This window comes from Natrix helvetica (genome assembly GCF_964273705.1).
Source record: "Natrix helvetica genome assembly, chromosome: 5".
NCBI classification, from domain to species: Eukaryota; Metazoa; Chordata; class Lepidosauria; order Squamata; family Natricidae; genus Natrix; species Natrix helvetica.
Window position 1 is genome coordinate 34,368,973 of NC_138551.1, and position 428,666 is coordinate 34,797,638.

General features: G+C 38.5%; 3 protein-coding genes across 5 annotated transcripts in view; all 3 read left to right on the plus strand.

Annotated features, from left to right (window-relative positions):
- TRIP12 (thyroid hormone receptor interactor 12) overlaps nt 1–59,425 on the plus strand; it is an 86,575-nt gene extending 27,150 nt beyond the window's left edge. The window contains exons 3-39 of the mRNA XM_081956358.1: nt 7,885–8,021; nt 13,210–13,293; nt 14,425–14,520; nt 15,156–15,304; nt 15,792–15,827; nt 16,791–16,886; nt 18,042–18,134; nt 18,334–18,495; nt 18,831–18,899; nt 18,988–19,153; nt 22,291–22,408; nt 22,534–22,690; nt 23,295–23,448; nt 27,556–27,784; nt 30,943–31,061; nt 33,192–33,399; nt 33,924–34,024; nt 36,015–36,189; nt 36,674–36,815; nt 38,614–38,805; nt 39,334–39,485; nt 44,708–44,880; nt 46,866–46,939; nt 47,044–47,243; nt 49,163–49,290; nt 49,463–49,614; nt 50,170–50,312; nt 51,371–51,527; nt 52,363–52,461; nt 54,276–54,390; nt 54,941–55,095; nt 55,428–55,592; nt 55,991–56,155; nt 56,912–57,025; nt 57,541–57,635; nt 57,756–57,859; nt 58,901–59,425. Of these exons, the coding sequence (XP_081812484.1) occupies nt 7,885–8,021; nt 13,210–13,293; nt 14,425–14,520; nt 15,156–15,304; nt 15,792–15,827; nt 16,791–16,886; nt 18,042–18,134; nt 18,334–18,495; nt 18,831–18,899; nt 18,988–19,153; nt 22,291–22,408; nt 22,534–22,690; nt 23,295–23,448; nt 27,556–27,784; nt 30,943–31,061; nt 33,192–33,399; nt 33,924–34,024; nt 36,015–36,189; nt 36,674–36,815; nt 38,614–38,805; nt 39,334–39,485; nt 44,708–44,880; nt 46,866–46,939; nt 47,044–47,243; nt 49,163–49,290; nt 49,463–49,614; nt 50,170–50,312; nt 51,371–51,527; nt 52,363–52,461; nt 54,276–54,390; nt 54,941–55,095; nt 55,428–55,592; nt 55,991–56,155; nt 56,912–57,025; nt 57,541–57,635; nt 57,756–57,859; nt 58,901–59,097 (5,071 nt within the window). The 3' untranslated portion in view covers nt 59,098–59,425. The remainder of the gene's footprint in view (nt 1–7,884; nt 8,022–13,209; nt 13,294–14,424; nt 14,521–15,155; nt 15,305–15,791; nt 15,828–16,790; nt 16,887–18,041; nt 18,135–18,333; nt 18,496–18,830; nt 18,900–18,987; nt 19,154–22,290; nt 22,409–22,533; nt 22,691–23,294; nt 23,449–27,555; nt 27,785–30,942; nt 31,062–33,191; nt 33,400–33,923; nt 34,025–36,014; nt 36,190–36,673; nt 36,816–38,613; nt 38,806–39,333; nt 39,486–44,707; nt 44,881–46,865; nt 46,940–47,043; nt 47,244–49,162; nt 49,291–49,462; nt 49,615–50,169; nt 50,313–51,370; nt 51,528–52,362; nt 52,462–54,275; nt 54,391–54,940; nt 55,096–55,427; nt 55,593–55,990; nt 56,156–56,911; nt 57,026–57,540; nt 57,636–57,755; nt 57,860–58,900) is intronic.
- Nucleotides 59,426–77,457: 18,032 nt separating this feature from the next.
- Nucleotides 77,458–221,276, plus strand: DNER (delta/notch like EGF repeat containing). The gene is made up of 13 exons (XM_081956351.1): nt 77,458–77,779; nt 164,337–164,633; nt 167,711–167,805; nt 172,044–172,210; nt 175,791–175,936; nt 187,630–187,783; nt 190,801–190,914; nt 195,816–196,040; nt 209,319–209,441; nt 210,692–210,805; nt 212,232–212,363; nt 218,106–218,352; nt 219,935–221,276. Exons 1-13 carry the CDS (start codon nt 77,522–77,524, stop codon nt 220,044–220,046), a joined length of 2,184 nt encoding a protein of 727 aa, XP_081812477.1. The 5' UTR covers nt 77,458–77,521; the 3' UTR covers nt 220,047–221,276.
- A 19,538-nt stretch (nt 221,277–240,814) lies between these two features.
- Nucleotides 240,815–336,911, plus strand: PID1 (phosphotyrosine interaction domain containing 1). Of its 3 annotated transcripts, none has more exons than XM_081953585.1 (3): nt 240,815–241,172; nt 280,749–280,895; nt 334,964–336,911. In XM_081953585.1, exons 1-3 carry the CDS (start codon nt 241,143–241,145, stop codon nt 335,438–335,440), a joined length of 654 nt encoding a protein of 217 aa, XP_081809711.1. In that variant the 5' UTR covers nt 240,815–241,142; the 3' UTR covers nt 335,441–336,911. The 3 variants fall into 3 exon arrangements, with proteins under 3 accessions (XP_081809711.1, XP_081809713.1, XP_081809712.1); XM_081953586.1 differs by lacking the exon at nt 240,815–241,172 and adding an exon at nt 241,259–241,366; XM_081953587.1 differs by lacking the exon at nt 280,749–280,895.
- The last annotated feature ends 91,755 nt before the right edge of the window (nt 336,912–428,666 follow it).

Genomic DNA, 428,666 nt, shown 5'->3' on the forward strand with positions numbered 1-428,666 from the left:
GGGGCTCTAGGCAGGGAATGTGTATTTCAGGTGCAAAGATATCAGTTCTTACTCTTGATCTCTATTCCAGTGCTGCATGTCTTTGTACTTTTAAGTTCTGTGCTTATAATGGAGTAGGAAAGAGGTAACTTTCCAGTGCCCTCTAGTTTTAATATATTTTGCCTATATTCCAAGTTACCTTGTTTACTAGCATATTTTATGTTGAATGAGTCCATTTTTCTTATTTCTTAAGTTGTATCTTCCAAACAAGAATAGGAATTATTTATTCATAGTCCTGGGTGGCAAAGAGAGAGAGTTTAAGGTATCAACTTGGACAAGGGTTACCAAATGTAGAAAAGGTGATTGTATCTAAATATGAATTAAGATCAGAATACGGATTCTGTTCAGAGTCTCTCTTGGATACTTAAATTATCCATTATCAACTAACATTGTTTTTTCCAGTAGATTTATAACTTTGCAATTCATATGATTTATAAACATACATATTTACCCTGTGCTATAAGAAAACAATACATACGTTTGCAGTAAATATTTAGTTTAAGGAAGACAATTGTGAAATTAAAAAAAACTCTGATTTTATCACTGCAGTCTATATACTACCACATATTTGGGTGCATGCTTGGTGATGTTTAATGTTTAAAAAAATAATCTGTTCAATAAAATTCAGGATAGTGATTCATATTTATAATTCTTGCTGTCTGAAACCATATATATTGCATTTAGTGTAGAACATGATTATTGTTTTTATGTAAATATTGAAAGTCCAGTCTAGAGCACTACAGTGTAATGCCCATTTTTAAAATATATGTTTCAATAACTCATTTGCTGGGTCATTTTATGTTTAGATATAGTTTGAATTAAACTGGGTTTTTTTAACCTAGAATTAATTCAAATTAAATCTATGTACAGTTTAATTCACATTAAATTTATTATGTTTCCAAATGAATTTAGAAAGACTAAAATACCAGAAGGCTGCTTCTGAATTGAAACAAATCCAGTACTCTGATTCTGCATGTTATATGTCCTAAGAAAAATTACCTAGTCCATACTGTTTTGAGAAAACCAGTCAGCTGCCTGAGAGATCCACAGAGTATGAACTAACACTTCTGCTTTCCAGAAATTAGTTTTAAAAATTATTCTCCTTTTGATGGTGTTTGTGATAAATAGACTTATTGACAGTTAAAAGCCTTTGCCAACTTTAACCTCTATGAAATGTTCTATTTTTTGAAATAACAATCCAAGTTGTTCATCATTCTATAGCAAATTCCAGAGGAAAGATTATGAAGAACTACTTAAGTAGCAGATATTCAAGTCAAGGTAGCTCATTGTCTGTCCTGTGTTAACAGGGATGATAGGATGAAGGGGCACAAGCAAGACATAGTCCTTTTACACAATCAGAAGAATTTAAAATCTGAAGAGGGGTAAAGAGCATTCAGACTAAATTTTTAGAAAAGAGTAACTTTTCTAAACATATTGCAAGAGATATTTCTTCAAAACGATTTCTAATATTTGTTCATTAATTTTCTTCAGAAAAAAATAAGATTAAAATCAGAGTAGTTGAAATGTGGGCAAACACTTTTTAACTCTAGTTGAAATTGTGCCTTGAAATTCTGCCCTGACATCCTTGTTTTTTACACGTTCAATAGAGTTTGTTCTTTTTATTCTGCCAATGGCACTGTAGACATTTCCTTATCCATTTCATCCATCTGAATTGTTCCATATGCTATGGGATGAAGAGGTCTGTGGATTAGGTGACAATCCTATTCTGAGCCCCAATTATCTTCCTATTTTAGTCCCAGACTCTAACCTGAAAACCAACTGGAAGGGATCCAGATTATCTGGCTCATCCAGGGCTCTCTGAAGTTGTAAAACAACCATCTTGTCAACAACCAGTAAGGAAAGACTGGAAACAGGCTAAAAGTTTTCTGAAATAGTTGAGACTAGGGGTGGATTATTGAGGTAGGAGAGAAGGAGCAAATCACTGCCTCCTTAAGGGACAGTGACACCTCTCCTTCTCTAAAATAACTATGGGTTCAAAGTCTGACAGATTCTAGAAAGTTTTTAGCTTTGAAGTGTACCAGAGGTGTTCCATTGTTCATATTTTTGCAGAGGTATTTGCAGAGGTCCGGAGATCATGTTGGAGTCAAGGGAAGAGAAAGAAACAGACTTTAGACTTAATCCCTGGACAGGGGAATCATTGCAAAGCTCCATTTTGTATATTAGTTCTACATTAATAGCCTTTATTGATGACTACTTGTAACTTTGCACTTCACAACTGGAGCTGCGGTATATGGAACATTTTATGAAGATCTCTAGGAAGCTTCTGCTAATTCAGAATGCCACTTGTTTGGCTTTTACTTTGGGGAACTGGACTGGTTAGCAGTAGGCTTCCAGGTGCAGTTCATGCTGCAGTTTACAGTTCTTCATGGTTAAGGATTTGAACTTATAGAAATGCTTTTTCCAGATAGATTCTTCCATATAGTAAGATCTAGTTGGGAAGACTTGTTTTGCATCCCAAATCCTAGGTAAAGTTGATAAAAGGACTAAGGCAAATCAAAGAAGAGTGAGCCTTCTTTAATTTCTTCCTCTTATGGAACAGGATGCAACCGACCCACCTCGATAGAAAGATATCTCCTTTTCTTGCTATTGTTTTAGAGGCCTGGTTCTTCCAAATGGTTTGTTGGATCAGACTGACAATTGAATGACTTCTGAAAATGATGTGCCAGGAATTGTTAAGCTTTAGAATGGTTAAATGTTACATTGGATTGTACTTTTTATTCTCTGATTTTGCTTTGTTACTCTTATTTTTTAAAATCTGGATTACTAGACCTTGGAACATACCATTTAGACCAAGGGTGTCAAATTCAATTTCATTGACAGTCGCATTAGGGTTATATTTGACCTCGGGGGGGGGCAGGGGGGGATGTAGCCAGAATGGGCATGGCTAGCTTGATGTCACTTGTGTCAGGGGTGCCTGTGACGGCCCAAGCACTCTGCTGATGAAAACAGGGTCCCAAACTCCGTTTTCGGCGTCAACAGCTTCCTGCAATCCTCCGCCAGAGAAAACAGAGCTTGGGAATGCTGCCCATACCTCTCGCAAGCTCCATTTCAATCTGCAATGGCCTCCTGCTACCCTCTGCCAGTGAAAACGGAGTTTGGGAATGCCACCCATAGCCCTTGTGAGCTCCATTTTCAGCTGCAACGGCCTCCTGCAACCCTCTGCCAGAGAAAACGGAGCTCGGGAGGGCTGCCCGCGGCCTTCCCAAGCTCCATTTTTGGTAGCAGAGGCCCTGCAGGCTGGTTCGTTGCTGTTTCCAGGGCTGCCCCTTGGGCCAGATCTAAACACGCCATGGGCCGGATCTGGCCTCCAAGGCCTTGAGTTTGACATCCCTGATTTAGTCTTTCATTCAATTTATGCAGCATATAGATCTTATTAATAAATAAAATATTTGTTGAAAAAAGAGGCAGCTTTTAGATATTTATGTATGTGTTGTTACATCTTTCATGCTAAATTTTGAAATTCCTCATCACAGTATGATGACTTATGATCTATATTTCCAATTAGGCAGTGGTTTGGCCAAAAATTTCAGTAGATTGTACTATTGTGCTGAAGTTGTGTAAAAAAACTGATAATGCTAACTGAAGTATTTTTCTAGACTTGGGAGGGGAAAGAAAACCTGCTGCACAATAGTAATAGTTTCACATATTTGCTAATTTAAAAACATACTTCAATGTATATTAGAAAATTCTGTAGCCTCCTTGTTTTTTCTCAAATGTCAGTCTACTTACAGTAACTCAGCTCCCTTTCTCTTGCCTCTATTACAAGGCCAACAATATAGTTTTTGCTGCATGCATGTTGCTATGGATAGCCAGTAGATGGAGTAGCAATAGCAACAGAATGATGTTATCACTTAAATGGATTCATTAGCAGCCATAGTAAATAGTTTACCTAGCATTGTATAGTGCTTTAGATTAACCCACAAAAGGTACTTCTGAGCATCCAACAAAGCAAATATACCACATCCTATAAATTGTAAAAGAATCAGGACTTTCTTGGGATTATGTGACAGCTGCATGAGAGTAACCATGCATCTGTGAAAAAAAGAATCATATATAGATAAACATTGCATTTGTGCTCCAATGCATTTTGAAGCATCCTTTAGAAATTAAATTCAAAGCACTGCACAGCCCTAGCTATGAATCATGCAGTAGTAGACTGATTTAAATAAATTTAAATAAACCCATAAACAGGTCCTTGAGTTTGTTTTTCTTCTTTGATCAGTGCTAAAAAAATTAATTTGACATGTTTAACTTGTACAGAAATAATATCAGCATATAGTAAAAATACTTTCTCTTTTCCCAGTATTTTGCCCCCCCCCCCAAAAAATTTTTTTTAAATAAATAAATAAATGAGATGGCATTAATTAATATAAACTATTTTTAATTCTAATGATCCATTTTCTACTTATAAAAGAAAAGGTATCACTCATGTCCCTGTATTCTCTCCAGGAGAAGGGAAGATTTTTTTCTTTCTACGATCATGCATATAGGAGTATCCTAATGTCTGTCAGCACCTTCCTTATTATTTTCCATAGTTTCAAGAAACTTCCTTTAATTAAATTTTGGAAAGAAATTATACCTTAAGTCATGCTAGTTATTGAGATAGAAAGGATTTAGTTCCCTTCATTTTGTGCAGATATTTATGACTTTCTAAAAAAGAAAATCAAGCCACTCCACTTTCTAATTTCATGTAAAAAAGTCTATTTTACCTTCAGCAATGATTGAAAATTAATCCCTGTTTGAATTTCTTGTATCTCATCATATTTTGATGATTTGCCTTATACATAAATTCTCCACTGCATAATATTTAGGTTGTTGACATTAGAAGGCAATTTCTTTTAACTAGCGTGATATATCAAAACTGGACATATTTTTGATATGAGATATTATTTAGTAGCTTTTCATTTCATACAAGGTGTACTCTTTATTATATTGTCAAATAATTTGATATTGAACTAGTTTCCAAAAGTTTCCTGGGAACAGAACAGCACTGTTTTGAGATAAAATTAGATTGAAACATGTTGTTTCAAATTTGAAAAACATAATTTTAAACAAGGCATTTCAAAGTCAAAATGGTGTATATCTTTCAATAGATTGAAATAAAACAGTTGATCGAAATATTTTTTCCTGTCCTCCGCATCAGGCATATTATTGGCTTCCATAGATCATAGCATGAACTTGTACATACTATGGGACATGCAGTTGTATGAGATAGAAGTTAAGAAAGAATTGATAAGGTTCAAATCAGTCATGGTAGTTCAGTGGGTTAGTCATTCTTAGGCCAACAAATCTGACATAATTGTATTTAGGGAGAAAAAGAAATAGGCATAGAGGAAAGTTAGAATATAAATCTAAAAAATACCAGGTTATATATTTTTTACTGGTAAGACTATTGAAAAGCTTTTCTAATAGCATGCAAATAAATGCACACAGTAACCAAATAGTATAATGTATACTGTATTTATAAAATAAATTCATTTTTAACCTTACCATATTTTTATTTTTCTTAAATCATCTTTGTAGAAGTTCTCTTTCATGGTGGCCTGAGTAAAAAGAGTGAGGAGCGTAATGAAAGGGAACATTTCATATTGGGAAACTTGTGAAGAAATATAAGCTGTCATTATTACCCATCTTCTATTTGTTTAGGCTTGAGAAAATCTACAAAAAAGCGCAGTGAATCACCACCTGCTGAGCTCCCCAGTTTGAGGCGGAGCACACGGCAAAAGACCACGGGCTCCTGTGCTAGTACCAGGTATAATGTGATATAAAATTACTAACACTTTAAAATAATTGAAGAAATTGCATTTGGGAAAAGCCTATAAAGAATTTGAATGAACATAATGGACAGTTTATATTTGTGTTCCTGATAGTATGTTTAATTTGATAAACGTAATGATTTTAGAAATAGTATAACATATACAACCACAGTTTAAAATAAGCAATCTGTTCTCAGTACTGTACTGAATCAGCAAGTCCACACTAAATATTTTGCTGATTTTAAATAATTATATCCAGTTCAAACAACTTTCTTAATCATTTGAAGTACATGTGAACCTATTCCACATTTTTGCCATCCTCGTTAACTATTCCACCATGCTCATTTTGAAACCCTGTGAGATATAGCACATCTTAAACTATTGCTTCCCATTACATTTAACCCATAAACTGTGGTTGTCACATTTCAATTAAAACAGGATCTTAAACTATAATTTAATGTTTCATAGTTTGGGATTTAAGGGAAACTCTTACTATAGAAGTAAAGCAGATTGTAACAAGGTTAAATTATAACTCAATTTATATTGCTGACATACAAGCATTTGAATGGGGCCATTCAACAATTCTGTGAATTTCCTTCAAAATACATTCTGTAGGAACTGTTCATTTAAACTAGATCATTTCTAGGAGAGTAATTAAGTATATTTTGTATAAATGTAGGTTGTACAAGCATATGTGTTAAAAACTAAGTTTTTAAACTTTAGTTAAAACTAAAAACAAAGTAGTAAAACTCCTGAAGTTGTGATTTGTGCAGAACTTTATATAATATTTAAACATAAATAAGGTGATTGCTCTATCCTTAAGAAATGGCTAGGTTAGTTGTTTCTCTCTCTTAATCTTTTATAAATTTGTTAAGAATATATTTTTCTGATAAACTTTTAAGAATAGAGAGGTTGCTGCCAATTTTTAATGCGGCAGTTTTGTTGTTCCATGTTATTTTTCTTGTTGTTATTTGGATTTTACAACTGTGAGCTTCCCAAAGTGCTTTGATAATGTTATTTAATAAGTCAAGAAATTAAGCAAACCTTTGAAGAAGCAATATCATGCTACATATTTCAAACACATTGAATAGCATAAAATTGTTAACTTCAAAAACACTTCAAAAACTAGTAGAGGTGACTGCAAGAGGACAGTATTTGAATAGGATTCAAATATAGGTAATGGGAAAAAGTATGAGAAGACTGTGTACTAATTTCTCAATATAAAATAATATTGACAATATAACATAAAATAACAGTGTATGACTCTTTAATCAAAGAAGTCATATGGCTGATGGCATATTTAAATATCTCCACAAGGAGGCAGAAAGGCTTTGAAATCAACATAGAGAAAATTGAATATTATCCATCTTTATACATTGAAAAAAATGTGTTGTAAGCTGATAAATAATATATTTAAGAGGTAGACGAATATAACAGAGCAAGTAAGCTAAATGATGTGGATTTGGAAAATAGGTGAAAATGTTTCTAAAAGACATAGGAATAAAAATAAAATATTTTTGAGAAGAAATATTTTGAATCAATCTTAATAGATTATGTTTTAAACTCCATAGTTCTTGGCAGTAAGTACAAGTAGCTCTCAAGTCATGACTACTAGTTCAGCAATCATTCAAAGTTACAATGACCCCGAACAAGTGGTACTTTTAACCAGTCCACAAACTGGCAGTTGCAGCATTCCCAGTCACCTGTTTGTGACCCAGGTGCTTGGCAAACTTGCATATATAACAGTTGCGGCATCCCACAGTTACATCACATTTGTAAAATTCCCTGCTGGCTTACTACAAGCAAATTCAATGAGGATACTGGCAGAAGAGGTTTCAAGTTGCTCCTGTAGGTTGCTTCTGCCACTTTTTCTCCTAAGGAGACCTGCGGCGGAATACAATATTTGTAGTACCCCCCCCCCCCGCATTCCATAAACTTGTGTACTTTTTAAAAGTATTTTTGAACATACAGTCAAAAACTACTACTATAGAGCATATAGGGTTTAATTTGAAGCCATTGTAAACTAAAAACATAATCTAGAAGTTTTCTGATTGTACCTGTTTTTTAGTCGGCGAGGCTCTGGCCTGGGCAAAAGAGGAGCAGCTGAGGCTCGCCGACAGGAGAAAATGGCTGATCCTGATAACAATCAGGATGGTGTTAATTCTTCAGCTGCACGAGCTGATGAGGCTCCACAAGGAGCTGCAGGTAAGGAAAACAGTTCTAGGTTACTTCCTCTATATAGTCATGTGTTAGAGAAATCCTGCTAGAGTTTCTCCTTGTAAAGTTCATGGGTTGAGCACTGCAGGCATTCTCTAAAGTGGGCCTTCTTTTGTGGAATAGTATCCCTCCAGAAATTTAGAAATTGACATATTGTTTACATTCTATAACCAAGTTATATAGATATTATTTCAGTAAATCTCTATCCCACCTAATTGTTAAAGGAATCTGTCTTTTATTTTTTACTGTGATTTTATTACTTTTTTACCTCTTCCTGTTGTAAATTTCTTAAAATCCTCAAGGATTTGAACACTTTATAATTATTTTCAATAAAGTAAGTTAAGTATATAAGCATTTTTTAAAATTTGAATTACAGCTATCCTTAACTTATGATTGTTCATTTAATGATGATCTGGAATTATAATGGCCATGGAAAGGGTACTATATAGACTGTAAAACATTGCTGGCCATTGCAAAGTGTGGCATTACCACCTCTCCAGTCGCGTGATTGCAATCTGGGTGCTTGGCAACCTGTTTGCACTTACTATCAGTTGCCAAGCACCCTGCAGTTATATGATTACTGTTTGCAGTCTTCTCTGCTGGCTTCCCCAGAAAGTCAGTGGGGAAGCAGCAGGAAAGGTTACAAGCTGCTGCTACCTGCTGAGAGGACTCCCTCTTGTCTTTGGGAGAGTTACCAGTTGAAAGGAGCTGAACTCCCTCAGCAGGGTGCAGAAATGGAGCTCAGATCCTAGATGTTTTTTAGGGTTTTAGAATATATTTATTTCTTGTACAGCCTATCTCCTCCATCCAAATGTATTTAATTGTTTTATGATTGTATTTTTATCTGCATTGACTGTACACCGCCCCGAGTCCCTTTTTGGGAGAGGGGGCGGTCTAGAAATCCAAGAAATAAATAAATAAATAAATAAATAAATATTTCAACTTCTTATTCTGCAACTCAAGTCAAGTCAAGTAGGTTTTATTGTTATTTCAACAATATACAGTACAGTACACAGTGAGACGAAACAATGTTTCCCCAGGACCAAGGTGCTACATCAGACAATATAGATAAAAAGAAAAAAGAGCAGAACACAGAACTACATATAGCTCTAAATCTAAGAACTTAGAGAGTGCTGAGGAGTCTGATGGCTTGTAGAAAGAAACTGTTACACAGTCTGTTTGTGCGGGCCTGAATGCTTCTGTACCTTTTTCCGGATGGCAGGAGAGTAAAGAGTGTGTATGAGGGGTGTGTGTGGTCAGCTACAATGTTTCTGGCTTTACGAATGCAGTGTGTGCATATATGTCCATGACAGAGGGAAGAGCAACCCCGATGATCTCTGCTGTCCTCACTATTCGCTGTAGGGTCTTGCGATCCATAACGGTGCAATTCCCAAACCAGGTGGTGATGCAGCTGCTCAGGGTGCTCTCGATGGTCCCTCTGTAGAAGGTTGTGAGGATGTGTGGTGGAAGCTGTGCCTTCCTCAGTTTCCTAAGAAAGTAAAGACGCTGCTGGGCCTTCCTTGTTATGGAACCGGTGTTGAGGGACCAGGTGAGATTCTCCGCCAGGTGAACACCAAGGAATTTGATGCTCTTTACGATCTCCATGGAGGAGCCATTGATCTTCAGCGGGGAGTGGTCATGTTGTGTCCTCCTGAAGTCAACAACCATCTATTTTGTTTTGTCTACATTCAGAAACAGGTTGTTGGCTTTACACCAGTTCATTAACTTCTCCACCTCCTCTCTGTATGCTGTCTCGTTGTTCTTGCTGCTAAGACCCACCACGGTCGTGTCATCAGCAAACTTTATGATGTGATTCGGTGAGAACAGTTCCTTCCAGTTCATGGAGGGGAGAATAATTGCTCTGGCAGCCCACCAAAGGGGTTCTCTTCCACACACGGGAGCTGAACTTGGCAGGCAGCTCTTTCAGTCCATCTCCTTTACAACCCAGGAAATTACTTTTTTTTAAAAAAAAAACTTTTTATTTTGTTTATACAAACTTCACATCTTTGCAACACACTTCTTTTACATATTTGTTGTGATTCTTTTATCTGTACAGATAAGTCTTTTATAACTCATCTAATGACTGCTTCACTCAGTGACTCCATAGTAGCTGAGATTCTGGTCCCAATTATTGTTGAAAGTTTGAGGACACTGAAATAGCCTTTAAACGACTTAAATTTCTTCTGATAAATTTAGGACTTTCATATCTAATTTATGATATGAATTGAGCTTACGTAAACAAAGAAACTATTAAAAACTTAATACTTAAAAAACTTAAAACATTGTAGATGGTTAAAATAGTATTTTGAAGTCTTGTTTCTATATTTTTAAAGGCAAAATTACATTTAGAAAGTGCCAGCTGCACACACTGATTGCTATGTAGTTCATAGTATGTTAGGTTTTACAAGGATAGATTGATTTGATTATCCATCCCAGGTGCCTAACGGATCTTCTTAATTTGAGAATAGTTGACATCCCCTCCCCCCAAAGTTACAGTGACGATAATTCCCCCGACATTTTTGTGGCAGAAGACTTAGTAGCCTTCTGGAATATAGGACCGAATTAGACCTGAGAGGTTTTCTAAATTTGCCAATCCAGAGATTTTTCCTTGTTTACTGGGGAGCTTTGGGAGATGAAGTAACAGAAAAAAGGTATTTGACTGAATACAGATGTGAACTTGAGACTATACTGTGGCAATAAACATGGCAAAATAACAATTTTTCATGCTTTTATTATGTCCTTATACTGATTGGATGTTCTGTTTAAAGTGTTGCAGCTCTTTGGAGGAAAATAGGCTAAAATACCATGTTTTGAGTCACTGTGAGGGGTTTGTGGGTCAAAATCACTCAGATTCAGCCTTAATTTGAATGTTAACTGGTTGTTAACTGGTTAGATCCTATGAAGATAATTTTGCAATATTATGTGGGATTATTTTAAAGGGGTCTATTAGTTCTGATTTCTGCAAAGTTAGCACAGCCACTTACATCTTGGATCCCCATTCTTTCTTCTGGTTGTGTGAAAAACTTAAAGTGTGACAGAATGCTGAGTTTGGATGGTAATGAATACTTTTTGTGGGAAATGTGATGCTGCCTACTTTGTAGGAGGCATGGTTCACTCTGTTATCAAGAAGCCTTCACTTGACCTAGTATTTTAGATTAGCTATTCACTTGTGGCCTTCACTTGACCCAGCAATTTAGATTAGCTATTCACCAGACCTTGATCTTTCCTTCTGGGAGAATGTTATTGAAAGTTTGAGGGTTGATGGGTGCTGAAATTGGATAGAATTCTGGAGAAAATACATTATTCTTTTCAGTCAAGGTTTAGACTCAGGTACAGAGAAATGAATTCACATTGGTCTTTCTCAAGAATAACTTGGGAGAAAGTTATTCTTCTGATTGATCTCTGATTGATCTCTTAGCGGCTACAATTAATCATGGTATCCTTCTAAACCATCTGAGAGATTTGATATTGGGGGCATTGTATTGTGGTTCTTCTTTCTAAGTAGTGATTCAAATCAGTGATAAGGATGAGATGGCAAACCTTAAGGCCTTCTACTGTGGAGAGACATAAGGTATAATATTTTCCCTCTTCCTATTTAAGACCTAAATGAAGCTGCTCAGGGTGGTCTCTTCTAGGATAGATTTAGGTATCACCACTAAGCAAAGGATACTGATTTGTATCTTAATTCTCGGCTGAACAGGAGACATTGTTGAGAATATACGGAGACTGTGAAGGTATGGAAGCCCTCTGTTTCCAGAGACATTCCTTGTTTAGCTCTGGACAGGGTCACACTAACCCAATCAAAGTGGGTTAATAATCTAGAGGTCCTCTTAGACCAGGGGTGTCAAACTGGCGGCCCACAGGTTGAATGTGTTATGTGTAGGCCATTCCCACCCAGCTGTGCAAGGGAAAAAAGTCATGAAACGTCACGTGACGGAAACACGAAACCGCAAGTTTGACACCTGTGTCTTAGACTCCAGGAGACTAGCAATTGGAGTGGCTGAAAATGGGAGCAGAGTTAAAAGAAGGATCAACCTACAATCCCCACACAGCCACAAATGAACTTAGTCTACACCCCCCGCCCCAATTTTATTATGCTTATGTAACCACAAGCAGATGTTAACTGATAGTTAACTTTGTTGTGCATTGTCATGATTTAGCATTAATTAATTTAATTGGAGCATCATGTTTCTTCCTGACATATTCTCTTTCTAATAACATATAGTTCTTCAAGGTTTTATCATTGAAATTAAAGAAAAGCCCATATCACTATTAATTAATTTGAGATGACAGTTCCTATTGCTTGTTAAGTGAATATAATATTTGAGAATGGGAAAATATTTCAAAAGAACCTTTAACTGGTTTCCAGTGTCTTTAGTACAGTTTAAAAAGAACCAGGGTTTCCTTATAGTGATCCCAGTTAAATACATTTTTATCTGTTATATTTGTATCCTTTGATAAAAATATTGTTAAATGCAATTAAAGAAATTAAATAGTTAATTTTTGATGATCAATAGGCTTATTTTGTAGTTTATTTTCTGATTTAAATAGAATAATGATTGACATTGTAGTTTTCTCTTTTTGGTTCAACTGAAATATTACACATATTTAATAATTAATGAAACCCCATTGCAATCAATAGAACTTAATTCTGAATGTATACACACACACACCACAAAATCACTGCATTGTGCTTCTTTTGGAAAAGTTTCTTAGTGATGTGAACAAGTTCCTTGATTTTTGGGAGACATTTCTTTACAATAGTAATTTTCATTTTTTGGGGCGTGTGTGCAGATGTTATACCAATACGTTTATACTATAATTTCAGATCTGTCAAGCCCTTGTGATGAACACTTGATCCTGATCATATTTTATAGAGTTGCCAGATTTCTGTTTGACTGTTTTTCTTTATTTCAAATAAAAACCAGAATGAGTAAAAAATCAGAATGTTTCAGTCACATGCATGGTTGAAAGCATAAACCGGCTGTTCAAGTGCAGTCTTTCCATACTGTGTAAGTCAAAACTAAAAATAAACCTGCTGTTTTGTATGCCCATTCCAATTCCTACCGAGGTTGTTAAAGGTTTTCATTGACAACTTTGGCAGGAAGATTTTTGAGATTGTAAGTATGTAAGCTGCATGACTTATTAATGCCATTTATTTTGTGTTCTTCATTAGCTTCTAGTTCTGTTGCTGGGGCTGTGGGTATGACTACCTCTGGTGAAAGTGAATCAGATGATTCTGAGATGGGAAGATTACAAGGTATACTAAGCTTCCATTATACAAAAAACAATTTTAAGGTTATAACTCTCTAGATTTCTTTTAAACAGTTGAATCCTTTCTTAGAAGCCTTTTCTGATGTTGATGTTCACTCAATTTATTTCTACAACTTGAAAAAAATGCTTGGTCATTTTTGAACAAGTAATTAAAGATCTGCTAAAACTGGTGGCATATTTATCATCTTTGGTATAAATAAATCCATTGAAATTATTATTACAATTTAAAGAATCATATTAATACAGTAATAAAATCCATTTTATTTTAGGGAAAGTGTGTTTTAGAAACTGTTTTACTTCTGTAGCATCCGGTTTTCTCTCCTTAGTATTCAAAGGTATTTATTACTAGAGGGAGTCCAGCAATCTATGTAGCTATATAATTTTCTTTAGAACCCAGTCCCCTTTTATTCTCAAAGATGTTTTCAGTTCACCTAACCAAAATACCCAAGTTTTGGGGAAACCTGTGACTTCCAGATTTTGTTTGTACTCCTATTCTTAACATTCTTGACTATTGGCATGCCTATTAAAGTTCTTGGAAATCAAAAGCCATTATTATTCATAGTGATGTAAATTTTCCATTCAAATTTTGCTATTTTTAATATGGAAGAAGAGCAGGTTTCCTTGATTTTGGCTTAGACAAGTAAAGGGTAAAGTAGGATTTATCTAACACAGGGGTGTCCAAACTTGGGAACTTTAAGACTTGTGGACTTCAACTCCCAGAATTCCCTGGGCTGGCTGGCTGGGGAATTCTGGGAGTTGAAGTCCACAAGTCTTAAAGTTCCCAAGTTTAGACACCCCTGATCTAACAGGACTATTTCAAAATTTTACAAAATGTAAAACTTTGTGCAGAAACAAACAGATGTCTGGTCATTAAAACTGCATGGTGACAAATTACAATGTTAGGGGCATTCAAGAGAAAATTGCTTTATGTCTAGGATTCTGCAAAAGTGAAATATATAACTGGGCCTAATAATAATTAATCTTGTAGAATAAAAGTGCAGCATAAGTTTCAACCATTGAAATGCTACAAAATGAAATTTTATATTATGCAAATCATAGCTTGCAATATAATATAAACAGTTTAATGAACAGATTTACATTTTTTTAAAATTTCTAGCTTTGTTAGAAGCTAGAGGACTCCCTCCACATCTGTTTGGTCCTCTTGGTCCTCGAATGTCTCAGCTATTCCACAGAACAATTGGAAGTGGAGCTAGTAAGTAGACTGATTTGCATATTTTACAGTACTTTAAGATAGTGAGTCTTCATTCATATAATCAATTGATTATAGACAAACCTTAAATTCTTATCAAATACTGTGATGGCACCTGCCAAATGCAACAGTTGGAGATATCCATGGATCCCACCCTATTAACTTTCAAGAAGACAGTAAAGACTGGCTCCCCCCCCGCCCCCCCGGCTGGGTCAAGGATGTTGATGAAGCTGGCATGGGGTGGTGATGAATTAAGTTTATTGGGTTCTCATTGTAATTTTTAATAAGGAACAAATAAAGTTATCTATTATAATCAAATACCTGTTGTAAAAATGTGAAAAAATAGTAATAGCACTTAGACTTATATACCACTTCATAGTGCTTTACAGGCCTCTCTAGTTTACGAGTCAGCATATTGCCCCCAACAATCTGAGTCCTTATTTTACCAACCTCAGAAGGATGGAAGTCTGAGTCAACCTTGAGCAGGTTAAGATTTGAACTGCTAACAGTCAGCAGCCAACAGAATTAACCTGCAATACTGCATTCTAACCACTGCGCCACCACGGTTCTTAATATGCTTTGATTTTTCTTACTTTCCCTTCCCCTTTCTTCCTTTTTTATTTTTCTTTCTCTTTTAGGTTCTAAAGCTCAGCAACTTCTACAAGGGCTTCAGGCCACTGATGAAAGCCAGCAGTTACAGTCAGTGATAGAAATGTGTCAGCTATTGGTCATGGGTAATGAAGAAACTTTAGGAGGTTTTCCAGTCAAGAGTGTTGTTCCAGCTCTGGTAAGCACATTCATTAATTCATATCAACTTTTACCTTTGGTTCATTGTAATTTCATGAAAGACCAAGTGGATCAATTGAAATATGTACATAAATGGAAGCAAATTTTTCCTTTTCTTACTTATTTGAAGGGGTCCATAGCATAAAAACGTAAGAACTGTTAGAGTAATTCTTCAACTATCTTAAAATAATACAACTATGTACCTAAAATAGAAACATAAATTGTTCAGAGATGGGGAAGTGCTGAATTTTAGAAATACTTTTTTACAGGCCTTTCTGGGCGACAGCTGTAATTTTTGTGTCACCTGATTGTTGTCTGCTTAATGTAATGCAATGCACACTTCATTAACCTATTACTGAGAGTGCTAATTGGGAAGATTGTATAAACTGTAAAGACATACACATAATATAAATAAACTTGCTGCATTACATTTTTGAAGGAAAGGGACAATATAAATCAATAAAGACTATTTTTTCTATTATTTACAGATAACTTTGCTACAGATGGAGCACAACTTCGACATTGTGAGTATTTCATCTTGAAATTTTGTATAACCTACATCCGTGATGGCGAACCTATGGCACGCGTGCCACAAGTGGCACACGGAGCCATTTGTCAGGGCACGTGAGGCGCTGCCCTGTCAGCTGGCCAGCTGAGTTCACCTTTTTAAAAGCTATTTTTCGCCTTCCCCAGGCTCCAGAGGCTTTATAGGAGCCTGGGGAGGGCGAAACGAGCCCCCCCCCGGAGGCTTCAGGGACCGTCCCTGAAGCCTTCGGAACGCTTAAAATCACCCTCCGAGCAAACCGGAAGTGACTTCCGGTTTGCTCGGAGGGTGGTTTTAAGCGCTCCGAAGGCTTCAGGGACCGTCCGGAGGCTTCCCTGATGCCTTCGGAGCGCTTAAAACGACCCTCTGAGCAACCCGGAAGTCACTTCCTGTTTGCTCGGAGGGTGGTTTTAAGCGCTCGGAAGGCTTCAGGGAAGCCGCCGGACAGTCCCTGAAGCCTCCGGAGGGCCTCTGGGGGGTCAGGGGAGGCTCTTTTCGCCCTCCCAGGGCTCCTATAAAGCCCCTGGAGCCTGGGGAGGGCGAAAAAAGCATGTAAAAATGGAGGGGGGTTCACGCGTTTTGCGCGCATGCGCACTGGGGGGGTCGCATGTTGCATTATGGGTGCGGCACGCCCGCACTCGACCCCCCTGCTCTCCCCCCACTTGTGGCACGCGAGCCAAAAAAGGTTCACCATCACTGCCCTACATTTTCAGGGCAAATGTCTAAATGAGCTAGATTTAGATTTAAGATTAGAACATTTTGTCTTTAAAACAATGCCTATAGGAACTAGCAGTAAGAAGGATAAATATTGATTTAATGTTCTGCTTTTGAGCTGCTTTGGGATTTCTAGTTAGCTATACTATGAAAGAACATACTGGGTCAAAATAAATAAGTTTTTGGTGTGATCTGGCAGGACTGTTTTTGCATTTGATTGCTTTCACAGATGAATCATGCTTGTCGAGCCTTAACCTATATGATGGAAGCACTTCCCAGATCATCTGCAGTTGTGGTGGATGCAATTCCTGTTTTTTTGGAGAAGGTAAAAACTGATCAATCAAGAATTGCAATAAAAGACATTGTCAATTAATGTTCTCAAAGTCATTGTTCATTGGCTGTACTTAATACTAGCCTGATTGTGATACAGGAATTCAGAATTTCCTATAAGTTCTTTTGAGAAGTAAATAATATTATACTTTGTATTTATAGCTTCTTCATCGTTCTTAATCGATTAATGTTCTTAATCGTTCTTTCATGTCTAGTATCATTTAAACCTTAATGCCATGTATAGTAGGGATCGAGCAGGAGCCCTAAAAATATAAAACTAGCATATTTAAGAATAGAAAATGAGTTTTGAAAAAGTTTAGATATAGAAATGTGAAGTCTGTCTAGTATTGATCAGATAAATTGTAAAATTTAGATTTTTTTGTCTAGTAATCTTTCTAAATGTAGCAGTTATCCAAAACAGTGTTTATCTGGACCCAAAGGAAGCTTGAAATATATTCCTTGTATCCTTTATAATATTGATTAATTATCTTTGGCTTATTTAATTGTTTTCTTATATTTCTTTCTGATTTGTAGCCAGACATGTTATCATGGTGTTAATGTATATTTATGATACACGTCAATATATTCTCCCCAAATCTAGTATAAATTCTAGTAGATCAACTTTTTAAATCTAGATCAGTGCTTCCCAAACTTCTTTGCCTGAAACGATTTATTAGAAAGTCCTTGTAATATAGCTAAAATACTATAAGCCAATTTAAATTTTCCTCTTGTTATCGAGTAATGATTTGTGTGTTGTTACCCAACTTTTATCTAATTTTAGGTAATTTATCCAAGTTTGGAAAGGACTGTTCTAGATTTTTCCCTTAGATTTTGAGATTATCCATGTGTGTCCGAGGGAGTGGCAGCTAATGATAAACAGAATAACTAATTGGGTGTTTTGATCATAAGTTAAGTTCAGGAAATAGTTTGAGTTTTCTTTTAGAATTTCTGGTCCTTATATATTTTAGGCTTCAAGGTATTTTGAAATGCCCTTTAAAAACTGCTAAAATGAACGAGAAGAAAAATATGAATTTAAAATGTAAATGATTTATTACATAAGATGAACATTGAGCATTTGGAAGTGTTTTGCTATTTTAGACAGTTATCTCGATTCATTGCATATGACTTAAATAATTTTCATTTGTTCCAGCTTCAAGTTATTCAGTGTATTGATGTGGCAGAACAAGCATTGACTGCCTTGGAGATGTTATCACGCAGACACAGTAAAGCTATTTTGCAGGCAGTAAGTATTGCTTCCAATTTAAAAAAAGTTATTTTTATAACGATCATTACCATGGTTTTCTCTTCAAGCAAATAAAGACTCCCAGAAATCAAAATCCCTCCCTCTCTCCCCTCCCCTTTCTCTCTCCCTTCCCCTCCCTCCCTGGATGAGCTGAAGTCTCTTATGACTCAAACATTTTTGTAAACTTTTGTTTTTATAGGGAGGCTTAGCAGACTGTTTGCTGTACCTGGAGTTTTTCAGCATAAATGCTCAGAGGAATGCATTAGCTATTGCTGCCAATTGCTGCCAGAGCATCACTCCTGATGAGTTTCACTTTGTTGCAGATTCTCTTCCACTGCTTACCCAAAGGCTAACCCACCAGGTTGGAAAATCCTTTGAACTGTTGTATGGTTTAAGGCTTTCATGTTGTACAGTTCAAGATATTTCATGCAGAATTTCCTGTAATTCTAAATGATAGTGAGATCCGTTATGGGAGAAATACTTGATATCAACCTAACTTTACAGCCAAAATAAAAAATCAATTTGTTTCAGGTTTTTGGGCTTTTTTTCTTATGATAAGTTAAGTTAGAAGCTTTTGCTTATTTCTTGGTCGCTATCTTTAAGTTCTTAGTGACATTTTCCAGGATTTCAGTTATGATATGCCTGACATTGTATATTTGTATATTAAAACATAATATTTGTATTCAAACCTTATAGGATAAAAAGTCAGTAGAAAGCACTTGCCTTTGCTTTGCACGTTTGGTGGACAACTTCCAACATGAAGAGGTAGCGTCTTTTTTTCCCCTCTTCAGCATAATCTTAAAAAAGGTTTGATTATATGGAGTATTAATAATTTTTCTTCCTTTTCTCAAAGAATTTGCTGCAGCAGGTTGCTTCTAAGGATTTGCTTACAAACATTCAACAACTCCTAGTAGTGACTCCTCCAATACTGAGCTCAGGGATGTTCATCATGGTGGTGCGCATGTTTTCTCTAATGTGTTCCAACTGTCCTATGCTAGCAGTTCAGCTTATGAAGCAAAGTAAGTTCTTGCGTCAATTATTTTTGTTTTACTAGCTGGTAGTTTTTATAGATGAAGTCCAACGAATCAGTAAATAATGCCAAGCTGGGGAAAGGATGATGCATAGGGTAGCAATAGAAATTATTTTTGAGAAGCTGACAAGGGTACTACAGCACATTTCTTGATGATATGTTTATTGATATTAGCATAGTCCATTACATGGCAAGACTGTTCTGGCAGTAGAGAAAGTTAGTAACATAATTGTTAAAGCCGAAAACAATAGAATAAAAGCAGTAAGTTGCCCACATGACTGCTTTTGTCAACCACTACAATCTCAGCATGCCTGGTTGTGATAGTTAAATGCCAAGTAATTTGTGTGGGGTGACTCGGAATAGGGGGGATCCTGGTGGCTTCACTCAAGAGCTGAAAATCCTCCCTCCCACAATCCAAGCAGGATTTTCAGCCCCTGAGGGAGAGACAAGCATGGCCTTTGTTGGGCATCCCAGGGTCTTCCCTGACATAACTCTCCTTCTTTGCAGTAGCATGCTGCCTTTCTGCTTGGATTTTGGCTCCCTCTCATTGGGGACTGGCTAAAAGAGCTGCATGCCAAGGGACTCCCTTTTAGCCAGCCCTCAGAGACAAGAGTGAGTCTTCGGAACAGGTGGGAACAGTTTGCTCCCTTCCCTGAGAGTTTCCCCTTTGATGTTCTGAGGAATCTGGCAGAGAAGATTGCAAAAGGGGATTACATGATCAAAACGGCGCTTGGCAACTTGTTGTAAAGGCAAACAGGTTGCCAAGCACCCACATTGCAATCATGTGACTGCAATGCTTTGCGGTGGTTGGAAGTCCTTTATGAGCTGCCATAATTCCAGACCAACTAATGGCCATAAGTTAAAGACTAACCAGTAGTCTTCCTGGATATCCTTATCAGCAACAAAATGGTGGCAAATTAGAAGTCCCAGTGTATTGAAAAACCATCCATACTAACCAAGTGCTCCACTACCAAAGTAACAAGCTCACGTCCCACTGGTGGAACTAGGTAAAAACATAATATACATGAGCAGAAACATACTGCAACAACTTAGAATGCCAGAAGAATAAAGCAGACCACTTATACACCTTCCAACAAGAAGGATAGCCACACAACTTTATCAAAGAGTGCCTTACTATTCAACCCACTACAGCGTAACCAACACGAGTTATGAAAAGGATAACACTGCCACACATCAAATACATTGCGAAGCAACAGAGACTAGTACAACCACATGGCACTACCATAGTACATAAACCAATGAAAAGCCTCCAAATCATCTAAAATAAACCAAACTATCCAGTAATCAAAGAAAGAAGAAACCAGAAGTCATGTACAACACATGTAAGAGCTATAACAGCTACTATGTAGGAAAGACAGAATATACAATAAAAATTCCTAAATTTCAGAACATATGGACAGTTAGCCATAGTTTCAACTGGAAATCTGTTAAGAAGCTAAACCAGGTGAAATCTAAAAACATTAGGGAATTCTTGGAAGCTTGGCATTCAGACAAATCAGCAGAGACATAGAGATAAACCACTTTTACATACTATTCAAAACAGATAATTAAAAAGTTAAAAAGCAAACAAAAATGATCGGAACACTCCTTGCCAGCAATCAATACCTAGATAAAGATTAAGACAAACAAGAAGTAAATAATATCCTAATAAAGGAATTAGCAAGTCAGACAAACAAGCAGTAAGCAATAGCTTAATCAAGGAACTACCAAGGAGAAAACAACACCCCCATCAACCCTGACAGGCTAAGTGACTATATAAACAGAGAGCAAACTCCATTTCCTTCCAGCACCGAAGTTGTTATCTAGCCAGATAAAGAAACCTCTGCAAGAAAATAACAAAGCTCGCAGAGCACCAAGACTCCACACATACTGTACTAAGTTTTATTTAGTGGGTAGCCTTAGAAAAGAGACTCCAAAGATCTGTGGCAATATATATCAGTATCATGCCAAGTAATGAAAGTGTTCAAAGTGCAAACTATTTGTTTGGATTGGGCCACAAAATTAATTATGAATCTGGTGTCAGAAGATTGGGGAACTAGAAGAAAGTAGGACCCCAATATTAAGTCTCTGCAAAAGAACAACATAGCAAATCACTTGAGGTATTTAAAAAGTTCATCAGGATCTTTATTATCTCTCAGTGACATCAGACAGACCATAAAAGCAATTTCTTTGTCAAATCCCAGCCTAATATTTGACTGAAATAGATCATGAAAAAAAATTATAAACTTTTAAAGCCTGAACTGGAACTGGATGTCTATATGCCATTAGCTACAGAGAATGTAATGGGGAAAATATTGTTCTAATGCAGGAGTAGCTTTGGCATAATCAAAATTCAACAACTTTCACTGCACTAAACTCTGTTTTGCAAAACTATTTTTTTTTTGGGAAAAATTAATGGATGGAGAGTAGAATGAAGTGGTTTAAAGTAGCTATTGACATAATTGCTTTTATATAAATGCTTCCTTTCTCGTCTTCCTTTTTCTTCCATTCTGTAAATGTTCACATTTCCGGGGAAAAACACATGTATATTTGTACAGAAGAGCCTCATTCTAAAAAAAATTTGATGATTGCAAAATTTTTGAGACGGCCACAATATATCTTTCAATTGTTATATGTCATGACACTTGCCTAAACAAACATACAGAAAGAAAACAATGCCTATCTTTCAGTGTGTCATGTCTTTCTGCCTTCAAGGGCATGTGAAGTAATCAGTGTTGTTGTTATGCTTTTTTTCAATTGTTGTGTCTAGGTACCTAATTCATACAGCTAAAAGTTGGGTTTGCGTAGCATATCCAATTTATTTATGTTCTGACATTGCATTTGTTTATTTTATCAAACACAGTTGTTTAAAGGCTATTGATTCCAGCAGATTCATAGCATTTCACAAGTGAATTTATGGAATCATCAACAAATAATCTGGGTTTGCATAAGCCACAAAAAATCCTACCCCATGTAGATGTAAAACTAGCATATATAACCATTTCCCCACAGATCTTCCATATGATTTACATCATGTAAATCTGCCTAATATATGTTTTCAAAGCAACATGTTGGTTATACATTACAGCAGAAACTAATATTCTAATTGTGTGGTTTTTATTAAAGATATTGCAGAAACTCTTCACTTTCTCCTTTGTGGAGCCTCAAATGGGAGTTGTCAGGAACAAATTGATCTTGTTCCAAGAAGTCCTCAAGAACTGTATGAACTTACTTCACTTATCTGGTAGGTTTCATCTGAAATTATTATTCAGTTTTTGTCCAGGATCATATTTCATAATACCTAAAATGAGATGAATGCTGTTACTAAAACACACATTTACTGTTAAAATGTTGACTTGTTCTTTTTAGTGAATTGATGCCATGCTTACCTAAAGAAGGAATTTTTGCTGTTGACACTATGCTAAAGAAAGGAAACGCGCAAAACACAGATGGTGCAATATGGCAGTGGCGAGATGACAGGGGTCTCTGGCATCCCTATAACAGAATTGATAGCCGGATAATTGAGGTAGTAACATCAGCATATAAACAACTGCATTTTATATAGGGGGTTGGACATCACTTATCAGCCACTGTCATAAATGTAACAACAACTAATCAAATTTCAATTACGAATTGCAGGTAGATGTTCGGAATTAGCTAGTTGGCAAGATGTGATACTTACGAATTTAATATTCATAAATTACTGAATCATTTGTTTACTTTATCTGTATGATTAAAAAGTATTTCTTCCTAATATTATATTTATTGCTGTTGAAAAGATGTCTCTACTGTCCATCAGCAGGATCACGGGATAGATTAAATAAAATCAAGATGGTTAAACAATTTTTTAAAAAAGCCAATACACTTTTAAAAGTATTATTCTGATATTAGTCACATATAAAGTTACATGAACTCATAGACCTGATTTCCATTTGACATTAAGCCAAAATGGTGGTTTAAAAAAATCCTGCAGAAGCAAATAACACACCCACTATCGTTTAGTGTTGTGTGTGAATTAAGCCATTTAAAGCATTCTGTGATTTCTTAGAAATGTGTTGCTGGGTAGGAAGAAGAGGAAGTTGTCCTAAAATAATTTGTACTTGTATTTAAATTTATATATTTGTTCTCAGGCAGCTCATCAGGTTGGTGAAGATGAAATAAGTCTGTCTACATTGGGGCGTGTTTATACAATTGACTTTAATTCTATGCAGCAGATCAATGAGGATACTGGAACAGCACGTGCCATTCAGAGAAAACCCAATCCTCTAGCCAATACCAGTACTAGTAAGCACTATTTTATTTTTGTCACTGAAGAGTGCTTCCTGTGTAGTCTTACAATTTATTTTTTCATACATTTATTTCTAGTTTTCTATGCAGCCACCATTCCATATTCCAATTCCACATGGTTACAATGAAATAGCAAAAAACTGTAAAAATAGCAATAAAATTTTTTAAAAGCTTACTGAAGACCAGTATTAATGCTATTGTCTAAATTTATTTCACCTTGGAGGAGATAATTTTGTAGGTATCCTGTGTCAATATAGCAAAGGGCGATAATTTTACTCAGAAATGTTGGAAGCCAGTGCACTTCCCACAAAATGCTTAAATTGCTTTATATTTAAATGTAACTTCAGGTAGAATACATTGCAATAGCCCAATCAGCACGGAATGAGAGTGTAAGTAATTTTTGTCAGAGTCTCTTGCTCTAAAGGAGATGTAGTTGAGCAGTGGTATCCCTGTTAGTGGTCCAAGCTGTTAATCTACCTGGAGTAAATCCACTAGCTTTATATATTCATAATTCAAAAAGCAGATCCCATCTTGGGTTACTAATATCTTGTAGAAGGCATGCTAGTAAATTATTGAACTGCATATATCCCAGGGGTTTCAATTAGCAGGTTTAGCCACACACAAAAAAGGAGGGGGGCGTGCTGGAAGAGTGCTCCGGGGGGGGGGGGGGAGAGGCAACAATGAGCAAAAACGGCCCGTTTGCTCATTTTTACCCTCCCCAGCTCCCAGGAGCACTTTGCAAGCCTCCCAAACCCTCTGCATGTCCATTTTTGCAAAGGGGGTGGGGTTTCGGTAGGCCAAACATGCGGTATTCTGTGTATAAGACACACTCAGATTTTCACCCTCTTTTTTGAGGGAAAAAGGTGTGTCTTATACTCTGAAAAATACGGTAAATTATACTGAAATTTGTGCTATTCTGTTGGATCTCACTCAGTGGTGGTAGAATGCTATATTTCAAATCCCAAGGGAGAATATTTCTTTCAGTATGGAGTTAGAGAGATAAGTGAACTCGCCAGTGCTTGGTTACAGACTACAGAAGTGATGTATGCCATAACTTTGTAACTAGTTAAGGCTATATTACAAAACTATTATGTTTTAGACCCCATGTTTATTTATTTGAATATTATTTGAATTTGACTGTTTTATTTATATTTTAAATATGTCCTTCATTTCTTATGATCTATATTCTTTTCTAAAACATTGAGCATTAGCTTGGTGTAATAGTTAAGATGTTGGTCTAGAACAGAGGCCCCCAAACTTGGCAACTTTAAGACTTATAGACTTCAACTCCCACAATTCTCCAGCCAGCACAGCCAGCAAGTCTTCAAGTTGCCAAGTTTGGGAACCTCTGGTCTAAAATGGGGCGTTGGTTCTTACCTGATACGCCCCTTTTCTGGGCAGGTGGAAACAGCAGTCATGCATAGGACTGAGTCTACTGATTTGACGTCATAGCCTCTGAGGAGAGTCCTCCAGCTTCTTTGACGAAGGAGATAAGTAGGCTGCTGTGCTCTAATAGGTTGCTCTCGACATTCACATCTCCAGATTATCACATTACTGCCCTTCTGCGAACTAGGCCCACACAGAAAGAGAGGGTGGGGATGACTGCTGTCTCCACCTGCCCAGAGAAGGGGCGTATCAGGTAAGAACCAATGCCCCATTCTCCAAAGTTGGTGGAGGCAGCAGTCATGCATGGGACGTACCAAAGCTAGGATGGTCCCTGGGAGGGCATGAGATTGGCCTAGGAGGCAGAAGAAGGAAGAACGTGCTGGAGCACCCGTCTTCCGAAAGCTGCATCTGCTGAAGCGTATCTAGCCACCCGGTAGTGACGGATAAAAGGAGTCAGAGTAGTCCAAGCAGCCGCTCTGCAGATTTCCTCTACCGAGGCTTGTGTGGTCCAAGCCGCCGAGGTAGCCGCACTACACGTTGAATGAGCCGTGATGTTGGTTGCAGGAGAGAGATGATTAGTAAGGTAAGCCCTTGAGATGGCAGATCTGATCCAACGCCCTACCATGGATGGAGAAGCTTTGAGTCCCTTCTTGGTGGGATGGAAGGAGATGAAAAGAGCTTCAGTGTGTCTGAAGTCAGCTGTTCTGGTAATATAGATTTTGAGGGCCCGCCGCACATCCAGCGTGTGCCACTTGCATTCGAACCGATGAGTAGGATTGGGACAGAAATTTGGAAGAGTAAGGTCTTGAGACTGATGGAAAACCAAATTTACCTTAGGGATAAAAGTGGGATTGAGGCAAAGGACCACACGGTCTGGATGAAAAACACACAGATCAGATCTGACAGAAAGGGCTGTCAACTTAGAAACCCGTCGCGCCGATGTGACAATGACCAGGAAGATTGTTTTCAGCGTAAGATGTTGCAGCGAGGCCGATCTGAGAGGCTCAAAGGGTGTTCTGTGAGGTATTTAAGGACCCTGCCAAGATCCCAAGAAGGAAAGTGATGGATAACCTGGGTGTTGTCTGTGCCTGAGATGTGTTCGGCGTGTAGAGATAGAAGATTATACACTGCAGACATGATCACCTCAGGTCCTTTCCTTCTTGGGTTGGATTATGGATGCTGCAGGAGATAAATCATCCTCTGAATCCGAAGATAAATCAGGAGGAGGGCTAGGCTCAGCAGGCCTTTGGGCCTGGAAAGGATGAGGCTCTGAATGTTTGGTCTTGGCCCTGGCCTTCCTAGGAGGTGCCTGTGGTGCATCACCTTCGTGCTGTGAAGGCGAGTTAGCAGTGGCCCCACGAGTAGGCCTTGGAACCTTGGCAGGGGGCTCAATATTTGGAGCCTCTGGGGCAGGCCTGCGCCTGTTGGATCTGGGCACTGGAGAGCCGGTGGAAGGATTAGGAGCCTGAGTGGTTAGAGGAGCCTGTGGCTCATGGGCAGGAGAGGAGGCCAGGGCCTGTACTCACGACCTGGTTGATCTGAAGAAGGAGCCTTAAAATGGCCCCCAGAGGACTTTGCACCAAAACAAAATGGCCACTGAGGCTCAAAAGCCTATGGACCAGGCACCACGAGGTGGAAAAGGCTACAGAATGATGAAGGCGATAAGGGCCCTGAATGAAAGGCTGCGGAATCGGTGGAGGCAGCGGCTTCGGTGTTGCAAGCAGCAGTGGTGGTGATTAGCGGTGGCAGCGATGATTAGTGGCGGCGGAGTTTAGCGGTGTCGGCAGTGATGAAGCAGCAGCGGTGGCGCTTTGAAGTGGCAGTGGTGCTTATGGTGGCGGCAGCGTGTGGCAGCGGCGGGGCGGCAAGGACGGAAGCGCTAATCGTGGCCTCCAACAACCAGTGCCCGGCAGTGCTTCCAGCCGCAAGAGAGAGATCCGGCAGGCTGAAAGCCTTGAAGGGAAAGAAACTCTCTTGGCCGCTCTTTGCAACAGCAACCTAGGGCTAAAAAGCCTTGGCTCCAAGAGGAGCTGTCCTCGATGATCCTTCCTCCAATTGGTAATTTAGATGATTTCCCAATTGAAAAATTTTAGTCATAAGCTAATTATAAAAGTTTTAGATAGTCAATTCAGCAATTTAAATTAATAATTTGAGGAGGGAGCAATTAGCACAGCCAGTCCCAATCGAACTGAGTCTAAAGAAGCGGGAGGATTCTCCTCAGAGGCTATGACGTCAAATCAGTAGACTCAGTCCTATTGATTACTGGCTGAGTTAACTCATGCATGACTGCTGTCTCCACCAACTTTGGAGAAACTAGGAGACTGTGAGTTGTAGCATTGACAGCAACACTGAGTAACTTTAAATCAGTCTCTCTTCCTCAGCCAACCTACTTCAAAGGATAATTATTGTGGGGAAAATTGGAAGAGGAAGAACTATTATGTGTGTTCACTGCCTTGAGTTGGTTGTAAAGTAATAAAGACAAGATAAAAAATGAATAAATGTTCAACAAAACTTTAAGAAAGGTTATTTATTTCCTAGTGCTTTGTTTGAAATTTAGTCCGTTACTGGGAAATTTATATTTTTTGTAAATGTAAATGTGTCAAATGTTTTCTAAAAGAATGCTGTAATATATAAATGGAATGGAATGGAATCGAATTGAATACTATGTGTACATTTAGCTCAATGCAAATAATTAAACTTCTATCTATCCTTTTGCAGCCGGACATCCAGAATCAAAGAAGGATGATGCTCGAGCACAGCTAATGAAAGAAGATCCAGATCTAGCTAAATCTTTTATTAAAATCTTATTTGGTGTTCTCTATGAAGTGTATAGTTCTTCAGCCGGACCTGCTGTTAGACACAAGTGCCTTAGAGCAATTCTTAGAATAATTTATTTTGCTGATGCTGAACTTCTGAAGGATGTACTGAAAAATCATGCTGTGTCAAGGTACTTTTATCTTTGTTGTGAATGATACTAAAAAAAATACTTGAGTTTTCCTGAAACCAGTGTCTTGAAATTTTAATAATTAAATTAAAGTATTTAATTGTTTAAAGTTTCTGTATTTGGCAATTATAGCTACAGTGAGAATTGTTGAGAACGTTACTTAATCAACATTAGATGTTTATTATTTAATATTAAGTGCCCGCTGCTTCATTTACTTATATTAATACAGCATGTTTCCTATCTGAGTAGAATCAGGCCAATTATAGAATATTCCTGCTTAATACAGTAATAAAGTAATATGCAAACATTTATTTAAAATTATTGGATTGAGTCCAAGTGAAAGTCAGATGTTACTGATGGAAATATTACTATTAAGAGAAGTGTAAAGCAAAGGTGTATTTTAGACTTCTTCCCCTTTAATTTCTTTATTAATAATTGAGGCTTTCACATTTTCTGTTCATTATCCCATAGTCTTAGGAAATTGCACCTTCAGCTTTGTAGTTCATTTAATTTTGTCATTCTCCCAAGTGGGAATGAGAAAGGCATTGAGGTCATTGTCTTTTTGCCTAAATATTACTTAGAATAAATGATCAAAAAACTAGTACCGTTATTAGTTTTTGCACTGCATATTGCAGGGCGCATAAGTAGTAAATATAAGTATCTTGAGCTGCAGCTGGATCTCTCTTTATCTTAGAGCACACATTTCTCTTATTGGGTCAGGATGTTCAACATATCGCCTCATCTTGATATTTTCCCATTCAAAATTTTATTCCTGCAGCTTGCAGGGTCTTGCTAAAAAAATTTCTCAGCTTGTTTATGGAATTCAGATTTGTACTTTAACAAGTTTAATATACTGGAAAATGCTGTCCCAGAATTAGTCTTATTTCCTATCATATTACTGACAAATTGCTTTTAGGAAAATTTTAGTGTCACCTACAAAGGAAATAAAGAGCTAATGAGAAATTATACAAATAATGCAAAAAAAGTAAGAAATAGCAGGATAAAAAATTTAAGGTGTGAGACAGGAAAAGGAAATATAAGTAACAATAGTTCACATCAGTGTTATTTGTCTCTCCTTGCAAACCATCTTTGCTTCTCTTACCATGCTCTTTATTACATTTATTCTTTAACTTCTTATTGAAGCTTCTTTTTGAAGTTCATGTCCATCCAACCACAATTCAGTTGTCTCTTTCTCTTTGACCCATTCATTTTTCCTTTCTCTATTTGTTGATTACAAATTCTTCACTTACCGTATTTTTCAGAGTATAAGATGCACCTTTTTTCCTCAAAAAAGAGGCTGAAAATCTTATACATCGAATACAGCATTTTTTGCCTCCTGAAGCCCCGCCCCTTCACCAAAATGGCCGTGCCTAGCCTTATGGAGGCTTTCAGCTCCTGGGGGCTGGAGAGGGCAGAAATGAGCAAGAAATGGGGTGTTTTTGCCCCCCCATAAGCCTCCATAAGGCTATGCATGCAATTCTTTTGACAAAAAAACAGCCTGTTTTCGCGAAAAACAGGGTTTTTTGCTCTTTTTTGCCCCCCCCCCAGCACTCTGCAAGCCCCCCCAAGGCTATTGATGCCTTTTATATGAAAAAAACGGGCCTGTTTTCGTGAAGTTTGCAGAGTGCAACCCCCCCCCTTCAGAAAGCTCTTTAGTTAGTGTGATTGATGAGAATTACATTGATCAAATGCTGTGCCAGCAGAAACAAATCTTAGGTGCTGCAGGTTGCCAGTGATTTCCTTCTCCAGCACATTGATAAATACACCTGGAAACATCTATCTATCTACTGTATTTCTCTCTCTCCCTACCTACCTACTGCATTTCTGTCTATCCCTCTATCTACCTACTCTCTATCTCTCCCTACCTACCTACTGTATTTCTCTCTCTCTATCCCGCTAGCTACCAACTTACCTACCTACTCTCTCTCTCTCCCTAACTACCTACTGTATTTCTCTCTCTATCCCTCTACCTACCTACCTACCTACCTACCTACCTACCTACCTACCTACCTACCTACTTTTTTTAAAAAAAAAAGCCTCTTCAAAACCTTGGTGCATCTTGTACTCCGGTGCATCTTATACTCCGAAAAATGCGGTATTCCCTGTGAATCACCTAACCACTTCAGAGAACTTGTTTTTTATTGGCTAATTTTTTGCATTCCTTTCCCATTCTCATTTAGCATTCATTTGTTTTTACCCCATTCCTTCATGTTACGGTGTCTAACTTCTTCCTTATTCCATTGCATTCAATATAACTTTTCTTTCCTGACATTCCGAGCTCTTCTACATAACAAAGCAGGCAGAAGCAGGATCTCCTTCATACCCAATTCAACTTATTTTGACAAATATTCATTCCTTGTAATAGACCATACTATTTACCAGCTTTCTACCAGCAGTTGCATTTCTTAAAATTTCTTAATGTTCCCATTTGTTTAAAACATTCTGCTAAATCTCATTTACTTACTTCCATTTCTCTGTCACAATAATTATATCATTTGACATGCTAATTTTCATAGCTGTACACCACATTGCATCCCAAATTCCACATAACGTATCTAGGGGATCTGTACAATGCTATGTGTGTGTATAGTGTGTGTATATTCATGTGTGCCCTATACTTTTTACTTTTTTACTTTTACTTCCATCATGTACCACTTTACCTGCTGCATCCTGCCACCAATTCTCAACTACATACAGAATTAGTGCAAAACACAACCCAATTCTATATCTTACGTTTTCCCTAAGTAAAGAATAATAGATTTTCTTTCTCAAATTTGTATTATTTCTCAATGAGAATTGAGTCAAATATTCAGCAATAAAGACAAGAAATACAAATAATTTAGGAATGTATAGTTATTTTCAAACACTATTTTGGAAAAATGTACAGTCCGGCAAATAATAAACAAACAAACAAACAAACTCATGTTCCATTGTAGGACTTTGTTGTTCCATTGTAGGACTTGCATATTAGTATATTGGGTATGCAATAGAAATGTAAAGTCCAGGGCTAATGTTATTTTCAATATACTTTTCCTTCCCATCTTCTGCATTGTGCTCACTATTTAAAATAACATAATTTATCAAACTTAAATTGTCAGACCTGGAAGCCATTTTTATATGCATTTTACATCATCTTCTTTTTTGTTGTTTGGTTATTACAGTCATATTGCCTCTATGCTATCAAGTCAAGATCTTAAGATAGTCGTTGGAGCCCTTCAGATGGCAGAAATTTTAATGCAAAAATTACCTGACATTTTTAGTGTTTACTTCAGGAGAGAAGGTAATGTGAACTTTTGACTGGATTCTGGTATTTGGTATCCTACATACAGTTTTGATTATATGCAAAGATAATAATAAGGTAATAATCAACTAGTTGTCAGCCCTTGGGCTGCCATTCGCGGTGCGCGTGATATCTCCTGCTGTTCCTGGTAGCGTGTCTCCATTCAGTATAAATTCGGTATTGTAGAACAATGAAAATTAAACTTCATGCTGTGTGATTCTTAGGCTGTAAAGACTTGATGGAGCTCCCTATAATGATATGTGAGAATTACCTTTGGAGATTGGAAGAAAACCCATATTGTAGACAATGGTCCGATGAAAGGCAATTTAGTCCATACTCTCCCTAGTTTTCCAGACACTAAAAAGGGAGATGAGGGGATAAGTACTTTTATTCTAACAAGATTGTTAATGTAACCTTACAATAAAATTGGATTAGTTCAACCAGGTGTCGTTTTTGTATCTCTTACAAGGCTGAGGTCCCCTCAATCCTTCTAATGAACTTTAGTGGTACACCAGTTCTAGCACTAACATTTAGTGCAACTCTTCTGGCCACAGAAAGGTTTTGGGGCCGAGTGAGCTGTCTCAATCTCCTAGCTGCAGGAGCAGTTTCAAGAAGGAGCACTTGCATACAAGAGGGGCAACCTGAAGACAAGTTGCTATCTGTTTCTTTTGAGTGCTCTTGAATCAGTTATGATTCTGATGACTTCTTGGACAGTTCTATGCAGTTTTCTTGGTGGTTTGCAATTATTTCTTTCAGGTTAATTTTTGATTTCCTGTCTAGGGCTGATAAAGATGGTAAAACATGGTAACCATGATACCATGTTACCTCTCATCATATATTTAAGATTGTGAAAAATGTTTCAAAATCAAAGTAATTTTCCTGTTTTGAATTCATAAAAATTTGTTTTGAATTTAAAACAATATTTCAGCCATCTTGAAAGTGTTTGGAGCTTGAACCAGAACCCAAATGAACCAGACAGTCTGTACTTACACAGACCAGCTGTTGGTCCAAACAGGATATTTTAAATTTTAAATGGCTTGAAATCCAAGCATTTTGGATACCATCACCCTCATTGACATGTCTTTACTCTGCATTCCCTACTACATCGTCTCTTTCTTCTTCCTACTTCTAAGCGAATTTGAAATGTAGATTTTTAATATGGAAAAATGGTTTAGGGAACACTTGCTTGTTTCTGAGTCTATCCGCAGCAAGAAACATCTGTACTTTTATTTACGAGAGGAAATTGTTTTCTTGTTTTGGTTAGTTGTCAAATAATGGTTGAATAAGTTCATTTTTTCCATTTGCTTGTTTTTGTTGTGGGATAAACTTGATTTAAGTATTTTACATTATATTTTATTGTACCACTGTTTGCAAGTAGGATAACTTTGGAATACTTGTGATCATTAGCCTATACAAAACTGGGCATCATGATCTTTGAGTGCACATGCATAAATAGAGGGATAGAATCAAGATCACGTGAAGTGTTAATACCACTTTATAATGCCTTGGTAAGGCCACACTTGGAATATTGCATTCAGTTCTGGTCGCCACGATGTAAAAAAGATGTGGAGACTCTAGAAAGAGTGCGGAGTAGAACAACAAAGGTGATTAGGGGACTGGAGACTAAAACATATGAAGAACGGTTGCAGGAACTGGGTATGTTTAGCTTAAGAGAAAGAAGGACTAGGGGAGACATGATAGCATTGTTCCAATATCTCAGGGGTTGCCACAAAGAAGAGGGAGTCAAACTATTCTCCAAGGCACCTGAGGGTAGAACAAGAAGCAATGGGTGGAAACTAATCAAGGAAAGAAGCAACTTAGAACTGAGGAGAAATTTCCTGACAGTTAGAACAATTAATCAGTGGAACAGCTTGCCTCCAGAAGTTGTAAATGCCCCAACACTGGAAGTCTTTAAGAAGTTGTTGGATAGCCATCTGTCTGAAACGGTATAGGGTTTCCTGCCTAGGCAGGGGGTTGGACTAGAAAACCTCCAAGGTCCCTTCCAACTCTACTATTGTATTGTATTGTATTATTTATTTTTTAAAGTAATTATTGAACCATGTTGCCTCTATCCAATTCTTAAAAGTAAAATTTTAATCTAATGAGCTATAAATCTGTCACCTTTTTCAGGAGTTATGCACCAGGTGAAGAATTTAGCAGAATCAGAGGCTTTACTGACAAGTCCCCCCAAGGCTTGCACTAATGGCTCAGGAACACTTAGTGCTACTACAACAGTAAGCACTGGAACAGCCACTACTGCTAGCAATGCTGCTTCAGACTTAGGTTCTCCAAGCTTACAGCATAGCAGGGAAGACTCTTTGGACCTGAGTCCACAGGGGTGAGTTAACATGACTGGGTCTCTGAATCAGATATCCTCCTAAGGTATCTTATCAACTGGTTCAAGATTTTCTGTTCTTTATTTGCATATAAAGAAAATTGGAGTGAAGAACATTATGATTCAGTATTTAATGAGTGAGTTTTAAAAGTCAACATAATTGGATGTTAGTATTGTTGTAATAATTTTGGACTTTCTCCTACATACATTTGTTTTTTTAAAGTCTGCATTTTTGTTCTAGCTGTCTTTGATCTTTTAAAATATATCAGCAGCTGATATTCAATGAATTATTTGCCAACCTGTCTCAACCTGTTTTTTTAAGCCATACAAAATGAAAAGGTAGTACAAATCACCTGAGTATCAAGGCAGATATTTGTCTTCTAAACAATGCTTAAATGTTAAAATGTTAGCTGCTGACAAGTATATCTAGTAGGATCATTTAAAATCCATATGTATTTAAACTGATATTTGTTGAAATGTGAAGCCATATTAATAAGCCTGATATATAATGTGTTTTGATTCAATAGCCGACTAAGTGATGTTTTGAAGAGAAAAAGATTGCCAAAACGTGGACCCCGAAGGCCAAAATATTCACCTCCCAGAGATGAGGACAAAGTAGACAATCAAGGTAAGTTTTGTCAAAACAGGTATTGTAAATTATTAAAATAAATTGAGATCTAGGTTTCTTCCAGCCAACAAAACCATCTCAAGTGAAACTGCTGGGATAACCCACTTATGAAAAGCCTTTCACTGACATCAAGGTTTCCCCCTTCTTGACAATACAAACTGTTTCATAAGGCTTCTCTTCAATGTACAGATGCCATCAGGGGTTTTTTCACATCTAAAATGTTTGAAATATTTAATTTTTAAATATGCCATGGATATTCTAATCCTGCTCTTAAGTCCTGTTACCTTAGATGCGTTATTATTTCTTATCATAGCTTGTGATAAGAAATATCATACTTTTTGCTTTTGCTGTAAACTGCTGTAAGTCCCTTCATTGAAACCAACAGTATACATATTTAAATGAATGGGCAAGCAAGCAGTTAAATGTTGGTTACATAACATGAAATAAGAAGCTAGAATCTGGAACATCCTGGCTTATTCTTAAATATCTGTATGCTTGTTATTATTTATTTGCAGTTACCTTGATTTGCTTGGGAGGGAAAAAACAGTAATTATGGCATTTGGGTGACCCAAAGTATTATGGTAATAGGAGAAACCAACAGCAAATTTCTAATATTAAAAAAAAAACCTTTCTAAATGCAAACACACAATATTTTTTAAAAACCAGATTGATATCTTGTTTCAGACTGAGCATCCACCAACAGTTTGATTTAGAAAAGGTTTACTGATGAGTAGTGTTGCAGGGAATTGCAAAAAATTAACTGTTCAGATGCATGTTTGCTCTGGAAAACACAGGGAAATAAAAGTCTGTCTTGATAGCTAGGCAAAGCGCAAATGGTTTAGAGTTAAGTCCAGAGTCAAACTGTAGGGCATTGATAGAATACAGGTAGTCCTTTATTTACAACAGCTCATTTAGTGACCGTTGGAAGTTACAAACTATTGCAGCATTCCCATGTTCATGTGATCAAAATTCAGATGCTTGGCAGCTGACTCATATGTATGACCATTGGAGTATTCTGGGGTCATGTGATTACCTTTTGCAAGCTTCTGACAAGCAAAAGTCAATGGGAAAGCCAGATTCATTTAACAACTCTGTTACTAATTAAAACAATCGCAGTGATTCACTTAACAACTGTGGCAAGAAATGTCATAAAATGGGGCAAAATGTACTTAACTGTCTCAGCAACATTAAGTTTGGGCTCAATTGTGCTTCGCAAGTCAAGGAATACTTGTACAAATTTTGGAAAAGAAGCTGCAACAGCAGACAGAGAGGGGGGAGGAGAGGGAGAGAGGGAGGCAAATGTTCACTGCAGTCTGGAAATCAAACTTGAGAGAGATAGTCAGCTAGTCAGAGCTATAAAACAGAGTAGGATATAGGAATGCAGATCCTAGGGGATGAGTTGTTTCCAGCAGAGGGGCAATTATTGGCAGCTATTCTTAAATAGGCCAGTTGGATGAATAGCTCAATTATAAGCATTTGTGCGTTTCTTGTGTAACTGAGCAGCACAGATACATCTGGAATTGGATATGCTGCCAGAATCTGATTTCTGGCTCTCACTTAGCTCTCCTCCCCTGCTCCTGGAGATTTCCTGCCCCAGGTAATTGATGCTGAATGGGATCTGATGGTTGACTGTCAGCACCAAGATTCAGCAGACACCCAAACATCAGGCCTCTTGGTATCTTGACAGTCTTGACAGTTGGTACATATACCAAAAACTGTTAGTGTTATATGCCTGCAATATGGGTATGTAAAGCATGAAGAATACATGTACTCATTTTAAAAGTACATTTGGTAATATGATACTATTTTTAATTCACTTAGCAGCTGTGGCTGCTTACAGATTGCTGTGGGTTGAATCACATACAGAGTATTAAAAAAACATAAATGTTGGTAATCTAGAACAAACTTAAGATAATTGGCAAATGTATTCATGCTATGTAAGTTCCTTTAAAGTTAAAGTGTGTTACCGTTTTCCATTATTTTCTAAAAGCAAAAAGCCCTACTGCTACGCAATCTCCCAAATCTTCCTTCTTGGCAAGTTTGAATCCTAAAACGTGGGGAAGATTAAGCACACAGTCGAACAGCAACAACATCGAACCAGCACGTACAGCTGGTGTGAGTGGTCTGGCAAGAGTTGCTTCAAAAGATACAATATCCAACAACAGGTACCCTCACAAAAAACGGAAATCGGCTTTGTTATATAAAAGACAATTCTATACAATGTTCAATATGATTTTTTACTTTTATTTTTTAATGTATTTATTGGTCTGTAGCAACTAAGCTTCTAACTCTTAGTGACAGAAGATCCTGAAGAGCATGATGGGATGGGTCAGAAATGTTATCCAATAGTTAGATGATGGAAATTACCAAGGAATGGGAGTATGTGTGAAAAATCAAAGAACAAATCATTCAAGCTAAAACCAAGATAAATAAGTAGGACAAGACTTTTATGTTTCTATAAAAAGAAAAGGAATGTTGAAGAAACTAGTCAGTCAGAAATAAGCAGATTACTGGTGGAAGAAAAAAATAGTTTTCATTCTCTCTGAAATGATGTGATTTGTTTATGTTATAAATGTATATTCAAAGAGTTGTTCAGAGAATGTGTGTAATACAATGGTGGTAATGTATTAAATTGTGCATCTCTTGTAGAGAGAAAATTAAGAGTTGGATTAAAGAGCAGGCTCACAAATTTGTGGAACGTTATTTTAGTTCGGAGAATATGGATGGAAGTAACCCTGCACTAAATGTGTTACAGAGACTTTGCACTGCAACTGAACAACTCAACCTTCAGGTTAGGATATCTTTTTCATCTGCCTTTGAATAAAAGGGTAACTTTTGTGGGAGAATAATTAAGCACTTTGCTGCTTAAACTATATATATCTTCTCGCTTAAGTAAATTTTTTTAATGCACATAGCTTTGCTTTGGAAAAGATAGATTTTAAAGCTTGGCAGTGCTCAAGGGTTATAGGTTTTTCTTGCTTGTAGTTTTTTTTGTTGAAGAAAGATGATGATATGCTGTCACTATCAGTTTTTATTCAAATAATTTTTAAGGGTATAATTAGAATTGTACCAGCTTCTTCTTTTTAATTCTAAGACGTAATTTTGTAATGATATTCTTAAGCACAATTGAACATCGAGCTAAGGCACTAGTGAAGGTGTGAATTTAATATTACAAACAGAAGTAACGGGCTGACCAGGGCTGAGTACATAATAATTGTTATGGAATTCTTATTCCATTAATGATCCAGTATGAAGATGCGCATGTCCATGGAAGACCAAGAGAAAATATAGCAGGATAGATACATCTTATGTTTGAAGTGCACTAGAAATTTACATTTGATTAAATTTTGGATTTAATCTGCAGCCAATGAAATATTTTCCCTAGAAATATGTATCTTAAAGTAACTAAATATTTAAAAAGGTCAAACATTGGGGGAATTGAACTTTGAAACTAAACAAAAACTATTACTTTAAGCACTTCAAAAACAGTTGTACTCATTTCATGGTACAGGTAGTCCTCATAGAGCAGTTTGCAGTTGCAACAGTAATGAGAAAGTAACTTTGCAACTAATCTTCACATTTATTTATTACATTTCTGTACCAGCCATCTCACTGATAAGAGTGATCTTTGCAGGTCTGTAAAGGGAAACGAAAGCTGAAGTAACAATGTAAGCACAGTTACAGTTTCAGCTAGTGACCACTTTACAAACAAATTGCCGGTCCCCATTGTGGTTGCTAAATGATTTCCTATAGTAGAACATATTCATACTAATGCAAAGGATGATAGGCTTCTAGTTTGTCCAATCCTCGTGGTTACTTTAGAAATTGTTTTCCAGTGTTTCTGCAAACATAGTCTTGTTGCTTTGCTTTCCACTAAACATAAAGCTGCTTTAATGATTTGTTAAAGATATATGTTTCATTCAAGGCCTTATGCATTGCAAAACACCTTGATCTGGTATCTATTTAATTCAGTCCTTGGGTAATAAAATTATTTCATGATTTTGTGGCTCTTAATATTCTCATCAGGCTGTTTTAAGTGTTTTTCATATTTTTATTCACTAATTTGTAATAGTAGATATCCATACAGGTATAATTGATCGTATACTAATTAGTGAGCAGTGGATGAATTAATATTTCAGGATTCACAAATAATTGGTACTGATGAATTTAGTAAGCCACAGTTGAAACAATTATAACAATTGCTGTTATGAAAGTAAGAGGGAAATAAGAAATGCATAATTTGGTCCTTAATGTTTGTTGCCTCAATCAGTCAGAAGAAAACATTTTGTGTGTGTATGTGTCAATGTTTCACTTGGATGGCTCTGAGGAAATGTTTTGAACATAAATATTTCAAGGATCCTATTTGTGTGGGTCATGCATTGCATGAGTGTATTGTGCCCTAACTTTTACTTATAGTGTAGGTTCTGTGCATACTCAGATATGACAAAACAGGTCAGTTAAAGTCAAATCTGCATATATTTTGCAGTACATCTTTCTCTCATTTCTGTTTTTAACTACCTGCTTCTGTTCCATTTATGGAATAGTTCTAACACTACTAAGCCTTCTTATATAGAAACTATTTCTTTCAGGCGGATGGTGGAGTTGAGTGCCTTGTAGAAATTCGTAGTATAGTCTCTGAGTCTGATGTCTCTTCATTTGAGATCCAGCACAGTGGGTTTATGAAGCAGCTGCTACTTTACTTGACGTCAAAGGGTGAAAAAGATGCTGTAAGCAGAGATGTCAGATTGAAAAGGTTCCTTCATGTGTTTTTCTCTTCTCCTGTAAGTATTCATGTGTTGTTCGGTATTATAGCGGTCTTTTCATTCCAGTGTACATTATTTACTCTATAATAAGTCTTTTGAATATATTAAAGACATTTCTGCCAGATAAATATGCTGGTTATTTTATCCCAGTAACTGCTTGAGAGCCAAATTATGAAATATGGTTTGATGCTAACCTCATACAAAGAAAAATATCTGAGTTTTCTATTTGATATGTAAATTCTTCAGTTTAATGATCGAGACAGTTAACAAATTAAATAAAATACAATTATACTGCTCTTGGTGAACGATAGTCTATCAGAGTTGTACTGTCTTGAACATTTGGAATATAGCTTCCGTTTTGTCCAAAGAAGTAAAATAATAATGTATTGTTTAATTTCAGTTCCTCATTAAGAGCTATATGAATTCAGTAGTCCCTTTCAAATATATAATTCTGTTCCATTTCTGTTTGTCCATTTGGATTATTTAAATGTTGACTTGTCCAAGTTTTGTGAATTTTACATAATGGGAAAAAAATAACTTTTACAGCTTCCTGGAGAAGAACCCCTTGGAAGATTGGAACCTTTAGGAAATGCACCTTTGTTAGCATTGGTCCATAAAATGAATAATTGTCTTAGTCAGATGGAGCAATTTCCAGTTAAAGTCCATGACTTTCCAAGTGGAAATGGAACGGGGAGCAGGTAAGGATTAATGCTCAGGTAAACTTATTTGTATTCCTTGTAGCATAATCATAATCCCTATATTATGAATTCTGCACAGGTAAAATTATATACTATATGGTGTTTATTGTTTCTTTTCTTTAAATACTAAACAGGTATTTCCAAATTAGTGGAAAATCTTAAAATGTTCTTTGTAGAAGTTTCAAGAATATAATATTTACAAAACTCCAGTTTCCTAATCTGGCATGATACATGAACTTCACTTGTTGGAATAAGATTTGCCCATTTCATCTACCCACACTTCACACTTTTGCCTCTAAAATACCACGTTTCCCCGAAAATAAGACAGGGTCTTATTTTCTTTTGACACCCACCCCCCAAATTTTGCGTGGGCCTTATTATCGGGGGGGGGGAGGGTTTATTGGTTTGGGTTGCTGGGTGGCTGCTCTCTTGTGAGCGGGCGCCCAAAGAGCCGGGCACAGCCTCAGAAGCAAATGGCTGTGTTGCGCTGTCTCAGCAGCGCAATAAAGCCGCCATGAGGTGACCATGCTCATGAGCAGTCGCCCGGCAACCTCCCTTTCTAGCCGGGCAGAGCGCCATTCACCGACCCAGTAATATCCCAAAGGCGCTAAGCTGCGTGGCGCTGTTCTCAGCTGGAAAGAGAGGTTAGGTGAGCACTTGTTCTGCCTCCAGCTCGCGTGCCTCCCAGATACACCATGCCCAGCTCTCGCTGCAGGGCTGTGCCAGGGCGCCGCTGCCACGGCCCCACTACCGCCGCCGCCACAGCCCCACTGCCGCCGCCGCAGCCCCACTGCCGCTGCCATGCTCTCAAGCATAACCGGCTTTCAAACTCCGGAGATCTGCTGCCGACTCGTCCGGCAGAAGCTGCTCTGGGACTACGCTCTATGGTTGTGGGCTGGCTGTTGGAAGACTCTGGTGGGACAGAGGGCTGGGCCAGGGCGCTGCTGCCCCTGTGGCCCCACTGCCGCCACCCCACTGCCGCCGCCATGCTCCGAGCATAACCGGCTTCCAAACTCCGGAGATCCGCTGCCGAGTCTTCTGGCAGCGGCCACTCTGGGACTACGCTCTATGGTTGTGGGCTGGCTGCGGGAAGACTCTCTGTCCCGCCAGAGTGGATCTCTGGACTTTGGAAGCTTATTATGCTCGGAGCATGGCTCTGTGGGGCTGCGGCAGCGGGGCAGCGGTGGCCTGGCCCAGCCCTGCAGGGAGAGCTGGCCATGGTGAGGCTGGGAGGCATGCGAGCTGGAGGCAGAACAAGTGCTGGAGGCAGAACAAGTGCTCGTGCAACCTCTCTTTCCAGCCAGGCACAGCGCCATGCAGCTTAGTGCCTTTGTGATATTACTTGGTCGGTGAGTGGCGCTCTGCCCGGCTGGAAAGGGGTGTTGCCGAGCGGCTGCTCGTGAGCAGCTGCCCGGCAACCCCCACTCCAGCTGGGCATAGTGCCACCCACCAACCTAGCAGTATCCCAAGGGCATCAAGCAATGTGAGCGCCTTTGCTACCCCCTCCCCCGGGCTAATTTCGGGGAAATACGGTAGTCTTCCTCCACCTACTGAAAAAGTGGTTGAGCCTGTGTGTATCCATATAAGAGAGAAGAAAAATGACCCTTTCTGTCATTAGCAGCAAAAGTGAATTTGATATAATTTATAATGGAGACATTACCAGATAGATCTATAACCCAAACTGTATTGACCAAATATGGTAGGATAATTTAAGAAAAATACAGAACATTATATGAACCATGTATAACATGTAATCGTGCCTTATCTTGTTGATTTATGAAAGAATAGATTTAGAAGTTCAAGATTTTTTTTAGTTTCAAGTCTTTTGAAGTAGATGCCCTTTGGAAAGAATGATTTTTTTAAAACCAACGATCATGCCATTTTTGTTAATCTGCAGTAAAGTACTTTCCAGTAAAACTTTACTATGAGGCTAATGCAGTATCATTATTGCAATTTCAAGTTGCATTGTACCTCCATTATTTTAATCAAGCATGTTCTGATTGTTTAATTTTCTTAGGTGTTCATGTTCATTAACTACTAGTGATTGAACTTTGTATTTAGAGAAAACAACTCTTGGTTTGAATTTAGTTCAAGTAGATTAAATCTATAATATTATTACATGTAGTAATAATTCTGAGAACAAATCTCTTTCCTCCTGGTTGTTTCCCAGTTGTTATCCATGGTTTGAATCATTCCTTTGTGGAATAATTGCAAAGGTATTATTCCTAAAGGTGTCTCTGGTTCTTCATGTGTGGTCTTTGTGCATTACTTATGTGGGCTTTGTGAATCTTCTATTGCTGAAGACAATTTTACTGGGAAACTATGCCAGTATTGGCATGCATGGAAACAGTCTCTTCCCCTTCGTTCCTTTTCTGCCACTTAGCAGTTGGTTAATTGTTGATGATATTCCTTTTTTTAATTTAATCGCTTCTATAGCCAAGAAATTCACTCATTGATTTTGTTTTCAAAGGCAGGATACAATATAATCTATTGGCTTTTTAATTAGTAGCTTTAGCCTGTTGAACTACAGTTTGTAGCTTGTAGATTAATATAATCAAGCGTAGTACATTAATAGAATGGCTCTTGGGTCTCACAGCTCTGGTTTTATTTTCCACTGTGGGTTTGCCCCTGAGAATATTTTACCAAATATGATTTTCAGAACAAGTTTTAGTAGTTTATCAATCTCTTCATTCCACAATATAGTTCTCAGATGCAATTGTTCTATTGCCTTTAATATTCACTGGTGAGACTATGAAAAGCCTTACTGCAGGTTTCTGTCCATTTTTGTACAGTAGATTCTGAATGAATTAGGAATTATGCAAACACTCCACATGGGCCCTTTCAATATCAACAGTGTTTTGCAACAGTATATTTCTGTCAGATATCTACAAAGAAGCATCTGGTTAAGGCCTTTGTATTTTGTCATATGTTCCCAACTCAATCAGTGGGTCAGGAGAAATTCTTAATTAGGGTATTACTCTTGTTTATTTTGATCTAATAGGAGCACTGGGCCACCACTGTCAGTTAAACTTCTCCCAAATGTGTGTTGCACTGAGGCCACAATAAAGGAAAATAGATTGTTTACTTGCAACTGTGGTTCTTTATAACCTGTGAATTTGCATAAACCACTCTCCTTCCTCTTTTAAGTCTATCTTGCTGGGTGATTCTAGTTCAAGTATTTCTTTGCTAATCCTTAGGAACTGGAAAGGAAAGAGGAGAAATTCCTCGACAATACTGACATGTTTTCCACCCAAAATCTCAATTATAGAAGGTTCTTGACTATCAAAAACCTTAGCTATAGAAGGCTTTTGCTAGGCCTTAATGCAGGTGCAAAACCTGTATATGTAAATGTGCAGATGCCGACAAAAAGATTTATAGTTATAAATAAACAACCTGTCTTTCTGGCTATTCTGCCTCTTATTTTTACAAGAGGAAAATCGCAGTATAAAAACTGCTAGAATACCTGATATATGAAAATCCACATGGATTATGAAAAAAAGATGCAAGAGGCACCATATAAATCTCAAACAAATTTATTAAATTAGATTGCCATTTAAATTTTAGTGCAAATGCTTTCTTTTGTTTTTATTTTAGGATAAAATTCTAGCTTTCCAAAAGAAAATTCTGATATCTAACATAAATGTTTGTAAATTGATAAATCATTTTTGATATTAGTATCCATTATAATTTTCTTAACTGATATCCTAAATTCTTAAAAAACAACAACTCTGCTACTCTTTGAGGAATTCACCTAATTAAAAATACACCAAAGTAACTGTTGGGAAGTGCTAGCTTTTAAATGATGTGGATATCAGTTTCACTGAATGTTCTTGTATCTTCTATCATACTATGGCATCTGTAGGAATTGTGGGAAAGTGGAAGTCTATGTTGATTTTAGACTAGATTGATGAAAATCTACAGATTTTTTTCTGTAATTTGAACCAAAAACAATAATCTGTTAAACAATAGGTTAAAAAAATGACTTATTTGTATGCTTGAGCATTGAGGTTAAAACTAACAAGATGGGATGCTTAATAAAGTAATATCGAATTATTTGCTTCTACTAGTGCATTGTGCACTACTCTACATATTTATTCAAAAGGAAGTAACACTTTTTAATCGGTCTTGCCTTGGGTAAGATTGTATGAAGGTGCTACTTTAATCAGTTTAAACTGTCTTGAACAGCACCTTGCTAAAATAGTTTGAAATCAAATGAAAGATATCATGTGTTATGAAGGTTCTGAATTAGAAAGACAAAGTACTGTAATCTTACCAGTGTAATCTACATAGCCCAGGGACGTGCGGTCAGGGGAGGCAGGGGAGGCAGAGCCTCACCTCTCTTCATGAAATAATAGTATATAATATTATAATAGTATATAATATTATAATATTATATACATCCATCCGGCTGCGCCCGGGAGCTGCGGAGGCAGAAATGTCGGCGCTCCCGGATGACGTGCCTTCGTCATCCGGGAGCGCCGACAACATTTCTGCCTCCGCAGCTCCCGGGCGCGGCCGGACGGAGGTAGCCAGAATGGTGCCGAGGCAGTCCGGCGGGTGAGCGACCGAGGATCAGGCTGCCTCGCTCGCTCTTTCATCCGCCCGGACCGCCTCGGTGTTGCTGTGGCTACATCTGGCTGCGCCCGGGAGCTGCGGAGACAGAAATGTCGGCGCTCCCGGATGACAAAGCCACGAAAGCGACAGGAGTGCGAAAGCGACAGGAGCGCGCAAAATCCAGCAGAGGCAGGAATGTTCTCGTCGTTTCCCAGTCGCTTTCGTGCCTTCATCATCCGGGAGCGCTGACAACATTTCTGCCTCGGCAGCTCCCAGGCTCGGCCGGACGGATGTAGCCACAGCGATGCCGGATGACAAAGGCATGAAAGCGACTGGGGAACGACGAGAACCTCCCTGCCTCTGCTGGATTTCACACGCTCCTTGTGACTGCGAGGACTGCGGAGCGCGAGCCGGCGGAGCACACTCAGGAAGGTGGGGAATGGGATCACGTGTGCTGGAGGCTGAGGCAGCCTGAGCCTCCAGCACACGTGGTCCCATTCCCCGCTTTCCTGATGACATCACCAGCCTCACCAGCCATAAACCTCACCGCACGTCACTGACATAGCCAATGCGAAATATGAATTATTTTAATTATTATAATGAAATAATGATTGTATGAAACTGAAAATAGAATAACTGTAGCAACGTTTTTCATAAATTATCTTGAGTTTTTCTCTTAACAGAGGATCACAAGCTTTAAAATTTTTCAACACACATCAGTTGAAATGCCAGCTGCAAAGACATCCAGATTGTGCTAATGTGAAACAGTGGAAAGGAGGACCTGTGAAGATAGATCCTCTTGCGTTGGTGCAAGCGATTGAAAGATACCTTGTAGTTAGAGGTATTTTATTCTTGTTATGAGTCACTACCACTGTATGATCACAATTGTATATTATTTCTAGTTGTGTTTTAGGAGCTTGGCTTTTACATACTTTATTATAACCCACTTAGTGAAATGTTTTAAGCAGCCTACCCAAGGTTTCTTTGCAACGACATTCTAGTCCCTGTTGCATTAGTGTTCAATGGTTATATATCCAGCTATTTGAGTAATACTTTAAAGAACAGTTTAGTCTGCCCATTCCAAATGGTCTGTTCATACATTATATAGTGCAGATTCAGGAATATGTTAACCAACTAATAAGGACAAATAGCTAATTGAGGAACATTTCTTATTGAATATTGTTATAACTCAAGTTAATTTTTTATCATATATAATTTTCCTTCATAGATTAGCAACAGTTTATTGTTGGATTGTTAAGGATTGCATGTGTTATATGAGGCAATGGACATTTCCAGTGTGATATGACAACTTTCCCTGCCCAAATTCTTCTATGCTGCTGAGATAATACACAACTGATGACTCTGAATGAGAACTATGCCTTCTGTGATAGTTGCTGTCTATCTTGCAGTTCTGATAGAAACTTGGCAACCTGTCACTCTTTGGGTCATCAGCATAGCTTATAATGCATTTGAAAAATTCTTAAAAGTTCAGGGAAATATCAGAGATGTATCTACATAAAAATAGACCATGTTAAACTGTATAGCACAATCAAATATCAGGGTTTGACCGCAGGAAATGTTTTATGACATTTCTTATTATATAATAAGTGTTTTATAATAGTTTTTTTGTTGTAAAATGTTTTATAAAATTTGTCAAATTTCAATTCTGTGGGAGTTCATGGCTCCCAGACTTTACACACATTCTGTAATTTAGCTCATTTGAAATACCTTGCTTGAAAACGTTTTGCCCTATGATGCACCATTTCATCCCAGTGGAAAGTTACAGGCATGTGAGTTTTAGTAATACATAGATTCATAATACAGGTATATCCATTAGTTTGTGCAAGCTCATATCTTAGTAAGGAGTAAAATAAAGGTGATTGCATAACTTTGGAAGGTATTTATGCATGCATGCACATATACATATGATGTATGTATGTATGTATGTATGTATGTATGTATGTATGTACTTACACATTATTACTTCTGTAGTATAAGTAAAAATAATAAACAAAGTTAACAAAAACCATAAAGTCTTCATCCAGGTCCATAGGAAGTGCTTGATAGGTAGACAAAAATGCCAAATCCAGTTTAAACATCTGACTGAATGTGCGACCAACCATAATAATTGCTTGAGGAAAAATAATTAGAAAAAAATTATGAAACACCGAAATAATGAGAGATACAGATCAAAGTTGTATACCTATCAAAGGCATGTCCTTTGTTATATCAATCCTTATTGGTGTCCTCAAAACATAAAGAACTTCCTCTATATCTCAAAATATTGAATTTATCTGATATGAACACCCTAAAAAATTACCCTGCTTGGAACTGCCTATATTTTAGATGGTATCTTAGTACCATCTCGGGTGCTTGGTTAGGACTTGAATTATTAAGTTTCCACTAGACGTAGATTGTAAATCTAACTTTAGATTACCCACACATAATAATTTAAAAACCATAACACCCACCTATCACTTATCCCAGAAGAAGCATGCTGGTAAGTCTTCCCATGCCTAAAGCAGACAGTTTTAATTGTCTTTTCTTAGATCCCTTAGTATGTAGAAGCATCTTGGTAAGATTCTTGGAACTCCCATGCTAAATTATTCTTTCTGTAATGGGTCATTTGCAATAGAATATTATACTGTGATTTAGCATTAAAAGTAGTTTTAAAAAGCCAAGGTAATTTTCCTTTTCTTTGCTTCCTTCATTGGAGAAAAAAATTCTATAAATATAAGAGCATAAAATATACTTTGCAGCTTCTGTAATTATTTTAAAAGCTTTATTCTGGAAGATCCAGTGGCACATTCTATTTGTTTATTTTAGGTTATGGCAGAGTGAGAGAAGATGATGAAGATAGTGATGATGATGGCTCAGATGAGGAAATAGATGAATCTCTGGTAAGGTACTGTTCAGTGTATAATTCTGCTTTGCATTTTCAAAAGTCGTTTTTAAAGGTTTTTCTCTCCCCCTCCCCTCCCCCACATCTGCTTTTTTAAAATAGGCTGCTCAGTTCCTAAATTCAGGGAATGTGAGGCACCGGCTTCAATTCTATATTGGGGATCATCTCCTGCCCTACAACATGACAGTTTACCAAGCAGTTAGACAATTTAGTTTGCAAGCTGAAGAAGAGAGGGAGTCTACAGATGATGAAAGCAACCCATTGGGAAGAGCTGGCATATGGACCAAAACTCATACCATTTGGTGAGTCAAAAGAAAGGATCTGTGACAGATCTCATATAAATCTAATGAAAATACATATTAAAATATTTGAACTAATTTTAATTACTCTTAATTTCCAGTTAACATGACAAAATGGAGGGCAGTAGGTTGGGGCAGATTTTAAAACTTTCTGAAGGGCTTAATCTAGTGCAAAAATCTGGAAATTCATATGAGTATAGGGATTAGGTTCAATTTATTCCGTCCATTCCTAACAGGAAAAAAATGTTCTGGCATCATTGTTTGGCATTATAGAGCCTGAATGAACAATATACACTAAACTACATGTTTGTCTCTCGGTGAAAGGAAATTGGGAAACCTTTTAATGCATTTTTTTTTGAAAAATAAGATTGAATGTTTCACATGAATACTGATGGCACTTAAATGAGGTGAAATATGGCACTCATTTCCTTTGATATGCTATTTTTATTGATTTATAATTACTGTAGAAGTAGGTTTATTTATATGTTTTATTTCTGTCCCACTTTCCACCCTGAAGGATGGCATATAAAACTCCCAGTTTCAATTTTTCCTACACACATTACATTTTCAGATCAGTTGAGTTCACTGTCTCAAATCCCCCATTAGGTTTTAATAGTTAATGGTGGATTTTATCTGGTTCTCCTGAGGGCCAGTCCAGTTTTTAATTATTCCTATCTCTTTTCAGTGGCTGATTCTTTTGACTATAGCATTGTATCTAGAAGTTAGTATGAAATGATCATTTCTTCATACGTGGAAGGGAGTTGGAAATGGACACTAAGGGCCATCTTGGTTCAACTCCTAACCTTTTTAAACTGAAGAATAGGATGGGATTTTTATCCTCCAGTAAGCATTTGATGAGAGTACCTTTTGGCACTTTGGAGTCTTGTTAATTTTGTTAGGTCTAACATGCCATGGAAAATAGCATTTCCTCAACCACATGACTCTTTCATTTGACATGTTTATGTTGCAGCAGATAACAGCCACCTGATCAATTTTGTCTGGATTCTGAAGTAAAGCAGGACTAGATCTGGTAGTTACCTATATGGGAGATCACCAAGGAGTTCGAGGGTTGTAGGCTAGACTAGGGCAGTTAAAAATAATCATAGAAGACAGTGCAAAACTACTTCTGAACCATTTTCATAAAAACTACTTGGCTATATCTGTGTAGTAGAATATGGTTCCCAGGTGTATACCTATGTTAAATCCATTAGATATGTAAGCAAAGGCCTTTAAATGGACAAATGCAGAGGTCTAGAAATGTCGTAAGAGTTTAATTTCAACAGCAATTTATCATGTACTACTGTATCAAAAGCCTTACAAAAATCTATGTAAATTGCATCTACAGCTTTACCTTGATCAAGACGTGTAGTCCAGATGTTTCACAGTGCAAAAGTTGTAAATTACAGGTTGAGTTTTTCCTAAGGCCAAACTGTTTGTAGGATAGCAAGTTGTTTGTCTCTAAGTGGTAAACGATGGATTGGTTTATAATTGATTCCATAACTTTGCATGTAATACAGCGCAAAGAGATGGGTATATAATTTTCAACTGAACTAGTGTTACCCTCTTTAAAGATTGGCATAATTATATCTGATAACCATAGATCAGGCATAGAACTAGTTCGAAATGATACTTCAAAAATTGTACACACAGGTTCAGCTAGGACGGTAGCAAGCTTTTTCAAGAAAAAAATACATAATCCATCTGGTCTTGTGGCTAGCAATGGCTTTAGATTACATAATGCTAATTCAGTATTACCTACTGCAAATTTAGTATTTTGCCTAGCTTCACCTGCTGCTTCCTGTTAGGTAGATTTTTTTGATTGACATTATTTTTTTAATTTTTAAATTGATCCAAGGAAAAAAGCTATTGCTCATGCTTCTCCGTTGTTGGGTCAATTATTTATTAGAGTGTATTTCTTTTAGGTACAAGCCAGTACGAGAAGATGAAGATAGTAATAAAGATTGTGTTGGTGGTAAAAGAGGAAGAGCACAAACTGCTCCTACGAAAACATCTCCCAGAAATGCAAAAAAACATGATGAATTGTGGCATGGTATGTACTTTGTTCATTTCCTAATGTAGACTAAAGGTTGTATAAGTTTTGAAGTATATTATTTCAACTCCAATTTAATTGACATTGTATTTCTACACTTGTATTATATAAAATGGCTGCAATGAAAATATTGTATATAATTTCTTCTCTAATGGAATGTATTTTCTTGTAGATGGTCTATGTCCTTCTGTCTCAAATCCTTTGGAAGTTTATCTCATATCTTCCGCTCCTGAAAGTATAACTTTTGAAGATCCTTCATTAGATGTTGTTATTCTTTTAAGAGTTTTACATGCCATGAGTCGCTATTGGTATTATCTATATGATGTAAGTATTCTTGGTACATTTGCATTAGATGTCTGGATCTGTGTTGAGCTTCATTTTCTTAGGTGTAATTAAAACAAATTTTAATTGTTTACTTTTCCATTTAAGATCAGCACTACAATGTAGTGCTGAGAATATAAGAACTACCTTGGATCACAGCAAAGACAATTTATTCAGTAAATTGATAAATTCACATATCCTGTGAAATTGTTTAATACAGAAAATAATGATCATTTATCAAATGACACTCTGGAAGTATACTTCAAAATGCTTTGCAGGAAATTTAAGCTACTGCTAGCTGGGTAGATTTGGGAAGGGGTGAAAATTTTTGTTCTCCATGTTTTGTGGTAGTTCTTTATGTTATATATGGCATGGTTAATGGGAACAGAAAATTTTATACAGAGAAGAAGTGGGAGAGTTATGGCACCTAACGTTTGATGGCACACCATAATTTATAAAGAGGCAAAGCAGGTTCAGAAGACATTTACAATCTGTCTTCGTAATAGCCTTAATACATTTAACTGTCAAATAGAAACAACTTTATTTTTGTTACTGCAGAATGCAAGCTGTAAAGAAATTATTCCAACATCTGAATTTATCAACAGTAAGCTAACTGCAAAAGCTAACAGACAGCTTCAAGATCCTTTGGTAATAATGACAGGAAACATACCAGCATGGCTGACAGAGCTTGGAAAATCATGGTATGAAGTTTGTTAATCACTATAGATATTTTAATGTGTTATTCCTTATTGCATATGTTTTTCTTTATTATGAAAGAATAAAAAATAGGAAAGTAAATATAAAATGCTAAATTTTAATATAGAGTAGATAGATGGATGACTTTATGAAATGTATAAGACTGCTTGATTTAATAAGAAGCACACGTGTATATTTTAGGTTACTGAAATGCAAAATACCAAGTAGAGTAATAAGTAATTCTTTCCATAAAGTCTTGAGTGTCTTTAATGTTTATGCACTATGTATAGTTTGCATAGATATTTTAGTGGTTGGGAGATCAAAGAAAACAATGAGAAGACATTGTTTCTCAGTGACATTTTCCAAGTCATGACACTGGGTTGTAACTCTGCTCTCAAGAGTTGTTCTATTAAAACCTGGCTCTTCAAGTGAGTGCTCCAGTATCACTCATGTAACATAGTAACTTCAAACAATTAGGAGATCTGGCTTCTTTTATTCATGTTTACATTTTCTAGATCAAATTACAACTTTATATGAGGCTGAATTTTGCAAATTAAAAATATCATTTGGTTGCAAATCCAGTTTTATGCAAGTCTTTATCTTGCTATTACTTAAATCAGTTCATTAATTCACTTTACACTGATTTTGACATATAAAAGTTCGGAATGGATTTGTTTGAAGGGCTAACTACCATAATGTTAGCTTGTTTGAACTTCAGAGGTATGTTTTGTAGCTTCTAAGAAAATCACATCTTTTTTTTCCTAGGGGTGTTTAGTTGAAACCTGTTTCAGTAGGCATTCAGTTGCCAGTTTTAAATAGTTATGTTGAGTGTCACCTTCAGTAGTCTACAGTAGTGTGCTTTAAATATTTATTTAAATAAAAATTATTTAATATTTATTTAATATTTTTCATTATATTATTTGAAAAGTTATTTTAATATTTTATATTGGGCAGGGAGAACTAGATAATGAAAGTGTTTTCAGCTTCATGATTACAGCTTTGTAATGACATTTAATTCCAAAATAATAAACTTGTAATGTAAACATCATTTCTCTTTTTATAGTCCTTTTTTCTTTCCATTTGACACTCGGCAAATGCTGTTTTATGTAACTGCATTTGATCGTGATCGAGCCATGCAGAGACTGTTGGACACTAATCCAGAAATCAATCAGTCTGATTCTCAGGATAGCAGAGTAGCACCCCGGCTGGATCGGAAAAAGGTAAATTGTTATAGGAAAATTGTCTTTCTTAAGCCATTGGATTTTGAATAGTTAATTCATTTAATTAATTTTTATGCTGCCTGTCTTCCCTATAAGGTGAAGAAACTAGGATCAAATAAACATCAGAATCACTGTGCTCATCTGCAATAATAGATTATTTCAGCAAACAATAGCTAAAACAACTCAAAGCCTAGGACAGTGATGGCGAATCTTTTCAGCACCAAGTGCCCAAACCGCAACATGTGTGCATGTGCGTGTGCCGCAGCGTCGGAAACTCAAAGACCAGCTGGCTGGCACCCAAATTCCTGTTTTCAATTTTTGGGTCATTTTCAGGCCGTTTTTTGGGCTGGTTTTGGCCTGGAAAACAGCCTGAAAAAGGCCTGTTTTTTGGTTGTCATCAAGGGCCTAGCATGATATGTGAATTCAGCCTATGTCAGATTTCCGTTATATGTAATTTAAATGAATGAAAGTAAATTAAATGTAATTTACATGGCTAGAGAGTCAGTTTTGCAGAGAAGGTGTCAAACTAAAAATCAGGAGACAGAAAATTCTAGTTCTGCCTTAGACATGAAAGCTGGCCTGGTGACTTTGGGTCAATCACTCTCTCTCAGCCCAACCAATCTCACAGTATTATTGTTATGGGGAAAATAGGAGAAAGGAGAATTAGGTATGTTTGCTACCTTAAGTTATTTATAAAAATAATAAAGACAGGATTAAAAAAAATCTTTAAAATGTCATGTCTACATCCGTGAATTTATATTCTCATATATGGTTATGATGATATAGCTAGACAATAAATGCAGAATAAATAATTTGTCCTTTTCTTTGACAACAGCGCACAGTGAATAGAGAGGAATTGTTAAAACAAGCAGAATCGGTGATGCAAGATCTGGGGAGTTCAAGAGCTATGTTGGAAATCCAGTATGAAAATGAAGTAAGCAAAGATTATGGCTGTTTGTTTCTACTGTTTGTTTATCTTCCTCTGTGAGTGAGTTTGTTTGTTTGTTTGTTTGTTTGTTTGTTTGGATTTATATGCCGCCCTTCTCCAAAAGGACTCAGGGCGGCGTACAACATTAAAAAACACACATCTCAAAAATTTAAAAAAAAATTAAATCCATATCCAAAAAACAAACCGAATTTAAAAAAAACAACCAATACATTTAAAATAAGTTAAAATTAACAGGCCAGGCCGGCTTGCTGGAAAAGCCAACTTTTTAGGGCACGTCGGAAGGACCGGAGGTCGGGGATTATGCGAAGCTCCGGGGGCAGCTCATTCCAGAGGGAAGGCGCTCCCACAGAGAAGGCTCTCCCCCTGGGGGTCACCAGCCGACACTCTCTGGCCGACGGCACCCTGAGGAGGCCAACCCTGTGGGATCGTACTGGACGGTGGGAGGCTACTGGTGGCAGTAGGTGGTCTCGCAGGTACCCTGGGCCTAAGCCATGGAGTGCTTTAAAGGTCATAATTAATACCTTGAATCGCACCCGGAAAACAACCGGCAACCAGTGCAGGCCGCCTAAAAGGGGTGTAACATGGGAGCACCTAGGTACCCCCATGACAACCTGCGCGGCCGCATTCTGGACCAGCTGAAGCCTCCGGGTGCTCTTCAAGGGCAGCCCCATGTAGAGAGCATTGCAGTAGTCCAGGCGAGAAAGGACGAGGGCATGAGTGACTGTGCACAGAGCATCCCGATCCAGGAAGGGGCGCAACTGACGTACCAGGCGAACCTGGTAAAAGGCCCCACTGGTCACGGCCGTCAGGTGTTCTTCTAAACTAAGCCGCGTATCCAGGAGGCCTCTCAGATTGCGAGCCTTCTCTGAGGGGGCTAAAATTTCTCCCCCTGTCGTCAAAGATGGAACAAGATGTACAAATCGGGATGACGGAAACCACAGCCACTCAGTCTTGGAGGGATTGAGCTTGAGCCTGTTCCTCCCCATCCAGATCCGCACAGCCTCCAGGCATCGGGACATCACGTCGAGGGCATCGTTTGGGTGGTTTGGGGTAGAGATGAAAAGTTGGGTATCATCAGCATATTGATGATACCGTACCCCAAAACCACGAATGATCTCGCCCAGCGGTTTCATGTATATGTTGAACAGGAGGGGTGAGAGAACCGACCCCTGGGGCACCCCACAAGTGACGCACCTGGGGGTCGATCTCTGCCCTCCAGTCAACACAAACTGCGACCGATCCGACAGGTAGGAGGAGAACCACCGTAAAACGGTGCCCCCCACTAAAAGGATTAAACAGGTTCTGTGCTCTAAGTTTCTGTTTCCCATTTTTTGTCCACTGCCAACCTCAATAAGCACACAGATTGGCACTATTGCAGCTACAAAATCTGAAAATTACTGTTAAAAATATTTTAAAGTTTAAACTTGTCATGAAATCTCATGTTGTTGTTCTTGACTGAAATCTTGTGACATTTCACATCTTCTGGAAGATTCTGGAATTGTTATCTCTAACATGGGAACTTTAATTTTATTTGTCCAGAATTTTCACAAAATTAAAGTAAAGGTATTTGAAGTGAAAATATTTTGATTATTTTTCCATTGTGACTGACTTATAATTAAGTCTTCCACTGTAGTGTTCCCACTGTAGTGCTGGTTTTTTTATGTTTGCTCCTCCTTTCAAGATCAAGACCGATGGTTTGCTGGATTTTAACAACTAGCATTTTCTGTTGCAGGGCTGTTGTTGGTTTTTCCCTTCAAAGATCATAAAATGTGTAATAGTGATTTGTTTTTCCTCAAAAGGTTGGCACAGGTTTAGGCCCCACACTGGAGTTTTATGCACTTGTATCTCAGGAATTACAACGAGCAGACTTGGGCCTGTGGAGAGGTGAAGAAGTTACTCTTGCCAATCCTAAAGGTAAATAAGGGTCAAATCAAATTGCATTCCATCATTGATTCAATGGTATCTGCCAGTGGAAAGGGTATCTGCCAGTGAAGTAGAAGGGAATACAGTGTGAAAGTTAGTTTGCTGAGTATTTCTTCAGAGACTAAGGGATTTAGAATCCAGTAAATTTAGGGTCACTTTTGCTATGTATCTGTCTTACTTCTAAAACTAGTACTAGTGGGAATATACTGTAATTAATTGTAGACTTGCAGAATGAACTACAAGTATGATTGACATGTTGGGCTGACAAACAGTCCTCTACATTTCCTCAATAGAAGCAACTCAAAGATTTGCTTGCTTATTCCCAACTCTCATTAGCTGGCAGATGCAGGATTGCTCTGCGTGATTCTTTTTAGAAAGTGGGAAAATATTATACTGCTGGATATTGTTAATTTTTCTTGAAACTGTCCATGTTTTTAAAAACACTAGAGCAAGTACTTTTAAACTGTGGTTAGCTTTGAGATGTTACCAGTTTAATCTTGTTGTATGATTTGTATATAAGACTACTTTTTGTTTTGAACAGGAAGCCAAGAAGGGACCAAATATGTTCATAATATTCAAGGTCTGTTTGCACTTCCATTTGGCAGAACTGCTAAGCCTGCCCATATTGCTAAAGTTAAAATGAAGTTCCGCTTTCTGGGAAAACTAATGGCAAAAGCAATCATGGATTTTAGACTGGTAAGAGCATAACTGGGTTGAGCTTGATGTAACTTTTACTATCTTTGAGGTAACGTTTATTGTCATATGTCATATATGTCAATTTCATATGTGAAATTGCAAACTAACCATTACATCTTCAGTATTAGCTGGATATGATTTACCTTTTGACAATTCAGCTAAAATTGGCAAAAAATTAAGGTCTACATTCAATAGAAAGATCTTCCTCCCTCCCTGCCTCCCTCTCTCTCCCTCTCTCTCTCTCCCCCTCCCTCCCTCTCCCTCCCTCCCCCTCCCTCCCTCCCTCCCAAAGTTTGGTTTAGGTATTGAAACTTTTTACCTTTTGCTTTTAGGTTGACCTTCCACTTGGCCTTCCCTTTTACAAATGGATGCTGCGACAGGAAACATCTCTAACATCTCATGACTTGTTCAATATTGACCCTGTAGTAGCCAAATCTGTGTATCATCTTGAAGAAATTGTGAGACAGAAGAGAAGACTTGAACAAGACAAATCACAGGTATCCATACTAATATTAGATAGGAAAGGCTTTATTTGGTTGCTTTTCAATTAATCCTTAAAAAGAGTACAGTAGAACCTCTGGTCATGACCATAATTCGTTCTATAACTTTGGTCGCAACCCGATCTGGTCATGGCCTGAACTTAATTTTCAAAATTTGGCGCTTACAAAAAAAATGGCATGGAAGGGGAAATAAGCCGCCAAAAAAAGGTGAATTTTTTGGTCGGAACCCGATTTGATCATGGTCAGAAGCGTTCATGACCAGAGGTTCTACTGTATTTCACTTGTCCCCAATTTAAATAAATTCTTCTGGGAACATGTTTAACTACATACTCAAAAAATAGAAAGCCAGAACATTTTTACCAGATGATCACTTGTGTTTATGCTTATACCTTTAGACCAAAGAAAGTCTACAATATGCACTGGAGACCCTTACAATGAATGGCTGTTCAGTTGAAGATCTAGGATTGGATTTCACATTGCCAGGGTTTCCAAATATAGAACTGAAAAAAGGAGGGAAAGACATACCTGTAACTATTCATAATTTAGAAGAATATCTCAGAGTAAGTAACATCAGAGATTTGAAGGATTTGATTGGCAGTAAGATTTTATTATTAATACTAATTCTGAATGATTGCTGACATGTTCCATGATGCTGGTGATGAAACTTCAACTGTAATTATTTTTAATTGTTTCTTTAAAAATTTGCTTTAAAAGGTGATGTGTTATTTAGTGAATAACAGTTCCTGAATATGCTTATTTATAAATAATACAATAACAATATAATAGCAGAGTTGGAAGGGACCTTGGAGGTCTTCTGGTCCAACCCCATGTAATAAAATGTGTTTATTACACTGATATTCTATGATTCCATTGTGTTTTAATCTGTTTCAGAGAAGAAATATATTTTAATCATTTTTAAACTTAAAAGTTACACTTTAAAAATCAGTATAAATCTTTAAACATATATTTAAAATCATATACCACTTAAATCTGGAGCACATAGGACAACAATATTATTTAGAAAGAAATATGTAGTATTGTCAGTTAATCATGCTGCATGAGCAGGTATCAATAACTTAATACAGAATAAATGTCATAATTGGAGAATTTCTATTAGAAATATTGCTGAATTTTTTTTGCTTTATTATTTAATAACTAAAAGAAAACTATCAACCGTAGAATTGTTTTATGTCACATAGCTTAGATTTGGATGGTATATTAATTAGTTTTCTTACAAACATTGTTACCTGTTATTATTAATAATAAATTCTTGAGTTGCATATTAATGTTACTATTTTGTCAATGTTTTCTTATAGCTAGTTATATTCTGGGCACTAAATGAAGGTGTTTCTAGACAATTTGACTCATTCAGAGATGGATTTGAATCTGTTTTTCCCCTTAGTCATCTTCAGTACTTCTATCCCGAGGAGGTTAGTATATTTTATGTTTGAGCCTAGAGAAATAACTTTGTACTCCTGAATTGTATTTTCTTGGTTATAAATGTGTAGATATATACAACTTGTTTGGTAATGGAAATTTCTCATAGAAAATATTTAACTTAATAAAACTAAATTATCCTGGTTTCTTGGCATAGTTTTGAAAAGGCCATATACTTTTATTTTTCTAGTGTTTGCAGTTGATATATGTTGAGAACATTATATCTCTTACACAGTATTACATAATTATGTAATTTGTGGCTTGGTTTTTAAGAGCTGATACTCTTCTGTGATATTTGGTTTTCTTCATAAGGAATAGGTGGAAAAAAGAAACAAAAGTCTAGGAAAAATACAAAGCTCAATTTCTGCAAGATTTGGATAAGTGGTGGCACTTGTAGTTCTGCACAAGGGATTCTGTTAATAAGTTCTGCAGTAATAAGTTGACGGCTTCTGTACTCTTCTCTCTTCACATTTCTCGTGTTGCCTCCTGTTTTAAAACACTCCTATAGCTGGACCAGTTGCTGTGTGGTAGCAAAACAGACACTTGGGATGCAAAGACACTAATGGAATGTTGCAGGCCAGATCATGGATATACACATGACAGGTGACACAAATTTCTTGATAAGTGAATAATTCATTTATGAGTCAAGCAGCTTTTTATATTATATCTATATCAAGATAACTGTGTTTGTTAACTGAAGTATTCCTCTTTTTATTATTTTAGTCGTGCTGTGAAATTCCTGTTTGAAATTCTTAGTAGTTTTGATAGTGAACAGCAGAGATTATTTCTTCAGTTTGTGACTGGTAGCCCTAGACTGCCAGTAGGAGGTAGGTGTTTTGATTGGTATCTTAATAAAAACAAATCATAATGATTTATTTGTGTTGAAAGCCATCTTTGTTCTATTTAATCATAATGCAGCTTTAGCTCCAAAAGGGGTATTTATATAATTTTTAATTTGTAATCCTCCATAGTTATATTTTAAAATAAAATAATTTATGGTCTGATCCTGCTTGGATCATATCAGTAAATAAAGTCTGTCAAGTGTAATAAACTTTACCCCTAGATAAGTGTATATTGACTGCAACATTATCCTAGTATATAAGAAGTTATAAATGAAGTTATAATGAAAGTAGATTTGGCCTCTGATTTGGTTAATTATATGGACATTCTCTTTATATCTTTGGGTCAGTCACTGTTTCTCAGCTGAGGTTACTTACGGCTTATTGTGGGGGAAAGATGCTTTTTGATTTCCTGAGAGGGAAAACTGCATCTAATAAATAAAATAAAAAAATGTATAATTTCATCAGAATACCATTAGCTTGCCTTGAATAATGTGCGAACAGGCGGCAATATATTTCTAAATAAAAATAAATAAAACGAGTCCATATTTATAGGCTTACCTTGTTGCAGTGGGGGAAATGCACATAGAAAGCTTTAAACAACTAGACTTTTTGTGACAGTCACTCATTTCTTAGTTCTAGCCTGATGAGGAAGGAACAAGTTAGCAAGAGATTTTTGAAGAAACATCATAGTTTCAAATGTTCTACCTTTCCTTCCTGTTTTTTTTTTAAAAACCTTTTACTATTTGAGGGAGCTTCCAGGGGAAATATAAAGACTTTGACTTTAAACATTACGATTCTTCATTAAGAAAATGCATCTTACCAACCATACAACAAAAATGAAGGTTGTGGAAATTTGCACACATGTATCTTTTGTAATGGTATGGTTAAAAGTTAAAAGATAGTTTGTTTTCATATGAATCCACTTTAGTGATACAAAAACTATGTAAATCATGTTGTATTCTAACCTGATAGCTTTATTTATAAATTTGTAGTGAATATTAGTTTTTTCCCCGACTTTCTTCTTAGGCTTTCGAAGTTTGAATCCTCCCCTTACGATTGTACGGAAGACATTTGAATCCACAGAAAATCCAGATGACTTCTTACCCTCAGTAATGACCTGTGTAAACTATCTCAAGTTGCCAGACTATTCAAGTATTGAGATAATGCGTGAAAAACTTTTGATAGCTGCAAAAGAAGGGCAGCAGTCATTCCACCTTTCCTGATCACAAAGAATAATGCAATGTCTGCCTGTTACAGCAAAAAGAGAATCATGATTCTTTTCTAAATGTATCATCTGAGTCGAGGAAACGTTACGCCTTGTTTAGAAAACGGCTTGCAGATTATAAACAAAGACACTAGGTTGATATTCATTAAAGGCCCCTTGGACTTTAAAGTGATCAGGCCCTAAAGTTGTTGTGACAAGGTTTCTTTAGCAAGTTCTTGTTTTAAATTATCATTTATCAATGAGTGAAGTTTAACTTGCTTTGCTGTGTGAAATTTAAAAGGGATGTTTTTTCAGGCTGGAACAATAAATGTTGCTGTGCAGTTTAATACTGGGCTGTGTGTATCCATCTAGCCAAGTCTGCAGTTTTTTCCTCCCAAAGACAACTTTGTACATAAGTACAGAAATTGAAAGAAGTATTGGACCCTCTAGCTAAGTAGACTAGTTCTGTATACCATGATTTGCTCCCCTTTCCCTCCCTCATGTATTGTCTGATATGCAATCCACATGGCTCTATTTGTGTGCATCACTCACAATTGATACATTTTTGGACATGGACATTTACTGTTCCATGTTTTCTCAAATTAAAAAAATAATTTAATTTTATTAAATATATTGTCAATAATTCCACCTTTGTAAGTAGGTAGGATGTTTCCTATAGCTTAGTTTTAATGTAGTAGTGTATATTGACTACTTACCAGAATAAACTCTAGAACTGTTTACACAGTAATTTAGGCAAACCAACTCTTACCAGGGGCTAGGAGGAGTGTATGCTTTTTGTGTAGTTGAAAAACTCAACAATTGATTGGTCTGGCCAATATTTATGATGTGGCCAGAACATTTTGAATTGATGTAAAGTTTTTTATAAAGTCAAATTAATATTTTTTTCTTCCCTGTTCAGTCCTGTTTCCTTTATTTTAAGTTCACAGTTTTTTCTGAATTACTTGCCCCTGCTGTCAACTAGTATTCCCTCCCCCCATTTGCCCACAATACTGGTATGGATCAAGACAATTCATCCATTTTTGACACAGATAATGCACCTGTAAGAAATGCTGTCCTACTGTTTTATGTGCTGATTTCTCAAATCTGCAATAATTTACTTCATCAGGTTAATGTTTTTACCTGAATATAAATAAAGTTTGCTTCACCTTTTTGTTCATAGTTCTGTACTGTATGCATAAGTTCAAACCTGTAAATTATTCCAATGCAAGTAAATCATCTTAAATTTCGTTGGCTAAGTTGCCATCTTGTCATGGATGATTTACCATTAAACAAGAGTTTGCAAGATCTAGTTTTCTTTATTTTCATGAGTTCAAAAATAGAATATTCCAAAACATTCCTGAGATGTACATGCTATGTAGTTCATCTCTTAATGAAAAACTGACATATGACTTTATTCAACTTTGAGAAATCAAAATAAACATTGGAGTACTGTTAAATTTGGTTGGATGATCAGGGTAGAGCATCTATTAAACCTCAGCAAGATTGCTTTTCAGATGAAGAACTTGTAACTACATAATGTACTCAAGTACATGTAACTGATATTCTTTTAAGATAATGGGACTGGCCATATTGTGCACCACTGAACTGTGATGAGAAGCTGAACGTGAAAATCATTATGCAAAGACATTGAGCAGTCTGTCAGATTAGAACTGAATGGAAGTACTTCACAGTGGACATAACAGACCATGGCTAGTATTTCTTAAAAACCGAAAGGCAGTGTTAAAATATGGACTGGTGTTTAAAATTGTTCAGATAATGCTATCAAACATGGCACAAAGACTCGTGTTTATAGTACATTGATAGCAATTTGTTCTTTTTTAAGGTTCTATATTTTAAAAAAAATTGACTTATGTAAAAATATTTTGTATTAAAATATCATCTGTATTGATATTTTTTTTTACCCATGTTGTCTCCCTACAGAATCTGGATTTCATTGAATGGCAGTTCTTAAATTCAAAATGTCCTCTGATTTCTGAAGGCCCAAGTAGCTTTGGGGTGGGGTGGAATTGGGAGAATATTGTTTTGGGGAAAAACTGGGCTATTGCCCCATTGGATCCATGCTCCAGGCACGTTTTCTGCCTAATTTGGAAATGGGAAGGATTAAAAAGAATAGTGTTTATTCAGCAAGCTCAGGAATCGTATGAAGAGGCCTTCTGACTATTTTACCATAGCAAACTTCAGTCTGCCAAAATGAAGTGAAATATAGAAAACTGCATCATGGTTTCCTGAATAATGTATGTCTTTTGTTAATTAAAAAATTGACCAGTAAGATCTGTTACTTTGAAAAGATTGGTGATACTGACACAGTTCATCACTTTATTGTCATACTCTTAAGTTTGGGTATATTTTTTTGCTGCTGTTAGCAGACACATTGGCACTGTAATCTAGTTTAAGGTATGAGAAGTATAGTGCTTTAAAGCAGCTAACAAAGTGTAGATCAATTGTTTGTCTTCAGTAGTTAGTAGACTGGCGGATGCCTCCAGCTGTGTACTTTGTAAGACTGACTTGGAATTCTGTTCAAGTAACATGAATTACTGAGCAAATTAAGGAGATACACAATTTGTTAGTTTTCGTTGCTTAATGCATGCAGTTTATATGCATTGCTAAATTTTAAGAATTAGGTTAAATATATAATTGTTCTGTTCACAGTAAGAAGTGACAACATAAAACACTGCTTCCTGAAGACTTTACAATAATTTAATGGTTTTGCTCTTCAGATATGAATAACACTCCTCAAACCAGAACTGGAAGCAGTCATATAGCAAACATTATAAAAGATTGTGGGAATTGTAGCCCAACAACTTAGCATGGGTAAAGTGTGCCAACAACAGCTACTCTTTCTTAAGCTACCCTTTCAGGACTCCGAACAGTACTCTGAAATTCTTATGATTGCAGCACATTTTGTTGCCTGTAGCTATCATGACTCAACTTAAACTTTCAAACTGAAAATTTCTAGTTAGTATTGTGCCATATTATTATCATCTGTAGGTATTCTAAACTGGTGGAAACTGAATTAAAGTCCTAAGAAAGGACCTAAGAATTAAGGTAGTGTCCAAGGATAGTTCCAAATAGGGTGGATTTTTGTAAAGTGCTCTGGTCCAATAAATTTTGATATTTCCATATATCAAGGGTGTTTTTTAGATACTGCAGTAGAGGCTCCAATCACAATTTGAACAATAAGTATTTTTCTCCATAAGCATTCAACTTCGTCTGCCAGTTCTGGGATTTTGTAATTTTTTCCAGTTCTTTTTACTCTATTAAAGTATTCATTCACTGGCAACCTAGCATACCAGCTTTACAAACACACATCACTATTGGAAACAATGTGTAAGCTCTGTAGTTTAAGTAGTTTAATGTTTATGAAAGTGCAACAAATTTTCATTTGTACTTTCCTGTCTTTAGTCTACTGCTGCTTTCCAATACTGGGTCCTTGATCGTAAATACATATTTCTAGACATTATTTGTATTTTATTAATTTTATAATAGTTCACGAGCACCTTATCATTCCATTGTTCTGTTTATTCATGTCTTTTCATAATTATTTAAAAATAGGCAAAAGTAGAAAGTGAAACTGAACCATTACTTTCATACACAATTGTCACAATAAGTAGCATCTCTTTCTGTGACTCTTCTCAAAAGAACTTCACGTACTTTCCCTAAATGTATTTGTATTTAAGTGTCTTAAAATTGCTTTTAAGTCTCTGAATTTTATTCCTAATATAGGAACAATTCTTAGCTCTGACATAAGGCACAGTTTTGACAACAATAAAGCAATTATGGAAGTACACAACAAGCTGCTTAATTTTCAGATACTAAATTGGTGTCTGTGCCACTTCTTACAAACTTATTGCCTTTGATTTATGCTAGGGAAACATTCCATGTACAAAAAATGGAATATTTTCTTCTAAAATGATCTTCAGAAGAGTTACATTGATTTATAGTACCCTTAGATTAAGCTAGTATCTTGAGCATCTCTTTGCTACTTTAAAATTCTAAATTCTAAAGATGTATTGGTTAAAGTTGATGAGATGTTAATAGAAAGATATAAAAGCCAGATAGATATTTGAGCTGGATAGATTTATTGAGCTAGATAGATTTATTGAACTAGATAAATAAATTAGTGCCTTGAGTATTTCTTCCTAAATCAGGTTTCTCTATTATGTCAATGGCAAAGCACTTGTAAAATGTCACTGACTGGATGCATGCATTGTACATAGCTTTACCTTACTGTGGTTTATTGAATAAGTCACTGTCAATGGAGGCAGCATACTAGGCCTGCATTATGGCTTAGTAATTGTGTAAACCATATCATGTGTTCCAATTTGACCAAAAGCCAAGCTAAAACTAATCATTTCCCATAAAGCTCAAAGAGGGTGGATTTATACATATAAAAGAATATATAATTGGTTTGTTTGAACTCTGAATTTATGTAATTTGTGATTCAGTGTGATAAGCAATATGACAATGGCTTAAATCAGTAAACAATGGTTAGTCAACCATGGCTATTATGTTGTTCAAACACAGTGTTGCATGCAATTTTGTTTCCTTTAAAATGAGCCTTAAATGGATGGGGATTTTATAAATGTCAGAAGCTTCTTCCTTTTGAAGATAAATTTTAGGCATCATTTTTGTCATCTGCTTTTTCTAATGCTTTTAAAGCTCCATTATGATAATTTTTACAAAGAGATGATTTTAAGACAAGAATACCATTTCTGCTAATTGCTTTAGCTACTTTGGAATGGATATAACATATCTATACATATGTTTTATGTATATATATATATAAATCACAACTAGTAAAGTGCTTTTGTTTATTTTAGTGTAATCTGGTTAATTGAAATGTTTTTGGCTAATCTGTTTTAGAATCTAAGAATATTTTTTTAGGGTTTAATCTCTTCTCAGTTAAATTTTCTAACTAAAGATGTGGACTTCCACATACAGCAGGAACCTTTAGCAGTGCTTTTTCTCTGGAAGTGTTTGTTCATTAAATTTAGAGGGCTCTTGGCTCAAGAATGACACTTGTCAGTTAAAAAAACAAAAGGAAAAATGTGTCTGAACAAACCACATTCTATATAGGATGTATCACAACTGATAGAGACTCCACAAATATCCAAAGGCCCTGAAGTACTGCAAGGTTTTTAAAGACTTTCAAAACATTATCAGGGTGTGAACAACATGGATCTTTGGGGATGTTATTCCAGGGGGTAGATGTTGCAACAGAGAAGGTACACTTATTATATTCTGATATAGGGCATTTGATTTTAAGAGATCCAAAATACACTAACTTCGACAGCATCAATATTGGGTTAGGTACAGGTTGCCTTTGACTTATAACCATTTGTTGGAAGTTACAAGGGCACTGAAAAAAGTTATTTGTGATTAATCTTCACAGTTATGACTGGCAGTATCCCTATGATCACATGATCAAAATTCAAACACTTAGCAAATGGCATGTGTTTAAGACATCCTGGAGTTATGTGATTAACATTTGTGTCCTTTCCATCAGGCTTCTGAGAAAGTCAATGGAAGAAGTTTGATTCATTTAACAAGCACCTGATTCATTTGTTTAACAATTGTGGCAAAAAGGTCATAAAATCAGGTGCGACTCACCTAATTACTTTGCTTAGCAATGGAAATTCTGATTGTAAGTCAAGGACTATTATATACAAATAGATTTCATTAAAGTATATTCTACTGTTCAAGAGTCAGCAAAAGTGTGAGCTAATGTGTGGTCCCCAAAATGTCTGACACCATGCTATGAAAATTCAGCAATTGTCCTCTTTTCTGAATGAAAGTTTTCCCTTCTAAGTTAAAAAAGGTGTTTAACTACACAACATAATTTTTTCGCATATTCTCTAATAATTTTAAATGCCATTCGCAATAATATCAATCAATCAGTCAGACTAGAGCTGGAAGGGACTTTGGAGGACTTGTAGTCCAACCCCTGCTCAAGCAGGAGATCCTATACCATTTCTGACAGGTAGCTATCCAGTCTTTTCTTAAAACTTCCATTGATGAAGTACCTACAACTTCTAAAGACAAGCTGTTCTACTGGTGAATTGTTTTCACTCTTAGGATGTTTCTCATTTCCAGGCTGCATCTCCTTGATTATAGTTTTCATCCATTTTTTTCTTGTTTACACTTTTATTGCTATAGGCTTTTCAACAACTGTTAAGTTTCTTCAGTAATATAGCTGCATATTCTGAATCCTATAATAATAGGATGTAGTAACCAGTTGTTACTTTTCCTTGAACACAGGCCAAATTATCTTACACATATGATTCATATATGAATAACATTTAGCTTCTGAATTAATATTCCCTAAAATAAAATGGAAATGAAAAGCAAACAAGATATTTTGCTATTTTCACAAAACATATGCTAAATGTGGCTGGCAATAACATGACTGTTTAGAGGTTTTATTTACTTATTAAAACAAATCTATATAACTATCCACCTTTTAAAAAAGAATTCTAATAATTCAGTTTCTGTAGCTATCAGCTGAACTGTCAGGATGATGGAGTATCTGGTGAAAGACAAATCTTCCATCTCTTGCTGGGCGCCTGCAATGAAATACAAATTCAGAAATCCATCCATAAATACTATTTGTCATATAACTCTATATAGTTGACAGAACAATCTTAGGTAGTTTTCTGGAGAAGTAAATTCCATTTGAGCCAAGCCTACAAACTGTACTTCTAGGTAGACATGAATAATAGGATCTGGTTGGATTGCAGAGTCTGATGTTGCTGAATTCCAGTAGCAGCTGAGTTATGACAGCTGAACCACTCCATTGCCACTCTAAAAAGTTTGTGAAGGTTAATGTGCTGCAGAATTAAATTTTAGAGCATGACTTTAGGACTTTACAACATGAGGATAGCATGGTCTCATTTTAATATGAGCCATTATTTTGCTGATAACTATAATTCAGCAGGACCTGTTTTGGAACTCAGATTGTAAAAGCATCAGTGCGTTATCAGTCAACTGCGGGCAGGATTGGATCAACTACAGCAAAGAGTTGCCAAATCTGAGATGATCTCTGTTGGAGGGTCAATTCGGATGAAGACCTTCAATACCAACCGATGGACCGCGAAGGTCAATGGACCCCGAATGTTTGGAAGGAAACATTTAGATGCACCCCAGCCCTATTAGTTTGACCTGACACTTTTCTGTTAAATCTTAAAGACTGTCCCAAGCATAATATGTAGCAGGGATTAGAAAGCCTTGCTTGAAATAAGAAGCTACTGGGACAAAACCTGTGGGGTTTTGGAATAAAGTGCTTGGGAAGAACCTGAATGCTTACACTAATGATTTAACAGGATGATTATAATCTACCTCTCTCTGTGAATATGTACATAAGAGTGATTGTAAGTGAGTTCAGCAGTGTTCATTAGGTTGAGAACTCTGAATAATTCTGTATTTTCAGTTAGGCCACCGAGAAAAAATTGGCATCCAGTTAGTGTATCAAGTATCCTGCTGCACTTTCTGAGGTCCTAAAGATAGCTTCTGGCCTTAGGGTGTTGGGTTAACCTTCATCTTTTGGTGCTTGGTTAATCTTTCTGGTACCAGCTTTGGCAAGTCTCAGGAATTTACATTGTCTGTGGCAACTATGTACTTGCTGAAGTAATATAAGACCTAATATACAGATGATAATAAACCAGACCTTGTTTTTGTCTTACAGTGGATACGGATACTCCTTACTTAGAGACTGCCTCATATAGGAACTGTTTGCAGTTATGCCATTTGAATGTGCTTCCCAAGATGTCTAATCAATCTAAAGTGCACTTAAATAATTTCCCAATTATCCAGCAAGCAATTCTGTGCAATACTATTGAGTAACTAGCAATGGGAAACAAAACAGACCCAAACAGTATTATCTCCTGAGTAGCCTCTGGTAGCCTCTACTCCATTCCCAGCCAGGTTCTTGATTTAATGGAGGTCTTCAGGACAGGAAGCTGAGAAACTATGTCTAGAGCAGGAGTGTTAAAGTTGCGTTCCATGGGCTGGATGCCTCATGAGCTGGCCATGCCCACCCTGTTTTAGCGAAGGGGGGAAAAATCGCGACATGTCACGTGATGATGTGACGATGCAAGTTTGATACCTCTGGTCTAGACGGCCAGTGGAAAAAGAAGAAAAGCAAATCTGACTGAGCGAGTGGGTGGCACTAAAATCCAATTACCTGAATAAAGTACATGCCCATATTTGAGCCTACTTTGTGGCAATGAAGAGGGCAAAGCATGTCTTCTATTTCTCCTGTATTGTATTAGCAGGCAGTCTTGTTTATGACAACCAATTTCCTAATAGGAAATATTAACATACAGATATCCCCCCCAGGTCATTGTGACCATTTTCTATAGCATTTTGCTGATAAAATTGCTCAGATTTAACAGTTTTGAGGCCATATGGGCTCTCTTTATAGTGATTAGCTCACCGTCTTGCACTATTGCTATATCTGGGATTTGTTTCAGTCTGGGAACTCTGAAGAAATAGAAGGAATATTGTTTAGGTTATTTCCTCTCACCTGTTCTTTTGAACCCTGCCTTCCTGCTATTACTGTATGTGGAGCAGGGATAATCACTTGGCTCCTGGAGATTGTAAGCGCCTCCTTGCAGGACAGGAGTTACTACCAACCTTGAAAGAGACACAATTGCCCCTTTTTGAAAAGCCAGCCTCAACTAGGCCACAGTCTACCAACAGAAAGAGGATGCCACCTGATAGATAAGTAGTGTGTGGGATATCTTGGAGATAATGCTTATGATTGGACTGTGTGTATGTATGTATGTATGTATGTATGTATGTATGTATGTATGTATGTATGTATGTATGTGTATGTATGTGTGTGTGTGTCTATGTATGTATGTATGTATGTATATTAATGAATATGTAAAGAATTGTTTCTTGGGAGCTGGGGGTGTGACAGCCCATCAGAATCAAGTTAGGCATTTTCTGAATTTTTGACACACTGAATTCAACGGTAGCCATCTCTGGCCTATGCCAAGACCTGGATGAGGGCAGACTGTCCCTCATAGATCTGTTAGATCCATCTGCGGCATTTTATACCATTGTTATTTATTTCAGAGGGCAGTCTGCTAGTCTAGTTAAGAACTGCTTCATTAAAAAAATTATCTTTGTTTTCATTTACAAGGTTTTATGGTGTTCTCTTTTAGCCATACCATAGATCTTTTTTGTTTGTTTGTTTGACATATTGTACACTAGGGAAGTTGCTTAGTGTTATTGGACTCTGATAAAATATAAGATAAATAAATGTTAATCTGTTTTTTTTTCATTAAAACATTAGATAAATTATGTAGAACAAATCTTATACTGGCAATGCGCCAGATAAAAGACAGGCTAGCAGTTCTGTTTATCAGAATACTTTTAATATGTCTTGGAATGATGAACAAAATTCCATTTTGTTAATGATAAAGGAAATTATTGGTAAATGGTAAAGGAAGAAATGATAAAGGAAATAGTAAAAGAAAAAGGAACAGTAAATTAAATTATTTTGTAAGCAAGTTACAAAATAAGATAAGAATAGCCTTCCTGGGTCAGGTAAAGGTCCATTGTACATTAATGTTTTGTTTTGCAAGGGACCAACTCAGTGTCTTTGAGATACCTGTAAACATGAAAAAGAGACATTAATATCTGGAGGCAGTTTGTCCTCAATCTGGAAATAAAGAGTTTGCAAAATCCATAGTCTTTGATTCAGTATATCTGTCCTCCGTGAATTTAACCAATCTCTTTTTAAAAATCCAGTTGCTTTTTAAAACTGTCCATGTTAATGACTATCACCATGTTTTTAGGTTTCTGAATCCCATAGATTAATTATAGGCTGAGTTAAGAAGTGCCTTCTTTTCTTTCTTTTACATATCCTTCTAAAGAGTTTTATTGGATAACCCTGATGTTTTCACAAAGTGGAAGGGGGAAAGAAAATATTTCTGTTCACTTTCTGCATGCCAATTATGATTTTATAAATTCCAATCATATCTCCTCTCAGTGTTTTTTTTAATTAAAGAGTCCCAAACTTCAAAGCCTTTTCTCATAAATGGGGCGTTGGTCTTACCTGTGAACGACAATCGACGGGAGAGTCCAGGATGGGTTATTCTAGCCTGCTAGCTCGTTGACTGAATTGAAATTCTGAAGACATGCCTCCTTGGCAAAGGTCCCCAGTCTTGAACTATGAAGACGAAACAAATGGAATTTTGTACTCCATCCAGACCAAATTTCACCCTGTCCCAGCCACTGGCCAAGCAGGTAACCGGGAGGGTCTGGATTTTTCCGTTGATCGTCATGAGAAAGAACGTTCACATATAAGACCAATCCCCCTTCTCCATGGTATCAACGGGATAGTCCAGGATGGGACATACCAAAGCCTTGGCAGTCCTATGGGCGTGATCTCTCTTGGTCCATATTATTTTCTCGTAAATAATATGGTTGATCCTGAGATCATCTTATTTGCCCTCATCTGGCTTTTTTGTAGCTGTATTATAAGTGTAGCAACCAGAATTATAAACAGAATTCAAACAACGTTGGCACTTTTATTTTCAATCCCTTTCTTAATTATCTCTGGTATGAGATTTATTCTTTTCAGATTTGTTGCATGCTGAGCCAACATTCTCCTTGAGTTACCCACCATGACACCAAGACCTTTTTCCTGGTTTTACAGAGAGCTCAGAATCCATCTACATATAAATAAATTTAGTGTTAGAAACTAAAATCTTAGATGATCTTGCTTAATGTCTCCTGCCTAAAAATATAATATATTCAATATGAGAAAAAAGCCAACACATAGATTACATAACCTTTATAATACTATAATACTAGTTTTTGTTTCATTGAAGCTACTTGCTTAGGGCTCAGTTGGCCAGGATCCCACATGTTTACCCTGTCTGGCTGGGGAGGTCAGAGTAGTTGAGAACCTGGGTGGGCAGATTTAGGGAGTACAAGGGCAGCAGGCTAGACTTCTGAATAAGAAATCAGTCTGGAATGCACTATTGTCAGAAAGTGGAATAAAGAAATCAACAGGAGTGAAGTTCATGGAGATTTTACTTTTCCCCATAAAGTTATGCACCATCACATTTATTAAGTATGCAGCTGACTCTTAATTAGGGATGGAACAATCTAATTCGTACATGTTAAAACAGGGATTACTTAGCCATGGTTTAGTGAATCAATTTGCAATTGGCACAATAGAAGATGAATAGAACATAATCCAAAGCTAATCAAACCACATTATGAATTAGGCAGGGATCTGTACCTTATTTCAGCTTGAATGCTATACAAGTGTTCCATAGCACACCAAGGTCTGCACGCTTTTTAAAATTATTTTTTCTTAAATATTTTATTGTCAGTGAAAAAGTAACATTTTTATTATATTATTTTAAAACACAACTTTATTTTTGTTGTGTTTCTGGTAATAGAAAATCCCTGCTCTTGCACTGTTTTCTATTCTTTCTCACTAGAGGGTGCTATGACACCGAAATGGGTGCTCTTTTCGTCTTTTTTTTTTTAAAGATTTATTTTCTCCCTTTACTGATAAAGGAAAAAGTACTGCAGCCTTCATATATTGGCTGGGGAAATTCTGGGAGTTGAAGCCCACACATCTTAAAGTTGTCAAGTTTGAAAAATACTGTTTTAGATGCTTCTCATTTTCTGCTCCTAGCTTAGGATGATATGGCAGCCAAGTCATCATGCATATGTGGATTGGGGCTACCATAAGTAGATGGGGAGGGGGGGGGAATAATTTTCTCCCAGATGCTTAAAACTGCAAAATAAACTCAAGCCTCCTATAATGTCAATTCCCTTCAGAGTCAGAATAGTGCATTCTGCCATAGACAAAGAAAGCTCTTTAGTGCAAAAACCCAATCAGACAGGCCTTCTGATTGCTGGAATCATCTTCCTATGAGCCCCTCCCACCTTCCCCATGCATTCCTTTCTACTCCTGTGGCTCTCTACCTAGCTGACAAGGTTATAAGTGACACAGCAGATTTCAAGGCATCAAACTTTAGACATTAGGTAGTGAAACGATATCTAATTTGAAGCAGAAAGTTTATGTTTTTATTATGCAAAGCTCTCAATAGCTGAGGAAAGTACATGTACATTCAATACATGTATATGTGACTCCTTCCCTCAGGGAACAATTCAAAGGAATTTTTTGCTGTTTTTTTCCTAAGACTCACAGACATTTTACATCAGCACTTTCTGCTCAAATAACAAGCTGGACGCAAATGAGATTTTAAATATTTTAGATGCAATTGACCAAACAGTTAACATACATGGCCCAATAGTAGGCTTATCTGAAAGTAAGCACTTTCCATAACAAAGATAATTGTTCTATTTGCACTATAAATGTCTATATGATATATCTATTTCTGAAAGGAATTAATATTGAAGTGATTTACAAATGGTACTAACCATTTATAATTTATAGTTGTTTATAACTGTAGTTATAACTTTGGATATAACAGTTTACTCTGGTTTATTACCTACCCATTTTTTTTCTATTTAAAATTCATGTTTAAGCTAAAGAAGTCTAACCGCAGTATCCTAAGTAAGTATAATCTTTATTGTCATTGTACTTAAATACAATGAAATTGGTTAAATCCTAAAAGATTTATTGAAATAAGCAATGTATGATTTGTACATATTAGAAGAATTAAATATATATATACATATATTATATAAATATTTAATTTATTACCATTTATTACAATCACAAATTTTTGTTTTTCAAATCCTTTTTGTTACTAGGATGTGAAAATCCTTTGAAATAAGGCTATAATACTCTCAGTCCTACAATCTGTACTATATCAACTGGCCCACAAATAAACTTGCCCCCTTACTAACCATATCTAGGATAATGCGATTTGGAGCTGGCTTACAGTTGCTTTTAGCCAAGGGGTAGGCCCCCCGTGCAAAGTGTTACCAGCCACTCCAAAATTCCACAGTCTAAATGGATTTGTACTTTCTTCCTTCTTTCGAACTAAAGCAAGTATATTAGGTTCTAGAAAACAGATATCCTTCTGGAGTTGCATCTTACAACCTCAGCAACTTCAAAATGTGTGGAATTCTGGGAGCTGAAGCATACGCATCTTAAAAGTTGCCAAGGTTGAGAAACAATGCTCTAGAGAGCTGAGCTGGATTCAATTTTCTTTTCTGCCAAAGAGTTTGGCAAGTCTCTCTTGGCTTCTTTAATCAATTGATTGCTGATGGAAGCAAGTTATAAAAGCCATGAGAATCACTTCTGCAAATCAAAAGTGGCAACCTATTACAAAAAAACCCAGTAATAAACTCTACTCATGTTAATACCTTCATATACTGCTGGCTGGACATTATCACATTGGTTTCATTTAGTTCATTCTACATTTAAAAGGAGTCAGCACTGAACAGAGAGATTATAAAAACGCTATGGAAGAACACTTGGGGTCAAAGAAAATACATTATGTAATATAGCAGCCCTCACTTTAATTGCCCACCAGGTGTTTCACATTACAATTCCTTGAATATCACACCAACATGGACATTGCACAGAAGCTGTGATGCAAAGTAGCAAGCACAAGAGTGTAAGTTCAGGAAAAAATAACCACCAGAGGGAGTAAGTGTGGCACTTTATGTAATATCAACATTCAGCAGATAAAAAGATGCAGCCAGTTGGGGAAGGGAAAATTAATTGCTTTCCCCATATTGTCAGGACATTTTCAGTTTACCCTCAAATAAACAATTCAAAGAAACTGATATGTGTGTTTGTGCAACAGATTGATTCACATTTTAGGGTGAATCAATGGCCACAGCAGATTAGACAATTATCAAAGTGGACTATGCAATATCTTTAACCAGGATTTTCCATCATTTTCCTGAATTTAAAAAGTGTTTGAAAAATGTATTGATTTGAAAACTATGCTAAGCTTATTTTAAAACATATAAAATTATGTTTTTGTTGGAACACCCTTTCAGAAAAGGAGGGGGAAATCTTATGTAAAATCTACAGTGTCTAAGAATATAATATTCTTCCTTCTCTTCTTCACATCTCCACTATCAATCATAAAGTAACTGATCCTGAAGTACTGTACTCCAAAAATGCATAGGCAAGGTTTTACTGTTTTCTGAAAGAAGTCAGCACAGGGATTAGCTGAGTAACTCTTGTAGACTTCTATAATCAAGGCTATTGTCAATACAAAGTCCTACTCTAAGCTATTGTACTGTGTGTGAAACTTACTAATGGGACAACAAACTAAGAGATGATGGGAGAGATGGTATTTAGATTGCAAGGTACTTTACAGATTAATGTAACACCTTAAGTTAGGCCTTATAGGCAACTTGTGTGGTGTTTTCAGAATTTTTGTTTTGTGGTTCTATTTAGCACTCCACTATCAGGGATAATGCAACTAAAGCATTCTGTACTAGTTGCAGCTTCTAGGTCATCTCTAGCCTCAAGTAAATGTACTGCAGTAATCAAATCAAGCAATGATTACATCAAAAATCAGTCAGGCTAGATTGTGTAGGATGTTAGTTGGTGCAAGAGCCAATCTGCATGGAACCTTTTTGCTATTTAGTCCAACTATGCCTCCATTGACAAATGAGAATCAAGAGAACTGGCTAAGTTACATACTTGTTCTGGAAGACAGCTTCAGGAACTTATGCTGCTGTCAATGGACTTTGTTGTGAATCTATAGTCATGGCATAGAACCAGAACACAAATACATCTATTGTCTTTTATAAAAGGGCAAGGAGTTTCTAAATGATATCAAGCTTTATGCAGCTAGGCATGGTCAAGAATGCAAGAACTATATAAATTTCAGTAAGGTATTTTCACTGGTAGATTGGGGTAGATTTTGGAGACGATCAGAAGAATTACTTACCCTTCTATATAGTGAATTAATTAAGATAAGGTCTTTCTGAATGATTTGAAATACTTCTTTGCTATCTGGACTGAATGACAACGCACCATACAAATATCAACTAATTTGTGCTCTTTCTCTTGTTGATTAGGTCTATTCTCCTTTGTATTCCTTTCTCAGCCCCCCCACAATTTTCCTTTCCTGATTCACATGAAAAAATAGAGCTGAATGTAACTGATCACAATACTGATGAACTCCAGATTTCTTGATGACTGCCTCCAGTGGCTTCATGTAGGTAGATATTTAACAGTAGTGAAGAATAGAACTTGTGATACCCTCCAGCCTTTGCCCAAAGCCCCAACCAGGAGGATGAAGTTTGAATTCCTCCCACTCCCTCTGACCCACACGTACCTTTTCCACCTGTTTCAGAGAGGATTTCAACTCTGCTCCTACCTTGGCTCCTCTGAAGAAGCCCCACCCAAACGAGCACCCTCTGCTAGGAGGCAGGAGAACTGTGTGCCTCACCTACGTCAGGAATTTTTAGGCTTTTAACCCTTGCTTAACTCTGCTCGAGTGATCATAAAATGCCGAAAGTCAGACTAGATGAGGCATGCAGTTCTCCTGCCTCATAGTAGAGGGTGCTTTTTAGAAGCTTTTTTAAACAGTTAAGCAGAGTCATCCACGGTGAGGCAGCAACTAGCTCAGCCTGACCTCAGCTCTCGCCTTTTTCCTTTTACATTTTTTTTATTTTCATGATGACAGTGTTGAGGCTGTGCCTCCCTGCCTCCCCTGACTGCAGGTCACTGATTAGAACATATAATATTCTTGAATTATTTGTGCACAGAAATGAATTTGTATGAGTTGAAATCTGTACTCTTTTAAGTAGACAATTGAATGTATAGTTAATGTATCTGTGAGCTGATGTGCACTAATGTTACCTAATTTGGTAATAAAATGTCTGCAAACAAACAACAAAATTCAGAGAAAATCAAGGATTTCACAGTTCAACTCTTGAACCACTTATTATGTTATATACCTATTACATTCTCTCCTATTAATGTGTCCATTAATTATTTAGAAGAACTTTGGAATAAAGAAAATCCCGTGAAAAAAAAATGAAAGGCTTTAATGATCTCATAATGAAATTGATTCAAGAGGTTTCCCCATCATTAGACATCTGTTTAAAAATGTCTGCAAGTTAAATTGATATGTTAGAAATGTAGAATGATGGGCAGGATTTATGAAAATGATGATAACTTTTTTTCACCACTAGATGTTGACTTAATATTCAGAAATATGTTATTATATCCCATGATTTTAGATTTTTTATCATCATACAATGAACTATGGATTTTCTAATTATCGACCATGGTATCCTATTGCGCCGGTTGGAGGGGATGGGAGTCGGAGGCACCGTTTTGCGGTGGTTCGGCTCCTACCTCTCCGACCGGAAGCAATGTGTGTTGACAGGGGGGCAGAGGTCGTCCCTGAGGCCACTCACTTGTGGGGTGCCACAGGGGTCGGTCCTCTCGCCTCTCCTGTTCAACGCATATGTGAAGCCGCTGGGCGAGATCATCCGTGGTTTTGGGGTTGAGTACCATCTTTACGCTGATGATACTCAGCTGTATATTTCAACCCCAAACCACCCCAGTGAGGCTGTCGAAGTGATGTCCCGGTGTTTGGAAGCCGTCGGGGTCTGGATGGGGGACAACAGACTCAAACTCAACCCCTCCAAGACTGAGTGGCTGTGGGTACCGGCGCCTCGGTTCAGCCAGCTGACCCCATCGCTGGCCATAGGGGGCGAACAGCTGTCCCCTGTGGAGCGGGCGCGCAATTTGGGCGTCCTCCTCGATGCCCGGCTGTCAATGGAGGACCATGTGGCAGCCGTGGCAAGGGGGGCGTTCCACCAGGTTCGCCTGGTGCGCCAATTGCGCCCCCTACTGGACCGGAGTGCCCTGCGCACGGTCACTCATGCGCTGGTGACGTCTCGCCTGGACTACTGCAATGCTCTCTACATGGGGCTTCCCTTGGGACGCATCCGGAGTCTGCAGCTAGTTCAGAACGCAGCCGCGCGGGTTATTATGGGAAGTACTCGTTACTCCCACGTAACACCTCTCCTGCGCGAGCTGCACTGGCTACCTGTGGCCTTTCGGGTGCGTTTCAAGGTACTGATTACCATCTTTAAAGCGCTCCATGGCATAGGACCTAGGTATCTGCAGGATTGCATCCTACCACACACGTCCCTGCGACCTATCCGCTCACACAGAGAGGGGCTCCTCCTGGTGCCGTCTGCTAGGCAATGCCAGCGGGCGACACCTAGGAGTAGATCCTTCTCTGTGATGGGCCCAACCCTCTGGAATGACCTCCCCCCAGACATTCGAACTACCACCGACCTCCGTTCCTTCCGGCAAAAGTTAAAGACTCACCTATTTCAATCAGCTGGCCTGGCACTTTCTTAGTTTTACCTCCCGGGGATTTATTCATTTTAATTGGGTTTGGGGTTTTAATAAGCTTTTAATGTACTATATTTATTATTCTATATACAGTCTTGCAACCTCCTCCACCTACGTATTTAATTATTTAACTGTTTTATGTATGTATTTTATAACGCATTTTAGTGACTGTACACCGCCCCGAGTCCCTTTCGGGAGAAGGGGCGGTCTATAAATACGAATAATAAATAATAATAAATAATAAATAGGCACAGCATATTTTTGGACAGCATTACAATGCTGTACAATCACTTAGTGTTGCCCCAGACAGTAAGATGGGTAGTATATAAATTTAATAAATAAATTTATTCCAAACAATATGTGACTATCTGACTGTTCTTTATCAATGCAATATAATATTGTAAGATCAAGGTATAATAATGATTTTTTAAAAAATGAATGGGTTATATTACTGGTTTTGTCCTTCCTCTTTTATCCCTCTTTTCCCCCCTGTATGTTATCAATTTTAAAAAGGCATTCGTTATGTTGATTAACTGTGTATCTTACTGTGATTAGACAATTTCATTTTTAGCATGATTATTCTTTTCGACTTCGGGTCATCAAAATTTTTGAAGGTATGATAGCTAATTCATTTTGCCCATCCAAAAAGCACAGAGCAGGTTAGGGGATTATATTTGCGAGGTCGGCTAAGATCCTAGGTAGTAAGGAGGCCTATGAAATCAGCATCTGTGTGAAGATTCCGGTCCACTAGGCTGTTCCCTATCACCCATCCCTCTCCTCGCCCTCTAGCTACGACCTCTCCCTACGACCTGCCCCGTCTTCCGCAGGCTGCCCATTTAGGGCTTTCGCCTTCTCCTCGGGAGCTCGCCACCCTGTCCTTGAACGGCCAGCTGCGCCCCTCTTCCCGTCCGTGGGCTCCCAGCGTCAAGATCCCAGCAGCGCCCTCTGCCGGTCACTGGCGCTGACGTGTGGCCATGCCCGACCACTCCCTCCCCAGTCTCCGCCCGCACGTTGTCAGAGCTGGGAAGCCGCTGTAAGCTCTGCCGTCTCCTCAGCCTTTCCTTCTTGCTGGTAACCGGAGCATCAACCGGGCGCGCTCTTTGCTTTGCTTCCCGGGGCGGCCCGCGCCATTATGTCTCGTGCCGTCCCGCTCCTCCTGATGCTGCTCTGCTTGGCCCAGCGCCGCGTCTCCCTCGCCGGGCCCACCGCCCCATCCCTGGAGAGCGCGGCGGACCCCTGCTTCAGCCAGCCCTGCAAGAACAACGGCACCTGCACGCCGGTCTTAGCCAAACTGCCCGCCGCGCCCCACCGCCTGCCGTTGCTTTTTCTTTTGCCTCAGCCTGCTTATAGCTGCCTCTGTCGCTCGGGGGTCACCGGCACCGAATGCCAGGTAAGCCCGGGGAGTCGGGCGCCTTCCCTTGGGGGACCTTGTGATCCATCGGTCCGACCCTTGCAAAGCGCTCGCCTGTCCTCGTTCATCTCCGCCTTCTCGGGCGTCTTTTGGTGTCCATCTGCCGCCCCCGCGCCTTGGACTCCATCGGCCCGTTGCTTTCGCGGATTCTTCCTCCTTCCATCTTTCCCATCAACCCCCCCCCCCCGCCCCATCTCCACCACCCCGTAGATCGCGTAGTGATTTTGGTTCGCTCCGCAACCGTGATCTTCCTTGGCGGTCGCTCTCCAGGCGGTGGCTCTGCGCTGCTTTGCACTGGTCCCTAAGAGTGGTTTGAGTTCCTTTGATGCAGAATCCTTATCCGACCGCTCTCATTTCGGTTTGTACCTCCGAGTCGGGGCTCGCGACTCTTTTGTGGCATCATCCACCGTGGCCCCTTTCTTGTGACGGATCGCTCATCTGTTACACGCACCGAGCCAGACCTCTCTGTGGGAACCGAGTCCGGTGGCCTTCACACCTGGGCGCTAAGAAGGGCAAAGGCTTGAAGTGCTGAACTTGAAGGGCATATTCTGTGCGTTCACCAAAAAGCTTTCCGTATGAGCACCCTTCCTATGTAAATGATTTTGCACCACTTTAACTAAAGATTTTTTTTTAAAAAAATACCCGGTCTAAGTGTGGTTTAGTGTAATCTTGGTTATTATTTTTGATATGGCTTTTCATATTATGCAAACCCTGGACTCACTTTATGATTCATTGCGCCCTGTGAATCAGAAAATGGGTTAATTAAGTAAGGAGGTTAAGCATTTATGTGAAGGCAGCCTTGTATTTCTAAGAGATGCCACCGAAGATGCCAATTTGGAGTCTTCCTTTTGAGCTGCCTGAATGATGCTGCCTGGGGGGTATTAGAATGACAGTTGCAGAAGTGCCTTCCAGGATGCAGTATTGCAAATTGTTGGTTGACAGGATTCTTTTCTTCTCAAGGTTAAAAGTATTTTAGAGCTTAATGATGTTTTCCATCGGGGTCTTGGGACTTTCATATACAGATTTCCCCCCCAGTGATTAATATGCTAGTGATTTTTGTCACTAAGAGCCAAATGAGGGCTTGTTCACAGACTTTGGGTAATCATATGGTTTCCCATTTTCATTGGAATTAAAATAGGTAAGTAAAACAACTAGAACGGCCATTTCCCTCCCCTCAATTATGTTTCAGTATGAAGAATATTAAACTTTTGCTAACATCTGTTATGAAATGTTACATCTATCCAGTTTGGTCTGGTCTTTAAAATGGTGCATTGATATATGTCTTTCATTCTTTCTGAGGAAAAAAGATGATGAGGAGGAGGAATAGAATGATAATGGTGGTGGTGGTGATGATGACAATGAATTTGGTTATAGAATAAGGCTGCAATGGACTACATTTCATGTTTATTTAGAAATAACTAATGGCTTTTACTTCTGCATAATTATGCCTAAGTATAGGTCGCTAATCAGTGATGCTATTTTTACCACGCTAAATTTACTGAATATTTTTAACGTGGCAAAAAGGTTTGCAATCTTTCTCTTTCTCCCCCCCCCCCATCCCAATATTACGTAAGATGTTGCATTTATGAATACAGGGATACGAAAAGAACAAAAGGCTACTGTGTGAAAGACTGAAAATTAAAGACTTCATGAAAGAACTTGGGAAAAAGAAGTTCTGCGTTTTACGTCACGGTGCCCCTCTTCCTGCAATGCAAGTTTGTGGGAGGCTGGATCAAACCGAGGAGAAATAAATGGAACTCTTTTAAACCAAGTGAATCTTGTAAATTAGGTGTTGACTGTTCCTAGGTTTCCTTCTGCGTTGGAAGAAAGAGAGTGTTGTATAAATTGTTCTGCCTTCTGGAAGTTAACAAAAGTAAATTGCTATTTTAAATACCAGTAAAGTGTAATGTCTAGAGAAGACAGAATGGCAACCTGAGATATGTTTTAGCCATTTATATCCACTTTGTTCAATTCTCATTATTGTATACTTTTACCCTAAATGTAATTGCATGAAATCTTTGAAAAATAAGTATATTTAAATTCTTTTACAGTTTGTTGCAAGATTATGACTGATTTGATCAAATTGGATTGATTTTCCGTACTATTGGAAAACTGAATTATCAAGTCAATTTGTTTCACAATGGATACACAAGCTTTCCTGCAAAACAAAAAGGCTGATTTTCCCAGTGAAGCATACCTATTCCCTTGACCAGAGGGCAGATTGAAGGAGATGCTGTATGTGAGGCCATTGGAAACACCACAGAGCCACCAACATAGCTATAGGTCTTCTTAGAAGAACTTTTGTTTACAATTGAGAGCTTGTTCTTCTCCAAGATTTTCAAAGAAAACAATAAAGGAAAGATAAAGGTATAGGTTATGGTAGCAGAAGTAGAATTGGATGCAGTTTGAAAGGAGATATCAGACAAGTTGATCATTATATTTTAAAGGTATCTTGTTGATCTTTAAGAAAAATAAATGGGGAGGGGAGGAGCCGAAGTCGTGACGAGACGACGTGCGATCTCAATGCTCTGAGATCGCAGTCGATACTTTTGCCACTGGGTGGTCCAAACGGACCTAAACCGTCCCGCAGATACAGTGAACAGGAAGAATACGTCTTGCTGATCTCAGGACATCACAAAGTCCCTGACTGATCCAAGAGAAGTTCTTCAAACCGGTGACAAAAAATCCAGCCAGAGAAAGTGTTTCCAGCTGGTGAGGAATTTTCACTGTTTTAAAAGTGAATGCCTATAAAAATCTTAAAATTAATTTAAATTGGAGAACAGAACAAATAAGCGGCGGAATTAAATTTGGAATGGTTTTGGATAGTGGGTTATCTTACTTTTTAAATGCTATCTTCACGGATGGAATTTATGCAAGTCTTTTAAAACGAATGGATTAAGTTTCCTTCTATTTTTTTTCTTTTACTATTCTTTGTAATCTATGGACTAAAATTCTCCTCTTTCATTACTGTGGGTGTTTTTCTAACTCATTTAAGAATCGGACTTTTTAAAACTTGAAATACAAAAAAGATACAAAAAGAAACAAAGAAAATTGTAACATTGCAACAATAACACTGCTACTCGGAGGCTGGAGGTTTGTGTATTGGAAATGAAACACTTTTATTTTTTTTCACTGATTATCCTGGCTTGGCACTTCAAGGTCTCACAGCTTGTTTTTAGAGAGTGATAAGAAGAAAAGCACACAGATATTCCTTTGAAGTATATTTTTTAACCAGAGAAAGGTGAAATGTTATTGTGAATCTATGCTTAATCCTGTTAAAACCTTCTAAACTAGAGAGCAGTGTTTGTTAGCTGGAGATAATGGCACAATTTCAACAGCAGAAAGAAGTTTTAAGTCTGCAAAAGATATTCTCAGAAATACAGAAATTATCAGATACACATGAGAGGATAGAGAAGAAGTTGGAAGACTTCAACAGCAAAATATGATGAAGAAGTTGAAGATGTTAATCAAATGGAAAAAGTGGCGGTTAAAATCCTAAAAATCAAAGAGGAAAATGAATATAAAGAAATTAAAATTGCTGATATTTATAGTGATTGGTTTGTCTCTGAAAAGGGAAAGAGTGGAATACTGAAAGAGGAATTAAATGGAGGGGAAATCTACCCCAGATGGCAAGATACAGAAGAGAAAACAGAATTTATTGGATTTAAAGAGATAAATTTTATTAGCAATAACATTGATAACACTACCGACAATTAAAGATGCTGATTAAGGAAACAGAAGAAGGGCATCAAAATTACATGAGATATTTTATAAGCAAAGAGTTGCTAAGAGGAGTCCATACAAAGTTGATTAAGGAGATGATTAAAGGACTGACACCACAAATGGCAGAAGATATGAGACTGTTTTGCTACTGGAAAGATACAGGTTGATAGATGGAAGAGTATAATTTAAAACTAGTTAAACTTAGTGAAATTTAGTGACAATAGATATAGTTAAATAAATAATTGATAATGATAATAATGTATACAATGTGTAGTGTTATGATAAGTAATAACTGGATATTAATATTGAATGGTACCCATGAAAGGAAGATTAGAAACCCTTTTGGATTATATATAAAGGTTAATAAAAAAAGAATTAAGTTAGATTCAGTTAAGTCTTTATTATTAGGGGGGAAAATAATATGATACAGGATATAGTCACATAAAGGAGGGATAATGATAACAACGCATATATAGGTATGGGTACAACATAAGGAAATGGGATGTAAATTGTAAACACTGATTTGGAAAGAAGGATTAGAAAACTTTGTTATTAAATATTATGGATGTTTAGCTAGAATAGGACATAAGGATTTAGTGTTATTGGAGGATTTTAGAAATAGTAAATGAAATGCCAGTATGTGGTTATGTATTAAATCTTGGTATATTTTATGATGAAGGAGGTTTAAACAATTATAGTCAAATGAAAATGGAGGTATGATGATGGTAACATGTATAAATATCTGAGTTAAAATATTTGAGTTAATATGAATTATGTTTGTTGACTGTAGAAGAGATGCACGTAAACCTTTTTGTAACCAACTGATACATTTTCTACAGTATGTAAAGAAGGATGTGTTGTTTGTTTTAAAAATTAAAAATTAAAAAAACTTTTATATATATAAAAAAGAAAAATAAATGGCTTTTTAATGGACCTTCCTCTTTCTGGAGTAATAGTTCTTGATTATAACTTCCCTATGGTGTTGAAATTTCTGCCCAGCTTGTTGACCTCCATGATTTTTGTTTTTCTATTTTCCTATTTCCCAACAAAGACACAATTACAATTGTATTTATTAGTCGTACTGCAGCTCATGACAATATATACAGAGTCCCCTCTTTCATTTTCTTCATAATAAACCTGTGAGTTTGGGAGGGCTGGGAGAGGGTCAATCTCCAGAGTAGTCTAATGAGTTTCCTCCACCTTGATATGTGTAGCCACTCTTCAGATGGTGGACACTTTCTTGCTAGATTTGGAAGTAATTCTAAAAGCAGTTCCTCCTACCAGGCACTCCATGAAACTTAAAGCATATGATTTTTAGGATTATTGAATACAATTGTAGATAACCCCATAAATGCTTTTTGTTGCATTATCCACCTCCCCAAATATTTGCATGTAGGCCTGTGATTTTGAGAAAAGATTGAAAACCACCATACTGAATCAAGACCAAGAAGAAATGACCATGGATGAGAAACTAAATTTCTAGTATATCGGTGGATCAAATTGGTTGTAAACTAATTTTTGTTTTCACTGAAATGCTAAGGAAGAAAGATTTGTTTTCCACTCTTCATAGTTTGATTATAAAAATATTAAAAATATTTGAATTATTTTGTGTTTTTAAAATATATATTCACATTTTCCCATCTTTCCCTTAAATTGTAACTTAATGTTTGAACATATTTACATGTTTGCATGTTTACAATGTTTTCTATGTCTGCCAATGTTAATTAACCTCTGGATGTGATTTTGAAAGGATGCCCTTCAGGGTTAGGTGTAAAACTAAGCACTTCAGATTGTCTTTATGGCAAATAAAGTGTCCTTCTATTTATGCATCATGAGCTATATAAATGCTTAGAAAAGGTTCTTTCTTTTTAAAGTACACAAAAAGTCTATTGAATCCATTGAAAAGGCTGCTTTGCATAATTTACAGGTCATTACTCTGTAAATTGTTTGCTTCAAGAAATACTTCAAGAGTTTCAAAGACTATGATTTGCCTTCCTGTATTCATAGTTGTTGAAAGGCCTTAAGAAAAGCTTTGTAAGGAAATTATTAACAAAAAAAAATCCAATACATCAAAGTGTTTTAGTGTTCTATTTTCTAATTTATTTTTCTCTAAAATCATTTTCATTTTTCTATTATGCCTGCTATGATATCAGTAATATAATGAAATGCATGCTTTATATTATATCATAGACAACCTAATACTATATATCGAGTAATCAATGTTGCTTATACAGTATCATATGCATCATATTTATTATGCATTTCACCAATTCATTCATTTTTAGAATGGATATTGGTCACATAAAACATGAAGTTTAAAATGTCTGCTTTAAACCAATAGATAAAGCAATTTTAGAGCAGGTAAGGATTCTATCTTGTAGGGGGGAATATATTATGTTTGGTGATCTACAAATTGTTGGAAGAATAAAAACAGATGTCAAAAATGAGGGAGGGCCATAGAACCAGAACCTTTACTAGAATGCAAATATAAGTTGTTGTTCAGTTATGATAGTGGGACGGAACAAATAAAAAATGCATGATAAAATGGATGCAATAGTGTAAAGAAACAAGTTACAGCACAATGATGGGAGCAATTATGGAACAATGGCATAAAGTCTACCCTAAATTATAATATTAGGGAAAACTGATATAAAATATTTTGTAATAGTTATATACTTCCATTAATAATCACCAGGAAAGACATATAGTAATAAATGTTGGAAATATCATAAGACACAAGGAACATTTTATTCTATGTAGTGAACATGTAAAACAAATTTCAAAAGTACTACAAAGGAATTTACAGGTTATCCAGAGGAATTTAGCTATCCAATTTGAAATGAAACCAAAATTCTTCTTAGTAATCTAATTCTAAAACATAAAACATGCCACTTTATTAAGATACATCTATATGGGAGCAAGGATAACTTTAGCACATTACAAAAGAGATACATTACTAAAGAGCTCAGAATGGGAATTGAAACTTGGACAATATTAAGTCATGGCAAAATGAATTGGATCACCATATGTGGACTTAATGTTTTGCACCTGACAGCAGGAGATGAGCAAAATTTGGCCTGGTTATTATTTGGCTAAGAGATCACAAGAGATAGCAAAGGCTGTAGGGAAGGTTAAAAAATAATTCAGAAGCCAGCAGTAACCATTTTCACACTGTTATGTTTTTTTACATAAAATTACCAAAAACTGAGCTTGACTTGAAGAAAACATTTACATTTATGCCTGATTTGTTGTCTCTGGACTTTCCCTCAAACCTGTTTTGTTACTTATAAATTCATTTGCAGATTATACTAGGCTGCTCATACCCCCTCTGGGACATCATTTCAGAGACATTTCTTTACTTAAAGAAAGAAGCAGGATGATCAAGAGTGGATAAAAAAAATCAGTGGTAGCAAGAGCAACTTCCAATTTCCTGCTGGCTTCCCCATTAAATTTCCTTGTAAGAATCTGGCAGGGACATTGGAAACCCACGTCCCCTCCTGCCCCTTTCTTTGCCAGCAATCAGGCAAGTGGTTGATGCTGAGTGAAAAGGAGTGAGGGATTGTGAGACTGCTGGAAAACTGTCATGGGACATTGAAAATGAAGATCCCATGACTGCAGCAGGCACTCAGCAGCATAAGTAGCAGCCAGTGACATTCAAGCAGCCACAGCTTCGCCAAGTTTCATTCCTAGGTAGTCATCCTGGATTTTGAGCACATTCTGTAAGTTAGCCACTTAAAGTATCTTGGTTTGAAAATTGTTGCCCTATAATGCCTGATTTTGCCCAATTCAAGGTCATTACAAGGATAGTTTTAGTACTATAAAGGTTCCAATTTCCTTGCCTAATCTTAAATAAAGCATATTATTTTCTCCCCATTGAATCTTAAAAAGATTTTCCTAAATATTCCTAAATATTATTTACTCAGTTTGCTTTATTAATCCAATTAATATTTTCCATGTTTTCTGTTCTTGTGTTACAAATATTTGCCATTTACTGTAGCAATCAAATGTTTAATGTGCTCTTTTAATCTCTAATATTTTATCTGTTTATTCCTTTACTGCAGTTAGGTCATTTCAGGATGTTGATTATAATGATTTTGTGGAGTGGTCTTTTAAAGGTGGCAATGTTTATTTCTACATTTATTTATATACGTGGTAAAGTGGACTTGCTAAGTCTGAGGGATGTCATGTTTTTTTCAGCAGACAAGGGCTCTGGGCTTCTAAATAACCTTACAATATCATTGGTTCGTGACATTCTATTTCCTACTGTCTGACTGTTTCAGTCTTTTCTTCACGTTATCTCTCTCTTTTTCTAGTATTTTTGTTTTGCTATTTCTTTTCTCCTCTGTTGAGCCACTGAGATTGTTTTTTACTTCCTGAACAATGAAAATTGTATGTCAGATTTTCCAAGCCATTACTCAACCTCCATTATTATTCATGATCTTGTAAAAACTGTTAGTAGCACTGATATTCTTCTCGTTGTCAGTACATTTACCTTGGACACAATTACCCTTTGTCCAAATTAAAACTAATGGCTCAGACAGATAGGATTTTTTATTTCGTGTTTCGACTGCTGTTTCTTCAAAGTTTCATTAATATAAAAGTATAACATTACAAAAATCAAATACATAAAATTCCTAAATTATAAAACACAGATGGCTGAAGATTCTATAAAATATAGTTTTACACGGATGGAGAGGCAGAGAGAGAGTAGGCTGTAATTCCATTATTCTGGCCTTCTTCTGTACCACAAGATACTGCATATTTCATTTCTATTAATCTTTCTAATTCTAGATAAATCTTTAGTAATCTGTTACTAAAGGTTGCCAAAGTACTGGCTGTTTTTCTTATGTTAAGCCTGAAATAAAAGCCTTTTAATGCATTAAAAAAAAGTATGTAATGATTTTTGACTTTCTCATTTCATCCCTTCTGTATATAGAAATGGCTCCTTATGATTGAGTACTATCTTTATTGGAAGTCCTTGGCTATAATTCAGAGGATCATTTAATTGACCCCATGGGATGACTTGGCAATTTAAAAAAATATTTTTGATGCAATATGTGAACTTACTTGGCAAGGAAAAGCAAACGTTCTTATTGAGAATTGCACATATATAGAGTAAGAGATTTTATTATTTGATAATTCTGAATATTGAAGATTCAAGTTTTGTTTCACTTGAATTGGAAATGGTATGTGATTCTCAAGATTGGGAAATTAAAGATAAACTAGTCAGTTGGTTCAACAGAGATTCTCATCTAAACCTATACTTTTTTTATTCTTCCCTCCAGAAGAGTAAATAATGAATTATTGTAAAATATTGATTTTAATTAACTCAGGAATCTGATGGGAAAATTAAGGGAAAAGGGAAGTCTGAACAAGAAAGAAAATTCAAAACAGCACTCCTTTCTTAAATTGCCATTACAAATGTGTTTAATTCAACATTATTCAAGCAAACTGATACTTAGGCAATGTAATTGGTTCCTTCCCTTTCTCCTATTTGCAGTTTGGCCATATATTGAATGGGAAGAGAATTCTGTCGGATAAATGTATTTATTTATTTAGTAAATTTATGCAGCTGCCCATTTCACATAAGTGACTCTGAGCTGTCTATGTTAGACTGTATGTTCATACAGGTATATGGCATTTTTTCAATTCTTGAAATTCTCTCTCTCTCTCCCCCTTCCCCCCCCTGTGTGTGTGTGTGTGTGTGTGTAAGTATGTAAAAATATGAATAACTTTTGGACTTCTTTAACAGTGTCTTTACATTTTACTCATTTTACCTTTTGTATTTATTCTTTATAACATTGTACAGTATGTTGCAGGTTTACTATTTTTCTTTTTGTATAAAATACGTTTTTATAAAAAATGAAAAATAGCAAACAAACTCGTATTAAATATATATTTTGAAAATGATATAATTATTTGATTTCTTTTTCATTTACTATAATACTTTTATGTTTTAGTAATGGGGAGGAGAGGTGCCTTCAGGTCAGTTTTTGTCTCCCAGTGACTGCCTGAATTACTGTCTGCAGTTTTCTTGGCAAGGTTTTATAAGGTATCCAGGAATGACTTTGGGATACATGAGCTACAGACTGGACAAGTGACATGTAGAAGATTTCTCAGTCTATAAGGAGGCTAAAGAGAGGAGATGTGAAAAGTGTTTCAGAAATGACTTGGCCTAGTTTTCTGGAGAAAAAGTAAAGCAAGGTGGAAATACTTTCAATCTGGCAAGATACTATTCACGTAATCTTTCAATAAATGTAGAGTTAATACTCATGGTTGTGCTTCTTGTCTGGTTTATATCAAAGAGCTAATGGTTTTTCAGAATAGTTTTGCCATTGTGTCCTTCTCAGGGATGAGAAAAAGCTTTGTGCTTAAGGCAGGACTAGAAATCACAGTCTCCCGGTTACTAGCCTAGTGCTTTAACCACTACCAAACTGCCTCTATATTTTTTATGTAAAATTAGTGCTGTATTTTTTTTTAAAAAACTACTTCCTTCCAGCAATACTGGTGGCATAGTGTATAGTCAGTTGTGTGAAACTATGGAGTATAGCTTGCCCCAGTGTGATAGGCTTTGTAAAACAGGTCCTGTCTAATTGTCATTGTTGTTTGCTTATAACCCAAATAGAGAAACAGTAACAAGGTAAAAGCCATAGGAATAAATTCTTGTTGTGAACTACCCACTTTCACCTGGTTTGGAATCTATCTGATAATGCCAGGAGGAATAAGCCTTGGGGAAAAAAACCAATGTCAGCCAATAATTTAACATAACCTGCCATATTGAGGTCCCCGCTCTTGTGATTTCAGTTTCGACGTGTAACGTTGTATCAGTAACACAGTGAGGAATTTGAAAAATTGCTCTTAGAAGTTTAGATTGGACAAGTTTTAGTGATACAGGGTTGGAAGGTGGTTTAGCTGTGCATCATATAATCATTGTGCTAGAGTCTTGGCTTCAAAAAGCTTAAAAGCTGCAGGTTGGCCTCCCCTGGAGCTAATGTATTAACAAAAGACTTATGTTAAGAAAAAGACAAACGTCAGGTGCAGTGAGTCTCTAAATGGGAGTTATAACCCATGAGTGGGTCCCAAGTTGAATTAAATTATGTATCAGATTTATTCTTCAAATTTCTGAAACATTTGAACATTTTATGTTGCCATTCTTCTAAAGAGAGAATGTGATTTCCAGTAAGACGCATAAAGTATCTTGGCAGCTATTATCATATACAGAGCCAGTGTAGGAATGTAAGGTTTGGTGACATTTACCAGAAAAACAACTGGAAGGAAAGATAATTTATTTTTAAGGTTTATTGCAATCTTTAATAAAGTCTTTCGTAATGTTGCATCAAATATGAGGAAAAATCCAACCTTCTGCATTTCTGGCCATTTTTAAAGAATGAATTACCTGTTTTGGCAGTGGGCACCAGAGTAACAATAAAGTATCCTCTGTCCTTTTCATAAATATGTTACTTAGGAATATTTGCCTTCCATTGAACTTTTATGATCACATATCGGTTATCTTATTTGGACGCTGCACCCAATTAGTTATGCAGCCTTTAACTTGGTTAATTTTTCAGTTGTATTTCAATAACCATTTGTAAAAAGCTACAAGAGCTGTTCTGGGTTTTATATTATATTATACATTTTTCAAATTCAATCACATCTCTACCTGAGTTTATCAATTCTTCAAGGTAAGTCAGATTAGGAAACAATGTGAACCAACGTTATTATTGTAAAGTTATAGTAAAAGAATCATACAAATCTGAATATATTTTATTTCTCCCAATGTCAGGGTTACAACTAAAACACCCATAACAAACAAAACTCTGAGGCAGATAGATTCCTCAAAGAATAGTTTTATTGGATATATCATACTGGCACAGTTCAGGTGAAAACCAACTCAAGGTTCCAGCAATTTTCACCTAATTAAAAGTAAAAGTTTTTCCCCTTGCCCAAATAATCAGTCACATGATCCAATCAAGGTGCCGGCTGGTTGCTTGGTAACTTCACTTCTCCTTACTCTCTGGCCACCTGTGGGAATGTCCTTGGTTCCCAGGAGAAAGTGTTTTGTTTAGACTACAAAACCCCAGCTATCTCTATTCCCCCTACCCTATCCCTCAGCTCCAGTGTGGCAATCCTGAAGTCTCAAAATGGCTTCAGGGCTGACATCCTGTTTCTGTAAGTGAACTAGGAACATGTTACATTATTGTCCTAGATTCAAGTTCTTTTATCTGATCATTGTCTTGGTCACATTTCTTTCTCCTATCTCTCAAGGCATTCTTCCTGGCTCTCTGTCTATCCATCTTATTAGCTCAAGCTGTAGGGGAAAGGTTATAGTTACAGAATGACCTCTTGCAGAAAGTGGATCTTTTTCTAATGGTGTCTGCCCTCTGAGACATCTTACTATTTAAGGTGAAATTGGCTGCAATCCTGCTTTTCTTCTGGAACACGGTTCCCAACCTTTCCAGCTCCACAGATCAGCCCGGCAGTGGTGGGGGAAAGAAATAATGGGTTTGTGCATGCACCTGTTGCTTGTACAAATGGAGCTTTGTGCACTTGCCCAGTGATTGTGCGACCTGGTTCCCAATGGACCACGGACAGGTACCAGGCTGTGGACCCAGGGGTTGTGGATCCCTGTTCTGGAAGGTGCTGAAGACCAGGCTGTTTGTCCCTTTATGGAGGACAGGAAGTTAGTGAAATCAAAGTGATTTATATTAATTTGAGATTTTCAGCTGGCATATTTTTAGAACGTGTGTTGTATGTTTTATTAACTGTTTATATTGTGATTTATTTTTAAACTTAAACTTTACCACCCAGAATATTTTTAGCCATAGGGACAGTCATTTATATCCATATAAAGAAATATTCTGCCTTGTTTTTGTAATTCCTTTTGAATTGTGCTTTTTATTTGAAGATATTGAAACCCCTGGTAATTGTGACTGTTTTGAAGAAAATCTTGAAAGATTCCATCTTTGTTTATTAAGAAATAAGCCTTAGAATCTATACAAGTTAATCTCTCCATTATCTGATATGGTTTCAATTTTAAGAAAGGGAAAAAAAAGAAGACCAGGAAACTACACACCAATCAGCTTGACATTAAGCGTTGGTAAAATTCTGGAAAAGATAATCAAGCAGAGGATTTATGATCACCTAGAAATGAACAAAGTGATTACCAGAAGCCAGGGTTTGGGTTTATTAAAAGCAGGTTATGCTAAACAAACCTTATTGCCTTCTTTGATAATGTGATAAATTAGTGGACGGAGGAAATGATGTGGATATACACAGAGTTCAGTAAGGCACTTGAGAAAATAGCCACAACATACTTCTTCAGAATTATATTGGCTTTTACTTCAGATAAATACTATGTGATCATCTGAATCTTATTAATTTAATATGATACTGAATTGTACTGCTGAATATATCAAATCTTAGGAATCTCTTGGATGGTTAATTAATTGTAAGTATAATTATCAATATGCAAGTTTTATTTGCTTTCTTAATTTGCCAGTTTAATTCTTGAAATTTCTTTTTCTTGTCATCTCTTCCCTGCCATGGTTCTGTTGCCAGTAAAATTAAAGAGAATTATAATTCTTCTCTTTATTATAATACTGTTTTGGAATCTAAAATTATTATTTATCTTAATCTCTTGTTCTTTATAAATATTCTGTGAGAACACTTGAACTTTAGTTCATCCTCTTCAAAGTTGTGAATATGAAAACAGACTTGTAGCCATGTCCGTATTTTATATTGTCAGTGGTTTTCAAAATATATGGAATATTCCTGCTCTTTGGGACAAATCCAGTTTAATTAAGATATATTAGATCACTTAAAAGACTATTTAATGTCTGTGTAAGAGTTGTTATAAAAATTTTATAATCTAGAATTAGTAAAGAGATAGGCCTACATAACTCTGGATGAATTGGCATATTACCCTCTCTATAAATCAAAGAAATGAAAGTCTCTTTGTCATGAGGAAAAGAGTACTTGACCTTGTTGTATCTCATTCATTACCCGGGTTTGATCAAGATTTCTTGGAAGTTCTTATAGTATATTTTAGAAAAGCCATCTGGTCCTGAGGATTTTTTCAATTTCAATATCTGTGTTACTTCTTTTGTTTCATCTTTTGTTACTGGATTTTGTTGATCTGAACATTTTCCAGGGCGCTGCTCTGGAGAGTCCAAAGAAGGGTTAAACACAGCCAATCTGCCCAGAACTGAATTGAAACTGTAAGCCACGCCTCTGGTGCCGACTCTCCTCAGATTTTTTCAATTCAGCTAGCCCAGTAGACGCGCTTTAAGATTTTCTCCAGTTCTAAGATTGATTCCTTGGACTCTCCAGAGGAAGAATAATTTTTTAAAACAGTATATTTAAGGATTTTTAAAGCAGGCTGGTGAGTTTAAATTTAAGTTTGTTTTTATCCCTTTTTAATTGGGTTTTTCTCACCCTTTCGGCTCTCCTGGAGTCTGGGGCTTTGCTCTGGCTCCTAGAAGCCGCAGGCAGCTGTTGGGGGAAGCGCGTGGGTCGGAGTGCCGACGCCAGCGCTGTTGGGGCACCCCTACTGGGGGCCGATTCCCACTGGAAGCCCTCCGTTGCAATTTGTGCTTCTAGCAAGTCAAATTGCTGCGTGGGCTTCCAGGGCAGCCATTTTGGCTTCTTCCCTCTTTAAAATTGGCACGCAAAGCTCCGGTGAGTTCCGGCCGCCATTTTGGATTGCGCAATCTTCCGGCTTTACTTTTAAAAGTTTTTTGCCGCAGCTGCCTGGTGCCTGGCTCTTTGCAGGAGCCGCGTTGAGTCAGACTTGCCCGGTGTGACCGGCGACCTGGGCCCCAATCCAAGCAAGTGATAGCGGCGTGGGATCGTGGCCTGATGGGTCGCCTCCTTTACTCTCCTGCAGGCGCTGGGAGCGAATTCTGCTCGCGCCTAAGAAATTCCAAGCTACTTCAGGCCTTGCAGTTTCTCTGTCTCCTCAGGAGCATCGTGCTGCGGTGGGCTTTCTGGAGGTGGTGAGTGGTGGTTTCCCATCCCCCTACTGCCCCAACCAGTGATTGTTACCATGGCAGATGAGGTCCCTGAAACTTCTGAGGGTGTCTCTTCCAGAGCCCCTGTAAGACAGGCCGGGAAAGCTGCCAGGGAGGCCATTAGAGGGAGTAAGCCTTACTCCAGGCATGGCCCCAAGCAGGGCTCAGGCCTAGACAAAGATGCATTAAGGCGACAGAAGGCCTTAGAAAAACAGTTTTCCAAAGCCCAACAGCAGGCCCAATCTTCCCTTTCAGTGTCTCCTGGGGAGCCCTCCAGGGAAATTCCTCCAGCCCAGGGAGGCCCCATTTCTGATAGTGAAGAAGAAGGGGATTCCTTGGCCATGGCAACTTCTCCAGGCCATTCCATGGCTGATCAGGCTGATCTCTTTGCCTGTCCCTCTGATATGGAGGAGGGACCAGCTCCAATGGGGCCCTTAGCCCCTCAACAGCCGATCCCCGGGCCCACTCAAAGGGTTTGCCCCATTGAGGCCCAAGGGCCTAACCTATCCACTGAAATGCAGGAAATAATTAACAGGGCCATTTCCCAGGGCATTGAGGCAGGCATGCGAAAAGGTGGCAAGCGCACTCGCAAGACCCACCATTTGCAACCCCAGGAGGATTCCAGAGAGATGACTCCTAGCCTTCCACCTCCGTCCCTGCATTCTTCAGTGGCCTCTGATGAGTCAGACTGGGAGGAAGAAGAGGAATTTCTTCCTAGGCAGGAAGCTGAATTCTCTGGGGATGAGGCAAGCCCCGCCAAAAAGCCGGCCTTTTCAGGCTTATTTAATTTGGATAATTTCAAAACCATTTTAGATAAGGCTAAGATCTCAACTCACATGGGGTCCACCCCCCCCAGCTCAGGTGGTTGTAGACCCTGATGATCTATCTGGGGATCTCTTTGAGGAACCCATTTCGGTCCAGGAAATAGTTCCTGTACCCAAGATGTTCCTCAATTTAGTTCAAAGACAGTGGGCGCAGCCAGCTACCATGGCTACCCCCAGCAGCCATGACAAGAAGCTATATACGGTGGATGCCAGCCTGGAGGAGCTGCTCAAGCTCCCTCCTATCGATCCCCCTGTAGCGGCTCTTACCTCCTCTTCTGTGCTCCCTCCTGACCTGTTGGAGGGGCTCAAGGCTGAGGACAAGAGAACCGAAACTGCTTGTCACAAGACCCATCAGGCAGCTTCATGGGCCATTAAGTCCTCCGCTTCAGCCTCCTTTTTCTCCAGGGCGGCTCTCCTGTGGCTGAGGCAGTTGTTGAGGAAGATACCTGCCAAGGATGTTAAAGTCAGGCAGGATATCAATAAAATCATGGCAGCCACAGAGTACACTGCTGATGCCACTCTGAATGCTGCTAAGTTTGCCTCGCGTGCCCTAGCGTCTAATTTTACTTCCAGATGCCTCCTGTGGCTTAGGCACTGGAATGTGGATATGCGCTCCAAATGGAAGCTTGTTACTGCCCCCTTTAAAGGGGACAAGCTGTTTGGTGAGGTCCTTGATCCAGTCCTTGTGGAAAACAAGGACAAAAAGAAAGTGATGCCATCAGTCACCAAAAAGCCTGATCGTAAAGGTCCTGGCTCTTACAGGAGGGAGGCCTTTCGGAACAATGAGCCCTCCACCAGCTCCGCCCCCTATCATCGGGCGTATTCCCAGCAGGGTGAGCGGTCTCAGGACCGTCAGTCCTTTCGAGACAGAGGTCGCCAGCAGCCCTTCTCCAAGCGGCCATTTCGGGGGGGCTCCAGCTCCCGACCCTTTAGGAGGTATAAATGACCATCACAGGTCAGCTCCCATAGGAGGGCGGTTGCAGTTGTTCCACGCCAAATGGGAGCAGACCACGTCGGACCAGTGGGTTCTTCAAACGGTCCGCATGGGTCTCACTTTAGAATTCTGGTCCCCCCCTCCCCGCCACTTCATCCGGTGTCCAGTTCCCTCAGGGTTAGTCAAAAGATCCCTCATGGAACAGGAGATAAGGCACCTCAAGGAGATCAGGGCCATAGAACCTGTCCCAGCAGGCCAGGAAGGAAGAGGGTTTTACTCCATCCTGTTTCTGGTCCCCAAAAACTCAGGAGGGTGGAGGGGGATATTAGATCTAAAGAGGTTCAATCACCACGTGACATATCGCAGGTTCAAGATGCAGTCCCTCCAGTCCATCTTGGGGGCATCAGGCCAGGCGATATACTAACGTCCATAGACCTCAAAGAGGCCTACCTCCACATCCCTATCCGCAAAGCCCACCGCAAGTTCCTGAGGTTCTCTTACGCGGGCCTCCATTACCTCCGGGACCACGGGTTCACCATCAACCTGGAAAAAAGTCATCTCGTTCCCACGACCAGACTGAAGCATCTAGGGGCCGTCCTCGACACCACCTCGGGCACGGTATCCCTGTCCCCGGAAAGGGTGGCCAGCCTTCGGGAGATGGTTGTTCAGGTGCAGCAGTCACGTCTAGTCAAGGTGGTTCAGCTCTCACAGCTCCTCGGTAAGATGATCTCGTGCCTGTCAATCGTGCCTTGGGCGAGACTTCACTCCCGTCCCCTTCAGTGGCTCCTGCTTCCATATCAAAGAACAAACGAAAGCAGCTCAACAAGACTGATTCCAGTTCCAGCAGAGGTACGTCGCTCTCTAAGTGGTGGTTGTCTCCGGCCCTGTTAAAGGGGTCGCCATTCAAGGAGCCAGTCAGGCTCACCATCACAACGGATGCCAGCCTGTTCGGTTGGGGGGCCCACTGCCACAACCAGCTCGCACAGGGCAGGTGGTCCCCTTCCGAAGCCGCTCACAGCATCAAGTGGCTGGAGCTGAGGGCAGTCAGGCTTGCGCTGAAGTGCTTCTAGAGCACCGTTCAGGGCCACCACGTGCGCATCATGACAGACAATGTCGCCACCAAGGCGCACATCAATCGACGGGGGAACGCGCTCCAGATCCCTGATGAAGGAGGTGGAGCTCTTGGGTCGATGGGCGGAGAGGTATCTCCTTTCTCTTCAGGCGGAGCACATCTCGGGCACGAGCAACACCCAGGCAGACTGGCTGAGCAGATCCACAGTCGACCACTCGGAGTGGCGTCTACATCCGCTGCTGTTCCAGCAACTGTCCCAGAGGTTCGGCCTCCCGCTGGTGGACCTGTTCGCCACCGCGGCCAACGCGCATCTTCCGCGGTTCTTCACAAGGTTCCACGACCCGAGGGCGGAAGGAGTCAACACGCTGCACGGCCCGTGGCCGAAAGGTCTGCTTTACGCTTTCCCCCCGCTACCTCTTCTTCCCAGAGTCATCAGGAAGATCCTAGCAGAGGAGGCGGAGGTGCTGCGGGTAGCACCGTACTGGCCCAGGAGAACCTGGTTTGCAGACTTGGTGAGTCTTTCGATCACACCACCGTGGCGGATTCCTCCACAGGACATCTCTCTCAGCCAGGGGGCCCTTCAACATCCAGAACCCCAGTGGCTGCAGCTGGCCGTCTGGCACTTGAGAGGGATCTCCTAAGCAGAGGCAAGTTGTCAGACAAGGTGATTGGCACCATCCAAGCGTCACGACGGCAGTCCACGACGCGCATCTACGACGCCACTTGGAAATCCTTCGCCAGCTGGTGCACGGCTCATGGTACGTCTGCGCCCCTTGCTTCGGTTCCTGTCATCCTGGACTTCCTGCAGGAAGGTTTGGACAAGGGCCTGGCACCTAACACCCTGAGGCGCCAGGCGGCAGCCCTGTCAACCATCCTCTCAGTTGAGGGCTACGCATCTCTTGGCCGGAATCCGACCATCCGCAGTTTCCTCAGGAGAGCGACCAACCTGAGACCCCCAGTGGTCCACAGATACCCATCTTGGGATCTCAATGTAGTGTGCGGTCCCTCATCGGGCCCCCGTTTGAGCCCATTAAGACGGCCAGTCTCAGACACCTCACATTCAAGACGGTTTTTCTGGTCGCTATCACGTCTGCTCGTCGCATATCGGAACTGGCTGCCTGTCAGTCAGAGAGGACTTGTGTCTCATTTGTAACGACAGAGTAATCCTGAGGCTGGACCCTTCCTTCAGTCCGAAGGTCAATTCCGGGTTTCATCGGGCGCAGGAGGTGGTCCTTCCGGATTTTTGTCCGCATCCTCGGCACCTGAGGGAAAAGCGCTGGCACATGCTGGATGTGCGCAGGACTATTCGCAGATACATCAAGCGCACGGCCAGTTTTCAGAAATCCGAATCTCTATTCGTCTCCTTTCAACCAGCTTCTCAAGGCAAGAAGGTCTCTTCATCTACCATCGGCGGATGGCTGCGAGCCTGCATTGCGCTTGCCCACGTTTTACAGTCCGTTCCTGTGCCTCGCAATATCACAGCACATTCGACTAGAAGCGCCGCCACCACAGCTGCCTGGTCTACACAGGCACCGATTGAAGAGATCTGCAAGGCGGCCACCTGGACTTCTCTGTCTCCATTTGTCCGAAATTACAAACTGGACAGTTTTGCATCGGCGGAAGGGGCCTTTGGGAGGCGTGTTCTTCAGGGCATCCATACCAGCGGAGCGACCCTGATGGCTGAGCCTTCCCGCCCTAGTGACAGTTAGCTTGGGCATGTCCCTTCTTTGGACTCTCCAGAGCAGCGCCCTGGAAAATGACCATTGTCTTACCTGAAGGGTCCTTTTCAGGGCGCTGCAACGGAGAGTCCACCCCGCCCTGGGGTCTATTCTCCGCTGGTGTTTGTGAAGTCACAGTGTTGTTTGTTGTTTCTGTTATTGTTGTTGGACTATTTTTGACATGTTCCATATTAGACTTCCAGTTGAAGTTTCAGCGCGCAACTGTTCCACGTCTTCATTGAATAAATCTGAGGAGAGTCGGCACCAGAGGCGTGGCTTAAAGTTTCAATTCAGTTCTGGGCAGATTGGCTGTGTTTAACCCTTCTTTGGACTCTCCGTTGCAGCGCCCTGAAAAGGACCCTTCAGGTAAGACAATGGTCATTTCCACGTCTGCGTTGTTTTTAAGTACTCTTCTCCAGATTTAATGCCTGTGTAAAGAATTGATTTATAGTTTCCTCTGCGATTGAAACATATACCTCACATTTCAAATAGAAATAATAATCATTATTTCCTCTTGTTCTTTTCATATTTGAAGATGCTAAGTAATTTACTACCTTTCTCAAAATATTCCCTTTAGTAAAATTCAGTCTCTTATAAATTAGGTCCAATTTATTACAAATTGTTTTAATATTTTGTTCTAAATCCAAGTTTAAGATATGCTTATATATTGATTCTAATTGCTTCAGTTCATTTATCAACTTATGCTTTTGTCTTTCTACTTTCTACTTGATGCCACAGAAATAAACAGGTTTTTAAAATAAATGCTTCAGATTTAAGATTCTTTTTCTCACTCCTAAGTCTTGTAGGCAGTCCAGGAGAATATCATGCTGAAAGATATAAAAAGGTGCTGAGAGATCTAACAAGACCAAGAGAGCCTCATTCCCATAATGCAAATTCAGACAGAAGTCATCCACTTAAATGGACATTAAAAATGAAATAAAATACAGGAAATAATTACCATTCTTCAGTATCAGTATCAAAAGTATTCCCTGAACTATAATAAGTAAAACCAGTGTCAGGTTTAAACAGAAATGTAGGAGTTTGTAAGATATACTATTATTGTCGTTCACAGAAATAAAATTTTATCCAGAAAAGATTTAATACAAAATCCCTTAACAGTTACATTGGTTCTGTGTGCCAGAAAGTCAATATAGGATCTAAAAAAAGAAACCTCTTTACTAATAAAATTAAAAATAGCTACAATTTTCTAAAAAATACTAAGTAATGATATTCTCTGAGCATAGCAAGATATAAAAATAAAAGAATGGAACAAAAAGGAGCTTCAAAGAAAATTTAGAATACTCTAATGATTACTTAATTGCCAAAAATGAAATAAATTATTTAATAAGTTCCTAAGGCAAAAGATAAATGAACAATATTTTAAAACTATGTTATATTTCTTTTGAAGTAAAATAGCAAGGTTTCTTAAGTTTAGCTTTGTTGGCAATTGATAATTATGTACAAAATAGAATTTTCATCTAATTTATACCTATTTCTAAAAAGTAGGTATGTAAAAGCATATCAGGTGAACAGGAACAAACTGAATAGAATTTGATCAAAAGCAGGATATGTCACTTATATAGAACACTATGGGAACATGCCTAATATTTCACACAATTTGAAATTCCTCTTATATATGTGTTTTATATTCCCGATTGTTAAATCTTAAATTTGCCTTAAAGTGTAAAATCTGTTTCAGTTGCAAATGATAGAGAGAAGCTGAAACATCTGGTTTCCAGTGTCAAAAATGGGCACAACAGTTTTGTGTCCACAACATATATTATTGTTTTAATGAGTATTGTAGAAAGAGGGAAGTCACAGCAACTACAAGGAAATATTAAGAGATATAGCAGACATTGTTCTTTCTTTTATAATTTCTAGCAGATAAAATATCTTATTTATGTGGAAATATTTATAGTCTTCTTGAGTATGCTGGTTGTTTTATATCATGAGTGTATTAGAACTGATGGAAGTTAAAGTCCATGAAAAAATTGGAAGAGTTATTTATAATGCAGTTGTATATATAATCAAATAATTCCTTTTGTATAATGTTATTATATTCCTTCTTTGCTTTTATTGATGTTGTTAAGCAATAAACATGATTTTTTTCTATATTTTAAAACTTATTACTGAAATTACTATTTGTTATTTTATCATTTGCTTTGATTATTGGGATAATTAGAAATACAATACCCCAAAATTAGTAAGAATCCAAACCTCATAATAAATCTTGGTGAAATATTGTGTAACTGACAATAGTCCCCTCATTTTACTTCCGACTTCATAAACAATAGTCTGTATGATACTAAGCCAAACCAAATCATATTACATACAATGTATGGTTCTTTGGGTCTAATGTAATTTACTCTAAGGAAAGCATACACAGAAAGGCCTCTCTTATTATTTCCCTTTCTAATCTGTTTATCTGAGAAGGTGATTTATATGGGAGGGATATGAAATCGGAAGAGATCTAAATTGCTCCTAGACTCCCCTAAGTCATTTATACAGTTTATTACAAATGTCAAGATGTGTCTGGTCTTGGAGGATTGACTTTCTATCTTGTCATGACTCATTAACCATGTTAATATTCATTACTGCTGATCCTAGGTGTTTAGGCTGCCTAATATCCATTAAATGTCATTTATATTTTGCCCTTGAATTAATATCTGGTTGGTCTATTAGTTTGTGATATCTAGGATCAGTTTTTATAACTCTGTATTGTTGCTCTTAGCATATGTGCAGGATAATATAGAACAGAAAGCTATTCTAGACTTAAATTGCTGAACAAACTCCTTTCCTATTTTTCTATCCTTTCCATTTCTACAAATGTGTAACATATTAATGGCTTTGGATTGGATTATTATTATAATAATAAAATATGTTTATGTTTTGGATGACTTGCGGTCCCCGAAGGCGACGGACGTGTGCGTCCACTGCTCATCTCTTCGGTGGGCTCCTTTCAGGAGCACAGGGGGCCTTGGAGGGGCTCCCTGCCGTAGGGCGGCTTGCTGGGACCCCCTGGATCGGCAGCAGCCACAGGGGGGTTTCCAGCTTCGCCTCAGGAGCCGGGGAGCGTGGGGGGTGCATGGCGGCGCTGTGCACTGTCGCTGTGTGCCTTTGCCAATCGGATTCTGGAAGGAAAGAATGAATTAGATGCTACAGCTGAAGTGCGGTGAGGTGAGAAGTTTCCCTCGATCTCCTTTAAATCTACTTAATTGATGAACAGCAGCTTCTCTAAATTGTGGATTCAATCCTTTGAAGTGTTAAGATTGGAGGGGGGGATTTTCTACCCCCCCCTCGCAAAAGGTGGCACTTGGAATATCTCTCTCACTCGGAGGAGAGAGAGAGAGTTAAAAGCTAACTTTCACTTCCACTTGCAATGGGAGAATGATTTTTGCTACAATTGCAAGAGATGACTGCTGAGTTGTTTTCTTAAACTACCTTATGGAAACTTTGGACATGTTGCTCCCCGGTCCCCTGTGAAGGCGGAGCCAAGATGGCCAACTTCCTCCTTCTTCTTTGCTTTTACGAATGAAGTTTCCCCTTTGAAAGAATTTCTGGCTTTTTATTACTCTACACCCCGGAGATCTCCTGGAGCCTCTCTTCTTATGTGGTCCCCTTGGATTTGGAGTACTTGATTCTTATCCCCTGGCTTGTAGCTGTACAGGAGGACTATCTTTCACTTCTGGGCTTGTTTGTCTCCACGATCCCTCCCAGCTGTGTATTCCACAGACACCATTTTTTTTGTATAAGACTTACAGCTATCTCTGAACTTAATATGGGACCTAAAAAGCCACCGTCTGGTAAGGCATCTTCGGCCCCGACATCTTCTACGTCTAGCCCGATTACACAACAGACACAAATGGCCTCATTTCTACAACCTAAAACAACTGAAGAGAGTTCAAAGGATTTATCTGTTGTCCAAATGTTTCAAACTATTATGAAGGGACAAGATGAACTGAAAAAACAACTGGCAGACTTAAATGAACAGCTCAGAGAAACACAACAACAAGCAACACAAAATGAACAGAGAATAGGTGTGTTGGAGGAAGACATGACTGGGTTGAGGGAGGAGGTCAAGATAGTCCAGAAGGGGAATAGAGAATTTGAAAATCATATGATAAAGATGGAATTTGAAAGAATGTCTTTTTTCCTTAGATTTCAAAACCTACCAGAGACAGAAAATGAGGATCTCAAGGAGATTATGACCACAATTTTAGCAGAATACATTAAAAGAGATAAACAACAGCTATGGTGGGATATTGATCTAATTTATAGAATCAATTCAGCATATGCTAGAACACACAATGTTCCAAGGGAAGTACATGTTAAATTTCTTAGAAAGACTACAAGAGATGAGGTCTTAGGAGCTCAAAGGGTGGGACCATTAAAATATAAAGATGAAGAAATAACCATTCTTAAACAAATTCCGAAGAAAGTAAGAGATAAGAGGAAGAAATATTCCTTTTTATCAAAGAAATTATATAGTGAAGGAGTTTGGTAGATGGTTATTGCCAGAAGGAATGTTGATTTTTTGGGAGGGCAGTAGAATTAGAATTAACACAGTTGTGGAGGCAGAGGCCTTCATTAAAAAACACAGTGCCTTTCTAGATGGAACAGGGGACAGTACACAAGACATGAAGGAGGAGGGGCCGTGGCTCTGCCAGAAGACAGTGGGAAGGAAGCAATATTGAAAAGACTCAGGTCACAAAAACAAGTTTGAAACATAATTGCAATTGTTGCTATAATGTAATTGTTGGAAGATGATTGAATATATTGTTGATACAATGTAAAACAAAAAGCTGCCAATGTTTATCTCTTAATTTTTGATCTTTATTTTTTTCTGTAAAAGTTGTGAGATTTGGGGGGATTTCTACCTTTTGCACGATGTAGCTGTCAATTTTTTTTGTACCTATCTTCCCCTTCCTATAAATATTTGTAAAAACCAATAAAATTCTTTTAAAAAATATGTTTATGTTTGATTTGATATACATATGTATACATATCGAAAGAAATGTGCTGATTAAATATGTTTTTCATTGTAAAATCATGTGAATATGCTTATAATGCAAACTCTTATTCCCAAACCAAATAAAGTTTTCTGGCAAACTCAGTTTATGTCATGCTAAGAAGAGTGCATGGATGTGCCTATGTTAATTACGAAGAATTGGATTCAGTTCTTTGAAGGCAATAGGGATGTTTTAGAGCAGGAATGATTGCAACTAGAAAAGGGTTGATATTTGTTTTCATTTTAATGTTCATGTTTTTGTGCAAATTTTACTTTAAAGGAAGTAAGAGAACTAGCATGATCCTGGAATTCTGTGTAGAAGAAGAATGAATTGTTTGTAGTAGGGAATATAGCTTGTTTCCCACATTATATGCAGAGTATTGATATCCCCAAACAGGATAGGACTGGATGATTTAGAATTAAGTTAGTTAAAAAAATAAATAAAGCCCATTTGATGAGCAATGAAGGAAGTTTGGACAATGTTGAGATGGGAAGGAATGGCGGAAGAAAAGGATCTGTTCTGCTGTGAAAGCTGCTTTTTCCATATAGAAAAAAGTTGCTGTGAACCATTTTGTAGAGAGAAATAACTGTAAGAGGCATGTCCAGATTGATCAAGACCTCAGAATACAAGATGACTGTGAGGTTTTCTGTTGTGTAGTCATAGCACAGAAGGAAATTTGAACACGATGTTTTCCCAGATTGCTTGTAATTTTTATGCACTATTAGCATAATAAGAGCTTTCAGCAGCCACATTATTACTATTGCCCTTTTACTCAAAGGCAGTGATTGTATTTTCAAAAGTTGCTCTCTGATTAATGGTGTTAACAATGATTACTTCCCTTTTTCTCTCATTACTATAGAAAACTACCATATTATTATTCTATTATTTATTCTTCGCATTTCTAGACCGCCCCCTCTCCTAAAAAAGGACTCGGGGCGGTGTACAGTCCACACAACAAATAACAAATAATAAATACAGATATAAATATAGATATAAATATACATATGGAGGAGGGTAAAAAATTAAAAGAACTGTACAGAAGAATATAAACATGGTTCTGAAAGCCCTAAAATCAATTAGATTTAAAACCATACCCATTAAAATACCAGTTGAGAATATATTCCCAGGAGGTAACAGTTGTAACAATTATAACTATGCCAGGCCAGCTAATCGAAACAGTGAGTCTTCAATTTTTGTCGGAAGGAGCGGAAGTCTGTGGTGGTTCTAATATCGGGGGGGAGGTCATTCCAGAGGGTTGGGACCATCACAGAGAAGGCCCTATTCCTTGGCGCCGCCCGCTGGCATTGCCTAGTGGATGGCACCTGGAGAAGCCCCTCCCTGTGAGAGCGGATTGGCCACAGGGATGTATGTGGGAGGATGCGATCCCGCAAGTAACTAGGTCCTGTGCCATGGAGCGCTTTAAAGATGGTAATCAGAACCTTGAAATGCACCCGAAAAAGCACAGGCAGCCAGTGCAGCTCGCGCAGGAGTGGTGTTACGTGGGAGTATCTGGAACTCCCCATGACAACCCGCGCGGCCGCGTTCTGGACTAGCTGCAGTCTCCGGGTGCGTCCCAAGGGAAGCCTCATGTAGAGAGCGTTACAGTAGTCTAGGCGAGATGTCACCAGCGCATGAGTGACTGTGCGTAGGGCATCCCGGTCCAGTAGGGGGCGCAATTGGCGCACCAGGCGAACCTGGTGGAACGCCCCCCTTGCCACGGCTGCCACATGGTCATCCATTGACAGCCGGGCATCTAGGAGGACGCCCAAATTGCGCGCCCGTTCCACAGGGGGCAATTGCTCGTCCCCTATGGCCAGCGATGGGATCAGCTGGCTGAACCGAGGTGCCGGTAGCCACAGCCACTCAGTCTTGGAGGGGTTGAGTTTGAGTCTGTTGTCCCCCATCCAGACCCCGACGGCTTCCAAACACCGGGACATCACATCGACAGCCTCGTTGGGGTGGCTTGGGGTTGAAATGTACAGCTGAGTATCGTCAGCGTACAGATGGTATTCAACCCCCAAACCACGGATGATCTCGCCGGCTTCACATATGCATTGAACAGGAGGGGCGAGAGGACCGACCCCTGCGGCACTCCACAAGAGAGTGGCCTCAGGGTCGATCTCTGCCCCCCTGTCAACACATATTGCATCCGGCCGGAGAGGTAGGAGCCGAACCACCGCAAAACGGTGCCTCCGACTCCCATCCCCTCTAGCCGGTGCAGTAGGATACCATGGTCGATGGTATCAAAAGCCGCTGAGAGATCTAATAGGACCAGGATAGAGGAATAACCTCTATCTCTGGCCCTCCAGAGATCATCAACCAACGCGACCAAGGCTGTCTCTGTGCTGTGCCCGGGTCGGAAGCCGGACTGGCGTGGGTCTAGATAGTCGGATTCATCGAGGTGATGTGGAAATTGCTGCGCCACCACATTCTCAACAACCTTCGCCAGAAAGGGAAGGTTGGAGACTGGACGATAATTAGCTAGCTCCATTGGGTCAAGCGAAGGCCTCTTGAGTAAGGGCCTCACCACCGCCTCTTTCAAGGCAGTTGGTAAGGATCCCTCCCCCAACGAGGCATTCACCAGGCCCAGAAGCCAGCCTCGTGTCACCTCCCAGGATGCCAGTACCAGCCAGGAGGGACACAGGTCCAATGAACATGTGGTGGGTCGCAGCCGTCCACGCAGCCTGTCCAAATCCTTGGGGGCAACAGAGTCAAACTCCTCCCAGAGTGGACTCACAAGACTCGCTGTTGGCGGCCTGTCCAGACCACTGGAGGGGGCCCATCCGCTTCGGATCTGAGCGACTTTGTTCTGCAGATATTCTCCAAACTCCTCTGCTCTTCCCTGTAAGGGTGCCCCCCACGTCTCTTGCACCAAGAGGGAGCGGGTCACCCTAAACAGGGCGGCAGGGCGGTTATCCGCAGATGCAATAAGAGCGGCACAGTGTCTACGTTTGGCCGCTCTCAATGCCACAAGGTAGGTTCGTAAATAGGCTTTTACCTGTGTTCGGTCAGACTCGGAGCGTGAGGACCTCCACCTGCTCTCTAGACGTCTCCTATGGCGCTTCATCACCCTCAGCTCCTCGGTATACCAAGGTGCCCGGGTGGGTCACTGCCGTAGGAGAGGTCGCAAAGGCGCAACCCGGTCCAAGGCCCCAGCCGTCGCCCTATTCCAGGTGGCCACTAGGTCCTCTGACCGAGCGCGGGTCAGGGCTACAGGTAATGGCCCAAGCTCCGTCTGGAACCTATCTGGTTCCATCAGGTGCTTGGGGCGGTACCAGCTTGGACAAACTGGCTCCGCCTCCTCGCGGTGGGGGGTAGCGCCAGGGAAGTCTAGCCGGAGACATGAGTGATCTGACCATGACAGGGGAGTAATATCTAAATCCCCTATTCCCAGATCACTCGTCCACTGCTCAGATACAAAAACAAGGTCCAGTGTGTGGCCACCTTCGTGTGTGGGGCCCTGAATTAGTTGGGTCAGGCCCATGGCTGTCATGGAAGCCATGAACTCCCGAGCCACCTCGGATGCTGCTCCCGTCGACGGCAGGTTGAAATCCCCCATAACCAAAAGTTTGGGGATCTCCACCGCCGTCTCTGAGATCAGCTCGAGGAGCTCGGGCAGGGCTGCTGACGTATAACGAGGAGCCAAGTATACAATCAGCAGACCCCACTGCCTCCCTGGGCCCCATCTCACACCAAGTGACTCACACCCGGATATCTGAGGAACAGTGAACTCCCTCTGCTCTAGACCATCCCGCATAACTACCGCCACCCCTCCACCCTTACCCAGGGCCCGAGGCTGATGGAATGCATGGAAACCCGGTGGGCACATTTCCACGAGGGGTAAACCACCCTCGTGACCCAACCAGGTCTCCGTTATTCCTGCAAGGTCCAGCTCCCCCTCAGAGATCAACTCATTAATGTGGGGGGCCTTGTTGGTCACGGACCTTGCATTGCAAAGCATCAGCCGCAGGCCCTGTCTCTGTAGTTCCCGACCACCTAAGTTGCGGGGGTTGGTACAAACGACCGGGCGTAGCCAGCAGCCACGGTCTCCCAACCGACCTTGTGATCTTCTCTTGTCCTCGCATCCCCCCCTCCCCGCGACCGTTGCAATAAAACAACCCTCTACTGGAATAGCTTGTTCCCTCTCCCCCCCCACTCTGCTCACTTCCCTCCTGGACTCACCTGTTCGTCTGGCACTGGCTTCCCTCCTGGCCTGGTTATCCCCCCCCCTTCCCAAAACCCCCTAAAAACAATATAAAACATTTGGATAAAAAGCCCCTCAGCTTCCTCTTCTTCCACCTCTCGGGGTTCACAAACCCGTCATCAAGGCTGGCCCTTGAGAGAGCCAAGGGCCATACCTGCGAGAGAGGGGCCTCCCGCAGGTGGAGCAGGTCTGACCTCGAATAAATTAATAAGTTGTTAATAGTCCCAGTAGGGTAAGGGTGCAGATGATGCAAAGTTAATAGTTAATAGCCGGTAGGGCTAGAGTCTCAATGGAGGGTGGGGGTATTCCAGTGTCCAGGTGGTACTTGGTACTTGGAGGAAGGGGGGGGGAGGGCAAGAAATGATTAAATATCCCAGATGGTGGGGGAAAGCAAAGGTGGTAGAAAATGGTAAAGGGTAGATGATAGTTCAGCTCAGCTGTTTCCAGGTGGATGTGGCCCCCCCGATGGATGGGGAGGCATTCTTGGCCCAGCTGCTTAGCTCCTAGTGTTGAGCCACTAGAGTCAGCAGGGCCCAGGAGGGGTATGGGGTATGGGAGCAGCCAGGAACGACCAAATATCCCAAAGGAGTCCCTGGCTGCGGCTCCCTCCATTCGTCCGTTGCCGCAGCCATCTCTTTCTGCTTCCTTCAGCTGCCTCCGGCTGCTTCCCAGCCCCTCTCACCTATCAGATGTTTCTCCAGCGTCCCTTTGCATCCCGTTGCTCCCCTTGTGCCCTTCGATGTCTCTGGGGTCTCTCCGGTGCCTTCAGTGCCTCCGGAGTCTCTCGCCCCCTCCTCCTTACTTTCCTTCCGGCTTTTCGGCTTTTTTTCGGCGCTAGCGCCGCCTGCACAGCCGCACCACGCCGTCGCCATTGATCTCTCCTTGCCGCTAGCCGTTTACAGCCCTCCGATCCTCTTCTCCCTCCGATCTTCACCGACCACCCTGGCGGGCCAAAACAAGCCCGAAACATGCCTGGGTGGTCGGGCTATCCAACTCTCGCCCCCCTTCGATGATATGGGGGCCGGCAGCAATCCCTACCCGGTCGGGAGCTCCATGGTGGTCCTGGAACTCAAGAGGCGACCGCCATCGTTGGAAGCTCCTCCTCCTCCTCTACTATGTACATATAATGAATTTATAGTAGATAAACTTTTAGCTTAAAAGACTGGTTTCAGTAAGAGGAATTTTTTTACAGCTTTCCCAACACTATAAAAATAGAAATATTTGAAACCAAAAGTGCAATTGAAAATGTGGTGCTAAGCTTTTACCATTGTGGCCACTATTCTAATCTCTTAGAAAAAACATGTTAAAATCCCCAAATGTAATCACAGTGTGGTTCTTATCAGTTTCCGGTATATTTTAGATATGCATATGATTTTCATGTAGTCAGTAGTCATAAATAAATCGTTTATGTGGGAGATGAGTTGGGAATCAACTGTTCCCAGGCACACAGGAATGACCACTGTATAAATGTATCATAGCTGCCCAGCTTCAAAGTATCCTGGGCCATACCAAGGACTTGTTAATTTGGAAAGGAATGAGGACGAAGCCATGAGATTTTTTCTTTCTTTCCCATTAACAGTGGTAATTTAATGAAAGGAAAATCCAATTATGTCTATTGCAACTTTTTTTTTAGTTAATGGGGGTGAGTAGTTTATGTGACCTTGGATCCTCAAGCTGTGCACCTCTACTTTGGGGTGTTCTTTTTGTTCCTTGCTCTGCATGTGCTTTCTCTGATTTTCTTCCAATCAGTGGGGCAATTTCTTTAGGTTCTCATTCATTCTTGACCCTCTGTTTCCAAACCTATCAACTATACTAATTTGAGATTCATTGATTTCCTGTCATATCAGTAGAGTTTAGATATAATATAATATCTAATAACGGAATAATATAATGGTTGCAATGTCATAAGGTGTTTTATTGTTACACTATCAAGAGGGACAGGTCTAACATTAGACAGCTGAATAAAACATTTTCCAGAATTTCATTATTTTTCTTCTTTTGTTTTGTCACGCAAAAATGGCATGTAGATTTGCAAAGTATAATCTAGATGCCTTAAATCGTATGTTGTACAAATTATATATACTTTATTCATCTACCAGATTCTTTGCTTCTTTTTTTCCCTTCAGATCACCCGTTGCTAGTTATTTCCCTCCCTTCCCATCCCATCCCATCCCATCCCATCCCAGAGAAGCGCCTTCAGCCAGGTGGCGGAAGGAGTAAGGGTGTTTATGAAAGTAAAAAGGATAATGGATATCTATGCATGTAAATTACACCTTCATTAAAAAAACATGTAGCTGTTCATGCAGAAACCTAGTAAGGTAAGAAGGAAATATGCATAAACTAGGTAGGTAGAATGTCAAAAGCATGAACTGGAGGTGACCTCCTGCTGCTAACAACTTTCTTGCTAAATCAAATGGACCTAGAGATCACAGGCAGTGAATATTGTCCAAGGAAGCTGCTTCCATCTGCTGGATGTTTACTAACATCCAATTCTTGGTCCTGACCCAAGAGCAGCTGGAATGTTTGTATAATTCTGGAATTAAAAGTTTTTAGGTGATAAAAGCAAAAGCTATGGAAAGCAAAGGTAAACCTAAGTGTTTTATGATGTCAGCAGTGTATTGGCTCAAGCAGTTGTTAGTTATTTGAGTTTAAATAATGTCAAAGCAACTACATATGGTTGATAAAATACTATTATGTGTGTCCTACAAGACAAGTTATATATTTTCCTACAAATGTCTTCAACCATTCAGACTACCATTTGAATGATTTTAATAATTTATTGAATTTGTAACTAAGTTGGACTTATATAGCTTCTAATTGACAAATAAAATATGCAATGAAATTGATATGTTGGAGATGAAAACCACTCTTCAGTTGTTTATTAATTTAATGATCAAGTGCCCTTAAAAATTGAGTATTCTGTTAATCCTGCCACAAGTATTGCTGTCATGATTTTCAACAACATTTACAATTGTGAAAATAGGTTGTTTATCTCTTTGTCTCAGATTAATCATTGTGGCCATAAACTTAATGAAAGCAATTGAATTTCTTTGTACAATTCCCATTTTACGTTTTTCTACTTGCTATGCCAGATGAATAATAGATATCTTACATTGTTCTCTTTGATGTTTCTTTGGGGAAATTGCTAATTTTTGAGACTCAATAGTTCCCTGATTTTTTTCTTTCTTTAGTAGAGAATGAAACATTTTGCAGTTTTAAAATGGCCATTATTTCAGAATTAAGGATCTTTAGTAATAGTGTAAAACAGAAACATTTCTAGTGTTTACATTATCCTAATAGTGCAGGGTTTTCAAAAGAGAACGTACCTAAATAATTTCTTTTGCACAGATATAAGTCTATATTCTGCATAAATACTTAAGCTATAAGTAACATCTGTGCAAATAAATTGTTAACATTTACTGACACCAATCCTTTTTATAAGGTAAGCTTTGTGTGGTAATCATGAATATAAACAGGGTTTGGATTAGGTCCTGTCTGCTTCATGGACTTCACCTTAGAATACCTCACATTCACCACTATTCATGCATGTTTGATCAGATGTCACTTAGCATTGCTAAGTTGGGGTAGTCCATTGGTCATAAGATATGATTTGGGATGTGGCTGATGCATTTCTTATCCATCATTATTTATTCTACCTAACTATATTGCTTCAAACAGGTCGTGGTTGTAATATTTTTTTTAAAAAAAGCAGCCGCTGCTTCAAGAAGGAAAGCTAAAATCTAATTCTTTTCCAGGATTTATTTTACAACTGTTTAGAGGTAATAGTTGAAAACATATTAATGTAAGTGGAGGGCTTATTAAATTATTTTAGTAAATAAATATAATTTGACACTTGGAGACTAGAAATGATAAGGCAACCAGTTAAGATGAAACAAAACTATAATTGCTTCTGAAAAGTAAAGCTACAGCTGTCACTGTGTCTAGGATTTGCAGTTTGTGGCATAACTGGAATGAAGCATAACTCACATATTTATATTTAGATATAGACGACACACAAATTGAGAATGTCTTTTGTATGCTGACAAAGCAGCATGCATGGCTTCCAGGTGTTGGAGGAAGTGATTCATGTAGGGTTATGGTATTGGTAACACCAGTGAGCATTAGCCCTATTCATACATGTATGATCAGATGGTTAAATTTAGTCAAATTGTGAACTCTTGCTCTATATTTAAAATATATTTTAATCCTGAGCTTCTGAAGGGGAGGTAAAATGAAGCAAGTAAAATAGGGGATGTTACCTGTGCTCTCAATGTGGTCTAATTAAGCCATTATCTTACTAGTTATATTGAGAATCCCATAAATATAGTAATTATGCACCAGCACACCAATATACCAAGGCTTCACTGATACAATAGCTGCTTCTCTGTATAATGAGGCAAATAGTCAAGAAGGAAACATTCTTTTCAGACAGCTAAAAATAGTCCTGCTAGTTGTATGTGATCTAATTTTTTATTCAAAAATGTTTGAAAGATGGGTATAGTTAAACCAAGATGACTATCTTCTTTTTCAAATCTTAAAAATATTTTTTCTGAACCATTTTTACTCCAGTAAGCTTATGTGTGGACAGATGGAAGAAGTTGACTCGGTTTTTGTTCCTGTATTTCCAAAATGATCTCTGGACTGTGTCATGTTTGCATCTAAATTCTCTGTACATATGGTTATAATTTTCTGGAATCCTTTTAAATGTATGCTTCTTTAAATATCCCAAACTGCTTTAAGTTTTTACCCTTGATTATCTCTTGACTTCCCAAAGCTGCTTATTACTTCATGTCTTCTTATCCTAGTGCAACCTTTTGATTATCTAAAATAGTTAATTCACATTGACTTCCATAGCAAACCATTTCATCAGCAGTTTCTTAAAGGTATTTTCCAGGTCTTCCCAGGCAGTGTTTTTCAGTCTTACTTCACAATGCATGGCCCCACAAAGGGCAATAGGACTGGATAGCAGTCTCATTTGCATGCAGTCAAATTTGTAAATTTTTCTGTGCTGCTCCATGAATGACATTCATAATTAAATACCAGTTTGTATTTATTAAACTCCTGGTGATTCTAGAACATGTACTATATTGGAATCGAGACTCACAAGTATTATTAATTTGCCATATTGCCATATTTAACACATATTTTCTTGTATTAAATTCCAATTAAATTACTTTGTTTGATGGATTATTTCTGCGAACATGCATACAGGATGGTTTGACAAACTAGCCTAGAGCTAAAATATTATCAAGGGCATTAATCAGAATTTGAATTAAATTTAACTATGCCTTATTTAAGGCACCCAGATGATTCCATTTTTCTCCCTGCAGGAAGATTAAATTTCATCCCTTTTTATAGTTTTGTAGCTGACAAAGTTCTGTAAGTTTTCTCAGTCCAGTTCCATTTGGTCATGGCTACTGTATTGTCAGTAAAGTGGTACCAAAGCATTTTACCAGCCAGAGCTGTGCATGAATATTGATTCTTTTTACAGTAGTTCTTTATTTTATTTTGATATATTGCTAGTTGCTAGGAAACTGAAAGACTGCCTTCTTTAACCTCTTTTCCTTTCATTCTACTGTAACTGTTCCATGGGAGCATAAAAAGCATCAAAGAGAAAAGCTGGACATAATTAACATAAATTTTATCATGCCTTTAGAAATTTCTAGTGTCATATGTGCTGGTTAGCAATATTATTTCACATAATATATATATAACATAAACTCAAGAGATTTTTAATGCCGTTGCTCAATGATCTCTGTACTTGTACACTGAAAAAAAAATCTAGTATTTGAAACATTTTGTAAGATTGCAGTTCTGTGTTCATTTACATGAGAATGAACATCACTGGATAAAGATGTGTATGAGAGAGCCAAAATGATTTAGTTCGTGGTTCGGTATCTATATTCATTTATATAGGGATTCCCATTATGTTGTGCTCTATTTAAAAGTTCAATGTCGAACTTGCCTGTTTTCATTGATTTCCTTCCTTCCTATGTCATAATTAAGCTACTGTACACATTTTCCTCTTTGCTTCAACCTTTGATGAAAATCTATTAAACCTGCCATATTACTTTGTATATGTGAATCAATCTTCCATTCATCCAACCCACTTGATGCTTCCTCCCTCAGTAGCTTTTAAAACTTGTATTAACAGCCTCCACCAAATATATCCAAGGAAAAATTTAGAACACATTGCTGCTACCAGATACCTACCAGGTATCAGGTGATTCCAACCGATAGCTTTAATAGAGCCATATACACAGGAGTCCAGGTGGGAGATAAATGACAAGCAACAAACCTCTTGACTTGCATCTGATGTTGGGACACAAGTACAGAAGGCTGGATATTGTTTCTAATGCTGCAATAAAGGCTTGTCATTTTTTTTTCATAATTGCAGGTTTTATCAGATGCATAAATTCTACAGGTATGCCGCTGTAGAATTGGTGGTACTAGCTGTTATAAAAAAAGCTCTCAACTTACTGCTAATTTAAAAAATGATTAAAATAAACTAAGGTCTTTTAAAATCCATATTTCCCAATTATGGCATTATTTATTTTGAAGAATCAGAGTAACATTCCCTTATCATTTAAGTTTAAAGTATTTTCTCTTTTTAGCTTTCTTCTCCCTGAAGTTTATTCAGTAGCTCAGTCTTTTACTTCCTAATCAGTTTCTTAGGGATATGAGTAATATTACTACTCTAATCAAAGAGATTATTCAATCTTTCTGTATATTTGAATTCTCAAGTGGTAGAACAAGATTTATCTTTGTTGGCTGATCAGCTGGTTGGAGATGTAGCTGTCATCTTGCAGAGAGTGGAGTTGGCCATGCTTGACTGAAAGATAGAAAGATGCTTGAGCCAGCCAGTTGGGAGCGCTCATCTTGATGCAATGGAGATTTTTGGGACAGCACTCGGAGTGGGAACAGGTTACTTGTTGTGGGAAGAAGGTAACTGTGACCTACAGCTGCTGTGTGATCAGTCACATGAAATAGCAGCTGTTATAGTACTGGATTTGAGGCTATGGAGGATAGGGGTTTGCAGTTAACATTAGATTGTTGGTTTGTAGCGGTTGTGTGTTATCTGTGTGCTTGAGGATTTGATGAAGATCTGCATTTGGACTGGTGAGAGTGGTAATTGTGATGTCAGGTAATTTGGGAAGAAAGAATGAGGGTCAGAGTTATTTATATACACAGGTGAGGAATAGGAGACCCCCAAGAGCATTTCTATCTGATTTGGAAGATTGTGTATGACAGATGTACCTCCAGTCTGCTAAATGAGAGCAGAGAAGTGGTTGGGGTTGTGAGAATGATCCCACATCTTTTTCTACAATAAAGGAATATGGCAGGGTCAGGATGGGGGTAGTGTAACACAGTGTCCTATGGGTAAATTGTGAACACATGCATTCTAAACTAGATGTACCTTCAAAATAATCTTCCAGTAGCAGTCTCATGTAGAGTGTATCACACAGGGAAGTTCCAAGTACATGAGTGACCATCAATAAAGCTTCCCAGTTCAGAAAAAGCAGTTACAAAGATGATATACAGATTTGTGAAAAAGTCCTCCTGAAAATAGTTCCACCTGTTGGAAGAGTGAGCCCAGAAGGACCTCAGATTGTAAACGTGTCTGTATAAGGAAGCATGCCTCATTTAAACTTGCATTTCATCCGGAGTCAGAAAGTTTCTGAATGGACAGAAGCATGAGATTTTATGATTTTATGCAACAGATTAAACATAAATATATTTCTAGATTCTAACAACTTCCAGGTACTTTGAGAAAGCAAATTTAATTTGACAGACTGCACCAGTTTAAAGATAGGTTATAAATCCAGGCATATGGCAAATTTCACAGTAGTTACTGAGAAAATGCAATTCCCTGCTGAGCAGGAAATAGTGTCAGCCTTCCCAGGTAAACCAGACAGGAAACACAACTAGTGAGCTAAATCTACAGTACTTTATTGTAAGGTTACATTAACAGAATATTACAAGTCTGAAAGTACTGCTGCTTTTAACTGCCATTAGGATGAGTCCTTCCTAAGTTTCCTTCTCTGACCATTAATCCATTGAAGGATCTTCTCTGCCTTAAAATAAAATCAGTTTCATGCTTCGCCTACTAGCTCCTTGATTAGATAGAAGCAGCTGTTGGAGAAATAGATACTACCACGGCTTCTGGGTTATTTATAATAAATGTGAACTTTCGTATTTTATGAAAGCTCCATAAAGTCCATTTGGATTATTTGCTTATGACAACATTGTCAAGACTAAAGCAATTTCTGAACAAGGAAAGATTAGATGTTGCATATTGCCTTTTAATACCAATTGTGAAATTCTCAGCAGACAAAGTGCATGTTTCACAAAATATGTTTGCTTATTTATTAATTTTTGAAGAAAAAGTATTTTGGGTAAAGAGACCATATACCAGAAATATGCTGATGAATGAGGTCTATTACTTAATTACCTGACTCGATGTAGCATGTAGCATTTTTTCAGGCAGCTAATTGTGTAGTCAGTGAGAAAATGTCACAAAATAGTTGACCAGATCTATAAACAGTTTTGTTTAATTACAGAACAAATTATGACTCCATCCGGTTGCTTTTCCTAAGTTTAGAGTTAACATTCTCTTGCTAGTTGATTCAACAAGATTTTAACACAAAATAAGTTTATTTATTTATTCACGTGAGGTCAGTAAAAATATACTAGTAAACACTTAAATCCAAAATGCTTTTTAGCCAGGCTGTTAGTCAACATTTTTGAATGCACTACAATAATTCAGAGCCGTCAAGTTTAATTTCAGTACCAAGGACAGCAGTCTAGAACCAAAGTTAAACACCAATTTACTCCAGGATTAATTTAGCAAATGCGTAGCAAAAGAGTCGTTCCAAATGCTCCTTATCTTTGTAAAGGTTTTTATGCACTGTTGGCCCTTAAATCTGTGTTCTAGAAATTAAAAGATGAAAATATATTTCTTTATGGTGTAGATTTTGCAATAAGGATTGAAATAATGTAATACATGTACTAGAATAGATGATCCATAAACCCTCATTTCAGAGATATTTCTTTACCTAAACAGAGTAACAGAACAACTATGGGCACTGGGCAGGCAAAAAAGCATAGGGAATGCAAACTTCCAACTTCCAGCTTCCTCCTTGAGTTTCCTCGTGGAAAGCTGGCAGTGAGTGCTGGAAATCTTCCTTCTTTCCTTCCATCATCTTTCTTTCCCTCTTTCTTTCCTTTCATCATCTTTCCTTCCCTCCCTTCCCATTAGGCAAGTAAATGGCTGAAGCCAGGTGGGAGAAGGAGGAGAGTGTGTGAGTGAGTGACTGCCACAGTGCAATAAAATGGGACAGAACTATTTCTCTATTGACTTTTTTCTTGAAGCTTCCTATGAGCAAAGACCTTGCTAGAGGGAAGGTGACAAGGAGCATATGAAAGCCATCACACCAGTTCATTTCAGGTTTTCCATTGACTTGTAGGAAGTTGCCAGGGAACATTGAAAATGACATTCTTGTAACTGCAGCTGAAAATAACACTACAATTAAGGATGGAACAAAAGCAGTAAGGTGAACAGCAAGAGTGTAAGTGGTGCTGAAGCAACAAAATACTTGCCATATTTCATTCCCTTGGGAGTAATGAGTCCTGACATTCTGTAAGTTAGCCCATTTGAGATATCTTTGTTGACAAAGTCTTGCCTATGATGTAGCATTTTGTCCAATTGAAGGTTACAAAATATCAAACAGACACACACAATAGTTTTAGCAGTATAAGATTATTATAGATTTTGCATGGATTTCTCTCTCTCTCTCTTGTAGTTAATTAGCTTCCCCCCCTCTTTTTCTGGTCATGTTAAGTTTCTCCTAATCACCCTGGTATTATTTAGGTTTTAAAAAATGCACAATCATTTATTTGTTTCTTGCTGGTATTATAGTTTTTTTTTTAAATGATATTTTTAAAAAGTGTGAAACATTGGCTCATGTTGTACAGAAATAAATCCTCTGATTATAATTGAGTCTAATCACATAGCTGTGAAATGCCATCTCATTTTGGGGCAGATGCACTTGAACTATGTGAATGAGTGAGCAAATTGTGTTTGATAACAAAGCCTGTAATTTTTGGCACAATAAAATGGAACTATTTTAAAAGAATCTGTAGCATTTGATTGTATTCTTGAATGTGTATGCTGAATCATAGATGAGTCAAATATGAATTTCACCCATGACTAGGCTTGAAAATAAGGGATATTTTCATATAAATTTTTCTAGAGGACAATTTGATGATCCTGAAGTTGTGGCGAAGCAGAAGGTAGAAGCCAACAGAATAGAAGTAAGGATGCAGTAAAGTAAAGATACTCTTGCATGGGGAAATACTTAAACCAACAAATAAATAAATTTTAGAAAATGAGTGAAGAATATCTCCCTCTGAAAGAACATTTTTGCACTGAAAATATTGTTGAATTTTTTTTTAAATGTTAATCTTTTATAACTGAGTTTGAAACTATCATTGAACATTGTTTCACTTGGATCCAGTAAGCTCTTTGGTGTAACTATGTAGCTCCTATTCATATAGTGACCATCTTATTGCTTGTTCCATCCTTAATTGTAGTGTGATTTTCAGATGGTGTTTGTAATATGTCAGCCGCTGTTCTGTATATGCACTTAACATCTAGCCTTTCAGCAAGGGGGTTAATAAGAGCATCAGATTGGATTTAGACACAAAAAGCTACTGGCAAGTTGAAGAAAGAAAATGGTTGAGGAGTTAATGATAAAAAAAATCCTCTTGGTTTCACCTATTCAAAAGTCCCTACTGCAATATTAATTCCATATTAACTCACATATTGGGTTAGGATGATGTGATGCATCTGCCTTCTGCTTGAAGTATCCAAGACCAGTTTATTAACTACAATCCATGTTCACTTGATATGAAGAATCACATCTGAATCTGTAGAAACATAATGATCTTAGCTTCTTCCCCCAAAGTGTAGGTTATTGCCCATCCTAAAGAAATTCACTCAGTTTTGGTTTTTCATTTATATGATTATTTGTACTATTATTTAATTACCCGAGATTCAAGTCAGGTCTTCTAAGGCTTGATAGTTTCTTGTTGTTACTCATATAATATTTATTCTTACTGAAGTTGTTAAGATGTCAGTGCTTCAAGAAAAAATACCTGTATATTCCGTGTATCTAGTATCATTTTCTAATTTACATCATTCTTTAACATATTGCTAAGCTGATTATTCTGAATATAAAGTTGGTCCTATTCTATCCTGCTGTTGATCTCAGCAAATAGGTTTCTAAGATTCCAAAAAGATAAACCCCAAGGGAGGAGTCAGCATTGTGGAGAAAAATTATTCGTGGGATATTTCTGGCAAAAGATCTTTTCATTGCATTTAATATCAGGGAGGTCAAAAGGTATGAATATTTTCAAAAAGGTAGCTAGAAATGTTTCAGATGGCTTGAAGGCATGACCATTCACAATGCATGCCAGTTCCACCCCACCTCTGTCTTTTCTTCTTTCTTCTTTTTCTTTTTTTCTTTACGCATCTGATCATTTGCTCCTTTATAGTGCTTCTGACACTGGGACCTCTGTAAGAGATAGAAAAGGGCTTAGTTGAACATAGAATTCAGCTTGATTTTTATACAGTTTTAGTTAAAATCATATTCAATCAGTATGTCCATATAGTCCAGAATATCTAGAACATAATTTGTCATCCCTATTTGTCTGATTGCATTTTGGGAAATATTGCACAGAAACTTAATTATTTAGAGGGCAGTTGTGTTGGTTTGGAATAAGGAAAATATATTTTCATTACAACTTAATGTTTAAAAAATAATGTTGTATATATTATCCTCTGGGGCACAGTGATTATTATTCTGACCTTTGGTTTTTTCTAACATCCATAGTTATTTTATGAATATCCTGCTCCGTTATTATTTTGTGAATGCTAGCATCAGTGATTTTATCTTTTTCAAGTAGGCTTTGCCAGCAGAAGAACTCCTCATTTAATATATTTTTTTATAGAGTAGTTATATAACCTTAAGATGCAGCATTATTTTCTGTCATACCTAATGAAATCCTGCTGACTAGGCATGCCGTGAGAAACATAAAGAGTGAATTAGCTTAGTTTAGGAACAGATACCAGGTAGGGATTTTAAAAATTAGGAATACTTCTGAGTAGATTCTAAAGCTAACTTTATTTTTTAATATACTGCACCACATAGCTGTTGTATTTTGCTTTCCTCCTATTCTGGAACCAACAAGAAATTAAGCTGCCCTAAAAGTTGCTGCCTCCATAATGTCTTTAACACATTTGGAATAGTTCAGTCCTGTGCTGCTGTTCATAAAACCTTAGCACACATTTTAAGGGCCATACTTGGTAGTTGCCTTGGTAGTTGCCCTGCCCAAACTCATCCACCATATAGAAGCTTCTTCTAATTGGATGCACAATGTATTAGTTACTCCATGTACACTGCATTTCCCTCATTCTTTATTTTTCCTGTAGCATTGAAAAAATAATCCTTGAAACTGTCAACCAGTTGTAGTTTTGAATTTTACCAATTTTGTTCAGGCCTGTCTCCGAGGATTTCACATTTTTACCAAATAGTCATTTCAAAGCCTTAGAAAGGACACCTCATTCTTGTCATAACATAGAGACCACATTTTTGATTAGCTTTGAATTTGAAGGTTACTGCTGCAGCTGTGTTTTCTGCCCATCAATTACTGTCAGCACTGAGTGCTGCAGAATTTAGATAATGAGAAGATACCCTTTTATATAGGTCACCATAACCTTAAGAACAAAAACCAGAACTAAGATAAGAAACCTGGATTACACCTCACAAACATTCCAGTACAATTTCCACTCCCAGTAAAGTAAAAATAATTGGCAAATGTTTATTTTTTGTATCCAACTTGGAAACATTAGATGCTATTATTTCTCAAGTTAGATGGCATTAGGTCATTTATTTGTTATGTGAGGACAGAATCCTTGTTGAAGTACCTCATGCTTCACACCCATGAAAAAAAGCAATCTCAAATATATGAGATTAGTTTGATTCAAGTTGTTTCCAAAAATTGAAAGCAAGTCGACACTGTTGGATATTTTATATTTAACTAATGCCATCATCATTGGTGCATATGCCCAGAGCATTCTAGTTACAAACTCTGCAATATTTGCTTTTTTAAATTTATCCCTAAATCCAGTTTATTCTTTATGTTTTTCTGAGCAAGGTGTGAAGTTCTCAGAAGACGACCTAATTAATTTACGAGCCTCGAGACAAAGTTCAAAAGAAATCCAATCATTTATTAGTATCAACATTCTGGCGTGGACTCCTGTGGAGCCAAAACTGCTTTCGCTTAATTGCGTTTGAACTTTACCCCTGTATCCCCTCCCTTCTGTCCTGCGTCATAACTCATATTCTCCAACTAGGCTGTTGACATGAGATCCGACTCCGGCCGAAGGCATGCATGGAATTTCCCCTTCCATGCCAGCCTGATAATAGTCATGGCAACGCTTTAAAAGTTGACACAAGGTCCTTAAAGGGCCTACTGTAGTTTCACATTCTGGAATAATTCTCTTCCTCCTTCCATCTTTTTGGAAGTGTAATGGCCTTTAAAGGATCTAAGCACCTTTTTATTTGATTAGTAGGATAATTTGGTTGTTTTATCCAATTTTTATTCAGCTGCAGTTTTAAGTTAACACTTAAGAATTACCCAAAAAGATATATGCTGGATATATTTTAAAATCTATTGATTTGTTGTGGTTGTTTTAGTATTAATATTTGCTCACTGGGCTGCTGTTAGGTTCTGAATTAATTTTTATTGGATTGACTTGCAAACATCGTGGTTTTCTTTGGCTAAATATATATGATGATGGCAACAATGATCATTCTGAAATATACATTCAATAGCAGCTCTTACTCAAATGCTAATTCAGTAAGGGATTTTTAAAATTTTTTGTGATTGTACACATTTTTCTATTCAATACTGATCCCTCCTGGGAATATAGAGCATTATGCAAACACTGGAGTGAATTGATACTATAAACACAGAGTCTTTATTTTGAGTTAAGTTATTTAATGTTAATGCTTTATCTTTCCAAGAAATCATCCAGTGTAATGGGTTTAGCCAGTTAAATGGTTAGTATTCTTTCTTTAAAGCCAACAGAATTTAATTTTCAATAGGCTTTGCTTTGCTTGGAAATAGTTGCCCAACTGCTTAGTGATGCCTAACTAATTAAATTGGAGATGTGGGGGTAACTATAGCATTTTAAGCTAACTGTTAAAGTTTGGCAACCACATAGATGAGCTACCATGTTTTCATAGAAGACCAATCAAGCAAGGTTTGCATGAACTGTTTGCTTCCTATGAGCAGAGGAACATTCCAGTTGCAGCTGAATTCTCTGACTTCTTATATTTTGAATGTAGTGTCAAGACTTGTCTACATCTGGCATGATTGATATACAATACAAGTCGTGACACATGGGGTTGATGCTTCTTGATACTATTAAGATTATATTAACATAATCTCAGAAAATTCTGGGTGTGCTATCACTTTTTACAATGTGAATTTATAATCTTTGCAGGAAAGAATTAATACTACATGTTTGTGATGACTTCTTAGCTTGTGAGATTTTTTTGCCCTATTCACTTCAAATCATACAGACATTTTTACTACTATATATGCAACTACAAGGCTTTGGACAATCCAAGTAATAATTGTTCTTGGTTGTACAGAAGGTAGCAATCTTAACGTCTGGGCTTCTTATTTATTCTACACAAATTTAGCTTTCTTAAAAAGAAAAAAAATGGTTGCTGAGTGTATTTGAATTTGCTGTCTCTACATGTTTAATGTATGTTTTAGTTGTGTGTCATCTAATTTCTTCTTTTTCTCATTCTAGGTTTTCATTCCCAAATATGATCACCATAAATGTATACGTAGGACAACAGATGCTTTTCTGTCTAGATTAATATTTCTTTACTACTGGATGTTTTGTTTAAATTCAATGTTCCCCCAAAGGAGGTGTTAGAAATATGCAGAGGCCAAGCTAGAAACTCTATGTAGGAACACATAGGATTAAACTCTGGCTGTTTTCTGTAGATCTCCTGCTGCTTTCATAAATTCTTTTGAGAGCTATATATCTTTTCCTCCTGTATGAAATATTGCTCATTTTATTTATTGTTTATTTTCTGTTTTGTTCTATTTTGATCTGATTATACACATTGGTTCTGGCTTAGAAGTCATACTGTGTTTGGATTCTGAGTACTCAATGATGAAAAAGATCCCCTCACAAGTGTAACGTGATCTACAGGCCTATACCTTTCAGCTAATACAAAATGAAAACAACAAAGCCACATCCTTGGTGATATAAAAGTGAATATTTACCTCTCTAGTAGCTATTTCTGTTTCTTAAACTATGAATTCCCATTCACCTTGATGTGGTGGGTAGGAGGTTTATTAAAGACACAGTTCAAGCATTATCAAATCATTTCTCTAATGGATAACATAAGAAGGATCTTATTTTCATTCATTCATGATTGCCTAAATCAAATGTACTTAAGAATGTCACTATCAACCAATGAATGTTTCCTGTCTTCATGCTGGTTTTGAAAAGCTTTATATATAGCTTTTCAAAAACTTCACAATAAAGAAACATAACCTACAACCCAGCGACCTATTCATGAGCTTTGATGTCATATCCCTCTTCACCCAAGTGCTTATTAAAGAAGCCTTGACAGCTATCCAAAACAAATACAACCCCTCTAAGCACATCCTAGACCTGATCAACCACTGCCTAACCAACACATACTTCATTCACAATGGGCAAAGATACAAACAGATAGAAGGAGCACCCATGGGATCACCCCTCTCACCTGTCATCGCAAACCTATACATGGAACATTTTGAAACCAACGCCTTAGATAAATCTGAACACAAACACAAACTCTGGCTTAGATATGTAGATGACACTTTTGTAATTTGACCACATGGGAAGGAAAAACGGGACAACTTCCTCACACATCTCAACAGCCTACACCCCAAAATACAATTTACCATGGAAATAGAAGCTAACAACCAACTTCCCTTTCTGGATGTCCTAATCTACAAAAAAACCCAATGGCTCCCTAGGACAAACCATCTACCGGAAAAAAACACACACCAACGCACAATCCCATCACCACCCTCCACAGATCAACTCTGTAGTCAAGACCCTAATCTCCAGAACCAAATGCCTAGCCAACAAAGACCACCTGAATACTGAATTACACACTCTCACAAATGAATTAATTTCCAACAGATTCCAAAGAAACACAATTACCAACCTAATCCAAAAGGAGATACCCCCCAAGAACCAAGACACAGAACAGGACAACGGCATCGCCCTCCTCCCTTACATCAAAGGCACCACAGATAAAATCAGCAAAATTCTCCACAAGCACAATATCAACACAGCCTTTGGCACTGACCAAAAAATAGCCAACATCTCAAGAAACCCCAAAGACAAGATGCAGCTAGAAAACCAAGGAGTCTATGAAATACCATGCAAAATCTGCCCAGCCACATACATTGGACAAACTAACAGGAAAATAAATGCATGCATCGCAGAACACAGTCACAAAAGAAGAAGAAAATTCCTCCCTTTTCCAGCACCTTACAGCAACAGGACATGAAATTGATTTTGAAGGAACCAAATTAATCTCCAAAACTGAACACTTCAACAAGAGAATAATTATGGAAGCTATTGAAATAGAGAAACACCCCCACAACATGATTAAACATGACTATACCTCCCGATTACCAGACATCTGGAAACTACCCTAGTCAACAAACGAGTCCCAGCCACGAAAACTGACACCGGACCCAGAACAACACAGGACGCCACCACCAATCACCCTTACAGACTCAAACCCAAAACCATCCTATAGATGAAATGCAACCACCATCCAGAAGCCATACCACGGCGGCATCACCAACTGCTGCATCCCTCTCCAACCCCCGCACAAAGCAAACTGACACACGCCATGAACACATGGCCAGACTGCAAACTCGGAGTTAAACCAAAACCCAGGATGTTACATCGCAGCCATCTACTCAGGACATTACATCACAGAACTCAGGAGGTTACAACGCAAAGGCTCAGGATGCTACAACACAGCGAATCTCCCAGGATGTTGCAGCACAGGACTCAGGATATCACTACAATAGAGCTCAAGATGTCATCACACAGCCCATTTCCCAGGTCATTACAACACAAAAGAACAATAGGTACACAGCCAGTACCTCAGCCACACAGGATGTTACAAAACAGCTGACTAATCCGCAAACACCAACTCCATCAACTAATCAAGATGTTACAACACAGCCAACCAATTCGCTTACAGCAACAAGGCCAGCACTCCACACACGCCCACCAATATTTATAGAGGGACGGCAGCTCTGATCGCGCTTTGCTCACACAGGCACAAAGCCGAGGGTACCAGCCTGAAGATGATGAGTGGGACTTCGTTGAAATGTTGCCAAGATACTCTCAATCTTACAGGGAAAAGACCTAAATACGCCAAAACCTGCATACCTGTACCCGTGAAAATCTACGAAAACACACCCACACATGTGTGTGTGCAACTCAAAAAATTAGAATATCGTGCAAAAGTTCATTTATTTCAGTAATGCAACTTAAAAGGTGAAACTAATATATGAGATAGACTCATTACATGCAAAGCAAGATAGTTCAAGCCGTGATTTGTCATAATTGTAATGATTATGGTTTACAGCTCATGAAAACCCCAAATCCACAATCTCAGAAAATTAGAATATTGTGAAAAGGTGCAATATTCTAGGCTCAAAGTGTCCCACTCTAATCAGCTAATTAAGCCATAACATCTGCAAAGGGTTCCTGAGCCTTTAAATGGTCTCTCAGTCTGGTTCAATAGGAATCACAATCATGGGAAAGACTGCTGACCTGACAGTTATGCAGAAAACCATCATTGACACCCTCCATAAGGAGGGAAAGCCTCAAAAGGTAATTGCAAAAGAAGTTGGATGTTCCCAAAGTGCTGTATCAAAGCACATTAATAGAAAGTTATGTGGAAGGAAAAAGTGTGAAAGAAAAAGGTGCACAAGCAGCAGGGATGACTGCAGCCTGGAGAGGATTGTCAGGAAAACGCCATTCAAAAGTGTTGGGGACTTTCACAAGGAGTGGACTGAGGCTGGAGTCAGTGCATCAAGATCCACCACACACGGACGGATCCTGGACATGGACTTCAAATGTCATATTCCTCTTGTCAAGCTACTCCTGAACAACAAACAACGTCAGAAGCGTCTTACTTGGGCTAAAGAAAAACAGACCTGGTCTGTTGCTCAGTAGTCCAAAGTCCTATTTTCTGGTGAGAGCAACTTTTGCATCTCATTTGGAAACCAAGGACCCAGAGTATGGAGGAATAATGGACAGGCACACACTGCAAGATGCTTGAAGTCCAGTGTGAAGTTTCCACAGTCTGTGTTGATTTGGGGAATCATGTCATCTGCTGGTGTTGGTCCACTGTGCTTCATTAAGTTCAGGGTCAACGCAGCTCTCTACCAGGAGATTTTGGAGCACTTCATGCTTCCTTCCGCAGACAAGCTTTATGGGGATGCTGACTTCATTTTCCAGCAGGACGTGGCACCTGCCCACACTGCCAAAAGCACCAAAACCTGGTACAATGACTGTGGGATTATTGTGTTTGATTCAGGTCAGGTCAGCAAACTCACCTGACCTGAACCCCGAAGAGAATCTATGGAGCATTTGCCAAGAGAAAGATGGGAGACATGAGACCGAACAATGCAGAAGAGCTGAAGGCGGCTATTGAAGCATCCTGGTCTTCCATAACACCTCAGCAGTGCCGCAGGCTGATAGCTTCCATGCCATGCCATGCCGCATTGAGGCAGTAATTGCTGCAAAAGGGGCCCAAACCAAGTACTGAGTACATATGCATGCTTATACTTTTCAGAGGTCCGATATTGTTCTATGTACAATCCTTGTTTTATTGATTGCATGTAATATTCTAATTTTCTGAGATTGTGGAGTTAGGGTTTTCATGAGCTGTAAGCCATAATCATCACAATTATGACAAATCACGGCTTGAACTATCTTGCTTTGTATGTAATGTGTCTATCTCATATATTAGTTTCACCTTTTAAGTTGCATTACTGAAATAAATGAACTTTTGCGCGATATTCTAATTTTTCGAGTTTCACCTATGTATGTATGTATGTATGTATGTATGTATGTATTTGTGTGTGTGTGTGTGTGTGTGTGTGTGTATTTGTGTTACAACCCCTGGTATGCCCAAATATGGGAGGAAGATCACTACTCCCTCTTTCTGTCCTTCGGCTCATTACAGAAAACCATCCAGGCAGAAAGCCCAGGTTCAAATCCCTGTAAGGGTATGGCTAGCTGATGAGAGCTAAATAGCTTGAAATGGATCTATACTAGTCTCCCTTTATTTATTTATCAGCACAAATACAACACACACACACACACACACATATACACCGTGTTTCCCCGAAAATACAACCTGTCCTGAAACTAAAGCCTTGCCACATTTTTCGCGTGGGCAAAAATATAAGCCCACCCCCGAAAATAACCCCCCTGGACAACCCCCCCTCCGGCCAGGCAGAGCACCGCTCACTAACCTAGCGCTATCCCGAAAGCGCCAAGTCGCAGGAACCGGGGGGGGAGCACTCACGTTGCTTGCCGCCTTCGGGATACCGCTAGGTTGGGGAGTGGCGTTCTGTCTGGCCAGAGGGGAGAGTTGCCGGGTGGCTGCTCCCTTGTGAACTGGCTCCTGAAGAGCCTGGCACAGCCTCAGGGGCGAAGCAGCCATGAGGTAACCATGCTCACGAGCAGCCGCCCGGCAAATCCCTCTCCAGCCGGGAAGAGCGCCATTCACTGACCTAGGGGGTATCCCCAAAGTGCCAAGCCATGTGGTGCTCTGCCCATCCCTCAGCTCCCGCGGCTTGGCACATTCGGGATACCCCCTAGGTCAGTGCATGGAGCTCTGCCCGGCTGGAGAAGGGGGTTGCGCGAGCGCCTGTTCTGCCCACAGCTTCACCAAGCCCTTGCGCAGCTTTCCCAGGCCACCGCCGCTGGCCGCTGCTGCCCGCCGCCGCCCCGCCCCGCTCCGAGCATAACTTCCAAACTCCAAAACTCGGGGCCGAGTCTTCCAGCATCGGCCGCTCTAGGAGTGCTCTCTATGGTGGGCCGGCTGCTGGAAGACTCTGTCCAGAAGACTCTCTGTCCGGCAGCCGGCCCACCATAGAGAGCACTCCTAGAGCGGCTGATGCTGGAAGACTCGGCCCCGAGTTTTGGAGTTTGGAAGTTATGCTCGGAGCGGGGCGGCGGCAGGCGGCGGCGGCGTGCAGCAGCGGCCAGCGGTGGTGGCCTGGGAGAACTGCGCAAGGGCTTGGTGAGGCTGCGGGCAGAACAGGCGGTTGCACAACTCCCTTCTCCAGCCGGGCAGAGCTCCATGCACTGACCTAGGGGGTATCCCGAATGTGCCAAGCCGCGGGAGCTGAGGGATGGGCAGAGCACCACATGGCTTGGCACTTTAGGGATACCCCCTAGGTCAGTGAATGGCGCTCTTCCCAGCTGGAGAGGGGATTTGCCGGGCGGCTGCTCGTGAGCATGGTTACCTCATGGCTGCTTTGCCCCTGAGGCTGTGCCCGGCTCTTCGGGAGCCAGTTCACAAGGGAGCAGCTGCCCAGCAGCCCCAAAACAATAAGCCCTCCCTGATAATAAGCCCAAGGGCATATTTCGTGGGGCAAAAGAAAATAAGCCCCTGTCGTATTTTCGGGGAAACACGGTATATATATATATATTGAAATTGTCTACCCAGCATGTATATTCCTGAGAATTGTAGGTATTAATCTATATATTTGGAGAGTACTAGGCTTGGCAAAAACCACAGTCTGTGGCTCTAAATACATCATTATCCAAAGGTTTAATAATAAATGTACTGCTGCCTACCTTTAATCTTTGTACTGCATTATCTCAACTTCTCCCAACTGTCTACTTTTAGGAAAGGACATGAAATCTTTATTCTAACTTTGTTTAGGATGGGGTGGGGGGAACTGTCAGCTCTTTTACTGCTTCCCTTCCAACTTAATTACCAAGGCATTCTGAGTTTAAAACATCCAAGATATGGAGGTCCATATTGATTCCTATGCCCACCATATAGGATGTGGTCTGATACTAAAGAACAGAACTTGCTAAACAATGTAGAGTGGTGCTACCTGCTACCTAAATCAGGAAATTAATCTCGCTCCCTGGTAGGAAGTATTATTATTATTATATAATAGTATAATTATTATAGAAAGCAGATTCAGGAAGGAATATTCTTGAAAATTTAAGCCATTGAAGAATCTGGGCACTTTTATATGTGACTTAGGTGTTTTGGTAGTGCCTTTTGGAATTTAACTTTGCAATTTAACTTTTCTGCACTTATACAATCCATACTTACTTAGAAGGAAAATTAGAATTCCCTCCTTGTGTTCAGAGCAGACAGTGGTGCTAGAGATGATTTCTCCTCCAGAGATATGAGTCTTAGTACTGTGTGGTGGGGTGAGCTCCGATCACTCACCTTAGCAACTGTCCACCCAACAGTTTAAAAGCATGTTCAATGTGAGTAGATAAATAGGTACCACTTTGATGGGGAGTTGGTGCTCTGTGCCGGTCATCAGATTCCTGCTGGCTCTGAACCTTCCCAGTTGTGGTACTTGTTTACAAGGCAGATCCAGAGAAGAGGGCCAGGATGCTGTTGCAGGAAGAGCCGCTAATTGTTTTTCTGGTGCAAAGCCAACTCACCGTTCTGTGGGAAACGTGCGATCGTGTCCTACAACAGAGCTGGTAAATTGACTGCCAAACTCCTACTCTGCAATAACATTGTGGTCTCCTGACTAATATAACAGCTCCATATAATTATAATATGTATTTCCCTGAAAATAAGACAGGATCTTATTTTCTTTTGACCCCCAAAATAAGCGCTTGGGCTTATTTTCAGGGAGATCTTATTATTTTTGAGGTGCAGGAGGTGGCGAGTGTGGTCACCTCAGGGCTGCTGCTATGTTGCAATATTTTCGGGAGAGCTTATTTTAGCGCATGTGCTCAAAAGCCTGATTGGGCTTATTATCCAGGGAGGTCTTATTTTCGGGGAAACAGGATAATAATAACAACAATAATAACAACAACAGCAGAAGCATCACAACATCAACAATAATTTGTTTGCAAAAATAATTAATATTTTGGTATTTTGTGCAACTTATTTATCTTTGTAAAGAGGAGACTTGGAGTCTTTGCATGGATAGTTTTGTTTCTTTATTTGGAAAGGAAGTCACATGACATTTTTTATACTGACAGTAGTATTTCTGGCTCCAAGAATTCAAAAATAGCTGCAAGCTCTCTTTATTGTTCCTCAAGGTTATACATATCATTACCTAACACAAGCACTATTCCTGCTTGAAAAAAGGTTAACTGCAAGGCATTAATATAGTGAAGAACAGTCAGATGCTAAAACTGGAAATATATAAAAGTTGCCTGATGATGATTTCCATTTCTTTTATTTCATATTTTACTTAAGAGAAAACCAGATGAAATTAATAAAGTTGACAGGTGGATATTTAACACCGTCTTTTCTAAAATAGGGTTTGAGAACATGTGGCTTTTCAGATATTATTGAATTGCAACTCTAAAACTATAAAAATACAGAGAAATATAAATATGAACCTTTAATTGTCACACACCTGGCTTTGATTGGCAGACACTTAACTGGTAAATAATATGTTTGAATTAATGCAGTGTTAGTTTCAGGTACCATGTTTTATAAAGATACCATATTATCCAACATAATAAGCTTAAAATATAATAAAATAAGAAAAAATCCACGAGGAACAGTTGAAAAAGGAAGATGGCAGGGAGCAATAAGATGTTGAGCAATATTTTTGGGCAAATCTCCACCAGTTACACAATAAAGCAGTCTAAAGATAAGGAGATTTTTCCTTAACTCACATTTCCCTATGTAAAATGAAAGTCCCCCAGTAAAATGAATGATTTTAATTACGAGCATATGTGTGAAACGGGCAAAGCATGCACATGATCAAACCAGCAGTAGTGCCTGCCTGAACCCACACCTGGATTGCTGGATCAATGGTCTGTAGGTTGATTTCACACTATGTGCTAACTTTTGTTGCATGGTTTACAAACCAAATAGTTGGACTTTTATAACATTCTAGATCTCAGACTAGCAATTTAATCAGCAAAAATCCTGATGACTACGAGATAACAGTAAAAATTGCATTCTGTGTCTTTCCCCTGCTTTTAGTTCTTGTATAGATGTTTTTAGACAAGATCTAGTAGGCCTTCTTAAGCTTAATAGATTTGTGAATCTTGACTCTATAAGGCATTATATTTTAATGTTCAATTTCGGCACAATTGCTTATCTAATCATGATGTATTATGAATTGGCAAATAAAGTAGTTTAGCATATGGATAAAAATAAAATTACAGACATATTTAATTGATTAATATAATATCCAAACTGTTTTGTAAGAAAACAAAGAAGTAGTACTCAATTGGCAGGGAAAAGCATCTGATCTGCACAAAATATAGCAAGCTTAGGAATAATATTTTGGGCTTCTGGTGCTTTATATTAAAGCTGTTTACTGCTGAAAATGAGTTTAAATGTGTGTTAAATTTATGCATATTCCTCAGTTGAAGGCTTAGACACTGAATTATAATTACAATATGGCTGGATGAGTGTACCATCCCCATTTTGGAGAATTTTTCTGTCACTCAGTTTCATTTGGTTTATTAAATCTTAAACATGGATTAATCTCCTAGATTCTACAAAATGTTGGTTGGATTGACATATACATTAGTTTGAACTCCAATGTGTACTGCAATATTTAAAAACATCTTGTTGTCCAAGACTTTTGTGCTTTTTCCTATTTCAAATTAAAAACTAATAATGAAAAAACAGTAGGATTTATCCTGAAACACGGGATTTAGAATTCAACTTTAAACTTGTCACAGAGCTGTATATCTTCTACTGTATGTATGTGTTCCAAGGTTTCCTTAGTGGGCTCCTACAATACTTTCTCAAGTTTCTTTAAGGCTGCCTTTAGAAGGCAATTTGAACTGAGCACTTTTGAAATGTTTATCATTAACATAAATCATTAATCTGTAGTCTAAATGCTAGGAAATCATCATTTCTCAGCTCTACTCTGTGGTTATTTTCTAAAATTAGAAATTAGTGGCCTTTGTATATCTAGGTTCTCTGAATCAATATTATGATTATTCCAGAGTTATAAATTGTGGTTATATAAATGGAAAATTATATCCATCAGTTTTTTGCTTAGAACCCTATGGGTTAATCTGTCTCTATCTTTCCTATTGCAGTCCTATAGGGTTTGTAGACATCTAAATCTCCTTTTGTGTTGGTGTGAAAATACTACATTTAGTCTTTTCCCCACCTAATTGGCTATTATAGGTGTTAACTTGCTTATCATATGAGGATTCTGCAAGACATTTTCTTTTCCTTTCATTTTATAATTATATGTATGCAGACTCTGTGGCAATCATCCTTTGTGATGGATCTTTTCTCTTGCAAAGGAAAATATTTGATCTCTGTTATTGGTGAATAATAATTTCTAACAAATTGCAATTTGATGAACCAAAATTGTTGATGCCTATTTAAAAAGGAATATATAAGTACCGGTATTAATATTCAGAAGTTTTCAATTCTTATTGAAAACTGAAAAGATACACACAGGATAAATATTCTTTCCTGAGCTACTTGTTCTTATTTAGAGAATGGTACCACTCTGTCTAGATTAAAAAATATTAGGCAATTTTAACCTCCTGTCTCTGGGATTGAATGTGGCTCATAAATTTGCATTGTTGGCAATGCAAACAAAAAACCGTGCATTTTTCCCTGGTCATAATAGATCTGACCCACGTTAAACCTACTTTTTATCAGGGAAAAGGTCTAATAATGTCATGTTGCAGGATCTTTTCACCAGAGCCTTCAGATTACTTTCTTATGATTGTGAGGGGGTAGTCTCTGCAGGAGGATGGGCCAATTTAAATGCCTGTTCCTGGGGCTTATATGGATCCAGAAAGTTTCTAGATAGTGCTTGGGAATTTTCCTCAGAGAGAAGTTCAGTTAATCTCTTATTGGCCTCTAGAACATGGAAATGTGCAGATATTCGATAGAAATGCTCCTGAATGGTTTCTTCATGCCTACCTTGTTTTTCTGAGAAACTCCAAGAAATGAAGTGGGTGAAGGGCTATCTGAATTGTTGATGGAGGAAGGTAAGCCCCCAATTCAAGCTTTTGTTCAGAACTATTGGATGTATGGAAAACCTATAAATCTCCAGAATTTGGCCATACTAGCTGGGGTTGTTGGGAAGTATACTTCAACATCTAGAAATCTGTATGTTTCCCATTCCTGAAGATTCTACCAATTCTCTATCCCTAAGCTTGTAAGGAATTTTATACCTGCGACCAATTCGCTCTCACAGAGAGGGACTCCTCCGGGTGCCGTTCACTAAGCAATGCCAGCGGGCGGCGCCCAGGAGTAGGGCCTTCTCTATGATGGGCCCGACCCTCTGGAATGACCTCCCCCCCCCCGACATTAGAACTACCACCGATCTCCGCTCCTTACGCAAGAAACTCAAGACTCACCTGTTCCAATTAGCAGGCCTGGCCCAATCGTAGTTTTAATCTTCAATCCTCCTGGCCGGTATTTTAAATTTCTGGGGGTAGATTTTTTAAGCTATTTTTTAATTTTTACTATTATGGTACAGACTCTATATTTAATTTGTTTTTAAGGGGTTTCTATTATATTTTTTTATTGTGTATACGGTATTTTAGCTTCTGTCTGTACACCGCCCCGAGTCCCTTCGGGGAGAGGGGGCGGTCTATAAATTTAATAAAAATAAAAATAAAAAATAAAATAAATTCATGATGATGTTTTTGAAAATGGTTCAGTGCAGACTTCTTTTGTTTATTTGTTTTCATTTGATCTGATTCAAACTTTTGATCAGTGGTGGAATGCCTTTTATTGTACTGCCACTCCGAGCAGCTTCATTAATAGCCAGTTTGGAGACATGACAGGAGTTTTAATTCAGCAATGTCTGGATGAAATATACTGTATATGGTAACATGTCTGGCTGCTGATTGTGAACAGTAGTTTGCTGCTTCTTGTCTTGGGCCCTGCTTGCCTAAATAAACCTACCCCAACCATTTGTCTCTCCTCCTCATCTGTTTTGCTTTGCTCACTGACATGATCCTTATAAACCCGTTCACTATTTTGATAGAGGATTTTAAAGATCAATATTCAATTGAAGCCAGAATTTTTGCTTTAGGGTTAGTTAGAAAAATCTATGGAAGATTATTTCAATATATGATTACTGCAGTGAGATTTCTATATGCACAAGGTGGAAATATTTGATGTTTCCCAATATGGAGGAATGGTTGATGAAGTTGACAGAACAGGCAATAAGCACCAGATCCATAGAAGCTGTGGTTTACCACAATAGGCAGGATCTGATGTATAGAATATGCAGAGAGACTTTTGAGTCAGTCCAATACATAGTGGCAGTGTGTAAGATGCAGGCAGGAACAGCCTACACTGAACAGCACAATGCAGTAACTGGCATTGTATACAGTAACATCTGCATGGCATATGAGCTAAAATCTCCCAAATCCAGATGGGAGATTCCACAGAAGGTTGTGAAGAATAACTGGGCTAAGGTCCTATGGGCATCCATATCCAGACAGATGGGCAGGTGTACTGGCCAGTCAACCAGATATCGCGGTAGTAGACAAAGAACCGGAGATAGCAGTGATGATAGATGTTACAGTGCTAAGTGTAACATCAAGAAGTATGAAAAACTGGAACAGTACCAGGGCCAGAAATAATAATTTGAGAAGATGTGGAAAATAAAGGCCAAAGTGGTCCCAGGAGTGATAGGAGTACTCAGACTCCAGGAATGACATTAGAACTCTCTTTCCAGAAGAGTTTAGTGCTAAGATACTGTGCAAAACCGTCAAACTCCCAAGCTTCTGATAGAGGATATGAGATTTAGAAACATGCATACCACCCATGGGGCTGAGTAGGGAATTTATTTTAACAAGCCTGTTTATTATTCGCTCATTCACTATCTATGATAGGAGGGAGTGTAGAGTAAAGCTGCCTGTGGCTCTGCATCAGTGCTCACTGGGAAAATATAATTTAGGTTCTTATTTTTCTACTAATTTTTTCCTCTCTTAAACAATTTTCTGATAAAGACAAATTATACTTGTTTGATTATTGCTTTACTACTATGAAGTTATATAGTTTGTTTTCCTGTAGCCTTGCTTTTAATTTGCATTTATATTTGTTTTTAATCCTGTTGCACATCATATTGACTGCTTTGTTCCAAGCAGAAGGTAACTTAGTTATTTTCAATTAAGAATGAAACCATGTAATCATATAGACCTAGAAAATATTTATTGTGAGTTTTGCAGGGATTTTTGTCAGTTGAGTGGGAGGATTGCGATCAAAGATGATAGTCATGATTTGGTTATAAATTGAGATCTCTTAGACTTTGTCAGTTTGATTTCTATAGCCACCCACCTCAGGTACATTATTCTGAGTAGCTTACAATGTTAAAAACAATAAAAATATACACAAATATTGAAATAGAACAAGAAATAGAACACACAGCAGCTGGAGAATCATAAAAATCAATATAGCCAAGAAATGAATAAGTTATTCAAAGCCTTCTGAAAGGCCAGCCTAATCTCAGGAGAGATGATTTTTCAGAGGGTGAACAGAAAAGGATTTTCTTTTGGATCCTATCAACTCATATTCCTTGGATGATAGTAGCCACAACTTGCTTCTCCTGCTGCTAAATTGAGTAAAATGGGTAGAAACAATTGGGAACAAACCATCCCATAAGTAACCCAGTCCCCAATCATATCCTGAAGGGTTTTATGAATAAATCATCTTAGATTGGAATTTTTCTTGAATGTTCTTACTAAGATAAAAAGAGAATATAGATAATAAGCCATACACTTTTGTTTCATAATCTAACAAATCAATTGTATTAAAATTCTGCATTTTTAAGTGGTAGCCTGACATTTAGCATAAACCTTGGACATTTCAAATGCCTTTTACTAGTATGACACTTGGGCTGGATTAATAGGTAAAGCCATGTTCTAAAGATTGATTACGTTTTCAGTCCATTGGTCTTCAATGTTATTTCAAGATAACAATCAGACACAATGTTAATTATTGCATGTGCAGCTCTGAGATTATGATACTCAATATTTGTATTTAAGAACACAATCTATTAAACAATGAATGAATGTCGCCTTTATGTATTGCTTTTTACTAAAACTTCAGTTTTTCAAAAGGATTTTGATCAGCATGAATGACTTTACACAGTCAATATTAAAAGCTATAGTGTCATGTACTTACTATTGCAGTTCTCCGTAATCCCTATTAATAGCAGAGGTCAACTAGGATCCAGTGCATTATCACATAGTCTAAAAACTTCCAAGGCATCCAGTGTGTATTTATTTTTGAAATCAGTTGCATTCTAAACAAAGTGTACAGGTAAGATGCTCTGAAATAGATTTGCTGCTAAATCAAATCTAGTAAAGCCAGGTAATAATTCATGCATATAGAAATTAATAATTCTAATAGACAGTAAAACTAGGAAACAGAAAAAACTCTGCAGAATTACAGACCTATTAAGTATAGTCAGAAGTTAACCCTCCTGTTAATGGCTGGTAGATTGGATAGATTCTAAAAACATTTTGGCTTTCGGTCAGGCCATTCTGCTGCATTCATCTTTACATTGGATCATCTGGTAGAAGAAACAACCCCCCCACTAAACAATCTAGCATCATATGCAGAGTTTTAGATTTTGAATTGATATCAAGACAAAATCTGTGGCATAAATTATCATTATCAATTGATTGCTGGCCATTTTTACTAATGGCAAGAATTATACAAAATTCACATCAAAGGATATACTGTAATGTGTGTAAAGGCAGCTCACCAAAGAAATCCCAATTTTAGGTAGGTTAGGTAAGGTTGCATCTTGGCTCTGTTATTGAATTATTTATGCATTATTTAGATAATTTAAAATATTGCCCATCAAAACAAGCAAATGCATATTTTGGTGTGCTCCTTTAAGTAGATGGGTAATAATTTTCTCTCAAATCCCATTGGGTTTAAGAAGACAATTATACTCTCTTCTTTGCTATTATGAGAACAAATGTTTAGAGATTAATTATGACAAATACAAAATAATTGTATTCAACAAAAGGCGGAGGATACTAAATTGGTCACTAAGTAGGCATAGTCTAGAATAAATAAATTGCTCTATATTCCTTGGAGGAAGGTTAACCTTGTCAACTTTGGCAGATTTAAGGTGTGTGGACTTCAACTCCCAGAATTCCTCAGCCAGTTTAGCTAAAGTCCATACATATTCAAGTTGCCAAGACTGAGAAAAACTGGTCTGTAGAGATTATGTGACAGAATATGCAGCTAAATCCACATCAGCTATCCAGGATTTTATTGGATAGTGCTCAGTTCATACTTGCTACAATAAGATGCTTTTTTAGCAAAGTCAGTTCCTTCATGGAAGATAACTTGGCATTTATGGATGATAATTTTTGTTTACTGTTAATCAAGCCCTTTTATTTTCCATTTATTTTATTTATTTATAAATAATATTTTATTTTATTTATAATATTTATTTTATTTAGATTCTCCATATGTGTTAGCTAATCCCTGTATCTCAAAATGGAAGAAAAGACTTTGAAGATAAACTGTTAACTCTTCTATTTATCTAGTTATATTTACAACTGTATTTTCACCGAAATCTTTGTTTTCTCAGTGTTCAAAATGCTTTATTTGAATGAAAAGGGTTTCACCTGTGCTAGTTATGTTCAGTGTGTATTTTATTCTGCTTTATTTCTCTTATTTTATCTTTTTTAAAAGTTAAACATATGGGTACAATATGAATCAAGAAAGGTAAAGGAGATTTAAAAAGAATATAAAAGTAAAGTAAGTAAGATACAAATAAGTAAGTCTGTGATCTAAAGTTTTGTGGCAATTATAGCATTGCACTATATCATGAATTATTTATGAAGTTACAAAAGTAATATATTACTTTTTAAAGGAAAATCTAAAAATCGCTGTTAAGTTTTAAACTAAGAATACACCAAACCCTGCCAATTTAAACTCGAGGGGATTAATCATAGAAGCCGGCAGAGGATGCAAATAAACCTTAAATCGATTTAATTTATTTATTTTAAAGAGTGCGGGGAGTCGAACACATCTGGAAATGGAACCAATTTTATGGAGTATGCTGTACTGTTCTGGTGACTCATTTCATATAAATTTGCTCGGTAATGACCATTTTCTGTTAATCATGACATTATCTGATGGTAGTTAAACTAATTATTTATACCAAAAATGTGTGTTCAAAGATTAGATGGTCTGGTGAGTTGGAAAGTGCAGTTCTTTAATTTCTCAGCTTTTCTGGAAATACCAAGCTGCACCAGGCCATCTGTGCTGCGAAAGATGTGCATGAAGTAATAAATATTTTCCAACAGATAATCACAATGATTCAGGAGATATTAGAAGTTAATTTATTAGTGAAGAATTCTGTGTTGTTCTGTCCTGCTTACATCCACACATACCACAAGAGTTTGAAATCTTTATTGAGGCTTCACCAGCCCAAAATAGTATTCCCCAGTATTCCCCACACAGGAATCAGGCAAGACCCAGTTTAGTTTCCTAAGTCAGGAAAAATACAGCAAAGACAAATCTACAGTCCAAAATAAAAATCCCTAACTCTACACCCCCTCTCCTCTATTTATTTAATCCCCATCTCACCCCACTGGATCCCTGTAGGCATTGGGCCTGCATCCGCATGAGTGCCACATCTTACTTCCCATCATTACTTGCACACTTACCTTCTGAATTCTATGACTGCACCACATGACCTGCAGGGACACTGCCAAATGGAACAGACTTTTCTCCTTCCCCAACACATAAAAGGTTGCCAGAACTTTATAAAAACATGTCTTATTTTAGTCTTGATCAAATAAGCCAACTTTACATTCCCTTCCTTTTACTTCTGAAAATTTTTGTTAGAGTTTTGGCAGCATGACTACCATTATGTGATAAACCCAGGAGCAATAACACAGCACACAGAGTCTTTATGCAATTAACAGTATCTACAAATATATACAGGCAAACACATGCAGGAGATAAAATCCCTTAGCATTCACTACAGACACAAGGAGAGAATTGAATACACGCTGAGAGAGAGAAACACCCTCTAATGACCCCCTCCCACACACAGACACATATGCATGCATGCATGCATGAATACATACATACACACATACACACACATACACTTGTGTGGACCTCCCATCAGAGCCTTAAAAGGGTTATACCAGGGACGTGCGGTCAGGGGAGGCTCTCACCGCTCTCATCATGAAAAGAAAAAAAAAGGGGAAAAGGGAAAAGGCACACGTGGTCCCATTCCCCGCCTTCCTGAGTCAACATGAAGGAGACCGCGGAGCGCGCTCTGCCGGCTTGCGCTCCACGGTCCCCTTCATATTGACTCAGGAAGGCGGGGAATGGGACCACGTGTGCAGGAGGAGCACGCTCCACGGTCCCGTGGCTCACGCTCTGCAGTCCCCTTCATGTTGACTCAGGAAGGTGGGGAATGGGACCACGTGTGCAGGAGGCTGAGGCTGCCTCAGCCTGCTGCACACGTCCCATTCCCCACCTTCCTGATGACGTCACCAGCCTCACCAGCCATAAACCTCACCGCACGTCACTGGGTTATACATAGATACAATGAAGCTGATTCATTGCACCAGTCACATTGCATTAACTTACTGATTACAGCTATTAAATCCTCAGTACCTTGACAATTTTTAATCTTTAATTTATCTAAATATTATTCTTGGATTTTTTTTCTCCAATTCTTCTTTGTCCTATTTTAAAAGCTTCTTTGAGCCTTTAACAAGTGTTACTGTAACTACAGTAAAAAAGACATCACCAGGTTACTCTCTTGGTTTATCATTTGTATTTCCTTTTTAATCTTTAAAACTTCAGGCAACTTCTTTTGTATATCCAGTAAACAATCCTTATCTAGGTCATTCTCTTAGTCTGTTACATGCATTTCCACTTTTTGTAATCCCATCTTTTTATTCAGCTTTTCTGATTATTTTGCTTCTGCATCATACAAGATTTGTTTCACATCTATCATTTCTTCATTAACATATTTTGAACATACCATAGTTTATTCATTCTTGATATTGTTAATATTGTGGCTACTAATTTCTGCCCCTTCTTTGAAGATCTCCTTTAATATTTCAAATGTTATAGCATTTTGCACCATTTTATAAATTCCAATACTAATTGAAACCAAAACCAGGTTTGCATTTTTGGTTTTTTTGCCTGGAATCTTTACTCCCCTGAAGTAGGAAATTTAAATAGTAAAGTCTCTAATCTCTGTTATGATTTACAGTATGTAAAATAATTTTTGTTCCCACAAAAAGCCACTTATTTTATATAGTTAGTTCCAAAAACTTTTAATTTTGTTCTAAATTTGTCTGGACCGTAAATTAATTTAGAACTTTCTTTGTTCAGAATCTTATTTAGCTTTTTGCCATTTATTTCAATTTCCTTATTTCTTAAACTTGTGTTAATTTTTCTTTTGTTAGAAATGAAGAGAGACTCAACAAGTGGCTTTTCAATCTTTGTTGTTCTCAAGATTTCTAATAGCTTTAAGATGGTTACATAAGCAATTTTAGAAAGTTTGGTTAGAAAGAGAGATTAGCAAACCTAGTGTACTTTAAATGGTTCGGCTGCAGTTGAGCCCTGATCCCTTCATCCTTCAACTCAAATCCGTGGGAGACCACTATCCTATGGACCCATGTGGGCAATCTGTGGGGAAGTTCCAAAGATCCAGTTGATTCACTAGTCTACTCACTGATTCTACATTCTTTGCTGCGATTATCGCCTTCACTCTTCTAGAGACATATTTAGCTTACCATGCATTCCCCAATCAGCTAACAAATTCATTTCAGTTTTGCTTTATGCTGATAGCAAAAGTCTCCAAAAGTCAAATGGGTTTCAACTGCAGCCTTTGGGTCTTTGCACATTTATTACAAAAAGTTATCAGAAACCAGCATGGCTGCATAAGGAACTCTCTGACAAATTGAAAGACAAAAAAGATAAGTACAAAAAGTGGAAAGTGGGGAACATAACTAAGGCAGAATATCAGCAAATAGCCTGAGCATGTAAAGATTAAGTGAGGAAAGCTAAGGCTCACAGTGAAGAAAGGCTTGCCACAAAAGTAAAAAGTAACCAAAAAAAAGCTTCTTCCAACATGTTAAAAACAAGAAAAGAGTTAAGGAAACAATTGATCCATTGCTGGGGGAAAGTGGCAAGATGGTGACAAGCAACAGGGAGAAAGCAGAACTATTTAACTCATGTTTTGCATCTGTCTTTACACAAAGGGATAAAACAGTCCAATCTATCAAAAACAGCACCACAAAAATCAGATTAGGAACACAAGTTGAAATAGGGAAGAAAATGGTAAGTGAGCACCTGTCTACCCTAGACAATTCTAATCACCAGGACCGGATGGATTACACCCCAGGGTTCTGTAGGAACTGGCAGACGAGATCTCAGAACGACTGAACAGGGACGTGCGGTCAGGGGAGGCAGGGAAGGCAGAGCCTCACCTCTCTTCATGAAATAATAGTATATAATGGCTCTCCAACCTACTATCCAATGGCTATCCAACCTACTCCAAGACCCTGCTTACAAACCTATAAACACAGACCCCACCACCTACCTGGAAAAAACCACCAAATCCAAAATAAAAGCCTCTGCCATCAGTGAAGAGATCCAGCAAAGAATCATCCCCAGAGAGAAATCTTCCAGATGCCCCAAACTCTATGGCCTCCCCAAGATACACAAAGAAGGAATACCACTCAGACCCATAGTCAGCTCCATAGGCTCAACTCTACAGAATCTTGCCAAATTCCTCGCCAAACAACTCCAACCCTACGCAGAATCCATCACCTCACACGTACAAAACTCACTCCACTTCATAGAAAAAATAAAGAAACAAAACTTACAACCCAGCGACCCACTTGTGAGTTTTGATGTCATATCCCTCTTCACCCAAGTGCCTATAAAAGAAGCCTTGACAGCCATCCAGAAAAAACACAACCCCCCTAAACACATCCTGGACCTGACCAACCACTGCCTAACCAACACACACTTCATCCATAATGGACAAAGATACAAACAGATAGAAGGAGCACCCATGGGATCACCCCTCTCACCTGTCATTGCAAACTTATACATGGAACATCTTGAAACCAATGCCTTAGACAAATCGGAACACAAACCCAAACTCTGGCTTAGATATGTTGATGATACTTTCGTGATTTGGCCACACGGGAAAGAAAAACTGGACAACTTCCTCACACATCTCAACAGCCTACACCCCAAAATACAATTCACCATGGAAATAGAAGCAAACAACCAACTTCCCTTTCTGGATGTCCTAATTTACAAAAAACCCAATGGCTCCCTAGGACACACCATCTACCAGAAAAAAGCACATACCAACCACTACTTAAATGCACAATCCCACCACAACCCTGCACAGATCAACTCTGTAGCCAAGACCCTCATCTCCAGAACCAAACGCCTAGCCGAGAAAGACCACCTGAAAACTGAATTACACAAACTCACAAATGTATTAATCTCCAATGGATTCCAAAGAAAAACAATCACCAACCTAATCCAAAAGGAGACTCCCCCAAAAAACCAAGACACAGAACAGGACAATGGCATTGCCCTCCTCCCTTACATCAAAGGCACCACAGATAAAATCAGCAAAATTCTCCACAAACACAATATCAGGACAGCCTTCACCACTGATCAAAAATAGGCAACATCTTAAGAAACCCCAAAGACAAAATCCAGCTAGAAAACCAAGGAGTCTACAAAATACCATGCAAAATCTGCCCGGCAATATATATAGGACAAACAAACAGGAGGGTAAATGCACGCATCACAGAACACAAGAACGCAGTAAGAAAAAAAGAAAAAACTTCCTCCCTTTTCCAGCACCTTAAAGCTACAGGACATGAAATCAACTTTGAAGGAGCCAGGTTAATCTCCAAAACAGAACACCTCAACAAGAGAATAATTATGGAAGCTATCGAAATAGAGAAACACCCCCACAACATGAATAAACGTGATGATACCTCCCGCCTACCAAACATCTGGAAACCAGCCCTAGCCAACAAATGAACACCACCCACCACCCAAGCCGTTACAATACAAAACAACAATGCACACACAGCCAGCACCAATCAGCACCAATCATGATACAGCCACACAACCAATCATTCCACTTACTGAAACAAAGCCAGCACCCCATCCCCTCCCACCAAGATTTACAGAAAGACAGCAGCTCCGTTCCCATTTTAAGCCCAAGCTTGAAGATGGCAGGTGAGATCTTGCCGAAACGTTGCAAAGACAATCTCAATCTTACACAGGAAAACACCCGAATACAACAAAACCAGCATACCTACACCCATGAAAATCTACAAAAACAAATATTATAATATTATATACATCTGTCCGGCCGCGCCCGGGAGCTGCGGAGGCAGAAATGTTGTTGGCGCTCCCGGATGATGAAGCCACGAAAGCGACTGGGTCGTTCCCCAGTCGCTTTCGTGGCTTCATCATCCAGGAGCGCCGACAACATTTCTGCCTCCGCAGCTCCTGGGCGCGGCCGAACGGAGGTAGCCAGAATGGCGGCTGAACTATATCTTTCAGAGATCCTGGAGCACTGGGGAACTACCAGAGGACTGGAAAAGAGCTGATGTGGTTCCCATCTTCAAAAAAGGGAAAAAAACAGATCCAGGAAACTACAGACCTATCAGCCTGACCTCAATACCAGGAAAGATTCTGGAAAAAATAATCAAGCAATGAATTAGCGAACACCTAGAAGCAAACAAAGTAATAGCTAAAAGCCAACATGGGTTTGTCAAAAACAGATCATGCCAGACTAATCTTGTTGCATTCTTTGACAAAATGACAAAATTAGTGGACCAGAGGAATGCCGTTGATATAGTTTACTTGGACTTCAGTAAGGAATTTGATAAGGTAGACCATAACCTACTACTAGATAAAGTAGAAGAATGTGGGTTGGACAGCATCACCACCAGATGGATTTGTAACTGGCTGACCAACCACACTCGGTGTGTAGTCCTCAATGGAAGTGGAGTACCCCAAGGCTCTGTTTTGGGCCCAGTACTCTTCAACATCTTCATCAATTATTTGGATGAGGGAATAAATGGGGAATTCATCAAATTTGCAGATGACACCAAGCTGGCAGGAATAGCCAACACTCCAGAAGACAGGCTTAAGATACAAAAGGATCTTGACAAACTTGAACATTGGGCACTATCTAATAAAATGAAATTCAGTGGTGAAAAGAGTAAGATTCTACATTTGGGCAACAAAAACAAAATGCACAGGTACAGAATAGGTGGTACCTTGCTCAACAGTAGTAACTGTGAAAGGGATCTTGGAGTCCTAGTGGACAACCATTTAAATATGAGCCAGCAGTGTGCAGCAGCTGCCAAAAAAGCCAACACAGTTCTAGGCTGCATCAACAGAGGGATAGAATCAAGATCATGTGAACTGTTAATACCACTTTATAATGCCTTGGTAAGGCCACACTTGGAATACTGCATTCAGTTTTGGTCGCCACGATATAGAAAAAATGTGGAGACTCTAGAAAGAGTGCAGAGAATAGCAACAAAGATGATTAGGGGACTGGAGACTAAAACATATGAAGAACGGTTGCAGGAACTGGGTATGTCTAGTTTAATAGAAAGAAGGACTAGGGGAGACATGATAGCAGTCTTCCAATATCTTAGGGGTTGCCACAAAGAAGAGGGAGTCAAACTATTTTCCAAGGCACCCGAGGGTAGAACAAGAAGCTTGCCTCCAGAAGTTGTGAATGCCCCAACACTGGAAGTCTTTAAGAAGATGTTGGATAGCCATTTGTCTGAAATGGTATCGGGTTTCCTGCCTAGGCAGGGGGTTGGACTAGAAGACCTCCAAGGTCCCTTCCAACTCTGCTATTGTATTGTATTGTATTATGAACTCTTCTAAGAGAAATTGTTAATCTTCATCAAAAGGCTTTCCAGTTATGCATATAACCATTACATAAATAACATCATAACCGAACAAACTAAAATATTTAAATATTTAGGAATTACTCTACCTTGCAGCCATTTGTTTCTGGACAGAACAATCTAAAAGTGCCATGGATTAGGCTCATAGGATTATTGACAGAACTGTGTGTTTTGCAGGCAGCAGAGGTAATAGCAATAAACCTATTGCTGTAAACACACACACATACTGTATATATATAGTATGTAGTATATGTGTTGTATTTGTGCTGATAAATAAATAAAGGGAGACTAGTATGGATCCATTTCAAGCTATTTAGCTCTCATCAGCTAGCCATACCCTTACTGGGATTCGAACCAGGGCTGTATTGCACATATATATATATATATATATATATATATATATATATATATATATATATATATATATATATATATATATATATATATATATATATATATATATATATATATATATATATATATATATATATATATATATATATATATATATATATATATATATATATATATATATATATATATATATATATATATATATATATATATATTATATGGTATATGGTATATGGTATATGGTATATGGTATATGGTATATGGTATATGGTATATGGTATATGGTATATGGTATATAGTATATAGTATATAGTATATAGTATATAGTATATAGTATATAGTATATATATATACACAAAGTGTTTTATGGTTCACAGGTTTACTGTTATAAAAGCCCAAGATCCCTCTTGAAGCAGTACAATCAATTTTAAAAAAATAAACAGTATATCCTGAATTCTTTGGGTATATCCAATTTTATGTTATGACTGGAAATATGATATATCAGTGATGGCTAACCTTTTTGGAGTTGAGTGCCCACAGCCCTCAAAATGCAATGGAAGCACACACACCCGCGCATGCCCCCCCCATATACCCTGTTTTGGCTTCCAGGTTGGTGCAGGAGGCCTTCAAGGCCCAAAATGGGTTGTGGGGGGAGGGCGCACGCACACAACCCCCCAAAATGCAATGCAAGCACCTCCCACTAATGCACTCCCCCATGCATGCATGTCCCCTGGATGTGCCCTGCCCCTCACTCATGTACGGCAGAGACCCCAAAAACAGCTGGTTGGCGAGAGGCATGCACATGCACGATTGAGCTGGCCTGGGCGACAGCTGAGGTGCCCGCAGAGAGGGCTGTGCGTGCCACCTTTGGCATGCATGCCATAGGTTCTCCATCATGGGGATATACCTTTATAAAGATTCATAATATGGCAATTTTTTGTGGCAACAATGAAATCTGATGAGGACTCTTTGACCTCTCTCACTACTTTTAAAATTTTCTCTTTCTCTTGGAAATAAGATATTGCGCATGGTGCTAGATAAATCATATATCCTCCAACAGTTTGGAGCTTGAGAGGACCAACTTATTTGAAACAATAATTCCCCGAGATGGCCTTCACAGCAATTGGATCACAATCTCTTCGCATTTGGGGAACAGTTTGGGTAAAACACTGTTCATTCCCCCTAATTATATAATCAAATCTCATATATGCTGCAGTAGGTACTTCCCCCACTCCTCGTGAAAATTAAAATAGAGCCATCTATATTATAGAAGAAAGATATAACAATGTTCCAATCCAAGAGAGATTATGTTCTTGCTAGTTGAAAGATATTGAATCTGTTTTGCATGTCTTATTGCTCTACCAATTTACACAGCTTGGTGCTCAAACTTAATATCCCCCTTGCTGTTAAACTATCTTGGCTGGTTGGAGAAACCTTCTTCCTTTTGGCTGAATAATCTAGAAAACAGCTAAGATTTGTGCAGTTGTTGCTATGGGGAAGCAACTGTTCAAATATTAATCATTTACACTTGCCTATTTGTTTTAGACAATGTATAGGATTAGCAAGTTTTCCTGGATGTAGAGAAACTTTTATATTTAAAAAAACTCCTTAATGATTTATTTTTAAAAATAGACTTTATTCTTTGTCCTACTATCTCTTCCTTTGGTTTTATATTATGGAAAACACTGGTTCAATAAAGCCAAAGTAAACTAAGCAAAATTGTTCCTTTCAATGATAATTTCCCTGAGATTTGGCTCTTTACCTTATAGTTAGAGCATGGACTCCAGTGACATTTTCCCCTTCAAGTGAACCCTGGAAGTAGAGCACATATCACAATCTGGGGTTTTGCACCACTCAGATTTACTTAGATGAGATGGATGGTGTAGAAGTTTAATAAATAAATGAACAAAAGTCTATTGTGTTCTGTGTCTTGCCTTGCACGTTTTTGAATTTAACTGAACTTGATTATGAACTGTATTAAGAATGTATGTATTTGTTTCCTTTAAAAACAATAAATTAGAAGTCATCTAGGGAGGGATCAGACATTTTGACCAATCCTTGAGCTTGTCAATATGCAAATGTTTTTTTCTGGTCTGGTAAAGAAAATGACTTGATATATAGTCGTATGCAGGAGTGGGTTCTAGCTGGCGTTACTGCCAGTTCGCTTGTGGGCGTGCTGTATGCGTGCTATGCGTGCATGCACAGTTCAATATAAATCTCAGAAACAAGATGGTGGCGCTGACTGCGGCGACCAGGCAACCGGTTCAGAGGCATGGCCAACCTAGGTCTCTGCCGGTTCTGTGACCCAGGGTCACTGTAGGTAGGCATGCCACTACTGGATCAGCTGAACCAGGCCGAACTGGTAGGAACCCACCAATGTTCGTATGCCATGTTACATAATTAGTTTTCTACCAAGGTTCTGGTTGGATATGAGACCATGTATGGCATTTGGAGTAGTTTTCTAACCTTGGCTCTACTCTAGCTTTCCTCACTAGGGGATTCTCGGTCAATGTACCATGATAAGAAAAGCATTTTTGGAAGAAAGCAAGTGGAACGGCTTCAGAGAGAAAGTTGTTCTTTTAAATCCAAGGATTATGTGAGCTTTGGGCAAAGTAATTGGCAATGTGGAGTGGCAAAGCAGAAAAAAACTAGCTTAGCAGGATTGTAGAGTACAGCCTGATAGAAGAACCAACTGTAGAGTTGCCTGCAGAGAAAACTAGTAATTTAGCAATCTTACTGCGTGTAAAGAACTATAGATAATCAAAACAGAGTGTAACTTACAGAGAAGTCTTTACGTTGTTTGCATGCAGGTTCTGATTTTAAATATTAGGAAAAATAAAGAGTGACAGAAGATTCTTAATCTAAGGATCACTTTGGAAAAAATATGACAAGAATAAAACCTTTTCTGCTTCACTGTCTGCTGAAACGGAATGCACTGAAAGCTCTCCAGAGGAGGGATAATGCCAAGAAAAGAAAGGAGAAGGATTCTTTCAATAGTATTTCTTTATTCTTAGAACTTGATCATTAAAATGAAATAAGAGATGACATCAAAATATATTTAGGAAAACACTTTTAAGATGGAGAGAAAGCAAAGGAGAGCAAGGAATGTATGCTGGTTCATAGATATTTTGATGCTGTTTCTTTGATTATAATTGTTGAAAGTTGATGACACATTTCCTTCCATTTTGAGGTGAGACATAGAAGAAAACTGTACTGAATAGGCTAAAAAGGCAATGGAAAATAAAGGACCTTCCACCAAACTTGCTCCACATCTATTTCATCCTATATCAGCACAGTGTTGGCCACATGCTGTGGGTCAATTTAAGGAAATGCTTGCTGATACAGAAGAGGAGATTGTTTAGAATGACAGTAGAATAACAGATACGAACAATCAGCAATTGAAATGTTGTTGGAAAAAGTTTACTGTTCTGAAAGAAGACAGTGATAATTAGTTTCATGCTCTTGACATGAAAATTGTCGGTGTTGATATTGTTGCCTGAAGTCAAGCTCAGTAGAGAGCTGACTTTACTCTGCTTATCCATTCTGTACATTTGTGGTCCTTATTGCCCCCAACAATGTGGGTCCCCCTTACTGACCTCAGAAAGATGGAAAACTGAGTCAATCTTGAGCCCCTTCAGGATCGAACTTTAGTCTGTAGAGTTAGTCTATAATGCTGCATTCTAACCAATGGGTCACTATTTTGTTTTATGTAATATGCTTTTATTTTTGAACAATGTCATTTTTATAAAAACAAAGCAAAATGTTAATATAATATGATTTCTAGCCTCTCTATATTTATTTCTTCCAATAAAAAAAAAACGTAAGCTAATAAAAGCAAACAAAAAAGAAATTGTGTCCCCCACTTCTCTCTTTCTATTTGCAAGGAGAATTTTATGAAGGATTGTTCCGTTTAAAGAAGTTGGCCTATTCATTGGCCGAGCTTATATTTCTTCTGCTTCAACATTTTTGAGTCAGATGGTGGATTTTCATAGTCAAAGGAGCATTTCTTCCTATTCCTGGTTCCAAAAAATGTCTCCTCTTCAGGTTCAGAAGTATTAAATTTAGTTTCTGGGGGAAAAATAGAATGGAAGGAATATTATTTTACTTTGCATATGCAGCCCCTGCATATTCCCAACAGCTGACCTAAGTGTTGTGGTATGTGCTTAAATAGTTTGGAAAATAGAATGAAACCAGCAAGTGAGGGTTGGAAAAATTATCACCCTTTCTTCCATTATGATTATGGAAGGGGTTGCCCTTTTAAGTAGAAAGGCAATTTTGTAAGAACCTGGTGGGAGTAGTTATAGAAAACTGCTATAGGCAGTTCTTCTGAATTCTGTCTGTGTTGTGGGGAGAAAAATGTCAAATTGCATTGTTAAAGTCACCTTGGCTTCCATCTGTCTGCAAATCTCACGCTAATTGAGGTGACATGTGATTCCCACCCTTCCAATTTCTAGCTACAGTGGGGCAAAAAAGTATTTAGTCAGCCACCAATTGTGCAAGTTCTCCCACTTAAAAAGATGAGAGAGGCCTGTAATTGGCATCATAGGTAGACCTCAACTATGAGAGACAAAATGTAAAAAAAAACCCCAAACAATCACATTGGCTGATTTGGAAAGAATTTATTTGCAAATTATGGTGGAAAATAAGTATTTGGTCACCTACAAACAAGCAAGATTTTTGGCTCTCACAGACCTGTACCTTCTTCTTTAAGAGGCTCCTCTGTCCTGCACTCATTACCTGTATCAATGGCACCTATTTGAACTTGTTATCAGTATAAAAGACACCTGTCCACAACCTCAAACAGGCACACTCCAACCTGCACTATGGTGAAGACCAAAGAGCTGTCAAAGGACACCAGAAACAAAATTGTAGACCTGCACCAGGCTGGGAAGACTGAATCTGCAATAGGCAAGCAGCTTGGTGTGAACAAATCAACTGTGGGAGCAATAATTAGAAAATAGAAGACATACAAGACCACTGATAATCTCCCTTGATCTGGGGCTCTCACCCCATGGGGTCAAAATGATCACAAGAACGGTGAGCAAAAATCCCAGGACCACATGGGGGGACCTAGTGAATGACCTGCAGAGAGCTGGGACCAACGTAACAAAGGCTACCATCAGTAACACACTACGTCGCCAGGGACTCAGATCCTGCAGTGCCAGACGTGTCCCCCTGCTTAAGCCAGTACATATCCAGGCCCATCTGAAGTTTGCTAGAGAGCATTTGGATGATCCAGAAGAGGATTGGGAGAATGTCATATGGTCAGATGAAACCAAAATAGAACCGTTTGGTAGAAACACAACTCGTCGTGTTTGGAGGAGAGAGAATGCTGAGTTGCATCCAAAGAACACCATACCTACTGTGAAGCATGGGGGTGGCAACATCATGCTTTGGGGCTGTTTCTCTGCAAAGGGACCAGGACGACTGATCCATGTACAAGACAGAATGAATGGGGCCATGTATCGTGAGATTTTGAGTGCAAACCTCCCTCCATCAGCAAGGGCATTGAAGATGAAAAGTGGCTGGGTCTGTCAACATGATAATGATCCCAAAAATACCACCCGGGCAACGAAGGAGTGGTTTCGTAAGAAGCATTTCAAGGTCATGGAGTGGCCTAGCCAGTCTCCAGATCTCAACCCCATAGAAAACCTTTGGAGGGAGTTGAAAGTCCATGTTGCCCAGCGACAGCCCCAAAACATCCCTGCTCTAGAGGAGATCTACATGGAGGAATGGGCCAACATATCAGCAACAGTGTGTGCCAACCTTGTGAAGACTTACAGGAAATGTTTGACCTCTGTCATTGCCAACAAAGGATACATAACGAAGTATTGAGATGAACTTTTGATATTGACCAAATACTTATTTTCCACCATAATTTGCAAATAAATTATTTCCAAATCAGCCAATGTGATTGTTTGGTGTTTTTTTTACATTTTGTCTCTCATAGTTGAGGTCTACCTATGATGCCAATTTCAGGCCTCTCTCATCTTTTTAAGTGGGATAACTTGCACAATTGGTGGCTGACTAAATACTTTTTTGCCTCACTGTATATTCTACAATTACTGTCTTGTACCAATATTTCTACGGAATAGCATATGCAATCTGAAACTCAGGATTATTCTGGAATAAATACAGAATCAGATAAAAATAAGAGTACATGTTATATTAATTTTTGTTTGAAAGTTCTGTATCTCAGCTCTTACGGTATTTTTGCTCCATCAAATTCTTATTTTTTTATTTTTATTTTTAAAATATACATCAACATAGATACATGAACAGTGTGGCATCTGGGTATCATTCATTTTGGGACAAATAGCAATAATAATATTAATAATATTTGTTACATTAATCAAACTTATGAAATCCTAGTATTAATATATCTACGTGTTTGTTTTAAAGTAGTTATTCAATATGTTCCATTTTAATGCCAATCACAATATTATTTGAATTTACATAGTACTGCCATCTTTCAACCTCTAAACTTTCCCTCTAGTTATTGCTTTTGTTCTATTGTATGAAAAATATATTTGATAATATTCCCCCTATTTCTTATTTCTGCCTCTATTCTGGCTTCTAGTTAGGCCACCATTACTAATCCTAGTCTTAATATACTTGTTTATATTAAAATATAGTCCTTTATTATTTAATTATTCAATGTTTCAATGCCCCATTCTAATGCCAATCCATATTATTTAAACATACTTAATAATACCACCTTTCAACCTCTAATCTTTCCATCTAGTTATTACTTTATATAAGAGTGTGTATTCTTATTTCTACCTCTATTCTAGTTTTTAATCAGGCCATCATTATATTAAAAAAAAAGAAAGATAAATTTCCCCCCTATCTATCCATTATCTCTTGCTCATTTTAATACTTCAATTCTTATTCATTTATTTAGCTTTCCTTCAATACTCCGCTCTTGGATCCTAGTCTCTCTCTACATCTGCATCTTCATTGTTCAGTCTAAACATTTCTCCCATCTCTAGCCACCTATGCTGTCAGGCCTCCAAAATATCTACCCAGGACCCTATCTCCCTTTCAAAAGCATCTTCCTGCTTATCTGATTCTATTTTTAAATCTCTTAAATTCCCTTATTTATTTCATCATTCATTATTATCTTTATTATTTTCTCCTTATCATCATCTTCCTTTATTTGCTGGTTTGTCTGTTCTGTCTTTTTCTTCATTTTTCTGTTGTCTCCTCTCTTTCCTGTAATTTTTGGTCTTCATTATTCAATCATTCATTATCAGTTGCAGGGTATTTCCTACTTTCCCACTTATGCCATGCAATAGGTTCTTTTTCTCCCTGACATAGTGTCCTTAATACTTTGAAACATCTTTTCTTATTTTAGTAAGTCCCGCTCTTACTCAATAGTCCAAAAACAATATATTCAAGCTTAATGTTGCTCCTCAGAAAGTACAATGCTCATAGTTCTTTATATTCCAGGATTATTCAATCAGTTCCATTTAGATAGTCCAGGAAAATTTCCAAAAATCAGAAGTCACTTAACTTTACTTAAGAGTCTTCCTTATTCCCATAGTTGAGTTTCCAGTAATCATAAAATAAATAATTATAGAATGGTAGGTATCACCACAGTCCTCCAGATGAATATTGTTTATTTATCTTATCAAAAACGTTCCTAGGCTTGTAGGAGTATGGTATATTTTCCATTCATCAGTAGGTGGCGTTCTCAGCTTAGGTTTCAGTGTTATTTCAAATGTAAAGTTGTTTAATCCAATTTTAATTTAGTTTGGAGAAGTAAAGTCAATTATTCAAGTAGATAGTTCCAGCATTTTAAAATGCCTTTCCAAAACAACAGCTACCCTGTTTGAAAGTCCAATTTTCCATGTTTTAAAAAGTCTTTAGCTTTTCTCTCCTTAGTTTCTTTCAGGTCTATAATTTTTCTTTGTATAATTGTTTGCTGCTTTAACAAATAGTTCAAAGAGTCTCTCTTCCTGGATTTCTCTCTCTTTTTCTTTTAAAGAAATAAAAAATAAAAAAGGAATATTCTCACCCAGCTCTAGTCACTATCCATCAGTGCACTTTCTTTGTTGCCTCAGCTGTCACAGCATCACAGCAGCCATGATGGCTGCCTCTTCTCATTGTGAATGAAAGGGAAGAAGCCCTGAGTCGAAGAAGAGTTATGGCTTTTCGTGACTGCAAGGTGCCCCTCTTTTCTTCACCACCCCTACACGGTAGCTTTAGCTCCTTTTAGAGCCCTCCAATGGGGAGAACCCAGTCCTCACATCTGATCTCAGTGTGATGTGAGCCGGAAGTTCCAAATTCTTAATTATTATAATGCTTAAACCCAAAGGGCATGGCCAGTTTTAAAATGTTAGGAATGACACTGTTGAAGATTACAGTTAAATTCAAATATATTAAAACCATAGGCGTCTATAGGATCTTGCAGCTGTTGTAAAAATGATGAAAGGAGCATCATACCACATGATGCTCACTCTTTTCATATGGGCGAGATGCATTATTGTCCTGAAAAAGGCCAACCACAATAGTGCAAAGCTGGTTTTGTCATTCTATTCTCAAACTTGACAAGCTTTGCATTGCTGCAAAAGTGCCAGTAATTGGTCTATTGTTGTTATTGCTAGGGTTCCTGGCATGCAGAAAACATAAAGGTTGATATATTTTCCCCTGTTAACACTCTTAGAATTTATTCAATAAAATAAATTCTTTTTGGCCATTATACCTTGCTTTTACCTTCAAATTCTACAGAACCTATTGACTCCTGATTGGCTACCTAGTGCCAACACAAAATAAGAACCAAGAGTTAAATCATACATGTTAGTGGTTTCTATGCCTGCCTCAATATTCTTAACGCACATGCATGTAAATTAATGAATTCTCAAGGACTAATATTTTAACACTTATGGAGTTAAAACAGTGTCAACACCAAAAATAAAAGTGTGATAGCATTTTGGGTATTTCATGTGGCTAAAAATGATGCAACAACAGGCAATTGAAAGAAGAGGAAATTTGGCAGGATTTTTTTAAATAGAGGAAATATTATGAGTAGGAAGTTAACTACAGGAACTGTGGGGTAGAGTGATCATGTCATACTTGAATTCCCTATAACGGAACCACAGATAACTGAATTAAGTCAGACTAGTGTTTTAGACATTAAAAGAAGTGACTTCAAAAAACTTAGAAAGAGGTTATAAAGGATTCCATGGATCGAAATTCAAAAAGGAAAAACAAAGATGCTTGGAAAACAGTGAAAAATGATGTAATGAAGGCCCAAGCAAAAACAATATTGTTATCATCATCAGCCATTCAATCATGTCTGTCCTTTGGTCATTCTATGAATCAGCACACTCCATGCCCCCCTACAGAGAAACAAAAACAAGATATTAGATGAGACCAACATGGTTGCACAAAGGGATTTCCAACAATCTGAGGCACAGACAAACATAAAAAAATGCAAAAGGACACATAACTAAAACAAAATACTGGCAAATAGCCCGAATCTTCAAGGAGGGAGTTGGGAAAACTAAGGCCCATAAAATTGGCAACTGATGTCAATAATGATAACAAAATTATTTATTTCAGTATGTAACGAACAAGAAGAAACTCAATGAAATGGTAGGTCCACTAATGCGAGAAAATGGCAAGAAGGTGACAGACAGTGGGGAGAAAACAAGACTGCTTAATTCCTTCTTTGTATCTGTTTGTACACAAAAGAAAGAAAAAACTCAACCTAACAAAAGCAGCACCAAGGAAGATAAAACAGGTATTTAAGTCAAAATAGGCAAGGAATTAGTAAGAGAATACCTATTCACCATTCAGAGGCTACAGCAGAGAAGGAACGTCTCCTGGTTTCCACCAGCTGATGTTCCTTGGCTGATGGATCTGTACAATGGCCAACCTGCCTGTCCAAATTGGATAAATAGCAACAATTGGGAGAATACAGTTCTTATTCAATTGGCCCCAAGCCATGTAGGGCTTAAAAGTTATTAACAACTTTAGTTGATAGCATCTAGAAAAATGGATAAACAGCAAGCTAGTTTGTTTGATCCCATGAATCTATGACACTGTAATGAAATTCTATTCCTGTTCTCCAGAATATTCATATATTGGGTTGATAAATGTATGTTTGGGCAGATGGAAAAAAATCCATTAGTTCTCTGAACAATCGTAATGATGATAGCAATATCTAAAAAAAGAAGAGTTTTTAAGAAAAGGAGAGTTTTAAGTTACAGCTGAAAAAAAGAGTAGCTGTAGCTTTTAGACTTATATATCACCCCATAGTGCTTTACAGCACTCTCTAGGAGATTTACAATGTGAGATATTGCCCCCAACAGTCTGGATCCTCATTTTACTGACCTCGGAAGGATGGAAGGCTGAGTCAATCTTGAGCTCCCTCAGGGTCAGACTCCTGGTTATGGACAGAGTTTGTCTGCAGTACTGCTCCTAATGGTAAGAATATATAGGGAGAAAAGAAGGAAATACATTAGAACATGTAAAACCAACAGAAATATCAAATGAACTATATAATTAGTTCAACATTTTTAAAGAATTCTTCCTTATGGCATTGTGTCCTATATACTGAGAACAGTCATTATTCTGCTACTTGTAATGTAGGACAAAATGTCCCTGGGAAGATCTTGGTAAAATGTGTTGGCCCTAATGAATAAGCAGTGTATTTTCAGCACACCAAAGACACAGTTATCTTCTCGTGCACTCCATGTATAACTTTCAACTATAATTATTTTTCAATTATTAAACACATTAAAATCATAACACGGGAAAACAGAAATATATTTTTTGTGTTTTTTAAGGTCAGTCCACAAGAGAACTAACACAAATCTTGCTCTCAGGATTCAAGGGTAATCTCCCTGATACTCTTTCTGGGATATTCTCATAAAAGTGTACACAATGGTGATTTAAATGGTTTGACAATTTATTAAAAAAAAAACCCACTCAGTAGTCTTCCCAATTTGTTAGCTTCTTGGTATGATAGATGGCATCTTAAACAATGTACAATAGGTAAGAGTGGCAAGCCACTGCTAATTTTAGCTTCCTTGAAAATCTGAGGATTAGAATAACGTAATTTATTTTATATCTTAAACCGCTAAACTCTCTTAAGTACAAAAGTCCTTCATTGTGGTTCTCTTTGGCTTTCTTAAAATGAAGGAAGAACAAGATTCTCCCAGATTACCTCTGTCATTGCCATTCTAGATAATTTGAAGCCCCTGAGCATATCCCCTTCTGCTCATTTTTAGGATATCTGCAGTATTCTTATTCTCCAACTATTCACTGGGGCAGCACAGTGCTCAGTGATTAAGACACTGGGCTTGTGGGCTGTAGAACTGGCAGCCCAGGTTTGAGACCCAAGCATCATGTGATAGAGTGAGCTCCTGTCCTTTTTCCAGCTGCTGCCAACCTAGCCGTTTGAAAGTATGCAAATGTGAGTAGATAAATAGGTACTACTTCAGTGGGAAGGTAACTGTGTCCATGACATTATGCCGGCCATGTGACTGCGGAAATGTCTTTGGACAGCGCTGGCTCAATTGACTTGAAATAGAAATGAGCACTGCCCTCTATAGTCAGCAATGACTAGCGGAGTAAAATCCATGAGGACTCCTTTACCTTTACTTTTATTCACTAAATTATCGGACCATAGATAACCAATTTTACATCTCCCTACTTCTAACTCATATGTTTCTATAATATATCATGTTGCCAAATTCTACACAGCAGATTGCATAATTTGCCAATTTTGACTGCGAGCTAAAGCTGATCAAGCTTAACCCACCAAACTACTGCTATTTCTAATTGGTAGCTATTTCATTCAGCTCACACCAAACTACTGTTATTTCTAATTGGTAGCTTTTTCATTTGGGATATTTTGTCCCTTTGCTTTTATATCATTTCTATTTCTCTCTTTTATTCTATAGTCATTGCCCTAACAATGTTTAGATACAGACAGTCATAGTATTGATTCCATAAGCCCAGTGTTTTCATTTTGTCTTTGTGTGGGCATGTGCTTTCTTTGAGTTAGTTTTTGACTCCTGGTAGCTGTCTGGACTAGAGCCTGCAGTTATCTTGGCAAGATTTTTCAAAAGTGGTTTGCCGTTACCTGATTCCTAGGACTGGGAGAGAGTGACTGGCTCTAGAAGTCCTCCCAGTTTCTAGTCGGATGCCTTAAACACAATACCAAAGTAGCTCTCTTTAAAGTTAAATAAGCACAATTACGATTCTCTCATGAAAGATCACAACAAAAACTCATGTCATGATGTCTTTATTGTAATTTGCTGGTATAGCTATAAAGAAAAATAATAATAGTTCTTTCTTAAACTTTGTTTTGGTGAAAACTTTCCATTTTCATTACTTGTTTGGTTTAATCATCGGGCAAAAAATCTTTATTCATAAAGAATTTTTTTTTTAAAAAAACTGATATTGGCCTAAACCATCAAAGTAAAGAAAAACATAATGAAGGATTAAATGTACTTACATATACAAAAAGGAACACGGTGGTTCGTGGCTAACACACTGAGCTTGGCAATCAGAAGGTCAGCAATTCAGCAGTTTGAATCCCTAGCGCCATGTAACGGAGTGAGCTCCCGTTACTTGTCCCAACTTCTTCTAACCTAATAGTTTGAAAGCATGTAAAAATGCAAGTAGAAAAATAGCAACCACCTTTGGTGGGAAGGTAACAGTGTTCCATGTGCCTTTGGCGTTTAGTCATAACCACGGAGATGTCTTCAGACAGTGCTGGCTCTTCGGCTTTGAAATGGAGATGAGCACCGCCCCCTAGAGTCGGGAACGACTAGCTCATATGTGCAAAGGGAACTTTTACTTTATACAAAATCTAAAATACTTTGATGCTTCTAAATTAAAACTATTAAGTTATATTAATACAACTCAAAAGAATTACAGTGGAAATAAGAATATTTTCAGCCTCATTCACCAATTTTATTCTTCCCTGATACTAGTATCTAGTGTATGAAATCTATACTTAAAGCTAGTATGTCAAGTTTGGAAAATATGAAAATAGTTTCTATCCCGTGTCTTCTCTTCTAGATTATTTACCCAAGTTGTAAATGTGGCTAATTATCAGTTCAATAATGTAACTACAGAAAACTTTATGAGAGACTGTTTTTTCTTCCTAGTGTTTCCCACAAGTGCAAGGCGCACTTTTTTAAATCAACCAAGTATTTGTTGCCCAGTGGTGGGTTCCGGACCTCCTTGCAACTGGTACAGTTGCAATGGGGCCCGGCATCCACCACATGAATGCACGCAGTGCATGCATGCGTTTTTACCTCCTCCATGCGCGTGCCGGAAGCACCAAAGAGCTCAAATACAGGTAAGGAGCTCGGGCAAGTGGGTGGACCTTCCGGAGCACCATACCAGAACGGTACCCGATGCTCTGGGCAGGCACCGGTATGCCCGTACTGGGGCGTACTGCCTGCAACCCACCACTGTTGTTGCCTGAGCCTGACATCATGGGCTGAAAAAGAGTGATTGGCCTAAACTCACCCAATCAGCTTTCAGAGTGTTTAAGGAGGAACTAGAACTCACAATGACTTGGGTTTTGGCCTAATGTCTTGGCCACTAGACCAAACTTGTTGTATTCTCGGAGCGTCCACCAGCAGGTGGCGCTAGAGGAGGCCTGTCCACGCGTGCCCAGGATTGGTCGTTTCAAACAGGTTCCAGGGCGGCACGAGCGTCGAGCCCCTATTGGCTACCGGCTTGACAGCTGGAGAATATAAATAGCTGTCAACCGGCTTTCAGTTCAGTTCAGTTACTAAGTTGAATAAATCAGTTACTGTTACTGGTTGTCTGTCAGTTATTACCTGATATTTAATACTGGCGACGAGGACGGGCGGATCCAACCCAGCAAAACAAGTTACAATGACGACTTCATCGATGTTCGCCCCATTTCGTGTGGAGGCAGAAACCTGGGAGGCGTTTGTGGAAAGATTTGAATGTTTCCTCCTGGCACACGACTTAACAAGCCTTTCGCTGGAGAGGAAAAGAGGCATCTTTTTAAACTACTGTGGACCAGAGATGTTCGCAACCGCAAGAGCTCTCTCAGCTCCCACCCCTGTACACACGGTGCCTTGGGAAACGTTAATGGCAAAATTAAAAACACATTATGAACCAGCACCTTCACGTTTTGCAAGGCGACAAGATTTTCGCCACTGCATTCAAGGAGAGGGGCAATCCATAAGCCACTACGTGGCTGCGCTCCGTGCGGCTGCTATTCCTTGTGAATTTGCTGATTTGGACGAAGCCCTGTTGGAACAATTTATTTACGGTCTGAAAGACGTTAAATTACATCGCCGAATTCTATCCCGGTCAGACCTCACCTTGAAAATTGCCGTTGATGAGGCTCGCGCAGCGGAGATGGCCGAACAGTCAACCCCTGACCGTAGACGGTTGCCACAGCCGTTGCCAACGGGACAACAGTTTCCATCGCCTCAAGTAAACCATCAACAACTAGCCTCCTCTATACAATCAGAAATTGACTTAGCAATAGATCGTCTGCAATCATTAAATTTTAGAGACAGTCGCGCCTGCATGAGCTGCAGCGGCAAGCACGCACGCTCAACCTGCCGATTTAGGGCAGCTATTTGCCGGAAATGCGGGAAAAAAGGACACTTAGCAGCAATATGCCGCTCATCCGCCCCTGACAACCGGCCACAAAATCAAAATGCTGCCTACCGTTTTTCTGCACCTGCTCCACCAAATCGCCGCCTAAATTCTCTATCTCTGGGAGACATCCAAGAATATAACCCCGAATGGGTTGTCGACTCAGCATCCGCATCTGCAGGAGGTCGCGGTAAGATGCACCTGACTATCTTCCTCGAAGGCCGGCCTTGCTCTATGGAGCTAGATACAGGCTCAGCTCGCTCAATTATTTCTTGGCAAACATTATCATCTATTCTACCCCACTACAAAGTACAGCAACTCAGCCCTGCAAACTGCCGCCTGAAAGACTACCAGGGAAACTCCATCAAGCTCCTAGGCTGCGCTAAGCTACTAGTTACTTATGGCTCCTTCACAGGCCACCTACCATTATTAGTGGTACAGGATCCCCTGGCCTCTTTATTGGGGCTCGATTGGTTCAGTGCTCTGGGTTTGTCAATAACTGGCATCCATGCAACGCAATACTCTTCCTTACCTACTAACAATTTCACCTCACTAATTGCGGAATTCAAAGATGTTTTCTCACCATCATTAGGCTGCTACAAGGGCTCCCCAATATCTTTAAACCTCGACCCTTCAATAGCTCCCATCAGGCTTAAGGCCAGACGTCTACCATTCGCCTTAAAGGCGAAAGTAGACGCGGAAATTGACAAACTCCTGGAACAAGGAGTTCTACAACCAGTCGATTTTTCCCCTTGGGAAACTCCAATTGTTGTTCCCCTAAAATCTGACGGTTCTGTAAGAATATGCGCAGATTTTAAAACAACAATTAATAAAGCCCTCCAAGCACATCCCCACCCAGTACCGGTAGTCCAGCACGTACTACACACATTAGGACGAGGTAAGATATTCGCAAAATTAGATCTAGCCCAGGCCTATCAACAGCTACCTGTTGATGAAGCCACAGCACTGGCACAGACAATAGTCACCCACCGCGGGGCTTTTAAATGTCGTAGGCTGCAATTCGGCGTCAGTGTGGCCCCAGGAATATTCCAGGGATTGATGGAGCGGTTGCTCCATGGCATTCCTGGGGTCACACCCTATTTCGATGATGTGCTCATTGCAGCCAAAGACGCCCCCACGCTAATAAAATCCCTACGTGCGGTCCTCCAAAAATTCCGGGCTGCAGGCCTCCATCTTAAGGCATCAAAGTGTAAATTGGGAGTTCCTGCCGTCGAATTCCTAGGATTCCTAATAAATAAAGATGGAATCCACCCATCACCAAAAAAAGTGGAGGCAATCCTTTCCGCACCAACCCCAACCAATAAGGTTGAGTTGCAGGCTTTCCTAGGCCTCCTCAATTTTTATTCGTCATTCATTCCACACAAAGCGTCGTTAGCAGAGCCCCTCCACCGACTTTTAGACACTTCAGCACCATGGCTCTGGACCAGCCGCGAGGCGCAGGCGCTCGCGGCTGTCAAAAAGGCTTTGACAGCTCCACCAGTGCTAGCGCAATACGACGAGAAATGGCCCCTGCAGCTAGCTTGCGACGCCTCTCCATTTGGAGTTGGCGCAGTGCTGAGCCACGTATATCCTGACGGCTCAGAGGCCCCCATAGCGTTCTACTCCCGCACCTTGTCCAAGCCTGAGCGTAATTATAGCCAGCTGGACAAGGAGGCGCTGGCCGCCGTTGCGGGAGTAAAACGTTTCCACCATTACCTGTATGGGCGGCCATTTACCCTCCTAACGGACCACAAACCACTTCTAGGCATTTTAGCTGGCGACCGCCCCACTCCAGAAATTTTATCTCCCCGCATGTCCCGTTGGGCGGAATTCTTATCAGCCTATAACTACACACTGATCCATAAGCCAGGCATTACAATGGGAAATGCAGATGCTTTGAGCCGCTGCCCTTTACCGATTCCGGTATTGGACCCAGCTCCTACAGAAACAATCTGCCTTTTAGATGAATTGCAACTTCCACTGTCTGCATCAGACATAGCAATACATTCCAAAGCAGACCCCATCATCTCAAAAATAATTCATTTCGTCCGCAGTGGATGGCCTAATTCTGATATAGACCAGCCACTACTGCCATTCTATCGCCGCCGAACGGAACTGTCATCTCTCCAAGGCTGCCTGCTCTGGGGACACAGAATAGTAATCCCAAGCAAATTGCGCCAGGCACTGCTATCTCGTCTCCATGAGGGCCACCCTGGCATTGTCCGTATGAAATGCCTGGGGCGCAGTTACGTCTGGTGGCCCTCCATGGATGCAGACATTTCAGCGTGGGTACAGGAATGCCCTCAATGCCAGCAGGTCCGCCCCGCACCACCAGCAGCCCCATCCAGAGAATGGGAACAACCCAGATCGCCGTGGAGCAGACTCCACGTGGATTTTTTAGGACCAATAGAGGGAACCACCTTTTTCTTGGTAATTGACGCATGGTCAAAATGGGTAGAAATGTTCCCTATGCATTCAACTACGTCTGCAGCCACTATAAAAATCTTAGACAACTTATTCACAACACATGGGTTACCTGACATCATAGTGTCAGATAACGGGCCCCAATTTACTTCACAAGAATTTCAGACATTTCTCCAACGCCAGGGCATTCGCCACGCTCCCGTGGCTCCATTCCACCCGGCGGCTAATGGAATGGCAGAGCGCGCGGTGCGCACTGCCAAGGAATCACTGGCATGCATGGCTCATTTGCCAATGCAGCAACGAGTAGCCACATTCTTAAGATGCCAGCATACCACCCCTTGCCCAATAACTGGCAAAGCCCCTTCCGAGTTGTTAATGGGAAGGAAACTCCGTACGACGTTAGACAGATTGCATCCATTTTACGCTACCCCTTCCTACCCATCCTCTCCCCCCCCTAGGGTTTTCATGGTAGGGGAAAGAGTGTTCGCTAAAAACTTTGCAGGGGATCCTAAATGGGTGCCTGGTGTTGTATCGGAGCTAACAGGGCCCTGTTCCTATAGGGTCCTCCTTGGAGATGGAAGAGTGTGGAGGAGGCACATAGATCAGCTGAGGCGAAGAGACACCGGTGCAGCATTAAACAGCTCAAATGTTCCAAATGTTATTCCAAGTTCACAAAGACCTGACGACGACGCCCATCGGCCCAGATCTGAGCGAACAACTAGCTCCGGCGGCCAAATCAATGATCCGATACCGGCAAGCTATCTACCTGGTGAGTTGGGAGGAGTTCCACGGTTTGGCCCTTCATGGACACTTCCTCGAAGCGATCCTCCCTCTACGGCGGCGGTCACTCCACAGCTAAGAAGATCGCAACGCGTGCGCAGAAGGCCAACCAGGTTCCAGGATTACGCATGCGCGGACAAGGGGGAAGGAGTGTTGTATTCTCGGAGCGTCCACCAGCAGGTGGCGCTAGAGGAGGCCTGTCCACGCGCGCCCAGGATTGGTCGTTTCAAACAGGTTCCAGGGCGGCACGAGCGTCGAGCCCCTATTGGCTACCGGCTTGACAGCTGGAGAATATAAATAGCTGTCAACCGGCTTTCAGTTCAGTTCAGTTACTAAGTTGAATAAATCAGTTACTGTTACTGGTTGTCTGTCAGTTATTACCTGATATTTAATAAAACTGACTGTATGAAACACTTTGTATTAATTAGAAATTTATCTTTTTTAATTATGTGGTCTAAAATTGTTTTTTCTCTAGGTGTGCACACAATGCAATAAGTATGAGTATAATCTTTATTGTCATTGTACTTAAATACAATGAAATTGGTTTTAACCTCACTGGTGCAAAATTATAACAGAAACGAAAAAAGAAAGAAAAAGAAAAAAAAACTAGCGTGTGCATGGAGTTATTATGGTTGTATTTAAAAGTCTCACAGCCCAAGGATAGAAACTATCTTTAAACCTGTTTGTTCGGCTGGCTATACTTTGATGTCTTCTGCCTGATGGTAGAAGTGCAAAGAGACACTGACTAGGGTGTGAATCATCTCTGAGTATCTTCCTTACTTTGCTAAAGCAGCGAGATCTGGCGATGTCATCCAGTGGTGTCAGAAGGCAACCAATGGTTTCTTGTGCTAAATTGATCACTCTCTGTCGTGCCTTCCTGTCCACAGCTGTTAAACCAGCATACCATACTGTAATACAATATGTGAGGACATTTTCTATGGTGGACTGATAGAAAGAGGTCATCAGCCGTTGTTCCACCTGATTTTTTCGCAGGACTCTAAGGAAATAAAGTCTCTGTTGGTCCTTTCCAATCACCTGAGACGTGTTGTTTTTCCAGGTGAGATCTTGACTAATAAGCATTCCCAAGAATTTAAAAGAGGAAACCCTCTCCAAACAGCCCCCTCGACATACAGTGGGGCAGGTTCCTCTCTGTGCTTCTGGAAGTCTAGCACCATCTCCTTTGTCTTACTAGTATTTAGATGTAAGTTGTTTCTTGAGCACCATGCGGATACCTTCTGGACTTCTTCCCTGTATGCTGATTCGTCCCTCCAGTTATGAGACCCAGCACTGTTGTGTCGTCTGCAAACTTTATTATAATGTTGGATGGATCAGAGGATATGCAGTCATATACAGCGAGTACAAGTATGGGCTGAGCACACAGCCCTGAGGGGAGTCTGGAATGGAAATATTAAAAAGAAAACAAAGTGATATAACACCCAGTTTAAAAAAAAAAAGAAATTGGTCATGTGATTCATGTGGTCATGTGATCAAAATGCAGATGTTTGGCAACTGACTTATATTTATGATGGTTGCAGAGTCCTGGGGTCATGTGATCACCTTTTGCAACCTTCTGACGAGCAAACTCAATTGGGAAGCTAGATTCCCATAACAGCCATGTTACTAACTTAATAACTGCAGTGATTCACTTAACAGCTAGAAGGTCATAAAATGGGGCAAAACTCACTTAACAATTGTCTTGCTTAATAATGGAAATTTTGGTCTCAGTTGTGGTTATAAGGTGAAAACTACCTGTAGTGCAGGAAAGAACTGGCATTGGCTGAAAAATTAACACATTAGTAAAGAGTCTAGTAAAGAGTTTTGGCAAAAGGTTGTTTCTTTATAGGAATTATATTAATATGTGTGCCCATTTTTAAGATAACACTAATCTATTAAATTGCTTTTATAATGTCTTAAAATCAATTTCATTTATTATTGCATTAATATTTTGGGGATTTAATCTATTAAATAGAGAACATAGCCTAAAATGAGTCTGATTTCCTGGATGCATACACACACACATTGCACCCCCCCCCCAAACTATTGTTTGACCATTGTTCAAGATGTAAAAACTTTTATCACAATTTAGATGTTGATACAGATAGTACATATAACTGTTGTCTTCCTGCTGTCTTCAGAACAGTGCATCAATGTTCGTCAACTATTCTCACAAATAGCATAAGAGTAATAATTGTGCTACTTTATACTTATGTGCTTTCTTATATTTGCTGCAAAAGGCTAATTATTATTCCTCTGGAAACTCTTCAAATATTACATTTATAAACCATTCAACTTTGTCAGCACCATTACTTTTGTTGGCTAATTTTCTTCTATATCTCCTGCACACTCTTTTTATTGAAATGTGAATAATGAACCGTCTTCTTCACAGATTTAGTTGTTAAAAGTTATTATATCCACTAGGAATTTTGACCATTGAGGTCCAGCACACTTAAAAGATGCTTGGTTGGGAAAGGAAGTCTAAGTAAAGCAGGTGAAGGCCACCCAGATATTTTAGCAAATTAACATTTATGACAAAACTGACACATCTTATTCTGTGGTACTAATAATTCCATTATGGTTTGTGTTTCAGTTTGTTTCAGATCCATGTGCCAGCAACCCTTGTCACCATGGCAACTGCACTAGTAATGGGGATGGATATATCTGTGTTTGTAATACTGGCTATGAAGGTACAAACTGTGAATATTCATTTTATGGTTCCCCAGTGTCTGGGTGGACAGAATCAGAGTTGCCAAATGAAAATAGGCTGGGAGCCGCTACCATGGAACCGGACATAATCCCGCCACGAGCCCAAGCAACAGTGACATTACCGACATGGGAACCCAAGGAGGGGCAAAAACTTGTGGATCTGAAATGGGATGAAGTAGAAGTAAGGTTTTTTTTTTTTAAAAAAAAAGCAAAATACGTACCATAAATTATTTCTGAATGAAATCCAGTAGGAGCTTTAGGAAGAGATTGTCTGTATGTGCCCCTATGTGGAAAGCTTGAAGGATCAAGAAAAATAACTAAGAGTTCTGTTTGTGAAATTTGTGGTGCAAAGTGTTAATTACAAAATTATCTTACAACTTGGTATAAATTTTTAATATTTTTCTGAGAAGTAATTAATTTTAATGAATGCCACCAGCATTGTTGTTGATCACAGACCGTATTTATTCTAAATACATAAATTATTTAATACTACCAAATGGACATTTGAGGGTATAGAGAAGTTCTTTTTTCTTTGGAATATTAAAAGAAACTTTTTTTATTTTCTGCAATTTAGTTCTGCAATTTTTAACAGTTTTCTCTTGATACCTGATATTTTTCAATAAAAGATCACAGAAGAAAATGGGCTAGGAGTTAAGTAAGTTTGAAATGCATACCCCCTGCATAACTACTACTTGTTGTATGCATTATAAAATATAGCATTATTTTCACTTCATTATTTGATTCTATTGTATGATAAAATATGGTACTGCATCTTTATCAAATTTCAGTTTAAGGGATTTTCCAAATATATTTGATAATTTATTTTGCAAGATTGATTTTTACACTCTTTAAAATCTATTGAAAATATTAATTAACTGATGATGTTTTATTTCTCATGTCCTACACTGAGAGAAAAGAAAATTATATTTTATATTTAGAAAGGGTAAGTTAGTATTTCAAATATTTCGTTCCATTTCTAAGAATTTGCTTTGTATTATTCATTTGTATGTAATAAGGTTTCTAGGAGAATATTAATGTTTTGATTTTTTCTGTAATAAAATAATTGGGCTGAACAGCCTAAAATCTGGGAAGAAAACAAAAAAATAAAAAAATGTTGAGAGCATTTCTAAAATAGGCAGGGAGTACCCCCAAATGTATAAGCTACTTAGATAGTAGCTTATACATTTGACTGAGCTGCTGCTGAATTTGCAATCTAAATCAATGTAGAAGACATATTAATAGCATACGTTAACACTTTTTAAAGAAGCTCTGCCTGAAAATAAACATTTTACCCACACAAAAAAACAAATACCTTATAGTATTTTTTCTTCCTTGGCCAGTAGTAATGGCTGTACTTTATATTGTGAAAAGTCTTTTCTCATAGGAAAAGATAATAATAATTGTTCTTCATTTTGCTGGCATCAGGTGGCAAAACATTGCTACCTATGATTTGTATTCCACACAACACAACAGTAAGATGCTGAGAGATGCTATCGGCTATCTTGCTGTGTGTTCCTGAAATGAATTTTCATTTCCACGGTTTTTTATAGGATTGTGTTTCAATCTATTAGGAATCTAGGTTGCTATAATATGAAAAGGTCTCTGTGTTTTTCTTAAGAAAACCAGATCCAAACCAATGTCTTTTCCAGCTGAGTCTTTTTTGTTTGTGCATATATTGCTCTATAAAGCTTCAGAAAGTAATTTTCCAAAATATAGCCATCAAAAACATTTCAGTTTTATCACATTTTAAAACTCATCTGCAGATATTTATTGTTAGGGATCCTAGAGTTTTCAAGCAAAAGTAGTAAGCTTCAAGTTCCATGATATCTTACAGAAGAGAACACATTTATTATTTGTCATCAAAATGAAATATTTATCTGGAAGGAAGATTTAGCCTTTTGTATGCTTATTATTCCAAAGAGGTAACTTTGGAAGAGGCAACTTATGTTAGAAAGCATTGTGGAAGTGGGACATAATGTTGAACTCCACATGAAAGTTGGTATCTAACATAAAATGGACATAATATATTTAAGAATATTAAATTATTGTTTTGATCTCTTATATGTAGTAGTCCCACATTTGGAACAGAGTGTTGAAAAATATTTGGCTATTCAACTGAAGATGCAGTGAAAGAATAAGGGGAAAATATTCATTAGAAAGTATTATTCTTCATTTACAAAACTTGTTTTAGGCTAAAAAAGCCAATTCTTCCCAAGAATTATTTGGGATGTGACATGAAACCCAAACCTACTGTCATTAGTAGAAATATGGCTTTGACCTCGGCAAAATTAATATTTACAACATAGAGAAACAAAGCCAAGCCATAATTGCTTTTTTAGAAATATAAAAATGCTAAATATTTAATAGTTTTACTTAAGCCAAAATAATGTGATTAATTAGAGCTGCAATTTTAATCTACTGTGACTGATTGACTGGAGTTGCCCTCCAAGGTTACTGCTCTAGAAATGGGGGACTATTAAATTTTAGCTGCTGAGATAGCAGTTAATGGATTGGATGTGTATGCAGACATTTATAAGATTTATAATCTTTTCCCCTTGGGGTTAATGTTTTCAAAGTTACCTATTGATGAGAGATGTATCTTTTTCTAAGCTTGACATGACTTCTCACCCTCCCCCCTCAGAATTTATATTTACTTAGCTTCAGTTGCCGCTTCACTCATGTTTTTCACCCTGGCTTTTCCTTCATCTTTCTCTCAAGTTCCTGAGGCCAATCTCTTGGTCTATTCATACTTTAAAAATATTCAAGATGGCTCTTTGTTTCTCTGCCAAATTTTGCTTGTTTCTTCTATTATTCTCATTCAATTAATAATTGTTCTTCATTTTGCTGGCATCAGGTGGCAAAACATTGCTACCTATGATTTGTTTGTATTCCACACTACACAACAGTAAGATGCTGAGAGATGCTATCAGCTATCTTGCTGTGTGTTCCTGAAATGAATTTTCATTTCCATGGTTTTTTTTATAGGATTGGGTTTCAATCTATTAGGAATCTAGGTTGCTATAATATGAAAAGTTCTCTATGTTTTTCTTAAGAAAACCAGATCCAAACCAATGTCTTTTCCAGCTGAGTCTTTTTGTTTATGCATATGTTTCTCTATAAAGCTTCAGAAAGTAATTTTTCCAAAATATAGCCATCAAAAACATTTCAGTTTTATTACATTTTAAAACCGGCTTTTGGGTTCTGTTTAAAAACTGTTAGTTATATAGGATGTCTCATATTTATGCACACTCTTTATAGATAATTCCTGATGTAGCCTGTGGAAATGCCAGCTCCAATAATTCTGGTGGGGGTCGTCTAATCTCTTTTGAAGTTCACCAAAATACTTCAATAAAGTAAGAAACTGTTGTTTTGCATTATTACAGAAAAGTTTTAGATAATGTTGGTTGTTCAATCCATCATTTGAAATCCTGTGTATAAATGGAAAAGAATGGCAGGAACACAGTGTATACACCTTACGGTATCTTATGTCACAATCGATTCACCAATTTTTTCCCCCTAAAATGATTTGCTACTTTTCCAGTTGTGTTGTCAAATGTTCAAATTTTTATTGTTTCATTGGAATACACAAAAAGCTTATTTTTGTCACTGTTTTCTCATGCATGGAAAGAAGGTAATGCAAGGTCTTTTAAAAAGATGCTTTGGTGCATGCAAGGGCCCCGAATGACATTCCCCCTCCGATCATTAAAGCAGTTTTGCTTTTTCCCTAAGCTGACATAGCTGCTTTCAATGTTGACTCGGAAGTCTTAGAATGCAAGTGCATGTGCAACTTTTTTGCTTTGCCTTTTCCTACAATCTTGAAGGGAAAAGACAACAGGCAGCACATGCTTTTCTAGGAGTGGACTGTCCTTTTAGATATTAATGCTTATTAATTAGTTGGAAAGTATGATAGTTTAAATCCAACACAAAGAGAGTGCACTAGACTGGAAAATATTACAACAGATGGATTATAGAGCTTTCCCTCATCTGCAGATATTTATTGTTAGGGATCCTAGAGTTTTCAAGCAAAAGTAGTAAGAGTCAAGTTCCATGATATCTTACAGAAGAGAACACATTTATTATTTGTCATCAAAAAGAAATATTTATCTGGAAGGAAGATTTAGCCTTTTGTATGCTTATTATTACAAAGAGGTAACTTTGGAAGAGGCAACTTATGTTAGAAAGCATGGTGGAAGTGGGACATAATGTTGAACTCCACATGAAAGTTGGTATCTAACATAAAATGGACATAATATATTTAAGAATATTAAATTCTTGTTTTGATCTCTTGCATGTAGTAGTCCCACATTTGCAAGTATTATTCTTCATTTACAAAACTTGTTTTAGGTTTAAAAAAAAAGCCAATTTTCCCCAAGAATTATTTGGGATGTGACATGAAACTCAAACCTACTGTCATTAGTAGAAATATGGCTTTGACCTCGGCAAAATTAATATTTACAACATAGAGAAACAAAGCCAAGACATAATTGCTTTTTTAGAAATATAAAAATGCTAAATATTTAATAATTGTACTTGAGCCAAAATAATGTGATTAATTAGAGCTGCAATTTTAATCTACTGTGACTGATTGACTGGAGTTGCCCTCCAAGGTTACTGCTCTAGAAATGCGGGACTATTAAATTTTAGCTGCTGAGATAGCAGTTAATGGATTGGATGTGTATGCAGACATTTATAAGATTTATAATCTTTTCCCCTTGGGGTTAATGTCTTCAAAGTTACTTTTTGATGAGAGATGTATCTTTTTCTAAGCTTGATATGACTTCTCACCCTCTCCCCTCAGAATTTATATTTACTTAGCTTCAGTTGCCGCTACACTCATGTTTTTCACCCTGGCTTTTCCTTCATCTTTCTCTCAAGTTCCTGAGACCAATCTCTTGGTCTATTCATACTTTAAAAATATTCAAGATGGCTCTCTGTTTCTCTGCCAAATTTTGCTTGTTTCTTCTATTATTCTCATTCTTGAGACTTTCCACCCATTGTGTGTTAAATCTTGTTTATTAGATGTTATTTATAGGTAGAAATAGATTGGCCTTCCCCATCCTAGTGCCTCTGGCTGTCACCAGAATTCCTAGCCATTATGGGCAAAGGCAGCTATTCCAACTTGTATTAAATTGAGGATACCTGCTCTAGAGGAACATTTATAGATATAAAGCTACTGATTTAAAACTTTGTGATGGGCACAGTTCTCCTCTCTATATAATTAACTTCTTCCCTAATTAAGAAGTCCTAAGAAATCTCTAGTTAAGAAGTCCAAGGAGGTCCCATTACCAATGTAACATGTATGCATATTTTAACTTTTTATTATTTTGTATTTCTAAGCTGCCCAGAGTCTATGAAAAGGGGCAGCTATAATAAATTTATAATAATGATAATAAATTGACACACCAATGTATTGTCATTAAAATATTAATAACCAACATCATTATTAAAAGAAATATGGCAAGGCAAAGTACTACATGACAGTACATTAAAAAAAAGCAGACAAAGCAGATAACAAGATCTGGCAAAGGCTAACAGCAAAAAAGTTGAAAAAAGAGACAGAAGGGCTAATTCTGGCTGTATAAGACCAAGCTTTAAGAACAAAGCAAGAATTGAGAAGACAGCAGCAGACAGCATGTGGTGCTTCTGCAAAGAAGCTGAAGAAATAGTGGCATGGCAAAGTAGCAACAATGGTACATTAAAAAAATCTGCAAGAAATACCATTTTCCTGCAAGCAAAAACTGGTAGGTGGGGGACGGATGGACCACAAAATAGATAAAGTATTAGAAAATGAAAAAGCTAAAGTGCTCTGGGACTTTAGAATTCAAAAGACAAGCACTTTCCACATAAAAATCCCAGACTTAAAAACTGTTGATAAGAAAGACAAAAAATTCTGAATAGCGGATGTTTCAGTACCTGGAGACAGCAGAATAGAAGAGAAAAAAACTAGAGAAAAATCACAAAATACCAAGACCTGCAAATATGAAAGTTGGTATCTAGCTACCTTGGGTGCAATCCCAAAACAACATGGGCACCATGTGAACACCATTGGCATTGAGAAAATAACCATCAGTCAATTGCAAAAGATTGATTTGGTATATCTTATATCCTATGATGGTATCTTTAACGCCATCAAACAATAGCTGCCTATCCCAGGTCCTTGGAAAGGGCACGATAGGCAGAAAAAAAAGCCAAATCTTGTCTGAACATCTGTCTAACTGCGTGACCAGCCATAACAATTGGACTAAAAACCAATTGGACCAAAATGTCAGAAAAATGATGACTATTCACTATGCATTACATCCCTGTAGCGATAGAGTTATAGACTATATCTAGCCTATGAAAATGAAGATAGAGATTTACTTCAAGTCAAACTGTCAAAGAAGAAAAGCATGCAACGACTGATTATGTAAAAGACATCTAAGAACAAGAATTAATTCAAGTTAAAAATTGGAACTTACTAAATGTACAGGAAATAAAACATGAATATTAAAATAATGTAATAGAAATATAAACTGAATACTGGCAAGGAAAAGCATTAATGATCAATTTCTACAAAAGATGAGGAGAGAGTGGATAAAGATAAAACCTGGCAATCCATTACAACTGGAACATTAAAAAAAAGCACCTGAAGCTTGATTCTGGCACTCAAGACCAAGTTGTTTGAACAAATACAATCAAGACCAGAGTTGAAAAATCAAATAATTCAAAGTACAGATTGTTCAAAGAAGCAAAAGAAACAAGCATATACTTAGCTCGTGCAACAAGGTCATACAAACTGTTTATAAACAATGACATAACATAGTCACCATCATGACTCATTGAAACATTTTTTAAAAATTATCATGTGCCAATAATGAAAAATTAATGAGAACATAAGTTTTAAAGAGGAGTAAATGATCAAATGATCAGATTAAAATATTGTGGGATTTCCTAATGGAAACTGATGAAGGCTTGATACATAACTCATCAGATTTAACGGTGGTTGAAAATAAGAGAGTGTGGATAATTGATGTGGCAACACCAGTAATAGCACAATAGAAGACAAAGAATTAGTGAAGATCATCACAAAGAAGATCAAGATCTGAAACTTGAACTTGAAAGATTATAGCATAAACCAGCTGTGGTGCCATACCAAAAATCTTTTGATGGCACTTAAGAAAACCTGCACATTGACAAAATTTCCATCCTTCAATTACAAAAGACCATGTTGCATGTAGCCATACATACGCTACACCAATACATTACAAAATTCTAAGGTCTTGAGAAGAATGAAGGAAGTGTGAATGAAAGCCAACGTCACCTAAAGAATTGCCAGCTGAGCTTTCAAATTGCTGTGTATTTAATAACAGCACAACAACAACAAAACAACAAAATATTTTCCAGTAAGTCTAATGTTGTAGAATTAATATGTACCAGTACTCACTTTTGACATCTTCCACAAGTGTTTGAATTAATGAGAAATTTTGCATCAATTACGGTAAGTTATAGAAACATGTTTTTAATGTGATGAGTGATGTTACATTCTTATAGAAAATGTTTTAAACACTTGTTTTCATTATGATCTGCTTAATAGTGTTATTTTTGTCTTTAGAATAAGGCAAGATGCCACTGCTTCCCTTATCCTATTATGGAAGGTGACCACAGAAAGGTTTAAAGAATGCTCACTTATAGATGCCACAAGCATTACTCTTCTCCAAGCAATGGGTGGACTTGTCCTAGCAGAGGAGATGCTGGAATTGGGAAACAACTATTTCATTGGTGAGTTTTGCTAATGTTGATTTTTATACTCACAAAGTATTTTTCTAATGTATTGAACAAGTCATGTGTAAATTTTACATTAAATCAGAGTTGTTATAGTCATAATAGGAATAGGAATTTGTATTACAGTAATGCACTATGAATAGGACTATGAGATGTGATTTGGTTTTTTATAATGGAATATTTATATATGTAAGGCTCAGTGGTTGGTTTCAAATTTTTTTAGAACCTCTTCTATCGGTGTGGCCTGCTTTGTGGGAGTGGCTTGCCAGCCATGTGACCGAGTGGGAGTGGCTTGCCAGTCATGTGACTGAGTGGGAGTGGCTTGCCAGTCATGTGACTGGGTAGGTGTGGCCAACATGTAAATTGTGGTGAAACTCACTTAACAACACTCTTGCTTAGCAACCAAAATGTTGGCTCAGAAACTCTGGCATTTGAAGCACACAAGTCTTAAAGCTGTCAAGTTACAAGACCCTTCCACCCCTAACCCTTTAGAAAAAAAACCCAGGGGTGTCCAAACTTGACAGCTTTAAGACTTGTGGACTTCAACTTCCAGAATTCCTCCTCTCGCTCTTCATCTTGATGATGTGTGGATGAGCAGGGGGGCGGGGAGATGGAACCAGTTCTAAATGGCACTGTAGATTTGTGGAAATAGAAGAGGTTAGAACTGGCAGGAACCCACCCCTGGTAAAGCTTCTTTAAAAGATTACCCAGGGAAATGTAAAATGCTGGCAGGTAACAACCATCAGTGACATATGTCCTTGCTTCTGTGATTCAAAGAAATGATACAACTAAATAAAAAACCAACATTTTTTTCTTTTGCTAGGTCCAGGAATGTGAGATTTCCACTAGCTTCTTTACTATAAAAAATATTATCCCTTGGATGAAAATAACATTAGGATTAAAGTTCAGAAAGCTATATCATGTTTCTTCGCCTCAATCTATTGCTTCATGAGAAAAAGAAACCAGTTTATGTAATATTCTGTCTTCATAATCTCATTCTTTTCTGTAACAGAAGTAATTTACATAAAAATTGCATCTGTTTTCTAAAATCTTGGCTGTTCATTGTGATTGAAAACATTATCCGATAAGTATTTCAGTTATGTATGCCAAATGCTATGAGTAGGTTAGTTGACTTCCCCAGTCTGATATTCTTGAGATGTGATAGACATCCATTACTATGCTGGTTATGGCATTATGGCAAATAAAAATCCAGTACATTTGTGAAACCCTGGATTAAAGATTTAGGTTAGGGTAACAAAAAATGTGATCAACAGAAAAGGGCATTTGTTTTGTTTTGTTTTGTTTATATGCATTAAATAAGTGAGGCAGGTAAGTAAATATCTTGTTAGCAGGATTTTTGCTTTTCTTGGCATAGCATCATAATATGTTCGTCAATTTTTAGAATTATGCTGGTGCAGTAATTGATGTACTGAATTCTTACCAATTTTAAATATGGTGTTAAAATGGCAGATATTGCAGTATAGAGCATCTTCTTCTCTTAATTCTGAGTTGGAATGTAAATTGGAAAGTTAGTCCATCTGCCTCCACTTTAGATCATTACTAGCCAGAAGGAATAAGCTATTGAGGTTGCTATTTATTGTTGTAGCATAATTTTTAGGAACAACTTGTAACAATTAGTCTCAGGAAACCAATAAAGAAAAAGATAATTCTCATTGAGATCTGCCAGTTCTGGAATAATAGTATTTAATTTATTCTCTTTACTATGAAAGATAATTTGATATTTATTTTACTTCTTATACAATATATCATCTCCACTTTAAATATTAATACATTGCAATTATACATTTTAAAACCTCTTCCATTTCATCATAAGTAAATGATAGAAAGTGTTTTTGGATACATAATTTAGAAATATTTGGTTGATGGATCAAAAAATCCACCATTATTTCAGTGTGTTAAGAGATTTTGCAGTCATTAACAGTACTCCTCTTTAAAATACGACTTACACTATTTACTTCTTGTCATTTTACTTAACATGAAGTTTAAAAGTATTTTTAGCAAATGTTAGTAGATAATAATGGTCTTAAGTAATTTTATTGCTAGAAAAAGGCTATCTTGCTAATTAGTCCAGGTAGTAATGACCACAGATTCAAGGCTGGCTTTATTTTCTTGTTCAAAGTGTTCTACTTCATGATCAGTCTTAAAATAAATTTTGCATAAGGATGATGGTGTCTTCATTTCATTGCTGAGTATTCTCCTGTATGGTAATTATACATTAATCAATTCAATTTACTAATAATGAATTTCTCTAAACACTTACTTGCTGGCATAAGAGGTTAAGAGAGAGAGCATCAAAATTAAGTGAAACAAAATTGTAATATAGTCATTTGTAACTGTTCTAATGCTGTGACCTTGATATCTGATCAAATGTAGATATGAATGCTAGAACTACTTTAAATTATAAGGGCCTTTGCACATGACTATATATCATATCTCCAGTGATGTGCAAATGAATTATATATCTCTGCCCTATATCTAGCTGCTTTGAATCTCAGTTCATTTTTCAAAAGCATCTGACTATAGACTATGTAAAAGTAGAGACTTCTTTGAATCCAGATAAGTTCTTGGTAACTCTGCGGATTTATCTGTTATTTCTGTACTGGGTAGTTTGCCACTTCCTTATTCCAGGATGTTTTCCAATTTTTCTAGCGTGCATTTCTTGTATTCTTGTAGTATCCCATTCTGTAATTTACCAAACCTGAGCTTGCTTAGCTTCGGAGCCTATATAAAGTCTGCTTAGTGCTGATTCCTGCTGAGGCACGCAGAGTAAGTGAGAAACCAATCTTTGAACCCCATAAAGCCAGAGACCCACCTTTTCCAAAATGTATAATTAATGTGGTCTATCCAAGGGTGGGTTCCAGCCAGAACTACTGCTGATTCGCACACGTGCTTGCTTCATGCGCGCTGTATGCACAGGGCAATTACAATTCTTCTACACATGCACAGAACTGGAAAAACAAGATGGCGGCACCGATGGCAACAACCGGGGAACCCAGGCCACTAAACCACTACTGGTTCGGTAGAACCGGTCCGAACTGGTAGGAACCCAACACTGGTCTACCCATACATTTCATAGATAAATGAAAATATATAAAGAAGCAGTATTATCTATCTCATTTTCAACTTCTGATAAGGGATTTATTTTTTCTTTGATATGGGTCATTGAATTAATTGTAAGTACATTTTAACTACATCTCATCTATGCTTCTAGTGAAATTAGTACAGGTATACACACACACACACACACACACACACACACACACCAGATTACAACTCTGGATTGACCCTCTTGTCCAATTTTTTCCTACCCTTTTCTCTCCTAAAGCTGTTGTGAACTACAGAGGCAATATAAGCAAAAAAAAAAATTAAACAATCTGTACAGTATAATATTGCTGATATTCATATAATCTCTGGCTATGGCCACTCAGTAGCAGTTTAATGGGATTTAGGAGAGAAGTATTAACAGCAGCCTTAACTCGTTCCTTTGTCTATTTCCCTTTTAAAGCATTGTATTCCATTTTTAACAGTAATAATATATATGGTCTATTTCTTCCAGGTTTTGTGAATGATTCTGTTTCCAAATGCATCGTGCCATTACGCCTGATGGTTATAGTCAAGGTCAGCATGTGTTGGCCTGGAAGAATCCAGTCTGATGGCTTTCCATGTTCTGGGAAAGGCAGATGCATTACAAGAGCGTCTGAGGTAAGAAAAAAGAATGAATGTGGATGAAGGGTGGAAGGACATGAATATCCTAGTCTTGACTTGTTCATCTAAGGCTGATTGAGACAAAACAAAGAACTGCAAGGATCAATTGCCAGAGGAGAAGCAATGCATGATTTGAGAGAAACCAGAGAGAGGCAGCTGTATAAAGGGTAGGTGGATGGAGAAAATTGGTAGTTTGTAAGAGACACAATCATGAGGCATGCAACTGCCTGGATTGCATGATGAACTGAAAGCTGCATATCTCCTCTATGGAAAGTGGATAATTAGAAGAGCTTTGCTTTAGCTTCAAAGCCAGCTTTTGATTAGTGCTCTGCAGCTTTTTGGAGATACTCTGGCATCTAATTCAGATCTTTGAAAACAGTATGGTACCATAGATGTCCAAAAGTTGTATTAAAGTATAAATACAAATAGAATGTCTTGGTTCTACCCACTATTCTTCAGAGCAGGGCTCTTGGTAAATCAGCTCTCACCTTAGTAAATTCTTCATCCCAAGTTGTTGCATGGAATTTTTCACAACTGCTTCCCAATATTTTATCTTCTGGCTTACATGAACTTTGGAAGTGGTTGATTAACTGTTGCTTTGCAGTCCTCACAATTCTATTTGGATTACATTGCTAATTATTATTTAATAATATATTTCTATAAAGTAAAAAAGAATTAAGCATATGCCTTATAGGATATTATCCATACTGATATAGAAACTGTCTATACTCTTAGAAAATGAAAGCGGTTGCCAGGAGAAATCATAACATTTAAGTTGCCAAAAAACCAGTTAACAAAAGAAATAATTACGTATTCAAAAAGAATAACAAATCTGTCTACTTTAGAACATGTTCCATGTGGTTGGGAACTGTAATTCTCTATTGCTATAATTTCAGTTCTTATTTTTGAGTGTCCTCTTTTCTTGCCCTGCATATTCAACGCTATCATTTTGGGGCCAAAATTCTTCCTGTTTCTTATTTTTATTGGAAGCTTGTTAAAAGAAAAAAAAATGCTGTCCTTTCATAGCTTATTCGCCAAATGCATAAAAGATGATGAACATTAAAAACCTTGCTATTTTTATTCTTGGAAGGTGTTTTATGTGTGACGTGTTGCTATCATTGTTTGGCATGTTTCAGCCAAATCTATTTTATGTCCCAGACAGTTTGAGGCATTGAATTGGGAAAGAGAGTATAGTAAAGTCTGAGAATTTTACGTACCATCACCTTTTCTTAATCGTGAGTTAGTTTATTTCAGGGAGAATTCCTAGCACGGAAAGAGTTTTTGAGGTCTTTGCAATGATCTCATCAGTTTTGAAAGGAGATTCCCGGAAATTGCTTAGTTTTCAATGTCCACCGGTTTAGAGGGGCTCTAAATCTTTGAAATCTGCAACATTTAAGTAGAAAGTACAGAAGACGGTGCCAGATTCATTGTATGGCATATATTGTATTTTCATGATATTTTATCACTTTGAATTTTAGAGAAGAAACTTGGAATTTTATTTGATCTTAAGACTCAGCGGAATAATTAGATACATGTTCTGGAATATCGTACATGTTTATGAATTATTATATATACAATAATGCAAAATCATAGCTACTAGTTCTTTAGTTTATAACGGCCTTCATATGAGTCCTTCCCAAGAATCTAGGATTTTGCAATATCAGCTTAGTATATATATATATGGATCCAAGCAATGTAATTGACAGATGGAAATTTTGTCAATGCTCAGATTTTCTAAGTGCTATCCAAAATTTGTTTCTGACAAACTGGTACCCAGTTTGCCAATAACCAGTGGGTCTACCATGGCCGGTTTATGTCATAATCTTTCATCTTAAATTTTCCTTTGTAATTTTCTGCAATTCCTTGTCTTTTATTCATATTCTTATATTCTTATGGCTCATTGCATAGTCAGCCTGATGTTCAGACTGCATTTGGCATTTTATCCACATGTTGAGTCCTTTCCAAGACCATGGGATAGACAAATGAGGGATAGGCAGGCCTGGGATAGCAAGTGAAACAAAATTCTATAGTGGTATTGGCTTCCTTTACTGCCAGACTTAGTTACTTCTGTCAAGACTTAGATTTTTTTTTCTCCTGGGTAGACCTTTGCTCTTCTTCCAGTTCCCCTATACCTAGTACAGTCCTTATTGACCCAGGCAATGACTGAACCAGATTGGGTTTCTGTAATTTAGATCTGACTATATTTCTATGGGAGAAACACTCTTTGATTCCTCTGGTGAGACCTGTCCAATATGGTTGAACCTCTGATATACTTGTCATCTTCTTCAGAACAGCCAAGCCCATAACCATGTCAAGGTAGTGCCTCACTGGGAGATTCTTACTCTTATTTTATCTTCTTTTAGTGTGACTTGTTTTTCTGAAATAAATATCTATAATTAAAAGTAAGAAGATATGTAAAGATAGGATGCTATGTTTTCCCTATATATTTTTCCTAGATAGCAGTCTAATTATTGATCTCAGATACCCTGAGTTCAAAAAGCAATGGATAATTTGTCAGGAGAATGTTTTAAAGGAAAGTGACAAGTGAATTTCCTTGTTTGCCTTCTTCTGTATGTGTGTACACTGTTTTGTCTTTAGCAAATACCTATGCTCCTGAAAATATCCATGTTCAAATGTCTCTTAAAGTCTGTTCTACCAAACTTATATCATATCCTAAAAATAGCTCAGCCAAAGTATTGTTGCAAAAACCATTATAAAGATGCACTTGGAAATTCCATGCAACTGTTTTGGATCAACAGTTTGAGCTTGCAAATAAGCATATGTGTTTACAGATGATCTAGTCTTTCACTAGACTAGCTCACCAAAAGCTTCTGCTGAATGTTTACTTTAATAAGATTATCATTTTGAGTTTGTACTTGAATTTTCTCTGTAAAAGTTTATTTTTTCATATTCCTTAAATGGCCAATTGGAATTTAAGCCAAGAAAATTTGATTCAAAGCCAGAATGAACAGTAGTTCAATTAGCTAACTTAATTAGACATGAAATGTTTTTTTTGACACTTTTTTTTCACCTTCAATGAGACAGGCCCAAAATGCCTCGGTAATTTTCCTACTCATACAATAATCAGTTAGCAATATTGAATATCTTATTTAAATTAGCTATAGAATTAGGTGCTTTTTTCCAGTTCTTTTTAGTTAATGGTTTAATGGCATGGTCTTTGCTGTTTTCCTTAGGTTGTTTGTAAATGTTTCTGCTTATAGCACACATGTTTTACTGTGCAAAGCACATTATTGAAAAGGATAATTTAAAGATATTTTGCAATAAATAGGCATAAAAGTTAAAATGAAAGTACTAGAACAAGGATCATGCTGATGCAGCTCATATTTTACTGAATACACAGTCATACATTTGTCATACAAATTGATCATTCAGTAAAAATAGTTGGGCATTCTGTGTTAAGAGCTGAAAATAGTGAAGCAAAAGAAGAGTTCAACCTTATTTTCTTTAATCAAAGTTACAATTGCAAGGAAATCACATGTGTATTATATTGCTTGGTTTGTAACCTCTGGAAGAAAATGGTGTCACTTTCCAGAACGTTCCTAAAAAGTTGCAAGGAGTATATTTAATCTTGAACATTAACTATGGATAGTTATAAATATCTCTTAATATACTATTCATTAGATTGATTCCCACCTTTTAGAAAATTATTTTGCTTGCATGTTTGCAACACTGATGTAGCAGATGTGCATCTAATATAACATGAAATTATTGAGAAATAAAGATTAGCATAATTAAACATTTTGGCTAATGTGCTCAGCTGAACACTCAGCTTTCATTATGGCTATTTTTAACAGAAAGATATCAGTTGTACTGAATGTTAAGGCCCATTAGGAAGTTCTCTGCACACCTAGAGGACCCTAGAATAAGTAACAATATCTTAAGGGCTTGAACTTGACAAAGCTTTTAATCTGACAGTTCCTTTTTAGGATCTTGAATTGCTGAATTTCTTCAGTATCAGTTTTACAGAAAGCATTAGAGGACAGAAAAATGGAAAGGAGAATGTCTCAAACAACTGGTAGGAGTAATGTAGAGCAATGTTGGGTAGGTTAAAGAAGGCCTAATGAGACTAATCCCAGAACATCTTGATTTGAGAATAGAAGAAATTAATCAGGGATATTAAGTGATATAGATGAAATTCAAAAACAGAGGCTGAAATATAAAGGTAGAAAGATAATATGCGCCATCCAGACAATTGGGATAACAATTGAGATAACTTGGGACAATTGGGACAACTTGGGAGTTTTTAGCTGATTACATCTTTAGCTTAGTTACACCAGCACACAAGTATACATTTAATTATTTGTGGGATTTTTAATGCTAAAATCAGCCCATGTTTGGAACTATTGAACTTAAAGGATAAAAACTTTTTTAAAAAATGGATGTCATTTTTCTTTTGGGCCATTTGTCCCATGATAAGAGCCAGAATAATAGAAGTACTTAAATTAATGTACAAATTACAAATGTCAGTTTACATGAATGACAAAGGGATCAATCTGTGGGTTCTTATATATCAATCAGCCACAGAGATAAAGTTGTTGTTGATTATATATTCACATATATTCACTCATTAGTGTAGTGTTTAATACCCATTTGTGTAGTGTTTAGTATTATAGATAGATTAGAGAGTGATAAATTACCATTTGTCTTAGATTTATGCGTATATGTGGAAATAATGTAGAACAAGAGAGTCACAATATAGAAAGCATAACAAAGAATCAGAAACAATCAAAGTGGACATTCCTCTTGGCAGAAGCCGAAAGATCAATGTTGTACAGTCCAACATGCTACAGCAGATGGTTACACTTATTCAAAAACCAGAAATTGCAAATATCATTTACGAGGATGTGGTTGGTAATCTTAAACCTGTAGCATGTAAACCATGGCAAGGGAAAATGCTGAAACCAGAATCTTGTGGTTTAACCACAAATGTAGATGTAAAGAAAAAAGGAACTGGCTAGACTATTAAGACAAATGAAAAAAGATAAATCATTTGACAGGGTACAGATGAACTCTGAAAATATCAAGCACTAAAAAGTAGGAACAAACAAGATTACTATAAAAGCTAGTGGTGAGAATTAAGACTGTCATGTTTACAAAATAACGCTATAAAATTTTATGAACTAGTTTCCCAAGGCCAGAGAAAAATAAATGTAGTAATAGAAACACATATTTCACCTGAGGTTTGGATAGCTTATTTTAAAAAGAAATTTGAGGATATTAGAAGAATAGTTAATGGGTACAATTTATTAAAATTATCATAAAAATGTCCACCAGTAACTGCTACAGAAATTAAGAGAATAATTTCACAACAGACAGTTGGCAAAGGCCCAGGAGAGTGTATGTTATTACCAAAAATGTTTAAGGCAATCCCTGATTGATGGGCTCCTATGCATGCTTCCTTCATTATTTATATCAATGTTATAAATAAATAGAGGAAAATCCCTCTACGTTGGAAAAACAGTGCAGTAATTCCACTATTAAAAAGTGAGATTTTACAAACCCTGCTAACTTTCACCCCAAAAGTCTCCTTGAAATAGGGTGTAAGCAATATATAACATATATTTTAAACAGATTTATTTGGAAGATACAATGCAAATTAGAACAGAAGAAGAGGCAGGCTTCAGAAAGGTCCATATATTACTATATAGTGGCATGATACATATATTGACAACATTGATTGGAATGAGAAGAATCCTTGCAGAATTTCAAAGTTATTTTAGGAAAGAATACCAAACAGATAAATTATTTTAAAGCCAAGGTAGTCGTATTTATTAAAAGATTAAAGAGACATAATGGAGACTAGATGATAAGGAAATGGAACAACTGAGGTCATTAAAGTATTTGGGTACCCAGTTTACTGAAACATTATCATGGAAAATGTAGCATCAACAAGAACAATGGCCATAAGATCAATGAGAGTACAGAATATAGATTAACAGTGTTGGAAGGGACCTTTGAGGCTTTCTAGTCCAACCCCCAGCTTAAGCAGGAGCCCTTATACCATTTTAGACAAATGCTTGTTCAGTCCCATTTTTAAAGCTTCCAAATTTTTGATTTAGTAAAGTAGAAGAATTAGAAGTGTTTGAATGTGTTTGAATACTAGTAGCTCGGCTTCATAGTTAGGTTGTTGGTTTAAACTCTTAGGTGGCAATTTGGTGCAAACATTTCGTCACCATTCAAGGAGAGATTGACATCGTCAACTCAAAATGCACTGATGATGTCTCCTCGAATGGTGATGAAACGTTTGCAACCAAATTGTCAAACTCAAAGCTCAAACCAACAGCCTAATTAGAAGTGTTCCTAATTAAAAGTGTTCCTGGATAAATTAATGAGATCAATCTTAGCATGTGTACAGCAGCAATGTTGAGATTAGAAGTGGGCCTTCCATGAATCATGATAAAATAATAATCATAAAGGAGACTACTCCATGCACAAACACTTATTTGGCAAAACAATGCCTCCACAAACAATTTAACAGTAATAGATGGGTGACTTTGTTTCTAAAAACATTCTCACAATTATTGCTACATAGTGAACTGCCGAATGACATACGTTATCACACACTATTGAAGGACTGCACATTTCTTTAAAGATTTTAGACAAGATGGATTGCTTGAGTTGGCTAAGTGATATCAATGTTTTAAAGCTGCACAAAGAATGTCATATTATTTACAGTCTCTTATAGATCATTCCGAGAAACAAGTTTCACAAAATTTTATTTTCAAACAATATAACAGCCTATTGGATGGAAAGTTGAAGATTTGACCTAGTATTATAATGTGTATTATATTAGGAACCTAGACCTAGATTTATTGGACCTTTGTTTATCCAATTGAATCAGTCTAGATTTAGAATAATATATGTATGTATGTATGTATGTATGTATGTATGTATGTGTGTTACAACCCCTGGTCAATGTTCCCTCTAAATTTTTTTCAGTGTGAGCAGAAAAGCATAGTGTTTGAGCGGCACATTTTCATGCCTGAGCAGCACCTGAATTTTTTTCACAGGTGTCACCTAAGACAACAACAAAATCAGTATTATTTGAAACTCAAAGTTATGTTTCTTCAAGGTACCTGCTTAATTAAAAGTGTTATATAGTATCACTTAACAATGCTCCTGCTTAGCAACCAAAATGTTGGGTCAGAAACTCTGGCATTTGAAGCACACAAGTCTTAAAGCTGTCAAGTTACAAGATCCTTGCATCCCTAACCCTTTAGGGAAAAAAAACCCAAGGGGTCTTCAAACCTGACAGCTTGAAGACTTGTGGACTTCAACTCCCAGAATTCCTCCTCCAGTCATGTTGGCTCAGGAACTCTGGCATTGAAGCATGCAAGTCTTAAAGCTGTCAAGTTGCAAGATCCTGGCACCACTAACCCTTTAGAAAAAAAAACGCAGGGGTCTTCAAACCTGACAGCTTGAAGACTTGTGGACTTCAACTCCCAGAATTCCTCCTCCAGTCATGTTGCAGCGACGTCATCTGCGTGGATCTGCTCCATCTTCGGTTTTTTTCACAGGGGGCAAGGCTGCTGCTGAAGATGCTGACGAGCCCCTGCCGCCACCAGAATAACAGCTGCCTCCTCCTCCTCCTCCTCCTCCTCCTCCTCCTCCTCCTCCTCCTCCTCCAACAGCACCATCACATTTGCTGCCCGACACTGCGGCTGAGGTGAAGCCGCCAAAGCTCCTGCTAGCGCCCCCGCCCGTGGCAGCGGCGGCGGCGCGTCCCCCTCCATTCGGAGCACCTGAGCTGGGCACCGCGTTACCCCTGCTGCCTTCTCCTCCTCTGCCGTGCTTTTGAGAAGCCATGAGGCCTTTTCCCCCTGCTCCCGCCCCCTCCGACACCTTCCTACTGGCTCCCGCGGCCTCATGGCTCCTCAAAAGCACAGCAGAGGAGGAGGGGGCAGGGGTAACACCGGGGCCCAGCTCAGGTGCTCTGAACGGAGAGGGAGGCGCCGCTGCCACGGGCGGGGGTGCCGGCGGGAGCTTTGGCGGCTTCACCTCGGCCACAGTGTTGGGCAGCAAATGTGGTGGTGCTGTTAGAGGAGGAGGAGGCGGCAGCAGATATTCCGGTAGCGGCAGGGGCTTTGGGGGTTTACTTTAGCTGCAGCGCCGGGCGCAAGCAGCTAGGATTGGCCGCCCACAAAGGATCTCCCCGGGCTTGCTTTGCTGAACTCAGTCGCCCCGCACTCATCAAAACAAGTCCGGGGAGGTCCTTTGCGGGCCGCCAGTTCTAGCCGTCTGCAACGGACCTCCCCAGCCTCCGGCACCTGTGACAGTAGAAAACACTGCGCAGCAGTTGGAAACTGCTGCGTGGTGTTTTCTTGCCACGTGCGCGGCCACGCAGCCGTGCACCTTAGAGGGAACAGTGCCCCTGGTATCCCTTTATTTATTTATCAGCACTAATACAACATATAGATAGATAGATAGATAGATAGATAGATAGATAGATAGATAGATAGATAGATAGATAGATAGATAGTCTGATGTGGATGAATGTGGAACAAAGCAAGTTGCATTGTTCTCAATTTAATGCTGTTAATATTAGAGGAGATGTATTGAACTGATATGAATAGTTGCAATTGTCAATTGTTGCAGAAAATCAAATCCAGAAAGCACACACAACTGGCTGATTCAGCAGGATTGATTTAACTAAAAAAACTTCGTTATATACAATACCTTATGCAATTGTCAGAAGCATAATCACAGAAGCATGGTTAACACAAGGACATATTCACAGAAGGAAATGACAGAAGGACAATAATAGGAGCACACAACTTATATTTATACATATCAGTTAATCTAAACCACACCCAGGCTCTGAACTGTTTCAGCTCCCAAACAACCCTCATTGGCTGATTTAGTTGCTATGCAAATACATTGGCTGATCTTGTTACCATGGCCTATCCGAGCCAGTCTTCAATGGCTGACCTGTTGCCATGTCTATCCCAGTTCATGAACTATATAGAGTGACATAAATTTTATTTTATTTTTTCTAAAACCTACAGTTCAAAATCATGCAAATATGAATAGATAAAATACATACTACTTCAGTGGGAAGGTAACAGAGCTCTGTGATGTCATCCTGGCCACATGACTGCGATAATGTCTTCGGAGTAAAATCCACAGGAATTCCTTTTTTTAAATGGTTGCAATTGAATACAAAAATATAGAGACAATTGGACAATTTCATTTGTCTATTATTCCTAGAAAGAACAGAATGCAAGTATTAATCAAAACAATTGCTAAGTGGTAAAATATTAGTACCTTCTGAAACACCTGCACTTTCTTTCGGGAACTAAAAGAGGGAACTTGTGTTCCACCAGGTGCAGCCAGCAGATGGCGTTGGAAGAAACGCCTCTGATTGGTTCAGGCGCGCCTGCCGAATGGCGGGAGAAAAGCAAGCCACCCATTGGTTCCCCGTATGACAGCTACATGTATAAATAGCTGTCAGACGGGTTAGTTGTTGTTCGTTCCAGTCAGTTCTTTCTCTGTTAATAAAAAGTTAGTTGGACCTTCGTCTCCTCAGTTACTGACGCCTCAGGCTTTAACAGAACTCATTTGCATTGATCAGTGGTGGGCCTTCTGAGAAGCTACTTTGTGGAGGGCTTATCCAAAATTGTTTGCCTTGAATTGGGTCCATTTCAAAAGAGGGAATGTTATATTCGGCTCTCCCCTTTTCTAAGCATCTTCTCATGATTTCTAAACAGACAAATAAAAGCAAGTTAAAGATCTTTAAAATAATGATTTCGTTATTTCTGGAAACTGCATGTAAAAGATTTAAATAATGATTATGACAATTTCTAGTGATCTTGATTCCGTGTTATTCAGATAAATGAGTACATGTAGCCAAAGTGTAATTCTGTGATGAAAGAAAAATGGCAGTAGAATACTTAATAACAGCTAATGGTATCTAATCATCTTTGCATAATAACTTGTCAAAATCCCAGTGCTATTATCTATCTGCAATTCTGATCTTCTAGCACTGAGACATGTTTCATTGCCAATATTTTCTCAAGAATAAATTGTTCTTTTGATTTTAAAATAAATTGTTACTATATATTATAGTTCAGCACAGTCATTACCCTCGCCTTACTGGTAGTATTAAAACTGTAAAACTGCAAGCCAGAAGAATCTATTGATCTTTAATTTCTTCATTGCACTTCTCTGACAGTTATGACACCTTAATTGATGCATTTCTATGCCATATGATAACAATAGCAAAGAAACAGTAGCAAAATATAGTCAGTAATAAATCATTTTTGATTTTGTTGAGGCTTCCTCTTAGTTAAGAGTAAGCTTTCATCCTAAGCATGTAAGACCAGAAGGCTATGGAGATTTTCCATCATCCAAGTTATGGTTGTCCCAAAGATGCTTTTTTAAAAGAACACCTGGACCTTCTGATTTTTCTTTGAAGACATTTCGCTTCTCATCTAAGAAGCTTCTTCAGCTCTGACTGGATAGTGGGGAATGGAAGGATTTATACTCCTTGCAGACAGCTGGTTTGCAAAGAATGCAAATGGCCAGCTGTCTGCAAGGAAGATAAATCCTTCCATTTCCCACCATCCAGTCAGAGCTGAAGAAGCCTCTTGGATGAGACATTTGGGTGGGTGGGGGATAAGAACAAGGAATTATGAGGTAATGGAGTCCATTCTGGTGGATTGTGTTATTTTGTTTTTATATCCATACAAGTCAGTCACTGTGTCTCAGCCCTGGGAAGCAGAAAACGGCAAACCATTTCTGAAATCTTGCCAAAAAAGCCACCACTTTGCCAGGAACTTGTCCAGTGAGTTGCCAGGAGTCAACATTGACTTGAAGGGACAAAAATGAAAAACGAAATGATTTTATAGTAGTAGAATTTGCTAGTTCTTACTACTAGCCTGCCTCTCAGTGCATAAAATGAAGTCATTCACAATTTCATTAGTTTGGATATATGCGGTAGTTATTACCAGGTTTAAACAAATTTTCAAGAAAGGTGCAATATGTGGGAATACAAATAACCACCTCTCTCTTCAATTAAGCAGCCACATATTTTTCAAACATGCTGTTTCCAAAGCTACTCCACTGGGACTCTCCACACATGAAATATGTTTAATCAGACAGCTTTGTGAATATATATATATATATATATATGAAATTAGATACATGATAGGAAGGAAAGAAGGAAGATAAGTGATACTATGCCCTTTGCATGTATACGTAAATAAATTCAGCATATATATTCATAGAGGTGTTCAAACTGAAATGCAGATATGTTCAGACATATACAAAGAAATAATGCATGTTGCTTTGTTAAAACTGTACTAATTAACTATAGAACATAACTTACTGTATGCCACCTAAATGTTTATGCTATATCTACAATAATACTTGTGGTTGCAAAGGCAGGTTTTAAAAAAAGCAAACTGAGACAAATGTTCCAGTCAGAAGAGTGTTAAAAATTGTCTGACTCGCAAAAGAGTGCTTACGGTATATGTAAACAGCTGTCTTTTCTTGCAGAAATGTGCATCCTTTATTTCTTGTCCTCACCCTTCTCAGTCTTGTTCCTTAATCTTATTTGGCTATTTGCCATAATTATGCTTTGTTTTAAGAATATTTTACACAATCAAGAACATGCTTTAAAAAGAAGCTTGGAGATTTCATTGTAAAGTATGGTTTTTTTTTTGTTCTAGGCAACATTTTTCTGTGACTGTGAAAATGAATACCTGGGTGTTTTCTGTGAGGAATTTAATGCCTGTCAAAGCAATCCTTGTCAGAATAATGGAACTTGCATGGATATGGCAGAAAAACATGTTGGAAAAAATTTCTCCTGTACTTGTCTTCCTGGTATGGTTTGAATCACGTATCATTTGCACAGTACCTCCGGTTTGCCCAGGAGAGCAGAGCATCTCTTGATACTGAAGAAATAAGGAAGTTAACAGAACTAGAACTAAGTTTATATGAAGATTGCTGATACAAAAAATGACGTGTGTGTGTGCGCGCGCACGCGCGTCTGTGTGTGCATGTATACATATACATACAAACAAGTGCATTAAATCCTGTCAAAGCCTAGCTTCCAAGCATTTTCAACCTAGGGGCCAACTCTGCGTAAAAGTAATTTCGGAAACTGATTTAACTTGTACACGTGCACACGACATATTTGAATATAGGTTAAATATATATGTGAGGAACCGGATGGAATGGAGCAAGCACAGATTGAATCCTAGCAAGTCAGTCTCAAAGGTACCTTTTCAAGTGTTACTGTTCACGCAGAGGCTCCCTGGCAGAAGGGAGGCACTTCTACTGAAGAGTACAAGTGATGGGTTCTCAATGCTGGATGGGACAAGCAGATGCTTTGAGTAGCTGGAAGGCTGTTTTCAGGCAATAGATTCCAGCCTCTCCAGAGTGTTTTAACATGTTTCGTTTCAAGTGTTAGAAAAACTGCAAGAGTGTTTGATGGAGCTGCATAAAACCCAGCCTGCAGGGCCAATAGTACGGTTGCGTAAGCTGTCATTGATGTGATGAATGAGACATTACACAAAACATCTTTGGGTGTATTATCTATATTTTATGTTGATTATGATTATGTTTATTATGTGTTTAATGATAATTGTACATTGTTTGCTGCTATGGGGGGTGTGTCACAGTTAAATTACATATGACATTGGAATTACTAGAAACAGGAAGTAACAGATACACTATATATCACTGATGCACATTTTATTTAGGAGTTGCAGTTAATGTGACTTGCCTAGTTCCAGAAGCACAGTTTCCTTACAAAGGCTTGGAAATGTGTTACATCTGCATTAGCCTACATAACAGAATGAGATCAGCAGGCAATAAAATGGGGTCAGGTATTATAGGTACTGTAAAACAGATGATCTATTCAGTTCGTGTCAGTCTCTCCTTTATTCTTTTTAAAGAAAGAGAAGGGGACTTCAGATTTGCCCAGACATAGTTATATAGCAAACTGTGACTTTCAGTGGTACTGAATTTCTGAAGCTCTGGCCAGTATAATTAGTTGGCAGGAATGATGAATTTTGAAGTCTATGTATATACTGAGATTCTCAATTTATATCCCTATATGAATATAATTGAAGAGGCTCCCATGTCTTTTCTCCATAATACCCCAATTCTTCTGTTCTGTTAGAAGTACTGAATTGCTTTTTTATATATTTGATGAATAAATTGGAGTAGATTGATCTACCTAAGTTGAAAGTTATATAGTATAGTACCCTCTCCTTTGTTTATATAACATATTCATTTTTTAAATCTGAATTCTTTTAAGTACTGCAAACAAAAAGATGATGCCTTTTAAAGTATACATAGTTTTTATATGTAGTATAAATACAACCAGGGTGGGTTCCTACCAGTTCTAACCTCTTCTATAGAAGAGGTTCCACAAATCTGCAGTGCCATTTACAACCAGTTCCAGCTCTCTTCCCCCCCGTCCCCACATCATCAAGATGAAGAGCGAGAGGAGGAATTCTGGGAGTTGAAGTCCACAAGTCTTAAAGCTGTCAAGTTTGCACACCCCTGGGGTTTTTTTTCTAAAGGGTTAGGGGTGCAAGGGTCTTGTAACTTGACAGCTTTAAGACTTACGCACTTCAATGCCAGAGTTTCTGAGCCATTTTGGTTGCTAAGTGCAAAGCCACTCCCACTCAGTCACATGGCTGGCAAGCCACTCCTACCTGGTCACATGGCCACAAGCCACTCCCACAAAGCAGGCCACACCTACAGAAGAGGTTCTAAAAAATTTTGAAACCCGTCACTGAATACAACATTCAGAGGTACTATTATTAAGAAATGGAGAGAAATACACACACACACACTTTAATAATGCCTGAAATTATATTAGCTAGAAAGCCTGTTTGATAAAAAATATATCCTGCAATTAGTTGTAAAGTAGAATTACTTGACTAGCATGTACCGTCAAGGTCAAAGCAAGCAAAAAACCATATTCACTTAGCAAAAAGAAGTAACAGTTTGGCCAACACATTGTATGAGTCTTAAAAAATGGGAAACTGCTCAGTCCCTGGAAAAGAACTGTTAGCTGTACTGCAAACCTTGTTATAAACAAATTACATTTTAATTGAAATGCTGATGGAACTAGGATTGCTATGAGGCAGGCTGGAATTAAAAATCTGAGTTTAAAAGAAAACAAAGACAACTACTATTCTAAGCAAGGTTTCCAAGCCTGGATCTTCTCACTCTCTGAAAACCTAACCTCATTATATATTAACAAGTATCACTTTTCATCCAGAGTCAGTGTTGAAGCATGTTGTGGATTGTGTTTGACTATTTAAAAGAAAAGTAATATACATAGAACCAGATTTTAGGGGAAATTAGAATTGATTTGAAGGTAAAGAACTATGAAATTAAAGTGGCAACATATATGTGGGAAATTTAATTAGTTGGCATTTTCGGTACCATTGCCATTATTATTCACTGTGTATTTACATTTTAATTGATTAGGAATGGTACAGTAGTTAGGAAATAGTACAGGAATAGTACAGGATTAGGATTAGGAATTGTACAGACTTTAGTATCAAGGTAAATGCTTCAGTTTAAGATTAAATAATCTACTAACATTGAGTTTCTACCCAATGTTTTGAGTTTCATTGTCATATGAGAGACAAAATGCATTTCTGAGTAATGCATACTTCAAATATGCACTACATAACATAGTTACCTATTAACTTAGTTTAAATTTGAACGGGAGTGTGATCAATTCTTTGTGATTACAACCCAACTCTTTAATGTAGGAACAATGTTTTGGATGCTATTATAATATAACAATAATATATCTATTAATACAATATATTTTCTTTCCCATATTTTTAAATGATTTTATTATGCTGAAGGATATACTGGGGAAATGTGTCAGTCAGAGATTGACTATTGCATTCAACAGCCTTGCAAGAATGGAGGGACCTGCTATTCCAGTAGCAGTGGATTCAAGTGCCATTGTCCAGAAGGTAAGCAGTAAGTTTCAATAATACTTAAGAAGGTACATATTTTTTATAGAACATTTTAAGGGTGCTGTTTCTCCCTTGCCAAGATAAGTAGACACACTGTATGTCCATATGTGTGAATACAAACCAGAATCTTCCTATCCAATCAGAAGGAATTCTTGCCATCTTGCAGATGTCCCAGCGCTTGGTTCATTCGGTAAAAATCTTTATGTCACCTTTTGTGCAGGCATTCCTTCTCTCTGCACAAAAAAGGTACTTTCTATTACCAAGTGGGAACATTGGGGGAATTATGACTTCATAATTTCATCTGCAGAGGAAAAAGTGGTTAGGCAGAGGCAAACACAGCACAGCTCATTGTCATCGTGTAGCCGTGGGAAAATCTTGGGAACTAATTTGGCCTCTGATAAATAAAAGTATCCAACCCTAAAGTATATGTGGACATACATGCATGTCTTTTATGTGTTGCTATGTAAGCAGTCATTTAGGTAGTGTGCTGCAATGAATAATAATGTGTGAGTATTCTCATGGCTGAAAGGGAGTGTGTAAGCATATCTATTAAAATTCTTCTGTTGACTTTTGTTTATGGAGTTATCAGTGTTTCAGGTAATAACATTGTCTATTGATTTTTGTTGTAGCTTGCATCTGGTTTGAAATGCTTTTTATACAAATTGATTTACTCTCAAATATAGATATATCTACTAAATAGCAATCTTGTATTAAGATTCTGTAGCCTTAGAAGTCTGGAAGTTGAAGTCCAGTCTATCTAATTAGGTCTACAGTAGTTAGGGAAAGCTGCTGAATGCTGACAATTAAAGTGTATTTGCAATAGCATACTATAAATGCTAGTTTTCTACCTGTCTTTGAGACTGAACCTTTATACTATAATCAGTAACCCGTTTGCCAACTATGCTACAGCTTATGAACGGAACAATCCAGTAATTTAAATAGAGAATTTTAGATATTTTTTGGCTCTTCCCAACAGAAAAATAAACAGCAACAATAAATAGTGAGACAGATACTAAAACTGAACCTAAACTAAATGGCTTTCTTAAACTATCCTATCAAAGTTTGTGTCTAAATTATATCAAAAGAAGGATGGATGATTTCTCATAGTGAGTTGGGATTTTTATGATAGATTTGATAGGACACCTTTGCTGTTGTTTGTAGCCTCATAATGGATCACAATATTTGCAGATTACCGTAAATATCTCTGTACTTAGCAGTGCTGCGTTAGGACCAGTACGCCCCGGTATAGGTGTACTGATGCCTGCTGGGAGCACCTGGTACCATTCCAGTATGGTGCTCTGGAGGGCCCGCCCGTGCACCTTACCGGTATTTGAAGTTTTTGGGGCTTCCCCGCAGGTGCACGGAGCGCACAGCGCCTGCCCAATGCTCCGCCAACCAGCTGGAGCGTCACGGGTGGTAAGTATGCATATGTGTGCTGCACGTGTTCATGTGGTGGGTGCCCACCCCTGTTGCACCGTTCCAGTTGCAACAGGATCGGAACCCACCATTGATACTTAGCCAAAATTGAGGTAGATGATTGATATGCAAAATATATGTATAAAGTTATGCATTTTATTCATTTATTTATTTATGTTTTTTGTATCTTGTCCATTTCCATGGATTCTAAGCAGCTTACAATGTAAACATATTTCCGGGCACCCCCAATACTTGCAATATAATCATATATAAAAAGAGTAAATATACATCAACTGAAACTTCAGGGGGTTAGAAATACCATTGACTAATATACAACAAACAAGAAAGGAAGACATCTTCCCTAAAACAAAACTTTCTTGCATGTATTTGGACTTGAAGATCTTCATGTTATTTGTTGTACCAGAATGGAATGCCTAGTTAGTAGATTATTTGACAACTAGTAGTCATCTCCACAGTCATTACGAAGTGAATGTTATGAAAGTAACGTATTCACTGATCAAACTAATCAGACTCTTCTTTTCTTCTTCTTTTAATCAAGATATATGGGTCAAACTTAGTACTTTCCTTCTCTACTAGTATGAATTTTAGATCTTCTGACTCTTTCATCCACTCTATCTTTCACTTTCAGATCTAAGCTTGACTGTGTGTGGGCAGAGTGAGATTAAAAATACAGACACAGGCAGTATGGCTGGGAAATTGGAAAGCCTAAGGTGTTAAGTTGCACATACGGTTATTTTTAAACTGCCATGAAATTTTCCTCTGTAGATGTTTTTGCTACGATACTTTTCCCTCCTTGAGATTTGTTGTAACAGCAAACTGTGAAGAAGCTGGGCATTCTGTAATACTAATTTGAACCATCTTCAAAAAGTTAGCCTGCTATCTGCTGTATGCATGTGTCTCTATCTCTATCTCTATCTCTATCTATATCATCATCTTTATCTGTATCTCTATAATGCAAAAGCTTCTAGAATCCGTGGGAATATTGTGGTATTGGAAAAAAAGAAGGAAAATTTTCTATTTAGTTTAGTTTAGATTGCTCAGTGTGGATTTAGCTCTGTGATTTGTCTGAAGGATAGCTAGGAATTTGGGAACGGAATGTTAATGTTCTTGACTGAAATGGTTATTTTTCAGAAGTGGGCTCTGCGCCTACTACTCTGCATTGAATACATGATGCAATGGTAGGATTTATATATATAATATACAGTATATATTGTAAATATGTATTGGTGAGCATCAGAGGGATTTCCCACTTTTCAGAGTGTTTAAGGGTATTAGTGAAGAGCTTGAAATTTGTAAAGTCAAAAATCCATTATACCTCCCCAATCCTGCTTTTTTGATGATAGCCTTGATAATAAGAGTTATCAGTCTCTTAAGAAATGTAAGCTATTCCCTTTAATTTAAGGATTAGTTCCTAGCATTGTGTTATCCAGAGAAAGCAGCATGGTGACCTAGTGGTGAAGATGTTTATCTCTCACTTGGAAGGTTAGGAGTTCATTCCTAGGTAGCGGCAGATATTTCTCTCCTAAGAAAGAATATCTGCTGTGAACACTGTGTGTTGTCAGGAAATGCATCTGGCCAGTAGATGCTCAGCTCCATCCAGTCATCCTGAGTCTACCCTGAATTAAGGGATTACAGGGTCATAAAATGGGAGCTTTTATTGTGTTATCCAGGGGGGAAAAGTAAGTTCTACTCAGCCTTTCATGTTTTGGCCAATTGCTTAGTTGGAACATAAAATTCATGACCTGAAACAATAATAAACAAGAGCTAATAAAGGATTCTTAGAGCATGAAAAATGTATATCATAAACCTAAGATCAATAGGTTACAAACCATTATTTTGAGCCAGAGGAAAAGTGGAAAGTAAAATTTTAGAAGCAATTAAATTAGAGAAGATTCAGAAGGATACTACAAATAGCATGATAAATAATCCATAAAGATATGTTTCATATTAAGAAACTCCTTACAGATTTCTGTAATTCCCGTTGAGTACTTTTTTCAACTGTATAAATATATTGATGAGAATAGCTGTATTTATTCAGCTTTCCTTTTTGATTTCTATAATTCTGTGTCATTTTCCATCTGACTGACACCGAGGCTTTGAAACTAACTTACATTTTAAAAGTATTTTCTGTCTGTCATACAATTGATGGCAGAAACCATAATAAATTTGGTTGAGACACTGTATGGGGCAATTAATATGATTAAAAAGTAGTGAGAAGGAAGAAATCTATTTGGGGCTATCACTGGGTTTGAATCTTTGAAGAATATCATTTGTGGTAGCAGACATATGCTGCTATAAAGGATAATTTAAGGATTTTCCTAGAATTTCTAATATTCCTATATAATTTTATATAAAGGTGGTGATATTGTATTCTATCTATGTGCATGTTATTCTTCATATCACCTCAGTTCTTTTAATATATTCTGCCATGTCGAGACTCACGTTGTGTTAATGTCAATTAATGGTTGATGGTTAATCATCCACTTCACATTCCCATAACTTTTAAAATATTCTGGTCTAAAGATTTCTCATCATTCCCAGAAATTCGCAGAAATTAAATGTGTAAAGGATATTCCATTTAGATGATATAGTAACTATGAATTTACAATCTGTTAGAGCAACTGAAAATTACAACTCTTTTTACTTTGCCATCCCTTATTACTATTTGATCATCTCATCATTTCAAACAACTAGCATCTGTTTTAAACGAAAAAAATATCTTCACTTCCATTTCTACTATAACTTGTGTCAACTACTCTTAGCTTGTACTTGATATGAAATGGTAAGGTTATTTTACAACAGGCCTGTCAAACTGGTGGCCCACGGGCCAGGTGCATCATGCGCAAGACACTCCCACCCCGGCTCCACAAAGGCAAAAAACATCACAAAACGTCACCATATGTCACGAAATGTCACGTGACGTGATCAAGTTTGACATCTGTGTTTTAGAGCATTAAGAAACAGTGGAATGGTATGAACTTAATTATTGGCTTTCATGTATCTATTTCTGCTGACAACATAACAATATGGTATGATTGCCAAAAAATCTTTCCTTAGCAGAGGTAGAAAATGTCTTGGGTTTTCAGCAATATAATATCAGTTGATACTGCCAAATATTAGTATCTCACTGTGTCTCAGTTTGCATTTTAAGATAATTTTATTCATAACATTCTGCTTAAATAATTGTAAGACAAATAATGTAGGAGATGAGCTTCCTGAGCTGAAGGGTGGGGTTAAACAGTTTGGTGTCATTACCCAGCCACAAGAGATCCAAATCCTCTCACACACCTCTACTGTGAATTCTATTGACACTTATCTAACACTAATTTAGCTTGAGCTGTTAGTTGTTCAGGTTCTTGTGCATAGGTGGCAGGAATAAACTGTTTAGTGAGTTGAGTTGAGTTGCTATTCCTGGTTATTTGGAGAGAGCCTGCAAATCAGGTCTATTTGTGTCTTTTTAGGATTCCTGGGACCAACTTGTGCAGACATAGTCGATTATTGTGCTTCATTCCCTTGTCAGAACAATGGGACCTGTTATACAGATCGACTCTCCTATTCTTGCAGCTGCAGTTCAGGTTTTACAGGACCTACCTGTGCCCACCTGATTGACTTCTGTGCTCTGAATCCTTGTGCTCATGGCATTTGTCGCAGTGTTGGAACAAGTTATAAATGTCTCTGTATTCCAGGTATGTAAGTTCTTGTCATATTCTTTCATATCTTCTTTGCTGTTTGCAACATCTAATTAAAAGTATTTTTATTTTCCTGTTTAATATATGTCTGCTGACAAGCTGTTTTTTTTCCTATTAACTTTAATAACATTTATGCAGTCTATGTTTAATGAAAGGAATAGATTGAGCACTTGGACATGCAAATTACTCTCAGTATGGCATATCCTTTGTCTGAAAGATTTATTCATAATTTTAGGCAGGCTTTATTTGTCAAAGGAGTTAAAAACACCTGAATCAAATTATCACATCTGTACATTAAATTATGTTCACAGAAAATTAAATCACATTTTAATTCGTCACTGTCTTACATAAAATCCATGGACTTGTAGGTTTTATGAACACATAATTTAGCATGATAGACTGTGTTGGATCATGATACAGCTAGTTGAACCTCACTGAATTTTAGTGCGAGCTAACTTTATTTAGCTTTATATCTAATTTCTGATAACTTAGGCTGCATTTCAACATGAAGTTCCTTTCATCTAGCACATACTCAGAATTCCACTTAATTTGTCTTATCTTTTTCAATGTTTCTTCCATTGCCAGCCTCTGCATTCAGTTTTCTAAACAGATTATTGCAAGCATGCCCGTGAGCATTTCATAGACACGTCACTTTAAAAATTTGATTAAATTTGAAATTCAGGAACATCAGAATGTTTCTATTCATTGGCTTTGCTCAGAACTACAATCAGAAATTCTATAAAAAATGTGTGAAATTGAGAAGAGAAGGAGTATATCTGGACTCAAACAATTAATAGAAGAAGTCATTGTTGGTTTATAAAAGAAATAGACTCATAATCCATTGTGCCAGCAGACGGCGAGAAAGAAATTCAGAAGCCTTCAAGAGGCTCTGCTTTAATGAGCTTACTAATAAAGCACAACTCTCTATTTCAACTCTCAAGATTCTGTTATTTCACCCCTAGTTGTTGCCACTCAACTCATTAAAGAAAGTCTGTGTGAGTTTTGCTTCCTTGTAAGGGACTTGACACTGTAATTTAAAATAAGAACGGTAATAACTTGATTCAAAAGGACAGTTAAAGCAGATTAATGTGCAAAGGAATTATTACCCCTACAAAGTAATTGTTTGGACATTATCTGCAAGCAAGCTGCCAATATTTTCACAATGCTCTTTTTCTTTCTTGGAATGGTGATTTGAACTAGAGGAATAGCTTAGGGTAAGATGTATGTTTGCAGAACATTACATACTAAGGAAAATCCTTCTTCTACTCCAGATGGGAAAATGAGCAGATAAGTAGATAAAAGCATTTTAAACAATGTTTAAGTGTAGAATATTGTTGGATAAGTGTAAGTGGATAACTTGGATAAGTTTAAGTGTAGAAAATGTAGATACTTATCTATATTTTTGCTGAATTACTGAACTCTCTTCCCGCCCCTACCCCCCCCCCCCCAATTATGTCACTCAGAAAAACCAAAGAAAAGAGAAATTTAAAATAGGCTGATTACAATGAGGAAACGTTCATAAATATTCATCAGTGGGCCCATCTGGAAGAGCTTTGTATTGATCCTGTACATTATGTGACATCTAATTGTTATGTATTGTAATGAGCTGCAGGATTGTCTTTGGAAATAATCTGGACATTTCAGTTATTTCAAAATAGGCTATTATAAGGGACCATGAACTGGTATCATTTCAGACTTAGTATTAAAATATCCCTTTTAAGTTTTAGGTTCAATTTAGAATATTGGTATTTACCTTACCTTTGCTTCTTAAGGCAAGAATTTTCAAAATTTTGCATATTTTGTTTCCTTTTTAAAAATTCATTTTTAAGTTTGTCTACGTAGTAAAAAAGTCTTCACTGAAAGATTCCCACTGAAATTTCTGAGATACCCTCACTTCAAAATGTAAAAATGCATTATATGAGGCCAATTCTTCCTGTTTTGCTCATCTATAGCAGGGCTGTCAAACTCTCGGCCCGTGAGCTGAATGTGTCACACACTGACCACACCCATGCCCAGTTTAGTGAAGGGGGCCCCCATATGTCACGTGATGCTGCCGTGACAATGTGAGTTTGACACCCCTGATCTATAGGGAAAAGTATTTCCATACATTCTTACAGGCCCTTCAAACATTGAAGAACTGTGATACTTCATTGATATTTTTCAAGGTTCTTAATATGAAAAATATGTTCAGTGTTTTCAGCAGTTAAAATCCCCACCCCCTAAGAAGGAGACAGTGTACTTCCTTATCTAGCCTCTAAGAGTTCTGCTGACAGGCATAGGAATGTCAACAAACCAGTGAATAGCTACTATTAAAAGACACGATATATGTAGCTGGTGCTGGGACTGGTCTATTGCTGAATAGCCCAGCAGAGTTTTTGATAGACTAAGTGCATATGTTCTCCATAGGCATAACAGAGAAGGAGGCGAGGAATTACATTTTATTTTTCCATCTTTCTTTTTACCCCCTCCATAAATTGGAAACACACACCCATACATTCTCACACATCACATACACTTTGAACTTTGAATATGGAGCCTTTGGGGCAAAACACTGCAGTGTATGCTTTGACCAAATAATGTTGAATTTAGATGTTCTACTGCTGTAGCTTTCAATTATCTCTTATAATAGTTATAATATTTCTTAATATAGCATAATTCAAACATCAGAGAATTGTGATGTTTTATGATATTAATGTTAAGCCATCATTTGATTTGCTTGTTTTTAACATAATGTACGAGCCCATTCATTATGACTTAGTTTTATGTGCAAACTAGTCTCTTATACTGTAGCTTATTGGGTAAAAAATAATTTTAAAATTGCCAGTAGATTATTTTTCTAACGATCTGTCAAGTGAATTAACATATATTACAATAACATATATGACCTTGTATGTCAATGTAAGCTCATGAACAGTTTCCAAATTTATATTTATTGGTTAGGAATTTTTAACCATTTTACAGCTGAACTTATTTCACAGTGAGAAAGTACATTGAGGGTAAAGTAGCCTTAGCAATCAATCATTTTTAGTAACAATTACACTGATACATGTAGTTTGCAGTAGGAATATTTTTTTCTGCTGAATATTGAGTCAGGAGTTATAGTTTAAAGCTTTCTAGTCCCTTTGCATAACTTGACAACCCTATTTTCTGAATTGACATTGGACTTTCAGGCTTTAGAAGGTGCAAAGAAACCCAAAATGATCCTAACTAAATATTTCCCATGCACTCTCATATCTCTAATGATTTGTAGTACTTTTAATCTTGAAAGATTAATCTTAATCTTTTAATCTTGAAAGATTAATCTTAATCTTTTAATCTTGAAAGATTAATTTTAATCACTGAAAGCAGTTATATAGTAGGGTGATAAATCCTATTTATTGAAATATGTTTTGAAAACAGTGCAAGATTTTACTATGTTTGAATTGGCCTTATAAGGTGGGTTAAATGAGTTTGGATGCCAGATTGAAATTAACTAATGTATTGACAGTCTTCCGGTCTCCTCCAATGTATAATATATAATAACAGAGATAGAAGAGACCTTGGAGGTCTTCTAGTACCCCTGCTTAGGCAGGAAACCGTACACCACTTCAGACAAATGGTTATCCAATACCTTCTTTAAAACTTCCAGTGTTGGAGCATGTGTTGAATATAAATATAAATGATTATAATCCTTTAGCCAATTGAGACATGAAGGTTGCCACGTTGAAGAAGAGTGACTAGAGCAAGGTCTAAACTAGTTGAGAACCTCTGTAAACCCCCTATAATTTACTCCAAATTGAATTATTTTTCTTCCAGACTATTGAATTACTGTCCCTCATCTCCTGTAAAAATAAGGCATCCATGCTCATTATCTATCTTTTAAAGTGCCTCTATCTGACAGTAATTTATGCACAGGAATGTGTTTGAGGTTTCAAGGCCAAAAATATTGGCTGATCAGTGTGGTACTTTGATTAATAATGAATTTGCAACCCACCCCCCCTAAGTTGTACGAGTAATAATTATGGATATTGAGAGTTATAGTTCAGCAATATCTGGAAGGACAGAAAGTTTTCGTACCTTGGTCCTAAGCACTAGTTAAGATCCAGCCAGACTACCATATTCTGATTTATAATTGTAGGTGTCTAGGTACCACTGACCTTAATTTTAAAGAAATTACACTTGAGAAATACAAGCAGTTCTAAAGACATAAACAACCTACATCAAAGTGTTTAGCCCTCTTTCATGAATGCCAATATCTTCCAATGCTGGAAAGGTCCAGGAAAAGAGGGAGCAATTCTCTCCACCGTTTGTCCATCTATCACAGCTGCCAAGCCTTGTCATTAGGATCTACTTGATATGTCATAAAGTAAAATAATCATAAAAAATGATTTGATTTTTTTTACAGTTCTCAGAATATATGACTGTGCAGCATCTTCCATGATTCTACTAGCTTTGAATTAAGATTACTTTGCCTTTCTCTTAAAGTTGCATGTTAGTTATATTGACAATATAGGCATGAAAAAAATTCCTGTTTTTGTGGATATCTGCTTGTGGACAGTGGCATTTTTGAAGATATTTTTAATGGGACAAGAAAATACAATTATTCTTAGTTGCCTAGGCTTTTGGATATGGAGGAATCAAAATTGGGCAAAACATTTAGATAGCATTTAATTATTTTTAGCCCACTTATCCATCTCTTCTTCCCTTGAAAGCCAACAAGTGCACAAGTATAATAAGCAATTAGATTACAGTGATGGAGAGCCCACCAGCAAACACAGAGACAAAATTCATACTATATTATTACATTTTGAAAGGTTAGCACTGGAGAAACTTCTGAGCTTTCTGTATTTTCAAAGACTTTGGGATAGTTTGAAAAACCTTCTGATCTGTGAACAACCCTTCATGTATAACAGAAGTGTCAACAGTATCATAGCCTAAAGATAACTTTCAGCTAGTGATATGAAGAACTATACTGTACCTATTCACTGTTACATACACAGATGGTTTGATTTTGAGCTGTATGAAGCAGCCACTATTTCTGTAGTTTGAAGGCAAAAGTAAATGGCATCTTAGAAATGGAATCCAGTGAGAATATCTGATCTTTTTTTTCTGAAGTAAAAATCAAATAAATTAGTTTCTAAAAAGCTGTCATGCAGAACTACAATGCCTGTATTATTTTTTTCTGTAAATTGAATGTTGAGTAGATGCATAAGAAAGGGACGTAGTGGCTCAGTGGCTACGATGCTGAGCTTGTCGATCAGAAGATCAGCATTCAGCAGTTCGAATCCCTAGCCCCGGGATGGTGAACCTATGGCATGTGTGCCACAGGTGGAACGTGGAGCCATTTGTCAGGGCACATGAGGCATTGTCTTGTCAGCTGGCCAGCGCACATATGCGCACTTTCCAACTGAGTTCAGCCTTTTATAAAGCCATTTTTTGCCCTCCACAGGCTATAGAGGATTTATAGGAGTTGGGGAGGGTGAAAAGAGCCTCCTGCGCCCCCCCCCCCCACCCGAAGGCCCTCTGGAGGCTTCAGGAGCTTCTCTGAAGCCTCCAGAGTGCAAAAAACCAGTCCTATGGGCAAACAGGAAGTTCGGGAACAGACTTCTGGGTTGCTCTAGGGTTGGTTGAAGCCCCCTGGTGGCTTCAGGAACCTTCAGGAAGCTTACCCTGAAGCCTCCAGGGGATTAAAAAGGACCCTCCGAGCAAACCGGATTTCTGGTTTGCTCAGAAAGTCGGTTTAAGCCCTCCAGAGGCTTCAGGGACCTTCAGGAGGCTTCCCTGAAGCCTCCGGAGGACTAAAAACCACCCTACAAGCAAACCGGAAGTCACTTCTGGTTTGCTTGGAGGGTCCTTTTTTGCCCTTCGGAGGCTTCAGGGAAGCCCCCTGAAGGTCCCCGAAGCCTCCGGAGGGCCTCTGGGGGAGATTTCACCCTTCCCAGGCTCCTATAAAGCCCCTGGAGCCTGGGGAGGGCAAAAAAAGCATGGAAAAATGGGGGGGTCGCGCCTCTCATGCACGCATGCACACTGGGTGGGTGTGTCGCATGTTGCATTATGGGTGTGGCACACCCACATATGACCCCCCTGCGCTCCCCCCATGGCACGCAAGCCAAAAAAGGTTCACCATCGCTGCCCTAGCCCACCTATTGGGGTGAGCTCCCGTTACTTGTCCTAGCTTCTGCCAACCTAGCAGTTTGAAAGCACATAAAAAAATGCAGAAAATAGGGACCACTTTGGTGGGAAGGCAACCTTTGCTATTGAGTCATGCCAGCTTCATGACTACGGAGATGTCTTTGGACAGGGCTGGCTCTTTGGCTTAGAAACAGAGATGAGCATTGCCTCTAGAGCCGGAAAATGACTAGCACCTTTACCTTTACCTTTAGATGCATAAGAAACAGAACACTGTACTTAGAATGGAGCATAAGTTACATACCATATCTTATTTGCAGAATAATGATTTTAAAAATGTTTAGTAATGCCCAATACTGAAGCTGTAGATTCATGCTAATATTTTTTTTCTCCACAAATGCTTCAGATATTTATTTATTTATTTATTACACCTCTGATGGCATTTTTAAAAACATATTTTTTTCTTGCTAATCCATCTCTAAAAATATCAGACGAGGAAGCCCCCATTGTCTCCTTGAAACTTCATTGTGCTAATAAAAAACTCTCCCCATTAATTTTTCTTGAAGATGCATCTTTCCCTAATAGCATGAGAATATATGTTTTATTCCATGGCTTAGAGAAGCTATGATTGCTCAAAGCAGTATTTAGGGAATAGATTTTTAGGGAAAAAGTAGGATGACCTGGGCCATCCATCATATGCACCATGATGGATGCATATGATATTGGTGGAATATCAAACTTATGATATCTTTGGTTTCCTCTGTCACAGCTGTGAACATAAATTAAAGGATTGGGGTTAGATAATTTCATTATTACACATTTATGTCATTTGTAATATTCACGTCTATGTCACATGTCTGCAAATAGAAGGTCCTGCGTAAAAGTTACTAAAAATGGGTATGTCTTTTAAGGGTTGTTTAAATCCCAGATTATTGCAAAGTGATTGGTATGAAAAAGCAGGGATGTGAATTGAAACAGATTTGTTACCTGCTGCATGGAAAACAAGATGTTAACTAGGTTTCAGGACCAATTTGGTCACTAATGTTGCTTGACAGATGGATTGCCTGACAATGTTAGATTATGAAATACTTGCTAAAGGGAAGATATGAAAAATGATTCAGAAGCTTTTTGAAGATGTGAGATATATTGACAAATCTGTAATGGGTGTAGCAGGCAAAAGATTTACTGCATGTCATATACGTAAAAGAAGAAAGCCTTGATAGGAAGAAAAGGACAGCAGAATGTATAGAATTGTCTGGTTATGATGTAAATACTTGTGTGTTATTCACCATGGTTTTACTGAAGGATTTTCATACACACACATACACACACACACACACACACACACACAAATACACACAAATCCATACATACTGTATATGTCTATATATAGACATACAATGACAAGTTTGAATAAGCTGCTAAAAACCCATAAAGAACAATACTGATGACTATTCAATGATGAATAAGCAATTTAGAAATTAAATATTGTGACTGGATGCTTTTTCTGGTCTCTCCTCCCACAACATGTTTATTGCTGAATGATCATGAAAGCTAGAATAAGAATTGCTTTTCAATGATTCTGGTGACTAAGCATAACAGAATTTCAATAACACCAGACAGAAATGAAATAATTGCACTTATATTGATTGTAGTGTTATGCGTAGAGTGGGTCCCATTTGAGAGTTATTTTTGAATAGACACAGCATGATGAGACTACAACAATAAACTGTGACATATACTTTCCTACGGTTACAATTCAATGATTTCTTTAAAAGGGTCAGAAGGGAGTGTTAAAATATTTTTCTTTTTATTTTGTTTATATATATTTACATATTTCTTCAGTCTAAAAAGACTCTTAAATTGTGTACATAAGAACAACAATAATACCACCAAAGCAAACAGGATAAAACCAATTATCCCTAATTATCACAATCATTAAAACATTAAAGTATTGAACTGTGTTGAAAAATCATAATTAATTAGTCTCTAACTGCCTTCCACATCAGTTTTAGCTAATTTTCACATGGAAAGTAAAATTGGAAAATATATTTGCCTCACAGCGAAGGCTGTTCCGAAGGAGGCGAGCAGAGTATCCTATTTCATATATTTTCTACTGCACTTTGTGGCATTTGAGAATCCTCATTAGACATTCTCTGTTTACTTTGACTGAGTGGGCAGAATTTAATTGGGAAAGGTGTTCTGGTAGATACCAGGCCCTGAGCCATATTATTGCCATAATATTATATAGCAATAATGGCAATAATGAAAGTACCCTGTATAGTAAACACAAAACTGTTGGACTTTGTACCAGCAGAAGTTTCAGGGTGGACTGTAGGGCCTTCCTTGTAAATCGATCTAGGTGAGAGTTACTATCTTTAGCACCTCTTCTTCTAGGTAAAATCATAATGTGCTCCAGTCAATCTGGGCAAGGTTCTGCCCATAGCCTCCATCACTTCTGAAAGGAGCCATGAGCCTAGGGGCTGCCAAATTGCAATATGTTCTCCAGTTCACCTTCCCTAATTTAGGGTGTAAGATGTGTAAACCAACTACATGGATCTTAGTGAAGATTAGCACTCCTTCCTCATCTAATTAGGCAGTGGTGGGTTCTGGATCCCAGTACAACCAGTATGGTGCAACGGGGCCGGGCGTCCACCACACGAACGTGCGCAGTGTGCGCGCACATGCGTTCTTACCACCCACGACATCCCATGACGCTTCTGTGAAGCTCCAGCTGCTCGGCAGAGCTTTGAGCAGGCGCTGTACGCTCCATGTGCATGTGCGGAAGCCCCAAAAACCTCAAATACCAGTAAGGAGCTCGGGCGGGCGGGTAGGCCCTCCAGAGCACCGTACTGGAACGGTACCTGGTGCGTCTGGCAGGCACCGGTATGCCCGTACCGAGGTGTGCTGGTCGTAACCCACCACTGTAATTAGGCATCCGTATTGCACACAAGGTCAGCTTCTTGTCCACAGTTTTGTGGTGGATGGTGCTAGATTTATTGAAAATGTATTTGGATGCTTGACTTAGAGTTTATGTTTTCAAATTATCTACAATACAATACAATAATACAATAGTAGAGTTGGAAGGGACCTTAGAGGTCTTCTAGTCCAATCCCCTGCCTAGGCAGGAAACCCTATACCATTTCAGGCAAATGGCTATCCAACATCTTCTTAAAGACTTCCAGTGCTGGGGCATTCACAACTTATGGAGGCAAGCTGTTCCACTGATTAATTGCCCTCACTGTCAGGAAATTTCTCCTCAGTTCTAAGTTGCTTCTCTCCTTGATTAGTTTCCACCCATTGCTTCTTGTTCTACCCTCAGGTGCCTTGGAAAATAGTTTGACTCCCTCTTCTTTGTGGCAACCCCTGAGATATTGGAACACTGCTATCATGTCTCCTCTAGTCCTTCTTTCTCTTAAGCTAAACATACCCAGTTCCTGCAACCATTCTTCATATGTTTTAGTTTCCAGTCCCCTAATCATCTTTGTTGCTCTTCTCTGCACTCTTTCTAGAGTCTCCACATCTTTTTTTACATCGTGGCGACCAGAACTGAATGCAGTATTCCAAGTGTGGCCTCACCAAGGAATGGTGATGGAATACTCTTGGAATGGATTTCTTTTGCCATATCTATTTCTGTCCATCACTAATATTACCTTCTATCTGTGTCCACATAACAAATTGTAAATCAGCTCCCCCTATGCCAGGAAATGAAACACCAAACAATTATGCAAAGTGAATTCTGCTTCACACTTCCACAGGGCAGCTAGTCTCAGTTGCAAAACTCCAATCCACCTCTGTCTAACTTCTTCAATAGCATCCCTACAATTTCCTTGCATAGGACCTACAGTTCTCAGTCCCAAACCTCTTTCTTTCTTGTTTCTGTGTGGGACAACTTCATTCTACGCTCTCCCAACAAACTACAGCCTATTCAGATCTTGCCTGCATTGTCAGGTACAGCTTTTAGTTCTGCCAAATCTCTACTCTGAGCTCAGCTTTCTTCACCAATTGCCTTTTTTAGTTCTTTCAACATTACAATGGTTCACTTTAATAGACCCTCAAATAATTGTAGCACCACTTAGGATAATAAGAATATCTACTTGCTACACTTCTGGAATAGAATGTAGAATAATGACTAAATTGTTCTCACTGTCAGAAAAGTTCTCTTTCCTTCTAGGTTGGATTTCTCTTTAACAAGCTTCCACCCATTACTTCTTATCCTTTTGTCCTTTGGAATGTAAGTCAATCTTCTCTTTTCTGTGACAACCCTCAACTACTGGAAGACAATTATCATGTTCCATAATCCTTATCTTCAAACAGCTAGAGTGATTAAACAAACACCTTAACCATTCTGTTGCCATCTTGTTACCAAAAAAGTTGGTAAAAGTTGGCGTGCCTACGGTCCCTGTTCTACTGTCCCCATTTATTCGTACTCTTTTATTATGTATATACTTATACCTGTTTATACTTATATGTTTATATGTTATGTTCATACTTATACTTGTTTTCTCATAGATGCTTGACAAACTAAAAATAAATAAATAAAAATATTTTGTGATCAGCCTGTATTTTCATTTCTTCAGAGTCTCTAACGTCTTTTCTATAAATCTGTGCTTAAAGGGAGGAGGAATGTTGGGTCCTTTCTGTCATGTGTACTTCTTATCCTCTGTTTTTCCTCCCTAAGGCAAAATTGTACTGTTGTAATTGAGAGCAGAGGTCTATGCGAACATTCCTGTACAAAAGAAAGGGTTAGGGCAGCTCGGAATTTTTAAAAATGTCTTACAAACATTCCTCTTAAAACTCTTCTTAACCCAGTTGGAAAGGCTTTTTAAAAACACCGGTAAGTTTTAGGGAGGAAAACTGTCCCTAGCATTTCATCTGTAGTGGCATTTCATATTGGTTTTGCAATTGAGTTCAAAAGATCAGGATTCCGTTTCTTTGTAGCAGAAGAATATACTTTCGTGACCGCCTTTTTTTTTTTGTGAAAAAAAATGTGATAGGGTGAAGATGCCCTCTAGCGGAGAGAGAAAGGCATTTCTATATCAATGTAACATGTGATCTGTGTCCAATTGCCCTATAAAACTTACTTGTTTGTATTCAAAATTAATATTTGTTAAATATGTAGCAATATGTAACGTGTGTCAAAATAATTCAGATAGATATAATATAAACTACATTAAGAATATTTTATAGTGTTTAATCTATATATAGGAAATCCAGATATAATTACAGAGTTATTCTCTGGTTTCTATTCTCTAGAATTACATAGTTTCTACTAAAGGGCCCAGAGTGTAGCTATGTATATATTTTATGTAAGGTAGAAAGTGCATTCTCTTCCATTTTTATCATATCCTTATTGGTACCTGGAGACTCTACTTTCATGTAGGAGCTAGTGATTTCTCTCCCAACTTCTTTAGGGAGCATCCTAATTCTAAAGAAACCACTTTGAGGAGTAGAATTTGTAGGATTATGCATCTATGTTTATGTGTAATTGAGAGAATGGAATGGATTGGGGATCCCTATCATAGATGGGTTGCTCCTGGTTTGGCCCAGTTCAGCCAAACTGGTAGTGGTAATCTTGCCTGGGTCACAAAACCAGCAGCAACCCAGGCTGGCCAGGGCCCCGAACCGTTTCCCCATTTTCCGTTGCCATTACTCGCATCTTGTTTATTAACTTTTAATGGTCTTTGCTCATGCGCACAACCATTAACAGTGAATTGCGCATGCTCAAGCAACACACACAAAATGCGTGCATGAGCGAATGGGTACTGGTTTGCGTAGGCAAACACCCCTGATCCCTATATACATATCTGTGTATAATTCCACTGGGGGTCATTTGAATTCAGTCCATGTTTACTGAAGAAAAATAAATCACACCACTGTATTTATTTATAGTAGTGGTTTCACATTTTAGTTGCAAAATATCTTGCAGGAATGATATGTGTGGAAAATGAAAGTTCTACTCACTTAAATATACACAGTGACCTGGAGCTGAAATGTAATATCCAATAAGTGGAATGACAGCCACAATTCATCGGGATTGACAGCTGCTCAAATGGAGCTAGCAAGGAAATCCTGAACTAAACTGATAAAGGTATAATTGTGCTACTATAAGGGTTAGTCAGTGTTGCTCCTATATATGAGGAGACAATATTAGGTCAGTGTTGATAGGAATAAAAACTTACCTTATGAATGGGTATTAGACTAAGTAATTACCTTCACTATGTTACTCTGGATAAATTATACCAGAGCAGTTTGCATGGCATATACATAGTAATGTTTTGGGTGATGTGTAAACATAGCCAATATGTGGTAGAAAATAGTTTCTAGTATTAAAAAAAGAATGTGAGTTACTTCAGACATCATGCTAGCAAAGCTTCCTTAGCTATGATTTCTTGAATAAATCATAATTGGCTGGGTTCACACAATGCTTGCCACAAATAATATATCATTCATTATAGTGTCCGGCTTCAGAAAGCATGTTAACCCATAGGCAGACAAACCATATTGTGGCTTAAGATGATCTATGTACTCAGTCTCCGAATGTGCAATCAGCATAGTTTATTGAACAACTATACACACTGTATGCTAACTGAATTTTGGTCACATTAGTAATACTTTCTGGACTGTGAAATAGCTTTCTTGCTTGTTCTATTGACCACCGACCTATTGTGCAATGGTACAATCATAGCTTTACGTTCATGGCTCCCTGCCTTTATCTGTCTCAAGGATGAGAAAACTTGACTATGAATCTTTATGTAGATTTAAACATTCTCCATTGAATTATATGTTGGTGTGAGAGCTTATTTCAAGATAAAGTGATGTCACTATGATTTCTACGTACTTCACATTATACCAATTGCAATGGAAGAATGATTTTTGCAAAAATATTACTACACTGGAAAGTGAATAGTCTCTGATTTCTAATAAAGCTTGTGGAATTCTTCTTTAAGAGAAAAATTTATTTGTGGCTATTTAACATATAAAATAGACAAGAAGATCTATTTAACGTTCAAATCTTTTAATGTCCATCCAGAAGTATTTTAAAGCTACATCTGGGGATTTTTATAAATAGCAATTTCATCCCATTTATGAGAGGAACTCTACCATTTTCTGACAAAGATGTTGGTAATATATATTCCTTTTTTAAAAAAAAATTTTTGCTTTTAGGTTACCATGGTCTTTATTGTGAGGAGGAATATAATGAGTGTCATTCAGCCCCTTGTCAGAATGGAGCTACCTGCCGAGACCTTGTCAATAGCTATGACTGTGTATGTCTTCCTGAATATGAAGGTGAGCAATACTATTTTAAAAGAAATTGATTTATAGATTACTGTAAATCTACCTAATAAATGTATGTTCATAATTTAAAATTCACCATTCACCAGACAAATCATTTTGTGGACATTTCAGACTCTAGTGCTAAACAGATTTGGATGCAACAGCATTCTCCCCCTAGACTATTATACTACGTGACCTAAATTAACAATGGTAAATTGATAATTGCCTTGACTCTGAAACACAATTAATTAAATTTTCTGATTAGGACAAAGATTGGTCTCTGACCTAAAAAGAAAATTATTTGAAAGGGAGCACTTGAATGGGCAAATAGAAGCAGTCTGTCATTCAGAGAGGTGTATTATGGTTTTTAAAAACAAGTAGATAAAAGTGTGTATGTCTGTTTGAGCAGTTTGTGTGCATTTGTTATGTTTGCCACAAAAAATAAAGGAAAAAACAAAGACTTTTGAAATGCCAATCAAAAAAGAGCAAGGAAATGCCTCTTGTTGATTTGCTGGTTGTGATTCCAGAGATAGCAAAGTAAATTGGTCAGTTATGGGTTGTCTAAACAAAAAACATGCCACCCTCGTTTTGAAAGTGGAGACCACTACTATCCCCTCTCCTGTCCTTGAAAGCTTTCAGTATATTCCCAGCTGGACCTAAAAGTTAGAGGAATCCCTCACTTCAGGTTTACCCTTCAATATCATCTTAAAAAGAGTATGCTAAATGTTAAATATAATGTCACTGGAGCATGATCAGAAATAACTATTGAGTGTATATTAGAATCACAAAAACATAGAAAACTGAGACCTAATGTTCCACCAAATCTGCCTTTTGTGTTTTCTTTTAAATGTATTTATTGTTTTTAATTATTTTTTATTTTATTTAATAATTTTATAATATCCTAGTGAACAAGAAACCAAACCATAACCTAGAACAAATTTTATGATCATGTAAAAAACAGTATATTCTCTATCAGTCAGATGCTGATACACCATATTTATACATTCTAATGTTTTTCTCCTTCGCCATCCTCTGAAAAAGTTATGCAGTGAAGAATACTTAGAAGCTGCAACTGGTCCAGAATATGGCAGCATGGACAATCATAGGCATGTCACAGTTTACTCATGTAACATCTCTGTTCCATGAGCTTCACTGGATGTTGCAATTTGCTTTTACTATTGTATGCTGTTCAGAGTTGTCATGGAGTTGGAAAGCCTTGCAAATTTTATAACTAAATAATTTTTTTCATGTATTATTCTCAGGAAGACACTGTGAATTATATAAAGATCCTTGTGTAAACATCAGCTGTCAGAATGGTGGGACTTGTGACAGCGAAGGGCTAAATGCTACCTGTATCTGTGCACCTGGATTTACAGGTACATTTTTTGAAAATTGCACAATATGCAGAGATATTTATAAAAATGCAGAAGTAAAATAAATGTAAAATGTATTAACTTGCATCTGCACTACTTATTATCCCAACAAATTAATGGACAGTTTAGATAACAGTACCTTATTCTGAACTAAAAAAAACATAGCAATAACAATATTTGTGATGTTTTGATTTGTATAGTAAAAAATGTATGAAAGTGAGAAGATCTTCCATAAAGGGAATTCAGTTAAGGTTGCCAGCTGTATCTTTCTTTTAATTTGTGCTAACTGAGTCTTTAATCTCTTTCTGATTGATTGGCTGCTTCAAGACAACCTTTTCATAATTCTTTGTTGACTCAAATTTGGGTAGGGTGTTTTTGTACATGGGGCAAGGACAATACTTTGGCACATTTTTCAAAGTACAGGTAGTCCTTGACTTACAATCATTTGTTTAGTGACTGTTCAAAGTTACAGTGTCACTGAAGAAAGTGACTTACTTATACTTAGTCCTTACACTTATACTGTTGTATTCTTCATGGTCACATGATCAAATGTTGGGAGCTTGGCAACCAGTATGTATTTACAATGGTTGCAATATTCTGGATCTTTTGATCACATTTCCCAGATGGTTTCCAACAAGCAAAGTTACTGGGGAAAGCTGTATTTGTTTAAGGAGCTCGTGATTCACTTAACAATTGCTTAATAACCAAAAAAGCTCATACAATTGGGTGCAGCTTAACCACCTTGCTTAACATCAGATATTCCGCTTCCAGTTGTTGTTGTAAGTTGAGGACTACCTGTATCAAGAAGATAAGGAATCCAACCACAGATTTCTGCTCTCATGTCTGTTTTTGTCCTTTAAAACAGCTTCCTTGAAACTAGGGTTCTACAGAGAAACTTATTAAACCTAACTAATCTAGTTGTGACTATACAGTATGTATGGGAAATGCAACCAGTACAACTGAAGGACACCAGTTAAGGAACAATGGTTTCAAAAATTAATTTTCTAGAATAAATCTTCCTACTTCAGAATTCTTTAGAGGAAATTCTGTTGAAACAGACATTTTCAAAAGAAAGCTTTGTTCTGATCACAGTACAGTAATCTTATTTCATTCAAGCTTTTTTCTAGATGTTTGATTGCTTTCGTATGCAGATTTTTGGCTGTACTGTCATTGTTATTGCTTTAGTCTTCTGTGCAACCCTGGGGGTGCCTGGGCTATTGTTTTAGAAGCAAATAATATGAAGTGAAAGTGATAGCTGACAAAGAGGACACAGCTGGATTGCTTCTAGCAAGGAGTATGTTACTTTTTAGTCACAGATACAAATATAGAAATATATATACAAATCAACATGATATGTAGAAAGATCACCGTGTATACCATTTTACATCTACAGTTTCAATAGAAAACTGTCTTTCTTACCTGTTTTAAGGTGAAGAGTGTGACATCAACATAAATGACTGTGAGAGTAACCCTTGTCGCCATGGAGGACTGTGCATAGACCAACCTAATGGCTATAATTGCCATTGCCCACATGGATGGGTTGGTGCAAACTGTGAAATACGTGAGTATATTTATTACAACTTGAACCATAGAAGTATTGTTTTTATGTAACATATTTATTTTAGTATTTAATCAAATACAGTTAACAGGAGTTTGTAAAGTCATCATAAGACACTCTGCACAGTATGTCTTCCGTAATGCTATAACCGTGGCAGTTGTTCGCAGACTTCATGTCTGAATGTAGTTGAAATTCCTGAAGACTTGGAAAAGGATTTCCTACAAAATTATGGTCCCAGACATTAATGCAGTTTAAAAAATAATAATTGTAAGTAGCAAATACTTCCAAGAAAGTATGTGTGGATCATGACAATGTTGGAATACTCTGTCTAATCTAATCTATGTTAAGCTTCCAGGAACCACTGCTAGAAGTATCCTGGGAATTCATATCTTATTGTCTGCCCAGCTTTTTAATAGTTGTGATTGCCTTTATATTCCATGTATATGGAAAAACTGTCAAGTGATACCCTTTTATAGTTGCCCCTGATTTTATATATTGCTTTTTAATTTTATTTACTTCATAGGATATTATAAATGGGAGATGTAGTGTTGGTATATAAACTATAAGTAGTTTCCAAGTGATTTCAACTTAAACAAGTCCAACAATTAACCAATTAAAGCAAAATTGTCCTCTAAATTGCATAGACATTTTGATATGGGTTGAAAAGCACCCACTTCTACTGAGGTTTAAAAGTACCATATAACTTTTATGAGATGACATTAAACTAAAAAAAACAACAGAATTTTTTCCAATTTTTTGCTTATGATTTATAACAAAGGAGTTAGTCCATATGCAATTTTAAGATGGTAACATCTTCCCTCATCTATATACTACTAAAATTCTAATATCTGTTTGTTTGTACCTTCAATTCAGAGGTGGGTTCTTACTAGTTTGGCCCGGTTCGGCCCGGTTCAGCTAAGTAAGAATTAACTCAGCCGGAAACGTGTCTGAACCGGTTCTAACCATAGGTGCCGCCATCTTGTTTTTTGCTTCTGCGCATGCGCACCTAGCATGCATCAAGCTCGCATGCACCCAAAGCGTGTCCCTGAGCAAACCGGCAGTAAAAGAAGCCAAAACCCACCCCTGCTTCAATTTTGTAAAATTGGATATTCGGCATTCTGCAAATTAACCCACTTGAGTTGTCTTGTTTCAATAACTGTTACCCTCAGAAATCATCCTTCCTCTTTCTTGGCTGACCTGTGGAATTACCTGCCAGTGTGCTGAGGGGAAGGGGAATAAAGGGAGCCATAGACAGCAAGGAAAATGCACCCTTGCTCCTCATCGCAGCATGCCCCCAAAGGTCCTCTTTCTCCAGTGATAGAAAGGGCTGACCTGCCAGCTTCAGCTCCTTACCTACCTCACCAGCTTGCATCCAAGTCATTCATGTCTCCTTTACAACAAAATGCTTTCTAACATTTTAGAGTAGTGATGTCTAGTTTTCAAGAAAAAGCAAACATAAAACTCAATATAAATTAAAAGAGATAAGAATTGTATTGCTGGCTAGGGATTCTATAATGAATAGCTGCATGTTCAGGTCAACTGAATAGAAATAGCTCATATTTTCCCATTTTATCCTACTGATAAATAGAACAAATGACTTAAATCCTAGAGATACAATACCTCATCCTCAATCCATGTTTACTGCAGGAGAGTGGTATGAAAAGCTTGAGGAAACTTTCCTCTCTTAATCATAAAATTCATTCTTCCAAGCTGCTGTATTCTAAGAAATGACATGCAGTAGTCTTTCATCTCTGCATCCCCAGTTCTGTGACTTTTCACTGCATTATTTATTTTTGAGTAGGTTTGAACTAAAGAATAAACCAACATTCTACACAAGGTTTTCCTAACTCACCTAGATTTAACAAGTAAAAGGCCATTAATTCACCCATAGTATAATTAGTATGGGAAGGCTAAAAATAATATTGTAGCTGTGTAAAATTATATTACATTTTGTTAGCCCCTGAGGTGTAGTTACGGATTTTTTTCTCATTTCTAATGTGTGTTTTGTTATGAGTCTGGAAACTATCCAAGGGTGAATGACAATTTATTTCAGTGATAGACAATAGGCTGACTGACAGCTGGATTTAATATCCTGAGACATAAAATAATCTTTGAAAAATGCATTCTATGCAGTGCTTCAGTATTATGTATTGTAATGACAATATTATGCAAGTTGTAAGAAAGAGATAGATTGCCGGGACCATATGCCTTTATTGTCTACTGAAGCTGATCTTCTATGATAGCAAAAAGTTCAAAACCTTAGTTTAATCCAATATTTTAAAAACTTCACAGGTTTAATATAGATAACAAATAACAGTGAGATGTAGCCCAAAAGGGAACATTACTTTATTTGAGCTATTCTTCCATCTTGAAAGGTCCTTGGTGCTCTCTGAGCTTGCTTGTTTTCAAGCAGACGTTTCATTATCAGACATTTCATTTTCCTAATTAGGTAACATCATCAGTGCTAGTACTTTTCCACCTTACCAGATTCATTCCTGAAAGAACGAAAAATGCAAATACAGTTTTAACTGGAAAGTAGTCTGAATGGATACCAAATCCTGTAATTGTCTTGGGCCACAGATCACTTCCAGACTTGTGTGGACAAATCATACATGTGAATAGAATAGAACAGAACAGAACAGAACAGAGCAGAACAGAGCAGAACAGAACACAGAACAGAATTCTTTTTTGGCCAAGTGAGAAGGAAAAGAAGTGGTCTAGAAGCTGTTTCAGTGATAGTGAAATCATGGTGTGAGAAATTGTCCACTTAGTCTACTTCTTCATTTAGGAATAATCAAGTAAATGTAACCAAAGTTGGTATTTTCATTGGCAGAGGAGGAGGAGGAGACAAAAGAATATGCAGTTGTAATACAAGTAGTCTTTGACTTTTAGCAATCATTCAAAGTTATATTGGCACTGAAAATATGACTTACAACCAGTTCCATTATGGCTGTTGCAGCATCATCATGGACATATGTTCAAAATTCAGGCACTTGGCAACTGGCATGTATTTACAATGGTTGTAGCATCCCAGGATCACGAGATGTCCATTTGCAACCTTCTCAGCCAGTTTCCAACTAGCAAAGTCAATGGGGAAAGTTGGGTTTGCTTCATGACTGTGGTTCACTTAATAACTGCAGTGATTTGCTTAACAACTGTAGCAAAAAGGTCATAAAATTGGGTGTGATTCATTTAACAATCACCTTGCTTACCGTGTTTCGCAGAAAATAAGACAGGGTCATATTTAATTTTGACCCACAAAATATGGCCTTGGTCTTATTATCGGGGGAGGGTGTGTCTTATTATTTTGGGGATGCAGGAGGCAGAAAGCATGGGACTGCATGTCCTGTGGCCCCCATCGCCTCCCCTCCCTGTTCTTTGCGCCGGCCGACCAGCTGCCTGGCACTGCTTTGACATGTCCTGTCATCACCCTGCGTCGGGTTGGGCTTTCTTTGCGAGGGGGACAATGTGGGGAGTGAGAGATTTAGGAAGCCTGAGTTGGCGTGGGGCAGTTTCTCCAGTGAAGCGTCTGATTCATCCCCAGGGGTGAGCGTTTTGCCTCCTCCCTGCCCTGGCTTGGAAGCTGCAGAGGAAGCCTGCCATGCCCTGCTAGGGGAGGAGAAGAGTCGACAAGAGAAGCCATGTCTCGCTCCACACCTCTCACTTCTCCTCGACCCCACCTGCCACCCGTCTCGCTAAAGAGACGGTTGGGAAGGGAAGCAGCCTGGATTCTGTTAGCATTGGGGCAGGGTGGGAGGAGTTGGGCTGCAAGATATGTGTCCTTCCCAAGACTTGCAGCTCTGTTGTGTTTCTCGCTGTTTTGTCCAGGGAAGCACCATGTAAAAAAAAAATCTTGCGAATTCAACTTCCCTGGACAAAACAGTAAGGAATACGAATGAGCTGCAAGTCTCGGGTAGGATGCATATCTCGCAGCCCAACTACTCCCACCCTGCCCCAATGCTTACAGAATCCAGGCTGCTTCCTTTCCCCACCGTCTCTTTAGCGGATGGGTGGCAGGTGGGGTCGAGGGAGAAGTGAGAGGTGTGGAGCGAGACGTGGCTCCTCTTGCTGTCACTTCTCCCCCCCTCATCAGGAGGCTTCCTCTGCAGCTTCCAAGCCAGGGCTGAGCGATAACAAAGGGTGAAACGTTCACCCCTGGGGATGAATTAGATGCTTCACTGGAGAAACGGACCCATGCCAGCCCAGACTTCCTAAACCTCTTGCTCTCCAGAGCATCCGCCTTGCAAAGAAAGCCCAACCCAATGCAAACGCCGCCTCCAGCCACCTCTTCATCCTGGTAAAACTACATTTTGAAAGGATGATCTGCGGTGGAGGGGGGATTCCTGCACATTGGCAGTGGTGTCTCCTCACAGGGCTTTTCCCGATGTCCAAGGTGCGAAGCAACATCCCATAAAGGAAGGCATGGAAATCCATACAACTGGGGATGTCGGAAGAAGCCTTGTTAGAAGACGCCACTGCCGATGTGCAGGAAATCTCCCCCCCTTCCACCTTCAGATAGTCTTATGGGCTGGCCGGACAGGTCTTCAATGAACTTCGCTCTGTCTGTGTCTCTGCAGGCAGCAGTGTCGGCAGCATCTCCTTGCAGGGCTCATTCTTCCTTCTCTCTGGCTGATTCTCAAATATTTTCAAACAAAACACTACCAAGAGAGGGAAGTATCTCTTCTCCTTCACTTGCCAAACTTTGCGTGTAGGCATAACGTTTCACAAAGTTCCTTAATCCGCGGATGTTGGCTCCCTCGCTTTGTATTTTTTATACACATACCGACATACCCACCCTTCCTGGGAATGCCGTTTCCCACTCCCAAGATTCCGTTTCCAAGGAAAGAAGAGCGCTGGGGCCGCACTGGGCATTCCCCCCTGCCCTGACTCCTGTCAGCCTCAACTTTGCTCCTGAAACCCTGCGGGCCACTTCTCTGCTTGAACTCAGCTGAAGGGGGGGCTGAGAGCAAGGGTGAGATGAAGCTGATTGCTTTCCCTTTGCCTCCTCTCCCAAAAGCAGTCTCGGGCGCAGCCACTTTTGCAGCAGGAGACTCAAGCCAGCCTTCCGAAGGGTACTGTAGCAGCAGCTATCCACAATTTTTTTACCCTTATTTTGTCCCGATCCATGTGGCTCACTGGGCCACATGGATCAGGATGAAATAATGATAAAAAAATTGTGGATAGCTGCTGCTACAGTACCCTTCGGAAGGCCGGTGCAAGGCACGTGGGGTGCATCACTTGGCCTCCTGCTGCTTTTGTGGCCGTAATCGATGGCAAAAGCAGCCACACTTGCTGGATGCCATGGCCTGAGCAGCACCCGCAAATCAGCTGTTTTTTGAATGGCAGCCGGATCATCTCAACTGATCCGATCAAGGAGCTGAGAAGCGCTGAGGTGACCGGGGAAGGGAAGGGCTTCCTCCTGTACTTTCCATGGCACCCTTTCACTAGGGCTTATTTTCAGGGGAGGGCATATATTTACACCCACTTCAAAAACCAGGCCAAAACCAGGCCTGGGCTTATTAGCAGGACATGTCATATTTTCGGGGAAACACGGTAGCAATTCTGATCCCAACTGTGGTCAAAAGTCAAAGACTACTTGTAGTTCTTGCTAGCTTTGTAGACCTTTATGCAGATTAGTATGCCTTCAAAAGAATGAGCAGAGAGTAAAGTGGAATGAGCTTTTTGTGGCATAGGGAAATGGAAATGCTATTAATACCATCATTGTTTTTTTCCTCACTCTTCTAGATCTACAGTGGAAATCAGGGCACGTGGCTGAGAGTCTGACAAATATGCCTCGGCATTCTCTGTATATCATAATTGGAGCCCTGTGTGTCGCGTTTGTCCTGATGTTGATCATTCTCATTGTGGGGATCTGTCGCATCAGTCGTATTGAATACCAAGGTTCAGCTAGGCCAGCCTATGAAGAATTCTACAACTGTAGGAGCATTGACAGTGATTTCAGCAGTGCTATTGCTTCCATCCGACATGCCAGGTATGCTTGGGGGTAAACAGAACACTGTTTTTGAAGAAACAGCAAGTTGGATGAAAAACCAATTCATGCTTAAGAGACAATGATAGAATGCTTCTGCATACAAACATTTTGAAGAATGAAAAAATAACTATGTTAGTGAATAAGCCTACGCTACTGCCTGTAGCCTGAGCTTTATCTATTCCTTTAAAAATGCCCTTGGCTTATACAAGCTTTTTAATATATAACCTGCCTTCTGCAATTCGGGAGCCACATTACCTGATGTGCAGGTCATTTTTGACTGGTTAATATTATCTTCCTAATGTATACACATTCAGGCACAAACATATTCCGATGGCCAAGCAGTAGTTAAATAAGAAATATAACCATTCAATCACTATAGAGTAACATTTTATTCCTATATTATATCTTTAACATGCAAGCCTAGGTTATAAACTCAACAGTGATAGTCTTCATGAATTGCCATTTTAAAGTTTAGGGATCATGCAAGATGAAACCTTCATAGACTTGTTACCAACTGCAACTTAGAGCAAGAACCTCACAGAACTTAATGCAATCAATCTGTTTCCACTTTGGTTAACTCTGTTTGAGATTACTCGCTTTCAAACTGCTCTGTGGGAAAGATCTGGAGCACAAGATAGGAGTTCTCCCCATCACATAGTAGCACTCGGGTCCCGAATGCTGGCTTGCTGATTGTCAGCCCAGCATTCTAACCACATGAGCCACTACATTCCACTTGCCTAAGGTAGAAGTAGAGTTTATAATTGCCTGATGCCTTAACCACTATGCAAAACTGGCCCTCTTTATATACTGTATATATACAGTACATGTATATACATATTTAGAGGCATACAGTCTATTGCCACCCAATTTCAAGAACTCTGGGCACTGATATTGTCACATAATCAAACTTTTCACATAAAGCTTCAGGTCAAGCAGGATGTATCTCAATCTAAATAAGTGGTTCCCAACCTTTTTATTTTGGCCATGCCCTACCTAAGCATCTCTAAAATCCTGATGCTCTCTCCCCCCCCCACCCGCCCGTGACATATAATTCTTACTTTACTCAATAAGTGAACTCTACTCACGCGTAGGAAGCCTAAAAGGCCATTAACTTGGTTTAAACAAGGTTCAACTTGCCCCCACTTAAAATCAAATTTCCCCCCTGTGGGGCATGGGCCCCACGTTGGGAACCACTGATCTAAATGGTGTATCTATGCCCTTCACCCCCCAAACAAGAATAAAGTAGTGACTAAAAAGGTAGGGACAAGTACACAGGTTTGTATATATTTGAGGTGTTGTTTCAAAGTGTGATCTTTAGAACCTCACTTCCCATGTGTAGCTAGCAACAGTACTATTTAGGATTAACTATAGTGTACAATTGATCATATAAGCTTTTACAGTTTCATTATAAGTATGTTAACATATATGGAATTACACTATAAAAGTTTGAAGTAGAGTTTTAGAATTGCAACTTTTGAGTGTTGAAAGTAATGATCTTGTAGATTAATGCCAGGAAGGTAGGTGTTTTTATATGTATTACTCTACTACGACTTCTGTCTTCACTTCCTTTTTTGAATTTTAGATTTGGAAAGAAATCTCGCCCTGCAATGTATGATGCAACTCCAATTGCTTATGAAGATTACAGTCCCGATGACAAGCCTTTGGTTACACTGATTAAAACAAAAGATTTGTAAACTATTTAACAGTCGTTTTGGGGGAGGGGATTATTTTTCAAAAGGATGGGCTACTGAATTAATTCAATATTTTTAAGATGAAGCAAGTGTATGAAAATTAAAATGTTTAGCTGCTCCAGAATTTTCGGTAGATTATTTAAGAACAGGTTTTCTGCAGCTTTTTGTTTGAAGGAAATATTTTAAACTGAATTTGTGACATTTATCATTTCTCTTTTAATGTACTTCAGCATTAGAAACTCTAATCTTAACAAGTAGTGTGTTGTTGCTTTTACCAATCTCAGATGAGTACAGGCAGAATATGATATGTTAAGCAATGAAAATTTCTCCTTAATGTAACAGTGGCAGCATTCTTAGTAGACTTAGGAAAAATGTAAAACTTGATATATTCATTATTGGAAAAAAATGAAGTCCGAAATGTTTGTGTTTGTGAAAAGGAATTTAGTAAAAATTATTATTCTTAAACTGAATGAATTAGCTTTCTCCCTCTTTTGTGCATGGATAATCTTTCTGTATTATGTTCCTGAAGCCTGCTAAAATTTGGCCTTGAGTTGGTGTTTGTCATTTTTGTAATGGTATTCAAGGTAAGCTTTGTAAAAATTAATATATCATTGAAGTGCCTATTAAGGCAAAAAAGGGGTTGTTCCTGTTGCTTTGAAATTAATTTTGGTTGATTTCATAATGTTGAGGATTAGATCTTTGTATTGGAATTACGTTTTCTTTAAAAAGTCCAGTTTTTTAAATAGTGCGAGTAAACAAAACATATAATTTGAACAGTTTGTCTCTCAAATGTTAACGTAAAGTATTACTTTTGTTTACAATATTGTGTAATTCTCATAGTACATCTTATTTACACATGTGGGATTTTTGTGGCTCTATTTGACTGCTTATGTGTTTCAAGATTTTTGCTCATTTCAAAGAATATTGAATAAATATGACCAATTCAAGTGGCATCTCATTTGTTTTGCCTTCAGCTGTTACGACTAGTGAGTGCCCTTGAATGTAAGCCATATGCCTTATAATTATAATGTAAACCAATCATGGGGTCTTGAGAACCAGTACCATTTTATTTATATATTTTGAACATTTTAAAATGTAACATATTTTTGGTTTGTATAATGTGGAGTTGGCTCATATTGTTTGTAATATGAGCAACTGCCATTTAGCACAAGTGTGGATTTTGAACACAATATAATCATGCGATGGGGACTGTTTTCCTTCATCTCAAAACAAGACCTACAGATGCACAACTTTCATTTTCTACTATATTTTTCTTTGCTTTTTTTCTACATATATTTCTTGATGAATGGTGGTTTTTTTATGTGCTTCAAAATATGCAATATTTATTAACTAAGTATGCCCAAGGTAGTTATATTTTATTAAGACAGTAATATCTTTAGTAAGGTCTTTAAGTAGTTGGCATCTACCCATTATTTTGGGAGATCTGAAGTAGTCAGGATGAATGGACCAGATACCCAGAATGTAATGGTTATTGTAGACAGCAATCTACAATGACCATTACAGCAGTCTATTCTTTGGTATGCTTAATTTGATAAATGAGTTGAAAGCACTTAGAGGGCAATGCATTAGGGATACAATAGTGGGAAAAGACCTAAAGTTTATATCTCATAGGGAGACCAAATGGCAGTGGGGAGAAGTAAGGCCAGCAGATAGGAAAGAGAGAGAAAGAAAGTAATTGAATATAAACCACCAAAAGTTCTTGTCTGTGTGTACTGATTAATACAGCATAACTCATAGGATGTTGTTTCATTACCGGGTTTCCCCGAAAATGAGCGCCTGTTGGTCGCCGCCTGGCTCCCGCGGCTTGGCACCTTTCAAATGCCAGTGAATGGTGCTCTGCATGGCTGGAGAGGGGGGTTGCGTGAGTGGCTGTTCTGCTCTCGCTCACCTGCCTCCCAGCCTCATGATGCATGGGCCAGCTCTCATTAAGGAGCCAGGACACCTATGCTGCCGCTCTATGGTTGTGGGCCAGCTGCCTGCAGAGTGTACAACTATACAGTGTGTGCCCAGAGTAGCCACTGCTGAAAGACTCAGGTTGGAAGTTGCGGAAAAAGCCAGGCTGGGATGGCAGTGGCGGCGGGGGTGTTCTGGCTCCATAATGAGAGCTGGACCATGCATCAGGCTGGGAGGAGGTGAGTGAGAGCGGAACAGCCGCTCGCGCAACCCCCCTCTCCAGCCATGCAGAGCGCCATTCACTGGAATTTGGAAGGCGCCAAGCCGCGGGAGCCAGGCGGCAGCGAACAGGCGCTCACGCAGCTTGGCGATACCCCTAGGTCAGTAAATGGCATTGTGCCCAGCTGCAAAGGGGGTTTGCTGGGTGGCTGATCATGAGCATGGTCGCTTTATGGCTGTTGTATTGCGCTGCTGCGACAGCGCAACACAGCCATTCACGCATGAGGCTGTGCCCGGCTCTTTGGAAGCCTGCTCACAAGAGAGCAGCTGCCTGGAAATCCTCCCCTTCAGCTGGGCACAGCGCTGCTCACCAACCTAGCGGTATCCTGAAGGCGCCAAGCAACATGATCACCTTTACCTCCCCCAGCTTCCCGCGGCTTGGCACCTTTGGGATACTGCTAGGTTGGTGAGTGGCGCTGTGCCTGGCCGGAGGTGAGGGGTTGTCCGGGGGGCTTATATGTGGGGGGGGGTTTATATTTTTGCCCACCAGAAAAATGTGGCATGGCTGTATTATGAGAACATGTCGTATTTTCAGGGAAACACGGTAGCATCCTCACCTTATTGCAGCTGAAGTGGGACTATAGTTGCAGCTGAAGTGGGACTATAGGTTGGATAAAATATATTGTATTTTTAGTAAAATAATTGCAGAGAGACATGGTCAGAGACATCTGCTTGAATCCTAAGTGGACAACTGCCAACTGAAGTAGACAGCATGGATTAGATGGAACAGTTTTAGGACATAATTATACCAATATATCATTTTTAGAAGCTGCATAACAATTCTAAATAGCATTTCTGTATCATTATCATTCTATTATGGAGTTGAAGAGAACTGCTACTCAGTATGTTCATGGCTGTGATTTATGCTGTCCAAAAGCCTCATGCAATATATATATGTATCAATGGCTAGCAGAAAGCATTGGTATACTATATTAGTAAGTAAAATTTAATTTTTCTGAGAATATCAAAGTAATTTCCCGATATTTTTGTTTGTGCAATATTTTTATTTGTTAATCGTTAGATTTAATATAAACCACAGGCCATGATTTTAACGGTTTATAATTTACAAATGGTTTATAGAACTGATATGTGGCTTTGGAGCACAAATAAATATCTTATAATCCATGTTGAGTATAGAAGAGATTTTAATTCTTAATTCCTTTCCTTGCAAGGAATCTTTTTTTTAAAAAAAATAACTTATAATTTTAAATATAATTTTCATTTATTACTTTATCCACAAGCCTTCTCCAGTCTTTAAAATATCTCTTAGGTTTTGCTTGTCTAACAACTGTGATCTATGTTAGTGACAACCTTAAATATAATATACCAATCTGAGAGGAAATTCTTTTGCTGCTCTTACATAGTTTTCAGTTCTTATTTAATTCTGGCTTTTTCCTAATATAAAGGGACCTTTCTTCATGCTACATTTAGAATATTGATTTTTGCCTGTATGGGTACTTTATTGATTCATTAGCAGGCTTTGAACATTTGGGAGGAGTGTAAGTACACAATACATCCATCTTTGAAAATGTCATTAAAATCCATTGCAGAAAACTCAAAACTTCTCTTGTATCACATTTCTGTTATACCTAGAAAAAAGAAACTGACTACTGTTTGATTTGGTATAGCTCTGTTAAGCACTATGGCTATAGACAAGAACAATTTAAAAGGTAAAACAATAGTAATAAAAATATATCAGGATGAAGCATAATCTGGCTAAAATAATATACCAAAACCTATAACATACTAAATATAAATTAACATAAGTAAAGTAAGATAAATCTCAGTTTATTTATTTAAGAAAATTTATATGGCCCAACTCATTCTCAGTGCCTCTGGAAGGCTTTACAAAAATAAAAACCCAATATAAAAACAATAACAAGCAATAATCCTGCACTCCCCTGGTGATAGCAATCAATCAATCAATCAATCAATCAATCAATCAATCAATCAAAGAAGCTATTTTATGGGCTCCATCCAGTCTGTAGTCCTGTTGGCAAAACCAAGTCTTCAAGGCCTCCCAAAAGAGTGTCAAAGTGGAGTCCAATCCTATCTCTGCAGGGATGATGTTCCACATGGAGGGAACATTATGGAGAGGACCCCACTTCTTCTTGGTTCATCTAGCTCTGATGGGCAGACGTGACTGGGAAAAGACGGTCCTTCAAATAACCTGGTTCCAAACCATGTAGTGCTTTAAAGGTAACAACCTGCACTTAGAATTGGGCCCAGAAACAAATTGGCAACTAATGCAGCTCCTGCTTCTGGATACTTTTCAAGGGCAGCCCCATGTAGAGCCCATTGCAATAATTAACACAGAAGGTGACTAGGGCATGCGTTGGAGTTGTTGATACAGGAAAAGTTGATACACTGTTTGGAACAGTGCTATCCATTCAAGACCAGAGATGGCAATTCTCCATGGACCAAAGAACTCCAAACCCAGAACCATTTTGTATTGCCAGGTTTCAGTTCAAGCCTGTTGATCCCCATCCAGCGCTTAACAGCATCCAAGCACTGCCACGAGGGAGAGGTGTCATGGCATCGTGGCCTTGAAGCAATTATTTGAGTTCCATAGCCAGTATATCCAATCTGGCCATGCTATCTGAGATCTTCACCTCCTGAATAATTAGTAGTTGGGACAATCATCTTGAATCCTGCATATCTTGTTAACATTTTGGTTCAGAATGTTAACAAGAATATATTATCCGTTGTATGTTCAACATAAGCAATTAAACTAAAATGTATCAATTTCACATAGCTTTTGCTGCTTACAGAACTTAAACATAAGACAAAACTGTGATTAGATATGGTAATTATGCCTGGTCCTTGAAGTTGCAGTTGCTGTAGTGTTAGTTGCTTGTCAGCCTGCCCACACTTTCCTCTCCCCCATCTCTGCCCTTTTGGCCACTCTTCACAGTAACTCTCCTTGCAGCATTAGTGATGCTGGGGCTAACATTGAGGTTTTGAAGGCTTCTAAAATTTTGGGAAGGATGCTTCCCCAATTGTCCAAATCACACGTATGGTTCTTGCTTTCTAAAGGCCTTTCTGAAACATCTCAAGGAAACCACATGTGATTTGAGGTGCAGCTTGCTTGCTAGGTTTCAGAATATAATTTTATACCTTGCCCCAACTGGAAGAGTGGCTGAGAAATGCTGTTTTCTCAGCTCCTTCACCTATTCTTACACTTTGTATAGGGCAGGTGAACAATTTTGCAGATTCAACTCGTTTCAGTTAAACACATTAGGGCTTTGTGCAATGTGTAAAACTACCCAGAGGGAGATTGAGCATAACATCTAGGAAAATAAGTTACCAAATATAGTAAAATCTATTTGCCTGTTGACACTGCCATCTGTGCACTTCCAATATTCATACCACATGACAGCTTTTCAACTTTCCTTCTGTTATATATGAAATGTAGCCAATAACACTAATCATATAACAAAAGCATTTCTGCCAAAATTGTTTTACTCATATGGTGCAGCATCCTCTAACTTTAGCACCTTTATTTATGCATTTCAATATTTGAATGGAAAATATTTAAGCTCTTCATGCAGAATTAGGTATACCTTGTAGACTCTATGTAATAAAATAACTAAAGAGCAAGTAAAATGCTTTATTAGAAAGTATAAATCCTGCCATTCCTCACCATCCAGTCAGAGCTGAAGAAGCTTCTTGGATGAGAAGTGAAACGTCTTCGAAGAAAAAACAGAAAGTCTGGTTGTCTCTTGAAAAAGCACTTTTGGGACAATCACCACCTGGATGACAGAGACTCTCCATAGACATTTAGCTTTATTAGAAACTTATAATTTGATTAGAAATACAATTCTATTTGTAAGAAAGACTATAGGTTGTCATGCTTTTCACCTTTCCCAATATACATTTTAAATTTAATTTATTGATAATAGCAAGAAAGATGAGAAAATATATTTCAGTAGTATGGTATCTTTCTGCTGCACCAGCCCTCACAAAACGTGGCTGGTTATAGAGAAAGATTTTTCTGCAATATATGAATTGCAATGTTTGCTGGTTTTGCTTCCATCATCAAATATGCATGCTTAACTTTTGAGCAAACAACATTATTACATTATTTGGTACCTGCATATGGATAATGTGTACATCCAATGGTTTGAAAGGTTCTTATTATTTTAGTAAGTGCAAAATGTAAACTCTGTGGTGAGTTAGCTGTTATGAGATGCATATTATCTTTTAGTCAGAAATGCCTTCCAACTGTTGCAGCCACTTTGCTTACATAGGATTTCATTGGCCACTGATTAACAATCATTTAGCTCTGTTCTGCTAAGTATTTTGGAGCAACAACATTGCTTTCTCTGGCTGAATTGGTTCTGGTGATGGAGGCAGCATGGCAAATAATCCTACAATAATCGGATAATAGTAATTAAACCAATCATTTAATTGGATTCAGTGGGGTTTTTATTCAAATAAAATAGAATAATATTGTGATCAAATCATTAATATAAACGTATTTACCAGAAATAGGACTATCTTGCCATATAGATCTCAGTGAAACACAGTCGACATTAATGTTCGCCAAATTAGAGGCAAAATGTGGTTTCCTGGAAAACCATTATTGCAAGAATGTCTAAAGCTGAAAGCATAACAAAAGAAAGCAGGAACACATCCAGGTCTAAGATGTGAGAAGGTGGACAGATGAAGGAAAAGAGTGGAGGGCAATGGGAAAGCTAAGGAGAGCTGTGAAACAAACCAAAGCCAAAGAAAAACTGGGAAGGATGTGCATGGATACATATACTCTGCATGAGAAAATTAGAGTTAGTGAGATAATGAATATTGATGAGAAATGCTGAAAGAAAATGAATTATTGGCTTGAATGGACCTTGTATACTGGCAGTATGGGATGAAAGCATTAGAAAGATTCCAATTGAAAGATATAATTATGCAATCACAGAGTGCCTTGTAATTTGAACTTCATGTATTTTTAGACTTATCATTTTTGCCTTCCAGGAAATGGGCACTCTAATCATGGGGACTACGTTAAATTAGAGTCCTTACCACAGCCTTCTTGGAATATTAGATCTCACAAGAAAGTTAAATTTGGTTATATACAACTAAATGAAGAACACAGAGTTTCCTTTCTAAGGTGTGTGTGTGTGTGTTACACATATGGACATAGGTTTTATTATTGTTAAAGTCTAACATACATAAGACTGATCATATGCATCTACTTGTAGAAATTGTGTTATCTTCAATTGGCTCGTTTCCAGGTTTACATAGAATTTTAGCCTTAAGTTGCTTTATTTGCATTAATACAGTATTCAGCTTCATAACTATGGTTCAGAAGGAGAAAGGGAAAAAAGGTTGAACTCTATGGTGTTCTTGAATACCACAAACACCTGGTTGAACAATGCAAGTATAAATTCTTCTGATACCTAGACAGGTCAATGAGAGATGCCTGGTTGCCATAGTAACCAACCTATAATGAAAGTAGTAAAAGAAGCAATAGGGTTCCGATAATTATCTTCTGAAACCAAAAACAGAAAGCTGTGTTTTCTAGGAATGTGGTGATGTGTACTTCTGCTTAGTCTCATACCTCATCAGCAATGTGTCTTCCATACCTGCACAAAATTTCAATTTTAAAGACTCTGCATAGATTTAAATGCAGTAGTGTGTTGGTAGGAAAAACATATTCATGAGAGATGGCTGGGAAATGTTGGTATGAAATCGATGTTTAATATGTGACAGATGTAGCACCTGCATTATATTAATGTAAAAAGCTAGCAATGCAATGGCCAAATAATTTGGTATGAAAACCTGAGCAGCCTTTTTTTTCCCCTTGGCTTTTACAGTTGAATCTCTTTAGAAGACTGATTTATTTTTAAATTCATGTCATGATTTGGAAGACACATAAATAATGGCTGTTACAGTTTGGTCTTTTCCCCCATAAGAAATAATAATTTCAGCTTGGCCTTTTGGGAACTAATTTCCAGCAGAAACACAGTGAAAATATGTTGTATGTGGCACTGGGAAGATTAAGAATCACTCTAGAACTTTATTCCAATGAATTAACTGTAGATTATGTTTGCATACATGGCCATTACTGTTAGATCTGGGCAACGAGAGACAGACTGCGGACACGAAGTGACTTATCAGCTCTTTATTAATAGTAGTAGTGATCCAGCTTGCTCTGTGGTCGGAGGGTTCCCCTTTTATATAGATCGGGTACGCCCCTCGACCAATCAGAACGATACCTGTTTCCCGCTGTAGCAGCGGACCAGAGAGGAGACTTGCCTCGATATATGCTAATATCTAACAATTACGCTAAGCCCTTCCAGAGCAAGCAATGCTATTTAAAACTCAAGAGTATGAAATAGTAAGCTAAAGACATTAAAGACACGAGATAAGGAAAAGAGTTAAGACTGGTTTACAATAGTGCTTACGATATATTTCTATCCTTTCAAACCATCTTTACTTCTATTGCATCCATATGCGCTTTGTGTGTTGCTTTATTTTTCTCAAACTTCTCTGCCTCATTGTGAAATTGTCATCAATTCCATTCTGGATTCCACAATTATTCTGGATTTCCTCTTTTGCTTAATTATTAACTCTTCCTTCAGATAGTGATATTACTATTCAATCCTCTCCAATGGATCTCCGAGTTGGAAAACCTCTTGGATACATGGCTACTGCTTAAACAGCATGGTTATGGCGGTAGCCAAAGATTCTTTGCCCAGTTCTGACTGATGCATCAGTTGCAACATCCTTTATTGACATAAATCATTCTTCAATCACCACTTAGTTGGATTTCTCTAAATGTACTTAATGAAGACAGCATTTGGAGACCACCCAGAAACTGTGGTTAGTCCAGTATGCAGTAGTTAAGCTACAATGTACCGTGTTTCCCCAAAAATAAGACAGAGTTTTATTTTCTTTTTACCCCCAAAATAAGCCCGTGGCCTTATTTTCAGGGAGGTCTTATTATTTTTGAGGTGCAGGAAGCTGTGAGCGTGGTCACCTCATGGCTGCTGCTGTGTTGCAATATTTTCAGGGAGGACTTATTTTGGGGGCAGGGCTTATTTTAGCACATGCGCTCAAAAGCTCGATTGGGTTTATTATCCGGGGAGGTCTTATTTCCAGGAAAACAGGATAGTTATGATGTTATTTCACATTCAGGAGTCTGATAGCCCACAGATAGAAACTGTTCTTCAGCCTGTTTGTGCTGCTGGCTTGCCGATGGTAGGAGGGTAAAGAAGTGCCGTCCAGGTTATGAGTCGTCCCTGAGGATTTTCTTCACTCTTCTAAGGCAGCAAGCCCTAGTGATCTTATCTAGTGGTATCAGGACAGCTCAATGTTTTGTGCGGTGCTCACCACCCTCAGTAATGTTTTTCTATCCATGGCTGCAGCTATAGTGTGTCAGGTCAATCCCATTGCTGTAGAGTACAAGGTACATTGGTTGCTACTGCCCAGTTTCTGGCTCTGGGTCCAAATGCTTATTACCTACAAAGTCCTATACAGAGAAGTAGTGGCTGACCTCAGGCATCACTTTGCCAAGAGTGAATCTGCCCATCTAGTAAGTACATTGTGAGAAGAAGACTGGCTTACACTCTTCACTCTCTGCTGTAGTCCCATAATTTTGTAACTCCTTGACATGAAGGCTCATAAATCCTCATCCCTCTAGGCATTTCATAAAGCCACGAAAACTTCATTGTTCTTTTAATGAGAACTGACTGTCTATGGCAGTCATCTGGGGGCCATTTATTAATAGTACACTTTGTCTTTGTTTCTTTTTCTATTTTTAGTCTATTGTATACCTTCAGATTGAGTTGTATTATAAAAACTGATATAATAAATAAATGAAATCTATTCACTTTATGGTATGTTTTCTCTAAATCAACAAAGAATAATCTTTCTTTCCTCTATTAACATTTTCTCTAGCAGTAACCAGGACTGCAAATTATCAGTCCAAGGAATGTTTGGCTGAACCCAGATTAGGCTAAAATTTAGATTTTATTTTCCAAATAGACAGACATAGATGACATTAACAAACTCATTTCTCTATAATTCCTCCATTCACTCTGACTATCTTACGTTAGAGAGAAAAATTCACAATTCTTTTCATTCCGTTCCAAGTAGCTTCTACATACTTTTCCCCTATCATCATTTTCTATTTATTCTTCTGGGAGAGCTGTCTTCTAATATTTTATATACGGGAGTCATGGTTTTTGTTTCTGTTGAATCTGGGCAACGAGAGAACAGACTGCGGACACGAAGTGACTTAACAGCTCTTTATTAGTAGTAGTAGTGATCCAGCTTGCTCTGTGGTCGGAGGGTTCCCCTTTTATAGGGATCGGGTACGCCCCTCGACCAATCAGAACGATACCTGTTTCCCGCTGTAGCAGCGGACCAGAGAGGAGACTTGCCACAATATATGTTAATATCTAACACCCCTCCCCTCCTAGACGGAACGTTGCGGTTAGTAATATAGTCCTTAAGATACGTTGGTGTTTGCCTTACTCGGGTGGAGCGTCGCAGTTCGGGTTGGTCAGGAGTAGTTGTAGGATTGGTTTCTTTCTGTGTTTTGTTTCTGGGCGTTTGCAGGCTCTCGTTGCTTTGGCGTTCGGGGATCTGCTCGCTTTCGTTGCTCGGGGGTTGTTCCGTTTCGCGCTCGACCTCTTGTTCTGTCCTTGGCTCGCAGGTGTCGTAGTTCTCTGTGTTGGGGCTCTCGAGTGGCTGGCTTTGCAATGGCAGGTAGCTCTCGTTCTCTGTTCATAGATCTGAGTGTGCCAGGCGACCCCGTAGTTGATCGATGTGCCTTTTCCAGTTCCGCCCATCTTCTAGTTCCAACAGATACGATCATGGACCCATGATGCCAATGACCTTTGCCGGCATCCACAATGTCCCCCCTGCATAGTTGTGGGCGTATACTGAATCCCCTATGCTAAAACTCCGAATTTTGCTTGTAGAGTCTGGGGGAGCTGTGGCAGAGTAATTTGGGTGAAGACGGTCCAGGTGAGACCGTAGACGGCGGCCCATGAGTAGCTCAGCGGGGCTCCTACCCGTCGTTGCGCTGGGGGTAATGTGTTGGATCAATAGGTAATGGTCAATGCGTGTTTGCCAATCACCTGGACCCATCCTAGCGAGGGCCTCTTTTGCGAATCGTACCATTCTCTCCGCCTGTCCATTTGACACCGGATGGAATGGCGCGACGAGGGCGTGCCGAATTCCCTGACCTGCTAGATATGTCTCAAATTGCATGGCCGTGAACTGGGGCCCTTTATCGGAGACCAGGAGGTCGGGCAGGCCATGAGTGGCGAAAAGTCGCCGTAGAACCTTAATGACTGCCTCTGCCGTGGTTGAAGTCATTAGGACTACTTATAGCCATTTCGAGTATGCATCCACAACTATAAGGAAAGTCTGACCTTGGAATGGCCCTGCGAAGTCGATGTGTATTCGCGACCAGGATGCTTTAGGCTTCTCCCATTCTGTGGCGGGCGCTTCCGGGGGTGCTGGTCTCGATTCCTGGCATGGGTCGCAAGTGGCCACCCACTCCTCTATTTCTTTGTCCATGTTTGGCCACCAAACGTAACTTCTTGCTAACGCCTTCATCCTAACAATCCCCGGATGACCAACATGTAAAGCATCTAATACATTCCTACGTAAAGCATACGGAATAACAACTCGATCCCCCCACAATAAACAACCTTGTAACACTGAGAGTTCGTCCCGTTTTGACCAAAACACTTTGAATTCCGGGCCCACGTTTCCCTTCGGCCACCCCCTCCAAACCCAAGTTTGAACTTGCTTTATTAACATGTCTTTAGAAGAAAACCGCGCAACATCGTAGGAAGAAACCGGTCCTGAGTCCAAACAATCAATGAGCAGCACCGGTACTTCGGGAGTGGGGTCTGGCAAAAGGTCTGGTAGTGGGCAACGGCTGAGTGCGTCTGCGTGTCCTAGAGTGGAGCCCGGTCGATGAATTAACTTGTATGAGTACGCAGCCAGGAAAACAGTCCACCTGGTCATGCGTGGAGAAAGGGAGACTGGAGTGGGGCGGTTTCCTGCCAAAAGTCCCAACAGCGGTTTGTGATCTGTAATCAGTTCAAAATCGCGGCCGTAGAGGTATTCGTGGAAATGTTTTACCCCAGCTACAGCAGCTAGCGCTTCCCTGTCCATCTGGCTGTAATTCCTCTCGGCCGATGAAAGAGTCCTGGAGTAGAAGGCGATGGGTGCTTCTTTTCCGTCTGGCATCCGGTGGCTGAGGACTGCGCCGACTCCAAAAGGTGATGCGTCGCAGGTCAATACCAGCGGTAGTGTCTGGCTGTATTGGACTAACAGCGAGTCAGTGGTGAGCAGGCGCTTTACTCCGGCAAAAGCTGCTGCTTCGGATCGTCCCCATTTCCATGGTGTGTTCCTCTGGAGTAGACGGTGTAGTGGCTCAGCAACGGTCGCCTTCTGTCTCAGAAAAACGCTGTAGAAGTTAAGTAGTCCGAGGAAGGCCTGCAACTCGGTCTGATTCCGTGGTGTGGGGGCGTCCTGGATCGCCTTAATTTTCTTTGAAGTGGGGTGTATTCCCTGACCATCGATTCTATAACCCAGGAATTCTACGCTAGGCACGTTAATTTGGCATTTTTCCTTTTTGAGGCGGAGACCCTTTTCTCTGATTCTGGCCAAAACAGTTCTGACTCTTTTATTTAATTGCTCCTCGTTTGCAGCGGACACCAAGATGTCGTCATAATAGGGGACGACTCCCGGTATCCCTTGCAAAAGTCGTTCCATGACGCTCTGGAACAATCCTGGAGCAATACTCACACCGAATTGTAGCCGGTTGCATTTGAATGCTCCTCTATGCGTCACTATAGTTTGGGCCTCCGCTGTGGCGCTATCTACGGGCAGCTGCTGGTAAGCTTGTGCCATGTCTAATTTAGCAAATACCTTTCCTGGCCCCAACGAGTGCAATAAGTGCTGTACTACAGGCACAGGATATGCGCTTTGTTGTAGCGCGACATTAATTGTGCATTTATAGTCCACACAGATGCGGACTGATCCGTCTGGTTTGACTGGAGTCACAATGGGCGTTTCCCAGCGCACGTGATCCACCGGCTCAAGGACTCCTTGCTCCACTAACTTATCTATTTCCTTATCTATTTTTGGGCGGAGTGCAAAAGGCACTCGTCTCGGTTTAAGTCGGATTGGCGCCACTTTGGGGTCTAAATTGAATGAGATCGGTTTACCCACATACTTACCAAGACCGGGGCTGAATACATCCTTGAACTCCTTAAAAATCTGCTCAGCGCTGCTGTTTTCCACGGCGTTGATTCCGGTGACTTCTAGCCCCAAGGATTCAAACCAATCCAGTCCTAGGAGGTTTTGTAATGGTGCGCTGGCGATGGTCACGGGCAGCTGGGCTACGATGTCCTTGAAGCGGATCTGGAACGTGCCTTGGCCTACAATGGGGACTCGGTTCCCCTGGTAGTCTCGTAGCAGGATGTCTGGAGCGCGTAGTTGGCTCTTTTTGAGGCTAGGGATAGCCTGTTTCATGGATGCCCATGAAATGATCGTCAGGGACGATCCTGTGTCAACTTCCAGCTCGCAAGGTGAGCCCTCCAAGAGGACTGTGACTTTCAGCTTTTTAGGCCGCTTGGTGCGGACCTGGCTTATTGTTGTGAGATACGTTCGCAATTCCTCTCTCTGGGTCAACTCTATCTCAGCATCTGTATCCTGAAAATACTCTCGTTGAGCGTCTTGATAGAACGCTCTCTCAGCTCTTTGTGTGTAGTCTCTCTGGGAATACGCTCGCTCAGCTCCTTGTGTGTAATCTCTCTGGGAATACGCTCGCTCAGCTCTTTGGGAATTTTCTCTCTGGGTAAACACTTGTGGATTTCTCTCTGGGCGCCCTTTTTGATTTCACCAAGCCCCTGGGTTGGGCTTCTGTTGGCGGTACATGGGTGGCTGCCGTGAGGCAGGGACTTCGCTCCGGCACACTCGTGCGATGTGCCCAAGTTTGTTGCAGTGCGAACAAACAACGTTCCTGAACCTACAGGTAGACCGGGGGTGATTCCCTCCGCAGCTTGCGCAGGGCGGCAAACGGAATCCGGGTCTCCCCCCAGGTCTCACGTGACTGCTCCGCATCAGGTGACTTTCCTCGAGCTCGGGATCCTCGAAATCTGGAATGGTGTCCTCGTAGTGGACTCTGGTGTGTCTTGGCGCTGGCTGGCCTGTGTTGAACCCCCCGTTGAATTGTCTCCGCTGATCTGTCTGCTGCTTCTGAAGCTCTTGCCTCGTCGAGTACAATCTGTAGGCTTAAATTGGTTTTGGCTAACAGCCGTTTTTGTAGGGAAATGTCTCTCAGCCCGCTAACGAGTCGATCCATAATCTGCTCATCCAGGTCTCTGAATCCAGAATGTGTGGCTGCTTTTCGTAGAGCTGCAACATACTGGTTGATAGATTCTCCCACCTTCTGGTTCCTCGTGTTGAATGCTTGGCGGCAAACATGGCGGGAAGGTTTTGGCGCGTAATGAGTCTGTAGAGCCTGTTGCAACGCCGTCCATGATACTGCCTGTATTGGAGTAGGCGCGGTGAGGTCTCTGGCCGTGTTGAAGACTTCTTTCCCGCAGTAGCCGAGGAAGATGTTTTTCTTCCGGGCGTTGGTGATCCCCGTGTATTCGTTCGCTTCGAGAAAATACTCAAAACGAATCATGAAGGCTTCCCATTCGTCGTTCGCTGGGTCGAATGGAGCGGGGGGAGTGTGCATCGCCATCTTCTCTCGTTTGAATTTGCCGCGCTGTGGTGACCTGAGATGGCTGCCGGAATTTCTGCCGAATTCCTAGGCTGGATCAAATCCGGAGATTCTGGAGGTAGCGTTCTTCGTCCTATCTGTCTCTCGATCCCACCTTCGTCGCCAATGTTGAATCTGGGCAACGAGAGAACAGACTGCGGACATGAAGTGACTTAACAGCTCTTTATTAGTAGTAGTAGTGATCCAGCTTGCTCTGTGGTCGGAGGGTTCCCCTTTTATAGGGATCGGGTACGCCCCTCGACCAATCAGAACGATACCTGTTTTCTGCTGTAGCAGCGGACCAGAGAGGAGACTTGCCACGATATATGTTAATATCTAACAGTTTCCGATTTTTTTTTTTGTATTTTCACTTTTGTTTCTTCCATTGCCCACATATCCACAAGATCAGGCCACTTTCATCCTTTCTTTTAACGGGATTAAAATCAATAACATAACCAGTTTTTCTTTATTTTTTCTTTTCACTTGTTAATTTATAAACTTTATTCCTCTTAGATTCTAAACTGCAATCTTCTCCATCAACATATGCACCATAAATATTTAACTCTGTCTCACATTATGACTTTGCTCAATTGAGACTTTCACATAATGCTTTTTTTTATAGGGGGGGGGGGAGGAATCTACATGTTGTTGTTAATTTTAATACCAAATGTAGCACTCTCAGACAATATCTGTCAGTTTTTGCCTATTTTGATTTGAACGCAAGGTTCAGGCTTAGCCCAATAATACAAGTTAGGCCTTCTAAGCTAGAAATCACTTTGTTTGATACTATTTTGTTGCCCATATTCCACTAGCAAGGTGAGATGCAACATGTTGACATTGTACATTATTCAAAACATTTGGTAGAGAATGTGAAATAATGCAATTAACTAAGAAACTTGTTTCTAATTGGATGAAAGTAACAAATGGTTCAAACCAGTAACAAAAAAGCTCCTGTTTTTCATGGCTATTCTTTTAAACTCTTAGTATCTACAAATTAGTTTGAAGCAACAGGAGAATAATTGCTCTGACAATAATTAAAAACAAAAACATACTGAGATCCTAGGAGCCCCCCCCCCCCCCAATCACTGCAACCGCAGTCCAAATTATTTCCTACTGACTTTGAGGTTGTTTTATAGTCTCTAATTCAACACTTGGCTATATTGGAGACTGCCTTCACACATTGTGTGATGCCATAAAGTGGTTGGTTGACTGTGTCCTGGATTATAATGATATGTGAAGCCAGACAAAGGTTGAAAGCAAAGGCATTAAGAGAGAAATGTTTTGAGCTGAATTTATAAAAATAGTATTATCTTTAATAATGTGAGTTTCTCATACAATTCACACATTTTACATGCATTTTCATGATTACTCCTTTCTCCTTTTACCACTGATGTCTTTTGTACTGTATACTGAGACCCAAGATTCCTTTATCCATAGGAATCAACCTCTGTTTTGAGAATAGCCATTATTTTCTCTGACCATTGGTGTATTTGGCTTACAGTTTACCCTTCTTCCTTTATATTTTCAAGTACCCTGTTGAGATGCTTTCTTCCTTATAATAACTGCATAAATTGCACACTCTGCACACGTCCAGGGTAAATAACTGCTTCATAGATGCCTTAGGTTGTAAGATTGAACGACCATTGCTTCAAACAACAAATATCATGAAAATTGACAGTAGTAGTAATGCCTTATGATTTCTTGGCAGTAATAGTCTTGGAAAACCAGCTTTTCACTGGCAGTGGACAACTATAACATTAATACATTAACTATTTGAGAACCAATTTGGTAAATGGTTAAAACATCAGCCTAGAACCTGGGACACTTGATGGGTTCTTGATCCAGGACTAGCCACTCTCTCTCAGCGCTAGGAAAAATTCTAAGAAAGAAGCAATGGCAAACCACTTACTTAAAACCTTGCCCAGAAAACTGCAGGAACTAGTCCAGGCAGCCGCCAGGAATCCAAAACTGACTTGAAGACATAAATAATTATTATCCATCTGGTTCAATATTATTTGCTAGCCAACTCTGACCCACGGTTTCACATCATGGCATTGTTAACAGAAAGGGATCACAATTTGCAAGCCAGATAGGACAAATAGAGACAAACAAGCCAGAAATTAGCTAAATAAATCATGTTATACCATTGCTTCTAAATCTGGCCACTGACAGGCAGACCTTTCCAAGGTTTCAGATCAGCCTTTCTCTGCCTTGTTTAGAGATAACAAGAATCGGACCAACTATCTATTCACCATCATTATAATTAAAGATGTGTGAGATTTCACACCTTGAAATAATTACACATGACTATCAATAATTACCATGAGAAGAATAAAGTACAAACCAATGAAATGTTGTATAATAGTAGGCATAATATACATTTTAAAAAAGGTTCCAGATCACAAATTTTTTAATTTCTCAATATAGTTAAGTGGGTTCCAGTTCCCACAATTATTAGTCATGGCTATTCTACAATGAGATTCCAAAAGTTGGTCTACACATCTAGAGGAGCATCAAGTTAAGGAAGATTGGTGCATGTTAAGAACTTAGTCTGTTTCTGAAACTGGGAAAGATAGCATCCTGCAGTCCCTGTACAAGCATTTAGGCATTTGGAGAGACAGCTTCTTTTTCCACTGCAAAAGCTTAATAGGGTTTCATGGGCTTCTTCCAATATTTTAAGCAATGAGATTGACTTTTACAAGTATCTGCTGCTTCCAATTCTAAAAACAATTTAATTTATTGAAAGTGATCTTCTGCAGTCCTGCTAGCATCCTACCCAGCATGCAAAACCATGACTGACTAGATATACATCTTATTAAGTCAATGCTACATAACTACATTAAATAACATGGGTTTTAGAGTAATCTCTGAACATAGCTACTTTGCCTGCCATCCTGAGATTGTTTTGTAACTATTCAGAAGACTTGACATGAACACTGTGGAAGCCAGAATGTGTTCACTTAGTTCCCTAGTATTATTGCTGTTATCATGGTCCTCCTCGCCAAGAGATTAATTTTCAATAGGTTTCTCCCACAAAATGAAGATGAGATACAAGTGTTTGATGATTGCACTGTCCAAAATATGTTTTTTTTCTGAAACATAGCAGCCATTATATTCTCTGCAGATTTTAAGATTTTATTCTGAAAATAATGAATTCAGTGTCTACAAAAACAATGTGCTTTTCAAGAATTTATTGTGAATAAAAGCTAAAACTTTACCTCTAACAGCATAACAGTTGCACTGTCAATTTCAAACTATGTTTGCTCTTGCCATATTGTTGCTTGTTTCCATGTGTGACTAGGTAGAAAATGCATTTTTTAAAGTAAGTTCCACCAAATAAGGATATGAACTGCATTGCTCACCAGCAGATGTCTCCTTACTCTGTCCAACCAGCATAGATTGCATAATGCAGAAGACAAAGTTTCTTTTGCAAATGAGTATCAGAAGCTCATTTTCCTTTTTCTTTACTGGTTAATGTTGCTGATGGAATGGCAGATATCAATGATTCAAGTTGCTAGACTTGCAACGCTGCTGAAACCTGATTTCTAGGTGCAAATGTACTCAATGGGTAAATTCATTTATAAAAAATCTCAGATCTTGTTATGAGCTTTCCTGGCAAATGAAACATTATGCATGTTAGATGAAGAAAAAATATGGAATCTAAAATATTTTCCTAAATTAATTTAATTCTATTTATATCCTTAAAGTAATGAAAAAGACACCTTGGGTTTGGAACAAACACATTTATCAACCAAGGTAGATAGGTAATAAAATAGATAATAAAGAGACAGATGATAAAAGAGATATTTTTTTAAAATAAAGCATTTATTCTTTATGGAACTTCAGCACAACTTCAACATAATATCTTGTCAGAATACTGATCTGTTGTCTTGATTGTAATTGCTGTCCTAATTAATAAAAAGTGTGAGGTGTCAAATTGGAGATGTTCTAAGGACACTTTCTTGGCTTATTAATAGCCAATGGCTTGCATTTTTGCTAGGTTACACAGATGGATTGTTCATGTCACCAATAAGATGAGGCAAGTAAAAAAATAAATAAAACCTTACATATATTTTTTTTAGACCTGTGATGGAAACCAAGGAATTCCATTATTTTCTGAATAGTGAAAGTCTGGTGTAAAACTAAAACAAGACAGACTATCAGTGTGATCAAGAGGAAAGCATGACATTCTCCTGCTGATGCAAAGTGTTGATAAAAGGATCACGGTCTATCAATTCTGTATTCTCTTCACTGCTGGCAGTTGCTGATCCATGCCAGATAAATTTTTTTCAATGTGATTGAACATTTCAAGCACATACTTATTTACCAATCAAATTTATAAACATGCTGAACTAATTCCCAAACAGGAAGGTTGTCAAGTTAGCAGCATAGTGGCCAATAAAATCATTTATAAAATGTTGGATGTTGCAATGCTAAAGAACTAAGGATGATTTTATCTCGGAGAAAAGCTGTGACTTAAACTTGTCCCTTTCTAACCCATAAAGTGCTTAATAAAGCCATATTGACAATTCACCCTAGTTAACAAAACCCAGGTTTGTTAAATTCTACATTTTGGATGTGTATATGAATCTTTTAAGGATGCTAAATTGCCATCATCATTTTATGAGTCATAATAAGGTTAGTTTTCAAACGGGGTAAAGAGTCTACATTTTGTGCTAGTTATAGGTCTATTTCATTAATTAATGTGCATACTAAAATATTAACTATTATAATGGCTAGGTTGCAGCAGAAGGTCTTATCACATATAATTCAACTCTTCCACTCTGGTTTCATCATAGATTGTCAGGCATCAATGAAGGATTATTAATTGATTTATTAGCTATAGCCAAGGAGATAATGGACTGTGCTGTACTAGTATCTTTAAATGCAGAGAAAGGCTTTCATTTGGATTATTATTTTAAAGTAAGTGATAATTATATAACCACAATAATACACGGGCAAACAAATCGATACAAACTCAAAGGTAAACCGTTTAAACTTGATTGCAGAAAATATGACTTCAGCAACAGAGTGGTCAACGCCTGGAATGCACTACCTGACTCTGTTGTTACATCTTCAAACCCCCATAACTTTAATCATAAACTGTCTAGCGTGGACCTCACCCGTTTCTTAAGAGGTCGGTAAAGGGGGCGTGCATAAGTGCACCAGCGTGCCTACTGTCCCTGTCCTACTGTCCCCATTTATTCGTACCAATTTCCTGGGTTCATGTCCATGTTTTACTTATACCTGTTACCTCGTACATGTTTGACAAACTAAATAAAATGAAATAAAGTTGATTGGAATCCAATCCCACCCTTCCTTGATGAGGATGATAATTACAAACACATGCCATCCAAGACTCTTAGTGGGCACATAGACTTTGTCTATGATGATCTAACAGAAAATAAAAAGGCTGGGTCACAAATCCCGAGTCAGAAAAAACCCCGCAATCCGTTTGTTGGAATCGTCACATTTTAACAGAAAGGAAAAAGGTTAATTCACGAGGCTGCCTCGTAGATGGTATGGATTGCTTCCGACATCGCGCAGCCGAGCCGACGCCAGGGGATCCTTGACCCTAGGTCGGATAACAGAGCAGCCGCAAGGCCGTCACACGCCACCACCAGCAGCAGCGAGGCAGATACTGGGCGGTGAGGCCGCAGCTAAACCGGGAAGCCCCGCACTAGAGGGAGCTCGCCGCTCGGGGGTGGGGGTGGGGGGAGAGAGTTAGGGAGACCGAATGGAGGCGGAATTTGACGGAGAGGAGGGGATTGGGCGGAGCTACGTGGGGGTGGGGCTTAGCGTTCGCAATCCCCTACTGCTGCGGTGAGGGGGCCTCCGGGGGAGGGGAGGGGGAGCCAAGACGATAGGACGGCGCATCTCGCCGCGGTGAGGAGCTGGCGCCGAGCTCTTGCTGCGCGCAGCCCAAGTTCAACCCGGGCTTCTCTCGTCTCCAACGCACGCCTCCTCCCCCCCCCTCGGCGGGGCGGCGCTCATTTCTCCCCCCCCCCCCGTTTGTCCGCTGGCGGCTGGCCCCAAGCTGACACACGCCGAGCAGATGTGAACGAGCCTGGCTGGAGACCCGCTGCAGCCGTTCCACAGCCAGCTCGTTAGCAACAACCCTGTCCCGCCGCTCCGCCCCGCCAGGTCCCAGCGGGAGAAATATGTGGCAGCCGGCAACGGAGAGATTGCAGGTAAGGGGAGAAGCAAAGGAAGCAGTTGGTGGATAGAGGGTCGGGGGGGGTGGGGTGGGTTGCTTGGGGAGGGGGCGATGCTACTGTCATGTGACTGCAATGCAATATTTTGCGTGGCCCCGACTGGAGAAAGGGACAGCAGCGGCGGCAGCAACAACAACAACTTGGCGCCAATCCTTTGCCTGGTCTTGATGGTAAGGATTCCGCGCTTGCAACTTTCCCCTTGGCCGGTGGCTTGCGCTCTTCATGGACGGAGCTACCCGCCGCCCTCTCGCTCGGATGACTTGCAAGGGGCACTGTCACTTCCGTGGGGATTCTAGAGACGTCCATCTCACTCGCTTCCACCCCACCCCCCCATTTCGAAACACTTTCGTGTAATGCGTGTCTAAGGACGGCCCGTGGAAAGCTGAAACCGCGAAGAGCGTCTAGTCGAGAGTTTCATTGACGGCGAGGGAGTGAGCTCTGTCCCAAAGACTAGGGACGGGTGGATTGCTGTGCTCGGCTTCAGTCCGCTTCCCAGACGGCGCTGGCAGAGTGCGGCGCTTTTATAGAGGAGTCCTTGGCCAAAAACGAGTCAGGAATCTCTTGACTTGGAGCCGTGTTGGGGAGTGGGAAGAAGAGAAAAGCTGACTGTTTTTGTTGCAGGTCTCTCTCTCCCTCTTAATTTCTCTTTTTCACTTTAAAATATTCTCCAGATGGTCAGCTATAAAGGCTGCCAGATAAATTTACAGAAACCAACTTTTTTTTTTGGCAGGCAGGAGTAGCATTAAATCCCCAAGTAAAACCTTGAAGAAATTCTAAAGTGGCAAAAGCAAAATAGTTGGGAAGGCTGTTTTGAATGTCTGGAGAGGGGGGGAAAACCCCCCACACAATTGCAAACCAAGATAGAAGACAAAGGTTAGGTAGGAAGAGGCAATGCTGAGTAACCTCTCTATGGGTAGGATCTGGGAGAATCTTATTAAATTATTCTGCACGATCAGGTGTTTTGTGTATTCCAGAACATGGGTGGTGCTGCACTTCTGGGGTATTTTGCTTTAAACAATATGGGGACACATTTGTGAAAGTTGCTATATATTTTGGGCTTGATTCATCCAGGACAGTCTGAAATGAACTTGACTATTCTTTGAAGATATTTGGGACTAAAGACTTACCTGTCACTCTGATATATTTCTGGTAGCAGTTACAGTTCTGTAGTGTGCTTTGTCTTCTGGGATGGTTGCTCCAAGACATAATAATTAAGCCTCATCAAGTTATTCGGTCACATCGTGCTTTCCTTAAAGTAATGTCTAGGCTCCAAAGCACAGGACCTTTGGCAAGCAGATGATTCTGTCCCTTTGTTCTACTTCTTCACAAACTTTTGATTCAGTGTTTATTTGGCTATACTAAGGTTAGCTTCGGGCCCCTTCTGCAGTGCATGCTGCCATTTTAGCAGGGTTGCTTTCTGATAGCAGACTGTTATATAAAAGTGTTGACACACTGAAGAGATTAGCAATAGTTGTGCAAATGCTGACAAAAGTAATGCATCTTCTACTGTTATGAAACACACTGTTAAAATGATACTTTTACTTCAGCTCCTCAGCCTGATGTCCTCAAGCCATTTATATCTGGGTTTTCCTTGGCAGCAGTAAAATGTGAATGTAAATATGTCTGCTAACTTCGATAACCTGTTACAACTTACTGTATTATTGGACTCCCCTGGATATATCCCATGATTCAAACACTTCAAAGTTCAAAACCTCAGTCAGCTTTGATGGTATCTTTTTTAAAACCAGCATTGTTTGCTTTTTTGAGGCACTCTTCCCTCCAGAGTTCTTGAGGGATGTTTCAGGAGATCTGTATTTGCAAGTAGTGACTAAAAGACAACTTTTCCCAATACTCTCTTGTCTTTTCTTATATCTCTCTGTGCAAATTACAGCTTTGAATGCATCACAAAGCTGTTGTTGATAGTCTCGTGGTAGAAAAAGAGAAGAACTTTAAAAGAACAACAGTTGTTTTTTTTCAAACAGTCTTTCAAATCAAGCAAAAGTGACTCATAAAAGTTCTTGTATGAGATAGATATTATGTTTGACTTTATTTAAGGGGATTGGTATATATTTTGGTCTTATGGAAAACACATTTCTTATGATATTTTTAAAATAATTATTTATTATTAGAGTTTGATCCCATCTTGAGTTATAAGTAACTGAAGATGGTGAGCATAAATGATAGCCCCTCCTATTTTCCCCACAAACCTGTGAGGTGGGTTGGGCTGAGAGAAAGTCACTGGCCCAAAGTCACCCACCTGCCTTCATGCCTAAGGCAGGACTAGGTCTCTTCATTTCTAAGCCAGCATCTTAACCATTATACTAAACTAAAAAGGCAACCAAATAATGTAGACCCTTCTTATCCTTGGAATACACAGCCCAAAAAAACATGCCATTAACCTAAACTATCAAGGGCATTGACAGCTGATTATGATATATGATGCATTACTCTCAATATTTTTCTAGGGATCAACTTATCCCTCTCCCTTGATAAAATGATAAAATGTAAAACTCTTGCTGCCTTTAATAATAAATACTGTTATTTTGTTTAATGGGTTAAATGGGCACTTCAGCAGTGCAGGAATAGGTAAGAAAAACTTAAATGTATCAATGGTAATTTAGTGCACTTGAAAAACTGCTGCATAGTAGGGACAGGGCACATTGGCAGACAGGAAAAATGCTAGCAATCTTTTATGTGAAAAAGCATTATTTTTGGAAGAGTGAAATTGGCATTGGTAATTTATGATTTGGAAAAATATTCAGTTTTGCTTTCAAAATTGGGATTTAAAATTAACGAGATCATCCTTCCAGTTTACTTTGAATGGTTTCAAAGTTCTTCAATATATCTAAAGCTAAAACACATTTGGGCTTCCAGATTAGAATAACTGGATACTTTGCATCCTATGCCTCTGGTCAGTCATGTAATGATTTATGTCATCTTCCCATAGATCAGTGTTTCTCAATCTTGGCAACTTTAAGACCCGTGGACTTCAACTTCCAGAATTCCCCAGCCAGCATAGCTGGCTGGGGAATTCTGGGAGTTGAAGTCCTCGGGTCTTAAAGTTGTTAAGGTTGAGAAACGCTGCCATAGATAAACGTTCAAACTATTACAATTGTAATGCTTCTGATTCAGTTGAAAGCTGTCAGGATGACTTTGAGAAAATCCCTTTCTTTCACTCCAGGGTGCCTCACAGGGTGGTTCAGAGGTGAGTTGCTGCTGGTTCGGCCGAACCAGTAGTGGAATTCAGGCCTGGGTTGCAGAACCGGCAGTGACCCAGGCCTGACACGCCCCCAAACTAATTCTCTCGTTGCCGCTAACGTCACCGCCATGTTTGATTTTAGTGACTGTGCATGCGCAGTTCATGTAAATTGTTCTGCACATGTGCACAGAACAATACATTGAACAGTGCACACACATTTTGCACATGGGTTGTAAACCGGTAGTAAAACTGGCAGCAACCTACCCTGGGGTGATGGTTGTGGGGAAAATAGGGAATGGGTACTTTATATATACCATCTTAAATTGTACAAACTAAAGGAAGGATATTTGGGGTTAGATGATGGTATGTTAGCACTGATTTGCACCATGTTTTATGTTTTAACTGGTTGAGTTTTATAGTTTTAAAAATGATTTTATATGTCTTTTAATTTTTGATTGGGAACTGCCCAGGGTTGTTTGAAAGGTGTGTTATGCATATGTTGTACAAGTAGTCCTTGAGCTGAAGAAGCTTCTTGGATAAGAAGTGAAATGTCTTCACAGAAAAACCAGAAAGTCTGGTTGTCTCTTGAAAAAGCATCTTTGGAAGAAGTAGTCCTTGATTTACAACAGTTCATTTGGTGACCATTCAAAGTTACAATGATACTTAAAAAAGTGACTTATCACCGTTTTTAACACTTACAACCATTGCAGCATGCACATGGTCACAGGGTCAGAATTCAGGCTCCAGGCGCCTGATATATATTTATGATGGTTGCAGTGTCCCAGGGTCATGTGGTCACCTGTTGTGAAATTCTGACCAGCCAAGCCAGATTCACTTAACAACAATATTACTAACCCAACAACTGTAGTGATTCACTTAAGTGTGGCAAGGAAGATCGTAAAATGGGGAAAAATTCACTTATCACATGCCTCACTTAGCAACAGACATTTTGAGCTCAATTGTGGTTGTAAGTTGAGGACTACCTGTATTCCACTACATTTTCTTTCCACATATTAATGGTTGTAAAAGATAAGCCAAATGATATTTTTACAAATCAAGTTGGGGATAATAGTCTATTTAATAACATTAATTTTACCCTATACCATCGATGGCGAACCTTTCTTGGCTCGCGTGCCATAAGTGGGGGGAGCGCAGGGGGGTAGTGTGTGGGCGTGCCACACCCATAATGCAATGCCCGACCCCCCCAGTGCACATGCGTGCACTACAGGCGCGACCCCCCATTTTTTGCATGCTTTTTTTGCCCTCCCCAGGCTCCAGAGGCTTTATAGGAGCACGGGGAGGGCGAAAACAGCCTACCCCGCCCCCCCCAGAAGCCCTCTGGAGGCTTCAGGGACCTTCAGGATGCTTCCTGAAGCCTCCGGAGCAGTCAAAACAAACCTCCGAGCAAACCGGAAGTCCGTTCCTGAACTTCTGGTTTGCCCGTAGGGCCAGCTTTTTGCGCTCCGGAGGCTTCAGGGAAGCTCATGAAGCCTCCGGGGGGCTCCGGGGGGGTGGGGGAGGCTCTTTTCGCCCTCCCCAGGCTCCTATAAAGGCTCTGGAGCCTGGGGAGGGCGAAAAATAGCTTTAAAAAAGGGTGAACTCAGTTGGCCAGCGCGCACATGTGCGCTGGCCAGCTGACAGGGCAGCGCCTTGCGTGCCCTGACAAATGGCTCCATGTGCCACCTGTGGCACACGTGCCATAGGTTCGCCATCACTGCCCTATACCCTTTCATCTGTTTATATTCCTAAAATTTTCAAGATCTTAATTTCCAAATATTTAGAAATATTTTGGCATATGTAAAGTTCCAGATATTTAATATAACAAGTAGAAATCACAAAATCCATCTCATTAAATAAGAGTACTGATGTATTGGGACCTAAAGGGAAGTAAACAATATTCATCCCAATTAATTTTACAACCAAAATACTTTCCAAAATGCTATAGTACTTTTATAAAATTAGGCAGAGATGTAAGATATTGCAACTATATCTCCAGCATATAAAAATAATTTTCACTTGCACCCTGTCAATGTAGTGTACTTAATGTCTGAAGATCGTCTTATAGTAGTGATCAAAGGTTAAATAATAAAGGTCAAAGTGAAAAGCCTTATTGAGTGCCACATTTAGCTCAAAGAGTCTGAAGTTATTTAATTCGTTATTATTCTAGCATAGGATTGAAAATAATAAATTTAAATCCACTGATAATCAGATATTTATTTATTTATTATTTGTTTGTCAGACATGTGCAAGATAACAAGTATAGGTATGAACATAAACATGAACAAAGGAAGTAAATACAGATAAATGGGGACAGTAAGACAAGGACGGTAGGCACGCTGGTGCGCTTATGCACGCCCCCTTTGCGGACCTCTTAAGAATGGGGTGAGGTCCACAGTAGACAGTTTGAGGTTGAAACTGTGAAGGTTTGAGGCTGTAACAATGGAGTCGAGTAGAGCATTCCAGGCGTTGACTACTCTGTTGCTGAAGTTGTATTTTCTGCAATCGAGTTTGAAGCAGTTTACCTTTGAGTTGTTATCTATTGTTTGCCCGTGTATTATTGTGGTTATATAGTTATCACTTGCTTAAAAAAAAATAATCCAAACAAAGGGCTTTTCTGCATCTAAAAATACTAGTACAGCAGAGTCCATTATCTCCTTGGCTATATTTAATAAATCAATTAATAATCCTTCATTGATGCCTGACAATCTATGATGAAACCAGAGTGGAAGACTGAATTATATGTGATAAGACCTTCTGCTGCAACCTAGCCATTATAATAGCTAATATTTTAGTATGCACATTAATTAATGAAATAGACCTATAACTAGCACAAAATGTAGACTCTTTACCTCGTTTGAAAACTAACCTTATGATGACTCATAAAATGATGATGTCAATTTAGCATCCTTAAAAGATTCATATACACATCCAAAATGTAGACTTTAACAAACCTGCAAATGACTTATACCTTTACACTTAAAAATTGCCAGTGCCTGGAGCTTTTACCATTTTGTAACAGCTGCATAGAATCTAATAGTTTTTGGGGTAACAAGGAAGACTTCAGCAAACCTATACTGTTTTTTTCTTTCGTTCAATCACGTCCGATTCTTAGAGACTGCCTTGACAAGTCCTTGCAGTTTTCTTGGCAAGGTTTTTCTGAAGTGGTTTGCCATTGCCTCCTTCCTAGAACTGAGAGAGAATGACTGCTCCAAGGTCGCTCAACTACTTTTGTGCCCAAAGCATGTCTAGAACTCATGCTTCCCATGTTTATAGTCTGATATCTTAACCACTGCACAAAAGTGGCTTTCAAATCAATCTTATCTGAGGATAAAAATGAAACATACACCAGACTCAAAATTTGATCAATATTGGTTTTCCTTTTTAGCCAAACTATATATTTACAAAATAAAGAAGAAAACCCTGTTTATTTATGGCTACAGAATCAAACATGCTCTGGCTGTCCTTGGTAACTTTCAGAAATTAAGCTCTGTTGATTTTGTTGCTTCACTTTAAGTAACATTTCTATACTTGCTCAATAAAATTTTACTTTACTAGGATAAAATTGCTCTTATAAAAACACAGATGCTTTATAAGCTTGCTCCATGGACTCCATAAAAGTAATGTTAGTGACAAAAAAACTATAAACCTAAAAAATACAGAATTAAGCATTAAGCAACAAAATAAACAAAAAAGTCCTATTACTTCCATAGAGAACTCTTCCTATGCCACCGTTATTTGCTAACATTGAAACATTTATAACAAGCTTTCTTTAACACCGAATCACATACAGCAACCCTGAAATTTGGCAGGAATCAGGGAGCTACCACCTGTGATTTAACCTAGTAAGAATTTGCATTTATCAGTACCACTTCTAAAGTCTATTTCTTGCAATAACTTTTTCAGATAAATTGGGCTTATCTGTAGAAAGACATTCATAAGTGGCACAAAGTGCCACATTTCTATTTTCTTGGGGGCACGTGGATTTGAAATATTGATAAATAAACCCAAAACCAATTATTCTCCAAACCCTCTAAATGAAGGTCAAGGCAAAATAGGAATAGGGTTAACCCTTTCCCCACCTCTGAATTCAATTCCAACCTAATGTGTCTTAATTCTATAGACTACTAACTTGATTCAGGGCTCAATAATAAATCTCTGTCAAATCTTCTGTATGCCCAACGGTTGATTTCCAGAAATGATCACATTGGTATTATTCGTTCATAAGAATGGTTGACATTTTCCAGGACAGTTACAGTATAGGAGATGAAGATTTGTTGTAAATTAAAGGCAAATAAATCCCGGAAGATTTGCAGTCGGCAAAATTGGAGGAAATTTGCAGACAAAGTTGATATTAGGCTAAGATTTAGGCTTCACGTGGAATGCAAACTCAGCTGAAGTATAATCAATAAAACATGTTTATTGACTCCAGTCACAGAAAATGTATTACAACAAGAGTGGATGATGAATTTGAAGAGACATTAGTAGGAGAGAAGTTTAATTAGCACACATTCAAGATATATTTGCACGCAACTAAAATGAGGTGACATTAATGAGGAGGAGAATATCAATATGTAAGCATTCTTAGTCGCCACTGAGCATATAGGAATTAGCTACTTTCAATTTTTTTAAAAAAAGCTAGATGCTATAAGGCTATCAAGTTGCCTGACATAGAAGTATCTAGTAGAAAACCCTCTTTTTGCATTTTCTTACAAACGTGGGTCTCCTGTTTGCTATCTTTTCCTAAATGCTGCATTGGATTTGCTTATTAATAAACTATACCTCAGTAATATCAGAATGGGACATATAGGTTGCACTGTCTCTAATTATTCACTGCAGAGCAGTCTTAATTGGCTTCAAGCTTATTCTAGTGCTCGTTATCAGATCTATTCAGCTGTGGCAAAATTTTTGAGGTCAATTAACTCCATGCTAATCCTCAAATTTACTCATCCAAAGCAAAATCATTAGTACAGTATTATTTGAGAAGTCTGTCAAAAGGACATTATAAAACAGTTTTCTGCCATTCATTGTGCACACGAAGATATTAAAATTGTACTCATTTAAAAAGTAGATGAGACATTGACAAGGGGAATGACGACTCCCTCTCACATTTTTTCTTGGTTTTCCAATCTGCCAGTCATATGTATATCTTTTGGAAATAGTCACGACTAAAAACAGATTGGTTCTGACCTGGCAAGAAAAAGATTCATTTACACTTCAATTTTATTTGATTTTCTGCTATGATCAACTAATTAGCTTTCTAATAAAAATAAGCCTGTAAGTTTATTTATTTAAATAATTTGTTTATATTTCTATTTGTAATTTACTGAGTTCATTTAAAAACAACAATGACAGTAAATAATCAGGAGAACTAATTCTATTTAACATTGCTTTGGTGAACTGAAAAGTTTCATACAATGAATTTGCAATTCAAAGGGGAAAATATAAGCCCCGCTATAGGCTGGATCATAGCTTTCCTTCCTTCCACTATAGGAATGTAGTAGATTTAGAGAAGAAAGGCATCACTGAAATTAGAAATTCAAGATTCATTCAAGGTTGATATTATGAGGAAACCAGCTGTCAAAGCACCAGAGATTCTATAAAGAAATGTTAATTCCCCCTATCTTGGCCATACAATACAATACAATAGCAGAGTTGGAAGGGACCTTCTAGTCTTCTAGTCCAACCCTCTGCCTAGGCAGGAAACCCTATGCCGTTTCAGACAAATGGCTATCCAACATCATCTTAAAGACTTTCAGTGTTGGGGCATTCACAACTTCTGGAGGCAAGCTGTTCCACTGATTAATTGTTCTAACTGTCAGGAAGTTTCTCCTCAGTTCTAAGTTGCTTCTGTCCTTGATTAGTTTCCATCCATTGCTTCTTGTTCTACCCTCAGGTGCCTTGGAAAATAGTTTGACTCCCTCATCTTTGTGGCAACCCCTGAGATATTGGAACACTGCTATCCCCTAGTCCTTCTTTCTATTAAACTAGACATACCCAGTTTCTGCAACCGTTCTTCATATGTTTTAGTCTCCAGTCCTAATCATCTTTGTTGCTCTTATCTGCACTCTTTCTAGAGTCTCCACATCTTTTCTACATCGTGGTGACCAAAACTGAATGCAGTATTTTAAGTGTGGCCTTACCAAGGCATTATAAAGTGGTATTAACACTTCACGTGATCTTGATTCTATCCCTCTGTTTATGCAGCCTAGAACTGCGCTGGCTTTTTTGGCAGCTGCTGCACACTGCTGGCTTATATTTAAATGGTTGTCCACTAGGACTCCAAGATCCCTTTCACAGTTACTACTGTTGAGCAAGTTACTACCTTTACTGTACCTGTGCATTTCGTTTTTGTTGCCTAAATGTAGAACCTTACTCTTCACCATTGAATTTCATTTTATTAGATAGTGCCCAATGTTCAAGTTTGTCAAGATCCTTCTGTATCTTTAGCCTATCTTCTAGAGTGTTGGCTATTCCTGCCAGCTTGGTGTCATCTGCAAATTTGATGAGTTCCCCATTTATTCCCTCATCCAAATCATTGATGAAGATGTTGATGAGTACTGGGCCCAAAACAGAGCCTTGGGGTACTCCACTGCATACTTCCCTCCATGTAGATGCAGTTCCATTGAGGACTACACGTTGAGTGCGGTTGGTCAGCCAGTTACAAATCCATCTGGTGGTGATGCTGTCTAACCCACATTCTTCTACTTTATCTAGTAGTAGGTTATGGTCTATCTTATCAAATGCCTTACTGAAGTCCAAGTAAACTATATCGACGGCATTCCTCTGGTCCACTAATTTTGTCATGTTATCAAAGAATGCAATAAGATTAGTCTGGCATGATCTGTTATAATTGATCGGCCATAATTAGACTTGCATGAAATGTACATACTTAACCAGTGCTTTTTTCTCTTCTTTTTCATGACTGTTAACGTTAGACAAGGTGAGAAAGCCACAGATCCTTGAATTGTGTTTTGCGGTTCTTCATAACTTCCTGGGTTGATGATATACTTCTGGAGTATTTTTCACATAAACAATCACTGTTGGAAGGGAAGATTAACAATCATCTTAAATCTTTTGCATTTCAAGACTGTTTCTCTCTTTCTCTGATTTTCATTGGTGGAGAAATTTGAAATTAGTTTTGTAACTGTTTTCTAGACTGATAGGCATCTTTTAAAAGAGATCTTAATCTTTTTACAGTATTTTTGAGGAGAAGATTTCTTCTATTTCTAGTTACTGTTAGAATATATAGTAAGAATACCACTATGAAGAGGGAGAATAAAGTTTACAGAATACAGATCTGACTTCTTTAAAATAGGAATTCATAAAATTAGTTCTAGTTATGTCTTTAATTGAATTGATTGAATGGGAGGGATTGCCTCTTCACACTGTCACAGAAACATTATATTAGATGACTTTGTAATATTAGTATATTAGATACATTAAATGAACACCAATTTCAGGGTTATTTCTTTGTAATACCAATAAAGTTTTATAATATTTAGAAAATGTGAAAAGTGCAAATCGTTTTTTACAAAACTGCACTGTTATACTTTGAATGTATCTCTTCTGTAGTAAAACTTATAAAAGTTAGAGTACTAACTTAGTGTTCTGTTTAACTATTTTGAATGTAATATGTATCTTATAATCAGAAAGCATTAATCTTACTTCCTAGTCTTTTTTTTAAAATCAAGCAAGCACATTGATTTTTCTAAGCAAAATGAATGCAAGATTTTTATTTCCTTCACTGATCCTTGATATTGGAAAACCATAATAAGCTGTTTCTTACTTGAATATAAATACTTCCTTATTAAGTATTATTCTGAAATACTATTTGGATTAAAATAATTAGCTAAACTTGATACACAAAATTTATCATGTAATTTTTACACACCCAAAATTACCTGTAAGTTTATCCACCAGAATTATGACTTCTATTTTATTGACCCAACCCCTTTCTTGTGATTGGTCTGTACTAGTAATGAATATAGGTAACCAATACCGGCACTTATTTTCTTTTTCTTCAAAACCCTCCTAAAACCTGAGTGCTATTGAATGCTAATTAGGTAGACTAAATGCTGTCTAATTTCCCAGTGTGGCTTATTAGAAGCTTTCAGGTAACATTTATGAGCTTATGGGGAATGCTTCGCCCCACCTTTATTTTCTGTGAAACATTCTAATCCCGTACCTTTATTGATTCTTTTGAAATTAGTCACAGCAAAAAAAGGTACTAAATAGGTAGGAAAAAGATCCTTTAGGTCAGGGGTGTCAAACTCGATTTCATTGAGGGCCGCGTCACGGTTATTTGACCTCAGGAGGGCCATGGCCAGCTCAACATCACTCCTGTCGGGATGCCTGTGGTGGCCTGAGCGGTCTGCCAGTGAAAATGGGCTCCCAAGCTGCATTTCCAGCTTCCATGGCCTCCTACAACCCTCTGCCAGTCATTGTGGCAGCTGAAAACGCAGCACGGGAGCCCATTTTCACTGGCAGAGCTCTTGGGCCACCACAGACACCGCTGATAGGAGTGATGTTGAGCTGGCAGAAGCACCATCGACCGGTCCTTCACTGTTTTCAGGGCGGTCCTGCGGGCCAGATCTAAATATCCTATGGACCGGATCCAGTCCCCAGGCCTTGAGCGACACCCGTGTTTTAGGTCTTGATGGATAGCTTGACTTAATACGTATCTGTTACAAAAATGGAAAATTTCATGATTGGAATTTTTAATAAAAAATAAAGTGCAAATCTATGACGTAATTATACTTCAAAAGTGGTGACATCTGCTCTTGGACCAGTTGATAACAAAATCTCAAAATTGCCTAACAATTCCATTAAGTATACAATATTCGGATCCAAAGTAGGAAAAGAGTTTGATGTTTTTGGTTCTTAAAGAAGCAACATCTTTTCTGTACTCACATAGTAACCATTCAAGTCCAAGACTATATGTGCTTGAATTAAGGATATATTTTAATTTGTGTGATAATTGGGAGAGAAAGCTCTTTATCTTCTAAGTCTTGTCTATAAACTTTCCTTTTCTTTAGCTTTTCCACCTTATCTGCCTTAATCTCAAGGGAGCAAATTGGCATTTAGATCCAGGAGTCATTTCATGGAACTCATATTCTCATGACACTATACAATACATCCTTTCTGATGTTCTACTTCGTTATAATTATTGTTGTTGAGGTTTTTTATTTATTTGTAGATGTTGTTTTTGGTCTTGTTATGTTTTGAACTCTGGAGACCTTCCTTATCTTGTTGTAGAATCTCAGGTCACCAGCCTGTTTAGTTATTTATCACTTTATGACTTCCTTATAAACTTATCAAGTTTTCTTTCCTATATTTGGCTATTTTCTTTCAATTTCTGCTATGGCTAATTGAATTAGAGGGTCTTATTCAATTATTTGAACCTTGTAAAGAAATTAATTTTATAGACCACTTTTGCAATTTGAATTAGTATCAAATAAGATGTTTGAAAACAAAACAGTTCTGGGGAGTCAGAAAAACTCATCTGGCACTACTTAGGTTAGGGCAGCTCCCATTTTTAAAGTTGTTTATACTTGCAGAAATGAGCTGCTCTGAAAAAACATGTTAATTCTGGAGGAAGCTTGGTATAACTAAGAGAAATAGAAGTCAGTAAGGTTTTTTTTTTTGGTAAAAAGACTGTTGTGGAATACATCCTGAGAATTCATTACAACATGCTACCTTGTTAGAAACCACATACCTCCTTTAATTATTCAAATCAATAGTTTTCTTGAAAGCAGCTAATTAAAATTCTGTAGGCTTTATTAGGCTGTGTTTATATAGATGTCACAGATTTGCTGGTAAGTAGATGTGGTTTGCAGTGGACTGATAATTAAATATTAGTTCATTTTTTCATTCATCTGTCCAATAGAGATCATGCTGAAATGATGGAATATGCTTTCTTGTAGTTAATCTTTATTTTTAGGATTATTCCAATGTTATTTCAAATGAAAAGAGAATAATTTGTCTTACATTTGCTGCAAAATAAGTCTCTTTATTGCCATGCTGAATGTTGATTTCCAGAACAGTCTCAATATAAGCTTGGTCTTTTAAAGAACCAGCTTGCAAAAGACTGCAATTATCTTCCATTCCAGCAGAGTAATCATTTTAGTCTCTACAGCAAATAATAATAGAACTCAACAATACTTGAAAAACTAGCAAATTTGTAATGGCAATTGCTTTTATACATAAAACTTGCTTGGGGTGCAAATAAGCCTATTTGACATATAAATTAAAAAGTATTTCTATTGTCCACAAAATTATCCTTGATCGATCTTTTCAGCATCTAGTTGGAATTCTAACACCACACATATGGATAAAGCCATTATAATAATTGTTTTATGACACTGAAATGGGTTTTCCTGATGCTTGCATTTTGAAAGGGATAAATGAGGTTTTTCAAATTGTGATTTCAGTTTTCTGCTTCTAAGCTGTACAGTAAGGTAGTTCTTACTTAATAATGATAAAATGTAACATCCTGTGACTATACCAACTTGCACTGGGAGTTGTACAGCTCCAGTTGACATTGTTAGGTGAATTCTGTGTGGTCGCAATGAGCTAAAAACATCTGATTGTCATTTGTGAACACCCATTGGCTTCCTCATTGACTTTGACTGTTGAAAACTCTCAGTAAAGGTCAACTATGGTGCCACAAGATGCTGTGGCATTGTAATTGTGACCTGGTTGCCAAGCATGAAATAGCAATCATATGACTATGGGGATGCAACAGCTATAGCTATAAAAATTGTTGTCTCACTTGTTCAGTGCTGTCATAATTTTGAACAGTGGCTGAATGAGTTTTTCAGTGACTACCTGTAAAACGTTAGCTAGCAAATAGCAATAATAAACCATACTCAATTTGACACTTTCCAAAAGCAACATTCAGAATATAACGTTAGCATTGGAGGTCATATATGCCTTAGGACCGTGATAGTGAACTTATGGCACACGTGCCAGAGGTGGTACGCAGAGCCCTCTCTGTGGGCACGTGTGCTGTCACCAGCCACTCTCTTCTGGGTTCCGTCATGCACACGTGCCACAGCCAACTGATCTTCGCACATGCACGTGATGAAACCTGGAAGTGCAGCTAGTGATGGCACACATGCACGTGTGGCCAGCTGTACTTTCCTGGGTTCCATCATGCGCATGCATGAAGACCAGCGACGGAACCCGGAAGAAAGCGGCTAACTGTCTTGTTGGTGCTCTGGCATGTGCGTGTGTGCTCCTGTTTCGGCACTCAGTGCCAAAAAGATTAGCCATCACTACCTTAGGATGAATGCAGTCACTAAAACTGCTTTCATCTGGAACCTGGGATGGGTCAGTTCATCTAGATTCTTTTAGACAAAAATGACAAGAGAAGGATCATGTCATAGGTAACTTTGTTTTAGGACTTTAAGGGCTTTAGAAGTTATCATCAACACTGTGAATTGGACCTAGGAACACACTAGTAACCAGTGCAGCAGCAAAGCAGTAGTATCACACAATGATAGAAGGAGCATGAATCACTAGTCTTGTGATCATATTTTGGGCCATTATAGTTTTTAAATGGTTTGCAGGGGCAGCTCCATTAAAATAATAAGCTGATCACAAGATAGCTTATAATTCTGTAAAGAAGTGCTATCTGGTAGGATCTTCCCCCACCTACCAACACCAACTAGAACTGGTCCTAGACAAAGAAGAATTACTGCAATGTATTGCCCCATGTTCCCATCCTATGGGGATGAACAGAAGGATATCATTTTCAATGGTACTAGATACCAATGAGGCAACAAGAAGAATGAGTAGCACTGCACCACCTCAATCTCCCTTCTACCAGAGTTCATTTAGATGTGTGATCAATGCTGTTTTTATGGTGTACCCAGATGTAAAGTCCAGCTGAAAGGTCCAGTTATAGTTCCAAAATATCTGAAACTTATAAGACAGGGAAAGTTGGTAGTAATGGTGATTGTACTTCTAGCAATATCAAGAAAACAGCATCCACAAGAACAAGTGGTCAAAGTTTTGTTTTGTTTTTTTTAGTTTTGATCTCATTCTAATGCTGACATATGGATATTTTTATTGTCCAGACAGTGATTTTACAGTTTACAGAGTCTACATACTAGCTAAGAAATGGTTTGTTACATAAACCATAATTTATGGATTATCCCATGGATTAGAAGTTACCATGGCTGGACTCACCTATTATAGCATTTCACTAACAAATAAATAATGTGAAGTATGCATCCAACTAATCAGACAATCCATTGAGACATAGCAGATGACTTTGCTGTGGTCCACCGGCGGCCTGCAGAGCTGGCAGCAGAGTTGGACAGTGAGGAGGTTGGGGAGGAACTGGGCCAGTCCTGGAGTCTGGGGAAGGCTTGGATGAGGGCTGCACATTGGGGACCCAGGGGGCCAAGGCCATCTGGATGTGCTGCCTCCAGAGTCGGACATCAGTGAGGAAGAGGAACAGGGGAACCCTGTTCCCAGTGCGCGCATGCCCAGAGCTGCCAGAAGGCAAGAAGAGTTATGACAAAAGGGGCAACTCGAGAGTAAGGCTGGGAGATGAGATTGGTCCCTCCCATAAGACTTATATTATATGTTATACAAGAGGAGCAAAGTCACATGAGCCTTTGCAGGAAGAAACTTTGTTCTGGTTGGTTTAAAGTCTGAAGCTCCATTTTGACACTGTGCTCTCTGTGGCCTTGCAAAACTAATTGCCAGTTAGGTCTTTGGCAGAGTTTCAAGGGAGATATAGGTGAGTGCTTATCAGCCTTATCCCGAAAGACTTTGGCAGACGTCTGTCGGACTCTTTACAAACTATTTGTGACTCATTTCAGGCTGTAAATGAACATAATTCACGGCCATTGAAATAAAAAGAGGATTTTTGTAACTAAGTGTGTACTTTTTACTGTCTCAGGAAACCTAGGTCAGAACAGACTTTTTTTTCTTATCAAATAGTTGGATTGAAAGATTTCCATGTTACTACTCCTAATGCTTCGGAGTATGGTTCAAATTGAAGTTTGCTTTGTTGACAGTCCTGAATCTGGAAAATTTATATTTTTAACCACATTTAAAAACAGCTCTGTAATAAAAACACATGTTGTGTATGAGATGATGGTAAGTTTGTTTACCAGAAAAGGTGGGAGGATTTTTGGCTGCATAAGCTTCTAATATATTTTATTGAATGGAATAATAATCAACAAAGAATCAATTAAATCAAGGATCTTATGAAATTTAAAGATAAAAATAACTAAAGGCTGAGAAATTCAGACAGTGCACATAGGACTGCAATTCTGCGGGTACTTGGAAATAAGTCACAGTAAATTGACTTTTTTTTTGTATTAATATATATAAGATGGAATTGCATCTTGTGCAATTCAGAAATCATGCTTTTAAAATGTATAATTTTGAAAATTGTGTTAAGTGGTTAGCAAACTTCATTAAAGAATACAGTGATCTCTGACAGGAATACTACATCAGATGTTAAATCCCTTATTACCATCAAACTGGTAAATGTTTAAATAAAATCTTTAATAGACAAAGTTGATCATAGAAATCTCTACTTTGCTTGCTGTAAAGTTTATTCTAAATGTTTGTAGAATAATGACTGAACCAGTTGTTTCTCTGTTATTATTTGAGGCTGTTGGAAGATGTGACTCTTTCCAAGATAAACTGCATATGTGTGGTTTGGCATTGGAATAACTAACGTTGAATGAACCTGGAGTTTCAGAGCAATTATGACAGAATTAAAATGTTATCAACTGAGTTATGAATGTGGTTGCGGTTATGTGGGGGTAAGCTTTGGCCTTGCATATATTTATGATTCAAATGTTAATTTTAGTTACGGTTGAGTAAAATCAACTTCAATGAAATAAATGTAGTTATCCACAATTTGTCTTATCTTTATACAAACTTCAATTTATTCATTGCACTACAAAAATATTACTTCCAGTTCATCAATTAGCCTTGTCAAGTCACAAAATATAGATACTTTTTTTTCAAGAGAGATATAGAAAGGATGTTTCAAAAAAAGAAAGGTTACAAATTTCTTCACTTTTTGCCTGTAAAATTTCTTAACTATTTTTTTTAAAGAAACCCATAGTGATTATATATTCAAATGAAGAATTTAGCAGCTTCACAAGTTTTGGAATAGAACATCCAGAATTCTCAATTCAGAATAAAAGAATAACAGAGTTGAAAGAGACATTGGAGGTCGTCTAGTCCAACCCCCTGGTCAAGCAGGAATACCATTTCAGACAAATGGTTGTCCAATCTCTTCTTAAAAACCCCCGGTGTTGGAGCACCCACAACTTTTGAAGGGAAGTCGTTCCACTGATTAATTGTTCTGTTAGAAAATGTCTCCTTAGTTCTAGGTTGGTTCTGGCCTTGATTAATTTCCACCCATTGCTTTTTGTTCTGCTGTCATGTGCTTGGGTGAATAGCTTGACTCCCTCTTCTTTGTTGCAGCCCCTTAGATATTGGAACACGGCTATCATGTCACCCCTAGTCCTTTTCTAGATATATCCGATTCCTGCAACCTTCTGCATAGGTTTTATTCTCCAGCTCCCAAATCATCTTTGTTGCTTTTCTCTGCACTCTTTCTAAATTCTCAACATCATTTTTATATTGTGGTGACCAAAAGTGGGTGCAGTATTCCAAGTGTGGTCTTATTAAGCCATTATAAAGTGGTACTAACACTTCACATGAACATTCAAGAAATGCTATCAATATTATTGGAAAAATGCAGTCATTAAAATAAGTTGGCTCAGCTTTCTTTGACGTTAGATGCTGTCCCCCTTGAACTGGCACAGTGAACATAGCATCTTAGCTAAAACTAGAATAACAATGATACTGGAATAACTGGCTAGTGTATATTTAATGCTGCTTCATGTTAGAAAAAAATGCAATAAGCGCAGCTTTTTTAAGGTGGAGATTGCAGAGATGTTAAAATATTCCATGCTGAAATTTTGCTGGAAGGCATAGAAACACGAGAAAACAGATATATAAGTTTTATTTCTCTTGGTCTGAAACATACATTTTGAGGAGTTAGGGTAGGACTACTGCTGAGAGTGCGTTATTTTCATATTTGGCCAATATCCATATACACTATCTGGGGAAGTGTCCGTTGTCTTACCTTGTTTATGTTCTCATTGCTATCAATAGATAATGTCTCTTCCAAAGGAAAAACTGAACTTTATTGACTAAGTGATTCTGCCCCAGAGCCGTCTTCAGTTTCTGTTGATATTAGTATTACGATGCAAAGTCCATGCCTTATAAATATGCATACAAGTCATTATACATGTATAAAAGTATCAGTGTTGTGATTCTCATTTTCCCATTTGCCTTTGTTTTGATCCCTTCTCAGGATGGCCATTACAGTGGCTTTCAAGTGCCATCCATTGTAGAAAGTAGCTTCCATTTAAGCTATGTTAACTATTCCAAAAAACCCGCACATTAAAAATACACACTTCTCTAACAGTGGTGATAATGATTGTGACTTCTGCGATTCATTTTTCATTTTGCTTATTGAACTCATTAACTGCTAGGAGAAATATCTAATGAGTGTAATTTCAGATAGTAAAACTTGCAGTTAATACATTTATTTCAAGTAAATGGTTTCTAACTTTAAAATATTCTTACCTAGCTTTTAACATATGAAGTCTTTTTTTTCCAGAGGATAGCCTGAGCACTTACTGTGGTGCATTGAAAGAATACCTTATAATCAGCAAATAAAAATTGCTAAGGAATGTCTGTGACTCTAGTGCACCAAGACTGACAGTATGGATGCTGAAGGGAAGTAGTGTTTATTCTCTGTATGTTGTACTTTCTTAATAAAAATGTGTAATAGGTACCAGATGACAGGAGAGAAGATTGAAATTGAACATAATAGGTCTGCCTTTAAGAAATAAACTACTTTTTAGAAAGTTTAAGATACATCCTTTGTAATTGCATGGCATGATAGATTCTGTCCCAGTGTAATATAATAATCTGATATTTGAATATTTTGAAAAGCATTCTTACAGTGCATAAAACAAATATTAGTTATGAAAATATTTTTCAATATGGAATAGGTCTATGGAGATTCGCAGATATCCAGCTCATAGTTGCTCCAAAGGTGCTTTTTCAAGAGGCAACTAGAGAATTGCCTCTTGAAAAAGCATTTTGGGGACAATATGGAATAGGAAAATTCTCAATTGTTGCTTTTGCATTCTTTCTTAATCTGTTGTGTCTTATCTTATACTGTTTTACTATCTTCCATGGGTTTCAAACACATAGTTCAAGCTGGTACTGATTACCAATCAGAGTTGGTTCATATAACAAACTGTGATTAGACAAATAAAGTGAGGCAAGGTGAAAATGTATGGGTTTGCAGGCTGTTTGAATGAGCCATCCTTCTAATATTGAAGAATTATGAAGGAAAGAAGCTGACTGAAGAAGTCTGCTGAATAATGCATTACTAGTGTGGTCTAGTGGTTAGCATTAGATTAGGACTGGGAGTTCTAGGTTCAAATATCCCTGCAGCTTCAAACCCTCCTGAATCATCTAAGACTGATGTGAGGATAAATTAGTTGAGGAGAGCTTTATATATTAATATCAGCTCTTGTAAGAGTAGGGTACCTTTTTCACATGAAAGAGAATTAGGGAGGTTGTTTAATCTTAATAATCAAATCCCAGAGCAAGTCATTGCAGTTTTCTTAACAATAGTATGGAAATAGTATCCCATTTTGTTGCCAACATACGTACCTTTTTCAGGGATCTTTTTAAACAACCTAATCTTGCCTTTCTCAATAGACTTCCATCCAAGAATTAATCAGGTTCAACATTGCTTAGTTTCTGAATCTAGACAAGGTTAGCAGGTGTCACCATGTGCTAAGATGATTAATCTTAAAACTAGAACACAAATGTCCATCCAATCAGACATAGGAATACTCATTAAAAGTCCGGAGTACATAAAAATGACAAAAATATAATTGATCCAAGCTTGCATAACTTACTGTTGTTTGAAGACAACAAAAAACCTGCCCCTGACTACTTTTTTTTGCAGGTTTATTAAGCAAGTAGCTTAGAATTAAATATGAATTGAAGCAAATGAAAGAAAGCAGACTGCCTTTTATTCCAAATAAAGCAGTTATTTGTTCAAATTTAGTTTTAGTTTGTTCAGTCCCACCCTGTTCATTAATTAATTTAGGCAACATTCAACTGTCTGCATTGTTCGTTCAGAGCTGCAAGTTTTGAAATATTGAAAAGCCAGGCCCTGAAGACGAAATCCAGTCAAACAGTCCAGAAGGATCTTATAGTACTGAAAATCACGGAGAAATACAAGAGGACTTAGCAGGCTGCCCACAATACAGCCATTTTAAAAATTTATATCATCTACCAAGTCAGTCATAATAGTTTTACCATAATATCTCATCTGAAAGTATATCTGAAATAGGTTGAATTGCAAAACAATTTTCTCTCTACCCCCCCCCCCCTTTCTCTCAATTTCTGCTAAATTGTCAGGAATACTTTCATAAAGAGTAAATGAAAATTGTGATAAGTATGCTTGAAACAAGAAAGTTCTAGCATCTAAACTAGAGACTACATCTAGTTTCTTTTTCCAGGGCGCTGCTCTGGAGAGTCCAAGCAAGGGTTAAATACAGCCAATCTGCCCAGAACTGAATTGAAACTTTAAGCCACACCTCTGGTGCTGATTATCTTCAGTTTTTTTCAATTCAGCAAGCCCAGTGGACGCGCTTTCTCTTCATTTCTGAGATAGATTGCTTGGACTCTCAAAAGAACTTTAAAATAGGAAAAGTTTACGCAGAGCAGGCTGGTGAGTCAAATATAATTTACTTTAATTGGCTGTTCTCACCCTTGGCTCTCCTCGTGTCCAGGGCTTCGCCCAGGCTCCTCGAGGCCACAGGCAGCTGTTGAGGGAGGCACGTGGGTCGGAGTGCCGACGCCAGCGCCGCCGGAGCACCCCTACTGGGGGCGATTCCCCGCTGGGAACCTGCTGTTGCCGTCTGCTCTTTTTTCTAAGCCGGAGTGCGGCGTGGTCTCCCAAGGCTTTTTGCCATTGTCGGATTTGCAATTTAGGCGCAAAAAGCAGCGGTGAGTTCTGGCCACCATTTTGAATGCCGCAAGTTTCGTTTTCGACTTCGAAGCACATGCTACAGCTGCCTGAAGCCTGACTCAGCACAGGAGCCGCTTGGAGTCAGCCTTGACCGGTCTGACCGGCAACCTGGGCCCCAGTTATTTGAAATAGAAGCGGCGTGGGACTGCGGCCTCCTAGGTCACATCCTTTCTTCTGCAGGCACTGGGAGCTAACAATGCTCGCACGAAATTCCCTGTTGCCTGGATCAGGCCTTGCAGATCTCCGTGCCTCCTCTGGAGCATCGTTCTGCGGTGGGCTATTGTGGAGGTGGTGAGTGGTGGTATTCCTGTTCCATACTTCCTACCCCAGTTGGCCTAGCACCATGGCAGATCAGGCCCCTGAGACTTCTGAGGGTGTCTCCTCCAGAGCCCCTCTAAGACAGGCCGGTAAAGCTGCCAGGGAAGCCATCAGAGGGAGTAAACCATACTCCAGGCCTGGGCCTAAGCAGGGAACAGGCCCGGATAGGGATGCCTTACGGCACCAGAGGGCGTTAGAGAAGCAGTTCTCCAAGGCCCAACAGCAGGCTCACTCTTCCGTTTCAGTGTCTCCTGAGGAGCCCTCCAGGAAAATTCCTCCAGCTCAGGGGGCCCCCATTTCGGACAGTGAGGAGGAGGGCCAGGAATTCTCTCCTACTGCCTCCTTTGCTATGGCAGCCTCCCCAGGTCCTTCTATGACTGACCAGGCCGATCTTTTTGCCTGTCCTTTGGTTCCGGACGAGGGACCAGCCCCTGTGGGTCCCTTGGCGCCTCAACAGCCACTCCCCAGGCCCGTTCCTGGGGCTCGCCCCATCGAGGATCAGGGCCTAATCTCTCAACCGAGATGCAAGAAATCATTAACAGGGCCATTTCATAGGGCATTGAGGCGGGCATGCAACAGAGGGATAAGCGCACGCGCAAAACCCATCATTTGCAGCCCCAGGAGGATCCCAGAGAGATAGCTCCTAGTCTACCTCCTCAATCCCCTCATTCCTCGGTGGCAACCGACGATTCTGATTGAGAGGAGGAGGAGGACATTCTCCCTAGGCAGGAAGCTGAGTTCTCTGGGGATGAGAAAGGCACCTCCGAAAAACCAGTCTTTTCGGGCCTGTTCAAACTTGCCAATTTTAAAACTATTTTAGACAAGGCCAAAGTTTCAACATGCCTGGGGTCAACTCCCCCAGCCCAGGCGGCCGCAGATCCTGATGATCTATCCGGGGACCTCTTTGAGGAGCCGGTATCGGTCCAGGAAATTGTGCCAGTACCCAAAATGTTCCTCAATATGGTTCAGAGGCAGTGGGTGCAGCCGGCTACCATGGCTACCCTCAGCAGCAATGACAAGAAGCTGTACACCGTCAATGCCAGTCTGGAGGATTTGCTCAAGCTACCCCAAATTGACCCCCCAGTGGCAGCACTCACTTCCTCATCGGTGCTCCCCCCCTGATCTATTAGAGGGGCTCAAGGCTGAGGATAAGAGGACAGAGACTGCTTGCCACAAAACTCACCAGGCAACAGCATGGGCAATTAAGTCATCCGCTTCGGCTTCCTTCCTCTCCAGGGCTGCCCTTCTGGCTAAGACAGTTGTTGAGGAAGATACCTGCCAAAGACATTAAATTGAGGCAGGATATCAATAAAATCATGGCAGCCACGGAGTACACCGCAGATGCCACCCTAAGCGCTGCCAAGTTTGCCTCATGAGCCCTGGCGTCTAATGTTACCTCCAGACGCCTGTTGTGGCTCAGACACTGGAACGTGGACATGCGCTCCAAGTGGAAGCTTGTTACAGCCCCCTTTAAAGGGGACAAGCTATTTGGGGAGGTTCCTGATTCTGTCCTTGTAGAAAACAAGGACAAAAAGAAGGTGATGCCGTCGGTCGCAAAAAAGTCCGATCAAAAGGGTTCCAACTCCTACAGGAGGCAGCCCTTTTGGAACACCGAGCCTTCCACTAGCTCTGCCCCCTTTCATCGGGCGTACCCACAGCAGACTGATCGGTCCCAGGACCGTCAGTCCTTTCGCGACAGAGGTCGCCAGCAGCATTATTCCAAGCGCCCCTTTCGAGGGGGGTCTGGCTCACGCCCCTTCAGGAGATATAAATGACCATCAACGGTCAGCTCCCATAGGAGGGCGTCTCAGGTTATTTCACGCCCAGTGGGAGCGGATCACATCGGACCAGTGGGTCCTACAAACGGTCCGCATGGGTCTTACCCTGGAGTTCCTATCCCTTCCCCCCCGCCACTTCATCAGGTGCCCCGTTCCCTCTTGCCCAGTCAAACGGTCTCTCATGGAACATGAGATCAGGCATCTCAGGGAAATCAGAGCCATAGAGGCTGTTCCGGCGGGTCAGGAGGGAACAGGCTTTTACTCAATCCTATTCCTAGTCCCCAAAAGCTCCGGAGGGTGGAGGGGAATTTTGGACCTCAAAAAACTAAATTACCATGTCACCTATCGAAGGTTCAAGATGCAGTCCCTCCAGTCCATCCTGGGATGCATCAGGCCAGGGGATATATTAACATCCATATACCTCAAAGAGGCCTACTTCCACGTTCCCATCCACAAAGCCCACCGCAAGTACCTGAGGTTCACCTATGCAAGCCGCAACTACCAGTACCGGGCCCTGCCATTCGGTCTGTCCTCGGCCCCCAGGGCGTTCACCAAGATCCTCGCGGCTGTGGTGGCTTTCCTCAGATCCTATCCGATCAGACTGCACTGCTATCTGGACGATGTTCTCATTCTGTTGTCATCGCATCAGCAGGCAGCCAGAGACCTGGAATACACCATCCAGGTGCTTCAAAGTCATGGGTTCTCCATAAACCTGGAGAAAAGTCATCTCATCCCAACAACCAGATTTCAACATCTAGGAGCTAGCATAGACACCGCCTCGTGCCAGGTCTTCCTGTCTCCGGAAAGGGTGACGAGCCTCAGGGAAAGAGTCGCACAGGTACAGTGGTCGCCCCTAGCCAAGGTGGTCCAGCTGTCCCAGCTTCTAGGCAAAATGATTTCTTGCCTGTCCATCGTGCCTTGGGCAAGACTCCACTCACGGCCGCTCCAGTGGCTTCTGCTCCCCTACCAAAGGACCAACGAAAGCAGCTCAACAAGATTAATTCTGGTCTCCATAGAGGTACGTCGCTCCCTCAAGTGGTGGTTGTCTCCGGCCCTTTAACTTTAACTTTTATTTAATTTATAAACCACGCCCTCTCCCAGAAGGGCCCTGTCAAAGGGGTCCCCCTTCAGGGAGCCAGTCTGTCTCACCATCACGATGGACGCCAGCCTGTACGGCTGGGGAGCTCATTGTCACAGTCAACTAGTGCAGGGCAAATGGTCTCCAGCCGAGGCTGTTCACAGCATCAACTGGCTGGAGCTGAGAGCAGTCAGATTGGCCCTTCGGCAGTTCCAGAACGCTATAACGCTATAGGACATCACATGCGCATTCTGACAGACAATGTGGCAACCAAGGCACACATCAACCGCCAGGGGGGCACTCGTTCCAGATCCTTAATGACAGAGGCCGAGCTCCTGGGTCGATGGGCGGAGAGACACCTCCTCTCCGTGCAGGCAGAGCACATCTCAGGCACGAACAACACCCAGGCGGACTGGCTGAGCAGAACCACGGTCGACCACTCGGAGTGGCGCCTGCACCCGCAACTGTTCCAGCAGCTGTCCCAGAGGTTTGCCTGCCCGTTGGTAGACCTATTCGCCACCGCATCCAACACGCACCTCCCAAGGTTTTTTACGAGGTTTCACGACCCGCGTGCCGAAGGAGTCAACGCCTTGCACAGTCCTTGGCCGCGGGGTCGCGGGGTCTGTACACCTTCCCTCCATTACCTCTTCTTCCCAGAGTCATCCAGAAGATCCTGTCGGAGGCGGCGGAGGTACTGCTGGTGGCACCGTTCTGGCCCAGGAGAACCTGGTTTGCGGACCTGGTGAGCCTCTCTGTCGAACCACCATGGCGGATCCCCCCACAGGAGATCTCTCTCAGCCAGGGGGTTCTTCAACATCCGGAGCCCCAGTGGCTGCAACTAGCCATCTGGCACTTGAGAGGGATCTCCTGAGCAGAGGCAGCCTCTCGGCCAAGGTGATTTGCACCATCCAAGCGTCCAGGCAGCCGTCCACGACTCGTATCTATGACACTACCTGGAAAGCCTTCGCCAGCTGGTGCACTGCTCGAGGGTCGTCTGCCTCCTCAGCTTCGGTTCCGGTCATCCTGGACTTCTTACAGGAGGGTTTGGACAAGCGCTTGGCACCTAACACTCTGCGGCGTCAGGTGGCAGCTCTCTCGACCATCCTCACCCTTGATGGACATTCCTCACTTGGCTGGCATCCCACCATTCACAGTTTTCTCAGGGGTACGACCAACCTGAGACCACCAGTGGTTCACAGATATCCGTCATGGGACCTCAACGTAGTGCTCCGGACCCTTATCGGTCCTCCGTTTGAACCACTCAAAACTGCCAGTCTCAAACATCTGACATTTAAGACAGCCTTTTTGGTCGCCATCACGTCAGCTTGGCGTATTTCACAGCTGGCTGCACTCTCCGTCAGAGAGGACTTATGCCTAATTTGACAAGACAGAGTAATCCTCAGACTGGACCCGTCTTTCATTCCCAAAATCAATTCTTGGTTCCACTGGGCCCAGGAGGTTGTTCTCCCGGATTTTTGCCTGCATCCTAGGCACCCGAGGGAGAAACGCTGGCACCTGTTGGATGTGCGCAGGACGCTTCACAGGTACATCAAGTGCACGGCGAGGTTTCGAAGATCTGAATCTCTCTTCATATCCTTCCAGCCGGCTTCCCAGGGCAGGAAAGTGTCTTCCTCTACCATCGGAGGGTGGCTGAGGGCCTGCATCGCCCTGGCTCACGTCCTGCAGTCTACACCTGTGCCTCACAACATTACAGCACATTCGACTAGGAGCGCCGCCACCACAGCGGCCTGGGTGACCCAGGCACCAATTGAAGAAATTTGCAAGGCGGCTACCTGGACTTCTCTGTTCCCTTTTGTCCGAAATTATAAGTTAGACAGCTTTGCATCAGCGGACGGGGCATTTGGGAGGCGAGTGCTGCAGGGCATCCACGCCAGCGGAGAGACCCTGACTGCTGAGGCTTCCCGCCCTAGTGACAATTAGCTTGGGCATGTCCCTTGCTTGGACTCTCCAGAGCAGCGCCCTGGAAAATGACCATTGGCTTACCTGAAGGGTCGTTTTCAGGGCGCTGCGAAGGAGAGTCCACCCTACCCTGGGGTCTGGTTCCGCTGGTAGCAGTGTGAAGGTTTCGTGTTCCAGTTGTTTGGTTCCTGATTGACTTGTTTACCTGTTGGTTTTAATGTTGGACTCCTCAGCGCGCAACAGTTCCACGTCTTCATTGAAACAATCTGCAGATAATCAGCACCAGAGGCGTGGCTTAAAATTTCAATTCAGTTCTGGGCAGATTGGCTGTATTTAACCCTTGCTTGGACTCTCCTTCGCAGCGCCCTGAAAACGACCCTTCAGGTAAGCCAATGGTCACTCTCTCATTCCAGTTTTCTGTAAAAGACAGGAAAAATAGAAAGTCCATAATATTCTTGTCCATTCTTAAATCAATTTCTGTCAACTTTTAAAATCAGCTTTGTGATAATTATCTATATAATTATAAAAAGTTTTGGTTTAATATTTTTGGCACACATTTTTACTTAATTTGGCCCTCTTCACAAGATTCTTTGGAAGCAAATTAAAGTTTAACTTTTCCCCCAAATAATTTGCTAATGTGGCAGCTAATTTTGAAATTGACAAGTGACTACTTCCATTTAAGTCACATTAAAAACACTAATACTAAGAATTGTAGGAAGATGGAAGTTTTGGTGAAATATTTAAAGTTCAAAATAAGGAATGATTCCTGGCTTGGTTTAGGTTTGGGTACTGGATCCTTTATTCCTCATGAATATCTATTAGTGGATAATCAATGGGATATATAAAGTACTTATTTACAAAAGACTTGCATTTTGGAGGCAATAGAGAAGACAGTATATAACTCAATGTATAAAAAATATGGAAAGTGGCCTCTGTTGAAGGAGGACTTAGTGCTTCTAAAGTTTTTCATTTGAGACTCTTGTAGTCAACCAATATCTTTATAAACTAACTTGAGCTGGCATTGGACCATATCATTTCTTTTTACAGACTTTTCTTGTATTCAGTACAAATGTGAGAAGAATAAATATTTACACTGTTTTCCTTTCACACTTTATGGAACAAGGAAATAGAGGCAAGGGAGGCATGAGGTAGTTCCTGAAGTTAGAGAAAATAGAACAGCTAAGCTCTGTTGTCGGTTGGGAGACCGTGGTTGTTGGCTATGCCCGGTCGTCTGCACCAACCCCCGCAACCTAGGTGGCCAGGAACTACAGAGCCCGGGCCTACGGCTGATGCTTTGCAATGCAAGGTCCGTAACCAACAAGGCCCCCCTCATTAATGAGTTGATCTCTGAGGGGGAGCTAGACCTTGCAGGGATAACGGAAACCTGGTTGGGCCACGAGGGTGGTTTACCCCTCGTGGAAATGTGCCCACCAGGTTTCCGTGCATTCCATCAGCCTCGGGCCCTGGGTAAGGGTGGTGGGGTGGCGGTAGTTATACGGGAAGGTCTAGAGCCGAGGGAGTTCACTGTTCCTCAGATATCCGGGTGTGAGTCCCTTGGTGTGAAATGGGGCCCACGGAGGCAGTTGGGTTTGCTGATTGTATACTTGGCTCCTCGCTATACATCAGCAGCCCTGCCCGAGCTCCTCGAGCTGATCTCGGAGACGGCGGTTGAGATCCCCAGGCTCATGGTCATGGGAGATTTCAACCTGCCGTCGACGGGAGCAGCATCTGAGGTAGCTCGGGAGTTCATGGCTTCCATGACAGCCATGGGCCTGACCCAGTTAATTCAGGGCCCCACACACGAAGGAGGCCACACATTGGACCTTGTCTTTGTATCTGAGCAGTGGACGAGTGATCTGGGTAGAGGGGATTTTACTGTTACACCCCTGTCATGGTCAGATCACTCATGTCTCCGGCTTAACTTCCCTGGCGCTACCCCCCACCGCGAGGAGGCGGGACCAGACGGTCCACGCTGGTACCGCCCCAAGCGCCTGATGGAGCCGGATAGGTTCCAGACGGAGCTTGGGCCATTACCTGTAGCCCTGACCCGCGCTCGGTCGGAGGACCTAGCGGCCGCCTGGAATAGGGCGGCGGCTGGGGCCTTGGACCGGATTGCGCCTTTGCGACCTCTCCTGCGGCAGCGACCCACCCGGGCTCCTTGGTATACCGAGGAGCTGAGGGTGATGAAGCGTCACAGGAGACGTCTAGAGAGCAGGTGGAGGTCCTCACGCTCCGAATCTGATCGAACACAGGTAAGATCCTACTTGCGGACCTACCTGGTGGCATTAAGGGCGGCCAAATGTAGATATTGTGCCACCCTTATTGCGTCCGCGGATAACCGCCCTGCTGCCCTGTTTAGGGTGACCCGCTCCCTCTTGTCACAGGGGACGCAGGGGGCACCTTTACAGGGCAGAGCAGAGGAATTTGGGGAATATCTGCAGGACAAAGTCGCTCAGATCCGGAGCGGATGGGCCCCACTCAGTGGACCAGACGAGCCGCCAACAGCGAGTCTTGTGAGACCATCCTGGGAGGAGTTTGATTCTGTTGCCCCCGAGGATTTAGATAGGTTGCGTGGACGGCTGCGACCCACCACATGTTTAATGGACCCGTGTCCCTCCTGGTTGGTACTGGCATCTTGGGAGGTGACACGAGGCTGGCTTCTGGGCCTGGTGAATGCCTCATTGGGTGAGGGATCCTTACCAACCGCCTTGAAAGAGGCGGTGGTGAGGCCCTTACTTAAGAGGCCCTCACTCGACCCAATGGAGCTAGCTAACTATCGTCCAGTCTCCAACCTTCCGTTTCTAGCGAAGGTTGTTGAGAATGTGGTGGCCCAGCAGTTTCCACGACACCTTGACGAATCCGAGTATCTAGACTCACGCCAGTCCGGCTTCCGACCTGGGCACAGCACAGAGACAGCCTTGGTCGCGTTGGTTGATGATCTCTGGAGGGCCAGAGATAGAGGTTGCTCCTCTATCCTGGTCCTATTAGACCTCTCGGCGGCTTTTGATACCATCGACCATGGTATCCTATTGCGCCGGTTGGAGGGGATGGGAGTCGGAGGTACCGTTTTGCGGTGGTTCGGCTCCTACCTCTCCGACCGGAGGCAATGTGTGTTGACAGGGGGACAGAGGTCGACCCCGAGGCCACTCACTTGTGGGGTGCCACAGGGGTCGGTCCTCTCGCCTCTCCTGTTCAACACATATGTAAAGCCGCTGGGTGAGATCATCCGTGGTTTTGGGGTTGAGTATCACCTCTACGCTGATGATACTCAGCTGTATATTTCAACTCCAAACCACCCCAACGAGGCTGTCGAAGTAATGTCCCGGTGTTTGGAGGCCGTCGGGGTCTGGATGGAGGACAACAGACTTAAACTCAACCCCTCCAAGACTGAGTGGCTGTGGCTACCGGCACCTCGATTCAGCCAGCTGATTCCATCGCTGGCCATAGGGGGCGAGCAGTTGCCCCCTGTGGAACGGGCGCACAATTTGGGCGTCCTCCTTGATGCCCGGCTGTCAATGGATGACCATGTGGCGGCCGTGGCAAGGGGGGCGTTCCACCAGGTTCGCCTGGTGCGCCAATTGCGCCCCCTACTGGACCGGGATGCCCTACGCACGGTCACTCATGCGCTGGTGACGTCCCGCCTGGATTACTGCAACGCTCTCTACATGGGGCTGCCCTTGGGACGCGCCCGGAGACTGCAGTTAGTTCAGAATGCAGCCGCGCGGGCTGTGATGGGGAGTACGAGGTACTCCCACGTAACACCTCTCCTGCGCGAGCTGCATTGGCTACCTGTGGTTTTCCGGGTGCGTTTCAAGGTGCTGATTACCATCTTTAAAGCGCTCCATGGCACGGGACCTAGTTACTTGCGGGATCGCATCCTCCCACATACATCCCTGCGGCCAATACGCTCACACAGGGAGGGACTTCTCCTGGTGCCATCCACTGGACAATGCCGGCGGGCGACACCGAGGAGTAGGGCCTTCTCTGTGATGGGCCCAACCCTCTGGAATGACCTCCCCCCCGACATTAGAACCACTTCTGACCTCCGCTCCTTCCGGCAAAAACTGAAGACCCACCTGTTCCGATTAGCAGGCCTGGCATAATTCAACTGTCCCTCCTGGCAAACGCACTATATCTGGTTATTTTAGGGGTTTTTTAATTCACTGTATTTGTTTTTAGGGGTTTGAACTTATTTTAATCTGCTTTGTACAGTTCTTTTAATGTCATTCTTACCTCCTCCATGTCAACTGTCAATTGTACATACTTAATTTTATTGTATCTGATATATTTTGTATGAACTGTACACCGCCCCGAGTCCCTTTCGGGAGAGGGGGCAGTCTAGAAGCATTAAATTAAATTAAATTAAATTAAATGTTGTGCCTCTTTTTAATTATATCCCAAGAGAAAATTATACACTTTTGTAATTTAACATTGCACTATAATCTCAAAGATCCCACCGTTAATTTATGTGTGAAGTCTATGATCTGAAACTCAGTAGTCTATAAAGAAAGATGTTTTGTTGGAATGCTTGGTCTCAGAAGATACTTTGAATCAATTGATTTCTAATATTTGTTTCAAGGAGTTCATGATGTTGAACATGGCATGTATGCACCCCCCCCCCACACCCACCAGCAGCTGATCTCAAAATCATGACTTTGGATAACATTAGCAAAAACAGCACAAGCAATTATATAATAATAAATACATGCGTAATTCTCAGACAAGACAACCTTCTTAAACTAGCATCAAAGTAATAATTTCAGCCATACATTCTGACCCATATGCTTAATGACATAGCCATGACTATAACGGCAGGGTTTAGTCTAATGTGATCCTTGGGAGAATGATGGTCCTGTCAGATGGCACTTTTTAAGAGGTGGGGGACACATATGCTTTTTCGTCTGGATTTTAAAGTATAGATATGAGTCGTTATCTCTTTTTGAAATGTTTCTTCGTTCTAAGAATCAGAAGATGAAACAATATTTTTGTGTATGAGGCAGATACAATAAGCCTAAGGACTGAATTAATTTTATATCAGTATCTATGAATTTTGTAATCTTTTTTTCTGTTCTTTGTCACATTTAGTTTACCAAAAATTACCATTTTAAATATGGGATTGTTTCCCCCCCCCTTCACTATACAAATCTTTTTTTCTGTTGGTTTTTTCCAAGCAACTGGTGAGGAGACCAATTTCTTGGTATCTCTCCAGATAAGGAGAGGAAATTGCCCACAAGTGACCAAGACTGCTGATCCTCATAATAAGATTGCAGGGCAGCAGTTTTCTGCAGATTTGAGTACTGGAGACAATAGGATCAGCCATTTTGTTTGGAACTAGGCAGAGACTTTTAAAGGACATTAAGTGCATTAATGTCTTTTGCTGAAATTATTCATTATCTATTTTTAACTATTAACGGTAAAGGTTCCTCTCGCACATATGTGCTAGTTGTTCCCGACTCTAGGGGCGGTGCTCATTTCTGTTGCAAAGCCGAAGAGCCAGCGCTGTCCGAAGACATCTCTGTGGTCATGTGGCCAGCAGGACTAAATGCCGAAGGCATATGGAACATTGTTACCTTCCCACCAAATGTGGTTCCTATTTTTCTAATTGCATTTTTTACATGCTTTCGAATTGCTAGGTTGACAGAAACTGGGACAAGTAACGGGAGCTTACTCCGTTACATGGCGCTAGGGATTCGAACCACTTCTGATTGACAAGCTCAGCCACTGAGCCACCGCATCCTTCAAATTAACAGTATCAAATTCATGAAGCATATTGAGTGTAAAAGCATTTGTTTACACACTGACTTGAATGTTATTTCTGACACAGCCCATACTGAAGTATCCTTTGTGCTGTTTTGTCTAATTGTATGATGTCACCTAGATTTTTTTTAGGACTGAGCCTAAGGACTTCACCCAGCAAAAAATGTTTTCCTAATCCCCACTCATCTGATCTTAATTGAAGCTAGTCAAAAGGGTCAGCTAAGTGGATCCAACATGAACACATTTTTGGGAAATAAAGAGATACTGTAACCTTTAAGAGACAATCACCTGCCCATCCCTAAAAATAACTCTGCATTGAACCACTACCTATTATTTAATTGTAGGTATGTACTTTGAGGGTAGAGTTCTTTAATGTGATAACCTGTGCATACATTCCTGGATGACACTGGACTGATTTTTACTGTGGATGCATACCTGCTGTGGTAGATGACCATTTGCAGAAGAGAAGTGGATAAACTGTGACAAATCCTACTTGATAGATCAGCAGTTCAGGGTTGCAGAATTCTGCTGGACAGAGAGTTGAGGCTTGGAAGCAGGTTACGAGTATCCCATTCTACTTGCCAGAGAGTGGCATTAGGAGATTATACCTCTGCAAACAAGATACCTATATTTTGTGATGTCACCTATATTTTGTGATGTTATTTAAGACAAGTGTGTGATTGCTGGTTTGGTATCATTTATATGGTTTTGAACCAGTTCCTAGATACAGCGGTGAGATTTGAATCTTCCCCTTGTCTAAATCAACCAATCCTTAGGATTGTGCAGAACATTTAATTTTGATTTTGGGCAACATGTTAGAAAACAAGTGAAATATCTATTTTTAGAATATTAATGCAATTAGAACTTTTGCAAGGGTTTTACAGCTGTTTTAGAAGCATTTCTTTGTTGTGTGTGTATATATATGCACACGTACATGTGCACTGCAGTTCATTTAGCTATGATTTGAAACGGAAAGGGGGTATCATTAATTATTCAGTGCACTAGTTAAATGTTTTGCATAGCCTTATATTACAGTTACTTTTCCATCCATTTTATTTATCAGATATATTTTATTTCCTTCCAGGATATTGTATAATGTTGTAGATTTTCCTTTTTTTTTAATAGCCAAAGAACAGCATTTCAAAAGAACTAATTGAATTAGCACCATTTAGTAATAGAGAAATGCTACCCTATTGTTTTTTTATCAGTGAAAGGACAATTACAACATTCACTTTTAATTTTTGAATGTTTATATTTCGAAACCTGAAATTCCTACCATTTCTGGTTATCAGACCCAAGCCTAGCAAGCAAAGGAAGAAAAGATGATAGACATAAAAAATGGGGGAGGTGATGACAAAATTAGAACAAATATTCAGATCTATAGTATTAAGAAATCTTTATCTCTTACAACTGTCTAGTATTTATTTATTTTATTTATAGGCTGCCTAACTCCCAGATGACTCTGGAGGCTAGAATTAAATACCAGCTTATTAAAAGAACATGTAACAGGCCAGAATAGCAAAGATACAAACGAAACAAATCATAATCAAAATAAAACAAAAGAAATAGATGTTTAGCTTTTGACATGATACAGATTCTCACTCAGGTATTATATGCTTCATGCCTCCAAATATCAAGAAGAAAGTTAATACATGTTTTTTTAATACCAAATTGTATAATAGCAATAGCACTTAGACTTATATACTGCTCCAAAGTGCTTTATAGCACTTCTGAGTGGTTTACAATGTCAACATAATGTCCCCAACAATTTGGGTCCTTATTTACTGACCTGGGACGGCCTTGAGCTGGTCACCATTGAACTCTTGACTGGTAGCAGAGTTAGCCTGCAATACTACATTCTAACCACTGCACCACCATAGTTCTATACATGTGCTGCTAACCTGGTGCTCTCCATATGTGTTGAGACTCCATATGTGTTGAAATTGAAGTTGGAGGACTTGTACAATAGTGATGCCTCTAGGAAGTTTTGGAATATGAATCTGAAATATATGATTCTAGTTTCCTTGTACTCTGCCTAGACTTACATGCCATGAGATGGGTGACCATATATGTTTGATAGGTAAATAAATAAAATAAAAATATCAAAGATCAGGAAAGAATGGTTTGAGCAGAAGAGCTTCTGAGAAGATGATCCCCTCAACAGTGCGACTCTTCATGTGCTTGCTCATAACTAACCATTTTCTCACAATTCCTCATTTGCGGCTTTGTTTTACAGCTAGTTTATAAGAAGCAAAACCACTTATAATGGGCCAACCAAGATAGTAAAACATGATTATAAAAGAATTGTTGCAAAGTATGAATTTTTGTCAAGAATGTTAATTATTTGTTTAGGACTATGCAAAAATATATAACATAATTGCTGAACGAGCAGTTTCTGACAATCTGAGTAAAGCTGTAAATGGGATATGTATTTGTAGCTTTGAGAGCTAACTACACACACACACACACACACACACACACACACACACACAAAGTTACTGTAGGTCGTATATAAACATGTATATGTTTATATGTATCTTCTGTATTGTTTTTTCTTTTAAACCATTATTAACATTTACATAACTTAATATAATGAAATTGCATGGAAAAAATAATCATTAAGAATTTAATAATTTTTTAAAGCCTTTAATAGCTTTTGCTCATAAAAACATCACTCCAGATACACAACAAAATTGTTTGCTTTGATGTTTATTAACTATAAATGATTATAAACTTTTAAGACCACAAATTGCAAATCTCATTAAAGCAGCTTGGAACTTTTCCAGAACACAGCTATTCTTTTCTATACCAGGAACCTGGCTGCAGGAATCAATGAGCAGCAGGAGAGGCATATTCCAGGAAATTGGTCATTTCAGCAAAACCCTCATGTGGTTGGCTTAATCATGAAATGGGACTGCAATTGTAACTCTATAGTTAGGTCCTAATTACTAAAGAAATACTGGGATATCTAAGAGTTTTGCAACTCACTAGGCGGGTGTACTGATATGTCATTCTTTGAAATGTAAGAACAAAATTATGTATAAACAAGAAAACTAGATACATCTTTGATTTTACTATCTATATAGTTATCCTCTAAACTATGAGTCTGTGCTGCCAGCTTCTGGAGTATATCAAGATTTGAATGGCGTCCAGATAAGTAAATTGCATACTGTCTGGATATCAGTTCTGCAGTTGAGAGTGTCAGAAGCTTATTCCATGCATGTGAAATAAATTGACCAACTGAGAAACACGCCTTTGTTCCAATGCCAAACATAAGACATTCTGGAGTCAGATTTAATAGGATATTCACTGCATTTAAAGAGGCCAGTAACAGGAGACATCAGGGTGTCTCCAGTACTAGATCTTAATTTTTGGTTATGTTGAATGAAATGCAAGTTTTGTTCATTGATGTCATCAGACTTTTAAAACTAGCCCAAAGTAATACTTATAGGTGGGGAAAATGTATAAAGTTGCTATTGTCTGGACATTTTCTAAAGGCCATACAATTAATAGCTGCTACTACGGCAGAAAACAAAATTGTGTGTGTGTGTGTGTGTGTGTGTGTGTGTGTGTGTGTGTGTATTCGTAGATTTTCACGGGTATAGGTATGCTGGTCTTGTTGTATATGGGTCTTTTCCTGTGTAAGATTGAGATTGTCTTGGCAACGTTTCCGCGAGGTCGAATAAACATGACGATACCTCCCACCTACCAGACATCTGGAAACCAGTCCTAGTCAACAAACAAGCCCCACCCACCACCCAGGTCATTACAACACAAAAGAACAGCGGACACACAGCCAGCATCTCAGCCACACAGGATGATACGAAACAGCCGACCAATCTACAAACATCAACTCCATCTACCAATCAGGATACAACTACACAGCCAATCAACCCACTTACAGCAACAAAGTCAGCACTCCACACACCCCACCAAGATTTATAGAGACAGCAGCTCCGACCATGCTTTACTCGCACAAGCACGAAGCCGAAAACACCAGCCTGAAGATGGCGAGTGGGACTTCACCGAAACGTTGCCAAGACAATCTCAATCTTAGACAGGAAAAGACCTAAATACAACAAGACCAGCATAGTTCCAGGTGTAGTTATAAATCAGACGGACATTGTGATCTCTGGAACTTTAAAATATATTGCTCAATAAGCTTTTATTAGCCACTGCTAACATCGTCAGAGTGTAAAAGCCATTGAAGAGATACGCGCCTTTATACAGGGTTAATCAATTTGGCCATTGTGCGCATGATAGGCTCATCCACCCGCCTCCCACCTGTAATTAGCTTTGTTGTTTTTACATCAGGCATGTTAATCGAGGCTCCTATTCCTTCCTCCCTTATTGAACACAACTTCAAGATCAACACAAGATCACAGGCAAAATAACAAATGAAGCTGGTTAATATATCAGATGTGCCTGCGAGACAGAAGAAGAGGGAGGAGGTGTGGGAGAAAGCCAGAGAAAATGCTGTTAAATCAACATCAGACAGCTCAGCGTTATTTTCTGGGGAGGAACAGCCAAAGCTGTGTTCGACAAGGGAGGAAAGAATCGGAACATCGATTAACATGCCTGAACACAGACACAGACACATTCCCTCCCTCCCTCCCTCCCTCCCTATCTATCTATCTATCTATCTATCTATCTATCTATCTATCTATCTATCTATCTAATATATGTATGTATGTATGTATGTATGTATGTATGTATGTATGTATGTATGTATGTATGTATGTATTTATGTTACAACCTGATAAGGAAGAGAACCCGTGGCTGAGTGGTTAAGACTCCTGCCTAAGATATATACAGCCTGGGTTCTAATCCCAGTAAGGGTATGGCTAGCTGATGAGAGCTAATTAGCTCGAAATAGATCTATCCTAGTCTCCCTTTATTTATTTATCAGTACAATTACAACATATATATATAAACAAATATATATATTTGTTTTCGTAGATTTTCACGGGTGTAGGTATGCTGGTTTTGTTGTATTCGGGTCTTTTCCCGTGTAAGGTTGAGATTGTCTTTGCAACGTTTCGGCAGGATCACACCTGCCATCTTCAAGCTGTGGGCTTATTTGGTTGGTTCCCATTTTAAGCCCACAGCTTGAAGATGGCAGGTGTGATCCTGCCGAAACGTTGCAAAGACAATCTCAACCTTACACGGGAAAAGACCCGAATACAACAAAACCAGCATATATATATATATATATATGTGTGTGTGTGTGTGTGTGTGTGTGTGTTGTATTTGTGCTGATAAATAAATAAAGGGAGACTAGTATAGATCCATTTCAAGCTATTTAGCTCTCATCATCTAGCCATACCCTTACTGGGATTCGAACCAGGGCTGTATTACATATCAGGCAGTTATATTAGCCACTAAGCCACAGGCTCTCCTCCTTATCAGCTGAGCCAGGGAAATAGGTATGTATTTGTGTTACAACCCCTGGCATGCACAAATACAACACAAATATAAAAAGGCAACATTAAAAATAAAAATATGGTTTTCTGCCTGTATGATCTTCTGTGATGAGCCGAATGATAGAAAGAGGGAGTAGTGAGCTCCCTCCCATATTTGGGCATACCAGTGGTTGTAACACAAATACACACACACACACACCACACACATATATGAATATACTGTTTTTTAGACATTTAAACAGTGTGGGATGGATTACACCTGCTTCTATATATTCAATGGCTAAACTTCTAGGACCATGATAGCAAACCTATGGCACGCATGCCAGAGATGGCAAACACAGCCCTTTCTATGGGCACACAAACTGTCACCTGCTGGTTTCCAGCTGATGTTCGCAGGCATCGGAGCACCAGAAAACAGCCCAAAAAGGCCTGAAAAACTTCTTGTTTTTAGGCTGTTTTTCAGGCCGTTTTCAGGCTGCTTTTGGCCTGAAAAGGCCTGATAATGGCCCCAAAAACCCATCCTTAAAATCAGCAAAAAGCAGCTAAAAGCCAGGCATGTATGTGCTGACCAGTTCGTCTTCAGGTTTCCAGTGCTCCAGTACATGCGCATGCATGCACATTCCAGTTTGGGCACTCAGTGCCAAAAAGGTTCGCCATCAGTACTCTAGGAAAAATGTAGTGCTGTAAAAGTGCTCTTATCTCACCTTTCATGAGGTTTTTGAGATGAATGTGTAGAGCAGACTTAGAGCTAAAATTTCAAAAGCATTTCATTTCCTACATTCTACCAGCAGCTATTTTTTTATGAAAGTCTTCTCCATCCTCTCTCTGTTACATCACTGAAAATTATTTCAATATTTATTTTCCAAAAATGTACCTAGAAAATGTATTTTCAGATATTTAAGTATCATGGCCTTGTTCCTGGCAGAAAGTCCTTTTCAGGCAATGTGATGAGATAAATAAAGGCAGGTCATTGCATTTCACGAAGTTAATGTTTATAGTAAATGGAAAGATAAAAAGCAACTGCAGAAAAAGTAGTAATTTTGTGGAATATTTTTAGTTAGACAGTAGTGAGCCAGAACATGAAATGTTTCTTCAATAAACAAAAAAAGCACAAAATAAACGAGAAAACATGTTGTTGGAAGGTAGTATATTCATCATTTTCCTCAGTAAGTGAGGGAAAGTTTATACTTGGTGGCACCTGTAATGGATGTCTTTTTCAACTCTGTCTTGCTGTAAAAGAAACTAATCCATTATATCATTTTGATCCTGAGCTATTTAAACTTACCACTGAATATAAAAATAACTTGCTTCAAAACAGACATGTTTGGATCACAATTCTTACCAGTTTTCATATCAGGTTCAACTATAAACACTTCAGATACTTGACCTCTTAGTATATATTTGCTTACTTAGCACAAGCTCTTAGACATGACTCAATCAGTTCATTCATTTTTAGGGACAAAAATGAGGTCATAAAACACACAAAAAATGCCCCTTACAGTATATATAAAGCCTTTTATATATTTAGATTCCAAGATTTAAATTCTAGATTTTTTTCTTTCTGCCCTTTTGAGACAAAATGCAGGTTTTGTTTTAATAACAAGATATATTACACAGACCCTACTGGGGGATTTTATTGCCATTCAGCAGAGTTGAGTTTTTACAATGATTTTGAGGAACTGAACTGGGGATTATTAGACAATAATGTTTACATTCTTTTCTTTCTTTCATCTGTATCATTAATAATTTTAAAGAAAACTTAGATGACATTATCTTCCTTTCTTGCTTGTTTACATGAACTTAAGCAATTTTCACTTCTTCTTGCAATGTTTCCATTTCACTGCACAGATGCTTAGAACAAGTCAGGTAGAAATATTGACCTTCATATATTTTTATTTTATTCAAGCACATAAATTCTATAAAACCAGAAAAAAACTCCATATTATCTTTGTTTTTATTTCATTTAGCATTTTCAGACCATGTTGAAGACTAAGCTAAATGTCTTAACTCTTCGGAAGGAACCTCTTCCTACTGTAATCTTCCATGAGCCAGAAGCCATTGAGTTGTGCACCACAGCTCCATTAATGAAGACTCGGACACATGCTGGATGCAAGGTATGTAATAACTAAGCAACATATCTTCTCTGGCAATATTCCATTTTGATACAAAATAAATGAAAACAGGAATCTAAACATCTATGTTTCACAATATGATCACCAATTGATAAAACTGGCATGTTATTAATCCTAGGGTAAAAAATATTAGGAAAAATATTGGTCAAATTAAAATTTTATTGTTGACAATTTTTTGCCTGGACAAGTCAGTATAGTTTCCTTGGAAGTGATTTGCCATTGCCTCCTTCCTAGGGTTGAGAGAGAGTGACTATCCTAAGGTAACCCAGTTTGTTTTGTGCCTAAGGCAGTACTAGAACTAATAGTCTCTCAGTTTCTAGTCTGATGCTTTAACCACTACACCAGACTGGCTTTCATTGACACATTAAGCAGCTGCAATTTTGAATACGTTGGTCCCTTAAATAGCATACAGTGACTTAGTTTCCAACTGATGTTGTAGATCAATTCCCATCAACCTTCAGTCAGTCAGAATAGTTGTCGACTGAAGGAACTGAAGAGCAAAACGTCTGATGAATACCAGATTATGGGAGACTTGACTCAAAACATCCTTAAACGAATAAAAAGAATCAAACATACAAATAAAGACATTCCATACAAATAAAGTCTCAAAAGATGAAATTTAAACTATTTAACAAATATATATGATTTTAAATAAAACTACTGTGATGGATTGGCAGAATACATAATAACCATATTTTTTGCTCCATAAGATGCTCCAGACCATAAGAGGCACCTAGGTTTAGAGGAGGAAAACAAGACAAAAAAATATCAGGCAGAGCCTGAGAGGACCACAGATAGATGTCCTCTCATATGCCAGTTCTGCCTGTTGACCCTTCACTGCAGAAAAGAGACAGAAGAGGCGGGCAATGATAAAAACAGAATAGGCTGGGTTCAGCACTGTAAAAGGACCCCACCGCCCCGCCTGGCTGCTGTTCACCATAGGACGCTCAGACATTTCCACCAACTTTTTTTTGTGTGTGGGGGGGGAGGCGAAGTGTCTTATGGAGCTAAAAATATGGTATATAAGATGCAAGATTTATTTCATGACTTCTGTGATGGTTGTCAGTGGATAATGGGACTACAGGCCTCCTGCCTGGGCCCCTTTATCCTAATCAGGAAAAAAAGGGCTGGACTGTATGCATTGCCTTCATATTTGATGCTTTCTTAACCTAATTTTAACAGTTGAAATTTTATGTAATTGCGGCAGAATAGCAAAATGCAATCATTTGAAATACTGGGTGAGCCTTAGCATCTGTAGATTCTGTTTTGTTGCTAGAAAACTGTCAACTCAGATAGTTTCATTGTGGACGCTTCCTTTAGCAGTTTGTGCCTCCAAATGTGCTACTAATTTTACTCAACCTGTCAGCGCTGTGTTTGTTTTTGTCATGAAATTTTATAAAAGCCCATTCAGTAACAGGCAAAGGTATTATGTGTATGTGTTATATAGCAATATTTTTAAATATCAGTTGTTTTTTAGAGGTTAAAAAAACCCCAACTATGGAAGAAGGAAAAGTATTTTTCTTAATAATATTTTTCAAGAAATTACAGTCTTGGGCAGCTGACAGTCTCTGCCCTAAACAATTAAATATAATTTGGCAGCTTCATGGAAATATAAGACCATTTTTTAGTCAAACATAGAAAAGAACGAAATGACAAGTTTACCATATTTTTACAAGTGGTTGCTCTTCCACTTCTATGAGCATCCTCCTTTTTATCAGGCATTGAAATGTTGCTTGCCTGTTGGTAGATGATAGTCATTTTGGTATAATGTTGAAGGCACAAATCTAGAAACCACGAAACTGAGTTTAGTCCCACTTTATGCATAAAGCAAATCTCTTTTAGCCCTATGAAGTAGGCAAACCACTTTTGAAAAACCTTGCCAAAAAAACTATAGGAACTAATCGGGGCAGTCACCAAATTTAACAGTGACTCAAAAGAAGGAAGGAAGGAAGGAAGGAAGGGCTTTTAAACATCCACTGAAAATATCCTCATCCTTATATAATTTTTTTCATATAATTGTTTATTATATTTAGTATACCTCTTAGCAAATTCTGGCACAATTTTCATCTTATAGAGTTCTGGGTTGGTTGCTTCAAGTGGCAACACCCACGGAACATCCTTTTCTAGGCTCTGAAACCAAACAAAGTCAGTCCTTGTTAGCACATAGATGGGCAATTTTATCTTTTTATATTTAGTAATCTGAATACAAAAATATTTATTTTAATGACGGCAACAGTTGTTGTGCAACAATGGGTACTGGCTAGAATATAAAAGGAAAAGGTAGGATGGTAAAAGCAAATAGAGGATGTGGTGGTTAGACAAGAGAAGGAAGAGCTTTGGAGAGAAATTGATGATCAGTTTGGTTCTTTGCTGATGTGGTTTGACAGTAACTTTCACTTCTTGGAAGATCACAGCACCTCATTTGCAATGGGTCACATGTTACATGGTTTCACTTCTGCTTTGAAAGAGTCAAAAGCCTTAAATTTCCTCCCATAATACACTTACTGAGGTGATAAACATTTATCTCTATCACTGAAGGTTGCATTAATATTAACATTAATATTATCACCACCATAGTCATCTGAATGTCTGTTCGCTGTTGTTTGGTGGTTTTGTTTATGGACTTGTATTATGCTTTTTTCTTTTACTGTGCATATTTTATATGTCAGTACGCTGTTTATCACTGAGAATCCACAAGGTTTTGGCAGCATACAAAGTTAATTAATAATTTTTTCTATTTGTGGTGTTTAATATATAAATCCTCATAATGCTCATATTCTGAAGACAGGGAAATAAAGGGAACAACATTTGTGTGAAAATCTCTAATTGAAACTGTAGCTACAGTTATTTTACTGAAAATAATAGGATGAAAAAAGTATGTTAACATGGAGCTGTGAACTGTAAATTATCCTGGTAAACAAAAACTCAAAACTGCCAGTTTTTCTTTTTTTAACATATAATAAAAATTATAAAGTTTTAGAACAGAAAACAGATTACTAATTATTCAGGAAAACACTTAATCTATTATCAGGTGTTTGTAGATTGGTAATTTAGATCATAGATGATATCCTAAATGCATAGTTACATCTCTCTCTATATATATATTAATGTATTCTCACTAATGGACTTATTTAGAATCTCTGGGTATTTAATCCTTGGAAGAAAATTAAATGATAATTATGAGAGACAGAGACAGAGAGAGACAGAAAGACACAGAGAGACAGAGACAGAGACTTTCTCACAAGATGGTTGCTGCATAGTAAAAGCTATCACTGTGTTTTATTGTACATGGTGTACAACCTCTGTTAAATCTTTAATAAAAAATTGTCCTAAATGTATGAAAAGTTTAAGAAACTACTGTAGAAATTGATTTACATATTATGATTACAAAAACAGAGGATTATAAAAGTTTTCCTTTTTTAAAATTTAGAATTGGACTTCTTTTAAGATAACAATACATGCAGGAAATGTGTCACAGTTTTAGATGTCAAAGATCTGACATATAAGATGCTCTGCCATATGTCTGTTTTGTGAAGATGGCATGAAATGCATTGCAGAAGACAGAGTTATTTGTTGGAGAAAAGGATTTATTACCTGCTAAGCATTTTTCAAAGCTTAAAAAGTCGGAAAAAGCTCTGCCATAGATTCCATTACATTAAGATTAATTGGCATGTAATTGCATTGGGAAAGATTTCCCCAAATTCTCCATTTGTGATAAATAATAATAATAATAATAATAATAATAATAATAATAATAATAATAATAATAATAATAATAATAATAATAATAATAATAATAATAATAATAAATAATTTAATTAGTTAGCCGCTCCCTCTCCACAAGGGACTCGGGGCGGCGTACAATAAAAGCACATACATATATACATATAAACATACACATACACACATACACATACAGAAAAAGAAATAATTCTTTCCATGTTCATTATTATCAGTTTATTGTATGTATTTTATTTCTAATCCACCTAACAACCAAAGCTTTTGGTGGTTTATAAATTAAAATTATATTATAATTTTATAATACATTTAAATTTATTATAGAAATAGATTTAACTATAAAAGAGAGCCAATGTGGTATAGTGTTTAAGGAATCAGGCTAGAAACTAACAGGCTGTGAGTCTTGGGCCAGTCACTTTCTCTCAGTAGAAATCAATAGTGATACAAGGCAAATACACATACATTAAAACTATTGAATTTTTTTAAAAAAACTTTTAGATTGGCCCAGTTATGCAATCGCTTCAAATAAATAAAATGGCTGCTCATTTTCCAAAGGCCCTTTGAAAAAGAGTGATCACAAATATCTTACAAAAGACAAGGGTAAGGTGTTAGCTCTCGTTCAGTCCTAGACTGTTAAAAAACATCAGTCAAAACACATCAGTCTACCAATCTAATGCGGCCAATCATTTTTAATGGAAAAAGCCTCATCTTGTAGTGGATTGAGTTGATAATTAAACTATCACTATCCCAGTATACAGTAAGCACTCAAATAAAATTTTACACTTCTTAAACAGATAGTTGCTCTACCTGTAATTTTATAAAACACAATATTATAGTTGCACACCAATTAAATAACTAATTTGGCTTTCATGTATAATTTCTTTTGTTGACTTAATTTAAACATCTTGGGTTCGGACGTGGCTTCATAAATGAAATAGTATATATATATTTCCTTAAATGGAATTCAGAACATTGGAGGTTTTTAATATTTACATGCTGCACAGTTCAACATTTCTTAGCTTTTTAATCTTTACAATTTTACAAAAAAAACCTGCTTATCTTTCGTAAGCAGCACACACTCAGCAGATCCGTACAGAATATTATCAAATCTCTGGCTGTAACTATCCTTATATATATAATAAACACAGTTCATATTTATCCCATTTAATGCTTTTTGACATTAGATGATAAAGCAAGCTTGAAATATATTGTTCTGGTCACTTTGGACATATTCTGCTGTCATTGCTAATTGTCATGTTCTTGAAGAACAGTTTCACCTTTTTAATGATCATTTTGGCTTCTGGATGGGACCACAAAAATATAACTTGTGTAATTTGTATGAGTAATATCTAGGCAGGGTTGCCATGGTTACTAGCCTATCCAACAGCTAGTTGACTCTTTGTGATGATTAATGCCGACACTGCATTTCAACTTCAATTGGCTTTGCTAGATGGACCATTCTTTATTTCTAAAACTGGACTTTATTTCTAAACTGTATTAGGATGGGTATACTTTTTGCTCTATGGAGCTTGAAAAACATTGCTTCCTTGTGAAATAGAGTTATATGTGTTATTCATCTTTTTCCCAACAGTTTTCAGGAAATCAGATCCTTTAATCATATTATCTATAAGAAAATATATTGATACTCTTTACTTTTTTTTAGGAATCAGTTTGGCTGATAACAAATTTAAGAACTTATCAAGAACTGATCAGAATTGTCAATACCCTGAACTAAGAAATAGACTTATGAAATGAAATGACTTATATGGATCCATAGTAAGCCTTCATAAAGCCGACACATGTCTAAATTTTTTCTCACAGAACTTTTAGGAAAGAATTGATGTCAACTGTATTTAGAATATTTCATTATGATTGGGAAATGGTTCAGTATAGGGACACATTCTTACGCAGCACTGTTCCTTAAATTATAGTTTTAGACACTTATTCAGTACAGTAGCCTTCTCCCCTTTGCTTCACTTTCTGATATTCTGTTTGAGCCATGACTTTAGCATATTTGTAATTCCAACTTATCTCTTCCCCCGTCCCCCTTTCTTCTTTCCCTTTCCTTCTTGCCATGTTTCAATTCTGGAATAAAGTATAATGATACTGCTAGGCATAGGATTCTTCACAATAATATGCATTATCACACCATAGATAATTTAAGTATGATTTAAGATTTTGCTTATGTCTAGAGAGATAGGTACCTTATACCTAGACAGAAACTAAATTATTCTGATATTATCTAGAAGCCAACCTTAAAATCTCAATTTTGCTGTGGTGGTGGAACCTTTTTAAAAGAAATATTGGGAAGTTTTGTCTGAAATGGAAATGTTTATATAAGCTTACATTTAGTAACACTAGTATAAATTTTTAAATAAAAAGGACATTCTGTTTACACTATAATTATTTTATGATATTATTTAATATTTTTCTTCCTATTTAAAGTACATTCCCTTCCTTATGTGTTGTAGGTTATGTTGAGAAATAGTGGCTAGATAGGACCTTTTTCTCTTGTAATTCTTATTAAGATTAATATTCAGGATTTGTGACTCCTAAAACAGAAAAATATTCTGACAGCTGTTTAACTTTATTTTGTAGACAAAAACAATGTATTGCAGAAATAATTTCTGGAATTTCTGCAAAGCCTAGGACCGTGATGGCGAACCTATGGCACGCGTGCCACAAGTGGCACGCGGAGCCATTTGTCAGGGCACGCGAGGCGCTGCCCTGTCAACTAGCCAGCGCGCATGCGCGCGCTGGCCAGCTGACTTCACCTTTTTAAAAGCTATTTTTCGCCTTCCCCAGGCTCCAGAGGCTTTATTAGGAGCCTGGGGAGGGCGAAAAGAGCCCCCCCGCCCCCCCGGAGGCTTCAGGGACCGTCCCTGAAGCCTTCGGAACGCTTAAAACGACCCTCCGAGCAAACCGGAAGTGACTTCCGGGTTGCTCGGAGGGTCGTTTTAAGCGCTCCGAAGGCTTCAGGGACCGTCCGAGGCTTCCCTGATGCCTTCGGAGCGCTTAAAACCACCCTCCGAGCAACCCGGAAGTCACTTCCGGTTTGCTCGGAGGGTGGTTTTAAGCGCTCCGAAGGCTTCAGGGACCGTCCGAGGCTTTCCTGATGCCTTCGGAGCGCTTAAAACCACCCTCCGAGCAACCCGGAAGTCACTTCCGGTTTGGTCGGAGGGTGGTTTTAAGCGCTCCGAAGGCTTCAGGGACCGTCCGAGGCTTCCCTGATGCCTTCGGAGCGCTTAAAACGACGCTCCGAGCAACCCGGAAGTCACTTCCGGTTTGCTCGGAGGGTGGTTTTAAGCACACCGAAGGCTTCAGGGAAGTCTCTGGACAGTCCCTGAAGCCTCTGGAGGGCCTCCGGGGGGTCGGGGGAGGCTCTTTTCGCCCTCCCCAGGCTCCTATAAAGCCCCTGGAGCATGGGGAGGGCAAAAAAAAAACATGTAAAAATGGGGGGGTCGCGCGTTGCATTATGGGTGCGGCACGCCTGCACTCGACCCCCCTGCACTCCCCACACTTGTGGCACGCGAGCCAAAAAAGGTTCGCCATCACTGGCCTAGGAAGAATATACAATGGTTTAAGTTGTCAAATAATATTTGCATTTAGGTATCCATCTTTTGTACTTTGTTGATATGGATTTGGGATCTCATAAATGAATTAATTTTGGGTGATCCAAAATCACAAGTAAACTTCATAGTCATTTGAGATTTCAACCTGGGTGTCCTCCTTCCATGTGGAGTAAGCACAACTATAAATGGGTTGTAATAGAGAAAAAGAGGCAAAGAAGTGTGATCCATTCTCATAACACCATCAGAAAAGTTGTAAGAGTTGGTTAATGGTGATTAACTTAATGCTACCTCTGGGGATTTCTGACTCCCATTATCCCACTGAAGATTTGCTGAATGCATCTCTATTTGTGACAGAACACTTCCTTTAGGATATTCTTAAAATAGTTAAGTTCTCTGTTCTGTATTTTACTTCCTTGCCTGTCTTCAAATAAAATAATTCTTGCTTGGTGAAATTTTGATTTGCAGCTTTTTTAATTTAATGGTATGTGCTGTTTTTTTAAAAAATAAAACACAGTTTATTTTAATTTTCTCAAAACTCCTTTATAATAACTGTAAGTCTCAGGGATAAGAAATAGGAAATATAAAACCACAGCAACACTTGCTGTTCCCCATAGTGTTAGTTTGTTCTGCATTACATTTCTCCTTTTATAGAATTTCTATTTACTTAACAGTATATATTTTGTAGGAACTTGCATGTATGCAGACATATGTTTCTCTCATGCTGTTGCTGTTCAGGGTAAACGCAATACACTTCTACAAAGGGCAGAAAAGGAGTAAAAATAATAAGCCAAATAAATTAAACACAAGATAAGAGAAAGGAACATCCAAATCTAGTTTATATCAGTACCATTCATTGTACCTCTCCATGCATTTGGATCTTCATACACTACCTTTAAAACTCTCATTTTGAGAATTTCAACAACTCCATTCAATCACAAGTGATGTTCTTTTTTCACCTGTTTGTTTTTATTTTAAATATTTGTTTTGCATATAAACTTGAGAGCAAACCCTACTCCTTAGCAGTGATGATGTTAACTAGTTTGGGTAATGAAATGTCTGCAACAAAACAACCAAGCTCAGAGAGCACCGACGACCCCTCAAACTCTTACAAGTCTGAAAGTACATTTTTCCTTCCTCCATCCCTTTACACTCTAAGAAACTATGGAGGGTCCTTTGAACAATTTTTTTATTTCCACAAAAAAACACTCTAAATATTTTATTTCCATTTTAGTTTTAGTTTTTTGCCATCCATAGCATCTGTCACTTCATCATTCTACCAAGTGTCTTTTCTGATACTTCCCATTAACAGAAGTGATATCTCTATATGCTTCTCTATAGCATAATCCTTTTACGTTTCTTGTCAACATTTCCCACATTCTGTTTGTTTGTATCCACTTTGTACTTGTGATGTTTGATGAGTGTGTGTGTGTGTGAGTGTGTGTGTGTGTGTGTATTCATACTTGTGGCACGTAAGTCTGGGTGGCTAACAACAATATATAATATATATATTATGCAGTAGGCAAAGCCAGGCAATCAATCAATCTTCAACTATAACAGGGAAGTACACTCAGTGAAAGAAAGCCCCCTCACAGTGCCTCTTTTATATAGGCAGGCTCTTAAAGTGATAATCCTGCTGGCTCATTCTCATTGCATCATCTTGGTTTCCAGCCTTACAGCAGCTGGTCAGCTATTAAATCATCATTAGCTTAACAACCTTGAATTGTATTCAGAAAGAAGCTTGGTGCCAATGCAGCTCATGCAGCAATGAGGAATTTTGGGCAATCTGAAGGGTGCCCAACACTGTGTGAGCTCCTGTATTTTGAATGAGTTGTAATGTCTGGATGGTCTTCAAAGAGAAGCAAGAGTATGTTGCTAGAGTCCAATCAGGAAATTATTGCAGCCTTTTCTTTTCTCATAGCTTTTCAATCACATTACTTAAGTCTTTTTCATTTGTTCAGTCATTCAGACATTCATTTCGTCATTTATTTGTTAATACTGTTTACCGTGTTTTTACGAAAATAAGACAGTGTCTTATTTTCATTTGACCCCTGAAATAAGCACTTAGCCTTATTTTCGGGGAAGTCTTATTATTTTTGAGGTGCAGGAGACGACGAGCGTGGTCACCTTATGGCTGCTGCTGTGTTGCAATATTTTCAGGGAGGGCTTATTTTAGGAGGAGGGCTTATTTTAGCACATGCGCCCAAAAGCCTGATTGGGCTTATTGTCTGGGGAGGTTTTATTTTCAGGGAAACAGGGTACTAGTTATCTTCTTTTCATATCATATTCCGTGGCTTCCCTTTTGGCATCCCAGGAGCCAAAAGCACCATACAGTGCATATTTTAATTTTCCCCTCTGTTTTGTGGATATATGAAGGAACTAAAGACTAATCTTGTACTATCAGAGAAACAAGAAGTCTTTAAAAGCTCCCAATTGTATGTTCCTAGAAGTTTCCAATTTTATGTAAAATTCAAAATAACATTTCTTCCATTACCGTAATTTTTTTCTAACGGTATGAGTACTCAGAACTTTTTCTAAAGCATTTTCTAAAATGTTTCCCCAAAAATACAGTTTTTGGCAAGAAAGCCTTGTATAGAACTATAATAGTTTTTTATATCTGTGTTTATGTGTAAAAGTGAAGTTTATAATTATTTGAATATATAAGGAGCCAGGTTATTTTGCAATAAACTGGATGTTCTATTTCAATAGTTTTAATTTTTTTTCCTTGGAATATTTTGGAAATCTTTTTGGAAACATATAATTAAAGTGCATTAAACTACACAGCAGCTGTACAATATCTATTTTCATTTCTCCTTTAATGTGTCTCTGTTCCAATTCCTGTTTTTAATATATTATTAACAATATTAACATTTTTTTGTAAGTAAAAGACGTCAAAGAAAAAATAATAAGGAAAAAATAAAAAAAAAATTCAAAGAGGAGGAAATAAGGAAGGAAGGAAAAGATAATTATCTAAACAAGAATCAGGGGAAAAATAGCTTCTGATCTTTTCAAAAGGTATAAACACACCCATTATAAATACTTTATCAACATTGGAAAAGAGAAACTTTGTCAATGATACAAGATGTAAAAATAAAATTAGAGAATGTGTAAGTGGCAAAAACTGCTAATATATATCTATACTAAAAGTCTAGTTAAATTTAAGTTTATGCTACGCACAACACAGAAATGAAATGTACAGATAAATGAAAGAGAAGGGAACATCACATCACCAAAAAAGAAACTAGCAATAAAGAAGAAGACAACTAGTTTACTTCTGCTTTTTCTGTTCATCACTAGTTTCTATTAATTTTTTACTTACGTTTTATCAGTATCTTTTGTTGTTATTCTACAATTTGTATGTTTTAACATTTAAAAAACCCTGTTAAAAGCTTAAATAATAATTCTTTGGGTTAACACAGTGAAATTTATTGCAAACTATTTAAACTTACTCTTGGTGAAACTATAGACTACTAAAAATGTACGTTGTGCTAAGTTTTAATAGAGATTAAGAGGAGTTCTATTTAGTCTTAATGTAATTTACCATTATGCCAACAAATTTTTCAAGCTTTATTGGGTTTTATTTATTATTGCAGCATTTTGTACTGTTCTTCTCCATGTTAACACAGTAATAGACTTGCTGCCAATATGATTGTGCTAGCATGGCCATGCTAGGGCATGATTTCCTATTTATTGCACACATCTGCAGAAGCCACACATTTCTGCAGAGTCCATAAGAACTTCATGGCCTCCTGCATTGTATAGGGCTACATTTTTTTCAGCCTGTTGGTTTTTGGATTTTTAGAAGATTGGGGAGTTTTAAGTACCCATTTCATGTCTGAAAAATCCTAAATTCCTATTTATTAATCTGGTCAATGTTAAGTGAAATCTTCAGCTATAAGAAAGTTCTTCATCTTATATTAAACCATAAAACAGAATTATTTATGGTTATGCTTGGCTATCATTCATGTTTGGTTGGAGCTATATAGCCACTGATGACGTGGTAGACCTTTAAAGAAGTCAAAGAACAGAAGTTCCGTTCTGTTTGTTTACTTATTCTCTAGCTTCTGGATGGATGGAAATCCACAAACTGCTAAATTTGGCTAGTGAAACCATAGCTAACTTGTTATCCATACTTGATTGTTCCCAGAGCTAGGAAGTATATGCATACTTAGTACAGGAATATTTGGTATAGGCTACTGTGTATGAGTATTATAGTATTTAATCATGGGGTTGAATAGTAATTGCTAATATTTTAATGTAACTATGTGTTTACACTGAGAGCTTATGCACTGGAAACAAAGTCCTTATGTGTCCAATAAAGAGTTCTGTTCTGTGATGGATCTTGGGCAAAGCTGTGCTGTACTTTCTATACAATTTATATTTTTTCTATCCATAGATAAATCAGTTAGCATTCATAAAACTGAATCTGCCTTGCGGTTTTTCAAAGGTTTTCTTCACCTGTGAAAAATATTTTATTTTCTTTTATTGGTAGCAATGGGATAATTGCTATGTCATGCTGTATTGTATTTTGCATTCATAGTCGCACAACCCAGTTTGCAGAACATCAGGGAGAAAAGTTCTTTGAAATCCTTTGAAATGTAATTGAAATCTGGGAAGTCGGGGAGACCATAGGTCAGTAAAGAGGTGAAATTTTGGTGAAAGAAAGCACATTCCTATATTGGTAAGAATATCACATTCTATTCATTAGGATTTCACCAACACTTTTGTTCAATCAGATTGCATGAGAACTGAGAGAAAAATTCAGTGGAAACTAATAACATTACAATATTGCCTTTAAAACTATCACAGAAATAAAAATGAATCTTCTCTAGACATGATTGGGACTAAGACAAATTGGGACTGAAGAATATAGAGAGCAAAGGATCATCTAAGCTCATTGTAATAATGACATACCATCTTGGTTTTAGTTCTCAGTGTGGGAAGTGACTGAAAATTCAGTTTTCTTTGCTATCTTCAAAAAAGTCCAACTCCTGAAAGAACATAGTTGCTAATGCTCTGAAGTAATGATGTATTTTTAAAGCACATTTTTTCAGCCTACAAACATTTCTGTAGTCTGGATATGGATAGATATAAGGCATATTGGAAATAACCCAGTGAAAAGTTCCAGACATACTCTAGTTTTCCATTATTTCCTCTAGACAGACTGATTATGTGCTTTTTCACCACTTACAGACTTCCCAAGCATTTAATAGCTTAGATGCCTGCTAAATGTTTTGAAGATATTTTATATGAAATCTTATCTTCCAGAAAGCTGATCTGAGCATCTGTTAAGCAGATGGAGGTGAAAATGTATCCAGCTTATAATGGCAAACACAAGTAAGGGAAACTATCCAAATGTTGAGTAATTTTGGAGCCTTAAGCTCCCTAGTATTCTAAGGGCAAGATCTCAACCTTTACAACTAAATGGCTGTAGAAAAAGCAGTTGTTTGCAGCATATGTTGCAAACTAATTTAAACTGTAAACTCTAAGCATTTTGTTAGCACTAGACCTAGGCCAGACTTCAGCTGTTTTGGTATCTGTTCAATAAAAAAGTCAAATAACTAGTTGGAATCAACTTATTTTTAAGCAATATTTCATGTTGTTTATATGCTTGTTTTTAAAAGAAAGGTTTGATGGATTATGGAGTATAATTACCTAATGCTTATGGCTACAATTGTATGACATTTGAACCAGAAACAGAAATAAGTCCTAACAAAAAAAACAGTTGGTATGTATTACTGCATAATTCCTTCAGTTCTTTATTTCAATTTAAGTGTACTGTTAATAGGATCCATTAAAGAGAAGGTTTGTGGTTCCCAATCTGTGATCTACAGAATACTCCTGAATTATGGGACAGTTGTCATCATCCTCACCACCATGAATCATTATTGTTATCATCATCACCATCATCAGTCATCTAGCCCCATTGCATCTACTTCAGCTAATGTGACAACTCTTAATTTATTTCTGAGTGGACTTAATAAATTATAAAAAGTAGCTATATTTTATATTCCTCTTAATATATAAATTTGAATTCTGCAGCCATAGCTATGTTGAAAAGGTTCTTTTCCAAAGCATGCAGTGCAGTGGTCTGAATAAATGAAAGGGTTAGAAGCCACAACAACCACTGTTGGAAATTGTTGTCAGGTTTTGAAACTAGAATCTCTTACAAAAGACATTCATTTATATGTTTATGCACATGCAAGAACACTTGAGCATAATGAGAAATTTGGTTGTTCTTAATGAGGGTAAATGTTGCATTCTCCTTGGTGTCATCCATCTTAATAAACTGATTAATTTTCCCCAAGCTGTAATTCTAAATATTTTAAAGGGCATTTTGTAGTAATCTAGCTGCAAGATTATGATATTACTATGATAAATACAGATTTGATTCAGGAATTATTTGTAAATTATAAAGTACATGCAGCATTTTAGAATGTTAATGTGTAAATACTTTGTGTTGCTAATATAAAAATATTTGTAATTGACTAACATACCCAAGAATGTGGTAATAGTATTAACAATATACGAAGGTAAATAATGAAACAGAAAATCATTAAACCAACTGCAATAAATAAAGAAAGTAGAGGGGAAAAATATTGCAAAAGTATTAGATAATAGATCTGGCAATATACAGAATGTAAATTAGATTTGAGGAAAGGTGAAAAACAATGAAAAAATTATGCTATGAACTTCCACAAAATTATGTAGGGTAATGCTAATGGAAAATATGAAAAGAATGCTTAGTTTAATGATAACATGTAAAAGGCTTCTGAATAAGGAAAAAATTAAGAGAAATCCAAAATATTAATATAAAGCCAAAAATAAGAACAAAAACATCTAATACAAATAGAGAATAAAAGATAGTTGTAAACAATGCAATCAAACAAGAGCAAGGGATGGTTCAGAATATAGTAAATACTACCCCGACTAATTTTGCTGAAATAAAAACATGGTTTGGAAGTGGATGAAAAACTACTAAACAAGGATCCTTCACATAGAAAATCGAATTAAGAATTAAAATGATGAAATAGGGAGATAGTCATTCATATTGAGTATGAATTAAGTATAGCAGATGATCTAAGACTTGTTTAGGCTTGTAGGTTGTTTTAATACAAGAAATAAAATGGAGCTGTTCTCGCCCTTGGTTCTGAATGTAAGACAACCATGTTGTTTTTCTGTAACTAAAAATGCCTTGATTCTTATTGGATTTGGAGTATAAGTCCAAAACACTTTCAGGCAAAACTGTTTAGAGGTCTTCCATGAGAAGGATTCTTGACTAAATTCATGAGAATAAATTTTGTAGGAAGCAGAACAGATTTTGCTTAGGGCATCTCTGGAGGATGTCAGGTCTGAAATCCAGGATTAGTTTTTATGTAGCAGCAGAAGCTGGTAAACTACAGGTGCTTTTACATTAAGAAAGAATTAGAAAGTTGTTTGAGGAATGCTGTTAGAGCGTTGTATGATATATATGTGAATATTTATTATTGAAACATAATGCAAGATAAAAAAAATAAGAATAGATAAATGTTTTTTTGGTAATGTTAGAGATGTATTTGTCAAAGATGCTAATGAGTGTACTTTTGTTTCCAGATTTTTCTGGCTGAGAACTTGAAGCAAATATTTAATCAAATGATGCAATGAGTAATATCAATTGGAAAATCACTGTATCAAACACAAAAAATGATTATCTAGCCCTCATAGTAGTTGTGTTAGACAGAACAGAAAATGAAATAAATAATATTTATATGTGCAACTTACATATAAATGAGAAGTAAGTTGAGCAAGTAAAATGCTTAGTAATGATGGGAAATGGGTAAGAAATTTAAAATTTTTAAATCTACAAATTTTGATAGAAAGATAATAGATAGTATAAAGTTTCTTGCAAAAAATAATTAATTGCTTCTTTTTTTAAAAAAAAGTGAAAATGGCTATGTATACTGCAAGTGTGTGCTTTTACCCATTGTGTTATGTGGAAGAAATAATCTGAATTTACTGAACAGGTTGCTTGAGAAATGTAAAGCAAGAAGGAAAAATATCAAGAATGAATGGGGAATGTGAATTAATATGTATTGAATGCAGAACTGATACAAAAGAAGTGAATTGGACTAACAGGCTTCCAGCAGTTTAAAGGACTATCTCATTTTTTGGGATAACTTTATTATTTAATTGGTAAGCAGAAAACTGCATTTATCTTCATTTAAATTACTGCTCTCTACTGATAAATTGTGGGTTGAATGTTGAGAAGACAGAGAAATCATTCATATAAGAAGGAACTGTTGAACAACAGCCAAAAACTGAATTTATTTCTGACCACAAGAGGATGTAGTAGGGAAAATAACACAGGAAGAAATTATGTGCAATTCCTTATAAATTTTTAAAAGCTATTTATCATGGTGTACAATATTTTAATGAAAGTGAATTCATGAAGATAATAACCACAGTGGATGAAAATAATCAGAGTTTTTGGAAATTATTCTTTAGATCAGAAAATAGCTATAAATCGCTCAGGTTTAAGCCGTAGTAACTGATCCTGCTGAGATTTGGAATAAGAACATAGGTTGAATGTGTAGTTGTGCTTGCTCCTATATGTTTATGCTTATATAGATGTCCTTTGTTGTGTCTCTTATGTACCATCCTTAATAATGGAATTTTATTATACTACTTTGCTGTGCTTAATTAGTAACTAATTGATAATAGAATTCATACCTTGAAAGGAGACATGATTCAAGAATGTCTCTTCTTGTCTCTTTCTTTCTCTTCCTGTTGTGTAAGTGCAGGCCAGCCCATTAGAATAACAAATAGATCCTTGGCTGAAGTCATATATCAAATCTATTATGTTTCCTTTCTAGAACTGTGGCTGTAGTGGTTATACCACGAAGGTACCCATGTTTCCATACGCAGATACCTTGTTTTTTCCCCACAGTTGGTTGTAAATCAATTCTTTCTATATTTGTGATCTGCTAATGTATATTCATGTTTAGCTTTCTTTGTTTAATAGCCAGTATAAGATCTGTAGGACTGTGTGGCTCTTGCTCTTGTCATTTCTGGCTGTAAATGGCTAGTAACTTACCTGCTAACTTTAGAATCACTAAAATGATTATTTAGATCCTTTCCCAGTTGTTGGTGAGTTTGAAAGTTAAACATTTCTTATAATACTAAGCAAGAGCTGTTAAAAGATCCATTAAAAGATCCATTCGCTACTACTGGAATGCAAACTGGAAAGTGAAACTGTTATCATGTGGATTTCCATTTCCATTTGTTATAAAAACAAACGGAATAGAAACCTATTGCAGGTAGTTTTCAACCCTTACAATCCTTCGTTTTGAAGTTACAGCAGTACTAAAAAAAGTGACTTATAACCAATTTTCACACTTACAACCGATGCATCATTCCCATGGTCACATGATCAAACTTTGGATGCTTGCCTACTGTTTCATATTTATGAGGGTTGCAGTGTCTTGGAGTGATGAGATTATCTTTTGTGACTACTTTCTAACTTAACAACTGCAGTGATTCACAATAATTGTGGCAAGGAAGGTCAAAAAATGGGCCAAAACTTAACAACTGTCTTGCTTAGCAACTGAAATTTTGGGCTCAATTGTGGTTGTAAGTTGAGGACTACCTGTATAAGAATTTTAGGATCTTTACTTCAGAATATTATTCTATATTTCTCCCGTCAAATGGAATATTTGGAATGAAATGCAAAGATTATTTTGATCTGCCTTTAGAAGTGCTTCAGAATTGCAAGTTATTGAATAAAGTCCCTATTGCAGAGATAAACAGAAAGGATTAGACACGCTTCTTCTTTTCTAGGTTTTTGTCCTGGTTTGGTTTGATTTCTTTTTCCATTAATTCTGGTATAAATATTTATTTTATACCAGGGACTGCGGAAAAATATTGATCTGAGATATTTTAGCAATTTTACATTCGTTGTTTTTTTAAAATGAAGGAAAATGGTCCATCTTAACTTGGAAAGAAGTTCCCATATTCTATTTCCATTAACTTTCTTCCAAGTTTTCAGGGAAGTATATTCTATTTATACTCATACATATGTTCATGTACATACATATGTGTCCACACACACACATTTGTGGGAAGGGAAATCTTCAGGTTTGATTTAAGGTAGAATTGGCAATTCTAGGAGAGATTAGATTAGTAGGTAGGTAGGTAGGTAAATAGAGTGAATAATGGCTCTGTAGTTTTATTTCTATTCTTCCTTTGGATGAGGTATTTTCTCTTCTTTTTGGAAATATATTATTCCTACTATAAAGAAACAGGATAAATATGTTATTTTATTTTAAAATAATTTTGATTCTGTAATTCCATTGTAACTGAGATAAAGAATTTAGGTGATAGAAATTGTATGCATTTAATTGCTTAGCTGAAAGCCAGTAACTTTACTATTAGTTATTTCAGGGTATTTTCTGACACCAATACACACAAATTCAAAGAAGGCAGCAGTTAATAAATAAATAAATGGTATAAATAATAATAAATTTATTGGCAGAATTGCTGAATTAGCATCATTCATTTTCAGTTGATAGACACAGGATTTTAGGGAATGGGGAGCAGGAATTATATTTGGGTTATAACATGGAATCTTAATTCTGCATCAATACCAGGCACAATACTGTGACACAAGGAAATAGCTGCTATTCATTAAGTAGCATTCGCTAGGGATACTGGCTAGCCAAAGGTGGTCTCTTACAAACTGCTGTAACTCTCTTTGTCTCAGCTTGTCTTTAACTTATAATCTCCAGTCTCTCTGGGACGATCTCTTCCCTTGTCATTATTCTTCTGAGTCGAGACGAGGAACCTGCTTTTAATGTTAATCTGTTTTGTCTGTTTCAAAAACATTCACTGTATCATTTGACAAAATGAATATCTTCACATCAGAAAAACTTGTAGAGTTAAAAGTGAGGGTGGGTGGGTGGAGTGGCAATTGTCTTCACATTAATGTCAAAAACCAATTAGGAAATAGAGTGGGCAGGCTTGTTTGGGAGCCTGATCAGTTGAATTTTTGAATGAGAGGAATGTTCCAATTAGTTTGGGGTTCACTCCTTTTATTTGTCTATTTTTAGCATGACATTGTAACATGTTCATAAGCAGTGGATCAAGAAGAGATCTGGAAGGGATAGAAAGGCTGCTTAGCAGATTGCATTGAAAAAAATCATCCAAAGCTTGCCCTGAATTCTACCCCGTTGTGTGCCAAGATTTCTGCTTGCTTATTTTCCTTGTACTGAAAGTGAGTATAGTTGCCAGATTTAAAACAAAGAAGCAACAATTCAGTAGAGGCAAGGACCAAAGAAGCAACAGTCCAGTTGTAGGGAGGAAATAGTAAATAGGAATAGAAAAAGAAAGGTGTGTTTGATTTGCATGTGTGTAAAATGCTGTGGTATACATGAATAAGACAATAAACATGTAAACAATTAGCATGGTATTAATTGTGCTTTCTACCCTGCTTTCATAAAAGGTTCATGTCTTAGGAGATACTGATCATGTGCAGGGCCATCCCTAGTCAACCAATGTTCTTATTGTATTGAGAAGCGATTTTGATTATTTCAACAGGGGTGGAAATATGGAAATCTGTTTTATCAATACTAGATTGCACTACATAGAATTACCCACCAAAACATACAAGGCTTCTGTTTTATTGTATTCCCATCTGTAAAGTATATGAATCATAAACCTATGGAAGGTCTTTCCATTGTGTAGTATATTATACTGCATGAGGTCTGCAACTGATCTTAGCTGAGTTTTCTGCTTTCTGTGCTTGAATTGCAATGTGTTTACTTGCACATTCTTTTCTGTATTATGTCCAGTTGACCTGCCACTGTATATGGATGTGTTGATTAGTGACTGTATATTGGCAAGCATGTGCAATAACTGAACACGGGCAAAAAATAATTCTATATGGGATCAAGTACATATATGACTGGAGCCAAAAGCTGTGTAGATGCATCCATGAATTCTCTTACACATCCATTTGTCAAAAGGCAGGAAAGGGACAGGTTGTTCTTACCAGAATCTGAACTGATCTTTTGCATAGAGTGTTCGAAATTACACTGGGAGTTGAGTAAAGTCTTAGAAATAGAAAAAGTAAGACGATTTTTAAAAGAATCTTTATAAACATAGTTCTAGCAATTCTTGAATAGCATTTATTTCGGTGTATCTGGGTATTTGTCAGTTTATCTTATGATCAGCCTTTGCACAGATATAGTTTGTTTTGTTTCAAAATATCACAACTTTATTTATTTACAATTTTGCCTGTACCATGAAATTGCTTTCCCACAGGACTGTATTTATCAAGACTACTTACCAAAGGACCTCCTTGTTCTTTAGAAAAGAGAAACAAGTTTAAAAGTTGATCACACTTCTTGTAGAAGAAGAAAATTATGATGGAAAGTTTATGCCGTTTTCTGTATTTTTCCATTTTCCAAGTCATGAATGTTCTGTGGGGTCACACTTCATAGAATCATAGGGCCAGAAGCAGGAGTGGTATTCACTTCCCCTCCCTACCGGTTCGCAAGTGTGAGTGAGCGTACTTGAAAACAGTTCTTCGGTTCTGATTGAATGGTGGGGAATGGAAAGATTTATATTCTTTGCAGTCATCTTGTCTTTAGTATTTTGAAGATCAGTCTCTCTAAGAATCATTGAGGCCACTTGGGAATTTATTTGTGTTCTGTAGGGAGAACGAGGCAGACAGGGACTGAAGCAAGGCAGGTTGAAGCTAACACAACCTTTATTAACAGTGACAAACAGCTCATATGTAAGGCAAACCTTGAACCGGCAAACAGCAAAGCAAAGGACAGCTGACAGCTCTTTTATACTAGAGCTGTCAGACTCTTAGCCAATCAGGTAGCTAGATTCTCCCGCCAGCAGGCTGCTCGCGTCTCAGCCAATCAGGAACTAGCAATGTAAGTCAATGGCAGGGAACTTCAGTACTCAACACCTTGTATTGTTAATGTCACATGAATGAATGTGCATATGGGCATGGAACCTTTTTGGGACTGCTGTCAACACTTAGAGAGCTAATGACCGTCAGAATGCTAAAGACCAGATGACTGCAAAGAATATAAATCTTTCCATTTCCCACCATTCAGTCAGAACTGAAGAAGCTTTTTGAGTGAAAAGTGAAACATTTTTCAAGCAAAAAAAAAAAAAAAAACCAAGAAAATCCCATTGCCTTTAAAGAAAGCACCTTTGAGACCACCATGACCTGGATGATTGAAAATCTCTATAGACATTTTTTGACATTTGTTAAGTTTTATTAAGATGTTTCAGGGTTATGAGTTGTTCTGAAGCCAGTGAAAATAAAGATGCATCTTGGTGGTCCCATTCTAAGCTGTGCTAAGGTTCCAGACATGTTGTCAACTACTATCATTTGGTGAAGTAAAATTTGATGTTGACATTTTCTCCCTTCAAGAATTTTGGGTTCTTGAGTTCTTGCATTTATTTAATTAGGATGCGGTAAGGCATATGTGCCAATGTCCTATATTTCTTGGAAGAAGTTATGTGGAGTGATTTCTCCTGGGCTTTACAATAGCAATTTCCTTCAATGGCTGGTACTTGAGAAATTGTTAGTTCTTATTTCTTTGAATCTCTTTTTCCTTTGATGAAGAAGGTTGAAAAGCCATTATCTGTCAAGCTCAAGTGTTTATATATCAAGAAGTATAGAAAAATTGCATTCAAGTCAGTCTTCTTAACAACTATATATCAATAAGCCCCTGCAGTTTTCTTGGCAAGACTTTTCATAAGTGGTTTGCCATTGTTTCCTTCTTAGGATGAGAGACAGTGACTGGACCAAGATCGCCCAGCTGGTAGAATTAAAACGCACAGTGTCTTGGTTTCTAGCTCAGAATCTTTGCCCTTACTCCAAACTGACTTTCATAAACAAGACTAAGTAATGTTAATTGCTAAATAATGAAGTGAGAACTGTTATCTTTACTTTATGTATTCCAATGCAGGTTAGCAGTCAGTGGCAAATCTCTTTTCCACCTTAATTTTAAATAATCAGAATGCAATGAAGCATAAAGGCAGCAAGAAAGTAAATTGCTTTGGAAGAGCTAGAGAGTACACACACACATACATTAGAAATGCATGGCATTTTAGTAGCACAGCAGGAAATCTTGCCAGGGAAAGCAATTGATTAAACCTCCCATGCATGCAGTCTGAAAGAAGGTCTGTCTATGGACGGGGATTGGGGAGAAAGAAGCGGAGAATAGATTTTTTTTTAAAAAAAATCTCAATATTATACCAAACATATAGTTATCTACTATACTTTGGGGATAACTCTTTGGTAATGCTTTTTGAGAACATTGTTCTATCTTACAAATAAAAAATACTTCTGGAAAAATTGCTGTTTTATTCTGTCACTATTTTGATTTTTTTTAACCTTTTTATTTTTCAGTTATAGTGTCCTATATATCATTTTTGTCCACTTTTATTTATTTTTTTGCTGCGCATTCTCCATCCCCCAAAGCCCCACTGGAATGGAATTGGAAGTAATAGTATATCTTATAGTGATTGAATCCTTTATGATACAGCTTCTTGGTGTGGTCTGTATTTCTAGGGCAGGAAGTGAAGTTATTAACTGGATTCTTTAACTATTTTGCTTTCTGCTTTTTTTCTTTTTAGTTTATTTTTTTTCTTTTTAGTTTTTTGTCTAGCTTGCAGAATATTAGTTGCAAAGCCTTTTGTCTAGGTAACTTCCATGTTATTATTTGCCCAATGCATGATAAGAAAAAGAAAATAAATACTTCTCACTGTAGATTAAATGGTCAGTTTTATTAGTAACCATGTCTTTCCACTTTATTTTCAGTTATAGGACTGATTTAATCTCATTTTCCCATTTGAATTATGTGTAAAGTTCATTGGAATTTCATGTTGCCCATAAAATGATTTGTACTCTCATGATTTCCATAATAGATTCTTGTGTGTCATTGGGCCATTTCTGGTTATTTTAATGTGATCCATTTTAGAGGATTTTAATGTAGCCTTTGAATATTATGATAATCAGTAAAAATGAACTATTTATCATAAACATGGAGTTAGGTTCTGAGAAAGTTTATGAAGACAATGTTTATTATTGGTCTGGCTGTTTGATAATTTAAATAGCTGAAAGAGAAAGAATGAACTTTATTAAAAACAGCTGCATAATATGTAGCTGCTTAGAACTGTTAGAAATCAGTTTCAAGAAAGAAGATGTGACTTTGAGATGAAGTTTGAGAGAAGACATACAGTGGATGATCCATCTATGAGTAATCTAGTATAGATAGTCATACTTTTGGAGTGTTCATTACAGATTAGCTGCTTCGATGACTGGAATAAATGTGGTGGTGCCCCTGCTTTGCTAACTTCAATTTTTCATAATGTAAATGTGTTTATTTATGTATCGATGTTACTATTTATTTGAGTTTGGAAAGCATGTTATTGGCTCTTCCCAACAGAAATGGTGCTGTGTAGCTTTTATGGAATGCTGCATACAATATGCTTCCTTTGGCCTTATGATATGGCAGTGATGGCGAACCTATGGACTTTGAACCTGGAAAAGAGTCATCTCACCACAACTACCAACCTTCTCCATCTGGGGGCGGTGATAGACACCTCAAACTGCAGGGTGTTCCTTTCCCAGGACAGGATAGACAGTTTAGTATCTCTGACCCGCAAGGTTCAGAGCTTGAGGTGAGTTTCCGTGCTACTCCTCTTGCAACTGTTGGGGAAGATGATCTCCTGCATCTCGGTCGTCCCCTGGGCACGGCTTCATTCCAGAGAGTTGCAGTGGCTTCTCCTGCCCCATCAGAGAGCCAACAGAAGCAATTCATCCATGACGGTGCGGCTTCCCCTGACTGTGAAGAGATCTCTCAAGTGGTGGCAATCAACAGCTCTAATGAAGGGACACCTGTTCAAAGAACCTGCAAGACTGGTCATCACGACAGATGCCAGCCTTGCCAGCTGGGGGTCCGTTCCAGAACATCCAGGCACTCTCTAACGACCAGGATATACAATTACACCTGGTCCACCTTTGCCAAGTGGTGTGACAACCTCCAGCTTGATCCAGTCACTGCACCTGTTTCCCGCATATTGAATTTTCTACAGGAGGGCCTAGACAAGGGTATCACCCCCAACACCCTTCGTCGTGAGGTGGCGGCACTATCCACCGTTTGGTCCGGTGATCCGATTCAGCCCCTCAGCAAAATACCAAGGGTTCGCTGTTTCCTTAAGGGTGCCTCCAACTTACGCCCTCCGGTGGTCCACCGTTATCCCACTGGCAGTTATCGGTGGTCCTACAGGCTCTTACTTCACCGCCCTTCGAGCCTCTACATATAACTTCACTTTGACATCTCATCCTAAAGTCTGCCTTTCTTGTCGCAATATTATCTGCGAGGCGCATATCAGAGCTGGCGGCTCTATCGGTCCGGGACGACCTTTGTGTCATTCATCCAAACAGAGTTGTGCTGCACCTGGACCCTGCCTTCATCCCAAAGATCAACACCTGGTTCCATCGGGCGCAAGAAGTCATCTTACCAAACTTTTGCCCGCGCCCCAGCCACCCAAGGGAATGTGTTTGGCACACGCTGGATGTCAGACAAGCCCTGCGGATATACATCAAGCGTTCTGCAGACTTCCGCAGGTCAGAAGCCCTCTTTGTGTCATTCCAACCAGGCTCCTTGGGTAAGAAGGTGACATCTTCTACAGTCGGCAGGTGGCTGAGAGCATTCATTGCAGCTGCATATGAATATCAGTCCAGGGCAGTACTTCGACACATTACTGCTCATTTCACAAGGAGCGCTGCCACCACCGGGGCCTGGGCTTCCCAGGCTACCATTGACGACATCTGCAGAGCGGCTACGAGGTCTTCACCATCACCCTTTGATAGGAACTATAAATTGGACATGTATGCATTGGCCGAAGCTTTGTTCGGCAGACGGGTTCTCCGGGGGGTTGTTTCCACGACAGAATCCCGGGACTGACCTTCTGCCCACCCTAGTGACCCTATAACTTGGGTATGTCCCATTGCTTGGACTTTCCAAGCAGTGCACAGGAAAATTACCATTGTTTACCTGAAGGGTTCTTTTTTGTGCACTGCGGGAGAGTCCAACCACCCTGGTTCTTCCATCCAGGGATTCGTGACCGTCGTGTCAACTTGGACTTTCCTTTACTGCTTCATCACGCTTCCAGACTTCACAGGTTCCAGACCTTGTCAAAATTCTGGGGCCAAGCAACACCAGGAGGCGTGGCCAAAGAAAAAGATTCCTCAGTCCTAGGGCAACCAGACTGATTTAACCCATTGCTTGGACTCTCCCGCAGTGCACAGAAAAGGACCCTTCAGGCAAGCTAATGGTCATTTTGAGAATGTATATAACCACATTGATGAATCAGATATAAAGAGAAAACATGATTTAGTGTTTGTATAAAAAAGAATGAAAAGAAATTTCTCTCATCTGCTCTAATTGTTTGAAAGAAGCTGTGACTTGTAGCCTTCCAAAGTAGGATAGAGGTCAACATTTGAGCTGAATTTAGGATCTCTATTTCTATCAACTTGAATTGCAGACAATGCTGCATGTAAGGCAAAGAGGAGCTTTTGAATCCAAGAGTATCAACTAAATATTTATTAACAAATCAGAGAAATTTCATTGCTTTGAAAAATTAGAGATTTGTTTTTGATGGAATAAGTTAAGGAATATACAAATTTTGGTTAGCTGCTATTTAAAGTATCTGTGATGTGGTATAATATTAATATAGAAAAGTTGGCAGGTAACATTAAGAAAAGTGACTAGCAAGCTAGCTTTAGAAAAACTAAGGTGACAGATATTAACCGTTCTCAGTTGAAGTTGTCTTAAATTAAACAGCTGTTTTTGCTAGTAAATATACAAGTGCAGAAGAAAGTATTTTAATAATATATGAAGAAAGAAAGAAAAAGTGGAAGGGAAACTTTTACCTCTGTGTTTGTTATATTTCTTATAAACTTCATTATAACTGAGATATGACAGGCCTGCACTGTCATGCAGGAATAAATGTTATCATATTTTATTTTTTATATATTCCAAGGCTAACTAGATTAGTGCATGATTTTAAAGCTCACTCAGTACAACATTCCAAAAAAGACTAACTAAAAAAACCTGCCTTGTAGTCATGCTTCTTAGGTCAGTACACACATGCATGCATACAGTATATACTTCTCACTTGCATCTTATTTCGATATTGCTTTAACATATGCTTTTCACTATATGGAAAAGTAACGTTTAAATTTCTATTTATTGAATTTACCGAAAATTGATGTCAACTGAGGAAGAGTATGGATAGCCAAGTTTCGAATAAATAAAACCCTTTATATAAAATGGATGTAGTCTTCCATTAAATAGCTGGAGGTTGAACCACTGAATAGGTTCAACCTGTTCCAATTTTTATTGCTGTTGCAAAACCATTCTTGTCAATGTTTAGCATACTTCTGCCCTAGACTTTATATTCTTAGATCTGTGTATTCATCATATTAGAATATGGAGAATATTCTTGAACAAGAAAGCAATAATTCAGGAAGATTTTTTTTTAATTCTGAAGATCAATGTAATTACAATTGAAAGTTACCATGTGATTTTTTTTGTATTTCTAAATTGTACATTGTACATGAAGATACGCTGGTATGGGTTACGCCCTCTGCAGTTGCTGACAGAGTTTGTACTTGCACCTCCACTTGCTGTAAATAACTTTTTAGTTCTTAATATTAGTTTGCCAAGAATTGTTTTGTTCGGCATCTTGCAGTAGACATACATGGAATTTTAATTTTTATTTAGATTTTATTTGTTTCATAATTATTTGTAAATCAATAACTAAAGAACAAGCTTATTTTGTATAGCTATTATGTATCACTAGTACAATATTCAGAATCAGATAACAATACAGAGACCATTTTTATTAGACCAACATTTTATTGTTGTAAATCTTCATATTTATCAAAATCTTCATCAGAGTAATTGATTAGAAGTTAGGCCAAAAAGACAGCCACATTTTAATTGTTGTGGAAAAGAGTTCGTAGGAATTCAATTTGGTTGTTGTCTGAAACAGCCTGATGTTGAACTGAAATCCTTGGAAAATTATAGTGGGTGATTTCTAGTTCAATTTGCACCCCGCGTAACACCTGTCAATCCGTCTATCCATATCAGAGCAAGGACACATCTGCTAACTTCAGCTAGCAAGAAAATAGCTTGATGTTTATTTAGCAGCAAATAAGAAAAAGCAAATAGCAAAATAGAACAAAAGACAGGTAAAGCAGAGAGAAGGGGAAAGAGATGAACAAGATTAAAATGGTACAGAACTAAATATAAAAATTATCATAATCTATCAATCCATATCCATTAATTCCCATTAATTGGTTTTTAATGTAATGCCTTTTTTCTAGAAGCCAAAATGGTTAGACGGTATAGAGTCTGTTCCTATTAATATTATAATTAAAATTCAAATTAGCCTTAGTTTTTGCCTTGGAAGATCAATTAAATGGTTACACAGTGTCACCATGTATTTACCAATGATGTTTTATAGATTATATTGTTTATAGCTGCTCCTTATTGATGGGAATGAATTTATTTCATAGTATTACTGATGCTATCAGTCACATTATATTTTATTTTTATTTAATTTTTTAATACCTGACATTGCATTTGGCAATATTCATTCCACAGCAGAATATATGCATTAGTGAAGTTAATAAACAAGGTTATGATGAATGAAAAGTTAAATATGACTTAAATTCCCTGAAAACTTTGGAGAAAAGAACTTGATGGAAAATTATATTGGTAAAATTGGTTAGGTTCAATAATACTACTCATATATTTAATACTATTATTTAGCCAGTTATTTAAAGAACGATGGCTCAACACAGTGAGCTTGTCAGCTGGAAAGCTGACAGCCCGGTTTTAAGACCCGAATGCTGTGTGATGGGGTGAGCTCCCGTTACTTGCCCCAGCTCCTGCCAAACTAGCAGTTTGAAAGAATGCAAATCTAGGTAGATAAATAGGTACCACTTTGGTAGGAAGGATTCCATGCCCCTTGGCATATAGTCATGCAGACTACATGACCACAGAGTTGTTTTTGGAGAATGCTGGCTCCCTTGGCTAAGAAATGGAGATGAGCGGACACACACCCCTAGAGTTGTACACAACTGGATAAGGAAACCTGTAACTTCACCTATTTAACAAATATCAGGCATGTAAAGAAGGTAGCTGAAAAATAGAAAAGCCAACTTTTCTGGATTAGTTAAAGTTGAGAGAGAAATGAAGGAAATATTATACTATTTTTTATAAACGGGATACATGCTGTAAGTGGGACCTCGGATGCCGACCCTAATCCGTTCCAGGCACCCAGATTGGTCGTGACCAGAAGCAATGCATGCACGGACACAAAAAATAGCATGGAAGAGGAAATCGCTGTAGCAGGGGAAATCTCCACAGCTGTGTTTATTTGGCACCTGAGGATGTGTTCATGACCTGAGCGAAACATTTAGCGGATTTTTCAGTCAGCACCCGTATTGCTCATGGTCTGAGCCGTACAGGACCTGAGGTCCCACTGTACACACTTTCTGGTGTGTTAAAAAAAATCCTTTTAATCAGCCTTATATTATGTGCATACATGGATAAACTGTATGCATAATTGATCATAGTTCCATTTGTAAAACAATTTCAGTTACATAATAGAAAAATACAGATTAGAATTACAGAGATTCTACTGAAAATGACCTCTGGGTCAAATTCTAATTTTTTTCCTGCAAATACCATGTGACTTTTGGTTTCAAAAGGTCTCTTGATGAAGATCTGTATCCTTCAATGCTGTACTGACTTGCTTGATATTAGAAAGCCGTAACTCTTGCATCCTGGAAAATCTTTAAAACTTAGAAATGTTTTTAACTCTAACACACTAACTATGGTACTTATTCTTTTCTGTTGCTTTGAAAAGTTAATACATGAAACATATGGAATTATGATATGCTGTTGGAGATGTTCCAGCTATTTCTGCAATTGCATCATTGAAATCTATAGCCTAGGTCTCATCTGTTAGACACATTCCTCTTTGTGCTATCCTCAAAAAATTTCATTACTGTAAAGGTCAGGAAAGTTATCTTCCAGGGCTAAAGGAAAAATACTTTATGATCAACAATGTTCTTAAGTAGTGCATGATACCAGAATGGTTCAGAAGCAAAGTGAATGAAAAAGCATTCTGTCCTTTTTAGATAGATAGTTTAATGCAGATATTATCACTTTAACTTACAAATAGAAAATAAACAAATTTATTTTTTCCCATCTGTTATTTGACAGAACAATGTGCCTAAGTTTCTCTGATTTTTCAACCTATGATATCAGATGCACAGTCGCAGATAGATGAGTTTTGTCACATTTTACGACCTTTCTTGCCAGAGTTGTTAAATGAATATCTGAAATTTTTAATTAGTAACACAATTGTTAAGTGAATCTGGCTTCCCTATTGAATTTGCATAGCATAATTTTGGAGAAAGGGATCACATGACCCTGGGACACTGCAATCATCATAAGTACATTCCAGTTGCCAGGCATCCAAATTTGGATCATTTGACCAGGGGATGCTGCAATGGTTGCAAGTGTGAAAAATGGTCATAAATAACTTTTTTCAATGACATTGTAATTTCAAACTGTTACTAAGTAGTTGTAAGTTGAGGACTACCTGTAAACAGTTTTGGACTGCTGAAGTTTTTGAATACTTGTCAAAGGCAGTTGTGTGTACGTATTATATTAGTGGGATGTATCACCCATGGCTGTTCTCTTATCTCCAGGGATATTCACATTTGATGTAGTACTATAGTTGCATGCAATCTTGTATGTATAGTTTTGAAGCTCAGAGAAATCTGTTCCTGCCCATTACAATCCGAATCCCTATTCCAGTGTTGGCGAACCTTTTCAGCACTGAAGGGAACATGGGACCCAACCTGGAAGAGGGGCTTCCCAGGGGGCTTGCACATGCCAGAAAATCCACTTCTGGTTTCTGGCAGGCGCATGCGCGCAAGCCAGGGATGGGTTTCAGCCAATTCACACTGGTACGCTAGAACCTGTTCGTGTAATTTAGCGTACCTTTTATAACCTGTTCGGTGGCACAGTACCGGAATACTCCCTCCTGCCTTCCCCCCTCGCTTGCTCCCCTGTCCGTCTGCATCATGCTTTCCCTGCTCACTGATTGGCTGGTTCACCAAATGCCCCACCTCTAAGAGGCAGTGGGGGGGGGCTTTCTCACACACCTTCCTTTTTCCGAAGGCGTGCAAGAAAGCCTCTCCTCCCCACTGCCCAAATGTGTGAAAGCTGCAGGCTCCTTTGCCTTGGCTACGCGACCTCCTTTCGTTCTCTGTCTCCCTACTTCACTCGTTCGGGCAGCAGAGAACGAAAGGAGGTTGCATAGCCAAGGGCAAAGGAGCCTGCAGCTTCCTTCCTTCACACGTTTGGGCAGTGGGGGGGCTTTCTTCTTTCCCTGAAGGCATGTGAGAAAGCCCCCCCCCCATTGCCCAAATGTGTGAAGGAAGAACGCTGCAGGCTCCTTTGCCTTGGCTATGCGACCTCCTTTCGTTCTCTGTCTCCTTACTTCACTCATTCGGGCAGCAGAGAACAAAAGGAGGTTGTGTAGCCAAGGGCAAAGGAGCCTGCTGCCTCCTTCATTCCTTTCTTCCCTCAGTGCCCACCAAAGCGCTGCCCCCGCTTGGCTGCTGTCACTGCCGCCATGCCCTCTCTGTGTGCCCGGCCTCTGGCCTGAATGGTAGTGAGCGATGGCTGCACAGGGCAGCTGGTGGTGGCAGCGGCTACTGCTCCTGGGTTAGCTGTGGGTCACGCTATTTGGCAGGCAGCACCCTGACTCTCCCACCGCCACCATGGCTGCACCAACTCAGCAGCATTAACTCTCACCCACAGAACTGAGGCTGGCAAGAAGATCAAGAGACGTGGAGCCACAGACTTGCCCCTTTCCCCCGCCCCACAGCTCACCTCCTTGGGTGGGACCAGGGTGCGCGCAGGGTGAGTGGAGTTTGCAACCAACTTTAAAGTGAATGGGGCTGTTTGTGACTAAATGGGACAGAGAACATAGAAGGATGCAAGGGAACATGGAGGTAATCTATTCCAACCCTTTCCAAAGGCAGGAGTCCTTCTTTCTCTTTGAGAGCTGTCAGTGGCAGACATGAGGAAAATAGTGTGTGTATGAGAGAGATTAAGAGAAAGAAAGAATGAGAAAGAGAAAGAAAGAAAGTTGGAGAGAGAGAGATAAGAAGGAAGGAAGGAAGGAAGAGAAAGAAAGAAAATAAGTGGGGGAGAGAGACACAAGAAGGAAGGAAGGAAGAGAAAAAGAAAATAAGTGGGGGAGAGAGACACAAGAAGGAAGGAAGGAAGGAAGGAAGGAAGGAAGGAAGGAAGGAAGGAAGGGAACTTATGATCACAATTGAGCCCAAAATTTTGGTTGCTAAGCAAGACCATTGTTAAGCGAGTTTCACCATATTCTCCAACTTAGCCATGCCCATCCGGTCACACGACTGCCAAGCCACTCCCACCCAGTCACATGACTGCCGAGCCACTCCCACAAAACAGGCCATACCTACAGAATAGGTTCTAAAATTTTTGGAAACCCACCAATGGCGCAAGCCATCTAGACTTCTTGTTAACTGGCATGGATGCATGCACGATGATCAACTGGCTGGTGCACAAGCTCAGGCCGAAAACAGAAGACCAGCTCTACCAGTTTCCAGCACTGCCGCACGTACGAAGTCCCACTGACCATCACATGCACATGCACATGCACGCCAGAAACCTGGAAGAGGAATGGGTGATGCCACGCGTGCCAGGCAAATTGGCTCCGCGTACCACTCCAGGCACCTGTGCAATAGGTTCGCCATCAAGGCTCTATTCTCTACCTGTATTCCAGTAACTAAAAATAAGAAATATTGGTATCTATATCTTATGATATATAATACTAAAAACTCACAGGGCTGTCATGTATATGTTAAATCATAAAATAAAATTCCTAGGCCAACAACTATGTCTTTAAATAAGCATCTGCTCGTATGATGTTCTGAAACTGGGATCTCCAATGATAGTATCACTGTAAAATAATGTTCCCAGAATTCAGAAGGATACCACAGTTAAGGACAGTTGCCAAGCAGTTTAATAGAATCAAGAAACAATATTTTTAATAATAATAATAATAATAATAATAATAATAATAATAATAATAATAATAATAATAATAATAAAATTTATTTCTTAGCCGCACCCTCTCCCGAAGGACTCGGGGCGGCGTACAATAAAACACATAAGAACAGTATGGACAATACACAAACAGAATAAACGAATACATGAACATGGAGGAGGAAGGAAGATGAATAAAAAACAGTTAAAACACAATTTAAAATCCCCTAATAAAATTCCCAAAGTCACAAAATTAAAAAACCCGTCAGGAGCAGTGTGAACGAACTATGATTGAGCCAGGCCAGCTACTTGAAATAGGTGGGTCTTGAGCTTAATCCGGAAGGCGCGGAGGTCAGAGGTAGTCCTAATATCCAGGGGAAGGTCATTCCACCTGGCTGGGCCCGCAACAGAGAAGGCTCTACTCCTAGACGCCGCCCCCCGACATTGTCTGGTGGACGGCACCTGGAGGAGTCCCTCTCTGTGCGAGCGAATTGGTCGCAGGGATATATGGGGCAGGATACGATCCCGCAAGTAGCTAGGTCCTGAGCCATGGAGCGTTTTAAAGATTGTTATCAGAACCTTGAAACGCACCCGATAGACCACAGGGAGCCAGTGCAGCTCGCGCAGGAGAGGAGTCACATGGGAGTACCTTGTACTCCCCATAATTACCCGCGCGGCCGCGTTCTGGACCAACTGTAGTCTACGAGTGCATTTCAAGGGAAGCCCCATGTAGAGAGCGTTACAGTAGTCCAGGCGAGACGTCACCAGCGCATGAGTGACTGTGCACAAGGCATCCTGGTCCAATAGGGGGCGCAATTGGCACACCAGGCGAACCTGGTGGAACGCCCCCCTTGCCACGGCCGTCACATGTTCATCCATGGACAGCCGAGCATCAAGGAGGATGCCCAAATTGCACGCCCGCTCCACCGGGGCAAGTTGCACGCCCCCGATGGCCAGAGAAGGAATTAACTGGTTGAACCGGGGGGGCGGAACCCACAGCCACTCCGTCTTGGAGGGGTTGAGCTTGAGTCGGTTGTCATCCATCCAGACCCGTATGGCTTCCACACACCGGGACATCACTTCGACGGCCTCGTTTTGTCCACGAAGATGACCAAACCATTACCTATCTCATAAATGGACCCAGATTGAAATGAATCCAGATACTTCATATCATTCCAAAACCATTGAATATGTAGCCACATAATCTAATAACTTGACCAAGACTAAAAATTACCCAGACTCAAGGAGATTATCTTTTGCCAAAGATAAAATTCTAATTGGTTCCTCTTCTTTATTCCCAAAAGAAACTCATATACTCTTTTATATAATATTTCAAGTAACTCAACTGAAGAAGCTGACAATACATTGATCTTTCACAATCTATAGCTATTTTATAATTTTTATCATATGATTTTGGTGGATTTACTTTAATTTATAATAATCTCAGAAAGTATGGCTGTTCACATATTTAGAGAATCAGTTAAACATTTATTTCCTTAATGAACTCAAACAAAGTCTAATTATTTTTTAATCAGCTTCTTCTGGGTCATGCCAAAATTGTTCTTAAGATAGGCAGATACATATGTTTTAAATAAATGAATATTTAAAATAGTCAATTTTTTCAATACCTATTAGAAAAAAGCAAAGGTTGATAATTTTATATTCATAATATTAGTACATAAGTATTTAAAGACTAAAAGACAGCAGTAGAAATCTCTTTGAAAACTTAAATATGCTTCCTACTTGTACTTTACATATATTTCATTTACATATAAATGGAAATGCCATTCTGCATAAATGGATTTGCATTCACTGAACTGATAGATATCAAACAATGAATAGAGTTACTGTCTAACTTAGATGAAATATTGAAAAATAATTATTTCCTTCTAGTATTGAAAAGGTACCATGCTGTCAAGGGACATGAAATGAGAAATACTGTTTGCTTGAAAATGGGAGAAAATTTCTTTTTCATCCAGTCCAATCCTATCCTACTGTATCTTGGTCATTGATTGGAGAATTGACTGTATCCAAGTTTCCTTGATGTATATATTAAAAAATCTTTATGACTAGATAGTTGATTTTACTATTATTCAGTTCCAAAAGAGAAAAGTATTAATCTACCAAAATGTATCACTTTAAGTGTATCACTGTTTTAGCTCCAGTGTGTAAATATGGTAGTTGACATTTCCGTAGCAAATTTGCTTTTACATGAAGCACATTTTGTGTTGTGCCTCTAGGAGGTGGTTTATTTTTTTTTACTATTTTTCCACCCATCTCAGCCAATTTCAAAAACAAAGTATAGAATCTCAAAATAAAGTATTGTGAATTCTATTACATTGCCAGAGGATTTATTACATATCTGCAGTACGAACTAAAATAAAAAAAAACACGAAAGTCCATTTGAGTAAATGTTTGAGTATTTTGTCTTCTTAAAGTCATCTACTCCTAGTTTCCAAAAACAAACTCTGCTAAATGACACCCTTTGGTATTGTTACGTGTGTCTCAGTTTTCTAAGTAATGAAAGATACACTTATTCAAATTTAGTTTTCTTTGTAAAAGAAATCACTGGAGATGTTCTGTAATATTTGTGCTTATACACAAAGTCTACTAGCTGGGCATTAATGAAGGCACTTAAAGTTATTCTAACATTGTTCTTTCATTGAGAGAAAACTGCCAACTCAATACTTTGCATTTCTTTCTAAACTAATTCCAAAAACTGCATGCTGGACTTTTCGGGTTTTTTAATGGATCCCTAGACATCACTCTTTAGCAGAAGAAATAACGTGTTCATAAATTTACTTGAGTTAGAGATCTATTGACTAATGTCATTACTACACAAGCTCAATACTTTAGCAAGGATTTTCATATGTCATTTCATATGTCTAAGGTTCTGATCACATTTATTATCTCAAGCAAATCTAATGGCAAAGATTCCTTTGGGTGATATTGAGCCCCTGATTATGACAAACTGCACAAATATTACCATGTAATTTTGGCAGCAGCATAGGTGAGATTTACTCTTGTCCTTTGCTGGAATGATTTTTGATTTCCCTTTCTATTTTACATTCCTGGCAGTTCCCATTCAAACTACACAACTGCTAGAGTCTATATGCGGGATGGAGAGCATATAAATTTAATGACAGACAGATTTGGTTTTGCTTAACTTCCAAACTTAATCAAGTTCAGCCAGGTGATGCCATATAAAACTCAAGCAATCTGTTTGGCTAGAAATGCAGTGAAGAATAATTAAGGGAAGATTTTTTAATTCTTAGCTCTTGATATTACTAGAAGAACAGTATACATATAAATGCATGTTTATATTTCTTATAGGTCTGAACTTACTGAATTATTTTGTTAAAATAAAACATTTACAATTCAATAGACCCATTGTGCATTGAAATGCTTCATGTTGTGTTTCAGTGTTATTTGCATCTCTTCTTACACTGCATTCTAGTAGTGCTTTAACTAATGCAACAGGTTTTGAATACAGTTTCTATAATGGTAGCATTGAGTAGTTTTTGCAACTATACATTTTTATTAGTAAATATTTGTTTTAGAATTCGGAACTGTTTAATGATGATAGTGTTATTCATTTAGTCATATCTGTCTCTTGACGATTCTATGGGTCAGATCGCTCCACATCTTCCGATCTTGCACTACTTCTTTGAGTCGTTCTAAGCCAGTGATGGCTAACCTTTTTGGTGCCGAGTGCCCAAAGTGCGTACACATGAAACTCAGAAATGCAATGAGAGTGTCCCAATGCATGTGTGCGCATCCCACACGCATGCGCTCTGACCCCCTTGCCCATTTTTGGTTTCCAGGTTGGTTGCAGGAGGCTTTCCAGGCCCAAAATGCAATGCAAACTCCCCCACACATGCGCCCTCCCCGTGCCCCATTTTTGGCTTCCAGGTTGGTGCAGGAGGCCTTCCAGGACCAAAATGCAATGTGAGCAGCCCCTGCACATTCACCCCGCACATGCATGGCAGAGACCCAAAGACCAGCTGGCAGGTGGGAGGCACATGCTTATGCGTGGTGGAGCTGGGCTGGGCTGATCGCTGATGTGCCCGTTGAGAGGGCTCTGCGTGCCACCTGTGGCACACATGCCTAGGTTTGCCATCACAGTTCTATGCTCTCATTGGTGTCAGCTTTTATGGTGCCTGAGCTGTTTAGTATAATTAATTTAACATTTTGTCTGATTTCTGACTTAGGGAAAACAGTGGAAAGTACAAGCAATCTCGTCTACTGATTCATATAAAATGTTAGTGTGTTGCCCAGAATATTTATCTGAAATATTATCTGTCCTGTTATTCTTGCCATTTGAAACTAATGGCATTATCTTTTTATTTAGATGATGGGTTAAGCATGCAATTTAATGGGGATTTAAAAGTGTGGTAATATTTGTGCATTCATCTAGAACAGGGGTGGCGAACACGCGGCTCGCGAGCCGCATGCGGCTCCCGGCCAAAATAAATGAGGCTCTTTGCCTCTTATCATTATTTAGTATACTGTGGCTCGGATCGCGCGCTCCCTTTCGGAAGCTGGGGAGGTCCTTTGCAGGCAGCTAGAACGGGCCGCCTGCAAAAGACTTCCCCAGACTTGCTTTGAGGAGCACGGGGCGACTGAGGCTAGTTGTGAAGCCCCAAAGCCCCCACCGCCACCGGAAGAACTGCTGCCACCTCCTCCTCCTCCTCCTCTAACAGGCAGCACTGCCGGATTTGCCGCCCGGCGCTGCGGCTGAGTTAAAGCCACCAAAGCTCCAGCCGGCATCTCCGCGCGTGGCAGCGGCGCCTCCCCTCTGCTCGGAGCACCTGAGCTCAGCGCTGGGTTACCCCTGCCTGCCCCCTCCTCCTCCTCCACCGTGCTTTTGAAGAGCCATGAGGGGGGGGAGCAGGGGGGAAAAAAGCCTCATGGTTCCTCAAAGGCACGGAGGAGGAGGAGCGGGCACGGGTTACCCAGCGCTGAGCTCAGGAGCAAATCTGGTGGTGCTGTTGGAGGAGGAGGAGGTAGCAGCAGTTATTCTGGTGGCAACTCGTACTCGTCGGCATCTTCAGCAGAAGCCCTGCCCACAATGAAGAAAGCAAAGATGGAGCAGATCCACGGAGATGACGTCGCTGCAACATGACTGGAGGAGGAATTCTGGGAGTTGAAGTCCACAAGTGTTAAAGCTGTCAGGTTTGAAGACCCCTGGGGTTTTTTTTCCCTAAAGGGTTAGGGGTGCAAGGGTCTTGTAACTTGACAGCTTTAAGAGTTGCGTGCTTCAAATGCCAGAGTTTATGAGCCAACATTTTGGTTGCTAAGCATTGTTAAGTGATACTGATATTATATAACACTTTGAATTAAGCGGGTACCTTGAAGAAACATAACTTTGAGTTTCAAATAATACTGATTTTGTTGTTGTCTTAGGTGACATCTGTGAAAAAAATTCGGGTGCTCAGGCATGAAAATGTGCCGCTCAAACACTATACTTTTCTGCTCACATCGAAAAAAAATTAGAGGGAACATTGCTTCCGGGTCTGTTTTGGCAGGTCACTGCGTGGTGTGGCTCTCTGACTCTCACAGTTTAAAATTTTGGCTCTTTTTGTCAAACTTGTTCGCCACCTCTGATCTAGAACATATTCAATTATTCCGATATGCTTTCTGATGTTTTCCTAATGTATATAGAAATGTGTTCTTTCATAATAGATGTGAAGGATTTGTGTCTTTCTGTGTGCATGTGCTTATAATTAAAGATTCTAATTTTCTATTGTGTCAATGTTCTTAAATATTTCCTTTTGTATTTTCTGAAATGATCACTAAAGACCCATATGGAATCATTCCGTAAATCTGTTTGTAGCTCAGATTGTCATCTTATAAAAGTAGAAAAATGAGTTTCATTTCTTACTTTGTTAATAATCTCCACAATTCCTTTACTTGGGTAGAAGTGAAGGCTGAAATCAAGCTGTAAGATTAGACTGTTGTTCAAATTTGAAAGAGAAGATTTTGACTTAGAGTGTGGGAATGTTACTGTAATGCGTGACCTGACTTCCATAGCATTTCATCTATATTTGGAAATGTTGAAGAGATAAAAACATTGTTTTCTTGGGCAGACCTTTTGTTTTGGACATTTGCTTGATGTTCTCTGATAGTTTATTCTCTTTTACATATTAAAACAGGAAATTCTCATACATAGTTTCTTAACCGCATTGAACAATTGAACTAGAGTTGAATAATGGACTGAGCTGGACTGAACATAAAAGTATTTTCCCAGCTGATTATTTTTTTTAAAAAAAAACCCAATATTCATTCATTCATTCAATCAATCAATCAATCAATCAATTTTATTGGCCACCTATATCTCAAGCACATGACTCTGGGCAGCGAACAATCATAAAATCAATTAAAAACACAATACAAAAAAGTAAATATATACAGCAAACAAGAAAGGTTATAAACCATAGATTATAATTTTGATTTATCCTCATTCATTTATTCCACATGTGAAAAATAAGTATATTTATAATAATGTAGCATGGTACTGTCAGTTTTTCAATCCAGTTTTAGCTCAATTCACTACATTTAACTATGACCATCCTTTCTTTTATCAGAATTGTATCTCATCTATACCAGGGGTGTAAAACTCAAGGCCTGCAGGCCGGAGCAGCCTGCAGGGTGCTTAAATTCCAGGCCCGGCCTGGAAATAGCAAAGGACCGACCCATGGTACCTCTGGCAGCCAAAATGAGACATGGCTGGTGCCTGGATGGCCTCCTGCAGCACTCTGCAGGCCAAAATGGGATGTGAGGGTCCACCTGCACCCCCTGTGCCCTGTTTTCGCTGGCAAAGTGCTATAGGAGGCATCCGCCCCATCTCCCCCACCCAGCCGGTCCATGGAAGAGAACTACAATGCTAATCCGGCCCTTGAAGAAATCCACTTTGACACCCCTGATCTGTACAAAAGTGTCTTATCAGCATTTTAGTGGTCTTTTTTTTTTTTTACAGTTTTTGGAAACATGCATGTCAATAAAACTCCTCAGACACTGGAATTAGCTGTTTACATTGTGGACAGACAAGCAATGACAGGACTTACTTCAAGGTTGCCCTGAGTACTACTTTACATTTTGTAACTCCATCTGAAGATTTATCAATCAAGATTTGATTTTAAGATAGAATAAAAGGAGAAGTGTTGATGTGATTTCCTCTCTGAACATGTTGATTTCTCCTGGCAGGCTTCTGTATGCTTTGCACCAAGAGAATAGCATACAGTAAATGTCGCAAGTTGAATTACTTCTTTGCAAATGAAGTTTGCAGTCCTTTGTTTTGACTCAAAGCCGACAAATTTGGGATCAGAGACAAAGAAGAATATCCTGTGGAGTATAATAGTGTCATTTTATAAAGCTCTTTTGTCTCAAAAGGACATTTTAATATATCACAAATCATTTCAAAATTTGTTAGTATCAGCCATCAGTATTTACTGTCTTTGCATATTAAGAATCCCGTTGAAACATCAAATTATGCGCTGGCTGTGTTTGATAAGCAAAAAATGAACTGAGAAATGTGAGTAAGCCAAGTACTCCTTATCATTGAGAAGGCCAGAAAATACATTAACTAAATAAATTAAATATTTTTGTTCTTGTGTCCAAATACACTTTTGCCATGGACATCTTCCATCTACAGTTAGGTGAATGCCCTTGTGCAGTAGATGCACACATTGAAAAATCCAATTAAGAGGAATTGTTACAATATAACAGTCTTAATCACTAGGGAACCGGGGGGGAAGGTGATCGTGTTGCCTGGTGCCCTCGGGATACCGCTAGGTTGGTGAGCAGCGCTGTGCCCAGCTGAAGAGGGGGGGGGGGTGCCGGGCATCTGCTCTCTTGTGAATAGGCTCCCAAAGCGCCGGACACAGCAGCCACCCGGCAAACCTCCTTTCCAGCTGGGCACAGCACCATTCACTGATCTAAGGGTATTGCCAAGCCGCGTAAGCACCTGTTCGCTGCCGGCCAACTCTCTCGGCTTGGCACCTTTGAAATGGCAATGAATGGCACTCTGCACGGCTGTAGAAGGGGGTTGCGGGAGCGGTTGTTCCGCTCCCGCTCGCGGGTCTCCCAGCCTCACGATGCTTTGGCCCAGCTGTTCCTGCAGAGCCAGGGCACCTCTGCTGCCGCCCTCCCAGCATGGCTTTTTCGGCAGCTTCCAAGCTGAGTCTTCTGGCAGTGGCCGCTCTGGCGTATGCTCTATGGTTGTAGGCTGGCTGTCAGCAGAGCGTACAACCAAAGAGTATACGCCTAGAGTGGCCACTGCCAGAAGACTCGGTTTGGAAGCCACCGAAAAAGCCATGTTGCGATGGTGATGGCGATGGCGGCGGCAGCGGAGGTGCCCTGGCTCTGCAGGGAGAGCTGGACCAGGGCATTATGAGGCTGGGAGGCGCATGAGTGGGAGGGGAACAGCTGCTCGCGCAACCCCCCTCTCCAGCCATGCAGAGCGCCATTCACCGGCATTTCGAAGGCGCCAAGCCACGGGAGCCAGGCGGCGGTGAACAGGCGCTCACGTGGCTTGGCGATACCCCTAGGTCAGTGAATGGCATCGTGCCCGGCTGGAAAGGGGGTTTGCCGGGTGGCTGCTCGTGAGCGTGGTTGCTTCATAGCTGTTGTGTTGCGCTGCTGCGACAGCGCAACACAGCCATTTGCCAATGAGGCTGTGCCCGACTCTTTGGGAGCCCGCTCACAAGACAGCAGCTGCCCAGCAACCGCAAAGCAATAAACTCTCCCCTCATAATAGGGCCTAAGCCATATTTTGTGTGTAAAAAGAAAATAAGACCCTGTCTTATTTTCTGGGAAACATGGTAGTTACACATATTAAATGTAATGTTTTGTCATCTGGAAAGAAAATAGACCTGCTTGGGCTTAGTTTAGCTTTTTAAAATGTTATTTTAATTAAAGTAATCTCATTTTTAATTTGTTTCAGCCAAATTGACTTGCTTTGTTTTTAGAGCTTGTTTAATTTGATTTATATCGTATATTCAACTCCAGTATAAGGTGTAGGATGACCTCATCAACTTTAATCTACTATTTTAAATTATGTGTATGAATGTTTACATTAATTTCTCACCCACTAAGATTGGCTGCCAGATGGGTCAAGGCTAACAATAATAAAACAAACCACATTTTGCTTTCAATGGTTATATAATCTAAGTATGTATCAATGAGTTAATCTGCACATGTCAATTTTAATTTTCCATGGATTAATCTGCTCAGTTGATTTTTTAAATTACAATAGTGTTTGTTTTTAAAACAATAAGAATATATAGATTCATGTGCAACTTTTTCTAATACATGTTGTTATATTTAGTTTTCTATTGGTTGCATTCACAGTTAAGTTAAAATTTTTGTTACAAAATTTGGAAAATTACATATTTTCCGGCAGAGATGGTGGAAGGGGCTACGCAGCTGGGTTTTGTCTAAGCCTGATTGGTACAAAGACTGAGGGAAATTTCTTAAAGTATCCTCCTTTCCCTCCTGGCTCCCAGATTCCTCTCAGTCTTTGGTCCAAGCACTAGCTTTGGCTCCTTCGAGGTATTGTTATTTATTAAATTGTCTTTCTGTTTCGGCTATTTCACTAATTCTAAATTCCAAATTTTGTGGCTACTGGCCATAGAGACTGCTTTGCCTGTCTCATAAGGAGGTAGGATATCCCTGGATACTGCCTCTGGGCCTTAGGGAGTCCTGTCTGGTCCCTGGGTCTGCGGGGGTGGCAGCCTCCTACCCGAGCAGCTGAGGAGCTTGATTTCCAGCATTTTGCCATGGGCGGCGTCCGTGATAGCTCGGCAGGCTCCGAATATCTTCACACTGTCTGCAAATTGCCTTCTGAGGCTTCTAACAGCGCTGCGGCTTGGAGAAAGAGCCGCGGCTTGAAGAAACAGTGCTGCGGCTTTAAACAGCACGCCGCGGCTTGGAGACAACACATTGCGGTTTAAATCACAACTGCAGCTTCAAAGGCAGCGCTGCGGCTTGAAATAATGAAACCCCATGGCTCAAACAAAAGAAGACAGCCTTGCCTTTGATTAATTGCACCGAACATTGGAGGAGCGTGTGGCTGGCTGCAAGCCGGCTGTCAGCTCAGAGCCATTAACCGGAGATGCGGCTTCTTCTCCACGAGGTGCGGTGGCCATTTTGTGTGCCCACATGGAGCCGGCTATTTTGTTGGAGGTGTTGGTGGCTTGCTTTGCAGCCGTACATCGAGGCCAGCAGGTTATTGTCAGGAGGCCTGCATATGGGTCATCAACCGAGGCCGGCGGGCATAAAATGAGACACCTGTAGCTGTTGCTGAGTGACCTTCTACTTTGTAGCGTACGTGAGTCAGACAATACCAACATGAATAAGGAAGAAGTTCTAGCTCCTCCACTATTTCTAGTAGTGGTTAAAAACCAGTGGGGGCCCCTTTCCACCCTACCCAATCCTGGGAGCAATGATTGCCACTTCTGGAGGGTGGATCGTAAGATTATCTTCAGGCTTCACATCTAGTCCCTCAGGGCCCTCCAGTGGCAGGGCCGTCTGATGAGGATTTGGAAGATTTGGAGCTTTTGCCTGAAAGCATCAGGAGGCTCATTTCATCTGCCAATACAAGAGACATAGCATCAGGTCTTTCCCAAAGGGGACGTTCCTCCCACGGGGAGGGCAGATATCACTCTGAATCCAGACCTTCTTCACATAGTGTCAGGCTCGACCTCCATCTCCCTCGGTGGTCAGCGAAGGCTCAGTTCTAGGGAGGACACACACCATGATATGGGATTTTCTGACAATGAGGACACTATTCCTCCTGATCCACTGGCCTTCCCGGGTCTCTTCTGTCCCCCTTTGTTCAAGCCTCTTCTCCATAAGGCTAAAAAGACCACTAAGATTGGTATGGGGGTTCTTCTGTGACATCGCCTAGGGATCCTAATTTGGCCATGTTTACCAATACCAACATGAATAAGGAAGACGTTCCAGCTCCTCCACTATTTCTAGAAGTGGTTAAAAACCAGTGGGCCCGCCCTTCCACCCTACCCAATCCTGGGAGCAATGATTGCTGCTTCTACAATATGGAGCAGGCTTTTTCTCAGGCCCTTCAATTGCTCACTCTTGACACTCCTGTAGCGGCCTTGGCCAATGCCTCGACAGTAGTGTCAAGGGATGTGGCTGATAAATTAAAGCCAAAGGACAAGCGGGCAGAACATTCTACATTGCATAAGAATTTCAATGCTTCCGCCTTCTACATTGCATAAGAATTTCAATGCTTCCGCCTGGGCTATTAAGTCTGCTGCAGCGGCATCCTATTTTAATTGTGCGGCGGTCATGTGGCTTCGGCAACTGCAGGATCACATCCTGATTGATGAGCATCTTCATCAGGACCTAACCAAAATTATTTCTGCCACGCAATTCTCTGCGGATGCTGTCAAATTTTCGACCCAAGCTTTATCCACCTCAGTGACATCCAGGCACCTATTGTGGCTGCGCAGTTGGCAAATGGATAATAAATCCAAATGGAACCTAGCAGCAGCCCCATATACAGGCACCAATCTTTTTGGAGAATTGTTGGACCTGATTCTTATCGAAAACAAAAATAAGAAGGTCCTTTCACGAACACCAAGAAGCCTTCCTTCAGGGTCCCTGAGCCAGACTACCGCCAACAAAGGTACTTTCTGTATAGGTACGATAGGTAGAACCAATGCCCCTTTTAACAGGACAGGGGGAGGTACCATGGGAAGTCCAAACGGCCCTTTCGTGGGGGGTCACCCCTTCCTCAAAGGGAAATGACTCCAACCTGAGTCATCCCATTGGCAGCTGCCTGGTGCTCTTCGCGGATCAGTGGGATCAGATTACATCAGATACGTGAGTCAGGTCTACTGTCAGGGATGGCCTCCATCTAGAGTTCCTCTCCTCACCCCCGACGCTGTTTAGAACCTTCCCCCAGTCCCGGGATCCGGAACGCCTCCTCCTGATGGATCTAGACATCCAACATCTGCTGGACATTCAGGCGGTGTAACCGGTCCTGGCGGATGAACACGGGTTGGGCCACTACTCCAACCTGTTTATCGTTCTGAAGAGCTCGGGGGCTGGAGGGCAATTCTGGACCTGAAGCGCCTCAACTCTTATCTGGTTTACAGGTGCTTCAAGATGTCTTCCCTCAGGTCCATCCTTCTGGGAATCAGACAGGGGGATTACCAGGGGTCTGTGAACTTAATAGAGGCCTATCTTCACATACTGATTCTGCTATCCCCTCACAGATACCTCCGGTTCTCACACAACAGGCGCCACTTCCAATATTGGGCCCTTCCGTCTAGCCTCAGCCCTGCACACATTCACGAAGGTCCTGTGGGCATCCCCGGTGAGACTCCAATGTTACCTAGACGATGTGCTCGTTCAGGCATAGTCACACACACAAGCAGTTCACGACTTACAACTCACCATACAGACATTACAGTCCCTGGGGTTTTCTGTCAACTTCCCCAGGAGTCATTTGTCGCCCACGACAAAGATCCTTCATGTGGGGGCAATAATAAACTCTGTTACAGGACTGGTACGTCTTTTCTCAGAATGACTCAACAATCTTCAAGCATGGGCATGTCAGGTTCACACAAGTCGGTCCATTTCAATCTTGACTTCGGCCCGCCTATTGGGCAAGATGGTGTCTTGCATAGGGATAGTGCCCTGGGCCCGTCTTTACTCCTGGCTTCTACAATGGGTGCTCATTCCCTTTCAACGGCACCACACGAGCAACTCCCTGAAGGCCATTCCCCTGTCACTGGGACTTTGTCTCTCTCTGTGGTGGTGGCTGTCTCCTGCCCTACACCGGGAATCAGAGATTTGGGAGCCGGATCGGTTACGATCACAACAGATTTGAGCCTTTACGGTTGGGGGGCATTGATGGACTCCAAATTGGCGCAGAGTCATTGGACGATCTCAGACCTACGCCACAATATCAATTGAATGGAGCTGAAGGCAGCTCGCCTGGCCCTCCTTCATTTCTGGGACTTGATTCTGAACCGCCACGTGCTTCTCCTGATGGACAATGTAACCACAAAGGCCCACATAAACCACCAGGGGGGCACCCACTCCAAGTGCCTCAGGCTGGAGGCCCTGAAACTCGGCTCCTGGGCAGAGAAGCATCTGGCATCAATAACATCAGGACACATATCTGGCATGGTCAACCATCAGGCTGATTTACTGAGCTGCACGACAATCGACAACGGTGAATAGCAGTTGATTCCCAAGCTGTTTCAAAGGATCTGTCTTCGCTTTGGTGGACTTGTTCATGAGCCCAGCATACGCCCAACTGCCACAATTCTTCTCCCGCTTCCCAGCCCAGAATGCAGAAGGGACAGATGCCCTCAGGAGCAGTTGGCCTCCAGTCCTACTCTATGCCTTTCCCCCTTTCCCACTAATCCCAGGGACCCTGAGGAAGGTAGTGGTAGAGAGGGCTCACATTGTCTTAATAGCACCATACTGGCCCAGATGTCCCTGGTTTGCGGACCTTGTCCAATTGTCCATCTCTTCCCCCGTGGAGAATTCCTCAGGAAGAGATCACCCTGTGCCAGGGGATCATGGTCCACCCGGAGCCCCAGTGGCTCCACTTGACCTCCTGGCACTTGAGCGGTGCCTCCTGAGGAACACAAACCTCTCTGCCAGGGTCATTTCTACCATTGAGGCCCTAGACGCCCGTCGACGACCCGTATTTACAATGTGTTGTGGTCAGTTTTTTCCAACTGGTGTGCGTCGGCCGGCATTGTTGCTACCGAGGCCTCGGTGGCTCAAGTCCTCAACTTTTTGCAAAAATGTTTAGATTAGGGGCTGGCACCTAGCACCCTCCGTAGACAGGTGGCAGCTTTGTCCTCTGTTCTGGTGGGGGATGGGCATTTTCCTTTATCTTAGGTTCCCCTAATCAACAGGTTTCTAAACAGAGCGGCTAACAACTGCCCTCCCCCAGTACACCGCTTCCCCACATGGTATCTCCCTCTATTCCTTAGGGCGTTGACTGGGGCTCCATTCAAACCGTTGAGAACGGTGCATTTGAGGTTTCTTTCACTTAAGGTAGCCTTTCTAGTGGCCGTGACATCCGCTAGGTGGATTTCTGAACTGGGGGCATTATCCTCCAAAGATGACCTCTGTCAATTCCATCAGGATAGGGTGGTCCTCCATTTGGACCTGACCTTCCTCCCAAAGGTCAATTCTCCCTTTCATAGGAGCCAAATTCTTCCTAATTTTTGCCCAGCTCCCTCTCATGAGAGGGAACATCTTTGGCACCGACTGGATGTTCATCATGCGCTGTGTATTTATCTGCGATGCATGGCAATGATTTGTCAATCTGAGTCTCTCTTCATATCTTTTCAGTCTGGTTCCCTAGGGGCCAGAGTCTCCTCTGCCACTATTGGTCGATGGTTATGACAGGCTATCACTGCCACTTATGAAGCCTCAGGTCATCTACCTCCAGCGGGGATTATGGCCCACTCCACTCGGAGTGCTGCCACAACGGAAGCTTGGGCCACCAGGGCCTCTCCAGCTCGAGGATATCTGTCGGGCAGCCACCTGGGCCTCTCCAACGTCCTTTATCCGTCACTATCATCTGGATAGTTTTGCATCAGCAGAGGCGACCTTTGAACGTAGGGTCCTGCAAATAGTAGCGACCGCCCCTTCCCTAGCACCTATTTCCCTCTGTGGGACTTAGCTTGGGTATGTCCCAGCTGTAGCCCCTCCCCCCATCTCTGTCGGAAAAGGAACGTTGGTTCCTTACCTGAACATCTCTTTTCAGCAGGATGGTGGGAGGGGCTGCATCCCACCCTAATTAGTTATTCTTAGTGGTCAGAATGGTGAAGGGCGGTCGGGGCGGTGGTGTTTCTTGTTATTGTTTTTTTCATCTTCTTCATGTGACCTCGAGGAATCTGGGAGCCAGGAGGGATACTTTAAGAAATTTCCCTCAGTCTTTGGACCAATCCGGCTTAGACAAAACCCAGCTGTAACCCCTCCCACCAGGAGACGTTCAGGTAAGGACCAACGTTCCTTCTCAAGGATAGTTGTATTCCAATCTTCCTGGTAATGGATGAGGTAAAATTAAATGAATTAAAATGCACTCATTCATATTTCTCCAGTATCATGAACACACACATACACACACAGAGAGAAAGCATAGTTTATATATGGTTTGTTTATATTTTTGTCTATTTATTCAATGTCTATTGCCACCCAACTCGACCAAGTGATTCATATTCATTTGGTCCAGTTATTTTTATTTCTTTTCTGCCATTGCCAAAACATACTGTCCAAGTCCTGCTTAGGGGCAGCGTTCTTGATGTACTTTTGAATTGATGGACTGAGTTTATACTAATCTCAGTCAGCATTTGTTGCTCTGTAGCGCATGATAATTTTAGTCCAATTTACCTGGAGATTACAAGTTTAACGATGATTTAACATAAAATGAGATTTTTCCAACTTTAAAAACAGCTGTTTTATTTCATTGCAGCCTGAACCATAATGTTATTTCAATAGGCTTACTAGATTGAATCTTTTTAAAAATAATGTTATTGTTATAAGCTAGCACCGTTGAAGATCATTTGTTTTGATTTGCTTTTGTTTTTTGTAAGTTTGTTAGCACTTCAGAGAGACTTTTGGGAATATATCACTAAAATATGCATTATGATAGCAGTGGACAAACTGTGTTCTCAGAAACAAAAGTCTTTACAGGACTCTTATCTTTTGGGATATTAACAGTTTAGAAATATATATTAATCTGTATCTTCTGAAATTGCCTGGAAGGCGGTGGAATCTCCAAGTGTTGCCTATCCCTGAGTTAGGACCGAATGTGTCATCAAATCTGGAGATAGTTATATAAATGAAGTTAATTGGAGTTTATGGTCTGGACTCAAAAAGCAATATTGAGCCAAGCCAGGCTGCAAATTGATAAATTTTCCACATATCGCTGCAAATCTGCAGAGCATAACCCATAAATTAACATTTTTGGCCTTCAAATAATATTCTAGAATCATGTTGTTGAAAAGACTTATCTCCAATAGATTGCTCAGGCATTTTGTTTAAACTCTTACCAGGCAATTGCATTTGTGTAATGTAATAAGAACATCCCTTCACAATTGCTTAGATGCCTTTCCTGATCTAAGGCAAGCAGTATTTTCTTTAATGATAGTTCAGCTAATTAGTCTGCAAAGGCAACCAACATTTAAAGCTGTGGAATGAATAAGAGCTTGCTTGAATAAATTGCATCTTTTGTTCTCTCTTTGAAAGTTTTTTTCCAATGTGATTATAGGGCAGGGTGGATCTTCTTGAGCACTGTTAGAAAGCCAACCAGGCATTATTCTTATAATAGGTTAAGAAATTAACATATCTAAAATCCATTAAAAATCCAAATCTGCAAGAAATTAACTATTTTGGAAAAAATGAATTTGTAAAAATAAAACGTAAACTGATACCATAGAAGTCTTTAAAAATTCTTCAATAATATCTGTAAAAATAATCTAGGTAGATTTAAAAAGCAAAAAACTAATAGATATTCTATATATAATAGTGGAAGACAGCCATGATTTTTACATATATATCTATACATTTTAAAACTAGTAAAATAGATTAAAGTAAAATACTGAAAGTTGGGAATAAAAAAAATGCCTATTTGATGAAATAGAATTCCTGAAATGCACAAAATAAACATTTACATAATTTCAACCACTGTTTTAGAATCTTTTTTCTATACATAACTGTGCCTAAAAGCTCCTTATTGTGCATTGTTTGGACAAGATGTAAATAAGAACTTTGGGTATAAACAGGAAGGGAATGATAGATAGACTTTGTGACTTCTTGAATTTAAGTTTTCTCTCTCTCTATTTTCAAAAGTATGGAAAAGAGCCTATCACAAACAAATTAATCAATAAAATAACATTAGAGATTAAAACCATATCCAGAGTTTTATGGGTCTGGAGACCTTGTTAAACTTTTCATGATGACCTGGTGTCTGTAAAAGCTTAAATATTATAATTATGAAATCTCATGAGTTTGGCGTTATTGTGTGAGATCTAATGCAATTTTTTTTAAAAAGAAAGGTTTCTGTCTTGATGGTTGCATTGCCAGATTCATTGCTCCTCTTTCTGTAAATTGAAATACACTTCCAACAAACATAAATGTTAATGAAAAGCATTGTTTGAAAAAGAGTGTTTGTATCTAATGAAAGGTTATTACAGATCTTTTCAGCTTCTCAAAATAAGTTCTACATCCTACGCCACCAAATAAATGTTCTTCTATCTGCAGTCAAGGAATACAGTAATGTCACTGACATATATTTTTGTATTTTTAAATGTCCATATTTTAAATGTCCATAATATTTTATTCTTTTATAATTACAATAAATTATATTAAAATACTTTCTTGTGTGTGTATTGCTGGATGTGGACAGCAAAAATCAAGCCTGAGGGTCAGAAGGTGTGGCTTAAGCCAGACAAGGGTTATGTTCATTTTGATCGATAAATTAGTTTTTCCCTTGGCTGCTGTTTTTTGTGTCTCGTTTTTCTATTCTTTCTGGTTTTTAAAGTTCTTTTGATATTGCTATCTGTCCAAAATCATGAATTTAAATAATAATAAAGAGGCAATATAAAAAGGTTTTTTTAAAAAAATAAATGAATAAATCAGATATACCGTAGTGTAATGTTGCTGAGCATGCAAGATAACTTCTTTGACTATATTAATCATTGGACATTTAATGACCTTCTAAACTTAATGCATAATTGTCAGTCATACATTGTCAATCAAGCTTTACCAATGTAAATAACAATAATAATAATATTCAGATTGTAAACTGGCTGAGATTCATGCAAGTTGAAGTCTAATATAGTTTGATGGTGCCAGATTGGATAACTATTCATGCCTCATTGCTGTACAGGTAGTCTTCAATTTAGGACTACAATTGGGACTGGAACTTCTGTTGCTAAGTGATATGGTTATTAAGCAAGTCACAACCAATTTTACAAGCAGTACTGTAATTTAGAAAATCTTTCATTGCAATCATTATGCAAATCATCCCAGTCATTAAACTATTCACACAATTGTTAAGTGAATTTGATTTTGTCCAAAATGACTTATGACTTGTCTTATCATAAGGCCCTTGGGATGGCTGTAAATGATGATATGCAACCTGAGATGCTGCTGTCATCATAAATACATGCCAGTTGTCAAAAGACTAAATTTTGATTAAGTGACCACAGGGAAGCTGTAACAGTCATAGGAGGACTGTTCATAAGTCACTTTTTCCATTGCCATTGTAACTTCAGTGAAATGAATAGTCATAAGTTGAGGACTACCTGTATTGCTTGCTTTTTAAAAAGGAAGTAGATGGAGTTAAAACCACATCTATCTGCATATAATGTAGAAAGGACTCTTCCTCATCCTCTTCTTGTAGCACTTTTGTCCTGAAAGCTGATCAAAACTACTTCAAACTATTTTTTCTACAAGCAAATAAAAACAGTGCATAAGGCAAACTGATATAAATTCACAGATTCCCATTTATTTTATTTTATGAAAGGTAACATTGATCATGACAATATCTGTAAGCCTATTTTTTTTTATTTAATCTAATGGAAAATGCACAGAAATGCTGCTGTTTGTGTGCATTAAGCTTTGAGAAACACTAATGTGCCATGCCAGTATTTCAGGTGAGAAAATCTTTTTTGAAACAGATGGACATGTCCCCCTATAGTTTAGCATGTTTTGCCAATAACTGTTTACTTGTCTTTCAGGTTTGTGGTTTTAAAGATTAAAAACTAGTGTGTGTTGGGAGGGCTGTGTGAGAAAGTCGAGGTGTTAAATTCTCTGTATAATTGTTGATGTCTAATGAACATCAAAGCATTTTTCTTCATTGAGGTTTTGACTGTCAAACACTATTGTGCTCAGTGTACTTTTTTTTAAGAATACACAATTGTGTTTTCAAGTTCAAATGTTTCTGAAAACATCCATATGCTGTTCCAGAGTTATATTTTAGCTAATCTTGGCCAACATAAGTTGTTGTTTATATTAGAAAAGGGTGCATTATGTAGGTATTATTTTTCTTTTTTATAACATGCATTCTTTGTTAATTAGCTGCATACTATGGGATTTTAATCTCTTGGCTCTCTAATGAAAATAGTGAAGTTTTTATGCTGCTGCTTTTTTTCTTTAATAAACCTTAAAATGTATGGCATCTTAGATTGTGAGATTTTTTGGAGGAAACAGCTGAAAGTTAGGTATGTGTTTCCTAGTAGAAGATCAAGACTATCAACCTCTTTGAAAGTAGCTAAATTCTGTTGCATAGCAATGTCTGAACATGATATACAGCTGTGCTTAGTTCCTACTGTGCATAAATTGCACATAACATATTGCAATAAATTTGTATAATTCAAAACTACAGGTAATCCTTTTTTTAGCAATCACAATTGTGACCAGCAACTAGTTCCAATGGTTAAGCACTGCAGTCACTAAGTGGAAAATCACATGGCCATACTAGGCACACAGTGTTATTCCCATTTCTATTGTTAAGCAAATCATTGAAATTGTTATACAAGACACCTTGTAATGGCAACATGCGTTTTCACTTCCACAACCTCCATTAAATTTGTTTGTTGGAAGCTGGTTGTTAAGCTCACAAATGGTGATCCCATGACTGTTGGATACTGCAATCCCTATAAATCAAAGCACTGGTCACAAAGTTGTCCCCCCCCCCCAAACCATCAACACTTTGAATGGTGATTAAACAAGGCAATTGGTAAGAGAAGACCATCTGTATGATACCTGAGAAATTCTGTGAGTTACTGTAACTTCAACACACTTGAGAATTCTTTTTTCAATGAAATAATGATACCTTGCTTTCTTATTATGAAATAATGATGGTTAATGGTTTTAAACATTGCAATTTCCCAATTGCCCCCTATCCATCATCCTAAAAATACAAAATTATAATAAAGCCTATTTCCAGGTATATCTCTTATATTACTGGATTTTTTTAAATATTGCACCTGGGAGGCTACAAATAAAAAAACAGAATTTTAAACCATTTATATATTTAGCTATGACAAGTTTTTTTTAATGTTGCTCGTACTCTCTCCTTTATAGCTCATGCAAAAGAAAAGTAGTCCTCAGAAAAACAGTTATTGCATATTCCAAAGTGGAGAATCCATGGGCAGAATTTGACATGACACTGATTATAGCAGTGCAATCAGAGATTAGGGTAAATATGAAAGCAACAATCATTCTCATCAGGATGTGATGAAAATCACTCTTCTGAACATGCCATTTACCATTTAAGACAGTGTTTTTCAACCTTGAGAATGGGATCCTTAAAATGCAATTTTGACCTTTGGAGAAGCAACTTCCTCATTCATATATAAGAGCAAACCCTGAACTAGAGTAACATTAAGCTAAGCTGTTTGGTTTCAATTAAAATTATTTTACGTCACAGTTAATAACATAACAATGATTTATTATGATACATTATTTAATAAGTGCACAATAAAATTAATAATTATATTTAATCCATTTGTTACATAAAAATAAACGATAGGATTTGAAAATTGGATTTAATTTTGATAAATGAAATCAGCACATTCCTTTTCCCAGATCTAAATCAGAGTTTAGGATGCGTTGTACTAACATTCTCTGTATTCTTACTCTCCACTATCCAATGCCACTTATTCTCTTTCTTGTTATCTTCTCTAGCACATCTCAGTGTTGTCTGCTGCATTGATTGCTGTTTCTCTGCTCCGCTTAAATATCCTTTCCACCAAATAGCTCCTTATGTTTCATGTGCTATTGGTTTATTTTTGTAACAAATACTACTCTTTAATAGCTGAAATTTTATTCTAGGAAATGGCTAATTGTTTTTTTTTTTCTAGAACACTATTATAAACTCTGGTCTGAATAATAAGTAAAATGCTTTGATATTGTGAATTTGGCTTTGTAGACATAGCAGTAATTATATTTAACAGATTAAGGTGTTGTCTAAAGAATGGAAAATTGGAGGGAGGCATGATGGGATTTTAATAAGGCTACTACTCAGCCTTATTAAAGGCTCAGAAGGACGCCATGGCTCAGCGATTAAAGACGCTGAGCTTGTCAGCTGGAAAGATGACAGCCTGGGTTTGAGAGCTGAGTGCTACGCAAGGGAGTGAGCTCCCATTCCTGCCCCAGCTCCTGCCCACCTAGTAGTTCAAAGCATACAAATGTTCAATTTAGCCGGCCTGGCCTAATTCCCAATTTTAGTCCCTCAAGCCTGCATTTTTAAGTTTTTTAGGGGTATGTTTTTAGTTGCTTTTAATTTTTACTTCTTTGTACAGCTGTATTAGGTTTAATTACTTTTTTAAGGGTATAGGATATTTATCTTTTGTATCTGTTTTAATGAGACACCTGTACACCGCCCCGAGTCCCTTCGGGGAGAGGGGGCGGTCTATAAATCCTGAAAAATAAAATAAATAAATAAATAAGTAGATTAATAGGTCCCATTTCCGTGGGAAGGTAACAGCATTCCATACCCATCCTGGCCACATGACCACAGAAAATGTCTTCAGACAATGCTGGCTTCCTAGCCCAAGAAATGGATTTGAGCACTGCCCTCTAGAGTCAGACATGATTGGACAGGGAAACTTCTACCTTTACTTTTTACTAGTCAGACTTTCTGACTGTGGCATTTAAAGATCTTAATATTTCTAAAGAACAGTTCTGTGAAATACTTGCAGAAAAAGCAATCACAGCAAAACTAAGGTTTGAACAAGAGACCTTAAGTTTAGCACGTAATCTTATATTTCAGTCCCATGAAGACTTACTAGGAAATAAGTCCCATGGAATTCCATTGTGACTGTGAGTGAAGAAACATGAACAGCTTTTTACAAGTAGCATAAAGGTTACTTGCAAAAAAAGCCACCTAGTAGCTAGCTGATAATAGAGTGTTTGTTCTGTTGATAATGTGCATGTGGAACCAGTTAACAAAATATCTTTTAAATCTTATGCGTTATCCTTATAGTGATAACTTTCTGATATTTTCTGACTCTCTCTGTCAGGCTCTCACTCACCCTCACATGCTCTCCCTGCACTATATTGTGCCTCTTGCCCACCTTCTTGTAGCATCTAGCAGCAGCTATTTAACCTGCCTGCATATCTAGGTCTTGCAGTTTCTTGCTGGCATCCCCACTGATTTTGGTTGTGGGAAGGGAACAGGAAGTTGCCACGCCTAATGACTTAGATTCAGTTAATGGTAGCATCGAGGACTGTAGGTATTTGTATTATGATTGCATCATGTACATTTGAGAACTGCCAAGCTAGTAACAGATTTTCTTAGTGACTCAGTTTTCTTTTCTTTTTTTAAATTATGATCTGCTATCTGGGCCCTGAATGTGCAGAATTTTGAAGGAATATTGAACTCAGTATTACAGTATTAAGCTTTGCAAATCCAAAATAAAAAAAAATAGCCTTTTGGAGATGTTCTGCAGACATTTTCAGTAATAATGATGGATTTGGTGGAACAATTACTGGACATTATAATGTTAGCGTTAGGATGACTAACTTTTTTCTTTCTTTCTTGTATCAGGTTACGTACTTGGGAAAGGTTTCTACAACAGGAATGCAGTTTTTGTCCGGTTGCACAGAAAAGCCAGTAATTGAATTGTGGAAGAAGCACACCCTTGCTAGAGAGGACATCTTCCCAGCTAATGCCCTCCTAGAAATCCGTCCTTTCCAGGTTTGGCTTCATCATCTGGACCTCAAAGGAGAGGCCACTATCCACATGGATACCTTTCAGGTTGCTCGTATTGCTTACTGCACTGCTGATCACCATGTGAGCCCAAACATTTTTGCTTGGATATATCGGGAGATCAATGATGATTTGTCCTATCAGATGGACTGTCACGCCGTAGAATGTGAGAGCAAGCTAGAGGCCAAGAAGTTAGCTCATGCTATGATGGAGGCCTTTAAGAAAACTTTCCATAGCATGAAGAGTGATGGCCGGATCCACAGGAATAGCTCCTCTGAAGAAATGTCTCAAGAATTAGAATCTGATGATGGCTGAATTTCAATTTTTTGATGGTTATGCAACAGCAAAAATGGCCCTGGGAACATAAACATATATATATATATATAAAATGAATGAACAACCATTCAATTTGGGAATGATGAATTTCCAAAATTTGACTAATCACCTTTTTGTTTTTGTTTTTTTAAAAAGCAATTCAGAAAATTTCCTGAAAATATACTTCTTTATTATAATTACATAACATTGAAATCGGCTGCTGGATTTTTTTGTTTTGTTTTGTTTTAATGTGATAAAGCTTCTTGTTTAGTCATTTGTCCATTTCACTTTTCAAACTTATTCTAAGCTTTGGAATTCAAGTTCTTGTCTTATGGTTTATAAATTATTTCAGTTTCCTTGTTGAAATTCACTGAGCAGATTTAACAATGAGATCTTTGTTGTTAACATATAATATGGTAGTAAGTAAGATCATCTTCTACAGACAAAGAGAATACAATTTGAGGATCTACTGCTCTCTTTTTACCACTTCCCGGGCTGAAATTTCTACCTGCAGTTTGACAGCCTAACAATCCACATTTCACAGTTTGAGTATTGACATATGCTTGCATTTACACATTATAATCATATCCTATATTTTATTTTATTCATTTAAGCTTTTAAATGTACTTCCAGTCACATATTTCCCCCTTAGTGCCATTGTTTAAAAGATAAACTGCAGGGATACCAAGTGAATGGTAGGACACCTGAATGTAAATTCCCTCTTTTATACCTTGTCCAATAAATCGACCACTGCCTAAGGATGAATACCCTGAAGATATATTAGTTGGGCTGTAATGTAGAGTCTACCTTGCTCCTGGAACAAACCTTAGTTTTGTAACAGTCTTGCCACAAACAGAATCTACATTAGCTTATTTACTTGCTCTCCAGGGTTCAGTTTAAACTAGCATATTAATCTGAGAAGTATAACAATCTTTAAGATCAAGTTTGGTGGCAGAAAGTTTGTTAATATTCTGCTGATATTTCCTGAAATATTAACATCAGGTTAATATTTCCTGAAATGTTTTCAACTCACAGATGAAAGGGTTCATAAATATTTTTTAATGTTGTAAAGACAAAGTGCGGATTACTAATATATAGGTAATATTGCACTTTCATGCAGTCTTGTTCATAATTTGTGGTAATGTTAGGAGCACTGGGCACCTTACAGAAGCCTTAAAAGAAAGCAAATCAGAGCATATAGCTATGGAAGACTTTTTCAATGTGTCTGAATACGCACCTGTGTGTATGTATGTGTGGGTGTGTCTGTGTGTATGCAGTCACTATTAGAGCATATAGATTTATCATGGGAACATACTGAGGAGGAATTGCACCTTTAATAAATATGCTTATTGCTTTCCAATGTATGTAAAGTATTCTGCAGCTTAAAGGCATTCATACTTTAATAAAAAAGGTGGAATTAAAAATTAATAATTTCAGACTTCATGATTTTATGTGTACACTGCTAATCTACCAATTCTATGCATTAACTACAAATTGCATAATGATATATGATAATTGGCATTAAACCTTGAATTATGGATTAAGTACTAAATGGTATTTTATGCTTTATAATTAAAATTAAATTGTACTTTTATTCTGATATATATAGGCATTTTGCCTTTTCTGAAGGCCTTTTCCATCTTTTCCTTTCCACTAAGTTCTAGCTATTAGGCATTCCAATCTCTGAATTGAAAAGTTCTATGCTTTTTTCTAAACAGGAGATTAGAGATGCATAGCTGTAAAACTCAACTTCAGTAGTTTTCCCTAAGCGTTTAGTTGTATAGACTTTATATTCATTATTACTGAGAGTTATAGAACTTTTCATTTGCCCTTTTCTTTCTTAGAGTGAATTTTGGATTTATAATGAAAAGCATGATAATTATTTATTTGTAAGCTGTCTTGGCTCAAAGGACACAATCTTCCTCCAAAGTTTGGCTTCTTGTAAGAGAACTAAAACACACATATCCATGTGTTCCTTTGGTCCAAGCTTCTAAGGAACACAGATAGTGTGAAAATAAATTGTCACCCTGGCTCAGAGATTGATGGGATAGAAATGAGAGAAAATATTTTGTTCTCTTCATCTTCCCTGTCCTTGGATCATTCATGGGAAGAGCATCAGCCTCCCTCTTTCTGAAGTTTTAGACATTTGGGATTCCTATATGACAAATCAATTATTCTTGAATTAAGCTTACTCTAACTCATGTTACTATTAAGAGAGATTAGGGTTTATTTATAATGCGGAAAGAAGCAGCATTCATAAAAAATGCACAAAAAGCAAAATAATAATAATAACGCACTGCTGTCTTAGTGAAAATTAACTTGTTAAAAAACAAGTTAGTTATCTTATTTCTTATTGAAAGTGCTTCCATCAGCCTTCACTCATTGTTATTAAGATATTATAAAAACCTTGTCAAATCATGGCACAGGTGAAATTATCTAATCCTTTTGATTCAAGCAGTAACTATTCAGATTCAAAGAAAATGAAAATTATACTCAAACATGCTCCTTGTTTCTGGTATTCGTAATGTGGGGTTGGTATACTAACTCCATTCTTATTTTTCCTCTCCAAGGACTTTGGAGTCCTTTGTATAGAGCGATGCATAGATTTTGTGGATAATATCATCCTACTTGACGGAATAAAGGGATGATTGCAAGAAATAACCACCAGTTTAGATAATGAGGTCAACAAGGTTGGCCTACATATAAATTTTGAGAATATCCAGTGTATGTATGTTAGAAGTGATAATATGCTCTAACAGTCCATAGCCAGGCTACAGAAGAAGTCCAACAATTTACTCATCTTGTCAGCATTATATCTATTGATAGAGATACAGATAAGGACATTATTGAATTTGAATGGCAGTGGCCATGTTCCAATGCATACACCTAATTTGGTCTATAGCCAAGTATTACCACAAAGATAAACTCTTCAAGGGTGTTGTTATACCAACTGCAATATATGCTTGTGAAACATAGAAGTGTACAACCAACATGATTAAATGATTAAATGTTTTCCATGTTGCTTGAGAAGAATTGCTCTGCATCTCTTATTGTGACTACATCACTAATGAAGAGGTAGTATAACAATCAGATTTAGGCCACCTATTAGGAACTGTGAATTAATATTGAATGTGGCTTGTTGGTCATATCTTATGTGTGTATCCAAAAATTGTGCTACATTGGATACCTCCTGGAGGAAAGAAGAATTGGGGCCGGACTTGGAAAACTTGGACCCAAACACTTAAGAAAGATGTTAAGATTATTAATGCCCCTTGGAGTGATGCTGAAGATTCTACAAACGATAGAAACTGGTAGAATGCTTTGCGTAGGACCTAATGATGATAATGAATGTGGGATTTAGCTGTGATATTGGAAACCTTTAGCTCTTTCTCCAGCCAATATGGGCTATGATTACAGTTCCTGAGAACTATAATTCAGCAACATTTTGATTACCTTCTCTACACTATTTCTAATTCCATTCTTTACCTATTATAAGCAATGCAACTTCATATGAGCACTATTAAAGCCTTCTGTTGTATCTAAACACTATGCAGAGTGATGTGAGTAATCCTTCAAGTTAAAATGTTTCCTACCCCTACTGCCCCAGATTTGAAGCAAAGCCCTTTTAAACATTCGTATTCAAGGCATTCCAATAATCATCATATAAAAACTGACAAATTTGCCTTCAGTTGATTTTTAAATTATCTGTATTTGTTCATGAAATGGCATAGCATGTATGAACCACAATGTGAACAGGATTAATAGCCAAGAACAATGCTGCACAACATCAAACTTGTAAAAGCTATCTTGGCCAGAATTGTTAGAAATGTTTCCAATGAGTCTGCATTTCATTGTTCATTTCCAAGTCAGTGCAAGGGGGAAAAAAAACACTAAACATTATCAGCTTTATGATCTTCCTGTTTTGAAATCAGAAGTGTCCAGGCCCCAAGGCTACTAACATTATCATTTCACAGATGTTTTCCCCACAATGTTATATCTATAAATGATACAATTCTTTTTACTGAAGCTGTCTTAATTTTTCATCATTTTTTTCAAAAGTGTTTCAGCTAAGCGACTCAGAAAAAAAATGTAACTGTCCCTGGCTATAATCTAACTTTTGTTTCCTTTTCAGAAATGGCATTATTTATTCTACTTCAAATATAATATTAGACTCTATAAGCTCCCTAGACATTAGGTTTTACCTAATGTCCTTTAGATAAAGTGGACTTCTACCCCATCTTTGTTTGAGAAACCATGGCCAGAGTTATTGGGAGTTGGGTGGCATAAAATCTTACTTATTAATAATAATGATGTCTGGGTGATGGAAGTTACAATTCTACAGAGAGAGTGATGGATTAACAAATACTACTATTGGAATGAGGTATGTATGTACACACACACACACACACACACACACACACACACACACATGTTGTGACCCAGCAGGATCCGTTGGAACTGCAACCAGACTCCGACAGTGAGGAGTTTTATGACTCGGCTCTGGAATATGTGGACGACCCTGGACAGGGTTCTGACTCCAAGCAGGGGTCAGAGAAGCTGGTTGGCCACCAGGAGGCGCCTGAGGTATGCAGCAGTGGTGAAAGCCAAAGGGAGTGTGCTCCTGACGTCATGCATTGGAGCAGTGGGGAGGAGACAAGGGACGTGGTTCTGGATGCCCAGATGGAGAGCTAATAGATGTAAAGAACAGCTACGCAGTTACAGGAGATAATTGGACCCAGGTGGTTGCAATTAGGCTCCTCTCAAGACTGTATAAAAAGAAATGACTGCGCAAACTGTTTGCAGGAATCAACTTATTTACCAGAGCTGGAGAAGCTATCAGGCCTTGTCTTATCTTGGCAGGCTGTATTGCTGCCAAGGGCTCGTCTGTATTGGATTGTTGCCAAGGTCTAGTCTGTGTGTTAATAAATCATTGTGCAGTATCTTTGTCTCAGCGTATTTGGTGTATGAAGAGGGGGGGGGGGTCAGAACAGTTTGATTCCTGCCCCAAACAAAGTTCCATTCAGCTACAATGGAACAACTACATGCTGAGAATGCCTACTTGGTTCTACAGTTGGCTTTGCTGGCTGGGCAGGTAGCTCAGCTCCAAGGGCCTGCTAACCCCCCCCCCCCCACAGCCACGGAGGAAATGCCCAGTGGCTACACCAGACAAGTTTGATTGCAAACAAGCTATGTTTGCAGCGTTCTTGGGACAATGCCAGCTGTTTATCAGCTTGAGAGCGGAGGACTTTTCCACCTACTGGACGAAGGTGGGATTTATTATCAGCTTGCTCTCAGGAACAGCAGCTCGTTGGGCTACTCCATTGCTATCTCAGCCTAGCCCTTTGCTGGATGATTTCCAGGGCTTTTGTAACCATCTCAGGCTGATGTATGATGATCCCATTAAGGGGGAAACAGACACTAGACTACTTAAGTTGCTGCAGCAGGGCCGTGACTCCTTGCAGGATTATGTCAGTGAATTCCTGCTGCTTAGTCAGGACTCAGCTTGGAATGAGCCAGCCTCATGGACACTTTTCAGGACAGGCTGTCAGATGACCTGCAGGATGAGCTGGTGAGGGTGGACAGGCCACCGACGTTCGACGGGTTGGTCCACTTGTGCCTCTAGATAGATGCCCGGCTGCAGAGGCAAAGGCCTCGCCACGGGTCCCAGGAGACCACTAGGGTGCCGGTCCCTCAGGAGACTACAGTTGCACGGGAGGAGCCCATGGAGTTGGGTGCTGCCAAACCCCGCTTGTCGCGCACAGAGATGGACAGATGGCGTGCAGGGGGGGTTGTGTTTCTACTGTGGGGACACTTGGCTTTGGTTTGCCTCAAAAAGGGTAGGGGGGCTGCGCAGCCTGCGGCCTGGCCCTCATTTCAGGAACAACGTGTCGGAAAACGGGCGCAGCCCAATCTGAGGGAGACTTTAGGTTGGGCGCAGGCCGAAACAAAGGTGGATGGGCCTCCACGGCACATGATCTTAGCAGCACACATCCTCTTGTTGGGTAGTCCGCAGGGAATTCCAGCCCATGCCTTGGTCGATTCCGGGGCTACCACGAACTTTATGGATGTGGCATTTGCTACAAAGTACGACGTCCCTCTGTGTCCGGTGGACCCACCGATGCATGTCAAGACCATTGACGGCCAGGTGCTTCTGTCTGGGCCTATCAAGGCTGCCATGCAGACTTTGCGCCTGATCCTTGGGGAGCACGAGGAGGCCATCCAATTTTACATGGCTTCGGGCCTGCATTTTCCCGTGGTCTTGGCCTTGGCTTGGCTGCGGGCACACGATCCTCAGATCTACTGGTCGCAGAACCTGATCACATTCCCGTCCCTGCAATGCGTCAACCACACCCGGCAGGTCTGTGTGGCCCAGGTACTCAGCTCACCGAAGATGGCTGTGCCGCCGGGTTTAGCGGAGTTTGCGGATGTCTTCAGCGAGCAGGAGGTGGATCAACTGCCGCTGCACCGGCCTTATGACTGTCCCATCGATCTGGTACCTGATGCGAAGCTCCCTGCAGGTCGTCTGTACTCCATGTCCGAGCCGGAGTTGGCCACCTTGCGGGACTTTATACACAAGAACCGCGCCCGGGGTTTTATCCGGCCCTCGTCTTCGCCATTGTCTGCCCCAGTTTTGTTCGTGAAAAAGAAGACGGGGGATCTGAGACTTTGCTGTGATTACTGAAAGTGAAAGTATTGCCCAATATAAAAATGTAATAGTTAATAGCTCTTCAAGCTTTTTAAGTGATCTTGTTCTGTTGGGAGAATGTTAAGTACAATTATGATGTGGCTATTTAAATGCCACTTTTATTTCTTTGCCTTCTGGAATATGCTGACAATTTTTATAAAATCAAGAAAAAAAATCACCATAAATTACAATTTTTCATATCCTTTTGCAAATTCTATACATAAATTAATTTCATAATATACTTCAGGCAACATTTTTTAAACACAAAGTTGAGCTACAGCTCTGATTTCATGGTTAGTTGTTGATTCCAGATTTTGTCTACTCACCATAATATATCACATTCCCCGAAGTTTTAGAATAACAATCTTTTGGCATGGCCACAGCATATTTTCTTTCAAATGTACTTTAGTATGGAAGCTTTTGTGCTCCAAAATTTATACCCTAGAGTAGTACTTCGATTTCCAAATGTGTGTGGTTTAATTATGGTTTACTGTGCCTCGCTTTCTTATTAGTTTCATTTCCCCCTCCCCTATCTTTTCAAGCTGTTGTCAACTTATCTGAGAAACGTCCAAGAACATTGGACTTCATTGCCAATCCTTTCCACCATTCTGTATTTTTCTCAAAACAAGCCTATAGTTTGGACGTTTATACCAGCAAAAGGCCAAGAAAAGTGACCAGCTACATGCATAAAGACTGAACAGAACAAACATGGGTGGGGTTTGGCCAGGGGCCACTGCAGAGTCTCTTGCATCCCAGTGTTTGAAACTCCTATACTCTTTTTCATCCCCAAAATGAGTCCTTTCCAAATAAGTCCATTTGGGGAATGGTGGGGAAATTGGCAAGGAGGAAGCACATTATATCCTGATTAGTTGTCATGAATGTATTGCTAATTTGTTAATTAGTTAAAAGAAACAAGAAGGAAAATTCTGTGTTAATACGTCTATGTGAGAGAGTGAATGTATGTGAGCGTATGTGTGTGTAGGCATTTTATACATGTATATACTGTATAAAGTTTCACACCTTACAGAATGATCATATTTCAGCTACTTATATTCTATAAGCAACTTGTTCATAAATTGAAAGTAAAATTAGGTCTTCTATCTACTGAGCAAACAGGACCACTAATTTAGCTTTCTAGAACTGAAGAAATGATTCCTGAACATTATCAGGGTTATGGATACCCAAGTGAGAATTGAAAACAATATGGACATCTGAAAATATTTAAATCTGTCTCAATATATGTAATTATTTCTTCTCAGAATATGTGAATTTTAGGACTTCACAAAAGTATTTGAATTAAGCATTATTCTCTTTGCATCTCTAACAACCTTTTTCTGTACAGACTTAATAGCATTCAATGAACCTGAAATACTATTTTTGGGTTGAGTTGGTCCAACAGCTATAGAATTTATAATTATACTCTATAGATAGAAATGTTCAGTCCCCTAATCGGGATCTCCAGTGACATTCCATTGTTTTAAAAAGGAATATAGAATGAATTTATATAGTATTAGATTAATTGTGGAACTTTAGTCTCTTTAAGATCTGATATTGCTTCTAATAATTTAAGACTTTTCAAATGGAAATGCAGCCAATCCAAATGGAAACTTAAGGCAATGAAAATACCTTAAATTTCAATTTGGGTTGGCTGCAGTTCCATTTGAAAAGTCGTAAATTATTAGAAGCAATATCAGCTCTTAAGAGACTATAAAGTCCCACAATTAATCTAATGCTATATAAATAATTTATTTATCAAAATATTTATACTAACAATAGTCAAAAACTAAAGGAATTGCATAAAATAAAATGCCTGAATTAGTAGTGACATAAAATAAATGGATCACATGATCCAATATGCATTATTTTTACAGGCTGAAGCATTTAAATAAGCTCTTCTGCTGAATCCTGTCAATAATTGAAATTCTTATTAGCATGATCATGGACGTTTATGGAAGTCAAAAGCATTAAACAACCGTAATCATTATGAATTTTTATTTTAAAGTAATCCATATTTAAATGGATTGAACACTATTAGAAATTAACATTGGAAATGCTATGCTGATTCACAGAAAATTTATTGACTTATGATCGTTCTCCATTGTAGGTAAGTAGAAGTGATGGAATGTGTACTTGGAGAAGGTGTTTGTGTGTGTGTGTTTTGGCAACCCAGAGTTTTCCTAGAAAGGGCCAGATTAAGAGACTAGATGTGGGAGGGGGAAAGAGATTCAGGGAAGCCACAACCTAGAATTTCTCAGGATACATCTAGCAGGTTAGAAGTTTACACCTTTAGTTTGGCAAGATTCTGTCCATTAGGTGTAAGTAAACCAAAATAGCAATACATTCTGGATTAGTGCGCTTGAGATTGTGATTTTATTTTATTTCAAAATGACTGGCTTAGTTCAATGTAATAGCTTTTTTGCACCTGTCTTTCGCAGTACTCTTTTCAAATTTGGATACTGTCACCTTTGTAAACAAATTACTAATCTACATAGATAAATTACCTATCTAGAATCTCTAATCTGTGCTCTCCAAGCAGAAATTAGGTGCCCAATTTGGCCATTCCTCACTATGGAGATGCCACGCTATCAGCCCCCTCTACCGCAAAGATCCTGCAGGAGAAGAGCAGTCTGGACAACCGTGGGATCTGGCAGGATGAGAGCTGTAAACAATAAACACAAAGCTTTTGCTGTGACCCAGAATAACAGATATAGCGCCCTTGCTGACCTTAATGGGAACACTAAAAAGACAGGTCAAGGTAGTTGTGATAATGATGACTCAAATAAGCATGGGATCGTAGTCCAAAATGAAAAACTTTCTTCGGAAAGGCGAAATGGGGACCCAGGTATCACACATCAGTCGCACAAGAAGATCAAGGTATGTAAAAAGAGAAGTCACCTTCTGGTTGGTGATTCAATTGTAAGGGATGTAAATTTAGGAAAGGATATGGAGGTTTTAAAAGAGGTCAGGTGTCTGCCAGGTGTTACTGCCAGCAGAGAAAAGAGGCGTATTCTTAAGATAGTCAAGAATGCAAGTAAGGACTTTGATGTTGATGCTATTATACATCTTGGCACAAATGGCACAAATCTGTCCCAAAAAGACCTTGGGGTATGAACTTAATTGTGTAGATTGCAGGCTTATCTTTTCAGAGGTTTTACCAGTACATAAGGAAAAAAAGAGAAGGGCCAGTGTGTAGCAGAGTTTAATGTGTGGCTAAAGGAGTGGTGTAAAAGGGAAGGCTTTGGTTTTATTAGTCATGATGCCTGAAACTGGTCCAATGAAAAACTACAAAAGAAATGTTTCCACCTATCCAAGAAAGGGACTGAGTTACTTGGCATTAAATTCACAGATTTTCTGGATAAACATTTAAACTGAAGAGCGGGGACAGAGAATTAATTGATGCAGAACATTTCTGTCTTCAGCAATCTAAAACTCATAGGATTATCAGTGCATGTAACATAGATGTTTGTGCAGGTAAGATTATCACTCCTACTGTCAAGGAAAACCAAGCATTTAATAGTGAGTGCCATACCATGTGCATAAATCATATAAGTGAAAAGAAAATAGGGGCAGTCAGGCATAACACAGGTTATTTAGACAGTAAACACAGGGTCAATCAAAATGGACACAAATGCCTATACACCAATTCACAGAGTATGAGGAATAAACAGGGTAAATTAGAAATTCAAGTAAATGAGGGCAGATATGATATTGTTGCCATTACAGAAACTTGGTGGGATGAAACCCACAAATGGAGCATACAGCTAGAAGGGTTTAAATTATTTAAAAGAAATAGACCAAATAAAAGGTGGAGTTGCACTGTACTGTATATAAGAAATAACTATATCTCTACAGAAATAGAGCACAGCAATGATGAGAACTATCTTGAATACATTTGGGTCAATATTAAAGGTTGGGAGGATGTCCCTACGAGACGGACATGCAATTTAAATACTCTGGAATTGCTACTGAAACTTTTATCGCTGGGTGGTCAAATCGGACCTAAACCGTCCCGTAGAGATGGCGAACAGGAAGAATATGTCCTGCTGATCTCAGGGAAACCGCAAAGTCCCTGATCGGCCCAGGAGAAGTTCTTCTAGCTGGTGATAAAAGCACAGCCCCTAAGCTGATGAAGTTGGGATGGCTCCGAATGGAAGGAAATGGAAAGAGAAAGTGTTTACAGCTGGTGAGGAATATTTAAAAGAGACTGCCTATAAAAAACTTAAAATTAATTTAAATCTGAAAACAGAAGAAATAAGTGGCGGAATTAAGCTTTGAATGGTTTTGGTCAGTGTGTTATCTTGCTCTTAAATGCTATTTTTATGGATGGAATTTATGCAAGCCTTTTCAAACGAATGGCTTAAGTTTTCTTCTTCTATCTTTTTTTTATTATTATTCTTGCCACCCATGGACTAAAATTCTCCTTCTTCATTATTACGTCTTTTTCTCCTCTATTTTACTCAAGAATTTGATTTTTATTTTTTTAACTTGGAATATAAAAAGAAAAGGAAACAGAATTCTAACAACAGAGGGAAAGTTAGTGCTGCTGCTCGGACGCTGAAGGCTTGTGTATTGGGAACAAAGCACTTTCATTTTCCTCACTGAACAGTCTGGCTTGCCAATTCAAAGTCTCACAGTTTGTTTATAAAGAGTGATAAGAGCCAAAAGACAAATTGTTTACACAGTGTCCTTTTGAACTATATCTCTAACCAGAGACAGTGAAAAGACGATTTTACTGTGAATTTATGTTTAACCTTGTAAAAATCCTTCAAGCTAGAGCAGCAGTATTTGTCAGCTGGAAATTATGGCACAACTTCAACAGCGGGAAGAAGCTTTAAGCTTGCAAAAGATTATCAAACACATTTGAGAGGACGGAGAAGAAGTTGGAAAATCTAGAGCATCTAACAGTAAAATATGATGAAGAAGTTGGAGATGTTTATCAAGTGGGAAAAGTGGAAGTTAAGAGTCCGAAGAGAAAAATGAACACAAAGAAATCAAATCCGCTGATATCTATGGTGATAAATAAAAGAAAGTGTTAATTTGTTCTGTTGTTTCTTTATCTAATAGCCATTTATAACTGTGATGACATTTTAAAAAAAACCATGATCTTTGATTTCATTTATTAATACATAGAATAATTGTAATAATAGGAATCTGAATAACCTACACAACCCAATATGTGAATATGAATCATATTGTCAGCAAATAGCAAGATGTTGCAATATGTGTTGAGCCCTTTATGTGTCCTTCAGGATCCATCATCAGCTCTGGTAAGTCATTATTATATAGATTGAATAGATTGAAATAGTCACCTTCTCTTACTCCTTTGAATTGATCCTACTCATTATGGCTCCATCCATTCCAAACTGCACTGTAAGCAGGTATTTGTACAAAGAATTGTGATCACTACTAGCAATCTGGGTTCCATATTTAGGACAGTCAATTTTCTCTATAGTATTTACTGTATCTGTTAAGTATGTGAAATATTGCAATAAATTCTGTAAAAGCAGAAACCAGTTGACTCTCTTTACTGACATATTTAGTAATACAATGGTTCAAGACACAGCAATTTGTCATAGTAGACCGACTCTGTCTAAAGCCAGATTGCTCTTCTGCAAGAATGCACTTCTCAATATTTCATTTATTTTTCTAATCCATTGATGTCTATATTTCAATAAACAGTCTTTCCTATGATTTTATTCTTTATATTGTTTTCTTTAGTGAAGAATGAAAATATTTTTTTCAATCAGTTCCTTTCTGATTGCATATTTAAATATTTATGATAAAAGAACAAAAATATATTTACTAGAATTGCTTGGAGGAATTTCACCAGAATAATCTGAAGATTAATCATGTTAGCTGTTTCACGGTCTCCTACAGATGCTTCACAATTGTCAGTTCTTTGGTTTAAATTCTTGGTCTTGCTGGAAAGAAATGTCATTCACCATCATATGGAATCCTTGTTGAATCCATGTTGAAGGATATGACAAGGTGCTTCCAAACCATTTAATGCTGAATGTCAAGGATTGGCAGGAAGCATACATCAGTGCATTTATATCGTTATAAAATCTCTAAGGCATTTAACTCCATAATGACTCTGGGTAATGTATAATATTAATATTACAGTATTAAAAATAGAAACAATATAACAAACATGATCAACAATTGGTAATAGGAATAAAATGCACAGCTTCATTCCTATTCTGTTGTATAGATGAAATTTATTTTTTTCCTGTATTATTTTTTTCTCCATCCTTCTGCTCTCTCTCTCTCTCTCTCTCTCATCTATTCTCTCTCTCTCTCTCACACACACACACACACACACAGACACACACACACACTTTCCTATTATCTGCCTTGGCAATGATTATGTTTTAATATATAATGCGAGCCTGTATTTGGGTTAATTAAATTATCAGGTTAAGTGTGCTGTATGATCTCACTTCTAGGTTGTCGCCCCCCCCCCCCAAAGCAAAAAATAATAACATGATCTGGACTAATGAGATGTCTTTCTCTTGATTTCATGTCTACAATTTTCAAAAATTGCAGACATAAAATCAAAAATAAAAGTTCGTATTGAAAAGCACAGGCTTAACATCTTCATTCATATCTATACACAGCAAAAATGTGGATTATGGCAAAAAATATAACCCCTCTATTTCCTATGCTGAGGATCTGATCTGGAAAAGGCACAAATAATTGTACTTTTGGACTAGATACAATCAACTTTCCTGCCTCTAACAGGTTATCGTGATAAACTTCAGGTATCCTAGAAAGATACATCCACTTCTGTAGCAACATCTTGGCACATAAAACAGCATCCAAATAAATCAGCATTCCAAGCAGTCATGAGACGTGGGTGAAATTCAATAATTACTTTTTATAAAGGAAGTGAATTTCAACAATATTTGGATCCATTTTGAAAAGAATAGCTTTCAAATTTATGTCATTGTAATTGATTACATTTCTGTAGGCTCAGGAAAAGAAATGTAATTTAAAGTATAGATGCCAGGAAATGATGCTTTATGTCTGTTTTTTAACATTTTGAATTTGGATTGTACATGGGGTTTTGTAATTAGGGTATTTTAATGGTTTTTAATTGTCTATGTATTGTATCTGTTAACCTCCTCCGAACATGTGTGTCTTTGTACTTATGTATGTCATGGATTTATGTAAATGTTATATGTTTTTTACTCCATTGTACGCCGCCCCGAGTCCTTTTCGGAAAGGGAGCGGCTAATAAATTTAAATTATTAATTATTATTATTAATGTATTTTTCCGCTTCCCAAACTGCTTTACCAGTCTCTATTTTAAATCACTGAAAATAAAATGTATCCTATGTCAGTGTCTTGTGGGTCATATTAGGGTTTTTTTTTATCAAGAGCTTAGGCACAAATACTTCTATATTTTGAGGATGATTGAATTTATCTTAGCAAGAAAAGAAAATTGCCAATGCAAGGAAATTAATTAAGATAATTCTTAATTAAGATAATTAATTCTGTTCCAAAGATAGACAAATGGTGTTTGAGCATATTGAGTTTTAAAAAGTTTAACTCCCAAAGAAACCATAATTAACTAAGAACCTATAAGAAATTATAAATAACTATATTAAACAAGACATAATTATAGAATAGTTATAAAGGTTACATGTTTACTTAGTCTGTCATAATGTTTTACAAGGAAGATTAGATTTTGTGAATTTTACCTCTAATAGTATCTTTATTTTGACTTGGCGGTGTTTTATACTTCGTGGGCAATAATAAAGCAGAGCTATGCTTGTGCTTCACTATATGCCTCTTCATTTTGTAGAAATGAAAGAACAGCTCTAAATACAGCATAATAAGGAGCATCAACATATGCAAAACATTAAATAGACTAATTACTTCAAAGTCTCACTAAAGTAAAAATGTTGATATCTTCCTTCTAAACACTTTGATTACTTGACAATCTTTTCAGTAGAGTGTTTATCAGAATGAGTAATGTAGAAGTCATTTTAAAATCATATCCTCATGCTCTAACTTGGTGTCTTCCTACAGATGGATTTCTACTTTAAGCCTAACCCTCCTTTCAATCACCCTGACTCTATCCCAGATCAAGAGATTACAGGGTCATAAAAAGAAAAAAAATGTATGTAGCCAAATCAATAAAAAATCACAGCTGCTTATAACAATCTAGTAAAAATACACAATGAATTAAGACGTGTGTGTGTGTGTGAGAGAGAGAGAGTGCATGTACACCCATACCCACACCCACAGCCTGTTGGGTTACCTTAGGCTAGTCACACTCTCTTAATCAGGCAATGGCAAACTACTTATGAAATGTCTATGGAGAGTCTCAGTCATCCAGGTCATGGTTGTTCCAAAGGTGCTTTTTTTCCCCAAGAGGCAACTTCAAAGAAAAACAAGAAAGTCCAGTTGCCTCTTGGGAAAAAAAAACACCTTTGGGATACTCGTGAAACGTTGCCAAGAAAAATGCAGGGACTTGTCAAGGCAGTCTCCAAGAATCAATGCTGACTAGAAGAGAAAAACACAAAAGTCTATATAAGCCAATAATAAAATTGTTTAGAATGAACCAACTAATTCAGTTAGTGTTGAGTCAATCTGCATACTAATTATCTGCATGCATTATTTAGGGGTTTTTTTTCAGTCTGATGTTGTAATTCAATGTGACAGATGTTGAGTGTTCATTTTAGGCATCGAATCCATCATCAACCGAACAAATGTTAGATCTTTTACATTAAATTCTGAGTGAGTTTCTTTTGTGCTTGACATAATTACAAAACTATTTGTGGCAACGTATACTGAACCACAGTTTTATTCATTACTTGCTAGAAACCCAGATGGAGAATTACAGGCTCTTTTATTCATTCTTTATTCCTTGGCCTGCTTGTTTTAATTTTACTTTGAGTTAAAATATTTTAAGAGGCTACAGAGATAGTAAGGTTAAAAATAATTAAACTTTACAAGTTATATTGTCCCAGACAGGAGGTTCTGTTCTAGGGGATCACAGTTAAATTATTGCCTCCTTTATAAAAGGACCAAAGAACTGGTTTCTGGGTTTAACATAAGAGGGAACACAATTGACATGTTGCATTCCAATGTACATATGGGAACAATATTGCATGCTGTAATGAGAATTTAAAATATGCTGCTATTTAACCAGTGTCTTAAAACCCAGGACCACAGTGGGAAAGAAAATGAGTATTTGCTTACAGAGACAAAATACAGTAATGAAATTGCCACAAACACCTATATTTGTAAGTTTACAAACAACAAATTAATTGATAACTTACAGGATAACTAAATGTACAAAGGAAGTTCAATTAGTTGAACTGAAAAATGTTCTTAAACAAAATGTGTTATGTAAGGGACAGGGAAAGGGGAAAGCTTTGAAAGCAAAGGAATAAGAATTTAAAATGTTATCCTATGACTTTTAGGCAGCCTGGTTTCTGATTTGAGGTGGAAATGACAAGTACAGATTAGATGATAGATAGATAGATAGATAGATAGATAGATAGATAGATAGATAGATAGATAGATAGATAGATAGATAGATAAATAATAGGGGGGTACCATTATTTACTTTGGCCCAGCCTTAGAGATTTTAATAACATAGTCTTTTATAAAAGAATTTTTCTACTTAATATTTAATATTCCTCTGCTTAATATTTAATATTCTACTTTCCTTCATGAACTAAGTCCTTAAATTATCATTATAGGTAATCTTTCTCTGCTTGATGTTCTTCTTTTTTTAAAAAATGTCTATTGGAGAAGCATTTATACACAGATGGCCATGTTTGTTGGCTTCCATGCAAAGCGAAACCACACATTAAGCCACAATCCTGACTTAAGTGGAAGTCAATGTGGAGGTGTGAATGTGTTTAAGGAACCCAAAGTCATTAGAGTAACAGTGACAGCGGCAATGGTGAGAATGTATGTGCTTATCTGAATCCCTCACCATGTGAATACTTGGAATTATTCATGTTTTGGATTAACATGAATGAAGAGTTGGCCTAGAGTTGTTTTCTCATGCATATGACAGCATTTATACCTATTGCTGAATTACTTATGAATAAAAAAATATTCTTTTTGATGTCCAATGCTTAAAATGAAACCCCATCAACCATTTTTGAACAACCATTTGCTATATCAGAGGAATTTTGTTTATAGCAATTCAGCAATTGCAGTCACTTACTGTATTTTTCGGAGTATAAGACGCACCAAGGTTTTGAAGAGGCAATTTTTTTTAAAAGTAGGTAGGTAGGTAGAGGGATAGAGAGGGAGAGAAAGAGAGAGAAATACAGTAGGCAGGTCTTGAGAGAGAGAGAGAGAGAGAGAGAGAGAGAGAGAGAGTAGTTAGGTAGGTAGGTAGGTAGGTAGGTATGTAAATAAAGGATAGAAAGAGAGAGAAATAGAGAATAGAGAAAGATAGAGAAATACAGTAGGTAGGTAGGGAGAGAGAGAAATGTAGGTAGGTAGGTAGAGGGATAGAGAAAGAAAAATAGAAAGAGATAGAGAGAAATGCAGTAGATAGGAAGAGAGAGAGTATGTAGGTCGGTAGGTAGAGGGATAGAGAGAGAGAAATGCAGTAGATAGGGAGAGAGAGAGAGTAGGTAGGTTGGTAGATAGAGGGATAGAGAGAGAGAAATAGAAAGGGAGTGAGAAATACAGTAGATAGGTAGGGAGAGAGAGTAGGTAGGTAGGTAGGTAGGTAGGTAGGTAGGTAGGTAGGTAGGTAGGTAGAGGGATAGAGAGAGAATCACTGACAATCTGCAGCACCTAAGACTTTGTTTCTGCTGACACAGCACTTGATCAATTTAATTCTCACCACTCAGTTAAAGAGCTTTCCAAAAGGAAAAAAAAGTTTTTGCACTCTGCAAACTTCCCAAAATTGACCCATTTTTCTTACAAAGAAAGGGCATGAATAGCCGGGGGGGGGGCTTGCAGAGTACTTCTGGGGGACGGGAGGGCCAAAAACAAGCAAAAAATTGTCTGTTTTTTTTTTTTGGAAAAACGGGCCCATTTTTGGTCAAACAAATTTGCATGCATAGCCTTATGGAGGTTTATAGAGTGCTGCTGGGGGGGGGGAACGGCCCGTTCTTTGCTCATTTCTGCCCTCCCCAGCCCCCAGGGGCTCTCTGAAAGCCTCCATAAGGGTATGTACGGCCATTTTGGTGAAGGGGGCGGGGCTTCAGGAGGCAAAAAATGCTGTATTCAGGGTATAAGACACACCCAGATTTTCAGCCTCTTTTTGAGGAAAAAATGTGCGTCTTATACTCTGAAAAATGCGGTAATCTTTTTGCAATATCCAAATGTCTATAAATACAAAACTTTCATTAATACGTTAAATACTATTCAGGTCATGATAACCTATTCACATTAAAAAAATCCTAAAGAGATATGTAAAGTTAATAGTGTTCCCTAAGTAATAGCTGATAATTTGAAAACACATTTTTCTCTATAAACCTATATTTTTTTATCCTAAATATTATGAAGCAGTGAAGCTCAATACCTGCATTGACATATGTGGACTAATAATTAATTGAAGATGTTAGGCTTTTTTCTTCATTAAGATTCTAAAGAAAGTTGATATCTTCATCTATTTCAGCATTTTACAATTCCTTAGAAACAGGGCTGATTTCTTTTTGAAAACAAGCAGATAATAAAAATTAAAAACAAATGTCAGTATGAGCTTCTAATCATAATAGCTGAAATGGAAATAAAATTAGATAGGTAGTGGGGTCACCAAACATCTAAGATCCAGTCCAAATGGACAATTATATTTGATAAATTGAATCAATATGGTTAAAAAGTCTACTGAATAATCAAATCAATTGAAGGCGTTCCCTTCAGTCCAAGAAATTGAGCTAAACTGAAAAGTCAGTTCAAAGCTTCCGTTCAAAGGAATCATTCTATTAAGTCAGCTTAGAATCAAGGCTTTAATTAGAATTCTTTTCGTAGCTCAAATAGCTCTTATTTAACATATATCTAAAATATCTGAAATGTTAACAAACTGTAGCCACTATGTTATAACTTTCTGGTTTTATCATGCAGTATCAATTAATCCTGCTAACAACTTGCCATTTCTGCTAAAGGGGAATGAGATGTAATCTCTAGAAATAATTATACTGAATTCATTAAGTCATACTTTGCAATGTCACTGAATAACTCAAGATTCTAAATGATTAGCAACAAGAAATACACACATAGGAAACTTAAAATCCCTTCAGTAAAATCTAAAAATAATATTGATCAATATTGAACAAGAACATTATACATTTTACTACTGATACTTTAGTTTAGTTGTTTTATACTGGCTGCTTCAACCAAAACTGATGAAGATAGTTTTAACACAATTAGTTAATAGTGTTAAAGATGCTATTTGTTCATTTAGATCAAGAATATACATTTATGGAATTAAGAGCTGAAGTTGCCCCTGAATAACACAGCAGAAACTGTACTCTCAAGAGAAAAATTCAATAATTATATTGAATTATAATTTCAATTATAATTAAAGTAAATACAAAGCATATGATTATTTCACATGTAGTCAATTATTTTTTATATCTTAAAATGTTTTTATCATTAAAGATAGTAAAAAACAATGGAGGCCCGCTTGCAACCTTGAATCACAGCTTGTGAACTTTTGATATAGAGACAGGCAACATATTTGACTTTTTATAGCTTAGAGAAGAGTAGATTCTTGTTCAATAAAATTTAAGGTAGTTCAGATATCTTAAGGTAGTTTAAGATGAGGCTTGGGAAAATCATTAGGTTAATGATGGTAAGAATTTTATTTGGATTTTCTCAGAATAGTGCAAGTATTTTCCTTCACAAACGCATATTATTCTGAAAAGCTCGGATATGTAAGAGCTTTTTCTGAGTACTTTAATAGTTGTCCTTTGGTCAGTTATTTATTTGTCTGTATGGATAGCTCATATGATAAGATAACGGAACGAAACAATCAGACGGATTGAAAGGAAATTCACATTGGCTTGACTTTGAATTCAGTTCCATCTGTGATTCAGAATGGAAATGAAGCAGAATTACAGATTGCATTGGCTGTTTTGTTTATATCCAAGTCAATAAGAAAATAACTTTTTCAGAGTTCCCAATAGCACTGTATGGTGTTGAATTCTGGCCCACCATTGAAGTGCTGAGCACCCTTCATATGCCATGGTGATATGCATGTTCCATTGGTTATTAGAAACTTTCCATTTTAAACACATCAGCAGTGATACAGTCTGGTAGCAGATGGGCATGCACCAATAACAAAAGAAAATGTGGGAAAAATTTCTCAAGTGACATGGCCATGTTCTACGGGTAGCATCCTACACCATTGTCTGTACTACCTATCATTTTACCACTGATGGCAAATACCCATGTGGAAGAACAAAGCAAAAGTTGCAGGACACAATTAATGCAGATCATCCAGTTGGACCTTGATGCTGAGTTTCTGGATTTCTGGCAGAATGTTTACCGAAAATCTTTTCATCCAAAATGCATTTCAGTCTGCACAGCATCCTGGCAAAGATCAGCTCAAGTATAAGTATGAACCATTTACATATAGTTGAAGTGAAAGGAATATACAAAAAATGAGCAAAGTATTCGTTTAACAAGTGTGTATTTGATACTTGGATATCTATGAGGTTCTTCATCTTGTTTCTGTGATTTGTTTTTTTCCACAGTATAACTGAGAAAGCTTATAGGTCTGAATCTGCCACTTTAAACATATAGCCTAAGCATCTTTAAGCATTTGGCTGCAGGCTTTCAACTACTATCATTATTACAAGCAACAGGAATCAAACAAATAAGTGTCTGGCTTGAGAGAGCTAGAGGCAACAGTTTCCCAAATCGGTGGCTCAGCATTTTTCTTTTTGATGAGTTGCTTTTCCCTGAACCCCTTGACAAGGATTTTGCCAACAGTAAATTGTTTGTTTTATAATTCCAGCAAAAGTATCAAGCCCAAAGCAAACTTTCTGTTCATACAAAGGTAAGGGTAAATGGGCCAACAGTCTTGCCTTCAAGCCAAGCACTGAAAAACTAGTGTTATGATTGACCTTTGAGAATAACAAGCGACACTGACAAGGAAATGGAATTCAACCCTTACAGAAGCAGTTTTTTGCTCCCATGTGCCTTTGTGTAATTAGGAAATGTAATACACACATTTGAGTTCGCCCAACCTTGGAGGAGATGGGGAATTAGCATGACCCCCTCCCATATTTTTTTTAAACAAGCAGAATATAAATCCAATTCTCATGCACCTTCCTCTGTCCTTCATCCAATACTAGACTGCTTCCATAGAATCACTTGGAACATATTCATTCAAGCCAACCAAGGTCATATTGTCAAGCCAATTGATTTTCTCTCCTTAGTACCCACTTTCCTTGACAATCCTGTTAGGTAAAACTGTTTTAGTTGTCAAAGAATGAAGAGATCTCACCAGTATAAGTTTCCTGAAAACTATAGATAGCTATGTTTAGATTTTACTTCATTAAAAAAAAAACAAGAAAACATTACTGCTTTTTTCTGCATAATACTTTAATAAGAGAATGGAATTGAAACTAAATTGGTCTTTTTATGTATTCTGGGATGTGACTTATTTATGGCCCAGGTAGCTGGATGTACAAGCTTACCTTATTGTCAAGGAAATTAAAATAAAGTTTAGGAAAAGAGTTCTATATTTTGCTGTAGGTGCACCCTCAGGTCTAGGCTCTGATACTGTATGCAAAACTAAAGATTAACAAAGTATTTGTCAGCCGTATAAGCTTAAGACTAAAGCCTAATTGTTAAACATCCATTAAGCATAGCTATTATTACATCCTTTTTATATGAACCATGTTAAATTTGAAGTAAATTTATATTATGGCATTTCATTACTTCATCCTGAAATCATCCAATGATATTACATCTTTATATTCTATTCTATATAGAATTATTTATCTTTTACAAGAAGGCTTTTCAACATCATCTCCATAATCTTCACTTACAATTTGTATAAAATTTAATATTATCTATCTAGTATATATAAATGCTTTATTATCATTATTGATCATTTATTTGACTATAGCTATTATTACTTTGTCTTATACATAGTACTCAAAATTTAACTACATTTAACTAAGTTTTATTGTGACATTTCATTTTTTGAACTCTATCCTCAAATTTCATCGTTGTTTTATAAGTATTCTCAGCTTCATACTTTCTGTATTTTGATATATAATTTCAAGTCTCTTTTCAATTCTCTCTGTGGTTATTAAAACGTTTTGAATGTCTAACAAAATTCTTTGTAATGGTAGTTCCTTTTCTTCTTCATATTGCTCCATTTTTCCAGGTTATAAACACTGCCACTAAAACATCCAAAGCTGTTTCTAGATTTCAAACAACTTCAGTGAAGTTTTTCAGGTCAAAGCTTTCTCTTTCCTTCAAAGGAACACCTGAATAAACAGCACGTTTCCACTGCCCCTTTCAGTAAACAAAACCAATAGCTTTGTAATATCAGATGTTGCCAAGCCTCTAGCCTCTAGATGGCAGTGTTACATCTTTTCCCTCTGTTTTTGCCTCTCTCTCTAAGCTCCGAACTCCAGAAGAGAAGAAAAAAAATTGTTTAAAGGTTACGATCCAGACGAGCCTTGCGAGGAAAGAGATTTTTAATCCACAAATACAAAAATTAGAAAAAGTATAGAGGAAGAAGAAAAAAAAGACTAGTCCAGTTTAAAAGTAAGAGGCATTTGTAAAAAGTCCATCCATAGAAAACAAACAAAATTAAAATGGAAAAGTTAACATGATAGTTTTAAACAAGGGGTTAATTCGCTGCTTGCTTTCTTCTGTCTTCAATTTTATTTTAACTCTGTCTTTTGGGTTTTCTCTTCTCTAATAATAAAAGATTTCTCTCACCATTTTGACACATTGTCTCTCCTGTTCTGCTTCCGTTTCAGGGCTTGTCCCAACCTTCTGCAGCCATTTTGGCTGCTTCTCTTGTAGCCGGCAAAAAGACCTTTCTCCTGGATCAATCAGGGACTTTGCGATGTCCCTGAGATCAGCAGGACATGTTCTTTTCTATCACCATTCCTTCAGAATGGTTTAGATCCAAAAAGGCCCGTCCAGCAACAGAGATATCGACAGCAATCCCGGAGCCCCAAGATTGTATGCTGTGTCGTCACGATGTTAAGCCCCACTTCTAGCAATAACAATTTGTTTACATGTATATTAGATTGATGTTACTAATAATGGAAAAAACATGGAATTGAAAATTACTAGAGAAATGTTATCAATGCTAAAATAATAGAATGACTTAGAATAGGATAAAAAAAATCTTTATTATTGGATAAATTGAAGATGATATAATGAATCATTATAATACAAATGGATACATATTTAGAATACCTTGTTCAAAATGGAGAAACAATAGTGATAATCAAACAACTGAAGTATAATAATAATGTATACAAAGATATTTAATTGACAATATGTGATTTTTGACAAAGTTCAAGTGATGACTATGGAAAGGACGCAGAAAGACCTTGTAACCAATCGACACACTGTGTGCAGTTGAAGAGGTTTTTATGTTATATGTTTTGTGTGTTTGTGTTTGTTTGAAAATAAAAAAATATCTTTAAAAAAAAGACTAAACTCTAAAAAAATAGCCATCATATGGGTCTAAAACCACTTTTATTAGGTCAGGTATAGTAACAGTTTCTAGACTGTACTTGTTCAGTCTAGAATTATGAAAGTCAGTTTGGTATAATAGTTGAGCCATTGGGCTAGAAACTGTGAGAACGTGAGTTTAAGCACAAAGTCAGCTGAGTGACCTTGGCCCAGTTATTTTCTCTCAGTCCTAGGAAGGAAGCAATGATAAACCACTTCTGACAAAGATGCCAAGAAAACTGCAGGGAGTCCAGGCAGTCTATGAGAATTGGACATGGTTGAACCGGGGAAAAAAATCAAAGTATTGATTTAAAGCCATTGTTTACAATCTTTTGTGCTATCACTGCTAGACAAGTACTTAATCTGGAGAATACATTCCAGATGATTGCACGCTAATGCTTAATTTCCTTTCTCCATGGAACCTCTCTTACACATATCTAAAGCTCTGGGAATAAATGCATATCCTTTAGTTTTTTGCAAAAAGCAAATTTTCTCCTCATAATTTTTAATTATTAGGACTGATTTGCACAATCAGCTCACCAGGCCAGGGAACATTTCTCAAAGGTAGGAAGTCTTAACATCATCCTCTACCTGCAAACAACTCACTGGAGAGGAACATCTACTCATTTTTACATTAAAAGTGTAAAAATGGTGCTATCAAGCTTGCTTGTTTCCTATATGGCCATTCATTTTACAACTTCACCAGTGGAGCAGTGTAAAGCTAAGGATAATGAAAAGATAGACATTCCAATAAACAAAAAAATGTCAGATCTAGCTGAGAAGAGTTTTTCCATATCAACCGTTCTAGGCCAAAGTTTAAGAAAAATGGTAAACTCGCTCCTCCCTCCCTCCCTTCCTCCTTCCTTCCTTGGAAAGGTCAGAGGCGGGAGTGGGTTCTACTGCTGGTTCGTTTGTGTGTGCACCATGCATGCTTGATGCATACTGTGCCACATGTGCAGTGCAATAAAAAAAAACAAGATTGAATACAAGACCAGAGAATCAGGGATGTTGTAGGTCTGGGTTGCTGCCTGTTCCAGAGACCCAGGCCACCAAATCACGACCGGTTCAGCTGAACCGGTCCAAACTCATAAGAACCCACCACTGGTCAAAGGAATGGAAACAAAAATCCTAAAATAAGAGACAGGGGGAATTGGATACGTTTGGCCATGAGAAATGAAGACTACACAGAGAAATAATGGTATCCTCCAAATTCTTGAAGAAATTTACAGAGAAGAAATCTGCAGTCTATGTCAGAGTTCAGGACAAAGAATCTTGCCTTATTTCAGATTCTGAACTGAATGCTAAGGAGGAAAAAATGAAAGTAGTGAACAATGGAGTCAATTGCAAGGAAAGATTTCTTAAAGCAGTGACTGGACAGCCATTTCTCATAGATGCTTTAGTTAAGCAGCATTTCAACTTGACCTAAATGGACGCTATTTACTTTAAAAAATCACCTATGCCAGGTACTCTTCCAAGTATCTCTGATAAAAGAAATCAGAAGTTTGAAGCTTAAATAGTTTTGAGGATGGACAATTGTCTGGTTCTGTTGGTGACACAAAGACCATAGGTATGAAAATCAGAAGAGAGTCTTGCATTCACCAATGCAAGTTATTTCTTGTTTCATTATTACAAAGCACATGCAAATTTTAGTTACTATAGTTACCAGACTTAATTAAATTTGGATGTGACTCATTCTGAATGCTCATAGGTCACAGATCTTAACCTCAAAAATGCCACTCCTCAACTAGCAACGCCTATTCTAGAACTTGAGTTTTTGTTTTCTAAATCCTAATACATTTGTTTTTAAAATCCTAATACATTTGAGTTATCCCATCTTGCTGTTGGAAAACACACTAATTTGGAACTGACACATTTATTTCCTCTCCAGTTGCCACAAAGGTAATTTTTCAAAAGGCAACTGGACAGTTTTTCCTTAAGGAAGCAAATGTTTCGCATCTCATTTGCTTCATCAGTTGTACCAGATGGTGGAGGGAATGAAAGAATCATTTCTCACAGGATGGTGGGAGGAGATGGAAGGATCGTATCCACCAGCCCCCCGTGGCCCACACTATCCTGTTTGAACCTATCCTTCCATCTACGCACCATCCAATCACAACTGATGAAGCTTCTTGGATGAGAATGAAGTATCTTCTTTGCCTCCTAAAGGAAAAACAGTCCACTTGCTTTAAAACAACTATCACATGGATGACTTAGAATCTCCATAGACGTTTCTGCAGTTGCTACTTTTTTTTGCCAAATTTGTCAACTTTGTAGATATAGTAATTCCTGAGCTAATAGCAGTGTCCTGAAAGTGAAATAATACAAAGGCATCTAGAACATTACTGTGTTTCCCCAAAAATAAGACAGGGTCTAATTTTTTTTGACCCCCCGAAATAAGCATTTGGTCTTATTTTCAGGGAGGTCTTATTATTTTTGAGGTGCAGGAGGGGGAAAGCGTGGGCACCTCATGGCTGCTGCTGTGTTGCAATATTTTCAGGGAGGGCTTATTTTAGCTCATGTGCTCAAAAGCCGGATTGGGCTTATTATCTGGGGAGATCTTATTTTCAGGGAAACAGAGCAGGTCCAGAAATGAACAATATCTTATTGCACTTTTCAAATCAGTTATGCAATACTGACAACTGGTTAGCTGATCTTCTTCTCCTTCACAGAAATTTATTTGAGTGAAAAGGAAGGTAGATCTTGAAAACTGAACACACAATGGAATTAATCTTAATTGCTTTATGTAATTCATTAAAGCTATAAATATAAGTTAGGAATGGCTACTATTCACAGATTTGTTAGTTAGAAATAGTTTTATTTACTTCCAAACATTAAATCACTGGCATCATTGAGTAATGCTGCTCAGCAATGCTAACTGGAATGTACAAAATATTTGGCATTGTTTTCTTCAAAGCAGGAAATGGCATTTAACCAGTGTATGCATGAAGTAATTGTAGTATTGCTGTCCTGAGGATTCAGGTTTAATGAATATCATGTGGCTGAAAAATGTGCTTTAAAACTGGTCTCATTTGCTTCTTAATAACTAATAATTCTTGATGATCACTCAAGCTATGTATACAAAATATATTTTGACTGCCACGATTTTTAACTGCTTCAAGATTTTCAAAAACCTTACATGTAACTAGTAGCAAGTGGACATATCTGGTAAGCTTCAGTATTTTGAAAAGTTGACATAAAAAGCTGAGGTCCAAAGAACTACCCAGATTTATATGTGAGGTTTTAGTTATCCCAGAATTTTTGACTACTTTTCTATGGTTAACTACTTTCAAGCTGTAAAGCTTGGTGTGAAAATTGTTTAGCTTGGTTAGGCTGCTATTATAAAAATGTTTGTTCTGAAGTATGTTTCATTAAACTCAACAAGGCTTACTCATTGCAGAAGTACATCTTCACAAAAAACTCAAGGGAAGAGATGAGATATATCTTGCAAAAGCTGAGAAGGAATTGTTTGGCAGGCGAGTGGCTAGTCTCATTAGGAGGGCGTTAAACTGGAACAAAAGGGGGAAGGTGGCAAAAGCCCAGAACCAAATATGCAGCCAAGAAAGCAGAGTACAAAGAGAGAAGCAGGAGGCCAGGATAAGGATTCAGATTATTGGAAGATACTAAACAGAGATACCAGTAGGGGGTACTCAACTATTTCTACAATATTATACCTACTATGGAAATAAACAAGCTCTAGAGATGCTAACTTAGGAAGCCAATTGCAATATGATAGGTAGCATTATAAGTTGGTGGGATGATACTCATGATAGGCAAACAGCCTAATAGGCAACAGGTTATAATTTATGCAAAAGAAATGGATCAACAAAGAGGACTGGGGCATTGCCTTGTATGCAAAAAATATCCTTGTACAGATATTCAGGAATCAGAAATATGAAAATCCTGTTCAGTATATCTAGGCAAGAATAAAGGGAAAGACAAATGTGTGTGTGTGTGTGTGTGTGTGTGTGTGTGTGTGTGTACGTATGGTGTTACAACCCCTGGTATGCCCAAATATGGGAGGGAGCATACTGCTTCCATTTTTCTGTCTTTCGGCTCACCCTAGGAGCCATCCAGGCAAAAAGCCATTTTTATGTTGCCTTTGTTACATTTATGTTGCATTTTTGCTGATAAATAAATAAAGGGAGACTAGTATAGATCTATTTCAAGCTATTTAGCTCTCATCAGCTAGCCATACCCTTACTGGGAATCGAACCTGAGCTGTATTACATATCAGGCAGTTGTATTAGTCACTAAGCCACAGGCTCTCCTCCTTTATCAGCTAAGCCAGGGAAATAGATATGTATTGTGTCACAACCCCTCGTATGCCCAAATATGGGAGGGAGCATACTGCTTCCCTTTTTCTGTCTTTCGGCTCACCCTATTGTAGTATGGTGAAAAAGTCCATTTTATTGTTATTCAGAAAGCCATCTTATTAGAAAAAGAAATAATATAAAGTCTTATAATAAAATGTCATTATATATCACAATCAACCTGAAAAATGCTTGTTATTTGAAAAAAGTCTATAAATATTCTTAAATGATACTTAAAGCAAGTAGTATTTTCCTTGAGTCTGTTACTATCAAATCCTATCGAATCTTCCAAGTCAAACTAAAATTCACTTTACAGTAATTAGAAATATATCCAGAAAAAATCAGCATGGGTTTGTAACATGATCTGCATTTCAGTAGATGGTTGATCTAATAATTAATTTTATTGCATTCTGTTAATTTCCCCAGTTTGCAGAAGTTACATGTTCTTCATGCTTGGATTGATTGATTGATTGATTGATTGATTGATTTAGAGTATGGCACACAATGTCAGAGAAATCTACATATGCTAGTCACAAGATGCAGACCTGACAACCTAGAATGTTAGTTCATTTTTCCTACTGAATTAATATGCACTTATCTACTCACAATATTGCATGCTTTCAAACTGTTAGGTGGGCAGGAGCTGAGGAACAAGTTACTGGAACTCACTTTGTTTCACTGAACCAGGCTCAATTTTCTGGGTACAGACCATTTCTGGCTGACAGTTACAGCATCATTAAGCCTCTGTACCATCAGGCCTCCCCACCATGCTTGGATAAGAAAATCTAGACATGTAGAGTTTGTATAAAAGTATAAATGCAGAACAAGATAAGGAAACGCTATGCTGCTTTATATCTTCATGGTTTGTCAGGTTAAGGTCTCTTCTCAGTGATTGCCAAGGTCCAGACTATTCAATAGATAAATCACACAGAAGACAATATGCTTCAGGGTAGAAGCTTCTTGTAGGATTGATGGGTTTTGTTATTTACTTGCTTCAATATTTCTCATATAAATTAAAATCTTCCTTTTTCAAGCACAAATACAAAAGAGTTGCTATACAGTTCTTCCTAAATTTTGATCGAGGATTTGAAAACTGAAATTCCATTTTAATCAAAATAGAATAAACCTCAAAATAAGAAGAAGGATGTGTCACTTGATTCAGTGGAGAATTATAATGTAGGAAACCAGTGTTTTTTATATTACGTTGTTAATTATGAATGCTGAAGTACATTTTTACTATTCTTTCTGTAAACTGTGAAATGAATGATTCAAAACCACCTGTTAAATCTGGAGTAATTACTAGGAGTAGATCAAAGTTCCATAATGCTTCTGAGAAAAAAGAAATTATGAAGTAAGTCAGAAACTCTGTAACGAATGGATAAGGAAATTAAAATGCAAAGTAAAGGAAACATAGCTTTGGAGGAAAGTATCAATTCTTTTTATGAGAAAGGATTGATGAACAAAATATTTCTACTGTTATTACAAGGCTGAAGCCATTTATTAGTAGCCAGAAGAAAAATGGCTAGCCTTTTCCTCACATTTGCAAGTAAAATTTAAAGTGAGATATTGCTAATAATTCTAGCAAAGTAAGCATGACTTTTACAAATTACACCTATCGGATTATGTCAAGATATTTTCTGAAAGAACATAAAGCCACCATTAACACTGAAAATGTAAAGTACTTATAATAAAACTTTTAAAAATAATATATAATATTGATTTCTGTTTTTTAAAAAATGTTCAAAGTGTCCAAATTGTTAATACTAGAAGCTTAAGTTTACTATTAGAATATATTTTATAAAAAGTATAATAATAGGAGTCTGTAGATTTGTCTATGCCTATTTTTCCTGATCTTCAGTAACTGGGATGTTAGTCAAGTTCTAAACTTCCCCCACAGGTTTACAATTAATATATATTTAATGCAGAGGTGGTATTCTGTCAGTTCCCACAGGTTCAGGTGAACCGGTAGTGGAGGCAGCATAAGGTTCCGCCCAGCCACCCTGACATCATCACACATGCTCTGCACATGCGCAGAAGATTCTGTGCATGCCCAGATGTGCTGTGTGTGAGTACAGTGAGTACACGGGTGCGTGCACTTCAGTGGTGGGTTTCAAAATTTTTTAGAACCTCTTCTGTAGGTGTGGCTGCTTTGTGGGAGTGGCTTGCCAGCCATGTGACCGGGTGGGAGTGGTTTGCCGGCCATGTGACTGGGTGGGCATGGCCAACTTGTAAAATGTGGTGAAACTTACTTAACAACACTCTTCTTAGCAACCAAAATGTTGGCTCAGAAACTCTAGCATTTGAAGCACGCAAGTCTTAAAGCTGCCAAGTTACAAGACCCTTGCCCCCCTAACCCTTTAGAAATAAACCCCAGGGGTGTTCAAACTTGACAGCTTTAAGACTTGTGGATTTCAACTTCCAGAATTCCTCCGCTCGCTCTTCATCTTGATGATGTGTGTACGGGCAGGGGGAGGGAGCTGGAACCGGTTCTAAACAGCACTGTAGATTTGTGGAACCTCTTCTATAGAAGAGGTTAGAACTGGCAGGAATCCACCCCTGGTGCGCTTCCACTACCGAACCGGTAGCGAAGATAAGAGGATTTCATGCCTGATTTACTGACTATTCTTTGCAAAATCAACCCAAAGATTTTGGACTTCACAGAAGTTGCTATCTAATACCATAAGATCTGGGCTGCAAAAACCCAGATAACTAGTAGATAGTGGCAAATGGTTTATTCTCATCTCTTTGGTGTTATCTGTATTTTTGCAGTTCAGATATGATAGCCCCAATGTTAAAGATTCTTCTTTGGAAGAGGATCTAAAGTTAACTAGAGAACAACCAAGTTCCTGGAAGTTACTGTTTTCCAGTTATTTCTGAATTTTTAATTATCTACTGGACTTATTTTTTATATTCAAGTGGCCCAGCCACCATCTGTCTGAGTTCCTTCTGAAAGTTGTCTTGTTTCTGTGAATTTAAAGAATGTTTCAGCCCCTTTGCCTAATAATGCCATAATGATATTTTTATCAAGCCTTTGCATCACATCGTATGGTCAAATCGTTAATATTAACATGTGCCTTCTGGGTTGTGTAAATAAACTTAATTCATGCAAAAAGTGCACCACAAAGCCTATATATTCCAGATCTTGTATATACTGTATATATGTATATATTTCTAATGCATTTATGTATCCATCATATATTTTAATCTACTGTATTTTATATAAATGAGTCCAATACTTCGCTGTTCTGACCCCCTCCTCTTGTATACCAAGACACTCCGACACAAAGTCTCTTCAAAGATGTTTATTGACATACAGGTTCCACCTTGGCAGCAATCCAGACTGCCAAGGTCAAGATAGCACTCTGGGCAGCAATCCAGCTACAGCGACACCCCTTGGCAGCAATCCAGCTACCAAGCTCCAGATAATCACCTTAGCAGCCAAGGTCCAGGGAACAGATTGACAGTAATCCAGGTAAAATCTTTAGCAGCAATCCAGCCTGCCAAAGTACGACACAGATCTGAGCTTCTCCAACTCCAATGATCAGTTGATTCCTGCAAAGGGTGTGTCCACAAGCAGTCCCTTTATAGTCTGGAGAGGAGTCTAATGATCAGCAGCTGAGAGCCATTACCTCCGGTAATTGCTCAATTGCTCCTTACGCCGGGTAGCACGTCGGTAACGAGCATCTAATAGCTCACTGCTGTCTGACTCACTGTCCTGTGACTCCTCTCCACTGCTCCAAGGCATGACATCAGGAGCCCCCTTCCTTTGGCTTTCACCACTGCTCCATGCCTCAGGCGCCCCCTGGTGGCCAACCAGCCTCTCTGCGCCCTGCTCAGTGTCGGAACCCTGTCCAGGGTCCCCCACCTCCTCTTGAGCCGACTCAGAGGACACCTCGCTGTCGGAGTCTGGTGGCAGCGGCACCGGCACCGGCTGGGCCACAACACTATCCCTCACCGCAGGGCCCTTCCCCCGGGCCTGACGCTCGGGATGCGGTCGGGAGGGAAAACGTCCATGATAGGCCCGCACCAAAGCTGGAGCATGCACAGCCGTCGCATCGGTCCAGGTCCCACCGTCCGAGTCCTCGTCCGCCCAGTCGACCAAATACTGGAACCGACCCTTGAGCCATCTCGAGTCACGGATCCGGGTCACTCTGTGCAATGGCCGTGCATGCACCTCAGGCGACGACGGCAGGGGCGAAGAGGGATGTCGGAGAGGACAATCCGACCGCTCAGGGATCAGGAGCGAGCGATGGAACACCGGGTGTACTCGCATCGAGCGCGGGAGGGTCAGGCGATAGGCCACTGGATTGATAACGGCCTCCACAGGGAACGGCCCCAGATACCGGTGGTCCAACTTCCTCGTAGGCCGGTGGGACGGAAGATGCCGCGTGGACAACCACACGCGATCACCCACGGCCAATTCCGGCACCGCACGGCGAGACCTGTCCGCCACCCTCTTGTAATCCTCCTTCGCCTGATTCAAGTAGCGGCGCACCATCTGGTGAACCGCCTGAAGCTCAGAGAGGAAATCCTGCGCTGCGGGGACCGGAGAGTCCATGGGGGTGAGAGGGAAAAAACGTGGGTGGTACCCGACGTTCGCCATGAAAGGCGTCATCCGTGTGGAGGAGTGCTGCGAGTTGTTGAACGCAAACTCCGCCACGGCGAGGTACTCCGCCCAATTGTTCTGCTGCTGGTTCACGAAGCAGCGCAGATATTGTTCCAGAATCCCAATCACCTTCTCCGTCCCTCCATCGGTTTCGGGATGGTGCGCCGAGGACAGACAAACTTGAACGTCAAGAGCGGCCATCAGCCCTTTCCAGAACTGGGCCGTGAATTGTGTACCACGATCGGAGACGACCCGGTCAGGTAGGCCGTGCAACCGGAACACGTGCTGGATGAACATGCGGGCGGTGGCGCGGGCTGTCGGCAATCTCCGGCAGGGGATGAAATGCGCCATCTTGGTGAGCATGTCCACCACCACTAGGACCGTAGTGAAACCGGACGACGGAGGCAGTTCCGTCAAGAAGTCCATGGACACGGCTCCCCAGGGTCTGTCCGGGGTCGGCAATGGCTGTAGCAAGCCTGGAGGAGCTCCCGTCGCTGATTTGGCCTGTCGACACTGCACACATGACGTGACGTACGTCTGCACGTCGTGTCGCAGGCGAGGCCACCAAAACGTACGGGAAACCAGGTGCAAAGTTTTGAACAGGCCAAAGTGTCCCGCTGCCGGAGTGTCATGACATTGGGAGAGAACCAATCCACGGAGCGGTCCTGCAGGCACGTAGAGCCGATCCCGATACCTCAAAAGGTCCTCGTCAAAGGTCCACGGGGATGTCGGCCCTACCTCTGCCCGCCGTTGTTCCACCCACTCGTCGTTTCGCTGCGCATTCCGTATCAACGACCGTAAATCCACGGGTTCCTGGATTGCAGCGAAGGACTCGACGGGTAGGACCGTCCGGGGGGGCAGTGAGTCAGCAGGGTCTGAGTACTCCGGCTTTCTAGATAGGGCATCCGCCCTCTGGTTCAAGGCACTGGGGATATACGTGACCTTGAAGTGGAACCGGGCAAAAAACAGAGACCACCGGATCTGGCGCTGATTGAGCTTCCGGGCTGTTGTCAAAAACTCCAGATTCCGATGGTCTGTCCGGACTTCGACCTGATGCCTGGCCCCCTCCAGGTGATGTCGCCAGGCTTCGAACGCCGCCTTGATAGCCAGCAACTCCTTCTCCCAGATGGTATAATTGCGCTCGGAAGGATTGAGTTTCCGAGAGTAATAGGCGCAAGGGAAAAGGGTGCCATCAGGGGCGTGAGCCTGCAATAACACCGCCCCCACCGCGATGTCGGACGCATCCGCCTCGACTACAAAGGGGCGATGGGGATCAGGGTGTTTCAAGATCGGCTCCTTTGTAAAAGCGCGCTTCAAGGCCACGAACGCTTGTTGTTCCGTGGACCCCCAGTGAAACGGCACTTTCTTTTGCAGGAGCCGAGTGAGGGGCGCGGTCAAGAAAGCAAAGCCGGGGATGAAGGACCGGTAGTAGTTGGCAAACCCGAGGAGTCTCTGAACATCTTTCATCCGTCGAGGAGATTGCCAACTTCGTAATGCCTCCACCTTGCCTGGCTCCATCGCAATTCCTTCAGGGGATATACGGTGCCCCAGGAACTCGATGGTGGTCTGCCAGAACTGACACTTCTCCAGCTTGGCAAACAAGCGATGCTTTCGAAGGCGCTGCAAGACCTGACGCAAGTGCTGTTGATGATCCTTCCGGGACGTAGAGTAGATCAAGATGTCGTCCAGGTAGATGACGACAAACTGATCCAAAAGGTCCCGAAAGATATCGTTCATAAAATGTTGGAAGACAGCTGGGGCATTGGTCAACCCGAACGGCATGACCGTATACTCAAAATGTCCGTATCGGGTGCCAAAAGCTGTCTTCCATTCGTCCCCCGCCCTGACTCGAACCAGATTGTAAGCTCCACGTAAGTCCAGTTTTGTAAACACCACGGCCTCCCGGAGCCGCTCCAACAACTCGGGAATCAGAGGCAACGGGTAGCGATTACGGATCGTGATGGCGTTCAAGCGCCGGTAATCGCAACAAAGTCTTAGATCCCCGGTCTTCTTTTTGACGAACAAAACTGGGGCAGACAAGGGCGAAGACGAAGGCCGGATAAAACCCCGGGCCAGGTTCTTGTCAAGGAAGTCCCGCAATGCGGCCAACTCCGGTTCAGACATGGAGTATAGGCGGCCCGTCGGGAGTTTCGCATCAGGTACCAGGTCAATGGGACAGTCGTAAGGCCGGTGCGGTGGCAGTTGATCCGCCTCCTGCTCGCTAAACACGTCCGCGAACTCCGCTAAATCCGGCGGCACTGTCACCTCGACCGAACTGGGCACCTGAGCCGCGCAAACATGACGGGTATGGTCCACGCATTGCAAGGACGGGAACGAAATGCGGTTCTGCGACCAGTAGATCTGGGGATCGTGCGCCCGCAGCCAAGCCAAGCCCAACACCACGGGGAAATGCAGACCCGAAGCCACGTAAAATTGAATGGCCTCCTCATGCTCCCCGAGGATCAGGCACAAAGGCTGCGTGGCGTTCTTGATGGGTCCAGACAGAAGCACCCGGCCGTCAATGGTCTCCACTCGCATCGGAGGGTCTACCGGGCACAGAGGGACGTGATATTTCGTGACAAACGCTGCATCCATAAAATTCGTGGTAGCCCCGGAATCGACCAAGGCATGGGCTGGAATTCCCTGCGGACTACCCGACAAGAGAATGTGCGCTGCAAGAATCAGATGTCGTGGAGGCCCCTCCGCCTCTGTTCCGGCCTGTGCCTGACCCGAATTCTCCCTCAGATTGGGCCCCGCCCGTTTCCCGACACGTTGCTGAGGGGAGGCCGCAGTCCGCACAGCCCCCCTACCCTTTTTGGGGCAAACCAAAGCCAAGTGTCCAAAATCCCCACAGTAGAAACACAACCCCCCTGCACGCCGTCTGTCCATCTCCGTGCGCAACAAGCGGGGTTTGGCGGCACCCAACTCCATGGGCTCCTCCCGTGCAACTGCAGTCTCGTGAGGGACCGGCACCCTACTGGTCTCCTGGGACACGCGGCGAGGCCTCCGCCTCTGCAGCCGGGCGTCTATCCGGAGGCACAAATGAACCAACGCGTCGAACGTTGGAGGCCTGTCCACCCTCACAAGCTCGTCCTGCAGGCCATCTGATAGGCCGTCCTGGAAAGTGTCCATAAGGGCTGGCTCATTCCAAGCAGAGTCCTGACTAAGCAGCCGGAATTCGCTGACATAATCCTGCAAAGAACCACGCCCCTGGTGCAACTCTTTCAGGAGTCTGGTGGCTGTTTCCCCCTTAATGGGATCTTCAAACATCAGCCGGAGATGGTTACAAAAACCCTGAAAATCGTCCAGCAGGGGGCTCGGTTGGGAGAGCAATGGAGTGGCCCACCTCGCTGCTGTGCCTGAGAGCAAGCTGATGATAAATCCCACCTTCGTCCGGTCAGTGGGAAAGTCCTCCGCTCTCAAGCTGATAAACAGCTGGCATTGGCCCAGGAACGCTGCAAACATTGCTTGTTTGCCATCAAACTTGTCTGGTGTAGCCACTGGACATTTCCTCCTTGGCTGGAGGGGGTTTGCAAGCCCCTGGAGCTGAGAGACCTGACCAGCCAGCAAAGCAATCAGTTGAGCCAACTGGGCCATCTCAGCTTGTAGTTGCTCCATTGCAACTTAATGGAGTTTTGTTTGGGGCAGGAATCAATCTGTTCTGACCCCCTCCTCTTGTATACCAAGACACTCCGACACAAAGTCTCTTCAAAGATGTTTATTGACATACAGGTTCCACCTTGGCAGCAATCCAGACTGCCAAGGTCAAGATAGCACTCTGGGCAGCAATCCAGCTACAGCGACACCCCTTGGCAGCAATCCAGCTACCAAGCTCCAGATAATCACCTTAGCAGCCAAGGTCCAGGGAACAGATTGACAGTAATCCAGGTAAAATCTTTAGCAGCAATCCAGCCTGCCAAAGTACGACACAGATCTGAGCTTCTCCAACTCCAATGATCAGTTGATTCCTGCAAAGGGTGTGTCCACAAGCAGTCCCTTTATAGTCTGGAGAGGAGTCTAATGATCAGCAGCTGAGAGCCATTACCTCCGGTAATTGCTCAATTGCTCCTTACGCCGGGTAGCACGTCGGTAACGAGCATCTAATAGCTCACTGCTGTCTGACTCACTGTCCTGTGACTCCTCTCCACTGCTCCAAGGCATGACATCAGGAGCCCCCTTCCTTTGGCTTTCACCACTGCTCCATGCCTCAGGCGCCCCCTGGTGGCCAACCAGCCTCTCTGCGCCCTGCTCAGTGTCGGAACCCTGTCCAGGGTCCCCCACCTCCTCTTGAGCCGACTCAGAGGACACCTCGCTGTCGGAGTCTGGTGGCAGCGGCACCGGCACCGGCTGGGCCACAACACTTCGCTATATTTGCCCATGCAAAGTATGTTTATAGGTCTTCTCATAGTTGGCAAGTGCAATCAGGTCCATTGAGTGAAATGAACTGTGTTTGATTCATTTTTTAATGATGTTACAAATTTCATTCTGGAATTCTTCAGGCATTTGATTTATTCTCTGTAATCCTTTAAATCTATCCTGTTGCATAATGAAATGTTGCTGAAGCTGTATCTTGTTAGTTTGATGAGTCTATAAATTTTCTTTAAATTGTAATTTTATAAGAAAGGCTTCCTGATCTGAGCCACTCAACAACAAATCTTGTTTTTGCTGATGATATGAAAACTTGCAGAATATATAGTAGCTTGATTTCAGTTTTGTCCACATAGTTCACAATCAGGAGGTTGTGAGTTCGATCCTAGATAGAGACAGATGTAGGGTCTCCTGCTTGGGCAGGAAGTTGGACTAGATGGCATGCCAGGTCCCTTCCAACTCTGTTAATCTGTTAAAATAGGTAGAAACCTCTTTTAAGGTGTTGGAAGAAGGGATTTGCTATAAACATTGAACTTTTTTGGCAGAGTGTTTCTGACATAGTTTTTGCACCAAAGCCAGATTTGCTTGTTATTCCAGATGCTATTTTACTTTCACTTTTAGCATTTCAGTCTCTTATAACTGGTATAATGTTTTTTTTCAGCCCTGTGTTGACAAGGGGCTTCAAGTTGTTATAGAACTACAGATTTTCAATTTGTCTGTATCAGTGTGTGGTGCACACACTTGGATCACAATATTATGGACTAGCTTGCCTTGGATCCAATCTGAGATCATTCTGTAATTTTGGGCAGTATTGACTGATATTGACACTTTTTGTTAATAATGATAGCTACTCCTGTTCTTTGATGATTTTTATTATTTTATTTTTGTCCTGCCTTTATTTTTGTTATAAATACCTCAAGGTGGTGAATACTTTTTCATCCTGTTTTCTTTACAATAAACAACCCTGTGAGGTGGGCTGGGCTTAGAGAAGGTGGTTGGCCCAAAGTCACCCAGCTAGCTTTCATGCCTAAAGTGGGTTTGGAACTCAAAGTCTCCTGGTTTATAGCCTGGTGCCTCAGCCATTTGACCAGTTCTCTTATCTGGAAGATTTGGTATTCCAGTGATGTGAAATGATCTATTCCAATTTATTTTAATTTGCCATAATATCAGTGTTCATCCTTGTCTACTTTGAAAAGATCAATTTTGCCTTGGTTTGTGGTTCTGTTATTCCAATGCATCACTAAACTGCCATATCCTGGTCTGCTAAGAGTGTGTAAGCCAAATATGAAAATATTGTGAAATAAGTGGACTTTCCTTTCCTTATTTCCTTCCCTTCCTTCCCCTTCTTTTTCCATGTGTAACCTCTTTTGACCATGATCAATATTTCAGATTAATTGATTTGTGCTATAATTTGAAAAAAAAATACAGCAAGGTTTTTTTCCCCACCTCCTATTTCTATAAAACCCAAATTTCATACTGGGAAAGCTGAGATTTGAATTTTTGAACCATCACTGGAATATATTTTGTACTAGTTAATTTTAAATTCTGGCCACTTTAGAAATTTCTATTTTGTTCCCTCAGAACTTTGCTTTAAGAAGATGGATTTACACATTACATTTTGTATCATTTCATCTCTAAGCCAAGAAAAAAAACCCAGGCCAACTCTGTTGATAAACAGACCTATTCTCCAAAGAGTCATTTTCTTTATGAACAAAGCACATTTGAAAGTTGTGCAGGATTCATGATATCTTCACCAAAGTAGTTGAGCCTGGTGCTAAAAATGTGTTGAAGAATCGTTCCATTGAAGATATTATTATTATTATTATTATTATTATTATTATTATTATTATTATTATTTATTAGCGTTTATATACCGCCCCCTCTCCCGAAAGGGACTCGGGGCGGTGTACAGTCCGTATCAAAATACAACAAATCAAAACATACTAATAACTACATAAATACGTATATGAGAGGAGGATAAAATATGCCAAACTGTACAGCTAAATAAATAAATCGAAATGTACAAAAATTTAAAATCCCAATGTCATATCAGGTTAAATTTAAAACACTATCCCTCTAAAAACCAGTAAGAATGTGTATGCCAGGAGGTAGACGTTATAAATTATGCCAGATTACTACCGAGTAATCTGCAAGACCACTATAATTCAGATAAACAATGGAGTAATGATACAATATTCTAGATCCAAATACATTTGATATTATTTTGAAGATGAGATGGTAGCTTATTTGAACATCTGTAGATAAAATCCTTTCTAAACACTAGTACTTGGTGCTGCCAAAATTGTGACAGAAAATATGTTATTCAGTGTAAAGAACTGAAAGAATCCAAATCAATGTGAGCCATTGCCACAAATATGATAAACTCAGTAGGAATTTTAATAGGATAATTATTGTGTTGCAACCAGTTCTTCAGTTGTTGCAAATAGATTTAAATCATTTTTAAAGGAGAAGGCAAGGGTTCCAATTTATTATTTTCCATTTTTTTCTGCAGAGGAATAAACAATGTGGCTAAATAAATATGCAAGAAATATCTTTAAAAGACTATTAACTTTTATGCATAATAAATAACCCACAATCTGGAAAAAATTAAGGTGATTTTCCTTCTAACAACGACTTTTGGGGTAAAATCTTACATATTTATGTGTGAATTAGTCTCTCCTGAATACGTATATTTTTATAGGATGTTACGGGTAGTTCTCAATAATTATAATGTAGCCTGCCTATTATGGTCAGAAGTTGGGATGACTGTTAAATGAACCACCTCATTTGAAGACCACCCATCCCTCTCTCCCTGTGGCAATTTTTAAACAAACATGCAGTCATTAAATGGGGTGTATCAGGAGGGAATAGGCAGGGTGCATGCTGCAGTGTCTCAGTGGATGACCATGGAGGTGCTGTAGTGGTGATTTCTTTGAAACTTGGTAATAAATATCTTTGGGGGAGGGGTGTTTGTCATAATTTCAAATGGTTAGCAAGTGACTTCTTTTAAGTTGAGGACTACTGTATTAACAATCAGATAAAGGAGAGGAAGAAAAGCAATTCCAAATATGGACATTTAGTTATCATTATAGAAGTAATGCAACTGAGATAGCATACTACAAGAGGTCCATTGTTTAGATACATATTTCACAAATGATGCATAAAAAGAGAATCTGAGAGTGGAGTGAAAAGAGGGATCAGCGTAGAATCCCTATGTAGTCACAAATGAAACAAGTTCCCCCTCCTCCATTGAGTGCCATTGACCCTTATCTAACTCTGATCGTTGGTTGAGAAAATTACTGTGCATAGGCTTTTAGCAATAAATCAGCTCAATTGAACCCTCATATGTAGACCTAGTCTTTTGTGCCTGACATTACATTTATACATTTAGTATAGAAAGGGCTTGTAAAGGAAAAATGCCTACCCAACTTGTATTTCAGCTACATCCTGCAAAAGGTTTCTTTCTTTTTAGTTTGGCAGTAAGTCTAATGTCAGTATTAGATATTAACTATCTAACTGGCCAGTTTTAGGAGCCCATAATTGCGATGCACAGAGTAACTTATTTGTGAGATGTGCAGAGCTATAAATTTGATAAATAGATGGACAGACATAGATAAAATACATTTAGAAATAATGTGCTCTCTCTTTGTTTTTGCAGATGTTTCATTATTTAACTAGGTAAAATGATGCATGTGATGATGTGAGAATGCACATAAGGTATATCCATGCATATTTTCCAGGTAGTATGTATAGACTGAAATCAATACATATATTTTTAATAGTCAACAGCTTCTATTATCCATTGGGAATCTAAGATGATAGCAGTATCAGAAATACTTTGTCATCAAATTCAAATGTTGTTTGGGACTTTTGTCCATTATTTTATTTTTCTAATAGCCAATAAAGTTGATATTTTCTAAGTATGCAGAGATCTGAAGGCAGAAATACTAGCTTGCTAAGCCCTATCAGAGTAAAGGGACATAATTGTATTTTTCTTTCTCTTTTTTTCTTTCTTTTGATGCACCTTTTATTTTTATGATTTGCCTACTACGGGTTGCAATGAAATAAGAATATAATTATTTATGTCATAGTCTGATGGTGTTTTGAAGGAATAGAATGCTACAGGTCCTATGGAAAAGTAAAAGACATGGAAATTTCTTTGGCAGCTATAATGGGATTTAAGAAATTGGAACTCTTTTTCTAAAGTTGAATCTTTGTCTCTCCTTTTGGTAAAAGAAGATCTAAAACATCTTATGATCTTTGGACAGCCTTGCAATGAACATGGGATCCAGCCAAAAGACACTTTAGTCAAATAGGAAAAGCATGTACTGTACTTCTCAATCCAAGTTCAAAAAATTGGAACACATATTTCATATTAAATAATATAGTATGATAACTACAATAATTCCCACAAAATATTTCATTCTCCAATTAAATTTAATAATCAGATTACTACAAAAACAATATATAATATTTAATGTCAGACAGCTGTACTTTTCAAGCACTGTATTGTCGCCTCTTTGATGCTGTCCAGCTTTTTGAGGTCAATTTGTGGCAAAGTATTTTTTCCCATTGTCGTGGAGATGCTCATTTTCTGGGTTGGACGTACTCTGATCATGAAGAGGGCCTGTGTAACTAATTTATGTATCCCATAATATGCAGCAGCAGATAGATGGATGCATGCATAAAAGGGAAGTTTGCAATGAAATGGTCTGTGATGTGTAAGGAAACAGCCATAAATGAATAACATGTTGCAAAGATTGCATACAATATAAGAATGAAATATGTTTTTTGCCCAGGCATACAGGCATTATGGTTCTAGGATCTTAGTCAAGATTCTCAATTGCATGGCACGTTCCTGAGTAGCAATCCTGTGGAGGGCAATAAAGGCAGCAGTTGTGAACAGAGTTAGCACGTTCACCCTTACACACAGATTGTGCTTTGCGAAGTGTCAAATCAGATTTTTGTTGTTGGTGGACTAGCCTCTACCATCACATATTGTTAAAAAACAATCCGCCACACAGATTGAAAAAGCCCTTGGGGACAATTTTACAGCTGCAGAAACTATTATTTCCCACACTGTCAGAGCTCTCTGCTCTTCACATAAGGGAATAATGAATTGTTTTTTAACAATGAACTGTCCTGGTGGTTATATACTGAAATCTAAGCAATCTTATATACCTGGGGGTTCTGCATCTTGATTGATATGTACTGTAGAGGTCTTGATTTCAGTAGAAAATATTCCAAGATGTTCCTCAATGAATTCTTCTTAGAGTAGTGGCTGGTTTCCAGTTGTGTAATTATTGCAGCTGCACAAACACTTGGGGTCAAAATAATTCATTTTAAACACAAATGTGGGTTTATTCAACTTTTTGATGAAAAAGTCAACAATTCAGTATCTTCTCTCATCCCTTATCTTTAATTTTGTCCAGAATGAATCACGGTTCTATGAAAGTAATTGTTTCAATGTTTCAAATAATTGTTTAAAGGTGGTTGACCAATCTTGAGGATCTTTAGTATTTAATCTCAAGCATAACTCCCAAAACAACTAATCCAATAAGAAGGTAGAGATGATGGAAATGAAGAAAAACTCATTTACAAAGTAGGAGATGTAGAAAGCATACTCCTGGTCAGCAATAAAGGACTTAGATGCCTATACACCAATGCACAAATCTTGGGGAATAAACAGGATGAACTTGAAGTACTAATACACAAGGTCAAGTATGATCAAGTTGCCATTACTGAAACTTGGTGGGGTGGAACTCATGACTGGAATGTGCCAAAGGAAGGATATAAACTATTTAAAAGAAATAGACCTAACAAAAGAGAAGGTGGAGTTGCATTATATGTAAAAGATAACTACATCTCTTCATAAAATGCATAAAATCACAGATGAATGCATATGAGTTAATATAAAAGGAAAAAAGAATAACATTGCCATAGGTATATACTATAAGCAACCAAGCAGAAGAAACAGATGCACTTTTTGCTAATCAGTTAACAAATGTATATAGGAAAAACACAACAGTAGTGGGGGGGGGGGGTTTAATTAGCCTGACATCAACTGGGAGATGAACTCTGCATTAATTGGGACATAACCAGAAACCAACATGAGTTTGTCGAAAAATAGATCATGCCAAACAAATCTTTTTTCATTCTTTGATAAATGACTAAATTAATGGATCAGTGAACTGCTGTAGATGTAGTATACTTGAATTTCAGTAAGACATTTGAAAAGGTGGACCACAACCTATAGATGAAACTCAAAAAAATTAGAATATCGTGCAAAAGTTCATTTATTTCAGTAATGCAACTGAAATAAATGAAGGGAATAGATGGGGAAACTCATCAAATTTGCAGATGACACCAAGCTTGAAGGGATAGCCAACACCCCAGAAGATAGGATCAAGATACAGATGGATCTTGACAGACTTGAACACTCAGTCCTATGTAAGAAATGAAATTCAATGTAGAGAAAAATAAGGTTTTATACTTAGGGGGAAAAAACCCAAACGTACAGCTATAGATTGGGTAAAACTTGGCTCAATAGCAGTAACTGCAAGAGGGATCTTGGAATCATAGTGGTTAATCCTTAACCACTTAAATATTGTAAACGCAGTGACAAATATGATCAGCAGTGTCCTGCAGCCACCCCAAAAAGGCCAATACAATCCTAGATTGCATTAACGAGGGATAGAATCAAGATCACGTAAAGTGTTAATGCCACTTAATAAGGTCTTGGTAAAACCACACTTGGATCAGTGCATCCAGTTTTGGTCATCCCAATAAAAAAATATGTTGAGACTCTGGGAAGAGTGCAGAGAAAAGCAACAAAGAAGATTAGGGGGCTGGATGCTAAAACATATGTAGAAGAGTTGCAGGAATTGGGTATGCCTAGTCTAGTGAAAAGGTGGACTGGGATGGTGAGAGGATAAAAGTGTTCTAATATTTGAGGATGTGCCACAAAGAAGAGGGGGTTAACCTATTTTCCAAAGCACAGAAGGTAAGACAAGAAACAATGGTTAGAAACTAACCAAGGAGAGAAGCAACCTAAAACTAAGGAGAGATTTCCTGACAATGAGAACAATAAACCAGTGGAATGCCTTGCCTTCAGAACCTGTGGGTGCTCCGGCACTGTAGGTTTTTAAAAATAGACTGGACAGCTATTTCTTTGAAATGGTAAAGGGTTTCCTGCTTGAGCAGGGCTTGGCCTAGAAGATCTCCAATGTCCCTTTCAACATTGTTATTCTGTATTCATTTATAAGCTCAATTTAATCATGTATAAATAATGAAGGATAGACTTTCAATGTTATTTAATTTCCGTTATAGTAACAAAATTAGGATCATATGGTTCAGAAAGACTGTGGGAATTCACAAGTAGTCCTGTGGTTTCTTGGAACCAGATTTTTGACACTGGGCAAATATAAGCTTGAATATTCTAATGATTCTTAGTTGTGGGTGCTAAATATTTTTGAGAACCAAATTTCATATTTACATATTGAAACATGAAATAGAAATATCTCCTCAGTATATGTGATCTGAGCTTCTCAAAGATATGAACTTATGAAGTTCCATCTTGAATTAATGAAATATAAAAGTTTTTAAAATGACTTTTAAATGGGAGGTTTTAAATTAGATTGAAAGTAATCCTTCCCACTTCTAAGTAAAGTATATACACAAACACACACACACACACACACACACACAATTTCAGTTATATTGTCTTCAGGCAGCAGCAGTCTCCAACGCTTTGTTTCTAATTAATTAATTTGTCCTTGCATCCCTTTGTCCCCATACAAAATGAAAAATTTGTTTTGAGTCTTCTCTTAAATAATGCTTAGATCATCCACTTCCAACCTTACTGTATGTCCCCCAGATGTGTTGAATGATAAATTCCAGCCACAGCAGTAAAATCAAGATGTCCTCTAGGATTGCTCTATATTGGGAATTACAATCTAGGATAAAACATATGACCAAGCTTGGTTGATCTGAAAAAACTGAGTAGGAATAGACCTTACTGATACTTCGATAGGCCACTACCACTACCAAAACATATCAAGATTGTGGGGTAGACAATGTAGGGTAGTGGTAATGACTTCCACTGTCAAGGTTCCAACCGATGCCCTAATAAAAGCAGGAGCTCCGAGTCATTTAGCAAGAGAAATTCAGTTGTTTATTGCTGTGAAGAAAAATGATACCAATGACCCATGAATTGCAATTGATAAACTGTGTTATTTTTGCATTTAAATAATTAGGAGGTAGCCAAATGTTGTGTATGAATGCCTGCCTTTCATTCTACAATATTTTCACTGGTCTTCTGACTCCCTGCCACTATTATTAGAATTTAATTTGCTTGCTAAAGCCTAAAAGGAAACATACACAGAGGAAACAGGGGAAAACTTTGGTGAAACCAAGAATCACCCATTTTCTAAATGGATCATGAGAATGAGCAAAAATTATGCTAGCTATGGACATGGTGAATATATCTTCCCTTCTGTTAGTACCAGCAAGGAAACATCTGGTGAAAAGCTGTCCCTACTGCTATCAACATGGCCCTTTTGAAGACCTTTGGGATTGGCAGTTTCTTCCTAAGTCTTCTCTATCTCGCTTGACCTCTTTTGGTGTGATAGAATAATCTCTAGCATTAATTAGCAAAAACATGGAGTATATAGGAATATGATATGCAAAGATCACACAGTCTATTTTGCAGTCCGATTCAGAGTTTCAGTAATGATTTATTTAGTTCAGGCTAATGTGGAAACAGTCTGATCTGATATATTGGCCCGACTGAGATTCAGAGTACCAATGCTCCCTTCTGAACATGATTTTTCATGAATGAAAAGTTTAGGAGATGAATTACTGGATTTATTTTGTTTAAATAAGTTGGGGAAATAAAATGGGCAGGACAGGACAAGAATCTGCATGATATATTTGGGGTCTATCGCTTGCAGTCTTTATTGAATTAAAGGCTCTGGAACAAATGTAATTCTTTCCTAAAGTGAATGTGCCGTTGTATGGGTTGGAACATTATGACCTAGTACATAACAGACCACTCTCCTTAGCCTGAGATGAGATTTTTATGTCTGCCTTGAATCTCATTCTTAAGCCAAGCCACATTACACAACATTCTAACCATCACCAAGAAAATATTTAATAAGGACAAACAAGCTAAGGAAATTGGAAAAAGAAAAACAAGGCATTTCCAAATGAAAAAAAACTGTAATACATTTTCTCTCTAAACCCTTCTTACATCTGGAACATAACCATCTGGAATTTGTCTTTCTTCTCATTTTGCTGTTGAATAATATTCTTCGGTCTCAGTTTTTCCATGGGTGTGTTTTGAAGCCCTACCAGTGAGAGCTTAGCTTTTGCAGAGAAATCTGCAGGTGTCTATTTCATCTTTATTTTCAAAGGAGGAGATCCCTGGTGAGAGGAAGCATCATCCTGGTCTAGAGAATGAAAAGGCATGTTTTAGATGTGCAGTTTCAGATATTTGGGGAAAGAAAGAAAAGGGGGGGGGGAAACCTAATAAGAAACTTGGATTAGATAACTATTCAGCAAGAATGTGCTCCTTCTTAGGTTAACAAAATGATTCTGTTATTCTATTAGCCATTACAAAAAAGAGGAAGGGGGGAAGGAAAGAAGGAAGGGAGGAAGGGGGATATTAGAGTACTTTCCCAACCTGAAATCCTCCAAATAGGATAAAGAAACAATGTTCTGAAACCAAGTTTAATTATGTAAAGACATACATTTAAAAATATAAAAATAAAGGAAATGGGAGAGAAATTTCAGTTTTTTAAGATTCTGTTATTTAACTTTACAATAAAGTAGAATTAGTTCACCTGGTTGTGCTTCCTTTGTACTACCTAGTCAGTCTTATATCAGCCTAACATATCAGAATGTTCATTTCTCCCTTGTTGCCCTTATGCCCAAGAAATTAGGGAAGTTCCCTTCTAAGACATTTTCTATGTTCACATTCCTTCTGTGGGAGTCCCACTATACCCCTGGCTGTTGCTGTTTCCTTCTGTCCCAAGGACATTCCCAGATACCATTGCACACATACAGTGTCTTGTCCTGGCACAAATAAAGAATCATTAACATATCTACCTATCAATAAAACTAGAGAATAATAATATGTCTACAGCAGGTTTAATTATGGGGGTTGAACTAGGCTCAGCGCCTTTGAATCAGTTTAGTGACTTGATTCTGCACACATTTTTATCGTTTAAAATTAAGAATCTGATTTGAACTAAATCAGTAATCTGTTAAGTTGAATCAGCTATCAGATGTGAATAATGGTAATGAGAGTCAGATGATGTAATTTAATACAGGGTATATTATATTTGTAATACTATAATTCCAACTGACCCTTTGCTTTTCAATTTGATGTCAAGTTATCTGTCTCACAGAATAGACAAAAACCAAATATTGAAGACTGAAGAGATGCAAAATAACTGATCTCTGTTCATGTGCAGGGATGTTGACATACAATCAGTCCTGCATCAGTTCTGGAAAACTGGTTGATTATTCATGGTGTGTAGACTGACCGTCAATCATATTAATAGATAGTAAATGCAGAATTATTTTCCTCCCCCTCCCCTCCTCTTCCCCGTTAGTTCAATCAAGGTAAATATTTATGATAGTTAAGGGCAATCCATCTTATCTTTAAGTTTGATTGCTATTGTAAAGTTTTTATTTAAATGTGTAAAATATGCATTATAAAAATGAGCTTTTCTCCCAGCACTTACATAAGCTATATGTTGAAAGTGGAAGACAGCAATTATAACCACCTTTTGCCAACAGGGAACAAAATACAGGCAGTAGTTACTTTTTTATGTCATACAATTATCTGATAGATTCCACATTGTTGGCCTTCAGGGTTATAAACAAAGAGGTTGATGCACCTTGTTTTATCCACAACTGAAACATAGCTTAGATACCTCTGGTGTATGAAATAGGCATAGCTTCCTTTTGCATGCAAAACAGTTCTGCTTGTCAGAGGATTGATGTAGAAGCAATTTATAAATGGCTCTACAAATCCTGCACCAAATTATAGCCTTAGGTTATTTCTTTGAGATGCTACTGATATTATTTAGAAACCAATTATTGTAAAGTGCCAATGCAAATCATGCTTTTAGACAGCAGAGACAAAAAATAGGGGAGGGGAGGAATCCATGGAGCACAAATGAAAGATGTTATACAAAATTCCTCCCGACAAAAGACCAAATATTGGAAGATTCTAGGAAAAATTAGACAAAGCATCTCTTTATCTGTCCATACTGGTTTTGTCCATTGGCTTACCTTGTTTGTGATGATGATGATGATGATGATGATGATGATGATGATGATAAGTTTCACATTTAATATGTGGATGTAGCAAAATCGCACAAACTGATTACAAAGCTAGACATGACTGAGTTGCTAAATTAATCCACTGGTCATTATGTAAAAAATATGATTTACCTATATCCAGAAAATCATGGGAACATAAAGTGGAAAAAGTTATCGAAAATGAGAAGGTGAAGATCTTGTAGGACTTTCGAATACAAACGGATCGTCATTTGGAGCACAACACGCCAGATATCACGGTTATAGAGGACCAAAGTGTACAGTTTATTGATATCGCTGTTCCTGGAGATGCCAGAGTCAAAGAAAAAGAACTAGAAAAAATCATGAAATATCATTACCTGGTCATCGAAACTACACGGCTATGGATGAAGCATGTAACAGTGATACCCATTGTCATCGGGGCACTTGGCACCATGTCCAAGAATTTTACAAGATACATCAACAAATTGCAGCTTCCTTTAATAACACCAGCGGAACTGCAAAAAACTGCGCTACTCGGAACATCTTATATTTTAAGAAGGTACTTGGTTGATACCTAGGACGCTGGCAGCAAACCGTATCAACCATTAGCACCAGTCAATGGTATCTGTAACGCATTTTTGAATGTTCAGTTGGCTGAGTTTCATGTTTAACAAATAAAGTATATAATAATATTATTATTAATAACAACAACAAAAACAACAACAACAACAAACTGTGGAAGAAGAAAGACACAGCTTGAATGATTACATCCAGAAAAGTGAAGAACCAATGATTAAGGAAGTAAATAAAGGAGGCCTTTTGAAGACAACTAAGTTAAAAGCTGAATATAAGAAAGAGGTAATTGACAAGCGAACTGAAAATTGGAAAAGCAAAGCTATGCATGGCCAATACTTGAAATGTATTGAAGGCAAAGCTGACCCAAAACTAACTTGGAACTGGTTAAGATCAGGAGTACTGAAAAAAGAAACAGAAGGCTTTATTTTGGCAGCTCACGAACAAGCCTTAGCCACAAACTGCATGAAGGCAAAAATTCAACATGTTACCACCAACAGCAAATGTCACCTCTATAATAGAAAGATGAGACAGTCAACCACTTGATCAGTGGATGCGGCAAAATTTCACAAACTGACAGCATACAATGCCATGACTGCATTACTAAGATTATTCACTGGAAATTGTGCCAAAAGTTTGGATTTGAGTACAGCAAAAACCACTGGGACCATCAGGTTGAGAAGGTTTTAGAGAATGAGAAAGTCAAGATCTTGTGGGACTTCAGAATCCAGACTGACAGCACTTGGCCTACAACACACCTGACGTAACAATAATTGAAAAGAAAAAAGTATGGTTCATTGACATTGCAATACCTGGTGTTGCACGAATTGAAGATAAACAGCAAGAAAAAAATCACAAAATACCGGGACTTGCAAATTGAGGTTGAGCGACTATGGAAAAAGAAATCATGCGTTGTCCCAATTGTAATTAGAGCCCTTGGAGCAATAGCTAGAGGGCTACCTTGCAATTTGAAAATGCTATATTTACCTGACTTGTACATTCTGACTCTACAAGAAAACCACCCTACTTGGAACAACTTATATCCTCTGACGTTACCTTAACAGTTGCTAGGTCCTTGGTTAGACTTGAGCTGTTGAGCTCAACAACAACAACAACAACAACAACAATTCTGAGCAATTGTCTCACCCCCAAGGGACTAGACCCCTACCTGTGCCAGCAGAAGGGACATTCTGTGGATCCCATCAGCCAAGGAATTTCAACTGATGGGGTCCAGTAGAAGAGGCAATTCCAGCCTCTGTGACATCATACACTCTCCTTTGATCTTCCACAAGGACTTGAAAGCATGGGTCTGCCAAGGGGCCTGGGGCCCCAATGGGGATATGGCATTCCAGAGGTGGCTAATGAATCTCCCCTCACCTTCTCCCCATGCACACTTAGCTCTCTCCCTCTCTATCCTCTTGGTCAATTTAATTTTAACTGAATTTTAAATTTAAGAACCATCTTTATTGTTTTGATGTTTTATATACCATTTTGATTGAATGTTTGTAAACTTCCTAGAATTGCTTTGGTGAGATGGGTGGCCTGTAGGTTGATTGATTGATTGATTGATTGATTGATTGAATGAATAGGTGATCTGATAAAATTGTATATTAGAGTTGTATAAGCTTTGAAAATTATTTGAAAGAAATACCTTCTACAAACATGATACCCCTCTCCTATTCATTCAGAAGATTCTCTTCTCTCACTTCCAAATGAGCATGAGAAGATGGTACTACTGCTTCAGGAAGTCAGTTCCTTCTGTCTGACAGTGTGTGCTGCACATCTTCAGTATTATATTTCTCCAAATAGCTTCAATCCCTGCAACAATCTGAGAAAATTTATCTGTGAAGAACCGATACAATACCCATAATGGTTAACAAATGCTGCAAGACCTTCAGTTGGGATCACCAGTTAGAGCCAATCAGTTGTCTGCTTCTAAAGATACAATTGGGGGAAAAATTACCAAATGCTACTTTTCATCCATTTTTAACCAAGTAGAAAGTTTTATAATGACATCTAGTTTCAAGCTGCTTACTTTTATCCGTTATCTTCTGTGTAACATGCTTACATAGCGTGGATCATCACAGGCAGATATGGGTCAGGGAATGCTTTGAATTTGATTTACCAAGCATCTAGGAGACATTATTTCATGACTCCATCAAATGCCTAACTAAGGAGCTGGCCATGCATGGAAAAAAACACTTTAAAACTATCAATTACCATTTATCTCTGCTTTGTGAGTTAACCATCCCAATCTTATCCTTGTCTCTATAGAGTTATTGATTGCAAGAGCCTACATTTGTCAGGAGAGTTCATCCAGGACAAATCCAATATGATCTGCTTTATAGGTTCTGTGGATTATAAAACACTTGGATGAAAATAGGTTTAAATAGGTTTAAAGGAAGGCAGGAAATCTTGAGCTGCTCCTCTCAAAGGAGCTTTGGTATAAATATTGAGATTCACAATACTCCATATCTTGGAATTAACACTGTCACTATGATTGTCTGAATCAGATCAAGATACATAGTCTTAAAAGTAGCAAAATCTTGCTCGAGAGGGATATATGAGCATTCTTTCACCAACCTTTAAATTTGCAATGATTGCCCCAGCAAATAGCACCACTCTTGTTGGAGGAAGACAACATGTAGCAAAGTGTTCCTGGGCCCACCTGCAACTGAACACCAAAAAACCAGCAAAGATATGGGACTCGCAGTAAGAGAATAGAGGGGATAAACACTGAAAGAAAACCTTCCACCGATGCTCTTGCAGAACAGTTAGAGCTCTCTAACTGAGCTCTCAAACAGTTCTATCCAGTCTTCAAGAGCTCCAATTTTCCTCAGAAATCTATTTTTCCCATTCTTCAGTATCTCCTTTGGGATGATGGCAATACTTAGGTGCCATGTCATCAAACAGCCACTTCATGACAAAAGGAAAGGTGAGACAGTAGAGATTTAACTTGTCAGTGAGCCACAAGGTTCATCAGCAGCAAGTGGGAAATAGTAGCATCCTTACTTGGAAGAAAAGAATGGCTGCTGTGGAACAAAGGTCTGAAGACTACTCAGACTCTTTCATGTGTTCTCAATTATATTGCCTAATTTATAAGATGGCTTTAAACGATTTGAGAGGGAATGCAAGTGGAAAATGCATGGCCATTTTGCATCATAAATACTAGATTTTTATTTTTGAATATTTAGGATTGATCACCTTTTCACAAATTTAACTGGGTTATTCAAGGTGAAGATGTTACCAAAACATTGATGCTGTTAATATTACAGAAACATTGGTGAGGATCTTATTTTCAAACAGGGAATGTTTTTAGTTTCAAAAACTGTATTTGACAACTTTTCTTAGTAATAGAAATATATTTATCATTCAATACTTACAACACTTTAAGAAATGAACATCAACTGGAGGAAGGTACCTGTTTGTCTTGGTTTCTGATTATAATTACTTTTTTGTTTCTCTTCATAAGTGAGAATATGATATCCTGAATAGTGTCCAGCTTTCCCTATCTGAGTACTCTTTAATCTTGCTTACAAGATTCATTATTTTTAATTCAACACATCTAAAGAATACTAGGGATCTGAAGGGACTGACTTATTGAAAGCTATAAAGGATTGGCTTGGGAGGATAACAGAGAAAGACCATTTCTCCCCATCTCCATTCTTATAACTTTTTTTTTAAATAAAAAGTTATTTTTATAACTTTCCTTGACTGTTTCTAGTATGAGAATTTAATTTTAATCACAAAAATGACATTTATTTCATTATGAAAAAGCAGTAAGTGCTCTTCCAAATGCGCCATACTTGCAGAGAAATCACTATATTTAGAACTAAATTCTTTCCACAGAAGAGACTTGGCAATGGTTGGAGATCAATAAAAGACGAACTGTCAAGCTGAACATTGAAAAATAATACATTTTAAAAATAGCATATAAAACAATAACTGTTTACATAAAGAATAATATCCACAAAAAATAGAATACATATTGTCTGAATGATGCCTTATTTGAGTTACGTCAAGAATAGCCTTATAGGAAAGGTTGTTTTAATAGCAAATGTGAATGAAGCGTCTGCTTTTTCCTATCATGTATAACAAAATTTAACCTTCACTTCCTTTTTCTCTCTTTTGTTGTCGTGTGCAAGACTGCACAAAACTTTCTGAGTATGCTAATGTCTTTTATAGGAAAAATGCCTTCAAGTATTTAAAAGCATGGCGCAAATGTTACTGATGCCGAATAAGACAATTCAGCACATGGATAGGGAATCTGTGGCCTTTCAGATATTGCTGAGCTACTATACTTGGCATCTCTCACCCTCAGCTGTGCTGCATGAGTACTAGGAGTTGTAGTTCATAACATTCAAAAAGCTACAAATGCCCCACTTTTAATGTAGCGCCATCAATGCACAAGATTTAGTCATTGAACTTGCTTGAAAGCATGCATAAAACATGTAGAAATATTCTCTGCAACTCAAAATCTTCCCATCGGGGAGTTTAGGCAGACAACTCAGGTCTTGCATTTCAAAAGAGAGGTCGTATGAGGTTGAAGCTGGATTAAAAAGAATTTAGAGCAGTCCTATATGTGTTGCCGAGAGCTCTTGCCAATGCTCTGGGTGCTGCTCTCTTTTCTGCTCTTTCTTTTCTACCTCCTCCCTGGCAAAGAGAAGCCAACAACAACTGTGGCCACACAGAGGGAACTCTAGTCTGCTGTACAGCTGCCAGGCCTGGAGGTATTTTTCCAGGAATGGCATCTGTGTTTGTGGCTGACATCTTGGCTCGTTTCTTAGAGTCTTTAGTTTCAACTACTGAGGAATTACTGTTGGAACTGCTGCTGTATGCGGTACACATACACACACACACACACACACACACACATACACACAAGGAAGGAGGAGGGAGGTGTTGGATGAAAGGAAACATTAATCATGGGGATGTTTTTTTGTAAAAACCAATTAATTACTGGAGTCAATGGCCAAGTTATTGTACAAATGCACAATATGATCGTTTATGGAGGAAATCTTAGTTTCCATAGCCAGTTTGTTTTGGCAACTAGGTTGGAAGACTCCAATTTGATGTGTGATTGATTGGTCACCGTTTAAAAGATCAGTTCACAAAGTTAATAGTTACTTTGTTAATGAAGGGTTGGAATAGTGATCTGAAATCAAGTTGTCCAAATGTCTGTCTGGCATGATACTCTTTCCCAAAACCCCTTTGATACTTATGGAGCATAGCTTTAATAATTTCTAGAACAATATTTAACCATAATATACCATAATATAGAGATCGTTGTGAGTTTAAGGTGATTTAGGCAACTATGGATGGCAATTCATGATAGGCCTATCAGATGTTGGCTGCAAAACTCTGGATAACTAGATGGAAGTAGAGAGATATAAGAAACTCTTTATTGACATATGGAGGTTATCTAGGTTTTTGCAAACCAGCTAGGAAAGCTATAAATTAAGCTGATTTTGAAGCAAGCTATTGAAGGACATTTTAGCAACCAAAGAAAGGAATCAGTGAAAATACAATGAAATAAGATCAAGAACATATTTTAAGAAAGACCACGAACAGTAGCAGTGAATAATGAAAGTAAAGTTCAATCTCTGTTGCTATCTATAGAGGTAATCTGAAAGTTTTTTTAATACTTCAGAACCAATAGACTAATGGAAAAGTAAAATTAAAATGTTTCTTTGATTGAAGCCTAAATGACGGTCAACATTATGAGGCTAATTCAAGTAATTAATTTAGAGCTTAATTTAGAGCTTAATTTAGCCAAGCATTAAACTTTTGGAATTCAAATTTAATTCCATGAGAAAACTAAGCATTTGGAATTTGTTTTGATATTATTTACAGTGATTTCTTCAGACTCCTATTCAGATCAAAGCTGAGGTATTTCACACTCAAAAGTTTATATTCCGATACTGAATATGTACTGTATTAAAGACGGGACCCATTTGTGCTGCAGTGCAGGGGTGGGTTGCTGTCGGATTGCTGCCAGTTCACTTCATGTGCATGTGCCGTTGACTGCATGCGCAGAACATAAAAAAAATGACTAAAAAACAAACTAGCAACAGCAACGGCAACTGGGAAACTGGTTCATGGGCGTGGTGAGCCTGCAATCCCGAGTCCAGATTTCCACTACCAGTTCAAGCAAACCGGTGTGAACCAGTAGCAACCCACCTCTGCTGCAGTGGCTAGGATTTGGACTAGGAGTCGGAGACCAGGTTCTAGTACTGCCTCAACCACAGAATCTCATTGGTTTACGTTAAACCAGTTCCTCTTTATCCAACCAACCAACCTGCAGCATGTACTCTTCGCGCCTGCATAAAAAAATAGGATTTACATGTGGTATAACAAATAAATAAATAAATAAAGACTGTAGTTAAAACATTATTCTTGCAACAGGCACACATGTATGTAATGAACATACCTTAAAATATTTTAAGCTAATAGTTACTTTTCAGTGTATCTCTTTTTGGAGCAGTCTGAGTTTCACTCCCAAGGGTTGGGCAGATTTATAATTCCATGAATCATCATTTGGGTTATTGTATATTTTCCAACCAATTGGATTATAAATATTAACTATTTTGCTTTTTATTTCAAAATAGTAGATAATTTAGGACAACATTTCCTAGCTGCAAGATTTGCACTTAGTTCTGAGGTGGTGAATCAATGTATGTGTAAGTTTTCTGCTTTTCCTTCTAGAATCATAGTTTCTCACTCTTCTGTGGACTCAACTACATGCAACTTAAATCCCAAGGAAAGTCCTCATGAGGCACATTTTAGGGGGGGCTCAGATTGGAAAATATGGGCAGCCAGAGAATCTGCAGAGTGATGGGAGAATTTTAAAGCACACTACATTAATATTAACATAAGTTCCAGACCACTGCCAAGACAGTTTCAAAGTAATTCTCAAAGTGTCAGACAAAAAAGATAGAAAAACAGACAGCTTTCTTTTTGTGGAAATAAACTTTTAGTATCTATATACTAATGGAATCTGAATGCCCTGAAAAATTGCTCTTTTTCATGACTGGGCCTACATCTTCATTTCAGTCAGGGAATTAATCAGCTTTCAAAGTAAGGAAACGGAGACCTTCTGCTCTCCATAAAAGAAGTTGTTTAGGGAGCATATCAAAGAACTAATAAAATATAATTTTTTCTTAGAGTGCTAAAACAATGAACACTTGTAGCACTGATCTGACTATGAGCCTGGCAGCTACACTGCCTAACAAATGGTTGTAAGTAACTTGCATTTTTGCTCTGAATTGCAAGCTAATATTTGTTGTCTATATTTACTGCACTCTTTTCTGAAGTCACCTCTGCATGTTGAGGACCCAGCTTCATAGCATCTTGGTCTTGGTTTGACACTATTGAGCCTGTTTTACCACCAAATCAAATCAGATTTGCCCCTTGATTCAAATGATTTATTCAGACATTGAAAATAAAATTGATCTGGTCCAGAAACGTAAGAAGACTTTAGAATTGGCTGCAAATTTGAATCATGCTCTAGGATAGGATGCACTGCCTTTTCTATACTCTTTGGAAATCTTTGGCATGTTACTTTGGCAAGCATAAAATTTTTATTTTCTGTTTTCAGGTGCAGATTATTACATTTTAGAGTTCACCAATAGAGATATACAATTAGGGTAAGTCTCAGGCAGAAGCAGAAATTGGCTCATGACATTCTAGATCCTGCTTTTCAACATAACCAAATTTAGTACTTTGAAAATAGTGCAAAAGTTGGGTTAAAATGATTCATTTCTTTTAATATGAACACATGCTTTTATTTCCTTACTCCAAGTGGGAGACAAGTTATTAAAATCCCAAAACTAATCTGTGGTCCAGCAAATGAAATCAGGCTGATGATTTATGGAGGAAATAGAGAAACTTGGTAAATTATCAACATGTTCAAAAAGAGACATTAATGTTAGTCACATCATTACCAATGCTTCTGGTATTTAGTTCATCTGACTTTTGCTTAAAGGCAATTAGGGTTACACAATTCATTAATATTGCCTTAGCCACTCTGGAATGAAATGTCCAGCTGAAACATAAAATTATACTGCAGGAATAAGTACATTTTAAACAGTATTTAATAGTTGAGCTTGCAACCAAAAGTCCTGATTTTAAAAAAACTGACAATTTTTCCTTTTACAGGATTATGCCTGTCAGTAGCATCTTTAATTGGAGTTATAGAGGTATTGTGGTCAAATGATTATAACAATTGAATTTTCCATTTCTAGCTTTCTATATCACACTTAAAGAATCTATGTGGTAGTTTTATGTAATTTCTCAGGTTAAATGAGGGATTTGTGAACATTCAAATCCATTAAGATTGAAAACGACAGAGGCGCTAACAAGTAGAGCTGGCCATAAATGGCTTTTTGAAATTAATCTCCACCTAATTCATCAGAGAAATTGGATGAAAGGTTTTTTTTTAACATTTCTGCTGGAGAAGAAGAAACCTCCAACAATTTTTCAAAGGCAGGAGTTTTACTTAGCAAAAATATTTAGCACATTTATTTAAGGTTTCCTTGGAATTTAATGAAAATGTGGGAAACTAGATGGTCTAGAAAAATGATTGTACAGTAAACAAAAGAATATTCTGTCTGTTGCAGGCATGCATATGTAGGAAGTTAAAACCCATCCCTCTCCCAGAAAAATGAACTATCCTAGGAAATATTTAAAAGGCAGAATATTTCCCTGGATGTGAAAAGGAAGAAACATGTTTTAAAGAGAGAATAGCTCCCTGCAGCTTCCTGCCCCCACTCCCTTTGTCAATGGGCCATTAAGAAGGCCAAGCCAGTTCCTTTACATAATAAAGAGTTCTCCCCTTCAGCTCCAGGTGATGGAATCAAGGCATGCTAGTGTTGGCCCTTTACCCAACTCACCACATGGCATCTGAGAACTCAACCAAACCTGGATTCAAAACACAGCCTAGAGAGTTGCCCTTGCATGGCCCCATGGGAGTCTGACAACCAATCAGAATACAAGCTCAAGATCAAAGGCCAGAGAGAGCATAAAACTAGGAATTCAGCATCTCAGCCCTTCCTTCTCTTCTTCTCCACCAACATTGAAGCATATGATCACCTTTTCTGTTCAGGACTCAAGCCATGTCCACCATTAAACCATCTTTCCAAGCAGCCTCCATGTCTCCAGTGTCTTTTTCCCCACTTGGAGCCGAACCCCGAAGGACATTTCTTTCAACACATACATTCACATTTTATGACTTTGACTAAGAACTGGTAGAAAAAAATGCCAGACAATTTATATGCTGAATATTAATACATTAATAACAGTTTAATGTAGCAGATAAAATTGAAGATTAATAATACGTTTCTGCTGGAACAAAGAGAGGGAGGGTGAGAAGGAAGGAGGGAGGGAGGGAGGGAGGGAGGGAGGGAAGGAAGGAAGGAAGGAAGGAAGGAAGGAAGGAAGGAAGGAAGGAAGGAAGGAAGGAAGGAAGGAGGGCTTTGGCTACAACAAACTTCTTAACTGGGTGGATTGTACTGCATTTTCCCATTTGCATTCTTCTCCACCAAATTATATTATGAATGGGTTTCCAATTATAACAAAATCCCAATGTTTCTTGTAAGGATATGAATGTGCTAAATTATTATCTATTATGTGTTGCCACTAATGATAGTGTGCATTTCTACCTCTGAGACTTTTTCCATAACCTTCACATCTTTGTTACAAAGAAGATACTTCCTCTGCAAATGCATCTGAAATGCTGACTCCAATCCATTTGATAATAATAATATATTATCATGTCTTTATTTATGAAAGTGGAGAAATGGGATGTGGGTAGAGAGTTAGGAATTTCCTCTGCATTTCCTCTTTATCTACCATTCTGCTGGCTCTGTTTGTGCCTTCAAGTCAGTTTTGACCCGTAAGGACTACCTCCTGCAATTTTCTTGGCAGTATTTTTCACAAGTGACTTTCCAGTTCCTTCTTCCTAGGGCTGAATAACTGGCCCACATGGCTGGCTTTCTGCCTACATTTTCAGTATCCTGATTTCTAGTTTCATGTAATAACCACAATATCAGACTGATTCTCAGTGACAGAAGAAGTGATCTGCTCTCGGTGCGAAATACAGTACACTTAATAAGTTCCTGATGGGTGTTTTCTTCACTGGTTAATCATATGATGAAAGAGGATGGCAATAGATCCAGAAGAGAGAAGCAATTACCTTGCCTGTAAAATTTGAAATACAATTCAGGCCTTCACCATGAGGTAGGGAATTGAAACACACGTTACAGAGGCAGAATTGGGAGTGACAATGGGGAGCTTAATTTTTATTCAGACTTGTTTTTTGTTTAGTGCTGACTCAGAAACAGGTCATTCAGCACTTTCCTTCAGTAGTGGGCAAGGGCCCTGAACTTCTGACATTCACACTTTATCGTTTCCTCTTTCCTACTTCTGCATATGTTGAAAGAGCATTAAAACTGGCAAAGGGAAGTTTGCTGCTTCGCTCTGCCATTAGTCATGCATGTGATGTTGTCTAAGCTGTTTGACCAAGAGGGTCAAATTTTATGACTCAAAAAGAATTATATTTGTAATAACAAACAGGACAGAGATTGAAAAATGCTCTCAAATGTCCAGTAAAAAATACAGGCTGTGGTCATTCATTTCTTATTTAACTGGCAATTGACATTAGGCTTAACTGTTTCTTCATCAAAATGTTCTACAAATTAGGGCTAATGTTTTATCAAAATTCAACACTCAGCATTTACATGCAAGAATTGTTGCTTTAGCTACTAACCAGGATCAGTTGCTTTCCAGCTCATCTATTCTTAATTTTTTGTGCTGGTTTTGTCCTTCTCATAAACATATATATTTAAATGCTCAAAATAAAATAGAGAAGATACAGTTGTATTTTTTTCTCATCCAAGTTCATGGATGAAATCTATTCTGGGCCTTCAAACTGGGTATGTGAACGTCAGATTAAGGACCCCTGCTCTAGATAGAGGATTGGGAAACCTCCCAACTGTATTATCTATGTAAATTAAAGTGATTTCGCCAAACCATTTTAGTTGCTGATTGCTAAATTTTATCATGGTTTATATACTATATTTACCTTTATTCAACAATGAAAAAAGGCTTTGGACCTTGGGCAAGCCAGAGAACAGGACCCTTCTGCTATTCATAAAATTTCCTACTATAATTCCAAGCCAGACTGGAACAAAAGCAGACGTTATAATCATTCGATGAATAACAGTGAAATACTGCATTTATTTTAGTATGAGTTCTGAAGTCCTACTTTTGAATACTACCTTGTGCATACAACATGAAACAATAGTATTTATTTCTATTATCACAGTTGCTGTTTATTTTATTTTATCATTTAGTTTATATTGGTTTTACATTGTTTCAACTTTTTAATTATATGTTCTAATTAACTCTCACATAATCCTGGCAAAAGTCGATGAAGAAATACAATCAAGCTAAGCCTATCCCACAGCAGCACACAAATGATTCAGTCTGAAGATGCTGTTTTTCACATATTTTAAATCTTTTCCAACCCTTCCTTTATCCAAGGATTCAGGTTTCTGGCAGCAGTGGGAAGATCCCAGAAAGGAATTCAAGACAGAAAAGCAAAAACGCAGAGAATGTAAACATGAAACTGCCTAGAGTTGATGGATTGGTGGGCTGAATAAGAAATGGGACTTCCTTCCATAAAAGATAATGTTAGAAAGTGATTTGATGGATTTGAAATATTATGGATACACTCTTCCACACATTCAGAGAGTACCCTTTTTGAATTACACTAAACAGTTCTAGCGATGTTTCTACATGTCTCTGGGACCTTACAACTTTTGTCATGTTTGACGATTTTTCCCTTTTGCACAAATATTGTATAGTAAGGGGAAAAAACCCAGAAGCAGCAATGGAAAAATATAGGAAAGTCACAAGTAAGAGATGAGAGATTCCATCTCCCTCATACACTTCAGTAAAATAGGCTAGTCAATTGCATATGCATGAACTATCTGATAGCAGAGATACCTCTGGCTTGGATATCGTATAATAAGCTTTTGTGGTTTTCAAGGATTAATTGTAAGTTAAAGTTAAAGCTTTTTGATTTTTTGATTTTCAAGGCATCAACTTATTTTGAATATGTGCCGACAGATATTTCCAATTCTTTATGTGCTGATCACTCAGGCTTCATTGTATCACAATAAAAGTGATGAGGTTGGATCACATTTAAAATCACATGGGGCTTTATATATGCCCTTTCAAATTTCCTTACACTAAAAAGGCAATACCTAGAACAGTTGCTTCTTTTAATTTCAGGCTAATTCTGCTCACTACTACGGTATCACTTTGCAATGAGGTCTCTTCACTGTAAATTGTTAAAATTCCTATAAATGCATAATACCTGTTTGATGGTTGTGATGTGTGAGAGCAGACCAAATAGTACAAATTCAATCTTCCTTGCTGATTTTTTGTTTATTTAGAATCATAGAATTATAATGAAAGGTCAATGAAAAGGACCTTCAAGCAGAGGTAGTATTCAGCCAGTTCTGATAGGTTCTGGAGAACTGGTAGTGGAAATTTTGAGTAGTTCGGACAACCGGCAAATAGGATGGCTCTGCCCCCACTGCCCCCCCAGTCTCCCAGCTGATCTTCTTTTGTTGCCCTGAACAGGAGAACGGAGCTGGAAAGCAGGTTAGTGGGGTGGAGAATGGGGATTTTGCAGTAATCTTTCCCCAGGAGTGAGGAGGGAATGGGGATTTCGCAGTATCCTTTGCCTGCCATGCCCATAAAGCCACCCCCACAAAGCCATGCCATGCCAACAAATCCACGCCCACAGAACTGGTAGTAAAAAACTTTGAATCCTACTATTGCCTTCAAGGTATTCTAGTCCAACTCCCTGCCCAAGGCAGGAGTCCTTATTCCATCCCAGAAAACGTTTTCTTGAAAACCTCCAGATGGAACATCCTCAACTCCAGGATTAATTGTTCTCAGTGTCAGGAAATTTCTCCTTAGCTTAGATCTCCCTCTGATCAGTTTCTGCTCATTACTTCTTGCCCTGTATCCAGGTGGTATGGAAAATAAATTCATTCCCTCTTCTCTGTGATAGCCCTTCAAGTATTTTGGAAGACAGCTATCATGCCACCTTAAGCCTTTTCTTCTTTAGGCTAAAGATATCATATTTAGCCATTCATCATACAGTTTTTTTCCCCTTATACAGTGTTGCTACTTCATATTTCTCAAAGGTTTCTCAAAATCTTTTCTCCCTTTTCTTTATTTGATTATTGAAACCCACTAAATTTGCTATAAAGGAGCTTGAATAAATTGAAAGTTATTTTTGATCACAATTGAAAATCATTACAAGAAATCATTGGGTTGTTCTAACTCTCTCCATTTGTGTGTGTGTGTGTGTGTGTGTGTGTGTGTGTGTGTGTGAATGTAAATTAATATTAGTCTTTTATTTGGAGAACTTCAGCATTCCAACCAAAATTAAATATACAGATATTATGGTCTCTAAGCAAAAGCACTAGAAAAAAAAAGCCTTTCTCACAAGTGGTAGAAAGGCAGAATTAATTAGATTCCGAATTTCTTATGCTGATGCATTTGCTTTTGATGTCCTTGACTAGTCTCGAACTCATTATTAAACAGTGCAGGCAATTTGGCAATGGAAAAAGCCTACATCTGCTTCTGGATTTTCCTAATAAAAACAAAGGGAGAAGATGAATGTTAAATCCTTTTATCCATTGTTCAAGAAAGGTCTAACCAGTGATTTCAATGGTCTTTTAAGGAAGCTTTAAATCCTTTGTCTTTTTTATGCATATGTATATTTGCACCATGTTTGCACATAGTTTATTATTTTAAAAAATACTCCCACAAACTGAATAATTGCTGATATGCATCATTAGAGATAGTTCTTGCTTAACAACTGTTTGTTCAGCAAATTGTTCAAAAGTACTTTGCTAAACAAAGGACCTACAATCTGTACCTGAAGTTTCAGCTATTGCAGAGCCCCAGTGGTCATGTGATAAAATTTGGTTTAGGCAATCTGCCCACCCTTACAACTGACCATAGAGGCACCGCAGCTGCCCCCTCCCACATTCCTCAGGTAACAAAATAATAGAAAGCATGGCTGCATAATGTTCTCATTGTCAGAAGCAGCCGAAAATCTGAACAGCACACCTTTGAAACTTAGCCAGTGACAAGTAACTGGCAAAATTGATCTCTCTTTTCTTTTTTCAGCTGACTAGAGTGTCAATCCTTTATTAAAAAAAAAAGACAGATCAAGCATTCTTTCAAAAGTCCACTAAATACATTTTCAAAATCATGTTCTGCACCTCTTCATATAAAGAGGCTGCATAATGCCTGATAGTTCAAAGCTCCAGGCAGGAACTTCATGGGTAGTCACACGTAGATTCATGTTTTATGTTTGCATCTGTTTTTACAAAAATGAAGAATGTTACCCTTACTCAACCATTACTATAAAGCAGTAGCCCCCCCCCCCCAACCCTTTTGGGTTCCAGGGATGTCTGCAAATGGGGCTTCACTCACTTATGTGGCCTGGTTTCTTGCAGTCTGTAGATTGGTGTTGGTCCATGGCCTGGGGTTGGGGACCTGCTTATAAAGAAACAAATCAATCCCATTTTAGAACTGAATTTTGTCAAGTTATAAATTTAAGCTACATCCAGTCAATATAATTAAACAAAGTTTTAAATTTCAGTAAATTAGTTTTTTCCTATCTAATGACTTCAGATTGATTGGGATTCAACCTCCCATTATTCTAGTTACATCCCAGAAAAGCTGAAGTTAATCAATTCCACTCTAAAATTTCCATGTCTCTTTGGAAGCCAAGACACCTTCTTGCAGCTCAGGGCAAAATGGAAATGAAGGGCAGTGCCCAGCAACAAGAGAGGAAAAGAAAAAATTGCCAGTAAGAGCTTCAAATGGTTAGTTTGGATAAGATGGATCCTAGCCCTTGCCATATCATCATCATCATCATCAATAAAGCATTATGAATTGTTTCAGGAGGATAGAACACTACTTTAAAACTGAAAGGTCATCATTAATTTACTCTATCTCTGTGTTGGGTTAGCAATATCATGCAGACGTATCCTTTAAAAGCAGTTCGTGAGACATCTTTCTGCCATGTTTAGTGCAATCTGGAGAAAAGTCTGGCACTAAACCAATGCAGTGGAATACCAAATTCCAAAATAATGTGCATCGGTACAATTTTACGTTATGAAATAGAGTTATTTTATCCAATAAAAAATTACCCGGAGAGTTAAGTTTCTGAAATTACATGGCCCAGATTCTAAAAATATTAGTGTCTATGCAAGTAACCCCCTTTTTTCCACTTTGATATCCTATAAGATCAAAATTTGGTAGGATGGTTTCCCTTAGAACATCTATTCCTTGTATTACGATCAGGATGATCTATTGTTGAAAAAGATAGGGACGATGACCAATGTAGAATTGCAATAATTTACATGGGCTTAAAAATAAACTTATAGCAATAGCAACAGCATTTAGACTTCTATACCGCTATACAATACTTTACAGCCCTCTGTAAGCAGTTTACAGAGTCAGCAAATTCCCCCAACAATCTGGGTCCTCATTTTACCAACCTCGGAAAAATAGATGGTTGAGTCATCCTAGAGCATGGTGAGATTTGAACTGCCAAATTGCAGGCAGCCAGCAGTCATCAGAAGTAGCCTATAGTATTCATTCTAACCACTGCGTCACTGTGACTTATGGCATCTATAGAATAGTAATGTCAGCCTCATGCTTCTTCAACAAATAAGCTGGCTGGAAATTCTGGATACTGAAGTTTAGCCTATCTGAATGGCATTGACTTTCATCTCTGTTAGTTGACCTCTGGTAATAATTTTCAAATTATTCAAACTCACAGTAAATCAGTGACACTGTTCCAGATGACAAAGATAATAATTTGATTTATTTGCTTATTATGGATCCAAATCATGGGTTATATTTAGTCACACATAGATTCATGTTTTATGTTTGCATCTGTTTTTACAAAAATGAAGAATGTTACCCTTACTCAACCATTACTATAAAGCAGTAGCCCCCCCAACCCTTTTGGGTTGCAGGGATGTCTGCAAATGGGGCTTCACTCACTTATGTGGCCTGGTATTTTGCAGTCTGTAGACTGGTGTTGGTCCATGGCCTGGGGTTGGGGACCTGCTTATAAAGAAACAAATCAATCCCATTTTAGAACTGAATTTTGTCAAGTTATAAATTTAAGCTACATCCAGTCAATATAATTAAACAAAGTTTTAAATTTCAGTAAATTAGTTTTTTCCTATCTAATGACTTCAGATTGATTGGGATTCAACCTCCCATTATTCTAGTTACATCCCAGAAAAGCTGAAGTTAATCAATTCCACTCTAAAATTTCCATGTTTGTGTACAATTATGAAGTAGTGAGGCTATTGTTGTGTTGTTAATTATATTCTACAATCAAAAACCTCTGTTGTAAAAAGGAATTGGATATTATTAAAGGAATGCTCATGTTAAAACTCTTTTTTTGAGGACAGACAGCTTCAATTTTTGGAAAGTAAAGACACAATCATGTTGCGTCCAACATCCGTCTGCTGACATATTTGCCTAAAGCAAAGCTGTGTTCACTCTTATGCAACATAGGTGGATTAATATCTTCATTTTTCAACACACAACTATGCAGCTGGATGTTAAATATGATAAAAAGCACAGACAGCCTTGAGTCTATGTAGAAGATATACAACTGCTTTAATCTATGTTTTAACATATATCTCCAAGACAAAAAAGGGGGTTAGAATAGAGCAATACACTCACTGGTTTTTTCCAATGTACTTCAATCCAATAAAATATGAGTCTGTATCTCAGAAGGATAAAATTACATGGAATTTCAGAAAGAATGGGTTTATATGTTGTAAACCGTGGAATTAAATGGCTCACTATGTCTAAGGCTGGCTAAAGGTGAATAAATAGAAAGTAGAAAATACATGCAAAATAAATTCTTATGAATATTCTGAAAGTATTTAACAAAACAAATGAGGAGGAGAAGGAAGAGCAGGGGAGATAGGGAGGGGAAGGAGGGTAGGGAGGGAGAGAGGGAGGAAGGAAGGAACTTTTAGTCTGCCGTAAAATGAAGACTGGCCTCATCTTTTCAAATTAATTTTAATCAAAGTTACAAATAAAATTGGAGAATAAAAAAATTGGAGATAATTCCATTGGGTGTGCTTGGATTTATTTTTAATGTATAGATTAAATATTTTATTAGCATATTTGGGGGAAAAAACAAAGTTTGCTTTATGGTTTTCTAGAAAAGTTTATTATTTGATCCATTGCTGAGGAGTCATTTGTTTCTGTATCAGACATGAGAAGCCTGGATGTTGATGTAATCCTGATGTACCAGACCTTCTACTCAACTGTTTTTAGTGAGTTTCCATCAAATTATTCATTTCATTTGTTGTTGTTTTTTAAGACCTTTGCTCCCTGATGTGGTGTTTAGTTTTGGTATCTTTATAGTTCTTATAGTTTACATCTTTTGTTACTGGTGCAGCAGAGAAACAGTTCTTTTGGTGTGTGTAAACAAATAAATCCCAGGAAACTAAACCACAGAATATCATCTTCTCATCCTCTATAAATGTAAAGCATTCATAAATTATGCGGTAGAAGTATGTTTAATTTACTAAAACAAGCTGAAATTCCTAGAACATCGAAAATAATAATTGTACAACTTCCTTGTCCCAGGATTTTTATGGCATTATCTGTTAAAACATTCAGAGCTAAAACAAACATAACAAAAATATCAAGGGTAATGCTTAAATTATAAGAAAGATATCCATCTGTTTAGATGAGCATGAAATCTATGTCCAACTTTTAATTTATTATTGCCTAAACTATGCCCTCTGTGAATGTTATTTAGCCAACACAAACTTAGTCTGGCTTGTGTTTATTTTTTTAATATGGCAGCTACTATGGTTTTGAAACTTTTTTCTAGCTTTCTGCTTAGTACATAATTTCCTCTTGATCCTTCTGTTTTCTTATAAGAATAAATCAATTTGCATAGAATATACAGATCTTATAAAATATATACAATTTTTCCCAATGTGACATCAACAGAAAAATTTAAATTATCATTTAACATCAGAACATTTGGTACAGCCTAGAGTAAAATAAAAAATAAGAAAGTCAATTGTCCTCATTGCATCTTAAGCTCTCCTTTCCCTTTACTAGAAAATCTTTATATGTTGACTATTTTGGGTTTTTTGCTCAGTGGTTCTTTCATGTAAAATTACAAAAAGGGATATATATCATATCACTCATCTGCAACTCTTTAAAGCAACTGAACATATGGCAGTTACAACTTGGACATCCTTTTGAAGTATCTACAGGAACTTACAATAAGACCAGAATGCACCAGCTGTATGAATGTCAGTGAGAGCTCACAGACAAGATCATATTCTAAAAGTCCTATAAAGACTGCCTTAATGAATAGCTTAGTAGGAACACTTTAAGTCTTGGCACTTAAAATTCCAGGATAGCTTAGAGACTGTTATCTGCTCACACCTTAAGGCTGTTGAAGACACTCTTCTTTCTTGCCCAGCTATGGCAGAGCTATGCTTGGTTGAGAGATGGGTAAGGGCCTTTTTGATAGTCACTTCTTGTCTCAGGAGACTAAATGATATTCCTTCTGATGCCTTTGACTGGTTGGTCAAACCAGTGAGGTTTTGAAAATTGACAAGATAGTAAAGCAACATTGTGATGATAGCCTCAACTCTTTTATATGTGTATAAACATTGCACACATGGGAGCTTACCTTGCAATACCTTGCGAATCTCTCTTTCCCATGGGCACTACTACAGGTAGTCCTCGACTTATGATTACAATTGACCCTAAGATGTCTGTTGCTAAGTGAAACATTTGTTAAGTGAGTTTGCCCCATTTTGTGACTTTTCTTGCCACAGTTGTTAAGTGAATCACTGTATCTGTTAACTTAGTCAAACTGTTGTTAAGTAAATCTGGCTTGCCTAATGACTTTGCTTGTCAAAAGGTCACAAAAGGTGATCATGTGATCCAGGGACATTGTAGCAATCGTAAATATGAGTCAGTTGCCAAGCATATGAATTTTGATCACATGATCATGGGGATTCTACAATGGCCCATCAGTGTGAAAACTGGTTATAGGTCCCTGTTTCAGTGCCAAACTGGTTATAAGTCCCTTTTAATGACCGTTGTAATGTCAAATGGTCATTAAATGAACTCTTGTAGGACTACTTGTAGTCAATTTTTTTGGGAAGATGTCATATCCTGCTTTACCTGTTTTATACATGTATTAGATTTTGTTAATAATTGACTTTTGAGTTTGTCTTTTTTAAAAAACATTTTTAAAAACATTCTCACTGATACTTTATATATAATATAGTTAATTTTATATGTAGATATATAAAGATATATAGATGTTCAATCTTTTTAAGAGTCAAAAAGTATGTAGGATTTTTAAAGTTATTCCATACAACTAAAGACGCAAAACTAAACACAGAACTTGGTAAAATAAATAAAAGAATGGTTTGTTCTTCTGCAACCCGATCTCTTTCTCATGCAGAAGGATTCCTGCTGATTTCTTTTTCAAAAATAAACTGCAAAGACAAATTTCTATTTGCATAAAAGATTTTGCAATGTCTTACTTAAGACTTTTTCTTTCCAATATGTGTGCTAATACAAAGGATTGTACAATGCTGGACTGGGGTCTGCTATTCATTTAGCTGTTGCCCAACCGTGCATGTTCAGCACTACCACCGGAATGTTTCCACTGCTTCCTATTTCTGGATTTACCCCAGATAAACTAAACATCAACCCTTATTTGAAAACTGAACCCAAGCAAAATGGAATTGCTATATTAGTTCCTCAAGCTATTTTCATCTTACCTTTCCTTAACTTACACAGTAGTTGAATTCCTAAAGAAGTCTTTGGTGTGATTTTTGTTATGTATATCTCCTTATTGCATCTACACCCTTCTCATTTTGTAGATAGCTCTATGAAGCAGATCTTTTTCAGACTCTATTATAGATAAAAGGAGAGGAAGACAGAGATGAGAAGCCTCTGTTCAGTACAAATGTACAAACTTAATCTCTATTGATTCTGTAATATTACTTTAACTAGATCACATCTGTACATCTTGATATAATTGTGTTTGGTCTTGATGATACATAATTCATATAGGCAGGTTTCAATTCTTTTAAATCTCTTCGGCATGTTAATGCAAAAACAAAACAAAAATATAGGCAAGCAAAATCGGAAAGGCTTTCTTCTACAGTGATCATGTGAATGTGTTTATATTGGAAAAGAAATGTTGAAAAGCTGGATATATATCTGTTTTCTTTTTTCAAGAGCCATTATTTGTACTATATCTATTTCATTTTATGCCCTGATCTTGTTAAGAGTAAATTTTGTCTTTGAGTATAGAAACTGCATGGACTTTTAAAAACATAGCTAGTGGGAATTCCATAATGTTGTCTCAAACAAAGAAAGTGAAACCACTTACGAAAAGGTGAAAGTGCATTCTATATAAAAATTCTGCTGGAGATAAAACAGGCGAAAAAAGAGCAATGGAAAGTTTCAAGCCAAGTTTAACTATGTGAAATTCAAGTGAAATATAAGATGTTTCAACAGAGGTAGTTCATAGATTCTCCCAAGAGTCACCAGCTGGTAAGTCACTAAGCAATATATGTAAAAGTATAACTACATTACCAGAAACCAGTCTAGTAAAAAAAAAAATCCTTAGACATTTTTATTTTCATTATTTAACATTGGATTTAGCAATTTGGATTAAAAGTTCTGCTATTATGGACTCCTTTCATTCAAGAATAAGGCAGAGGCAGAGAAATGGTCTTCCTTGGCATAGTTTTATTATTCTTGGACAAATCTGTACGATCAAATAAAATTTATTTCATCTTTTTTGTTCCTGCTCTTCCCTAAGAAAAGCATTTCCACATAGTAAACAAAGAAATTGGAAACATCTAAAATACATGGATATTTTTTATCAAAGTACTTCCTGTGTTTACAGAAAGGAATAGTTTTAAAACCACAACATAATAATCTGACAAATAAGAAGAAATAATGAGCATGTTTTCAAGACATGCTAGATAAAAAACTATTTAAATGAGAAACACAGCACTATGAGTGCCCTGCAGGCCATCAATTTTATTTATATACCTCCTTTCATTCTGTAAACCTAACTCCATTTTTATTAGTCTATGGATTTCAAAAGAATAAGAATTTTAATATAAATTGAAATGTTTATTTCATTAAATTATTTATATAGCGGCCAATCTGATGACAGTAGCTCTGGGTGATATGGAGGGATTAAAACAATAGCTACATGAATGGAGTTTGTCTTTTGGACAATAGACGTGGATAAAGACATTGAGTGTGTCAATAGACCACAGTCTTGATGTAACTTCAGAATGCCTTCAAAAGTTACAACAAGGTTTAATGTGGAGGATGACATTACAAATTACACGAGTGAGCATATTAAGTGTGCTTGATTAATACAGTTTAATCTGATTTAATTTTTACCAAGATTCTTTTTCTCTGTTAATCTCCTTCATTGTTGGCACCAAATACACAATTCAAAAGCCAAGTGTGGTTCTCATTCCCCAAAAGTTCAATATCTTGGTGTAGAACCCAGTTTCGATGGACAGATTTTCTAGGGAGATACACTGATTTTTATTGCAATTGTTGGTCCATCTAGCTCAATATTCTCCACAGCAGGGGAGACAAAGTTGCATGCTGCAGTTTACCCTGCTGGTAAACATTTGCATATACATTGTACATAATTATATTATTTATGGAAACATTAACCATAAGAAGACATGAGCAATTTTTTTTAATAGCATGTTTTTAGAGAAAAAATTAAACAAGGCTGGAGCTAGTATGACTTCAGGATGATTGTTTCAGGCACACTTGTTAAATAAAAAGGGGGGGGAGAGAGAATATTACTAATGATGCCAGAAGTAAGAGCTGGTTTTGAGTGTAGTTGCATGGATGAAATATATATCTTCATAATTTCTCTGATCTGTATAGCTAGTAGTAGACCAATGAAAATCTCACTTCGATTTTCTATGTTCACTGTCTTCTCTGGCATGAAAAGTGAATTCAGTAGCAATGTCTACTTATACACATTATCCTTTTAATAACTTTAATAAAAGTCAGAAGAACTCTATATGCCTTCTAAATCAGATTTGGATGTAGCTATGATATTCAGAATAATGTATGCTTAATTTGAATTTTAAAAAGACAGAAGAAAGAATTATGTTTTATCAGAAACCATGACTTTCGAATTCTTGTTTCCAATATTATTCTTGTTTCCAATATTATCAAAGAGACATAAAGAATATTGTATATTTTCTTTTTGTTATATAACATTTCCTTGCCTCGTTCATCTCTTGATATTTATTAATCCTATAACATGGTGTAATCTCTCTTTGTTTCTGATGATATAAAAAATGACATTTTAAAAGCTACTATCCGAGATTAAATTTTATGCCCTATATTCTGAATTTTAATCTACAAATGTTGTTTCAGACCTAAGATCAAAGTAAATCTAAAATATTTTTCTTTATGAAGGAGAAGTTATCAGTTCCTGTCCATTATGTCTTCTGATCAAACAACTATTGCTAGTTAAACAATTCATTAGGTTCAAATCTTTACCATAGTGTTCAGTTGGAATTTGGTACTGTGACTGGTTCTCTTTCAGACTGGTGGTCTTAACTATGACCAAGTTAGATAATATCAATTTGTTTCTGCATTTAAATCTATTCATAATAATCCAGCCATTCTGTAGTTCAAGGCTGATTAGGAAAAAAATGTCATCTTTAAAATTTTTCCTCCCTTTGGGATTATTCTTGCCTTCCACTGACTCCAGTTCTTTACTACATGATGGTTAAAACAACTGATTAAATCTGGTCCAGCATCATAAAGGAGAATGTTATTTTATGTAATATGACTTTTTAAAAATAATACTTTAAGTTTATGTTTTTATATATTAATAACTGCAGCAAGACCAATGTATACTCAAAGTAGAAAAGTTTAATAATACCCACAACAGAAGTTTGGTTGATGAAATTTGCAGAGCTGGCTAAATTAACAGTATCTTCCTTTATGGATGACTAAAAAATCCCTTGTAGACTTTTTGAATAAAATGGAAAAATGTACTTATAATTTGTCACTTTGATGATTAGAAAATAATAGATAGTTCCGGTGGCTTCTGCCAGAAGGTATGCTGATATTCTGGGAGGGCAGCAGAGTTAGAATTAATACAACTATGGAGGCGGAGGCCTTCATGGAAAAAAACAAAACCCTTCTAGATAAAGCGGATGACACCACACAAGATATACAATACAATACAATAGTAGAGTTGGAAGGGACCTTGGAGGTCTTCTAGTCCAACCCCCTGCCTAGGCAGGAAACCCTATACCATTTCAGACAAATAGCTATCCAACATCTTCTTAAAGACTTCCAGTGTTGGGGCATTCACAACTTCTGGAGGCAAGCTGTTCCACTGATTAATTGTTCTCACTGTCAGGAAATTTCTCCTCAGTTCTAAGTTGCTTCTCTCCTTGATTAGTTTCCACCCATTGCTTCTTGTTCTACCCTCAGGTGCTTTGGAGAATAGTTTGACTCCCTCTTCTTTGTGGCAACCTCTGAGATATTGGAATAATGCTATCATGTCTCCCCTAGTCCTTCTTTCTCTTATGGGAGGTGCCGAGGTTTTACTGGCAGGCGGGGGGGGGGGGAGGAGGCAACAATGAGAAAACTCAGATCACAGAAGTAAGTTAGAAAAATAGTGCAATTGCTGATATAAGGAATCTTTTTGTTTGATACAAAATAAATGATTGAAACTATGGAAAGATATAATGTAAAAATAAGCTGTCAAAATCTAGTTAAGCAATAACATCTTGTTTACCATTATGTAAAAGTTATGAGAATTGGGGGGAATACCATTTCCTGCATGATGTAGCTGTCAAAATTTGTAACCATACCCATCACCCTTTTCCTTAAAATTTTGTAAAACTAATAAAAAAATTTTTTTCAAAAAAAAAAGAAAAAAAAAGAAAATAATAATGGATAGTAAAAAAGAATTAACTTTCTTTTGGAACCATAGAGTAAGAGAATTGTGTACACTAATGCTGCAAAGCAAATTCAAAAACGTTTTTCTTTTTCTTTTTTCTTGCTGCACTTTTGTCTTTTTCCCTTTTTTTTATTTTTTCTTTTCTTACTTTTCTGCTTTTTCCTTTTTATGAGTTCATTTGCATTTTATTTATATAAATTGGCTCCGTGAACTAGATAAAGTACAATCAGGTGGATTATTTTTGAATTGAATCTTTTTACAGTACAGCCAATTTATGAAGGCAAAAACTTCTTAGGAGATTAGCGTACTGAGATGATCAACAATATAGTTTTTGTTAAATAGCCATGGATACCTGAGAGTGATTCTTCAATATATTAGATATATTAAAGTTATATCCCTGTTAGTTGGTTGGTTTGAGAACTGCCTTATATATATTTTTATTATGCTGGCTGCTCTTGAATTGTAATAAATATTTACTTAAGTGTGTTAATTAAGATGACCCTGAGAATAACACTAGAAAATGTTTTGGATTTTTGGGGGGCAAAAGAAAAACCGCTTTAAAAATAGATTGTATAAGAAACTGGCATTAATTAATAAAATCAAACTATTTCCAAGAATATGCATGTCTCTGTTTTGAACTCAGTAAATAATTTTTATTGTTTAATAGCAGTGTAGACCAGTGTTTCTCAAACTTGGCGACTTTAAGTCCTGTGGACTTCAACTCCCAGAATTCCCCAGCCAGCTATGCTGGCTGGGGGATTCTGGGAGTTGAAGTCCACAGGACTTAAAGTCGCCAAGTTTGAGAAACACTGGTGTAGACATTCAATAATCCAAGACAGGTTACATAAGTATCAAATATTCATGAGTTGAAGTTATGTATTTAATGTTACTAAATGTTCTATGAGCTTAAAATAAATTGGCACTTTTGAAGATGTCAATTAGCACAATCATTTGTGTAAAATGTGTCGCGTTCATGTACACTCAGCAGCCTATAGATCTGAAAATGGACACTGAGATCAATGGTGCAACCAGTATTGGTAAAGCCTGAGTAATATGCCTGTGGTAAACTATACACATCTTCCCAATTGCCTCACACAACCATCTACTAAATTTTATTCACTGGATGTTCTCTCACTGTTCTTTCTATATTAGAATAGAACACTATTCACTGTTCATTATTCATATATTATGTCCATCCCATTTATAAAATTGCACCTCTGCTTTTTTATCATTTTATAACATTGTTGTTGTTATACTTTATTCATTAAACATGACACTCAGTCAACTGAGCATTCAAAAATGCATCAATACCAGTCAATATCATTGACTGGTGCTAATGGTTGATACGGGTTGCTGCTAGCTTCCTAGTATCAACCGAGTACCTTCTTAAGATGTACGATGCTATAAGTAGTGCAGTTTTTTGCAGTTCCGCTGGTGATGATTCTTTCTCTCAGACACCTGAATATCCATGCCCAAGTAGGTAGGCAGGAGCACCTATCTCTACATATCTCTCCAAGGATTCTGTGCTTTGTACAGTATAGTACAGCTTTAATTGCACTAGATAAAACTAATCAGACAGCTGATGTATTTTGTATCATTAGCTGTTTTGTTTGAGAGCTGCAAAATCATATAACTTTACTTTCCTTAAGGGGAGAAAAAAAGAAATGAATTAAAATAGTATTCTACCTCAACATACCTCATTCATCAGCTATGACAAGCAATGTCAGATCTACAGAGGACATTTTAGAATCATTAAAATAATTGATTATTTGATTTGGAAAAAAAAACCACACAAGGAATCTAGTGCATCTTCTCTGTAATAATATTCTCAAATGATCACTTTATTTCACAGCGTATTGAAAAGTCAGATGGGCAGCAAACAAACAAACAAACAAACAAACAAACTCTAAGGGCACCACATTTATCACCTTCCCAAGCAATTCATTCCATTGTCAAGCAGTGGCTGAATTTTTCCCTTTTGTTTTTCAATCCCAAATCCTTTCTTAGATTTTGTATCCACTATGCAAGATTCTACTTGCATAGCAAGAAACAAATTTGTTCCATAATCTATGTGACATCCTTTCAAATATTTGGCAATGGCAATTATATCAGTTCTTAATAGTTTTCTGAGGCTAAATGATTAAGTGGTGCTAAAATTGTATTGTAAAACTATGTTGAATGTGATGAATTTCTCTTAATTATGTTTGGATGTAAATTTCCATTTCCAATCAGGAGAGTAGAGATCCTGCCTTGTATTAAGTAAGATTACTAATTCTTGATATTCAGCTCAGTTATAAAGTGTTTTAACTGAGTTATCCATTTAGGGTATCCGTCAGTCAAGGTTACTCACATATGGTATTAGATGAACAGCAAAAGTAATTTCAGCAGGCGACAGTGCCTGTTGTCTTTAATCTTGGTCACACATTGCTATGGAACCAAGGCTACATTGGAAGGTATAATTAGAGGAATTGTAAAGGAATGAGGAAAACATTGTTTTAAACTTTTTATTATTGTTTTGTTTCTTTTCTAGACTATCTAAATACTAACATTCTATGGAACTGTCTTTACCACACTGACCAGCAATAGAGTGGAAAATATAGACAAAATGGAAAACTAGTATAAACTTTGCACGATTTACTATGTGTTCATTTTCATAACAATGTAATGGGTAGTATAAGAGGAGCTAGAACTTTTTAATAATAAAATAAATAAAATATCATATGTTTTCTTCCCATTAGTTGGAAATGGTGGCATTTCTAATGGGAAGAAAAATATGATATTTTATCATATAAATACACATACTATCTGGTTGCAAAAACTAAGGCCAACATAAGAAAACAGCATATAGTTTCAATTCTCTGTATATCTTTATTGCTGATGATTTTGCAGATTTTCTGTAGCTTTAATATGTACCCATCTAACATTATCACTTAAAATAATGAATGTGAAGAGAATCAGTGCTATATAATAATTATGAGTAGAAGACCCAAGTTCAAATCCCCCTCCACTCCCTCATGGAATAATAGCATTGACCAAAGCCTTGATAACTGCCTGAAATGGGAGAACAGCTCAGGTTTAGACGAGATTGAACCTGAGTGACCTGTCCATATCCATAGTTCCCGGAACACTCCATGATATTATGGAAGAGCTAAGGAAATTTATGAGAGCTAAGAGATGTCTAGATCACCATTGTTGTTGTTGTTGTTCAGTCACTGCGGTATGTCATGTTTGATTCTTCGCAACCCCCTTACTGTCATATATATACTTTACATCCATCCTGTACAGCTTTTATCACATACAACATTCTTCTTCGACATCATATTCACATCAAACCACCATAATTTAAGACTGTCCACTTTTCCATTTTGGACACATCGCTATCATTCCTGTAGAAATCTCTAACATAATCCTTCCAGCACTTTGTCACTTCAGAACATTTCATCTTGCTTATTTTTAATTCCTTCACTTATTCTCCTGGAGGTCCTTTTTTTAAAGCTCTTTTCACCCTCTTACAAAACAGTTTTTTATTTTAAAAATCCCATCATTTTGGTTTTTTTGCTTTTTGGCCTCTTTTATCTTAACAATTCCTTGCCCTATTGCCTGCAGTATGTTCTTTGTAATTTTCTGTATTCTCTTGTCTTGTTCTTTTCTAGCCTTTCATGTCACTTAACAACATCATGAACAACAACAACAAACCCCTACTTTCTCTGAATCACATATATTCTGAACATTGCACAGTTTATGCCCAAACTCTGGTTCTTCAATTGTCAGTATTTTGATCTTTTTATGCTAAATATCAAACACTCTGTTCTTCTCCTTTTCCTTTGTTTTCCTTCTGAGTGGTGCTGGAAGCTCTGTTCCCTCAAAAGTTTAAAGAAGATAAAATAGGCAGCTTTTGAGTGTAGGGGAAGAGCTGCTCCTGCGAGAGATTAAATTGACAGAGGTGTTGCATGAGAATGAAGAATGAATCTAGTCTTGACTGGATTGCATTTTGTAAGAGCCATGGTGGTGCAGTAGTTAGAATGCAATATTGCAGACTAATTCTGCCAACTGCTAGCAGTTCAATTCTCACCAGCTACTTTGAAAAGCTGAGAAATCAGTTCCCAGCTAATAAACCAGCAAAATGTGTGGAGAAGCCTGAAGAACATCATTGGCTACAGCTGACCTTCCTCCCTTGCTGCAGAGAATCATCAACTGGCAGAATTGAATGTGTTCTACTGTAGGTTTAAGAGGAGATCACTGTCATGTACTACTACCTTTCCCACCTCAGATACAGTTACAGTAGAAAAATCTCCTACACATGTCTTTTTCTTTCTGCCCCCCCCCCATCTCTGGTAATCTTAGAAAAAGATGTGTGAGGCACTGGTGAAGTTCAAATTTTTTTATTACTGGTTCTTTGGGAATGGCTTGGTGGGTGTGGCAGGGGAAGGATACTGTAAAATCTCCATTCCCTCCCTACTGTGGGGACACTCAGAGGTGGTATTTGCCAGTTCTCCGAAATACTCAAAATTTCCGCTATCGGTTCTCCAGAATCTGTCAGAACCTGCTGACTTTCACACACGTGAGGTCTATTTAGTAGACAAAAGATCAGAAAAGCACCAGGCCCAGACAGAGTAACTCCTTCTTGTTTGAAATTTTGTGCTCAACAACCAGCCCCCATCTTCATACAAATCTCTAATAAATTACTGTAGATGTGTTATGTCCCTTCTGCTTTAAAAGCTCTACTATCATCCCGGTTCCTAAGAAACCATTCCTCAGAAACTTTTGCCTCCTTCCTAATTTACATTTACATGTCAAAAAACCGGTTTAAATGCAGATTACCTTGATTGTTCCTAGTAAGTTTTCTAACTCATGCTTTTGCTGTAAATTTCCTAATGTGAGATCTATTGAAAAAATATAACTGCTATTAGTTTTAATCTATTCAGTGGCCATTTTTTCCAAAAAATTGCACAAAAAATTAGATTATGGAAATGTGAATATTAACCAGGAAAAATAGAAGAAGAAGGAAGAAAGAGACCAGTCCAATTTAAAAAGTAAGAGGCATTTGTAAGAATTCCATCCAAAAAAAGAAAACAAAGTTAAGAAAAGAAAGATAACACTCTAATTTTAATACAGGTTTAACCTGCTGCTTGCTCTCTTCTGTCTTCAATTTTAATTTTGCTCTAAATCTTTTTGGGTGTTCCCTTCTCCAATAGTAAAGTTTATCTCACCAATTTCGACATACTCTCTCTCCTGCTCTGCTTCCCTTTCAGGGGTCTGTCACAACCTTGTGCAGCCTCAATGGCTGCTTCTCTTGTAGCTGGGGGAAAGAGCTTCTCCTGGCTCAATCAGGGGCTTTGCGATGCCCCTGAGATCAGCAGGACGTGCCCTTCTCTATCACCGTTTCTTCAGGATGGTTTAGGTCCAAAAGGACCGTCGAGCAACAGAGATATCGACAGCAATCCTGGAGCCCCAAGATTGCATGTTGTGTTGTAGCGACGTCAGCCCCGCCTCTCTAACCAGATCTTTTGGATGGTCTCATTCACACTGTTGTGAAATTTAAATGGGACATGATTTGATTTATTCCTATCAGACTCTGTATTAGGATTCTTTTATGATTCAATTTCTAATAACTGCCATGGAAAGGAAGAATACAGGAAGGCAGAATTTCTTTTGCACTGCATTAATTGAATAAGTTTTATAAAAGCTATGCCAAGGCATTTCAAGATTTATTTTTTTCTGTTGTTTTCCCACAGCCTAACTCTAAGTATGGATGAACAAAATGTATTTTTAAGGGGCTGTTGGGAGGAAGGGGAGAATATTTCACCTGCTTGTGATTTCAAATCTACCTGGGGAATAATTTGGCTCCTACAATGCCTCTGTTCCATTTTGGTAGGGCTTTTATGAGCTTATAGTTGGCTTCTATCCTGTTTGGAGAATAGCTCAGTTGTTTATCAAACAGACACAATATTTTGAAGACATTACTAATCCTAATTATTCACCTTTATGAATAACTAATAATGTGTGGAATACTTTTAGCAATTAATCCAGGTAATTTGATATTTAATCATACATATCAATATGATGAATACACCAGTGGCTTAATTGCTCTGTGGATCAGGAAAGATGCTGGTGTTTTAAGAAATTATTGGGTCATAGAAAACAGACACCCATCAGATCTAAAAAAAAACTACACACCTTGAAACAACATCAAAGGAAGGGTGCTTTGATTCCAAAAATATCCCACCAGACTAAAGGCATTCCAGGCTCACTCTCTGTGAGAGAGGAGTGGTGGTGGTGGTGGCAGATTTTACAGGGTCTGCACAGCAATTTGGAAAACCTGGAGTTCTTTGTGACAAAGAATCTATTAGCAGAGTTTGTTAAAAAAATGCTCTGCATTAAAATTACTACTTCTGCTTCTATTTAGAAGCAAAAAGATGAAGGATATTGCTTTTTGAATGATACAAGCATCATGGTTAGAGTTAGGCAGCCTTATATATTTAAATAGAAATTAAAAGATGCTTGCTCCTGGGAAGGAAAGCTATGGCAAATCTAGACAGCATAGTAAAAACCAGACACATCACCCTGCCAACAAAAGTGTGGTTTTTCCAGTTGCAATGTATGAATGTGAAGGTTGGACCATAAGAAAGGCTGAGCGCCAAAGAATTGAGGCTTTTGAACTATGGTGCTGGAAAAGACTCCTGCGAGTCCCTGGGACTGCAAGGTGATCAAACCGATCAGTCCTAGAGGAGATCAATCCTGACTGCTCTTTAGAAGGCCAGATCCTGAAGATGAAACTCAAGTACTTTGGCCACCAAATGAGAAGGAAGGACTCACTGGAGAAGAGCCTAATGCTGGGAAAGATTGAGGGCAAAAGAAGAAGGGGACAACAGAGAATGAGGTGGCTGGATAGAGTCACTGAAGCAGGAGACATATGCTTAAATGAACTCCAGAGGATGGTAGAGAACAGGAAGGCCTGGAGGACCGTTGTCCATTGAGTCGCCATTGGTCGGATATGACTTCACAACTAACAACAACAACAAATATGTTTAAATGAGGACAAAAAAGAAACAAATATACACATTCATAAATACAGAAATTGGGCCCACATTGGCAAAAGAAAGCTCAGGGCCATATAGGCTGGAAACATGCAGAAGAGGCCTCCATCCTTCAGTGGATGGCTAAAATGATGATGATGAATGATGAAATACAGAAAACTGTCATTGCTTAGAAAACACTCATTAAATATTCATCTCTCCTGAAATCCTTCATATAAAAAGGAAATAAATAAATAATTTTGAGGAAAGGTTTCTGAGGATGTTACAGATATGTACTTGGGGCTACATTCTGTATAAAGATAGAGAGTCTTTGGATTAAACTTAATGCTCAAAGCCAATGTAAAAGGAATGGCTTACTAAAAATAAGATTTGTATTCCGAAAAAATCTTTCCAAAGCATGCTAAAAGCACTCATTTGTGTCCTGTTATGTTTGTTCTTTTGCTTAAGTCTTATCTGCTCTACTCAAATTCTTCTTTACAATGTCTCATTGTCATGTTGCCAGACATTGGCTTTCAAGCGGGCCTAAGGAAACAGTTTTATTGTTGTTCTTATTAGTACAGGATTATTATTCATGATATTCTCTGGAACAGCCAACTGTAATTCAACACATCTCGAGAATACTAGATGGGTGGAAAGCTGTTTTTGGACAAGAAAAATCAATCTGGTGCCTTTCTAATGTTTAATAAAAGAACTCCCAGGATACCTCACTAGTGACCATATTTTTTGGAGTTGTAGCCCAAAAGATTAGGAAAGCAATGCAAAATCAGTTGCTATTGTTGAGATGTTTGCTACAGTTTCATTTCTCCTTTTACTATTGTTATTTCCTCACATTGTTCTCCCTTTTAAAAAATCATCAAGATAGCCTTTGCTAAGACCAGTGATCATTAAATGTTCCTTTCTAAATCAATATTTTGAAAAATTCCTAATTTAAAATGAGATTAATGTAACATTACCTACCTAACAAAATGAAATTCACTGGTGAGGAAAGTGAGGTTCTACATTAAGACAATAAAAACCAAATGCACAATTATAGAATAGGTGGTCAAGAAGTAGTAACTGTGAGAGGGATCTTGGAGTCCTAGTAGACCACTTAAATATAAGCCAGCAGTGATCTGCAATCACCAAAAATCTATAAGGATAAATCAATATCACATGAAGTGTTAATACCACTTTATAATGCCTTGGTAAGACCACACTTGGAATAATGCATCCAATTTTGGTTGCCATAATATAAAAAATATTGAAACGCTAGAAAAAGTGTGTTTAATAACAATAAAGATGATTAGGGGACTGACGGTGAAAACATAGGAAGAATGGTTGCAGGAATTGAAGATGTCTAGTTTAATGAAAATAAGTACTTGGGGTGACATGGTAGCAGTGTTCTAAGAGGTTACCACAAAGAAAGGGGGAAGTGGTCAACCTATTCTTCAAAGCACCTGAAGACAGAACAAGAAACAATGGATGGAAGCTAATCAAGGAGAGAACCAATCTAGAATTAAGGATAAATTTCCTGACATTGAGAACAATAAATCATTGGAATGGCTTGCCCCACAAGTTGTGGGTGTCTATCATTAGAGGTTTTTAAGAAGAGATCGGACACTCTTTGTCTGAATGGGTCTCCTACTTGAGGTTGAACTAGAAGACCTCCAATGTCCCTTCCAACTCTGTTATTTTGTTAATTACTGCAAATCAAACTTTGGTTCAAGTGAAATGTAGACCTTTGGCCTAGATGGCCAACCTGTTGTGACTCTTTTGCCAACCTTTTGACCTTCAGAAGAAAGAGAAATGGTGAAGGGTCCAAACTGATTCATGAGCTTGTCAAAATCCACATACCACAAAGAAGGTTATGCAGGTGCCATTTTCAATTTAATGCAAAATAACTAGACTTTTTTTTGCATAAGGAATTGTGCACTTACTATCTGTGTGATTTAGGAACAATAATGTAAACCTATTACCCTCTGAACCTCACAGTCTGAGCTCAATAACAATTGCATTTTCCAGAATTGAGATACTTGAGCTTACATACTTTGTCTACATAATGAGAAGTGAGGACTCATTTGAAAAGACCATGATGTTAGGAAGGCAAAGGGATTGAAGGCAAAGGGGGAAGGGGATGGCAGAGAATGATATTAGTGAAATAGCATCATTTATGCAATGAACATGACTTTGAACAAACCCTGGAGATAGTGGAGGACAGGGGTGCTATGGTCTATAGGGTCATGAAAAGTCAGATATGAATTAGACTGAACAACAACATATATTTTAAATGCCAACAAAATACATGATAAAAACAGAAACATGCAACTGAGTATGTGCAGAATGTATTTCCCTCGCTACTAACTAACCATGATTGTCTTATTACAACTGAAGCCAAAAGTTCATAATATATTATAGCTGCTGATTTACCTTCTCTTACACACAATGCAATTATCCTCTTTCCCTATCCTTCTTTCAGGAAGGAGTCAGAAGGTGTTTATTGAATGAATTACTTCATTATTATTTCCTGCTGGTTCATAGAGACAGTCATTTGATTAAGAGAAAAGATAACTCAGTCAGCTATATAATATGAACAGGGCTATAATGTGACTATTGATCAATTATATTTATCCTTTTTTTTACTATTTATCCTGTATTATTTTTATAAATAACTCAAGGCAGTGTACCAGAAGTGGGTTCCTCCCTATATGGTCTGGTACACCAGAAGAGGTAGTGAAAATCTGTCATACCGGATAGGACTAGTAGTAAAAATGGTGGCTTGGCTATGCCCCCGAACTTGTTCTCCCATCAGAAGCTTTTTAAAAGAAGTTTTTCTCCCTTACGGTTCAGGCAAGGGGGAAAAAGAGAGGGGGGGGAGGATGGGGGAGAGGGAGGGAAGGAGGGAGGAAAAAGGAAGGTAACTCTCTGTCTGGCGATTCAGCAAAGGAGAAAAACAAGTGCCGTTGCTCTAAATCGGAACTGAGCATGCCTGGCTGTAGAATTCTGAGAGTTGATGTTTACAAATCTTAAAGCTGCAAACTTTGGAGTCCTGCTTTAAATTGAAAAGCTGCTCAGGTTTGCAAAGTAATATTCAGAAGTTATTTGGGGGGGGGGGTTTGCTTCCCACAGATGGAAGGGAGAAAGAAAGAAAGAAAGAAAGAAGGAAGGAAGGAAGGAAGGAAGGAAGGAAGGAAAGAAAGAAAGAAAGAAAGAAAGAAAGAAAGAAAGAAAGAAAGAAAGAAAGAAAGAAAGAAAGAAAGAAAGCGAGCACAGCAATTTAGGGCTAGAAGGCTACAGCAGCAAAATAATGTATGATTTCAAATAAAAGGAAATGAGGCACATTTGATAAGTTTTTTTTTTCTTCAGTTATTCTTGAAAGACCAAGTGGAAAAATTTCTTCATAGAAAGCCCCCTGACCTTACTATGTTCAAGAAATCAGTGTTGCTATTCTTGCATTGATATAATGGTTCAGTTTATTAAATGAAATGGGTAGCAAACTATATCACATTGGTGATAGTTTGAACACAGAGATTTTACTAATTGCAGAGTTCCAGCCAGATAACAAGCAGATATATATTTAGTACCATGTTTTCCCAAAATTATGACATGTCCTGATAATAAGGCCATGCCACATTTTTCTGGTGGGCAAAAATATAAGCCCTTCCCCACAAATAAGCCCCTTGGACAACCCCTCACCTCCAGCCAGGCAGAGCGCCGCTCACCAACCTAGTGGTATCCCGAAGGTTCCAAGCTGTGGGAACCAGGGGGGGGGAGGCAAAGGTGATTGCGTTGCTTAGCGCCTTTGGGATACCACTAGGTTGGTGAGCGGCTCTGTGCCCACTGAAGAGGGGGGTTGCTGGGCGGTTGCTCTCTTGCGAGGGGGCTGCCAAAGAGCCGGGCACAGCCTCCTGGGCGAATGGCTGTGTTGCACTGTTGCAGCAGCTCAACACAGCAGCCATGAAGCGACCACACTCATGATCAGCCACCCAACAAACCCCCTTTCCAGCCGGACATAGCGCCATTCACTGACCTATGGGTATCACCAAGCTGTGTGAGTGCCTGTTCGCCGCTGCCCAGCTCCCGGACTGGGAACTTCCAAAATGGCAGTGAATGGCACTCTGCACTGCTGGAAAGGGGGATTGCATGAGCAGCTGTTCTGCTCTCACTCATGCACCTCCCAGCCTCACGATGCCCTGGCCCAGCCTTCTCCGCAGAGCCAGGGCACCCCTGCTGCCGCCGCCACATGGCTTTTTCTGCAGCTTCCAAACTGAGGCAGTGTTCAGGCAGTGGCCACTCTGGGTGTATGCTCTGTGGTTGTACGCTCTGCCGGAAGCTAGCCCACAACCATAGAGCGTATGCCCAGTGGCCACTGCCAGAAGACTCAGTTTGGAAGCCACTGAAAAAGCCATGCAGACGTCCCCTGGCTCACGCAACCCCCCTCTCCAGCTGTGCAGAACGTCATTCACTGGCATTTCAAGGCGCTAAGCTGTGGGAGCAGAGAGGCGCTCACGCAGTTTGGCAATACCCCTAGGTCAGTGAATGGCACTGTGCCTGGCTGTAAAGGGGGTTTGTTGGGTGGCTGCTCATGAGTGTAGTCGCTTCATGGTTGCTGTGTTGGGCTACTGAGATAGCGCAACACAGCCATACGCCCATGAGGCTGAGCCCGGCTCTTTGGGAGCCGCTTGCAAGAGAGAAGCCGCCTGGCAACCCCAAAACAATAAACCCTCCCCTCATAATAAGTCCCAAGCCATATTTTGTGCGTAAAAAGAAAATAAGACCCTGTCTTATTTTCAGGGAATTTAATTCTAAAGAGATCTTTGGAACAAAATCTCATTCCTGATTTATGATATTGTTTAACTGAAGGAACCTGGAGGACACCAACGAACGCCTACTGGTCAGGAAAAAAAACATGACAGATAGGTTGTCCATCCAATAACCTATGCTAACTAGCAAAATTTTGTTATTGTAGCCATTCCCAATAAAAGTAGTTTCAACTCTTTGTGGAGTTGATTCCTGGGCTAATACTAATAGACCTTCACTCTATTTACTCCAAAGAAAGATTCTTTAAAACAAACCATCAAACTGATGGCCCCACGGGCTAGATGTATCATGCACAGGCCACACCCACCTCAGCTCCGCAAAGGCAAAAAACATCACAATACATCATGTGATTTCACGTAATGTGATCGACTTTGACACCATGTGTCAGGCGTGCCTCCCTCAATAACCAAGAAAGAAAACTCCTAACTCCATTGTTCGTGGAATTAAAATACTTTTACTGGTTATGAAAAGATAGCAGCGAAAGTAAAGCAAGATCTGAGCCAGGAAGACACGAACAAATACATATCAAATGATAACCCAGCTCCCTCCCTCCCTCCAACTACTGTACTGTCCCTCCAACTCCCAGTGTCCAATCTGCAACTGCCTTAGGTGTCATGTGGGGTGCATCTACAAAAGGCACCATCAGGTTGGTATGCAGGAAGGTTGGTCTTGGCCAAGTCCAAACACGGCCACCAGCATGCACAGAATATGGTAAGAAGGAAACTCCCTTTTCCATTCACTCCTGTACCATTTATTCCTATCCCAAACACCATGCCCCCACCATCCCCATTTCTTATGGCAGCCGATAGTAAGTAAGCGAAGGAGAGGCTGACACCATGCTTTAGAATAAAGAGGAAGATTTAAGATTTATTTTATTTTATTTATTTATTTAATTTGTCAAACATGTTTGAGGTAACAGGTATAAGTATAAACATGGACATGAACACAGGAAATGGGTATGAATAAGTGGGGAGACTAGGACAGGGATGGTAGGCATGTTGGTTCTCTTATGCATGCCCCCTTACAGATCTCTTAGAAATGGGGTGAGGTCTTCCTTATTTCTGTCTTGAATGGCCATCTTGTCCTCCCACTCCCCAAAGGGAAAATATCAGCAGATTTTCCACCTAAGAAAAAATTGAACCATCACTACATTATTCTGACTGTAATTATTTGTATTCAGAAGAGTTTGAAATTCATTGAAGCTACAGTTACTTTCATATCTTTTAACTGATTGGATACTAAAGAGTAATTTTAGAATTTGGACTTTGCATGCTATGCTTCTTCTTGACCTCTATGCATGCCATCATACTTCTCTACATTTAGGAAAAAGAAAGAATTCTTGCTTAGGTTTTCTTGACATTCTTGTGACTTTGATTTGCAGTATTATATTGCTAAAACATTATACCATTTCGTACTCTTTTGGCTAAGATCAGGTGCAGTGACCTATTACATTTTTTATAGATGTTTTGTTTTTCTCTCTTTCATTGTAGTGAATGGGCTCATCCATATTGCTACAATTGCTATACTGATTTTACACTTAAAGGTCTATTACTTTGGGTTTTTTTTTAAAATAAACACAGAGACAGAAAATTGTTTTCAAGATATTATTGTTTAACTTGTTAACCCAGAAACAACTGCTGAAGAAACTACCTATTTTCAGCATTACACTTAATTGGGATAGGAAAAATATCTAAACTTCCATAGTCAACAGGTTACTATGAAAATGCTAAAAATCTCATTGTTTGCTAACATTATGTGGCATAAATTATGGAAATAAAAGAAAAAAACAGCTGAAAGCTAACGATGATATCATTTCTCCAATTTTAGAATTGCTGAATGTTACCAGTTGCATTTTGGAATATCCACATTTATATTATGTCAGATTGCCTAAGTTTGTCAGTCTTAAAATCAGCCAAGTATTATATGTGTTACGAAACAGAACTCTGGAGCATTTTCCTAACTATCCTGGGAATCTCTGTTAAGCCATATGATTTTTTTCAGTTTTGCCGTGCTGGAATTTTACATCCTGGGCTGTCATCCACAGATTTATGCCTAATTAAAATGACTCAGTTAGTTTTCAATTTGTTGATATTTCAGATTTAAACAGTTTTCTAATCAATTTATTTTCTCATTTATCTCATATTTTTTCTGTCATAGTCATAGATGTGTTCTAAATAATTAATCCGCAAATGGACAGAAGACTTGGAGTATATGTACCTAACATTATTACTGATACTGTGGACTAATAGATACATTGTCATTGAAAATAAGGACATTCCCAGTAACAAAAAAAACCCCACACTTAAATAATTTCTTATCTTTAATTTTTTGGTTTTAAAAAAAGGTGTACTGTATATTTCCCACAATTTCATGAGCGCTTTCTGTGAAGAGTTGTCTATGATGTCTATGCATCTGATGACCCAAAGATGAGCGTCAATATTGAGCTTTATCTACACAATAGGCATATAAATAAATGCATTAAAATACCATTATGGGATCTTAACCTGCTTTTAAAGCTCTTTTAGCGATTCTGCATTTATATTACAAAAGCACAACAGAATACAGAATAAAGAAGAAGCTTGCTTAAATTTAGAATCGTTATTTAGTTTGGACTCCCCTTAGTGGATGAATGAAATGTTTTATATCCAAAATTCCTCTGGCTTCATCTGAAAAGAATCCATTATTAGAATCCAGAACCACATATTTAGTCTCATTTTATAATGAAGATATCTTGCTATTTTTATAACACAATCACATTTGCCTCTTTTCAATCAGTTTTGACTCTCAGATGCATTACTTCGTTGCATCTAAGTAATGCATTTAAGTATTAATTTTCATTTTCTATATTATCTGTTGCATTATCTTGGAATAGATAGAATTTGGACCCACACAAGTCCAATTTATCATAAACAAACAAATAAATAAACAGACAAATAAACACAGTTATTTCCATGCATTATTATCATGCAAGAAAAATGTCTTGAAAGGTATAATGTAACATCAAAGTTAAAAATGGGGGCTATAAAATGTACTAAAATGGATTTATCAGGCTGCCAAGTTTGAATTAAATGAACTGATAAATTTAAAGAAAATTGTTTCTTCCTGGGAAAATTTTGTATAAGTGAAGTACCGATACTAAAGGCTTTTTCATCAGAATTATATATCACATCTTGGGAACATCTGGAGAAGAGTTTCTGATGAAGATCTCATCAGAGTACATAAATGGGCAGATAATCCATCATACTCTTGGCAACATATTTAACCGAATGGAATATCATTGATTAAAAAAGAACACAAACAAAAAAAATAAGTAACTTAGAGTTACTTATTTAAACTGATATCATATGTTCCTCGGCTGTCCCTTATCTATTTAATTTAATTTATTCATTAAGTTTATATGCCACCCCTCTCATGAAATGTACTGACAATGAGGTGAAGATGAAGCCCATGAAGCTTAGAAAGACCTTTTCACCCATCCCACTAAGTCATATTTTGTAAGAATGGATCGTTGACTAAATAATAATGGACAATCATCCAGGTAACACGATGTAAAGCATGGTTTACAGACCATAAGGAAGGACTTACAGAACATATTCATGTAAAAGAATATGTAGTACAACCCAGCATGTGTGCCTTACTGCCTTTAAGTTGCACAACAAAGCATCTGTGTCTTGATATACTTTTTGGGCTGTCAATAAGTAAGAACAGGTCATAATTGGCATGCCAATTAAATGGTGACCTACTCTAATACAAGAATTAAGAACGTCACTACAAATGGTGACCATGGAATACTATGACAGTCATAAATGCATCAGTTATGTCCTTTCCTGGACCAACAATGTCCTCACAGTCACTCATGCCCTAATCACCTCCACCTGAAGAGTATCTGGAAGGTTCAGTTGGCGCAAAATACAGCAACCTGCATGGTTTTCTACACACCTCGATGTGCACATGTTTCACATTTCCTGTGAGAACTGCATTGGTTGCCAATTTGCTTCCAGGTACAATTCAAGGTGTTGATTGTCACCTTTAAAGCCCTTCATGGCTTGGGTTCAGGTTATCTGAGGGACCGTCTCTTGCGGGTCACATCTACCTGACCCATAGGGGAAGGCATGTTGGGAGTTCCATCCCCTAGGGAGATACATCTAACAGGACCCAGAAGAATGGCCTTCTCCATGGTGCTCCCTCTCTCTGGAACATCATTCCCCGAGAGATTAGATTGGCCCTCGTTCTAACCAACTGCATTGGTTAGATGCAGTTCTCTTCTGGAAGAGTTAGATGCATTGTTCCGGAAGGCAGTGAAAACATGGTTCTGCCAGCGGGCTTGGGTAACCCAGAACAGATTGGAGCCCATTAAATGACTTGTATGAATATGTGTTGTCACCAGGATGGGGGTAGGTGGGGGGCTATTTTTTATTTTTTTATTATTTTCTTTTATTATTATTATCATTTTTATATGATGTTTTTATATTAATGTAAGCCTCCTTGAGTTGCCATGTGCGAGTAGATGGCCATATAAATTTTCTAAATAAATAAATGCCGACAGATTGCAAGTGCCCAAATCTCAATCGTGTGCCCATAAGGACTCTATGACAGTTACGTATAAGTGCAAGAATGGGGCATTAAGTTACTTTTTCTGCACTGTCACAACTTTGAATACTCACTATAAACAGGGGCAGTTAAATGATGACTGTCTGTAGGTCCTACTGTTTGAGAGCACTCTGCATCTGGAGTGCGATTGGGGAATTTCAAGAGAAAAAAATGGATGCCGAATTCCTGAATTCTTCCCCAATGGCTCCTGGTCCCTTCCTCTTTCAAGTCCTTTGATATGCAGTGCAAAACCCGGGAAATGAGCAGTGCAAAACCTGGGATGGTTTTTCAGCAGCCCGGAGTTATGTATCTCACTCTAGAAGTCCGCAACACATATTTGTTATAACAAAAAATAAGAATGTAATCCTTGTAGTGTTATGCTGTTCTGAGTCTTGAAAAGACCAATAAATCTAAAGGGAAAACTGGATGAATATCAGAAACACTAAAGAAAGTTAGTCAAATTTCTTTCATTTTCTTCTTAATAAAAAAAATCTGGCATAGGCTGGAATGTTGGGCTTTTTTCTGAATTATGTTTCTATTTCTGGTTCTACCGATTTAATATTTAATTTATCTTTCATGTACTGAGAATTCAGACGTGACACTGAACACATGAAAATCAACAAAACATGAAGCTTTATCATTTATATTCCCACCAGACCTTGATATTTGAAGCAAACATTCACATAAGTGTTTGCAGATTGAAAGTTTTATTAGAGGGTCCATACCAGTCAGCATCAGAATACAGCCAAAAAGAAATGTGCACTGCACCAAAAATGTGTGTGACTGTGAATCCACACCCTGCAAGCTACATGTCTGGAGATTTTCTGTTGCAAAACACCATTTATTTTGTATTGCTTGGCATATAAAGCAAGAATGTGATTTTTTAAAATAAATAAATGCAATAAATGGATTCCACTAGAATGACTGCTGTTCTCTTTGAAATTGCTGAATAAATCATTTCCTTTCTGTTGGAATTTGATTGAAAGGCAAGCCAGTAATAATCCAAACCAAAACAATAAAAAATATCATCAGTGAAAGGTTAATGAAACTGCATTTATGCAGTCGGAGGATAATACAAAAGTAGCATTCACTTCATCTGAGAGATGCTTTGAAAATAGAAAAATAGCAGACTATAATGATCTTGTAAACAAGTAGCAATGTCCTGAAGATAGACTGAAAATGTATACATAAATGGTAATAACGTCTTTGCCTTAAACAACATTTTGGTCCATGGAAAAATGGCCAAAGAATATATTTTTCTAGAAGACTTAAAATGCAGTATGTTGATATGTTTCTTCCAACAGCAACAATTAAAATGTTCTTCCTCGAAATCAGGCTGTAGGAATGATATTTTATTAAGTCATGCCATTTTGAGCAATTGTTATATGCAAAAAGAAGGAACTGCTCAGATCCACTAAATTATAATGTATCCAGTATCAAAGAATCTATTTTAACACCATTTCCCATTTTTGTTGTTATTCTCTGAATCTGTTCCAGTTCTGGTGAATCCTTGTAAAAATATGGTGGTATGACCTGAACATACTACTTGAAGTGATCAAAGCAAATCAGAGAGGACAATTACTTTCCTTAATTTAAAATTCACTTTTGCATTTGTTCTCTTTGCAGCTGTATTACTTTGCTGGCTGATCCTCAGATTTGTAATCAACCAATATTGTTTTTGTAAGTACTTTTACCAAGTCAGATCCCATCACCCAACACTTTTTGACTTTTGACTTTGCATTTTACTTTTGCAACTTAACGGCAGAAATTAGCTCTCATTTCTGTTTAACTTTATCCTGCTAGTTGCAGCACCTTATTCCAATCTATGAAGATTGTTTTGAATTTTATATCTGCCTACCAGACTATTACCTGATCCATCCTACTTTATACCATCTCGCTGTTGTTACACATTTTTTTCTGTATCTTCTAAATCATTAATGAAAGTATTGAACAGTAGAAGCCAACAATTAGTCCTTGGGATTAGTCCTCATTGGATACTTCTTTTCAATTTGATGAGAAGTAATCTAGGAGCATTCTTTGAATACAAATTTTAAACCAGCTATGTATCCACTAATTGTCATGTCAGCCAGCTCGCTAACTATAAAGTCAAATGCTTTGATGAAAGAAAAGTATAATATCTATTCCAACTGGTTATTAAAGAAGGCGTTCAATTAAAAAAATGAGGTAAAATTAATCTGGCAAGATTCATTCTGGATAAATCTACACTGATGTTTGTAATTACAGGTAGACCTCGACTTACAACTACAATTAATCCAAAATTTATGTTGCTGAGAAATTTCTTAAGTGAGTTTTGCCCCATTGTATGAGTGTTCTTGCCGCATTTGTTAAGCGAATCACTGCAGTTGTTAAATTAGTAACACCACTGCTAAGTGAATCTAGCTTTCCCATTGACTTTGCTTGACAGAAAGTCAAAAAAGGTGATTACATGACCTCGGGTCATGGCAACTGTCATAATTATGAATCAGTTGTCAATCATCCAAAGGTACATCGCATGACCATGGGGATGCTGCAATGATTGTAAGTGTGGAAAGTGGTCATAAGCCACTTTTTCCAGTGCCATTGTAACTTTGAATGGTCACTAAATGAATGGCTGTAAGTCAAGGATTCCCTGTACTGCTCTGTTTTCAGGATACTTACAGAATAAATTATCTATGTTCTCCTCTAGAATTTTTCCAGATATTAATGTCAGAGAGCTTATTGGATCTTCCTGTGCTCCCTCTTAGAGATAGGGACAACATTTGCTTCCATCCAATCATCTGGCATGAATTTCTCTAGGATTTTTTGGAGGTACTGCATGTAGGCTAGTTAGCTTCTTCAGTACCAAGCATGAAGTTGTGTCCTGGAAGTTTACATTTACTCGATGTGAAGAGATATTCCCTAAACCTATTTATTGAACAAAGAAGCTACAGAAACAGATATTTCACTAAAGTAATTGCTCAAAGAATTATACAAAGTAATAACTAAAAGCCAACATGGATTTGTCAAAAACAGATCATGCCAGACTAATCTTATTGCATTCTTTGACAAAGTGACAAAATTAGTGAACTAGAGGAATGCCATCAATATAATTTACTTGGACTTCAGTAAGGCATTTGATAAAGTAGACCATAACCTAATATTAGATAAAGTAGAAAAATGTGTGTTGGACAGCATCACCACTAGATGGATTCGTAATTGGCTGACCAATCGCACTCAACGTGTAGTACTCAATGGAACTGCATCTACATGGAAGGAAGTATGCAGTGGAGTACCTCAAGACTCTGTTTTAGGCCCAGTAGTCTTCAACATCTTCATCAATGATTTGGATGAGGGAATAAATGGGAAACTCATCAAATTTGCAGATGACACCAAGCTGGCAGGAATAGTCAACACTCCAGAAGACAGGCTTAAGATACAGAAGGATCTTGACAAACTTGAACATTGGGCACTATCTAATAAAATGAATTTCAATGGTGAAAAGAGTAAAGTTCTACATTTAGGCAAGAAAAATGAAATGAACAGGTACAGTATAGGTGGTACCTTGCTCAATAGTAGTAACTGTGAGAGGGATCTTGGGAGTCCTAGTGGACAACCATTTAAATATGAGCCAGCAGTGTGCAGCAGCTGCCAAAAAAGCCAACACAGTTCTAAGCTGCATCAACAGAGCGATAGAATCAAGATCACGTGAAGTGTTAATACCACTTTATAATGCCTTGGTAAGGCCACACTTGGAATACTGCATTCAGTTTTGATCGCCATGATGTAAAAAAGATGCAGAGACTCTAAAAAATATGCAGAGAAGAGCAACAAAGATGAGGGGACTGGAGGCTAAAACATGATGAACGGTTGCAGGAACTGGATATGTCTAGTCTTATGAAAAAAGGACTAGGGGAGTCATGATAGCAGTGTTCCAATATCTCAGGGACTGCCACAAAGAAGAGGGAATCAAGCTATTCTCCAAAGCCCCTGAGGGTAGGACAAGAAGCAATGTGTGGAAACTAATCAAGGAGAGAAGCAACTTAGAACTGAGGAGAAATTTCCTGACAGTTAGAACAGTTAATAAGTGGAACAACTTGCCTCCCAAAGTTGTGAATGTTCCAACACTGGATGTTTTTAAGAAGATGTTGGATAACCATTTGTCTGAAATGGTATAGGGTTTCCTGCCTAGGCAAGGTGTTGGATTAGAAAACCTCCAAGGTC

Excerpts from the sequence above, each read along its gene's own strand:
- DNER (XM_081956351.1), top strand. The coding sequence starts at position 77,522 with ATGTCTCGTGCCGTCCCGCTCCTCCTGATGCTGCTCTGCTTGGCCCAG. Across the intron at positions 77,780-164,336 it reads TCACCGGCACCGAATGCCAG|TTTGTTTCAGATCCATGTGC; the intron begins GTAAGCCCGGGG and ends TTTGTGTTTCAG. Across the intron at positions 209,442-210,691 it reads ATGTCTTCCTGAATATGAAG|GAAGACACTGTGAATTATAT; the intron begins GTGAGCAATACT and ends TATTATTCTCAG.
- PID1 (XM_081953585.1), top strand. The coding sequence starts at position 241,143 with ATGTGGCAGCCGGCAACGGAGAGATTGCAG. Across the intron at positions 241,173-280,748 it reads CGGCAACGGAGAGATTGCAG|CATTTTCAGACCATGTTGAA; the intron begins GTAAGGGGAGAA and ends TATTTCATTTAG. Across the intron at positions 280,896-334,963 it reads GGACACATGCTGGATGCAAG|GTTACGTACTTGGGAAAGGT; the intron begins GTATGTAATAAC and ends TTCTTGTATCAG.